The 479,553-nt window shown below is 39.2% G+C and overlaps 16 protein-coding genes, 3 long non-coding RNA genes and 3 gene segments (V, D, J or C); 18 read left to right on the forward strand and 4 right to left on the reverse strand.

The window, feature by feature from the left end:
* The first annotated feature begins 1,567 nt into the window (after positions 1-1,567).
* LOC127356824 (uncharacterized) lies at positions 1,568-136,513 on the forward strand. Its single transcript, XM_051388846.1, is given in 33 exon segments — positions 1,568-1,632; positions 1,723-2,027; positions 94,120-94,137; positions 108,766-108,814; positions 110,470-110,766; positions 116,693-117,010; positions 117,163-117,459; positions 117,558-117,869; positions 117,999-118,283; positions 121,651-121,953; positions 122,045-122,356; positions 122,474-122,758; positions 122,922-123,218; positions 123,310-123,621; positions 123,738-124,022; positions 126,096-126,398; positions 126,490-126,801; positions 126,919-127,203; positions 128,228-128,530; positions 128,622-128,933; positions 129,051-129,335; positions 129,498-129,794; positions 129,885-130,196; positions 130,314-130,598; positions 132,675-132,977; positions 133,069-133,380; positions 133,498-133,782; positions 133,947-134,273; positions 134,417-134,484; positions 134,486-134,735; positions 135,425-135,718; positions 135,822-135,970; positions 136,173-136,513. Coding segments are annotated over 33 exon segments (8,415 nt in total). The 5' UTR covers positions 1,568-1,583; the 3' UTR covers positions 136,182-136,513.
* Positions 12,127-12,831, forward strand: LOC127356823 (Ig heavy chain V region 5A-like). The segment is given in 2 exon segments: positions 12,127-12,290; positions 12,380-12,831. Coding segments are annotated over 2 exon segments (348 nt in total).
* Positions 18,149-30,277, forward strand: LOC127356817 (immunoglobulin heavy variable 3-23-like). The segment is given in 2 exon segments: positions 18,149-18,281; positions 29,570-30,277. Coding segments are annotated over 2 exon segments (360 nt in total).
* Positions 24,104-27,168, forward strand: LOC127356811 (Ig heavy chain V region 5A-like). The segment is given in 3 exon segments: positions 24,104-24,293; positions 24,383-24,452; positions 26,912-27,168. Coding segments are annotated over 3 exon segments (369 nt in total).
* LOC127356829 (uncharacterized) lies at positions 42,370-43,982 on the forward strand. 2 transcript variants are annotated; one of them, XR_007882065.1, is made up of 3 exons: positions 42,370-42,410; positions 43,622-43,665; positions 43,893-43,982. It is a non-coding gene; the product is annotated as an uncharacterized LOC127356829 (long non-coding RNA). The 2 variants fall into 2 exon arrangements; XR_007882066.1 differs by lacking the exon at positions 42,370-42,410 and adding an exon at positions 43,424-43,523.
* Positions 49,672-56,008, forward strand: LOC127356826 (uncharacterized). The gene is made up of 3 exons (XR_007882062.1): positions 49,672-49,810; positions 54,744-54,889; positions 55,749-56,008. It is a non-coding gene; the product is annotated as an uncharacterized LOC127356826 (long non-coding RNA).
* On the forward strand, positions 58,290-90,254 carry ighd (immunoglobulin heavy constant delta). Of its 14 annotated transcripts, none has more exons than XM_051388828.1 (19): positions 65,789-65,916; positions 66,163-66,248; positions 77,209-77,505; positions 79,028-79,339; positions 79,493-79,789; positions 79,888-80,199; positions 80,317-80,601; positions 82,215-82,517; positions 82,609-82,920; positions 83,038-83,322; positions 84,911-85,213; positions 85,305-85,616; positions 85,734-86,018; positions 86,183-86,509; positions 86,643-86,960; positions 87,617-87,931; positions 88,086-88,409; positions 88,963-89,108; positions 89,999-90,254. In XM_051388828.1, the coding sequence occupies exons 3-19, from the start codon at positions 77,241-77,243 to the stop codon at positions 90,008-90,010; spliced, it is 4,713 nt and encodes a 1,570-aa protein (XP_051244788.1). In that variant the 5' UTR covers positions 65,789-65,916; positions 66,163-66,248; positions 77,209-77,240; the 3' UTR covers positions 90,011-90,254. The 14 variants fall into 14 exon arrangements, with proteins under 14 accessions (XP_051244795.1, XP_051244788.1, XP_051244789.1 ...); XM_051388829.1 differs by lacking the exon at positions 66,163-66,248 and adding an exon at positions 75,257-75,345 and having other exon boundaries at positions 65,804-65,916; XM_051388831.1 differs by lacking the exons at positions 65,789-65,916; positions 66,163-66,248 and adding exons at positions 74,867-75,010; positions 75,257-75,345.
* LOC127356827 (uncharacterized) lies at positions 63,487-74,335 on the reverse strand. The gene is made up of 3 exons (XR_007882063.1): positions 73,897-74,335; positions 71,926-73,210; positions 63,487-64,146 (listed from the first exon to the last, which is right to left on the reverse strand). It is a non-coding gene; the product is annotated as an uncharacterized LOC127356827 (long non-coding RNA).
* A 5,847-nt stretch (positions 136,514-142,360) lies between the features above and the next one.
* LOC127356406 (nucleus accumbens-associated protein 1) lies at positions 142,361-156,992 on the forward strand. Of its 4 annotated transcripts, XM_051388103.1 has the most exons (9): positions 142,361-142,646; positions 143,234-143,383; positions 147,044-147,197; positions 148,258-148,524; positions 149,133-149,763; positions 149,978-150,148; positions 150,924-151,029; positions 151,228-151,325; positions 152,607-156,992. In XM_051388103.1, exons 3-9 carry the CDS (start codon positions 147,072-147,074, stop codon positions 152,915-152,917), a joined length of 1,710 nt encoding a protein of 569 aa, XP_051244063.1. In that variant the 5' UTR covers positions 142,361-142,646; positions 143,234-143,383; positions 147,044-147,071; the 3' UTR covers positions 152,918-156,992. The 4 variants fall into 4 exon arrangements, with proteins under 4 accessions (XP_051244063.1, XP_051244064.1, XP_051244065.1 ...); XM_051388104.1 differs by lacking the exon at positions 143,234-143,383; XM_051388105.1 differs by lacking the exon at positions 142,361-142,646 and having other exon boundaries at positions 142,744-143,383; positions 149,981-150,148.
* Positions 156,993-161,034: 4,042 nt separating this feature from the next.
* Positions 161,035-162,169, forward strand: ier2a (immediate early response 2a). The gene has a single exon (XM_051386758.1). The coding sequence runs from the start codon at positions 161,154-161,156 to the stop codon at positions 161,700-161,702; it is 549 nt and encodes a 182-aa protein (XP_051242718.1). The 5' UTR covers positions 161,035-161,153; the 3' UTR covers positions 161,703-162,169.
* Positions 162,170-164,602: 2,433 nt separating this feature from the next.
* On the reverse strand, positions 164,603-246,671 carry cacna1aa (calcium channel, voltage-dependent, P/Q type, alpha 1A subunit, a). Of its 14 annotated transcripts, none has more exons than XM_051386741.1 (49): positions 244,498-246,668; positions 226,399-226,504; positions 225,879-226,018; positions 218,727-218,818; positions 217,717-217,869; positions 217,060-217,247; positions 215,239-215,342; positions 214,947-215,062; positions 213,798-213,842; positions 213,573-213,656; positions 212,612-212,818; positions 212,048-212,160; positions 211,742-211,854; positions 211,523-211,654; positions 211,242-211,314; positions 210,735-210,852; positions 210,224-210,291; positions 209,958-210,064; positions 206,855-206,905; positions 205,884-206,025; positions 204,870-205,501; positions 204,329-204,678; positions 204,079-204,214; positions 203,653-203,782; positions 203,013-203,072; positions 202,738-202,844; positions 196,411-196,510; positions 195,939-196,099; positions 195,678-195,818; positions 195,387-195,588; positions 195,112-195,276; positions 194,523-194,633; positions 192,666-192,749; positions 189,107-189,223; positions 188,849-188,914; positions 188,435-188,532; positions 188,101-188,251; positions 187,683-187,810; positions 186,186-186,282; positions 181,503-181,617; positions 180,820-180,927; positions 179,677-179,780; positions 177,368-177,483; positions 177,132-177,264; positions 175,224-175,337; positions 173,568-173,606; positions 170,724-170,934; positions 170,277-170,572; positions 164,603-169,027 (listed from the first exon to the last, which is right to left on the reverse strand). In XM_051386741.1, the coding sequence occupies exons 1-49, from the start codon at positions 244,821-244,823 to the stop codon at positions 168,209-168,211; spliced, it is 7,569 nt and encodes a 2,522-aa protein (XP_051242701.1). In that variant the 5' UTR covers positions 244,824-246,668; the 3' UTR covers positions 164,603-168,208. The 14 variants fall into 14 exon arrangements, with proteins under 14 accessions (XP_051242701.1, XP_051242698.1, XP_051242699.1 ...); XM_051386738.1 differs by lacking the exon at positions 186,186-186,282 and adding an exon at positions 185,110-185,206 and having other exon boundaries at positions 205,854-206,025; XM_051386739.1 differs by having other exon boundaries at positions 179,677-179,777; positions 205,854-206,025.
* Positions 246,672-252,747: 6,076 nt separating this feature from the next.
* Positions 252,748-255,333, forward strand: alkbh7 (alkB homolog 7). The gene is made up of 4 exons (XM_051386757.1): positions 252,748-253,128; positions 254,298-254,471; positions 254,599-254,723; positions 254,973-255,333. The coding sequence occupies exons 1-4, from the start codon at positions 252,856-252,858 to the stop codon at positions 255,091-255,093; spliced, it is 693 nt and encodes a 230-aa protein (XP_051242717.1). The 5' UTR covers positions 252,748-252,855; the 3' UTR covers positions 255,094-255,333.
* A 258-nt stretch (positions 255,334-255,591) lies between these two features.
* Positions 255,592-259,012, forward strand: LOC127355711 (GDP-L-fucose synthase). The gene is made up of 11 exons (XM_051386756.1): positions 255,592-255,795; positions 255,969-256,150; positions 256,532-256,646; positions 256,787-256,915; positions 257,122-257,195; positions 257,545-257,678; positions 257,791-257,855; positions 258,022-258,088; positions 258,198-258,277; positions 258,389-258,488; positions 258,727-259,012. Exons 2-11 carry the CDS (start codon positions 255,993-255,995, stop codon positions 258,780-258,782), a joined length of 978 nt encoding a protein of 325 aa, XP_051242716.1. The 5' UTR covers positions 255,592-255,795; positions 255,969-255,992; the 3' UTR covers positions 258,783-259,012.
* Positions 259,013-259,157: 145 nt separating this feature from the next.
* gtf2f1 (general transcription factor IIF, polypeptide 1) lies at positions 259,158-264,528 on the reverse strand. Of its 3 annotated transcripts, none has more exons than XM_051386752.1 (14): positions 264,383-264,528; positions 263,863-263,933; positions 263,530-263,576; positions 263,023-263,095; positions 262,639-262,832; positions 262,199-262,369; positions 261,903-262,108; positions 261,450-261,600; positions 261,276-261,334; positions 260,876-261,007; positions 260,692-260,762; positions 260,194-260,335; positions 259,875-260,013; positions 259,158-259,736 (listed from the first exon to the last, which is right to left on the reverse strand). In XM_051386752.1, the coding sequence occupies exons 2-14, from the start codon at positions 263,872-263,874 to the stop codon at positions 259,532-259,534; spliced, it is 1,602 nt and encodes a 533-aa protein (XP_051242712.1). In that variant the 5' UTR covers positions 263,875-263,933; positions 264,383-264,528; the 3' UTR covers positions 259,158-259,531. The 3 variants fall into 3 exon arrangements, with proteins under 3 accessions (XP_051242712.1, XP_051242713.1, XP_051242715.1); XM_051386753.1 differs by having other exon boundaries at positions 264,375-264,456; XM_051386755.1 differs by lacking the exon at positions 264,383-264,528 and adding an exon at positions 264,213-264,343.
* A 4,579-nt stretch (positions 264,529-269,107) lies between these two features.
* On the forward strand, positions 269,108-277,870 carry LOC127356881 (adhesion G protein-coupled receptor E1-like). The gene is made up of 23 exons (XM_051388940.1): positions 269,108-269,183; positions 269,590-269,628; positions 269,735-270,103; positions 270,218-270,349; positions 270,488-270,634; positions 270,722-270,847; positions 271,459-271,602; positions 271,748-271,894; positions 271,976-272,122; positions 272,221-272,258; positions 272,486-272,566; positions 272,909-272,938; positions 273,058-273,220; positions 273,308-273,421; positions 273,696-273,871; positions 273,978-274,190; positions 274,295-274,498; positions 274,659-274,900; positions 275,033-275,099; positions 275,551-275,642; positions 275,882-276,041; positions 276,210-276,275; positions 277,169-277,870. Exons 1-23 carry the CDS (start codon positions 269,150-269,152, stop codon positions 277,223-277,225), a joined length of 2,988 nt encoding a protein of 995 aa, XP_051244900.1. The 5' UTR covers positions 269,108-269,149; the 3' UTR covers positions 277,226-277,870.
* A 1,936-nt stretch (positions 277,871-279,806) lies between these two features.
* On the forward strand, positions 279,807-290,572 carry LOC127356880 (adhesion G protein-coupled receptor E1-like). Of its 2 annotated transcripts, XM_051388938.1 has the most exons (23): positions 279,807-279,876; positions 280,256-280,294; positions 280,406-280,780; positions 281,878-282,009; positions 282,838-282,984; positions 283,100-283,225; positions 283,353-283,496; positions 283,635-283,781; positions 283,863-284,009; positions 284,114-284,151; positions 284,402-284,482; positions 284,872-284,901; positions 285,021-285,183; positions 285,271-285,384; positions 285,699-285,874; positions 285,989-286,201; positions 286,306-286,509; positions 287,143-287,384; positions 287,480-287,546; positions 289,405-289,496; positions 289,715-289,874; positions 290,042-290,107; positions 290,349-290,572. In XM_051388938.1, the coding sequence occupies exons 1-23, from the start codon at positions 279,846-279,848 to the stop codon at positions 290,403-290,405; spliced, it is 2,991 nt and encodes a 996-aa protein (XP_051244898.1). In that variant the 5' UTR covers positions 279,807-279,845; the 3' UTR covers positions 290,406-290,572. The 2 variants fall into 2 exon arrangements, with proteins under 2 accessions (XP_051244898.1, XP_051244899.1); XM_051388939.1 differs by lacking the exon at positions 289,405-289,496 and having other exon boundaries at positions 289,830-289,874.
* Positions 290,573-293,291: 2,719 nt separating this feature from the next.
* Positions 293,292-303,731, forward strand: LOC127356883 (adhesion G protein-coupled receptor E1-like). Its single transcript, XM_051388943.1, has 23 exons — positions 293,292-293,356; positions 293,798-293,836; positions 293,935-294,303; positions 294,962-295,093; positions 295,399-295,545; positions 295,658-295,783; positions 296,481-296,624; positions 297,284-297,430; positions 297,541-297,687; positions 297,772-297,809; positions 297,936-298,016; positions 298,198-298,227; positions 298,323-298,485; positions 298,577-298,690; positions 298,793-298,968; positions 299,055-299,264; positions 299,548-299,751; positions 299,912-300,153; positions 300,261-300,327; positions 300,882-300,973; positions 301,114-301,273; positions 302,768-302,833; positions 303,100-303,731. The coding sequence occupies exons 1-23, from the start codon at positions 293,326-293,328 to the stop codon at positions 303,154-303,156; spliced, it is 2,982 nt and encodes a 993-aa protein (XP_051244903.1). The 5' UTR covers positions 293,292-293,325; the 3' UTR covers positions 303,157-303,731.
* A 1,717-nt stretch (positions 303,732-305,448) lies between these two features.
* On the forward strand, positions 305,449-315,169 carry LOC127356882 (adhesion G protein-coupled receptor E1-like). Its single transcript, XM_051388942.1, has 23 exons — positions 305,449-305,510; positions 305,886-305,924; positions 306,021-306,389; positions 306,667-306,798; positions 307,104-307,250; positions 307,365-307,490; positions 308,184-308,327; positions 308,987-309,133; positions 309,250-309,396; positions 309,481-309,518; positions 309,645-309,725; positions 309,907-309,936; positions 310,032-310,194; positions 310,286-310,399; positions 310,502-310,677; positions 310,764-310,973; positions 311,242-311,445; positions 311,604-311,845; positions 311,953-312,019; positions 312,958-313,049; positions 314,078-314,237; positions 314,511-314,561; positions 314,782-315,169. The coding sequence occupies exons 1-23, from the start codon at positions 305,480-305,482 to the stop codon at positions 314,854-314,856; spliced, it is 2,985 nt and encodes a 994-aa protein (XP_051244902.1). The 5' UTR covers positions 305,449-305,479; the 3' UTR covers positions 314,857-315,169.
* Positions 315,170-323,623: 8,454 nt separating this feature from the next.
* On the forward strand, positions 323,624-398,587 carry LOC127356594 (protein phosphatase 1 regulatory subunit 29). Of its 2 annotated transcripts, XM_051388464.1 has the most exons (5): positions 323,624-323,917; positions 345,543-345,726; positions 385,194-385,278; positions 385,607-386,289; positions 387,142-398,587. In XM_051388464.1, exons 4-5 carry the CDS (start codon positions 385,948-385,950, stop codon positions 389,644-389,646), a joined length of 2,847 nt encoding a protein of 948 aa, XP_051244424.1. In that variant the 5' UTR covers positions 323,624-323,917; positions 345,543-345,726; positions 385,194-385,278; positions 385,607-385,947; the 3' UTR covers positions 389,647-398,587. The 2 variants fall into 2 exon arrangements, with proteins under 2 accessions (XP_051244424.1, XP_051244423.1); XM_051388463.1 differs by lacking the exon at positions 385,194-385,278.
* Positions 398,588-436,828: 38,241 nt separating this feature from the next.
* sgsm3 (small G protein signaling modulator 3) lies at positions 436,829-449,611 on the forward strand. Of its 2 annotated transcripts, none has more exons than XM_051387767.1 (21): positions 436,829-437,010; positions 441,141-441,230; positions 441,391-441,476; positions 441,753-441,816; positions 442,528-442,739; positions 442,922-443,029; positions 443,234-443,377; positions 443,521-443,716; positions 443,965-444,110; positions 444,402-444,635; positions 444,744-444,926; positions 445,059-445,214; positions 445,317-445,371; positions 445,473-445,522; positions 445,700-445,852; positions 445,960-446,030; positions 446,137-446,185; positions 446,351-446,436; positions 446,525-446,647; positions 446,841-446,901; positions 447,561-449,611. In XM_051387767.1, exons 2-21 carry the CDS (start codon positions 441,224-441,226, stop codon positions 447,642-447,644), a joined length of 2,268 nt encoding a protein of 755 aa, XP_051243727.1. In that variant the 5' UTR covers positions 436,829-437,010; positions 441,141-441,223; the 3' UTR covers positions 447,645-449,611. The 2 variants fall into 2 exon arrangements, with proteins under 2 accessions (XP_051243727.1, XP_051243728.1); XM_051387768.1 differs by lacking the exon at positions 447,561-449,611 and adding an exon at positions 447,024-447,110.
* On the reverse strand, positions 449,171-459,272 carry gtpbp1 (GTP binding protein 1). Of its 2 annotated transcripts, XM_051387769.1 has the most exons (14): positions 458,819-459,272; positions 456,633-456,744; positions 456,265-456,445; positions 455,888-456,071; positions 455,207-455,371; positions 454,740-454,863; positions 454,430-454,544; positions 453,387-453,531; positions 452,714-452,896; positions 452,077-452,212; positions 451,555-451,733; positions 450,833-450,994; positions 450,534-450,584; positions 449,171-450,362 (listed from the first exon to the last, which is right to left on the reverse strand). In XM_051387769.1, the coding sequence occupies exons 1-14, from the start codon at positions 459,011-459,013 to the stop codon at positions 450,246-450,248; spliced, it is 2,049 nt and encodes a 682-aa protein (XP_051243729.1). In that variant the 5' UTR covers positions 459,014-459,272; the 3' UTR covers positions 449,171-450,245. The 2 variants fall into 2 exon arrangements, with proteins under 2 accessions (XP_051243729.1, XP_051243730.1); XM_051387770.1 differs by lacking the exon at positions 450,534-450,584 and having other exon boundaries at positions 458,819-459,271.
* A 3,798-nt stretch (positions 459,273-463,070) lies between these two features.
* Positions 463,071-467,527, forward strand: lgals2a (lectin, galactoside-binding, soluble, 2a). The gene is made up of 4 exons (XM_051387771.1): positions 463,071-463,185; positions 465,330-465,409; positions 466,289-466,460; positions 466,882-467,527. The coding sequence occupies exons 1-4, from the start codon at positions 463,177-463,179 to the stop codon at positions 467,026-467,028; spliced, it is 408 nt and encodes a 135-aa protein (XP_051243731.1). The 5' UTR covers positions 463,071-463,176; the 3' UTR covers positions 467,029-467,527.
* Positions 467,528-479,553: the final 12,026 nt, after the last annotated feature.

The raw sequence follows: 479,553 nt of genomic DNA on the forward strand, positions 1-479,553 counted from the left end.
CTATTATACAAATAAGCCCCTCCCCTTACAAACTGCCAATGCAAATCCAGAGCTTTCAGAGGGTTTACTTCTGCAGCATCTGAGTTCACATCTTCAGTCTCAAGATGATGGACAAACTGTCTGTACTGCTGACAGCACTCTGTCTGCCCTGTACGTTGCTTCATGCTGCAATACTGATCAGAGAATGCACACATTTAATGTTCTGCTGTTTATTTCTCTCTCGTTCTCACTTGTGTCCTTTAACATCTGTTTCTTTGGCAGGTTTGAATGGCCAGGGATTTGACAGCCACAGTCATCTAAGTAAGCAAATAAGCTTTACAAAAACCTCAAACAACTAATTTTTACAGTCACCAAAAGGGGGCAGCAGGAGATCTTAAAACCAGTGTGGCATCGTACCTACACATACAGAGAAACAAACACAATGTGAAAGCACCAGCTGAGGCTGTGGATTGTCACTTCCTCTTTTTTATGGTTTAATGTGCTTATCTACCACAATGTACTTGTTAATAATATTCCCATATTTTATTTTGAAAGGCAAGAGTGAAACATTTTCTCTTATATTTCAATAATTAAAGGTCCCATATTGTGGAAAGGGAGATTTCCATTTCTTGTGTGATTATAAAGCAGGTAGGTGCTGTATAAATACTGTGAAAGTATCAAAAAGCTCATTCCACAGAGAAATGCACACAGCCAGTATTCAGAAACTGTGCCTTTAAACAAACTGTCAGAACTTCCATAAGGTTGTGACTGAACTATACAGTCACCACCATCAGCCATGCTCCCAGTGAGTGAGTATGTGTTGGACAGTTACTCCCTGAGGGACAGAGAATTAAATAACATGAGAAATTAATGCGCCAAAAAAAGTTATTTTAATCTTACAAATACAGATAACACATAGAGTCACATAACAGATCATAAATCAAATTTTCTCGTTTTATGTTCCAGTCCTCTACTTAACATTAATACTTTTTTAAAATGTTGCCATCATATATTATTTGTTTCTCATAGACAGTTTCTGGTTTTAGTTTGTGTTATTATAAAATGAATAATAAAATTGAAATTTAACAAGTATTACATTCAGATTTGCCTGAATCAGATTTATTTGGCTGATGTCACAACTCCTACATTCTCATTTCTCAAGTGCAACAAACTAAAGACCAAACTCTGTCCTCCCTGTGAGGACGAGTCAGTGCAGAACGTAGTTGTCTTCAACCTTTAATAATCTGACTGCAGACAGTGACAAAGCTTTTACTGGAACTTTTGTTTGAGTTTATATGTCTGAGTGGACAATTTATTTCTATTGACTCTTAATTGTTATTCCTACTGAGGTTTTCATTCCCCTGATATCCTTAAAGTGGTTTGACTTATGAACACTGAGAAGAAGTCAACAGTATAACATAATTAACGTTTGTTAAGGTGTCATATTTCTGTCAAAATGTAATTAAAATTACTCAGTAACTCAGATCTGAGTCAAATCCAGTTCCACACTGTGAGGAGGAGTCAATGCAAAACTCAGATGTCTTCCACCTCTACTTATCTGACTGCAGAGAGGATGACAGAGAACAGTGGACACACAGTTTAACATGATGGACTATAGGACAGGACTGCTGCTATTAACTATCTGCTGGGCAGGTGAACATCTTCACTGATCTTTAGTTGACATATTTTCATTTTGTGCTGCCAATGTAACACATGACATGAACAGCTTTCTTTGTTTAACAGGTGTTGATGGTCAGACTCTGACAGAATCTGAACCAGTGGTTAAAAGGCCTGGAGAATCTCACAGATTGACCTGTACAGCCTCTGGATTCACATTCAGTGACTACCATATGGCCTGGATCAGACAGGCTCCTGGAAAAGGACTGGAGTGGATTGCCTGGGTAGAAAATGATAATGACGGGAAACGCTACTCTCAGTCAGTTCAAGGCCGGTTTACCATCTCCAAAGACAACAGCAGACAGCAGGTGTATCTGCAGATGAACAGTCTGAAGACTGAAGATTCTGCTGTTTATTATTGTGCTCGAGAGCTGCACAGTGACTGAATTTGGTTGAGCAGCTGTACAAAATCCTACAGTACTCATCTTTCAGGCTGGTAGAGTCTGTGCATTAAGTATTCATAGTATTTGTATTATATATTCATTTTATGTTGAATTTGACATGATGACGATGATTTTTTAATACATAGTTTTTATATGCTACATTACATTTTATTTATATGTATTTTAGTGAATAAATTAATAATTGTCTCTGAATTAAAGTCCAGAAAACTGTTCCTCATATTTTATTACGAAATATTAAAAACACAATAAAATGCACTTGTTGATAAAAGGGCCAAAGACAGCACAATCTGGTTGCAGCAATTAAATTATTGCAAATACTAAACATTTATATAAATTAAGACACTGCAAGTTATGTGGATATAAACTCCATGATAATATGAGAGTGAAAAATATAATAACTAAAATAAAAATGAGTTTCTGGTATAAAACCACTGGACGACAGTCAGTGTCAAGTTTCTCTCTCTTCTGTTTCCAAAAGGAGACCCTGCACTGTCTGAACTGATTAATGTCCTCAGATTAAAAAATTATAAAACACACCACACAATGCTACATTTACTGACTTATGACTGGATTTAAATCCACAATTCATGATCAATTGACAGTTTGATACAATAAAACAAGAAATACACTGTAGTTATTTAGGGATGAAAGGTAGCTACATATCTCCATGATCACAAATAAACTTGTGCCTGTCATATGTTACAAATTGTTTAGTTTTTGTTACATTTTTATTTTATTTGGAAATAATAATATTATAGCAAACCAAGAACAAAAAATCCAAATAAACCACACTGCATGCTATTTGATTCAGACTTATTTCTGACACAGTCACACACAGACAAAGGACAAATGTTGTGATAATGACAAAAATGAACTACAGTAGTTTTCATCTAATCTAAAGACTATTATTGTGTATTTTGTCACACAGGTTTCAGTTCCTGAGCAGCTGTTTTCCTCTCAGGGCCCCAATTTTCTCTGTATGTCTTCAAATATCTGCAAACACTAAAACCATTAAAAGTCTTTATGCAAACCAGCATCACATTGCAGTTTTCATACAATTTACATGATCCTGGCTGCTGTCAGTGTATTTCTGTTTGCAGTAAATACAGTAAGTAACTACAGTAAGTGAATAAGTTAATGAATAAAGAAATGCTGCAATTACAAAAAAGCTGTGCTCAAGTTAATCATGAATCTTCTGTCAGACGCTCGTCTGCTGATAACATTAAGCAGAATTTGTATTTGGGTAGTAAAACCAGCATTTTTAAAATATCCAAGCACCCTGTATCATAGCTACATGTGTGACGTTTTTTAACAAATCAATACGTTTGGAAATCGGTCCAAAATTCAGCGACTAATTCTACTTTGAGATTGAGGAGTTCTCTCTTTCCTTCGTAGGTTGATGCACCGCTGCCTCTGCTAGCCCTGTTCCAAGATGGCCGCCCTGTAGGCACGTCGCTCCACAGTCGATGCAGCGTCTATGTATATATGTCTATGGTTGCAACAACTAGTGTAGAAAAGGCCCCAAAGTTGGGACATATTATGTTTAGTGTGTGATTTCATAGATGTAGTGTTGGTCAGCTCATATAAGAGCGCCCCCCTTTGGTTATATAGCGTAACTGACGGTACTTGGTCAGAGAGGTGTGTGCTCCGGTGAGACGGCAGAGTGAGCGATTCACGGTTCAATTAACAATTAACGCCACGGCAAGTGGTCTGTGCGTGGATGGAAAGTGAGTATGTCCGGATATATTGTTGATGTACTGTGTTTACGTTGCTGCAGCTATAGTTTATTTTGTTGTTCTGATGTGTAGCTGTCAGACTTGCCATGTGGTCACTGTTTAAGCTAGTTGTAGCATTTAGCTCACCTGCCTCTGATCAAGTGTACGTCACGTCACATGTTACGTTATTGTTATCGCTCCGACTCGCTAGTGTAATGCTTACAGTGAGTGTTACTTAAATATTACCATGTTTATATGTGTGTTAATATGCTAGTAAGTCAGGTGAAGAGTGTTTCAGGACTGTTATTTTGGGGATGTAGTAATTTCAGTACTCCTTTAGTATGTTTATTAGTGATTTAGAGCTTTATTCTTATTCATTTGTGTATATTTGTTATTGTTCCTTTGCTATAGAAAAACCGCATGACCTCATTGCCAGCAAGAGGATATTAAACCACCTGCACTATCCATCACCTTCTTCTTCATTGTGAACCTCTGAGCATTACTTAGCCTTAAGTTGGTGTTCTGGCCGGTGTGTCGGTTTAACTGGTGGTTGAATTAACTGGTGATATTCCCGAGCATTGATGCAGATCTGTACACTAGAAATACTGACTGAATTGACTTCTTTTCATAATTTTAACCAACCAGAATGAAATCCTTAACATTGTAAACACTCCAGTTCTGATGTCTAATAAGATTAACGGAGTTACCTGGAGTTTGAATCAATTTTATTTGCGACGGCGATCTCCGGACGCTTGAAGAGAATGACACAGTAGGTGACTGTGTCGATGCCTGTTCCAAACACTGCAAATGTCAATAAATAATTAAAAAAATGTTCTTTCTGTCGTTTTACGAATCCTTATTAATCTGATGTCAAGTCTATTTGAGAAGAGTTTATACTGTCACACAGTGTGTAAGGAAACATACAGTCTGCAGTATATGTTTAACGCAGTGTGGAGTCAGCTGTGGCAAAGCGTGGTACGCCCAGATCAACTGGTGATAGCCTACAACATTTTACCATCGATCATGTCGCGTCTACACTTTTATCTCACCAATCACAATGATATTATACACATAACAGCACACTCTTTCATCCAAATTAGACAACTGTCAAATCTCATTTTGCAATAGGAAGAGAAATTGGATAATGTTAAAACTTTAATCAGTAGTGGGTCTACGATATACAAATCCGATTCACATGGGATTTTGAATAAATGGGACAGAGATTATAAGATGTGATAGAATTGTGGTATTATACATTGAAACAGTCAGTATATGTTTAATACCATCTTCAAGTAGAGTTGTGACAAACCATTATGAGCAGATTAACTTGTGATGCAATCTGTCTACCATTGATCACGTTTCATAATAAGGTTTACAGACTTTATCTTTTATTTATATTCTATACATGTCAGCAAAGTCTTTCAACCAAATTAGATATTGTTACCTATTTTGCAATAGGGGCAGAAGTTGGATGCCCAGCTGTACAAACTAAGATCAGAACAGAATCGTCTAGGTTTGGTTAACTACGCACAGGTGCATGTATGGGGGTTGGGGTGGTAGTCTGTATGAGTTTCATTCACATGTCAATTCTTTTTAGGTTTTTAAGTAAATTTGGACAGGGATCATCAAGCGATAATCTTGTCACAGTCACATTTGTAAATGCTGCACAATAGTAAAACCTGAAAGCATGTCAAATGTGATTAAATTGTGTCATTATATATGGTAACCATAAACCTTTACAACATATTTTAGAAATAATGTCTGTAATTTGGAATTGGAATTTCCCCATTGTGGGACAAATAAAGGAATATCTTATATCTTATCTTATCTTAATTTCTAACTTGCATTTAGACCCACCAAAATCAAATCATTAACATAAGGTACATGTCATGCCAATAAATCCTTTTACAAAATGTTTTTGTTGTCTTCATACATTGATATTATACTGACGTCAAAATCTTTTCAGAACAGTTTATACTTTCATAAAGACTGTAAATATGTAAACCCATCTTGAAGTTAGCTGTGGCAAAGCATGATATGACCAGATTAACTTGTGATACAACAGCTGTTTTCATTGATCTTATTTCCTTTTAAAGTCTACAGACTTTTATTTCACTAATCACAATGATATTCTGTACATGTCAGCAAACTCTTACTTACAAATCATTTCTTTCCTTCAGTCACAAATTGGTCAATTTAGCTGCTATGTAAGACTTGCATTGTATATTGAACTTGAGTTTGTCCACCATGATCACATGTGGGTACATTTGTTTTCTACACCAGAGCTGGTATGTTGCTTAAGTAGCCTAAGGATTTGATTTTGGTGGGTTTAAATTATTGACAATAACGCTATTGCTCAAACGATAACTCCGTTTAATCAGATTTACATGCATTTAGGTCTTATTGTGCAGTATTTACCAATTTTATAATTATGACTTTATTTTCAAATCCAGAGTTGTGACGTGCAGCACATGTAGACTAAACTGAATTTTGTAGACTATTGGGATGAGTGAGCGAAACGTCTAGATTTTAATATTAAACTCGATGGACGGTAAATACAGATAGTGTAGCATGAATGTGCACTCTGCCACAGCTGACAAAGTTCTCCACACTGCTTGGAGCGTAAACTCGGACTGATTAATTTATAGGCTGGATATAATTGCACACATTAAAAACAACTATGACACTAGACCGGTAACATGAGGATTTTGGATGTTTTATTGACGTTATCAGTGTTATGTCACATACATTGCCATTCCCTATAGTCCTCACTTTATACTCTTACAGATTTGAGAACCTGCTGGTTCCTGAGGAATACATAAATATTCATTATAGAGACGTTTTTTGTGAAGGTTTTTTTTTTTTCACAAGAGAAACTACGAGCATTGAGCTCATCATCTCAACCAGTCTCACTCAGGATAATATCACAGGTTAATCCAAACTCGAGCTACTCCGTTAATGTGGTTTTACAATAGTGTGAGCTTGTGGTTGCCTTTATAAACAATTACATTTTGGTGTGTTTAAATTATTTAAAATAGTTAGTGTTTCTAAGATGTATTGTAAAGCCATTGTATGATTACAATATACGATATCCAAAGAAGTCTTTCTTCGATGTAACGTTATACTCGGGAAGGACTCTGAAACAGCGGTAGCGATCAGCAGTTAATGTCACCATGACAGTGAATAATAGTTCCGTAGTGAGGAGCAGACACCAACATTATTGTTCCAGTAAAGAGTTTCTATTGCAGAGTTTTAAAAGTCACCAACAAATGAATGTCATAGAAGTAGTCAGAATCTTTATTTCCTGGTTGGGCAATAAGGGGTCCTAAAAAGCCTCAGTATCACCAGTTAACTCAACTCCAGTTAAACCGACACACCGGCACCCCGGTGTGAACTCAGTGATAGCCCCTGAACTAACGCCATATACAGTAACATCCCAGTGTCTTCACTACAACTAGTAACGTTAGAAAAACAACAACACCACACGGCATCTAGCTAGATCGGAAACAAAACAACAGGCACGCCGCACACTTGTTTAAGAGTAGTAGACGTTACGTTTTGAGTGGATGGCGAGCGAGAGACGCCGAAATGGATGGATTCCTTGTTGTCTGAAAATGTCAACAGGCTTGTCTGTTTGAGTAACTGGCTCAAAGCAAAGAAGTAGTAGGCTTACCTTTTATTGGTAACCGTTACTGTTCATTCTTTCTGAAATAAGAGGCTGGGTTGAGCCTCTGGTGAATAAAGAGCAGTAGCCTGACTGCTATGTTCAAAGCAAACTTGACAAAAGTATTAAGCCATGGTTTAACTGCACTATAGGCCTAGTCCTAGTTTACCTTACATGTGCACTTTGTAATTTTATTTTGTATCGCCCTGTTTTGATCCCTTAGAAAGGGCTGTTGAAGGGGCTATTTGTGGGACAAAGTATTTTTTTCACCCTTCTATTGATGGACAGTGTTACATTGTGTGAGAGATTATTTGCTCCAAGTGAGAATGTTAGTGTGAAATTGAACACAACAGTATATGCCAATGTTGTTTTCAATAAAAACAACATTTGCACAAATTCAATTAAACTGACTTCTAAAAATTGATTCCAGTTTTTCCAAGATCTTCACTGATCTTTTTTAATATAAATAGTTCTGTACAAACTATAGTCATGTGATTTTTTCTTACAGATATTGATGGTCAGACTCTGACAGAATCTGAACCAGTGGTTAAAAGGCCTGGAGAATCTCACAGATTGACCTGTACAACCTCTGGATTCACATTCAGCAGCTACTGGATGCACTGGATCAGACAGGCTCCTGGAAAAGGACTGGAGTGGATTGCTTTGATCTATACTGACAGTAGTAACAAATTCTACTCTCAGTCAGTTCAAGGCGAGTTTACCATCTCCAGAGACAACAGCAGACAGCAGCTGTATCTGCAGATGAACAGCCTGAAAACTGAAGATTCTGCTGTTTATTATTGTGCTCGACACTCACAGTGACTGGAGTTGGTTGAGTAGCTGTACAAAATCCTACAGTACTCATCTTTACTTTACTTTAGAAAAGATTTGTATTTTTATTTTGCTTTTATTTCTTTAAGAAAACATAACAATCTGTGAGGAAGATCATAACAACAATAACAATTAAGCACCTAAATAAATAAAATGTCTTCCTTTAATGATCACTTCTTCAAAAACAGCCACTGACAGCCAAACAGTCTGCTGAAATCACTGTCCAGGTCTGAATAAAAGAAAGACATGTAGCTACACATTAATGTTTATATCATTTGGCATCTAAAGTAGCTAACAGTATGAGAGTGAAAAATAATGTCACAGTTCCAGTTATAAAGACACTAGAGGGCAGTCAGTGTCTACTTTCTCTCTCCTCTGTTACTAAAAGGAGACTCTCAGATCTGCTGTTCTCATTGATCTTAACTGACTGACACTTGAACTCTGGACTGAACTAAAGCACAAAACAAGAAAATGTTTCCATCGCATTCTGTAGATTCATTAAAACCATTTCTGAGAGACGGCAAGAAAGTGGAGGAAACAAAATGTATTTACTTTAGTACATGCAGTGTTTATGTAAATAAATACTTCATTTAAACATATGTTATATCTTACGGAAGCCCTAAAGGGCCATGCATTCATACATTTTATTTCCTCCGTTTTAATAATAATAATAATAATACATTAAATTATTAGAGGCGCCTCTCTGGGCACTCGAGGACACCGTACAACACAAAAAAAAAAAAAAAAAAAAGCAAGAAATAAGAAACAGATAAAGAAAAGACAATGTAGATGGTTAAGTGGGGTATGCAGTTCTGAATAGGTGAGTTTTTAATCTTGATTTGAAGAGTGTGAGAGAGTCCAGGTTCCTGAGGTCCGGTGGGAGTGAGTTCCAGAGTTGGGGGGGCAGAGCGGCTGAAAGCCCTGCTCCCCATGGTGACGAGGCGGGCGGGAGGGACAGAGAGGTGGACAGAGGAGGCAGATCTGAGGGAACGGGAAGGGTTGGCGATGTGGAGGAGTTCGGACAGATAAGGAGGGGAGAGGTTGTGGATGGCCTTGAACGTGAATAGGAGGATTTTGAAGTCAATGCGGAGTTTTACCGGGAGCCAGTGGAGTTGCTGTAGAACAGGGGTGATGTGGTGGATGGAGGGGGTTCTGGTGATAATTCGAGCTGCAGAGTTCTGAACCAGTTGAAGTTTATGGAGGTATTTGTGAGGTAGACCGAAGAGAAGGGAGTTGCAGTAGTCGATGCGGGAGGTGACAAGGCTGTGTACAAGGATGGCAGTGGAGTGGGGAGAAAGGGGAGGGGCGGAGTCGATTAATATTGCGTAGGTGGAAATATGCAGACCGGGTGATGTTATTGATATGGGATTGGAAAGATAATGTGCTGTCGAGGATGACACCCAGACTCTTAACCTGGGGGGAAGGGGAGACAGAGGAGTGGTCGATGGTGAGGGAAAAACTGTCAGCTTTTGAGAGGGTTGATTTAGTGCCAATAAAAAGAAATTCGGTTTTATCACTGTTGAGTTTGAGGAAGTTGGAGGAGAACCAGGATTTGAGCTCGGTGAAGCAGTCGGTGAGGGAGGAAGGTGGGAGAGTGGAATTTGGTTTGCTGGAGAGGTAGAGCTGGGTGTCATCCGCGTAGCAATGAAAGTGTTAACTTGTGATAACAAGTTAATTTTCTCGAGATCTCGAGATAATGAAACTTTGTTTTCCCGAGATAACAATACAATTAATTTGAGATCTCGAGATAATGACTGTGACATAATAACTGCGGTCAAGCCAGCCGTTACTCCGATCTCCTTGGTCAAATCAGCCGCACTTAAATTTCGAGTGTACAAGTATTCTCAGCATTATCATGAAAATATGTTACATTAAAGTGTTTCATGCACCCACGATGAATAAAAAACATACTTAATATCAAGCATTTCTACTGCACCAATGTGGAGAAATTCAATAATAAAAGTCCATATTTGTATCTCCAAGTGGCATATTTTCTTATATTTGAGGTACAGTTAAAGCAGGTACAAATATGGAATTTTATTGTTGAATTTCTCCAAATTGGTGCAGCAAAAATGCTTGATATTAAGTATACTTGTAGTCTTATATGTGTAGAAGTCAAATATACCATCCATAGCCAGGAATTTTTGAGCAAAGTTTTTTTACAGTAGCTCAAATATGGTCAAATGTTGAATCTGGAGGTATAAATATGGGACTTTTATTGTTGAATTTTTCCAAATTGGTGCAGTAAAACTGCTTGATATTAAGTATGTTTTTTATTCATCATGGGCGCAAGATCTGGTGTTCTCATTGATCTTAACTGACTGACACTTGAACTCTGGACTGAACTAAAGCGTAATACTCCTGCTGCTCATGTAAACTGGATATTGTGAGAGTTGATACTTTTCTATCCTAAACAAAATTCAATTCAATTCAATTCAATTCAATTTAATTTATTGTCCTCCAAGGGGGAAATTCATGTCCACATCACTGCACCTGCAGGCAACACCATACACTCAACAAAGAAACACGCTATCCACAATTAACAAATCTACAGAACAAAACAAAACAAACAATCAAATAAATAATACATGACAGGTTACACACTCAGTGCGCCCCTTTGTTTAAAGCAGCAATAGCTGCAGGGATCAGGCTTTTCCCATAGCGAGCTTTCTTGCACCTCAATGTTCGGTACCTCCGTCCAGAAGGCAGTGGGGTGAGATATTGATTGAGTGGGTGTGTAATGTCCAGTTCTATTGTGGTTGCAATGTGTGAGATGGCCCTGTTGTTTAGTTCTGTGAGATTGGGTGTGGGGAGTCCAATTATCTTGGCCACTGTGTTGGTGATATGTATGAATTTGGTCCGGTTGGTGACAGTTAGCATATTGTAAAAACAGGAGGAGCAGTATATGAGGATGGGCTGGATGATACTTTGATACAGTAGTAGCAGAAGATGGGGGAAATAAAGCAGAGTCACAGTGTGTGCTGTCGCAGCAGAGCGTGCGCCATTTTACACCCAATCAGATGGAAAGTCAAAGTCCTGTGTTAACTTGATTATAAGGCAGATCTCAAGATGAGCAGCAGGAAGCCTGAAGGGGCTGCTGTGTGTTCTTGTGCTTATGAGACTGACTGAAGATGGATGGACAACTAATCCTGCAGTAACAAACATTTTCTGGGATTTTTAAGCAAACACTCTGTCTTTTCTCATCCTCAGTGGGCTGATAGACCCTGCACTGTCTCACATGATTAATGTCCTCAGGTCCAGTAATTTCTATGCAAACCAGCAGCATCACACTGAAGTTTACATACAATTTACATGATCCTTGCTGTCACTATATTTCTGCTTGCAGCGGATACAATATGTGAGTGAATAAACGCATAAACTAATGGTGCAGTAAAACACTGCAATCAATTGAAAACATGATAAACACACTGTCAACATGGCACAGAAAGCAATATTCCGATTGCTCCTTTGGTTTCAATGGATGCACATCATCATTGTTATTGCAGTGCTGGTTGTAATGAATATCATTATCCATCATTCATGTTAATACATAGAGAATAATTATCCTGGTCATTGTTTGAAATTATAAAAAAAATGTACATAATGTTTTAATACCAAATTGTTGTCAAAATAAATATTTAGACGGCAATAGTTTATAGGAAAGAAAAAAAAGCAAAGGTTACAGTTTTTTATTATTGAACTGTAACTGTAAATGTAAAGTTTCACTTTCAAAATGTTACAGTTGAGTGTGTAATAAAGTTAAAATATCATATGTAAAGCAGAGGTGATTTCAGACATGTTTTCACTCTGCAGATATAAAAACAGTCAAAAGACTCTTCTATTGGCTCCTGTTAGACCAACATTGAGGCTTCATATGTTTGATTCTATGCAAACTCAGTGACCTTCCTTGTTACTCAGCTATAAAAACTTCCCATCAGGCTGTCAGTGGAGTTCACAGCACGTCAGTTTCAACATAAACTATGTTCTCTGTAGCTCTGCTGCTGCTGTTGGCAGCTGGATGTGAGTCTCTCTGGATTTGTCAAAGTCAACAGTTCTTCTTTTGCAGTATAACTTGATCATTTGTTACAAAACATTTTCTTTTTTAACAGGTGTGAAGTGTGAACAGTTGACACAGCCAGCCTCTGTGACTGTGCAGCCAGGTCAACGTCTGACCATCACCTGTCAGGTCTCTTATTCTCTGGGCAGCGCTCCCACAGCTTGGATCAGACAACCTGCAGGAAAAGGACTGGAGTGGATTGGAAGGGCAGGTGATGGATGGAACACATACTACAAAGATTCACTGAAGAACAAGTTTGGTATCTCCATAGACTCTTCTAGCAAAACAGTGACTCTAAACGGACAGAATGTGCAGCCTGAAGACTCTGCTGTGTATTACTGTGCCAGAGAGACACAATAACACAAACCATCAGTAGACCTGAACAAAAACCCCTCAGTGCCTGAACACTTGTAACATGAAGCCACCAGAGGAGGAGCCCTCAGACCACTAATGATTTCAACACCAGTTCACTTTTACAGTGAAGAGAGAAACAGTCTGAGGCACACAGAGCAGAGGCAAAACTAAACACCACACTATACTCGTAACACCCCCACCCAAGTGCAAACTGTTTGTTAAAGGGGATTAACAAAAACAGTATATTAAAAAAAATGAATGAGCAGCATAGTCTTCCTGATTGAACTTATGCTCAGCTTCATACCAATCACTGGATGGCACACACATCTTGCAGCAGCACAGCACCAGCTCCTGAAGCACTAGCATCAACAACTAGTTTGAAAGCAAGAGAGAAGTTAGGCACAGTGAGGGCAGGTGCACTGCAGAGAAGAGAGAAGAGACTTTGCTGCATCAAAGGCATATTGACAGTCATTACTCCACACCACAGGAACACTAGGGCTACACAAATTGGTAAGAGGAGCAACCACTACAGAGAGGTTTTTGCAGAAACACCGGTAATAACCAGCCATGCGTAGGAAACGCTGTAGTCCACACCTAGATGTGGAAATCGGACAGGACAGCACGGCCGAGACTTTGGCATCTACGGGGTGGACCTGCCCATCAACCCAGTATATAATGGTGGCTTTACCAAATTCTTACTTGGTTATACTATACTCGTAACAGTATCCTGTCAGGGTTCTGAGGGGAACCCAGAAGCAGACCGGACAAGAGGTTGAGTTTAAACGGTTTATTAGACAACGAGTGAATAGTGAAAAAAAGGGGAAGCTGGCAGGCGAGAGTGGGAGTCCAGAGGTGGGGGTGATCCAGAGAGTGGCTGGCTGGTAGACCTGGAGTGTGGGGATCCAGTGGCTGGCTTACAGGAGGCGTGGGCTGAGTGGAAAGGGTTCCACAGCTGAGTCCCAGTAATGATTCCTGAGGCAGAGAGACACGGTTAGTTGCAGACAAAAACAGACAGCAAGAGAACGGCTCAGGCAGGCAGAAGCAGACAGGCAACAAACAGTAGCAACAATAAATAACTGGCTGGAAAGCAGTAGCACACTCAATACTTCACAACAATCCAGCATTGACTGGATGTGTGGCTGCTCCCTAAGTACTGCTGAAGACTGATGAGGAGCAGGTGTGGTGATGACCTCAGCCAGGTGTGTGAGCAGCCAGAGATAGACCCCCCCGAGCACTGCTAGAAGAGTGACACAAACACCACAAGACAACACAAGACAACACAAAACACCCAAACAGTCATCACGGCCAGGGATTCGTGACATATCCATTAAGATTCTGATTACATTTCAGGTCTTTTCCAATAAAACTTGCAAATTGTTGAATACTTCTACTGTTTATAAATGAAATATAACATAATATAATATTATTCTAAAGTTATTCATTATGAAGTCGAGATATTGTGTCATGATAATAATTCCAATGTAACTATGGCTGTTTTGAAAATGTGTATGCTGTTTTATTAACAGCTGATGACCAAGTCCAATCTACATCACTCCTCCCTGTGAGGAGGAGTCAATGCAAAACTCAGATGTCTTCCACCTCTACTTATCTGACTGCAGAGAGAATGACAGACAACAGTGGACACACAGTTTAACATGATGGCCATTGTTTTGGGACCAGATTCTCACCAGTAAAGATGTTTTCTATTTTCATTCTGGGTTCTGAGTGCCATTAGACCAACAGCATGTGCTTACACTTAACCTAATGAGACTTAACAATGGTGTTCTTCATTAATCTTGCTTACCTCACTCCAGGACCTCATAGTCTCTGACTAACTACACAAAATTTAAGCCACGTTCATGAAAACTACATAAATGTTCCAGTTTAATTATAAATTAAGGCCTACTCCGTGCTTAATCTAAGCCCTGTCTGTGAAACTGGCCCTGAGACTATAATCTCAGGAAATGAACATTTTGGGCCCACAGTCGAGCAATCTTGACATTTGCACATTTTAAAGAACATTTTTGTATTATTAGAATAAATGTGGTTTTCAGTTTAGTGGATCAATGCAAAACTAGGACAGGACTACTGCTGTTAACTATCTGCTGGGCAGGTGAACATCTTCAATTATTTTGACTTGATATATTTTCATTTTTACTACCAATGTAACATATGACATGCATATCTTTCTTGGTTTGACAGGTGTTGATGGTCAGACTCTGACAGAATCTGAACCAGTGGTTAAAAGGCCTGGAGAATCTCACAGATTGACCTGTACAACCTCTGGATTCACATTCAGCAGCTACCGTATGGCCTGGATCAGACAGGCTTCTGGAAAAGGACTGGAGTGGATTGCATATATAGGCACAGCTAGTACTCCGATCTATTACTCCCAGTCAGTCCAGGGTAGATTCACCATCTCCAGAGGCAACAGCAGACAGCAGGTGTATCTGCAGATGAACAGTCTGAAGACTGAAGATTCTGCTATTTATTATTGTGCTCGAGTTGTGCTCTACATTATGTTCAAATGGAAAATAGTTGCAGTCCCTCCTTTAGAACTGTAGAGGGCAGTCAAGGACCAACTGTGTTCTTAATGCTGAGCACAGTAATGTTAATGTTAATAATAATATGGAACATAAATGTTTAATAATGTTATATGTTATAAAGTTTTTTTTCTGTCAGAACATATGCAATTTAGGTAAAATGGCTATTCCAACTTTTTCATGTGTTATATGTGTGAATGTGTGTGTCTCTAAACATGTTTCAGCCTTGTTCAGTGTGCGCTAAGAAAAACTGAGACCATGAAGAATACAAGTGGTTTGGAAGATGGATACTATCCAAATCATATGTTGCTTATACTGTCTGTATGTTACATACTGCATGCTCAGAATCTGGCACCAAATATTAGTCGTTTCCATTTATGGTCTGTGTCTTGTCCAACCAGCCTTGAAACCTCAATTAAAAACACATAAGACGCAAACATTGGGCAAACACTCCTCTAATGAATATCTTTATACAACCAACAAAAAGTATTCCCTCAGTAAGTAGATCAGATCCCTTCAGTCAATAAATATCACTGTTATACTTTTTATTTTTTCAACACCATGAGGAGGAGTCAATGCAAATTTGGATCTCTTCCATCTTTATTATTTAGCTCACTGCAAACTGGAGACACAGCAACCCATCATCCAGACACACAACACATTTTCACTATGACTTTAACAGCATGTATACTGTTTCTGATGGTATCACTGATTTCTGGTGAATACACAATTCTGCCCTCTTCTTTGTCTGTGTCAAGGTTTCTGTTTGGCTGTGTTCTGATCAAACTGCTGTTCTCCCCAGGTGTTTGCAGTCAGACTCTGACCGAGTCTGAACCAGTGGTGAAGAGGCCGGGAGAATCCCACAAACTGACCTGTACATATGCAGGAATATCAGATGACGATGCTGATATAGGCTGGATCAGACAAGCTGAAGGAAAAGGACTGGAGTGGGTTGCCTACATTTCTGCTCCGAGTGGAAGCACTAAAGCTTATTCCACATCAGTCCAGAATCGCTTCACCATCTCCAGAGACAACAACGTGGACCAGGTGTATCTGCAGATGAACAGCCTGACAACTGAAGACTCTGCTGTTTATTATTGTGCTCGACAGCCACAGTGACACAGGGAAGCCACAGAGCCGTACAGAAACCACTACAGACAGTCACTGATAGAAAATAAAACCACTTTGTTCAAGTTGTTTTTAAAATAACCCCGAATTCAGAGTCCTTGATCAATCTCCACACTGTGCTGCTCTCTCATCAGGATGATCATCTCTTCTAGTGAGGCTGAGCAGAAATGTATCTGTAAGAACAATAACATTATCTTAGCCTTTCTTGACTCAATGTAGACTGATGGCTTCCAAATGGACCAAATTTAAAGGAGCTCTAAATTAAACATTCATCATTGCTGTGATGTTTCAATTTGTATTTATCAGCGTGATAACAACATTAATTAATTAATGTCATTAATTATATCACATTTGTCATTGTTTCTTTAAATCTGTTTTTCCTTGAGAAGTTTAAAATGTTTTCCTAAATATCGTATACTTATACTTACAATTACTGTTGTTGATTAAACAATAGCTTTTTTTAAATTAAAATATCAGATTTTGAAGACAGCTAAATCCTACATTCAAATCAATTTAATCGGTTGGTGTTGCATTAAAAAATAGAAAATAAAAATGAAAAGAAATAACCTAAAAACACTGATAAACTGGTTGAAAAACAAAGTTACACTCACACAATATTTCTATTTGGAATATGAGATTGTGTTTATAATTTTTAATGAGCAGATAAATGTTAGTTCATTAGTAGTTTAATGTAACAGCACATATGCAAATGTTATCTTAGAGTAAATCTTTCTTTCTTAAAAAGTTTTTTTCGTTCTTTTCTCTCTACCTTTCTTGGTCTCTTGAGACGACAGTGTTTAATTGATTTAAATAAAAGATTATTCAAGATGCAAATAAAGGTTACTTATAAGGAAGTGAAGTGTGTGTGTGTGTGTGTGTGTGTGTCAGTGAGAGGACAGAAGAGCTCACATCAGTTCAGCTTCAACATCAACATGTTCTCTGTAGTTCTGATACTGCTGCTGGCAGCTGGATCCTGTGAGGAGCTTTCAGTGGATTCACACTAATAAACACATTAGAAACACTGAATAGTCAGATGAATGATGGAGATAATGTTGATTTCTGTTTCCACAGGTGTGAACAGTATTGATCTCATCCAGTCAGACTCAGTGGTTGTGCAGCCTGGACAGTCCTTCACCATCACCTGTCAGGTCTCTGGTTATTCTATGACTGATAACAGCTATGCAACAGGTTGGATCAGACAGTGTGAAGGAAAACCAATGCAATGGATTTGGCATCGGTGGGGTGCAGGTAGCTTTTCTCAAAACAATGCTCTGAAGAACAAGTTCCTTTACAAAACACACATTTCTACTAGCTCGGTGACTCTAACAGGACAGAATGTGCAGCCTGAGGACACAGGTGTGTATTACTGTGTACGTGGCTCCACAGTGATACAAACCACCAACAGACCTGTACAAATACCTAGAAACATATGTGGCCAACCAGTAACACATTCTAATAGAATTAGAATTAATTGATCACTGAATTCAATTTCACACTATTTTCATTCCATTTTACAAAAATAGCAATAATATTAATTAATATTTATAAATATTATCTACCTTATTTTATTTGTATTGTATTTGCCATGCTTCTACAGTAGCCCCAAACGGACAAGGCAAACACTGGCCGTATACAGGGCCTTTTGCATTTTTTAGCACGTTTCACGGCTACCGTAAAAAATAAAGTCAAAAGGAGAAACTCAAAGTATTGATTTTTGTAAAATTTCCTCTGAGTTCGACAAATAAAAATAAAAATATCACCAGTCCAGTCTAGTTCTCTCCTCCCTGTGAGGAGGAGTCAATGCAAAACTCAGATGTCTTCCACCTCTACTTATCTGACTGCAGAGAGGATGACAGAGAACAGTGGACACACAGTTTAACATGATGGACTATAGGACAGGACTGCTGCTGTTAACTATCTGCTGGGCAGGTGAACATCTTCACTGATGTTGATTTGACATATTTTCATTTTTATTACCAATGTAACACATAACATGCATCTTTCTTGGTTTGACAGGTGTCGATGGTCAGACTCTGACAGAATCTGAAACAGTGGTGAAAAGGCCTGGAGAATCTCACAGATTGACCTGTACAGCCTTTGGATTTAACTTTGCTGGCTACTAGATGGCCTGGATCAGACAGGCTCCTGGAAAAGGACTAGAGTGGATTGCTTATATCAGCAGTGGTAGTGGTAGCAGCAAATACTACTCTCAGTCAGTTCAAGGCCGGTTTACCATCTCCAGAGACAACAGCAGACAACAGCTGTATCTGCAGATGAACAGTCTGAAGACTGAAGATTCTGCTGTTTATTATTGTGCTCGAGACTCACAGTGACACAGGAAGGAGCAACACTGTACAAAAACCTCCAGTACTTATCTTTATTGGGCTTTTTTCTTTTGTTGTTGTTGTTTTGAAAACTGAAAGATTATTATTAACCACCAACATAAATCATTAAAAAAAATAAAATGTTTTAATGATCAGTTCCTCACAAAACATCCAAGTGCAGCACAACAATCAGTTGAAATCATTCAATCAAAAAATGGACCAAATAAATATTACATGTACACATTTCAGGCATATTAACCCTCATCCGAACATATCAGGAGTACTGACTGGGGTCTCTTTGGAGCCAAGAATAGACTACTGCAAGAGACAGCCAGACAAATTTTAACTTTCTTTCGAAAACATTAGTTATGCAGTTAATGTCATCTGAAAAGAAACAGATAATTATTATTTTGGGAAAGCTACAGTTAACTGGCGTATTGGGTATTACTAAAGTGATACTTTAAATCAGAAGTTAAAAATAACATAAAAGTTAAAAATTAAGTTAAAAATAACATAAAATAACATAAATATATACAATGAATAATATGAAGTCAATAAATAAAAATTGATTAATAAAATCATGAAAAATTGGAATGATAGAATAAAGCCCCTTTGAGATATGACAACAATTTTACCTCTTGGATCAGTGGGATTTAAGGTTAAAGTTTATATGATTTGGTTAAGTCACAATTATGAGAGTGAAAAATAATGTTGCAGTTCCCGTTATAAAAACACTAGAAGGCAGTCAGTGTCAAGTTTCTCTCTCCTCTGTCACTATAAGGAGACTCTCATATCTGCTTATCTCACTGATCTCAACTGACTGACACTCAAACGCTGGACTGAACTAGAGTTTTATACTCACACCCTTTGATAAACAGCTGGAAGACTGAAAAGGCGACTGTTTATTCATTCATGCTTGAAATTATATTCTTATATCATGACACAAATGACATCATAAACGACCAATGTGTGGGATTAAGTGGCATCTCAGGTAAGAAAAACACAACAATTCTTATTTTCAGGTGATTATACATAAATAAAAACACACCTATGGATATTATGTTCCATTTCTGCCAATAGATCCTTCTAAATGTTAAACACTGGACCTTTGAAAAAAGTTTTAATATTAATGAAGATTTATAATCAGTAGCAATATTTGATTATTTGTATATTGCATTGGACAGAGGCATTCATACATTTATTCAAATGTTACACAAAGACTTACAGTAAAACAAGGATAATGATAACATAAGGTTAAATAATAGAAGGAAATCAAAATTAAAAGAGATACATTGAGATGATACTTAATATAAAAAAACACACTCAGTCAGGAGAAAGCCAAAATATCAAAATAAGTCTTTAGGAAAGAGTTCACACTGAAGTGAAGACACTGAGAAAAGGAGAAAGACTGAACATCTTTCTTGTTGGTGTTTCTGTCTGCTTTTAATCTCTCTCTCTCTCTCTCTCTCTCTCTCTCTCTCTCTCTGATTCCAGCACTCCTCCTTCTCTCACAGATTTAGTCTTTATGTATCAACACTGTAACTCCAAAATGTCTGACTGGTAAAATGCAAATTCACACACTGATACACAATCCCCACTCATTCTGCCTGCACAATAAATATCCTTCATAATAACCTTTGCAGTTGCAGACTCAGACAAGTTCCCACCATGACAGCTGTACAAAGTCTCTTCCTCTTGGCTCTCATTTCAGGTGAGTGAAGTCGGTGTCCAGCGGAGGAGGAGAAAATGAGCTTTGGATGTCTGCTGGCTTCCCGTCATCTAAACTCTGTGTCTCTTTCAGCTGCTCAGGGTCAGTCCCTCACCTCCTCAGAGGCAGTGGTCAGCAGAGCTGGAGAACCAGTCACTCTGTCCTGTAAAGTGGAAGGACTCACTCTGGCTTGGCTGCACTGGATTCGTCAGAAACCAGGGAAACGACTGGAATGGATCAGACGCATTGATAGCGGAACTGGCACAATATTTGCCCAAAGTCTCCAAGGCCAGTTTTCCATCACCAAAGACACCTCCAAAAACCTTGTGTCCTTAGAGGTGAGGAGTCTGAAACAAGAAGACTCTGCAGTTTATTATTGTGCACGAGAGCCACAGTGACACACCAGACTGCAACGCTGCACAAACACTGAACCACACTGATCCCTGTGTGAGAAGCATTGAAACAGCCCTTTGAAAACAAACTAATTCCCCACCAAATGATGGCCAATTATCAGTAAAACACATTCCATCAATAAAAATGTATTTGTCAGTGTGTTGGGACAGTTTATCACGACTCACAGCAACACCTTCATCAATAAGAAGAAAACCTTCCTGTAATTACAACATAATTTTAACTACAATGGCGGCTGCCTTAAAAAGCTCTGTATCATACATCACATCATATCATCGTATCAGCTGTCATGTCTCATGTCTTAATACCTTCATCTGATTTAAATATAGCTCAAAATATTATTCAATATGCAAATAAAGCTTACTTATAAGGAAGTGAAGTGTGTGTGTGTCAGTGAGAGGACTGAAGAGCTCACATCAGTTCAGCTTCAACATCAACATGTTCTCTGTAGCTCTGATACTGCTGCTGGCAGCTGGATCCTGTGAGGAGCTTTCAGAGGATTCACACCAGGAGGAGACTTTTATCAAAACAATGCTCTGAAGAACAAGTTCCTTTACCACACTCACACTTCTAATAGCTCGATGACATTAAAAGGACAGAATGTGCAGCCTGAGGACACAGCTGTGTATTACTGTGTACGTCTGCCCACAGTGATACAAACCACCAACAGACCTGCACAAATACCCAGCAACCATGTGACTCAACTACACACACTCATTGTTAAAGTACATTTAAATAAATCACTTATTCAGTCGAGTATTTGTGGCCAGTTACTCTCTGAGAAAGAAGTTGTTGAGTTTTAAATTGATTTAATCATTCTGTTGATTACAGCCATGACTTTCGGAAGCAATGTGTTCCTAATGACTTTATATCATTGTTTTATGTCTGTTTTAATTTGTGCTTTTTTTTAATACTGGGATACTTTTCCACACTATAAAGGGGGCTAAGGGACAAGACATTTTCCCTCAACACAAGGATATGATGTCTTGCATTATTTCTTGAATCATACAAAGGATTATGCAATAGCATTTGCCAAAACCAAAATTAACTATGTGTCAATTCACATAACATAATTTACATAAATTAAACATGCTAGCCAAACATCAAAACAGCTGACTTGGAGGGTTGACTCTTGGACATTAATTCCCCAGTTTCATATATCCAGTCTAGCTTTCTCCTCCCTGTGAGGAGGAGTCAATGCAAAACTCAGATGTCTTCCACCTCTACTTATCTGACTGCAGAGATGATGACAGAGAACAGTGGACACACAGTTTAACATGATGGACTATAGGACAGGACTGCTGCTGTTAACTATCTGCTGGGCAGGTGAACAACTTCACTGATGTTGATTTGACATATTTTCATTTTTATTAGCAATGTAACACATAATACGCATCTTTCTGGGTTTAACAGGTGTTGATGGTCAGCCTCTGGATTCACATTCAGCAGCTACTGGATGCACTGGGTCAGACAGGCTCCTGGAAAAGGACTGGAGTGGATTGCTTATATCAGCAGTGGCAGTGGTAGCATCTACTACTCTCAGCCAGTTCAAGGCCGGTTTACCATCTCCAGAGACAACAGCAGACAGCAGGTGTATCTACAGATGAACAGTCTGAAGACTGAAGATTCTGCTGTTTATTATTGTGCTCGAGAGCCACAGTGACTGGAGTTGGTTGAGCAGCTGTACAAAATCCTACAGTACTCATCTTAGTGCTCTATCTGCAAACACTGAAACCATTAAAAGTCTTTTATGCAAACCAGCATCAGACTGAAGTTTTCATATAATTAACATCACCATGGCTGCATTAAATCAGTAAATGAGAAAATACATGAATAAACAATCTATTAGGAAGATCATCTAACAACAATAACAATTAAGCCTAAATAAATAACATGTCTTCCTTTAATGATCACTTCTTCACAAATCAGCCAATGACAGCCAAACAGTCTGCTGAAATCACTGTCCAGGTCTGAATAAAAGAAAGACATGCAGCTACACATTTCAGCCACATTAATGTTTATATCATTTGGCATCTAAAGTAGCTCACAGTATGAGAGTAAAAAATAATGCCACAGTTCCAGTTATAAAGACACTAGAGGGCAGTCAATGTCTACTTTCTCTCTCCTCTGTTACTAAAAGGAGACTCTCAGATCTGCTGTTGTCATTGATCTTAACTGACTGACACTTGAACTCTGGACTGAACTAAAGCACAAAACAAGAAAATCTCACTGTTTCCATCACATTCTGTAGATTCATTAAAACCATTTCTGAGAGATGGTAAGAAAGTGGAGGAAACAAAATGCATTTACTTTAATACATATATTGTGTATGTAAATAAATACTTTATATTAAAAGATATCATATCTCAAGAAAGGATATAGGAATTAATTAATTATTTTCATGTTCACTAACTATAACTGCAGAAAAATATCTAAAAGTTGTGGAGAGAATATTGACAATTTACTGCAATAAAACAGCTGAATTTGTAAAAAGAAAATGGTGGATTGCTACATATTTCTGACCCAACTGCACATAAAAATAAAATGTAATAATAAATACAAACAGTAACTTATAAATGCACAACCTACCAAAGGTTTATATTTTTCTGCATTTTGTCTCACAGGTTTCAGTTCCTGAGCAGCTGTTTTCCTCTCGAGGCTCTAAGTCGTCTTCAAACATCTGCAAACATGGAAACTGTTAAATGTCTTTAATGCAAACCTGCAGACAGTTCTCATATTATTTACATGGTCCTCACTGCTGTCACTGTATTTCTGTTTGAAGCAGATACAGTCAGTAAGTACAGTCAGTGAGCAAATTAATGAATGAATAAATGCTGCGTTATTACAACAGCCATTTTGTTTTTCTATTATCCTCATACTGTACTTTTGAAGTTAACAATAAATGTGATGAAGGAGGTGCTGACTGTAAATAAATTCTTTCAGGAAAACAGCTCACGTCATATTCAAAGTGTGTCATCATGGTTATTGCAATGTGGATTTGAATAAATATGTTTTCCATTATCCATGATTCATGTTAATATTCATATTAAGAATAATTATCCTGGTTATTGTTTGTAATTATAGAAAAAATGTACAAAATGTTTTAATAGTCAACATTTAGACAGTAATAGTTTATGATAACAGCAGAGTTTACAGTTGTTTCGTTTCTGTAACTCGCAATGCAAAATCTAAAAGTTTCATTTTAAAAATGTTACAGTTGAGTGTGTAATGAAGTTAAAATATCATTTGTAAAGCAGAGGTGATTTCAGGCATGTTTTCACTCTGCAGATATAATAACATTCAACAGACTCTTCTATTGGCTCCAGTTAGACCAACATTGATGCTTCATATGTTTGATTCTATGCAAACTCAGTGACCTTCCTTGTTACTCAGCTATAAAAACTTCCCATCAGGCTGTCAGTGGAGTTCACAGCACGTCAGTTTCAACATAAACCATGTTCTCTGTAGCTCTGCTGCTGCTGCTGTTGGCAGCTGGATGTGAGTCTCTCTGGATTTGTCAAAGTCAACAGTTCTTCTTTTGCAGTATAACTTGATCATTTGTTACAAAACATTTTCTTTTTTAACAGGTGTGAAGTGTGAACAGTTGACACAGCCAGCCTCTGTGACTGTGCAGCCAGGTCAACGTCTGACCATCACCTGTCAGGTCTCTTATTCTGTTAGCAGCCACTACACAGCTTGGATCAGACAGTCTGCAGGGAAAGGACTAGAGTGGATTGGAAGCAGAGCTGGATCCACAATATATTACAAAGATTCACTGAAGAACAAGTTCAGTATTAACTTAGACTCTTCCAGTAACACAGTGACTCTAAACGGACAGAATGTGCAGCCTGAAGACTCTGCTGTGTATTACTGTGCCAGAGAGACACAATAACACAAACCATCAGTAGACCTGAACAAAAACCCCTCAGTGCCTGAACACTTGTAACATGAAGCCACCAGAGGAGGAGCCCTCAGACCACTAATGATTTCAACACCAGTTCACTGTTACAGTGAAGACAAAAACAGACATGATAAGAATTAAGAAAATAATATAGAATAATAATGATATCAAAAACACAGTAGAGGCATTTTAACAAAAACATGTTTCTCTGTCTGCCTCAGAAATGTAAATCATTTATTTGCATTGACTGAAAAACATGGTTATTAATGTCAAACACGTATTGAAGAGTTACATGTTATTCCTGTTCAATGCTTCATTAATATTCTTGAATGTATTCTTCACTCTTATTGCTACTTGGGTATTTGGTCCCTTAAGTCTTGAAAATAGTATGATATATGAACATTTGAAAGAGATTTTCTTGTGAGAAATTCAACATTGTAACATAATGAACTAAAACATAATTGATACTTCTTTACATTAAAATGTGATTAAAAATACTCACTTTGGGTGTATGGTAAAATTGATAAACTATTGTCGAGGTCTTCACATGATGCAGACTGTGGTCTATAATGTGGTCTTTATTAAGGGTCAACCAACTTAAATAATGTGTTTGTCAACCTGTTGCACAAATTATACTGAAACATGCAAGAGGGACTCTTGGAGAAATGACTAATGTACAGTAAACATTCATTCTGCAGTTTCACCAAACATCAACTGAGATCCAAGTTATTCCTGTATTTAATGCTTAATTAATATTCTCAAATGTATACTTCACTATTATTGCTACTCAGGTTTTTGTTTTCCTGAAATCTTGAAAATGTTTGACTTATGAACACTTGAAAGAAATGTTTTTGTGAGAAAATCACTATTGTGACATAACGAACAAGATTTGTTAGGGTGTTATTTGACAATCATTTACATTAAAATGTTATTAAAAATACTCACTCTAGGTGAATCGTAAACTATTCGAGGTCTTCCCATGATGCAGACTGTGGTCTATAATGTGGTCTTTAATAAGGGTCAACCAACTTAAATAATGTGTTTGTCAACCTGTTGCACAAATTATACTGAAACATGCAAGAGGGACTCTTGGAGGAATGACTAATGTACAGTAAACATTCATTCTGCAGTTTCACCAAACATCAACTGAGATCCAAGTCAAATCCAGTTCCACACTGTGAGGAGGAGTCAATGCAAAACTCAGATGTCTTCCACCTCTACTTATCTGACTGCAGAGAGGATGACAGAGAACAGTGGACACACAGTTTAACATGATGGACTATAGGACAGGACTGCTGCTGTTAACTATCTGCTGGGCAGGTGAACATCTTCAATGATGTTCTATATAGCTTTAATTTATGTCATCTGCTTATTTCACATGATTTGTATCTTCTTGACAGGTGTTGATGGTCAGACTCTGACAGAATCTGAACCAGTGGTTAAAAGGCCTGGAGAATCTCACAGATTGACCTGTACAGCCTCTGGATTCACATTCAGCAACTACTACATGCACTGGATCAGACAGGCTCCTGGAAAAGGACTGGAGTGGATTTCTGCTATCAGTGAGGGTGGTAGTAGCAAATTCTACTCTCAGTCAGTTCAAGGCCGGTTTACCATTTCCAGAGACAACAGCAGACAGCAGGTGTATCTGCAGATGAACAGTCTGAAGAATGAAGATTCTGCTGTTTATTATTGTTCTCGACACTCACAGTGACTGGAGTTGGTTGAGCAGCTGTACAAAATCCTACAGTAGTCATCTTAGTGCTCTATCTGCAAACACTGAAACCATTAAAAGTATTTTATGCAAACCAGCATCAGACAGACGTTGTCATACAATTTACATCACCATGGCTGCATTAAATCAGTACAGTCAATGAGCAAATAAATGAATAAACAAATTCTACATTACAAAGGGAATGTGTTCATATGTTTTAAGTTAATCATGAAAGTCATGAAGGAGGTGCTGACAGTGAATAAATTCTCTCAGGAAAATAACTCGCATCATATTTAAATGTGTTTTCATCATTTAAAAACATGATAAACACACTGTAAACACGGCTCATAGAAAGCCACATTCTTCCTCCATTTTATTCAATGGGTGCACATCATCATTGTTATTGCAATGCTGATTTTTAGAAATAACAGGTGTGAAGTGTGAACAGTTGACACAGCCAGCCTCTGTGACTGCGCAGCCAGGTCGACGTCTGACCATCACCTGTCAGGTCTCTTATTCTCTGAGCAGCTACTACACAGCTTGGATCAGACAGCCTGCAGGGAAAGGACTGGAGTGGATTGGAATGGAAGCTGTTGGATACACAACATATTACAAAGATTCACTGAAGAACAAGTTCAGTATCGACTTAGACTCTTCCAGTAACACAGTGACTCTAAACGGACAGAATGTGCAGCCTGAAGACTCTGCTGTGTATTACTGTGCCAGAGAGAGACACAATAACACAAACCATCAGTAGACCTGAAAAAAAAACCCTCAGTGCCTGAACACTTGTAACATGAAGCCACCAGAGGAGGAGCCCTCAGACCACTAATGATTTCAACACCAGTTCACTGTTACAGTGAAGAGAGAAACACACTTATTATTAAGATCAGGCTGTTTCTCTCATTTGCCAACCTGAAGAAGGTCGTCCAGGCTGTCAAGAAGTATCATTGCACCGTATTTCTTCCAATTTTGATTTCATTTAAGACACATCATGAATTCATGTCACATGGTTTTGATGCTCATATTTGATCCCTCATTGCAAACAGAGAACTTGTAACAGTAGATTTGTCATAATGAACTTAACAAATTAATTCCCCTGTGAGCAGCTTTACAAGAATAATTTATTTTCTAAAGGCTGTGTACTAAAATAAAGGTAAGACTTTATAATAAGGGTTTTATTTAAGTAAAAGTACATAGGTATTAGAAGCTAAATGTACTTAAGGCCCTGCTCACAGTGTTATATACCATATATGCAGAGTTAAGAATCAAAAAGTATTTTTATCTTGGAGATGTATTTGATATATATCAAATCTATTATACAAATAAGCCCCTCCCTTACAAACTGCCAATGCAAATCCAGAGCTTTCAGAAGGTTTACTTCTAAAGCATCTGAGTTCACATCTTCAGTCTCAAGATGATGGACAAACCGTCTGTACTGCTGACAGCACTCTGTCTGCCCTGTACGTTGCTTCATGCTGCAATACTGATCAGAGAATGTACACATTTAATGTTCTGCTGTTTATTTCTCTCTCGTTCTCACTTGTCTCACGTGTCCTTTAACATCTGTTTCTTTGGCAGGTTTGAATGGCCAGGGATTCGACAGCCACAGTCATCCAAGTGAGCAAATAAGCTTTACAAAAACAACTAATTTTTACAGTCACCAAAAGGGGGCAGCAGGAGATCTTAAAACCAGTGTGGCATCGTACCTACACATACAGAGAAACAAACACAATGTGAAAGCACCTGCTGAGGCTGTGGTTGTCACTTCCTCTTTTTTATGGTTTAATGTGCTTATCTACCACAATGTACTGGTTAATAATATCCCCATCTTTTATTCTGTAAGGCAGGAGTGAAACATTTTCTCTTATATTTCAATAATTAAAGGTCCCATATTGTGGAAAGTGAGAATTCCATTTCTTGTGTGATTATAAAGCAGGTAGGTGCTGTATAAATACTGTGAAAGTATCAAAAAGCTCATTCCACAGAGAAATGCACACAGCCAGTATTCAGAAACTGTGCCTTTAAACCAACTGTCAGAACTTCCATAAGGTTGTGATTGAACTATACAGTCACCACCATCAGCCATGCTCCCAGAGAGTGAGTATGTGTTGGACAGTTACTCCCTGATGGACAGAGAATTAAATAACATGAGAATTTAGCACCAAAAAAAGGTATTTTACTATTACAAATACAGATAACACATAGAGTCACATAACAGAACAGAAATTACATTTTCTTGTTCTATTTTCTATTTCTCTACTTTAAATTAATTCACTTTTATAATTGTGCCATCATATATTTTTCATTTTTCATAGACAGTTTCTGGTTTTAGTTTGTGTTGTTGAAAAATGATTTAAAAAAAAAAAAAAAAACTTTTTCAACTTTTGAAGACAATTCAAATTAAACAAGTATTACATTCAGATTTGCCTGAATCAGATTTATTTGGATGATGTCACAACTCCTCCATTATCGATTCTCAAGTGCAACAAACTACAGACCAAACTCTGTCCTCACTGTGAGGACGAGTCAATGCAGAATGTAGTTGTCTTCCACCTTTAATAATCTGACTGCAGACAGTGACAAAGCTTTTAGTTTTTATTGCAACTTTTGTTTGAGTTTATATGTCTGAGTGGGCAATTTATTTCTACTGACTGAAAACAGTTCTCAGTAGTTTTCTTAACATCTATTCCAAGTGAGGTTTTCATTCCCCTGATAACCTTTAAATTGGATGACTTATGAACACTTTGTGAAAAAAAGCAGTATAACATAATGAACAACATATCTTAAGGTGTCATATTTCTGTCAAAATGTAATTAAAATTACTCAGTAACTGAGATCCGAGTCAAATCCAGTTCCACACTGTGAGGAGGAGTCAATGCAAAACTTAGATGTCAAGCAATGACCAGTCTGGTTCTCTCCACACTGTGAGGAGGAGTCAATGCAAAACTCAGATGTCTTCCACCTCTACTTATCTGACTGCAGAGAGGATGATAGAGAACAGTGGACACACAGTTTAACATGATGGACTATAGGACAGGACTGCTGCTGTTAACTATCTGCTGGGCAGGTGAACATCTTCAATGATCTTGTTTTGACATATTTTCATTTGTGCTGCCAATGTAACACATGACATGAATATCTTTCTTGGTTTAACAGGTGTTGATGGTCAGACTCTGACAGAATCTGAACCAGTGGTTAAAAGGCCTGGAGAATCTCACAGATTGACCTGCACAACCGCTGGATTGTCATTCAGCAGCTACTGGATGGCCTGGATCAGACAGGCTCCTGGGAAAGGACTGGAGTGGATTGCCACTGAAGCGGGTAGTAGTGGCAAATTCTACTCTCAATCAGTTCAAGGCCGGTTTACCATCTCCAGAGACAACAGCAGAGAACAGCTGTATCTGCAGATGAACAGTCTGAAGACTGAAGATTCTGCTGTTTATTATTGTGCTCGAGACTCACAGTGACTGGAGTTGGTTGAGCAGCTGTACAAAAACTTACAGTACTCATCCAAACTGGACTGATGGACTATGAGAAACAATAATTTCAGTTATTTTGAAGAAATACATGAAAACTGAAATATTATTAACCAACAATTATTAACAACAATAACCTCAGTTCCTCACTGATCAAGGGCAGCACAACAATCACAAAAATACTATATGTATATTTCAGTCATATTAACCCTCATCCTAACATACTGTTTTTATACTCTGACGATCATTCAACAAACAACGATAACCATTTAAACACGTTAAAATCTGTCACTGTAATAATCACTTCCTCACAAAACAGCCAGACAGCACAACAGTCTGGTTACTGAAATCATTGTCCAGTTATGATTAAAAGAAATACTACACACAAGTTCTAACTTTTCTTTCTGTTTTTCACATTCACAGAATAAACAAAAGTTTTATTGGTGTTCTCACATATGTAGTTGAGACTGGGAACAATAAATATTCTGTTGATCTGAGTGTAAATGTGAATGTTTGACTTGTTTTAGATGATTTGTTGAAAATGAACCAACTTTAACATTAGGTTCTGTTTTAAATAATAAAGATACTTTCTTGTTTTCTGTCTTTCAAAATAAATGTTCATAACACAATTCAAAGCTTTGACTACTTAATTAACTAATAGATCATTATAATTTACACAACTTCATAGAGATGTTAATTCTTCAAACTGGAATCAATAGTGAATCAATAGTCTATAGTGTGTTTGTCAGAGATGAAGAAAAGAGAAGAAGTTCCACCTTCTGTCTGTGTGAGATGAGGACAAATGCCTGAACATTTCATCCTAATGTTGAATTATTTAAATACACATTAGTCAGCTGATTTACTGTCATCAGGATGTAAATGAGCTCCTTGTGTGTTGCTCATAAGGAAGTAAAATGTGTGTGTGTGTGTGTGTGTGTGTGTGTGTGTGTGTGTGTGTGTGTGTGTGTGTGTGTGTGTGTCAGTGAGAGGACAGAAGAGCTCACATCAGTTCAGCTTCAACATCAACATGTTCTCTGTAGCTCTGATACTGCTGCTGGCAGCTGGATCCTGTGAGGAGCTTTCAGTGGATTCACACTAATAAACACATTAGAAACACTGAATAGTCAGATGAATGATGGAGATAATGTTGATTTCTGTTTCCACAGGTGTGAACAGTATTGATCTCATCCAGTCAGACTCAATGGTTGTGCAGTCTGGACAGCCCTTCACCATCACCTGTCAGGTCTCTGGTTATTCTTTGACTGATAACAATTATGCAACAGGTTGGATCAGACAGTGTGAAGGAAAACCAATGCAATGGATTTGGCATCGGTGGGGTGGAGGAGACTTTTATCAAAACAATGCTCTGAAGAACAAGTTCCTTTACAAAACACACATTTCTACTAGCTCGGTGACTCTAACAGGACAGAATGTGCAGCCTGAGGACACAGCTGTGTATTACTGTGTACGTGGCTCCACAGTGATACAAACCACCAACAGACCTGCACAAATACCTAGAAACATATGTGACCAACCAGTAACACATTCTAATAGAAGAATTGATAACTGAATTCAACTTCACACTATTTTCATTCAATCAATTTAACACAAATAATACCATTTGTAGATTTGGCAGGAATGGAATATAATGTATGTTTTCATTAGTGTATAATCACCTTTATAAAGGAATCGTTATGTGTTTGCTGCCTTAGAATGAGATATTTTGATATACACACACTGTGGGTCACCTTGCTTTGGGTCCGCCATGTTTCTACAGTAGCCCAAAACGGACAAGTTAAACACATTGCATTTTTTTGCACGTTTCACGGCCACCGTACAAAATAAAGTCAAAAGCAGAAAGTATTGATTTTTTGTTAAATCTCCTCTGAGTTACACAAGTGAAGATCAAAATATCACCAGTCCAGTCTCGCTCTCTCCTCCCTGTGAGGAGGAGTCAATGCAAAACTCAGATGTCTTCCACCTCTACTTATCTGACTGCAGAGAGGATGACAGAGAACAGTGGACACACAGTTTAACATGATGGACTATAGGACAGGACTGCTGCTGTTAACTATCTGCTGGGCAGGTGAACATCTTCACTGATCTTTAGTTGAAGTTGTTTTCAAAATGCTTCCAGCTTAAAGCAACTGACCACTGTATATTTGTTTTATCTTGACAGATGTTGATGGTCAGACTCTGACAGAATCTGAACCAGTGGTTAAAAGGCCTGGATAATCTCACAGATTGACCTGTACAGGCTCTGGATTCACATTTAGCAGCTATTGGATGCACTGGGTCAGACAGGATCCTGGAAAAGGACTGGAGTGGATCGTTTATATCAACAGTGGCAGTAGCAACATCTACTACTCTCAGTCAGTTCAAGGCCAGTTTACCATCTCCAGAGACAACAGCAGACAGCAGGTGTATCTGCAGATGAACAGTCTGAAGACTGAAGATTCTGCTGTTTATTCACCCGATTTGACTGTTATCATACCATTGAATAAGCGTTATCCTGATACAATCATCCCACAGATATGGGCCAGTAGGGGCCTACTCTACCTACTAGTAGGTGCAGGAGGCAGTTATCACCCATTCATCTGGCTGATCCAATACTATTCAAGCCCAGGAGGTACAGAAGGTGTGTTATCGAGCAGAGCAGTCACGTGACTGTCAGATTTCTGTCTGCATTTTCTTTTCAGTGGAAAACCAACATTTTAAGATATTTTTGGCATTAGAGTTCGTTGTGATAACCGTGACACTGTCAAGTTAGCAACAACACAACAACACATTTACCCACGTCCGGGTGGACTGAATTAGCAAAATAAATATGCCCTTTGAAAATAAAGCCAGAAGAGAATATTTTACGAGCAAGAGTAACGTTAATACTAAAGACACTAGTGGTTTCTATTTCATAAATACACATCCTGTAGAAGCGTTATTAGGATAAAGGAAAGTTAAACGTTAGGTTAGTTAAGTTAGTTGCACAATTACTATATACATAAATGCATATTTTATTAATCAAATTCTTAAACATCAGCTTTTATTTTGATTTATCTGCCGTTGCGTGTCGACGTCATCTTCTCCGACGCGACGCGCACGTTGGATACGGGTACCCTTTAACTTGGATGTCACGTGGCGGTAAGATATGTTTGGTTAAAAATTCAACCACAAAGTAAATAACAACGATGCTTAGTTTTTACATGTTTTTATGATTTGCCTGTAAAAACTCAAAAGCTTTGCATGTTAGTTAGCTCAACTTAAACGCAACTAAAGTTAGCTCCTAGTAACTAACGTTAGCAACTTCCTGGCGCTAGAAAGCTCACCGTCTATTTTCCATCCCACTTACAGATTGTGAGTGTGTCTGTGTGTGTCTGTGTGTGTCTGTGTGTGGGGATGAGTTCACAAGAACAACGCCACATTTTGGAAAGCTTGGATGAGCTGGTAGAGCAGCAGGAGTTTGATGACCTCCTTCGGACAGGGGCAGCAGCAGCTCCTCAAACACCGCTGAAGGTGAGGTGGACGGAGAGGGACGCGGATGGAAACACGCTTTCCATTTGGCCAGGAGTCACACGGATCCAGACATGGTTAGTATTTTATATTCTCGATATTTAAAATGGTTTCAGTCCTGAATGTCAGTGTAGGCCAGTGGCAGGGATAACATGCAACACTGTCAATGGACTAGTATCTGCAAAATGAGCTATTGAACAAAACAAAGTCTCCAAAACAAGCTTTATGACAACGTTTCTCCCTGTTGATATGCAATTGCCAAGCACCATTCACATTGTTATATATGTTATATCTGTCATATAACAATATTTTCTTCTTATCTGTGTAACAATGAAGTCCATGTTTTTTGCTAGTTGTATGCATATGATACAAAAACAACCTTGGGCCCCTTCTAACTACTCCATGTATTTCTTTTACAATTGCAATAGAATGTCTTTTGCAAGATCTGCAACACTCCCTGAGCTGCTCTGATGAAGAGCTTAGTGAAGCATCAGCAGACCAAAGAGCTCCTCTGGCTTCTCTGGATTGGAGCATTCGCAATGCTCTCTTTTCTGAGAGATGGAGGGAAAAGAGACCATCTCTTCTTAGTAGCATGCTGGCCAAGGAGAGCATGGCAACAAATGGCTGGTTGTAAATGTAAATATTACCTTGTAGGACGGTATGATCTCAACGTGCCTGAGCTGACCTGCGAGGGATGCCAGGCAACTTGGACTGCAGGACTTGATGACCTGATAAAAAGTGGATACTGACCTGCCACCCTTCATTTTGTAACAATTTATGAGACAGACCTGTTTTATACGTTTGAAGACATTAAGATGGCATCACCCGGGATGTCTTTTCAGGCATATCTAAGAATGCTTGAGAATCGGACTGCTCACTTTGGCCGTGTAAGTATTTCTCTATATGTTTGTGTTTTGAAATGCAAAGGTCTTTGTTTAAAAAATAGTTTTATGCTTTTTTCTTTTTACATAGACTGGGAAGATCTCATCAGACAGCTTCCAAAAAAGCTTTTTTTAATGGGCTGCTGTACAATATGAGGTTGACTCCACCTGCAAGGAGGAGAAATTCATCTGTCCTGCCTGTACCCCAGCAATGCTTTCTGTCTCAGTGGATGGAAACCGCAAGCGTTACCGCTTCAAAAGTACTGCAAGGTATACAATAATGTACAGATAGATAGTTATGTTTTATACAACAAGTAACCTTTCGATGTGTGACATGTTAAAAAGATAGTTAAGGTGTTTTGAAGTGGGGTTGTATGAGGTACTTATCCATGGTCTGTCTGTTACCTACAGCAGACAATGGTCACCGCCACCCATCCCCTGCCTGTATTGTCGAGAAGCAGAAAAATGTGTTTTAGCCACATATAAAAGGCCCGCCTGAAAAAAACCCAATATCCAGGATTGTAGTTGGGGTTAGATGTAGAAATATGAATTTCTACAGTTGAGACAATTTAGTGCCAAGGAAAAGGGCTGTCTGAACACTGTACTGTAGGTAACAAACTTACTATGGATAAGTACCTTATACCACTCCACTTCAGAATACTCAACTATCCTTTTAAACATTGAAGCCTTTTTTATTTCTTGTTGCTTTTTTAGATCTCAGGAGCGGGCCATCTTTGACGGTGTCTTCATTGCAAAAGATGACGATGTGACCAGATTTGTGGATCACATCCACAGCAAAAAAAAACATGTAATAGCAGACTTCAATTTCTATCTCAATACAACATTATAATTCATAGTCTGTCAGTACTCCCATGTATTGTGATATCTACCTGTATACCTAATTGTTCTTAATCTGCTAACACTTATCTGTTCCTTGTACCCTAAGAGAAATGTATAATTGTTCCCTGTAATGACAGTTGATGGGATTATTTGTCAATTATGATTTTCTACAATGTAGGTCACTGGAAGGAGCAATTGTGGTGGGGAGGGGTCAGCTGCCAGAGAGACCTCCCAAAGATCAAGCAGTAAGGTGGATGAGGAGGGACTGGAGCTGGCAGTGTGCAGGCATGATGTCTTGCTGGCTGCCCTTAATATGTTTGTACATGCTAAAGCGCATGACTTCAAATGTGAGGTTAGTATAATACAGTACATTTTTATCAAATGACTTGCAATCCTATAAATGATGCATATAAATGTGTAATGTTTAACTATCACTTAACAGATTATTTAACATTTGTATTGTTATAGTTGTTGATGTGAACAGCCCTTAATTGACACATCTACTTTTGTCAAGCATATTATTTTGCACCTGTCTGTGTATGTTTGTTGGTAAGCAAGATTACTCATGAGGTTTACCACTAATGTACACACAACTTGGTGGAAGGGTGACAGTTTGATTTTTGATTAGGTTTTAATTGAAATAAAAGTGACTGTTGGGCATTGCTTGAGGTCTCTGCTGTACTAAATTCCCTTGATGTTTATGTTTGGGTCCCTCTCTCCAGGTGAAATGGAGTAGCAAACCAAGAAGGTGCTGGTAAAACACTAGGGGAGGAAGTAGAGCAATGTAATGCTTCCCTCTCCAGGATATCAGTCACCACAAAGCATATGTCAAAAGCAGGTGCTGTATAATTGTACCTCTGTATACAGAATAAAAGACATTTATATTATTACAAGTGAATCTTTACAGGACTCATCTCTGTGTACTTGCAGGACGCAATGACATGCTGACACTCCTGGCCATAAGATGGAACCAGCAGAAATGTCCAAACCTGGCTACTGCACTTTCCCAGAGATACCATAAGGTAAATAGAAACAATATTATTTTGCTGCAATGGCACAGTGTAGGTCAATGAAACACACATACAGTTTTGTGCACATAGGCTTGTGATACATGATAGTTACAACATTTTTGCCTGATTTGAGTTGCATTTGTACACTGTACATGTTGTACTGATTTTTAACTTATGGTAATAATTTTGTCATTTTAGACATCTAAAGCTCTCAATATCCTGATTGGGGACCTGGAAACCCTGAAAGCCCAGCATCAACTGGGTGAACAAACTGTGGAAGAATTTGTGCAAGAAGTAAAAGAATGGGCAGATGGTAAGAACGTGAAACATTATCTGACATGGAGAAACATTTGTGTCGTTTGTGAAGTTGACGCTACCTGCAATCAATTTTGTCAGGAGAAATTGACCATCAAGGCACACCACAAGCTTTGTGTAAGAAGATTGAGGCCTTCACAACCAGCATCAACACGAGAGCTCAACTCCTATATCGGAAAAATGGTATGTTAACATTTTAGGCCTTTTCAGATCACAGTCTGAAATGTCTCCAAACTCACTTCATAATTACAATGTCCATACAGTTCTAAAAAGTAATGTTTCATGTGTTGGACTTCTCCAAAACAAATTCATTTGCGTTCAGTTATTATAAGTACATCTATTATGATGATCCATCTGTTTGGCAAATGTATTGTCATTCTGTTGTTACAGCTGTAATTTAAACAAGATCATGGACTTAGTGTATTTAAAAGATATAATGTGGGTTTATTGTTTTTCTTTGTTTTTCAGACCGCAACAAAGGCCGACATAGAATTCGCAGAAAAATAAGGCAACAGAAGACCACTTTAAAGGCCATGGTAGCGGAGTACAACAGTCTCGTTGCATGGATAGCACAGATTTTTTTAGCACAAATTACACAGAGTGGTATGCATTTCATGTACTGTGCGTATTCTTTAGTGGTGGAAGAAGTATCATATCCTGTACTTAAAAGCATAAAGTGTATTTACAAAGTAAAAAATACTGATACTACACTGTAAAATTACTCTGATCACAAGTAAAATATTCAGTATAATCAGTTAAGTATCCTTTAAGCACTAAAAGTTGAAGTTGTCCAATAATTGTAGTGAAGTAAAAAGTAAAATACTTTCTTCTGAGATGTAGTGCAGTAGAAGAAGAAAGTAGCATAAAAAGAAAAGTGCCAGTACCTCAAATTTATACTAAAGCACAGTACTTTAGTGAATACACATTTCATCATTAGTATTCTTACATTTAGGTGTTCCAGTGGACATATTTGCATTCTGACCAAGTGTGCATATGTATGACAGAAATGATCTCTAAAGCTACATGCTATATGCAGTGGTCTGAACTTTTCATATTGATGTATTACAGGCTCTGCTGATTTCAGCACAAAGAAGTCTTCGATAGGGTCATGGTTGTTCAAAGGCTTCAAGAGGAGAAGAAGAAGATCCTTGTGAAAGAAATGAAGCAGCACTGGGAGTCTCTCAAAGCCCATGCCAGGGTCTTGTCCGAGTTGTCTCAGCATCAGAGTGAAGACGCCATGCAAAGTAAATGCGGCCTTGTACTTAATTTTTTTAAATTCGAATGTTTCACAAAGTTATGTTTAAGTTGTGAAAGTCATGTTATTTACCTGGATAGTGACATATTTTATCCCTTCTTAAGGACATCTCAGAGAAAGCAACAAAGGGTCACACCTGCCTCATCCTTCCAGTGGGAAATGAGAGAGCTGCAGCGGCATACAAGAAAACACTACCTGCATGTGCTGTCATCAGCAGATGACATAATGGACACAATGGACAGTTCAGATGAGTTCGACGTTAGCTCTGAAGATTCAGAGTCGGATGCAATGTAAAACAGGAAGATGTGGTGCTCATGATCACAGTGCACCGTGTGCGACACATGGTCACACAGAGCATGTGGCTTTAAAAAGTAACTAACGTATGTGCTCATTGTCAGGATTAAGTTGGAGATGACAGTTGTAGTTTTTGTATTAGGTTGTTGTTATTTTTGCATTTGGTTTTGAAATGTTTAATCACTTATATAAGGTTTGATTTTTCTACTGGGTTGTGGGAAGTTCCTGATTAATGTTGTCTTACATCTTTACAACAAAAAACACTGTCCTTTACTGTCTTATCTTTGATTCACGTTCAGTTCTGCATCTTTTCAGGGATTTTCTTTCCAGTTTATCTTTACTGTTTGATTAATAATTGTTCTTTAATGTTTAATTAAACAAAGGCACAATAAAGCTACATTTCTGATTGAGTCCTTGGATGTTACTACTGTTTTAGGTTAGACTTATTTTATCTGAGCAATTCCCACATGCTTTCAGAGTACATGAATTCACTATATGGCAAGAGGAGAGATTCAGAGGAAGGACTAGTGACATGGGATTTTCAGCATCAAGTTTTCAATAACATGAACTGTTTTAATGCAATTATATAGTATAACATCCAACTACACAGATTGAATCATTTAGCAAACCACATTTCATAGTGATATACTGTATATCAGATGAACTAGCCAACGTCAAAACGTATGTAACATGTAAAGAAAAGACTTAAAGACGTAAAAGTATCTCAAATTTGTACTTAATTACAGTACTTGAGTTAAAGCACTGCATTACATTCCACCACTGGTGACACATTGACACAAAGGCATATGCAAAGCACCCGGTAGATTCAAATGACTATAATTAGGATTATGACCAAATAATATATATATATATTACCGCCCCCCACACAGACACACGGGCATGGGCCTGCAATCTACAAGTGCATGACCATAAAGTAGATTTTTTGCGATGTTGGCATGTCCGTGGCGAGAGGACCATTGTCTCATAATCTGCCTATGGGTAAAATAAGGTCTACACTAGCCCAGATCCCAAATGATGAATGTGATTAGGAAAAACATCAATACCTTGAAGGTTTTTACCAAACATATAAGCAAAAAATCCCAAAACTTAAGTTCATCCAGGCTGGAGTCTCAAAAGGTCTCAGAAACTACACCTGAAAGAGGCTGGCACCAAACAGAGGTGAGAATTAAACTTTGTCCTAGAACAAAATTAAAGACATTTTTGGAAAGGCCTCGTCCTGGTGAGTAACATATGTCAGTTTGAAGATTTTAAGTGGCTCCTACTGTGAAATATTGACCTCTGAACCTTGACCTCAGTGCATATTGGAAGGCTTGTCATTCAGCAACAGAAGAGGCTACAGACATGGGACCAACTGTTTTAGAAAGCTCTTGACTTCAGCTATGTGACTATATTCATATAAATATAGTCACCAAGTGGGGGCACTGTCATGTATGATCAAAATGAATTTTCACCAATTTAACAATTGCATATTTACAATCTGATCACATAAATGTGTTTCCCACCCCTTTAAATCTATCACTGTACTGTTAATTTAATATTTACAATTTCCATTTTTAGGAAATGTACCATTAAAAACAAAAACTACAATTCCCTTGTGCCGCGCCATGCAGCTTGATACAAATAAGCACCATGTTTGTAGTTCTTCTGGTTTGCAAAGTATTGTTAAGAATAGGGTCGTAAAAAGATATATGTAATGAATATATCGAACATTAAGTGCAGCCGAATTAGTAATTACACTCCATCTATGTGATTAATTTTAAGAAAAAGTAAAGATGTTGGCTTATGTCAGATATACTAACTGTTATTCTATAAATGTGGATTTGGGTTAGCTAGTTCTTCCGGTTTTCAAAGTAGGGTTGTAAAATAGGGTCATAATATCAGACATCTATTGAATATATCAAACATTTAGGGCAGCCGAATCAGTAATTACACTTCTTGATATTTAAAAAAAGTAAATATGTTTATTTCACATAGTTTTACAGCCGCTTCATATATTTTTTCTGTTTTCTTTTTTGACTTCTTTTTTAATTTACATATATACATATTTTTCAATTCTCTTTACTGAAATACTGTTTCTTATGTTTTATGATTTAAAGTGCAAGCGACGAGAAGTGACGTCATTCACCACGTCTCGTTCGCGGTACTTGGTAACGCGGGTACTGTCCTCGTGCGGGAAACGGAGAGAAACACAGGTTTAGAAAATCTTTAGTAGAAGGAAGAGGCAGGTAAGAAACACAGTTTATGTTTTGAGTGTGTACCTACAAATGTAAACTATAAAACAATATAGTTTGTATATTTAGAGATGCAGCAATATTACTTTTGTGCTACACACAGGTATAACACATTAAAAACGTTTCAATGTAACATCAGTTTTGGTTAGCTAATGCATGCTATGTTATGCACATTATGCTGGTCAACGGTAAATTGGTGTGTGCTATCGAGATTGCTGGCTGTATTTAGACAGCCCTTGCAGTCAATTGTAACTTAGTTCTTTTTATGTGTCACACTCTTATTTGCTTTTCCATTCATCTTGCTCTCAAAGTCATGACGAAGCCCAAAGCAAGAAGCTGCCCCAATTGTGGAGCAAGCATCATGCCAATCGGAGGACCTGTGCCAGCTGCTATGTTTGCCTCCTGCAAAAAAAGTCATTCAAAGAAAAAGAAAAGGCAGTGAGTATTGACTTGGATGTGTTGTGTGTGCGCATCCATTGTATTCATTAAAGGTTGTTGAACATAATGCCGCCTCTTTATATGAGCCACCCCTAACCTTAAATTTAGCTAAAGATTCAAAATTAGTTGGCTCATTATTGACATATGGGCTTGTGGTCCAAATAGCATTTTTTTCTGATCAATAGCACATTTTTCACCAATGAGGAGAGAGCTAAGCCCGGTTCCAGAACCAAATGACTTCAGGTGCATCTCAAATTAGTGGTGGTACCCTAGTAGTTACAGTGCGAGCTGCCAACAGCTATTAAAGTAGAATAGTGTATGATGATCCAGAGTTGGGTCCCAGATAAACAGATTATGCTGAACACAGACGGAAAAAGTTGTAGACAGCAGTAAGTTAAACAGGGTGTCAGTCATTTTTAGCAACAGTTTGCTTTACGAGTCAGAAGGACACCCATACCCTCAAACTCCAGTCCTCAGATGAATCATGGCTAAATACTGTGACCAGTGCAGCGCAAACACATTTGTATATCATTAATTACTAAACTATGTGACCATGTATGAGGTGGGATACATTAGAATTCCAACTAAAACAGTCTTTGTCCGAAATAATCATATAATCAATCAGTTTATGTATTATTATATTAACTATTTATGGGAAAATCATACTTCATTTGTCATTGGCTGCAGATTCGTGGTGAGGTGTGTTCATGTTGTGACTGTCTGAACCATCCAGACATTTCCTGAGACGAAGATTTCTATAGCTGTTGCTATCATGTTTAACTGATTAGCTCAGTTGTTTCAGAGCTATGAGACCAGTGATGTGACAAGCTGGGAGAGTATTTATTAATCACCACACCCGCTGACCTTTATTAATCTTCATCCAACTCTTTTGCTGATTGAGCTGCTGGTGAGCATGAAGATGCTCACGCAGTCTATGTGCCAGACCACCTTATGCTTGGCATTAATATGCAATTTGAACTGAAAGTGCAAAATATTAAAATGAGGGTGCAATGCATGTGTTTGCATCTCCGAAGAACTAAACTAAAAAGAAATGGAGGGAAAACTTGTTTTGGCCATGTCTGTCTCCTGAGCTTTATGATATTTCAGACAGAAACTATAATAACAGAGACAGTGAACTCTCTGTTAACATAGCATTTGTTTCTCTCAATGCACAAGTGCTTCATCCCAGCGCTCCACAGAACCCTGTCCACACTTTTCTGTCAGAAAGAATGTAGTATTTTAAGTATTTTATTAAAATTGAGGCAAACATCTGTTTTTATGATTTATGCTTTGGGATGTGCTGTCATTGTGAGTAATATTTATATTTATATTTTTTCAGATTCTCAAAGGATGCAATTGCCAGAAGCTCCCAGCCCATCTCCAACTCCACAGTCTACCACCTCTCCCTCCCAACCCTCTTCTCCTCCTCATCCTCCAGACTCTTCCACCTTTCTCCCATCTACTTCTCATCCCCAAATGGACTATGAGGAGGAGACTTACACCCTAACCCTCGTCCCTGTCCAGCCTCCAAGCACCGCCTCAGCATCTCCCTCTCAAAAAATCATGACTGAAAGTGAGTGTTAGCATTAACCTTCTGCCATATTTTAAGTAATGTGTCTAAAGTCATCCATCTTTGTCACAGGTGTGTCTGCACAGTGCTCCCGCTCTTCCACACCTACTATCTCCTTGACCAGTGCAACAGGTGAAGGGAAGAAAAAGAGGAAGAGAGGTATTTTTTGTTTTTGTGGTACAGCCTACTCATCAAATTAAATGTGCAATGCAATTCCTTGATAGCAGCATGATAATATTGTTTGTGTGCATGTAGACACAATGAACCAGACACATGCAAAGAAGGATGCAAGACTTTTCGGAGAACAGTTTTTTCCCCTAATCCCTGTTATTAACAGTAACAATAAAAAAACATGAAGGTTTACTCACTAACTTGTCCTCATCTACAGGTAGAAGATAAATTATTCATGAGATAAAACAAAAACTAATGTGGACACATATGAGACAAGATGGACACTTTTTCTCTTCCTCTATGCGTCAGCATTGTACAGCTCAACTCTACTCTATTCACTTTTGGGTCCTCGACTTCCTTTTCCACTGTAGATAGTACCTTGGATGGGACCCCCTCAATGTAGGCAGAGGTGATTGTCAGAGCAATGAAGTTGGGAAACAAGCTTTACTTTGGTCTTGAGAAGCTGCAGCCTTTATTTATTGATAAACTCTAAGCTACACTGTACATTTACTGCCACATTGATAACACACTACGCACATAAAAAGCTACGCTACTCATAACAGAGGATATGAAGCTATGTTCTTGACAAGTCTGTACTTTGTCAACTGACCACAGCATGGTGTTGTGGGCTGCCATTTTTGAGTGAATAAAAAAAACTTAACTATTAATGATAGTTTGGCTTTTTAAAAATCTAGGCTTTGTGCAGGACGTCAACTGTCGTGTGACTAATCAGTGGTTTGCAGTAATGTCACACCACCTTTTAGTATCAGCTCAGCTAGCTTGGAACCTTGACCAAGGTGTACCAGGTTCTATCCACAATAAAAACCAAAGAACAGTAAATAGGTGAGATATCATGATCAAGAAGGTGGTTCTCCCAGGGCGAAGCTCAGCCATTGCTTCGGTTGTGCTGACCCCTGTGAATTCCTTAAATGTGGGAATCTTGACTTTGGAAATGCAGCTGTATTCACCTGGGGGATGTCAAAGTCTGTTTCTACATTTATTCTCCTTCTTTCTTCTTTTCTTTCTTTTTGCATCATTTTAGGCTGCTGAAAATGCAAAAAATATTTCACTACAATGAAGTAAAAGAAACAACTAAAGGAGGTAAGTAACTGACTGAGTGAAATAGCAGTTCATTTAGCAGTGGTTGCTGGAATGGCTAACACTTCTTTTTGTCTGTGTTTCTGTGTGTGTGTGTGCAGGGAAGAGAAGAGGTAAAAGTGAGCTGGCTGCCTTGTTCCTCATGGTAAGAGCTCAGAACTTTGATCCACATTAGTTGATTTTAAAGCTGTTAGCTTTTTTTATAGTATGCTTTATAAATATATATGTACTTACTTCCATACTGGTTAGTACCAGGCTTCTGAAAAACCGATCCTAAGTCATTTGTTGTTCTATGATACCCCATTGATATAAACTAATATTGTGGTATATGCAATGATCTTACACTTGTTTGCATTCATTCTTTTTTTTCAGTGGCAAAACTTGGGAAGACACCTGGGAGCCTGCCAGCAACTTTATAGGCTCCATTTAATGTTTTTGTTTCTGTGTCTTTAAGACACCTGTATGTTGAATGTTGCTCTCTCTCTCTCTCTCTCTCTCTCTCTCTGCATGAATAAAAATAAAGATTTGTTCATTTGTTTTATTTCAGTTCAGTTTGTTTGCCTTTTTCATTACATTTTGAATGTTTCTTTCACACACTCATCCACATCTCCTTTAATTTTAATATGCAAGTCATATATACAATGTTATATCATAAGCAATGAAAAAATATACATAGGGATGTGTAAAAACATCAGTATGTACAGAATCAATGGAGCAGGAGTATATGCAGTCAGTGTTTGAGTGAAGAAGACTAATAAATATGTCCATGAATATTTGTTCATGTATGAACAGTGTTGCAATTACTGTCCGTGATGTGCCATGATAATTAAACCTGAATACAACATTAGACACGTATTTCTGGAGATGTCTTATCGTCCACAAAATTTTTCTATGACAGAAAAAAAACGCATTATAATCTGCGCCAAGCGTTACACACTTCACCTTTCCAAAATGGGCGTGGTCTCCTTGCCCCTGATCTCCAAACTTCATTCAGGTGTTGTGAACGTCATGTAGATGGATGGAAGCAGATTGTGTTGTACCAGAGATGAATTCAAAAGGTGATTTAAGTTTTAGTTCAGTTGTTAGAGATCATATTTGATGAAACCAACAATTCAGCACCATAGACAGTTCAGCACTGTCAAATCTCGCGATAGTGTATTTCTGCTGGGAAAGAGACACATCTCGAACACTTCATTTTCTACTAATTTGTCTGAAAAACATAATTTCAGTGTCCAAATGTTCAGAAGTCATCATGTTCATAATCTGAGCTCACGTTCATTTCTCCCAATAGAGTCAACAGAATCAGGATGCTACAGGGCTCCTAAAGGGGAGTGGCAGTGACGTTAAATATGCATATTTCATATTTAATTATATTTAATGGCACTGGCAGTGGCTAAAGTAAACCAATGTGACACACATACAGGAAATTACTAAAACTGCTATGTCGTCCAATGGTTTGTATATTTGAATGTTTTTTCAATAATGATTTTAAGAAGAAATCTACAACAAACGCAGTGGAATAAAAATGAAACGCATTCATGATTGTGCTTATAAAATCCTGTGATTTGATGAATAAAATATGCATTTGTGACCCCACCCAGGTTACAATGCGGGCCGATACCCAGAATAGAATTATACCAGCCCTAGACACCAACCATCTGAGCGTTGACACAATTTTTTAAAGGGTTCAAGAAAAGCGGGAGACGTGCATTCAGCTCTCCAATAATATTTATTAAAAATAAATTATACTGGCAAAAGACCTGAAAAAGAAAAGAGAAACCATAAAACTAGTCAAAATTAGTTTATTCCACAATACTAAAATGGTCAAAACAACCAGTATATAAATAGCAAATGGCTTCACCATAACATAAAATACAATAAGATTAAATGATCGCGAGGAATAGGCAGGACAGGGTACTCACCGCGGGGAGACTCTATCACCCAATCGAAATCACCTTGTGTGCACACTGATCACTACAAACACTACAACTTGCACTGCAAGGAAAGTCAAACCTACAACCCAATGACGTGACCACTACCCTTCAAATATACCACACTGCATGCAAGGAGGGGGTGCCTATCCCACGACAACTCCCCGCAGGTCGTCCCACTGCCTAATCAAACAAAAGACAGAAAATACAGTGAGATTCAGTTGGTTCAGATTCACAGACATTCAGGGTCACTACACCCAATATAAAAAGTATTCAACCATCTACAGATTATGTAAGTTGTACAGTCTGTAACACATTCGCCAACCACCTTGGCGAACTGGCTCAGGCAAAGCAGCAGTCTGGCCTTAAATCTGCAATAAGGGGAAAGAAAACATAACAAAAGTTAGTCTCATCAGCTGACAACAACATACCTCAGAGGGCATGACCCTCCTACCTTACCATACTGGTTTCAGTTACCTTGTACATGTGGGGCTCTGCTAAGAAGCAATGCAACAGTTGAAAAGCTCTACTCTGGCTTAAAAGGGGAGATGGAGGAGCTGAGTCTTTGCCTAAAGAGATTTTATCATATTAGTGATATAGCTACGGTTTAATGAAGCCCCAAAGTTCACTGAGACATACCTCTTCAGCACAGGGCTACAGAGCATGCTCCATCTGGATCACTCAGGACAGTCACCACAACTAAATATACAAAAGATCTCATTAGATTTCTAATAAGGCAATATAATATTTTCCTCCTCCTCTCTCCCTTACCTGCACGACACAGCAATCCTGCCACACAACCAGGCCTCAGACAAAGAGGCACTAATTGCCCTCACCTGTCCTTATGAAGGCAGGGAGCTCCCTCTGACTCTACCTAACAGGGCGGTGCTTTGGATTTAGAGGCCAGCCCCTCACACATTGATCTATACAGAATATTAGATTATTGGCCGTTTGGGTTACATAAAACTCTCAGTTTACAGTTTCTAGCTAGTAGAATTTGTCTGTTGTCTGAGGACAAGTAAAATATTAGCAGAGGTTCAGTTATAAGTATATAATAGATAATAAACATGAAACGTTTCTCTTTTGGCTTTATTTTGACAGTGCCACGGTCTCATATCAGCTGGTCCTCCGGTCAGCCAAACACAAAGGTTCCGGATTTAAAATTAAATTACGAGCAAACTCTGAAATGTACGTTTTTTATATTTAAGATCGTGATTGAGCAGTTACATAAAATAACACCAATAACATTACAGGTCCGATGCAATTATTAAAACAATATTCACGTGTTTTAGCGATAAGACGCCCATAGCAACTGCATAGCAACCATAAACATAGAACAGACACCATAGAAGCCTGAAAAAACGAAACATCATAGGCATTCATTCAACAGAGATTATGGAAATAATGTACACATTTCCCGCTAGAAATGTTATCACAACGAATTCTAATGCCAAAAATATCTTAAAATGTTGTTTTTCCACTGAAAATTAAAGAAAATGCAGATATTTTGAATTTTTCCGCAGACAGAAATCTGACAGTCACGTGACTGCTCTGCTCGATAACACACCTTCTGTACCTGCTGGGCTTGAATAGTATTGGATCAGCCAGATGAATGGGTGATAACTCCCTCCTGCACCTATTAGGTAGAGTAGGCCCCTACTGGCCCATATCTGTGGGATGATTGTATCAGGATTACGCTTATTCAATGGTTGTATGTGAGTCATCTTTGTATCCTGGTTGTTACTTGGTTTATTTTGGGGGAACTTTTTATTTTCCTGCACTATGTAGTTTGTAGAATTAAGAGACATTTTACAGTTAGTTGTGACAGCGATGTGGTGCGCTCCTCTCTCCAACACTCTCTCGTGGACTCGTCCTCCAGCAGTACTCACACTGGGCATTATTAGTTGGGGGAGTGGCTTTGGAGAGAGGCCTGGAGATAGAGAGGATGGGTTTTTTCAGTTGGATACTTTCAAATTCCAGTCTTCAACAATACCTACCTGTGCTTTAATGATACAATGTGCATCATCGTCATCATCACAATATTATTATTGTCATCATATTTGATATCTGTGCTAAACCATAATCCACAATCATCAATAATAATCATCCATATTTCCTTTTTCTACAGCTTATTTTACCTGTTGAGTGTATCGCAGCATGTACTAGCAGAGAGGCAGGGACAGGTTTACAGAGTATGGCAGAGCTTCAAACACAACCATCTTTCTGTATTTTAAGGATTCACAAGTTACATTATGTTCAAATGGAAAATAGTTGCAGTCCCTCCTTTAGAACTGTAGAGGGCAGTCAAGGACCGACTGTGTTCTTAATGCTGAGCACAATGATGTTAATGTTAATGATAATATGGAACATAAATGTATAATAATGTCACATGTTGTAATGTTTTCATCCAAATCTGATGGCTTCCTTACCCTGTCAGAACATATGCAATTTAGGTAAAATGGCTATTCCAACTTTTCCATGTGTTATATGTGTGAATGTGTGTGTCTCTAAACTTGTTTCAGCCTTGTTCAGTGTGGGCTGAGAAAAGCTGAGACCATGAAGAATACAAGTGGTTTGGAAGATAGATACGATCCAAATCATGTGTTGCTTATACTGTCTGTATGTTACATACTGTATGCTCAGAATCTGGCACCAAATGTTGGATCCAGTCGTTTCCATTTATGGTCTGTGTCTTGTCCAACCAGCCTTGAAACCTCAATTAAAAACACATAAGAAGCAAACATTGGGCAAACACTCCTCTAATGGCTATCTTTATACAACCAACAAAAAGTATTCCCTCAGTAAGTAGATCAGATCCCTTCAGTCAATAAATATCACTGTTACCCTTTTTATTTTTTCAACACCATGAGGAGGAGTCAATGCAAATTTGGATTTCTTCCATCTTTATTATTTAGCTCACTGCAAACTGGAGACACAGCAAACCATCATCCAGACACACAACACACATTCACTATGACTTTAACAGCATGTATACTGTTTCTGATGGTATCACTGATTTCTGGTGAATACACAATTCTGCCCTCTTCTTTTTCTGTGTCAAGGTTTCTGTTTGGCTGTGTTCTGATCAAACTGCTGTTCTCTCCAGGTGTTTGCAGTCAGACTCTGACCGAGTCTGAACCAGTGGTGAAGAGGCCGGGAGAATCCCACAAACTGACCTGTACATATGCAGGAATATCAGATGACGATGCTGATATCGGCTGGATCAGACAAGCTGAAGAAAAAGGACTGGAGTGGGTTGCCTACATTTCTGCTCCGAGTGGAGGCACTAAAGCTTATTCCACATCAGTCCAGAATCGCTTCACCATCTCCAGAGACAACAATGTGGACCAGGTGTATCTGCAGATGAACAGCCTGACAACTGAAGACTCTGCTGTTTATTATTGTGCTCGAGAGCCACAGTGACACAGGAAGCCACAGAGCCGTACAGAAACCACTACAGACAGTCACTGATAGAAAATAAAACCACTTTGTACAAGTTGTTTTTAAAATAACCCCTAATTCAGAGTCATTGATCAATCTCCCCACACTGTGCTCATCAGGATGATCATCTCTTCTAGTGAGGCTGAGCAGAAATGTATCTGTAAGAACAATAACATTATCTTAGCCTTTCTTGACTCACTGTAGACTAGAGGTGTGAATTGTCACTGATCTCCCGCTTAGATTCGATTACGATTATCACATCAGCGATTCGATTCGATTCGATTCCTCGATGCATCACGATGCTTCAAATACATTTTTCTATTAAAGCCATATAAGATATTTGACTTGACGGAATGCATTAAGATACTGTATAGTTCAATATAATACAGTTTTCTATATTACCTCATATGGTTGTTTTCATCCAAAAATACAAGTAGTAAGATATAAACTATCTTTTTTATTTAACAGTCTGAACACAGCAGACAGCACACACACACACACACACTGAAAAAAAATATTTTTTGGCCCTGTAATTATTATTTCAATTATCTATATAAAGTCTACAAAGAAATACGAATTCAGTGCTTTTACTTTAAGATAGCAGTTTTTCATGTAGTGCAATACTTGGTGATTGTTTGTAATTATGTGCCCTCAGTTTTGTATGTAAATTGAATAGTAATATTCAATAAACCAGTTCATTGGCTTAATTAGTTGATCTTTTCAAGTAAAATGTAATTGAGTGACATCAGTGAATCTGGCAACCTTCTCTGCATTCGGAGCATGACGTCAAAGCCCCGCCCCACATTTGAGCGGTCTTTCGTCAGATACGTTACTATTACGTCCATGGTCAACATTTCAACTAGGTTGGCGGACTTTGTTGACTCAGACGGGGAAGAACGTGAATATGGAACCATGAAGGTAAGATTTAAGCGAAACAAACTTTGAGTCAGTTTCTCCGCACTGAAAGCAGCGGCGGCTGCAGCGCTAGCAAACAGTGTATTTTCCTGCTGACTAGCTAGCTAACCAACGTAAGTTAACTTTGCTGGCACGAGGTATGTCCTTTTCGTCTGGAAAGGCCCCAATACATGAGGTCGTGGTTTTATCAAAACTGGATGTGGTAAAGATGCTGCAGGCTCGAACGAGTGAATTTCATTGTTATATGATACGCGTTTTACAGAAAAAGGGAAAAGTTGAGCTTCCGGTGTGTCGGTTTAACTGGAGTTGAATTAACTGGTGATATTCCCGAGCATTGATGCAGATCTGTACACTAGAAATACTGACTGAATTGACTTCTTTTCATAATTTTAACCAACCAGAATGAAATCCTTAACATTGTAAACACTCCAGTTCTGATGTCTAATAAGATTAACGGAGTTACCTGGAGTTTAAATTCATTTTATTTGCGACGGCGATCTCCGGACGCTTGAAGAGAATGACACAGTAGGTGACTGTGTCGATGCCTGTTCCAAACACTGCAAATGTCAATAAATAATTAAAAAAATGTTCTTTCCGTCGTTTTACGAATCCTTATTAATCTGATGTCAAGTCTATTTGAGAAGAGTTTATACTGTCACACAGTGTGTAAGGAAACATACAGTCTGCAGTATATGTTTAACGCAGTGTGGAGTCAGCTGTGGCAAAGCGTGGTACGCCCAGATCAACTGGTGATAGCCTACATCATTTTACCATCGATCATGTCGCGTCTACACTTTTATCTCACCAATCACAATGATATTATACACATAACAGCACACTCTTTCATCCAAATTAGACAACTGTCAAATCTCATTTTGCAATAGGAAGAGAAATTGGATAATGTTAAAACTTTAATCAGTAGTGGGTCTACGGTATTCAAATCCGATTCACATGGGATTTTGAATAAATGGGACAGAGATTATAAATGGTGATAGAATTGTGGTATTATACATTGAAACAGTCAGTATATGTTTAATACCATCTTCAAGTAGAGTTGTGACAAACCATTATGAGCAGATTAACTTGTGATGCAATCTGTCTACCATTGATCACGTTTCATAATAAGGTTTACAGACTTTATCTTTTATTTATATTCTATACATGTCAGCAAAGTCTTTCAACCAAATTAGATATTGTTACCTATTTTGCAATAGGGGCAGAAGTTGGATGCCCAGCTGTACAAACTAAGATCAGAACAGAATCGGCTAGGTTTGGTTAACTACGCACAGGTGCATGTATGGGGGTTGGGGTGGTAGTCTGTATGAGTTTCATTCACATGTCAATTCTTTTTAGGTTTTTAAGTAAATTTGGACAGGGATCATCAAGCGATAATCTTGTCACAGTCACATTTGTAAATGCTGCACAATAGTAAAACCTGAAAGCATGTCAAATGTGATTAAATTGTGTCATTATATATGGTAACCATAAACCTTTACAACATATTTTAGAAATAATGTCTGTAATTTGGAATTGGAATTTCCCCATTGTGGGACAAATAAAGGAATATCTTATATCTTATCTTATCTTAATTTCTAACTTGCATTTAGACCCACCAAAATCAAATCATTAACATAAGGTACATGTCATGCCAATAAATCCTTTACAAAATGTTTTTGTTGTCTTCATACATTGATATTATACTGACGTCAAAATCTTTTCAGAACAGTTTATACTTTCATAAAGACTGTAAATATGTAAACCCATCTTGAAGTTAGCTGTGGCAAAGCATGATATGACCAGATTAACTTGTGATACAACAGCTGTTTTCATTGATCTTATTTCCTTTTAAAGTCTACAGACTTTTATTTCACTAATCACAATGATATTATGTACATGTCAGCAAACTCTTACTTACAAATCATTTCTTTCCTTCAGTCACAAATTGGTCAATTTAGCTGCTATGTAAGACTTGCATTGTATATTGAACTTGAGTTTGTCCACCATGATCACATGTGGGTACATTTGTTTTCTACACCAGAGCTGGTATGTTGCTTAAGTAGCCTAAGGATTTGATTTTGGTGGGTTTAAATTATTGACAATAACGCTATTGCTCAAACGATAACTCCGTTTAATCAGATTTACATGCATTTAGGTTTTATTGTGCAGTATTTACCAATTTTATAATTATGACTTTATTTTCAAATCCAGAGTTGTGACGTGCAGCACATGTAGACTAAACTGAATTTTGTAGACTATTGGGATGAGTGAGCGAAACGTCTAGATTTTAATATTAAACTCGATGGACGGTAAATAGTGTAGCATGAATGTGCACTCTGCCACAGCTGACAAAGTTCTCCACACTGCTTGGAGCGTAAACTCGGACTGATTAATTTATAGGCTGGATATAATTGCACACATTAAAAACAACTATGACACTAGACCGGTAACATGAGGATTTTGGACGTTTTATTGACGTTATCAGTGTTATGTCACATACATTGCCATTCCCTATAGTCCTCACTTTATACTCTTACAGATTTGAGAACCTGCTGGTTCCTGAGGAATACATAAATATTCATTATAGAGACGTTTTTTGTGAAGGTTTTTTTTTTTTTTTTCACAAGAGAAACTACGAGCATTGAGCTCATCATCTCAACCAGTCTCACTCAGGATAATATCACAGGTTAATCTAAACTCGAGCTACTCCGTTAATGTGGTTTTACAATAGTGCGAGCGTGGGGTTGCCTTTACAAACAATTACATTTTGGTGTGTTTAAATTATTTAAAATAGTTAGTGTTTCTAAGATGTATTGTAAAGCCATTGTATGATTACAATATATGATATCCAAAGAAGTCTTTCTTCGATGTAACGTTATACTCGGGAAGGACTCAGAACTGAAACAACGGTAGCGATCAGCAGCTGTTAATGTCACCATGACAGTGAATAATAGTTCTGTAGTGAGGAGCAGACACCAACATTATTGTTCCAGTAAAGAGTTTCTATTGCAGTGTTTTAAAAGTCACCAACAAATGAATGTCATAGAAGTAGTCAGAATCTTTATTTCCTGGTTCGGCAATAAGGGGTGTGTCGGTTTAACTGGAGTTGAATTAACTGGTGATACTGAGGCAGATGTGTGTAGGCGTGGCTTTTTAGGACCCCTTATTAAGAACATGTATCCATTGAAGCATGAAAAATGTGCTCAAACAAGTTAACACAGGACTTTTATATAGGGTAGAAAGATATCAACTCTCACAATATCCAGTGTACATGAGCAGCAGGAGTATTAAAGGCATACTGTGCAGTTTTCCGGTTTTGTCAAACAGCTACCCCTAGAGTCGCTGCGGAGTACTTGTATTTAACATTAACTGTCGTAAATACCACTCACCAGAGCCGTCTCTATATACGGATTTCAACTTGGAGGTTAATTGCTTCACCCAATTACTCCACCTAGTATCTTAAGAGTAAAAAACTAAATTCTGTTTCATTAAACTGTTTTAAACCAGAAATTCTAAATTAAGAGAATAAAAAGCAAACCACAAAAGTACATTCTTTTCATTTTTTATTTTAACTTGGGGCACAGGAAACATTTTTAAACCATATTATTTGTTCTTGATTGACCCTGGTGATATCATTATGGTTGAAAGCCCTCGCTCCCCGACTAACGTTACTAACGCGGGCGGGTCGGTAACGTTACTAACTGGCTAAGCCGACCTAGTCTAGTCTCGTCTAGCCGGGCGACATGAGTGCCTAGCAGCGGCAGGTCGGCTTAGCCACCACGAGCGGGTCTGTAACGTTAGTAACGTCAGTAACGTTACAGATAATTTAAAAAACACAGTCACTAATCATTAATACATGTCTGAATAGTGGATGTGCAAGTGCATGCAGAAATGTACAGTACAATGAAGAGTAAAACATTTATAACTGTGATTATAAACCACATAGTAATGACTATTTACAGCAGAATCATGCTTTATAAATGATGAATTCAGTATTTACTAATCCATAACTAATGTGCTTATCAATGATGACTAAAACATTTTTAACTGTGTTTATAAACTACATACTAATGTGTATTCATGCGTTATAAATGATGATTTCATTATTTATTCATGCTTAACTAATGCTTAATAGTGTGTACTCATTATAAAGTGTTACCCAATATGATTACTGATTACCTGTAAAAATTTAATCAGTAACCTAGTCAAAGTATCACAATATTAAAGTAACGCAACTTGATTCATTTCTGTTACTTTTGGATTACCTCACCAACAATGCAAATAAAGATCAATAAGACATATTGATGCAAGTGTATTCTATAAGTTGAGGATTTTCTTCCAAAAGACTTGACAATCAACTGGAAAAAGAATCAGCAGGAAGTGACTGACTTCTCTTATTGGGGCCCCAAATCAAATGTAAATCTATATTCAGCTGTCAGTGTCCTGAAGGTCAAGAACACAGACTGGGACAGTAATGATGTTTACACGTGTGTGGCGAAGCACAGAGGAAAACAATATAAAAAGATTGCCTCTAAAGGTACTTCTACAGTCATAACATAATACTGTTGTACTGTAACTCAGCTAGTAGTCATAGTTAGTGACATAAAGTATTACACTGTATTACTATTACCTGAGTTTTTACTCTTGACTGTTTCCAATAAATGTTGCATGGGGACCCTTGTGTTACATGTTCATGAATAACTTCAGTATTTTAAAGCAATCTGAAAAGCACAGAGTCACTGTATACTGTTCTCTTCCACTGTTCAACTGGAGAAATGTCCACACAAGACGTGTGATCAAAGAGTGAATAATGCTCGATTCCAGTTTATGAGCACTATTTAAAGGAGACAAACGTCTATCAGTTATCTTAATAAAAACCTGTGTTTACACACACACACACACACCTCTCATCTAACCACCTATACCTTCCTCTTCTTAGATTTTGATCCAGAGTCAGAACTGAGTTGTGCTCTGAGCTGCACAGATGAAGAGGATGAGTTCAGCAGTCTGTGGTCCACAGCCTCCTCCTTCATATTCCTCTTCATATCCTCTCTCTTCTATAACATGATATTCAGCCTGTTCAAGGTAAACATGCAGGCCTGTTCTGCATTTCAGTCATACTAAAACCTCTGTAGGATATAATACAGAATTTATATATTCACTGAAAATAAGTAAACAGTTTGATCAAATAAAGCTCAGTCGGGTAAACAATAAAAATCACAAACATAAAAGACAGTTTTATGCAGTAATACAAATGAATGCATCCATTTATAAAACCTGACAAAAGAGACAAAAACCAGAACAATCTAAACTGATTATCAGCAATATATCAACGGTTAATTGACACCAAATCATTATTTCTGACTGGTGTATTACTCTATGTGCCAATAACATCGTGATAAAGTAAAAATGTGACAACTGGGATATTTCAGCTTTATTGTGCTGATTTTGATAAACACAGTTTGACAGTAAAGTGACGTAAAATGCATCACTTCATTTCACTGCCTCTGTTCTGTTCATCATCTAGCAGCAGCAGAGTGAAGAGTGTCTCCAACCAGAGAAAATGTGCTGGTTTGTGTGTTTTTAAATGCTCCACGGCACATACATAGATATTAACAATTAATTGAATTAAACACATTACAGATAGCATCTTTATTTAACACATCAACAATAGTGAAGCTGTCCTGCATGAGGATGAAGCTTGTCATACTAATAAGTTTGTTTTGAAGTTCTTAAGAAATGTTATTAAAATGAACCAATCATCCAGCCCAACAGTTCATATAATTGTTATAGAACATCAGTGCAGTGAATCTGCTGGCCACAAGTATCGACTGTATAGAAGAGCTGGGGGAACTCCAGATTGAAGTGGTCAAGCAAACTGTGCAACTTTGACAAATTAATATAATATATTTAATTGATTTATGTTCTGTTTTTTTTTTTTCAGATGAAGAAATAATAAAGAAGGAGAGAGATGCACAGTGAGACAGACTGCATGACTTCGTCTGTTTTTTGTCTTTTTGTGTAGTTTTAAAAATGTGCAGAATCGATAATATACTGTAAATATTCCAAATCAAATGGTTCTCATGTAATGATTGACTGAGTCAGTGAAAATTGATTTCTCTGCAACCTGTAAAACTCAAAAATATAACTGTAATTCCTAATTGTTTAAATAAATGAATAAATATGTGCACTGTTGTTACATTATGTTTACAGAAGTTCTCAATTACTTTACACTTTAAGTTCCATTATCATGTGTTAGTGAAGTGTAGTATCAACTTTTAATTGATACATTTTACTGAAGTAGAAATAGATACATTCTGTCTGTGGTTATTCACATTGGTCATTTTGTTGATCCTATTTGCTTTTAATAGATATGATACAATAGATAAGATGTTTGTACAGCCTTTAAAAGTGAATATGAATATGAGTGATAGTGGACTTGTGACAAACATAAAGGGCTTTTGAGGATTTTGTTGTCGTTTGAGTCACAACTCTAGAACATCTAAAATAACACAACATCAAGTCAACATACCGTGAACTTCTGTTATCAGTTAAGCTCTGAAGGTTTTTCAATTTCCTGGCCTTTCTAAACATATCCTCTTTAGAGAGTCACTTCCCTCCTCTCTCTGCACCTCTGGGACCACACCTGTGGCAGTGAAACTTTGTAGAAACCATCAGATGAGCTACAAATAAACTTCCTCAAAGACTCATCTTTCACAGCATATATATTTGCATCTCAGCATGTATCCAGGCGTGAATTGGCTGACATACATACAGCAAACTCACATCTTCACAGACAGAAGCAACAAGCCTTCAGAATAGTGTCATCATAAGCATCTTGAACAGTGTGTCACTGACTGCCACTGCTTGACTAATGGGATATTATAAGAGGGTGCAAAGTCTACCAAGAACTTGTATGATGTTAGGTTGTGATTCTGGATTTTAAAATGAGGCTGCCACAGGGATTCTGTACATCCGTAGTGGGTCATCAAGGCGGCCAGGCATGTCACCGGTGAGCAGCTGGAAACCATTAAGGACATTTACCATAAACAGTAAGGTTTCAGCAGAGACTGGGCAGAGACACTGGCTGACTGCATCCAGCTTATATAGTCTTGCAACCAGACCAGGTGAGCTAAATCTTCCTGATGACCTGACTCCACCTGCCAGGCTCCTGGAGGAGTTCACTCACAGGGTCGTCACACAACAAACACCAAAGGAAAACTTATATAAGATACAGTATATTAAAACAGCAGTAAAATATTTAGTAAAAAGGCTGAATTATGCTTATATGTCACCATTATAGAGTCTTTCCAGAGTTCCTTTTACATTAGAAAGTGAAACTGTTTTACACTTTTATTCTTGGAATCAGGTATTTCTTCCTGGATCTCAGTGAACTCTATCATGTTGTTCAATCACTTCTGGTCCCTGTAAAAAAAGTAAAGATTAGGAAGATTGTTCCTGCAATCAGCATTTCAATAAACAGACGAAGAGACAATAACAAAACATTTCCTTAGTCTTTCTTAACTCACTGTAGACTGATGGCTGACAAACTGATCAAATTTAAAACAGATTTGTTTTTGATTTAAACATTCGTCATTGCTTTTATGTTTTATGTTTGTTATGAATTTGTATTCATCAACATTATAACAACATTATGTCATTGATTTTATCATATATTTTTTTTGCGTCTTTGAATCTCTTTTTCCCAGTTCAAAGGCTACAAAAATATTTACATAATACTGTTGTTCTTGTTAAAAGAATAGCTTAAAAATAACAATATAGCAGATTATGATGCCACAGTTTTATTATATATATATAATTATATACATTATTATAGTCTGAAATAAATTATGGTAACCACCATTTAGTGGGTTGGTGTTTCATCGGAGAAGTGGAATAATTAATAACTTTAAAAAATACATAAAAACAAAGATATACTTTTTGAACTATGAGTATGATGCAAAATGCAAATTTGCCAATTTATAACCTAAAACATATTTTGTTATGTTAGAATTTAAGTTTTGTATTATTCTTACCCACTGCTGACAGTACAGGTCCCCAGAGTCTCCAGTGGAGCATTTGGTTTTTGTATTAGGGTTTATCACTGTGATGGCTGGGGTGGTCACTGTGATCTAGATCCATACAAAAACCTAAGAGCTATAGTCTTACACACTGACATTCTTGTGATGGAAGAAAAGGACAGGACAAAATATTTCTAGTTCCAACTTGAAGTAACTACTGTGTTTATCTATTTTAATGAGCAAATTAGTCATTAAACATTAGTTAATTAGTAGTTAAAAGTCACAGTTAGCGCACAGATGTAAATGTTACCGTCAAGTAAATTTTAAATTTAATCATTGATTAAGAATCAATACAAAGCACAAGTTTACAGCAGGACACCAGGGTGTCATACTGACCAGGATTTCTGTGTATTTTCAAACACTTAATGAGGTTTTAACACCTTTTTGTGGTACATCAGGTTTTTGTTCAAGCAGTGAGTGGAGATGTAGCACTGTGATGCTTTCGACTACTGGGGTCGTGGGACTCAGGTCACAGTATCTTTAGGTAAGTCACTTTTAAACATCATATTTTTATTTTACTTTTTAAAATGTGATTTTTGTGATTATTGGCAAAGAAGTTTAACTGATGGTGTTATTCAGGTTTATACTGATGTTGGACAATAACTAGAAAACAGAGCCGACAGATGTTTTTAATGCAGCTGTTTCTTAGAAAGCCTTTGAAAAAAGAATTCTTTGTTATTATCACTTAATGCAGGAGGGGGTTTGTTTTTATCTTACATTTTATTCAGTTGGATTGTAATTGCTTCTGATGAATGTCTGCATCCTTATATTCACATAATTTACAAATAATAATTTATAACTGTGGATATTGATTATGTACCTTATTGTACCTGCATTTTTATATAGGAAGTCAATTAAAACATAGCAAATTACATTTTATTATTGTGTTTAAATACAGGTTCAGTATGCATTTTAATGAAACAACTGAACACTGAACAGGGACATAATTAAGTACACACTTTTATATCGTGTGTAGTTTCTTTTTAAAATACCACAGGAGAGAGTGTATTTTAAAGGACAGTATTTTCACTGTAGGTTCAATTGTTAATCATCTATTTTAGTTTTTGGAGGAATCGTTTCATACATAGTGATTTTTAATTCTTCCCAAAGACAATTTTATTTCTTTTATTTATAATATTATTTAACAATCAATTATTCCTTTATAAGTTAGGGGTGTCGTGATACACCAATATTGATAATAACCGTCACAATTAATTAATGAAATAATGATATCACCTTAATAATATATGTATGATGAATAATCCCGCGCCTCCTAAATGACTTCTATTTCTTTCCATTCTCTCTCTCTGATTTATACTCAGTGTAACTGTTATTTTTGTTCACTTTAGTAGATTTATGTCTACCTCCTCCCTACACTGGTTCTTTGAGTGTAATTTATTGGCCACAAAAAGAGACAAAACACACAAAAAAAGTTAAAGATGAATTTGAGTTGTAGCTTTTTTCTCTGATTCTCTATAGATATCATGATAATATCGTTATTATGTAAATAATTTTGGCTATGACAACTGTGTAGTTAAAATCTGATATGGCAACAGCTTCAATTGTTACAGTTAAAATATATCGGAAAGATTTTTAAGCTAAACTGTGTTTTGTTCCTTAAAAATGGTAAAGAATGATTTACGTTTCAGTTTGTAAACCGTTTAAATCCTCCTACAATGAGTGGTGTTTACAATTATGATTTTTTTAATCACAGTCTTCATCATTATTATTATTATTATTATTATTATTATTATTATTATTATTATTGTGAATATATTTGAAGTATTAGAAAGTCATAAATGTAAAAAAAAATGACATTTTCAAAAATGTGTAATGAACGTTAACATTCTGACATTTAATTCAACAAATCATTTGCTTTTAAATGAGAAACTGATCATCTAATGTGTGTCTGTATTAATGATGCAAAACTTAAACTAAAAATCTCCACTTTGAACGAAACTGCTCTGACTTTTGATCAGTGCAACTCCGCGAATCGAGATAAAATCACTGTTGATTTTATTGCACAAGACTTCCCACAGAGAACTTTTCTTTGGACCCATGCCAGAAAATGAAAAAGAAAGATTATATTTCACAAAAGTGCTCAGCACTAAATATTGAACTCAGATTCACAAACTCAGATCTATTCTTGCATCTGCTGTCTGGCTTGAGTGGCCCTTTTAACCCTGTAGTCACTAAACCTTGGCATCTTGCAGGGCCAGTGAGGCTTTAGGTAGCACCTGTGCAAGGAACAGCAGCATGCAACATCTGGCCGTCCTGTGGGTTACGTTGCAACCGTTGTTCTCTGTGTGAAAAGATTCTCTGTCCACCTCGAGCTCGCTCAAAATCAGGTGTTGATCAAGTAAAAACCAGAGTGATCATGCACACCTGTGACTTATATACCTGGCGTGCCAGTACTACTGGCGTGACTTAAATATTTATCCATGTCATCTGTTATATGTAATATGTAGCTGGGTGGAGAGATAGTCTCTTCACTCCGAGAACAGCAGTTATAATGTAACCTACAGGTAAGTGTATGGAGGGGAACTTGAAATTTCCATATTCAACTTATTAAAAAGTTAATGCCTTTAATGCTGTGTTTTGTTACACTATTGATTAACTCAGTTGACCTGGTTAAAAATGTTATGTTGAGTTGAATTTTGGTATATTTAATTCCACGTTTTTTTTTCCTTTCTTAGGCACTCCAATTAAACCAACTGTATTTCCTCTAATGCAATGTGGTTCGGGAGTGGAGACACAGTCACTCTTGGCTGTCTTGCCACCGGCTTCACACCCTCCTCACTGACCTATTCATGGATCAAAGGTGGGACTCCATTGACGGACTTCATTCAGTACCCTGCAGTACAGAAAAACAACGTTTATACAGGGGTCAGTCAAATCCGAGTGAGGAGACAGGACTGGGACGCAAGGCAGACTTTCCAATGTCTCGCAACACATGCAGCAGGAAATGCACAGGCTGATATCGTGAAGCCACGTAAGACTTATGATCAGTCATTTATAAATGGAGTTGATTTGAATATAGCATGTTTACACATTTTACATTTTTTAGACTAAATGTATTAAAGAAAAGCTAATGGTAATGATAACTGATGAATAATTCCATAACAATCCTGCGATTGCCAGTAAATTGAGATGGAATATAATATCAAACAGAATACCCTTAATGTTTCTCATGTTTACTCTCATCTGTCTGGTATTTTACACTATTCTCTAAAAATTCTAAAATGAATAATTACAGGCTGATGTGCTGATCTGCTCTTTCTTCCACCTGCTTAGGCGACCCAGTCCCTCCAAAGGTAACTTTGGTATCAGAGCCAAGGGGAGACTCTCAGGCCCTGGTGTGTACAATTGAGGATTTCTTTCCAAACAACTTGACAGTCAACTGGAAAAAGAATCAGGACGATGTAGCTGGCACTACCTGGGACCCTGTATTAAATGGAGATGTATATTCAGCTGTCAGTGTCCTGAAGGTCAAGAACACAGACTGGAACAGTAATGCTGTTTACAAATGTGTGGTGACGCACAGAGGAAAACAATATAAAAAGATTGCCTCTAAAGGTACTTCTACAGTCATAACATAATACTGTTGTACTGTAACTCAGCTAGTAGTCATAGTTAGAGACATAAAGTAATAGAACACTGTATGAGAGTTTTTACTCTTGTATTAATCATATGTTAAGAAATGGTTTTCTCTGTTGTTCTCTTTCCTGTAGCTCCTGTCACAGTGACACTGAACCAACCAAGTGCCAAAGAAATTTTCAGTAACAACGAGGCAAAGTTGGAGTGCATCGTCACTGGACGAGACAAGTCCATTGTAGATGAAATCCAAATCACTTGGCAAATTGATGGACAAACTGTGGCAGAAAATATAGAATCACGAGTATCGTCCGATGGTGATCAGCACAGCAAAACCAGCACAATGAGTCGTAATCGCACTGAGTGGCAGGGAGTCAACAAAGTGCGCTGTTCTGCTGCTAGAGAAGACATGACTACAGTTGTTCAAGATCTCACTGTCCAGAAAGGAGGTATGTTTCTGACTGATGGAGACTTATTGGTAGAACAGTATTCCGTAAGTCTGGGGAGGTAGCCAACCTACACATACAAACATTTCACTAGCTATATACAGCAAACAAAAAGCTTATATATGGACCTCCCTGGTAAACTGAGTATCTCTTTCAGATATAAGTAAGACAAAAGTGACAGTCCACGTTCTACCAGAAGAAGTCAATAAAGAAGCTGAGGTCAGTCTGGTGTGTCTGGTCTTCAGTCCTGTGCTGCAGGATTCCTACATCGCCTGGTCAGAAAAAACCCTTGACATCTATAAGGATGGCATTAACTTCCCCCCACAGAAGACCAAGGATGGCTACTTAGTAACAAGTGTTTACACCACAACCAAGGCAAAGTGGGAGACCCCTGGGAACGTGTTTAATTGCCACGTCTGGGTTGCTGGCAGCAATTCGTCCATGAAATCACGAGCTGTGTCTAAGGCCCAGGGTAACTCCCTTGAATGTGACAAATAGTACATTGAGCTTTAAATGTGGTATTTTGTGCTGATGTGTTGTTCTGTCATTGTGTGTACTCTCTGTCATGGGAACCTGTGCACTCTGTGATGTCATCAGTCTTTGTGATTGTAAGAAATAATCAGAGTCAACATGTCAGTTTAGTTTTGTTTGTTATGACTGTTTGTGTTTCAATCTGTCTTTGTCACAATGTTTAACAGCTTGAGAAGTGTGCTGACTGTTTCAAATAAATGTTGCATGGGGACCCTTGTGTTACATGTTCATGAATTACTTCAGTATTTTAAAACAAGCTGAAAACAGTATACAGTGACTCTGTATACAGTATCTCTTCCACTGTTCAACTGGAGAAATGTCCACACAAGACGTGTGATCAAAAAGTGAATAATGCTCGATTCCAGTTTATGAGCACTATTTAAAGGAGACAAACGTCTATCAGTTATCTTAATAAAAACCTGTGTTTACACACACACACACACCTCTCATCTAACCACCTATACCTTCCTCTTCTTAGATTTTGATCCAGAGTCAGAACTGAGTTGTGCTCTGAGCTGCACAGATGAAGAGGATGAGTTCAGCAGTCTGTGGTCCACAGCCTCCTCCTTCATATTCCTCTTCATATCCTCTCTCTTCTATAACATGATATTCAGCCTGGTCAAGGTAAACATGCAGGCCTGTTCTGCATTTCAGTCATACTAAAACCTCTGTAGGATATAATACAGAATTTATATATTCACTGAAAATAAGTAAACAGTTTGATCAAATAAAGCTCAGTCAGGCAAACAATAAAAATCACAAACATAAAAGACAGTTTTATGCAGTAATACAAATGAATGCATCCATTTATAAAACCTGACAAAAGAGACAAAAACCAGAACAATTTAAACTGATTATCACCAATATATCAACGGTTAATTGACACCAAATCATTATTTCTGACTGGTGTATTACTCTATGTGCCAATAACATCGTGATAAAGTAAAAATGTGACAACTGGGATATTTCAGCTTTATTGTGCTGATTTTGATAAACACAGTTTCACAGTAAAGTGACGTAAAACGCATCACTTCATTTCACTGCCTCTGTTCTGAAGTTGAGCACGGCCAACCAGCACATGTGCCCGATCAACATCTAGCAGCAGCAGAGTGAAGAGTGTCTCCAACCAGAGAAAATGTGCTGGTTTGTGTGTTTTAAATGCTCCACAGCACATACATAGATATTAACAATTAATTGAATTAAACACATTACAGATAGCATCTTTATTTAACACATCAACAATAGTGAAGCTGTCCTGCATGAGGATGAAGCTTGTCATACTAATAAGTTTGTTTTGAAGTTCTTAAGAAATGTTATTAAAATGAACCAATCATCCAGCCCAACAGTTCATATAATTGTTATAGAACATCAGTGCAGTGAATCTGCTGGCCACAACTATCGACTGTATAGAAGAGCTGGGGGAACTCCAGATTGAAGTGGTCAAGCAAACTGTACAACTTTGACAAATTAATATATTTAATTGATTTATGTTCTGTTTTTTTTTTCAGATGAAGAAATAATAAAGAAGGAGAGAGATGCACAGTGAGACAGACTGCATGACTTTGTTTGTTTTGTCTTTTTTATGTAGTTTTAAAAACGTGCAGAATCGATAATATACTGTAAATATTCCAAATCAAATGGTTCTCATGTAATGATTGACTGAGTCAGTGAAAATGGATTTCTCTGCCACCTGTAAAACTCAAAAATATAACTGTAATTCCTAATTGTTTAAATAAATGAATAAATATGTGCACTGTTGTTACATTATGTTTACAGAAGTTCTCAATTACTTTACACTTTAAGTTCCATTATCATGTGTTAGTGAAGTGTAGTATCAACTTTTAATTGATACATTAATAACAGATTTTACTGAAGTAGAAATAGATACATTCTGTCTGTGGTTATTCACATTGGTCATTTTGTTGATCCTATTTGCTTTTAATAGATATGATATTTACAATGTTTGTACAGCCTTTAAAAGTGAATATGAATATGAGTGATAGTGGACTTTTGACAAACATAAAGGGCTTTTGAGGATTTTGTTGTCGTTTGAGTCACAACTCTAGAACATCTAAAATAACACAACATCAAGTCAACATACCGTGAACTTCTGTTATCAGTTAAGCTCTGAAGGTTTTTCAGTTTCCTGGCCTTTCTAAACATATCCTCTTTAGAGAGTCACTTCCCCCCTCTCTCTGCACCTCTGGGACCACACCTGTGGCAGCGAAACTTTGTGGAAACCATCAGATGAGCTACAAATAAACTTCCTCAAAGACTCATCTTTCACAGCATATATATTTGCATCTCAGCATGTATCCAGGCGTGAATTGGCTGACATACATACAGCAAACTCACATCTTCACAGACAGAAGCAACACTCAAGCCTTCAGAATAGTGTCAACATAAGCATCTTGAACAGTGTGTCACTGACTGCCACTGCTTGACTAATGGGATATTATAAGAGGGTGCAAAGTCTACCAAGAACTTGTATGATGTTAGGTTGTGATTCTGGATTTTAAAATGAGGCTGCCACAGGGATTCTTTACATCTGTAGTGGGTCATCAAGGCGGCCAGGCATGTCACAGGTGAGCAGCTGGAAACCATTAAGGACATTTACCATAAACAGTAAGGTTTCAGCAGAGACTGGGCAGAGACACTGGCTGACTGCATCCAGCTTATATAGTCTTGCAACCAGACCAGGTGAGCTAAATCTTCCTGATGACCCGACTCCACCTGCCAGGCTCCTGGAGGAGTTCACTCACAGGGTCGTCACACAACAAACACCAAAGGAAAACTTATATAAGATACAGTATAGTAAAAAGGCTGAATTATGCTTATATGTCACCTTTATAGAGTCTTTCCAGAGCTCCTTTTACATTAGAAAGTGAAACTGTTTTACACTTTTATTCTTGGAATCAGGTATTTCTTCCTGGATCTCAGTGAACTCTATCATGCTGTTCAATCACTCCTGGTCCCTGTAAAAAAAGTAAAGATTAGGAAGATTGTTCCTGTAATCAGCATTTCAATAAACAGATTTAGACAGATGAGAGACAATAACAAAACATTGTCTTGAATAAAATATGGTAACCACCATTTAGTTGCTTAGTGTTTCATTGGAGAAGTGATATATTAATAGTTTTTAAAAAAATACTTAAAAACAAAGATACACTTATTGAACTATGAGTATGATGCAAAATGCAAATTTGCCAATTTATGACATAAAACATATTTTGTTATATTAGAATTTGAGTTTTGTATTATTCTTACCCACTGCTGACAGTACAGGTCCCCAGAGTCTCCAGTGGAGCATTTGGTTTTTGTATTAGGGTTTATCACTGTGATGGCTGGGAGTCACTGTGATCTAGATCCATACAAAAACCTAAGAGCTATAGTCTTACACTCTGACATTCTTGTGATGGAAGAAAAGGACAGGACAAAATATTTCTAGTTCCAACTTGAGGTAACTACTGTGTTTATCTATTTTAATGAGCAAGTTAGTAATTAAACATTAGTTAATAAGTAGTTAAAAGTCACAGTTTGCGCAAAGATGTAAATGTTACCATCAAGTAAATTTTAAATTGAATTATTAATTAAGAATCAATACAAAGCATATCACAAAGCAGGACACCAGGGTGTCATACTGACCAGGATTTCTGTTTATTTCAAACACTTAATGAGTTTTTAACACCTTTTTCTGGTACATCAGGTTTTTGTTCAAGCAGTGAGTGGAGATGTAGCACTGTGATTATTTCGACTACTGGGGTCGTGGGACTCAGGTCACAGTATCTTCAGGTAAGTCACTGTTAAACATCATATTTTTATTTTACTTTTTAAAATGTGATTATTCTGATTATTGGCAAAGAAGTTTAACTAATGGTGTTATTCAGGTTTATACTGATGTTGGACAATAACTAGAAAACAGAGCCGACAGATGTTTTTAATGCAGCTGTTTCTTAGAAAGCCTTTGAAAAAAGAATTCTTTGTTATTATCACTTAATGCAGGAGGGTTTATTTTTTTTATCTTACATTTTATTCAGTTGGATATTAATTGCACCTGATGAATGTCTGCATCCTTTTATTCACATAATTTAAAAATAATAATTTATAACTGTGGATATTAATCTATACCTTATTGTACCTGCATTTTTATATGGGAAGTTAATTAAAACATAGCAAATTACATTTTATTAGTGTGTTTAAATACAGGTTCAGTATGCATTTTAATTAAACAACTGAACACTGAACAGGGACATAATTAAGTACACACTTTTATATCGTGTGTAGTTTCTTTTTAAAATACCACAGGAGAAAGTGTCTTTTAAAGGACAGTATTTTCACTGTAGGTTCAATTGTTAATCATCTATTTTAGTTTTTGGAGGAATCGTTTCATATATAGTGGTTTTTAATTCTTCCCAAAGACAATTTTCTTTCTTTTATTTATAATATTATTATTTAACAATGAATTATTCCTTTATAAGTTAGGGATGTTGTGATACACCAGTATTGATGATAACCATCACAATTAATTAATGAAATAATGATATCACCTTAATAATATATGTATGATGAATAATCCAGCACCTCCTAAATGTCTTATATTGCTTTCCATTCTCTCTTTCCGATTTATACTCAGTGTAACTGTTCTTTTTATTCACTTTAGTAGATTTATATCAGATTATGTCTACCTCCTCCCTACACTGGTACTTTGAGTTTAATTTATTGGCCACAAAAGAGACAAAACACACAAAAAAAGTTAAAGATGAATTTGAGTTGTAGCTTTTTTCTCAGATTCTCTATAGATATCATGATAATATCGTTATTATGTAAATAATTTTGGCTATGACAATTGTGTAGTGAAAATCTGATATGGCGACAGCTTCAATAGTTACTGTTAAAAATATATCGGAAATATTTTTAAGCTAAATTGTGTTTTGTTCCTTAAAAATGGTAAAGAATGATTTACGTTTCAATTGGTAAACCATTTAAATCCTCCTACAATGAGGGGTGTTTTTGATGTTTGCAATTATGATTTTTTTAGTCACAGTCTTCATTATAATTATTATTATTATTATTATTATTATTATTATTATTATTATATTTGTAATATTAGAAGTGATAAATGTAAAAAAAGAATGACATTTTCAACAATGTGTAATGAACGTTAACATTCTGACATTTAATTCAACAAATCATTTGCTTTTAAATGAGAAACTGAACATCTAATGTATGTGTGTATTAATGATGCAAAACTTAAACTAAAAATCTCCACTTTGAACGAAACTGCTCTGACTTTTGTTCAGTGCAACTCCGCGAATCGAGATGAAATCACTGTTGATTTTAATGCACAAGACTTCCCACAGAGAACTTTTCTTTGGACCAATGCCAGAAAATGAAAAAGAAAAAAGATTATATTCTACAAAAGTGCGCAGCACTAAATATTGAACTCAGATTCACAAACTTAGATCCATCCTTGCATCTGGTGTCTGGCTTGAGTGGCCCTTTTAACCCTGTTGTCACTAAGCCTTGGCATCTTGCAGGGCCAGTGATGCTTTAGGTAGCACCTGTGCAAAGAACAGTAGCATGCAACATCTGGCCGTCCTGTGGGTTACGTTGCAACCGTTGTTCTCTGTGTGAAAAGAGTGTCCCTCCACCTCAAGCTTGCTCAAAATCAGATGTGGATCAAGTAAAAACCAGAGTGATCATGCACACCTGTGACTTATATACCTGCACGTGCCAGTACTACTGGTGTGACTTAAATAATTATCCATGTCAACGGTTATATGTAGTATGTAGCTGGGTGGAGAGATAGTCCTCTTCCCTCAGAGAACAGCAGTTACAATGTAACCTACAGGTCAGTGTATGGAGTTATGGAGTATGTGTTTTGTTACACTATTGATTAACTCAGTTGACCTGGTTAAAAATGTTATATTGAGTTTAATTTTGGTGTATTTAATTACCATTTTTTTTTTCCCTTTCTTAGGCACTTCAACTCGACCAACTGTGTTTCCTCTGATGCAATGTGGTTCGGGGAGCGGAGACAAGGTCACTCTTGGCTGTCTTGCCACCGGCTTCACACCCTCCTCACTGACCTATTCATGGAGCAAAAATGGGAGTCTGTTGACGGACTTCATTCAGTACCCTGCAGTACAGAAAAACAACGTTTATATGGGGGTCAGTCAAATCCGAGTGAGTAGACAGGACTGGGACGCAAGGCAGCCTTTCCAATGTGTCGCGACACATGCAGCAGGAAACGCACAGGCTGATATCGTGAAGCCACGTAAGACTTATGATCAGTCATTTATAAATGGAGTTGATTTAAATATAGCATGTTTACACTTAATTTTTTTAAACTAAATGTATTAAAGAAAAGTTAATGGTAATGATAACTGATGAATAATTACATAATAAGCCTGCAATTGCCAGTAAATTCTAATCTCTAAAAATTCTAGAATTAATAATTACAGACTGATGTGCTGATCTGCTCTTTCTTCCACCTGCTTAGGGGACCCTCCAAAGGTAACTTTGGTATCAGTGCCAAGGGGAGACTCTCAGGCCCTGATGTGTACAGTTGAAGATTTTCTTCCAAAAGACTTGACAATCAATTGGAAAAAGAATCAGAACGATGTAGCTGGCACTAACTGGGACCCTGTATTAACTGGAGATCTATATTCAGCTGTCAGTGTCCTGAAGGTCAAGAACACAGACTGGAACAGTAATGCTGTTTACACGTGTGTGGCGACGCACAGAGGAAAACAATATAAAAAGATTGCCTCTAAAGGTACTTCTACAGTCATAACATAATACTGTTGTACTGTAACTCAGCTAGTAGTCATAGTTAGAGACATAAAGTAATAGAACACTGTATGAGAGTTTTTACTCTTGTATTAATCAGATGTTAAGAAATGGTTTTCTCTGTTGTTCTCTTTTCTGTAGCTACTGTCACAGTGACACTGAACCAACCAAGTGCCAAAGAAATTTTCAGTAACAACGAGGCAAAGTTGGAGTGCATCGTCACTGGACGAGACAAGTCCATTGTAGATGAAATCCAAATCACTTGGCAAATTGATGGACAAACTGTGGCAGAAAATATAGAATCACGAGTATCGTCCGATGGTGATCAGCACAGCAAAACCAGCACAATGAGTCGTAATCGCACTGAGTGGCAGGGAGTCAACAAAGTGCGCTGTTCTGCTGCTAGAGAAGACATGACTACAGTTGTTCAAGATCTCACTGTCCACAAAGGAGGTATGTTTCTGACTGATGGAGACTTATTGGTAGAACAGTATTCCGTAAGTCTGGGGAGGTAGCCAACCTACACATACAAACATTTCATTAGCTATATACAGCAAACATAAAGCTTATATATGGACTGGTAAACTGAGTATCTCTTTCAGATGTAAGTAAGACAAAAGTGACAGTCCACGTTCTACCAGAAGAAGTCAATAAAGAAGCTGAGGTCACTCTGGTGTGTCTGGTCTTCAGTCCTGTGCTGCAGGATTCCTACATCGCCTGGTCAGAAAACATTGAAAAATCCCCTGGCATCTATAAGGATGGCATTAACTTTCCCCCACAGAAGACCAAGGATGGCTACTTCGTAACAAGTGTTTACACCACAACCAAGGCAGAGTGGGAGACCCCTGGGAACGTGTTTAATTGCCACGTCTGGGTTGCTGGCAGCAATTCGTCCATGAAATCACGAGCTGTGTCTAAGGCCCAGGGTAACTCCCTTGAATGTGACAAATAGTACATTGAGCTTTAAATGTGGTATTTTGTGCTGATGTGTTGTTCCGTCATTGTGTGTACTCTCTGCCATGGGAACCTGTGCACTCTGTGATGTCATCAGTCTTTGTGATTGTAAGAAATAATCAGAGTCAACATGTCAGTTTAGTTTTGTTTGTCATGACTGTTTGTGTTTCAATCTGTCTTTGTCACAATGTTTGACAGCTTGAGAAGTGTGCTGACTGTTTCAAATAAATGTTGCATGGGGACCCTTGTGTTACATGTTCATGAATTACTTCAGTATTTTAAAACAAGCTGAAAACAGTATACAGTGACTCTGTATACTGTTCTCTTCCACTGTTCAACTGGAGAAATGTCCACAAAAGACGTGTGATCAAAAAGTGAATAATGCTCGATTCCAGTTTATGAGCACTATTTAAAGGAGACAAACGTCTATCAGTTATCTTAATAAAAACCTGTGTTTACACACACACACACACACCTCTCATCTAACCACCTATACCTTCCTCTTCTTAGATTTTGATCCAGAGTCAGAACTGAGTTGTGCTCTGAGCTGCACAGATGAAGAGGATGAGTTCAGCAGTCTGTGGTCCACAGCCTCCTCCTTCATATTCCTCTTCATATCCTCTCTCTTCTATAACATGATATTCAGCCTGGTCAAGGTAAACATGCAGGCCTGTTCTGCATTTCAGTCATACTAAAACCTCTGTAGGATATAATACAGAATTTATATATTCACTGAAAATAAGTAAACAGTTTGATCAAATAAAGCTCAGTCAGGCAAACAATAAAAATCACAAACATAAAAGACAGTTTTATGCAGTAATACAAATGAATGCATCCATTTATAAAACCTGACAAAAGAGACAAAAACCAGAACAATTTAAACTGATTATCACCAATATATCAACGGTTAATTGACACCAAATCATTGTTTCTGACTGGTGTATTACTCTATGTGCCAATAACATCGTGATAAAGTAAAAATGTGACAACTGGGATATTTCAGCTTTATTGTGCTGATTTTGATAAACACAGTTTCACAGTAAAGTGACGTAAAATGCATCACTTCATTTCACTGCCTCTGTTCTGAAGTTGAGCACGGCCAACCAGCACATGTGCCCGATCAACATCTAGCAGCAGCAGAGTGAAGAGTGTCTCCAACCAGAGAAAATGTGCTGGTTTGTGTGTTTTAAATGCTCCACGGCACATACATAGATATTAACAATTAATTGAATTAAACACATTACAGATAGCATCTTTATTTAACACATCAACAATAGTGAAGCTGTCCTGCATGAGGATGAAGCTTGTCATACTAATAAGTTTGTTTTTAAGTTCTTAAGAAATGTTATTAAAATGAACCAATCATCCAGCCCAACAGTTCATATAATTGTTATAGAACATCAGTGCAGTGAATCTGCTGGCCACAACTATCGACTGTATAGAAGAGCTGGGGGAACTCCAGATTGAAGTGGTCAAGCAAACTGTACAACTTTGACAAATTAATATATTTAATTGATTTATGTTCTGTTTTTTTTTTTTCAGATGAAGAAATAATAAAGAAGGAGAGAGATGCACAGTGAGACAGACTGCATGACTTTGTTTGTTTTGTCTTTTTATGTAGTTTTAAAAACGTGCAGAATCGATAATATACTGTAAATATTCCAAATCAAATGGTTCTCATGTAATGATTGACTGAGTCAGTGAAAATTGATTTCTCTGCAACCTGTAAAACTAAAAAATATAACTGTAATTCCTAATTGTTTAAATAAATGAATAAATATGTGCACTGTTGTTACATTATGTTTACAGAAGTTCTCAATTACTTTACACTTTAAGTTCCATTATCATGTGTTAGTGAAGTGTAGTATCAACTTTTAATTGATACATTAATAACAGATTTTACTGAAGTAGAAATAGATACATTCTGTCTGTGGTTATTCACATTGGTCATTTTGTTGATCCTATTTGCTTTTAATAGATATGATATTTACAATGTTTGTACAGCCTTTAAAAGTGAATATGAATATGAGTGATAGTGGACTTGTGACAAACATAAAGGGCTTTTGAGGATTTTGTTGTCGTTTGAGTCACAACTCTAGAACATCTAAAATAACACAACATCAAGTCAACATACCGTGAACTTCTGTTATCAGTTACGCTCTGAAGGTTTTTCAGTTTCCTGGCCTTTCTAAACATATCCTCTTTAGAGAGTCACTTCCCCCCTCTCTCTGCACCTCTGGGACCACACCTGTGGCAGCGAAACTTTGTAGAAACCATCAGATGAGCTACAAATAAACTTCCTCAAAGACTCATCTTTCACAGCATATATATTTGCATCTCAGCATGTATCCAGGCGTGAATTGGCTGACATACATACAGCAAACTCACATCTTCACAGACAGAAGCAACACTCAAGCCTTCAGAATAGTGTCAACATAAGCATTTTGAACAGTGTGTCACTGACTGCCACTGCTTGACTAATGGGATATTATAAGAGGGTGCAAAGTCTACCAAGAACTTGTATGATGTTAGGTTGTGATTCTGGATTTTAAAATGAGGCTGCCACAGGGATTCTTTACATCTGTAGTGGGTCATCAAGGCGGCCAGGCATGTCACCGGTGAGCAGCTGGAAACCATTAAGGACATTTACCATAAACAGTAAGGTTTCAGCAGAGACTGGGCAGAGACACTGGCTGACTGCATCCAGCTTATATAGTCTTGCAACCAGACCAGGTGAGCTAAATCTTCCTGATGACCCGACTCCACCTGCCAGGCTCCTCGAGGAGTTCACTCACAGGGTCGTCACACAACAAACACCAAAGGAAAACTTATATAAGATACAGTATAGTAAAAAGGCTGAATTATGCTTATATGTCACCTTTATAGAGTCTTTCCAGAGCTCCTTTTACATTAGAAAGTGAAACTGTTTTACACTTTTATTCTTGGAATCAGGTATTTCTTCCTGGATCTCAGTGAACTCTATCATGCTGTTCAATCACTTCTGGTCCCTGTAAAAAAAGTAAAGATTAGGAAGATTGTTCCTGTAATCAGCATTTCAAAAAAGAGAGACAACAACAAAACATTTATTTAGTCTTTCTTGACTCACTGTAGACTGCAGACTGATGGCTGACCAACTGACCAAATTTAAAACAGTTTTGTTTTTGATTTAAACATTCGTCATTGCTTTTATGTTTTATGTTTGTTATGTATTTGTATTTATCGACATTATAACAACATTATGTCATTGATTTTATCATATATTGTTTTTGTGTCTTTGAATCTCTTTTTCCCAGTTCAAAGGCCACAAAAATATTTACATAATACTGTTGTTCTTGTTAAAAGAATAGCTTAAAGGAGCATTTCACCCGTGGAAACATTTATTGAAAGTGGGTTATATATGTAGTCGAAATGTAACATACATTTTGAATTTGGTGCATATTTGACCGAGAAAAGACAGAAAGTGACTTTAGGGCGCATTTGTATTAAAGACAACAACTCCCACAATGTACAGCTCTGCAAGCCGCTCCCACTAACACTATCAAGGACTACAACAACGTAAATGTAAACCATTTATTTACAGAAATATATCAACAACCACAAAAATAAATATGTCAACAATGACAGTTATAGTTCCTCCTGAGCGTCCTCAACTTCTTGGTGTCCGCAGTACTGGCCATCTGGAAGAAACACTCACTTTAGAGTCAGACGTCCGTGTGTCCGTAGGCGCACAGCGAGAGCACAGGCACCAGCAGTCCGCCCCAGCTCGAGCCAGTCCGGGCTCCTCGTCCGCGACAGGCAGGTCCTCTGCCTCGGCTGCAGAAGCCTCAGCCGCCTGCTGTTCAGCCTCAGCTGCTCTTCGCTATATTGCGGCTCATAAAGGGAGCCACGAACATCTGATTCAACCATCATACTTTCGAAATTTCTTCCATATTACATTGATTACCATAGTCATAACGTCTGGCTCGACGGTGCCTCCGCTTAGCTTCCAAACAAGATGGCGGTTATATTTTTTTGTTTCTGCAAGTGAAGTCCCACCCACTGATCTGTAATAGGTCTGTAGCGTGAGTGAAAAAAAAATGAGGAAGTAGTGTTTGTAGTCTCACCCCCTCTACAGGGATATGAGACTTCCTGCTTCCAGTGACGCAAAATGACGATTTTTACATCACTGAAAGCAGGAAGTGCAACATTAAAATCTGTATTTCTCCCCTCTCAGGGGAAGTGAGGCAATGATGCACGACCATTCAAAAATATGACTGGGGTTCTAATGATACAAAGCTTAATGCAAATGGGTGAAGTGTCCCTTTAAAAATAAAATATAGCAGATTATGATGCCACAGTTTTATTATATATATATATATATATATATATATATATATATATATATATATATATAATTATATACATTATTATAGTCTGAAATAAATTATGGTAACCACCATTTAGTGGGTTGGTGTTTCATTGGAGAAGTGGAATATATTAATAGTTTTTAAAAAATACATAAAAACAAAGATACACTTATTGAACTATGAGTATGATGCAAAATGCAAATTCTCCAATTTATAACATAAAACATATTTTGTTATATTATAATTTGAGTTTTGTATTATTCTTACCCACTGCTGACAGTACAGGTCCCCAGAGTCTCCAGTGCAACATTTGGTTTTTGTATTAGGGTTTATCACTGTGATGACTGGGGTGGTCACTGTGATCTAGATCCATACAAAAACCTAAGAGCTATAGTCTTACACTCTGACATTCTTGTGATGGAAGAAAAGGACAGGACAAAATATTTCTAGTTCCAACTTGAGGTAACTACTGTGTTCATCTATTTTAATAAGCAAATTAGTCATTAAATATTAGTTAATTAGTAGTTAAAAGTCACAGTTAGCGCAAAGATGTAAATGTTACCGTCAAGTAAATTTTTAATTTAATTATTGATTTAGAATCAATACAAAGCACATCACACAGCAGGACACCAGGGTGTCATACTGACCAGGATTTCTGTTTATTTCAAACACTTAATGAGTTTTTAACACCTTTTTGTGGTACATCAGGTTTTTGTTCAAGCAGTGAGTGGAGATGTAGCACTGTGATGCTTATTTCGACTACTGGGGTCGTGGGACTCAGGTCACAGTATCTTCAGGTAAGTCACTGTTAAACATCATATTTTTATTTTACTTTTTAAAATGTGATTATTGTGATTATTGGCAAAGAAGTTTAACTAATGGTGTTATTCAGGTTTATACTGATGTTGGACAATAACTAGAAAACAGAGCCGACAGATGTTTTTAATGCAGCTGTTTCTTAGAAAGCCTTTGAAAAAATAATTCTTTGTTATTATCACTTAATGCAGGAGGGGGGTTTGTTTTTATCTTACATTTTATTCAGTTGGATTGTAATTGCTTATGATGAATGTCTGCATCCTTTTATTCACATCATTTACAAATAATAATTTATAACTGTGGATATTGATTATGTACCTTATTGTACCTGCATTTTTATATAGGAAGTCAATTAAAACATAGCAAATTACATTTTATTATTGTGTTTAAATACAGGTTCAGTATGCATTTTAATGAAACAACTGAACACTGAACAGGGACATAATTAAGTACACACTTTTATATCATGTGTAGTTTCTCTTTAAAATACCACAGGAGAAAGTGTCTTTTAAAGGACAGTATTTTCACTGTAGGTTCAATTGTTAATCATCTATTTTAGTTTTTGGAGGAATCGTTTCATACATAGTGATTTTTAATTCTTCCCAAAGACAACTGTATTTCTTTTATTTATAATATTATTTAACAATCAATTATTCCTTTATAAGTTAGGGGTGTCGTGATACACCAGTATTGATGATAACCGTCACAATAAATTAATGAAATAATGATATCACCTTAATAATATATGTATGATGAATAATCCAGCACCTCCTAAATGACTTCTATTTCTTTCCATTCTCTCTCTCTGATTTATACTCAGTGTAACTGTTCTTTTTGTTCACTTTAGTAGATTTATATCAGATTATGTCTACCTCCTCCCTACACTGGTTCTTTGAGTTTAATTTATTGGCCACAAAAAGAGACAAAACACACAAAAAAGTTAAAGATGAATTTGAGTTGTAGCTTTTTTCTCAGATTCTCTATAGATATCATGATAATATCGTTATTATGTAAATAATTTTGGCTATGACAATTGTGTAGTGAAAATCTGATATGGCGACAGCTTCAATAGTTACTGTTAAAAATATATCAGAAAGATTTTTAAGCTAAACTGTGTTTTGTTCCTTAAAAATGGTAAATAATGATTTATGTTTCAGTTTGTAAACCGTTTAAATCCTCCTACAATGAGTGGTGTTTTTGATGTTTGCAATTATGATTTTTTTAGTCACAGTCTTCATTATTGTTATTATTATTATTATTATTATGAATATATTTGTAGTATTAGAAGTGATAAATGTAAAACATTATTCATTACACATTTTCAAAAATGTGTAATGAACGTTCCGACTTCCCACGGAACTTTTTTTGGACCAATGAAAAGAAAAGATTATATTTCACAAAGTGCGCGCACTAAATATAGACTCGATTCCAAACTTAGATCTATCCTTGCATCTGGTGTCTGGTTGAGTGGCCCTTTAACCCTGTAGTACTAAGCTTGGCATCTTGCAGGGCCAGTGAGGCTTCAGGTAGCACCTGTGCAAAGAATAGCAGCATGCAACATCTGGCCGTCCTGTGGGTTACGTTGCAACCGTTGTTCTCTGTGTGAAAAGAGTGTCCCTCCACCTCAAGCTTGCTCAAAATCAGATGTTGATCAAGTAAAAACCAGAGTGATCATGCACACCTGTGACTTATATACCTGCACGTGCCAGTACTACTGGTGTGACTTAAATAATTATCCATGTCATCTGTTATATGTAATTTATTATATATAATATATTATAATATATTTATTATTGAGTTTAATTTTGGTGTATTTAATTACCATTTTTTTCCCCCTTTCTTAGGCACTTCAACTCGACCAACTGTATTTCCTCTGATGCAATGTGGTTCGGGGAGTGGAGACACGGTCACTCTTGGCTGTCTTGCCACCGGTTTCACACCCTCCTCACTGACCTATTCATGGACCAAAGGTGGGACTCCATTGACGGACTTCATTCAGTACCCTGCAGTACAGAAAAACAATGTTTATATGGGGGTCAGTCAAATCCAAGTGAGCAGACAGGACTGGGACGCAAGGCAGACTTTCCAGTGTGTCGCGACACATGCAGCGGGAAATGGACAGGCTGATATCGTGAAGCCAAGTAAGGACTATACTAAGTGATATATGAATGCCTTTTTAGAAGTTGATTTGAACCTAGGATGTTTACATGGTGGAGCTGTTAACATATTTTATAATAGTCCAACAATTTTAAGGTTTTTAAGCTATATATATTAAAAAAGAGTTAATGCTAACGATAACTGATAAATAATCTAATACATAGTTGGCTCATAAATAGCCATAAATAAGTGTTATTGCCGGATTACGTCAACAGTTATTCTCTATTACTTGGTTTTGTAGACTGACACGGCTGAACTAAACGTAAAAGAGAGCAATAATTCGCTTAACTGTTTTAGAAACAAATATACTCCAATCTTGTCTTTTCAAATCTATACATAAACAGAGGAGGACATAACAATACAGCTCTTACCAAATTAAATAGTGTGACAAATCCTTAAATATCTGTAGTTTTATTATTAGTCGGCCTTGCGGGCAAACCGAACAGTGAGGTGGAATGAGAAGGCTGAGACTTTCATGTATGTTCAGCTGCTGAGTCTAATTTATTCTTTACTAATATACTGTATGTCCTCTGCACCTGTCTAAGAACAGATTATTGCAATGTGTTCTGCTTCTTTAACCATACAGTTTCCATCTATCTGCATAGCTTAAAAGTCTTTTTTCACACATTTTGCTTAGAAACTCATAGTATCATGTAAGTAATTATCATTGTGCTTTTTTTATCACAATTACAAGCTTTGTGTCTTTTTGAAAATAAATGTTTAAATGAAGATAACCATTGATGTTGCTCCTCCAATTTTTCTCTCCTCCATTATTTTGAAATAGTTCATACTGTCTATAATTTGATCTATATAAGTTCAACACGTAATACTAAAATTCTATTAATCTATTAAAAACATTTTCTAACTATATTGTATATGTTGTGTAATGAGCTGTTCATGCTGATCACCTCTCCAGCACCCGGAATCAACAGCCCATGTTCAACTCAGTATGTAAATTCAGAGATTTCACAGTCGGTTAGTTCTCGAGTCTATTAATAATAGCCCCTGAGAACTAAAACCTTCAACAAAGTCTTGAGAAGCCATGTCAAATGTATCTGATAGCATATGTAAACTAATATGAGATATTTAAATGTGCACTCTGTTTCTCTTACTGGAATAGCCACACCTCACACCTGGCGTCTGTGATGCCCCGTTGCTCTTTGTATTGTTTCACTTCTGTATTTTGGTACTTTTTTGGGACCTGGGTGTTACTCAATGCTTCCGCTTGCTGCTAGTGCTGATCACTCTGCCCTGTCATGCTGCAACATCTGTGCAACAGGCTTCCAGCCCCATCTCCACCTGACTCGAGCAGACATTATAAAAGTACTCTGCCATCTGCCTAAATACAAAGACATTACACTTAGAATTGAGATAACACAGTTGGTTAGTTGACAAAAACCTGAAGGTATGTATAACTGAAGAGATTAAATCAGTGCATATTGTCCACATCCAACATTCATAATGAAACAAGTAAAAATAATATAACCTCTTCTCTATCTATCTCAGGACTTGTGTCTCCAAACATCACACTATACCCTGTCTGGGAAGGAGAAGTGGGGTCCTCACCAGTCAGACTCATCTGCACCCTAAGTGGCTTCTTTCCAGACAAACTGAGTGTGACCTGGCAACAGAACAACCAACGTCTAAACATTGTACCAATTCAAAGAAAGCTGCAGAGCCTGGAGGGAATGGAGAAAACCTTCAGTCTAAGCAGTGAGATTGAGCCAAATATGAAACGGTGGTCAGATGGCTCAAGTTTTACATGCAAGTCCAATCACAACAACAAGGAATCCATAAAAACAATAAGTTTTTGCCAAAGTAAGTATGTGCAGCTACTGTCTCATTGCACAATATGTAACAGATATATCATTCATGTTTTAAGATAAAAAAAAAAATCCATGTTGTCTTAAAATAAGTATTTTGAATAAGATGTATCATTTCACATTGAACATTTATGTTTTTTTCCTGCAGTCCATGCAAGAACTACTCCTTCTATTCATGTGGACATTCCCAGCTTCAGGACAGTAATGACAGCCAAGACTGAGGTGAAGGCAACATGTTCAGTCCTCACTGTGTTTGATGCCAAGGTGACCTGGCAAATAGATGGGACAGACCCAATCAAAACCCAAGTTAACCTGGCCAGAAACGCATCTCATTTAATAAGCACTCTGACGGTTTCCTCAAGTAAGTGGAAACAGCTGAGGGTTGTAAAATGTAAAGCTGAACATCGCTGCTTCTCATCCACTGAGGAGACCGTAAATGTTTCAGGTAAAAGGATTAGACAAAATAATAAGTGTGGAAATGCTGTGTTAGTGAAGTGACCAAAAATAAATACCTCTCCTTTTTTGTCTTTCTGCATTATCCAGAAAATGTCATTCGGACTCCATCAGTTGAGATCAGGAGATCTCTCCCAGATTTGCTGAAGGGAAACAGTGCTGTGCTGGAGTGTGACATCACGCAACTCTCCTCCAGTGACCTCTATGTCACCTTTCAGGCCAATGGGGTTGACATTTCTGACAGGCAGTATGTTGATCTTCCTGAAACCCCAGGCCTCCATTCAATCAGTAGACGATTCACTGTCCCCCAAAAGTACTGGAAGAATGACACAAGTTTCACCTGTAAAGTGAATCAAGGCTTCTCCAGCACCTTTGAGTCAAACTCCACAGGCAATATTTTTGGTGAGAGGAGTTACTTTGCTTTCCCTTAATGACATGTTGGGTTAATGTTTCACACTTAATTAATCAGTTTAAAATATTCAATATTTTAACTGATGCACTGATTCATCTCTCATTCAGTGAACCCATCAATGGAGCTCCTTGTGGGCCCCAGTGAAGAGTCAGGACCACAGAGACTCATATGCTCTGGATGGGGCTTCAATCCTCAAATTAAATGGTTTCATGAGTCTCAGCAAAGATCTTCTTCAACCGATGAGATCAGCATGAACGCAGATGGTCGTGTGGCAGTAACCAGTCAACTTCATATCCCTCAAACGGAGTGGAAAACAGGGAAGGTCTTCACTTGTGAAGTATCTGACAAGTCTCTGAACATAAATGTCAGAAAGGACATCAGCCTGTGCTCAGGTAAAATTAAAACATAAGGAGAGTAACAAAGTCAAGCCATGGGCCTAATGACAGTACTTTGTCCATGCAGCAAGTATTACAATGTGAACTGAGGGGTGAATTGATCATTTTTTATAGACTAGAGAGGGCAGAAGAAGCTCACAGATATACAGCCACCACCATATCCCCCACTGTTGTTAAGCTACGATTATGGCAAACAATCACTTACTTTTATATCCAGCTGAAATCAATCAACATTTACATTAATTCAAAGGTCTCTGGTCACCTGTCATATGTAAATCCAATGTTCACTGCCTTTTAGACTTTGTCAGTCATCACAAGTTGATTCACATTTCAAAAATGTCAGTTACATGAAGACAAGGATGCCCATTATCAACCTCACTTTTTGTTGTTTATAATAACTCACTTACTTCTGTAATACATCAAAACACAAATGTTGAAGCTATTCAAACTGCTACAAGTAATCACAAAATCAGTTTAAATGCTGATTGTATAGAGTAATACTTATCTCTTAAATACCTACTATCAAAAGACCTGCAGTCATAGATGTCTTTACTTAAACACTATCTCTGGTCAAACCACTAAAAGAAGAGAGCAGTTCCCTCCCATCATAAAAATTGGAATGAGACCTCAACATATTGATCTGATGTCAAAAACTCAAAGAATGTTTGCAATGATATATCCTGAGTGTCAACTAATATCAAAATCCAAACAATACAATTTTAAATCTTGCATAGAGTACATTACACAAAACATAAACATGGAAAGAGCAGTATCTCAGATATGTTCAATCTGTCCTGCACAAAAAACATATAACCACTTACATGTAATGTGGGAATTCAGACGTATTTAAAGACTTCGGAAACCACTCGTCCCACAATAAGAGGGTGTGGAGAAAATATATTTTAGAATAACATACTTCACTGGTGCTCAAATGGGGTAAGTTTAGCAGCGATAGTATTTGAGCTCCCTCTAGTGGTTCACAGATGTATGTCTAAACTTTTTCTTTTTAGTGAAATACATTCATTTAAAAACATAATACTATCAAAATACTAAAAACCTTTGAATAAAAATACTCTACTTAAACGATTAGGTGTCTGAAATGTAGTTTAAAATAAGTTTTGCATTTCTTGTAATATTTTCTGTCAATATCAGCCTGCTATCTAGTCACATTCATGCATGTCGCACGTATTTACATCCATAATTAGTCATGAGCTAAAATATGATGTTTGAGCTAGTAAGCAGAGGTACAATGAATGGTTCAAAAATACTGCAATCGTGGCTCCAAAAGGAAAATATTGGAAAGACAAGTGTGGACCAGGAGTATCTTTTTTTCCACCAAATTACTGATGTTTCTTGAACCGGTTGCATTACAGATTCAACAGCAATGAACAATAAATCATTTGCTTCTTAGGAATAAACCTGCCTCCTACGTGACCTGTCTTTAGCTGAATAGGGTCAGGCTACGTTACTGCATTTTCATGTTGGTCATAATGGTAGAATGTGAAGAGCCAAATAGTTCCTGAGGGGGTGGGCAGTGTGAAAGGCTTAATAAACACTGTGGTACTTTGTATGGATGTTGCTTCATAATTCTTTTTCTTTGTATTTTCAAGTGTCAGTTCATTCAGACTCCCCTCCTTCCATTCATGTGGAGATTCCCAGCTTCAAGACAGTAATGATGGCAACATCTGAGGTTAAAGCAACATGTTTGGTCCGCACTGGTTTTGGTGCCAAAATCACCTGGCTTATGGATGGGACAGTCTCAACCAGTAATACAGTGAGCCAGGATACAAACACGACTCACATAATAAGTAAAGTGACAATTTCCTCAAGCCAGTGGAAAAAACTGAAGCATATAACATGCAAAGCTGTCCATAAGTGCTTCTCACCCACTGAAAAGACTGTGAATGTTGCAGGTAAGACAACTATACAACATTAAAATTGAGTGTTTTGTCACAATGAAGAATGAAAACGACATTAACTTTGTTTTGTTTCCGTATCATCCAGAACCTGCAGTTACAGCTCCATTGGTTGAGATCAGGAGATCTCTCCCAGATTTGCTGAAGAGAAACAGTGCTGTGCTGGAGTGTGACATCACGCAACTCTCCTCCAGTGACCTCTATGTCACCTTTCAGGCCAATGGGGTTGACATTTCTGACAGGCAGTATGTTGATCTTCCTGAAACCCCAGGCCTCCATTCAATCAGTAGACGCTTCACTGTCCCCCAAAAGTACTGGAAGAATGACACAAGTTTCACCTGTAAAGTGAATCAAGGCTTCTCCAGCATCTTTGAGTCAAACTCCACAGGCAATATTTTTGGTGAGAGGAGTTACTTTGCTTTCCCTTAATGACATGTTGAGTTAATGTTTCACACTTAATGAATCAGTTTAAATTATTAAATTGATTAATTGATGCACTGATTCATCTTTCATTCAGTGAACCCAACAATGGACCTCTTTGTGGGCCCCAGTGAAGAGTCAGGACCACAGAGACTCGTATGCTCTGGATGGGGCTTTAATCCTCAAATTAAATGGTTTGCTGAGTCTCAGCAAAGATCTTCTTCAACCGATGAGATCAGCATGAATGCAGATGGTCTTGTGGCAGTAACCGGACAACTTCATATCCCTCAAACAGAGTGGAAAACAGGAAAGGTCTTCACTTGTGAAGCATCTGACAAGTCTCTGAACATCAATGTCAGAAAAGACATCAGCCTGTGCTCAGGTAAAATTAAAACATAAGGAGAGTAACAATGTCAAGCCATGTGCCTAATGACAGTACTTTGTCCATATGACAAGTATTACAATGTGAACTGAGGGGTGAATTGATCATTTTTTATAGACTAGAGAGGGCAGAAGAAGCTCACAGATATACAGCCACCACCATATCCCCCACTGTTGTTAAGCTACGATTATGGCAAACAATCACTTACTTTTATATCCAGCTGAAATCAATCAACATTTACATTAATTCAAAGGTCTCTGGTCACCTGTCATATGTAAATCCAATGTTCACTGCCTTTTAGACTTTGTCAGTCATCACAAGTTGATTCACATTTCAAAAATGTCAGTTACATGAAGACAAGGATGCCCATTATCAACCTCACTTTTTGTTGTTTATAATAACTCACTTACTTCTGTAATACATCAAAACACAAATGTTGAAGCTATTCAAACTGCTACAAGTAATCACAAAATCAGTTTAAATGCTGATTGTGTAGAGTAATACTTATCTCTTAAATACCTACTATCAAAAGACCTGCAGTCATAGATGTCTTTACTTAAACACTATCTCTGGTCAAACCACTAAAAGAAGAGAGCAGTTCCCTCCCATCATAAAAATTGGAATGAGACCTCAACATATTGATCTGATGTCAAAAACTCAAAGAATGTTTGCAATGATATATCCTGAGTGTCAACTAATATCAAAATCCAAACAATACAATTTTAAATCTTGTCATAGAGTACATTACACAAAACATAAACATGGGAAGAGCAGTATCTCAGATATGTTCAATCTGTCCTGCACAAAAAAACATATAACTACTTACATGTAATGTGGGAATTCATACGTATTTAAAGACTTCGGAAACCACTCGTCCCACAATAAGAGGGTGTGGAGAAAATATATTTTAGAATAACATACTTCACTGGTGCTCAAATGGGGTAAGTTTAGCAGCGATAGTATTTGAGCTCCCTCTAGTGGTACACAGATGTAAGTCTAAACTTAAAATTTTTTTGTGAATCAAAATACTAAAAACCTTTGAATAAAAATACTCTACTTAAACTATTAGGTGTCTAAAATGTAATTTAAAATAAGTTTTGCATTTCTTGTAATATTTTCTGTCAATATCAGCCTGCTATCTAGTCACATTCATGCATGTCGCACGTATTTACATCCATAATTAGTCATGAGCTAAAATATGATGTTTGAGCTAGTAAGCAGAGGTACAATGAATGGTTCAAAAATACTGCAATCGTGGCTCCAAAAGGAAAATATTGGAAAGACAAATGTGGACCAGGAGTATCTTTTTTCCACCAAATTACTGATGTTTCTTGAACCGGTTGCATTACAGATTCAACAGCAATGAACAATAAATCATTTGCTTCTTAGGAATAAACCTGCCTCCTACGTGACCTGTCTTTAGCTGAATAGGGTCAGGCTACGTTACTGCATTTTCATGTTGGTCATAATGGTAGAATGTGAAGAGCCAAATAGTTCCTGGGGGGGTGGGCAGTGTGAAAGGCTTAATAAACACTGTGGTACTTTGTATGGATGTTGCTTCATAATTCTTTTTCTTTGTATTTTCAAGTGTCAGTTCATTCAGACTCCCCTCCTTCCATTCATGTGGAGATTCCCAGCTTCAAGACAGTAATGATGGCAACATCTGAGGTTAAAGCAACATGTTTGGTCCGCACTGGTTTTGGTGCCAAAATCACCTGGCTTATGGATGGGACGGTCTCAACCAGTAATACAGTGAGCCAGGATACAAACACGACTCACATAATAAGTAAAGTGACAATTTCCTCAAGCCAGTGGAAAAAACTGAAGCATATAACATGCAAAGCTGTCCATAAGTGCTTCTCACCCACTGAAAAGACTGTGAATGTTGCAGGTAAGACAACTATACAACATTAAAATTTAGTGTTTTGTCACAATGAAGAATGAAAATGACATTAACTTTGTTTTGTTTCCGTAACATCCAGAACCTGCAGTTACAGCTCCATTGGTTGAGATCAGGAGATCTCTCCCAGATTTGCTGAAGAGAAACAGTGCTGTGCTGGAGTGTGACATCACGCAACTCTCCTCCAGTGACCTCTATGTCACCTTTCAGGCCAATGGGGTTGACATTTCTGACAGGCAGTATGTTGATCTTCCTGAAACCCCAGGCCTCCATTCAATCAGTAGACGCTTCACTGTCCCCCAAAAGTACTGGAAGAATGACACAAGTTTCACCTGTAAAGTGAATCAAGGCTTCTCCAGCACCTTTGAGTCAAACTCCACAGGCAATATTTTTGGTGAGAGGAGTTACTTTGCTTTCCCTTAATGACATGTTGAGTTAATGTTTCACACTTAATTAATCAGTTTAAAATATTCAATATTTTAACTGATGCACTGATTCATCTCTCATTCAGTGAACCCATCAATGGAGCTCCTTGTGGGCCCCAGTGAAGAGTCAGGACCACAGAGACTCATATGCTCTGGATGGGGCTTCAATCCTCAAATTAAATGGTTTCATGAGTCTCAGCAAAGATCTTCTTCAACCGATGAGATCAGCATGAATGCAGATGGTCGTGTGGCAGTAACCAGTCAACTTCATATCCCTCAAACGGAGTGGAAAACAGGGAAGGTCTTCACTTGTGAAGTATCTGACAAGTCTCTGAACAAAAATGTCAAGAAAGACATTAGCTTCTGCTCAGGTAAAATTAAAACATAATCCACGTTCATATGAATCCATTAAGTTGAGAATAAATACATAAATAGTATTTCTGAATCATCCATTAAGCATTTGAAAAATTTTTCCTCAAAATCATTACTTGAAAGGTACATTTTCTCACCAATTGATATCATGTTCTTATTTCAGTCACTCCAACATCTACTCAGATAGGTGCCGTATTTGTTCAGGGATCACCACTCCAGGAGATTCAGAATAAGGGACAGGTGACTATCACTTGTCTTCTGGTCGGTCCTTCTCTAATTGATTTCTCCATCACTTGGAAAATCAGTGGTAAGAAATATTCTCACAATGTCCATACGGAGCCACCAGTGAGTCACAGCAATGGGACGGAGACTTTGAGGAGTTTCCTAAATGTGTCAGTGGAGGATTGGCATGCATTTAAACAAGTGTCTTGTGAAGGAAAGCACCGATGTTCCAACCATGGCTTCGAGGACCATATAAGCAAAAGCAGAGGTAATGTTCCATATAAATTATTATTTTTGATTTCTTGTAGCTGTTTCTGATTTGTAGGATATACCGACAAGATTGCCTTCTTAACTCCCCATTAAAAAAAATTTTTACTTTTTTTTACTTTGTGTTTCTCAAGATGTGCAACCACCAACAGTGAAAATTATACAACCTACTGCCGCCGAGTTGTCTACGTCAGACGTCTTCACACTTGTTTGCCTCGTTTCGGGATTTTTCCCATCTAACCTCATAGTATACTGGAAAGTGAAAGGCCAGACACTCCCTTCAACTCGCTACACCAACAGTCCTGCATGGAAATACACAGGGAGCAGTACTTATTCAATGAGCAGCAGACTGAATGTATCCAAAACTGAGGACAAAGACTCTACGTACTCCTGTGTTGTCAAACATGAGTCATCTGAAACACCTTTTGAAAGCACTATAAAGGATGTGTTTGGTGAGTATTTCGTAAAATAGCAGTTCACTAGTGTTGTTCATTACATCGTAGTAGAGATGTCCCGAGCCGATCTTTAGAATCGGTATCTCTCCTTTCTCTTTCTTATTAGCAAATGTGTCACTTTCACCATTTAAAATGACAAACACCAGCAGGTCATCTCAGCTGTCCCTAGTTTACATTGAATCTGTGAGTTGATTGTCATATCCTTGAAGTCATCTCCTTTCCAGTCGATCGCTTCACATCAATTTCCGGAGTCACCTTCTTCCAGTTAAACTTTCCTTAGTGCATCATATTTTGAAGGCTACAGTTGTTTCATTTCAATGTAGCAAATAATTATTTAAACAACATTAAGGTAAATATAGGTACTGGATTGACTAGTCTAGCCTTTTAAAATCCTGGGATCAGGATAGGGCTAAAAACAAAAACTTGATTGGAATATTCCTACATAGTAGATTCATAGTAGATCTCAGATCTCAGTGTTGCTCAATAGCAGTCTTGTTAACACAAAAGTTAAGAAGAAAATGAACATTCTGCTTTCTGCTGTACTCATAGTTAGTGACATAAAGTAAAAGAACACTGTATGAGACTAAGATGACTCTTGTATTGATTTTTCAGATGTTAAGAAATGTTTTTCTCTGTTGTTCTCTTTTCTGTAGCTACTGTCACAGTGACACTGAACCAACCAAGTGCCAAAGAAATTTTCAGTAACAACGAGGTAAAGTTGGAGTGCATCGTCACTGGACGAGACAAGTCCATTGTAGATGAAATCCAAGTCACTTGGCAAATTGATGGACAAACTGTGGCAGAAAACATTACAGAATCAACAGTATCATCCGAAGGTGATCGGCACAGCAAAACCAGCACAATGACTCGTACTCGCACTGAGTGGCAGGGAGTCAACAAAGTGCGCTGTTCTGCTGCTAGAGAAGACATGACTACAGTTGTTCAAGATCTCACTGTCCAGAAAGGAGGTATGTTTCTGACTGATGGAGACTTATTGGTAGAACAGTATTCCGTAAGTCTGGGGAGGTAGCCAACCTACACATACAAACATTTCACTAGCTATATACAGCAAACATAAAGCTTATATATGGACCTCCCTGGTAAACTGAGTATCTCTTTCAGATATAAGTAAGACAAAAGTGACAGTCCACGTTCTACCAGAAGAAGTCATTAAAGAAGCTGAGGTCAGTCTGGTGTGTCTGGTCTCCAGTCCTGTGCTGCAGGATTCCTACATCGCCTGGTCAGAAAACATTGGAAAATCCCCTGGCATCTATAAGGATGGCATTAACTTCCCCCCACAGAAGACCAAGGATGGCTACTTAGTAACAAGTGTTTACACCACGTCCAAGGCAAAGTGGGAGACCACTGGGAACACGTTTGAGTGCAACGTCTGGGTTGCTGGCAGCAATTCGTCCATGAAACCACGAGCTGTGTCTAAGGCCCAGGGTAACTCCCTTGAATGTGACAAATAGCAGATTGAGCTTTAAATGTGGCATTTTGTGCTGATGTGTTGTTCCGTCATTGTGTGTACTCTCTGCCATGGGAACCTGTGCACTCTGTGATGTCATCAGTCTTTGTGATTGTAAGAAATAATCAGAGTCAACATGTCAGTTTAGTTTTGTTTGTTTGTGTTTCAATCTGTCTTTGTCACAATGTTTAACAGCTTGAGAAGTGTGCTGACTGTTTCAAATAAATGTTGCATGGGGACCCTTGTGTTACATGTTCATGAATTACTTCAGTATTTTAAAACAAGCTGAAAACAGTATACAGTGACTCTGTATACTGTTCTCTTCCACTGTTCAACTGGAGAAATGTCCACACAAGACGTGTGATCAAAAAGCGAATAATGCGCGATTCCAGTTTATGAGCACTATTCAGAAGAGACAAACGTATATCAGTTATCTTAGTAAAAATCAGTGTTTACACACACACACACACACACACACACACACACACATACACCTCTCTCATCTAACCACCTATACCTTCCTCTTCTTAGATTTTGATCCAGAGTCAGAACTGAGTTGTGCTCTGAGCTGCACAGATGAAGAGGATGAGTTCAGCAGTCTGTGGTCCACAGCCTCCTCCTTCATATTCCTCTTCATATCTTCTCTCTTCTATAACATGATATTCAGCCTGGTCAAGGTAAACATGCAGGCCTGTTCTGCATTTCAGTCATACTAAAACCTCTGTAGGATATAATACAGAATTTATATATTCACTGAAAATAAGTAAACAGTTTGATCAAATAAAGCTCAGTCAGGTAAACAATAAAAATCACAAACATAAAAGACAGTTTTATGCAGTAATGCAAATGAATGCATCCATTTATAAAACCTAACAAAAGAGACAAAAACCAGAACAATTTAAACTGATTATCACCAATATATCAACGGTTAATTGACACCAAATCATTGTTTCTGACTGGTGTATTACTCTATGTGCCAATAACATCGTGATAAAGTAAAAATGTGACAACTGGGATATTTCAGCTTTATTGTGCTGATTTTGATAAACACAGTTTGACAGTAAAGTGACGTAAAATGCATCACTTCATTTCACTGCCTCTGTTCTGAAGTTGAGCACAGCCAACCAGCACATGTGCCCGATCAACATCTAGCAGCAGCAGAGTGAAGAGTGTCTCCAACCAGAGAAAATGTGCTGGTTTGTGTGTTTTAAATGCTCCACGGCACATACATAGATATTAACAATTAATTGAATTAAACACATTACAGATAGCATCTTTATGTAACACATCAACAATAGTGAAGCTGTCCTGCATGAGGATGAAGCTTGTCATACTAATAAGTTTGTTTTTAAGTTCTTAAGAAATGTTATTAAAATGAACCAATCATCCAGCCCAACAGTTAATATAATTGTTATAGAACATCAGTGCAGTGAATCTGCTGGCCACAACTATCGACTGTATAGAAGAGCTGGGGGAACTCCAGATTGAAGTGGTCAAGCAAACTGTGCAACTTTGACAAATTAATATAATATATTTAATTGATTTATGTTCTGTTTTTTTTTTTCAGATGAAGAAATAATAAAGAAGGAGAGAGATGCACAGTGAGACAGACTGCATGACTTTGTTTGTTTTTTGTCTTTTTTATGTAGTTTTAAAAACGTGCAAAATCGATAATATACTGTAAATATTCCAAATCAAATGGTTCTCATGTAATGATTGACTGAGTCAGTGAAAATGGATTTCTCTGCAACCTGTAAAACTCAAAAATATAACTGTAATTCCTAATTGTTTAAATAAATGAATAAATATGTGCACTGTTGTTACATTATGTTTACAGAAGTTCTCAAGTACTTTACACTTTAAGTGCCATTAACATGTGCTAGTGAAGTGTAGTATCAACTTTTAATTGATACATTAATAACAGATTTTACTGAAGTAGAAATAGATACATTCTGTCTGTGGTTATTCACATTGGTCATTTTGTTGATCCTATTTGCTTTCAATAGATATGATATTTACAATGTTTGTACAGCCTTTAAAAGTGAATATGAATATGAGTGATAGTGGACTTGTGACAAACATAAAGGGCTTTTGAGGATTTTGTCGTCGTTTGAGTCACAACTCTAGAACATCTAAAATAACACAACATCAAGTCAACATACCATGAACTTCTGTTATCAGTTACGCTCTGAAGGTTTTTCAATTTCCTGGCCTTTCTAAACATATCCTCTTTAGAGAGTCACTTCCCTCCTCTCTCTGCACCTCTGGGACCACACCTGTGGCAGCGAAACTTTGTAGAAACCATCAGATGAGCTACAAATAAACTTCCTCAAAGACTCATCTTTCACAGCACATATATTTGCATCTCAGCATGTATCCAGGCGTGAATTGGCTGACATGCAAACAGCACACTCACATCTTCACAGACAGAAGCAACACCAAAGTCTTCAGAAAAGTTTCATTTTAAGCATTTTCTATATCAAATAGACAGAATTTTATAAGCTCATCAAACAATATAACAGTAACTGCAGGACATGCAGCATACATAAATACCAGATACAGTATATCTGTATATTATTATGCTGGTTGTGTTACTGTATAATGCAGAGCGTTTAAGTTCATGATTGATTTAGAGATTAATAGTTTCATATTAGTGTTCTTGTATCTAGAACATCATGGCAGCACACAGCAGAAGGGGCTGGAAGTCTTTGAGCCTTTGTGAGTTGTGTTTGTCCTTCTAACTAGTTTCTTTTAGTATCATCTGGGGAGTGTCATTCACTGCCACTGCTTGACTGGGATATAATAAGAGAGTGCAGTCTACCAGGAACTTGTAGATGCCACTAAAGATTTGATTCCTGAAAACACTTCAGCATCTTTACTGAATGCATTCATAACATCCTAAGCAGATTGGGGAGGAGTACAGATCACCGTTGATACTGTTATTATTTGAAAATGATGGACTTTCATTCATTGTAACACAGATGATGAGCATGATTTTTCCACTATGTATTTGCTTGTCTCTGATTTGTTGCATATATCAGGTGATTGCTTAAAAAAGAAGATACAGGTTTTAACAGTCAAAATTGTGGGTGCACTTTAACAAACTGTATGAAGAAAATGAAAAAGAAAATCAGTTGTGTGTAAGGGAGGTAACAACATAAAGGAACTGCATATTGCAAAAATATGGCATTCCATTATTATATAATTACTTGTGTATACTTACTTTTTTGCCAGTGTAAAAATAGATACCATACCAGGTTACTTTTAATGCACATGTAAAATGAGGTTTGCACCGCTTGAACTGCCAGAGACTGACAGATGGCCTATCTAATAAACCCATTCAGTAAATGTATTTATGTTTTTATTCTTTTAAATGTATTTATTTATTTATTTTTCAGGTGTTTATAAAAATCATCTGGTGCTGCAAATGATTCATTCAGAAATATAATTCAACCGGCACTTGTCCTTCAAACTCACTATAAAAATATGCTGATATTACCAAGCTCCCAGATGAGCAACCAAGGGTTTTTCTTTATGTCAGCTGGTAGAGGGACATTTTGGTTTAAATATCAGCTGGATAATATAAGTCAGAAACATGAGTACAGACTACCATCTAGTGGCAAAGGCTTGGTAAAGAATAAATTATCTGTCATGCAGTAAATGGAAGGTTGTGATTGGAAAAATAAACACTTGAATGTGAGAAGATTAAAATATATTGTTTTATTTTTTTGACAGATATATGGATGAAATCATTATAAGGTAAAAAAAAAAAAAAAAAAAAAAATCCATTCAATTCCTTTATCCCAGTCCAATAGGACTAAAACTTATCCCAACATTCTTATTCAGGGCAAGAAAACAAGTCCATCACAGACTGATAAACACAGACAATTAACTCTCACAGTCACTTTCCCTATAACGGACAATATGGAGGTTTTATCCAACTGCACCTAATAACCTTTTAGCACGAACAGAAAAACACACAGTAATGAGCCATCGGTGAGACTTGTTGTTGTGGAGTGACACTTTTAATTGGTAAAAGATTTGATTTGTTTTCCATATTGACATAAATATGTTTAACTATTCAATATTTTCTAGACTTTAATGTCACTAGAACAACTGTAATGAGTTGTAATGTTTTTTAATATTGTGTTTTTAAGTATTTAATAACTGCTTGTATGTATAGAGGCCATTCTCCTTTCCTTGTAACTATATTCCACCATACAGTATCTTAGACATCCAGTGGAACTAAGACCATGCCAACAAAGCCCTTTGACCACTGAGGCTGTCTATTCAAACGTGGCCATGAGCAGTGCTATTTCCCGAAGCAATGTGCAGCAAACACAACGTGCAGTGTGGTGGAAACATTTACAGGTCGTATGACTCATTGTCCTGTTTCATACAATAATAAATAACAAAATCCAATACTTTAAAACAGGGATCCCAAACTCAAACTGTCTTGGGCCACTGCTGGTATTGTCATCTCATAGGAGGGCCACTTCAACATTCATGTACTAAAAGAAAAACAAAATCTGAAAATATTTCCATTTCTAGCATCATACTTGTGGGCACTTTTGACCATGGACGTTATTTTGTGCCAATTATTTTACTTGTATATGAAGGGGTAGTTTAAATATTTATAGTTAGTAGTATGTAGTTTTATACTATATTATTATGTTGCAGGCCGGAGGGACGGGGATGAAGGGAAATGGCCCTGAGGCTGACAGTTTGAGATCCCTGCTTTAAAAGTAGCTCATAGAACCAAATTTATGCACGCTTACATTAAAAGCCATTCACTGTATTTGCATTTACAATCTGTGTTTGCTTAATGTCTGATGTACAGCAGCTGATAACACGCAACCAAAGGACTGGATTGCCCTCTGACTGCAGTCTGCCAGTGAAGTTGAGCTTAAAGATAAAGTGGAAAAGCTTGCTTGTGCTGCCATCTACTGGCCTCTATGTGTTCTGCCCCTACTAGGTAGAGTACAGTATTTCTTTTTATTATTAATGTCTGATGCTACTTCACAGCCAGGTGTGGTCACAAGTGCAAAAGACTTTTTTTTTTTTTTTTTTTTTTTTTATTATAAGTGTGCAACTTTTAATTTCAGTGGTGGGATTTATGTCATGACTGTTTGTGTTTCAAGCAATAAAAATGTATAGTTGCTAAAATATTTATTGAGTGATTCTTCTACCACTGAGGAAAAACCTGTACATTCATCTTCCTGTAAAATAATACTATCCCATTAAAAAGCACACACCCAACACTGACACCAGAAGACATGGAAGCAGATGGCACTGATGTCTCCCTATTCCAAAGTTAGCTTCAGTCAAATGCATTCTTGTAAGTGCCTTACCATAATGCTGTAGCAGATCAGTGACTGTCTACCATCCCTGTCTGCTCTCCGATTATCCGTTATAAAATGTTAAAATGATACTGTGGTCACATTTAGTGTTCACTTGTTCAGCAGAAGCTGCTTCAGTAGAGGCTTTAATCAGATCTAATCATATCATGCTGAAAAACTAAACAAACAGAGAATTTCACCCTCTTATTTTATTTTATTTTTTTACTTCACTCCTTTATCTAAACCAGCTCAATTGAAAACTGCATTGTTTTTACTGACAAAGTTAAAAACAATGTGGTCTCATTCCAGTGTGGTAAGGTTTTGGTAAGTGCTTGTGTCACTGTGGTACTACAGTAGTAGCTACGGTTACAGCACTGTGTTACACACCATAACAAAAACTATGTTGAGAGACTAAACTGTATCCCTTCTGTTAATCATAAATTAAGTAAGGCTACAGATGAATGACCAATGAGAATATCATATTTCTGTCAAATGATATATTAGTGTTGTTAGAATACATTTCACAATTATGGAAATAGCACAGTAATAATTGTGCAATAAGACAAATCACTGACTGTGGTTATATGCAGACAGATTTTGTTAGTGACGACAATTCTAAACCGGCAAAACCTATACAATGCACAGTTATAAAATGTAATTCAATTCAATACGATGGTGTTTGTTAACCCTGTTACACTGTTGATTTAACTCTGTGGTAATTCATAATGTAATAGTAGTGCAGTCATATTTCATTAAACTGGGAAGTGTTTCCTATATTCTCATTTGTACTACTTCCCTACCTCAACACTTTAAACAGTTTTTGTATATTTATATACTGGTCAAACAGAAAAAAACTGTACTGGTGGGCTGCCATACAATACTGTATATGATAGTTCTACATAACAAATATAGCATTATGTCTTTGCTGACACTGTAGAGGAGCACACAAATGTTCACTAGGATTAGCTGCTGAAAAACATTAAACATTAGCACATGTTGTGTTTTCAAAATCAAATTATTATTCCTGCCATTGAACAATGTAAATTCATAAAAACAAAAACAAAAACAGGTACTTACAACGGTCATAAAAGTCCCACAGTAATTTCTATTTTTGAATTATGTAAATGAAAAGAGACAGAGCTGGAGCATTGCGTATTGCAGAGAAGGATATGACAACTACACTGTGGCAAAGGTTGTTGCATTGTGGTGTTTCACTGTGTACTGGGGTGGCCACAGTGATTCACACACTTACAAAAACCTCAAGAGAGGTATAGTTCTTTGTACTGTAAATGAAAGGTGTATGTAAACCCCCAGTGCAACCGTAAGAGTCTCATTAATATACAGTCAGGCCAAGTAAACAAAAATTCTGGATATTTACGATTTTAAAGACTTCACCCAACCTTTGGATGATGAAACTATATTTAGTGTTAATATATATAATGATATCAGAAATAAATACATTAATAATTTATAAATAAACAGCCATATTTATGTTTGTTGTGTCTTGTAATAGTGGAGCTTTTTTCAAGAATATATACATAACTACCACTCATAAATAAACAAATAGTAAAAAGAAATTGATGATAATTCCAATCACATAGGCTATTGTGTCCTTAACATTACTAAAATAATATGGAAAAACTCTGTTGCTTAAGGTTACAGCATTTTTGTATCATGAAAGCAAGTGTGCAGGGTGGAGTTTTTGTATGGAGTCATGTCACAGTGCACTATAACAACCACAGCGATACATCCTGTAACAAAAACCTCCTTCCACTGAGAAGGAAATGTGGTACTGAATCGAAAAACAAGTAGGTGAGATATGTGTCCAATAATAATCTGGTCTTACACAAAGGGTTGTGTTAGCATCATTTACAGTATATATATATATATATATATATAGTGTTAGCAAATAATGAGCTTAAATGTGATGTAGTTTCCTTAACACACAGCAGATCATGTAAATATTCAACAATATTACTTGTTCAATATTCAAATGTTCAACAGGTAATACGCCTAAAAGTGGCACAGTTGCGCTTTACATGTTTGCACGTTTACATCCACATGCTAACATGCTCACAATGACAATGCTAAGCTGCCGATGTAAGTATATATATATATATATATATATATATATATATATATATATATACATTTTTATGACATGCACCATCTTAGTTGAGTATGTTATAGTTGTCAAGGTATTTCACAAAAAAAGTCAAAAATGTCGACCTGCTGGTGGCACTAGAGGAAAAGTCAGGGGACGAACAGAGTCATTATGATTCATCATCTGGGGACCATGAACGTCTGAACAACTACTTCAAATAGTTGTTGAGATATTTCAGCCTGAACCAAAGTGGTAGACAGACCAACATGCCAACTTTGCATCCCTAGATCCATGCCTCTCATTTTTTTTCTTTTAAGAACATATAATAATTATGGTTCAAAGGGTAAAATTAAAAATAAAATTGTGAAAGTTATTTCATGATTTTCATACACACAGTACAAAAAACTGAACACACACAGGCAGAAGTTTTTGTATGAGTATGTGACACTGTGTATGGAATAGCAACCACAGTGATATGTGGTAATACAAAAACCTGTCCTGAACTGAAGTGAAGCACAAAGTCACTGTGACTCAAGGAGAAGTTTTACTCTGAAAAAACGGGAAAATCATGATTATTGTTTTATATGAGCAAAGATTTATTTGTTACTATTTAATATACTTAACACAGGAGAAAGACAGGCGTGTGACTACTTCCAGTTAATATGAAATCAGCTTATTTAAAGTGCATTTGTAATGTGAGCTAATGGTTAAGCTCAGGATTTAATGGTCAAAAACATTAATATTGCTAAAAATAATTATTTTAACACATTATTGTAGACACATGAAGTGTTAAACTAAAGATGACAGTTTGTGTTAGGACACCCAAACTTTGGATGATATGCCTGAAATCTTCACGTCAGACCCCTTGTTTTATGGTATAGTAAATTCACTGCATAATGTAGATCAATACCAATATTTACGTTTCCTAATTTATTGTATTATTGTCAATAAACTAATATGAAAAACACTATAGTTAAAGTAACGTGGTAATTGTGTCTTGTGAAGGCCAGTGTGCAGGGTGGAGTTTTTGTATGGAGGAATAGCACAGTGCCGGATACTATAGCAACCACAGTGATATATCCTGTGACAAAAACCTCTTTCCAATAAGAAGGAAATGCTGTGTATGATGCTGATACAGAAACACACTAGTAGTTGAGACTGCTTTCTACTGCCTTCATGTGTTCAGCCAATGTGTTCTACACAAAGGGTTGTATTAGGACATCATGAGCTTAAATGTGGTGCAGTTTCCAAAATTGATCATATAAATACTCACAAAGTAGGTCAAAAGCTGTAATGTTCCTTTATGGTCCCAGTGTATACTTAAATATAATGAATGGTCTTGCTGAGTTTAAGAGTTGAAAATACTGAACACACACCGTATCAGGCAGAGGTTTTTGTACAAGTATCTGACACTGTGTATGGGTGGCAACCACAGTGATATGTGGTAATACAAAAACCTGTCTGAACTGAAGTGAAGACAAGTCACTGTGACTCGAGGGTTTTACTTTGAAAAACTGGAAACTCATAACACCTCGAATTTATTTTTTAGCTTTGTATGAGCAAGATAATTCTATTTAATATATTTAACACAGGGAAGACAGGCGTGTGACTACTTACATTAATGTGACATCGCTTATTTAAAGTGCATTTTAAATGTGAGCTAATGGTTAAGTTAAGGGTTTTGTCCATTAGGAGAAATGAATGGTCAAAATCATTAATATTGCTACAAATAATTATTTTAATACATCATTGTAGACACATGTGTTAAACTAAAGATGACAGTTTGTGTTAGGACACCCAAACTTTGGATGATATGCCTGAAATCTTCACGTCAGACCCCTTGTTTTATGGTACAATAGTTTTGCTTCTTACTCAAATTATAGGTGGATGTCATTAGTCCATGGATCCACTCCATAATGTAGATTAATAACAATTTTTATGTTTTTTATTTATTGTATTATTATATATATATATATATACACAAAGTAAGTCAAAAAAACTGTAATGTTATTTTATGGTTCCATAGTATATTTAAATATAATAAATACTCCTGCTGAGTTTAAAGAGTACAAAATACTGAACACACACCATATCAGGCAGAGGTTTTTGTATGAGTATGTGACACTGTGTACCTGGGGGGGTGGCCACAGTGATATGTGGTAATACAAAAACCTATCTTAAGCTGAAGTGAAGCACAAAGTCACTGTGACTCAAGAAAAAGAGACATTTACAAAAGCATTTTCCACATTTATTAGACACTGAAGAAAGGTGATAATGAATAGAATAGTGGAAGGTCAAATTGCATTTATGTATGTAAAAATCTTTTTAAATATTAATACTTCAGAAAAGCTCATTCTTGTTCGCATGTTTTATGTCAGCAAAGATAATACATTTCACATAGAAAAAAAAAAAAAAAAAAACAGAATCATCCTGTCAGAGCGTACTGATCTTGTTTTATGCTACAGGAGTTTTGTTTCTCATTGAAATAAGGTCCATACCATTTGTCATTTGTAACATTATTTTATGTGCTTGTTTTATTGTATCATCATAAGTGTGAATCCATTTCCTGGAGAGACTAAATGAAAAAATAAAGAAGAATTGAAAGAGAACTTTCACTGCTGATTCCTTTCACATGAATACATCTTCAACATTACTTGTTAAACTAGTATGAAAAACTATATAGTTAAAGTAAGAAAGCATAATTGTGTGTTGTGATAGCCAGTGTGCAGGGTGGAGTTTTTGTATGAAGTCATATCACAGTGCAGCATATAGCAGCGGCCACAGTGATATATGCTGTGACAAAAACCTCCTTCCACTAAGAAGGAAATGTGGTGCTGATACAGAAAACAGGTAGGTGAGATATGTGTCCAATCATAATGTGTGTCAACATCATTGAGCTTAAATGTGATGTAGTTTTCTTAACACACAGCAGATCATGTAAATATTCAACAATATTACCTGTTGAATATTTAAATGTTCAACAGGTAATACGCCTAAAAGTGGCACAGTTGCGTTTCACATGTTTGCATGTTTACATCCACATGCTAACATGCTCACAATGACAATGCTAAGCTGCCGATGTTTAGCATATGTATTTTTTTGTGATGTTCACCATCTTAGTTGAGCATGCTATTGTTGTCAAGGTATTTCACAAAAAAGCCAAAAATGTGGACCTGCTGGTGGCGCTAGAGAAAAAGTCAGGGGATGAACAGAGTCATTATGATTCATCATCTGGGGACCATGAACATCTGAACAAAACTTCATCTGAATTCTTCAAATAGTTGTTGAGATATTTCAGCCTGATAGTGGTAGACGGACCGACTTTGTATCCCTAGATCCAAGCCACTATTGTTTTTTTTTTTAAGAACATATAGTAATAATGGTTCAAAGGGTAAAATTGAGAAACAGTAGAAATTATTTCATTATTTTCCCCGACATACAGCACAAAAAATTTAACACACACAGGCAGAGGTTTTTGTGTAAGTATGTGACACTGTGTATGGGGGCAACCACAGTGATATGTAGTTATACAAAAACCTCTCCTGAACTGAAGTGAAGCACAAAGTCGCTGTGACTCAAGAAAAAGAGATATTTACAAAACCATTTTCCACATTTATTAGACACTGAAGAAATGTGATATTCAATAGAATAGTGGAAGGTTAAATTGCATTTATGTATGTAAACATTTTTTAAATATTAATACTTCAGAAAAGCTCATTCTTGTTCACATGTTTTATGTCAGCAAAGATAATACATTTCACATAGAAAAAAACAAACAAAAAAAGACAGACGAATGACAACATACAGTTACAATGTGATTGGTGTAAAATCATCCTGTCAGAGCGTACTGATCTTGTTTTATTTTCTTGTTTTGATGATCTTGTTTTGTTTTTACAGGAGTTTTATTTCTCATTGAAATAAGGTGGATATCCTTTGTCAATTGTAACAGCAATTGTATGTGCTTGTTTTATTATATCATTAAATATAAATACGAATTGAAAGAGAACTTTCACTGCTGATTCCTTTCACATGAATACATCTTAAACATTACTTGTTAAACTAGTAGGAAAAACTCTATAGTTAAAGTAAGGAAGCATAATTGTGTGTTGTGATAGCCAGTGTGCAGGGTGGAGTTTTTGTATGAAGTCATATCACAGTGCAGTATATAGCGGCAGCCACAGTGATATATGCTGTGACAAAAACTACTTTCCACTGAGAAGGAAATGCTGTGTATGTTGCTCATAAAGACAAACAGTAGTGGGTGAGACTGTGTGTCCAACCAAACTCTCCTTAGGAAAAGCAAAGGTATAAAGATTAACAATAATGTGTTAAAAAAGGTTTAGGTTTAGGACATTATGAGCTTAAAAGTGACAATTTCCTTAGCACGCAGGAGATAATGTAAATATTGAGTAAAAATATATTATCAAAAGGTTAAGGTTTTTTTTTTAATTGTTTCATAATTTCAATATAAAACACACGGAAATACAGTAACTACTCCTGATGAGTATACAAAGAGGTTTTTGTATGAGTATGTGACACTGTGTATGGGGGACAGCCACAGTGATGTGTGGTAATACAAAAACCTCTACTGAGGTGAAGTAAAGCACAAAGTCACCGTGACTCAAGAAAAAAATATATTCACAAAACCAGACCATTTCCAAAATGTATTAGACACTGAAGAAAAGCGACATTCAGAAGAATAATGGAAGGATAAATTCCTTTTACATGAGGATGTATTTTTATCCTAAAAAATAGGAACATCTGAGAAAAGCCTTTTTTTGTTTCCACTTGCTTTCTATCAGCAAATAAATTTTTCACATTCTGGAAAACAAACATAAAGACACATATGTGACTACTTAGTTAATTTGACATCAAATTATTTAGAGTATGTTTTAAATGTGTGCTTATGGTCATAAATTAAAAGAAAACTTCTGTATTTTTCGACCTGGACCCTACTTTGCTATAGCCAGCAGCCGCGATGTAATCCTTTGGGCAGTTTTTTGCCACTGGCAGGCTCAGATTGTGATTATAAGTGTCTCACGACACTATGGAACATCACTCTGTTCAAAGACACCAGACTCCACTGACACAAGTAGTACTTTTACCTCACAGAACATAGGAGATGCTGGTCTACAGCAGCCTTCATCACTTAGTTTGTTTGTGTTATTGTGTGACTTTAGTTTATTTTAAGGGTTAAAATCAATTCTTAATCAAAAAAACTACAACCTGAATTTCATTATACAACCCTCTGTTGTAAAATCCCAATTGTGAATCCATTTCAGCAGTTTGTACAACGTGACTAAATTAGAAAATAACAATAATTAAAAAACAATAATTGGGGAACCTTTTAACTGCTGATTCCTCTCACATGATTGTATCTTAAAGATTACTTGTTAAACTAATATGAAACACTATACAGCAGTTTTGTGTTGTGCCAATGTGCAGTTTTTGTATGGAGTCATATCACCGTGTATGATGGCAGCCACAGTGATATATCCTGTGACAAAAACCTCTTTCCAATGAGAAGGAAATGCTGTGTATGATGCTGATATAACATACACAGTAGTAGGTGAGTATGCTTTCTAAAACATTAGTTTCTATAAATGGTACTCAAACATAGTATGAACCGCTGACCACGCAGCATATCAGGCAAAGGTTTTTGGGTAAAAACCTAATAATAAGGGTACAAATCATATACTTGAGTAAGGATTAGTTTATAGGTAATCAGTTAAGGAATATTAATGTTAAATTATACATGAACTGATTCAAGTTGCATAAAATGTTAAAATTATAAAAGAAAATGGCTTCATATTTCTATGAGAATAAACATTTTTAACACATTTACCACATAATGGACAAATTAGAGAAGAATGATCAGCCAGGTTTAAGCTCCATTGCTTTGAACAACACACAAAAAAAATAACATTTGGTCTATTCTCATAGAAATATTAAGCATTTTCTTTACCAGAGAGGCTGAAAAATTGCAAGGTCCTGAAAAAAAAACTTTTGTAAGAGAAATCCATTTGATTGATTGCATATAATTTATGTATGACATACAGTGGATATAAAAAGTCTACACAACACAGTTAAAATGCCAGGTTTTTGGGATAAATCATGTCAGAACTTTTTCCACCTTTAATGTGACCTCTAACGTGAACAATTCAATTGAAAAACAAACTGAAATCTTTTAGGTGGAAAAATTAAAATTAAAAAACTTTCAATAAGCAGGTTGCATAAATATGTGCACCCTCTTATAACTGGGGATGTGGCTGTGTTCAGAATTGACCAATCACATTCAAACTCATGTTAAATAGTAGTCAGTACACACCTGCCATCAGTGACTCTGATTAATCCCAAATAAAGTTCAGCTGTTCTAGTAGGACTTTCCTGATATTTTCTCAGTTGCATCTCAGAGTAAAAGCCATGGTCTGCACAGAGCTTCCAAAGCATCAGGGGGATCTCATTGTTAAAAGGTATCAGTCAGGAGAAGGGTACAATATAATTTCCAAGGCATTAGATATAACAGTGACCTTACCAAGAACTGGACGCCCCTCCAAAATTGATGAGAAGATGAGAAGATAACTGGTCAGGGAGGCTTCCAAGAGGCCTACAGCAACATTAAAGGAGCTGCAGGAATTTCTGGTACTGGCTGTGTACTACATGTGACAACAATCTCCCGTATTCTTCATAAGTTTGGGCTATGGGGTATGGTGGCAAGACGGACATCCAAGCCCGGCTAAATTTTGCAAAAAAAAATACATGAAGTCTCCCAAAAGCATTTGGGAAAATGTGTTATGGTCTGATGAAACTAAGGTTGAACTTTTTGGCCATAATTCCAAAAGGTATGTTTGACAAAAAAACAACACTGCACATCATCCAAAGAACACCATCCCCACAGTGAAGCAGCATCATGCTTTGGGGCTGTTTTTCTTCAGCTGGAACCAGGGCCTTAATCAAGATGGAAGGAATTATGAACAGTTCAAAATATCAGTCAATTTTGGCACAAAACCTTCAGGCTTCCGTTAGAAAGCTGAAGGTGAAGAGGAATTTCACCTTTCAGCACGGCAACGACCCAAAGCATACATCGAAATCAACAAAAGCATGGCTTCACCAGAAGAAAATCAACGCTTTGGAATGGCCCAGCCAGAGCCCAGACCTGAATCCCATTGAACATCTGTGGGGTGATCTGTGGAGGGCTGTACACAGGCGATGCCCTCGCAATCTGACAGATTTGGAGCGCTTTTGTAAAGAAGAGTGGGCAAATATTGCCAAGTCAAGATGTGCCATGCTAATTGACTCCTACCCAAAGTGCGTATTAGTATAGAGTATTAGTTTAAAGGTGTGCACACCTATGCAACCAGGTTATTGTAAGTTTTTTATTTTTTATTTTTCCATTGAATTGTTCACATTATAGGTCACATTAAAGGTGGAAAAAGTTTGGACATGATTTATCTTTGTCTAATTTTTTTACATCACAAAAACCTGGCATTTTAACAGGGGTGTGTAGAATTTTTATATCCACTGTAACTGTGAATCAACATTCCCTAATTGATAATCTAGTAAACGTAAACTAATCACAAAACTCTTTATTTAATAATTTGTTAGTGGTGAATATATGATTTGTACCCTTATTATAAAGTGTTGGGGTTGGGTTTGTTGGGTTTTTGTATGAGGATGTGACACTGTGTATCTACGGGGGTTACCACAGTGATACATGGTAATACAAAAACCTGTCCTTAACTGGAGCACAAAGTCACTGTGCCTCAAGAGAAAGAGATGATATTCACAAAACTAAACCCCGAAGAAAGGTGAATTAGAATAATGGAAGGGTACATTACATTTATGTGTGTATTTTTCAAATACACTTAACTAATTAAGCTTAATTTATCAGCAAAGATAATATGTTTTGCAAACTGAAAAACTAATATATATATATATATATAGAACATAAAACATTTTTGTCCACTTACAAATAATTTGCTGTGGTTAATGCAAGTGTGTTTTAAATGTGAGTTAAAGAAACACTATGTAACATTTGGTATTTGTTGAAATTTGGCGTCCCCAGAGGTAGAGAGTTTCAGAATGTAATACCACTGTTGTAAATACGGACAGCTGCACATGTGCATTTGTTATGATTGCATTACTTATCAAAAACTAGCAAGCTGACAACTTTGATAACACAGCCAAAAATCAAGCAAGTGAAAGACGAAGCAAGCGAGCAAATCTGAATTGCTAGTCCAACAGCAAGAAGGCCAGCTCGCTTTCTGTCTTCACCAACGACTACAATTCAGTCTGAGATTTACTTTTGTCTGGTGGCTTATTGCTTGGTCTTTCGCCTTTACTCTTTTTAGCTTCCTCCATTAATGTCCTGTTAGGTCTCTTTGGCCCTTCCATGTCCGCAGAGGCTGCTAAACAAGGGTTTTTCAGGCAGGAATCAACGCAGGTCCTCACTGCGCTGCTTATGTGAACAGACAGGTAGACAAGCACAAGTTAACACCAGACGTGTGGTAACCATGGAAACCTGTTTGTGCACAGAAGCTGTTTCCATGGTTACTGACAATTGGCAATCCTGTCTTTGATACCAACTAGAGACTGGTATTGTTGATAGCTAAAGTAAGCTATGTTAGCATAGTCATTCATAACTGTATAGCCTAACTAAAATTAAAACTGAAGTTACCTGATACATCCAGATGCTCTGCCATGTCAATGCTTTCCTGCCAATGTCCCGATGGTTAAAAACAGTAGTTCAGAAAACGTACAAACAGCATGGATCAGTCATCCATCGCCATTGTCAGTACAGTAGTTAATGCTTAGTGGTTGACTTTCTTTAACTAACCCACTTTAACTAAAGCTTCCTGTCCATCAGGAAACTCCAGGGGACATCAGAGGGAAAACAAGAAAACATTTCTGATCCAGTTTCACCAAAATCATAGTAGGATGTGTCTACCACTGCTGTAAAGTGTTACACACTTTTCCCAACCTGGAGCCAAAAGTTACATAGTGCAAGAACATGGGGAGCAAAGTGGGAATGACAGAGGCACCATTCACCCTATTACAACTCAGTGTGGCATCAAAAGGATTTTTAAGCTGTTATTTTATTTTATTTTAAGTAGAAAAGTTGCATAATGGGGCTTTAATGGTCACAAATTAATGGTCCAATAAGTATTTAGATAGCACATTAATTACAATTTGCTATGAATAACTTAAAATGTACTTCACTATTAACACAGACACTATTAAACTCAAATAGGGATTCTATCAGAAGAAAGATGAAAATATCTATTGATTTTGGACTTGTGGTTTCTAACATCCTTACTGGTTTTTATTTATGTAACACAGAGGAAACGATCCTCACCACAACAGGTGCTTCCTCATCCACTTAGCAAACTGAAACTTCAGGCTGAAAGCTAATTCTCAAACACCAGCTCTGGTGATACAGGATAACACATTACACAAAAACAGGCTGGAGAAACTGCATTTGTATACTTTCAACATGAAAATAATTATTCATTTAACAATGAAATTCTAATAGATAGCATGTGTTTATACACAGGCTGATGCAGTGCTGTTGAGTAAAACCCATTTAAAGTAGGATACTAAGAGCACTAAGGGTGACGGGTAACTAGAAGAGCTTGAATGTAACTATTACTTTATTTAACATCACAACATCACCATTAATTTAAAAAGTAATTGTGTGCACTGGAGTGCAAAGCTAGAAAGTTGTGTTACAGAGAACGGAAAATTGAGAAATTCCCTCGAGACAACAAGAATGAACAATGAAAAATGATTACAGAGAGGGTTTGTTAGGCTATTTTATAGCTTACTTTGTTTTTCTGTAAAATATAATAAAACATTAAAGAACAGCTTGGATGTAGGGAATACTTTTTTTAACGCAATACAGAGCTCAGATCGGGATGCCGTATCAGCAGATACTCACTATCGGATTGGGATCAGGAGCAAAGAAACTTTGTTCGGTACATCCCTATGTTTTACCATGGTATTGCTAATTTTCAAATTTTATTGGTATTGGTAAATTTCTGGTATCATAACATCCCTAATCACTTCCTGTACCTGCAACAAGATATCAATGATGACGTCTTCATCCAACCAAATCCAACAGCCAGACTCAAACCACCACAGCCTGCTGTCTCCGACTACCAAACAACCAAAACCAGTCTGAATGAATGGATGACGGTATCTGATCACACAATTACAATAATTCATTTATAGCGGCCAAATGTTATCACAGACACAGATTAGAGTAAATGCTAATTTTCTAACATTTGAGAGGTAATTTAAATTAATTTATTTAAACCACCCAATAGAAGTTCATCTATTTGGTGGGCCTTTCGCTCAGCAAAGTCATTAACAACTCTGCTCAAGTCCAAATTCCTCACCATTCACAGAATGGTGACGTTACCTGGGCATATAGCATAGATAGCATAGTGTAACACAACTCATCAATCAATCATGTGACTTCTGTCAACGTACTAATGTTTGTACAAATCAAGGTACAGGAATTAACCTAATGCTCCAGCTGTACCCTAGCAGGGTAAAAGTGCTGTACCTTTGAACAAGTTAAATTTTTGCAGCTTCTTTTCTGTACCTCTAAAAGAACATTTCTGTACCTTTTGTGTGTACCTTCATATACTGTTAGAATTATTTTCTTATTTAACCTTTGTTGATTCAGGGAAGATTAACTGCGAGGAAGGAATGCCCTGATCACATTTACAATGTTCATACCTGGAAGCTACCCAGGACAACCACAGCGGCTGCGGTTAAGGGCTTTGCACAAGGGCACCCAAGTGCTGCTTCTTCACTTTGCTCACAAAGATTTATTCTGCCAGTTTCAGGGATTGAACTGACAACCTGCAACCACTGCCCGTTTTCAATTCTTCACCAAAATGTAGTTCAAGAAAAATCTTTTAACACTAACGGCCTTAATCAAGTTTTAAACTCTTCAGCAGTGCAGAGTACCAACGCACTTGCCACAGCAGACTGCAGGGAAAAAATGGGTTGCACTACCCAACTCCTCAGGCTCCATAAGGGAGTGATAATACTTAAATAAAATAAAATTGGGAGTAATGGTAATGGCTAGTGAAAGCATTTCACTCTTTCACGACAATTGGTTACTTGATTAAATGAACAAAATCACTCGAATTGATCCATTGTGACCTTGCCAATACACGCTGAAGAAGAGCATCTTGCCCGAAACGTCCACGTGGCAAAATTAAAAAAGTTGCACAGAAGTGCTGTCCTAGTTCTTGCTCATGAAATTATTCCCAGGCCACACAAACCAAGAATTGAGTGGAAAGCATATTGTAGCTTAGTTATTATTTAAATAAATCTAACTCTGTGATCACTGATTTGCTGTAATATTTCCCTGTACGTTAAGCTTGTTAAAAGTACAACTATGTACTCTTTCTGTCAGCCATGAATTTGTACCTTTAGAATTAAACAAAGGTCCACAGTTATCACCTCAAGGGCCTTTTTCATACCTTACAGGGTACTTTTCTGACAAATTTACATTTGGGTACAAAATTCATACCTATTTGTCTGTGTGTAATGTATGTACTGATGTACTTTTCACTGAGGTTTATTATTATGGTGGGTTTTTATAGTTAAGGATGTGTAGTGTATGTGTAACTATTTTAACTTGGCACCGTTATCTTACAGATCACATATACAGTACATTAAATTGGCCTTAAACATAAGCACACACAGAGAGAAGAACAAGCAGTTCACCCGGATGTAGTGGGGGTCAGAGGGCATTGCTCCCGACCTGATATTTTAATTCCATCAATAGTATATCTGTTCAGTAGGTGGTACAAGGGGTGCAGTCTCTCCCGGGCCAAATCTAGTGCACAATAGCACATTGTCATTATGGGTTATTTAGCATTACTGTAGCCTACCTGTAGTTAAATAAAAGGTTGCATCTACTTATACTAATCACTGATTTGATACACCACCCGGCAAACACACAAGTGACACATATCAAAGACACTAAAGATGTTGCTTGACCAACAGGTGGGTTCTGTATTTGGCTAAATGCTTAATGCTAAACTGCTCATGGTGGATCCTCCAGCAGTGATTTCTGCATTTGCTACATTGCTTATGAACTTCATTTTTCAGTGAGGTGTGTGGCTTTCCTGGTGTTTTCTGACATTACTATAGAAGACTTGTGGGCTAGTTAATGGACTGAAACATTAGTTACTTCAAGGATGTTCAAGTGGCTATGATAAATCAAGTGAATGTGTACAAGGAATGACATTTGTTTTATTTTTTAATCTAAATGTGGAAAATGTGGAAACAGAGCCCTATATCATTATTTTTCATCAATCTTAATGGCTGAATGTGTATCTGGTTGAGTATGTTGCAGGAACTGGAGTTAACAGGAGGGTCTGATAAAGAGGAAGTGTTCGCTAACCGTTGGCAAACACATTTAATTTTATATAACCCAGACCACAGGAAATTAATATCTCAGGGGACGTGGTTACATAGTACAGTGGGAATTGCTTTGCCAGTGAAACATGTTTGCTTTTCTTGGTTTAAACATTTATAGTATTTGTAATAGAAGCAGGCTGTATGTGTAACTGTGGCTATGGCTACTTTGACTACTGGGGGAAAGGGACACAAGTCACAGTAACTTCTGGTGAGTAATAATCCAATATATTTTGATTGAAGAAAATGTAATATCTTTCTGGTTTATTCTTAAATCTATGTTGGTTTACACTGCAGTTAGATTAAGAAGTCATTAACAGCAAAAACAAAAGTTTGGGGTGAATATTTGGTATATTCTATTTACTGAGTAAGTACAAAAATGATTTATTAGATGATTCAACCTGTGAAGTATTTTTGTACGAAAGTGCTATTGAAACCTATCACTGTGACTACTACTTTGACTACTGGGGAAAAGGAACAACAGTGACTGTCACAACAGGTAAAAAAAGCTTATTTAATCATCATATTGAAAATGTGATAATTACGCTGTTTATTATAGTATATTTAGACCTCAGGGGCATCAACAGCATCTTTAAGGTGCTTGTTTTTGTATGTTGGATGTGTTGACATATTACACTGTGATGGTGCTTTTGACTACTGGGGAAAAGGCACAATGGTTACAGTTACAGCTACAGGTAAGCCAATCTTTTTTTTCCAATGTACACATTTGTATTTAAAAAATTGTTTTCGGATTTTTTTGAAGAAATCCATTTGCGACACCACAAATTAATTTCTGCAAAACTGTATGTTAAATGTGGTAAAACCAGTAGAGTTGATTTAAACTTCTGAATCCTTATTTGCAACATCCAAGGAAAATATGTCAGATGGTAGATTGACATAAAATAACAATGGAAAGCCTGGGAACAGGTTTTTGTATGTAGTGGTAAATAGTTTGTTGAACTGTGACTACGCTTTTGACTACTGGGGAAAAGGCACAATGGTCACCATCACCTCAGGTATGTAATTTTGATATTTCTGATTAGAGAATACATTTCCTGATCGCATTATTAAAATATATATTATCATTTTCCTGTACCCACAACTATTGGCCAGTGATAAGACAGGGGACAGTATTTGGTAACCTGAGCACAAATAATTCATCAAAACTTCTAGCTATCTAGTTCAGTTGGAAAGTAATTTTATCAACAGGTGTTTTTTTGTTTTTGTTTTAATTGTCGCTGCAACCAAACTGTATAACTTGAAGTAATGGGATATTACAGTCATGAGTTTTTGTGAGAAGTGTGAATTGACTCTCTTAACTGTGACAACTGGGCTTTTGACTACTGGGGAAAAGGCACTATGGTAACAGTGTCATCAGGTAAGATTTGTACCATTTAAAGTCTACGGCAGAGTATGTTTCAGACTGTAAAATTTCATATTTAAGTTATTCTGTAAGTCAAGTGTCCCTTCAAAAGTAAAGTTTTAATACAGTGTGTACTGTACAAAGTCAAACAGCAAATATTCTCAGTAGATTCAACGGTGGATATTTATGATTAGAGTATTTTGAGTCAGTTAAGTGGATTTTATAGTGGTGGGATTAATTAAATGTTAATTTAGACTTTTTGCGCTCAGCATTAGTAGACGTAGACTTTTTATACTAACAACTAAGTAGATTCAGCACTGTGCTACTATGATGCTTTTGACTACTGGGGAAAGGGTACAACGGTAACTGTTTCATCAGGTAAGAATACTCTTCGACCTCATACACAGTTGCTGAATTTGACCAAAAGTAATTCTTTATGGATGTTTACTGACTTTACATCTTAATTCCTTCAATTTAAAAAGTTGCTTATGATTATTGTCAAAGTTGTCCATTTAAAGCATTTCACCTATTTGTATGTAGAATTATAAAAAACTACTTTAAAAAATATAATTGAGGAAGGTTAATCTTAGTGCAACAAACAACATCTAAATAAATAACATAAGGAAACAAAGGTCTTTGTATGGAGGGCACTTGAAATTTTCATATTCAACATTTTAAGAGGTAATGCCTTCAGTGCTGTGTTTTGTCACACTATTAAACTGTTGAACTTTAGTTTTATTTTGTTATATTTATTATATTATTATATTACACGTTTGTTTTTCCTTTTTTAGGCACTTCAACTCCACCAACTGTGTTTCCTCTGATGCAATGTGGTTCGGGGAGTGGAGCCACGGTCACTCTTGGCTGTCTTGCCACCGGTTTCACACCCTCCTCACTGACCTATTCATGGAGCAAAGGTGGGACTCCATTGACGGACTTCATTCAGTACCCTGCAGTACAGAAAAACAACGTTTATACGGGGGTCAGTCAAATCCAAGTGAGGAGACAGGACTGGGACGCAAGGCAGACTTTCCAATGCGTCGCGACACATGCAGCGGGAAATGGACAGGCTGATATCGTGAAGCCAAGTAAGGACTATGCTAAGTGATTTTTAAATGCCTTTTTAGTAGTAGATTTGAACCTAGGATGTTTACATGGTGGAGATGTTAACATATTTTATAATTGTGCAACAATTTTAAGGTTTTAAAACTATATTTATTAAAGAATAGTTAATGGTTACGATAACTGATAAATAATCTAATACATAGTTGGCTCATAAATAGCCATAATGTCAACAAAAAGTTATTCTCTATTACTTGGTTTTGTAGATTTTTTTGAGAAATGTTATTGGAGGCAGACTTTACCACACCTTTGTAAATTTATTCCGAGCTACTGCTGAAACGTCTGAAAATACGTTAGATAGTAGATTGTCATAAAAGACCCTATGCAAAGTGTAGATATCTGGGAACAAGTTTATGCATGCAGTGGTTAATAGTTTGTTGAACTGTGACTATGCTTTTGACAACTCAGGAATACCCATTATGGTCACCGTTCAATCGGCACATGCAGTGGGAAACGTACAGGCTGATACCGTGAAGCCAACTAAGGCCTATGCTTAGTGATTTTTAAATGCCTTTTTAGTAGTTTATTTGAATCTAGCATGTTTACATGGTGGAGCAGTTAACATATTTTATATTTTTGCAGCAATTTTAAGGTTTTTAAACTATATTTATTAAAGAAAAGTGAATGGTTATAATAACTGATAAATAATGTAATACATAATTGGCCGTCAAATGCCAGTAAATTGAAGCAGAATATAGTGTCAAAAAAGAATACCCTTAAAGAAAGCTTTACATTTTACAGTGTAAACATTGTACTGCAAGGCTGCTACTAGTATTTACGGGGGACAAGGATAAGAACACGCTTCAATTATAAAATCTCTTGTTGTAATGATTTAACAGTAATTTTATTCATACGGCACAATTCATGCAATGAATAAGGTTAAAAAAAACTGTATGCAAAAAACAGGGCCAAAATCATAATTTAAAAATAATAAAATACAGTCATAAATAAGTGTTATTGATGTATTACATCAACAAAGAGTTAATCTCTATTACTTGGTTTTATAGATTTTTCAGAGAAATTTTATTAAAGGCAGACTTGATCAAATAACTTATGGAAAGTGTAGATATCTGGGAACAGGTTTACAAATATACTCCAATCTGTCTTTTCGAAGCTATACATAAACAGAGGAGAACATAAAAATACAGCTGTAACCAAATTAAATAGTGTGACAATTTTTTTTATATTTTTAGTTTTATAATAAGTCGGCCTTGCGGCAAACCGAACAGTGAGGTGGAATGAGAAGGCTGAGACTTTCATGTATATTCAGCTGCTGAGTCTAATTAATTCTTTACTAATATACTGTATGTCCTCTGCACCTGTCTAAGAACAGATTATTGCTATGTATTCTGCTTCTTTAACCATACAGTTTCCATCTATCTGCATAACTGGGATTATGCAGGTAGATGAAAACTGTATGTTGATCGTTAACATTCCTGCAAAAAAAATCTGTGTGCTTGCCCGAGCAGTCGATGTATATGCAGAAGCGAGCCCTGCTGTTCAATCATGTAATTTTTTTAAAATTATGAAAATCTTATTTTATTTTTTACTCTTTCCACACACTGCAGTAACGTGTTTATTTGAGGAGCAGAATCATTACGTACATTTCTGTGCAAGTTGTATAACATACAGTAGAAAAGTGATCAGCTCAGTTATATTGTAAATCTATAGTAAATGTGGATTACATGAACACTGTAGCACATTGTTCACCTCTGCTTCTGCATATATATATTATACCCTGCTTCTGCCTACATATATTTGTGTGTGTGTGTGTTTTTTTTTCAGATGTGGTTTATAAGTTGCCAACTCTTAAAGTGTTCGCCTCCTCTGATGAGGACGAGGAGGAGGCTGCCTTCTCCTGCTTTGCCACCGATTTTTCACCAAACAGTTATAAGATCAAGTGGCTGAAAAATGGTGAGGACTTCAACAACCAAACAGACAAGATCGAAACAACTTCCGTGGAGAGGACGGACGCGAATGGTACTAAAGTGTACAGTACAGCAAGTTTTCTCAGAGTGAAGTCCAGTGAGTGGTCTCCCAGTACTGAGTTTACATGCCTGTTTGAGGGGAAAGGTAAAAATGGTATTCCAGCCTTCAAGAATTCATCTGTAGTCTACAAAGGAAATACAGTAGAGTGTGAGTAAATTGATACTTTTTTCGTAATGTTAATTTAATTTCACTTCTCATGGTTTTGCAGCCATTTCTTTTCAATAATGGTTCATTAATTCCTCACTCGATAGGTCCTGGATGTTTTGAAAAAGATGTGGAAATAGAGATCAGTGGCCCCTCAACGAAGGACTTGTTTTCAAACAACAAAGGATCTTTAGTATGTACAGTCCAGATAGATGAGGCATCTTTTATCAAGATGTGGTGGGAAGATGATAACAATAAAGAGTTGGTTGGTACCACAGAAGTCGCTGTAAAAATAAAGAAGAACAGATTCAGCCTTACTCTTGACATCTCGTATGAAGAATGGAGCCGTGGGATAAAGCGCTACTGCTTTGTGGAACATTCAGCGTTGGTTGTACCAATTAAGGAACTCTATGAAAGGAAAATTGGTAAGAAAACTGTTCCGCAATTATTTGCTAAAAGTGTTGAATTTCTCTTGTCATGCCATGAAACATTATAAGTGTATTTTGTAGGAGATATTTCCTTCAGTACTGCAGGTACTTTTGCCTGTGGTAGGAATCTAATTGTTTTCTCACGCTTGCAGGAGGAGAGATGCAGCGTCCTTCAGTATTTATGCTGCCTCCAATAGAACATACTAGAAAAGAAATGGTGACCCTGACTTGCTATGTGAAAGACTTCTTCCCTCAGGAAGTTTTTGTGTCTTGGCTTGTTGATGACGAGGAACCAGTCTCTGGCTATGAGTTCCATACCACAAAGCCTGTAGAAAACAATGGATCCTATTCTGTTTATGCCCAATTAACAGTCAGCCTTGATCAGTGGAAACAGAATGACGTGTATAGCTGTGCAGTTCACCACGAATCTGTTGCTAACACAACTAAAGCTATTGTCAGATCCATCGGGCACAGAACATTTGAAAAAAACAACCTGGTCAACCTCAACCTGAATGTCCCTGAAACATGCAAGGCCCAGTAGATGTTATTTTGTGTCGCTGTGTCTTCTGCTGTTTGTTGTTTAATGTTTGTTGCTTGTGATATGACATTGTGTTTGTCTTTTTAATGCAGATTAAAAATCAAAATAAAAAAAAGCACTTTGCAACTCTGTTGTTGTATGTCGCATGCAGTTCATGTCTTTATTTAACTAATATTTTGAGCTACATGTTTATTGTGTACTGTCACAGTGCTATCCCTGTTCAACTCAGGTGTAGTTATGAGCATGTTTGAGTTTAAAAGCACACTAACAATATATTAATCTTTCAACATCATGATATATTCACTAGAAGAACACAACACCACCCCACTAACTTTAGTCAAAATTAAATTAAATTAATTTCTGTTTATTTGTTCATTTTTATTCATAGATGTTGTTCGTGTCATACACACGTAACAGTGGTCAACAGTGTTTGTGTGACTTGTCTTCGTGTATGTGTGTTTCCTCTACTTGGTCTTGCACCCCCAACACAAGACATGATTGATTGTTTAAAGTTTAACTCCAGCTCTGTGGTCTCTCAGTCGGATGATAAATATAGTGATTCACAAGCCAAGTCATGCATGCCACACCAATAAACGGGTCTTTCAAAAGCAATTCAGGATCATCGTAGGACAAATGTTTTCTTTTACATTTATTAACATAATTGACATTTTAGAAGGACACGCAGAACAATTACGTCTTTGGTAGACTAATGACAGTGTAATAAGTATCAAGACATATACCATTACTGTTTTCCTTCATTTTTTGGTGTCTATTTCATACTTGGATTAATTGTCTAACTAATTGATTTACTGATCAAATCCAATCTGACCTGTGAGGTTATAAAATATATAACCATGCTAAAGGAATTTGATCATTGTCTCAAGAGCTATTGTTCAAATTCACCAGTGGATTGTTCCAAATACTAATTGATTAATTACTGTACACTACATACAGAGACCCTGAGCGAAACTAACATCCAATGGATCTGTATCACAGAGGAAGATAACATGGCGGTGGCAGCCGTCACCTTCATCCTTCTCTTCTTGATCACTCTGCTGTTCACCATTGTAACCACTTTTTTCAAGGTAATAATGATTTTATATGTTAAAATCCTGCACAGGTTTTGGACAGAAAAAGACAATTGTATTCAGTTCAAACAAGACAGATGAGTTGACAGAAAACTCTTAACGTGAGGAATGAAATAACAGTAGGTTAATACAAGGAAAACATTTCTGAAACACAATAAACTTAAAATGAAAGTCACCTCTGTAAAGCATAAGGAGTTTTACGGAGAGAGGTGCTGAATCAACTCTGTGGTATGTTGAGTTATGTCACAAAATTTAAGGGCTACTATACTGAATTGAGTTATATTTTCAAGATGTTGCTGTTATTGTGTGTTTAATATTATTCCAAATATATAAAATAAATTTCTCATAAATGAATTAGGCTAAATTAATTATTAAATAAGCACAGCAAACTATAACAGCAAGATTTAGTTTGTGCTGCATGTTAAGACATTTATTTTACAAATCATCAGAAAATTACATGGTGAAATGTCTCACTTAACAATAATGAAGTTAATCTCAAGATGTCTTTGAAATCCAAAATAAATGTGTAGGTTCCAGTTTTACTTAACATTTTTCTTGAAGGATATCCTTACAAAGAGGTCAGGCAAGCATTTAAGATTCATGTGTGCATTATACTTTATGATGCAGTAATGTTGTAACTGTAATGTGCATATGTCGGTCATATACATTTACATTATAAGCACACATGCAAATGATGACAAATAGAAGGAAGTTTGATCATTTAGGTGCAATATTACTAATCCACATTTATATGTTTTTCTGTCTTTTCAGATTAAATGAAATGAGGCAAACTTTCTGTAAAACAAAAAAAAAAGTATTTTTTCACACATTTTGCTTAGAAACTCATAGAATCATGTAAGTAATTATCATTGTGCTTTTTTCATCACAATTACAAGCTTTGTGTCTTTTTGAAAATAAATGTTTAAATGAAGATAACCATTGATGTTGCTCCTCCAATTTTTCTCTCGTCCATTATTTTGAAATAGTTCATACTGTCTATAATTTGATCTATATAAGTTTAACATGTAATACTAAAATTTTATTAATCTATTAAAAACATTTTCTAACTATATTGTATATGTTGTGTAATGAGCTGTTCATGCCGATCACCTCTCCAGCACCTGGAATCAACAGCCCATGTTCAACTCAGTATGTAAATTCAGAGATTTCACAGTCGGTTAGTTCTCGAGTCTATTAATAATAGCCCCTGAGAACTAAAACCTTCAACAAAGTCTTGAGAAGCCATGTCAAATGTATCTGATAGCATATGTAAACTGATATGAGATATTTAAATGTGTACTCTGTTTCTCTTACTGGCATAGCCACACCTCACACCTGGCGTCTGTGATGCCCCGTTGCTCTTTGTATTGTTTCACTTCTGTATTTTGGTACTTTTTTGGGACCTGGGTGTTACTCAATGCTTCCGCTTGCTGCTAGCGCTGATCACTCTGCCCTGTCATGCTGCAACATCTGTGCAACAGGCTTCCAGCCCCATCTCCACCTGACTCGAGCAGACATTATAAAAGTACTCTGCCATCTAGCCTAAATACAAAGACATTACACTTAGAATTGAGACAACACAGTTGGTTAGTTGACAAAAACCTGAAGGTATGTATAACTGAAGAGAATAAATCAGTGCATATTGTCCACATCCAACATTTATAATGAAACAAGTAAAAACAATATAACCTCTTCTCTATCTCAGGACTGCGAGTTGTGTCTCCAAACATCACACTATACCCTGTCTGGGAAGGAGAATTAGGGTCCTCACCAGTCAGACTCATCTGCACCCTAAGTGGCTTCTTTCCAGACAAACTGAGTGTGACCTGGCAACAGAACAACCAACGTCTAAACATTGTACCAATTCAAAGAAAGCTGCAGAGTGTGGAGGGAATGGAGAAAACCTTCAGTCTAAGCAGTGAGATTGAGCCAAATATGAAACAGTGGTCAGATGGCTCAAGTTTTACATGCAAGTCCAATCACAACAACAAGGAATCCATAAAAACAATAAGTTTTTGCCAAAGTAAGTATGTGCAGCTACTGTCTCATTGCACAATATGTAACAGATATATCATTCATGTTTTAAGATAAAAAAAATCCATGTTGTCTTAAAATAAGTACTTTGAATAAGATGTATCATTTCACATTGAACATTTATGTTTTTTTTTCCTGCAGTCCATGCAAGAACTACTCCTTCTATGCATGTGGAGATTCCCAGCTTCAGGACAGTAATGACAGCCAAGACTGAGGTGAAGGCAACATGTTCAGTCCTCACTGTGTTTGATGCCAAGGTGACCTGGCAAATAGATGGGACAGACCCAATCAAAACCCAAGTTAATCTGGCCAGAAACGCATCTAATTTAATAAGCACTCTGACGGTTTCCTCAAGTAAGTGGAAACAGCTGAGGGTTGTAAAATGTAAAGCTGAACATCGCTGCTTCTCATCCACTGAGGAGACCGTAAATGTTTCAGGTAAAAGGATTAGACAAAATAATAAGTGTGGAAATGCTGTGTTAGTGAAGTGACCAAAAATAAATACCTCTGCTTTTTTGTCTTTCTGTATCATCCAGAAAATGTAATTCGGACTCCATTGGTTGAGATCAGGAGATCTCTCCCAGATTTGCTGAAGGGAAACAGTGCTGTGCTGGAGTGTGACGTCACAGAACTCTCCTCCAGTGACCTCTATATCACCTTTCAAGCCGACGATACTGACATCTCTGAAAAACTTTATGTTGATCTTCCTGAAACGCCAGGCCCCCATTCAATCAGTAGACGATTCCTTGTCCCCCAAAACCACTGGAATAATGATACAAGTTTTTCCTGCAGAGTAAATCAAGGCCTCCACATGACTTTCAAGTCAAGAGCAACAGGCCATATTTTTGGTGAGTGTTGTACTTCTTTTTTTTTTTTAAACTGTTGATTTCTTACTGCCATTGCATTTTTTCTATTTAAATTAACTTAAAATGTGCCTGATTCAGTTTTAATTAATTTATTCATTTGTTGACATATAGGGGACCCATCAATGGAGCTCCTTCTGCTCCCCAGTGAGGAGGAAGGACCACAGAGACTTGTATGCTCTGGATGGGGCTTTGACCCTCAAATTAAATGGTTTGCTGAGTCTCAGCCAAGATCTTCTTCAACCGATGACATCAGCATGAATGCAGATGGACGTGTGGCAGTAACCAGTCAACTTCATATCCCTCAAACAGAGTGGAAAACAGGGAATGTCTTCACTTGTGAAGTGTCCGACAAGTCCCTGGACAAAACCACTGAAAAGAACATCAGCCTCTGCTCAGGTAAAATTAAGGAGAGACTCAACCTCATCTGTTTACTAGGAACACTTTGACCTTCCAAAAAGTGTTTTGAAATGTAATGTCACTATAGTTTTTTACAATTACTGAGTTTTTTTAGGATTTGCAAACTGGTACAAGTAATCAAATAATCTGTTAATATTTATTATTTATTTATTTATTTTACTTAAACACTATCTCTGGTCTAACCACTAAAAGAAGAGAGCAGTTTTCTCCCATCATAGAAATTGGAATGAGACCTCAACATATTGATCTGATGTCAAAAAACTCAAAGAATGTTTGCAATAATATATCCTGAGTGTCAACTAATATCAAAATCCAAATGACACAATTGTAAATCTTGCATAGAGTACATTACACAAAACATAAACATGGGAAGAGCAGTATCTCAGATATGTTCAATTTGTCCTGCACAAAAACATATAACTACTTACATGTAACGTGGGAATTCATACGTATTCAAACACTTCAAAAGCAAGTTTTCCCACAATTAGAGGGTGTAGAGAAAATATATTTTAGAATAACATTGTCCACTGGTCCCCAACTGTGGTAGGTTTAGCAGAGAAAGTATTTGAGCTCCCTCTAGTGGTACACAGATGTATGTCTAAACTTTTTCTTTTTTAGTGAAATACATTCATTTAAAAACATAATACTATCAAAATAATAAAAACCTTTGGATAAAAATACTCTACTTGAATTATTAAGTGTCTGAAATGTAGTTTAAAATAAGTTTTGCATTTCTTGTAATATTTTGTGTCAATATCAGCCTGCTATCTAGTCACATTCATGCATGTAACACATATTTACATCCATAATTAGTCATGAGCTAAAATATGATGTTTGAGCTAGTAAGCAGATGTACAATGAATGGTTCAAAAGCACTGCAATCATGGCTCCAAAAGGACAATATTGGAAAGACAAGTGTGGACCAGGAGTACCTTTTTTTCCACCAAATTACTGATGTTTCTTGAACCGGTTGCATTGCAGATTCAACAGCAATGAACAATAAATCATTTGCTTCTTAGGAATAAACCTGCCTCCTACGTGACCTGTCTTTAGCTGAATAGGATCAGGCTACGCTACTGCATGCTCATGTTGGTCATAATGGTAGAAAGTGAAGAGCCAAATAGTTCCTGAGGGGGTAGGCAGTGTGAAAGGTTTAAGAAACACTGTTGTACTTTGTATGGATGTTGCTTCATAATTCTTTTTCTGTGTATTTTCAAGTATCAGCTCATTCAGACTCCCCTCCTTCCATTCATCTGGAGATTCCCAACTTCAAGACAGTAATGATGGACACATCTGGGGTTAATGCAACATGTTTGGTCCGCACTGTTTTTGGTGCCAACATCACCTGGCTTATGGGTGGGACGGTCTCAACCAGTAATACAGTGAGCCAGGATACAAACACGACTCACATAATAAGTAAAGTGACAGTTTCCTCAAGCCAGTGGAAAAAACTGAAGAATATAACATGCAAAGCTGTCCATAAGTGCTTCTCACCCACTGAAAAGACTGTGAATGTTGCAGGTAAGACAACTATACAACATTAAAATTGAGTGTTTTGTCACAATGAAGAATGAAAACGACATTAACTTTGTTTTGTTTCCGTATCATCCAGAACCTGCAGTTACAGCTCCATTGGTTGAGATCAGGAGATCTCTCCCAGATTTGCTGAAGAGAAACAGTGCTGTGCTGGAGTGTGACATCACGCAACTCTCCTCCAGTGACCTCTATGTCACCTTTCAGGCCAATGGGGTTGACATTTCTGACAGGCAGTTTGTTGATCTTCCTGAAACCCCAGGCCTCCATTCAATCAGTAGACGCTTCACTGTCCCCCAAAAGTACTGGAAGAATGACACATGTTTCACCTGTAAAGTGAATCAAGGCTTCTTCAGCACCTTTGAGTCAAACTTCACAGGCAATATTTTTGGTGAGAGGAGTTACTTTGCTTTCCCTTAATGACATGTTGAGTTAATGTTTCACACCTAATGAATCAGTTTAAATTATTAAATTGATTAATTGATGCACTGATTCATCTTTCATTCAGTGAATCCATCAATGGAGCTCCTTGTGGGCCCCAGTGAAGAGTCAGGACCACAGAGACTCTTGTGCTCTGGATGGGGCTTTAATCCTCAAATTAAATGGTTTTCTGAGTCTCAGCAAAGATCTTCTTCAACCGATGAGATCAGCATGAATGCAGATGGCCGTCTGGCAGTAACCAGTCAACTTCATATCCCTCAAACAGAGTGGAAAACAGGGAAGGTCTTCACTTGTGAAGCATCTGACAAGTCTCTGAACATCAATGTCAGAAAAGACATCAGCCTGTGCTCAGGTAAAATTAAAACATAAGGAGAGTAATAATGTCAAGCCATGTGCCTAATGACAGTACTTTGTCCATATGACAAGTATTACAGTGTAAACTGAGAGCTTCATTAATCATTTTTTGTAAACTAAAGAGGGCAGAAGAAGCTCACAGACACATAGCCACCACCATATCACCTCCAGATGAACAGATTTGTTCAATCTGTCCTGCACAAAAAACATATAGCTACTTACATGTAATGTGGGAAATCATACGTATTCAAACACTTCAAAAGCAAGTTTTCCCACAATTAGAGGGTGTAGAGAAAATATATTTTAGAATAACATTGTCCACTGGTCCCCAACTGTGGTAAGTTTAGCAGCGATTGTATTTGAGCTCCCTCTGGTGGTACACAGATGTATGTCTAAACTTTTCCTTTTTTAGTGAAATACATTCATTTAAAAACATAATACTATCAAAATAATAAAAACCTTTGAATAAAAAAAACTCTACTTAAACTATGAAATATCTGAAATGTAGTTTAAAATAAGTTTTGCATTTCCTGTAATGTTTTGTGTCAATATCAGCCTGTTACCTAGTCACATTCATGCATGTAGAACATATTTACAACCATAATTAGTCATGAGATAAAATATTATGTTAAGGTAGTAAGCAGAGGTAAAATGAATGGTTCAAAAACACTGCAATCATGGCTCCAAAGGGACACAACTGGAAAGAGAAGTATGGATCAGGCGTACCTTTTTTCCCACTAAATTACGGATGTTTCTTGAACCGGTTGCATTACAGATTCAACAGCAATGAACAATAAATAATTTGCTTCTTAGGAATAAACCTGCCTCCTGCATGACCTGTACATAGCTGAATAGGGTCAGGCTACGCTACTGCATTTTCATGTTGGTCATAATGATAGAATGTAGAGAGCCAAATAGTTCCTGAGGGGGTAGGCAGTGTGAAAAGTTTGAGAAACGCTGTTGTACTTTATTGATGATTGAATGTTGCTTCATAATTCTTTTTCTGTGTATTTTCAAGTGTCAGTTCATTCAGACTCCCCTCCTTCCATTCATGTGGAGATTCCCAGCTTCAAGACAGTAATGATGGCAACATCTGAGGTTAAAGCAACATGTTTGGTCCGCACTGTTTTTGGTGCCAACATCACCTGGCTTATGGATGGAACGGTCTCAACCAGTAATACAGTGAGCCAGGATACAAACACGACTCACATAATAAGTAAAGTGACAATTTCCTCAAGCCAGTGGAAAAAACTGAAGAATATAACATGCAAAGCTGTCCATAAGTGCTTCTCACCCACTGAAAAGACTGTGAATGTTGCAGGTAAGACAACTATACAACATTAAAATTGAGTGTTTTGTCACAATGAAGAATGAAAACGACATTAACTTTGTTTTGTTTCCGTATCATCCAGAACCTGCAGCTACAGCTCCATTGGTTGAGATCAGGAGATCTCTCCCAGATTTGCTGAAGAGAAACAGTGCTGTGCTGGAGTGTGACATCACGCAACTCTCCTCCAGTGACCTCTATGTCACCTTTCAGGCCAATGGGGTTGACATTTCTGACAGGCAGTTTGTTGATCTTCCTGAAACCCCAGGCCTCCATTCAATCAGTAGACGCTTCACTGTCCCCCAAAAGTACTGGAAGAATGACACAAGTTTCACCTGTAAAGTGAATCAAGGCTTCTTCAGCACCTTTGAGTCAAACTCCACAGGCAATATTTTTGGTGAGAGGAGTTACTTTGCTTTCCCTTAATGACATGTTGAGTTAATGTTTCACACTTAATGAATCAGTTTAAATGATTAAATTGATTAATTGATGCACTGATTCATCTCTCATTCAGTGAATCCATCAATGGAGCTCCTTGTGGGCCCCAGTGAAGAGTCAGGACCACAGATAATCTTATGCTCTGGATGGGGCTTCGACCCTCAAATTAAATGGTTTGCTGAGTCTCAGCAAAGATCTCCTTCAACCAATGAGATCAGCATGAATGCAGATGGACGTGTGGCAGTAACCAGTCAACTTCATATCCCTCAAACAGAGTGGAAAACAGGAAAGGGCTTCACTTGTGAAGTATCTGACAAGTCCCTGGACAAAACCATTGAAAAGGACATCAGCCTCTGCTTAGGTAAAATCAAGGAGAGACTCAACCTCATCTGTTTACTAGGAACACTTTGACCTTCAAAAGAGTGTTTTGAAATGTAATGTCACTATAGTCTTTTACAATTACTTTGTTTTTTTAGGATTGATGTTTCTTCATGATTCTTTTTCTTTGTATTTTCAAACGTCAGCTTACTCAAGCGCCCAACCTTCCATTCATATGGAGATTCCTAGTTTCAAGACAGTAATGATGGCAACATCTGAGGTCAGAGCAACATGTTTCCTTTGCACTGCTTTTGATGCAGAGGTGACCTGGCTGATGGATTCCAAAGTAATACCAAGTAGCAAGGTGAAGCAGGCTGCAAACACAACTCATATGGTCAGTGAAGTGACATTTTCCTCAGACCAGTGGAAACAACTGAAGCATATAACATGCAGAGCTGTCCACAAGTGCTTCTCACCCACCGAAAAGACTGTGAATTTTGCTGGTAAGATGACTATACAATGTTAAAATTGAGTGTTTTGTCACAATGAAGAATGAAAACGACATTAACTTTGTTTTGTTTCCGTATCATCCAGAACCTGCAGTTACAGCTCCATTGGTTGAGATCAGGAGATCTCTCCCAGATTTGCTGAAGAGAAACAGTGCTGTGCTGGAGTGTGACATCACGCAACTCTCCTCCAGTGACCTCTATGTCACCTTTCAGGCCAATGGGGTTGACATTTCTGACAGGCAGTTTGTTGATCTTCCTGAAACCCCAGGCCTCCATTCAATCAGTAGACGCTTCACTGTCCCCCAAAAGTACTGGAAGAATGACACAAGTTTCACCTGTAAAGTGAATCAAGGCTTCTTCAGCACCTTTGAGTCAAACTCCACAGGCAATATTTTTGGTGAGAGGAGTTACTTTGCTTTCCCTTAATGACATGTTGAGTTAATGTTTCACACTTAATGAATCATTTAAAATTTAAAATTGATTAATTGATGCATTGATTCATCTCTCATTCAGTGAACCTATCAATGGAGCTCCTTGTTGGCCCCAGTAAAGAGTCAGGACCACAGAGACTCGTATGCTCTGGATGGGGCTTTAATCCTCAAATTAAATGGTTTTATGAGTCTCAGCAAAGATCTTCTTCAACCGATGAGATCAGCATGAACCCACATGGTCGTGTGGCAGTAACCAGTCAACTTCATATCCCCCAAACAGAGTGGAAAACAGGGAAGATCTTCACTTGTGAAGTATCTGACAAGTCTCTGAACATATATGTCAGAAAGGACATCAGCCTGTGCTCAGGTAAAATTAAAACATAAGGAGAGTAACAATGTCAAGCCGTGTGCCTAATGACAGTATTGTACATGCGACAAGTATTACAGTGTAAACTGAGAGCTGCATTAATAATTTTTTGTTAACTAAAGAGGGCAGAAGAAGCTCACAGATACACAGCCACCACCATATCCCCCACTGTTGTTAAGCTACCATCATGGCAAACAATCACCTACTTTTATATCCAGCTGAAATCAATGAAGATTTACATTAATTCAAAGTTCTCTGGTCACCTGTCAAATGTAAATCCAATCTTCACTGCCTTTTAGACTTTGTCAGTCATCACAAGTTGATACACATTCCAAAAAATGTCAGTTACATGAAGACAAGGATGCCCATTATCAACCTCACTTTCTTTTGTTTATAATAACTCACTTACTTCTGTAATACATCAAAACACAAATGTTGCAGCTATTCCAACTGGTACAAGTAATCACAAAATCAGTTCATAAGCTGATGATATACAGTAATACTTATCACTTAAACACCTACTATCAAAAGACCTGCTGTCATAGATGTCTTTACTTAAACACTATCCCTGGTCAAACCACTAAAAGAAGAGACCAGTTTCCTCCCATCATAGAAATTGGAATGAGACCTCAACATATTGATCTGATGTCAAAAACTCAAAGAATCTTTGCAATGATATATCCTGAGTGTCAACTACCATCAAAATCCAAATGATATAATTTAAAATCTTGCATAGAGTACATTACACACAACATAAACATGGGAAGAGCAGTATCTCAGATTTGTTCAATCTGTCCTGCACAAAAAACATATAACTACTTACATGTAATGTGGGAATTCATACATATTCAAACACTTTGGAAGCAACTCGTCTCACAATTAGAGGGTGTGGTGACAATATATTTTAGAATAATGTAGTTCACAGGTCCACAAATTGTGGTAGGTGTAGCAAAGATAGTATTTGAGCTCCCTCTAGTGGTACACAGATGTATCTCTAAATATTTTCTTTTTTAGTGAAATATATTCATTTAAAAACATAATACTATCAAAATACTAAACCCTTTGAATAAAAACTCTACTTAAACTATGAAATGTCTGAAATGTAGTTTAAAATAAGTTTTTCAATTCCTGTAATATTTTGTTTCAACATCAGCCTGTTACCTAGTCACATTCATGCATGTAGCACATATTTATAACCATAATTAGTCATGAGCTAAAATATGATGGTAAGCTAGTAAGCAGAGGTACAATGAATGGTTCAAAAACACTGCAATCATGTCTCCAAAGGGACACTATTAGAAAGAGAAGTACGGGCAAGGAGTACCTTTTTTTCCACCAAATTACTGATGTTTCTTGAACCGGTTGCATTATAGATTCAGCAGCACAAAAAACATATAACTACTTACATGTAATGTGGTAATTCATACGTATTCAAAGACTTCGGAAACCACTCGTCTCACAATTACAGGGTGTGGAGAAAATATAGTTTAGAACAACATAGTTCACTGGTCCCCAAGCTGTGGTAAGTATAGCAGAGATAGTATTTGAGCTCCCTCTAATGGTACACAGATGTACCTCTAAACCTTTTCATTTATTGTATAAAATATTCATTTAAAAACATAATACTATCAAAATAATAAAAACCTTTGAATAAAAAAACATTACTTAAACTATGAAATATCTGAAATGTAGTTTAAAATAAGTTTTGTATTTCCTGTAATATTTTGTTTCAATATCAGCCTGTTATCTAGTCACATTCATGCATGTAGCACATATTTACAACCATAATTAGTCATGAGCTATGATGTTTCTTGAACCGGTTGCATTACAGATTCAGCAGCAATGAACAATAAATCATTTGTTTCTAAGGATAAACTTGCCTCCTGCGTGACCTGTTCATAGCTGAATAGGGTCAGGCTACGCTATTATATTTTCATGTTGGTCATAATGATAGAATGTAGAGAGCCAAATAGTTCCTGAGGGGGTAGGCAGTGTGAAAAGTTTGAGAAACGCTGTTGTACTTTATTGATGATTGAATGTTGCTTCATAATTCTTTTTCTGTGTATTTTCAAGTGTCAGTTCATTCAGACTCCCCTCCTTCCATTCATGTGGAGATTCCCAACTTCAAGACAGTAATGATGGCAACATCTGAGGTTAAAGCAACATGTTTGGTCCGCACTGTTTTTGGTGCCAACATCACCTGGCTTATGGATGGAACGGTCTCAACCAGTAATACAGTGAGCCAGGATACAAACACGACTCACATAATAAGTAAAGTGACAATTTCCTCAAGCCAGTGGAAAAAACTGAAGAATATAACATGCAAAGCTGTCCATAAGTGCTTCTCACCCACTGAAAAGACTGTGAATGTTGCAGGTAAGACAACTATGCAACATTAAAATTGAGTGTTTTGTCACAATGAAGAATGAAAACGACATTAACTTTGTTTTGTTTCCGTATCATCCAGAACCTGCAGCTACAGCTCCATTGGTTGAGATCAGGAGATCTCTCCCAGATTTGCTGAAGAGAAACAGTGCTGTGCTGGAGTGTGACATCACGCAACTCTCCTCCAGTGACCTCTATATCACCTTTCAGGCCAATGGGGTTGACATTTCTGACAGGCAGTTTGTTGATCTTCCTGAAACCCCAGGCCTCCATTCAATCAGTAGATGCTTCACTGTCCCCCAAAAGTACTGGAAGAATGACACAAGTTTCACCTGTAAAGTGAATCAAGGCTTCTCCAGCATCTTTGAGTCAAACTCCACAGGCAATATTTTTGGTGAGAGGAGTTACTTTGCTTTCCCTTAATGACATGTTGAGTTAATGTTTCACACTTAATGAATCAGATTAAATTATTAAATTGATTAATTGATGCACTGATTCATCTCGCATTCAGTGAACCCAACAATGGACCTCCTTGTGGGCCCCAGTGAAGAGTCAGGACCACAGAGACTCTTATGCTCTGGATGGGGCTTCAATCCTCAAATTAAATGGTTTTATGAGTCTCATCAAAGATTTTCTTCAACCGATGAGATCAGCATGAACGCAGATGGTCGTGTGGCAGTAACCAGTCAACTTCATATCCCTCAAACGGAGTGGAAAACAGGGAAGGTCTTCACTTGTGAAGCATCTGACATGTCTCTGAACATCAATGTCAGAAAAGACATCAGCCTGTGCTCAGGTAAAATTAAAACATAAGGAGAGTAACAATGTCAAGCCATGTGCCTAATGACAGTACTTTGTCCATATGACAAGTAGGCTATTACAGTGTAAACTGAGAGCTTCATTAATCATTTTTTTAAACTAAAGAGGGCAGAAGAAGCTCACAGACACATAGCCACCACCATATCACCACCAGATGAACAGATTTGTTCAATCTGTCCTGCACAAAAACATATAACTACTTACATGTAATGTGGGAATTCATACGTATTCAAACACTTCAAAATCAAGTTTTCCCACAATTAGAGGGTGTAGAGAAAATATATTTTAGAATAACATTGTCCACTGGTCCCCAACTGTGGTAGGTGTAGCAGAGATAGTATTTGAGCTCCCTCTAGTGTTACACAGATGTATGTCTAAACTTTTTCTTTTTTAGTGAAATACATTCATTTAAAAACATAATACAATCAAAATAACAAAAACCTTTGAATAAAAAAAACTCTACTTAAACTATTAAGTGTCTGAAATGTAGTTTAAAATAAGTTTTGCATTTCCTGTAATGTTTTGTGTCAATATCAGCCTGTTACCTAATCACATTCATGCATGTAGCACATATTTACAACCATAATTAGTCATGAGATAAAATATTATGTTAAGCTAGTAAGCAGAGGTAAAATGAATGGTTCAAAAACACTGCAATCATGGCTCCAAAGGGACACAACTGGAAAGAGAAGTATGGATCAGGCGTACCTTTTTTCCCACTAAATTACTGATGTTTCTTGAACCGGTTGCATTACAGATTCAACAGCAATGAACAATAAATAATTTGCTTCTTAGGAATGAACCTGCCTCCTGCATGACCTGTACATAGCTGAATAGGGTCAGGCTACGCTACTGTATTTTCATGTTGGTTATAATGGTAGAATGTGAAGAGCCAAATAGTTCCTGAGGGGGTAGGCAGTGTGAACGTTTTTGAGAAATACTGTTGTACTTTATTGATGATTGGATGTTGTTTCATAATTCTTTTTCTGTGTATTCTCAAGTGTCAGCTCATTCAGACTCCCCTCCTTCCATTCATGTGGAGATTCCCAGCTTCAAGACAGTAATGATGGCAACATCTGAGGTTAAAGCAACATGTTTGGTCCGCACTGGTTTTGGTGCCAACATCACCTGGCTTATGGATGGGACAGTCTCAACCAGTAATACAGTGAGCCAGGATACAAACACGACTCACATAATAAGTAAAGTGACAATTTCCTCAAGCCAGCGGAAAAAACTGAAGGATTTAACATGCAAAGCTGTCCATAAGTGCTTCTCACCCACTGAAAAGACTGTGCATGTTGCAGGTAAGACAACTATACAACATTAAAATTAAGTGTTTTGTCACAATGAAGAATGAAAACGACATTAACTTTGTTTTGTTTCCGTATCATCCAGAACCTGCAGTTACAGCTCCATTGGTTGAGATCAGGAGATCTCTCCCAGATTTGCTGAAGAGAAACAGTGCTGTGCTGGAGTGTGACATCACGCAACTCTCCTCCAGTGACCTCTATGTCACCTTTCAGGCCAATGGGGTTGACATTTCTGACAGGCAGTTTGTTGATCTTCCTGAAACCCCAGGCCTCCATTCAATCAGTAGACGCTTCACTGTCCCCCAAAAGTACTGGAAGAATGACACAAGTTTCACCTGTAAAGTGAATCAAGGCTTCTTCAGCACCTTTGAGTCAAACTCCACAGGCAATATTTTTGGTGAGAGGAGTTACTTTGCTTTCCCTTAATGACATGTTGAGTTAATGTTTCACACTTAATGAATCAGTTTAAATGATTAAATTGATTAATTGATGCACTGATTCATCTCTCATTCAGTGAATCCATCACTGGAGCTCCTTGTGGGCCCCAGTGAAGAGTCAGGACCACAGATAATCTTATGCTCTGGATGGGGCTTCGACCCTCAAATTAAATGGTTTGCTGAGTCTCAGCAAAGATCTCCTTCAACCGATGAGATCAGCATGAATGCAGATGGACGTGTGGCAGTAACCAGTCAACTTCATATCCCTCAAACAGAGTGGAAAACAGGAAAGGGCTTCACTTGTGAAGTATCTGACAAGTCCCTGGACAAAACCATTGAAAAGGACATCAGCCTCTGCTCAGGTAAAATCAAGGAGAGACTCAACCTCATCTGTTTACTAGGAACACTTTGACCTTCCAAAAAGTGTTTTGAAATGTAATGTCACTATAGTCTTTTACAATTACTTTGTTTTTTAGGATTGATGTTTCTTCATGATTCTTATTCTTTGTATTTTCAAACGTCAGCTTACTCAAGCGCCCAACCATCCATTCATATGGAGATTCCTAGTTTCAAGACAGTAATGATGGCAACATCTGAGGTCAAAGCAACATGTTTCCTTTGCACTGCTTTTGATGCCGAGGTGACCTGGCTGATGGATTCCAAAGTAATACCAAGTAGCAAGGTGAAGCAAGCTGCAAACACAACTCATATGGTCAGTGAAGTGACATTTTCCTCAAGCCAGTGGAAACAACTGAAGCATATAACATGCAGAGCTGTCCACAAGTGCTTCTCACCCTCCGAAAAGACTGTGAATTTTGCTGGTAAGATGACTATACAATATTAAAATTGAGTGTTTTGTCACAATGAAGAATGAAAACGACATTAACTTTGTTTGTTTCCGTATCATCCAGAACCTGCAGTTACAGCTCCATTGGTTGAGATCAGGAGATCTCTCCCAGATTTGCTGAAGAGAAACAGTGCTGTGCTGGAATGTGACATCACGCAACTCTCCTCCAGTGACCTCTATGTCACCTTTCAGGCCAATGGGGTTGACATTTCTGACAGGCAGTTTGTTGATCTTCCTGAAACCCCAGGCCTTCATTCAATCAGTAGACGCTTCACTGTCCCCCAAAAGTACTGGAAGAATGACACAAGTTTCACCTGTAAAGTGAATCAAGGCTTCTTCAGCACCTTTGAGTCAAACTCCACAGGCAATATTTTTGGTGAGAGGAGTTACTTTGCTTTCCCTTAATGACATGTTGAGTTAATGTTTCACACTTAATGAATCAGTTTAAATTATTAAATTGATTAATTGATGCACTGATTCATCTTTCATTCAGTGAACCCAACAATGGACCTCTTTGTGGGCCCCAGTGAAGAGTCAGGACCACAGAGACTCATATGCTCTGGATGGGGCTTTAATCCTCAAATTAAATGGTTTTATGAGTCTCAGCAAAGATCTCTTTCAACCGATGAGATCAGCATGAATGCAGATGGTCGTGTGGCAGTAACCAGTCAACTTCATATCCCTCAAACAGAGTGGAAAACAGGGAAGGTCTTCACTTGTGAAGTATCTGACAAGTCTCTGAACATAAATGTCAGAAAGGACATCAGCCTGTGCTCAGGTAAAATTAAAACATAAGGAGAGTAACAATGTCAAGCCGTGTGCCTAATGACAGTATTGTACATGCGACAAGTATTACAGTGTAAACTGAGAGCTGCATTAATAATTTTTTGTTAACTAAAGAGGGGAGAAGAAGCTCACAGATACACAGCCACCACCATATCCCCCACTGTTGTTAAGCTACCATCATGGCAAACAATCACCTACTTTTATATCCAGCTGAAATCAATGAAGATTTACATTAATTCAAAGTTCTCTGGTCACCTGTCAAATGTAAATCCAATCTTCACTGCCTTTTAGACTTTGTCAGTCATCACAAGTTGATTCACATTTCAAAAATGTCAGTTACATGAAGACAAGGATGCCCATTATCAACCTCACTTTCTTTTGTTTATAATAACTCACTTACTTCTGTAATACATCAAAACACAAATGTTGCAGCTATTCCAACTGGTACAAGTAATCACAAAATCAGTTCATATGCTGATGATATACAGTAATACTTATCACTTAAACACCTACTATCAAAAGACCTGCTGTCATAGATGTCTTTACTTAAACACTATCTCTGGTCAAACCACTAAAAGAAGAGACCAGTTTCCTCCCATCATAGAAATTGGAATGAGACCTCAACATATTGATCTGATGTCAAAAACTCAAAGAATCTTTGCAATGATATATCCTGAGTGTCAACTACCATCAAAATCCAAATGATATAATTTAAAATCTTGCATAGAGTACATTACACACAACATAAACATGGGAAGAGCAGTATCTCAGATTTGTTCAATCTGTCCTGCACAAAAAACATATAACTACTTACATGTAATGTGGGAATTCATACATATTTAAACACTTTGGAAGCAACTCGTGTCACAATTAGAGGGTGTGGTGACAATATATTTTAGAATAATATAGTTCACAGGTCCACAAATTGTGGTAGGTGTAGCAAAGATAGTATTTGAGCTCCCTCTAGTGGTACACAGATGTATCTCTAAACCTTTTCTTTTTTAGTGAAATATATTAATTTAAAAACATAATACTATCAAAATACTAAACCCTTTGAATAAAAATACTCTACTTAAACTATGAAATGTCTGAAATGTAGTTTAAAATAAGTTTTTCATTTCCTGTAATATTTTGTTTCAACATCAGCCTGTTACCTAGTCACATTCATGCATGTAGCACATATTTACAACCATAATTAGTCATGAGCTAAAATATGATGGTAAGCTAGTAAGCAGAGGTACAATGAATGGTTCAAAAACACTGCAATCATGTCTCCAAAGGGACACTATTAGAAAGAGAAGTACGGGCAAGGAGTACCTTTTTTTCCACCAAATTACTGATGTTTCTTGAACCGGTTGCATTATAGATTCAGCAGCACAAAAAACATATAACTACTTACATGTAATGTGGTAATTCATACGTATTCAAACACTTCGAAAACCAACTTTTCCCACAATTACAGGGTGTGGAGAAAATATAGTTTAGAACAACATAGTTCACTGGTCCCCAAGCTGTGGTAGGTATAGCAGAGATAGTATTTGAGCTCCCTCTAATGGTACACAGATGTACCTCTAAACTTTTTCTTTTATTGTATAAAATATTCATTTAAAAACATAATACTATCAAAATAATAAAAACCTTTGAATAAAAAAACTCTACTTAAACTATGAAATATCTGAAATGTAGTTTAAAATAAGTTTTGCATTTCCTGTAATATTTTGTTTCAATATCAGCCTGTTACCTAGTCACATTCATGCATGTAGCACATATTTACAACCATAATTAGTCATGAGCTATGATGTTTCTTGAACCGGTTGCATTACAGATTCAGCAGCAATGAACAATAAATCATTTGCTTCTAAGGAATAAAACTGCCTCCTGCGTGACCTGTTCATAGCTGAATAGGGTCAGGCTACGCTACTATATTTTCATGTTGGTCATAATGGTAGAATGTAGAGAGCCAAATAGTTCCAGAGGGGGTAGGCAGTGTGAAATGTTTGAGAAACGCTGTTGTACTTTATTGATGATTGGATGTTGCTTCATAATTCTTTTTCTTTGTATTTTCAAGTGTCAGCTCATTCAGGCTCCCCTCCTTCCATTCATGTGGAGAGTCCCAGTTTCAAGACAGTAATGATGGCAACATCTGAGGTTAAAGCAACATGTTTGGTCCGCACTGTTTTTGGTGCCAACATCACCTGGCTTATGGATGGGACGGTCTCAACCAGTAACACAGTGAGCCGGGATACAAACACGACTCACATAATAAGTAAAGTGACATTTTCTTTAAGCCAGTGGAAAAAACTGAAGAATATAACATGCAGAGCTGTCCATAAGTGCTTCTCACCCACCAAAAAGACTGTGAATGTTGCAGGTAAGGCAACTATGCAACATTAAAATTGAGTGTTTTTTCACAATAAAGAGTGAAAATGACATTGACTTTGTTTTGTTTCCGTATCATCCAGAACCTGCAGTTACAGCTCCATTGGTTGAGATCAGGAGATCTCTCCCAGATTTGGTGAAGAGAAACAGTGCTGTGCTGGAGTGTGACATCACGCAACTCTCCTCCAGTGACCTCTATGTCACCTTCCAGGCCAATGGGGTTGACATTTCTGACAGGCAGTTTGTTGATCTTCCCGAAACCCCAGGCCTCCATTCAATCAGTAGACGATTCACTGTCCTCCAAAAGTACTGGAAGAATGACACAAGTTTCACCTGTAAAGTGAATCAAGGCTTCTCCAGCATCTTTGAGTCAAACTCCACAGGCAATATTTTTGGTGAGAGGAGTTACTTTGCTTTCCCTTAATGACATGTTGAGTTAATGTTTCACACCTAATGAATCAGTTTAAATTATTAAATTGATTAATTGATGCACTGATTCATCTTTCATTCAGTGAATCCATCAATGGAGCTCCTTGTGGGCCCCAGTGAAGAGTCAGGACCACAGAGACTCTTATGCTCTGGATGGGGCTTCAATCCTCAAATTAAATGGTTTTATGAGTCTCATCAAAGATTTTCTTCAACCGATGAGATCAGCATGAATGCAGATGGTCTTGTGGCAGTAACCAGTCAACTTCATATCCCCCAAACAGAGTGGAAAACAGGGAAGGTCTTCACTTGTCAAGTATCTGACAAGTCTCTGAACAAAAATGTCAGAAAAGACATCAGCCTGTGCTCAGGTAAAATTAAAACATAATCCACGTTCATATGAATTCATTAAGTTGAGAATAAATACATACATAGTATTTCTGAATCATCCATTAAGCATTTGAAACATTTTTCCTCAAAATCATTACTTGAAAGGTACATTTTCTCACAAATTAATATCATGTTCTTATTTCAGTCACTCCAACATCTACTCAGATAGTTGCCGTATTTGTTCAGGGATCACCACTCCAGGAGATTCAGAATAAGGGACAGGTGACTATCACTTGTCTTCTGGTCGGTCCTTCTCTAATTGATTTCTCCATCACTTGGAAAATCAGTGGTAAGAAATATTCTCACAATGTCCATACGGAGCCACCAGTGAGTCACAGCAATGGGACGGAGACTTTGAGGAGTTTCCTAAATGTGTCAGCGGAGGATTGGCATGCATTTAAACAAGTGTCTTGTGAAGGAAAGCACCGATGTTCCAACCATGGCTTCGAGGACCATATACGCAAAAGCAGAGGTAATGTTCCATATAAAAACCAGGAATTTTATTCTTTTTGATTTCTTGTAGCTGTTTCTGATTTGTAGGGTATACATAGTTTAAGTTTTCTTAACTCCCCATTAAAAATTTTTTTTACTTTTCTCTTCTTTGTGTTTCTCAAGATGTGCAACCACCCACTGTGAAAATTATACAACCTACTGCCGCCGAGCTGTCTACGTCCAGACGTCTTCACACTTGTTTGCCTCGTTTCGGGATTTTTCCCATCTAACCTCATAGTATACTGGAAAGTGAAAGGCCAGACACTCCCTTCAACTCGATACACCAACAGTCCTGCATGGAAATACACAGGGAGCAGCACTTATTCAATGAGCAGCAGACTGAATGTATCCAAAACTGAGGACAAAGACTCTACGTACTCTTGTGTTGTCAAACATGAGTCATCTGAAACACCTTTTGAAAGCACTATAAAGGATGTGTTTGGTGAGTATTTCGTAAAATAGCAGTTCACTGGTGTTGTTCATTACATCGTAGTAGAGATGTCCCGAGCCGATCTTTAGAATCGGTATCTCTCCTTTCTCTTTCTTATTAGCAAGTGTGTCACTTTCACCATTTAAAATGACAAACACCAGCAGGTCATCTCAGCTGTCCCTAGTTTACATTGAATCTGTGAGTTGATTGTCATATCCTTGAAGTCATCTCCTTTCCAGTCGATCGCTTCACATCAATTTCAGGAGTCACCTTCTTCCAGTTAAACTTTCCTTAGTGCATCATATTTTGAAGGCTACAGCTGTTTCATTTCAATGTAGCAAATAATTATTTAAACAACATTTAGGTAAAAATAGGTACTGGATTAACTAGTCTCGCCTTTTAAAATCCTGGGATCAGGATTGGGCTAAAAACAAAAACTTGATTGGAACATTCCTACATAGTAGATTCATAGTAGATCTCAGATCTCAGTGTTGCTCAATAGCAGTCTTGCTAACACAAAAGTTAAGAAGAAAATAAACATCACTTTAGAACATTTGCTCTCTGTTTTTATGAAAGCATTCTGCTTTCAATTTCTGAGACTAATTTTTGTACCATAACTTATGAACATTCCCTGATTTTTCTTGCTCCATGACCTTCTTCAATACAAATGAATTAAAACAGCTTTTATGAATTTTCCCCAGCCACAGTGACCCACAGCGTACCTTCAGCCACCTTGCTCAAGGGCTCTGGTGAGCTTGTGTGCCTGGTCTTTGGCTTCAGCCCAGCATCCATTAACATCACTTGGTTTCTTAATGACACGAAGAAACTGTTGGACTACAACACTAGTGAACCCCACAGAGGCCCAAACGGAAAGTTCAGCATCCAAAGCCACCTTCGGTTGTCCCAAGTCAACTGGTTACCTGGGGCAGTTCTCACTTGCAGGGTGATGCATGCCAACACCACCCTATCCCTGAATATATCTAAACCAGGTGCTGGTGGGTCCATCCATATTTTTCTTGCATAGAGAGATTTCACTTGTCTATTAGTCAATTTTGTAACAAAAATAAACTGATAAATCAAATTTTTATTCTTTCACAGACATCATGGAGGACTGTAATTTCTTAGGTGATAACATGCATGCTGATGTGACTCAAAACGTAGATGTGGAAAGCTGGTATATGGCTTTTACTTTCCTCCTTTTCTTCCTTATCGCCATCATCTATGGCGTCTTGGCCACCATAATTAAGGTAAGATACAGCAGTTTAGTATTTTTGATCTTTTAAAGTAATCTTCCACTACAATATTTTATATCACTTGCATGGTTTTCATATTTCTGCTATTTTTATTATTGTTATCATCCTAGAATATTCATATTTTGGGGTTGTTTGAATTTAATGTCTTAATATTTTTCAAGAAAAATGACACCTTCCTTTTGTTTGCTCTTTTTAGACTAAATGATGATGATAGCTGGACAGATCCCATTTTATCATCCAAGTGTGGACAATTGAGGATTTTTGACGGCATTTGTCCTTACGTGTAATTTTCTTTCTTTTTTATATTTTTGTTATTATATTTTATGCAATTGGCTTACTCTATATTGATTTCTTGTCATGTTTCAGTTATATGTTTGGTGTGGCATGTATGTAATTCATGTGTGTAAGAGGAAACAAGACAACAGTAAATGAATAAGCACATAAAATAAATTAGGCTTCAAATTGTTTGTAATTAACAAATCTTTTATCACTTGACTTATTCTTACATATAGAAAAATAAAGATTAAAAAATGGAAAGCCTGATTTGCCTTCTTTATTACAATAAAATAAATTATGACACATATATAAAAGAGTATTTATTCTTCAGGGATATGCCTAATACTACAGTATACCCTGTCACAATACCAAAACCCATGTATTACTCAGGATGTCCACAAGAGTGAGACAAAGCTCTACATTAAGCAGCGGTGAGTTACCGCCTCTGTGAGAAACACCAGTTGTGTAGTCATTTAAACGTTCATTAAAGATGCTGACAGGTCTGAACTGGACTCAGTAAGTGGTATGATACAGAGGTACATTCATGTGAAAACACAGAGACTGTTTTTGTATCTCTTTTCCTTTTCATGCATATACAGAGTCACTGTAAATGTGTGCACGCTCTGTCTTTGAGTTAGAGCTGTGTGTTTGTGTCTGCATTTGTGTACCTTGTGGGTTTAAAGGAATTCACATCTGGGAGGGATGACACTAAGCACATCCAGGCTTGCTATTGGCTACCTCTGCAGCGATCTGGCACTGTGTGTGTCCTGATTGGCTGGGGACCCTGTGGCAGCCAGCCCAAATCTGTGATGCTGTTGCTGGGATGGAGTCACAGCGTGCTGCTGCCAGTCTGAGTGCCAAGGGACCGGCAACAGGGAAGCAGGGCACCATGCCCAGCAGGCTGCCTGAGAGCGTCTCCCTGTCTAACACCCCCATACCCTCCCATATTCTTATGCCAAGGACCCCTCCCCCTGGGTCCTTGCTTGAACCCTTTGGTGGGTCGATGTAAACCAGGGACAAGTAACAACCAAACATCATCACACATATAGCAGAACTATTCTCTCTCTACAACTACTGTTGAGGCACTACTGAGCAAGGTACTCAACCACAAACTACCCAGTGGTCAACTATTGAAGGCTGTGGTTGAACTGAGCAGCTCCCAGCAATAAATGTGTTGGAACTGAACATGAAGTAGTCACATGCTGAAAAGAGCATACATGCTGAGTCTGCATTACGTGGGAAATAAAGAGTTTGAAGAAGGGTTACTCTTGTCTTAGATTTACCAAGAGAGAAGCAGACAGTTGAGTATCCAGACCTTTCTGTAACATTTCCTTTTAAAGGACCAGTGTGTAGTATTTAGTGGCAGCTAACGGTGAAGTTGCAGATTGCAACAAACTGAACACCACTTGCATTTGTATTTGACAACCTGGGAATGAGAACGAGCTGTGAAGTGTGTAGGAGTAACTACCGTGGCTGCGGAAAATTCAAAAGTCACTATATACAGTCAGTGTTTGCTACTGTAGAAACATGGCGGACTCCATGGAAGGCGACTCCATGTACAGATACTTTCTAAAATACATGTTCAATTAAATTACTAAATTAAATGAAAGGAGTGGTGGTTGTTGTATGACCAACATGACCCCAATATAAGGATATGAAGAAAAAGCAGAGGGCAACCCCAGTGGCTCACCTGGTAGAGCACAAACCCCATGTGCTCAAGGCTAGATTATGGAACAGGGCTTCATGGGACCATGATCTGGCCCTGAGTCCTGATTGCAGCAGGCCAGGTTCAATTCCATCCCGTGGCCCTTTGCTGCCTGTCATTCCCAGTTTCCTGTCTATCTCTTGCTGTCTCTATCCATAATAAGTGCATAAAAGGCCTAAAAGTTAATTTAAAAGAAAAAGCAGAGTGAGAAGCCAAGAGTTTCTTTCTGGTCATACACATACAAGATTGGGATGGTTACTTAAAAATTGTAATCTGATAGAAATTCTAATAACCTCAGTATCACAGTATTAAAATAACGTGACTTGATTACTTTCGGATACTGACTTTTACATATTTTATGAGATGACTGAACAATGTAACCTTAAAAAGAAAATGGTAAAACTAAAATATTTTGCACAGGCCATTTTCACAGCTGGAAGGTATAGCTTGCACTGTACTGTGATGTTGGTAACTTTTTCTGCTTTAAAGACAAAATAATGGCTATGATAATGAATTGGCATTAGGTATGGGTTCACTTAATAAACCAGAGTGGGGTTGTGAGACTTGTAAAGTGTTGTATGTGGACATTGCACATGCACAAGGTAGTGTATCCTCATTTTTTAAAAATGTATTTTAAAATTGCAATCCTGTTAATAATTCTTAATTTTCTTAAATTTTTATTTTTTTATGTAAATGTACCAGATAACAGTTACCTTATGTAAATCCATTACATGTAATGCGTTAGTATTGTGATTTGGTGACATTGTTACCTACCTGTTGGCAAGCAGAGACTGTATCTAATGAAGGCTTGTCCAGATTGCAAATTGCTAGACTTTAATATTTAAGTGGAGGTGCTCCAGAACAATATTGAAACCAAACAGAATACCAGAAGTAACAGAAGTAACATTTCAAATGATAATGTAAGGCATGTGTGTTTTTAGGTATAAACACTTCCAGCAGGTGGAGACGTTCTGTTAATATTATTGACCTATAATGTAGTGTCACAGGTAGGTTTTAAATTTCTAAAATTCTCACATTTTTACACACACAGAAAAGCACAGTGGTTGAGGGCTGGATTCCATTCAACTGCTTCTGTTTGAGGGTCCTGGCTTAATTTACTCTGGCCCACTGTTAACCTGTCATGGCTTACTGCGACACTTCTCTAATGGAAGATTATTAGATTTCCTTATTGTATAGTGCCTTTTGCAATATTTGCATAAAATTTCACCTGAACATGGTCATGCTTGTATAACATGTCTATGCAACATGTAACCTGTGAGTTACACTGTCTCCTTATATAGTTCTTTAGGTTGTTTGTACCCTTGCAGAGATTCCCGTTTAGGTAGCAAGAAATGTATTATCTATGCTAAAGTCACAAGAACCACAGATTTATCTGCCCCGCACCTGGTATTACTCCGTGAACCCTAGTTTTTTGGAGACTCACAGGAGCCAACTGATAGGGCACAAAGACACGTTGTGGAGACCTGACTTTGCTCTTCCCCACCCTAGAGTTGGTATAAATTAGCTGCTACTTTATGTATCTTGGTCTTTTCCATCCATTCATATCACAAAGTTTTTATTGTCTCTAAACAGTGCAGAGGTGTTGTTCATTTGCTTTTTCATTATCCTCTAGATGGTGGTACAAGCTCCCACAATGACTATTTCCAGGAAGACCCTTCAGAGCATTGCTCAGCAGTAAAAATGCAAGGAGAGTAGGATGTTTTCTTTCTCTGCCCTATAACCTCTTTTGTTTCTATTTGTAAATCAGACACTTAAATGTATTTGTTTTACTTTTTTGCATTTCTCACTTGCATCTTTATTGAAGTCATTGGGACATTTTCAGGGCTCTATGGCTTTGACCAATGGAGACCTTCCTGTTGGTTAATAGTGATATGGGGATTTGAAGTGCATTCTCTGTTATATTCTATCCTTATGATTGAAAGAGAGATAATGGGAGACCTTGTAGCAAGAGCTGAATTTTAAAATGTATATTATGTTATACCTGATGTTGAGGGAAAATTGATCATTTCTGTATGTTTTGTCTATTATAGTATATTGTTGCACATATTATCGGGAGCCAACATATTCTTTCTTCTTAGTACACCTAACATAAACAACACTGAAGAGTGTAGGAGCAAATATAATTTCCCATATATGAACATACAACATGGTAGTGTTGAGTTGGTATACCGTCAGACATGTATATGACTATGTAAACTGTGCTGAGCTTTGGCGCTTCTAGGGACATTTTTCCCTTTAAACATGTACATGACTTTGTCTGCAACTACATCTCATAAAATCCTGCATGATACACATATGTGCTTTTGTACCCTGCTCACCTAAAAAGGAAGAAAGAGCATGTTATTGTCGAATACCATCTGTGAAACGTCTATCTTACCAAGGCGAGATAAGTTATGTTCAGGGCCATGACAGAATTCCTCCCTTTATTAAATAGACAAAAGACAACTGTTTGTTATAATATTTATTTCCAGCAGACTTTAATATTATACGTTAATACACCCTGAGGCATGTTAATTCAGTGATATCGTAAGTGTAGCCATTTTGTTTTAAAGCTGCACCTTTTCTGCAATGTCACTTTGAGTGGCAATACAATATTTGAAAATAAACAACATTAACACATGAATACACCACACTGAACAACGTGGGTGTTTTTGTGATCTTTGAATGCATTTTCACATGTCCCAAGTGTGAATAAGGAAATGAATGGGGGGTGAATTCCATTTAGCTGCTTCAGTTTCATGATCCTGGTATTGTTTATTCTGGCACACTGTCATGACACTGTCATGACGTAGCCTGCTTGAACTGTACAAAGCCATTGTTTATGATGTTAGTAACACCTGTGCTTTTACTATGACAAGTCAAAATGTCTACCGTGTAACCTAAAATCACTCATCACACTCAATGATTTCCATTTAACTTTCTGCGTGGCTTCTAAAAACAACTGGCTCCATCGGTGGAGTGACACAGAAAAGATTAAATGTCTCTTTCATGCCAATTTTTTTTTTTCCTGTGATCAAATGCAAAAAGTCTAACGTACATCCACTGGGAATTATTGTTGGAAAAATATACTTAAAGATTGAAAAGTGCCTGGCCTGCTCAATAATACCAACACTGGCAAAATCTTTGTGACACATTGTGACATGGATGGATGATATCACCAGATAACATTTCAGTCACTGACTTGTGGGTCATAACATTTTACTTTAAGATATTACATTAAAATGTACATAATTTTAATGGAGGGCTAACAGCTTTGGATCAGAAAATGCCCCTCCCACTGTCAATTAAATCATCAGGGATTCTGTAAATTGTTTATGTTATATTAATAGTTTCCCCATTATTTGTTAATAACATATTCAGGATACTGGTTCAAATTCATGAATTAAAATTAGCTGTACACAGTTATATAAATAACATGCAACTCATATTTTAGTGTGTATACTTTCTCCTTAAAATCCAATTTAAAAATTTTGTGATCACAGTGGTGTTGCCAGTATTTTGACCTCTCATCGTCAGCCTTTGCTCAAATGGATATCACAAATAGGCCAATGAAACATAAAATACCCACCATTCTCTATAACGGGACAAGATCAAAATAATGAGTGACTAAAGATATACTCCAACTCCAAACTGCAGTCTGAGATGTTGTTCTCTCTAGCAAGAGCACAGACAATTATCAGTGATGTGTACATGACAAAAATGCACATGAACAGAACAGCAAAAGTTTCCAGTAGCAAGTGTGGCATAATATTTTCCCATGCGACTGTTTAGTATAACCAAGGTTTGGTTTCTATTTCCTTCTTCTTCAACAGTGGCACAGGTTATTCTTTCATCTTATACAGCCTACACAGTCATCTCTGCCATTTTGAATACACTTATTCACAACTCCAAAGGTTAACTTTCTATGTTGTTTTTTAATGTATTGTTGGCAAATGAAACATGCCCAATAAATGCCCATAATGGATGTTAATGTATGTGCACATAAAGGCCTATAATGCTAATAACCTGGAGCAGCAGAAGTCTAGTCTGCAGCCATACACTGTGCCCATGTGGTTTTGATCTAAGGCCCTAACGTGCTTTTCTCACAGCCATATGAGCGTGTAGTTATGATAGGTGTCATATCAGACTGCATTTTGCACATATAAGTTTCCACTTGTTTACAGCCAACAAGGGCGAGGCTTTATCCCGAGTTCACTCAAGTTAAGTAAGTCACACACACACACACACACACACACACACACACACACACACACACACATTTTACAATTCTGTCGCTCATATGCAGGAGGAGAAAGAGAGGGTAGAGAGAGAGAGAGAGAGAGAGAGAGAGAGATACGGTTTCTCCTTGCAGGCTGCCGCTGTTGCTGTGCCAATGCGCAAACAGTGCACGCCGTGGGATAGGTCTCCCCAAATTGAGGCTGCGCTCGAGACGATCATGCGATTGAATGACGAGCGCGTCATGCTTGTCTTTCTCCTCTTGTGTTCCGCGCGATCAGTGGCTCTGTGTTCCGCAGTCCCCTGGGATACTGTACCGCCCTCGATGGCTCTGCTATCGGCGCTCCGCTCACACTGAATGGCTGCCTGGAGCAAGGGAAAGCGGGGAGAGGGAGCGCTGCTTCTCCTCCTTTGAACCGACGCTCTCGCATCAACTTTTCCCAGCCGACGGGGGTGAGTGTCTTCACTGCCGTATGTGTGAGGCGCCTTTGCCCGGCGGGGGTCGTCTGAGGATCCACCGGCGGCGGCGGCGGCGGAGGAGGTGGTGGAGGAGGGGGGAGTCGGGAGGTGGCAGTGGTGGTGGTAGGGGGGTGAGATTATGGGTCTGCGCCGGTGTCCCCAGTTAGCACCGTGGGTGTTTTGGGGGTTTGAACAGACACGGGACAATTTAAGTTTGGGATAAAGTACGCGACATAGGGGAGGGGTCCTGGGTTGGCACAGTCCTAAACTTTCTTCTCTAAACAGTGAAATGCACCCCTCTGTTACCAGCGTGCAGCGCGGTGTCTGTGGAGTTAAATGGTTTCACGGCTTGTAAGCTCTTCTCTCAAATATGCGAAAATGCGATGGCAGTCAAGGCTTTTTTTTTTTTTTTTTTGGTTTTTTTGGCACGGCGGTTCTTCGCGAGCGCCGGTTGTAAAAGAATTGTGCCTTGTTGTGCTCCCACCTCCCCTCCCCTCTCCCCTCCTCTCCCCTCCCCTCCTCTACCCCTACCTCCCCCCCTTCGCTCTGTGCCGCACTGGTTCCGTCTGGCTCGCCCTCAGCTGCTGCGTGTCCTGGGATGACCTGTTGATGTCGGTAGAATGGAGAATGGCAGGGGGAGCGATTTCCCCCATCACCCAAATATTTAAATAAGCGACATTTGGTGCTTGACAACCGGCGTCGCGGCACAGCTACCACGTCCCGCACAGGCAGTAAGTGTGTTGTTTATCTTTTGTTGAGTGTGGACTATCGCGGAAATGCTTTTTGACATTGTGCTTGGCTGAGTGTGCGTGAGGTGGATGGTGCGCCGGGGCGAACCCAAAATATTTAACAGTAGCGTTAGCTTAGCCATTAGCCACCTCCATAGGCCCGCTGCGGATAGGAGAGAGGGCATCAAACATTTGAGCCGCTGTCAGCCACAGGGGGGGGGGGGGACGAATTGCGACCGCTTAGTCCGCCGAAGAGGGGTTCACATTAGTGTACTTTGAATGCCTTTTTGATGGCACGTAAACAGTAACACACCGTCCCCCTCACCCGGGTATCACCGGGGCTCGATGCCATCCTGTGTCGCCCCCCTCCCTCCTTCCTCCTCCTCCTCCTCCTCCTCTCCCGTCGCCTCCCGGCTCCGGTGCCAGCAGACAGTGGAGCACTCCCGGAGGGTAGACTGACACACGGCGCGGTCAACCCGGTGTGTTAGAGAGCCCTTTATCTGTCCCCCCATTATCCATCCTTTCCTGTTTAAACACTTCTGTACTAGAGTCGGGGGGTAAAGCTTCAGAAATATGGAGTTGAGAAGTTTAGAAAGCTCCCTGTTCTGATCAGGCCTGTATATACAGTATGTCTTGACTTGATAGGAGTAGCACAGCCATGTAGGTGCATGGGAACCAGGAAATGCCTATAGAGGGGATGCATTGTGTGCCAGCTGCACCAATGACTCCACAGTAATCACCCATATAGCAAAATGAGTGCCAAGGGCTTGTGTAGAACTGTATAAACTGGAAAGTAGTTTGTATAAATTTGCGAAATGTGTTGACAGCCGTCCCATCATAATGCAACATAAGCCCTTTTGAATGCATGCGAAACCTTCTTAAGGCTCACTATGAAAAGTCTAGGTCTTAAGTATGTTGCGAGTATGTTTGACCTACTTTCCTCACCAGGCTGGTTGGTATGAGATCTAAGCCACGGGGTGAGTTCGGGTGAATTTCATTCGTTCACATTGCTGCGCTCTATATATTTCATGGAGTTAGGACCTGAGATGATCCCTCTCATCTCTGCAGGCCTCACTGCCCCTCCTTGGTGCATAAAGACACACATGTACACACAAATATCCACACACACGCACACACACACACACACACAGCCACATTCTCTCTCACTGTCAGGGCAAACTGTGCAAACACACCCTGCTCTCAGCTCTGCGTTTGTGTGTCTTTATGTGCACGCATGTGTGCTTACTGCGGCTCGCCAAACTGTAAACAAGCAGTATTGTCTAATGTCTGTGTGTGACTCAGTGTGCCTTTTGTGGGTTTGTTTGAGTTTGTGTGTGCGCATCTGTGTTTTAGTATGAGGGAGAGGGAGCTTGAGTGAGACAGAGACAAAGAGAGCATTTCTCTTTACCCTGGAGCTTGGCGAGGTCCCAAATGAAAGGCTTTGGATATGATGGGGCGGCTCACTCCAGCCCTCATCAGTCAGTCACACCAAAGTTGGTTGTATGCCTCTCACAGGGTGGGATTCAATCAGTTTGTTCTCACAGTTTGAGAGATTGTCTTTGTTTGTTATGTATCTGTGTGTGTGTGTGTGTGTGTGTGTGTGTGTGTGTGTGTGTGTGCAGCATGCATTCATGCAACACTTTTAAGTGGTAAAGCATCCGTGTGAAAAGTAGCTTTGTCTAGGGTATGCATGCACACTTTTGTACATTGCAGGCCTGTGTACTCATCTGTGTATATATGTGAGAACACTTACTGGCATTCTGCTTTGAGTAAAGGTTTATGGTCAACAGAAATGCCACGTGGGTTTATCAAGGGTTCTGGTTTATTGTTAGCTGTTATTATGGAGGTTATATAGTGGTGGTAGCGGGTACAGAGGGCATATACTGCTTGTATATGTCCCAGTACTGATAACCAAATTCCTCCCCGGGCTGTTCAGTCAAATAAGGTCATGTATACATATTCAAACATTAGAGGAAAATATCTGGTTTAATATTTGCAGCACAGTGTTCACACCCACAGCAGAGGCTTCTCCTTTAATTGAATATTTACAGGCATAATATAGGAATCATCCAGAGGGTGCAGGGCAAGGGGGTATGTTTGCCTGTGACTGTTTAGAGAAGTGAATGGAAACATGCTATGCGCAGTGTTTGTTTAGGCCACACACACATTTGCACATAGAATAACAGAACATGACCCAGTTATCTAAGGACACCGGGATTTTATAGCTCATAGAAGGCAGAGAATAAAAAGGCTTTTACTGAGCCTGCTCCTGGCAATAACAACTACTGCAAGGCTGAAGTGACGTATAGGATTAATGCAATGTAGATTATCCTCGGAAGCTTCAGCAAAACTTTGTTTCAAATATCAACGTCCTGCGAGGCTGCTAAAAGTCTTCAGTGGGACTGTGTGAAGAAATATTTGTGGCCTATGTCAGTTGGATATGCCAAGGCATATAATTCCTACTCGGGACTGCCTTTATTTAGAATAGAGGCATTTCATGATGAAGAATTTGGCCTAGTACTAATAAAAATAGACTTCCATTAGGTGTAGTGCATGTTTGGTATTACTTTGTCCCGGTGTTACTTCGTACTGGCACTTTATTGTATCCAATAATGGAAGAGTCTGACATTCCTCACCTGTTTTGTTTTAGGTCTGTTGCTCCTTGAGCTTTCTGTCTTTTAACATAGCCTTGTTACATTACACCCCCTCCTCACATTGTCTGCTGATAACCCCCATCACACCAAAGACACACAGCACAGGATTAAACACGTCATTGTCATTGCTGTGAATGGACGCACCCAAGTTATCCCACCGGGGACCATGACTCCTCTCATCTGACCAGGGAAAGAGCAGTGTAACGTCTGTATGAAAGGGTAAACGCAGGGTAATACAGTCACTATATGAGTTCATCTACAGTTAATACATACATTTCACAATCTTCCTCATCATCACAGAGGTCTGGAACTCGTCAGAGAAAAAACAACCTTTTTTCAGTTCAGTGGAGATCTGGCTACACAAGCTATCTGATATTATAATAATTATATGTATATACAGACGGGTCACAAAGGAAAGACCAACATTACTTGTCTTAGTAAGGGGTCGGGGCCATCACGTGGGGTCAAGCATTCAGGCCTGTACACATGCACTCGCCACCTGTCAAGAATATCGTAAATATGGTTAAAAACTCAACCTTTGACATCTCTTTAGACAAGTTTTTTTGCGCCGCTGAGCTTTCCAGTGTGCATTCGTCTTTGTAATGAGGGGTTTATTATACACTCCAACCCTACTATAATATCCCTCTGACAAAATCAGAATCAACTGGGCCTACTCAGCACTTTTATACTTACCACAGAGCATGATTGGATGTTAACTGCTTAATTGTACCATGCAGTGGACCCGTGTGGAAGCATTTATTATGTTTCCCCACTCATTTTATGAGTTCTTTCCTTTAATTTGTCACTCGTATGTGTATGTATGTGTGAATATATATAATACATATATGTGTGTATATATACATACACAAAGTATGAACAGCAAAGGTCTGATGCTTCCAAGTGAAGTTGAACCCCTGTTATACACAGAGTTTGTGTAGATGGAGTATAACTTTGTCTTTGTATAATTGTGTCGTTCCTCTCTTTCTGTCTGTTTCTCTTTCCCAACAAGACCCTTTGGTGGTGTGCGTTGGCGCACCATGGCCCAGACCCTCCAGATGGCGATCCCAAACTTTGGCAACAATGTTTTGGAGTGTCTGAATGAGCAGCGGCTGCAGGGCCTCTACTGCGATGTCTCCGTGGTGGTCAAGGGCCATGCCTTCAAGGTACTGATGAGACTGCAAGTTTTTATTGTTTTCATGGTGGAAATTGCATTGAAAGTCAAGGCTGGGTTTAGAGAGAAGTTAAGGCTTGTGTGTAAACAAGTGGCTCCACGGCAGTCCTGTTACATTTTGTTACCCTTTTTTTCTTTTCTTTTGCCAATGCACCGTCCAATCTGAATAATAATGCTCTTTTAACAGTGTGCATCCTATTGTACTGGAGGAGTTTTTGTTAAATTCTTCCTCTCTAGCTGAAGGTTTGCTTGTTGTAGTCTTTGCTTGGAATGACAACAGGACCTCCTTAATGGCCTGTCATTTCCCACTTCTCCTGTAAAGGTAATGGGTTAATGGCTTCTTTAAGACCCCCAATAGCAGTGCCCTAACTCTTGGTTGGATGTCGTTCATCACTCACATCAAGGCAGATTTTCCTTACCTTCTCCCAGTATTTTAATGACCCCAACAGTAAGAAAGATTTCACTATGGCAGTATGGCTTTCTTTCCAGGAACATTGGAAGAACTCCAGAATTTGTATTTTAGGTATTATATTATTATTGAATAGTTGATTTAATTTAAAGACAAATAAATAAATAGCTTAAATACCGACTGAATTCAATTCACTAATTGTAAGCACCAAATTCTTGGTCAGTGGTTGATATCTTAGTTTTCTTTACTTAATTTAATTTATATCTTTATGAAGTTTAAACTGCTTTAATTGATAACGTTCTTGTGCAGCTGTTTCGTCGCAAGACAACACGAAGCACTAAATTATAAGATTCAGCTTATAATCTAAAAGAAGGTAAGCATATAAAAGTCTAGTCTAGTTTTAGTTTGTGTGTTCTCCAGCCTTAAACAAATCAGTATGTTAGTTTATGAGAATCTCTTGCGATCCTGTCTTCATATCAGGTATCTCTGCATGGAGTTCATTCACCATAAGCTCTTTGCTTAGAAGGTCTGATCTAAGGCTCTTTGGTTTAATGTCAGCAGCAATCTTACATTTAATATTCAAGCACTACTTTTGAAAGTTCTAATGGGCTAATGCTTTACTTATCTGTTTTTCTTTTCTTAGGCCCATCGGGCTGTGCTGGCTGCTAGCAGTTCTTATTTCCGCGACCTTTTCAGCAGCAATAGCGGAGGTGGTAGCAGCAACGAGACGAACCCAACCATAGTGGAGCTCCCATCGGCAGTGCAGCCCCAGAGCTTCCAACAGATTTTAGCTTTCTGCTACACAGGCCGTCTCAGCATGACGGTGGGGGACCAGTTTCTCCTCATGTACACTGCTGGCTTCCTGCAGATCCAACAGATCATGGAAAAAGGCACGGAATTCTTCCTCAAGGTAAAGTTGAAATAGTTTTCAGTATAATCTTGACACATTATCATACATTACACATATGAAAAAGGTAAAAGATGCCTTTGAGTTTTCCAAATTTAAAGGCAGATGAGATTTTTCTAAAAAAAAAAAAAATCTATAGACAAAGTTAATCCTGGACCAGGTGCCAGATTGTTAGCACGCATCCAAGAGGAGCTGTTGAGCTGGGGAGGAGGGGCCAACTTTGAATGTTGTGTTTACAAACCGCAAGCAACTAATTCTACTAATTTTCTCATTCAAGCACCATAAACAGACAAACCAAATACCGTTCACTGTACATCAGCTGTATAAGGTGGTGGCAAAAGTCTTGGTGGCAGTGTACCAATTTTGGTGATCTGGCTGGTTTGACTGTTTAAAATAAAGTGTTTATACCAGTTGAAAGAGGCAGAATAGAAGGGTTCATCTGCTGGGGAGCATGTATGCACAAATGTTGGTGGAAGTAGAGTTATAGTGTGATGATGACTCCAGATAAGGGATACGGTAGTTGAGATCAAAGGCGAGCAAACGCATATCTGTTGGTACATCAGTGTGTTCATGTATTCTGACACAGAGTTCATTTATTCATTTGTTTCTAGGTCTCCTCCCCCAGCTGCGACTCCCAGGGCCTTCATGCTGAGGAGGCCCCACCCTCTGAGCCCCAGAGCCCTGTAACGCAAACCAGTAACGGTGCAGCCCGACCGACATCCTGCCTGACGCCGCTCTCTCTGGTATCACGAGTGAAGACAGAGCAGCCAGCTAGCCAGCCAGAAGCAGCCACACCTTACTCAGTGGTCTGCACTCCTGTAGCCAAGCGGCTGTGGGAGGGTGGCAGCAACCGAGATGGAGGTGGGGTAGGCTCAGGAGGAGGAGGCGGGGCCAGGAAGGCAGCCCGTTATTCCCAGGAGGCGGTGCGGGGCAGTGCGATTCAGAGCCCCGGAGCACTCGGACTGGCCATGGGTATGGGTGCCACCGCAACCAGCCTGGCGGGCATGGTGGCCAGTGGCGGGCTTAGTGGCAGTGCCGGCACCAACGGGAGCTCTGCGGCAGGTCTCGGCATGTCAGAGGGCGCCAGCCCCGGCACCTTGAGTACGTACGCCAGTGACTCACCCATCAGCTACCATGATGATGAAGAAGAGGAAGAGGGAACAGATGAAAGTGCTGAAGAGCAATATAGGCAAATCTGCAACATGTATACCATGTACAGCATGCTCAACATGGGAGCTGCAGGTAATGGATATGAGGCAGAGTACTACATGTAAATGCACCTGCAAGACAGACAAAATTTAAGGTTTACATCCACTAATATCTTAGGTGAAAGATCATTTAATAATGCAGATTTAATAGTAGTATGATGAATTTTTAGTTTTAGCAGGCATCGTACTGTGCACTTTATTTTCCCTGTGTAGTTTTATTCTAATCGTGCACTATTGTGTTTCTCCAGCAGCTGGCGAGCGGGTTGAGGCTCTACCAGACCACACAGAGACACGGGGTCGGATGCGAGGCAGGGACCTGACGTGTCTCCCCGCAGAACTCATCGCTCAGATAGGCAACCGCTGTCATCCCAAACTTTACGAGGAAGGCGACCCAGCTGAGAAACTAGAGTTGGTCTCAGGTATGTTTGTAACTGTGGGCGTTTTTTGTTTTTTGTCTTTACAAAACAACAGACTTGAGTTTTAGAGGAGCCGGTAAAATTCACAGATTTGCTTTTCAGTGTTTATCTAAGACCTTTGAATATTTGGAAGATTTATGTAAAATCTATATTAGAGATAAAATAATCTTACAGAAATATTCTAATGTTAGTTGATTCGAAGTATCTGAACACACATATTCATAGGAAGCTGTCCTCAAATGACCGGGCTTGGCATTGGCATGCAGAGTATGCAGAGGCCTTGCACATTTGACTGTGTTTATGTCGATGACATCCTGGGACTGTGTTACCTTATGGCCTGAATTACATACCTTTCAGTGTAGTGTGTGCGTGTGACAGAGAGGGAATGAGAGAGCCATGAATAAAGAAAGGAAGAAAAGGAGGGAGATAAGGTAGGGCTATGCCAAGCTAGTATTGGACACACAGAGAAAAAGAAAGCAAACAGAAAAGACATTTAAGATGGCAAAAAAAGCCAAACTCTAAACTATGACTTGCCACTAAAGCACAGCCTCTTTACTCCCCACCTACAGCTGCAGTGTTGGATATGAATCAGAGTTGTCACTAGATAAGCAAATACACTAGAATAGCAAATCAAAGTGAAGATCCTGACCATATATGACCCTTAAAATCAGAACTTTGGTCAAACATGCCATAAAGTGAGACAGTAAATGAATCACGGAAATGGTGACAAGTGCTGATGAGGTTTGTTGGTTCATTTGTTTGTCGATATCCTTTGCAGGTACTTCTGTGTATATATCGCGAGCCCAGCTAATGAACTGTCATGTGAGCGCAGGGACCAGACACAAGGTGCTGCTGAGGAGGCTGCTGGCTGCCTTCTTTGACAGGTTTGTCTCTACTGTCTGTGTGTCTGGGTCTATTTCTGCAAGCGTTCCGTGTGAAGTTAGCAAAAGCTTAGTTTTAATATAGAAATTAATGTATTTTTTATTTTTTTTTATCTGCTGGCATTAAAGCGTTATAACAACTATTTTTGTTTTCCTCTGTTCTGTGTTCTGTGCAACTCACTTCTTATTTTAATGTTTCAGGAATACTCTGGCCAACAGCTGTGGAACAGGCATCCGCTCGTCCACCAATGACCCCAGCCGCAAGCCCCTGGACAACAGAGTCCTGCATGCGGTCAAATGTGAGCGTACATGTTTTTCTGTCTGTGGGTGTTTTCCCACAAGCATGCAAACAATTCTGCTTGTGATGTCGAGTACAGATCGAGGGGAATGTACACGCATTCACTTTGTACATAGACATATTGTAAAGCACACCGTTGCATTGTTGGTGCTGAATTTAATGACTGGCTGTTAAATGTCTCAGTTCAATCGGTCAGTTTTAAGTCTACTTTTGGATGAGAGTGCAAATGCTTTTAAACGATTATTTGCTGCCTTCAGCACCATTATGATTAGCATTAGGTAATAACTCACACTGACCACTAGATAGCAATATTCACTGTGAAAGTGAACTCCAAGCCCTAAATGAAATTGATGTAGTGTGTGTATATAACCAGGTGATAATGTGTTCAGACGTTCATAAAAAAAGAGAAAGCTTTAAACAGATATCATGTGGCAGACACTGGTTTCTATTTATTTATAAAGCCCTTAAAGCCATCGTATATCATTAACTTATTAAATTGTTCCTTTAGTCGTTATTTGACTTCACTTTTCTTGTGTATTTATTCTGTTTTAATTATTGTACTTTCGACATGATTTAAAATAAGGGCATGCCCTCGATGATTCCTCAGGATTTAATTGAAGGTTGAATGTGTAACTCCTTTTGAAAGCTCAGTGAAGTTTGGGCTTGCTTTTTGAGGATGAGAGCAATCCCCTACATCTCATTAGTAAAATGGATAAGGCAGCAGGGCATGTTTTAAGAGATCAGTCTCTGAGCAGCTCCATTTACAATTCAGTTTTAGGGTGTATGATCTGCAAATATTATCTATATTCTTTTACATTTGTCCTCCTAATCTCAATATAGGGGGACTGTTATACAGCAGTTGCCAACATCAACTGAAGAATGTAGGATAGGAGGAGGTAGAGTTGAGGATTTGTTTCATGTCGTCCAGATGGTTCAGGTTTTACATGTACAGTAAAATCCAAATGTATTAATACTGCAGTGTGAGGAGGAGGAGGAGCTTTGTCACTTCAGACTGCTTAAATTCTCCATGCATGAAGTTGTGCCAGAACCCCAGTGCGACTTTTAATAAAGTGCAGAATGAACGAGCACCATAGCACACATTACTCATCATGTAATGTGTATTCCACTTGTGAACAACAAAAAATATATTTCCCCTGACCACTGTTGTTGTTGTTTGTTGTTAAGGTTCCTGTCTGCTTCATAACACTAGATTTTGTCTTACTTTTAGTCCACAGTATGTAACATGTATTCATCCTGTGTTGTCTCCCCTTTTCCACGCCAGTTTATTGCCAGAACTTTGCCACCAGCTTCAAAGAGAGCGAGATGAACGCCATCGCGGCCGACATGTGCACCAACGCCCGACGCGTGGTCCGCAAGAGCTGGATCCCCAAGCTGAAGTTACTGATGGCTGAGAGCGACGCCTACACCGCCTTCCTCCCCGACGGCGTGAAGATGGAGGACGACACCCTAGGGGCAGATCCTGCCTTCGACCCCGCCTCTCTGGAGGCCGCCGGCGCCGCTGGCATTGAGTCGGGCGGTTCATCAGGTGAATCGCTAACGGGCGTGGGCGGGGATGGAGGACCATTATTTTGAACATTGTGTCAGGGGGGGAAGGTTGAAATTTGGTGACACGCATACCAGTATTCCCCAGTTCTGCTTGCCTCCTCACTCTTTGGCCCACGCTGATCTCTCACTTCTGACTGTCTATACTACACCGCTAGGGTCAACAGCTGTTGTTACCCTGATGTAACCAGGACATGAAAACTTAAATTTCTGCTTTATGACTGTACAATGGAGTTAGTTGAGGAAAAGGGAGAGAGTAAGAGGATGTTTTTTCCTAACTGCCCTCTGCCTCCCCTTGTCTTTTTAAGGTGTGTAAGCGCGTCCACTGTTGCATATTAAATACATTCCCTGAAATGCAGGTGGTGGGGGGGACTCCTGAGGAGGAAGGGATGTGCTGGATGGACAGGCTAGGAGTAGGTTGAGTATATTGAATGTAAGTGTCAGTGGCATTTTTGTCTATGCAAGCCTGACAACTTGTATTCCAGCCCTGGAAAAGGAATTTAAAATAGAGCCGATAATAAAATGAGTTAACACTACCTGTTCTTCCTCCCCCTTGCACCTTCCACTCATCACCCTGCAAGTATTCGTCACCCCTCACCACCTTTTTTTTTAAAACAGAGAATCTCACCCGAGTGTTTCACTGTGCAGTGTCTTATAGAGATCTATCTCATCTCATCTGTTTCTAAACTTTTAGCACGCTTCTCCGTCTACAAGCTGAAAAGTGATCCAGAGAGAAGGGGGAAGGTTTTTTTTACTGAAAAGATTGTAAAGAAAATGTAATGGCAACAGGTAATCAAAGATGGTCTTATTTTTAGAGGATAAACTATATTTATACAAGTGCCCATGCCTAGAACGGTATGAGCAAAGAGAGAAAAAGGGATTGTTTTAAAATCTCGATCTTCATGTTTTATTGAAAGAGGTCTTGTCAAATAAGGAAAAGTGCTATTTTTGCAGAAAAAGAGGAGTATAATAAATCAGTCATATCATAGGACCCGTAGTCATTTATTTTTATCTTTATTTGACAGTGCAGAGTGATGGAATGAGCAGTTGAACTGCTAAATTTGAAGCATTTCATCTTCTGTTCACGAGCTTAAAAGGAATAAGACTGATTCAGCTGGCTTGACTGTTGTCTACGATAACCATTTCTTGTTAGGTTGTGAACCTGCAGCGTTTGCCTCCTTCGATAAAACATTGGCCCACAATTTTGAAGATGACTTGTAGAAACATTAGGGTTATATTGATGTGACAACTCAGCTACTTTCTTCCTTCTACTGAAAAAAAAAACTGCTGACATGTTTGTGCAAATGCAAAAGTCATAGGAAATAATTACATAGACTATTGGAACGTGCCTTTTTAATTGCAACCAATAAGCAGAAGCCTGATGGGTACAGTGACATCATGAGGAGGCAATAGCAAAAATAGTTTTTATGGTACTATCCGTGTGTGTGAAGCAGTTCTTTGGTAAAGAAGAGAGTCTGTATGGTGTGGCTGTGTCTTATGGTATGTAGTTTATTCATGTATCGAATGCACCACCTCTTTAATTTTGCACCTTCCATGAGAGGTAGAGTGGAGGATTCTGCACCTTAATGAGAAGAACCAGTGGTTCATGCACCTTTTTTTTTTTTTTTTTTTGAGAAATGTTGTGTAGCAACTGAACCCCTGTAGGTGGAAATTTTTTTTTTTTTTCATGTCTGCCTGTGTTTCTTGTTTAGAAGTGGCACAAACTCCTACTGTAAATAATCGAGAAGACTGTTAATTTGAGTTAAATCCCAAGTGTTCTTCCTTTCTGTTGCTGGATGCATCTGATTATGAAATGTCAACAATTGACCTTTTTTTATGTTAAAGTTTGTGTTTGCTACAAGACTTTTAAATGCACGTTGACCTGCAGATTACAGGTCAGTACAGGGGATTCATTTTTCCTGCTTCAGGTGGTCTGGGTGTAACATAGGAATGTGTTGTTAACCTGAAATGCTCTCACAGACAACTGATGACTTTCTCCTTCTGGAGAGGCATTTCTAAGAAGGTTCTTTTTTTCTTTTTTTTTCTGAAGACAGGTACAGCGTAAAAAACGGGAAAAGAGTTAATGCTTCTTACTCAAGGCAGTTGAGTCAATCTTATTGAAAGAATCACTAGAGGCATGATAGATATAGCTCAACCTATTTTCATGATTGATTTAAAACTATAAGAAAGAGTTTATTTAATTATTTTGACCTGAGTGTGCATGGAGAGAACAAAAAGCAGTACCTTGTAAGTATTCTGTTATGGGTAATGACAACAAAACCTCAGTAAACTTTGCATTTGACTGTAGGTGCTACATGAGCACCCCTCCCCCACTTACCTCTCCAGTATCTTTGAAGACTGTTGTGCTTCCTGTCCTTCATGCAGCTGGTGTCATGTTTCACTTCTACAAGTTTATTCATGTGTTTCAGAGAGAGGCAAAGCAGTGGTTTTAGCTAGTTTGATTTGAATTGTAACACGTATGTTTAATTTTCTTAGTGGCTTTTAACCAAGTCAAGTTTACACAGGTTCAACGAAGCTCAAATTACATCCTCATGTTTCCCCTATTTATTGATTATTGCAGGTGTATTTAAGTTACCATAATCCCTTAAAGAGTTGATCACATTATGTTACGCGGGAAACCTGTTATTTTAGATTTGATATACATACACTCAAGGTTTTCAAAATAAATCCACTATAATAGCAGATTCCTAGGAAACTGTGCAGAGTTAAAGGACCAAGAGGAATGTGTTCCAAGTCCAATCAATAGGACCTCTGCATTTAATATAGGGAGTTTTGGGACATTCAATCTAGTAATGGAATTGAATTCTGGAAAAAAATCTAGCTTTTTTAAGATCTCATTTAGCATAATGTCTACTAAATCTGTCAATGCTCCTGCCTAAAGAAAGCCAGACATGACAATAGCCAAATTACTGTTCCAATGTCTGAATTTAGTTCCATTATTACTGGATTGTTATTGATTGTGTCCTTCACTCAGGTATTAATAAAACCTGGGTATAATTACCATTGGCACTCTTAAAAAAAACAGCGAGTCTCCCATAGAAAACAAAAAAAGACAGAAGAATGAGGAACCTTTAAAAGTGAGGGAAAAAAACAAGGGCTTAAATGAGTTTCTTACAATAACCATGTTACGCAAACCGAAGGACTTGTACTCCATTCTGAGTCACTTACTGGAACTGAAATATCACCAGTGAATCAGCTTTTGATTCTGAGGAAGGCATGTTAGTCTGCTTTCACAACACAGCAGCTCAGCCCACATCGAGACCATGTCCACGGTCCGAATATCCTGCTGTTGCGTCTCATGAGCCCGGCATAGAAACACTGGTTTAGGGCCTGTGTTGTGATCAGTCGAACAAGTGATGTAGAAATAACTGTGGTTACAGTACATGTCAGGGGTTTTTACCTATGGTCAGCTTTCAGGGCCGACTCTAGTACATGTTCAAAAAGTCCCTCATTCACAACCTACTTGCATCTGTGCAGTGGGTGCGTGAGTTTTACTTTGTATGCGTTTTGAGAATAGCGAGCTTTCATCCTTTTTTTTTTTCCTTTTCAGTACATTCTAAGCAAATTGTAATTTCTGTACCTTTCAATGTATGTATTTACACTTCACAACATGTGTAGACCTACACACTTGAATGGATGAGGTGCGGCACGGCATGGGGAACCTTTTTGTCACTAAACAGTACATATATAAATATGATTATACACATGTATAGATAAATACTGTATATTATATATAGACGCACACATAGAGGTCAGATTGTTTGTTGTGCACTCGCAGCATGAGGTATATATTTACCCAGAAACAGCGCTTCTTCACAACCTGTGCAGTAATTGGTCTGCCCATGTCTTTGCCCCTGCTCCTTACCCTCTGTAACCCTGTAGCACCAGTGGACATCCTGTACTGCTCATCCTATTCTTTCTGTGTTCCAAGTGCCAATAACTTTGTGAAAGCCCTGTAACTGTGACCCAACATTATCAAAGGTAATTGCACATTAACGACTGTAAAATAAATAAATACAAATCATAGAGAAAATGTCAAAAATGGATTAAATAATGAATATCTTAATAAAAAGATTTGTAACAATTTTTCTCCGGCTCCTTTTTTACTGGGTGTTTTTATTCAGACCTCGAACATTCAGCTGAGATGTGAACTGACACGATCAGTTGCCATAACTCACTGGAATAAAATACATGTATAAAAAAATATATATCCTTGTGGTTTTTTAACTGATTAACAGGATAAGCAAGATCTGATTAAGAAAGATAAAGCATTCCCTCTTTTACTTAAACAAAAAAGGAACAAATTAAAATATCAATGCAAAGTTCACGCACACATGAGTACTCACACCTGGAGGCTGCCACGTATGACCAGTTTCTTTCATGCTTTGCGAACAGATCGTCCCAGACTGTTGGCTTTGCCTTCATTTGCCTACAGTTTTGCTTTCGTACTTGATATACAGCACTTAAGCTGCATCATCAGTTTTCACTGGGCATGTCTCATGTTTCTCCTCAAACACTAGTGACAAAATAACAGCTCAACTTTATATAAAGATTGTTATGTTGGCTCCAAAAATACACATCTATATCATGTATCTAAAACTGTGATGTTACCTTTTTCTCAAAGTGAAATAATGGGGTATTGTATTAAACAAAAATGAAGTTTTATCAGTAACTATGGCACCACTTCAATTTTATGCTGTTATGACTTAAATCAGGAACAGGCTCGGTCCATTTTATGATGGTTATGCTGAAAAAACACATCACCTTGGAGATGTCTTTAAAATTCAGTACATGTGAGCACATTATTTCTGATGTAAATGTAAATAGATCAACACATTTGGGATGATGCAATGTAATCTTTTGAATGTGGAGCCTGTATGACCTCCCTAAACCTTCACATTGTCTCAAATGCAAACACCAGGAGCTGCCTAGCCCAGAGCAGAGTCATCTTTTTAATTTGCCTTTGTTAGTGCACCACCCAGTGTTGAAAGGCTCACAGGACAACTGAATGCTGGAAGACTGCACAAAACAGCTTTTAGATTTTCCAGCTCAAGAGATCCAACTTATTATGGCGATGCTTATGATCCCTACTGAGGGAGAAACATTAAAACAGCATTGATCCATTTCACTCAAGGCAGTGCAGCCCAGCTGTGAATTTCTCCAAACAAGCCACAATTTTCCTCTGAGGAGCTTTTTAGACTCTTTAAGTTTTTACTGTTTTACACAATATAATTGATGGTTGAGTCCAGGCTGTTTCCAGTTACCCTGCAGCATCAGGGAGCTATACAGTCAAACAAAAACTGTACCCGATGTACAGTTTATAGCAGACAAATTAAAAAATAGCTGCTGGAAAAAAATCTGTGAAACATTCTAAGGGTTAAAGAACCAAATATTTTTCTCAGTTCTGGTGGACAGAGCCAAAGTATTTGTCAGTGACTCCAAGTTAAATATGACTCAATAAGTGGTTATGTTAGTATCAGTCTGCTTGTTGTGATGTTTTGCTGCTCTCTAGTGGGGGAAAAAAAAAACATAAATCAATGTGTTTAAGTCACAACTTCTTTACTTTCACTACAGTGGTTATGTAACTCTCCAGATGTGGAGCTACGGCATCTCAGCAATTCTGAGCATCAAAGGTGAACGTTTTTGCTTTGAGGGGGGGGTGTCAAAGCCATCTGGGGAATTTTATTTTTGAAAGAATTTGGGTGGGTTCCCCAATTGGACTAATAAAAAGATTAACTGATGTCAGCCAGAAGCTGTAGAGAGGGGTAATGGGAGAGAGAGAGAGAGAGAGAGAGAGAGAGAGAGAGAGAGAGAGAGAGAGAGGAGCGTTATAGTGCTCCTGGCTGAGTCCGGGGCTGCAGTTCCACCATGTGACCACAACAGGGCACTCTTCAATCTATTACTGGACTGAAATATTGCCGCAGCACTCGAAAAAGTGAACCAAAAATAAGTTTCTGTGGATGATTTGAACCTTAACCATGAGCTGTGCGGAATTTCAAACATCTGTGGGAGGTAAGGAGGAAGAGTTTTGCCCTCTGGGATGCTATTAGTCACTACTTGTAACCGATTGTATCTTACAGAGAGGCAACTAAAAGAAATAATATGATTAGTGGTTATAAATGATTTGTCATTGTCAGCAGAGGAATTTCATTTATCCCCCACCCCCGTCTTCCTTCCACATGGCGCCTACTGATTTTTTTTACATCCAGACCATAAACACTCACCTGCATACCTCAAATTCCTTTGGAAGTTTGGGACAGCAGGAAGAGCCTCCCCCCCTCTCTCTCTCTTTATGTCTCTCTCTCTGACAGTTAAAAGCCAAACACACTTTCAAACTGATCCTCCGGAGTAAAATCCACCGTTATATGTTGTCATATTGATGGAAAATCAATACATCCAGCGTAAAAACTACCATTCCGTTTCTTATTACGATGCATCCTGGAATCGATTCCATTGCCCAAATATGGTCTGAGGGAAGTAGCACGCCCTGACGCAATCCTCTCTGCTGTTACTTTAAATGGCCTCAGGAAACAAGGGCTCCCGCTCGCGTCATGGGTTTTCCTCTGCATGTGCCACAGGAGCCGGATGTGCTTAATATGGGCATCTGTCTGTTAACCTCCACCCACCCCCCCTCTCTCTCTCTCTCTTTTCTTTTTTAGAAGGAAGCAACACACTGGGGGGAGGGGGGAGGGGGGATGGGTGAGATTGGAGCTCAGACACTGTTAAAAGCTTTCTTGGCTGTTCCAGATAAGCATTGGAATGGAATTCATCCCTGGTGTGAGAAAGTCTAAATATAGACAGAAATATCTTTCACAGATTAGACATTTTCTTATCAAACATATTCATTCTGCTCAAATTATTAATGGTTAACCATTCTGAAACATTGTCTTTAAACATTTAGATTTCCTGTCCTGTTTTACTGGAAGTCAGGTGCTTATCTTGTCTGATATACGTTACTTACCTAGTCATAGTGAGCAGAGAGAGTTCAGTGCTGTTTAAATGAAGTTCAGTGTTTGATAGTAATAATAATAATCTAATAACACATCAAGCTTTCTTTGCACATCAGCGAAACAGATGACCTGCATGTGACAGGGCTGATTCAGTGAATGTGAAAGTGCACACAGCCGCCTGGACTCAGAGAAATGTAGGATTTTTGAACGGTGATGTAATGTCATTTAGACAGGCTGGATGGCACAATGCAAAACGGCTCCCCTAATAAGCTGCACCTATTGATAGTTTTACTTCCACTGTGATGCCTCATTTAGCTCTGGCTATTAAACCAACAGCCAGACACAGCGGCCACCGAAACCAGAGTCGGGATCGATTGGCTCTGTAGCCTCTATGCAATGCAAAGACACGTGCATGTATGGCCTAGCTTTGGAAACACACTGTAAGGTGGGAGGGGGGGGGACTACAAAGTCCAAAGTCCAAAGTCCAAATCTTCCTGCCTGTGGCAACCTGTTTGTGTAACATGTGTAGTAAAAAAAATCTAAAAACTAAAAACGATATAATTTAGTCCAACAGGCAGGTTGAAATTATTTCTAAAGGGAATTAGCTGATAAATTCTAACAAAATAAATAAATAGATAAATAACACATTTCCATAATACATGGTTATTCTCAAAAAATGTAATAATGTGTTTAAGAGAGTGTCCACGGTGGCATTTTATAAGTCTCCATCCAGCAGCTGTATCTCAAGATATTAGATACTTATTAGATACAAATATATAGATATTAGATACTAATATATAGATATTAGATACTAATCAGCTTCTATTCATCCATGTGTTCTGCAGTGTAAAAAGACTGATTCAATACAGGTTTATTATTCAATGTTCCCCCCGGTTTCCAGTCAAAGTGTTAAAATGACTTGTTTTTGTTTATTTATAGATGGTTACGTCACCAGAAATGCGCTTGGGGGGTCATGTGATTTTTTTTCGAACAGTCACATCTTGATAGAGACACACACACACGCACGCGCGCGCACACACACACACACAGGTAAATTAAAATAACCACAGTCTGTGAACCAGTTGCTGCAGGGCTGTTAGTGTGAGGCCGGTGGGCGGGGCTCTGTCGTATGACGCTGAGTGAGTGACGTCAACGAGGTGATAAGTAGTTGTCCTGCAGCCGAGCCGTCCCGTAGTGTGTCTGTGGGAAGTCAGAGGGGAGAGACTGAATCCACACACCTTAACCTCTGGCGGTTTGTTTGTCTTGGACTCGTTTTCAGAAAAACAAGTAGTGACATGGAGGTCAGCGCTGAGGCCAAGAGGATCATGGTCGTGGCTTTGGGGAAACTGTACAGCTCCCGCACCCAGCGAGGGGGTCTCCGTCTCCACCGGAGCCTCCTTTTGACTCTGGTGATGAAATCCGCCCGGGACATGTACCATGAGGCCCAGGCGACGACGGAAAGTATCGCACCGGAATGTGAACGACAACAACACACCGCGGCGGAAGTTAACGCAGAGCCTCATGTGGAGCTCCTGGGTCTCGCTTCGCCGACCACCGGACAGCCTCGGACTTTACCCCGAGAGGAGGTCGGGGGTCCCCCCACAGAGCTCGACAACAAGGAGAATATGTGTCCGAGCGGGCCGGCGCAACACTCGAGGAAGAGACGGGGCAAAGCGGCCGTCGAGCCAGACTTTCTCCCCTGCAAGAAAGCCAGACTTGAGCAGGGGAACTGCCCCCCTCTGCTCATAGTGAACTCGGTTCTGCTGGACTATGTGAACTGTAGCAGTGAACTGGGAGCACCCCCACCCCCCATGCCTCTACAGAGGGCCATTGCAGCGTGTTGAAAGCCGGTGCAGATTATAGGCTATAAACTTTTTTCGACACGGCCTGGGAGCCTGAACGCGCCACACAAGTGGGCCTCGTTTGTCCCATGGGGGGGAGGGCCGTTTGGGACGAAGGCCCGGGGATAGTTCGAGTCCCCACGTATGACTCTGAACAAGCCTGTGCGTGTTACAGGACCCACAGAAAGACACAGCCCGGCGGGTGAATTTTGGCTTAGTTGTTGGGGCCTGAGACCTCTACGGGGACTGACGCCGGCCAAAAAGCGGAACTACATGAACTGGTTCAACATTTACACAAGTGTGTCTGTTCAGGGAGCAGGATCTGCTCAGCAAATATAACATATGTTCTGACTGTGTTGAGACTTATGGGGGACCACAGTCCTGACTGATGAGTGTGCAAATATGTTGAAATGTAAAAGATCCAATGTCTACAACTACCTCAGTATTTATTAAACATTTTTTGTACTTAATTTGGAGTGATGTGTTGTTTATAACAGGAACTAAATATACACGAGAGATAGCATTAAGTGCTACATGTATAGTGAAATGTGTGTGTGTGTGTGTGTGTGTGTGTATACATACGGCTGATATTTTTGTGTGGGATTTGGGCGAGAAAATTAAGTATGAACGTGGTATGTGGGTGTTTTGAGTGTGACAGGAAGCTGGTTGTGTGTGAAGGAGTTGGCTTCCTTCCCCCACAATTTCACACCCCCACACACACACACACACTTATTTGCAGGACAAAAGCGGGGACAATTCAGGAGACCATGGTCCAAAGAGTGTGTGGGGGGGGGAGGCCGTAAAGCCATAGACCGACCATACACGGAGAACAATAAAGGGTCCACACTGGCTCCTCAATAAGTGTTTTACTGTGGCCTGAATACTGTAGTGACATTGGTCATTTGGGTCCAGCAATCAGGGTGCAAAAGGTTAGGTTAAAATTTTTAAGTGTCGGTAATCATCATTCCTTTACAACACACTGAGTGTGGTAGATAAGGGTGTTATGGGGTTTAAAGAGGACTGTATTGCTCATTTTAATTGGAGTAAAGTTGAATCTTAAACAACAGAGTGTCATTTTAAGTGGCACAGTCATTCTGCACCTGTAACACAAGAGGTCCCCCCCAAAAAAAAAAACCTCACAGCGTTCACATTAATTGATTAGTAATAAAGTTTTCAAATGTCTATATTTCATAAACTACAACAGAGTTTATGTACTTTAATACTGAAGTAGGCTGTAAGTTTAGGAATGCAATGTTTGGAGCGGCAGGGATTCACCAGTGTCTGGGGGGGGGGTTAACCCAGGAAAGCACAGAAGAAGGAATGTGGGGGGAAGTGCCTGTGTGAGCCCCTGTGAGGCCCCAACTGTGCTGCTTATTCTTCCGGCTGAAACCAGAGCACCCTGTCTGTGTACACGGGGGCTGGGAGGGGTGGCCGGAACCGTCTGGACATGCCTGTGAAAATACACCCGTCATACACATTATACAAACACACACACACACACACACTTGTTCTCCTTCTCCTGTGCGACTCTTTCTTTGCTCTCTTCCCCCTTTGGTCTCTCTCACCCCCACGTACTCATTGTGAATGAATATGCTGACACATCCATGTTCTCTGCATGACTAAGCATTAGATGGGTCTCCTTTTCAAATGGATATTTGGTGTTTTTCAAACCTGCTAGGGTTTAGGCATGACAGAAACAGAGCAAACACACATTGTAATGGATATGAGCTGGATTCAGTAAGTGCAGTTTAGATCCCTGTTCCCTCATCAGCCCTTGAGGGAACTTAAAGGTTCATTTAGGAGGATCTATTGGTTCCTCCTAAATCAACATAATATTCAGAGGTATGTTTTCATTAGTGTATAATTACCTAATATAGGAATCTTGTTTTCGTTATCTCAGGATGAGGTTTATCTACGGATACAGTTGAAGTGCCATGGTTCTACAGTAGCCCAGAATGCACAAGCAGCGTTAGTTAGTTGCAATATGTACCTCCACTGCTAGATGCCACTAAACCCTACACACTGGACCTTTAAAGCTTCACTGATGCATATTTTTATACTATCAATGGATGAAATACACGGTGTCGCACAACTCACAGAGAATTATCACCAGACTCTGCAGTTCCTCTCAGGTCTACAGCAGGTTTTAGCATCTTACAGCTCATTGTTTTGGTTTTACAGCCCTCGGATGCACCGTTCAGTTCAGTGTCACCGCTCTCATCGACACTGTTTGCAGCCACAGCAGGCGGCTAAAAGAGAGTGAATATTGGATTTACATTTGCCAGGTGGACAGAAACATGATTCCAGGTGAATGATAAAGCTACTCTGTGTCTACTGGATGCACAATCAACTGTTAACACGTGCACCACAACAACTTTAGAAGGTGATGCTATGTCAATGTTGTGTTTACAACTGTCCCACAGTGGCCAAAAAAACTATTCAATACAGCTTTATAAAGTTTCTGAACTACAGCAGTGCAATGGAGCAGGTTTTTTTTTTGAGTGGGCCCTCATGTGGTTGGTCTTGAGTGATGCACATTGCTGCCAATGCTTCCGCACTATTCCACTGATCGTCAAGTGGCGCTTATTCATCATGAAACGCAGCAAAGTGCCAGCAAAGGCCGAGAAGAACGCATGCTAGTAAACGTGTGTGGAAACAATGCACGTTTCAAAATGTTTTTTTTAAATTGGCTTTGCGAATGTTTCACGAGGAAGGAAATTAATTCAACACGTTTCTTAGGACTCAAGGATTCACACATTGCGCTGAATGTAAACAGAACTTTACAGAAGGAGAACTCCACAGGGCCCCTTGGAGCCAAAATATGAGCCACACATACACTACGACACACATACTCAACAGGTAAATAAGACAATAACGTGGACAAGAAATGAGGCAAAGCGGTGTGCATTCTCTCTGGATTTTATTCTTTAGGAAGAGTTCTGTTTGGAATTACAAAATGCACTGGTAGAAATAGCGGTGAGACAGGTTGAGAGTGCGACAGATAAAGAGTGTGAGAGAGACAGAGTTAGAGAGAGAGAGAGAGAGAAAAAGAGGGAGTGAGTGAGAGATCAAAAGGTTCCACAGCCAGTCATAATGAGTACATCATCAGATTTGGCTAGCTCCTGCACCCCCTGACCCCCACAAAAAGTAGAAGGGAGAATACACCGTCTTCTGAACTGTACTTTCTTTTCTTTGTATATATCTTTTTTTTTTCATTAAAAACAGTTCTTTTTTGTGGTGTCCTGAACATGGTTGTGTTGTGCCTCAACCCCATGTAACAGAAGAAAACAAACGAGACCAACTCTCACCGAAGTCTCTTTTGTGTTTTTATTCTTTAGACGTTTTTTTTTTGGAAATTTTTAACCTTTTTTGTTCTCAAAAATAGAAGGAAAAAAGGAAACGTTGCTTTTTAAAAACATCTATCTATTTATATATCTTTTTTTTTATTCCTCTGAATTCATTAATCTGCTTTTTCTTTTATGTCCTGAAGATGACTGTTAACCCACGGTGTGGCATGCACATAGCACATGCATTTCTGGAACTAGATATTTTTTCCTTTTTTTTTAATCTTTTGTACTTAAAAAAACTTTTTTTTTCTCAGTAGCGGCTTTACATTGCTTTTTGAAGACTTTGTGTGGTTAATCAGCGTGTTAGTGGATTTCACTGCAGCATAGACACAAAGATGGATGGTGAATGTTTGGGGCTTTGAATGTTTCATTCAGGGGGTTACTGATATCACACACACACACACACACACACACACACAGGCGCACACATAGTTGAAGATTGTTTACAATGATCTGACCAAAATATTTTAAGATTTAAAAATGATTTTCTGGAGACAAAGAATAAAAAGCAAAGCAAGCACGAACAAAACAAAATCGCTAAAAATTTATCCTAAACACACTCATCCATGTACACACACACGCAAATACCCACCTACACATACAAACGCACACACCACAACCAGGAGCTACATACCTAGTGTGCTTTCTGATTTTAAGTGTAGTGATGTGAAAAAATACTTGTCTGTGACATTCCACTGAGGTTGGAAAGACACTAATAGGCAGTTTTTTTTCTTTTCAATTTTTTCGGTGCATTCTCTGGTCAACATGTGATAGGCCTCCAGGTTAAAAACGCAGGTCAAATAAATAAATAACATAATCACACTAATGTTGGGGCTGACAGTGGTGTGCGTTAGTGACAAGTGTTAGTTTGAGGCACACAGAGAAAACACGCAGAAAGAAATGAAAGATATATACGAGTGATACACACAGAACATGGAACATGGTTTTCCAGGACCACGACAAAGGCCCACGCATCTTTTCTCCAACCCGTGTGAACTGTGTGACTGTCGCCTGTATTTACACGTGGTGAACACAGACGAGGTGGTCTACAAGTGAGAGAATGAGCTAAACTTGTATTCTTGGTGCACTGGTAACGTGTAACAACTCTGAATTAGAAGTGGAGTAAAGGGAGAGGTACAAAAACTAGAGGGCGCACTCTTTTGTCATACAGCGCCACTGGAAGGTCACAAGTGGTGGTGGAACTCTGTTTTAGCGTCTGCAGGAGAATAGACTCTTCCATTTCAACGAAGAAACCTGTGGAGAACCGCTTCTGATCAGTCAAATTTCAATCAAATTCACCCAATGTCTAGAAGAAAGGCAGATTTATTGGCTGCTTTTTTTGGGAAATCTCTGACTCATGTTTGGCCTCCTGCATACTCATTCTCCCACAATGCAATCTGTGGGTTAGAGCTCCACCTCAGGGTTGGAAAAATGATAAGCTGAGCTCAAAATAAAACGAACATACGGAACAGAATATAAGACCAAATGTGGAGAATCTGTCTCATTATCAAGATCGTCGTGATCATTATTAGTTATTATTATAGTCATCTGGTTATCCATTATTATGGTCTATAACAAAGAAAACAAGGATGAAGAGTTTCTCTCCTTTTTCCAACTTTCTATTCATCTCTTTCTCTCCGGTGTCTCTGTTTAAACCCCAAACCCTGGAAGACTTTGAGATGTTACTGATTTGTCGGACTCATTCACCAATAGGGACACCACCATGTTTCATCCAGCTTTACCCTGCTTCCCATCATTTTTAGGATTATCACCGTAGTTACAAAAAGTTACTTCCACAAAAAAATATGTGCAATTCCAGCTGTATCAGTGGCAGGCATCTGGCACAGAACATACAAGCAAGCAAAAAGTAATCGTTTTGTTCCTTCTAGATATAGATACAGTAACTGTCCAATCTCCCTATAGCCTTCTGCCACTTGATTTTAGTGCCAAAGAAGGTACAGAGAGAGGAATGTCGTACAGAGGAGAGAGAGAAAGAGAAACAGAAAGGCATTCTTACTAAAAAGAGAGAAACCCCAAAGACCACAACAGAAATGACCAAGTAAAGTTTCCCCCCGCATACAGTAGATTCTCATTGTTGCTATTATTATTATTTTTTGTATCATTCATGCAGGATTCCACAAGGTGTACAACTCCGCAAGTCTGAAAAACGAAGCTGTGTGGGGTGCAACAGAAGATTCAAGCTTCAATGTTTTGAAGAAGTAGAAGAGAAGGAGGAAGAAGAAGCAGGAATAGAAGAAGAAATACTGCAGAAAACAGTTACTGGTTTGTTTGTTTTTTTGTTTCTGAAACCCATCTCCACTTTTTTGTTTTTCTTCTCTCATAGGTCGTAGGTTGAGGTTGGTTAAATTGTTTGTTTCTGGGAGGAGGGTGTTTTCCAGGGACAGGGGTAAACATCCCCAACACACCCGTCCCATCCTAGATTTTGACAGAGGGACTTGTCAACCCCATGCAACACTCCCCAACTCTCCCACCCACTTAGCCATCTCACCTCATACAGGTGGAGGGCTCATTGTCAGTTTTGTTCTTATTTAAAAACACAGATGATAAAACTCATCAATATTCGACTGGTGGCTGGGAGGGTTGGATTTGATTCTTTTTGCGGCTAACTTAACTGAAGTTAGCGCTGAGAAGCAAAAAAAAAGAAAAACAGTGGTCGTTCTTTTGTCTCTGACTGTAAAGTGTCTTTTGTCGAGTCGCAACTCTTGACATCTTGTAAGTGGCTGTAGCTCATTGCCAGAGGCATAATTTAAGACACGCAAAGACTAGTGTCCATAACCCCTCCTGCTTGCATCCTTAAAAACTGCAGTTTGAGGTTGGTCTTATCTGGCATCAAGAGATGAATGCAACAACAATGCAAGCAGAACATGGAGGTGGTTTGTTACTGCCACCACATGTTTCTCCAGATCCTGCCTCAGCATTCTTGTTCCATCCCTTCATCCTGACACCTGTCCCCCTCATCTTGCCCACCGTCCCTGGGACACGCCAAGCAGTGGAGGAGAGGAAAAAATTGAACCGACGAGAACGAAAGAATCACAGTTTCCCTTGGCAGTCAGTGCTCTGGCTCAGAGCTTCCTATCTTCATCTTTCGGTCCATGTACCAATTCTTTTTCCTCCTTTACGCCCCTCCCCCATCCCCAGAGGCTAGCACCAGTCGTCGTCCTCCGTCTCGCTGTAGGGTTCATGCAGGCCCTTGCGGGGACCCCTAGGGTGCCCAGCTGGAGGGGGGACCTTGTGAGGCCCAGTATGTGGGGGTCCATGGAGATGTGTGGAAGGTGATGAAGAGCGGTAGCCATTGGGTAGGCGGCGCTGGGAAGCAGACTGCATCTGGCCCTGTACAGGCCCAGTCAGGGCAGTGGTGGGCGGGGGCGCATGGCGGGCAGTCCTCGGTGAGGTGCGACTGGGCTGCGGGTGGGACGGTGGATGAGGGTGGGGGTTGTTTACAGGGTGTGGCTGGGGTGGAGGGAGAGGATGGGGGTTGTGTGGCTGTGGTTGCGGGGGAGGCGGCAGTGGGTGGTTGGCCAGGGCATGGGGGTGGGGGTTGCCGCCCTGCATGGGGGTCTGCTCATAGGCAGGTGGTTCATGGTGGGGCTCATAGTCCTGGTACTCCTGGTTGTAGAAGCAACCATCCCCTTCCATGGAGCCGCCTCCTCCACCTGTGTCTCCCCAGCGAGGCGGGGGATGATGACCCTGGCGGGGTGTGCCATGGTGGGCCAGTGGGAGACCAGCGGGAGGAGGGCCCTGGCCTTGGGGAGGCTCAGGAGAAAAGCGGCGGGGGGCTGGGGCTGGAGGTCGGCCCTGTTGCCCCCCAGGTGGTGTGGGCATGGCCTTACGGACTACAGGGGAGTAGGTAACATGGGGCCGGGGTGTTGCGGGGGTCTGAGGCAACTGTCGGCGGCCTCGACGTGGCGTACTGGTCCCCGAGGTTGAGGGGACAGGACTTCCGCTGACCGAACTACTGCCCTACACAAAAAGTGAAATAAAGCAAATAAAAAGAACGAACCACAAATTCAACGACAGAACATGTAGAATAAAGTAGAGGATGGGAAAGATAGAGTATAAAACAAACAGAGAGAAAGAAAGAGGGGCAGAAAGAAAGCAAGAGTCCGGATAGAAAAGCAAGAAGAGACAAGAACAAGAACCACAGCAACAATAAGAATAAAAGCACCAGTCATAATGTACGTGGAGTGGAGAGAAAGGCGGAAATGAAAGGGATCAAAAAGTAACAGAGCAGAGGATGTGGATAAAAAAGATGAGATTCCAAACAGCAGCATACATAGAGAAGCAACATGTCACGCAGAGGAAAGAAAACAAAAGACGACAGGAGAAAAGAAGGGTAAAGGGTTGATTTCTGGAGCAACAGATGTGGTACAGGGTAAATATCGTGTCTCAATGTGTTTTTAATTATTGTGGGTGAGCTGTGCCATGTGTGCGCAACATGTTGAGTTCTAAAACGTTATTTTTCATAACACAAAGACAAAAATTCAAATGGGAATAAACAATTCTTCCCCAATTACATAAGCAAGAAGGCTGAATGGTGTGCATCAGCGGCGTTTTCAGCAGCAGTAGATCAGAGATACTTTTTCTGTTTCTTATCTTATTACAATGTTGTAGGTTGTGTGTTTGCAAAAGGATGCCATAAAAGGAAAGGTAGTGAGGGAAACGTTAAAGAACACTAGCAGTCTAAAAACATTTAGGCGAGGCAGTTACAGACAGCAGTCAAGTACTCAAATATACATTTGTATGCATATTTGTTTGGTTGTTTGAACAGTGATTTGATAACAGTGACTTCATTTAACAAACATGTAATCATATTTGCATGATTATACCCATGATAATGAGTATGTTTGTGTGCATGTAGTCAAACATATATATATGTATATACAAATGTACATAAATGGCCCAATACTATCATTTGCCATTTTGAACACGATTGTGTTAAGGACAACAACACATCTTGGCCTCTCTTCGAGGGCAGCATCAAATAATAATGTTTCTTTGTCAGCACAGTATAGAACTACAGTATTTTGTTATCACAAGAAAAGGCTGCCATGGCCTTACTGGGTGACTGCACCAGTTAACCACTATCAAAGTAGAGGCCCATGTGTTATATTTTGCATCATAACACTGAAAATGTGTTCACAGCACTGCATCTTGTACTAGAAAGCTCCAAAACTAAATACCACATGCACACAAGAACCTAGAAGCCCACCTGTCTGTGTGTCAAGCACTCGCGACCCTCGCTTGGTGATCGCGACCAGCGCCGGTCCCTTTCTCTCTCCCTCTCCCGGTCATGCTCTCTGTCATGCTCTCTGTCGCGGGAGTGCCTGTGTCCATACTCGCCCCCTCGCTCCGCTACATAACGCTCCTTGTCCACCGAGCCATGGTGGTGGTGATGATGGTGGTGGTGCTTACGGTCTTTGGACCGGCCGCGGTCTCTGTCACGATCCTTGTCTTTGGACGTGAGGTCACCTGACTGGGTGGTGGTGCTCAGGTCTGTGCCCAGGCCTAATAGTGGAGTTTATTGGAGTTATTAGTTATAAAAGGTTGCTATGACATTAGATAACACATTTAAATGAAACAGGTACACACAATATTTATTTTTTAAGGGTGAAGCTGTGTTTCTGCTTTGTAGCTTCTACACTGTGGTCTTTCCCACCTGTGTCAGCCTCCGTGTAGTGACAGAGGGACCTCTCCGACGCCCGATGACCCCGGTCTTTTCGCCGGTGTCCGTGTCTGGTTCTCCCCTCCTCAGGTACACGCTCCATGTTGTAGTCGTCTGCCCCTCCTTTGTCTCTGTGGCCACGCCCGGACCTGCTGTGGCCCAGCGACGAGGCCGAGCGTTTCATGGGACTGCTGTCGTTGATGGTCTAACAGAGAAAGAGGGAGAGCACCAAAGGCAGAGAGGGAGAGAGAGGAAGAGATGCAGTGGATTCCTTTGATTGTCATGTTGGTGCTCTGTGAGCTATAAGGTAAGAGACACGTGTGTGTGTGTGTGTGTGTGTGTGTGTGTGTGTGTATATATGTATGCAATGTAGTGAATGGCAGTAAAGTTGAACTTTATGGAAGCCCACCCATCATCCTCCCACACCCCATCCCAAATCATACACCCCTACATCAGTAATGATGTCCCAACCATGCTACACTAAAATGTAGACACTGTATACAGTTTATAGGGCAGGGGTCGGCAAAAAGCAAAAAAGGTAAATAATCTAAATCATCCCTCATTCTGTACCAAGTTTTAATGTGAACAGCTCATGGTGCCTCTTTAATTTAAACACATGCTAATTCAATATTATTTTAACCAAAAATGACATTATTTATTATATTGTTTACTAGGACAGCAGCAGTTGTAAAGCTGAGGAGACACAATCACCTGGTATTACCAACCACGTTTAGGAAAAAGATATTCATTTTGCAATTCCTTCTTTAATATTACTGTTTTCATTATCCACATTTGATTACCCACCTTAAATCAATCACCAACCAGTGTTCAATCTCTTATGTTTCCAGATGCATAAAAAAAAAAAAAAAAAAAACACACACACCACAGGCACTTGCCTCCACTGCACTTGGGCTAGTGAATGAACAGCTTTAGGCAAAACTAGCCCAGGGCTGAAACTACAGTAATTGCCGACCCCTGATACAGAGAAATAAGATAGTATATAAGAAAAAAAAGAGTAAAAATAAATAAAAGAGATGATGGCAAACGGCCATGCCTTCCATGCTTCTGTAACTTGCTTTGTAAAAGGGGATAGAAGGGTCAGTACGACTTGCAACAGTCTTCCATCCTCACCACCCATAAACCCCTGAACATGGCACATTCCAGGCTGCACAAAACTCCTCCATTTCTGCTCTATTTCAGCGTGCTTTCCTCCAGCCATGCAGGTACATAGGGGTTGTCCTGAGTCATCGTGCTCTGAGGCGGGACAGCAGGACAGAGCCTATGGTGCCACAAGTTGCTGACCTGGACATGTAAACCATATCAGGCTACTTCAGTGCTAGATCCTTTAGGCCTACTGTGTATTAGACAAATCAACTGATAGATTGGCAGATTATCTGGCCTCATAGGAGTAGCACTGAGGATCCCAACAACATATCCATTCACACACACATATACCCAAATCAGTCCTCTTTGTGTCTCTCATCATTACTCACACACACGCATTCTCACATAAACACACACCCACTTAAACGCATCTCAACAAATTTCTTGCATGCAGGTGGGCAGGTGTGAATGGAGACTTGGACACAGATGGGGAAACACTGACAACATCATAGACGAGCACACAGGCATGAGGACGTAGCGCAACAAAGCACTAGCAGCAACAGCTGAGAGAGAGAGACAGAGACACAGAGGCCACGAGACATGTGGCATGACTGTTGAGAATGACCGGGAACGTGCAGAGTTCAGCCCAATTCCAAACCCACCGTGTTAGCTAACTACAACCATGTTTCCACTGATTGGCATACGGCTCAGCTCTACTTAACTCGACTCATTTTTGGTACCAGAATAATACTCCCTTAATGTAGGCTGGATTCTTGGCTGATCATCATAGCGATGTGTCATCATCTCCAGCGCGACACAAACACACAAACATAGGAACAATGGAGGATATCAGAGGGATGGTGTTCTTGATTCTGGGTAGATTCCAGGAGACAAACTCTGTTTCAGAAAAGGCTGAATGCAACAAGACTACAGACTGTTGAAAAAGTTTGGCTAACTCTACATCGGAGCGAAGACAACGAGTCTAGGGCCCCATTAATCGGAAAATTATCACAATTGCAATATGGCCAGGTGTAATATCCAAATCACAGAAGCTGCAATTTTCTTCATAAAGGTAAAATGTGTGTCAGCATTATAACAAACTACTCTAGTTCTGAAGAGATGCCTCGGCATACAAATCTTGTTCTTCAGCAGAAAACATGTTTATTTGGTACAGACCCCAACAAATGTCACACAAATTACATGTGTGATGAAAAAACAAAAAAACCTCTAATCGTGAATCATACCATATTGTGCAGCCCTAGTCGAGACGACTGTCACATAAGTGAAGATTCTAGTGAAGATTCTCTGACCAATCAGCAGTCACCTTTTTAGTATTGAGTCTGCTTGTTTAGAACCTCAACTGAGGTGACACAAAAAAAAGTACGTGGTACCAGGTACAATCCACAACTTTTGCCAATGAAAAAACAAAAAAGAGTGGTTCCAAGTGAGTCCAGTTGAGACGCACCATGCAGTGGAAACACAGCATAAGGAAGCTGGGGTCAGTTTGGAAGCTGGGCTGACATCAGATTTGGTCATGCCAAAAATGGTTGTCCTAATACATTTTAAAGTAACCCCTGCCATGATAAAGACACGACATGGAGACATGACAAATGAGGAAAAAAATTAGTTTCAAGAGAGTGAGAGTGAAAGGGAGAGAACAAGGAAAAAAAAAAAAAGATAGAGAGAGAGAGAGAGAGAGAGAGAGAGACGAGACAGGGAAGACAGGGTACATACACTGAGGGTACTGCCACGTTGTTTCCCTCTCCTCCGCTGCTGTATGAGCACAGAGAAGACCCACACAGACACACACACAGACACACACACACACACACACACACACACACACACACACACACACACACACACACAGAGCCACAACATACCCAGAAAGTGTGGTCATACACACAGAACCAGGAAGGGAGGAAGAGGGGAAGAGAGAGGGAGGGAAGAAAAGGAGATTGATGACATACAATGACAGAAAAAAGGGGTACAACGGAGAAGAAGTAAAAACCAAAGAGTGTTAGGTGGAGGTTCAACCCAAAAAGAGATGAGGTGCCACAGTGGAGAGAAGAAAGAAAGAGACAGAAAGAGAAGGAGGGACAGAGAAAGAGAGACTGATTAGACACAGAAGCAGCAGTGAAGGTGGAAGAGAAACACTTACCACAGACACTGGGGGTGGTTGGCGCCAAAACAGGGTTATACAGTATAGACAAGGTCACCATGAAAATGCTCAATCAATGGCACCACGGTCACATCAGCAATGACAACAATCAGCAAAATACACGTACAAATGGATATGCATAGTTACAAACACACACACACACACACACACAAAAACACATACACACACACAAACACATACACACACACAAACACATACACACACACAAACAATTGCAATTTGACAACAGAGTGACAGAAACAGTGTGAGTCTCAGGACACAAAGAACAGTGACAGCACAGAAAAACGGCAGAGAGCACACACACACACACACACACACACACACACACACACACACACACACATCCATCAGTAACACGCACAAACACATCTGTAACGCACATCTGTAACACACACACACACACACACACACACACATCTGTAACACACACACACATTTGTAACACACAATGTCATGCTGGTTCCCCGTCCTGGTTTGAAAAAACAACAAGCCCCCAAAATTCAAAAAGAGTTCAGCAGAGGCAAAACCTTTGATAGGAAGGAAGAGACAGTTTAGTACAAAAACAACAACAAAAGATAAATCAGGGGCTTGATAAAAGAAGAGGAGATAATGGAGTGTAATCTGTGTGTGTGTGTGGGTGTGTGTGTGTACATTTGTATTTATAAATATGTTGTGTGCATATGACAACCAGAGCACTCACCGGGATATGAAACAATATAAAATGGATGGGTGTGTTAGATGGAAACGGGGAAACCACGGTTAAAAACCTCCATGCAGGTGGCAGGATGAGAGGAAGAGCAGAGGACAACAGGAGAAGAAGAGAAAAGGAGCAGAAGGTCTGACTTTGCCTTGCTATGGTCCTTTTGAATACAAGCTTGGAGGCCAACATTTCAGCAAAACATTCCCATGTTTTAGCCAGAAACATTGTCATGAGTACATGTCTTGTTTAATGGTAGTCACATTACCTTTGGCAACAAAAATTAACCCACAAGAATGTAACCTTTTCTCAGGTTACCAGTGATAGTGCACATTTGTCAATATGACCTTCGTAAGCTTTCTCCTACATGCATTCGAGTAACCACAGCAATAAATCTTTAAGCAACAAATCAGACCTTGCGAATATGATTTTTTCAAACAAAAGGAGATGAGGAACAGAGAAAATGGGGGGGGGGATAGAAAGAGAGTGGAAAGGTGAGAATGCTGCTCACTTGGTTGTCGCCTGGGAGGCGGGGCATGGAAGCGGCCCTGCCATGGCCTTCCATTGGTGGAAAGTGCTCAGTATCCGAGTAACCATCCTGCCCCATCTCTCTCATCTCTACCGTCTGCAAACAGAGCAGGAGAGCAGGAGATGGTGTGACGGCTGCCATGAAAACTGACAGGGAGTAGGGGTATAGGTGGGAAAGTTGGTTATCCAAAGAAAGCAGAGAACTGAGGGTCTCAGAGAGGTAAAGGTAGTCAGTGGGAGAATTTGGTGAGTGTGTGTGTGAAGAGGGACTTTGCTTTTTTTCCCTTTGTTTGTTGTTTTAGTTTTTAAATTGTGCAATGAATGAAATAAAAAAAGGAATTGAGTGTTAGGATCTCGCATTGATAAGACCGCAAGTCTACTTAAATAAAAGTTTGTTTGCAAAGGCTGTTGTCAAAAATGGAGCTGCAAAGCAAATGCGGAGATTTTTTGTTTAACGGCATTTGTGCCAGGTGGAGGAGCTTGTGAGTCACAGCAGGAATGAATTTGAGGGTAAACCTATATGCAGCCCAGAGGACATGTGGAAAAACACAACTGAACGGATGATGTTGGCCAGGTACAGGCGCTGATAAACTGTAGGCAGTATATTAGGTTGTGTAAACATCACGACAACATTGGCTGGCTAGTTATCACACAGTGCAGCTATCTAAATCCAGCATGTTGCACTTTTTCTCTTGCAAATATATTTATTTGAAGTATACCTGGAGGAGTGGAGCTGAATCTGGCCGCTGGGGCCCTTGGCTTGACCTTATCTCGCTTAGCCACACCTCTATTTAAGTTTGAATCATTAGCTTAGTGGAGTGCCAGTTGAAAACATGCTTGCTGCGTGTGATTGCTGCTCATGGACTCAGCTTGTTATCTCATTACATACATACCATTGTTTGCGTAGCATTTTACCTGTAAAGGCATTTTTCGTCTAATATCACCTGTTGCTGTTTGTGCTTTATGATTTGATTTTCCTTGTATGTAGCTAACTGTAGGTTATCATTCAAACTAGTTTGAATGAAGCCAACAGCCACTCTCTTCTATCCAACTACTGAGTTTAAACTTCTCCAGACCTCTGACTGATATGGAGAAGGGGCTACGTTACAGGGCTGACTGATACAGAGACCCGTCAGGCCCTCCGGGAGGTCTATAAGCAGAGAGGTTTAACAGCATGATGACAGAGACATGAACCACTCTGAAGACAGAGGCAAGATAGACTCTGAATGAAATGTGGAAAACGTATGGTGAAGGAAAAATTCAGTAAGATACAAAATTGCGTGAAGAGACAGGTCTGAGAGATGGAACTAATCAAAGAAAGTTTAACGTCATGTCAATGTTAACTGAAGAATCGAGGTCAGAGAGATCGCAGGAAATGAAAATGACCTACTGAGTAGAAATAATAAAGGCAACAAGGCAGTAAAGATGGGACAGTATGAGCTTTTCTATGTTGTGCCAAGGTGGCTTCAGATTATACAGCACATGCAGTATTTAATGTTGTTTATTTTCAGAACTACTGTGAAGAGTTCCCCCAACCATAAGCATAAGAGACTATTGGACTGACTGGACTGGAATGGTATTTCTACTTTGACTTCAGTTATAATGAAGGGGAACACAAACCTGATGTCCTTTAGTAGGGATTAGGAATAAGGTGGACAGTACTTTCGGTGCAGATGGAATCTACAACTGCATGAAGTTCATAGTTTATTTCAACATTTAAGTGTCCTCGATGGTTCTTTGGGAGTTTATTTGGTAGCAATGACATGAAAGTAAAAACAAATGTTGAATGGATCAAGTGTTTGTTTGTTTGATAAAGATGTATTTTATTTGTATAGTGTGTGTGTGTTGTTGGGTGTGTGGTCCTGGGTGTGTGTGTGTATGAGCTTTCTACCTGAGAGTTGGTCATGCTTTCCAGGCCATCCTCAGGGTGTCCTTCAGGACTCCAGCTGCCGGCCTTCTGGGACATCTCCTGAGCACGAGCCGTCACCCACGAATGGCTCTCCGGGACCCCCCCCTCCACCGGCCTATGACACACACAGAAAAACGCCGCATCACAGACACACCTTCCTAAACTGGTCTGCTTTTAACAAACCACCGTCTCAAAAGTGCCTACAGAATCCAACTCACAGGCTGTTGACAGTCCCTGACGTCTCCGGTGGAGGGAGGGCGTTGTTAAGTCCCGGACCCCCATCCTGGGTGGGGGAAGGTGGCTCCACGCGCTGAAACAGTAATGGCGTTCGATTCTGTGTGAGATATACAACATGGCCGCCGCCAGCTATCAGGCAGACTGACAGGGAAATGGAGGGAAAACGGGCAGAGCAGGAACAGAGGGCATGTAGAGAGGGGGCTGTCGGCTGAAGCGAGGCGAGGCAAAAGAGGTAATGGATGAGGAACAAACGGGGGAGGGGGACTCGTGAGCAACTGATGCCTAGCAGCTAGCAGGAGAAAGAGATGGGTGGATTCAAAGTGCATTCTGGGACCTGGCAACCCTGTGAGGTTGAGGATTCTAACCATTAGAGAGTAAGGTCCAATAAGGACGTTCACCCACTCAGTCTAGAGCTTAAGGTCGTATCAAAGGAAATGATCAGTTGTCATTCTGGGTTTCATCTGATGATCAGCTGTCATCTGATGACGGATTTTAATACTGTAACATTGATAGGAACATTTCCAAAAAAGAAAAAGAAAATTCATTCCACAGGAATTGGGAACCGATAAAGAGAGGAGCAATAAAAGAGGGGCCTCGTTCAAAGGAGGGATGGGAGACATCATGGCAGATTAACACTGCAACAATCCTGTGGAGGTGAACATACAGCAGGTGAAATGCATGACGGGACAAAATGCTACATCCATTGGCATTCATTTATTAGTCATCTACATATGAAGTTTCAACAGTACTACCCAATAACCACCCTTTTCAAAGAAGTCATCAACCTGTTAGTGAGTGCATGTCAAATGTTATCTTTCACAATCAAAATCTCCAATTTGCCTCCACATAGCCTCTCAACTATGTGTGCAAGCACTAAATACAATGTAAAGCGCTTTCAGATTGTTGTGTGATGGTATCTGCATTAACGACATTTTTGGATTATAAAAACACTGCTGCCCCTGTCAAGACAGGCAGCAGTCTACAGTGTGGCAGGTGGACTGGAGATGACATACAGTATGGGTTGGGGTAAAGAAGGAATAAAAGAAGTGGAGTATAGCAGGAATTAGACTTTATACGTAGGGTCTGTGTGATGTAAATCATCAGTGTGTACGTGTAGACTCTGAGCGGACATTCATGTGCCCCCAATTTGTTGTGACCGCATGGCTGCACAGTCATTACACTGTGGGAAACTCGTCCTCCAAGCGGACTCTAGAAAGTAGTATAAACAGAACTACTACACGGCTGTGTATGCATCCATTTGGGAGTATATTTGAGCTTTAAGTAAAACAGTGGGTCAAGTATGGAGCCCTGCGTATGGCCAGAGGACTGTGAGGGAAGGTGGAAGGGACACGAGAAAGCAAGAAGACAATAAAGGAGGTTTTGTTGATGTTTGACACATTTAACACGGGCAATGAAAAATCAGGTTGATGACTGTCCTCAGAAGCATGCAGCTCGCCAAATGTTTATGGCCCGAGCCGGCTGCATAAACCTGTTAAGGACTATTACCTTCCAGTTCTGATATTATCTTAAGATCTCAATCACCAAGATGAAATACAGCAAATTTAATGTGGAGGGTAGTCAGCTCTGTCATTGGAAGCATTCTCTAACAAGGGACAGCGTGCTAACTGAAGGGTAGAGTGCAATATCATAATGCAAATTCAACAGTCTAAGGTTACAAGCATGGGTGGTGGGGAGTGAGGAGGTACAGTATCTTTACAAGCAGTCGACACAGGAAAGAATCGAGCTGAGCAAAAGGAGGCATTATGAGGGCTCCCAGGATGTTCAGGCATTAGCGCCTGAGAGGCTGTGACAACCAAACCCAAGTCTAAACAGCTAAATAACTGTAACACGTTGGTAGAAATCATCTACTAAATTAGCATTTGAAATTTTAAATGCTTCTTCTGCATCATATCAAGTGGCTGTCGACTCCATTCAAACTAGATTAAATGATAATCTACAGTTAGTTACACACATTACTGTAAAAGCAAGAATTAACACACTTTGTCCAGCAGATGGCAGCACTGTTTTTGCTGTTAGAGAAGAAGCATTATATATATAGGAGATAGGAGGCCGCATTAGATTGTGAAGTTATTGTGCTCATCCCCATACAAACCTCTTTCAGGTGGAACTGAATGAGGACTCCTTGGATCTAGACAGAGGTTGTCACAGCCCAGGCTTACATGACCGGGACTACAGCCCTGCAACCTTGATTTCAGTACGTCAGTCTGCCTTTAACTTTAAAAGGGTCGGATGCAGAAAGAGGTTTTTTTTTTCCTTGAGACACCAGTACCTGCTCATCACGAAGAGCCTGCGAGCGCTTGATCTTGCTCTGCCGGTAGTACTCCATGATCATCATGGCAGCGTAAATTTTCCCCACTGTCAGGTCTGTAGCTGCTGAGAGAATGACAAGTTACCCTGCGAGATTAGACCTTTTGGAATGGACCCTGAGCGCGAGGAATGGCAGAAAGGGGTGAGGCATGCACACAAACATTGAAACACACTTGGGACACTCACACACATATGAACACTTAGCAAATAGTCTTTTCACAGACGGATTGATTATTTTTTTTTAAACTGTATTTTACTTAATTACTTACTTATATACCGTTATATTTATATCGCATTAATATTTGTCACAGGTAAAATCTTGAAATCAAAGCATCTCACAAACAAATTCAGCCGCTCCTCTGCAATCGTGTGATCGCAATAATCAACACAAATTTAACCAAGTCATTAAATAATAACACAAAATACATGGAATAAAATCTGTAATATCTGACTGCACTTTGATTGCAAATGTAATGTTAAATACATAATACATTTCAGCTCCTAGTTATTTTGATAGCAAATCTCATGCACTTCACAATCTAAAGCAACTACTGTATTATGCAACTAGTGCATAAGCACCTGTGCATGTGTTCTCAGTTTATTAACACTCAGAATATACAGTATTTTTTTTTTTTTTTTTTAAATCAAGCACAGCCAGCCATCTAGTGTATGCAGCTGACAGCCCCTGAAGTGAAAAGACGTCTATAGAGGATTGATCTATAGTGAGGCACCCTCTGATCTCAGGCACAGAGAGGTGGAGAAGTGTTGGGGTCTGTGACTGGTGGTGGGTCTATTCTGGTTTGAGTTTTGTGTGTGTGTGTGTGTGTGTGTAGTTGTTTTGCATCTACTACGTGGCCTGTGCCTTGTCAGAGCCTCTATTTGTTTTTTCTTCATGTTCATGTAACTATGTCTTCATATATTTGATGTATGTGGATGTGTGGAGTAAGGTGCCAACTGTATCAGAGGGTGCAGCAGTGAGAGAGACTGGCTGAGAGAAGCGGTCCTTCAGGTGGCGTGAAGAGAAACAATGTTGGAGCACTGGGCGGCACAGGGTGGCTGCATCCAAGCCACATTGCTGCGCCTGCACCCACACTCTGCAACTTACACTTGTGCGGTGTAACCAGCAAATCCAGAGTCTTCTGTGAGAGATTGGGCCAGATTGCCATCATCTCTTTCCTCAGCTCCGCGTCCATCTGGTGCTTGTCAACACCACCTAGGCAGATTCAACAAACACACGCATGCACAGCCATACAGATACACACGCACATATAGAGATGCATGTCCAAGAACATGGACACGCAAAAATTCAGACACACCAAAGTGCACACGCAGAAATGTGCATAAGAAAGGGTTTACTCATACACACAAGTGGACACAAACCATTCACACCCATTCAGATTGATACAAAAAGGTATAATAGAGGACATACAAACATGAAAACAAGGACAAACAGAAGAAAAGTCATGTTATTAGAAGGGTCAGGATAATAGCTGGGATCAAATCATAACTGCACGAAAAACTGTACACAGGCAATTGAGTTTTTAAGCTGAAGTGACAAAACCTCGATTCCACAGGATCTCAACCTTCAGCTTCACACGCTACACACAGGATCTACTTCCATAGAGAGCACACTGTACTTAAGCAACAGTAGGAGAAGCATCAGGGAGAGCTGAAGGTTTCTGGGTTCAGCACAGTAATAGCAGACAGCACTGCACTAAGGGGGAAATGAGAAAAAGGAGAAGAAAATATGTGAAAATCGGATCAAAGGAGGTAAGAGAGATTCCAAACCTTCCGCACCCTTGGCGATCTTGATGTCCAGTGCCGTGCGGATTAAGGCCATGAGAGTGGAGTTGAAGTGGACTGTGTTGTCATCAGCCACAGGCAGATCCATACGGAGCAGTCTCTGTGGGAGGGCCAATCAGGACGAGCAGTGAGATAACTGGGAAGTAAGTGCGGTGGCATGTATGTGGAACCTCCAGGTGGCGGGGGTGGGGTTGGGGGGGTTTGAATTGGTAGGAAGGGGAGGGGGAGCGAGGAAAAAGGGAGGGGTTTGGGTAAAAGAGGTTGAAGGAGCTGTGCATAACATTTGTAGCAGGCTCTGACCCTGTCCATCTGAGCTACAATGTCGACAGTGTGAAATCAGGCATACTTGATTTTCAGATGTAAAATTAATTTCTAAGGATTAACATATTTTAACCTGTTATGTGATATGAAAGAACCTGTGAGTGCAAAGGCATTAAATGAAGACACTTTTTCAGATTTGTCCCTCAACTTAACTATTAATTTATTTTATAATGCTAAAGTTATTTATTGTAACACAGTATTGTAACTTGCATCTTATATTGTATATTGATTTATCTATTGTTTGTTACATCGAAAAGACCTCACAGGTTGGTTAAACTGGCAGTCTTGAGCCTTCAATAAACAAACACAGGCTGAGGAGCAGCCACTGTTATCCAGAGCTCCCACTAGGGGTTTGGAGGTTCACAGTGAAAACAACATAGACCAGATGATAAACCAATAAACCAAAAACAACCAAGGGACCAATCTAAGGAAGGGGAACACTTTGGTTTTCATTTATTGGTTTGATCCTTTATAGGTCTTGTTGGTTTATAATTGAAACAGACAGTTAACACACACACACACACACACACCAACTCACAGATGACAGTGTGACGTTCATGTGTGTTTGGTGACAGAAGACGGCGACAACCCAGACATGCAGCATATCATGCCCCCCCCCCCCCCCACATCCTGATTAAATGCCTCTCCATTCATCAAAACTTTTTTTTTTTAATTCCCACAAACCCTTCTTGCACATCCCACCCCCATGCGGCATGCAATGCACACGCAATATGCCTCACAGGACAAGCAGCTGCGCAGCCTTACACAGAAAGCATCCTCTGTTGGCGACATTAAAATGAGTTTGTTGAGTTGTCTTAATGTGGCTGTTATTGGGCAGAATAAGAAAATCTATAGACAATGGGGCTAGGCTGAAATGATAGAGCGACTAGCTCTATCGCTAATTATCTGATGTCTAATGTGTGACAAATGGGCACAGACTTAGAGGGGTTAATAGGTGAGAGAGAGCAGCATTCTGTGGAAAAAGAAAAAAGAAGAAAAAAAATGGCAACCATGGAAGTGTTGTTTTGGTGCTAAGATGCTACATGATTATTCAGGTGAACATAATCCAGGTATATGTAGGAAACGATGAGGTGGAAAAAATTTATTTATATTTTAATATTACTTCTGCCAGAATATAGATATAATGAGAGTTGAAAGGGAAAGCTTAAGGAAAAGAGATGATAGAGAAATATGAATCCATATGTTAACTGGTCTTGAGCTGGACCATGAAAAGAAAAGAACGGACCAAAAGTAGACAAACAAAAGACAAACGATGCAAAGGAAAAATAGAAAAGTAACATCACCACACTTAGTTGGCTGTGGCTGTAAGAAAGCGGTCCTGCCTGAAGGCTCTGCTGTCTCTCGTCCAGACAGACAAGATCAAAGGTTAAAAGCAGTGGAGCTAGGTGGTTCATTGTTCTGTGGACTGGTTGGAAGGTCAAAGGTCAGGATTTCTTTCATTGGCAATGGAGCTTAGGGAAAGTGGTAGGGGAGGTAAGGGATAAACACAGAGATGGCGACCTTCTGGGAAAAACTGTCCCAGTAATAATTATCAAGGGGCAGATTAAGATGTCAGGGAGGATTTGCCAAAACCATGAATGTGAAGCATGTCAGGTTGTTCGGCAGGAGGACTGAGCGTCCATCTTTTAGTTCAGGGAGGAGGCTTTTAGGAAAAAATGTTTGAGGGTAAAACCCAAAAGAAGAGTAGAGAGTGAAGAGAGAAAGAGTAAATCAAAGAGTAGAATAAATAGAAAGAATAAAAACATGTTCACTCACTGAGAAAGAGAAAGAGGTAGAGGTATAATACCAGGGTCAAATAATACATTTAGTCAACATAGATTTTTTTTCTTATTAGTCTAATCAAGAGGAGATCAAAGATTTCTTTATAGGTCAAAACTAGGCTATGAAAATTAGTTTGGTATACCTTCCTTGACTGACAATCTATTTGACACATTACAAAATGCACTCATATTTGAGCTCCATCCATGTGGAACTGTAAATGGTTTACATTATCAGTATCATTTGACCCCAGGTCTGCCATAGAAGGAGGAGGGAGGGTTGGTTAAAGCAATGGTTAGCGATGGAGTGATCTCCTGTGCCTACAGGCTGTTTGGCCGGCTGCCCCCTGAGGCTCACAGTGATCTGCCAATGGTATTTCATGAGAAGGTAAATTTGTTGTTATCATTCTGTATATTTCTATTCTGATAACAATTTGTGTAAGATTAATTGTGTCTGTGCCGATTATACGACAGACAAGGGGTTTGTGCATGGGGTTGTTGGTGGTGGTGGTGGTTATCAGTCATGCAGAAGGCAGGTGAGGGAGTGTGTATGTGTGGGGAGGGGAGCAATATGCAGAGATGAGGGGGGCTGGAAACAGAATAGAACTGCATTGACGACAGAACCAAAGGACAAAGAGAAGATTGGACTTGCAGATAGGAAAGGCTGCTTGGGGGCTTGGAGCTGCTACATGAAGGGTAACGGAAAAAGAACTGCTTCTGTATGGCAACCAAAGGCTCTCTGAGGAAAACACATCACTGACACAAGCCCTTCTGCTCTCTCTACCATTAGAAATAACAGATAATATCTATGTGAGGATTGATATTACATAATTCTGTTGTGTGTTTGTGTGCATGTGTGCGTGTGTATGCGTATGTGTTTGCCCCATCCACAGGACGGAACGAGTCAGAGGACGTAAGTCTAGCGGACCTTCCAAGCCCTGCTGCACACGCATGTTTCTGTGTAAGAGTGTGTGTGTGTGTGTGTTTAGCAGTGTATATGTGTCAAATGTTTGCCTAATTAAGGAATATCTTTAATGTTTTTTTTTATACTTGGATGTTTAAGTAATTGCAATCGTGTATACACCTACAACCATCACTTTACTAGAAGAATAAAATGGCATTATTGATTATAATGTGCGTGCCTTTTGCATGTTTGTGTTATTGAGCTTGTGTGTCCATCATACACGGCGCAAACGAGCTGAGAAGGTCACTCTCTTCGTCCCCTCCTGTGGATACACACCCGCCTAAACCCCTTCACCCTAATTGTCTTGCTACCTCCACCCGCCAATCCCACACCACCACACAACGCCACAACACCGACCAGCCCACCCCCACTTTCCACGAAAAGAAACAAAGAACCAAAGAAACGACGACACTAAAGTTTACATCACGTTGAGCGCTTAAATCCCTGGCCCCTCCCCTCCTTGCCCCCCCTCCAACCCCACCCCCGCCCACCCACAGGAGACTCGGTTGAAGATGGGGTCCTTTCTGACCTTGTAGGCCACCCGTGCCGGACACCTCTTCCCGAGGCCTAGTGGAGGACACATGTGCCTCAGCATGTCATACATTTCCCTGCAACTGATCCTGCCACTGCAACATCAGCCAGTGCCACCACCCCGTTAACAAAAGCACAAAAAAAGGGGAGAGATGGAGAGGGGGAGGAAGTGGGAGAAAAAAGATGCAGTGGGAGAGAGATTGATTAGAGGATGGAGTTGAAAAGAGAGAGGAGGATTGTCAGAGATCGAGAGAGAAAAGGGGGAGAAAGAAAGAAAAAAACACCAAAAGAAAGTAAAAGAACAAAACAACAGTAAGACAAGGTTATTGGGCTTATTTGGAGAGACTGTGGCTGTGTGGCTTCTCTATGAGCTACAGTACTCTCTAACAGTCATGTCAAAAAAGAGAGGGAGTAAATGACACAGGGAAGGGAGACAACAGGAGGAAGATTAGGATTGGAATTTGCGAAGTAAATGTTCCTTAGTAGAATCAGAAGACAATTCTGAGCAAGCAGGACAAATGTATAGATATATATATATATATATATAAACTGTATATGTATGTGGTCGTGTGTGTTTGCACAAGAGCAGGGCAGAGCTTGCCAGCAGGCACCAAGCTGCTCCTGCTCGGACGAGGAGAGAGGGGAGGAAGAGGAAGGGGTGTCAATGCAGTTTCTGTCTTTCCCCCAACCCCCAAAAACCAAGAACAATGCAACACTACAGTGGGCAACCGTAGCTTGCTACATTATAGCCATGGCTCCACAGCAAGCAAAAGAAAAGAATATTCAGAAAAGGAAAAAACAAAAAAAAAAGATTTTACAATGTGGTAAAACTTCTTAATGTGGATTGGGTTTTTTTCCCCCATTTCACTTAGTGCACTTCACATGCTTCTCTGGGTGTCTGCATTGTCCCGCACATTCTCTGAGCAGTTCAGAATGCAAGTCGATAATGGTGGAAAAGAATTTGTAAAATTGAAATGAAGAAGAAAAAAAATATATAAAGCGGCATTCACTCCATTCCTGGATGCTGTGGCTAGCAAGTGTGGTTGAGAGATTTTGTTTGAATGGAAGTCAAACCTTGCAGGCCACCCTATGGGGGCATTTCTTGCCTAAGCCGAGAGGCGGGTCGATAACTCGTAATAAACTGTACATGTCCTTATAATGAATGCGCCCGCTGCAAGAAGAATACAGGGGAGTTAAGAAACACACGCATACACACAGGAAAACACACACACACACACACACACACACACACACACACACACACACACACAGATCCAGAAAGAAGAGAGAACATTGGGAGGAAGAGCACAAGTTGACAAGTACACAGTATCTGAAAATACTTTACAATATGTTTACAGTATGTGACAGACACATCTACACCTGAATGCACCTACATACACACTCACTGAATGCCTCCTTTTTCTTTCTCTTACTCCTTGTTCTTAGCTCAACAGCCCTTTCCTTCCTCTCTCCAGTCCAACCCCTGGCTGGATGTGTGTAATTAAGGAATTGAGTAGAAAAGCATCTGCTTGGTAAACAGTTAAATGCTTAATAGCTGCTTGTGGTGCGCCGATCCCCTCCCTCTTAAATATGTGTTTAATGTCAACCATGTGTCTTTGTTCCCTGTCTTCCGCTTCCTGTGCAGTGGGTTCCAAGTCCTACTCAGTGAGGTGTGGTTGAAAATGTTAGTTTCAGGAGAGGGAATTTACTCACAATATTCAGCAACGGTAACTGGAGCAGCAATAACTTTGTTGAATATTATGAAAAATGATAACATTTCATAACCTCTAATCAACTATTTAAATCGCTCTTTCATTTTTCCATTCACCATTTTCGCCCATATTTCAATCTTTTATCTAGCTTTCCTGTAAATTTTATCATGCCTTCTATTCTCTTATTTCTCTTTCATTTCCTTTCCTACTTTCCCTGTTTAGAGCACTCTAAGTATAAGTGCAGTCTACAGGACAGCAAGAGGGCAACACACAGGCACTGGAATACAGATACATGAAACGTAGCATGTCTACATTTAGACTACAGAGTTGGACAAGGCAGCTTTCTTTGGATAGTAGACGTTGCCACATTAAGTTTTTTTTTATCAGTATGCAGATTCCAGGAGAGGGAAAAGGGCTAGGAAGGGGTGGGAGGTATTTCAGGGCAGTCTGCAAAAAGAGGAGGAACAGGAGGGAGGTTGTACGGTGTGAGAGAGATAACCAGATGCCTGATGAGGTTATACTCAGATCCGTTACAGCCCCCTTGCAGCTCTTTCGCTATTAACCGGTTGGCACTTGTGGTTTGTATTTTTTCTACATCATTTGACTGTTTTACACAATAAAAAACACAGTTACTGTATTGTTAAGAAGTTACTGATTCCATTGCATGAATATACATGTCTTAAGTAATGTCTTTGTGGTTTTATGTGCACTACTGGTGCAAACACAACCAGAAATGTGATATGTTTATGGCTATAACTTTTTCATATAAGTCACATCACGTCAGTGTCAAAGCCTGCCCAATTAGCGTTATGTGCTAGTATGTGCATGTGCACCTGAGTGCGTGCACGTTACCACTCACCAGGCAGCAGGATCATACTCGGCCCATATCCTGACATACTCATCCAGGTGATGAGGTCCCAGTATGGATGAATCTCTAGTCAAGTATTCAAAGTTGTCCATGATGACGGCTACAAACAGATTCAGCATCTACACACATACACACATGAAAATAAACACACATACACATAGGTATAAAAGCTAAACCTCTGATCTGACAAACAACTGTGTTTTAATGAAACTGCATGTTAAGTTTAAGCTCAGTTTTTTCCCAAGCTATAGCTAAGAACTGCAAAACAATCTGAGAAACCAAAAAAGCAGCGAAAGAAGTTAAAGACAAAATGAATGAGGTCTTGGGATTTGGAATACCTTGCTAGAAGATGGCAAATTGAAATAACAAGCTGCAGATGAGCATGTTGGATTATGTAGTATGTACTCACCAAGAATGAACAGAAGAAGATGAAGGAGACGAAGTAGAGGTAGGCAAACTGGCTGCCACACTCTGGGTCTGTATTCCCTGACAGGGGGTCGCACTCCTTACCCCCCAGACATGCCAGCATGATCTCATGCCAAGCCTCTCCAGTTGCACTCCTAAAACACACAAAAGCTTTGCTCAATTTTTGACGAATATCGAGTCTGCTAAAACTGTAACAGGTTAGAATATTTTCAATTTACATATAAAGCAAACACTGTACATATAGATAGATTCTCCACACACACACACACACACACACACACACACACACACACACACACACACACGTTCATAAGCACCTGAAGAGAAGCATGAGAGCCTGTATGAAGGTCCTGAAGTTGTTGTGCTGGGTGATGGCACTCTCTCCGTCTTCTTCAATAGCAATATTCCCAAACAGCTGTTAAATACAATCGCATTGTTAACACTGAATACCAGGCTACAGTTGCTCATCAGTGACCTTTCTGGCCTTCCTTGCCACTAAAGCAGGGCCTGAGATTTTCACACTTTACTGCACACATGCCGCAGTCACCACTTCTATAAACATCCTCCTCCTCCTCCACCACCTGTTATGCACCAGATCCTTATGAATATTATCATCATCCTCATTCTCCTTCTCTACCTCCACCTCCTCCTCCACATCATTGTTCTATCAAAAATATTTAATCTATCCCAAAAGCACTATAGCAATTTTTATGATTGAGGCTCTCACCCACCTGCATCCCAATGATGGCATAAATGAAGAACAGCATGGCAATGAGGAGGCAGACATAAGGCAGTGCCTGAGGAGAGACACAATAATCGTTTGGTATTAGGTTGGACACATATGAATGCACGGAGCATGCTATATGACAATGCATCTAGGCATTGTCTATGTATATAAACACAATATTGGATAGGTTTTTTGTAAAACCGGCAAATATGAATGCATATGATTTTGGTGTGTGTGCTATGCTGTATAATTGGGTGTAAACCTTGAAGGACTGAACGAAGGTCCAGAGCAAGATACGGATGGTTTCTCCCTGCCTCAGCAGCTTGATGAGACGAGCTGCCCTGAACAGCCTCAGGAAACTTAGGTTGATGAAATTATTCTACAGTATAGCCACAACAACGTAGAGAAAGGGAGACAGAAAGAGAAAGAGAAACAAAGAGAGAGAGAGAGAAAGGGAGGAGGAGGTGTAGAAAGGGTTAGGATTGAAAGTTGAAGAGGGGGAAGTGAAGAGCAGGCGAAAGGAAAGGTAGAAAGAAGGATTTGGGGTTGGAATAAAAGGAAAGAGTAGTTAGTTTTAGTGCAAAGCGTGCAAACATCTTTCCTTAGACAGAACAGAAAAAAAATTAGAGAAAAAACAGTCAAACTCAAACTGAAGGAGATTCAAACTTAATACAAAAAAAAGAATCAGGAGCCAAACAAGTCAAAGCAAACCAAACTCAAATCAGCAAGGCTCCAACAAGCTTTCCATATCCATTAAGTTAGACAAAACCAAACCAAACAACACAGGGGAAAGGAAATCATCCAAATCTAACTAGTTTCATCCAATTGGGTTACAAAGTAGTAAATGTGGTAGGAATGGTGAATAGTTAAAGTGCAGGGATGTCAGGACGTTTCCTTGGAAAGACAACCAAATGCACTAATTCTCTCAAGGCAAAATATGCAATATTTTAATATGAAGCAAGCCCACAGCATGCAGATGTGCACTAATACAAGGCAAACAAGCAAAGCTAATGGCAGCTGATGCACCATCCAATAGGATTGGCTGCCAAAGTCATGTGACATTCTGTAGTGACGTCACAGCCAAAAAAGAGCAAGAGGTGGTTGAAGGACCAACTAAGGTCATTATATCGTCAAATCTTCAAGTTCATATATGTTTTGTCTGTGGCAATATAAATTAATTTTGAATAGAAAGCTCATTCATATTTATTTGTTTTATTTTCAAAAATTACACATTATTCTTATCAATTTAATGTGAAATTGGTAATACAGAGTTCTTCAACCACGTACCACAGTAAAGAACAAAAGACTGCAGCCTAAGTGCAACTGAAGTGAGACTAAGTGCTCAAAAGGGACTGGCAGCAGGCACATGCAGGATCCATCCACAATATAGCATGTATTACATTGCTCTGTTTGTGTGTGTGTGTGTGTGTGTGTGTGTGTGTGTGTGTGTGTGTGTGTGTGTGTGTGTGTGTGTTGTGAAAATAAAGGGTTCCTGCCAAAGACATGCAAGGGGCAGCATGCATCACTTGTTCTCTCTGCCAGGGGCAAAGCTTTTGATTTACCCTGTTGTTACTGGAAACACTCTCCCAGTCACTGTCATATGTGTGGGTGTGTGTCTGTGTATGTGCACACTGAACAATGAACGGCTAATCTCAATGGATAGATGTAGCTATCTATTCCAGTATTACATAATCCTATCCTTTACAAACCGAACACTAGTTCTCAGTAAAGGATGTACAGTATAGGTAGGATTTATGGCTGTATGAAATGGACAGTGGCTGGTAGAGAGGTTAGTAAACTTGGCAACAAAAGATTTTTTTTTTTTTTAAACAAATTTAGAACTCAGTTGAGGGTTTTGGGTTGTGGGGAGTCAAGCAAAACATGCACATTGCAGTTAAAAACAGATGCAGTAAAATAAGATCTCCAAAAAATTACAAACCATCTACATGTGGATGTTGCAGACATATGGTTTATAGCGGCAAATTTTTGGATTTTTGGTTGGTTTGTAGAACAACCAGAGATATTGACCAAGCCGGTTGTCATGGGTGGACACAGAGGATTCATAGTGCATTTTGATTGGACGAAATCGCAGGAAGTAGTAGGTGTTGGGGGGAGAAGGGGGTGGGGCGAAGTAGATTACAGTAGATCGTCGTTAAGTTTGTGGACGATTTAAAGAAAGCATGTAAAAAGATAAAAACAAGAAGGAAATCGACAGTCAATACAGAGACAAGTTAGTACAGCAGCAGGTATCTGTCTGCACATTTTGTACACTCATATATTAGGGATACCAAGGATCAAGACATCAGGGGATTTTTCGAAAAATATATATAGATTTTAAATAAATAAACATTACTGCATACCAATATGAAGACCAACCAATCAGTGAAATATTTACAATAATCTGACTGGAGCATTCATGTAAATCTTGAGAGAGCTTGAATCATTGGTATCCCTTGCCCTTCTGAACTTCTTTGGATCAAAGCTATCCAAGAAGTTGATACATCTCTTAAATACAGTGTATGTATTCTATTCCTACCAGGTCTACCTGTAATTCTGCAGGGGTTAGACACTTTAAGGCAACTCTTTTAGTATGTTCAGACTGAACACGAAGCCAATTTTCACCTTTCGTTATTCTCGCAGGTTATTTGCTCCAAACAGCCAATGTACTAATTGTTGCAACGTTAGTTTTAAGCTATCAAGCGTGTGTCTCATTTTCCTTCTCATTTATACATTTGTAAAGTAGATTTATAAAGCCTCAGGTATGCAATCTAAAAATCGCTTCATGTTCTGTCTGAAAACACCTTTAGAATAATTTCTAAATAAAATAATTTTTTCCAAGATGACACTGCCCCCATATATGCTCTTAAACACACACACTTGCGCACATATCAATAGTTTCATTGCCCTATGCTACCTTACCACCCCTTGTTTTTTGACTGGTTCTTACTTTGTGTTTCAATTTGCTTTCAGGTGACAATCATTAGCATAACACTCTAAATGCCCTAAGGATGTTTGTAAGTGATGATGGGTGTCACTACATTAAAAAAAACATAATCCCACCAAGCCATGTAACTGTGTGACTTGTCACGTTGTTGCTTAGCTAGCTAACCAAACTACCTGCCCATCTTACTATAACTGGTTCAATGCAATTTAATGTGCTGTGTAGAAATAATGTAACCCTGGACACAGAGTCTAGTTAATCAGACCGATCACTTTTAGCTATGATGTTAAAGAATGGACCCACATGTTTTCTTTTTCAGATATTCCTTTAAGTACAGTTGATTTAATTATTGACACAGTCAGATGTCTAATTGACCTTCAAGACTTCAGCTGTAGTTACTTAAGGATGTCTGATGCAACTGCAAAGTCTCTATTGGCCACCTGAGATGCAATCTGATAATTTGATTGGCTACTAAGTTGCTTGCAGAAGCTGTGCACTGGCTGACTACAGAGCGTCAGCATACTTCCTGCCTTGCTGTCGGTGGCTCAGTGCTGGCAAGCTGGAGTCTGGTCTCTCCACGTTCCACCAACTGGGACAATTATATAAGACTTCCAAGAGATGTTCATGCATGACTGAGCACTGCGAGACTCGACAGTGGCCTCTAACTCATGCTCTCCCCTAACTCCTTGTCTTGTCTACTGTATGTCTTTTAGGCTATGTGACAGATGTACAAGCCCATAGACACATGCTGAAGCTTACCTAGCAAATAGTCATACTTCCTCAACAAACACTGCAAATACAATATCATGTCTTTCTGTTGACAGTTTTGACTCCTCAGTGCAGATCTTTTAAACATACACATCTACAGTCTGCTACTTACCCCAAGCTCTGTAACCAGGATATCAGTGATGCTGCCCAGAACTGTCACACAGTCAAAAATATTCCAGGCATCTTTGAAATAATTCTGTAAACAAAAGAAGAAAAGAGACAGAAGAGAGAGGTGGAACAAAGGGATAGAGAAGATGGAGGGAGTATGAGGTAGAAATAAGAAATGTGTGAGGGTGATGAGGTAACATGTGAGGAGAATGAGACAGAACAAAGTAGAACATTGATGTGGTAGGGAGAGACAGAAAAAAACAAAAAACAGGTAAAATATTGGCAGAGAAATGGGTGGTGTAAGGAGGTGGAGCATAGACAGACCACATTAAAATAATAAGGAAAATGCAGAATTTAAGTAATATGAAAAGTACAAAATGCAGAAAGAGAATGGGAGGTAAAGAGTGAGACAACGAGAGGAAGAAAGAGCAGGACAGAAAGAGAAAGAGAACAAGAAAGCGGAAAAGAAAATACATGTCAGTGTCCGACAGGAACAAGAAAGAAATTAGATAAGACAAATGGACCATCAGTGACGGCATGTTGGACGGATGCCATCAGACAAGCCAGGGACAACTTGTACTGCATCAGAACATTACAGCAGCCAGAAAACATCACATACTGTATATCGCTGCACATCATAAACCAAACCCACAGAAAGTCATGTTCAATTCCTGCTGGTTTCTCATAAAAAGGCTATCACATCCCTCTCTTATGTGTCATTAATTAACTCCAGCCATACATCTGTGCAAACACATTTCTCGGCAATATACATGATTACGGACGTTTTAATTTTCACTTCAAAAGCAGAGCGACTTGAACAAGAGGGACAGAGAGATCGAGGTCTGCTTCGTTTTTGCTCTCCTACACACTGCCTGCAGCCAAACTGTGCATTAGACAAGTGGAAGGAAAGAAAGAGCGCAAGGGAGGCGGCTATTAAAATAAACCACCTTGACAAACACACACAGACGTCTGTCTCCGAGGCCTGGTGTTGTTTGTGTGCGATTGTCCATGTTCAGTGTGTGTTTGAGTGCACTTTCCCAGACTCAAATCCTATCCTGCTTAATCTACACCCCCCTCTGTAATCTCTGCTTCCCTCTTTTACCGCCTATCTGTCATTCACTCTTGTTCTTCTAATTACTGTATTACCATCGCTGCTCTGTCCTGTATCTCCTCCCAACATTCATCCCTAAACTATCTCTTCTATCCGTTTTTTTCTCTTGTCCGCCTCCCTTCCATTCCTCTGCAGCTCCGATGACTGCACACTTTACTGCTGACTTAAGGCAGTTTCCCATTTCTTTGCATCTTTTTACCTATAACAGCTCATTATTTCACCACAATAATGCATGTCAGACAATGTGTCCCAGTGTAAGAAAATGATGGACGGTGCTGCTGTGAAGACATGCTCCATGACATGACACAGAGTGGCATTTAATTTGTCAAATCCATTGTGTTATACAACTTAGCCTCCTTTATTGTCTTGGTTATCAGGCGTGCAGGCATATTGAGTTTTACAGTCTTTACCAAGAATTGCTTCATGTAGATTTAAGTACTTTTTCTTAAGACTATTATAATCCCCCCAAAAACAGGCAGGGTACAGGTATCTACACTGAATTTTAGGTGTTGTTGAATATTTTTCTTGTTAAGCCTTTGTGCTGAGTAAATCTCAGGCTTTAGCTCTGCATTTTGCCTGTCAGAGGATATCTTTATTGTCTCAACTGTTATACACTGCATGCTAGCCCTTAAAAATATATGTTGATACAGTGATACCATGTAATATTGACTGATTTTCAACACTTTCTACAATGATACAGCAGAGCAGTACAGCCTTACCACACACAAACCCACACAAACATATACTCACCAGAACTCCAAAGGCGATGATCTTGAGTACACACTCCATGGAGAAGAGGGAGGTAAACACTATGTTCAGGTTGGCTAACACAGCTTCATAGGTGCCAGAAGCTCCGTCATACTATGAACAAACACACACACACACACACACAGGCAGCGTAGACATTCATACCAACAAACCAGTGTACGAATGGATTTCCATACACATAGATAAGTGTGTATTAATGTAGACACACATACAGGCACAAACACACACACACACACACACACACACACACACACACACACACACACATACACATACACCGCCAGGGACAGAAAGTAGGGGTAGTATGAAGACATATAAAGTGACAGACAGTTCAGCTCACCCAATGGAGAGTCAGACACATTCATTAAAAGGCTTTATCGGAGGAAATAGTGTACAAGGCAAAATCTGAATAAGTTAAACCAAATGAGTGTTTATATTTTGTAACTGAGGGGGAGACAGCAAGAGATACAAAGAGTGAAAGATGTAAACCTCGGCAGTTAGTAGTTAATGCTGTTTTGTTGATGTGTGTTTATGTAACTGTCTGCACTGTCTGTAGCATGTAGACTTTTACCTTCATCATCAGCACAACCGTGTTGAGCGCGATCATTGCCATTATAGTATACTCAAATGGCGGCGACACCACAAACTCCCACATTCGGTATTGGAAGCTCAGCTTGTTCTGAGGCATGTGTCGTGTCAGGGGCCTGGCGTTGATGGCAAAGTCTATACAAGCTCTCTGCAAAAAAACAAACCTAGTTAGTTACAGCGTTCCTTCATCCTGCCTTCTGGTCACCAGCCCAAGACTTTTTATCTCCACCCTCCTTCACTCCCTTAATCCTTCTTCACCTCGTTCTTTTCTAAACTATAGTCCTCCATCATCTTGTCCCCTTGCTCCTGGAAGGTGATGATGATCAGAGCTACGAAGATGTTGACGAAGAAGAAGGGGAAGACCACGAAGTACACCACGTAAAAGATGGACATCTCCATCCGGTACCCCGGGCTCGGGCCCTGGTTCTCATAAGTCGCATCCACTGAATGCTTCAGCACCCTGCAGAGGAAGAGGGCGAACGGGTAGGGTTATAGGTTGTCAGAAAGCATGTGTGCTGCATGTGACTGTGCATGTACATGTGTACTCACTGCGGCCACCCCTCTCCGGTAGACACGGTGAAGAGGGTGAGGAGGGCCCAAGCCACGTTGTCGTAGTGGAAATCGTACTTCTTCCACTCCCGCTTCTGCGCCTTCACTTCGTTATCGCGTTCATACACCAGATATTCGCCCCTGAAATACAACATATCACATTATCAGCACAACACATAAATATTTTTCTGAGTCGTTTCTAAGTCGATACTCATATTCAATATTAAGAAGGTGACCAGAACAGTTGGGAAATGTTCTAACCTGCAGTCGCGCTCAAACTCTTTGGATTCATCAGTGCAGTAAAAGAAACGTCCCTTGAAGAGCTGCACAGCCACCACAGCAAAGATGAACATGAAGAGTAAGTAGACAATCAGGATGTTGAGGACATTCTTCAGTGAGTTCACCACACAGTCAAACACAGCCTGAGGATCGAGAAAGAGAACACCGGAGGAAGAGTACTTGGTTATTGTATGAAATAAATACATTGGATTGAAACTATTTGTGTAGTTTGATCTTGAATTGTGGTATCAAATGCAATTTGTACTGCTGACTGGTAGCAGACCAGACACTTTAAAATGTCTAAGATACAGTATCTATGTTATTTTCAGTGTAAATTGATATAAATGCAATGAATAAAAACTGATGGTAAACCTTTGATTAGATTAGACCCCATGCTTCCAGAAAAGTAAGGGTAACTCTAATCTGAGGTCAAACTATTTCAATGTAAACATACCTTAAGTTTAGGAAGACGTTTAATAGTCTTCAGAGGTCGTAACACTCTCAGTACCCTCAGAGACTTGATTGTGCTGATGTCTTTTCCTTTACTGCTCCCCCTGTACGTGTACACACATGCACGCCGACATACAGAAACAGATACACACATACACACACGTGTAAACACAAACACACACACACACACACACACACACACACACACACACACACACACACACACACACACACACACAAATAAAAAAAGTCAGCAGGTTCAGGTGGACATGATAGGCTTAGTCTTCTCGAATCCAAAATGGCAGTGGGCAGCCATTCCTTGATGGTATTTGTGTCCGAGTTAACTCAAAATGAGTAACTGCGTCTGGATTAAATACATAGCAACACATGCAGCATTGCTATCATATTACGCTTTAGCCTTATTTCTAAGTGTGAGGTTAGCATTGTAGCTACATGCTAGAGTTAGGTGGTATTTTACAACTACAGGACATGCTACGGGAATAACTGATGTCATTCCTGTCAGTATGCTATCTAGTAGCTACACTTGTGTAATACTTTGCAATGTATTTCAATGCTTTAAAAGGTCAGCTAAAGCCTTGGCTTGCACATGCCCAGCTAATGGTGAAATATTTTCATGCTGCATTGAAACCTTGCTTTCCATGCTGCAATATTCCTTCTTTTAGCAGCAGTTTGAGAAAGGGAGAACTCTATTCTACACAGAGGCATTTGCAGAGAGAGTTTAGTCGTGGTCTCAGTGAGACATAACTCCATATTTTTTTTAGCAGCTGACTATATGAATCCTTATTAGACTTCTAACTTACAGTGAAATGCTCTCCTGTTAACATAATGACGGCTTAGAAATGCTCCACATTGTAAAGTTAAAGATAGATAAAAGTAACTCTTTAAACGTTGAAACATAAGTCACAATTTGGTAGTGTCACAATGTGTATAAAGCTTAAATGAAAAGCCAAACTCTCTCTTTTGATGACTCAACCAGCTAATTTCTATAAACTCTAAACTACGACTAGGGTAAGCTGGTTTCACAGCATTGTTCGAACAGCATGGAATCTTGTCTTGTAGGCCATTTTGGCAAAGACACAGATATTTTAGCGAGCATTTCTTGATTGAAATGCTGAGCCAAACCTCTTTTTTCTGTCACTTTGGTTTTCTAGGTACATGTGTGAGGAAGAAGGGAAAAAACTTTTGTTTCAGTCAGTCTGAACACTCTTCACAAAGCTAAAAATTTTATTTAAGAAATAAGTGAGCCTGCCAGTTAACAAGCAGACTAGGTACTTTAGTACCAAACTTCAGTAAATATCTAATGAGATTCTAAAGAAACATTACAGGAGTTAACTTATGCAAAAGGGGTTACTTTGTAAAATCACTGAATGAAGACTGTAGTTTTCAACATCATGTCCGGATTTTTCTGAATTTCTCACATATCCGGTATGAAGATTAGGGTGAAGAGATTAAGGTCAAAGGTCACTCACAGTGATCCTTAGGGAAAAGGCAACTGTGTGTGCAGCTGCCTGTGTCTTACAGCTGTTATACCAGATGGTAGACTTCTGGTGGTTCTGTGTGTGTAGACTTTGCGTGTGCACACATGTGTATTAGTGTGTGTATGTGCGTGAAACACTCTACAGCATTGCTTTTTTATTTTTGTTACACTTGTGTGTATGGTTGAAAGTTTCCCCAAAGATACCTTATGCGGACTTATGGAGATTTAGGTTCACATTTACTGTACTAAATATTTTCTGTGATTAACCTGCAATTAGGACAAAATATTGACTGTTATGTGGGTGATTCACTGGAAAACCTGAACTTGAGGTTTAGTTGTGTTTGAGTCAGAGCTGTTCCATGGTGAACAATGGAAAAAGGGGAAGAACAGACAAGTACAGAAGTCAGCTGTGATGAGGGATGGATGAAAAGGACAGAGGTGTGTGATCAGAAGAACAGGCGCCGAGAGTGCAGAAGGAGAAAATGAGGAGGAACAAGAGAGAGAACTTTACCCGCCGCCGCTGTTGGTGGTCCAAACGGAGAGATGAGAAAGGGGTGAGAGACAGCGAGACAAAGGGAGAAATAGACAAAAAGACAAAGGGTGGGAGAAAGAAACAGAATGGGACATAGAGAAAGGCGGTATTTCGAGGGAAAACATCCATATGAGAGATAAAGAGAGATAAAGAGAGAAAAAGAGAACACAAAGCCTACTTTTTTTATCAGATCAACCCTCCCATCCATATTGCTAAATCTAACACACACATGCACATAAACACACACTCAAGATCTAGACTGAAAGCGGGAACCAAAGTACTTCATCTCTGACATTTAAGTTTTTAATTTATTTATAATTTAATTACATCATACTCTAATTCCACCAAAATCTTCCAAATCCAACTTTTTAAATCTGTAAATTAGCACTAGATGAACTGTGAGCTTAAAACCTCATGAGTTACACTGTACATCAGTGCTTAACTCACTATTAATGAGGATCAACGTGCCCACATATGAACTAATTTAAAAACGCCTACTGGAACAAACATAGCCTGGTGAAAATAAAATCTCAAAATGTAAAGATATCCCTCTAAGCTAACCCAACTCCAGCTGATATCATGCAAGTGTCTCTGCGTCGGCAGCCTGTCTGGGCGAAAAATCTGAGGCCGGCTGCAGAAATGTGCAAGACGGCGGGAAAAGTGGTCCAAGACACCAGCAGCCCTCAGACCAGACTAATTGGATTAAAGGAGCGATAAACATCTCCAATGAGACTGCTGAGCCTTTCTGGAGTGCTGTTTGATTTCCACCAATTGAATTAACGTGCTATCTAGATGTGAGCGAGTCTGTTCTGACTGGTTCGGATCTCCCCATCAGCCATTAGTGTCGTTAACCCCTATCGTAGCTAAATCAGACGTAATTGGTTCAACTGGCTTAATTGATTGTTATGTGAGTTTGTCTTTATGTTAACATACAGTTTGTACCAGACATGCCTGTATAATTACGGGTTTCTCTCTCTGGTACTCATTTATTACTCATATTAACTGTTTAGCTGCTGTGCCGTTTTTGTATGCTCTTTGATTCTTTTAAATTTGTGATTACGTTTCATTATGCTTGCTTTCATTATTCATTTTGCCCAGCAATTTTAACAGCGTACATCTATTTATTAGTTCATTGTTAACATTTCCCTGGTAAGTGTAGACTTAGTCATAGAGAGAGGAAATAGAGACACATATAAAATTGACTCACATATAAATATGTAACACAAAGAGGTTAGAGGACACAAAGTTGAAGACAGCAGCACACAGATACATAGATATATAAACACAAACAGAAACACAGACAGGTCTATGTGTACCACATACACAACTAGAAATTACAGGGAGGAGTGTTAGTGGAAAAACGCACAAATAAAAATGATTCAGAGAAAAAGACGGGGCAAAAGCCAGTCTTATAGATGGGGCACCACCACTAGAACCCTGGAGCACCTGCCAAGTTCATATATAGACAAGCAATTTATCATCTTTATGCTGGCCTGCAATCAGTCCCATTGTACCACTGTGCAAAGCAGTAGTAGGTATAAAATCATTTATATTTGCTTTGTACTTTTTAAAATAATTTGTGTCCTCCTCAAGACCGTACTATATTGCTGACATTTCGCCTCAGCCAAAGACACATCCAAATGTCACAGGTTTGCTTGTTTGTTAAAGCACCAAATCTTCATTGAAAGTGTGTACTCAAAGTCCCACAGATAAACTACAAAACTTATACAATGTGAGATCATATTGAAACAGGACTCAGAACAGGTCCCTTAGAAAAAATGTTTTTTATATTCTTCATTGATGCTACAAAATTCATCAATGGAGAACTCCACCAAGGAAGTGGCAGAGATACTAATTCATCTTCTGAAAATAATCTTAATTTACCATTGTACAACAAGACTTCCTCAAAAATGTACAACATGAGCTTCAAGTTAATGATTCTGCTGGCCACAAACTACAGTGTAGAAGCAGGTAACCATTGTTTTTTTCCCCCTAAATACATGGTGGGGAGATTGTAAGAATCCATAGTAACACTGTAATGAGAAGGGTTAGAATGAGGCTAAAAGCTTTTTCTCAACTTCATAAGTTGGTGGGATCTTTTCTTTCTCCTGTATATGAAATAACTCCATTGTGTGAACATTTTTGAGACCAGAAGGACGAGGAGAACGGAAAGGTAGGAAGAAGGGGAGATAATTATAAGAGACGGACGGCCATTTTGCTCATGTCTTGTTCGGCTATAATGAACAACTTTAGGCTTTACTGCAATTCAGCTTCCACAGATTTAAGGTAGTTTAAAAGCAGAGTGATCAGGTAAAAACTCCACACCGACAGAAAAACTGTTTAAAGGAGCACTGAAGAGACAAAGTTAGAGGATACCATGCTGGGAAAACATAAAGCAAATGGGTTTTCTTTGGTTTACACAACTTATGACTTAAAGTCATAAAGACTTAAGGCGGTACCTAGTGTAGTTTATCAAATACATTATGTAACACGTATTAAATTATTCATGTCACTTAGCCATTTCAATTTTAATATACATGGATATGGAGAACTTGGATGCATGGATGCAGTGTACACCATCCTCATCCTCCTGAGTCTATGAACAGAGTGTCAGATTCTTTTCAGTTCATTACCACTGAAACTTGAATACATAGTTGGATTAATGAAAGCGGTCATGTGGCCTCTAGTATGTCGAATTTCAGAAATTTGTGGTAATTTCACATTCTTCCAAGTCAGATCTATTACTCAAGGAAATATCCTCACCAGTTACACCTGCACAAGCTAATACAATCCAAAAACAACACCCTATCAATGAACCCTCTTTTGTGAATGTCTTACTTAAAGGATCAGTGTGAAGGATTTAGTGGCATCTAGTGGTGAAGTTGCAGATTGCAACCATTTGAATACAGCTCAGCCTTCCAAGCATGTAAGAGAAACTACAGTGGCTGCAAAACCTAGGACCTAAGGCCCAATCTCAAGCCAATGATTCTTAACGATTCTTATCTTTTTAGGTGATTATACACTAATGAAAACATCTATGAATATTATATTCCATATCAACCAATAGATCCTCCTAAATGTTACACACTGGACCGTTAGGTGGTGATAAGGCTAGGATGTCCAACTTTTATTCAGGCTTCAGAATGCCAATGAATGTTGACATTTATAGCAAGCTAAAGTCGTGCTAAGCTCATACCATGGCAGATTTGCTTTGAGGGAAATTACAAACGGTCACTTACTTGGGCAGTGAAAATGTGGCAGGACCAACATAAGTAGTAAATCCTTTTCTGATAGAAAAAAACAATATCCAATGGCCAGAGTATCTTGGTCTCCATGTGAGGAAGCGTCTTGTTTCTGCCAGATCAACTATCTTAACCCCCACCTTTCCCCAGGCAGGAGTAACCCATATACAAGAGCACAAAAACTAAACATTTGCATGTATGCACAGGCATGGTTGTTTCCTGAAATACAGATGGGATTTTTAAAGTCATGAAACACAGCGTCACCATTATAAACGTATTCCACTGAATGTCTTCAAACTATAGAACGATCATATTATATTTAATGTTTAATGCAGTCCTGAAGGTCTGCTTCGCTTTACATTTTCCCCAACCATGCAAAAGCATTACAGCAAATCCTAAAAACTCACAATTCATGCTTTGTACCCAGCATAGTGTTCATAAACTAAGCCTTAACTTAACCCGGTTATGCAAATGTAACTGTATTTCATCCTCACAGTCATGCAGATTAAGTAGGGTTTAAAGTACCTGCTTTGCCGTGGAGGAGGGTGTGGAGATTTTTAGGAGCCAGCTCAACATGACCTGGCCTGGCTTTGCATGGGTCTTTTAACTCTAGAACGCCCTGGGCACTTAAAGGGTTACAGGTGCAAAGGGTGGTCCTCACCTCTCACAGGGGGAAGAGGAGGTGGATAGGAAGGGGATGCTGGGATACTATTTTTTTTTTAACATGTTGGGGCATAGGGGGTTGGTGGAGGGGCTTAGAAATGGCAGGAGTAGTAGTTGAATGAGAGAGAAAAGGCAGATGAAATGGCCAACTGTAGAGGATTGGCCATTTGTAAGCATAGGTAGGAAAAAGCTGAATAGAGGAGAAGGTAGGAGACTGGAGAAAGGACAAAAGTCCCAGAGAGAGGAAGAGACAGAGCAAGCCCAAAAGTGAGCCATGAGTGAACAACGAAGAACAGGCGATGCTGTACTCCAAGGTGCCAGTGAGGCAGTAGACAGACAGGAGAGGAGGAGGAGCAAGGGGGGAAGAGGAGAGCAGCAGGCAGGAGGGAGACTTACGTGAAGGCGAAGGCCACCAGAGCACCACTAACCACTATAAAGTCAAGGATGTTCCACAAGTCCCGGAAATAAGAGCCCTGGTGCAAGACCAACCCTAAATCCACCATCTGCAACAAAGAAAGAGAACACGATTATGATATGTGAACCCCTGGGAGATGAATGTGTGATCTGGGCCTTGAAAGTGTGCAATGAAAAGTGTCTAATCCTCATTTGGGCAGGGGTTCTCAATACGTCTGGAGGAAGTTGTTGATTCTTAATTCTGTACATTGCCTTACCTTTATGAGCATCTCAAATGTGAACACTCCTGTGAAGACATAGTCGAAATAGCGTAGCACCTGCACGAAGAGAAAGAGGGAATTATTTGCTGCTGAGTCCAGGTAGTGGAAAGAGTTATAGGATGGATACATTTTCAGATGTCACCTAATAATTTTACTTTGAGGTGCAATTTATTTATTTATTCTATTACTATTATAATTTACTGGCAGTAAAATATTATACACATATTGTATCATCTGATATGGTTGATTTATTGGTGTATTATAAAATATATAAAACATCTAATCAATATCATGCTATAAGTATAGGTGGTACATGCAGTATTTCCAAATGATAATTTGAACTGTTTATTTATTTGTGTAGGTCTATAAATTGTCAACGTACAAATCAAAGAATCCCTGGGTGAATCCTGTCACTCAAAATAATGGTAGAGATTTAAGTGCTTGATTTATATGATTTATTTATTTATTAATTGATCCAGCTCCACACATCCAATTTATTTGGGCTGAAGTGATACAACAAAGGAAAAAGCAACCAGCTTATCAAATAAAAAACTAAAGTAATAGGTATTGTAGTAACATGTATACACAATATTTCATACAACTAAATTGGCACATGAATTTAGGTTGACTTTCTTACATTGTTGCGAGGGGATTCGGGCCAGACAGGGTCTTCAGCAGCCAGGGCAATACTGCTCATGGCAATGACCAGCAGGATAACCATCTCAAAATAACGCAGGGTGCAGACGTAGTGACACGCCCGCCGAAACCTAGGAGTAAACAAAGACATGTTTTTTTTACATACCATTATGCTTTGTAAGTACAATGTATTTGCTCTCTGCATCTTGATCCTTGTGGTGTTAGTGTGTGTGTGCACATGCAAGTGTTGTAGCTTTGACTTTATAGTAGGTCCATTTTACATCTAGGATTAAGCTTTATATCCAAAGATCAATAAAAAAAACTAATGTTGCATGAATGGCTCAAGAATGCATGTTTGTGTCAGCCTGTGTGGATTCATATAGTGTAAGTGAGTGTGTGTGCATGTATTTGTAACCATTTTCCTTACGGGTTGGTAGTGGACAGGATGAACATGGAACTGAAGGGAGGCATGGGTCTGGGTCCTCCTTCACCTGCCTTCTCATCATCATCGTCGTCCTTATCCTCCTTTGCTGGCAGAGGCTCTGTGTTGGCATTCTTATTGACTGGATCAAAAAAATGGGGGGGTGGGGTGAAAATAATTAAGAATTAAATAAATAATTTGTTATTCAAGAAAAGAAGAGACAAGGTAACAGAAAACACATTCATTTTGTCCTTACCCTGCAGTATGGCATTTGTGGATGGAAAAATGGGCATGTCTACAGCTGTGTAGTCAGGGTGAGGCAGCCTGATGACACTGTTGGCACGGTGATGTGCGATGCTCCCATAGCTATCTAATGTGACCAAACTCCCATGAGTGCCACTGTTAGCAAGATGGAGGGCAGATCCAAAGCCAGGAGCCACAGTGTGGTTAGGAACTGGATTAGGATGACCATCGCTGGGTGGGGTAGAGCCAGAGACCAGTTTGGTATTCATGAGGTTATCCATATCCTCACTGTACTGGCTGTCCTGCCTGGAGAGGCTCTTCTGGATAGGCCGTGTGGTAGAGAGGTTAGGGACGCTGCAATCCCTAGTAAGAGGGAGTAAGAAGAAACAGTTGGTGATAGAAAAAGAAAGTTGGGATGTTGTGACAGATGAGAGAAGGGGGAAGAAATAATAAGGATAAACTTGTTGGATCAGAGGACATCAGAAGACAGAAACATGTCTTAAGTCATTGTTGCAAAAAATATTTGCAAGTACAGCCATGTGCAATGGACATACTTCCTTCTGTGCTGGCACATCCTCTTTCCCTCGCCGTCAGTTTGGTTGCCATGGCGATTTCTTCTTGGCCTCCTCTCACCGCCATCGCCAGCTCCCTCCTGCTCTCCTTCTCCACCTCCGTCAACCCCTTTGCTCTTATGTCTCCCTGTTTTTCCAGCTCCTCCTCCGCCATCCTCACCATCTTCTGCACATTTCCGATGCGACCTGGGTTTCCTGTGCTCTGACTGCCCTCCCCCTCGACTGCCACTCCGGGTGTGGTGATGGCGCCTGGACGGCCTCTCCTCCGAGCCCGGCCCAGGAATCACTGTAGCATCCAATCGGACATGAGAGCTGTGGTGGTGGTGCTCACCTTTACGGCTCCGCCTGCTTTCTGTGGACTCGCCTCGATCCAAGGGAGGCCTGGCTGTACCGGAGCCTCCTCCACCACCGCCCCCGCCTACTTGGCCACCATGTTCGTGGAGGCGTGTCTGTCTGTGGAGCTCATCAGCACGATGGTTCTGGCTGAAGCAAAGGTCTGAATTGTTCGCAGTGGTCTTGTTGGTGTTGTTGTTGCGGTTCTCATGCGGGTCAACCACCAAGGGACGATCGAGGTGGGTCTTCATGTCCGGGCGGATTTGACGTGAATAGTTCACCTACATGGAGATGATAGAGAGGCAGATACGGAAGAGACAATAGGAGTTACAATATACAGTAAAAATTCACAAGTCTTTCTAGCTAGACAACATTTCTCTAAGTTAAATTAATTGGTTAATAAAATTAACATTGCAACTTTAGATTATAGTAACATTTGTTATTTTCCAGCTATATAGATTACAGATGGCAAATCTAACATTCATAACTAATCAACTATACACAACAAACACCAGTTAAGCAACATGTTAACATAAGTCATCATCATCAATATCATCATCATCATCATCATCGCCGTCACTTGTGTACACTAATAGCACAAGTCTAGTGGCCTTTGTTTGCCTTGTCCTTTACATTGTTTTGCTCCTCCCTCCCTGTCCTTGCCTTCCAGCGTTCGTCGGGATCCAGCTCGTTATAGAGGGCCTCGCGGCTGGACACCAAAGTCTGCCTCCTCAGCTCCTTGGTGCGTTGTTCCCACACCGACTTATTGATCCCCCCCTTAATGTGGTTCTTCTGCTGCTCCTTACTGCAAAAATGAAGCAGGGTGGAGAGAGAGGGGAGGGGATTGGTAGCATTAAAGGCCTGTTTGAAGACATGTATTGCTGTGCAAATATACACACAAAGCCATGAGAATGATGTGAAAACCAACACCAAAAATATAAAAAGTACATAAAATAGCCAGGACATAAAGACACATTGGGGGGCCACAGACATTTTAAAGGGTCATTTGGCTGGACCTATAGAATAGGGCAGCTTAACAAAACAAGGTTCTAGATGTCAACACAGCTTGCCTGGGCAGGACAGCCCTAAGTTGGTAAACTATGTGGGGACACAAAATGGAGGACACGCTGAGGCACGGTCAGAATTTGTTATAATTTATAATTAATCTACCCAAACTAAACTATACACAATTTAAAGAACCGGCTTTTACGTGGGACAGACAGCCAAAATGGCACCCGAAAATCCCCACCAAGTTTAATAGAAAAGATGGTGACTGAGCAGTCTTTTTATCTCTTTGATAAAGAAACACCCAAAACCTGCCAGTGACCACCTCCTTTCTTACCCTCCAAAACTTCTACCAGTAATCAACTTTAACTCCCTTTTCTCTCAGGGCCAAAAGTCAACCAGAGTAAAGCCACAGCCGTACTGCGAGGTGCAGGCAACAGAAAATGTACTCTTAAAAATAAGCCAACACAAATAACAGCTAAAGAAAGCCAGGTATGTACTTCATAAAAAAGTTGGGAACAAAGGGACAAGGAAAGGATGGTGTTCTAAAACACAAAAGAAAGCAAGGAATGGTTGTAAAGTCAATCAACAGAAGGGATTCAGAAATGAATAAACAAATAAATAAATACCAGTCCAGAAAGGGGTCGGTAGCGTTGTGACACTCACTGTGTACTTTGTTGCTGAGGAGGGAAACAGCTGGTGAGTGAGATGGCACGAAAGAACAGAAGGAGGATTTCATTCCAAAATGGGCTATCCATCCACCATTTAAAAAACGGTCTCTATTAAAATAAAACGGCTTTTAAAACTGAATTACTTAAATAAGGAAAATATATTCCTGAAATGCAAAAACTGAACAAGTCCCAAGAAATGGTAAAATTTCGGCCAAAAAAGATTCAGCATTTTGGAATGCAACCCTTCTCACATACAATCACGCACACACACACACACACACACACACACACACACACACACACACACACACACAAAGCATGCACCCAGACATTCACACACACACACTCACCTCTGCAGTTTGTTCCATCTGTGAATCTAATACGGTTCTATTTATTTTTCCCTGTCCTCCTTTTTGCAATCTCACAAATTTCATCTTGCTTGCATCACTCACTTACCCTGCATGACTACTACTGTTCTGTCCTGATCGTTCTTTGCATCTTTTACAAACTCCCAGTGTTATCTCTGATGTTCATATTTGTCTGTACAGTATGTTAAAATTAAATTTAAATGTTTCTAGCCATCTTTCTTTCCCAGTTAACTACACTCTTGTTCTCCAAAGTCTTAAAGTGTTATAATGATTTTGAAAGTGCCATTTGCCATTTTCTATGTTGACGATCACAGTTCCTCCTTTTTTATATTAAGTTTACACTACATTACGCTACACTACAAAAATGATACACTACAAAACGATTTTCCTCCCTTTCAAAACTCCCTCACAAATGATGGTCCCATGTGTTTGCCATGCATGAGAACATTATGCACAATGTGATGTACTCATACTGTTAGCATATGCTGATGAGGATAAACAATGCAAAAGAGTTCACAAAGTCTTCAAACACTAATGAGAACTTACTATAAAACAGTTTAGCACACAGCAAGGCTAAATAGAAAAGCTAATTTAGCATAATTCCAAAACTGTTATCACAAGCTGTAGTGCATAAACTACTGAAAACATCGTAGTGAAACTACTTCCATCCTTTTAGACTCACAACAGTAAAGTGATTAAAAACTGAATTGTTACTGTATTCCTGCAACCTGCTTAGATTGTATGGCTGTTTGGGTGCTAGTTAGTGTTATGTAGCCTTCCAACTGTTTTCTGTGGCTTTCACAGCAGCCTCCTTCCTGAACCTACCATAGAATATCTTCTTAAGAGATTCTACATGCACCACTGATGTTTCCAAGTTTAAAACCCCTGCTTGAAAAAATATCTCCATTTGAATTTCAATGTCTTTCCTTTTTTTGCACTAGCGACATGAGGGATTTGGATTTACACTGATACAGTGGAATGTAACATACAATGCAGCCCTGCACTGTTAGAACTGTGATTCATTTTATTTGAAGAAAAGCAGTTAACTAAAATCTGATCTACCCTAACCTCTTGAGTTTAAAAGTATAAAGGGTTTAAATGTCATAATTTAAACCAGCTAGTTCTCTAGGTAGGTGTTTCAGCAAATAATCAGCAAATAAACGTTTTCTGCAGTATAGATTTTCTAACTAAACCAACACTCACACTTTCTCTCTCTCAGACCCATACAGACACAAATACACAAAGATATGTGCATTGTATTGAAAAAGAAATATTCGACCTTAATAGGACTCCCAGATAAAATAAAGTTTACAGATACACAGACACAAATTGTCACAGCACGGCGAAGTACAGTACATACAGTACAGTGTGATTCACAAAATGATGAACACGTGATGAGCTTTAACTCTTGGGAATGTTTGTTTAACGCATTTGTGTGTGATAATATGTTTTTGTGATATGAAGAGGGCAGAGGCTGCTGATGTATCAAAGCGGTAAAGGTCAGAACTGTGTGTGCACCTTGTGTGTGTGGTATTTCTAAGCAGACTCGGGCTCCCTGTTGTGCTTTTTTTAGGGACACACTACAGTGTGGTATGTGTGTGTGTGTCTCTATGAGTGAGTGTGTGTGAACTTTACCAGGAGTGAAAGGAAAGACCCCTGTGTATACAGAGAAAAGAGATCAAAGACTCTGACTCTCCTGACCAGAGGAGGGCTGGCCCAGATCAATCCAACCCTGGCTGGTGTGTGTGTGTGTGTGGGTGTGTGTGTGTGTGTTAGTATGCACAAAAGAGTGTGAAAAAGAGACAGAGATATAAAAAGAAGAGAAGAGAGGGAGAAGAAGAAGCTGACAGAGAGAGGGAGGAAGATGCAAGTACATGCAGAGACCTCGTCAGATAAAAAAAAAACATAGCTTTAACTGTGGGAGTCTACCGATTCTAAACAACTGGAAAGAAGGCAACATTTTAAAGAAATTGATTTGTTAATTGTATTGATTAATCATATGGATAGTGCTGCTGAGTGTGCATATAAAAGACTGCAGAGTAAAAGCTGTTTTACACCACTGTGATGAGAAAATGTGGGGAAAATACTCTTTACATGCAGAATGTCTGCACATAATCTTCCCACACCTAGGTGTGAATTTGTTTCACTTTAAACTAAAATAGTAAAGAAAATCACTTTGGATGATAAGTCAACAATTTGAAGGCAGGGACAACAGAGTGCTTCTTCGCACCGAAATAATATCAGGTGTGATTTCGGCAGCATTCGGCACAAAATGTCAGTTTGGTTCCAGCAAGATCAAGGAGTGAGCTTTAGGTTGGTATTTTAACATAATATATTTTGAAGTGGGCCAAGTGCTATGAGGCTAAATGTCCATAAACTGTGACGTTGACTCTTTGCAATAACATCACCATTGTCAGATTGATACCTGATGAAGTGATGTGGTTAGGATTGGAACTTAAACAGATGGCAAAGGTATATTGACAGTTTTCCTCATTCTGTAAGCTCTCGGAGTTAGTGCACTATACTGTGCTTTCTCTTACAGTCTTATAAGCTCTTGACTCGAAGTTGCTGAATGAGTTTCTTTAAAGATATGCAAATGCAAATGTTCTGCCCAAAAATTCCTGCCTTGTGTGAAAATGTCTTAAAATGGATACAAAAACAAGAGCGCAACAGTAATAGAGACATGAACTCACGCTGCAATGGAGAGGTTGGCAGCAGACAGTGGGCTGACTTCAGCCACCTCCTTGGCTTTCTGCAGGGCAATCTTCTGACTGGCAGCTTCCTCTTCCTCCTGTTCATCCTGCAGAGAGAGAGATTAGGACGTAAATCAAAATCAAGAGATGAATGAGGTAGGAACAATGCAAATGAGGAAAACAGAAAGAATTAATTGAGCAGTAGAGCATAACTCTCAGAGAATAAATGTTACTGATATTTTAAGTAATATTGGACTGCACGGTACCTTGGTCAGTTCCTGTGCATTGGCTAAATTGTCCACAGCGATAGCCAAGAACACATTCAGCAAAGTGTCTGAACACAGAGTTAAAGGAAATCCAGCATGTAGGAGTTTGTTTGTACATGTGTATACAGCATGCACATATGGTAATTGACTAATAAACTAATAAACTGGCTAAAACACTTGGTGTGCTGTCATTCTTGGCAGAATAGTGAGTTGGACAGATGATACAAGAACCAAGGTCATAGCCAAAATATCATTCATGTTACAATACCATCCCTGTCACAGATTGCTTACCAGTTTCTGTTTGGGACAAATGACAAAAACTGTCAATGTGGTTTACAGAATAAGCACTATGGAGATTTAGATAAACTAGAACAATTAATCATTTGAATGGCTCTGTATGTTGAAAGTCAGCGACTACAATTTAAAACATAACAGCAAATGTCTTAATTTCCAGTATGTGTACGAGTTTTGTGTGCATGTGTGAGTCTGTATTTTCACTGTCAAGGGATACAGTTGCCAAAAAGTGTGAGTACGATGAAGAAGATAGAGAAGGCCATTCCCTTGTTGACTCCACCCTGAGATTTGATGCCATCGTACATCACCATGTTCCAGTCCTCACCGGTCAGGATCTGGCACACACGCACAAATAGTCAGACAAGGCCATATTCACTCCAAGTACATGTAGCGATTTGATGATTAATTATGCTGTGATAAATACAGATTAATATGCATTAATTAATACATTCACACAGTCACCCTAACACACATTCACACCTTAAACATATAGATAAGCTTTAGCACAATTGCGCTTTGGCTAATTGACTGACATTTAAGAATTCAAAAGTAGAATTCTACATATTTTATCACTTCCTTGGGTGCAAATCCTCTTCATTCCTTCAATCGTTTAGTCCTAATCCAGCCCCTGTGTCCCCGCCACCATTCTGCCTAGATCCCTCCCTCCCTCCCTCCACCAGCCTCTTCCTCCCTTCTTCCCCTTTACATCGTCTCCTCTGCTCACCTGGAACACTGTCATTATTGCTGCGGGGAAGGTATCGAAGTTGGTCGGGGGAGTGCCACTTTCAAAATTAAACCTTGCAGGAAGAAACAAAATGTGAGAGAGAGAGATGGAAGAGACAAATATGAGGCCAAAACATCTAAAAAATGACTTAGCCAACCTGGCAATTAACAGAAACCAATCTCTTAGTAGAAAATCAAAGGAGGACTATTAAAAAAGGAAGGAGAGAAGGAGACAGAGGGATACAGGGAAAGAAGCCAAAGGTAAAGAAAAACAGCACTGACTGTCCACCGAAGAGCTGCATGCCCAGCAGGGCAAAGACAACTATGAAGAGGAAGAGCAGGAAGAGCAAGCTGATGATGGACTTCATGGAGTTGAGCAAAGAGACGACGAGATTACGCAAAGATGCCCAGTACCTGACAAAAATAGACAAAGTGTGTGTTTAATTGAGTGTAATATTATATGAGTACAAAAAATAATTAACAAAAATACAGCAGACTCACTTGGTGACTTTGAAGATCCTCAATAACCTGAGAGCTCGTAGCACACTGATGCCAAATGATGTGCCCGGCTGGATGATGGACCATAGAACTTCAAATATACTACCACATATCACCTAATGCAGATACAAGTAAGCACATGGTTATTCATCATAATGAGCAAATAATGTGCACATATCAGCAAACCATCAGTGCATTTTATTTGTGTGTGTGTGTGTGTGTGTGTATAGGTCTAACAACTTGTTTGTTGTGAGTGCTTTTATTTGTGTCTTTGTGTTGGGGTGTGTCCCCAATTGCTGTGGGACTCACAATGCAGTCGAAGCAGTTGAAGGAAGAGTTGAGGTAGGCCTGCTTGCCGAGGCCATACATCTTTACAAACATCTCCGTCAAGAATATCCCCAGAAAGATGAATTCAGCAAAATCTACATGATGGAAGAGGACCAGAGGAGAGGAGAAGGAGAAGCTCCAAAGTGAGAGGAGACCATAAACCCCTGTATCCTTCAACCTGTATCTGTAAATTACCAACCCATCCATTCACCATCTACCCACCTATCCATCCATCCATGCATGCAAGGAAGGGCATTGTTTTATGATATATATATTTAATGAATTTGAAATGGAGAATGCTATTTTAAATCTGTAATTTGTATTTAATATATACAAACGATCTGTAGGAAAGGAAGATACTGTTTGTATGGATGCGCTTGTGTTAACTAGTTGGGTCAGCTTTTTCGAGGATTTAGTCACATTTACTTAAGAATTTGCTAACCCACTCCCTTCCAGTAATCTGCGATGAGAGCATTTGTGCATTTGTGGAGATAATCTGTGCATGCTTGCACTGAGTATGCATGTATCTCTCTCCCTCCTACTCACTCAGAAAATCTGAAAGTGGTTCTGGCTGGTCGTAGTGCACTACTGCCACACACATTGTGTTGAGGCCCACCAAACACAGTACGGTCCAGTAAAAGGCCTGGGACTTAACAACGTGTCGGATTAAGAAGCGTAGCCGTCGCTCCCGCCGCTTGAAAGTCGATCCTTCGAGCTTGGAGCTCTTCAAGCTGGCACGAGCAAATGGTGACCCTGGAAGGATAAGCAAGGCACACATTGTACATTATTGAGGTTACAGTGAAGTGGTTTATTATTGGTATAGTTGCGCACATTTATGGAAATGTAAAAATGTGTCACTTAATACTTCATATGTAGTGATTCATTTACCACCATGTTTGTATGTCTGTCAACACCAACAAGAATATTTAGTACTGACTTTTTGCTTGTTGAAATACTTCAATCAGATTAACAAGTGCTTTCTGTACCTGTATTTATTTTTAAGTAAATATTACAGTAGTAAATAATTCAGTTTTGGTAGCATATGATCTGTGCTCTTCTTAACAAACTGTGCTGTCCCAATTACATGATGTACACGACATAATATCACTGCATAGAATATAACACATTCTTTGTCTTATGAGAAAACAGGGACAACTGTCCTGCATGAGAAGGCTGGAGACAGAGGGGTTGGAGGAGAGAGGAAGGGAGGAGGCAACAAGGGCAGGTTAGGGGGGGTTGGGGACAGGGGAAAAAAGTAACATGAGGAGAGAGGTGCAGAGCAGCGGAGGACAGGAGAGGGAAGGAGAGGGAAGGAGAGGAGGGTCAGGTAATGCTGATATGCAAGATAAGATAGCATCTGTATGTTCCTGTGGTTTGCTTTTGAGTGTGTGTGTGTGTGTGTGTGTGTGTGTGTGTGTGTGTGTGTGTGTGAGAGAGACAGAGAGAGAGAGAGAGAGAGAGAGAGAGAGAGAGAGAGAGAGAGAGAGAGAGAGAGAGAGTCTCTTACCAACTGCCAGATCTCCCTCCGCTTCCTCTGGGTTTAGAAGCTCAGCTTTGCTCTTATGGTTCTTTGTGGCTCTCCTACGGGAGCCTGTAATAGAAAAAAAGTGTTTAATCTTTAACACAACTGATTACTGATATGCTTGAATGTGTTAAATTTATTTGTATAATTTTTAAAAAATCTAATTCATCCGTGGACAAACACAGAACAAAGACAACAGCGAATTCATACCATCATAATCATTTTCATTTTCATCGTCCGCCAAGATGACCTCTTCTACAAAACACACACAAACAAAAATGGTAATACGGTATACAGCCACATTACATTTATCTTTGATGACTTCCACATCATCTATCAATCTTTTATTATCATCAATTGTAATTTCTCATTTTAATTAAAAACTGGAAACAAAGTCTTTGGCCTGCACCTGTGTTTGTTACTCATCCCTCCCACCTTTGTTTTTATGCTTCCTTGTTTTTATGTAGATTGTCTTTTCAAGAAGATCAAAGGTCTGTCCTTTCTATCTGCCCCTTTGTCCGCTCCTTCCAACATCTAACATTCAACCCTCCGTTCCTCTTATCTTCTCATCGTCTTTCCTGCCCTCGGCAGATGGGCCAGAGTGAAAAGACAGAGAGAAAGAGAACTACGGGCGAACAGTTTGTCTTCTTTATCCAAGCATCAAAAAAGTGTCTTTAAACCTTGCCACACTGATGTAAATCAAGACTGGTCACATATATGTACCTGTACAAGTGCACTGGCTATAATGTGATGTGGAGAGCTACACCTACTTCCCCAGGGGGTAAATTAGGTTCCAATAAACATCATTTACATACAGCAGCAACATTATGGAGCATGTCTGGTAGTTTAAGCTCCATAACTGAACTGTTTGGTTAGGGTAAGGATCAGGGTGTTTCAAACTACAATACTGTACTACACTACAAATTGTATCCTTGTAAATAAAATGCAATTTAACATTTCTGTTTCCTGACTGGCAAAAACTGTACAAATGTTACAAATGCTTTAAAACAACTTCAGTTAATGTGTAACTGTTAAAGCTAATATTAACTGTAGTTAACTGGAGTAATATATTTCCGGCAGCTGTTTTATAGTAAAGCTTTAAAGCTTTATATTACTTACTTTACTTTACACTTTATAGCTGTACAGCTTTAATAACATACTAACATTGCATACACCTGTCTCCAACATTTTATTTTAATGTATCCAAACTATTATGACAATGTTTGATAATTAAATGCAATAAAACATCTGTATCTACAACATACGTGGGGGGAGAATGTACTATGATACAATCAATTTTTTTGTGCAATTTTTATGGTTGTGTGTGAACAATGAACACATCCAGTATATTGTACATACCAGCTTTGCAGATCCACTCCAAATAACCATTGAGTTCCCTCTCAATCTGCTGCTGCCTTCTGAGCTTCAGGAACTCACTCCTGTTCTCCACACGCTCTCTTTCTTTGGCAAACTCCCTGCCGTGACACACACACAAACACACATGCATTTTTACTGTCACATAAATACAATAAACTACAAACATTTTTTTAATCCATTTCAAAATCAATTAAACTATTAATGTATATGGGATAAAAAATTATTAATAAACACTATCTTTGTCACAAGCACTCCCACACAAACAGACACTTACCCTGACAACACACCCAGCACCAGGTTGAGCATGAAGAAGGAGCCGATGATGATGAGGGGGATGAAGTACATCCAGTTCCATGCACTCCCTGAGGCATCGTTGCTCTGGAAACCAACACGCAGACATCATACGGAGTAATCAATGTTTTGCTCTTCACCTCTGAACTTGATATAATACCATCTAAGCTAACAGACACATCCCTTGGTTAACAGTTTATTACAGTGAGCACTGGGAGATTTGCCACAACTCATAATGACCAAAGATTTGATCGACTGAGACATTAGACATTACAGTAGGATGACTGTGCAGCTGTACAAATCAGCTTCAGTGGCATATGTTTTGGTTGGCCTGTGCTGAAAGGTAAGGGTATGTTGATCATGTTAGAAAATTTGCCTTAAACTTGTCATAAACGTCCAGACAAGGAGGCCGTTAAAAAAATAGAGGCCTGTGCCCTCAAAAGTGCGATATAAACAACAGCAGGGCTGACATGATTTTGCTTTATGTCATCTCAATAAGTAAATGCATATCTGCCACTCTATTTAGCTGCTCAGCGCAGAGTAAATAATGTATAACGAATGCTTCGGTCTCTCCCTCTCTGTCTCTACCATCCCGCTGTCCAGACTCTCCTTCCATTTTCTTTATTCACTCCTTATCGTTTTCCCTCTCCTTCTGCATCCTTCTTTACGAGCCCTTTCTTCTGCTTCTCGCATTTTTATTTCATTCATTTTGATGATTGTTCATTCTTTCCTTCATTCCTACCTCCCCTCCTCCCTTCCTCTTACTGAGAAACCTTTCCATTCCTCTTCACTGGCACAGATCAGCCTCTACACTGATTCATCATTTTACCTTTTCCCACCTCCAGACCCCCTTCACTTTGCGCTCTCTTTCTCATAGCCCCATGTCTATCATCCCCGTCTCCGCCTTCCTCCATCTTTCCTTCTTCCTGCTGGTAAGCTGGTATTGCTGCTGTGTACCCAATGTACCGCAGACCCTTTTTTCTACCATTAAACTTTTATCGCTCCCCTCCCCAGTAGCTGCAAGAATAACTTGGGCTGAACAGGCCCTTTTAAATATAGAGCAGCGTCGGGAAGGAGGGACAGAGGGAGAGAGTGAGAAGGAAAGGGAGGAAGGAAGGAAATCAAGAGAGGAGAGAAGGGAAGAGAGAAGGATAAGAAAGATTGAATACATAAAGAAAAAGAGCAATGGGAAGAATAAGCCGGGCTGAGAGGGAGAGATGATGAGAAAAGAGACGACTACAGCAACACTCAAAGACCCTCATCTACCTCTGGTCTCCTAGCAACCGTTGCCATTGACAGCGGGGGGAACTATTCATTCTTGGGCATGAGTAATGACACTGTTCAAGACCTGGTTGCTATTTTATGGGCAGTGTGCACAGGTGAAAATAATTGGACATTTTAACACTAGAAATTTTAGATTTTATGTGAGAAAATAATCTCAGATGGTTTGGTTGCGCAGCCAAGACATTAGATTGAAAATACTATTGTCACTACCAATAGACATGTTGGACAAACATAAGACTTAAGTTCAGCTGCAGTGACTAGGTATTTCATTTTTGCTTTTTCAGGTATTGTGTGGTAGTTTTATCCACACAAAATGGCCACCAAATACAATAATGAAAACAATTGTATATAATATCCCTAAGAACAGGGTCTACATTGAAAACAAAAAGATACTGCATAATTTCTTCTGATGGGTTTTGCAATCTGCATTATCATCCTCTTTACTTGAATGGTTCTTTTCTATTCTCTCCTAAACCTACAGGCACAAAGACCTGCAACTGTCAACTGATTGATCGGTTACCCAGTAGAGCAGTTCAGTCCAGCCCTCCATGGTGATACACTGGAAGACGGTGAGAATAGCAAACAGGATGTTGTCAAACTGGGTGATGCCATAATTTGGTCCCAGCCAGTACTTTCTACACGTGGTGCCCTCTGGACACATCCGTGACGGAAGCTCTGTCCCACATGGAAACTCTTCTCGGATATCACCTGAACATGGATGAAAGTGGGGAAATGTTTCAAAACAGAAGGCAGGCATATGCAAATATGTTGTTTGTTTCGTGAGAATAGCGAATTGTACTCATTGGCTCAAAATATGATTTTGCGTCTTACTTTCTGGAGTTAAATAAGGGAAGGAATAGGGTTCAAAAAACAAGGTATAGGAATTTAATTTAATCTCAACCACAGGGGAAAAGGGGCACAGCTATTAGCAATTACATCCTACATTTTTGGAAACTGCCTTTCCCCATCACAAAAACAGGGAACTGACGTACTACAAACAATTGAATGCCAAAAATGTTATTTTGTTAAACTTAATTGCATTTCTAATTTCAGCACTGCCACCATCACCTCAACCGGAACAGGCGCAGTCTTCACTGGGGCAAACAAGTTAGCAAATTAATCCTGACTGCACTATTGGCACCCACCCACACACACACACACACAAACACTTCTTTACCTGTATAATTGTCAAAGCAGGTTGTGTGGAATTTGCCCATATAGAACTCCAGGCCAATGATGGCGAACATGAGGATGGCAAAGAAAAGAAGCAGGCCAATTTGCAGCAGAGGAATCATGGCCTTCATGATGGATTTGAGCACCACCTGTAAGCCTGGAGGACAAAGCGTATGCACAGTATTAGGATTTTTTAAATGATTGTTAGCCATTATCAGTGTATTTTCAGCTATTAGAACCTGGACAAGGAGCTGCATGACAAAAAGCTGCAACCTGCTCCCTCCTCCCTCTAATTGTTTAGCGAGTTACACTGGGACTCTCAGATTACACTATTAACCATTTTGCTGCGCCCATTGGAGTAGGCTTCCTGCTACCTGGTAGACGATACGCACTACAGCGTGTGATGATGAAGGGATTTAATCTATGATCACACAATATAGGTAATGAAGGTAGTAAAACACATTTAGTTGAGGTAAAATAAACCACCATAAACCAAGTTTCATACTCAAATATTTCTAACAAAAAAAGGTCTTGAAGGCAACATTTTGTTCTAATTTTATGTGAAAAGTTTTGTGAAAAACAGTCACACATTTCAAATGTACATCACACTTTAGAATGGAAGCGTCACAGGAAGCGAGTGTGACTTTTATGATGAGTAAGCCTTCGTTTGCCTGTTCAGCCCTGTAGTGGCGTCCAAGCTATTAATAACACTGCAGTGGTGCTGGAACACTACTGCCACTATAACATTTAAAAAAGAAGCAGAGGGTGCATAGAGGAACCACTTTTGACAGAACACTTTGGGTGCATTATACAGAACAACACAAAAGCTGCATAAAACCTTGACAAAAAAAATGCTTCTCCATGCTATTCTGATCCTCCAATAAAATCTAAAACTGCACTTAAAGAAATGTCATTTTCGAAGAAGCTGTTTGGAATAAAGGCAGGAGGCCAAAAACTGTTTAAAACCTTTTTTTTCATTGTCATTGTTAGTTAAAATAAAGACTTTTGACTTACTGGGAATACCGGACACCAGTTTGAGGGGCCTCAATACTCGCACAGCCCTGAGGGTCCGCAAGTCGAAATCTGAACCCACAGTAGACAGGATCCTAAAGGGAAAGAGACAAATGCACAAAAGTGTGCACAGGCAATCAATATTTAAGATAATCAAGCTTGTCACTGTCAGTCAGCCTCTCTCCGTTTTCCTCTTTCTCCCTCATACACACACTTTAACTCAAACCCGTGGCAGGTCATTACAAGCAACTGGGTGAGCACTGTATGTAAATCCTGTAAGAACTGAGCTGATCAATAGAGCTGACAAGTGAAGTAGGACAGAGAAGTGTCTTGAGACGAGAAAGGGATGGGCTGAAGGGAGAGCATTTTGTATCAGGCTGACGGAGGGACTATAAAATGAAAAAAGGAGCGATGGAGTGATGGGGAGGAAAGGGGAGATGGGGGGGGCAAAGAGGGAGGGCAGAAGAGAGAGAAGGTTAGAGGCATGGAGAGAGAAGGACCTCTGGCAGATGGTGAGAATCAGAGATGCTGACTTGCTTATTTCTGCCTATTTTTATTCTTGGTACGTTTAAAATGTTTCTCTTCGAGCCGTCGCCAAGCTGTGGAGTAAACATGTCGCGGTGCCTGTTGCAGCACCTGTTTCGCCACTCATCATCTGAATAAAGGCTTGTAAACAGCGTGTGTGTGTATGTGTGTACTTCAGAGGGTTAAGATGTCCCCTTGTGCTGCCAGACTTCCAGTCAGTTCCTTCGTCTGACGCACACTGTGAATCATTTCTCTCTCTCTCTCTCTCTCTCTCTCTCTCTGACACATTTCCACTTTCCTCTGTTCCACTAAGAGGCCCGGTGACACAGCAGAGCCTTAATCACAGGTTTGAAGTCAGCCTGCTTTGCTTGAAAACTAACAGAATTAGCAGGAAGGGGAAAGTAACACTGATCCAGGATCTATGGGCGAACGTATATTCAGCTGTGGCTTTGAATGCTGTATTGCATTACCAGGAAGCCCCCCGGTGGTGGGTGCTTCATCACTAGTGGAGACTGGGGTCCTTGTAATGACATTGTGTGATATCAAATGCCTCATCAGAGGCTGACTTGTAACTGAGAGCCTCCTGGTTGGGTCACGAGGCAACACTGTACTTCAGCTGTGTGTGTAGCTAAATCATCAACATTTACAGCAGAAGTGCCCTTGAGCAATTCACTAAAATCCTATTTTCTGGCATGTGCAAAGAAATACAAAATATTCTGACGTATAACTGCAAGTGATCTTCAAATTAGAGCTAGACTACAAATTGTCCGGGCTTTTTAGGGTCAGCAGCTTAATGTTATTTATTTTGGAAAGTCTATGACACTGTATTATAATACATTATAGTGCTACTCTTAATAACTTAAGAACATTGCTTCACATGGAGGTCTGAGTGCAGGCTCAGCTACACACACATCATCAGGTAAGGATTTAGTGTTTTGCTCAGGGATGCATTAGCCTAGAAGATGCCTGGCATCACAGAACACTCTGTTGATGCAATTGAGGATGGCAATAAAGGGATAGAGGAAGGTGATGTAGGAAAGGAAGGCGAATGAAATACAGTATGTATTGCACAAGGGGAAAGAAATGCAATGAATAGGCAGAACATCTAAAAAAAAACAGGAAAAGTCCAAATAAAAGTCAAAATTCAGACTGAGAGATCTGTGGAGAACTACAAATAAGATGATGGTTAGCCATACATTTCATTTCCATGCTGAAAATGTGGAGAACATACATTATTAAGCTTAAAGCATAACATTTATGATATAAATTGAACAGTTTAATGCTGCTGACAGTTCCAGTGTTCTCAAAGGATGACCTGCATATCGAAACGGAAATACAGAGAAAGTATCTCACTGTGTGCAAACATAAACAAACACACACATGCACACATGTGTTTATATACACACGTATATGACAAATGATTGTCTCTGTTGTGCATCTCTGCGTTATTGGGGGTATAAACAGAACACATTATTTTATGCAATATATTCTGGTGATAGGACTTTGAATATAGTAATAACACTGATAACAATGACGGGGATGATGATGGTAGTATGATGACAGTGATAAACATTTCAGTTTCTAAACAGCATCCGCTGTCACAAACAGTGTCAAGCCGATGAGGCAGTTCCTCATTCACACCGTCTCCACGGTTACTGGGCCCTTTCTCATTCATAAGTGTTTCCATGGCAACAGGGACCTTGGCTCATTGATAGAATCTCTGTATCACCTTGGTAACAGGGCCAAGGGAGGAGCCTGATTGATTGTTTTTTTCTTTCTTTCTCTTCTCTTCTCTCTTTAATGTAAATGTATCACAACTCACACAGACAAACACACACACATGCAAAAAATATATACATAGATGACAAAAGCACTCGCACACAGACACACACACATCTGCACAGAAAACCGGCGCTGGTTGGAGATTTAACATATCGAGTGAGAATATATCTATTCATGTATGCTACTGAAAAGTAGGTCATTTGAAATAACCGATGGAAAACATTGTCAGGGACAGAGATGCTGTCTACAGTACATCTTATAAACTTAAAACACACAGACGTACACCTGCACCGTGTGCAGAGGTACACGAATGATTAAGGAGAATCACATTAAGCAATATTGCTATTACACAATCTCCCCACTGACCCCTTCTTATGGGACACCAACACATTATACAAACACAATCTTTTTTTCCTGCTCTCTCCGTCTGCTTTCCTGCTGACTTCAGCTAAATGTGGGTAATTATCTCTGTCCACATCACTGACCAAACTGCTTCATATCGTCCCCAAACTCTCAAAGTATCTCTCCTCACCTCCTTGCTTTACTCTATTACCATCATTCCACTACTTCATATTTCATGTATCGGCATTGTTATACTATCCCTCTACCCTACCTTTTCCAGCAAAGGTATTTATCAATTAGATTATTAATATCCCATTATGCCTTTGAATGGCATTCCATTGGACAACGTGTAACATAAAAATAGGCAAAGAAAATGTCCATACATACAGTACAATTCTAAAAAAAGCAATGACAGAACTAAAGGTTGTAGCTCTAGATTGTCCTATACAATATTTCATTATCTGAATGTGACAGCTGCTAGGAGTTGCAATAATTTCTCACAATAACCTCAAAACACATTTTAAACTGGGATACTATTTCAAGAGAGCGTGATTTTACAATTCTCCTAAAACGACAAAGAAGGGTAAAGCAGAATGTTTTAGTCATTATTTGTACTTTCATTATTTCACTGCAAATGTAGATTTAGGTTACATTACAAGGTCACTGGAAGGCTTCCTTCCTTTCTTCCTACACTTCCCAGTACCAGTCATATCTAATCAAAAGTACCTCAACAAGGGTGCAGGAAGGAGGATTGGAGGGGAGGACGGAAGCCAAGAATGGTTGTAAACCAAGGGTAATTGGACTAATAATCAATAGTGGGCATAAAAAACAACTAGCTTATTCCCAGGGCCAAATCACTCAGGCAATTACTACAAGAGATAGGTCAACACACACACTTGGGGACAGAAACAAGGGTGCACACAAATCCGCTGACATCCAACAAGGCTATAGAGTGAATAGCTAATTCATTCAGACATGTTAAGTGCCATTTGTGTGTTTGTCTTTGTATGTGTTGCGCAAGCAATTGCACTAGGACAGAATAGGAAATGGAAAGGAATGTTTGAAGTGGAAATGCATGCGTGTGTGTGTGTGTGTGTGTGTGTGTGTGTGTGTGTGTGTGTGTGTGTGTGTGTGTGTGTGTGTGTGTGTGTGTGAATATTGGTCAGTGTGTTATCAAAGGTTTGGGCCAGAGGTGGGTAGAAAGGCCAAGTAGCCTTTCATCTTCAAAGAGCCGCACTACTAAAAACACAACCCCCATTCATAGAGAGCACAACAAAGAATGTGTGTATAGTGTGTGTGTGTGTGTGTGTTATTGTGTGTGTGTGTGTGTGTGTGTGTGTGTGAGTGAGAGAGAGAGAGAGAGAGAGAGAGAGAGAGAGAGAGAGAGAGAGAGAGAAATGTATTGACTCGGGTCAGTGTACATAATGTATCATGGGAATATACAGTGTGTGTTGTAAGTGCTGCAGTATATTCTCTGTCTGTACGTCTTTCTGCAGCTTCCTGCTTTAGTGCAAAATGGTAAAAACACAGCTGACTAGAGGACTAGGGTGTGTTGTGTGACTATTGTTTACTCGAAAAAATTGTTTAATAGAGCTTTATTTATGCTCCATGGTAACGTTCATTTCATAACAGTGTCACTTTCTCAATTCCTCTACTGCACCTTCATCTACCTCATTCCTCTTTAGTATACTTGCAAAATTGTGCCTTATGATATGTTTTCACCAGTTCAGACAGAGAGACACTTTTCATGGTTGCCCAGGACTGGACATGCACAATAAATCAAGTTTTAGCCAAATTTCTTTCCTCAGACATTTTGAGAAACCATTTTTGGTGCCTTTGTCAACCACCTATTGACAATGTCAACTTTATTTCAGCGGCATGCCTATTAAAAATCAGTACTGGTGGAGCTGTGACCACCCTGAGGCCAGCAGACAGCTCAGGTATGAAGAATTTATGAGCAGACCTATTGATGCTATAGAGAGAAAGAGAGAGAGAAGACCGCACGATTTAAACCATGACTTCCATCTATTCTGCGGAGGAATGTTAGATTGCCAACAAACATGATAGATGATCTCCATATGCTAGTCTGGAGAAATATTGGTAATGCCTAAAGACCCTAAAGAGTCTCGACCTACATAACGTTGTTTACAGCGTGGATGTATTAAGTGAGAATTGGATACAGCGTTGGAGGCTGGGCTCCGTTCAGTTCTATACAAGCTTTACAGTGGCGGATAAAGAGTTCTATTTCCTGGTATAAAATTACCCGAATCTTGCTTCCACATTGTGAGGTCCATAGAGCAAGAACATATCCTTGAATGGAGATAAATTGATTTAATCATGTGGCTCTTCTGATTCTGATAATGAAATGAGTCATTTTGTGGGGGTTGTGATGCTCAAAACAATGTCTCCACCATTTTACAGCCATTTCTTTCACAATGTAAGCTTATGGGGAAAAGTCTTTTTGGGCCAGTGTGCATCATGTGACGGATGCCATTGCTGTAATTACACAGTTTGGCCACTATGTTGGATTGGTTTCATAGCCCGGCACGCTTCCTGGGGGTTTGGTTTACAGCTACAATATCAGAGATGGGTTGACCTTTACTCTCATCTGGACATTAACTGTGAGCACCTGTTCAGCCTTGCGTGTTGGATCAACATCTTCACTACAGCACCAGCAATGCCTGTACCTATAGGAGACACTGATGATTTAAATGCTGTGTCATGCTTGCTTGGCGGGTTTCACTGTCAAAACATTGATTTCCTAATACAAAACACAGAGGGAGGGGGATTATGTGCGACCGGGCATTTACTGCAAGTTTTTTTTAAAGGACTACCTCGCTTCCTTCTGCTCTCCGCATCTCACTACTTCCTGCTGTCTCCCTGACACTCGTCTTCTCACTCCTCTTCTCTCTTACAGTCACTCTGTTGTGCCACGCTGAGATGAGCTTGGCTTTATGATTGCTCTTATTAAAGCATAAGGACATACTGCCAGACTGAGTGCTCACTCACTCTGTATCAGTGTGTGTTGTGTGTGTGTGTGTGTGTGAGTGAGAGAGAGAGAGAGAGAGAGAGAGAGGTGGGCAGTGGGGGGCAATCACTAGCTTCTCTGGTGCTTTGTCAGCAAAGACGCGCAAGGTTTATGTAACCCATGAAACTCTCCAAATCCCCACATGCACACACACAAACATGCAATGACCCCAACATATTTATCTGTGCCAGCACTCCCACACAGTCATTTCATTAGACACACTAACCTATAGTAACACAGTTTCAGTATATGAATTGTTAAGTGTGTGAATGACACAGGAAAAATAGTATCACTGCTGTCAAAATGCAATGATTTACTATGCGTCCCTGTTTTAACAGACAGAATCAGTGTAATGTGAAATTTGCAAAGTTGAAAGAAATAGAACCAGGCTTTAACTACATTGTTAAAACTGAAACTTAAGCTCTGACAACATTTTTAAAACGTGCTGTGGCAAAAAAGAAACATCAGCTTTGTGTGTCAGTATTCCTGTAGGCATTTAATACAGATTCTCCTCTTTTCAATAGCCATCACTCATGCAATCACATTCATCTAAATCACATTAATTTTTAAACACACACTGCACCCAAACACTACCACATGACAGCTGTAAATATATCAGCACACCGCCTGCAATTGTAAAAGAAAGCCATATGGATGCATGGATGGATGGATGGATGGATGGATGAAAAGATAGACATGGGAAAACAGAATCATTTGGCATAGATAAATCAGTGAACCTTTCCCATATGCACACTTCCCTTATTTTATTTTTGTCAATCCAACAAATCTATTAGTTCCAGCCCTTATTCTATGATCTATAATCTAATCAGTTTTAGTAACTCTATTACCGGTATGCTAATCCTATCATGTGTCTTCCCTCACCCTCATTGACACCTTTTCTGTCACAGTCCTCAGGCGGCATCCCTTTTCGCGATCCCTTTACCCTTGCTTTCACCTTCTCATTGAGCGTTCAAATTATATATCATTGTAAACTTTGGTTATTGAGGTAATTGTTTAGCCCTTCCAAATGTTTTTAGTATCCCACTTCTAGAGCATTGCACATTTTCATTGTTGGTCTTTATACGTGATCCATGTTCGGCTGTTAAAGGTACCCGTGAATTTTCTTACATCCTTTCTTCATAACTTCTATCCAATGCCCCCTCCCTTCTGTCTCTGTGTGTATTATGGTGACATTTGTTCTCTACCCAGGATGCTGACTGCCTGCAGTTCTTCTCTGTGATCTGACTGCTGCCTTGCCCAGAATGGGGCCATTCATTAGGGCAAAGGAGCAGGGATAGGACACTCACAAACACACACTAAACCACATGACAAACCACTTCATTTTGTCCAGCTTTAGTTGAATAAAGCCGCAGAGGGAAAACCACATCTGATTGTCTGTGCGTGCCTTTTTGAGTGCCCATGTATGTGTATTTGTAATAGGTGCGTGCTCGACTCGTGTCTCTTTACTTGCCACTCACCCTGTGAGCACCACCACAAAGTCCATGACGTTCCATCCATTCCTCAGGTAGGAGTTCTTGTGGAAGGCGAAACCAAGTGCCAGGATCTTTATTCCAGACTCAAAACAGAAGATCCCTATGAAGTACGGCTCTGTATCATCCTGAGACAGAGAGCAAAGGACGTGAGAGGGAAAAGAAGGAAGAAAGGAAGAAGAGAAAGGGATAAGAGGGAGTTCAGAACAAGCACTTTCAGGAAACATGTCACAAACATTAGCATATTTCCTTGTGAATCTGAGTTTTATATTGTCCGTATAATGAATATTCCTATGATATCTATAAGAATGTGTATTCTTCAGTGTGTCACAGTGCCCATAAAATTTGGATCATTTAGGCTATTCCTTGCTTTAAGCCTCAGCCTCTTTTAGCAGAATAGCTGCATGCGTCTCCACTGAAGTAAAATCAATAAGGTGTCAGAACTGTCGCCTGGATTTAATAATGTTTACATATGGCTCACATACTGTATCATGTCTGTTGAACTTACCAGGCGCTCAGACAGCGGCGTCTTGTCCCCATCAGGCAAATGTTGTTCCAGAGCCAGGACGATGCAGTTGGCAATGATAGTAGCTAGAATCATCCACTCAAATGGAGTGAGGAGGGTTAGTCAAGGAAGAAACACTTCTTGAGACACAAATCCAAACACTTTCAATCTAAAATTAAATATACCACATATAAAAAATAAAACTTGACATAATAAGTGCTTTTTTGTACATAATCGACACACAATGTGTCTCATCTTTATAACTTTTGAACAAGATGTACTATAATCATATATAACGCTAATAAAAATCCCCTAATTAACAAATATCTGTAGGTCATTACATGTTTGTTTGCTACATTTGTATCATAAATATTGCTACCGGTCTGTGAAAAGTTTAATTTAGCGTGCACAAAAGTCATTATTGTCAACAATCTAACATACAATATATATATCAATACACTTCTATACTTAGGAAAAGATGATGATTGATGATTGCTATGTATATAGATTGGTATTTTCTGAGAGGTAAGTGATTGTTAATTGACTGAATCTTTAATCAGTAGGGATGCAAATCAAACTAGATTTTATTTGTAGAGATGGGCCGGATGGCCCAAACTTAACATCACAAACTTAAAGTTGCACGCACAGCCAAAGTGCAGGCTTGAGCTTTTATTATTTCATGCACAATAAAAAAAAAAATACTTGGGCTGCTTCAAATAGCAGTTTTGTCAACAATAGGAGGACTTCCAGTAGTTAAATGTAATTAATATGCAAGTGTAGCAGCAAAGCAGATGTATCTAATCAGAATATTTACGCCATGGAGATCTATGCCTTTGTTACTGCGTAAGAACCTAGCTATATGCAATAATGACAACTTAATTTCAGCATATTGTGTGCCATGAAAGCTAGAACCTAGTGCGCTATATGACAGACCAGGCTCAAAAACTGGTAAATTAAGTGACTAAATTGTCTAACAATAAAGATAATATCACCACTCCCACATCAAAGGTCAAACGTAAGGTCAAATGTATGCAATTTGAATGCAGTGAATATAAGTGAGTCAGACAGAAAGCAGGCTTGTAGCTCCAATGGACCAATGTCTGGCTTCTCACTGCCATTGCCGCCTGTTTACACACACAAACACACACGCACACACAGTCCCACAAGCCATCATTATGAGTCAGTTAAATATGTTCTGCTAAGTGTATGTTCTGGTAACACACCACCCACACAGACAAACAAAACAAACACACACACACACACACACACACAAACAGACAGGCTATATTAAAGTGTTAGTGTGTGTGTGGTAACATGCCTGGACACTGAGTGAGATTTACTGTGACATCACCGTTTGGCTCTATGTACATAACGTCTAAAGGCTAGTTCAATGGCGGAGAGAGAGAGAGAGAGAGAGAGAGAGAGACAGAGGGAGAGAGAAAGACAGAGAGAGAGAGAGAGAGAGAGAAAGACAGAAAGAGAGACAAATAAAATGAAAGAGGGAGTATCTCATTGTACATCTAATTGTGTTTGTCACAATCTCTTTCTCTCCGTCTCTCCCTCTGTAACACACACACAGACACACACACACACACACACACACACACACTCTGGTGGTGTCTTCTTAAATCAATCCTCCTGTCTCGTTAAGGTCACAAGATGAATAGTTACATTTAAAAGAGAAGAGAGAGCGAGTGGAGAGAGAGAGTGACTGAGAGAAAGAATGTGAGTGCAAATGTGTGAAGGAGATAAATGAGAGGAAGGTAGAGGGAGGGATGGATAGAGGAGGGAAAAAAGGACAGCAGGATGATAATGAGGGGAGAAAAGAGGAGTGCGACTTAAATAATTAACATCATGATTATGTGTACATATCATGAATAAAGCATATAAAGTAGCAATATTAAGTTTGACTGAACTTATTGCCCTATTGCTTTATTCCATCCTATCCTATCCTTTTCTATCTTATTCTATTCTATTCTTTCTCCTCTTCTTCACCTTTTTCCTAGTTGCTTGCTTCCTTTGGGAGCAGCCATTCCCATGGTAAATGGGAGGAGGGGAAAATTGAATGGCAAAGAGGCAGAAAGGAAGAACAGGCTATTTATGGAAACATACATCATACGTGTGCATGTGTGAAACACGTCTGTTTGCATCCTCAGTGTGCATGTGTATGTTTGTTTTCTCCAGTCATGACCAAGGGGAACTGAAAAGCTGCTCTAGCCTAGTCCTATCCCACAATGTGAGTGTGTGAGTGTGTGTGCGTATGTTTGTGATCACGCGCATCTCTTTGACCGCTCTTACCAAGCACACATTACTACAACACCCAGGGCACCACTCAATTAGCCTCCCTGCCCCCCAGCAATGTGTGCGTATAAATGTGAGCATGTGTACATATATGCGTGTGTGTGTGTGTGTGTGTGTGTGTGTGTGTTGGGCAGACTGAAAAAAGGGCAAAAGAGAGAGAGGGAGAGAGAGAGAAAGAAAGAGGAGCAAGGATATGGGGAGAGAGGAGGAGAGCGACTGATATAGAAACACAGGGACAAAGGGACAAATGTGTGTGAATGTGTGTGTTGTCTATGCGGATTGACTGTTTGATGTGTGCATATGATGATCATTTGGCACATCTTGTCCCTGTATTATATCTCAAGGTGCCACATGATTCGCTCCTTCTTTACACTAGCAATGTGTGTGTATGTGTGTGTGTGTGTGTGTGTGTGTGTGTGTGTGTCTATCCATAAAGATGTCCCCTGCAGACACACACACACACACACACACATATACATATAGTATATACAAACTCAAAATATGAATAAATGACTCACACTCTGCCATAAATCTTTCAATAATGAATCTCTTCTTCCTCCTTCCTCAATGGCTATATATAGCAACATGACAGAGTTAAAAGCAAGGGAAGAATTTGGGGGTGAGGAAGAGAGACAGAGAGAGAGAGAGAGAGAGAGAGAGAGAGAGAGAGAGAGAGAGAGATGAGAATATGTTGCTCTCTCACCATTCTCCCGTCCTTCATCTTTCTAATGTTTTCTTTGTCCTCGGTCTCTCCCTCTCTTTTGCCTCCCCTGTGTTTCCTCGCTCGATCCATGGTTCTGCATATACTTGCTTTTTATTATCTGTCTAGGTGTGTCTGTGTGTACGTGTGTGTGTGTGTGTGTGTGTGTGTGTGTGTGTGTGTGTATATATACACTGTAATGGGGACAGTAGTAGGTCGTAGACGGAGATGTCTCGCCAAGAAAAGGGAAGTGGGGCCCACAAAGTACACCACTGGAGCCAAATGACGCACATACGCACACACACACACACAAACACACACACCTCTACTGGCCTTTTCTTAACCTTGTCCATCACCACGCCATACAGTCTTCATGTTTGCTCTCTTTCCTTCTTCCTCTCCTCCTCAGTAAAGCCCCTGCCTGTTTCTCACTGATATATTTTAAGCCTCCTCTCTGTCTCTTCCTCACATACCTCTCTGCTTCTATATCACCGTCCCCTCTGTGCATTAAATTTTTTTCCCTCTTTTTTCTTCCTCTCCACTCTTTTCCCCACTTGTTTCTCCGTCTCTCTCCCACCTTCTTGCATCTCTCCTCAGTCCACCATTCTCTCGCCGAGTCCGCCCATCAATCATCCCTATCTCTACCATGCCATCTCCATTCAATATCGAATGAGATGCCGCATCAGCAAATGCACGAGGACACCGACGGCGAGAGACAACAGTATGAGAGGGGATGAAAAAAAAAAAACAGAGCTTGGAGAGGAGAGAAATATATGGAGGGCTAAATGAAAGAGAGAGGAGAGTAGGAAAGAGAGAAATAGAGAAAGAGCCTGTCCTGTGGGCACAGACGTGATTGAAAAGCGTGAGTGGTGAGGAATAAAAGAGAGAGAAGGGAAGAGGACGTAGCAGGGGGAGGGAAACGGCAGTGGGGAAGAGAGAAGGGCAGAGACGAAGAGCATAGGAGTGCTGAATGAGGGATAAAGCGAGAGAATGACAGAGGGGTGTGAGAGTATTGCGGTATTTTCTTCTCCTGAGCGATGTGTATGCTCTGTCGAAAGTAGGTTAGTGGCAGAGCACACACACATATATACAGGGAGGGGCAATTTAAGAGAGAGAGAGTGGGTGGAAGACTATACATCATACTGTCACATACAGTACGTACGAGTGTATGCATGTGTGAAACTGACACAAGGCACTGTGGAAATCACATGCTTCCATATATTGACACACTTGACACATTCTCTTTCCACCACATGGGCATATTTGCAAATATGTAAAATAAAAATCAACACAGTGCCTATCTATCTATCTATTACTTTTTTTCAGTTTTTTTTTCCTCACACGTTTCTCACAAGTGCTTAAATCTGATGTACAGCGCCAGCATCATATGAAAACACACACATGCTTACATATACCCTACATGCAGACTACAGCTGTCACGATAACAGATTGTCACTATTGTGCCTAAAAGAGTTCATCTTTAACTATACTTGTGTGTTTTGTCTGTTTTGTCAAATAATTACACTCAACTGTAACACTGGCGACAGGTATTAAGGCGCATAACCACAGTCTACTATATTTGAGTGTGAACTCTAAAGTATGAACGGAAAGAATCGGAAATTATTTAATAGGCACTGGATTATTTACATATTATATACCATATTATCACGAGTACTATTAACACAATTAATATTTCATTTTTAAATATCCTGATTATCACCAATATCGGTATATAGAGACACTACTACTGCAGACACAAAATCGAACAAAACAATGAGCTCCAGTCCTGCCTCTTTTCCATGTGCCGTATTACTATTCAAGCTCACATGTTCACACACGTACGGCACACACATTTAGACCAACACTATACTTCACTTCACTACACTACACTTGTCTGCCAATAGAGTCCAGACCAGCTGCTACCCTTTGGGATGGTGCCAGCCTCCCTATTAATAAACCCAAGCATGATAATATTGGCCTCTCTTACTGTGACACTCACTATCTGTTCAAGTTATTTTTTAATAAACCATACTTTTTATTTGTTTACTGTGGTACATTCACTTGAAATGTTTGTTGAGGAACACATTTTGTTATCATCATCTGTGTTTTATAAAGTTGGCTTCAGAGTGGCAAGAGTACGGCTTTGCAAATATATAAAAATAATGGAAGCACAAGAACGAGGACAAAATAATCATCTACTAGTATTTTCTATCTTTCTTTCTTCCTATATCGGTCTCTATTTGTGTTTGTTAGTCTGTGGTATGAAGGAAGTACAGTGTTTTGGGTATACTACATTAACAATTACAGATGCACAATCTACTTTTTTTCAGTTTTGGTCGGATTCAGATACCTACATTTTGATATCTGCTGATACAGATACCGATTCCACTTAATTCAGTAGGTAGTTTTGTACAATGCAGCACAACTTCCACCCCTCTGAATGTTGGCTTTACAGATATTAGAAGTTGCTGTCTTGCTTTTCTGCACTTTGAGACATGCTGAGTTAGCCATCTGTTACTAGCTCGCTCGGTTGCAGACTGTCTCATGTCACGTTACGCTGTGTTTATGGTCCAGCACAAGCTCCACCTGTATGTCTAACTCTGAATTCTGGGAGACAAAAATATATGGGAACTACTGGATATCTTTGTAAAAGTGTTTGATCGCCTGTTATTAGGGCTGCCTCCTAATAGTCGACTAGTGTAGGACCTAGAGGAAACACAGGAAGAGGAGCGAGTTTGTAGTGTGTTAATTTGTAATTTTTTTGTGTGTGTTTTGAACCACGAGTCATGTGTGACGTTATACTGTGTTGAAATTAACTACATGTTCAGTCTCCGCGCTCGTTGTTCCAACTCATTCAGAATCATTATAGTTTTTCATCATTTACGGGGGGGCTGTTCAAATACATATATTTAACTATTATCAGTCAACTATATCTAACAAGTACTAGTTGGCTAGAAAAATCTTTAATTTGTGTTATAACATTTTGGCTATGGGCTGAAAATTGCATTATTACATATTTATTCATAAAACCATCAGACTATGGAATCTGGATCGTAATGTGGATCTGTGACGTCAGAAAGAAGAAGAAAATGGGAAGAAGTTAAACTCATAACTTAGCAGCCTCGCCTTTTCTCTGTCAGCTTCTTTATATGCCTCACTCCTATCCCCTCCCTTCCTCTCTCTCTCTCTCTCTCTCTCTCTCTGTCCTGTTACATTATGCAGCAGAGCACTGGCAGAACAGCTCAAATGATTACTTCATTTTCTTGTCACTTTTCCCTCAGAAGCACTGATTTGATAAAATGAATGGAATTAAGCACTGTGGTTTAAACCTATCTAATTATTTTGATAATCAGCAGCTATAAAAGATAAGAGACATGGTCGGAGTGCCTCATTTTATTCCTGCATCATCCATTTTAAATAGAATCTTACAAATTGCACCTAAAGTGTGTCTTCAAATATCGCCTTGCATTTCCACATTTAGCTTTTTTTTTTTTCATTTGTAAAATATAAATGGATATAAGTTGTTTCTACTTGTTTTTCCAAGTCCAACCGTCTTTACATCACAAAGTGATTTAATATGGAATCTATATTCTATGGAGACTATATAATTTCACATATATCTCATGAGGACATGCAGTAATTCACATGCTTGTGTATTTGTCCACAGCAAGAAAATGGTCTCCACTGAGACGCCACTGTCACAATATTATCCCCAAACAAAAACATGTGATTTTTGCTGTTACATTCAACACTATGATCAAAAGCAGGACGAGAACTGTGATTAAAACACACGTGTCTCAGTGCTACAAAAACATTTAATGATTCTACAGTTTGTCCCACTTTGGCACTATGTTTGGCTGCGTTGCCAAACAAATGGGAGTGCCCGAAGGCCAGTTTAGCCCTACTTGGCCTCTCTCAGTCTGATTTAGCATCAATCAGTGTGTATAGTCCTTACAGTCGCCCACTTCTCCTGCATGTTTATTCCATTCTGCATATGTTGTGTCTCTATCTCACCCCTGCCACTGCCTCTCCCTCACAACCCACATATAGCCGAGTTGTCACTTTGTACAAGATGCTGACGGTGGTGGTGTGTGTATATGTGTGTGCCGTGGGCTATGTGTAGAATATCGCTGTATGTTTTTTTTTTTTTTTTTACATTAGCTGTATCTTGAGGGAGAGGAGGTGTGTTAGCATGAACGCGTGTTTGCATAAACCCCATAGTACTTGCTGATTTAAGCGTGTGCAATTGCCTGCCTTTCACTGCCAGTGTGTGTGTGTGTGTGTGTGTGTGTGTGTGTGTGTGTGTGTGTGTGTGTGTGTGTGTTCATACATGTAAGTGTGTTTGTGTGTGTGAGTGTGTGCCAGCACACCCTGGTAGAGTGCAGGTTTCCAGCAGGGTTTGTCTAGTAACAGCCGCAGCACATGACTAAAGAACACGGGCAAGAAAAAAATCAATCCATCACAGACTCTCTTCCTGTCTCTCTATTTTTCTCTCTCTCCACGTACCCGAATCCCCAAAATAGCTCTTCTTTACGTCACTACACCCCCTCCCGCAACACACACACACACACACACACACACACACACACACACACAGACAGACGCGCATTCTCAAAGACACACACCTAACACAAACACACACACATCCAAACTAGCCTGCAACTGAAGCTGAATTATTCAACAGAGCCAGAATGCACAGCTAAGAGAAAGAGGAATGAGAAATAGGCACAGGGAAGAGATAGAGAGAGAGAAACAAAGACAAATGAAAAAAGAAAAATATGAAGAAAAAAAATATGATCTTCTACTTAATATGCATAATTGTGCATACTGTAAACACGGATGAACAGACACACACTCTGTTGCCAACAGGTCAAGAAGTAAATCCAGGATATGTGTCCATGTTACATATATTTTCTAATAGGTCTTAAATATTATTTGACCATCAAAGGCAACAAATTTAAAAATGCATAAATCCTGGGACCATAAGAATTGCCTGCCAGGTTTTCTGTATAATAAGTCAACTTTGATGTCCTTGACAAGAAAGGCTTCAAATTCAAAATGTTTGACATACACAGCGCTGACACAGAGATCAGCTTTACAGGGAAATCTGTGGGGTAAAAGTTTCAACTCTCTGCTGCAACTTTTTAAAATTTAGGCAACAGGCAATGCCTTGTCCAAAACTATATACAAGTCATGAAGACTGTACTAAGCTCAACAGTACCTGCACACACAAGGCTTGAGTGAGGCAGTGGCATAGCTATTGAAAGCAATATTTCCATTGTGATTTATGCCCTAGTTGCAGCAGCATGTTTCCATATTGATTTTGCTTCTATTTCTCAATTGCCATATATGTTACAAGGGCACCGATCTGCAGTACATCAAAAAATAGCAAGCACAATGCATTTATCACATCTTTAGAGGATCAATTTACAATATGAGAAAAGTGGAGGTTGTCATTTTCAGTTGCTGTTGTTGAACCGTCCCTCCCCAGCACTTCATTGTACTTCCAGTTGCTATATATTTACATTAATTTGGCAACATGTTAGCCATAAAACTTGATGAGCCAATGGGATTTTAGTGCTCTGTGGCTGTAACCCAAAACTAAAGCATGTTTTATGTTAGAAAAACTTTATTGTAACATTTTAAAACTTTAATGTTTTGATTTAATTTTTTAATTTTTAATATTCTTTTCAGAGTTCAGCTGTGAAGCTCTTCACATTGTGCCACACACTACACTTGTTATTACTTTTTACATATTTTATAACAATTCAGATGTAAACAAGAAGAAAGAGAGACAGCAGAGAGAAAGAGAGAGAGGGAAATCTAGACTCCTCACTACCTCAAATGACCTTAATGTTCCTCCATCTCTATGTAAGAACACCATGGGAGGACAGACAGATATATTTCTCACACACACACACACACACACACACACACACACACACACACACACACACACACACACACAAACACAAGGTAAAACAACAATGCTCTGCCGATGAACAATATCACAAAGGGACGATATACTGTATAGTGGACATGTTGCTGTTCTTAGTTTTAAAAAGTAGATAAAGTAGATTTTAAATGACCACATTCACTATACTCTAAAAATATTGACAGATTAATTAGGTCACTTTTTCCCCAAAGACAACACCACAGATGAAAAATACATACAGCACATAATGAGAAAAATAAAATGTTTTTTGTCCAAGTGTGAAAAACAATCTAAATGGATTAGGCTTTCTTAGAAGCTCAATTTGGTTTCCAGCTCTGTGAGTGTGTACTTGTGCGTGTGTGTGTGTGTGTGTGTGTGTGTGTGTGTGTGTGTGTGTGTGTGCGTGTGCATATGTGTGTGTGTGCGCTCATGCAAACAGGGTCTGCCCGTAGGGACTCAGGATACAGATCAATTCACACATTTATTACCAGAGAGTCAAAGGTATGAGCTAGGCAGATTGAGCCCAGTGGGCATACACGCACGCGCGCACGCACACACACACACACACACACACACACACACACACACAAGGAATTGTAACACACATGCAGACAGAGACACTCACATGCACTTCTTATTGCCAACAATTATGAGTAAACTAAACTAAACAAGACTTGCAGCTGTCAGGATGTTCTGCAAAATATCCCCAAAACTTCAAACAAATGCTTTAGAAAATTAGCATCACAAAAGGCAGAAGCGGCCAATTAGAGGGAGGACAAGACACAGCGGAGGAGAGCGAGTGAGTGGAGCGGCAGTGGCGGGGAGGAGAGAGAAAAAGAGAGGATGATGGATTGGATTTGAGGGAAAGAGAAAAAGTACAGGTAGTGAAACGTGAGAGGAGACGACAAAACTTCACTTCCTATCAGTCAAAGAGGGATTGAAAGAGAGACAGGGAGGGAAAGAGAGAGAGGGAGGAGGGAAAGGGGAGGAGACGAGAGGGAAAAAAGGATGGAGGAAAAACAGTGTGTGTTTTGGAGTGGGTGGGGCAGAAACACTCACTTGATGAAAATCTGTCAAGTCATATTATGCAAACTCATCTCCCAAAGAACTCGCCTCATGGTAAACCGTTACGTTTTATGGTGAAGACTTTAGCTTTAAGATTAGGGTTATGATTGGGGCTCGGCATGTAGCTGCTGTGGTTGGGTAAGTCTCTAAGGAATAAATGTAAGTCAAGTCAATGCAATGTCTTTCTAAATGATAAAAAAAAAAAGTTAGTGTGTGTGCGTGTGTGTTCTGGCTGCAGTGTAGATGGCCAACCCTGAGTGTTTGTCTCTCCCCCGCTTTGTATTAAATGATTTATATGCAGACAGGCAGTTTGATTCTCTCTCTCTCTCTCTCTCTCTCCCCCCCCCCCATTGTTTCTCATTAGTCTATCCCTCTGTATAATGACTCTGTCTTACTGACTTCCCCCTCCTTTCTCCACTTCTGTCACTCAATAGTCCATCTCTCTCTGTTCTGTCTCTCTGAGCACAAACAGATTTTAACGCTCTCTCTCACTCTTCTCTTTCTTTTACTCCTCCACTTTAGAAAAACTCCTTTTATCCGACATAGCACATAAAGATATAAACTTCCTTTTACTTAATGCATTAAGCCCCTAAAAAGATATTTTACAATGCTAACTTTTTATTCTATCATTCTGTTATCAGTGTGGCACATATGTTCCATGATAAAGCTGTAGACTAACAATGGCCTCTACATCAACACAAGAGGAAAGTAGGGCTGCACAGTGTGGTAAAAAAAAAATCATATTATTATTTTTATTTTGACAGGTACTGCGATATGTTTCAGGATTAGTGGGAATGATAATATTTGCATCCCAAATTGATTTTTTTTTAAAAACTATTAAAATTGTGATGATGTGACATTTGTACCAAACAAAAATGTTTTTTCTTTTATCTGGAGAACAAGACTTTTAAGCCAGGGGGGATCTCTGCAGCACTACAGTACCTTATTATAATGCTGTTTTGACGCCCATTTTACCTTTATCAAAAAACTGCAGCTTTTTGGATATTGCACATGGCGATACTGCAATTTTTATAATATTGCGATTAACTGTGGAAGGAAGGGTGAGAGAGAGTGTATTGCTACAGAAAAGGGCTCTTTTCAAGCAGCTCCTGTTATTTTTAGGCTGGACTGATGTGAAAAATAAAGACTCATGGATGTGACCACATTGAGGAGAGAGAGAGAGAGAGAGAGAGAGAGAGAGAGAGAGAGAGACCCCATATGAGCAGAGAGTGTACTGTAACAGTGCATGTGTGTGTATGGTTTCCAAATCAAAGGAGAAAGAAACAAAAAATGGGCAGCATCCACAGACTGTGATAGACTTGTAAACAAATGAATAAGCACATATGCATTCCAACACACAAATCCTGTGTGCACGCACACACACACACACACACACACACAAACTAAGCTGATGTTAAGTCTGTGTAGTTATCAGCTGACAGTTGCAAGCTGGAGAAAGGCCAATAAATAATTTAGATTCTGCAGTGAACGTAGATCACTGACTCTCCACATCCACCCAAAAACACCCAGGTCTCTCTCTCTCTTGCTCTCTCGCTCTCTCTGTCTCTCTCTGGGTGTGTCTCACTTTCTCCGTCTGTCTCTCTTAATCACTTATATATACCCCGACTCTGTGTGTCTCTGGACCCGACTCGCATGGATGCGAACAAGGTGAGATACCTGACTATCCTATGTGGTGGCAACAAAAATGCCCCTGACACGGACACATAGGATCAGATATGGAACAAGGAGATACTCCATCCTCCAACATACAACACAAGCACATAAACACCAAACCCACAGCATGGACAGTATGCACAAACTTACTAATAGCATGCTTAGATTTTACTGAATCAACTTTGTTTATATTCTAGTCTAGTCTAATATTTTAAACAACTTCTCTAACTTAACACCCAATAATTATGAAAGGGTGGTTCATTCATGAAACACAATACTTGTATTATATTTCATATTGAGCTCATTGTTACTATAGATAGCAAGAACTCTGACTACCTCTCCATCAGCAGGGGACAACACACTTATGTGTACCCTGATGACGCAGGCAACACCATATGGTGTGTGTTTGTTTATGTACATGCTCACATGTGCTAAAATAATGTCCTGCAGAGGTGAACATTATGAATTTAGCTGACACTTTATACATGGTTTACATTAACTCTCCAGTATATGACACCTGATATGCATTGGACAAGGTCAAATGGCCATTTAGGGTCAAAGGTCAGCAGGATTGCTGATGGGGATTTAATTTCTAAGGTCCTGTGGGATGACCCTTTTAGTTTCAACTTTCCTCCGGCATGTAACATGATGACACACACATTACAATAGCACAATCACTATTTATGTTATGCTATAATAGATGTTCTGTGCAATAGCTCTGGGACAAAGCTCATAATACTGCTAGTGCGGGGTTTTTTCTCAGGTGATTTGATATGTATCTACGGTCAATGACCAGATAAAACAACGATAGGCTTGGATATTTAACTTGTTCATGAATTCAAGTGCATTAGTTTTGACTGGTAGTGTCCGCCTCAGAAATGTACCTCTCCTGCAATATCACAAACAGTAACACGTCAAACACGAGCAATGATACACTGGGTAACATTAAAAGCTAATTTCCAAGGAGTATTTCAGTGAAATGTTGCTAACTGGGTGTTGTTTTACCTCACTTCCAGCGTATGAAGGTTGCCATTTTCAACAGGGGTATATGGGAATGTCCTTGTAAATAAAACCACCACCATGGTCACAGTTAGTGCCTTTGACTTGGGAGATGCTAGACTGTAGTGTACTTTCTCAGCTATACTAACGTTAGCGTTAAGTTACTCACTTCTCGTTGCCGATAACTCTGTTACGGTCGGTTACCGCACACACGTCGCCTCGGTAAATTACTCGGTACAGTTTATGATACTGTTGTTTTTTTCAGTTTTCGGCAGCGTTGGACACCGTAGAGTATGACATTTGTTTTAAAATGTTGGATTTTTTTCGAAAAGTGAACGTGTCTCGGGAGGTATTTCATAGGATACGTAAGTTGCTAGGTAGCAGGAGAGGGGCGGGTCACGCATGCAGGTACGCACGTGCAAACTCGCGCATCTAGAGAGACAAAAGCGCACGGGCAAATATACCCCAAATTACAAAATAAAAGCCATTAGTGGCGGAATTAGGCTACCTGTTGTCTACTACAGCGGTTCGCATAGTTCACTATAAGTTATACTACACGTTTCTATCAGCAACAACAGTTATGTCACCCTGCTGCTCTGATTTTCTCATTTAAACACTACTTTTATTCACCAATTAATTACCAATAAAGAGAGGGATTGAAGACTTATAATAAGCCTATGTACAATTTGTTGTAGGTCCCATGTTAGCCTGTATGATTTCATTCTATGTAAGTGGGGTGCTTCATAATGCTCTTTGTGTAGAATGTCAGACCATTAAAGTCAACTAAATTGTTGGAAAGGACTGAAAACAAAATGTAACATGGATTATGATTGTCCAAAATTATGTGTCAAAAGTTGGGATTGCAAATTAATGTAAATAGAGAATCTTTATGTGTTTTTTTCAATGTCAGTCCAGAAAATGAATGTTTTCTGTCTCTGAAAGATGTTTTACAATAAACACATGGAAAGAAAAATGTTTCAAAACAAATAGGTTTCTTGCATGGTCAAGCTTAAACTCAGTGAGGAAGATACATGCGGGTATTAAATGATAATAAACAAGGCACTATTTGTCTACCACTTGTTTCAAAAAAGAAAATGGCACAGTAACGGGCCTGAACTCTGTAATGCTAATTCTAATTAAACAACGAAATATCTGTCTACCATATCTAAATGTGGATGTGAGAGAATAGTTATTTATATGGTTCTCCCATGGGTCCAGAGTCAGTTCACAACTAAATAAAGCTGCAGGTCATAATTCCGCTGAATAGTGAATCCACTGAGACTAATACATCTGGTGAATCAAAATGCTGTTTCAATCCCCATTCGGTGAAACATCAGTCAGGTAAATCCACTAAATCAACATGCATCTGGGAACATCTCTGTCGGCTGCAGTTTCTAATGAATGAATCCCAATTCCTATATTTTAATTAACTGTATCATTAATATTTCTGAGCCCTTTTCATCATTGGGTTATGCAATAAGCCAGCAAAGGACAAATGGCAGATATATTACCACTGAGAAGAAAACCTCTTAAAACTAGGGTGTTTTATTTTGCTCCTCATCTTATTTTGGGTTAATTAATGTTAAATTTTTGCCAGTATATGAGCTAATACACATCTTTCATTTATATGATATACCACATCTGTGGTGTGTGGATTGCTTATGTGGACTTGTTGTGGTAAGAAAGATTTGGACAGAAAGCTTCTCTTTGACCCCAGCATGAAAAAAATGATGCCGGTTAAATTGCAGTTTTCACAAATGCTCTTCAAAGGCATGACATATCTGCAAAATGTTACCGGATTGGGGCAAAATTACTTTCTTTAAAGACCCAAATGGCCACTGTCCCCATTGATGTTTGCTGTCAGCGAGGATATCCTCACAGAAATTTCTAGGTGCCACTTTGAGGGTTATTCACTGGCGGTGTTCCACTGTATGTTAGGAATGAGTTTTAACATAGTACAAGAGACAGCTACGACAGCTACATGACACATGGTATATCCACAGTCCAAATCTCACTCACCCCTAAATTAATTTTCTGTCAATTACTTGGATCTGAAAGTTCCCATAGCAACCATGTTATAGAGCACAGTTCGGTTTTGCAATTTGTTTTTGTATTGAAACAGTTGCGTGAAATCACATTGACTACAATGAACATCTCGACACAATCTACAGTGGTGCAGTGGGGTCTAGAGTTACCTGAGATGACCTTATGATTGATACTGGCATTGTCACTACACCACCTCCTTCTGAGTGAAGACTTCCTCAACAGACTCAAGCTTTAGCACATTAGGTCATTTAGAAGGTCCCAATCCATTCAAATGACAATTAAGCATGAATCAGGCAGATATAACTAAATCCCTAACAAATAAACGACAGATTTAATACCTGCTTATTATTGAAATTTTCACTGGGAAGAGTTTCAAAAGATGCAGTCGGTTTTGTCTTTGAAATATCGATTGAAGGAGGTTATGAAAATCTCAAAATAGCATTTCATTATGAAACCCATTTTGTTCTGTCTTCTAGCCTCAGCTTGGTTAGTTTTCCCACATTAAGCCACAAAATAATATCATCTGTATCTCAAACTTACTCAAGGTTGCCCACAACAGACCATGTTATAAAGAGGATGGACAGTATAGCATGAATGTATTCCCTGGGGAGAGGGATAAAATGCTGTACTAGGTACACCTCACAATTTATTACAATCCAATAAACACCAAAACCACAAAGCACAGCTTCAGAAATTACCAATAAATTGAATCAACACCCTGACACAGTCTCAACAAATATTGAACATTATAAGCTTCACAAAGGTAGAAGTTATTGCAGAGCTACTGTGTTGGATTACATTAGATTGTACTAGTGTTCGTGTTATTGTATCAAACACCTGGACGTTGGTGTTGGGACTGTGTACCTAAAAGACAATGCAAATAATCCAGACAGATGGACCTTTCTTGACCATCAGGGACCAACCAAGTTCCTAGACAATGTGATATCATGGGACTAACTCACTATTGTCAGCAGAGCACAGATGTTAAACATTATACAAAAATAATCAACCTCATCTGTTTTTTGTGAGGCTATAATATCTGAGGGAAATCTTGAAATTAACTAATAGCCTACAGTTCTACACCTATAGCTATTTAAAGATTAGGTTGTCCTAAGAATTTTGATCAATCCTTTCTTAACTCATTCCTTTCACAGCTTCGGACAATGCAACACACATTTTATGTTTACAATTACTGTAAGCTCCATTTATGGTACTTCAGCCCCTGGCAAATATACAGATGGAAAAGCATTTTCTGTAATGGGAAAAAAATATTGTGCACTTTACTTAAAGATGTTTAAATTAAAGCTATCTGGGATCAGCTGCATGACAGTTTGTGCAGTGAGTCATACTCATTTTTTCACAGCAGATTTCTTTCCATAGTAGGAAAAGAACAGGTGTTAGTAATAACATAAACAACGGTTCCGTGCTATTCATCTGTCCTAGTAAGTAATCAGTGTGCCAATGTGCCAGCATGAACATTACCAGGACCCTGAAACTAATGCAGCTGAATAGAAATCTGTGCTTTACTGTGACGTGTTAGAATTCCTTCTGTATATAAAAACGGTCTATTCAAATTCACAGGAAAGTCTTTTGTTGAACTTTAACTTAACAGGGTCCAGCTTTAGTCACTTTAAAAAGTTTTTTTTAAAGGCCAGTCAAAGGAAAGACAATAGTTCCCTGTGCATATCCTACTGCCTTAAATGCTGGATGCCCTGGATCAAATCACGGGGAGACATTCCGCCATTGGGCCCTTTTTTCTTGCCTGTATTGCTATTCATTCTCCATTTTGTTATTAGCACAGTAAAGGTTGAATTCAGTGCAGCAATTATTTCTGACTCAACCATCAGATAGTTTCGACATTCTGATTAAAGTAGAAACACTATTTAAGCAAGAAATGCATCCTGACTAATAACCGAAATGACACATTTGAAGACATTGTACAAAAGTTTCATAGAAAATAAAACTACTACTTTATAAAAAAAAGTTTTAGAGTTATTAAATTGCTGTGTCGTATTCTGAATATCAAATCTATGACTGTACAACATCAGATTTCCTGCACTGGCTCGCTCTCTCTCACTCACACACATTTCTGTCATTTAGATGTTGAATAGACATGATTCAGAAGCACTATAAGTAGCTACTGCATTTCACAAGAGCAGCCCAATTAGTGTGTGTAGTTATGTCACGGCTCAAGCATCAGCATGGATCAATACAATCATTACTCCAATTTCCCCTCTTGTCATTAACACTCACACAGAAACTTACTTCCACATTTGCATGCATTCACACAGACATACACAAATTCTGCAAATGAAAATACTGAATATGAAATATTTCTCCCCAGAATGGTGCAATATGTGCTAGTTTCATGAAAGATGAAAATGCAGGGAAATGCTGAAAATTTAACACTGTCACACTTAGCGGTGGGTAGTACTACACACACAAACACACACACACACACACACACACACACACACACACACACAGTTTGAAATGGTGGCACATTCATTCAGTGACACCTGCATCTTGTGTGATTAAGAGGAAGCTCAAAAATGGGGGAGAAAAATTTAATTCTTTGTAAATGCAGAAGTTGATGTCCTACTATACTCACACCTACAGTACATACCTGCTATCTTTGTCGCTCTCGCCCCTCTCTCACTCACACACACACACACACACACACACACACACACACACACTCACACACACACACACACACACACACCATATCTAGAAAGACACCTGCATCATGCTGATATGGGAGCGTGTGTGTGCATCACTGCAAGGATAAACACACACACACACACACACACACACACACACACACACACACACACATTGTAGCTGCTTATTTTCATTTCTCACTTGGTCTCTCCCACCTTTCCTCCCCTCCCCCCTCTTTCTCTTGTCTCTCTAAACCCGCGCGAGGCGCTGGGCCTATACTGCACATGCTGACATCAGCAACCAGCAGCGCCCCCTAGAACACCCCCCACACACACTCAACCCCTCCAACCACTAACACACACAGGAAGCATATATCAAGCAAGTCCCACGCGACTGTGACATGAAATTACAAACAAATGTGATTGATGGTGATCAACAGCCTCATAAAAGGGGCCTGTGGTCCATGCCCCCTCCTCTTAATTAACTATAAATTACACGGCCAGCATTTCCCCTGTCACCTCCTGTGGCCTATAGGTTGATACATCTGCTTGTTACACTTTTGTCATTAGGACTCAATTTAAAGACTTTAACTAGTGGAATGAGGAAAAAGGGTGAACCGTTCAATCAGACCTAGGTCTGCACATTAGGCCTACCTGATCCTCGGGTAAGGCCTACAGTAGCACCTTTCACTCACTGTACACTGCCAGGTAAAGGATATGGCCATTCGGTGATCTTTTTGGCGTATTTTCTGACGAAGTTATCCTCACTGAAAATGAACAGCGAGCGGTTGACAGTGAAACAGTTCTGGCGCACGGGGATGGGGTTATAGAGGGCCATAGTCCGGGCTCTCTGCGCCATAGACTGCTTGTACACTCTCTGGCCCCCGGGGCCTCCGGGTGGACCGTGGCCGTGGCCGTGGCCATGCCCGTGACCGTGACCGTGTCCGTGGGGTCCTCCTTGCCTGCTACCACCGCGGCCGCCCGGGCCCCCTCCGCCGGGCCCCCCGCCATACCTGGCCGGTACCTCATCTCCGAACCGCGCCATTCTCTGGACACCGAAAGCCAATCTTCACGAAGCAGCGGAGAAGGAGACCAATGCTCAGCTGTGCAGCCACACAACATTACATCCCATCCGGATCGGAACGTCTCATATGCACAACGGGTTGTCTTGAAGGCTTACGCTGAACACCTGCACCCGGCGAGCAATTATATGCTGCTTTTAGCAGACGAGGACGCCCATGTACTACCGTCTCTTCTCTGTGCGTCTCTGCCACCGGCCAATTGTGGGTGTGAGGAAATTAAACGTGTGGTCGGTTGGCTGACTGGTTGCACTGTAGGGTAGTGCTGTGGGGTGTCTCAGTCTTAGTCGGTTCTTTTGTCCGTATAAAGCAGGCTTCGCCCCCAACATGAAATCATGGGGAGACTGTAGCGGGTTAACATGAATGTTTCATGTTCTCCATGGTTCATGCCTGTATCAGAGCGCACGACAGCCTCCTGCACCTCTCTGGAAGATTTATTTCTTTACTCTCATGACAGCATGTAATGACAATCTAAACGCCTCTAATGTCACACAGGCCTCAATAAATCAGATTGTCGAAAATAAATAAGAAAATGATTAACAGCCCATAGCTACGGCCGTCAGCGGCGTTCAACTTGGCATTTTGGAAACGGTCGCGTTTCCGAAGACTTAAAAGGCATAGAAAAGGGAAAAGCTACTATTATTTATTTATTTTTGAAACATCCGCAATGTTTGGCACAGTGTGTGGCAATAATGTGGCTCCCGCCACCTTACAGTTGTTTCACCAGTGCGCTCTGACAAGCCTTGAGACCAGGAAAATTGTGACATTTGTTATTAAAGCATTTCATTTCAGAGTGCACAATCTCGAGCAGGAAGGAGAGAGAAAAATACCGTTTTCCTTTGAAATGTCGGTGTCATTGTTGTCGAGCGCTGTGGATGAAATAATTTTCTCAAACGAATTCACTAGCATCCTCCCTCGCTGAAACCATCATCTTCTCTCCGTCACCTGCGCGACCATCCAGAAGCTGAGCAAAGGGACACACGGACGGCGTCGTCAAAGACAAGGGTACGACGGCCGCTTCTCCGCCGTCTTACACCCTCTCATGATCTTGGTTTGGCTGTTCCGAGGTGCAGCAGTGCCGAGAAAGTCCCTCACCATCCCCGCCCCGAAAAGTCTACCTTCGTCTGCACTGATAAGCCCAAATGTCCTGGCAGAGCGTCCTTCCTCTCTCTCTCATTGGAGTATGGGTAGAGCGTTCCTCACGGCCTCCTCTCTCTTCGTCCAGCGGCCCCAAGGGGAGGAGGAGGAGGAGGAGGAGGAGGAGGAGAGGGACGGACTGACGGACGGAGGGATGGATGGATGGATGGATCGGTGAATGGAAGGAGAGACAGATGAAAGGGAGGGGACCGGTTGTTCCTTTGGAATTTCAGGCCGTAGTATGCCTGTACACTAAATAAATCGCACCGCGCGCTGAACCGTTGCCTTTCACACTGTTTGTGTGAACTATAACGAGAGCCTGCTCGGTTCCGCAGCCGCAGCACATGACGCACGCAGCTCGTCCAACTTCCAGACGTAGGTATGTCACGGACAGAGGCTTCGTCTATCGCCTGTTTATTCTAAGGCGCTTCTGGCTCGAGCCCAGTTGGACTGGACCTCTAAAAAAAAAAAAAAACGTCCAACTCCTCATCAGTTTCTATTAATGCGTAAAACAGCCTGTTTGCTTATGAGGTGACACCTGCAGCTGTTTCTCATTTCCTCCCATTTTGTATAAGTGTGTATTTCACAAAGACCCAAGTATGCTTATTTTAGCCATATGCGCGCGCGTGTGTGTGTGTGTGCGTATGTGGTGGAGAGACGGGGTGTTGGCATCATGCAGCTCGTGCGAAGATACAGCTGCAACCCAAGCTGACAATGACTGCGCGTGAGTGGAGCAAAACGCGCGTCAAAGTGCGCGCGCGAGCGCGAGTCTGTGAGTGTTTGTTAGGGAAGGTGGAGGGGGGGGGGAGGCTATTCTTAGCAACAGACATTTGGAAATTAATGGACGAAGAGAGCTCTTTCCTCCCTCCCTCCCCCAAACCGAGTCGAGGATCCTCTCCTCTCCTCTCCTCCTCCTCGAGGCTTCTCTCATAGCTCCACCAAAACACTGGTCCCTCTTCAAGGTGCGACCATAAGCTTTGCGCTAAAGCCCACAAAGATTTTCAATGACATAACGCATCGCAAACAAGGGCAACGTGGATGGACAATGCCGAGAAAAAAAAAAAAAAGTGCAGTCTCTTGATGTGATAACATTTCTAATACACCAATGGAAATTTCCAAAGCTCTCTTCTTTACAATGAAACATTTCAGCCTTTCAATTTCAAAACTGAAATCTCAAAAGGTGCAGTTTCGACCTGACTTCCGACTGATTTTCCATCTTTGACTGTATTGGAATTTTCTGGACAGTGGAGAAAGATGGGTAAGGGTGGTCTCATATTCAATCAATGTCATGAATCACTCATAACCACACCGTAAGCAAAGTACTGGTGCCACGTTTCGTTGAGGAGAGGAAGGCTGCAGCCCACAACATCACAGGACAACATTATCTTAATCTATTATGTGACCTAATTGATTGACTCCAGAAATAGCCGCCTCGGCTCTGTGAATGGGAAATGCTCGTCCATATACAGATTTAAGGGTGACCGGGAGAATTAATTCACCTCTCCAAGAGATTGAATCAGGAGTGAAACCTTGCACGTAAGGACGCCCATCGATACCGGCACGATCTTAAACGTCTATCTGATATGCCAGAAAGGGATCGTTTTGCTTTGTGTCCACTTAAGCAGGGCTTCCGGCCGTGAGGGCGAGAATGACCCCACCGCAAGGGCATGCAGGAACACTAATTTGAATCCTGATCAACCAAAGAGAGCGAGGATAGATAGATAGATAGATAGATAGATAGATAGATAGATAGATAGATAGATAGATAGATAGATAGATAGATAGATAGATAGATCCTGAGTGAATCCAAAGTATAGGACTGGTGCCACATTAACACCCTAATACAATTATGTGCAGCTGACAGCATGGGAAAGTTCTGCACTGCTAACCTTAAGCGCACCAGTTAAGGACCATGGACAGCAGCACCACACTAGCAAGTACAAATCAAGTCAGCTCAACAAAATCAGCACTAATCCCTTTCCATAGTGAACATGTCAGGACCACGGACAGCACCTCAACAATACAGCTTCTGTATGATACAAGTATCAAAACTGACTGACATGGAGCAGGGGGTTTAAATTATCTGGGGGGTTTAAGGAATGACTCCCTATCATGCAACTTGTCATCTGCACACAGTTAACCGGATGAGAGATGTCACCTCACCTAAAGTGGTATACCACCAAGCCCCACCTTGATTCCTGTGGTTTCCTGTGGCCTCTCAAAAGCATCAAGCCTGTTGTATCCAGTTGCTGTTGTGACTATAGGCACTCCCGACCACACACTGATGCTAAAATGTAAAATTTTTACTACCAGGAAAGCAAAATATACAACTCTAAGGCCTGCTGCGGCTACTGGGGTGACAGGAGTGTGTGTGTTACTATGAAGGATAAACAAAGGTTTGTTACAAATACTGCATGTAGATTAGGATAGCAACACCTAACAATATCATACATGGTTTACTCTTTTGCTCGTTAATGTTTTAGGTTTAAACGATGTTGCACTTGTTACAATGAGTGTGTTAAAATGCCAAGAGGCAGCCGGATCTCATCCCAGAAAAAGCAAATAAACTAAAAGCAATACTTGATACAGCGAGCAAATATAAAAATGCATTTAATTCTTGCTTAAAAATGTAGTCCAGTTTTATAGGCTGTTATATCATGTGTATGTGTGTGTTCACAAATGTGTGTGTTTACACTTGGGTGTGATGATCTGTGAAATTATCTATTGCCCTTCAGAGCTGGAGCCTTTGAGGAGCAGCGGCCTTCTGTCCAAACCTGTTATTCTACACAGGCAGCACAAGAAGCACTGAAGAGCAACAGCTCTAAGGCCACCCATGCATAAAACATTGTTACCTCACAAGAACACATACACCATCTCTATAAAAGAGATAGAGATACATGATAAACTCTGCGTATTTACAGCATATTTGACTGAGGAAAATAATGTGACATGATATGCTATTTTTGTTCTACAGCGTCTTTGGGAGGGAGTGTAAATTCTAGCTTGCATTTGACAAGGAGTGAACATCACTGAACATTTTCTTTAAGACAGGAGTATATATAGGAATGTATAAATGACTCACACTTGAGAATACAAGTTCCTTATGGGTTCAAGCTGATAATTAATGACATTATGGCGTTGAATCCATCAAGTTGCATGTCTCTACTCTCGACTACTATGCTCTTCGTAATATAATTTAAAAATCTAATATGGCAATGCTCATGCTTTTCATTTGGAATGTATTGCAGGCTATTGGTATATTTTATTTATATGTGTGATTAACTTCAGGTAATGTTTTACATTCTGTTTGGGTGGTGAAAGCTATGAAGAAGCAGTATAATGACTGCCACATCCTCTAAAATAAATGTTTTGATGACTCTAGTCAAAAGTGGACAAATGAACGATCCTAATAGGACTGAAAATTATTTGTTACCACCCTATAAGCTTAGTCTTGGATACGCCGATACATTGCAAATTTAAATAAATCACACAACATGGTGGAAGCATGGTCTCCACCCTGCGTTTCTAACATGATTATTAACCATTCATTGCACCTCTGGAGTTTAAAAGTATCGAGATTGTTCTTTGTTGTTTTTTTTTTTTCTCTGTCAGATGTTCAAATAGTGGGTAGCTGTGAGGCTGGTGCTCTGAGGCAAGGGCCTAAAAAGGAGTGTCGTGACTCAATGATTCATAAGGCTGAATAATTCAATGGCTGGATGCATGTAGAGCACTCCGCCCCTGCTGAACCCGGTCCTCCACAGACCCAATGCAGACTTACATGTAAACCTCTGCAAGACTGGTTCACATCATGAACTATAAATTTTGCTTAACAAAAAACGCTAATGCTATATTATAGTATGTGTCAAAATGATATTTTGCTGTTGTCATACTACACATTTTTACAATTCCAAAATGAAAAGTATGGTAAGTGAAGATTTCAGTGTCCAGCCATAGGAAATTGGGTCAGAGTCAGTGTAACGGTTGGTGCAAAAACACTACACCAAAACTGACACAAGCTTTAAGGGATAATAGGATAGCATAATGAATGATAATGGTGTGTTTAAGTATGTTATCAAGAAAGGGAGATTCTGTAGTGATGGCTTCAGCTTCTTGAGACCCCTTGAGGTAGACTGGTTGACAGGACAGACACACAGAGAGAGGTATGCAGACTCGCAGCTACAACAACAACCCCAATGCCCCAATGCTGTCTCCCTCTCTGTGTGTCCTTATATCCACTTCACTGTGTGAGCTTCTCTTAAGTAGAGAAACTCTACTGATTTATAGCATTTCACTCCTATAGGGTTGTTGAGGCAATTTGCCAGGTTTTAATAGTAAATAGTAAAATCGATGGAGTTCCCCTTTAAGTTTGTTTCATCTCCCACTTCTTCCCTCTCCCTTACAAATAAATTCTTATTCTTTATGTTAAAACTAAGATATAGCCTCCGTGCCCTCACAGCTGCGGAGGTATTTGTACCTCTCCTAAGTGCTACAATAACAACCACTCTGTCCCACTTCATTTATTTTTCATGATTTTATGATGCATAAAAATCTTTAGATTATCCTATGACATTCTGGCGTCTCGGTGCTTATCATTGTGAAGTAATGGCAGGCGGGTTCTACACACGTATATGCTACCAAACTGACCACTGCCAAGTATTTTTCTGCTTATTTTTAGTTTAATTGCATGATTCAACAGAAGGCATAATGATGCCTCCAGGACAAGCTGACCGATGATAATGCAGTGAATCGGAGAAGCTTTAAATGAGTGCACCAACTGGGAATTAGAATATGAACCCAAACCCATCATGGCTGGATGAATGTAACGCTGGGGGCAGCAACATGGCATCCAACAATGAAATGTGCATCACATCAGTGTGTGTGTGTGTGTGTGTGTGTGTGTGTGTGTGTGTTGCAGGAGGAGGAGGGGGTTGGATTAGGTTTATTGTGGATGCTCACTGACCGAGACCAACAGCCGTCTCACAGAAGGAGCACTAATAGTCCTTGTATATATGCAATGGATGTGTTACATGTATAGGTTCATGCTCACATGTATAGGTTCATGCTCACATGAATCAGAAGCAACATTTGTGTATGTGTGCGTAAGTATGGTGGCTAGACCGAAGTGCAATACACAAAAATACACTCACATAAGAAGTTTTCAGCCTGCTGGAATATGCACAATGCATTTTTAAACATCCAGAATTATTAACCTAGGCATAAGTAGGGTAACACAGCTGGTCCTGCACAAGCGAAATCTTCTTCCTCCATCTGTTTCTCAACCTTCTCCTGGCTCCCTGACAGTTTTTAGATCTTATCTATCTGATACAGAATTTAAACTTCAGTTTTAAGCTTCACAGATTTCCTGCAAGGGTAAAAGAGATGCCTCACTTTCCTTGGATACCGCCACTTCACTAATGTAGGGTTCGCCAGGAAACAAAGCAAAAGCGGGAGCAGTAGAGAGAAGGTGGTAACCTGCCTTTAGTGGTAAATAGGCCAATGTTTTTTTTTCTGGGGGAATCTCTAGTGACGATGAAGTCATCACTTTATCTGCTCTCAGGACTCTCTTTTCTCTCTTATTTTTCATACTTCATTTCTTTTTCAAACCTTAAAATATTCTAAAGCTCTCTCAGCTTTCACTGTGTGGGCTCATAAGGACCAATAAATAAAGAACATTGTATTTTTTGCTGTATTTATTAATTTCATTCTGAATTTATTGGTTTCTATTTTTTTCCCCAATAATTTATGTGCAGATTTATCTTCCTAATAAAAAACAACAACATTTAAATATAAATATTCCCCTATTACCCCCTTTTTCCCCTTTTACCATCATTAGTTTTTGTATTTCTTCCTTGTCTGATTATTTTATGTTATTAATCTGAACAAAATCCACTCGAACATCCCCTGCACCATAAAATGTTTTCCTATAACTGATAAAACTGCAACAAAATGTTAGTGTTTTACATTTACACCCTTGGCAGGGCACAAATGAGAAACATCACTTTCTGTCTGAATGTTTTACTTTAAAAGTTTTCACCAGATGTTGGCAGCTGGAGTGGGCAATGGACCCGAGTATAATCATTAGTGTTCACTGCCCTCCAGTGGTCACGGTGAAGAACTGCAACATCTGCATTCACTCTCTTCTTATTGCCTCTCTTCCCTCTGTGTTCATACTCCAAAGCTATGCTTGCGCATCATTTTGTGTCATACTGTGAACTTGCACATCCCACTGAACAATATTTGCACATTCTTGAAAACTTTACAGCTCTTCATTCATTTATTTAAATAATAGTCATATTTATTTATATTATATATATTTATATTTGTATATATAAAAATATATATATATATTTATATTGTCTCTATTTTATCTGTATTTATATTGTTCTAAGTTTATTGTCATGCACCAATATACCAAGGGAAATTCCTTTTATGTGAAGACCTACTCAGCAATACAACCGATTCTGAAGTTAACAAGAGTATACAAGGGGCTTCATAAAAAAATATTGAAATATATTAATATATAAGATAAAATATAGCCTAAAAGGATAAATCTATAAACTCAATACAAAATACTAAATTTTATTTCAGACAAATTATTATTTATTTTGTATACATTTTAGATATGTTTTTATATATTTCCTACTCAACTTAACATGCACATTACTTCAAACACGTTTTTAAAAAGTGTCAAAAGTTTTAGCTCCTTTACGTAATTGATGCGTCTTACCGCCGGTAAACTACGCCCCCCACAATGCATTGCTCTTCCAACATGGCGTCCCGCGTAGCCGCTTGACTCCTGTCAACAAGAGCAGGGTAAACGGACTGTGTAGCGAGGTTGACAACAGTATTAGAGACAGGAGGATGAAACAGTTGCTGTCGGTATTAAAGCGAGTCCAGAGAGCAGCTGTTAGCAGCAGCCACCGCCGCCGCCTGAGCTCCTGTGCCCGCAGCGGCCTCTCTCCCTGCGGCGATCACGCTCTGATCGTCGGGTCAAGCCGGGAGCTGGTGCAGAGACTGGGCTCACAGGTGGAGGTGAGGACGGGCTTCATCACTGAGGAGGAGGAAGGGGCTCTTCTGAGAGAGCTGGAGCCAGGCCTGAAGAAAAAACGCTACGAATTCGACCACTGGGACGATGTAAGTCCGGTTCATGAGTACATGGTCGATAGTTATTATAACACACACGTTAACGCATGTTAACATATAAAAATGTTGCATTTAAAACATAACATAACAATAAAAACCTGTTTCAGATTTTACGATGAGTTAAGCCCAATCACTAATGGCTAGGATGTTGGAACTTGGACTTGTTAAAAAGCCAATTTTGCGCACTTAATTCTGCGCCATTTCACTCCTGTCAGTACTATTCGTCATACTCTCTGCCCAGATCATGTGATGATGTTTTCCCTGTTTCCCGGTATAGGTTTTGGTTAGTTTTAATGGAAATCTCGTTTCAAGAGTGTCCTGTCCAAGATAGGTAGCAATAACAATTTGTTACAAACAACATATCTTTATTAATTATATATTATATAATAATTAATATTAAGCAACAATGCAACATTGCATGCAATAAATTAACACATTTACATATCTGAAGGTCTCAAGGTGACATAGCTACAGTCCAACCACAGACTGTGGAGCCATTTCTGAACATCATTTCACAAACCCATTTCTGAGCCAATAGTTACATCCAAACAAAGTTGCACATTCTTGACAAACTTAAATCGTCCATGAAGGCAGCTTGTTAAAATGCTGGCCCTTAAATAAATAGTACATTGGAAGTAGAAGTCACTTACAGCGCTGAAGTATTGGAAGTGTTTGGAGCCCCCCCTGAGGTCAGCTGAGAAAAAACAAAACTGTTTACAAATCTGTGCACATGGTTTAGAAACTGTTCTCTCCAATTCATAACCCAACCCACGGATTTGTATACTGCACCCACAGGCACACTGGGCTGGTAGCCAGCAGCAATAGGTCTATATGGCTTTTGGCCAGAAGATATCACTATACAATAAGAAACAAGCTGTAGTCATCTATCGATCATCATTCACTACCCACATACATTTTATATCAGTATTTCCCATCATAACAATTCATTTGAAATAACTTACAATACCACTTCCTCTACATCATGTGTAAATAAAGAATAAGCTTATGAATCTGAGAGCACAGTTAAAAGTTATAAAGTTATAAACCGAGACAACAGATTTACATATGCCTCTTCTTTTCTCAGCTGACCCCAGGGGCCTCTGTAGAGGTCACAGCGATGCCGACGTTATTTGTTCTGTGTTCACTTTCTCCACATGTAGGCTATTCACGGGTACCGAGAGACTGAGCGTGTGACGTGGGGAGTGGCGTGTGAGGAGGTCCTGAGTCGTGTCCGATCTGTAGCGTTTCCTGAGGGTGGTCCACTCCTCGGGCCTGTACACGTTCTAGATCTGGACAAGACTGGCTACATCAAGCCGCACATTGACAGCGTCAAGGTGGGTTCTCAGATAAGAAACAGTCACACAGATGACAATATGCTCGACAAGCGGCGTAAACCTTTGGAAATGCCTTTGTTTTGTGAGCTGTGCTGTTATCCCAGCTGTGCTCTTACTGTCATTCCAGTTCTGTGGTAGCACCATTGCTGGGTTGAACCTTCTGTCAGACAGTATCATGCGCTTGGTGAAGGAGGACGCCGCCAACGAATGGCTGGACCTGCTGCTGCCCCGCCGCTCCCTCTACATACTGAGGTTCAGCATATACTGCAATTAGCTCAAACAAGATATTTGAATATGAAGTATTTGAGTTCTGTATTTACTACACATGGCTGTTTTACCCAGGAAAACTGCAGCTCTACTACAGGATGACTAGCAGTCAAAGGCAAAGACAGACATTTCCTCAAGGGAGTGTGCTGCAGTCTGTGTCATAACTCTGCTGGATACCTAACAACAAAAGGGTGCTGTCACATGTGTCATCCTGTTCTCTTCACACCCCTATAGGGACCAGGCCAGATTCAACTTCACTCACGAGATCCTGAAAGATGAGGAGTCTGTGTTCAACGGACAGAGGGTTCCTCGGTTGCGTCGTATCTCCGTCATCTGTCGGAACCTTCCAGGCTAACAACCACATCAGCTGTTTTTGGTTAATATATTGTTATAATACAAATCCACAGGGTAGCGTCCAGGACATTTATTGTAGTTGAGACACTCAACTATACATATATGTATACTGTGCTATTGATAAATATCGATTGGGTTGTACTTAAATGATCTGTTTGTCTGTGTCCATATTTTCAAGGAACACAATCAACTGAATGAGCCCATTATTATGAGTCTGATTTAAATAAACCTTCCACTGCAACTGCACCGTCTTGGCTGTAATCAGTTACCACTCACTGCTGGAAAGGATGTCCGCTTTAAAGGTTTAAAATACTTGTTTATACATATTTTGGTTCAACATTAAAAGCAGGTGGCAAGGGAAGGGATTCTGAGTCATGTTTACTGTATATGTATTACCAACACTTTTCCTTTATTTACTAATCCACATATATTAATGTTTACTTTTATAAAAATTCAGTTTAAAATACATAATTACCAGTAGATGGTAGCAGCTAATCTTCTCCCTGAATCGAGGGGCAGACACATGTTGTAGGAGGAGTCACAAACTACCTCATGCGCCTAAACTCAAGAGGGAACAAGCCGAAACAATACCAAGTATACAAAAGTACCTGTTTAACCGGACAGCCTACAGGTATGCAAACCCAGATAAGACAAACAAATTTCCTGGTGATGTCCACACTCACTTCAGCCCTCTAAGACACAGGTAAGGAGCATGAAGGCATATGAAAGAGTGTCCTTGTTTATGGCAATATGATAGAGAACATGAATGTAATATACTTATGTTGATTAGATTGATGTTTTTATAGTAATGTAATGAGGAATATATATATTTGAATCCTGAAACCTCTTTGCTGTGTAATGTCCTCTCTGTCACAGAGACAGCCAGCACAAATATAAAAGATGGGGTCAGAGATCAAAGCAGGGGGGCCAATGCGTGTCCTGGTGACTGGTGGGTCTGGGCTGGTGGGCAAAGCCATTGAGCATGTGGTGCAACAGGAAGCCGGGAAACTGGAGGGAGAGGAATGGATCTTCCTCTCTTCTAAGGACGGTGATCTTGTGTAAGTCGCTTCAAGCCTACTCTTCTGCCTTGGCGTGCCTGCAAACAAATTTGTCTATAATTGATGAGTTCCAACACTGACGCACCAGAGTTAGGGATTTGATTTTCAGAAATAATAACAACTATCTATCTGTAGATATATCTATATCTATATAGTTTATGTCTTCCTGGTTTGCTTTATGCCATTAACTTTTAAATCTATTACGGCAAAGTCAAACTAATTGTGTGGCCCCTGTACTCAAGCTAGGCTACTGTATTGTAATGTACACTGAGGAAGTTGTGACTGATTCACGTTTCCTATTTAGTTTTACTTAGCGAGAACAAGAATTCAAACAGTCTCTTTTGTCAACTGTAAACAAATGTGGTGTTAAAACGTGAACAGAGATGTCGGGCAGACCAGGGCTGTGTTCGAGAAGCACCGTCCCACTCACGTCATCCACCTCGCTGCAAAAGTCGGAGGACTCTTTCTGCACATGAAGGAGAACCTGCATTTTTTGGTGAGATAATGCTGCCACACAGTACATTCATGATCGGCCAACAGCTGTTGAACAAACTATTTTAAACCTACTGTAAAAGTGGCGTCTATGGAGGATATCTACTGTGACGACCAGTCAGTGACAGTCTGACACTTTCACAGAGGGACAACATCAAAATCAATGACAATGTGCTACAAACAGCCCACGAGATGGGTGTCACCAAGGTCGTGTCTTGCCTGTCCAGTTGTATCTTCCCTGACAAAACCACATACCCCATCGATGAGACCATGGTAAGCTTTGTTTGTTTGTTTTGAAGCTTAATTTCAATGACAAAGTTATCTGGCATTGAATGGCTCAGATTTTCAAGATGGGCAATCCCTATGATCAATTCTCTCAATTAGACACCAACCCCAGGCACTAATAATTAGGGTACAATGTCGCTACAGAGCCATTAGAGCAGCGCTTTAACTTTACTGTAATTCCCTTACTCCCATAGATACACAACGGACCACCTCATGACTCCAATTTTGGATACTCGCATGCAAAAAGGATGATTGATGTTCAGAACAGGTAAGCAGCTGTGTAGTGCAAACATGGGTGTGTCTGACATGCACCCTCAACAAAGGGCTATGGGGGCAGCACATGGTCAGGTAAGTAGTTCCTTTTCAGCTCTTTGTAGCTTTTATTTAACCTGTGGCTGCGCCTTTATGCCCAAATACAATCCACCGCTCTGGGACTGTGAAAAACATCCATGATTCATTGTCATGCGTTGAGCCAGGTGGACCATTAGTCTCTTTTAGACCAGTTTAATTTCTGAATCGCATAAAGAAAAATGGCCTCCATAAACAAACAAATATGAATATTCATCTGTGTTCCAGTGACTCTTATCGCCTGTGTGTGCAACCTGTGTGTTTGACAGGGCATACTTCCAGCAGTATGGTCATCGCTACACAGCGGTCATCCCGACCAACGTGTTTGGCCCCTACGACAACTTCAACATAGAAAATGGTCACGTGCTGTCAGCACTCATTAACAAGACCTACAAAGCCAAAAGTGATTTAACTCAGACACACTAATCCATCTCGATAACACACGCAGTGAATAACACATACAGCACAGACAATTATCAGGTATTAGAGTCAATGTTCTTGTTTCTCTTTCACAGAGGACGGAACTCCTGTGATTGTATGCGGCTCTGGAGCTCCTAGGAGACAGTTCATCTATTCTTTGGTATGCTATCTGCATGCTGTAACCTGTTGTGTAAATCTATATATTGTACTTGTAGTGGATAGGTATGGGTCACATGTATCTGTGACTGTATTAAATACAGTAAGTATAACAAATTGTACATTACAAAGCCTACATTTACTAACTCTCATTATGTGTTTATTCTCAGGACTTGGGCCGTCTAATCATCTGGGCCCTGAGAGAATATAAGGAAATTGACCCCATTATCCTCTCTGGTGAGTAAAGTGCTGTGTTGACTTCTGGGAATCTTTGTGATTGTGTGATACACTGAAGAAAAAAACTGTATATGTACAGTTCATTCATTGACTGTTGATTTACTTTCAGTGGGTGAAGAGGACGAGGTCTCAATCAAAGAGGCTGTGGAGATGATAGCAAACGCTCTGGACTTCAAAGGCGAAATACATGTATCCTTTCTTTTCCCAATGATCACAACCCCCTGATGTTAACTGAAATTATACTAAGCTGCATGTAGCCTGTTAAGCTCAAAATCATCTCCCCTTGACTCCTAACATCAGTTTGACACCACCCTGTCTGACGGCCAGATGAGGAAGACAGCAAGCAATGCCAAGCTAAGACGCTACCTCCCCAACTTCACCTACACACCCCTTAAAGAAGGTTAGAGTTCACTGTACTCTACAGCTTAATGTCACAAAGCATGTTCTGTTTATGACAATATAAGAACTTCTGTACTGCAAGTGATGGCTTTTTTAAAGTGCGATACAGTAACAAAAAGCCTCTGTGAAAGAAAAGTCTGTGCTCCTCGATATACAAATGAGAACTTTGAATTACATTTTGCATGCAGTCTCAGCTTAGTGCAGGTGATTTGATTTTTTTTTTTCTCCTGTCCTTCTAGCTATAAAGATGACCTGTGACTGGTTTGTGGCCAACTATGACATTGCCCGGACATGAAGCAACCAAACACTGAGCTGATAATGAACAATATTCTGGGGTACTGGTGTCAAGGAGGTTGTTATCACTGTGCAATACTGGTTTATTAAGTACCTCATTAAACTTTACTGTACGTATCCTCTAGTATATTCAAAGCTGTTATTATAGGGGTCATTCTAGCTACACTTTTCTTTAATATCTAATGAAACTGTTGAATGATTTAGAAAGTAAAATAAAGAAGAAAATATTTATTTTCTCCTTCTATTCTCTTTATTAATTTCTTTTTATGTATTAAAAAAAAGCACATTTCCATACGCTAGTGTTGTTATTATTAACAAGAGAACCCCACACAATTAACAAACTGTATATGACAGAGAGAAGAGCCTTACACTGCAGCAGATTTGAAATTTTATTAGAAAAGTGTCTAACTAAGAAAAACATGTTAGACTTTTCCCCCCCCCCAATTTATCAAGTTCTTACACAAGTTTTTCACTCAGCATTAACAAGGTTTCTGTTATGTGAGATTTCAGACTATGAAAAACAAATTCAAGATGCTTAACAAAATACATTTTGATAAATGCCACGCGGGAAAGACAGTTTCAACCTCTCATCCTGTGGCATGTCACAACATAATCCGTTTTGAAACAGACACAAAACCTCTCTTCCAGGGGTCAGGCTTTTTACTGAAAAACCAAAATCCCCAAAATGTTCACCTGACAAGTTTCATTTTGAGCTCCTCCGTCTCATCTCCATCCCTTTGCTTCCTTCTGTTATTCGGTGAGGTAGAAGTGCATTTTGTCGTTCACGTTCTTGCGCTCTGGGTTGAGGCGCTTCAGGATCTGTGCCAGCACGTTGACAGTCTGCTCACTGCTCAAACCTGTGCGCTTCGTCTGGAACTTCTTCAGCAGGTCTTTGGTGGTCATCGGTTTACGTATCAGGTACCGCCGTACAGCTTCCTCTGTTAGCTGCACATCACTGGGTAGGAGATGAATAGAGGAGACAGATTAAATGTTTGTGTTTTGATGTCAACTGTGATATTTTTACAGTTTCACAGTAATCTTGGAATAAATAGAATAAATTTCTTAGTGGCAAAAAGGAAGTCTGGTAAAGTACCTTGAGCTAGGAGTGGATTTGCCTGATGGGGGTTGAGGCGTGCTCTTCCCAGAAGGAGCAGGGCTCTGGCTGTTGGGCTCCATCTTCAGCCTTTTGGCAGCTGGTGAGTCAGTGACAGGGCCCTGAGGCTGCCTCTTTCCTGTGGGAAAAAAGAAAGATTTAGTTGATGCGGAACCAAAAAATAAAAATAAAAAATTGGAGAGACCTCAAGTTTCAGCTGCAGGACACTTAAATTAACAAACGACTCAAAACGTCTGATTTGTTTCATTACAACTTGGCATGGGTGTGTGTATCTGTGGTGGGATGTATGAGCCCCCACCTTGCTCTAGCTTGCTGGCAGCAGCACGGAGTGTATTGGAGGTGGAGGCGGAGTCTATGGATGGCGTCCCCGGGCGACTGCCTGTCCTGGAGCTGCCTGCAGAGCCACGCCCACCTCCGCGTTTAGGAGGCGTACGCTTTTTCTGAGAGATGGACGGAAAGAGACATTTGATGAGAACAGAAAAAAGAAAAAAACGCTTCAAAAATGAAAACACTGAACCATGCACACATTCACATTAAAGCAGCTGCAGTAAGTAACCTATGCCAGTAAACTACAACTACAAGAGAATTTGCTGCACAGTAACTAAAAATAGTTGTGATAGAGCCCCATTATTGACTCTTAATAATAGTATGTGATAACTATTAATCAAGTGGAAAGTTATGACTAAAAAAACAAATGGTAACACTTAAAATCTACATTTATGAGCAAGAATTGGCTAAAAAATCCAAAAATATCCATTTATTCAGACACACACACACACACACACACACTAATCACCATGAACAGAGCAGAGGCCGTCTCTCCATCGATGTCACTGTCATCTGAGCTGTCCGACTCTCCGCTGCTGTCTGTGACACACAAATCAACAAAAAATGAAACAGGACGGCGTATCTTATAACGCTGCTTGTGTTTGGGTATGCATTTTGTTCAAAATCGGCTTTTGTCTCCACAACGTATGCACCTTTTTTCTTCTTCTTTTCCACTTGGACTGGGGTTTTCTTTCCTTCCTCTTCTTCCTCCTCCTCTTTTGTTTCCTCCTCATTTTGCTTCTCCTCCTCGCTCTCTTCCTCACTCTCAGATGCCTCGTCAATCCCTATAAAAAGGACGGATAGGAGGGAAAACCAACACCAAGAAATACAGATCATTCATTCAATAAAGCCAATAAATCAAAAACAATGAAATAAATGTCTGCTGACTCAAAAAATGACTTACATTCAACACGCCAGTCAAATTATTACTAGCCTGGTGGTCACGCTCTACCTTTTATGACATGCATTATATATGCATAAAATCAGCAGTGTCTGGTCTTTTCTATATTTAGTAATTCATGGATGCAGTAATGCAACTGCAGATGGTCTGACCTTTAGGGTGGTCCTCGCCTTTGCTGAGTTTTCCCTTCCCTTCTGGCTCTTCGTCTGAGCTGTTTTTGGAAAAAAAATTACATAGCAATAAAAAGAAGACACAACCAACAAAACAAAACATACACGATAGTGTCCATAAAGAGTCTGTGTGTGCAACAATACAATGGATCTGACCTGCTATCATCTGACATGTAATCCACCTCTAGACCCTCGTAGTCGCCGTCATCGCTGTCCTCCAAGGCCTCTTCGTTGCTCTTTCTCTTCTTCTTCTTCTTTCCTTTTCCCTTCCCTGTGTCTTTCTTTGCCTTTGTCTTGCTCTCTCCATCTGTCCAATAAAGAGGTTGCATGGTGACATGATGTGGCCGTGAGGTTTATGTCATAATAACAAGGTTTCTGCAGGTATCAAGAGGTTACATTTAAGACTTCTTTAGACCTTTATAAGACTGCAATGGAGACCTATTCTACAGCCATATTGGTATGCAAGACATTTTTTTTTGTTCACAGCATGATCAATACAAGTGTTTCCCAAAAATAGATTTAAAATTTGAGACGTTTTGATTTTGAATTTATTAGGACCCTGCGGACACCCCTGTGCTCTTCAGTCTCATCCTGCATCTCTGTCCTTACCATCCCCCATACTGCTGTCACTGTCATCGCTGCTCATCTCCAGATCATCTTCCAGGTCGTGAATGCGCAGGTCGCCCCCTCTGCCACCACCCTTCTTTTTCTTCTTCCCTGACTTCTCGCCCTCGTCATCGTCGTCCTCACCACGTTCCTGCTCCCGGAAGCGTCTCTGAAGCATGATGCTGAAGTGATTCACCACCTTGTTTCTCCTGTGAAAGCAGGGGAACATCTGGTATATTAAGTGTTCGACACACCTGCACCACCAACAACCATCCCTCCTCGTTCTTCTTATCTCTCACCTGCCCCATTCCTCCTCAGCCTCCTCGGCGGTCAGAGTTCGGTGCTTGGCCAGCGGGGTGAAGTTGTACCAGCCGTGGACAGGGAAGGCCTCAAAAGCTCCATCGGGACACTGTGTGAAGATGTAGTAGGATGCATTTTCTGTAACACCGCCCTTCTTTTGACCTTTGAACCTGGAACAAACATGTACACAGACAGAGATTGGAAACAGAAGGTATCAGGTCAAAATAAAATACACTTTTTATCTTTCTTGCTTAAAATTCTCTACAGTAACTCACTGAGAGATTTGTGTAAATAACGACTTGTATACAAAAACATGTCAGTCTCAGTTACACCATAACAATGTTTGCGTTCCCTCCACGCACAAACAGGTTCAAAAAGAGATTGAGTGTTTGTGAAAATGAGAGTGAATCAGAGCATAAAGAAGTCTCGCCTTCCCCACCTCTTGCCGGCCTTGCCGTTGACCTTGAGGATCCAGGGCTGGTCCTCCACTTTGAACTCACGTGTCACAATACCAAACTTCTTCCGCCGCGCTTCCTCACGCTGTTTTTTGCCAAACTCACTGCCAGCTGCGCCTTCCTGCATCTCCTCCTCGCCATATATGCGCCGAGCACTCATATCTCTTTCCATACGAGCCTGGGGAGATGTTAAAAAATTTAAAACTGAGTAATGGTTGTAATGAAGGCTAACTATATTCTATATTCTCTGATTTATCTCCGTGTTCTTCTTAGGGTAATCGCACTGCTTGTTATTGCTCTCTCAGTACTGACTGTGTGCCCTACCAAGCGGCAGCTGTCATGTGAAGACAAACTGACATGAAGCCCACCTGTGTCCAGGTTGAACAGTTGACTCTGTCTCCTGAATTGAAAGCCATAATGTTGTACTTTTTGCTGGTATTTCTATGGGACAGAGAAACAGAAAGGGTCATGGGAATAGTTACCGGATCATAACTAACTTACTGCAGAAAAACAACTTCATTAACATTAACACTGTAAGTATAAACAGTACAAACAATTCATCACGTAGTCCAAGAAATCTATTAATATTTGCAAAGGGAGATTTAACCAACAGCACCAGGATACAACAAAGGCTGGTACGTATACACAGAATCAAAACCTGTCCTACAATGAAATCCTACAATGATCACTTCCTTTAACAAAGCCTTGTAAACACAGAAATACACAACATCCCTGCACAGAAACAACCATACATGGAATCCGTCTAGTTTTTCTATTTCTATTACACCACAAAGTGGGGACAAGGCTTGCCCAGACACTTTAGTGTGGAGATTTTATTATGGTGGGTATATTTATTTCCAGTCCATGTTACTTACTTGGGGACTCGCACGGTGTATTCTGTGGCTGAGGAACTGCTGCTCCCCTGTGACACAAACACATTGATACAGTTTCTTTTAGAGGGCTTTGTCTCAGCACTTTTCCCAGGTCACTTGAAAGACATGCAGCAGCAAACAGCCCCCGGCCTCTTTTAAACCCCATCACAGTACCGTATAGTGTGATGGGCTGATGTCAGTAATACAATAATGCCATCTACATGACATGTGAAGGTTAGCTTATCATAAGTTTACAATAGTGCAAAAGCACAAGACTTGACTTCATTCACAGGGATACTAACTTAGATTTTGTATTTCTGTGGAGTGAAAACTTACCAGTGAAGTCATGGTTGGTCGTCTCTCCGGATTTACTCACCACATCAACAGGTTCAAGCTAGTTGCGTAGACTATTAAAAAAGAAGACGTGCGTTAACAATAAGCTTTTATAAACCAGGATGAATGTGAATCAACGGCAAAGTGGACCGGAGTGTTGATGTAACGTTAGCTAAACAGAAATCCCATTAAATTAGCTTGTGTTGACAGATAACACTGATTTCCTGTGACCATACGGGCTAACTAGCGTTAAAGTAATAATAAAATAGTGTGGAAACCCAATATAAAAACTGATAATGTCTTCCACAGAGTGGTACTTTGTCCAAAGATGTTTGCACCGTTAATGTTAGCACCTCATGCTAATATAGACAGCAGCAAGCCGTCGCCGTTGGTAACGGTTACTAGGACAATGCAGCTCCGCACTCAAAGGTACAATACAAGATGTGCACACATACAGAAATGTATTGCAATAAGACATTTAACAGAAACATTTTGTATTTGTAACACATCCTCACGTATTTACCGGTGCGCGTACTCCCACCGGTTTGTTCCGTTAATTTATTCAGCCGACAGGAACCTTAGACTAGAGGATATTGGTTCCCAGCAGCTCGGTCCGTCCCCCTCTCTTTGTTGAACTCGTGGTTGGCTCGGGTTGGTCCTGTTTTCGAGCCAGCTTCGCAGTGCCCACGGCAACATAGCATAGGTAATTGTGACCACTAGAGCAAGGAACATGCCCATTTCATAATTTGTCTTATTTCGTCAATGTTTGCTTCAGTCTGGTGACTGTAATTTGAAAGTATTCACCGGAAGTGTTCACCACCAGTTTACGTGTTGATGATTGCAACGATGCCATCCGGTGGTCAAAATGCGTAACTACATCTATGTTATGTTTAAAAAATCCAAATGAAAGTTATAACTTAAGTATTAATGTGTAAATGTTTCGAGCTTGATGCAAGTGGCGTAAAGTTGTAGTTTCTTAATATGACCACTAGAGGACAGTGTACTCTACTGTGATTATAATTATATCACCAAATCAAGTTTATTTTCACTGAAAACCACTTTTCGGTTTTGCATGCCCTTTGAATTAAAGTAATTCAATTAATTGCCAGAATAATCACAATAATTGTAAAATGATGTCCACCGCTATGACATGCAAGGAGAGGGTCGCGTAACCAACAGGGGTAGTCAACCTTCTCCGGTAGGCTACAGTAAGCATATGGTCTTCTTACTGTTGCCAGCTGCCTCCATCTGTCACATCAGAATCAGAAATACTTTAATAATCCCCGGGGGGAAATTACTTTGAGGCCTTGTAGTGGTCCCGCGATAGGTGGAGATGACGAACGCTAATACGAATTGAACACGGTTGCAGGTCCACTCTGTGACCACTGGAGGGCATTACAGCTTATGATTCAACTGCCACCTCCAATGGTTGGGTTTTACCATCCCCCAGTGGCCACCATGTGATTGAACACATTACATCTGTCAAAATAACATTACTACAAATGAAAGCATACTATCTTTCCACTTTCTAGTACTTACGTTACTTTCTAGTTTTACTACTTTCAAGGACAGTTGGGTTTTCGTACTTATCGACTGACTATATCTTACAGTATGAATTGATGTTAACCTACAGTCTCAATCACTTTGCGTGTTGTAGTAGTCCAACTCTCTGCTCCAATGTGGCGCTAGGAGAGCAATCAGTACCAGTGGGGCACCTAAGGTGGCACTTCTACAGTAGAATGAAGATACTGGTATCATATGAAACTAGATGACCTAATGCAATCATTGTTACCATGTTGTGCTAGCATTTTTGGAAGGGGGCTAAATTAATTAAAATCTCTTATCTCAAATTTATAAATACAATTATTACAAAATACTGATGTTTTCTGTTGATGTGATAATCACCACACTAATAATAATGTATAATATGTAACTATTTATGTGCTATGTTTTAGCAGTCCAAAGGAGAGTTTTAGTTCCTGACTTTGACCACTAGGGGTTGACGATCACTAATGAATCAAAATTCTCAGGTCAACAATCTATACCACAGTGTCAGGGCCGAAGGTGGAGAAAGTTTCACAAAAGTTGTTTTTGACTGCATTACATAATGTGGGTGTTTATATGTACTGCTATACTAAATTTATTCTTTACCCTTGATATCTAAAAAAAACCTGAAAAAAAGAAAACAACAACACAAAAAACCCAAACAAATCTGTAACATTATCTTAATTATTATTTTCTTGCAAGGTAAACTGGCTACTGGCTCCAGGCCACACGTTGTCATTAAAACAACTCCTTATTATAAGGAAAATTATATAACAGTTATTAACAATACTTATGTTACTGTGTTGCTCCTAATAATAAAACTAATACTGAGTTGTATGTATTTAAATCAATAATCGCTTGTAAGGAAATCTTCCCTATGAGATTCATCTGCATTACTCTGTTATGTAAAGTAATTTAGCCTTATTAATCATTTTTACTGTATATATTTTTTGTAGATATATTCACATAATGGGGACTACAAACCTGGATTTATTGATACATCTATGTGTTGTACAATTACTATCAAATTACAGTATATCCTTGTATTAACACTTGCCATTGTTTTAATTGTTGTTTTGTAGTTCCACACTGTGGCCACTAGAGGGAAAGGAACACTCATGATTCGAAATACACAATCTCTGTGAATGTGAAAAATGTTATGTATTGTACTCTACTGTATGTATTGTATTTATTGCAGGGCTGATTATTATTGGAAAGCATTACATGCCATAGAGGCAAAGTAGGTTTTTCAAAATATACATCTGTTTTCAAATGTTAGCCATTTTAATCTATTTCTAGAGAAACTATCAGTAACTGATCAGTTTTAGAGTACATTTCCCCATGTTAAGCTTTTAACAAGTTTTAAGATTCTGTAATATCCTGTAGCATGTAATACAATTGTCTGCTTATTTAATTATTAAGTCCTAACTCTGATTATAAATTACACAATTACTTGATAGGTACCATTGATATTCTCTAAATAATATGTTTTCAAGAAATTATCTCTTTAATCTCATTCCTTCTTTGTCTTAACCAGTATACACACTGTATTTGTATTAATAAATATCATGGTTCTTCCTCGAAAACACCTGTCTTTTTTCTCCCTTTGTATTTGTAAATGATTTACATACTGTCTTAGATGTATTACCATTTTATTTTACAAGACAAATTGTTCTGACAGCTGAAGCGGGAACTCCCTCCTGTCACAATGAAACATCTCATTGTGACGTTGATAGCAAAGGAGCAGTAAAAAAAAACAACAACACAATTTTATGCCTTAAATCAAATAATCCAAGCCATAATCATTTGGTCTGAAGCATGTGTACTTTACCCAAAAAGTCAAGTCAAGTTATTGTTATTTATTTAGCCCAATATCACAAATCATAGTTGGCCTCTATCTGTGGCAGCATATGGAGAGACATGCAATAGATGTTGGGCATTTATATATAAATATTAATGGCATGCCCTTTAGGAAATTATTGAATGAATAAATGGAATGAAAGTTTGAATGTACAGAATGAAATCTGACATCATCAAGGCACTGTTGTTATGTTGTAGATGTATAATATTGTTCTGTTGTTGCTTCAAGACAGTCGAGTCGTGCCCATTCAAGCTAAAAGAGCATGTGCCCCACCAGATTTTTGCTATCTAGATTTTTTACATTTTCTTAATTTTTTCATTGCTATTATTTTTTTTTAATACTATGTAACAATAGTCATTTTATTTTCAGGCCCGGTTCTACGAGGGTGCAGAAACATGCATTGCACCCCGAGTTTAATAATCTGCACCCTTAATGCCAAGCGCAAGGTGGTCTTAAAGGCGCACAGACTGTATGGTTCAGTAGTGGTATGTTCAGCAGCGCAACCTGCAAAAGGGCTGGGTGAAGGTGGCGATTATTAAATACTGTATCAAAATAAAGACATTGATTTGGTGAAATCTGAATCTGACTGGTGCTCTTTTAGTAATAATTATCATGTATCTCACCTCATACATGGTCATGTGGTTCAGTAATTAATGTTACACAGCAGCGTTGGCACTGCAATGTGTTTCATGGGTAAAAAAGTTGGATGAGGCTTTGATTAGCCCTGGTAACTGGACATCTCCTTCATAAAAAAGAAAAAATTATGTATATAGAGCTCTGTATGGTTATATTGAAGCAGCCTACTGTCGTTGTCAGGCGATTTAATGAAGGTAAACTCAGCAAACTGTAAAGACACTGCGCTCTGGCGCGGCACTTAAAACAACTTAACATATCCGTCCATGCCTTCAGATGCTGCAGGGACTTCATAAACTGAAGAAATATAAAGCAGTTGTGGACAGCAGATACTATAAGAATCACCCACATTCATTCATAGATCAGTGAATGATTTACTGACTTTCCTGCTTTAACCACATTCAACCTTTTGCTGCTTCCTATGGATTGTGTTTGAACATACAGCTACAGTACAGTAACATAACACTAACATATATATATATATATATATATATATATGAGAGAGAGAGAGAGAGAGAGAGAGAGGTCCCAGGACGGCTGATGGTCCAGCAGAGAGAAGCCTGAGTGAAAAGAGAGGAGGAACAAACTAAATTGGTGTAATATGGTAAAATTTTCTAGTTTTAGTCTAGCTGCTACATTCTGAACCATTTGAAGACTTTTCGTAGTAGCATGTGGCAGACCAGACAGCAAAACATTACAGTAATCTTTGCCAAATGCAGCAACATCAACAAGAATTTTCCTAACCAAATGGTTTGACTAAAATCTATTTAAGCAAAAAAATTAAACTTTCACCTTCATCCTGTCTGTGGGGAATTAATTGATACAATAAAAACCTCTTCATAATGAAGTTAAAGCAGCTTTATCATGGTTATACAGGAAATCCGATGTCTTAAAAGAATAGTTAAAATGCATATTCTGGACTATAGCCTGAAAGGTAGTATTAGATATACACTTGTTTTCTTTATATCTCTGTAAATAACATGTTCTTCACTTTGTAAAGCTCAGTGACTCTTTGGTGGTAGTAACACATGGTAAATGTGTATGGTTATGTAAATGTGTTGCAGGATTCCATTCAGAGCTGTTCCCTCTGTAAACTGTAAACTACGTATCACATGTAAGTCAATTTGCATTCGTTTTTGCATTGCTTTCAAACCTTGTAAAAACTGTTTTGGGTTATGTGCAAATTTCCCAAATACAACCTATGTATAGCTTGAACAGTGACAAGTTGTGTTTTATGGACTGGGACCCATCATGAAGAACTGCTGGGTCTTTTCACTTCTCCTGGGTGAGTTAATTCATGTTTCCTACAGTTGATAATGTGTGAAAATTAAGTATCACATTAAAATAAACTAGAGAACAGTGTATACTTTTACTTAATATAACCCCACTAAGGCAGCATTATTATTCTGTTATCTGTAATCTATCTGTTTAAATGCCTTTATACAAATACATATGTCTATTTCTCATCAATACCATCAGCACCAGTTCAGCAAAGCTAATTTCTATTATAGTCTTGAATATATTTAGCTGACATTTGCCTGTAATATTTTTTTCAGAATATGTGAAGATTAAATAAATCATAAAAAATGGGTTGCTATGCAAATTAAATGTATGCATCATCTCAAGCAGTATGTTTAACAACTGACACAAGTCCTTAGAAACAATAACGTCTTTGTCTTTGTGCTTCGTAGGTTCACTCTTCATTCTTGGTCATTGTGTTTTTCCTCCTGGTATGGCTGATGTTTACTTGTAAACATACAGATTCTGGTTATAGGTATAGCCGTACTTTTTTATCCATTATTATTGACATATGTCATGTCTTTCTGGTCCATACAGGTTCTTGTGATGGATACACAAACATAACTGAACCATGGCGTAACCATTTATTTAAATCATCTTCATTTGTTGGCTACCCAAAGAATGATGCACATCTTGTTAATAAGTGGTGGCGCTTCACAGGGATTGGTGGAGACAGAGTCATTACAAGTTGCAAAGGAGGCCCTATTGGTGGTACCCAATACGCCATCCGTGTTCCATTTTCATATCCAACAACTGAATCTGAAACTCCAACAACAGGAACTGCATATGGAGATGTTGGATCTTGTGCTGTGTATGGCATTACAATGACAGTGTCGCTGTGTCCTGGAGGATTCTACATATACAAACCATCAAGTCACCCACGTAGCAGTATGGGTTATGTAACATGTAAGGAAAGATTGCTCATTGTCGTCCTTTCCTTTATACTTTAGTGTGGTCATGTCCCATTCAATACTGTACTGATGTACTGATGTACTTTCTGTGTATGTTATCTCTGTTTAGATCATTATGAGTGTAACCTTGACTCCTGTGGACCACTTGCTGAGTGTTCAACTGAAGGAGGCTGTATTTGCGTTACTGGGTATGAACTCCCCCCAGAACACCTGCCCACTCCAGATTCATATGGCTGTGTCGGTAAGTACAGTTATTTAATCTGAAAAGTGGGAAATTACATTCTAATTTCCCCTTTTATTAAGATGTTAAGATGCTTCTGCACATGTCATTTTGTGACCAAGTACCATATTTCTCACCTTAAACTCCTGTTTGTAAAAGACATTGATGAGTGCCAGAGGACCTCAGGGATTTGTGGTTCTTACTCCACTTGTAATAACACCATTGGAGCATACTACTGTACCTGTCTGGATGGATTCAGTGCAACAGATCCAACATTACCACCTGGAAAGTCCAACCCATGCAAAGGTACCCAAAACAAATCTATCTCTGTCTCACTTTGATGCAATTATGTTACGTTTATATATATACGTTTTTGTCATTTGCTCTCTATAGATATTGATGAATGTCTTGACAATATCTGTGGTGATCATGGGACCTGTCTCAACAACCCAGGAAGTTATGCATGTGAATGCCATACAGGCTACCAGGTTGTACCCGACGCAACACCTGTTTGCCAAGGTCTGTTTACAGTAAAGTTACACATCACAGGATCAGCTTTTTTTCATGTTCTCTAAGCTATTACCAAATGCAGTTATAATGTAACAGTTGGAATTCTTACCCAGAAATTTTGTCTCATTAATATCATCATCAAAACTTGCCAGTTAAATTTTTTATGGAAGAAAATATAAACTGTGAAGGTGTTTCAACCAGTTGTTACTGCTATGCACAAAAACTACCTTAACTGGAATGCCAATATATCCTTTAGATTTTCCAAAGGTGATGACAATTTGGCCTTTTCAACTTGATAGGGGCAACTGTCAAACTCAGTTACTATAAAAGGATTGATGACTGATTCAATGTTGTCTTCACCACACCCTTCAATGAGTTACTCCCACTCAGGAACAAGATAATTATAATCACACACCTGATTTCATCCACACACGTCAGTTAACCATCTCTCACCATCACCAGATTGGCCACCTTATTCTGGAAGAGAAACGTTGTTCAAACTGATCAGTAGATTTCCGTTCAAGTCATGTGTCAATGCTTTTATTTTGGAGTAAAATGACCACTTCCTTTTACTTTTATATCTTCAAAATTTCATGCCAATTGTGTTAACTGTTCCTCAGATATCGATGAGTGTTTCAACTCCACCGTCTGTGGCCCTGACTCTGTTTGCACCAATACACCTGGAGCTCATACCTGTGAATGTGAACTTGGTTACACACCAACTCAACAAGCTGAAGAGCCCAGCGAGACCAACATCTGTATTGGTATTTTAATTGGTGTTTTTCAGACCCAAGATGTTTATTAGCATCTAGGAGCAGATGGAAAACTGCAAGCTCAATTGCAAGACTCATATTCAGAGCTGTCTGGTTTCTTGTTTCTTTTGTGTATCATTTTTATCATATTTGGCAGATGTTGATGAGTGTGACAAAGATGCTACTGTCTGTGGTCCTAATGCCAACTGCACAAATTCAATTGGATCTTACATTTGCACCTGCTTTCCTGGTTTTCGGCTGAACAACCCAGGCGTGATAGCCAGCGTTTCTAACCCATGCACAGGTAGGTGTACGTGTTCACTACTAGTGTGACTGTTGCTTTTACTATATTTTACTACAATGTGTGTGTTTTCTCTGTCTACAGATATAGATGAGTGCAGTGAGACACCTGGTATATGTGGTAGACAAACTGTTTGTACTAATGTACCTGGGACCTTCTATTGTTCTTGTCCTGATGGATTCTACCCTTCAACTGGAATTGTGTGGACGTTAGGGGTCTCATTTTGTAAAAGTGAGCTCATGATGCAATTGATCAAAGTATGTAAGTAATGTCCTGATGTGCTCAATGACTCATACATGGCTATCTTGTAATTTCCTTCTACTCAACAGGTCTTCAGGAGATTTTAGATGAGATAAAACCACCAGAGGTAAATATTGCCAGCAAAGTGGCACTGTAAAGGAAAGAACGATTTTATAAACCAATGCAACAGTGATATTAGACAGGAAAACAAAACACAGAAATTCACTAAATCACTACACTTATAATATGGGTAGGCAGAGGAGAAAATGTTATGGTGATATGATTTGCCAAAAAATGTCAAAGTTTGAATATGATAGACTCCAGACTGCACTGACATTTGTGTATTTGCTGCAGGGACAGACAAAAGAGAGAGCTTTTCTTGGCAATATGAACCAACAACTGAAAGACAATACAGGCATCATCTTACCAGAACCAGTGAGTAGAAAACAGAGAGGGGTGGTCCTCTTCAAGAAACCTTTAAAAATACAAAATGTATTTATTCCCATGATTGATTATTGCTGAAATAATGTTCTATACAGAGGGTTATGTTATCAGTATTGGACTGGGTAGAATGAGACTGTCACGGCTTTCATGAAGATGAGGAGTTCTGTTCTCGAACACTTAGTTACAGTCATTTGTGTGCAGATCTAGTTTTACATGATCTGGAAATTAATTCAACTTCAGTCTAAGTTTAAGTCATAGTATGTGTGGATGACACTGCAACTGCACTTACACAATTGTTCCCTGCTCTCTCTCTTTCTTGTGCTTTTTCTACAGACTGTGGCAAACAGCTTCTCAGCATCTATGGTATTTGTTTTATAAATAACCTGTGTCACTGTAACTGTGCAGTCCTTTGAGGATGCTTTAATCCAACTTCGTGTTTGCAGCATCAGGCAGGTCAGTTATTCACATATCTCTTCTTGCAGGAAGTGTCAGGTGTTGGACCACGCGCCAGGTCAATCAGGGTGAGTAGTGAAGGAGATGGGGAGACTGGCAGTGTGATCCTGGGCATCTCAGACCGTTTAGTGTCTGCAATGGTGCAGCCAGGTCAGAACCAAACCAAGAGGACTGTGAAGAGTCCAACAGTGGGTGAGTGATGTTCATCTTAGTTGGTTGTAGAAATATACTGTATTTCAGCTGCGTGGATATCAAATCTAAGTTTAATCTGTGTGTTAGATTTAAGTCTCGAAACTATTGGTCCTGGGAGCAACAATGCAGAGAGCTCTTCTCTCTCAGCCAAAGGAAACATCATGGAGATCAACCTGGAAAGTCTGGCCAAAAATAACAATGGTGAGTAAAAGCCCAGGATGACAAAGATCATGGCAATTATCAAGGTACATATTTATTTTTTGCATTGCAACTGGTTTCATTAATTTGACTATAAATCACCCTGCACAGTCTTCAAATGTCTGTTATCACTGTGTGTTTATAGGGCAGGTTAATTTGAAAGTTGACTTTCACACAGTAACGGGAGAAAATAAATATCTGTGTGCACAGTACGAAATATACATTCACTTATGGAAAACAGTGTTTTTGATCTCCTCCACTGTGTGGACATTTCCAGGCTCTGCAGCAGCTGCCTTCATGACACTAAATGGGATGGAGAGTCTTCTCAGTCATCAATATTTTGAAACAGAAAACAGGACAGAGATGTACTCTGATGTCATCACTGCAGTCTTACCCTCAATGAACAATACCAACCTCACCGAGCCCGTCAACTTTACCATCCATCACAAGAAGGTTTTGCCTAATTTATCTATCAATCAAGATAAATACTTTTAAAGACAATATACAGTTATCTACCTTTCAAAATATCTACAAATCTTTGTTTTCATGGTTTCATCAGACATTAACAGAATCTGGTTTGGTGACCTGTGTGTACTGGGAGGACAAAACAGAAGAGACAGGAATGGGAGACGGAAGTGAAAAGGGAGGAGAAAAGACCAAGACCATGCGTTGGTCAGTAGAGGGATGTTGGGTTGCATTCACCAATGAAAACTACACAGTGTGCAGCTGCTCTCATCTCTCCACATTTGCCCTCATCATGCAGATAGGGGAGGTATTATAGATTTGTTTGTCAATGTGCATTCACTAATACAGGTTCCCACATCCAAGGTCAGCTAGATCACAGTTTGAGTTTGCTTCTGTGTTATGTCTTCTCAGCCTCCACCAGAGGATCCATTTCTAGAGTGGCTAAACCGAATATGTGTGATAGTCGGACTATTCTTCTTTGGTTTGGCCATCCTCACCTTCCTCCTGTGTAGCTGGAACCCCAAGATCAACAACACAGCCCGTCTTCACCTGTGCCTCAGCCTCTCCTTATCTCATCTACTGCTACTGTGGAATGACAAATATGTTGAAGAAGAGGTACAGTAAGACTACAGTGTAGATTTTAGTTTTGCTTTCAAAAATACTTGTTAGGAGTTCTCACACATACATTAAATGTATGCCAGCTGAAGATTCTTTGCTGAGGGTGTTTCCAGAAGCATTTTATTGCTGTCAAAACACTTCTTATGTGTCTCCACAGCTGGCCTGCACTGTCATGGCGGGTCTTCTCCACTTCTTAGTTGTTGCAAGTTTTGTGTGGATGCTGCTGGAGGCACTACAGCTCTACCTGTTGGTCCGAAGGCTCTCCAAAGTGCAGGTCATCCAGAGAGATGGCCTCCCCAGGCCACTTCTCTACCTGATTGGCTACGGCGTTCCATTTGTGATTGTGGGTACTTCTGCTTTGGTTTATTCTGATGGATATGGTGCTACCGAGGCAGATGTGTGAGTAAGACAAACAGTAATACGTGCACTCATTCATTTTCTACTGTATGTTTGATTTGCATCTAGGTTAAAAAGAATTGCTTGTTTGTTTGTTTGTTTGTTTGTTTGTTTGTTTGATTTTGTCTGTTGCAGGTGCTGGCTCTCTAGACAGCGCAATTTTAACTGGGCTTTAACAGGCCCTGTGATTGCTGTCCTTGGAGTGAGTATATTGGATATTAGCAATTGCATCCCATGTATTCTGATGAAAATACAATCAGCTCAGCTTGGTGTATTGTCTAAGTTATACTTGGATCAATTTCTAGTTAACCAAAGAACAAGCCAACACGCACTTTAAGACTAAGTTTTGACAAAGTATTTTCCTCGGCATAATAAAGATGCCCTGCTGGTGAAATCTGCTGAATGTGGTGCAATCCAAAGAGAAATATTCATTATTAACCTGACACATGGAAAAAAGAGGAGGGGTTCACACTATGTGTACTATACTCACACTATGTCTTACATCAATTACCTCCATCTACTTGCACAAAGTGAACAGGACTAGGCTCTCAGGCCTCAGTTTATTCATTCTTCACAAACAAATATTTGCACATATATTTTTGGCAATATGCTGTTCTATCATAGCTCAATCTCTGTGTGTTTTTTTCTTTAAGCTTAACTGGATATTGTTCTGTGCAACTCTATGGAGTCTGAGACCCACCTTGGCCAACATGAAAAGTGATGTTTCTCAATCCAAAGACACCAGGTATGAACCAGTACTGTTCAAAATTGTCTTTGTGTGGACATGAAATGTTTAGCCTCATGCAAATACACAATTTGACATGCTAATTTAAATAAGTTTTTTTATACGCAGTTTGTCAACTCAAGAGGAAGTGTCAACACAACACACAACACACAACGCAGTCAAAATACTGTACACAGTAGCCAATTATTTTTAAATAGTAAGATATCTTGAAATAAAAACAAAATAACTTTTTTTTGCAGGTTGATTGTGTTCAAGATCGTGGCCCAGTTTGTCATACTGGGCTGTACCTGGATTCTGGGACTGTACCAGACGAATCTGTTCTTTCAGGTCCTGTTTATAATTCTGAACTCCCAGCAGGGCACCTTCCTCTTCATCGTCCACTGTGTGCTCAATAAGGAGGTAAACTCTTTGTGCAGATGACTGATCTCTTGTTAATCTGCCCTCCGATATGTTTTTAAGTTACAGAGCACTACTACAAACAATGACAGCAATAAGAACAGTAGTCTTTTTTTTTTGGCAGCATAAACATGTAACTGTTAACAAGTTGTTATTCATTGTATCTTGAAGGTACGAGAGGAATACGTGAAATGGCTGACCTGTTCTTTCAATAAGCACAGAGAAGGAGGATCTGTGGTGAGTTTTTATATCAATAAACACAACAATAAGAGATACCAGGAACCACTTCCATATTCGTGAAATTGTCAGATAATAAATTTTCAGACCAGGGCCAGAAAAAGGTCTGGAAATCTAGGAGACAGTCGCTAAAAAAACATTCATTAAAAGCACTTATTGGAGTCATAAAAATACTTGCTCTGGATCCTGCAGAATCTGATGAATAAGAGTTTTATTGGAGTCAACACACCAACAAAACAGTGAGTGTGGTACCAGGAGCAGAATAACTTTTCTGCATACAAACACCCTATTATATATTGTATAGGAACTCAATCAACAAATCACCACCCTCTGTTCTATTAACATTGACAGATTTGATGAATCAGAACCAATATTCAAATTTTTGACAAGTGATGATGTTTGTATATGCCCAAATTTAGAACCAGACAAACTGGTTTTTCTGGCTGAACTCTTAGTCAACTTCATCCTGACCTTGTTGTTGCGTGCTAGTTGCACCCCTCCACCAACTACTTCAGACTCTCATAGACACACATCTGCACACATCAATTTTAAAAGAAAGCAAACATGATATATAATAAAATATAGATTATTTTACTTATTTTTCAACTTATATATCTATATATATATCTATATATATATATATAATTTTCTTACCAGCACAAAATGTTTTCAGTTAAGACACGAAATGGTATGCTGAACAGACAAAACAACCCTCCACACGTCCTGGATGATCCTAGGTGTGCCTGTATATGTGAATCTATGTTGTATATATACAAGGCACTGCTCAAAAAGTATTTTCTGTCACTGATCTGTAGAAAGGTTCCTTTCAAATGTCTTGCTGGAATCATGATTTTTGTAACGTTGCATATTTTAATAGAAATGTATTTCAACAGAAAGATGCGCCGTCAGTCTCCGAGGACATGGACAAGGCTGAAGAACGGACAGGCTAATGCTGATGAAATGAGTATAACAAAAGAGAAGAGAAATATAAGCCTTATTTAATTTTTGTCATTACGTCATACTTACGTCACAATTTATTGTTGTCATTGTTGTTGTGGTTGGGGATGGTAGGTAATCAAATGTGTAGCCTATGTGTATGTGTGTTTCAGCTTCTGCTGTACGGGTGACATTCACTTTGAGACAACACAAAACAATACCTGCCGTAAACATAAAGTTGTCATTATTGCTTTATTATTGCAGTTATTTTCCTTAGTCAATTCAGTTTTTTCTATTTCTTTATGTAGACTCTGGTTCATGATCCAGACACCTGAACTAATATGCATGAAAGTTCATAGCTTTTGGGACTATATACAACAGCATGTAAAATGTCATGTCAACCACTAACCTCTACAGTGCACAGATGCATATTTGTGACAGGGCTAATAGCTACTTTTGGTTGGTGTTGAGGTTTTTTTTTTTAACTCTTCCTAGAACAAGTGGTAACTAAGGAACTATACTTAACTGTGTAATCTCTGGGTCCGTCGTATGAACACTTCACACACAGTATTTTTGTGAACTCATTAGTATATTTTGTGTGCTTTGTCTGTTGTGGTTTGTATTGCTTTGAGGCCATAATAAACTTCGGTTGTCTCTGAGTTTTTCCAGTTGTTTATTGAAATGCACCTAGTGTTGTGACATCAGATCTTTTTCTATATAGGATAGGTGATGGATCATATACTTCAGCTATTAGATATGTTGTATGTTGTAGATGTGTGGACACAATTAAAGATGTTTATGACAAGACAACAATACTTATAGTAATAGTAATAGTCTTCTTTGAATCATGATCTTTGTGAGCAGACTGAATGGCTTAAGACTATACTAGTTAAAGATGGAGGTGTGTCTTGGAAATTATCACTACAATATCAAATCATCATGTTTAACCAAACAAATCACATAGATATAGCAATTGACACTCCCACAAGTCTGAGCCATGTCGCACTTACTCTACATCCACTTCCTTCCCTGACTTTGGAAACAATCGTGGTGGCACATGCTGTTGTTACCAGGGATGTACTTTGACTGAAATTGTTTGCCCTCTTTTTGCCATTTCTGCTAATTATGTCTACCAAAACAAAAAAAAAAAAAAAAAAAAAAAACATCAGATGGAAACTCTTTAATGATGAAAATTTAATTGAATTAGCCTATCAGACTCTATATGGTGAACTTTTACCCTGAATTACACTGATCTAAAACAAAAACAGTCTCATTCACACACTCAGCTCCCTGGTATACTGTTAAACTCCATCAAATGAAATCCCTCCTCCTCTCAGACAATCCTTTCAACCTAGATGCACATCAAACATACTATAGAAAATGAATGAGTGCATGTATTACTATGTTACTCATAGACTCTGGTCACCTCAACATTCTCATCCTCCTGGACCTCACTGCAGCTTTTGACACTATCAACCACACCAGTCTTCTCTCCTGCTTTGAGTCATCCCTCAACATCACCGGTACTGCCCTCCCCTGGCTAAGGTCATATCTCACAGACAGACAACAGTGGTCAGTGTATGTTTAAAGCAACATTATGCAACAATTTTACCTTAAAATAACAGCTTCAAAACCATTTCTTGCACAATTTAATTTCAGCTTAAAAGACGCTAGCTCTGTATTCTCTGTACACATCTGCCTGCTACACACTCACATGGAAAATAGCAAAAAAACACCTTTCATGTTATGTATGTAGAGTTTTGCCTAAATTTGCTCTACCATTTCACATCTAGGGTCACCCATAATGTGACCGCCCCTGGAGGTGTCTGCATTTGTAGTTTGTAATACGTGTGAAAGCCCCTCAGACATCACCACTAAGAAAAAATATAATAAATCCAAACAAAATAGTTCCTTCCCTCTCTGCTATTTCTAGGCTGGCTTTCTTATATAATAAAGTCTGGTTTACTTTCTGGTCTTTGAGTAATGTATTTTTCTCATTCGTGTGCTTTTTATTTTAAATCTCAGTTACCAGTCCACACTCAGTGCCATGGTTTGTGCTGGACTTGTGCTGGCCTTGAGTCCCCATGGACTGAGCGACTGTTGGCCATAGTTTTAAACCTTAACATCATAGGGAGTAAAACTCTTTCAAATGAAAAAGAAAAACTCCTATATTGAATATGTCTCAGGTGACTGGATGGTCAATACCCAGAAGCTGTTTAGTATGAAATAAGAACTTGGACAGACTGAATGTCCGAAGCACTAATGTCCGTGGTCTCTAGTAAAAAAAGTGCATTTTTGCCAAAGGGTAGATTTACACAATACAGATGTGACATAATCATCACACACAGCACACTTACAACACATTGCAGCACAGCATATGGACAATATTAAAATACTGGTTTATAAAATGGTGGTATCAAAATGGCAGTCCTGGCACTGACTACATCTTTCCCTTTTCTACTCTTAACTTTCCTGTTGCCCTGCGGCTGAAGAGGCCTTTGAGATTAAGTGTCACTGACTTTGCATAGTTTTTTGCATTAAGATCAAGCATTTAAAAATCTGATTTCGGTACTGCAAATTTTACAATGTAGACTTTAGACAGTCAGACCTGATCTGCAGATCTGACATGTCACGATGAACTACTGTGCCTCCTCACTTCTTCTGGGTAAGTGAATTTATGTTTTAGTACAAATGTGTGACAATCTCCAAACTTAATTGATGGTAGCATAGTCCCTATGAATATGATATGATTTATTTCAGATTAAAGAAAAGACAAATTATTCCAATGAAATAGTGGTTATTATTATGATGAATACATTTAAATTGATTTTGTCAGTGGTATTTAAAGAGATCTTGAATAAATATAATGACTAAATGTGGTTAAATGTGTGAACATCTCAATGTCTAACATGGGATGTGTCAAATTTGTCAAGAAATTATTATTTCTTCTTTAAAATGAACATGGTGTTATTCAATATGTAGAGAAATATTTTTCAAAGCACTGAAAACTTCTCTTTGACTCTCCATTGTTTCTCTTTTTCTAGGCTTACTAATCATCCCTGTCACTTGTGATTTTCCTCCTGGTACGACTGATATCCATTTACATACAGTACTCACAGACAACACAAAAAAAGCTGATGTGTGAAATAAACATTAAATCATCATTATTGCCAATATTTCCTCGTTTTTTGCAGGTTCTTGTGATGGATACACCAACATAACTGAACCATGGCGCAATCGAGACTTTAGATCTACGTCTGTCTCTGTCTATCCTAATGATGATACAAAACTTCTTAACCATTGGTGGCGCTTCACAGGCATTGGTGGAGACAGAGTTATTACATCCTGTTTATCAAAATATCGCGGCGGCACACAATATATGATTTCTATACCATTTGCATATCCAACGACAGAGTCTGTGACCCCTGTAACAGGGACCGCATATGTTGGTTATTTTGGTTATTGTTATTTCCTGCCTTCAAGTGTGAGTGTGGCTCTCTGTCCTGGAGGATTCTATGTGTACAAACCATTAACTCATAAATGGTCTTACCTTATGGGATACGTCACTTGTGAGTAATATATTTTCAATTTCCCTGTCATCATATAAATCATGGTTGAAATAATTATAATATGAAATATATTTATATATAAGATTTCTTTAAAAACCAATAACAGCGTTAAAAGATTAAATGACCCATCAGGGCTCACGTTATAAAAATTTAGTTTTACACATGATAAACAGTTGGAATTATATATAGGTTTGGAATAAAATATGTTTTTTTTGCGACATTTCAGTCAGATTTACATATTCACATTTCATTTTTAGGACTTTCCATATATGCATAATTCTTTGCTGCTTTTAAATCGTCATGTCCCAATTAATATCAGTGCCATTGTTTTTCTCTAATAGATTATACAGATAAATTAGATTACAAGGCTAGAAAGGGGTCGGTAACATAAAGTAAATTATAAAAAAAACAGACAGGAAAATCTTTTAAATATCTAAAATATGAGGAACATTGAAAAGACTCCCTAAATGGAGACTTTAAGATATCACAATTGAAATACCGGATGAAATTACTTTGGAAAGTGAGCATGACATATTTTATTGGATTGTGGAATTGGGTCATTATTTTCGGCTATTTATTAATTTAACTTTGAGGAAAGGAAACTGTGGTGTTGAGATGTAAAACATTGCAGATGAAAGATTAAATAAGGCCACTGAACACCTGCAGTAGCTGGCCTTTCAAAGATTATTCCATGTGCAATTGTGAAAGAAACATATTTTTCTAATTCAGTCCTGTTGAAGAATCACCCATTTTTACAAATTGTAATCTATTAGTTTCAAACTACCGCCAACTAACAGAATCATAACCAAGTACAAGTGTTCTTGAGACATATTTTTCTAATTCAGTCCTGTTGAAGAATCACCCATTTTTACAAATTGTAATCTATTAGTTTCAAACTACCGCCAACTAACAGAATCATAACCAAGTACAAGTGATCTTGAGAGTAATGAATGACCAACAGTATTGAATGCTTTAGGCAAGTCTATAAACAGACCAGTACAAGACTTTTAGCTCATGTCATTTAAAACTAGGGAATTAATAGGTTGGTAAATTATTGTTTATTATTTAATTATAATATATATTTTATCTCTGTTTAGATCATTATGAGTGTAAGCCAGACTCCTGTGGACCCCTTGCTGAGTGTTCAACTGAAGGAGGCTGTACTTGTGTTCCTGGCTATGAAATCCCCCCTACACACCTTCCCACTCCAGATTCATATGGTTGTGTAGGTAAGTACATTTTGTTTCACCTGAACGGTAGAAAATGTGGATATTCACCAAATAATAATAGTAGAAATCATAGCCACCACCAGGCTTTTTGCAGTGGGAGAACAATTTTTAAATACTGAACAAATGAAACAGCTAACCTGGTGATCTGCCAGCTGTGCTGCTCTCATACTTTTACCCAAAGACACTTGGGAGGTTGCACTACTGTCACCCCTGTCGTTACTAAGCAACCAAAACCTGCTCCAATTTAGAAATAAGAATTAAAAAAAAAACTAAATCAAAGTCAAAACAAAGATACATGGATTACAAGCACCATAATGTAGCTTTACTGCTCAATTTGTGTGGAGAATAGAAAAAAAAGAGCCTTCAGTTTGATTGCCTTTTTAACCGCATGTTGTTACCTGTCCTGTGGAGGTGATCGGTTCATTCTTGTCACATGACCTGTGTTGAATTGCTGCGTTCAAAAATATTGAAATTGTTTCCTCTCGTTGCACCAACGACACGCCTTAAAAACGCATGTCACACACGCTTTCCTTTATTTGAGCTCAATAATGTATGTGTGCTCAAAAGACGCAACAGAGACTTTCATGGTTTTTTTCATAAAATAAGAAATAGATTGCATAACCAAGCATCATAACTTGGTGAAATAATGTGTGGTTATGTTGTGATTTTTAAGACGAGTACATAAAGATATTTGTAGTACTGTGGATCTATAGCATCGAGAGGCTTAACCAACTAACATCAAGGGCCAGCATGTGCTCTTTAAGTATACAGAGTTTGTTTTAATAGTGTATACCTCCCTTAAAATCTTGTTTACATACATCCTATCAGACATTGATGAGTGCCAGACGACTGCAGGGATTTGTGGTTCTTACTCCACTTGTAATAACACCATTGGAGCATACTACTGTACCTGTCTGGATGGATTCAATGCAACAGATCCAAAATTACCACTTGGAAAGTCCAACCCATGCAAAGGTACCCCAAAAAAAATCTATCTCTGTCTCACTTTGATACAATTATGTTACGTTTAAACAGGTTGTGGAATTTGTTCACAGGTTTATATGAGTCTGTTGTCATTTGCTCTCCATAGATATTGATGAATGTCTTGACAATATCTGTGGTGATCATGGGACCTGTCTCAACAACCCAGGAAGTTATGCATGTGAATGCCATACAGGCTACCAGGTTGTACCCGACACAACACCTGTTTGCCAAGGTCTGTTTACAGTAAAGTTACACATCACAGGATAAATCAAGACCAGCTTCTCATGTTCTCTAAGCTATTACCAAATGCAGTTATAATGTAACAGTTATTAAATATAATTGTGTTAACTGTTCCTCAGATATTGATGAGTGTTTCAACTCCACCGTCTGTGGCCCTGACTCTGTTTGCACCAATACACCTGGAGCTCATACCTGTGAATGTGAACTTGGTTACACACCAACTCAACCAGCTGAAGAGCCCAGCGAGACCAACATCTGTATTGGTATTTTAATTGGTGTTTTTCAGACCCAAGATGTTTATCAGCATCTAGGAGCAGATGGAAAACTGCAAGTTTAATTGCAAGACTCATACACAAAGCTGTCTGGTTTCTTGTTTCTTTTGTGTATCACGTATTTGGCAGATGTTGATGAGTGTGACAAAGATGCTACTGTCTGTGGTCCTAATGCCAACTGCACAAATTCAATTGGATCTTACATTTGCACCTGCTTTCCTGGTTTTCGGCTGAACAACCCAGGCGTGATAGCCAGCGTTTCTAACCCATGCACAGGTAGGTGTACGTGTTCACTACTAGTGTCACTGTTGCTTTTACTATATTTTACTACAATGTGTGTGTTTTCTCTGTCTACAGATACAGATGAGTGCAGTGAGACACCTGGTATATGTGGTAGACAAACTGTTTGTACTAATGTACCTGGGACCTTCTATTGTTCTTGTCCTGATGGATTCTACCCTTCAACTGGAATTGTGTGGACGTTAGGGGTCTCATTTTGTAAAAGTGAGCTTATGATGCAATTGGTCAAAGTATAAAGTACACTGTAATGTACTGATGTACTCAATGACTCATACATGGCTATCTTGTAATTTCCTTCTACTCAACAGGTCTTCAGAAGATTTTAGATGAGATAAAACCACCAGAGGTAAATATTGCCAGCAAAGGAGCACTGTAAAGGAAAGAACGATTTTATAAACCAATGTAACAGTGATATTAGACAGGAAAACAAAACACACAGATTCACTAAATCACTACACTTGTATTTGTAGGCAGATGTGGAAAATGTTATGGTGCTATTATTGGCCAAAATATGTCAAAGTTTGAATATAATACACTACAAACTATACTCCATCTTTAACGTTGAAGATGAGGTTACATTTGTGTATTTGCTGCAGGGACAGACAAAAGAGAGAGCTTTTCTTGGCAATATGGACCAACAACTGAAAGACAATGCAGGCATCATCTTACCAGAACCAGTGAGTAGAAAACAGAGAGGGGTGGTCCTCTTCAAGAAACCTTTAAAATTACAAAATATATTTATTCCCATGATTGATTATTGCTGAAATAATGCTCTATACAGAGGGTTATGTTATCAGTATTGGACTCTGCCCTAATAAGTGGTTAGACGCTCTCATGCTCTATATATGGGTAGAATGAGACTGTCATGGCTTTCATGAAGATGAGGAGTTCTGTTCTCCAACACTTAGTTACAGTCGTTTCTTGAAGTGTGCAGATCTAGTTCTACATGATCTGGAAATTAATTCAACTTCAGTCTAAGTTTAAGTCATAGTATGTGTGTATGACACTGCAACTGCACTTACACAATTGTTCCCTGTTCTCTCTCTTTCTTGTGCTTTTTCTACAGACTGTGGCAAACAGCTTCTCAGCATCTATGGTATTTGTTTCATAAATAACCTGTGTCACTGTAACTGTGCAGTCCTTTGAGGATGCTTTAATCCAACTTTGTGTTTGCAGCATCAGGCAGGTCAGTTATTCACATATCTCTTCTTGCAGGAAGTGTCAGGTGTTGGACCACGCGCCAGGTCAATCAGGGTGAGTAGTGAAGGAGATGGGGAGACTGGCAGTGTGATCCTGGGCATCTCAGACCGTTTAGTGTCTGCAATGGTGCAGCCAGGTCAGAACCAAACCAAGAGGACTGTGAAGAGTCCAACAGTGGGTGAGTGATGTTCATCTTAGTTGGCTATAGAAATATACTGTATTTCAGCTGCGTGGATATCAAATCTAAGTTTAATCTGTGTGTTAGATTTAAGTCTCGAAACTATTGGTCCTGGCAGCAACAATGCAGAGAGCTCTTCTCTCTCAGCCAAAGGAAACATCATGGAGATCAACCTGGAAAGTCTGGCCAAAAATAACAATGGTGAGTAAAAGCCCAGGATGACAAAGATGATGGCAATTATCAAAGTACGTATTGTACGAACTACGTAAGAATCATACAAAAAATATTTCATCCTATTTTTTGCATTGCAACTGGTTTCATTAATTTGACTATAAATCACCCTGCACAGTCTTCAAATGTCTGTTATCACTGTGTGTTTATAGGGCAGGTTAATTTGAAAGTTGACTTTCACACAGTAACTGGAGAAAATAAATATCTGTGTGCACAGTACGAAATATACATTCACATATGGAAAACAGTGTTTTTGATCTCCTCCACTGTGTGGACATTTCCAGGCTCTGCAGCAGCTGCCTTCATGACACTAAATGGGATGGAGAGTCTTCTCAGTCATCAATATTTTGAAACAGAAAACAGGACAGAGATGTACTCTGATGTCATCACTGCAGTCTTACCCTCAATGAACAATACCAACCTCACCGAGCCCGTCAACTTTACCATTCATCACAAGAAGGTTTTGCCTAATTTATCTATCAATCAACTCTTTAAGATAAATACTTTTAAAGACAACATACAGTTATCTACCTTTCAAAATATCTACAAATTTTTGTTTTCATGGTTTCATCAGACATTAACAGAATCTGGTTTGGTGACCTGTGTGTACTGGGAGGACAAAACAGAAGAGACAGGAATGGGAGACGGAAGTGAAAAGGGAGGAGAAAAGACCAAGACCATGCGTTGGTCAGTAGAGGGATGTTGGGTTGCATTCACCAATGAAAACTACACAGTGTGCAGCTGCTCTCATCTCTCCACATTTGCCCTCATCATGCAGATAGGGGAGGTATTATAGATTTGTTTGTCAATGTGCATTCACTAATACAGGTTCCCACATCCAAGGTCAGCTAGATCAAAGTTTGAGTTTGCTTCTGTGTTGTGTCTTCTCAGCCTCCACCAGAGGATCCATTCCTAGAGTGGCTAAACCGAATATGTGTGATAGTCGGACTATTCTTCTTTGGTTTGGCCATCCTCACCTTCCTCCTGTGTAGCTGGAACCCCAAGATCAACAACACAGCCCGTCTTCACCTGTGCCTCAGTCTCTCCTTAACTCATCTGCTGCTACTGTGGAATGACAGATATGTTGAAGAAGAGGTACAGTAAGACTACAGTGTAGATTTTTGTCTTATTTAAAAAAATACCTGTTAGGAGATCTCACACATATATTAAATGTAAGCAGTGGCGGTTCTATCTTGAATGACACCCTGGGTGAGACCCCCTTTTTGTTAGCCATTTCACACAATTCAGAAAAACAAAAATGTGCATGAACTATAGGCCTGTATTTATTATATTATGAATGTAATGTGCGTTATTTGGAAGAAAGTCAAGGTGTGACTTACGTACAGTGGATCCCCCGTTCCCCCCCTTGTCCGTTCCATTAGGGAGACCCAGAGGTGAACTGTCCACCGCCCCCCTCCCCCTTCTCCTTCTCACACAGCTTCTGTGCACAGCACCTTCTCAGCAAGCAGGGGCGCTTGCAGCTGTAGGGGGCACCAATTTGCCAATTCCCCGCACAGTGATATGATAGAACAGATAGAAAACTGCTTCACGGTGCACAGGATTTTTTTTTTTTAAGTGCTCGTACCGCCCCCCATGTGTCATGAAAAAATGCCCGCTTTGCCCATGCCCAAAACCGCTACTGAATGTAAGCCAGCTGAAGATTATTTGCTGAGGGTGTTTCCAGAAGCATTTTATTGCTGTCAAAACTCTTCTTATGTGTCTCCACAGCTGGCCTGCACTGTCATGGCGGGTCTTCTCCACTTCTTAGTTGTTGCGAGTTTTGTGTGGATGCTGCTGGAGGCGCTACAGCTCTACCTGTTGGTCCGAAGGCTCTCCAAAGTGCAGGTCATCCAGAGAGATGGCCTCCCCAGGCCACTCCTCTACCTGATTGGCTACGGCGTTCCATTTGTGATTGTGGGTACTTCTGCTTTGATTTATTCTGATGGATATGGTGCTACTGAAGGAGATGTGTGAGTAAGACAAACAGTAATGCACTCATTTTCTACTGTATGTCTTACGTGCACCAAGCTTGAAAGGATTGTTTGTTTGATTTTGTGTGTTGCAGGTGCTGGCTCTCTAGACAGCGCAATTTTAACTGGGCTTTAACAGGCCCTGTGATTGCTGTCCTTGGAGTGAGTATATTGGATATTAGCAATTGCATCCCATGTATTTTGATGAAAATACAATCAGCTCTGCCTGGTGTGTTCTCTAACATTAAATTGGATCAGTTTTTTCTTTCAATGCCCTGCTGAAGACTAACGAATGTGGTGCAATACAAAGAAAAATATTCAATTTTAGGATTGTGTGATAGCAGATAACAGAATTAACAGCTACATTACAACCTCTAAAAGGGTGTGTCAAAACAATGATCAGATAAAAGATAAAAAAGTAAGATCGGGCGGGTGGTTGGCTCAGTAGGTAAAGCTGGCGACCCATGTACCGAGGCTGAGTCCTTGTTGCAGCGGCCCAGGGTTCGGATCCGACTGGTGGCCCTTTGCTGCGGGTCATCCCCTCTCTCTGACCCCCTTTCCTGTCTGTCTTCAGCTGTCACTATCATAAAGGCAATAAAAGCCCCAAAAAATACTTTAAAAAAGATCGATCAACTAAACTAGCTGAATTCAGCATTTGACATTCAGTGATAGTGGATGCCCATACAGCAACACAGCCATATCGCCTACACAGCACAGCCACATGATTAACCCAAACATGACAACAAGTACAAATACAAGTCTGCAAGCAATGTGTATCCTGCCATTAAGACAATAACCAATTAGACCCAGCGGTCAAAAACACAAGCAGCAACAAACTACATTTGGACAGATTGTCAGCATCTTCACCAGTGTGTCATCACAAATAATGAATATGAAACAATTTACCAATGATGCTTTCATTCAGCAGCTGTCAGTTTAAATCCAATCCAGCAAAAATTACATAAATCCACTGTAGCCTGTATGAAATGTCCAAATAGTCCAACACGTTTGAACACGACAAATTTGACATATTCCACCACCTCCATCATCATCATCATTGTCACGGTTGCTTTCAGTTACCTGATTGGAGCTAGCTGCTGCTGCTTGCTAACATTTTCACCTGTTTGGCAAGTAGAGCTAACAGCAAGGACTCTGTCAGATGGGTTGAGATGATAATTGAGAAGACGATATGAGGCCACAGTGCTGTGCTGGTGCTGGCTGTTAGATTTTTTGCTGCAATCAAGACACACAAACAAACTTTATTCAAAATATTCAATATTCAACTAAACAACAAAAATGCATGTTCAGTCAGGATTGGGACTCACTCCGCTATAAGTTTTAACTTAATGCAAATGAAGGTGAAATATGCCATGGCACTGCATAATGATTTGCAAAAAAAAAAAAAACTGATGAATGAAAAATATATTTATTGTTAGGTCAAGAGGTGTAGTCTTTTCAAACCGTTGATAAATGTGTGCAGTGGGGAAGATTATTAGTGTAAATTCCTCTTTTGAGTGTCATTTGCCTCCACAGTTACAAACATAAAATAATTGCTGCTGAGCACAGAGTAATGTAAACTGTTTGAAAAAGTCTTCATTGGCTTATTTATACAGTTTCGCTATCAAGCAAGCTAACAAGACACTTGCTCGATAGCCTAAAGAAATTGTTGCAAGATTTCCTCCCTTTCAGTGGATCTTGGTCTAGGCTTGGGAAGTAACAGATTATATGTAACAGAGTGACAGGATTACAATTTTAAAATACACTGTAACATAAATAACAATATACTACCATATACAAGTCTTCATGAGTCTCTCAACACCACTCCACATCAATCTCTAAGGAAACACTAATTTATCTTACAGTTTCCAATTCATTATCATGGCCTTTAGTGTGAAAAAAATGCTTTCACTTATTTGTGTTTAGAGTAGAAAATGGGAAAAACATCACAGTACAATGCAAGTTCTGCCTTCTAGCTGTGAAAATGGTCTATGGGCTCCTCTGTGTCTTTTGTTTCTTTAAGCTTAACTGGATTTTGTTCTGTGCAACTCTATGGAGTCTGAGACCAACCTTGGCCAACATGAAAAGTGACGTTTCTCAATCCAAAGACACCAGGTATGAACCAGGATTGTTCAAGATTGTCTTCGCATAAAAATGAAATGTTTGAAATGGAATGTATTTGGTTCCCTAATCCAAATACACAATTTGATATTTTAACTTAAATTTATATACACTTATATACTCCAGATGTAAGCATAATAAATGGGTCATAAAATAATACTGTATGTTATTCATTATCAAGTTAAAACTTAATAAATTCTCATTTTTTGCAGGTTGATTGTGTTCAAGATCGTGGCCCAGTTTGTCATACTGGGCTGTACCTGGATTCTGGGACTGTACCAGACGAATCTGTTCTTTCAGGTCCTGTTTATAATTCTGAACTCCCAGCAGGGCACCTTCCTCTTCATCGTCCACTGTGTGCTCAATAAGGAGGTAAACTCTTTGTGCAGATGACTGATCTCTTGTTAATCTGCCCCCCGATATGTTTTTAAGTTACAGAGCACTACTACAAACAATGACAGCAATAACAACTGTAGTCTTCTTTTTTGGTAGCATAAACAAATAACTGTTAACAAGGTATTATTCACTGTATCTTCTAGGTTCGAGAGGAATACGTGAAATGGCTGACCTGTTCTTTCAAAGAGCACAGAGAAGGAGGATCTGTGGTGAGTTTTATCACTAGGAACCACTCCAATGATTGTAAAATGTGTAGAATTATTTTCTTTTGTGTTTTTAGTCTTCCTATGGCTATCAAGACTGCAACACTGCGACATACAAAAGGCTTTTGTTTCACTGATCTGTAGAAAGTTTTCTTTCAAATGCCTTGCTGGATTCATGTAATGCTGCATGCATTTCATCCCCTATTTTAATGATGTATTAAAAGAAAATTAAAATGTATTTCAACAGAAAGATGTGCCATCAATCTCCGAGGACATGGACAAGCCTGAAGAACGGACAGGCTAATGCTAATGAAATGATGACAGAACAGAAGACAGAGAGGAGAAATACAGCCTTTAGTCATTGCATCTTATTTTATTGTTGTCATTGTTATCATGGTTGGGGGATGACAAATATGTATATAAGTATATGAGTTTCTACTTAAGCTATTTCCACTATTATTCATTGTGTAATTTTCTGGTATTGTATAAAAAATATCTGAAATAAACATGAAGTCATTATTGCATTTCCTCGTTCACTACAGTTTGTTTTCTGTTTAGTTATATATGCTACTTATTTTATTATCCAGAAACTTCAACTGCACATAAGTACTTAGCTTTTCTGACTTTCTATTACAACAGCAAGTGCAACATCAAATCAACCACTAATCTCTGCAGTGAACAGCTGCATGTTTGTGACAGGGGAGATGGTTACATTTTGCCCGTGTTGAGAAATCTTGCGTGTTTTTAACTCTATCTTGTGAGCAAATTTCAAGACAAGAGTGCGGGAGAGTGCACTAATAAACAACATTTTTCTAAGGCTACTATGAATCAGTACCAATTTGGCTGTTAAGATGGCTCTTGCATGACATACACAATATTCTTGTGAACTTGTTTGTATATATTGTGTGCTCAAGGTGTTCACGTTATTGCATAAAAGCTTTGTGTGCACCTTCTCTGTAGGTGAGTATGTGGTATTGCTGTGATGAATGTGGGTTATTACATGGCAGAGGGGGATCAGCATGATAGTTTGGTAAAGTCTTGCCTGTTTGATCAGGTGTATGTCATAACCTTTAATTCAATGATCAATTCATTTACGTGGTATATAGATACAGATCTATAGTTTTAATTCTCTAAATCTGTGAAAATATTCATATCAAATCACTTACGTAGGCTAATTCCTGCTTTTATTAATTTTTAGAATTTGTTGTTTTTTGTATTATTGATCTGTTTTCACTTGTCTATTGCACTATAATGTTGATGTCATTCCACCCGTTTTAAAACAGATGATAGAGTGTGTAGTTGTCACTGCAGGAGGACTATCTGATAAAAATAACAAAAAAATAACGTTTAAAATGACATATGATGTAACATACCCTTTACGTGTGCATTAAGTTCCATGTGTCAACTGTGTGCTTCATATCATTCTGACTGAGAATAGTGTCCACTTGAGCATGGCCACCCCAACTCCCCTGCCCCGAATTTCATCCATTCTCATCTGATCTGGGTCCTAGTCAAACCTAATGTATCTAAAAGCTAACTAAACAACACAGAATGTAATAAAAGAAGAAGCCGTCCGCTAAAACTCCATCTTGGTAAGTAAGCAGTATGTGATAAAGTTGTTAGTTGTGTGTGTAGTGCTACGTTTCCTGCATGTTTATTAAGTTTTGTGGAAATATTGTGGCATAGCGCCATATTTGTTGATAGCTGACAGTCAATGAAAGCAGTAAAATATTGGTTGGTAATGCTGATACTTATGTAGTAGTAACAATATGAAACACAACAGCTGGGTATTGCATATTGTATATTCCTAGTTGCAAAGAATAGTTGAGCGAATTGCACAGGACTATATGTGAAGAGAAGGATGTTGAAATGCCACGTCCATTATTATTGTATTATCATTTTGAATAGATACTTTTAACTGTAACATTCAACTGTTGAGATTGGGAATGTGCATGTAGCCTATACTCTCAGTAGAGACCTATTGCAATTATTAGCAGGGCATGTTGGTAATGATTCAGATATTGATAATCAAAGTTTTTGAAGAAGAGTGGAGCTCAAGGCCTGAACATGTTATCATTGAGTGGTATACTGTGCAAAACAAAATCTTAAAGTCCTGTTTGGAAAAATCAGTTCAGGTTTTATGGACAGAGAGACTTTTGAAGATCCATCCCTATCAATGATGAGCCTCCCAGTATGATTCTACCTGGAACACAGAGTAGACTCACTGAATTTGCCACTTTGTCAAAGGATGGTGCCAGTCAACAGTCACAGACATTAAAAGAACTACAGACAGGGGAATGACAAATTAGATATTGATCATGATCATAGAACACAGAAAGAGCTGAAGACTCATTTAGTTCAGAGGGCCATTTTTTATTTTCATTCATCTTTTATTCAAATGTTTATGAGTTATCACCAGCAAACTTACCTCTGTATACTTTCATTGATCGTTATTACAGTCTATGTTCTTTTGCTACCCTGGCCAGGCCCCGGGATAAAGTGAGGGGGCTTTCTGTCGTTGACTGTCCCTTCCCTTGCGTGTTATCTCCCTGCAGTCTATGGATTGCAAACTAAGTGACATGTTCTGTCTGTCTGTCTGTCTGTCTATTGATCATTGCTCCGTTTCAGTACAACGGACAGCATGGCACTATAGTCACATGTATAGCATGTCTACCAATAATTTTGCTCTTTTTCTATAGACACATTAAGCTTAAACAGAGAGGGAAAAAAATACGACTAAGGTGGCTGAGCCTCCTTATGATCCCACTTATATCCACAAAATGACCAACTTAAAAGGTCGTTGTAAACTTTAATATTGTGGAGAAACATATAGCAAATGCTAAGTAAAATTCTAAACTGGTGTGAAAACTGGTGTGTAACTCTGGAGATCATAAATTACAATCAAATGGATGAACGGACACAAAGGGAAACTGACACCCATCAATATCTATATGCGCAACAACATTCAACACAAATGACGTAACAGAACATATGGACAGTGTTGAAGTCTTGGTTTATTAAACTCACCACAGTTGAAGTTCTGCACACATCTTTAATCAAGGTGCTTAGTCGTTACATCATTTCCTTCCTTGAAGTGGATTTGCATTGCATTTCTTTGCATGTGCACTTGAAAGAAAAACATATTTTGGGTGCTGTGCAAATTTCAGAATGTAGACGTTGAATAGTCAGAACAGATCAGAAGATTTTACTTTGGATCTGTCACAATGAACTACTGTCTCTTGTCCCTTCTCCTGGGTGAGTGAATTCATCTTTTCATATAAATTAGTGATTCCAAAAGTATCAACTGCAGGTAGTTTATTAGACTAGCACCCATGAAATGAATTAAGAATATTACTTTTCAAATTGAAAATACATCTTTGCTGTAGAAGAAGAAGAAAGTTTTTGTCTCTAAAGAATTCTGAAGACAAAATACTATAATCTGTATATATACAAGATATGATATATATCAGATTTAATTTATTCTTTAATATCAATTTGAAAGAGACTGCTGGTACTGTATGGCACATTCAAAAGTTTTTTTTTTTAACTTTGATGTGTTTTTAGTTGACATTTGGTTGACATTTTAAGAGGATGAAGAACATAATATGGCTTGTCAAAATATAAAAGGCCATATAGTTGCTTTCAGGGCATTGATTCTTATTTTCAATAACTTTACATTGTCTCTATTGGTTTTAGGTTTACTCATCATTCCTGTAACTAGTGATTTTCCTCCTGGTAAGAATGATGTTAACTTGAGAAAAAACTAAAAGCTACTATCTTAAACTGAAACAACCATAAAGTCAAAGTTATTGTAACTGTTTGACTTCTTGCAGGTTCTTGTGATGGATACACCAACATAACTGAACCATGGCGCAACCGAGACTTTACATCTACTACCTTCCCTGGCTTTCCTAATCATGATGCGAAGCTGGTGAACAGTTGGTGGCGCTTCACAGGCATCGGTGGAGACAGAGTTATTACAGGCTGTGTATCAACCAACCGTGGTGGCACATCGCGTCCTGTTTTTATTCCATTTGCTTATCCAACCACCGAGTCTGTGACCCCAACTACAGGAACTGCATATGGTTATTATGGTGGGTGTCAAGGCTCTGGTTTAAAAGTGAATGTGGCCCTCTGTCCTGGAGGATTCTACATTTATCAACCCTTAACTTACCCACATCTTCACACAGGATACGTGACTTGTGAGTAGTGACTAATTATTTAAATCTTCTTTTTTCCCCTATCAACATATAAAGTTTGGTTTAGGTAAATGAAATAAGCATGATGCCTTCATATGCAAAATATTTCATATAATATGACTAAAACAAGCTTGTGTAAAGTAATGTCTTGTAAAGTAAAAGCCCGGTGCAATGGATCTGTCTCTGTGATCTGATCTTCTGAGAACCTCCCAGATTTTTTTCAACATAAAAATATATTGATATGGCTCTTTGTAACTTATTTTCTATTGCATCTATGGCTCAGATATTACAAGATTCATTTCTTAAATATCTGTGACGCTCTCTTGTTTTACAGCTGTTTGTAATGATTGTGTATATGGTACAAGGTATAGGTATTTCTGGGTCATGAGACCTTCAGTTTTGACTGTCTGCTATGTTTGACTTTAACTAAATACATTTCATGTCACCTAATCAGTTGTTAACATTTTCTTTGAATACCAACAATGATTTTATTGAACATGCAGAAAGAACACATATTATACCAAAGTTGCTTCTGTTGTCTTAACTCACTAACATTAACACATGATAAAGAGTTGTTAAATATGAAACTGGATTGCACAACTTGCAGTATTTATTTTTTATATTATATGATAATTATTATTATAATTTTATATTTGTTTAGATCATTATGATTGTAAGCCAGACTCCTGTGGACCACTTGCTGAGTGTTCAACTGAAGGAGGCTGTACCTGTCTTCCTGGTTATGAAATCCCCCCTACACACATACCCACTCCAGATTCATATGGTTGCGTTGGTAAGTACGTTTTATCTCATCTAAACAGTTGGCAATGTGTGAATAGTCACTAAGTAATTATAGTAGAAACATAACCACAGATTATGTCAAAAACTGATGAAATTATTTGCGGCAATATCACAGTGGGGACATTATTGAGAAAATGATTATGCAGTGTGTCCAGTGATAAAGGTCAATGCTACAAACCTTTAATACAAGACAATGACTTCCAAGCAGCATGTACAAGAGGCCTTATCGGTCTAAAAGTATGCAATTTGGTTATACTGTACCTTTTTTAAAATATTGACTGTATTATATCTTGTCAGACATTGATGAGTGCCAGACGACAGCAGGCATTTGTGGTTCTTACTCCACTTGTAATAACACCATTGGAGCGTACTTCTGTACTTGTTTGGATGGATTCAATGCAACAGATCCAGTGTTAGCACCTGGAAAGTCCAACCCATGCATAGGTACCATTAAAAATCTATGTCTGTCTCATTTTGATGCAATTATGTTACATTAAGTAGGTTGCAGTATTTGTTCAAAGGTTTATAAGAGTCTGTTGTCATTTGCTCTCTATAGATATTGATGAATGTCTTGACAATATCTGTGGTGATCATGGGACCTGTCTCAACAACCCAGGAAGTTATGCATGTAAATGTCATGAAGGCTACCAAGTTGTACCGGATGCAACCCCTGTTTGCCAAGGTACTGTACTGTACTGTATTATGCTGTGCTATGCTAGGCTATGCTATGCTATGCTATGTTATGCTCTTCTACAATATATTATACAAGTTTAATATGCAGTAAGCAAGGGATAATCCACAATTAACTGTTTGGTTGTCAAAAAGTACATAGTAACCTTGAGGTATTAACAATCCATTGAAGGCTACTAAAGATAAATAATATTAAAATACATTAAAAACTGTTGGAGCATCAACATGCATGGGCAAACCATGGGCAAATAAATGGCAAGGCCAGTCATACACACACAAATTGGGAGACTTCAACAATTGTATGATTTGATAGTGTGCCAATGGCCAAAACTCATGGCACATGATACGTTTGATATTCCTAAAATGATAATGTTATCTTTTTGACTAGAACAAGGATTTTGAAGAGTGTAATCTATAACAGAAGAATATATACATTAGTTTAGAAAGAAACAGTAGAAACATGTTTCAGCTGTACAGAAAACGGCATTTAGTTATAGTAACACAGGGTCTAGCTTGGAAGAGAGGCTGGATTTTGGGTATTTGTTTATGTAAAAGTAGGAATTTAAGAGCGTACAGGCAAATGTATTAGTACTGTATCCTTTTAGCCTAGTCAAAACCTGAGATGATACCGTGCCAATTTTCGTTTTAAGATTTAAGATTGTCACTTACAGTAACTGTCCCTTCCTCAGATATTGATGAGTGTTTCAACTCAACTGTCTGTGGTCCTGATTCTGTCTGCACCAACACACCTGGAGCTCATACCTGTGAATGCGAACTGGGTTACACACCAACAGAACCAGCCGAGGAACCCAGCGAGACCAACATCTGTATTGGTAGTTGGAGATGCCACAGTAGCCAACCTGAGAGTTGAAACACATGGTTACTGTTAGCTATTTCAGAAGTGAACATTTAATTAAATACCCAACATTGGTCTGTAAAGACATTTTTTAATGTATCCAGCAAGTAACAAGGTATTTTGCAATCTCAGGTCTCACTAGGAGACAATGTGTAGAATGAAGTAAATCCCAGGTTGTCAGAGGAAACTCAATCACAGGGTACACTCCTGAACCTGGTCTGCAGCACTGGTTTGTATGAAATAAGCATGAATTTTACCTCACATGATTCAGTATTCAGAGTATGTTTTACTGCACATCATAAACAGATAGAAAATTATTGTATTGCAATTGGAAGTTGTGCACAAATTAAAACCATTATTGTAACATTTAGCCAAATAGACAGTGATTTGCCATGTTTAATACTGGTATGTTATAATATTTAGCTTTCACTTGTAGACTTAGTACAATACATTCTCCAAAATGAATGTCAGCACAGCTTCAACCCATTGTTTCATCTTCAGCCTTCTACCTACGCTTGCAATTTATTAAGAACGTCATCCTCATTCTTCAATTTGGCATTTTGGCAATGCTTTTGTGACATCTACAAAAAGTGTATATGGTTCTTTTGTGTAAAATGCATTTATATACATTTACAGATGTTGATGAGTGTGTCAAAGATGCTACTGTCTGTGGACCTAATTCCAATTGCACAAATTCCATTGGATTTTACATTTGCACCTGTTTTCCTGGTTTTCGGCTGAACAACCCAGATATGATAGCCAGTGTTGCTAACCCATGCACAGGTTTGTGCTTTTCTTCAGTATTTTTGTGACATACATTGTGTTTTTCATACAGTATATAGATCCAGTGAGCTCTATAAACAGATGGCCCTGTGTGTTTTCTCCCTTAACAGATATAGATGAGTGCAGTGAGACACCTGGTTTATGTGGTAAACAAACTGTTTGTACTAATGTACCAGGGACCTTCTATTGTTCTTGTCCTGATGGATTCTACCCTTCAACTGGAGTTGTGTGGACGTTAGGGGTCTCATTTTGTAAAAGTGAGCAAAGTCAAGTTTAAAGATGATTCAAATTTGGCAAAATGTAAAGATGTTCATATGCAATATTTTCTAAATTACTGACAGGTCTTCAGGATATTCTAGATGAAATAGTACCACCAGAGGTGAGCTCAGATTTTTTATTTAAATGTTAAAAATGTGTTAACAATGTTATGCATTAAAATGATGTACAACAGTGTAGTTACAGTGTAGTAGAGTAAACTAGTACTCAATAAACCCTTTTATTGCAGGGTCAGACAAAAGAGAGAGCTTTCCTTAGTAATATGGATCAAGAACTGAAGAACAACATAGGTGTTGTCTTACAAGAAGCGGTAGGTAGAAAACACTCTTGTGTTGAAAATGATGGCTTGTTCTCAGTAATAATTAATAGTAATAAATAATACTTTATCACTGAGAGTATTATTTATTGATATTCATTGATACTGTGGTTAATTTAAACGTACCTCTTAATTTAAGTCTGTCTAATGCTTTTACCTCTTGGTGTCTTTGCAGACAGTGGCAAACTGCTTTTCTTCATCTATGGTAACATCTAACAAAAATAGAGCTTAATATTATATTTTATTCATATGTCTGCCTACCTGTTTATGTAATCATTGCACCAACTTACATTCTTGCAGGAAGTGTCAGGTGTTGGACAACTGGGCAGGTCAACAAAGGTGAGTAGTGAAGGAGACGGGGAGACTGGCAGTGTGATCCTGGGCATCTCAGACCTTTTAGTTAATGCGATGGTGCCACCAACTCAGAACCAAACCAAAAAAGCCATTCAGACTTCAACAGTGGGTAAGAGAAGTTCCTTTTGGTTTAGTTGGACTGCACATGATTTTCCAGTGAATATCAACTATACCTGTTGTAATTTTCATCCATGTGCAAGATTTGAGTCTACAAGCCATTGGTCCAGGGAGTCATGATGAGAACATTTTCCCCCTTTCTGCCAAAGGACAGACTATGGAAATTAACTTGCGGGCTCTAGCCAGTGCAAACAATGGTGAGAGAAAGTTAATTATAAAGAACATGAAGACTGTCATCGTCAACAAAAATAACATTTATAGATGTCTGTTTATTTCTTGTACCATGTGGACACTTCCAGGTTCTGCAGCAGTGGGCTTTATGACACTGAATGGGATGGAGAGTCTTCTCAGTCATCAATACTTTCAAACAGAGAACAAGACAGAGATGAACTCTGATGTTTTTACTGCGGTCTTACCGGCAATAAACACGACCAACCTCACTGAGCCTGTCAACTTTACCATTCAGCATAAGAAGGTCTATAATCAACCAAAATCCATCCATCCATCCATCCCAAAAATAAATTGCAACGTATAAAATCTTTGTTTCTCTTGGTTTCTCAGAAAGTTCCTGCATCTGGAATAGTTTCTTGTGTGTACTGGGAAGACAAAAGCAAGAACAAAGAACATGGACAAGAGGATGAGGAAGGAAATGAGGGAGAGACAATGCGTTGGTCAGTAGAAGGTTGTTGGGTTGCATACTCTGATGAAAACTACACAGTGTGCAGCTGCTCCCACCTTTCGACCTTTGCCCTCATCATGCAGATTGGGGAGGTATATCAGATATCTATGGTAAAAGTGTATTGTTCAGGTTAGGGCCACAGTAGAGTACTTTTAAAATCCTAACCTATTTTCAAGAGAAGTTACATCAGGCACATATTCACATATTTGCAGATATTTGTTTGTCACATGATTTGATAATTGGAACTATGGTAGGATAGCCTGCAATTATGCACTTAGACATATGTTTGCCTTAAAATCTCCTAGATGAAGACAAACTTGCAGAAACAAGATCAGGTTTATCTGAATATATGCATGTTCCTTTCTGTCTTCTCAGCCTCCACCAGAGGATCCATTCCTAGAGTGGCTGAACCGAATATGTGTGATAGTCGGACTATTCTTCTTTGGTTTGGCCATCCTCACCTTCCTCCTGTGTAGCTGGAACCCCAAGATCAACAACACAGCCCGTCTTCACCTGTGCCTCAGCCTCTCCTTATCTCATCTACTGCTGCTGTGGAATGACAAATATGTTGAACAAGAGGTACAGTAAGACTACAGTGTAGATTTTAGTTTTGCTTTCAAAAATACTTGTTAGGAGTTGTCACACATACATTAAATGTAAGCCAGCTGAAGATTATTTGCTAAGGGTGTTTCCAGAAGCATTTTATTGCTGTCAAAACTCTTCTTATGTGTCTACACAGCTGGCCTGCACCGTCATGGCGGGTCTTCTCCACTTCTTAGTTGTTGCAAGTTTTGTGTGGATGCTGCTGGAGGCGCTACAGCTCTACCTGTTGGTCCGAAGGCTCTCCAAGGTGCAGGTCATCCAGAGAGATGGCCTCCCCAGGCCACTTCTCTACCTGATTGGCTACGGCGTTCCATTTGTGATTGTGGGTACTTCTGCTTTGGTTTATTCTGATGGATATGGTGCTACTGACGGAGATGTGTAAGTAAGACAAACAGTAATACATGAACTCATTCATTTTCTACTGTATATCTGATGTGCATCTAGGGTAAAATGATTGTTTGTTTGTTTGTTTGATTGTGTTGCAGGTGCTGGCTCTCTAGACAGCGCAATTTCAACTGGGCTTTAACAGGCCCTGTGATTGCTGTCCTTGGAGTGAGTATATTGGATATTCGCAATTTCATCCCTTGTATTTTGTTGAAAATACAATCAGCTCAGCTTGGTGTATTGTTTGACGTTACATTGGATCAAGTTCAAGCTCATCAAAAAACAAGTCAAAATGCACTTTTAAGTCAAACTTTTGAAAAAGTATTATGATACAAGATGTCTGTCTTTAAGAAAAAGGTCACTGCATTCCATTCCAGTTACAGAAAAAGAGATGAAATCACATTACAGTTACAATAAGTAGAAACAGGGATTATTAGCAGGATTACAATTAATAAAATGCACTGTAACATAAACAACAATAAACTACCATAAACCAGTCTTCATGAGTCTCTCAAAACCACTCTGATCTCCAGTGAAACACTAACCTGTCTTACAGTTTCCAATTCATTATCATGACCTCTAGTGAAAAATCAACAACAAAAATGCTTTCACTTATTTGTCTTTAAAGTAGAAAATGGGAACATCACAATACAGTGCACTTTCTGCCTTCCAGCTGTAAAATGGTCTATAGACTCCTCTGTGTGTTTTTTTTAAACTTGAAGCTTAATTGGACTTTGTTCTGTGCAACTCTCTGGAGTCTGAGACCCACCTTGGCCAACATGAAAAGTGACGTTTCTCAATCCAAAGACACCAGGTATGAGCCAGGAGTGTTGTGATTGTCTTGAAATGTTTAAAATTTAGTGTTATACAATAATACGGTAGAAAGCAGCCATTTTTGTTTAAATAGTTATTCATTATCAAGACAAAAACACTACAAATCCTCATTTTTTGCAGGTTGATTGTGTTCAAGATTGTGGCACAGTTTGTCATACTGGGCTGTACCTGGATTCTGGGCCTGTACCAGTCGAATCTGTTCTTTCAAGTCCTGTTTATAATTCTTAACTCCCAGCAGGGCACCTTCCTCTTCATCGTCCACTGTGTGCTCAATAAGGAGGTAAACTATTTTTGCAGTTGACTTGTTAATGTGCCCTCTTTCTTTTGGTCACATAAAGACATTACTCTTAAAGGACAATTCTGGCGCAAAGCACAAAGCGCTAATTAGCTTATAACGCTAGTCAACAGGGCACAGAGTAATGTGAAAAGAAATCGCTTTTTATACCACTAACAAGACTCAAAATTGCACCACACTTACACAGTAGCATAATGAGGGCCCCCACGTATAAACCGAAGCATTGAGAACTTTGTAAGTGTACAGACAGTTTATTAAAAAGATGGTTTAGAACAACAGTAGCGTTCACGTATACAGGCGGGCGCCATCTTGGGAAAACAGTCAGGGGTTAGGTCATTCATGCAGATCAATGATCAAGATTTACAGCTGGCGATGTGAACTAAAACAAAGGTAATTTGCTCAATATATCAGAAATAATCGCACCGATGTAAAACACAACTTGTCTAGTGTACTTACTCAGTGGATAACTGTCCATCTGGTCCCTCTGGTATGAGTCGCTGCCTCCAATTTATTTTCGGGACATGAAAAAAAGTTTCAAGTACAGCTCTGTTTATCAGAGAGGGGAAATCTTCAGAATGTACAAAACACTGCGTCTCTTGGGTGTCGCAACGCAACAGGTCCCACTCCATGCAACAAAGGCACTCCTCTTCGGTGGCCATATAGCTTCACAATGTCCGCAGGTACACCACCAGTTTCCCAAAGTAAGAGGCTGTGTTGTGGCATTGACTACCGGTAGCTCTCTCTCTCTCTCTCTCTCTCTCTCTCTCTCTCTCTCTCGTAGCCCTTTCATGGAAGTTTCGCAGGTATTCGTCTGTATATTCCGGCTCGAAAAGATAAGGACGTCCATCAAACTGAAAGGGTTCGTTGTCGATGTCTTCAAATTCGGTTGAATAATCCGCCATCTCTTTAGTGTGTATCCTGTGGAAGCACTAGTCTCTGTTGCGCTCAGTGCTTTCTTCTGGCAACAACGTTTCCACGGAGATGTGAAGTGAATCTCGCATGAAACGTTGTTGCCGGAAGAAAGCACAGACGAAGAGCTGCGGAAGCTCCAGCTGTAAATCTTGATCATTGATCTGCATGAATGACCTAACCCCTGACTGTTTTCCCAAGATAGCGCCCGCCTGTAGACGCGAACACTACTGTTGTTCTAAACTATCTTTTTAATAAACTGTCTGTACACTTACAAAGTTCTCAATGCTTCGGTTTATACGTAGGGGCCCTCATTATGCTACCGTGTAAGTGTGGTGCAATTTTGAGCCTTGTTGGTGGTATAAAAAGCGATTTCTTTTCACGTTACTCTGTGCCCCGTTGACTAGCGTTATAAGCTAATTAGCGCTTTGTGCTAAAACCGGTCACGGGTCGATTAGCATGAAAACATATCCCAGAGAGCGGACCAACTCGGTACACATGTGTTATTAACCCCAGGTTCATTTTGCGCCGGAATTGTCCTTTAACAAGGTGTTACATTGTATCTTCTAGGTTCGAGAGGAATACGTGAAATGGCTGACTTGTTCTTTCAAAAAGCACAGAGAAGGAGGATCTGTGGTGAGTTTCAATATTAAAACAACAATAAATTATATCAGGAACCACTTCAATAATTGTGAAATGTGTAGAATTATTTTAGCCGGTCTTTCTTTCTGAGGTGTCTTTTTAGTCTTCATATTGCTATTATGCTATTAAGCTATCAAGGTTGCAGGTTGTATACAAGGCACTACTCAAAAGTATTTTGCTTTACCGATCTGTAGAAAACTTTCTTTCAAATGTGTTGCTGGAATCATGATTTGTGTATTATGTATTATGTATTTCAACAGAAAGATGCGCCATCAATCTCCGAGGACATGGACAAGGCTGAAGAACGGACAGGCTAATGCTGATGAAATGATGACAGAGAGGAGAAATACAGCCTTTTGTCTTTACATAATATTTTATTGTTGCCATTGTATTCGTGGTTAGGGAAGATAGGTGATCAAATATATATGTATAAGTATAAGTGTGTATACTTAAGCTATTTCCAATATTATTCATTGTGTCATTTTCTGGTATGGTATAAAAAATATCTGAAATAAACATGAAGTCATTATTGCATTTCCTTGTTCACTACAGTTTTTTTTCAGTTTAGTTATATATACTACTTATTTCATTATGCAGAAACTTCCACTGTGCGTAAGTACTTAGCTTTTCTGACTTTCTATTACAACAGCAAGTGAAACAACCACTGTTTTTAACTCTATCTTGTGAGCAAGTTTCAAGACAAAAGTGCGGGAGAGCGCACTAATAAACAACATTTTTCCGGGACCACTATGAATCAGTCCCCATTATGCTGTTAAGATGGCTCTTGCATGACATACACAGTATTCTTGTGAACTCATTTGTATATATTGTGTGCTTTGTCTATTGTGGTTTTTATTGTTTTGAGGCCATAATAAACTTCTATTGTCTCAGAGATTTCCCAGTGGTTTATTAAAATATACACTGTGTTTTGACACCCATCTTTTCCCATTTAGGATAAGTAGGGTATCTTATATTTAAACCTATAGATCTGTTGTATATTGTATATAGATAAGTTGAAAAAATTTCAGATGTTTATGATTGAACAATGATAAAACTCAAGGTGTTCACGTTATCACATAAAATCAGCTTTGTGTGCACCTTCTCCGTAGCTGAGTATGTGGTTTGCTGCTGTGATAAATGTGCATTATTAAAAGGCAGAGCGGGATCACCATGATAAAATCTCGCCTGTTTGATCAGGTGTATGTGTCAGACAGAAAGGAGATGTGCTTGTTTGAGAGAGACTGGAGCAAAGAAAATGGATGAGTGGTAGGGTGAGCAGATGTCCTAAAAACCTGAATAAGTAGTTGTCCCATATCGATTACTGTTTGTCCCAAAAGTTAACCATTATATTTAATAGAAAATACTGTAGGACTTGAATTGAAGGCAAAAATGCTAAGGAGACCTGACAGTAATATTAAAAAATGCTGCACTTAACTATTGTGTATTTTGGAGAAATTGTTCTTAATAATTAATAACATAACTGAAATACTCCAACAATCTGTTGCTGTTATCAGAATAAAGAAGATTCGTAAGAGAACCCTTTAATTCAATAGATACAGATCAATCGTTTTAACTCTCTAATTCTGTGAAAATATTTATAATGAATTACTTATGTCGGCTAATTCCTGCTTTTATTAATAAAAAAAAAACTGTCCTTAATTCTTTGTATTATTCGTGTGTTTTCACCTGTTTTAAACTAGATGACAGAGTGGGCAGCCATCAAAATGACTGTAACATACCAATCACCTCTGCATTACGGTTAATGTATCCACAGTGTCCACTTGACCACAGCCACTGCAACTTCCCTGCCCTGAATTTCATCCTTTCTCATCTGAACTGGGTCCTAATGAGTAGCATTAAAAGAGACTCATCGAATTTGCCACTTTGTGATAGGATGGTGCCAGTTGCCAGGGCTGCTACACACATCCCCAGAGGATGTGCTCTATCCCAAAAAACTGTGACAGGAACAGTCACAGACATTAAAAGAACTACAGACAGAGGAATGACAATTTAGATATTGAACATGATCACAGAACACAGACAGAGCTAAAGACTAATTTAGTACAAAGAGACATTTTTTATTTTCATTCATCTTTTATTTAAATGTTTGTGAGTTATCAACAGCAAACTTACCTCTGTATACTTTCATTGATCGTTATTACAGTCTATGTTCTTTTGCTACCCTGGCCAGGCCCAGGGATAAAGTGAGGGGGCTTTCTGTCGTTGACTGTCCCTTCCCTTGCGTGTTATCTCCCTGCAGTCTGTGGATTGCTACAATTGGTTGACATGAAGTTATATTTGAAAGTTCTACAATCACAAAAACCAAACAGGCCAGGAAACCAAACTAAGTGACATGTTCTGTCTGTCTGTGCAAAAACATTCAACACAAATGACGCAACAGAACATATGGACAGCGTTGAAGTATTGGTTTATTAAACTCACCATAATTGAAGTTCTGCACACATCTTACATCAAAGTGCTTGGTGACTACATCATTTCCTTCCTTGAAGTGGATTTGCATTGCATTTCTTTGCATGTGTACCTGAAAGAAAAAACATATTTTGGGTGCTGTGCAAATTTCAGAATGTAGACGTTGAATAGTCAGAACAGATCAGAAGATTTGACTTTGGATCCGTCACAATGAACTACTGTGTCTTGGCCCTTCTCCTGGGTGAGTGAATTCATCTTTTCATATAAATTAGTGATTATGGATTATTATGTGTATGATTAAGTAGTTTATTAGACTAGCACCCATGAAATGAATTCACAATATAATTTAAAAATTGATAATAAGTGTTGATCTATGTTTTTGCGTTTACAAAGTTCTTTAGGCAAAACACTAGAATCTGTAAATATAGAGGATATGATATGATATATTAGACTTGATTTAAACCATTTTTAAAAAGTCGACATTTGGTTGACATTTTAAGAGGATGAAGAACATAATCTGACTGTCAAAATATAAAAGGTCATATTATAAATATAGTTGCTTTCAGGGCATTGATTCTTATTTTCAATAACTTTACATTGTCTCTATTGGTTTTAGGTTTACTCATCATTCCTGTAACTAGTGATTTTCCTCCTGGTAAGAATGATGTTAACTTGAGAAAAACAAAAAGCTAACACTTAAACTAACACAACCATAAAGGCATGGTTATTGTAACTGTTTGACTTCTTGCAGGTTCTTGTGATGGATACACCAACATAACTGAACCATGGCGCAACCGAGACTTTACATCTACTACCTTCCCTGGCTTTCCTAAAAATGATGCGAAGCTGCTGAACAGTTGGTGGCGCTTCACAGGCATCGGTGGAGACAGAGTTATTACAGGCTGTGTATCAATCAACCGTGGTGGCACATGGCACACTGTTTTTATTCCATTTGCTTATCCAACTACTGAGTCTGTGACCCCAACTACAGGAACTGCATATGGTTATTATAGTGGTTGTCGAGGCTTTGGTTTAAAAGTGAATGTGGCACTCTGTCCTGGAGGATTCTATGTGTATCAACCATTAACTCACCCACTGTCTAACACAGGATACGTGACTTGTGAGTAGTGACTGTTTGTTAAAATCCTACTTTTTCCTAATCAACATATAAAGCTTGGTTTAACTAAATATTATAAAATAAGCATGATGCCTTCATATGCAAACGTCATTTGTATCTAATTTGTTTTTTATACATGATAAAGAGTTGTTAAACATGAGGTAGGATTGCACAACTTGTAGTATTTTTTTCTTTCAACATATTATATGATAACATTTTTATTTATTTTTTTAATTATAATTTAAATTTGTATTATTATTATAATTTTATCTCTGTTTAGATCATTATGATTGTAAGCCAGACTCCTGTGGACCACTTGCTGAGTGTTCAACTGAAGGAGGCTGTACCTGTCTTCCTGGTTATGAAATCCCCCCTACACACATACCCACTCCAGATTCATATGGTTGCATTGGTAAGTACGTTTTATCTCATCTAAACAGTTAGCAATGTGTGAATAGTCACTAAGTAATTATAGTAGAAACATATCCACAGATTATGTTAAAACCTGATGAAATTATTTGCGGCAATATCACAGTGGGGACATTATTGAGAAAATGATTATGCAGTGTGTCCAGTGATAAAGGTCAATGCTACAAACCTTTAATACAAGACAATGACTTCCAAGCAGCATGTACAAGAGGCCTTATTGGTCTAAAAGTATGCAATTTGGTTATACTGTACCTTTTTTAAAATCTTGACTGTATTATATCTTGTCAGACATTGATGAGTGCCAGACGACAGCAGGGATTTGTGGTTCTTACTCCACTTGTAATAACACCATTGGAGCGTACTTCTGTACTTGTTTGGATGGATTCAATGCAACAGATCCAGTGTTAGCACCTGGAAAGTCCAACCCATGCATAGGTACCATTAAAAAATCTATTCATTCATCATTTTGATGCAATTATGTCACATTTTTCCAGGTTGCAGAATTTGTTCAAAGGTTTATATGAGTCTGTTGTCATTTGCTCTCTATAGATATTGATGAATGTCTTGACAATATCTGTGGTGATCATGGGACCTGTCTCAACAACCCAGGAAGTTATGCATGTAAATGTCATACAGGCTACCAGGTTGTACCGGATGCAACCCCTGTTTGCCAAGGTACTGTAACTGTACTGTATTATGCTGTGCTATGCTATGCTATGCTATGCTATGTTATGCTCTTCTACAATATATTATACAAGTTTAATATGCAGTAGGCAAGGGATAATCCACAATTAACTATTTGGTTGTCAAAAAGTATATAGTAACCTTGAGGTATTAACGATCCATTGAAGGCTACTAAAGATAAATAATATTAAAATACATTAAAAACTGTTGGAGCATCAACATGCATGGGCAAACCATGGGCAAATAAATGGCAAGGCCAGTCATACACACACAAATTGGGAGACTTCAACAATTGTACGATTTGATAGTATGCCAATGGCCAAAACTCATGGCACATAATACGTTTGATATTCCTAAAATGATAATGTTATCTTTTTGACTAGAACAAGGATTTTAAAGAGTGTAATCTATAACAGAAGAATATATACATTTAGTTTAGAAAGAAATAGAAGAAACATGTTTCAGCTGTACAGAAAACGGCATTTAGTTATAGTAACACAGGGTCTAGCTTGGAAGAGAGGCTGGATTTTGGGTATTTGTTTATGTAAAAGTAGGAATTTAAGAGTGTACAGGCAAATATATTGTACTGTATCCTTTTAGCCTAGTCAAAACCTGAGATGATACCGTGCCAATTTTCGTTTTAAGATTTAAGATTGTCACTTACAGTAACTGTCCCTTCCTCAGATATTGATGAGTGTTTCAACTCAACTGTCTGTGGTCCTGATTCTGTCTGCACCAACACACCTGGAGCTCATACCTGTGAATGCGAACTGGGTTACACACCAACAGAACCAGCCGAGGAACCCAGCGAGACCAACATCTGTATTGGTAGTTGGAGATGCCACAGTAGCCAACCTGAGAGTTGAAACACATGGTTACTGTTAGCTATTTCAGAAGTGAACATTTAATTAAATACCCAACATTGCTCTGTAGAGACATTTTTTAATGTATCCAGCAAGTAACAAGGTATTTTGCAATCTCAGGTCTCACTAGGAGACAATGTGTAGAATGAAGTAAATCCCAGGTTGTCAGAGGAAACTCAATCACAGGGTACACTCCTGAACCTGGTCTGCAGCACTGGTTTGTATGAAATAAGCATGAATTTTACCTCACATGATTCAGTATTCAGAGTATGTTTTACTGCACATCATAAACAGATAGAAAATTATTGTATTGCAATTGGAAGTTGTGCACAAATTAAAACCATTATTGTAACATTTAGCCAAATAGACAGTGATTTGCCATGTTTAATACTGGTATGTTATAATATTTAGCTTTCACTTGTAGACTTAGTACAATACATTCTCCAAAATGAATGTCAGCACAGCTTCAACCCATTGTTTCATCTTCAGCCTTCTACCTACGCTTGCAATTTATTAAGAACGTCATCCTCATTCTTCAATTTGGCATTTTGGCAATGCTTTTGTGACATCTACAAAAAGTGTATATGGTTCTTTTGTGTAAAATGCATTTATATACATTTACAGATGTTGATGAGTGTGTCAAAGATGCTACTGTCTGTGGACCTAATTCCAATTGCACAAATTCCATTGGATTTTACATTTGCACCTGTTTTCCTGGTTTTCGGCTGAACAACCCAGATATGATAGCCAGTGTTGCTAACCCATGCACAGGTTTGTGCTTTTCTTCAGTATTTTTGTGACATACATTGTGTTTTTCATACAGTATATAGATCCAGTGAGCTCTATAAACAGATGGCCCTGTGTGTTTTTCTTTCTCTTCTTAACAGATATAGATGAGTGCAGTGAGACACCTGGTTTATGTGGTAAACAAACTGTTTGTACTAATGTACCAGGGACCTTCTATTGTTCTTGTCCTGATGGATTCTACCCTTCAACTGGAGTTGTGTGGACGTTAGGGGTCTCATTTTGTAAAAGTGAGCAAAGTCAAGTTTAAAGATGATTCAAATTTGGCAAAATGTAAAGATGTTCATATGCAATATTTTCTAAATTACTGACAGGTCTTCAGGATATTCTAGATGAAATAGTACCACCAGAGGTGAGCTCAGATTTTTTATTTAAATGTTAAAAATGTGTTAACAATGTTATGCATTAAAATGATGTACAACAGTGTAGTTACAGTGTAGTAGAGTAAACTAGTACTCAATAAACCCTTTTATTGCAGGGTCAGACAAAAGAGAGAGCTTTCCTTAGTAATATGGATCAAGAACTGAAGAACAACATAGGTGTTGTCTTACCAGAACCGGTAGGTAGAAAACACTCTTGTGTTGAAAATGATGGCTTGTTCTCAGTAATAATTAATAGTAATAAATAATACTTTATCACTGAGAGTATTATTTATTGATATTCATTGATACTGTGGTTAATTTAAACGTACCTCTTAATTTAAGTCTGTCTAATGCTTTTACCTCTTGGTGTCTTTGTAGACAGTGGCAAACTGCTTTTCTTCATCTATGGTAACATCTAACAAAAATAGAGCTTGATATTATATTTTATTCATATGTCTGCCTACCTGTTTATGTAATCATTGCACCAACTTACATTCTTGCAGGAAGTGTCAGGTGTTGGACCACGTGCCAGGTCAATCAGGTTGAGTAGTGAAGGAGACGGGGAGACTGGCAGTGTGATCCTGGGCATCTCAGACCTTTTAGTTAATGCGATGGTGCCACCAACTCAGAACCAAACCAAAAAAGCCATTCAGACTTCAACAGTGGGTAAGAGAAGTTCCTTTTGGTTTAGTTGGACTGCACATGATTTTCCAGTGATTATCAACTATACCTGTTGTAATTTTCATCCATGTGCAAGATTTGAGCCTACGAGCCATTGGTCCAGGGAGTCATGATGAGAACATTGTCCCCCTTTCTGCCAAAGGACAGACTATGGAAATTAACTTGCGGGCTCTAGCCAGTGAAAACAATGGTGAGAGAAAGTTAATTATAAAGAACATGAAGACTGTTATCGTCAACAAAAATAACATTTATAGATGTCTGTTTATTTCTTGTACCATGTGGACACTTCCAGGTTCTGCAGCAGCGGGCTTTATGACACTGAATGGGATGGAGAGTCTTCTCAGTCATCAATACTTTCAAACAGAGAACAAGACAGAGATGAACTCTGATGTTTTTACTGCGGTCTTACCGGCAATAAACACGACCAACCTCACTGAGCCTGTCAACTTTACCATTCAGCATAAGAAGGTCTATAATCAACCAAAATCCATCCATCCATCCATCCCAAAAATAAATTGCAATGTATCAAATCTTTGTTTCTCTTGGTTTCTCAGAAAGTTCCTGCATCTGGAATAGTTTCTTGTGTGTACTGGGAAGACAAAAGCAAGAACAAAGAACATGGACAAGAGGATGAGGAAGGAAATGAGGGAGAGACAATGCGTTGGTCAGTAGAAGGTTGTTGGGTTGCATACTCTGATGAAAACTACACAGTGTGCAGCTGCTCCCACCTTTCGACCTTTGCCCTCATCATGCAGATTGGGGAGGTATATCAGATATCTATGGTAAAAGTGTATTGTTCAGGTTAGGGCCACAGTAGAGTACTTTTAAAATCCTAACCTATTTTCAAGTTACATCAGGCACATATTCACATATTTGCAGATATTTGTTTGTCACATGATTTGATAATTGGAACTATGGTATGATAGCCTGCAATTATGCACTTAGACCTTAAAATCTCCTAGATGAAAACAAACTTGCATAAACAAGATCAGGTTTATCTGAATATATGCATGTTCCTTTCTGTCTTCTCAGCCTCCACCAGAGGATCCATTCCTAGAGTGGCTGAACCGAATATGTGTGATAGTCGGACTATTCTTCTTTGGTTTGGCCATCCTCACCTTCCTCCTGTGTAGCTGGAACCCCAAGATCAACAACACAGCCCGTCTTCACCTGTGCCTCAGCCTCTCCTTATCTCATCTACTGCTGCTGTGGAATGACAGATATGTTGAACAAGAGGTACAGTAAGACTACAGTGTAGATTTTAGTTTTTACTTTCAAAAATACTTGTTAGGAGTTGTCACACATATATTAAATGTGACCCAGCTGAAGCTAACCATTATTTGCTAAGAGTGTTTCCAGAAGCATTTTTATTGTTTTCTTATGTGTCTCCACAGCTGGCCTGCACCGTCATGGCGGGTCTTCTCCACTTCTTAGTTGTTGCAAGTTTTGTGTGGATGCTGCTGGAGGCGGTTCAGCTTTATCTGTTGGTCCGAAGGCTTACCAAGGTGCAGGTCATCCAGAGAGATGGCCTCCCCAGGCCACTTCTCTACCTGATTGGCTACGGCGTTCCATTTGTGATTGTGGGTACTTCTGCTCTGATTTATTCTGATGGATATGGTGCTACTGACGGAGATGTGTAAGTAAGACAAACAGTAATACATGTACTCATTCATTTTCTACTGTATATCTGATGTGCATCTAGGGTAAAATGATTGTTTGTTTGTTTGTTTGATTGTGTTGCAGGTGCTGGCTCTCTAGACAGCGCAATTTCAACTGGGCTTTAACAGGCCCTGTGATTGCTGTCCTTGGAGTGAGTATATTGGATATTTGTAGTCACATCCCATGTATTTTAGCGAAAATACAATCATCTCAGCCTAGTGTGTTTTTTAACCTTAACTTATCTGTTGACATACCCACAGGCAAAGGTACCATGCCACTGTTGTAACTGCCTATTATTCTAAAATTTTAATTGTCTGAAAAATTTCCCATTGGACCCAAAGATCCTTTGTCCAACAACCTATAATCCTGAAAACAAACACCCATTTCAGGCCCATTGCTCCGTAAATATCAGTCTGGTATAACTTACATAACTTAACTGATGTAACTAATGTATTAATTTTAGCCCAAACTATGATCTTTTTTAAAACATAGCCAAGTATGTCATTTCGTTGCCTAAACCTAACCTAACCTAACTAACCTAACTGGTCACCTGACTATTGTTTACGATGATGATGAAGGCCACCTGACAAAAGTCATCAGATGTGAAAATACACTAAAATATTAAATAGATTCCAGGGAGTGTGAATTTTTGGAATAACAGTCCTTAACAGGCTTTTTTTATGAGAGCGGGCTGTAAGAAAAATGGGCTTTTGGTCCAATGGGAAATTTTTCTGTTCACCATGAGCCTCATTTAACAGACACAAAACAAAGGGCAAATTGCACTCACCTGTGATACCTTTACAGGCGTGTTTTCACTGTATCATCATCGTCATGTGTCATTAGACCAATATCTTTTGTGAACTGAACCTTGAGATGGGGCAGATCAGTTGTAATTGATGCACAATTTCTGGTGCTCGTTTCACTAGCACATGATAAAGAGGACTCGGCTGTCCTTCTTGACAATGTCTGTATCGCGCCTCTATTAATTAATTCTTCACAGAGACAGTATTGAATATTTGAACAGAAGTTTTTCTTTTGTGAAATATGCTGTTTTATCTCAGCTCAACCTCTATGTGTGTTTTTTTCAAGCTTAATTGGACTTTGTTCTGTGCAACTCTATGGAGTCTGAGACCCACCTTGGCCAACATGAAAAGTGGTGTTTCTCAATCCAAAGACACCAGGTATGAACCAGGAGTGTTGTGATTGTCTTGAAATGTTTTAAATTTAGTGTTTTACAATAATACTGTAGAAAGCAGCCATTTTTGTTTATTTTTTAGATTGTCTTTACACAGAAATGAAAAAGAACTAGAAGACTGTATGAATTTTATTGTTTGACTTGTTCAATAGATATTGCTGATCAGCCATAACATTATGAGCACTGACAGTTGAAGTGACTGGACACTGATTATCTGATTATTATGGCACCTGTCAGTGGGTGGGATATATAAGGCAGCAAGTTAAAATTTGTCCCCAAGTTGATGTGTTAGAAACAGGAAAAATGGGCAGCATGAGGATTTGAGCAACTTTGACTAGGGCCAAAACTCTGATGGCTAGACGCCTGGGTCAGAGCATCTCCAAAACTGCAGCTCTTGTGGGGTGTTCCCGGTCTGCAGTGGTCAGTACATACCAAAAGCGGTCTGGAGACTGGGTCATGGGCAGCCAAGGCTCACTGATGCACATGGGGAGTGAAGGCTGGCCCGTGTGGTCCGATCCAACAGACGAGCTACTGTAGCTCAAATTGCGTGTGTCAGAACACACATTGCACCACAGTTTGTTGCATATGGGGCTCCACCAGTGTGCCCAGGTTGTCATAATGTTATGGCTGAGCGGTGTATACATAATGCACAAACAGTACAACAATAAATGACAAACTTTACACTACTCTATTTGTATTTATTCTATGCTGACTTGTGCAAATACACAAACTGATATTCTAACTTCAATTTACATACAGTTAAAAGTAGTAAGAAATTCATTGTAGGGTTATGGTGATTAGGAGGTTTGGGGATATAAGTTGAAGCAGAGAGAGAGTTGGACCAGGGTTGAAAGTGTGATCACCATTGGGTTCAATAAGGGTTGGGATTTAAAGTCATTTTGTTATATACATTTTGTCAACAAAGTTTTAGAAATATTGTACTCAGTAGCCATCTATGTTTCAAGAGTTATACATTTTTAAGGTAAAAACTTAAATAAATTCTCATTTTCACAGGTTGATTGTGTTCAAGATCGTGGCCCAGTTTGTCATACTGGGCTGTACCTGGATTCTGGGCCTGTACCAGACAAATATTTTCTTTCAGGTCCTGTTTATAATTCTTAACTCACAGCAGGGCACCTTCCTCTTCATCGTCCACTGTGTGCTCAATAAGGAGGTAGTCTTCAGTTAGATCAGTTTCCTCTTTCCTTTCTGTTGCCTTCTCAGAACATGCAATCATTAATACTTGGCTGATACTATGAAGAGAATATGAATAGAATGTTAAGTTGCATTTGCCAAACAGAGGAGTTAGAATGATTGTTAACCTTTCATTTCTGATACTGTGGCTATTTATGGTCTGTTATGTAGATGATGTAGCATTACTTTTGTGTAGTGTTTGTGTATTTTTGTATATTTCTTTTTACAGCTTTGAACTATTTGTATGCTGCAGGTGCGAGAGGAGTACATTAGATGGCTGACATGTGGAAAAGACAGTCCTGTGGTGAGTCCCTGGAAATGCAACATATTATTTTTTATGTTTTTAAATCCCTTATACATCCTTTATAAATCTATTGAAATTATTGAAATTAAGCATAGACTGAATTTTTCATACCATATTCAGTGTTTTGTCTGTAAAAAGTATGCACAGTTTTTGGTTTGTACTTAGACTGTGTATATATTTTACCAGCACTAACACTGGATATAATATTGTATTTTGACAGAAAGATGCACCTTCAGTCTCTGAGGATGTGGACAAGCCTGGGGAACAGAAAAATGGTGAAAAGGTTGAGGACTAATCTTGATGAAGTGAACAGAAAAAAGCGAGAATACAGAACAGAAACTAAATGTATCTGCATTTTAGTTAGTTATTCTTATTATTTATGTTAATTGTTTTTAGTTCCATTAATTTATGGTTCTAGCTGGCTATTTTCATTGTCCAAAGACTAAAAGTAAAATGTTTTAAATCAAGTTTTAAGTGCTACTCATTCTCCAATTGTTGTAGTCAGGTTTTTTTTTAGGTGTGAGTAATTGTAAAACATAATAATTCATATTCAAGGTCCAGTGTGTAACATTTTGGAGGATCCATTGGTAGAAATGGAATATAATATTCATAGGTGTGTTTTCACCATATAATCTAATAAAAGTAGTTATTATATTCAGAGAGAGCAAGTCCACTTCCTTAATATTATTATTCTGAATGCATTTTAGATGTAGCTCAAGAAGCTGAAGAATTTCAAGTTTGATAATCATACAGTACATATTTGAAAGCTTTTAAAGCAATTTCTTTGTAATATCTACACTATGTTCTTGTAACTTATTACATTAAACCAGTGGTTCAGAAACTGAACAAAGTTAGTCCCACCACCCCACAATTTTTTATCAATCATTACCACAGTTTGAGAACCACTGCATTAAACTAAAATAGCAATGAAATTACCTTAACAGATTAATGTTTTAAAACCCTGTGAAGACTCGTTGAAATTGTTACCATCTGTCCACCTAATTCATTTGTTTGGGTGTGGCAGGTTTGACAAACATGTCACTGCCCACACCCTCAGCCCACTGTCTAAAACAAACATTCATGCCTTAGTTGTTTCTTACTCTTTCTATTTGTATCTCATTTACATGAGAGCTGAGACACTTCAGGGTGTGTCAGACTTTACAAGACAAATTCAAGCAAAGCCAAGAATATTCATTTACATTGTTTGCATTTGAATTGCACTTACCTCACACATTGATTCAGAATAACACAGTGATCACACAAGGATATTAAACTTAAATGTATTATATCGGTGACATGAAAACACACAGGGATGCAGGGATCACCTTGTTGACACTCTTAGATCTCCCCTGTGTTGAATGTCATTACAGGGTTGACATCATTAAGAGCTGCTTCTTGTTTCTAGCTTCTTAAGCTAGTTCACCAGACCGGGCTGGCAAAACCAGAAACCATTCAAACCCTACCCCACAGCCTACAACACCTACATGCAATGTATCGCACCTAACATAGTGTATGTTCAATATAGTTATGCATGAAATAATGGTATCAACTATGGCAGAATACAAGTAAAAAGAATTGATTGGGGGGAATTTCAGATACATCTACATAATTTAAAAATACAATTTCAAGCATGACTTTCAATATTTGAGGGTGGTCTTTGACTATTCCTGTAAATAATAAAAACAAACACTGCTCATGATACTGTTAAATGTACTTAAATGTAAAACCTTTGATTGAATGGCAATGGTGGAATTACTATTAATCAATCAGTACTCTATATGGTTACTGTATACTTTAATTATGTTTTCACTTCCTCTATCAGTTGATAAAATGTATATAACAAAGTGTATATAAATTTATGCTAGAATACCAAATGGTGTATTTAACCAAATACATTAAAATATATATGATGTAGAGTCTGTAATATATTGTTATACTTTATGTACATTACGTATGAATTGCCACTTTCAACTTTCCTAAAGACAAACAGTTCCAAGCCATCTCTCTGGATGACCTGCACCTTATAGAGCCTTCAGACCAACAGGTAGAGCTGTAGCGCCTCCAACAGCATCCACAAAAAAATTGCAACAACTAAGAAGTAACAACTCTTTCAAGCAACCAATTCCTGTCAAGGGCCACCATTTCCTAGGAAGCTTTGCATCATCTTTAGGAAATCCAGAAGGAAGCTTATGTAACAGAAAATAGGTAGTGTGCCCTTTGCTCAGGGCAGGATTCTTCGGGAAACTGGAACAGTCTTTTAGAACTGACTTATTGGCAAATACTTGTCAGAGCCGTGGCAATTTGGAAGTTTTATAACCTTTGTAACCATTTTTTTTTGGTTTCACTATGATGCTTTGCTACTGTATAGATACTGTATGTTCAGAAATACACCTTCACCACCACAGAGATCTTTGTAGTACAGGGTAAAAGTTCACAACACAGGACTGTCACAGCACACCACATACACAATTAAGGTTCACACAAAGCTGCTTTTCTGTGATGGTGGACCTTTAATTAAAAAAAATAAATTTTTAAAGTTAAAAAAACAGCAATGGTCACATTTAACAGCAGCAGGCATTATTTATAAGGTGAAAGGAGACACCTTAGTACAGGCTTTAGCTAATAAATAGTCAGTCTAAAAAAATAGACACTACAGCTCAAGTACTGCACTGCATACAATTATTTGCTAATAGTGTGTATGAAAATATACAGAAAAATATTTCAGCGGAAATGAAAACTGTTTGAATGAATTGTACAGTGTGTGCACCCAACTCAGTCTAATGCTAGATGAGCATGCAACCGTTACTATACCTGAGGGCTCAGTTGCCTGATATGGACAAAAACAAACCATTTCTATTGAACCCATAGAGCTAGATGATCAAACTGCTGAAGGGATTGTCTGTCTTATATCTGCTCTGCAACATCTGACTCAGGAATTTCTCTCTCAACTCTCATTGGAATAACGTGTGATGGTGTTATCCTGGCTGTTTTCCCTAACATTACTGTTTGGCACTGCTCAGCCCACAGGCCTAAGCTCGCAGTAGGTGTTGATAGGCAGAGGCATCAGTTATTGTAAAATATTGATGAACAAGGTGTTGCACATTTAGCAAAAAATTAATGGAGCTAAAAAAATCTATAGTTTAGATATCCAGTGATGCAAACTTTAGCAATGCAGATATTAGATACTAAAGTGTCACTGGTTTTTAACGATACTGTAGGTGAGAAGCATCAAGTTTTAGAACAGTAGAAGCAGTGTGGAAGTGTTACCCAGCTCTTTTTGGCACACATGCCAATTTGTGGTGGAGTGGCCAGGGCACTACACTGAACTCAACCAGAGGGGAATTTAGAATGGTTTCCAGAGTGTCACACCAGAGGAAGTTTTTCCTTAGTTTGGAAGAACTTGGCAGACCGTATGTTATGTATGTATATGCCAACCACTCCTCTGCAGCAACCTCATGTCATCTCTCTTAAGAACCGTACCAGTTATCTTACAGGACCCAGCTTGAAATTTGTGAGTCAGACCCAATATGCTGTAGAAGATGGGACGCACTTGCTGATTTTGGTGTAGTTTTCTATGACTACAACTAGATGTAGCCAAAGGACTATATTTTACATAAACAGCCCACGTGGACTGTTTTTATCTGCTGCTGGTTTTATGCATTCACTTTCATTGGAATTAATGAAAGCAACCTCACATATAACAGCCCAGCTAAATTACAGGAAATATATCATTTCTGTCATATTTTTTTTTTTCAAGGACAGAAGGTTTAAACAATGCAAAGTTACTTGGCAATGTTGTTTTATTCAAAGGATAAACATTAAAGCACATCAGTGTAAGTTCACCTTCTATACAAATAATGTATATGAGTTCTCAAGTGCCAGGCAGTGCAGGAACGTTTATCAATCTGCTTTATGCACAGTTTCTATATTTATTATGCAAAAAGACTGAATAAAACAATGCTATAGTATGACAGACTTTTTGTCATGATATTATCTGGATTTTGCATCACCTATTGTTTTCTAGGGAAGTCAATTTATTATTTTGAGTGTGTAGAAATGTAACCATGTAACTTTGTATGTGGGACTGTATCTTAAAGAATTTGTGTATGTGTATGTGTGTGAGAGATTTTACGTGTGTATGTATGTGAAATGTAGGAGAAACTTTGTGCATTCAGATTCCTGTTTATTGATGTGCAGCGCCTGTAAGGATCAGCTGGAACTCTGCATTCTGTGTGCTTGAGTGCTTATTGCTGAGTTTTGCGATGATGCCCTCAGCTCTGTCCAGGCATGAGGGCACTGATGACACTGCCAACATTCACACTTCCTTGGCCTCCCACGTGTCCTAAACAGTGATTTTATTTAATGTAAATTCTGTTTGTGACAGTTTTTCACGAGCATGCAACAACTGAGAGAAGATGATAATAATAATAATAATTTAATTGATTTTTCATTAATAACTTTATTTATACAGCACCCAAAAACAGCACTTTGATAGACATTGCAAAATTTTAGCCGTGATACACATAATATAATAACATATACAATTATAAATACATGAAAACACAATAATAAGAGCAGAACAGAAGGCTTAAAATAAAATAAAAATAAATAATAACATAAAATAGATTAAATAAAGTAAAAAGACTACATCATGTAAAGGCAAGTTGATAAAAAATGTCAGTTATTCTGCAAAACTTATCTCATCATACAGGTCGTTCCAAAGCAGAAGGTCCCTGGTGGCAAATGCATGTACAAATCAGTGTTCTCATATGTTCCTGGAAAACAACTGAACAGAGAATTCTGATGGCTAACAGGTCTCTTTCGGAAAGAGATTTCTATCTCAAGTGATATCCTGGTTGAATAAAGGTTAAACAAAAAAAAACAACCTGATACATCACTACAGAGAATTCATGATAACAGTAATATCTGGTCATCAAGTTCTACATTTTGCAAATTAATTTCACTGCTTCACATATATACATTCACTAAACAATTAAAGGGGTCTTCAATTTTGTATTTCTGTGACTTAGAAATTTTTCCCTTCATATAAAAGCCATTATCTCATGTTTCCTGTAGTAGCTATGTTTAGGCCCCTGTTCTAAAATTTGCTGTAGTAGGTTCCAGTTACTGCTAATTCAACCAAATGGTGTCAAAGCATTTCTAGCAACCTCCAAACAAGTACATTTGTTATGTAAATCAATAATGGGTGCAACTTTGGTGGGCTGGAGCTGCAAAAGGCAAAAATGTTAATGGTTTGGAAACGGCATTGGACATGCACAAATATTGTCAGGACACACTTTTAAAGTATCTAACCAGTGTTTCAGGCAATCATGCTACCATGGCTTTGACATGATATTCAAGCTACCTCCGCCTCCAAAAAAAAAAATGGACAGGGAGAGGAGTGATAAACGAGAGAATACAGTGCTCAGGGTTAGCGTCAGTGTCTCTCACTCTTTGCTCCTCTTCTCAATACTATACTTGGTTACCATGGAAACACACTTGCAGCGCTCGAGTCGTGAGGCCAGTCAGCTGAGATACCTCATCTGGTAAACAATCCTGCAATCTGAACTGAATATGTTGGGTATGCGTTTGAGTTTGTCAAATTATGTCAGCCAAAGATAATGGGTGCCAGAAAGGTGTCAGGACCCGGGATGGAACTGAGATAGCAGCTGTGACAACTTTAAACTTTTCCTAGTGAAGATTTGATGTTTTATTTCACAGCCTTTTTAAAGCAACAGACACTGTATGAGCCTGAACCCTTTAATCGACTAGGCTAGGAACATAAGTAAGCTGACACAGGAACATAAGTAAACTGTAGTCATAGCCTTATGTTTTTTTTGGGTAGAATTTCATGGTACTGTACCTCCAACATCTTAAATTCATAGTCTTGTTGCAATTTTAGAGCAGTCATTTTATCCCTATAATTGTCATCATGGGAACCTAACTAAGACACCGAGAAAATAATAATATTTTTTATGCCCTCTAGTTTTGCATCAATTTGACGTAATACCATTAGGTCTACATAGATGTAAACCTTGTTTTATACAGCCAATCAAATCTTGCTACACAAAACAAGATCCTCATTAACCTTCCTGCTAAAGTGCAGTGGTGCTGCCAAAGGGTGACCTGTGGGAGCCATGGCCACCCCGAAATGTTAAAGTGTCCTTATCTAACTTTTAGGTATGAACACGTCTTGTTTTGCACCTTAGATTGTTGAATGAGCGAGCAAACAAATATTCTCTGGGGAGAAGCACACTGATAATGTCAGTTTTCAGGATATATAGCTAATTAACTGCACATCGACAGCACATTAAACAGCATGTCAGCAAATGTCACTATAGTCTGTTTACATGTTGTCCTTTTGTTAACTATGTCTCTCTTCCTTATGGTGTAATACTGGCACTCTGGCAACTGCCAGCTGCTGCCATTCACACACTGACACCTTTAGCCAGCTGAAATGAAAATGAGCATTTCTGTTAATTCCTTAAAGACATTTTCTCTTCATTTTATTATTGTAAAAACTATATACAAAAAAAGTATATATATTTGATTACAAAAAAGAATGACTGTAGGGCTAAAAGTGATTTCACATGAGCAGATGGAGCTGATAAAGTGCACCAAAGTAGTTTCCCAGGAAAAGGATAAAAAATGAATCAAGTAGAAAAGTGCAAGAGGAATGCACCCAGCTGGAAAGATTTCTGGAATAGGAAGGCGTTTGAAATTAGATTCATTAATGTAGCAGCCAGTGTCATAGCCTCAAAACCTTAAGCAGTGGCATGATGACGACCCTGCTTGTCTTCACACTAATAGTTAACCTTGCAAGAAGGATCCAAAATTAAAGTCCCTGGCAGTAACTTGAGAATATAAGAGCAGCTATTAATTGTTTGGCTGTCAAGAAAAGAGTCCCATGCATCAAAGTGGCTTTGTACGTGAGAGTGAAGTTAGGATAGAATTATTTATGACTAGACAGCATGGAGCTATTAAGAAATGCAGGCCAGCATCTTTCGGTCCCGTAAGACAATCAGCACTAGACCTGATACCTAACATTTTGTGCTCAGACAAAATTATGCTTCTGAAATATAAGCCATCTCTAACATCAAATTGGCCACTAATGACAGGGCACTGACAATGGCCAATCAGTCTGCCCTTCTGTGTGTCAAACACAACACAAATCTCGACAAATACTGCCCAGAGAGCAATGATGTTTGGTACAGATATATTAGGCTTTTTAAACCCAACTGATCTTTCATCTAGACTCACCATCAGGTCAAACATTTTGCCTCAAAAATACTGGACACACATCCATAAATAAAGTAGAAGCATCTCAAAAACTAATATCTTGATTTACATGACCTATCTTTTGATATTCATGGTTCACGTTTGCTTCACTCATACCACATCTTCTACAGTCTTCTAAGTGTGTCGTTCTCCCAGCTTAACTCTTACACACACTCAGCCAGCTTGAGGCCACTAATTGTATCAGGTGTGCAAAGGTAAAGATGGAACCAAAAACTTCTTAGCCAGGCTTAATGGAGGGTGAGTCAGGAAACACGCTCTCCGGCTCGTTTCTCTCTCCCCTGCTCTGATATTTGCCTTCTGTTCTTGTTTTTCTCTTGCAATCTGCTAATTTCCCTAGATTGCATTCAGCCAATAAATGCAGTCTCTGGAAAATAGAAGATCAGAACTGACCAAATGAAGTCTAGATGGGATTATTAGAGGAGGATTTTCCCAGTTTGCAGCACTTTTAACGGCAGTGCTAAGACTCAGTTGTGTGGTGTTAAGTATTGAGGTTGCATCTGTAGCTTTCAGATGTTATAAATTACTTTTGATGCAAGAAATCATCATTATCCATTATTGGTGCAATGGCACAGCTGTTTATTTGCTTCTGGTATATGTAGCCTATTGTGTATAAAAGCATATATATAAAACAGCTCATCACACATGACTACATGTGCTCCCAGTAGCAGCAGTATATAGCCTAACAGATGTGTTAAGCATCATGCCAAGACAAGCGATTGTGCTATTGCTTAACACTACGGGCACCGATAATGAGGAGATATTAATGAGACTCTCAGTGCCACATCAGTCTCTGGAGCTAATAGTCCTCCACTGACAGAAAAAAAAAGACATAGATGGAGAGAGAGCGAGTTAATGAGATGAAGTATACACGTGTGTTAGCATGTGTCTGTGCACGTTTGTTTTTGTGAGTGAGAAGGACAAGGAGACAGAAAAGATGTAAGTGAGAAATGGGGAGGGAAAGAGTGTTAATTGAGTATGATCACACCTCCAACATATTCCTTCATGTGAAACAAGCAGAATCAACCTCCCTGCCGCCCACACACGCATGCAGAACATCATCAGGGCTTTTTCATTCCTAGCCCTGGATTGTTTCTATAGCTTGATTCACAAACTGCCGGAGACGTATTCACCTCCAACAGCCCCACTCCATCTTCCATTCTTCTTAAAGCTTGAAATGTGTATGTGGACAAAAATGTAATATATCAGTGGTAAGGAGTGGAGAAAGAGGAGAAATAGAGTTGGGAGGGAGCTGACAATAGAATGGGCTCTGATCATCTTAAAGCAGCCAGACCTGCTGACTAGTTTAAATTTATTGTGAGCTTAGAGCAATACCTCCAAAAATTAATATTTAATTGCACATCTTCCATTGGCCCAAATCATTGCAATGTGCTTACAACATGTGATGTTTTTTGCATTTATGTTTTTAATAATTCACATCCCTGTTTGTTGATATGACTAAATATGTCAAAATAGAATTGGAGCAATGGAGCAAGATCCTTCCACTCTTCCTCCTCTCCTTTCCCACCCCTTTTTCACTCTTTACAACAGCAAATGTTAATTTCTCACAGTAATCACCAATGAAGAAATACAAAGGCTAATAAGTTCTGTTTTTGTGTCTAAAATGTCTGTTAAATGTCTTTTAATGGTGAAGGGAATAAGGGGTTATGCAGTAGGTATATATGATTCTGACTACCTCTCATTGATAAATGTGTGTCTCCATCACTCTGTTCAATATCATATCAATGCCATTTGCTATGTTTCAACTCCACGATCGTTAATGAAGGTAAGTGCTGCCACAAAGTGTATCTGCAGGTATTCACTTCACAGAAAAAGAACACAGCTGTAGAGGCAGATGCCCACTGCAGTTCAACTATATTACTCTCCGCAGAGGTCTCTCTCTCTCTCTCTCTCTCTCTCTCTCTCTCTCTCTCTCTCTCTCAGTCATCCTCTCCCGCCGTGCTGCTGAGCCTGCGACGTTAGCAGTGGATGAAAAAAAAAAAAATCTCTCCAATTGCTTCGGCCAACGGACGCATCATTTGGAAGGGAAATAAGTGAAGGTACTGTACAAAATGCACGTTTCCATGTTACGATTTTAATATCAATTATATTTTATTTTTTGTATGTTGCTTTGGTATGATGTATGCGATGGAGGCAAGCGACGGCAGAGCGAGCATGCACCTGCACTACAGACTCCAACGCTCTGCTGGGTTGAGTCCTCTTGGTGCAACAGAAGCCCATATGGTTGATTTTACGAGGGCATGAAACCATGTTTTCTTTTCTGTTTGGGATTTGCATTAAGTGAAATTCTGAGCAGACTGGTGATATTGGATAACGTTGTACGTGCATGGAATAAGATTTTATTGCTGGGTATTAATCTTCATTTTCCTCATTTTGCTACAGTTGTTGAACGACGCGCTATTTCGGCATCTTTGGGTTCAAATGCCAAAAAGAAGTGATTAAAATATGTGGCCCTAGATTTAAAGTGTCACATGAAGCCAGGCTGGTATTTATGCTGGGGTTCTGCAGGGATAGGATGGACGGGCAGAGTGCGCGCCATGGACAGATGTGCAAGAAGGGATTTAGTATCGAGGGAGGAATCACGCAGGGGGATAAAACTGGCGATGGGCGCGTGCGCGCGCGCGAGTGTGTGTGTGCTTGTGCTGTAGCTTGTGTGTTTTGAGGGTGAATGCCCCCAGTTTTCCAGCAGTGTGGAGCTCTCTGCACGACAGGCGCCACACTTTACCTGCAATGAGGGCTTCTTTGTCGGCTGCCTTTAGTTATCCAGTGCTCCTGCGTGCGTGTGAGTGCGTGAGTGAATGAGAGAGAGAGAGAGAGAGAGAGAGAGAGAGAGAGAGAGATTTCCTGCCAGCAGCAGCAACAGTGTCCGACTACTGACCGATGGACCACACAGATTCCTTCGCCCACACATTTTGGACTGCCAGGCACGAGATAACACGTAGCGACTGTGAACAAGATTTTTTTTCTTTTTAAATTCATCTATCACTACACTGGTTAAATGATTCAGCAATGTCCGTAGATAGGTCTGTAGTCCACCAACAGACATGTGTGTCCTTAACGCAGTGCTCGGTGGACGGAGTGCAGTGCCTCAGCTCCATGCATGGACAGCGCATTGTGCTGACCAAGCGCGAAACGGGCTTTAGTGGGCTGTAAGCGCCACATGTTGGAGAGATTGAAGGGTTCTAAGATGTGACAAGTGTATGCCTGAACATGATCTGCATGTATAATCTAAACGCTGGCATCGTTTTCTTGCTCACTTAGGTGATTGGAGAATAGTAACAGGAAATACTTATAGAAGAGTCAAGAATTTTAGTTCTGTGTTTGGCTGGAATAAGAAAACTGACTGTTTTTTTTTTTTCTCAGCACAATCACTCATTTCACTCTCAAAAGTTATAAACTAACTGCTGAGTGTTCAGTGCAAATTAATAAAGTATAGCACTTATTGCATTGCAATAGGTGCCATTATGTTTGTCTTTTTTCTATAGCTTGTGATTCATTTGAATTCAATACAGATGTCAAGAAACCTGCTAGAGTCAATTGATGTTAGTCTTAAAATAAAGAGGTGAATGTCAATAAGACAGCACAGTTTCTTTGCTGATCAATAGTTAATAAGTGCTCCATCAGGTTCTTCTCAAAATGACAGGGTCTATGGGTGTGCTAAGTAGATGGATTCCTTTTTAGTGTAGTAAATTTTATCTCACTACAGTTAATAGGGAAAACCTCTCCTAGTGCCTGGACCATAAGCCTGGCCCCATCAATCATTGGCCACACCCACTTGAATTAAGGAGATACATGTCAAGCTATATGCCCCACATTATTTCCTTCTTTCATTACAAGCCCTTAGTTTCTGCAGATTGCTTCATTTTCTCTCCACCCACTGCAGTCATTTGTCCCATTCTGCTTATCTCCCTAAATCCATTTCCTCCTCATGTCGATGATTCCTGATGTTGCCCTTGGAGGAATGATGAGCAGTCTCCAATCAATTGCAATCACAGATCAGTGGTGTACCAGGAAAAAGGGGAGAGCAAATCAGTAGGGAAGGCAGGCCTGGGAGACCTGAATAATGACCACCCACCTACCAAACCCACTGCCTTGTTGCTATGTAATCTTCAGTTCATCAGGATGCTATTGAACTACGTTAGCCATAATTCAGGGAATCCATAGCACTGTCTGTTGGGGTTGCTCTCAAGAGGTGATGGATGTTACACTGGAAAAACCCTGAAGTGTAATTTTCTTCCTGTTTATTTCTCGTGTGAAGGCATGCAAACTGATATTGTGAGGTTCATTGGGTGAATGAAATAAGAAAAAGAAAAAAATACCAACAACAACAAGACTGGATTACTGGAGCATCAATAAAATAGGGCTCAGCAAAGAAAACCTGGGAAGACCTAATTTCACCAAAATAACATTTGAAATATCTATTTATAAAATAAATAATAAATACTGAATACTCTTCGTTGGAATACTCTAAATCAAGGTGCCATTTAGTCTGATGGGTGATTGAAATAAGAGGCTATGGCAATTTGAACTACAATGAAGAAGAAAAATGTTTGAGCAGTCTCTCTTCACAATTCATGAGTTAACTGGAATTTCTACCGATTGCCTGCAACAATTGAGTAGTTATTGAATAGTTAATAAGAAGAGCCATTAGTGCCGTTGTTGTTTCCTGACCTCAGTGCAATCAGAGGGCAAGGCACATTAATTTACCTTGCACTCGGGATACAGGTGAAGTGGATGGTAGTCCTGATGTGGTGAATTGCAAGGAGTGATGGGATGCTACTACAGCAAAATACAGGGATGTTAATCCCATTTAGATACTTTATACTACTCATATGTGACAGCACATACCTTAAGAGTTGAAAACATATACAAAATACAATAGTCATGCAATAGTAATGTGTAGAGTGTGTTTCTGTTACGATGATGTTTACTAAAGGACTAAGAAAGCAGATGGGCGGGAGGGTCATGGGCTGCTTAGTTGACTAGATGACTGACTGACTGACTGACTGACTCTACCACTCATTATCTCTATCATTAAGTTGCTAACCACATGCTATCGCGTGATCAACGCGTGGCTTTGTTAAGTCGTTGCCATTAGCAACTCCATGCTGAATATACAATGTAACCTTAAAGGCACAATCTGTGATCCAGTTGCAAACAAATGTCACCACCAAAATTAGAATCACTGTTGTAGACAACAAGGTATTAATGCCACCGATGCTGTAAAAGGTCTGTTTACGCCAATATGTCAGAAAAAGCAGCGGTAAAAGCAGAGTATAATTTCAGCTTCTCTAATTAATTATACAAACACACAATTTATGTGGTCATAAAAATGTGGATTTGGCCTTTAACTAACATTATAACTAAGCATTTAACTGAGTTATGCATCATCTGTATCATCCATACCATTGTTAGGGTAACTTTACTTAATTACTCCTGTAGAAAGTAATTTGTTACACTGCTCGTTACATTCCTTCCGTGTTACTCCACAAAAGTGCCTGAGGTAATGTAATATGAACTACATTTAACAAGCCAACCAAACTATGGCTTTATACTATACCAGTCCAACTTATTTGACATGTTTACCACCAAAGCAGTGGCAGACACCCTGTTCCTCCTCGGAATCAACACAAGACTGCCCAGACTGAAAAGCCTCTCTAAGGTCGCATTAGATGGTGTCGCTGTGTTGAATTTTGTGGCTACTGCAGGGTTCAGGATCTCCATCTTCAAATATTCACTAATGTTAGTGTCAGAGTTGAAGGAAACTGTATCCTCCTAGACAAATGATACAGACAAATGTAATGTGATTACTAGAAAATAAACTTCTGCAAAATTTTGCATAAAATGATGCAGTATGATTTCAGCCTCCCCAATTGCCGGGTTGTTATAGTGCGTAATGTTAGCTGTGTGTTTATATGACTAATCCTAAGTGTATATGCCAGGGAATCAGGACTATCAACTCTCTGGCCCACAACTGGCAATCTCAGATCTTTGTCCTTCCCCACCAGCTCCACCTCCCCATGGCCTCCCTTTCCCAGCCACGCCCTCCAAATCGATTTTTAGATTCATCAGGAAGGATTATGCAAAGATCTTGAGAGGGATAACCCTTGGGAGACATTCACATTTGCTTACTCCTCCACATCACATTCTTGGCCATAGCAAACTGTGCTCTCTTTGAGCCTACCAGCTGTTGCGGTGCTCTGTGCAATCAATACGACAGTCATGTTTCACAACAACCGTCACTCCTTCACTGCCAGGAACCTGTGGGAGGTCCCCTTGGGCGAGAGACTGAGAGACATGGTAGACAGAGATTCGCTGACAAAGTTTCAAAAATGCAACAGCATTGCAGGTTTGAGGAATTGAGATGCGGTGTCATTAGCTGTAACTTTGCAGGTTGTGGAGGTGTTGATAAGGGAAACCACTGTTTTCCGTTCCATGGGAGGACGAGATATGAAAAGAGTGCAGACGGGGACAGAGAAGGAGGGAGGGAAACAGGAGAAACCAGGAAAGGCATAAAGGGGATGTGCCTAGATGTACAAAGAGGAACATGAAACACATAAAGACGCTAAACAAGAATGTTAAAGTATATAGAAAAGAAGAATGGCAAAGAATTGAAAGGGAGTATGAGAAGCTAGCGAACCACAAATCTTCAACACCACATTGAATGGCAGGTACCCTGGTAGGCAGGTACAGTCGTCTGTCTTACCTGTCAACCTAACTGAAATATAAATAGGGAGAAGGGAAATCTGTAGAAAAATGTGTATCTCATTGCTTTGTTGAGCATAAAGTGGCACAAACTCAACACGTACTACCTGAATCCAGTTTGAATCCAACTTTACAAACAATGCTTCATTCATTTCAATCAGGTTGCATAGGCATACTCTTTTTCATTACCAGCCGCATGTAGATTAATGGAATATACTGTAAGCAATATGGGTATCGATAACCACCATTAGGAAATTATTGGAATCCAAATACCAATGTTCAATGAACCCACAGCAATCTTTATCTAGAGGCCAATCATCCGATGATATTATATTACTTCTCTCACTTTAATAGATTCACAACTCAGCGCTTTATGACTATAATTGAAGTGACAAAGTGGTGCAATGTGACCTGACATTGACAAAATGTTTTTGACGGGGAAAAGCTGTTGAGCAGAAAGAGGAGGATGCAGCGATGCGTGTCTGTTTGAGGGAAGGTGTTGGTTCTCTTGTGGTGTATGTGAGTGGTTTGATGTGTGTATGGACATCCACGCCTCTCTTTGGTACAGAAAGACGTGCGTGTCATGTTGTTGACTGAAGTCTGTAAACATCTGCAGTATACGTGTAGACCAGCCACAAGGAACAAACCCACCCCCACACACACACTAGCACAAACAAAATTACAGTATATACTGTAGACACACTACTACATGCTGCATGTGCTACATTGGCACTTAAAAGCTTGGACCTCATGTTTCCCATAATGCTTCTTTAAATGTAGAAAACACAGTTACACGATGACCACACAGATGATTGTGTCAACATTTCATTGAATCTCTATGACATATTATGATGAGATATGATGCCATATATTATTCGGTTTGGCAACACCATTACATCAAATGGAAACACTATCCTAGCACCTGATATAGGTGGGGAAAAATACATTCTTGAATGTCTGCCATTCTGGATCAACTCACAAATTCACACAAAATGGATCTCGTAAGTTAATAATGTTTTAGTTTTTTTCTCAAAATAAGCTAATGCTAAAAAAGCCTGGACCTCTGCTGCCATACAGTGCTGTCGAGTGCCTCTATGACGTTATAAAGGAGGAAAAATTAATTCAACAAGTCTGATTTTCAGTGAAGCCCAGCGTTTGGACGCATTTAATAATCTCCTGAGGAAGAAAGTGCTTGACGTGACTCATACAATATGCAGTTGTTACTGTTAGGGGTGCTATTTTCAGGCTCTTACTGCAGTGCACTATGCACTAATACACAACTGATTTACTCATATTTTCAGTGCAAAACTGTTTAACTAATAAGTCTTAATCCAAATCACAATTTGACTCAAAACATTGACAAATAAAGCAGACATAATTATATGTGTGGGAGTTTTTTTATGTGAACTAGTACCTCCAGCCATTTAAAATATATTAGTGCAGTGTATTAGTACAACACATTATTGTGAGCCCAATAACTAAAATTTAGAAAGACATGATCCACCATCTTTGAAAACTGTCAAATTGTCACCAAAAAAAAAAAAAAAAACCTGCACACATAACATGAGATTTTAAGGATCGCCTCACTTGCGGCTCACTGAAGTTGATGAAGCCCTACTGAAATTCGCATGTGTGGATGTGTGTATATTATGAGCTATTACACATGTACTACTTCTTCTCTGTATGAGGCCGTACTATTTGTATAGTCAGTGTTAAGTATATGTATGTGTGTCCGTGTGTGTGTGTGTGTGTTTACTGTATGTGTGTTAAGGACACCATCTGCCATTATCTTGCTTTGTGCCAACCCCCCACCCCTTTTAACCCACACCCATGCACACACAAAATCCTTCGGTGTTTGAGTTCGGTGAAAAATCTCACTGTGGATATGTGTGTGTGTGTGTGTGTGTGTGTGAGCGAGAGAGAGACGAGAGAGAGAGAGAGAGAGAGAGAGAGAGAGAGAGAGAGAGAGAGAGAGAGAGAGAGAGAACATGCTGGAAGAAGAGTGAGTATGATGCAGAAAGCTCTGTAATTGTTAAAGGGTGCTGAATTAAAAGCTTGAAGATTGAGCAGAAAAAAAAAAAACTTTTCAGCCTCTGGCATGTTACACTCATATGAGATGGATGCTTACATATCTGCCTGTACATTACACACGCACGCATGCACACACGCACGCACGCACGCACGCACGCATGCACACACACACACACACACACACACACACACACATAAATATAGAAATACAATTACGCACACATACGTGCACACATGTACAAAGTGGATTTTGGAATAATGCCTTGTTTTTTTCTGAAATGCCCTAGATTCATTTGGCATCTGTGCTGCACACTCATCTCATCTCTATCTCTCTCTTTCCTTCTCTGTTGTTATCACTCTTCTCTTCCATTTACTCACACACACACTGACACTTTCCATAGCCTCTTTCGTGCAGCCTGCTTTCTTCTTGAATCTCTCCCTCGTTCCCTCTATTTATCCATCTTTCCCTCCATCTCTCTCCCTCTCTTTGACTGCTAAGATCTGGGTATAAATATTTTAGCTTTGTCACCCACTCTGCATCTGCAGTTTCACAGAGAGACAGTATCTCTGTTGTGTGTGTGCAAGCGTGTGCATGTGTGTCTGTACATCTAGGCACAGTTTAGTTGGATGATGAGTATGTGGTGGTGTGCTCTACTGAAGCATCTGTTTCTAATTTCTGCCATGGCCTAGAGAAACTGAATATTTCAATGTCTTGGCCTGCAAAATATGTCCAGAATCAATCAAGAAGCAGAGGGTTTTTTAATAGTGCCAAACGCTAAACAATGTCCACAATATCCAAAATAATAAAATCTCAAAAATAATACAAAATACATGATCCAGGAAGGCCAGTTTGAGTAGGATATCCATGAGGGTGAAAGCTTATTACAGTCTTCAATACTGCAAAGTAGTTTAGAAGACTAAAGAGATTTTACAACTCTGGAAAGTTATCGTGGCTGCATTTATTTTATCTTATGTTACAACGAAATACAACATTGGATTTTGTTGCAGCAATGGTTGAGCTATGTTGAACTTATTTCCTGAACAACCCTGTAATTTTTTGCTGGAGCCTTCTGTGTTGGCACAACTGCCAAACAGACAGATGGGCACAATTTAAATGAATGAGGGGGCTGCGTTTTGTCACACAGGACTAAAGTCGGCATTGAACTTGGACTTCAGATGCTCAACGATAACCCCTTACTGTTTAAGCTTGCGTAAGGGACTTTTAAAGAAGAGCTGATGTACATACAGTCTTACACACGCTGGAGCTAATCTCTTACTTGATACTAACAAAAAAGAGCTTTATGTGTTTTTAATTTGAAGTTCTTTTTGCATACTCATGCATCTTCCTACTCACTAAACATAATTATCATATATATTTAAAAAAACTGAAAGGCCAGCAACAACACAAATAAATTACTTGCCAAGGCCTTGTATCAGCAACATATTTTAAGGAATATAGTCTTCTTTTCTATTTACTGAAACAGCATTTGTTCAGTTTGTTGAGTTCTGGGGATAGATCACCTGTGTGTAACACTGGAAATGTCATCACGATGTAAGTCAGTACTATCCTAAATCCGTATGTTACAGTTTTTTACTCTGATGTTGTTTATCCTGTAAAATCCATATTTATAACCTGGAGCACTGTAGAGTCACTATAACCTGCCGGGTTGTGATGCAAAGTTGTGTTTGGATGAGAGACAGAAACAAAAAGCAAAACAGAAAATCCTGGAAGCCCCAAAGTTCTGAGAGCTTTTTCCTGAGCTACTGCATCCCAAAGTAGAAAGGTTTATCCATTCTTCATCATTCATCCATTCAGTCTGTCTTCTCAATCCAATATGAATTTTACTTGCAGCACACATATGTCACATTGTCAAAAGAAATAAATTGAGAGGTAAAGGAAAAGAGAGAGGTGGGGTTCAATGTGGGTAGGATGGGTAAGATGGGAGGAAAATCCATGCATACAAACACAGTTTTGCAAGTCAGAAGCATTGCTGGGCTAGTGGGTAGTGCTGGATGAAGTATTGAGATCTTTTACCGTCGTAAAAGTAGCAATACCACACTGTTAAACATGCTCAATTACCACTCCTGCATTCACAGTTTTACTTAAGTAGAAGTAAAAAGGTATTAGCAGCTGAATAGTATAATATATAATACTCATTAGGCAGCAGCATCCCACTGAAAGAGGGTTGTATTAAGTTTATTAACATCATTGTCATTTCATTCAAAACATATGTGTCACTGTTCTGACATTCTGTGTGTGTAATCTTGATTTTCAAAGTAGCTAGCAACTATGGCTGTCAAATAAAAAAGTATAAGTAGAAAATAGCATAATCCAGTTCATAAGTAAAGTATAATTTCCTCAAAATTGTGCTGAAGCACAGTCATTTAGTAAATGTAGTTCTTTTCCACCACTGGAAGACAGGCAGGTGTTTGGAGGGCGGAATGATTGTAGTTTCTCACTCTCACCCTAACCCGCAGCCTGTAGACACACTTCTGACCTCAGAAGCTGTTTTAGCATGCCCACTGATTTCTTACACAAACAGACTCCTTGACTGTGTGTATGTGCGTGTACGTTCATTCATATCAAAAAAGTTAAAGTTTCACCCATTCAGATTTCTTCAGATGCTCTGTGATGCTTAGTCAGCTTCTCAGGCTGAAAGTCTGGAGTCCTGGAGGCTAAAATGTAGAAATAAGCTGTTGGCTTGAAGTAATCGATAGTCAAACAAATGCTACCTCTCCCCTCGGTCAATAATAATATTGATTGCCGTACATCCTCTGTTAAAACAAGCCAAGGGAAGTTCATTTGTTCTTCCTTTTCATTTTTTCAGTATGTTTTTTAAACTTGTTTTACTGCAGTTTTACTGCTGTGTAGAAGAGCTGAAACACACAGGCACAGTGTAGGCCCAAGACACAGACAGACATACGCTGCAAAATGTGCACAAACCTTAGCCAAATGCACACCACATTGCATACATAAGCATAGTGCCACAGACGTATACGTATGTGCACACACACCGTCTACACTCCTCTTTGCACCCCTAGGGGTTCAAATGATTTCACAAATGCTCTCACTTAATCCACCAGCCAGGCGACAAAAGCTTAGACGTGTGTGTGTGAGAATGTGAGTGTGTGTATGTGGCACTGTACCGTGCTGTGGTTTATATGTGAAAATGGAAACACTTTTATTTTCAAGTAAAAGGTTGTGATAGTTTCCTTACTGTACTAAATAAATTGTTAACAGCTCACATAAAATTAATATTAATTGAAATGTGAATGCACTGTAGTTAAGGGACCCTCAGAATTGGGAAGGCAATGTCCTGAGGCATGAACATTCTATAAATTCTGAGTGTTCTTGTTTTTGTTCTCATAAACAATCCATTGCAGGCATGAGTTGATAAAGACAATAAGCACAAATCTGTTGCCTAAAAAAGTTTTATTCTGTCAGATTGGTGTGAGAGATGGGGTTAGTCAGTGTACATTTATAAAAATTCTTTCTTTAGTATTCAATCACAACCTGAATACAGTGGATACGGCACCACTGACGTATCAACACAGCCCACACCAGCATGGTATCAGTCACAAATTAAATTTATGTTGCTGCAGTAGAGCTACTTAAGATTTATAAATATAAATCTGATCTTTTCAGGCACAAATAAATTGCCCAGCTTGCATAAATGACTGACACAAACAAATACAGAGTTATTTTAAGGATGTCACATGTAAACTGGGCCACAGTTTTTTTGTTTGTTACGTAATTGATTCAGCTGCAACAAACATAGATTATGTCTCTGATCTACGCTAACCTCTTATTTAGAGAGGTGGAGATTATCATGATGTTGTGTTTTTTCTATGTATTTGTTTCAATAAGCCATAACTGCATGACAAATTTAGGTTTTTTTAGTATTATTTGGTGTGTGCTGTTTTATAAGTGGAACATACTATAAGTTATGTACATTAATGGATGTACATGCAACATTCCCCATAATATAACTCAGTTTCCAGAGTTCCTCTTGGAGTGAATTTAGTTTCCAAATAAATTATGTCTACAATATAACTGAGTCCAGGGGTTACAATTAGAGCTCTCTTTCCTTAAGTAACACTTAATGCTATATACAAATTAATAGAGTAACATAAAAAACTGAAAGAACAAAAAGATTGTTTGGCTGCACAGTCAGTTATTAGGTCTGCTTGTTTGCAGTTTGTGAACCTTCTGTTAGTTGTGGAGCCCCATTTTGAAGCCTTGAGTTTGACATAATGGCTGTTGCCATCTTATTTTTGTGGAACCAGAAGTGACCATATTTTGATGAGAGCCTGGATCTGGGGAGGATACACATTACAACGCCTCTATGTCACTGTGAGTTGGGCAATTTAGAAGCTGGAATAAATGGCGGCCTGGTCACAAACTTTCCATATTTTAGATCAACAGTGCACTAAAATATGCTTCTGAAAACATCTGAGGAGAGAAATAGGCAATGCAGTAACAGAAGCTTGATTCATATTTGATCATCACTAGTTTGATAGTTTTGGACAGACTCACTGAGAATGACTTGTCAATCACAAGATAATCATGCCATGAATTATATCCTGCTTTATCGTCTATTTTACTCTAAATGGGACCATAATTTAAAAAATGAACATCATGCTGTATGGAGGAAGACTTGAAAGTAGGGATGGAGACCATAAACTCAGAGTGAAACTGTTTTCTTAGCCAATAAATTAAGTAAGAAGGAGGGTCATTTTGTCAGTAGGTTGAGTACAATCGAACTTCTGTTTGCAACCAATGGAGCTTCGCCTTGCTGTCCTTTAGAAAGAAGGCACCTCTGCATTAGCTTCACTTTTCAGACCCCGAAGCTCCATCCCCTATTTAATAAACAGGTCTTACACTGACTCTGACGGAAGGTTGACATCAGTTTGCTCTCTCTCTGTGTTTAGTGTGAGATTGATCTGTGTTGTGTTAGCGTGGGACGGGAGTCAAAGGAGTGGGCAGGCAGTTAGCCTCTACCTAAAGAGGAAAAATGTGACTACTGGTCAACTTCAGAGTTGTCTAATTTAAATGTCTTGTGTCATCTTAGCTAGCTTCTTACTGATAGCCATTGCTAAACACAGCGGCTTCGCTCTGAGTATAGTTTAGACCATGATAAACTGCTTGATAAACCATACTGTTCTCATTTTCTGTGTCCACGTGAGTTAACTACAGAATTCTGTATATGGATGTGGAGGATCTGGAGTTGTCTAAGGCACTTTTGCAGGGCTGAGTAACAAAAGTAACGAGTAACATTATAGCAACTAGAGGCAAGAAAGAAACATAGCCTAATGTTACCTGAATAAAATCATTAATTAGGCTAAAAGATTTATCTGCGTTTGAAAACTGTTTGAAACATTTGGGATAATGTAAGTTATATAAATGTTACACAACTCTCTTGTACATAATATAGGTTAAAGTGGATGCTTGCGAACAATATCACATGATCCCTAAAGGTTTATTGATTTTTTTTCTTCTTTAGTGGTGAAAGCAGAATCAGAAAACCCCTCAAACCCCGAACAAAATCCTGTCCTAACAGTATCCTGACATTATCTTACCATTTCTCACAGCATCCCCATGCCACAGGGATTTGTCATTCACCTCCCGAGAGGTAGATGCAGAAAGAGGGGGAGAGAGAGTAGCAGGGAGAGAGGGAGAGAGAGAGAGAGATGTGGGGGGATTATCAAAGTCCCCATTCTCCCTCTAATCCACAATGTTCTACGAGAGAGTGTGGTGACACCAGCACTCAATCCAAAACCTAAACCCTTCTGCCAAAGGTTTGTTTAAAACATAGACTTACATTGTGGCTGTTGGCAGGCTGGAAAACTATTGTTTTTTTTTTTTTGTTCACAGGCATAGCTGACAACATCAGTGGTTACTACTCATTTATGCAGCTCTGCAAACTGAGGAGTCTGCTTGTGATTAAAGTGGAAGATTGAGTTTGGTTTACCTTCTAAAATGGTGCTGAAAGGACCAATTTGCAGCATAATTGTAGACATGCCAAAATCTAACCCAAAAAAACCTGCCTAACTCGAAATGTGACAAAACCAAAGAGTGCACTTGGACATCTCTGGAGATAAAATAATTCCTTCCTCTTAGTGTGTGTCAGGGTATATGTGTGTGCATGCATGTGTATACTGTATATGTAATGTATGTCCAAATTACCGCTGACCACTGTTGAGGGCTGAATTGTGCCTTTGCTACACCTCAGGCACATCCCAGCATGCATTACGCTCACACACATTAAACACATATGAATACACATACATTAACATCCACACAGAAACACATTCATGTTTTATACATACAGTCACACACTGACGCACACACTGAAAGGTTTCCTCATGAATCACACTCATGATTCAGCAGACTACCTTGAGGAAGGACAGGTTTATGCAAAAACACTCATACAGTAAACACACACACACGCACACAGCCAAGGAGTCTGTGACAAGCATTCAAAAACTGAGATCTACAGTTCTTCTGATGTCAAGTTATTTTTTATTGTCACGTTATTTTTTTATCACCAATACTCTCCTTGTTTTCCTTATCTCCCTCTCTCTCTCTCTCTCTCTCTCTCTCTCTCTCTCTCTCTCTTTCTCTGTCTCTCTCACTCTCTTCGTCTCACCCGCCTGAAGCTGTGCAGTTAGGAGCCTCAGTGGCAGATTTCGCCTGGCAGTAAGGGCACATGCGCCTTGAAGGAAAGACAGAGACAGAAAGACAGATGGGTAGACAACAGAGAGATAGATGGTATTTGTTATTTCCATTCCTTCTACTCCTTCTACTGTCAGTGGGGCTGTCAAGTAGGAAGTAGTGGGCATATACGATCAATTTAACATCCCCCTACTCCCAAATTATAATGCAATTGAAAAATGTCTTTGGGGGGTTAACTAATTTAGCGATGTTGGTGGTGATTTGCAGTAATGTTGAGATTTCTTGGTAAGCTGTTCCTCTGGTGACAATTTACAACAGTATTTCTTCGATGAAATTGGTCTCATTTCAATTCTAATTGGCGTTATAAGTCTGTGAGGGTGTGAAATGTGGAGGAACAAGACAGAAAGTTCTCCAGAATGTCTGGTTCATGCTTGATTGAGCCTTTGGCATTGTTATCTAACCAACAGTGACACATTTACCAGATGCAGGCTCCCTCTCAGCCGTTAGCTCAGTTGGCCCACCTGCTTCCCCCGACTTCGTGACATCAGCTCGGTTCTTGACTCACACACCTGCTATCTTTCGATGGTTAAACCTTTGTTGGCAGCCTCAATTTCTTGCCTTACAGGGTGTTTATTAAAACATTTAAGGAGCGTTTGGTGTTTTTGCTTCATAGAGCCTTGTTATGAGCATTGATGCACACACATAAACAACGGTTTATGAGGTGTACTCTGCAACAGATCAGATGATTATGTCCACCAAAGGGGTTATGTTTTCAGTGCTGTTTGTGTCAAGAGGACTACTGAAAAACTACTGGCCCAATTTGAATGAAACCTGTTACAGGGATGTAGCACAGGCTGTAGTAGATCCAAATCATGGGGCAGATACACAAATTATTTTTCACTTTCCTATGTCAAAAAGTCTTTGTGCATGTGTGTACCCTCTTAATTGGCTTGTTAAAATGAAGACATAACAAATGTTAATAACTTTAGCAAATTACTATACTGAGCAACCAAATATGTTAGTTGTGGGCTGGGATGTAATGTAGGTGTATGAATGTTTCCCCATTGTCATATTACAGTTATTAATGTTACATTATTATGCATGCATCTTGCAAACAGTGTGTTAGAAAATTATTTATTTCACTCGCTTCAAAAACAAATGCAAGCGCTAGCCGGATCAAGATCTTTACAACTCGAGGCAGTGTAAACACTACTGCTTTTGTCCACAGGGATCTCCAGAACTGACACATTATTAAACTTTATTTAGCATGATTAAACCAAAGAATAAAAAATAGCAATTGCAATTAGTGGTTTTAAATCAACAAAAATGGTGAGATATAGGACTACTGTGTATATTTCTGATCCCCAGTTTGAGAATCACTGGTCTAGGGCCATCAAATAATAACTGTATGCCATTTTTCGGGGGGGGTTTAGATAATTACTGTTAATTAAAGGAGCAAAGATCTGCATTATCATACATTTTGGAAAAAGCATGGTTACATATCTGATATTTTGAAGGGCACAACTCTATGTGGGTATACAACGTACTTCATAGCATGCAATGGGAAGAAGCATATACAGAATATTGTAAACATTATTCATTCTGAATTGAGTTCTTGTTCTGATGAACTCACAAAGATCATGCGGCACGAGGCATTATAATTGGATGTTTGCATAATCAAATTACAAATGGGAATTGTCCAGATGACCACAACACAACTGACTGATTTTGTTATTTATTCATGTGTAAAGGAGATTTCCTCCTGCATTATTTGCTTGTTGAGAACAGATGATATTATGAATTTGCATGCGGTAAAGTGCTGGGAAACATTTCAAGCATAATTAGGTATGTTTCATTGCTCTTTCAACGCACCAAGAAATCACATACTATAAGATCACAAGCTTGCATATCTCCCATCGTGTAGGCATTGTATCAAGCTAATTAAGAGATGGTTGCATGCATAGATACAGATGGAGAGGTCATGACTTTCTCATGCTCAAGAAATATTTTTTCTGAAATGAGAAACTCAAATGCAGCAAAGCACAAAAGACATAAGGTGCTCAAAACATACAAGCGACTGTAGACTCAAAAGACTACTCACACTATTTTGATGTGAGGGAAATTGCATACATTTCAGAGGTGTAACTTTAAACGGAGCTAATGTCCTTTAGTGTTTAACATTTTATTATTTATTTATATTCATGTAATAGTGAGGCACATTACACACCTAACACAAGTGATGCTGATAAGAATTAAGCCAAATGATCACTGTGCACCCGTCTTCAAGGAGTGATGCTAGCACTGTTAGTTATGTAACCATAACTAACAGCCAGCTGGTTTTAGCGGAAACAGCAGAGCCTGGAGAACACTGGTGTCCATTTTAGGTTTGAAGTGATAATACATGGTACTGTTTTCTCCCTTCTAATTACTTTCTTCTTTTTCCCTCTTATTCTATTCCATGCTGTGGGGAAAAAGGATATGTATGCAGGGGGCTTCCTTGTGTTGCTCTGTGTGCGGCTGCTGAAGTGAGCAGGGGTTTAAAGATAAAGATATCAGAGACACTGAGCCATTAGGGATGCACTGGCAATACAAATCGGCCCTGCACTTTTGACTCAGACTGGTCCACTAAAACCCATGTGGAGATACACCACCATGCATATTGCCCATGTCACACTTTGCAAAAAGGAAGTAGTAAACACAGATTTGAGCTCTTCAGAACCATACATGAAAAGAGAAAAAGAATGAAAAAAAGCCAAATTTAAGTGAAATGGTGGATGGGGACACGTGTGAATGGACTGTAAACTGTGCAGAGTGAGTTGGAGGTGAGTGAACTTTTACCACATCACTGGAACTCCAGTTGAGAAATGAGTCCTTTTTTAAATTAATATCACTCCACCATACACCCTTGACACTGATGTCCATTAAAACACTGGACATGCAGACAGGCAACTGTTAAAAACAATTTCACAGCTGTTTGTCATTTTTGACCATCTGGATATTTAACCAGTCACTCTAAGGGCCATTTATTATAGCAGTTGTGACCGTCATGCAAAGGACTGAATATTTGAAAGCCCACTTTACTGTAAATGAGGCATTGATTGATTGACCCAGACATTAGTTTTCTCCCTAATTGCTGCTCTGAGCTGGAGTTAGGGATGAAGTTCAGAGTCACTTTATCCACTCTACAAGTCCATCATCCTTTGACAGAAAACCACACACAGCAAGTGCATAGGTTCAGTTGGTCTTGAGACAACAGGCTGTCAGACTAGCAAGGTGTAAATAGACTCTATTCCAGTGTGCCAAAACCCTGTCTGTATTCTTACCACTTTCAAACTACCTGTGATGACTCCTTCCCTCTTTCCCACCTTTCTCTCCCTTTGCTTTCTTGTTCTCACTTTCATTATCTCTTTGTCTTTTTCTTCTTTTTCTTCTTCTTCTTCTTCGTCCCTCAGTCCTCCATCTCTCCAGTCCTCTCCACTCCTCTCCTTATGGTTATTTTTCCCTGTTCACTTTGATGAAATGGGTAACTCATTTGTGTAATCCACCCATGGACCCATGAGAAAGTGTGGAGGCTATAAAAATGCTGACTGCACCTATGAGTAAGGCTTTTCTTGTGTGAATGTGCATTCTTGTGTGTGTGTGTGTGTGTGTGTGTGTGTGTGTGTGTGTGTGTGTGTGTGTGTGTGTGTGTGTGTGTGTGTGGATATATATATATATATATATACAGCTGAACAAAGGAATAATAACTGATTCACTTCCAACCCTCTCATTGTGTCAGCAGCTGCTTCTCGTTGATGTGCTTATGAGAGAGAAAGTGTATATCTGTAATAGAGAGATAAATAAGCAAAATTAATATTAACACAATTATCACTGCTGAAAACTTAAGACATAATTACCAAAAAGCTCTAAGTCCCTTTGGGGGCCATGTTGCTGAAGCCAGTGTCTAAAAAAAGTTGTGTAAGTGATGGTAACATGTTTGAGCTAGTTTCAATATTAATGTTTCTTGTGTCTACAGAATTTCACTATTATAAATACAGACTAGAAGCTGAGACAGTAGTTAGACATGATGTCCATCCATTATTGAGGATGCCATTGAGACTAGATAGAAAAGCACTGCTTCATTGCCTGGTGAGAGAGCAACATGTGATATCCTTCCTCTGTGTTGCATGAAAGATGAAATACAAGTACATGATGGATTAGTTAGGGCTCTTAAAGCTACTACAAGGAGTTTTTAACTGCTTATAAAACAGTCTCAATGTATTACTGATGCCTCTATATGATGTACATAAGCAAAGGAGACCATCAGCAAGAAGACTGGCTATTTCTATATAGTTATTGTTAATACCTATTAGCGGGTATGGTTCCACCAGAAAATCAGATGAAACGATTTACGGTACGCAGATTGGAGAAGCCTGTGTTTACATTTTCCCAAAAATGTTTTGCAGTAGTACACTAAAAGGAAGTTAAATGGAAGCAGGACTTTTTGATCATTTTATTTTTGCTGCTATGTTTTGTGGCTATGATCAATACTGGGAAAGGATCAGCAGAGGGAAAAAGAAAAGAATTGACCAAAGAACAACAAAAACAACAAAAGAAAGCTAAAAGGAACTGTTATATAGTATGGAATCATGGGACACGGGAAAATTCCAAGTTAGCTCAAGCACGAGAAGAAAAAAAATCACTAAAAATAACTAATAAGAACTCATACTGAGTAGCTGAGAGTCACACCACCACTGAGTTTACAGAACAATCTGGTGAAGAAGAGCTGGAGTTCTTGAACTGCGAGTTGATGAGATGATTTCAGACAGAGAGTGAGGTGCAAGGAGAGGTAAGCCGTGCCCACGACACATAGACACACACACACACACACAGGGAAGGAGAAGGGAAAAAAAACTGCTGACAGGGACTATACCAAGATATTACAGCCTTTTAACATGATAGTAGCAAAAGCGCTGGTATACTGCACTTACTATTAGTGGATAGATAAAGCCAATAGTAGACTAGTCACCGCACGTTTATGATATTGATTTAATAATTTATATACATATATATTTTAACATCACACCCTCTTGTTAAATGTGTCATAGCAACCAGCGAGAAGACTGAAGATTTAGTTCATTTATTTATAGTATAACGTCACAGAAATCTCATTGTACAAAACACAGAATAAATAACTTCTAACCTCACAAAATCAAACACTGGTGGAATTATCGATGGATGATGTATTACGTTATCAGTTTGAACTGTAACAGAGTTTGACGTTGTTTTTCTCCGACTATCCGACTAATGAAAAGTGTTTTGACTAAGACTCTTCCCATCAACTAACGATGAAGTCTACTATTATGTTGCAGCTCTACTTTCTAGTCTTCTGACCAGTCAAAACACTTTCCACTACATGTCACATTCAGTAACTCACTTAAGGACGATGACATCCAGCGGGAGGACCCGGGGATTGAACCACGCACCTTCTGTGGATGATCTGCTGTACCTCCTGAACAGCTGCCCCTAGGCACATCAATACATCATAAATAACTGAAAAAAAAGATGAAAATGTAAAGCCTCAACTGCAGTCCCCCAGTGTGACTATTTCAACAGAATGATCAACATACAGTAACAACATGCTGTCCTTAGAGCGGTATCAGTGGGGTTAGAAATGAAAGTCTGGGCTGATGGTGTCACTACAGGGAAGCCATGTGATCAAAAATCTAATTGTGGACATAAGAGAGCTGTGAAAGAAGAAAACACAGAGTGTCCAAAGAGTACAGTTTTTTTTTATTCTCTGGAGTGCATACATTTGCTCAGCAAATTTTGGCAGACTTGTGGTGCAAAGCACAGGGTGGCTGTGGCTCAGAGGAAGGTTGTTGGTTCGATCCCTGGCTCCTCCCGCCACATGTCTTAAGTATCCTTGAGCAAGATACTGAACCCCGAATTGCTCCCGATGCTATGCATCGGTGTGTGAATGTGTATGAATGATTAGTTTCTGTTCGATGGACTTTGCCATCGCTGAGTGAATGTGTGTGAAAAGGTGAATGTGGCACGTAGTGTAAAAGTGCTTTGAGTGGTCGGAAGACTAGAAACGCGCTATACAAGTACAGGTCCATTTACCATTTAGCTGGAAACTGCTGCCTCAACATGAAATGTGAGAGGGTTCACCCAACATATTGGAATTCATCCTCAAGGGAGCATAAATATCCCCAGCAAATCTAATGGAAATCTAGCCATTACTTCTTGACATCTTGGGTAGAAAGTTGACAATTTGACCCGAGGGCATCCCCAGGGGAAAACTCTTGGAGTTACCAAAATGTAAATGGTTCAAGCATGAATGTACAGTACATTTGGACAATGTTTCTTCGAGGCTCAACTGACAGCCCTAGTATGGTCCTTTAAGCCAGAATTTGCCTGTTGTGGAAACACTGGATAGTCCTATTTGTAAATAAATATAAATATATTTATATATATCCTAACATAAATACTAAATCAACATTCATGAGAATAAAACAGCATTTTTGAGGAATGTGATCAGATGAAATGTATTCACTATTTTATGATATTTTTATATTCATATGATGAAGTCTACAAATAAACAAATACTGAGAACACCATAAACAAGTAGCCCTCATTTGTGCTCCCATTTTTTAACCAGTGCTTTGAGTGTTGTGATGCTTCTTTAACTGAGAAAAGAAACAACACTGCAACAGTTTTTGTCTTGAGATTTTTTAGTTTCAGCCTTTGCATGAGAGAGCACTGGGGAGGCTCTTCTAGGTTGTTTTTCTAGTCAACTTGAAACCCTGTGTGTTTGTGCTTTTACAATATATGCGTATGTGTGTTTGTTTTAGGCCTGCAGGGTGCATACACTCATGTCACTTACAAGTATATTTCTCTGAGTGAGAGCTCATAGGATGTGTGTTTTCCTCGGCCTGTGCGTGTTGTCAGCAGGCCTTTGCTCTTGTTTTCTCACATGCATATGCCTACTTACTGTGCCCAGTCATGATCAAGTGTACTACAGCGCTCTTTCTCCATTTAACTTGTAAGGGAGGAGCAGGACCAACCCAGTATTACTGCTGAAAATGAGATGTCACGCTCAGCTCACTTTAGGGGCAGCGGGCCGGGCTCTCCCTAACTGATTTAGACTCTAGAGTCTGTGTGGGTATGTCTGTGTCTTGTGTGTGTGTGTGTGTGTGTCTGTCAGGGAATGAAGAGAGAGAGAGAGAGAGGGAGGGAGAAAGAGACAAAGGAGAGAAAGAGAAAGAGGGGGGGGGGGGGGATGTCAGTTTCTCTGACAGTTATTTGCACAAATTATTCATAGATAGGCAGAGCTTTGTGTACTGACGGCTTGAGGTGTGCTGTGACAGGTGTCCTGCTATGTGACTGAAACAGGGAGATAGGTAGCATCTCATTATATATAGTGCCACTTACAGATCGAGCCATCTGTCACCTTGTACCCCTCTGATGCATCATCAGCCATTATTGTTATACTGCTTATCTGCCCAGGTAATGTTAATTTAGGTGAACCACAGCAGCTGAAATGAAGTAAGAGAAAAAAGTTAGATAAATAGATAGATAGATAGATAGATAGATAGATAGATAGATAGATAGATAGATAGATAGATAGATAGATAGATTCATCCCTTTTCCATGCTCTCAGCAGTATTGTTTCTTATGCTTGTCATGGGTCCATTGCGCATTTCTTCATGGTCTTGATGCAGAGAAAAATCTGTATGCTTCTGAAAACCTTCTCTCGCTCCCTTTCTCTTTGCTCTTCCTCTCTCACCCTTTTCTTTCCATCTGACTGTAGTCTCAACTCTTGTGTATTCACCCACATTGCCAGTCCCCCTGATTTCCATTTTCTTTTGAAATCTTTTCATGTTGAGTGATGTTTTATTTACTATCATTTTTTCTATTTGTCTAAACACTAAACATACTGTTCTTATCTGTAGAAATTTAAGCTACATTTTGAATGTTATTATTAGCATGATTGCCACTTATATGAAACTTGAATTACAATTAGTAATACTCAGATTTACTGGTTACATGAATTAATGTAATGAACAAATTGCTTGTCAGTTAAATAAAGTAAGTGACTGTAAATAATCGTTTAAATTAGCATGTCATTGTACATGAAATTAGAAACAAAAATAATAAATGTTTTGAATTAAGTGGTCTTTTTTTGATTGCAAAATACCCAGTGATGTAGTTTTTTTTTTTCATTTAACTCATCTTTTCATTTGCATTTTCCTTTTTTTCACATTCAGGCCCAGTTGTGTCTCCTGTAACCCTGGCAACCTCAATCACCTACCAAACTTGGAAACAACATCCCACCCCAGAAAATCTTCATAAAGGATACACAGCAGAGTGGCCAGACAAGAGAAAGGAGCACATTTGTGTCTCGATACAAATAACCGAGTAGTCAGAGGAGGCAAAGAAGAGAGAAAACAGGTAGGAAAGTCTTTTTTATAATAATGATTTTAATTTCTTTCCCATTGTGTATTGAACTGAGATTCTGAGTGTCTCAGAGTTTTTAACTTTTAATGCTGTGTGCTTTCCTAAGGATACACCCAGCATGGCAGATCTTTATTTCCCTGAAGTGTTACAGACAAAGCACAGAACAGTATTGCTATAATCTTATGTGTGTGCAACAACACAACCTCTCGCCTGAATGTTCTTGCTCGTATGTATATTTGCATGTGTGTGTCATGTATGTTACGTGTGTATGTGCAGTGTCTGTGTGTGTGTGTGTGTGTGTGTGTGTGTGTGTGTGTGTGTGTGTGTGTGTGTGTGTGTGTGTGTGTGTGAGGCTTTTGCCATACAGTTTAACACTCGGGTGAAAGCATTAGTTAGTGTCTTCACAGGCATATATTATGCCATCTTTCCTGCTTTTATTACACTTATTTTACTGGCAACACTGTCATTAGTGCTGACAGTACTTCACTTACCACAGCTATTATATTCTGTCTGTGTGTGCATATGCAAGTGTGCTGTGTGTTTCAGGCAGATAAAGTAAAAGAAGTAATTGTTGTAATTATTTCATCTCCGTTCTCTTCCCGCCCACTGTGCTAGCACCGAGGAAAATCTTGCTACTCTTAGAAGAATGTAATAATGCAGAGTAAACTCAACTCGGTTTATCCACCTTCCTATTCACGAAATAAAGTTTCAGCACCATTTTGTGCCGATCATGTGTCATTATGTTAATTGCTATTGTCAGGGAACAGACTCAGTGTCCTGACAATAGCATCACAAAAAATGGAGGTTACACATGTAGTCAGTTAAAAAGCAATTGATTGTGCCAATAAAAAAAAGAAACAAATTAACATTAAATGTCAAAATATGTATGTATGTATATATATATATATATATATATATATATATATATTATTATTATTATTATTATTAATATTATCATTATATACTGTTATTAACAATAACACTACCCTTCATATCATCAGTACTATTACCACCATCTTGCAACTACAACATCTTACACCTTATTTATCTGTTTATCTTTTTTATCTTTTCTACCTCAGTATTTTATTCTATTGTTGTATTTAATTGTATTTAAATGTACCTGGCTGCTATGACGACCCAATTTCCCTTCGGGGATTAATAAAGTCTATCTATCTATCTATCTATCTATCTATCTATCTATCTATCTATCTATCTATCTATCTATCTATCTATCTATCTATCTATCTATCTATCTATCTATCTATCTATTAGTATGATCAATGCCACCAGTACTGTATTGTAGGCTACCTTAAATGGTTTAAGGAAATAAAAGTCCAATCAGCATTACTATACGCAAGCATTATTATTTTATATTATATAGTATAATTTTCTTTTCAACAACAATAATTTGGAGTAAACAATGGGACCAGCATGGCTTTGCTACAAGATTGGAAAAATGGAAGCTATTGTATCCGTTGGACATAATATGAAACATAATTCATTGACTGGGAAGAGGTTGAACATTTGTTGCAAAAGTGAATACATGGAAATAAAGTCAAGTCTGGAGAAAAAGAAAGACTTAAAAAAGGAAATATATGGTATTGCCCCTCTCTAATGCCCATCTCTTTAAAAAGAAGAGAAGATAACACACAGCTTTGGAGCATAACAATATACCGTACATTATTGTACAAGTATTACAATGAGGTGAACACTGCCTTGTAGTACTTAATACAATATGTGCATGGTTTTTCTTCTTTTGACTACCAACTGGAACTTATGCTACATCACTGCTTATCTACAATTATAGTCTAGTAAGCTGTGTCACCTACACTGTGACAATAATTTGCCAAAACAGTAAATGCATGTCCACTAAAGGCTAAAATTGTCACCCGGACAGTAGAGCCTTCACTGTATATGCATGCCATTTGATGTCTTGTTGTGTCAATTTACTGTAGCCTCTTCTGCAGAATAAATATTGCAACTATATGGAAATTAGTCTGGCAATGTAGATTCTGAGAAGCTTTGTGCAGGGTTGAATTAGAATTTTCTCTTCCTTTTTGGGAACCAAAATATGCTTCATTTTCACAGACTCGGTGATGCCACTCACAATCAGCTCAGTAGGAAGGTAGCTGCGAGAAAAATGTGACTTATAGTGTACCAAATTTCATCACAAATGTGTAGTTGAGGCAACTGAATAGGCACTTAGTCGTTTAACCTCTCATTCTGGTGTCTTTTCCACCTGTTTCTTCTGTTTGTTGTGCAGTGGAATTTTATAAAAGATAATAATGTGCACACAATGATCCTTGTTCCTCAATGTCATACATGGTTTCAAGCAAAGACTGTGTGCTGCACATTCATTTCAGCATACAGTCACATGAGTACAGTGTCCTTACATGCACCACAAGTCACTGTGAGCTTGAGCCTTTCTGTGGAATGGCTCAAAAGTGGACATCAATCTAATAGGATTGAAGTCGTCACGTGTAAGACACTGACTGTCGCCTTTCGCTACCTCAGTTCACTGGCGGAGGACAGTGACTTCATGAAAAAAACATTCAAGAAAACAGAAATAAAATGGAAGCGCTAATACTCAAATTTTAGTGTGCGCAGCGCCTTTTTTTATTGTCACTTTGTATAGCTGCATGTGTACACATGACACATAGCAGCATGAAAAAATCTGATGTAAGTCTTTGAGTAAATATACTTAAAATGCGATATTGCATGTTGCTTATATAATCAGCTGTGACCTGCTTAATCAGTAACTGTAACCCTTTGGACATTTATATGTTTGGTCACACAGTAACATCTAACAGTGATATAATCACCTATAAGAGTAAATCCCCCTTCCTATTATATTTGAAGGCTTTTAGCCCACTTGTGAAACTCTCAGAGGGCTCTGAGGATGGCACTGTGAGTTAGTCAATCATTTCAAATCACTTTGGTCCAATCAGTGCAGTAGAAGCAGAATGGCCTCTAGGGGCCTCTTCTAGGGCTTTTTGAGTCTGACAGGAGCACTAATAAAACTTCCAGATGCTTTTGTGGATATAGAATAGCCTGTGATTCACAAACCAACAACAGCGTGGAACAGGTGGAAACACACTTTAGGGCTTTGTGACTGAGTGCATCATTGTCTCCCTTGTACTGTATATTTACTTAACCAATTAGTTTGCATTTCAAGACAAACTCAATTACTTTTGAATGTAAAGTATCTTTCTACTGGGTGAGTACTACTCACATAAAAAGGCAAAATTTTCAACGCCAGTAGCATAAAACTACTGTTGTAGCAATTGCAGTGAGCCAAAGGCTGACATCTTTCCAGGCATGCTAAAGAGAGAATATTTAGATATTATCATTGTTTCAGTTAACCAACAGAGAATCTATTAACTGTTATAGGCTGTTAAAGAAAGCAATTATTGACTCACTGAGATTCAGGAAGACATTTGGCCTGCCACTCTAAAATCTCAAAGTCATTACCAGCATTGTTAAAATTCTGTTAACACTTCAGGTGTTTGCCTCCTTCCAGTCACGTGTTGGCTGTGCTCCTGGAGGACTGCAGCCTTTCATCGGCATGTGTCAGGCTGTTTTATGCACTATTGTTTCTTAGAGAGAGATGTGTCCATTTTACACAAACAAGGCAGGGGAGGAGACAGAGAAAGTGTTTTCAATGCTGCAGGTTTCTCAGTTGTTGAAGGTGTTATTGGTAGCAACATATTCAGGAACAGCAGTGTCTGTACAAAGAACATGTGTGAACAAGGTGAGGGCTATACTGACAAAATCACATCATATATTATGACGACACTCAACTTTCATATTCTCAGTCTTCACACAAATTAGTATTAATTTATCCTGAGCTTGATCACAGGCATACACCTCATATGAATGAGAAAGGTGTTTGCGTCTATCTATAAGCTGTGGCAGTGGTAGACAGAGGAACTCAACCCTGTTATCATATTTTACCAGCACACAGACATAATTTATAGTCAGTTGAAAATTAAATTGATTATAGCTTTTTCCACCACAACGACAAGTATCTGGCAGAGAGTACACTAAAAGCGATATGCGAGTGTAAGCCTATATAACGTTAGATACAGTAGGCGCTGACCAGATCAGAGTGGGCCACGAAACCTGACACGTGACAAACTTGATTCACAGTCCACCCAAAAAACACTGCACATTTTACTGAGTTGTCCTAAAACGGCTTGTTAGTCTACCCAGACTGAAAACTGACTGTACGACTTTAACCTTAGCTGGTGTTTTGCAAAGGAGCGGACTGTATCATTGGTTCCACACTTTGCGGTGCGAATACCAGTGAAGACCAGATTGAAACAGCAGCAACCTGAGGGAACTGTTGCACTGGGGTACCGTATAGCACACAGTGCTCACACTGATTTTTAGGTTGCTTAAAGGCACTTTCTTGATAAAGTTCTTCATCACAGTGTCCTTTAATCAAATCTCTGAGGGGCTTTTAAAGTAAGATGTATTTTTATGTTGTATGTTGAGAGCGATCGTGTATATACTCATAAGCAGGAGTTTGGTGTACTGAAGACATCAAAGTATTTGAGAATGCAAATGAGTATATGCCCTGTGTCTTTGTCATGGCTCTAAATGTCAATGTGTGGAAACACTCAATGGCCAAGGCCAGTAGACTCTACTTGGAGATAAGTGCATTTCAGTTGAAGCTATGGTCTTCTTTTGACCCAACTGTGCACACATACTGTATCTCCACGACATTCAGAGGTTGTGAAAGACATACTGGTGAGTAGAGGAGGGACGGAATTACGAAGGGACAAAGGATGAAGGGAGACAACATTTTAGCCTGTGTCTTTATGGGATAGATACTCTATCGTAATGTTTTTGTGCCACAACCCAAGTGTCTGCTTAAATTCCGATCCACCCCATTTAACCATCAATCTAGCAAATCCTGCTTTAATTATGAGCCGTGCCTCTTCCTCCTCCCAAACTCAATCAGAACAAATAAAAGAGCCTTTTCAGCTATAATGGGATTATCGATTGGGTGGCAGCCTAGAACTGAGACTTTGTGTATGTTTGTGTCTGGCTCTGTGTGTGTGTGTGTGTGTGTGTGTGTGTGTGACAACTTAGCTGTGTGTGCATGTATGTTTGTGTATGTGTGAGTGTAGAGCAGTCTGGAAGTGATAAATGGAAAGACATTTTGTGCGTGTGTGTGTGTGTGTGTGTGTGTGTGTGTGTGTGAGACAGCGAGAGAGAGTGTGTGTCTGCATTGTCTGGAGTCTTGTCTGTGTATGTGGGTGCTGAAGGAATGAAGCATTAAATTACCTCACAGCTTGAGTCTCATCAAGTGTGTGACATGTTTTACTGATAAGTTCTGAGCTTTGACTGATTTCCACCAAGACTTTCATTACCTTGCTTTTCCCATTATCTCAGACGTCAAAGTGGCTGTAAACTGTCGTTTGTGGACACTTTTTTGACTTGAAAGAGCAGATGGGTAAAGGTTACTGCAGCTTGGTTTAGATTTACCAGCAAATCAGCATTTCAGGTAGTTGGGAACAAGATTGGCACCTGTCAAATACCTTTTTGATACCCAGTGTACTTTTCCTCAGCAGTGAGCCTATTTCTCCTGTTTTTTATTCGCCATATTCTTTGCATATGCAGATTTGTATTATCTTTAAGTTTTATTGCTGTTTCACAGCTGCCTATTACATTTCTTGACAACACAAGCCTATTCTGAATAACCTCAAAACCATTCATTAGTGCATCAGATCATACTCAGACCAGAATGGACGAACATAATCTTCCTATCATAAACGATTTTAAACACTAAATGGAATATTATTTTCTGTATATGACTCTATTCCCCTCTTACTCCACTGTGTAGGAAGGTTTCTTATTTTTACCCCATAATTATATATCAGCTGTTTAAATCTATTGCCACTTTGTATCTAATACCACTGCATTGACTTTGAATGCTGCTTAATCCCCTGCGTTTAACCATGCTTATCTCAGCCGAGGAGGTTATCTGTGTGTTAATCAGTCTGTCTGTATGGGAGCGATACATGGGCATGGATGTGCGTTGGTGTGACCATTTATGCTCCCAGGTGGACTAGTCATAAAGACTCTGATTAATTGGATGGATGTTGTTTTTAGTGCCACTGACTATCAGTACAAACATTTGGATTAATACATTAAAAGCCCACAATATCTGCTGTGTACACCCATGCTCTGGCTACCCTTAACTACAGTGTCATGGCCAGTATAAAGAAAAAGAAAAAACAGCCCCAACCTGGAGATATTGTTAGATCTTAGTGGAGAGCTGCACTTAAATCTTGACTTTTCCCGCTGACTTTGTGTTAAACTTTATGTATTGTGAAACATACTTTCCCATCTTGTATCCTTTACACATGCAGGTTTCAGCTTTGATTAAAATTCAACAGTGAGGGATGAAAGCAGGAAGGGAAAAGAGTGTTTTTATGCACGTAGACAAATCTCTATGCACACCTCTGTAACTCTGTCTTCCCCCTGTATCACTGGTGCACTTTCTTCCAGTTACTTTTTCTCTTTCTTCCCGCTATTAGGCTGCATATATTTTCTCTCCTCTCTATCTGTGTGTGAAAGACAGTGGCTGGTGGTCAATTGCGTACAAAAATAAACACACAAATACAAATACTTCTTTCTATTTCTCCAGGTCTCTCACTCACTTACTCTAGCCTCACTGTGTCCCTGCCTCTCCTACTCCTTTTTGTGGTGGCAGTCAGTGTGCCAGTATGCTGTGTCTAGCATTTACTAATCCTGCTCACATTAGGTTACGTCACTGGCCCATTCCTCCTTTGATACAGTATTTGCACGATTACTGAGCTTATATTTTGAGTCTAGCTGCCATGCCGATAGAAAGTAAAGAGATCAAATCTGTTTGTTTGTTTTTTTTCTCTTGTCCCTTTCTCAGTTTCTCCCAATATATTTGTTGCTCTGTCCCTGTATTTAAAGATTTTCCTTTATTATTTCATCCCTTCCTTCAATGTGCTCCTACTTGCATGGGTGCCTTCAGAAGCACAGACCAGACGGTACACACAGATGCATGCATAGATGTACCCAGTGACAAAGAGGCACACACAGAGAGAGTGTGATGGATTTTGAGACAAATGAAAGCATTATGTATATATATATATATACATATATATATATATATGCCATGTTATATCATGTTTAATTTTCTTTCTCCTTCCTAAACCCAATGTTTTAACATTACCTCACATTTTTCTGGCTCCCAGCATCCTCCCTCATTCTTTCTATCTACTCTTTGAAGTGTTAATCAGCTTGCCAGGTCTGTTGGCTAATGGAGCTACAACCTTGAAGTAATTATCAGTGCCTTGTGTGTGAAAGAGTGCCAGTGACAGAAAAAGAACTAAGGATGAATTGCAGTTATAACTGTAATTGCATTTATATTTCTTTAGAAGAGAAACCATTAAATATGGTATGTCCTCAGTACACTGCCAACATATTGACTTTAGCAGTCAGCTCTATTACTAGCGTACTTATAAACTCACTAACACAGTCCATGCACACACACACACACACACACACACACACACACACACACACACACACACACACACACACACTGCCTGTAGCATACCCTCAATTAAAGAGAAGAGAATAGAGGTGGAGAATAGAGGTGAAGAGAAGAGAAGAGAAGAGAAGAGAAGAGACATAATGGGAGTGGGGAGAAGGGGAAATTGGGATGGTGTGAGAGGAGAAAAACAGAACAGAGGGGAATAAAAGACATGAAGAGACATCATTGCTTTGATAGCACAGTCCTTGTTCATGACATACAAATGGAGAGCATTTAAGTCTGCAAAAGACAGCAATGTATGTGTCTAAGGGAAGAGTAGGAGGTTGCATGAGCCTCATTTATCCATTCTAATCCACACTGACGTTCATGGCCCTCTATCCACCAGATGAAAACGTAACATTTTCTATAGGGAAAAAAGGAAAGAAAAAAAAGGTTAATAGAAAGAGGGCTGGTTGGTAGGTTTTTAGCTGTGTAATATTTTATAATGTAAAACAGTTTTGTGGTTCCTGATAGTGACAATTTTCATTTTTCTTCCCAGTAATTGTGAGTTCTACAATCCACTCCGCTTGTTTTAGTAAGCATCCATTTGCGTCAGACTACAGCAGACACAACCAATCAGGTGGTTCATTGCTCCGGCCCTTTAAAATAACTAAACACAGTTGGTCATATAATCCACCAAGGGTATGACCAACAAACTAAGAGAGTGGGAGAACATAGGAGAAGGAACAGTAGGAGAGCATGAGGGAGAGGGAGACATCCCCCATGCAGCGAGCCATACATGTTGCATAAGCTGACCTATCTAGTGCTGTAATCAGATCAGTATTCTTGCAAAAACCTAATCCAGAAGCCACTGCTAAACAACAGCAGTTCAACTAAAAAAATATAATGACTGACAGAGTCTGAGGCAGAGGAAGAAAGAGAAATGTGATCAAAGAAGGAATGAAGGATCATTCAGACTATCCTCCCATGGCAATTTTGTGCATCCAAACCCAGCTTGGGGTTTTCTTTGAGTTTTTTGTTTCATGGGCAGATACTTCTCGCAGCAGGGAATAGTGCAAATGAGTGAGTGTGTGTTTTCACTGTGTATCTACCATGTATGTTTTATGACTGCTATGACATTTCTAGGTCCATGTAATGTTCACTATTCTCAGAAAAAGGGTGGGTAGGCAGGGGATGGGGGTGTATGCTTGGAAATCAGAGTATGACCATATCCAGTAATGCCTTGTTTACAGAGATTGTGGACAGTCTGCATAGTGTGTTTTACACGTACAAGTTGCAGTACTGTTCAGACCAGCAGCTTATGTGACAGTTAATAAATCTGTGCTGTATTGCAGGTATACAGTTATTTTATTTTTCAGTCTGCATCTTGTAAATCCACATCCCTCTGATACGCATCATTCAGTAGTGTGCTGCAAGACACATTTTCTTTCCTGCGAAAACATGACCCGCCCTACTTTGCCTCTGACTGGCAATTAGTTGCCTTTGTTGGTTGGGTTGGTGAGGTTTAGGCATGAGGAGTGATGAATATCAGGATTAGCCAATCTGGGGGGGTCATGTCTTTGCTTCTCTATGCTAGGAAGAAAAATACAGCCTACGGCCTACCTGGCCTGTTATTTAAATTCATGCATTAGGCCTGTTTAAGACCTTGACAAAATGATTTTATGATGGTGACACATTCTGGCCTACACTATCTTTTGCAGTGCAAGTCAGCGGATCCATGAGACAGTTTACAAATTACTGACCCATAGATTCCTTGCAAGGTGAGAGAATAGTTGTCCATTTTTCATGAGTGGATGGAGAAAAGAATAAGGAATAGTTCAATCAAAATGCCTAATTATGTAGTTTTCTCATCCACCAGTCTGTGTGCCACTATTGATTGACTATTTCATAATGATCCTTTACTGCCTGAAGTAAAGCAGCAGAAGTTAAGTGACAATATGCAAATAAAACTGTCCCATTTTTGGGTGAACTATAGTCTTACATATCATTGTTTAAAACACAGTTTATCCTTTGCTGGACGGGCCACTTTCATAAATAAAGAATATACTCACTTCTTCAGACACCACTGACTATAGTGATCAGAAATACCTTGTGAAAACAGGCTATTCAAGATTCTTCTGTTTCACTGTGGTTTTCATTTTCTCCAGACACTCGTGGGCATCATAACACTCATAACCAGCGTCTGTACAGGCAAGGTGTAGTTACTATTATTATCACTAATATCAAGTATGCAGGTGTCATTCACGTAAAACTCCTGATTAGCTGTTGTGCGTTTATGCCACTATACCACTGTGAAATGCATGCATCAATGATTCTCTGGCACTTCTTATAGTCTATATTTTCTGTCTTTTAATAAAGAAATGTGATGTGTTAGAATGAAGAGAGCATCAGTCCATTACCCGCCCTGTGGAGTGATGTGAAACCTGACTGAAATTAATCAGAGATGTGAGTGTTAATAAGATATCGACAGAGAGGCTATTTTTAGTCTACTTGAAACTATTACTGTAATAAAAGGGCAGTATAGGGAGAGGTTCAGCACTGATAGCTGTGAGGGAATCCAAATGTTTTACATGGCAAGATTAAACGTTTACCAGCAGCTTTAAATTCCTTTAAAGAGGTTCTTCACAGTAATTTGACACGACTAATGTGATACCCATTGGTGTAATGATGAATGATATGTTTGATAAAATTATTGACTCGCTTAGTTACAGTTAAGAGGCATATTTGATATCTCTGAAAAACTCCTTTGTCCATCTTTAAACTTTTCATCTCCAAAAGACCACAGAGTGTTCAGCCTTATTTATCTATTGTCAGTGACAATATTGTGCTATGTTGTCTGTGTATGTGTGCAAAGCTGCAGATGTGCTATAGCAACAATTTGATGTATTTTGTTGGGGCTGGTTGTTTTTGATGAGGCATCTGTTTATGACATGACTAGCAGTCTCCGTTTCACATACAGTACTCCATTTTATCCGATCTATCTGTGCAAATAACTAATTTCATTCATTTGAACTAATGAATGTCTGTTCCCATTAAATCTGCAAATGATTGCACTGGATACTTGCAGAATCTTAAATAATACAAGACACAGGACTGCTGTGCTGATGTGCTCAGTAAACAAACTCGGCTCAGTGTACACATACCAGATTCACAGATGCTGACAAGAACGTGGTGAGCTCCGCGAGGAACTGAACTGATTTTGAGTTCAGTTCCCAAGCCTTGCCGCATTTCATCCAACCTTTTGCTCTGTGCTGTTTTTCATGCCACTCTCTGCTGCAGCCTTCTACTCAAATAAGCAAATGTGCCATTAAAAAGTTTGGATATACAGTATTTTTAGAAGAGTTACAGGAAGTTATTACTGGGCCATAATTTGTGTGGACGTGTGTGGCAGAGTCTCAGTTAAGATGCTCACGCAGACACACACATACACACGCGCACATGCGCGCACACGCGCGCGCGCACACACACACACACACACACACACACACACACCTATCAACACCACAGACACATGCATTGCCAAGAAGATGAAACTGGAGCACTATATGAGGAACAGTGTGTCGTCTGAGACCTAGCCCTGTGTTATTTTAAACCTGGGAAGCATGTCAGGGTTATAGTATCTAGGTAGCCTAGAATGAGAGCGACCTGTTAGCTACTTAGCACGTACTGCACACTGTATGGGTTGGTAAATAGGTGTAAAGACAAAAAGGTTGCTTCAAAGACAACCCAACTCAAACACTTATTATCGCAGTACAGAACAAGATAGACACAAAGGAGTTTTACAAAGTATTCCAAACTTTTACAGTCAATAAAAAAATGTATATTTTGTTATGCTTTTCAAATGCCTAGTTCTGAAGCCCACACTTACAATAATGATTACTCTCATTCTCAAATTAATTTGGATAGCTTACTATATCATAGAAGTATAAAATGAGGCCACCATTGTTTGACTTTATGTGTTAGCATGGATGAACCAGATATTCTACAATCCTGTGGCATGTGGCTAGGTGTGCAGCAACAGTTGGCACTACTAATGCAAAATCCTGAATTAATAAGAAAAAGAACACTGCCCTGTCCTTCCAAGAACAACGACAGCATCAGTCGTTTTAGCAAGAGCTCCAAACAACGACGGTTTACATTCAAGTGATGAAGTCCTCTAGCGGCTGCAGTAATAATGACAGGAGCAAAGGTGGAATTAAGATGAGATTGTTGTAGCCCATTAAATGTAACTCTTGAAGCTTCACTGCACTTTCAGCGTTTGCTGACTGACTGATAGGCTAACCTGACTTGCCTTGTGCCTCAGGAAAAATTAATTTCCTCCTTGTGAATGTTTATTTCAGTCTCATTATCCAGTTAATGGTGTGGCAGTTTTACACCACCTCCACTGGATAAATAAACAGTCTAATTTGTTGTTTTTAATATGATGTAATAAATGGGGCTTGGTGGTGAGTCGTCTTTGTGACACCAGACAGAAATTACAACCTCTGCAGGGGTCAACAAAGTTATCAAGTGATACCTCCAATTCACACCCTGCTCCAATTAATATAACCTCTACAGAATAACCATGGTAAATATTTTTTTTAACTTCATGTGTAATTATGAGCCACATTGCGGCGCAACTCTCACAACAAACATAAGTTAATATCTGATTTAAAGGTAAAACATTGATAAACCTATGGGTACATGTAAATTTTTCATATGAAAGTAGTGAAACACATCCACATTAATAACACCAAACGTTCTTCCCGTCATCAGTGTGTGCTTTTGCTAAAATTGGGATTTATGTGTGTGCGACCGAGGCACACTTGGCTTACAAAACAGTGAGAATGTGGCAGCGATCATTACTGTTGCAGTCAGCAGTGTATAAAGCCATTGTTCTCACAACCGAAGCCATTGTTCTTCCAACCAGCTTCTGTTTCTGTATGATCACGGGCCATATGCTGATATGCCTACATGCACGTATCATCATCGCAGACAAGAAATACTGTCGCCCACCGAGGCAGAGAAAGAGAGGGCAGGAAAAAAATAGATAGATAGATAGATAGATAGATAGATAGATAGATAGATAGATAGATAGATAGATAGACAACTATCTATAGCAAGCTTTAACTAGCCTTACATTTAATAGAATACAACAATATGTACATCATCCCACCAAGAGTGGGTGCTGGACATTGTTACCACTCTGGGAAAAGGTACAGCCATTGATTCTCCTTTCTTTAAATTGGATCTCCTGCTGTAGCTTGCTTGAGGGTGTCAGGTAGAAAAGAGGGAGACAGAAAAAAACATTAAAAAAAACAGACATAATTATGGGAGCATAGTCTTGCCAAACTGTCAGAGAGGTGAGAGAGAGGTCGAGAGAGATAGAGAATAGCAGGTAAACTGATAATGACGGCTTCTAAAATCTCCAAAGCAGCCCAAGGGACAACAGGCGTTATAATGAGGCTTTTTTTTTTGTTATGTGTCTCCCAATGTCAGCTCAAAAACAGCTGTTTACTTTCTCCAACATTGTTCTTTGTCATCTCATGCTCCCCCTGTCTCTTCTCCTCCTTCCCTGTTTCTCCCCCTCTTTTTATCTCTTTCTCACTTTCTCAGCCACACTCTCTCTTTCTTCTAGCACTTTTTCTCCTAATCACAAACGCTTTCCCTCTCTCCCACGCTTCTTCTTGCTATCTTTTTTTCCTTGTTTCTTTGTGCCACTTCCTTTATCCAGCACTACTTTCACTGCTTCTTTTCTGCCTCCTACCCAACCCACTACCCACTTCTCACCATCTGACCTCATCGCCTTAGTGATGCAAAGCAGATACAGGACTTACTCCATCCACTTTTAATCTATCATTCATCTCAACAGCCATTCGGTAAGTGGACGCACTTGGATAGAGTATAGCTACTTCTCTCCCTCTGCCCCAAGTCAAGCATCTGTGCACGGCCTCTGTCAATCAAGCAAGAGACAGCATGTGTAGATAAGTGTCCTGTATTCCCACAGAGTAATCAATAAATCCCTTTTTAACAATTGATTTTGTATACTGTGTGTACTAATTAGATAATCATTCATTTGCATTATGCTTTTATTTAAAAACTTTGAAATCACCTCCAAAAAGAAAAAGAATTGTAATTGAGATGAGAAAGAAATTGTTGCCGATTTTTTTTTTCTTGAATCAAATTATTTATTTTTGTAAATTAAGCGCCTATGCAGTTGGTACGATGCTCCACCTCTTGGTTGATATGCTCCATAAGTGTCCTCAGGACATGGGTGTGCTGTCAAACATGGATGCTACACAATTTCTTGTATTTAAATAGTGACGAGAAGGAAGTAATATTACTGATCCTCATACTGTGATACATGCCTTTATATACATATATACTTTATATCGTCCCTTCTGGATCACTGTGCGTTTTAAGCGTCAAGTCAGAGCATTTCTAGATTGTAATTAATTGAGAACTCTAGTTAACTCAAATTCCTAAAAGGTAAACATATTGCCATGAGTTTAGGTTGACCTTCTAAAGTCTGTTGTGGAGGAACTCTTACGGCTGAGCTTTAAACTCTGTATGAGCCTCAGCATATTTTGAGATTTTCTAGGAGGTCCCCTCTGGACATTCCCGACAAGAGTGACACTTCCGAGCCCTTTAATTTAAAGATCAAGTGTTCAACATTTAGGGGGATCTATTTGCAAAAATTAAATATAATATTAATCACTACGTTTTCATATAATCACCTGAAAAAGATGGGTATGTTTCTCGTTATCACAGAATTGCCTGTTTATATCTACAGAGGGAGCAGGTCGCCTTCCATGGAGTAACCCGGAACAGACAAACCAATCACATACTCTAGATAGGCACTTTCGCATTTTTGTGACCACCAAAGTTTCTCCTTCATGCTCGGGAGGGGATGGTGAAGCGAGGGAATTGCAATCTGCAACTACACCGCTATAGCTGCTACTAAATCCTACACACTGGTCCTTTAAATCTTCTTATAATCAATGTTTTAACCTTTCCTTAGTGTACTGATGGACTTATCCGCTGCTGTTGCTTATAATTTAGAAAAGGAAATTGTTCCTCATAGTTTAACAGAGATAATTCATAGTTGACCATATTCTGTGGTAAGCACTTTGGTAGAATTTAATTGGATTTAAGTGCCTTTCTTGAGTAGAAACCCTTATGTTGGGCTGCTTGCATCAGACTGAAGAGTTTGCTTTCAAGTGGGAGACTAATGGGTCCCAGTTCAGAGGGGAGCACCCACAGTAAAGAATGAAGAGAGGGAGATAAAGTGAGAGAATGACAGGTGAGACAATCAATTAAGTCGAGGGAGGCTGGGTTAAGAGTGGAAGTGGAGGAAGGATGGAGTGTGGTCAGAATGGAAGAGAGAGGGAATGGAGTGTGAATGTAAAATACGGGAGAATTTTTTTTCACTGCCAGAGCAGAGGAGTGAGCGAACACACGAAGACGGGGTGAAAGAGAGAGAGGGAGGGTGAAATGGTGATAAATCTTGTGAATGTAGTCACCAGCTCAAGTATTTGCAGTTCTTAACTCAGCACTTGGTGTCAGGACAGTAGTGCCTACGAGCCTGACACTATATGTTCTTCACTTTTTCTTATAACTGGTTGTCACTCTTGTAATGTCGACTGTGTACTGAATGTGTGTTTGTCTGTCTGAGGGGCAGTGGGTTCACTAAAAACATCTACTCACATCTAGAGCTACCATTTAATCCCAGAAACAAATTTTACTCTTCTAGTTTAACTCCCATTGTGTCTGTGTGTACGTGCATGTACAGTATGTTTTTTCCAAGCATAACTTGTCCACACAAAGATTTAAGACTTGTTTGTGATGTAACAAGCATAGAAATGCCCATTTTACTATGTGGTTTTTAAATGTTTTCTTCCTCCTGCTAGTTTATTGTTCACATATCAGCTGCTATGTGACAAGTTCGAATTGCATTTATAAGATCACATTGGGCATGATGTGAAGCATCGCTTGTGGCATTTTATTATACTGAATTTGAGAGAACAGTCTTTCAAGCAGGAAGGGATATTTCAGACACAAACACAGGGTACTAAAGGCACAATCGACAGATTGACAGATCTTACAGGTTTCAGTAGTCGCTCTCCAAACTCCATGCTATTTTCAAAATGTGGATTTACTGACTCCTGCAAGACAAGATAAGATGACGCCAAGAAAAAAATCCCAATGTCTATGTTTTTTTTACACTCTATGCCTTATGCAATCAAGAATACCCACTTGCACGGTTAAATGTTAAGATTATTTCCATATATCTAAAACCTTATGGTAAGTAGCACTCCCATATGTTTCTTGAAAATGCATAGTAAGAAAAAAGACATCAAATAAGTTATTTAGGGTCAAAAGAAGAAGCAATAACCACTCAGTTCAAATATAGAAAGATAAAATAAATATAACATATCACTGACTCTAGACAATCCTTCATTAATGTTTAAATGTGCTTTGATGCAGGGACTTTTTATTACCGCAGTCATCCACAGAGCTTTATTCAACACATGTTAAGAGTGCTACCATATTGATATATATATATATATCAACTACTTGCATTGTAGCTAGGATATTGTAGCATTAGGGTATGACAGCCAACATCCCCTCCATGTCACACCAAGTAACATGCCCTTTCAACTTGGCAACAGGTGGTCCACCAGCCAGGCACTGTGTCAAGCGATGTGGTGGGAAATTCTCAGCTCTGTGTGTCTGTGACTGCTGCAGACTTTGCAGTAAATATAATAAGCACGTGATTTTAACGGTTATGTAACACCGTGAAAGGATTAATTCAGCCCAATTTCTTTATTTTCAGGTCTGCAGTACATTTTCTGCAAACATGATCATTTGAGTAAAAAAAAAAAAATCAAGTGCAGCATTTTCCTATTGGGACTGGAATAGTTAAGGTTATTATTGATATTCAGCAGATGGGCTTTCATACTCAGTAAAACCTGTAAGTTGTTTGGAATCACCTGTCACAAAGTTGAACTGGTACAGTCAGATGGCTGAAGAGGACTACTGAGTGGTATTTCATGTTTTTATGTTGTAGAAAGTCCTCTTTACAAATAAATATTATTTATTATTTATTATAGCCTGTACAATGGTTCAACCAGACTGACAAATGAAAGGGCAGAAGAGACAAAGATCCCTCTGGGCAACAGTTAAATAAGAATATAAGAATTCACCGGTCATGGTCATTGTGAAATCAATTGGAAGCTTAGCAACAATATCTGTTCAGATAACAGGAGTAGGCTCCTGTTTCAGTGTCAAATGCAGAATAACAAGATGGGATTAAAAAGGTGTGTTGCTTTAGCAAAGATATTCTTAAAACCTCATAATAGAAATAGAAGGTTAGTCCATGGTTAGCAATTAGATAGAATTGGATAATTTAATATCAGCTGAACATACGGACGGACAAATCACAGTTTAAACCTATTCAGATTAACCACTTAGTAGATTCCAGAGGGCCTAAAGAAAAGCTGGTTCCCAAAAAAGTTTGAGTCGAATTGCAACTACCATTGCGGATCAATATTGATCTAGGGTCACTTACAACTTCACAAATTCATGTTAAAATGTATCCATATCCACAGTACTGTATGTAAACCCTAAACTAAGGGATGTGAATGTACAAATATAAAACACACATTTCAAGAAGCATAGTTGTGTATGTGATCCATGCTATGACAAGCCAATGTGATAATTCCCTTCATCTACTTTTGTTTTCATAAATATTTATAACTTAGACTTGACCAATGCTCAGTTCTTTTGTGACAAGATCCGTGCACAATTATTCATTAACTTATACATGTGCAATCAAAACTACCAAAAGAATTATACATTGTTAAAGCTCATACAATGTGTAAGATATGGTTAGATGAAACTTTAATGAGCCCTGTGGTGAAAAGAGACTGTGACAGCAGCAAGTAGCAATGGGATATAAGAAAAAAAAAAAAAAAAAAAGGAACGCTCAGTGGAAGTCCTGAGCACTTTCTACAAGACAGATTAAATGTCAGAGGTGAATGGCATGCAGAAGGGCATCTGGGAGCACACAATTCATCAGATCTTTTTAGTGAAATGGTGACAATGGCAGCACTACATATCAGATGTCATTGTTGTCAGTTAGGCACAATAAGAGTTTTCAGTGGGTTCATGCAGTAATCACTATAACTTGTCAGTTGAAGAGTAAAAAAACATTGTCTGGTCTGATGTTTCTGTTGTGGCTGAATGTAGGGTCACTTTAAACCATTAAATTCACAATTGAACACCACTATTTACCTTAACATTGTTGCTGACGTGATACAGAATCGATATGATCTAATCGCTTTCATATGGAAGTGGAGAGAATTAAAACCAGAACCCAGAAGCTTGAATTAGCTGTGAAGAAAGTGTTGAACAATTCTGGCTCTTTACATGAGAGAGCAAATGAAGCACTGCTTGCTTTTCCTTGGGGCGTGAGACAGGTGCTGAAAGAGCAATGATGCATGTAGACTCTCAGATGCATCTACTCTTGATCTCGTTCCAGTCCGTGCCTGCAATCTTCCAAGGACTGCAATTGTGGTTGACAAATCTTGTCGTTTTAAAAATGCTAATTGGGGGAAGTGGCAGTTAGTTAAAACTCCCAGTGGGAGATAATACACTTCACCGTAGGGGGTGGGTTGTGCTTCAGGGACATTGGGGGAGATAACAGGAGAGAGAGCAAGCAGGGAATCTGGGTTTAGGAGAGAAAGGTGGCAACCTTTCAAGCTGTAATGCCAAATATTACTTTTATATTGTTAGTGAGAGAATATTGGTTATGTTACATGTAATGCTTGCAGCAGGTTTTTCTACCATGTTGAGCTTATAGGGAGTTATAGGGACAGCACAATATCCAGAATACTCACTAAAATTACGGCAGACTGGTTTCCAGCATCTCATCTGGGGTTTGGCATGTACATCTGGTTATGCAGGTATGCAATATGACTACACACATTACTTAACCCCAGTTAACTGATGATGACACATTACAGCCTCAGCAGAATTTCAAAGGATTGACAGGATAAGGCAGGCAAGCTGGATTGTACATATGAGACAGGACCACACACACCTTTTCACTCTTTTTCCTTGCACTTACTTATGATTAAAACATGCTGAAATTACTATAGACTCCTCCTGAGCCCATACAGGTCAGTGTCTCGTGGCGGCATTATCTGTGCTGCTCAGGATGATTTATAGGTGCAGGCAAGAATACTGTTGGTGGTAGATATATGCTAGCAAAAGCCCATTACAAGCATCCTGCACAGTGAACAAGGTGTTTGAGCACACAATGGTTTTCTCTGGAGTTAGATGGAAGGAAATGGGTTAAGGTCCCATGTGTAACATTTAAGATTATCTATTGGCAGAAATGAAATATAATATTGTCTCTTTTCCTTAGTGTGTAATCACCTGAAAAAGGTCGTTTAAGTGTCCCCTAGTTGGAGGGAGACTGGGCGCAGAGGGGTTGTTAGTTGAATATTAGTGTAGTCTGCCTGACTCATTGATCCTTTATCTGACTGAGGTTTGTGCAAGTTAGAATCTATGCCTGCAACCATTGCTAACTGTACCGGATACTGATAAATCCACGGAGCTGTCCATGGTGCCTCAAGAAGCAGACACATTTTTAATTGCGCCTTTTTCTCTCAGTCTCACCCTTCTGTCAGTTTAGTCTTGGATCTATAATATTCTCAAGACTGTATACTATATTCTATGCTTCATTATAGCATATACACTCTATAGAGTATTGTCACCTTTGTGATCAAAGTGATAGGTACTGTGTGTAGTCGTGGAGGAGTGAGAGGATCATAGAGGAACACTGCTACATGTAGTATTACTATAATATTTGTATGATTATTCAGTGGCATCTGTGCTGCCGAAATTACTCCCCCAGACCAGGCTGCCTCTGTAACAATTAGTTTTAGGGGAGACATGACTACAGATATAGCTTTACCATAGCTTAGGGTTACTATTAGGGACATCCCACTTGCTAAAAATGAGCAAATCACCAACTGATACAAACCATTAAAAAAAAATTGTTGACCCCTACCTTCCTTCTCCAAAGATGTCTGTAAATGTGTGTGTGCACGGTGCTGAATCAAGCCGTTTGTGTGACTTTGACATTGACTGTCACCAGAGTCGGCCCAGTGGTAATACATTTGCCTACACACCTCCTGCAATTAGTCTTCCTTAGATGCAATTACCAAGCTCGACTATGAATGTGGCACTCTTAAGTCTGCATCTCTTTACAGATCTATTGCATTCTTGGCCTGTTGGAATTTTTCATTTCTCGCGTCTCTGTTTTTAGCCTTAATTTGTTCCCTGCCTTTTCTTTAATTTATCTGTCTCTTTCTGCCTAGTTTTCTTGTTGTTTATCAGAGCCTTGTTTTCTCTACTTCCTTCTCTAATTAAATCTATGCTCTCTTCTGCACTCTTCCTGTACCCTTGCACACATTGTCTTGTCATCTTCTCTACCTCATTCTCTCCATCCTCTATTTCCTTTCTCTACATGACTTTTGGTGTCTGCCGCTTTTTCTCTCCTTGCCTACTATACGCCCTCTTTTTCTGTAGTCTCTTCTGAGAAGATGAGGCTAAAAAAAAATAACAAGGCTCTCTCCTATCTCTCTCTCCCGACATACTCTAGTCTTCATCTCTCTTCTGCTCACATCTGTCATTCCATTCTGCCATCTTTTTCTTGTATACCTCTGCTATTTGTTTTATGTAACTATTATCTTTTTCTGACTCTTTTTGAGAATGACCCCAGACCAGAAAGTTCTTTCTCATTATCTTTAATTCTCGCACACTGTCATTCTCTGTCTCTCACTTTCTCTTACTTTCTGTGTCTTTCTTGTCTCTGAGATTTCACAGGCAAGAGAGCGTTTCATAACATGATCTGTCACAGCTTGTCATCTATCTGGTGTCAGGCCCTTTGTTCTCTTTATCACCCCTATTCCTCAGTTCCCATGTCCTTTAGTCTCTCCTTTTCCCATTTTCTCCTTCTTTATGTCCAGTCACATTCCCATCTCCGCTTTATATTAGTAAATCTCTGTTGACAGTTGATACCACACAAAACTGATGCTAACATTATTTTTGCATGCGCCGTTCTTAACACTTAACACCAACATCTGCACAAAGACTAGTCCCAAGAGTCGATAACTTCTGAACAGTTAAGCATGTACTGTACTGTAAGTTAGCAGTACACTGTGGCGACAAGGGTAACAGTGAATAACAGGTAACAGGTTCAATGAAAGATCTTTACATCCAAACAAGAGCAGTGCTTCTCAGATGAGGCTGAAAAAATGATCAAAAATGTTGTAATGGCAGTATGGACTGATGCATTTATTTTGGTTTTGTCCTCATGTTATTGCCATGTGGGTGGAAATCAAGAGACAGTTAGCTTTGTATTGAATTTCTTATTGTATGTGCCCAGAAACAATAATACAATTTGTGGAAAGTGGAAGCCCTTTACTGTTAATTGCTATTGCTGTTAGTTAAATAAATATTTTTGATGTTAATACAAGGGAAAGGTTTGACTTTTGTGGCTATTCATTTGCTTGTTAAGCACAATTTGACATAACTACAAAGAGAATTAATTATAATTATGATATATAAATAAATTATAAGAGGAAATGGTGTAAATTAAGGTCAGGCAGGAACAATAACGTAATTGTTGGTAAAACAATTATAAAGGTTAAACATTACAGAAAGATTTTCTTGATATAATGCACGCTTGTTTACTACCATTTGTCATTCAGTAATAAAAAATCCAAGCTTCTGAGAAAAACTGGCAAGATCCAAGAATGATGTCTGAGTCATTAACACCACGCTGGGTATCACACAGTGATACCTAGTGATACTCACATTTGCAGATTTGGCCCTCCATGAGTGTAATCAAAGGGAGCATAAGTATTGGGTTCTCTCTCTATTGTGTTCACCACCAACAGAGCTGACAGGAAGAGACGGGGATTGAACCAACAACAATGTCATTAATGAAGGACTCCAGCTACCACCTGAGCTGCACCCAGCAAAATGTCACAGCAGGGGAAAAATCTTTATTTTGACATGGGAATGTGTGATTCTGTATATTTGTTTTGGGTTCTGGCCCCTTCTTTAAGTTGATACAAATTCCCTGTAATAGGCTGTGCATGCTTTAGGTCTACAGTACCAGAGAACACCATTCATTTAATCAGTTCCAGGGTTCAAAGTAAAGAAGGCTTTAAGTTGAATCTGCACTAATAACAGAAAACAATACATGAGTATTAAAGCCTCTTAGTCCTCTTAGCATTAAGATCATTACATTTCAGATTCTTAGACACTGAGCTGATATTCTTAACTCTGAGCAGCTTACAAGTACAAACAAAAAAGAAGTACTACATATATCATCCTTTTCTTCTTCGCAAAGCCTATTGTTAAACTGAGACAAGATCTATCTAGCTATCTATTTTGTATTTTGTCGCCCTACCTGCCTTGCCTGTCTGATGTGACGCGAAGATACTGGCAGTCTGCGGGTCACTGTGACATGTAAGCAGCACTGTTAGACAAGAACCAGGCAATGACTCCCTCCATTGTAGTTTACGCCTTTTATGTAATTTCTTCATTACCTCCTTTTTCCCTCTGCCACACTCTCTCTCCCATTCTCTGTCTCTCCATCTTTTCTTTTTTGCCGGCAGCCATGCAGTGGCCTAGTTTAGGAGTGCAGAAGGTTTGTTAGCATCACCCCCAAAAGAGATAATAATAATGTGGAATCAAGTGAGAAAACAGGAAGGTTCCCCATTTATGTGCATGTACAACTACAACTACGACCGAGACCTATACTGTACACATGGCCGCATTTAAGTATAGTGCAGGTGCAGATGCTCAAATGTTCATACATACTGAGTGTATTGTAGAAGCACAAGCAGATGCATAAAAACAAGCATAGACCCCCACCCACACACACATACATACACACTGCTTTACTTGCATCGCTGCCTGCCTGCCAATTTAGTCTCTTTGGAGCATACATTTTGCTTTGAGCAAAGCACACCTGCTCCCTGACACAAAGGATGCCGTATTCTTCATACTTACTGTATATTTTTATAGTACATTTCTGAGAATAATCCATAAATAAAATAAGCTTTCATTTCATTTTGGTAAGAAATAGCCTCATTTTTTGTGTTTTCGTTTGACAGCCATCAGAGTAAATCATCTTTTGTGTACTGAACTGAGTAACATGAAGTGAACTGAACTGAATCAGAGGAAAGGGGGAGAGAGGCGTTTGTTTGTTATGTAGCTGTTGTGACAATGTGTGATAATCACGCCCAAGTTTCAAGTCCTTTGATTTAAACATGAAAACTGATAAATATAGGCCTTGAGGTAAAAGGGGAATCTCTTTGTACTTTTGCACATGCGAATAGAAAGTACACGTGTCACATGTGTCAACACGTGTCACTGGATTGTCTGAACCAGTGTTGGGTTTCAGTTGACCCATGTTATAATCTGTTGCAGTCAGTATATGATGCTGGCCTGCAGGCTACTGTATGAGAAGCCATCCATCTGGGGCCCCAGACAGTCATTGCCATCTCCATTATTATTACTGTGACTCATTGCTTGGTTTCACTGTTGACTCATAGTTAATAAAATGAATCAATATACACTGGGAATAATATGCCCCAAAACTATTCGGAAGAATATTGGTTGGTAAGTTAAAACATTAATATAAAGTGTAAATAAAATGTTTTGTTTTGCAGTGAGTCACTTTCCCCGCAGTGAACTCTGATTCACAGGAAAATTCACCAGAAATGAATTTTATTCTCTTCGCACTTGATTATTGTGTCCACTGATATTGGCGACAATTAGATTAAACAGTTTCTGTTTTCACAGCATTGCCTTGCATCCAGTGTGCTCATAATGTTTTACATAATGACAAGCAGCACAATTACAGAGCAGAACAAAGGTTGGTCTGAGTTTTCCCGTATCACATCCTTTTCTATACTGAGATTTACTATCCAACCTGAGGGTAACACTTAATTAATTCTATACAACACACTACAGAGACACTTATATGATAAGAATATAGTTGGTATACGATCCACAAGGGTCCACTATGTTCCCCTTGAAAGAAATATTTTCACATTGCACATGTCTGATAAGAGTCCTGCCCTGAACTCATCTACATGCCAATTGCAACTGCAGCACACCCCTACGTGCATGGACTGTAAGGGCCCGTTCATCGCTGCTTGCAGCTTTTATTTATTTTATGTTACATAGCTATTTATTGATATTGTAATTGTAAACAGTAGAACAACACTGATAAACAGTCTTTTTACTGTAAAAACATCAAGCACTATAGTGCAGAGTGGATTTATTAAAAAATAAGGTGAAATGTTAAGCTCAATTACAACTTATTTCTCTGATCTTCCAATAAGGAGTTACCTCCTCTAAACCCAAGGCTACCAATCACTCAACATCAACAACCAGATTGATTTCTGACAAATTAGAGTTAATGTGAGAAAGGGGCAACCAGAAAATCATGCCATTTTTATAGACCTTGAAACATGCAGTTAAATGTGTGTTTAAGAGGAAGAATGAGAGAATAGAGGTTAAGCCTTTTTTTTTCCAAAACTAAAAGTACAAACCTTTTTATGTGGTTACTGAACCTGTCGATGAATGGAGAAAAATGAGCAAAGTGAGGTTCCCTACAATGTCAAATAGAATGTCTGATACAAGAAGCTGTCTTGTGTTCTTAGTGCCCCCCGAGCAACCTTGGGGTCTACTACTAGTTGTGTCCCATTCAGAGTCTTACTTTAAAGAAATATAACTTCACACTTTGCACTCGGCACAAACTCAGTCACTATGTTACGGAAAAACTAAATTATTTAAAAGGACAGCCAAGGAATCTTCCACTGGAGGGGTTTCATAACATTACACTAGATTGACATTTCTCCCAAAAAATAGTACGGCAAGGGAACAGTGCAAAGAGTCAGGTTGAGTTAATCTGTTAAACATGGTACACTGTATTTACCGTTTGATTTAAAGGTCCAGTGTTAGTGGCATTTGGCGGTGAGGTTTCAGACTGAAACAAACTGAATAACCCTCGCTTAAGCGAAATTATGTTGTCTGCCAAACTCGTAAAAAATGTGAAAGGCCCTATCTACAGCCAGTGTTTGGTTTGTCCATTCTGGGCTACTGTAGAAACATGGCAGACTTGCTCCCACTATAGACATGAAAGGTGATTACACTTATACACAAATTAATTTCTGCCATATTCTGCCAATAGATCTCCCTAAATCTTACACACTGGGCCTTTATATTGAAGACTGAAAAAGGTTTGATTAACATTCAAAGGAGCAATCTTTGTAATCCAACTGCAGTGGACTAGGATTTTGACAAGAACATTGCTTAACCTAAGCCATGATGATTAAATTATTCTCTATCCAGTTCTGCTCTGTTCTCATCTTTCTATCTGTATTTTAATCGTATGAAGCCCCTGTGGGAATCAATCCTCAGCCTGGCTATAAAGCAACTCTGTGTTAACCCTTTTAGCCTCTTCCCCCCTCTGTGTCTCACCTTTTAATGAATAAGATGTGGCAGCCTGTTGCATACTTGCATACTTGCACATAAACCCATACAGAGGCAGCCATATATAAGTAGCAGCAAGTAAACATGGTGCTACAGGAAGCGGTAATTATCCAAGCATAGTTTAAAATAATATGTTGTATAGCTATCCATCGAGGAAGCTCCTTTTGCCAGTTTAATTTGTATCATTATGTCCAGATTTAGGGTTCTGTTCCATTTATTCTCATGTCTAATCCCTGGTTCTGCAGCACCTTCCACCACCCTAACCTCCCCCTTCTTTTACTGTGTTAAAGCTTTTTAAATATTGTCGACTTGGCTAGAATCTGAAATCTGTTTACAGCTCTCTCTGAATTCTGCATGCTAAAGTTAATGTGCTTCTGTGATTCTGGAGGATTAGTGCTCCCAGCAGAATCCTTGTTGCTGCCTGGATTCTTTCAGAGTGGAGCCTTTTGCACCAGCTATAACTGTGCTTCCATTTGCAATAAGTGCTCAATTCCTCAACATAATTGTCTCTGACTGAAATATAAATGAGTGATCAGAGCAGGGAGAAGGGTTGTAAGATGAGAAGAGAGACATCAGCTCTATTTATTTGTGTTTAGTCTAGTTTAGTTTAGTTTATTAGTTTATTTAACAGGGGCCATGCACAACACAACCGTTGAGCCAGAGTTAGCTATATAGCTCGTTTACATCTGCGGTCCCTAGTTAGAAAGATATTAGATACAGTAATTAAATGCAATACAATTAGCAAATTCTGCATCTTTATTTAAGTATAGCATGAATTGATGCCACCGTGGGCAATTTGGTAAATGCACTCATGCAAGCTCATTGAAAGCATCCAATTTTCCAAAACTTGGCAATATTAGTGCCACATTATCAACCCACAGAGCCAAAGTCAACCCAATATTTCACATATGCAAAGTGGTGCAAAAGGAAACTTTTTTTTTTTCTTTTCTTTTGTTTGAAAGTACAAACAGTACTGCTTTTTCTTTCTCTCCTTCCTTCTCTGATTTTCTTTTAAAATGTTGGTTTACCTGCAGGCTTGCCAATGGAATTCCTCAACATTACAAGATGCAATTAGGCATCTAGAATATTCATGACTTGCGCATAAATAGTCAGCACTGCACATCACTCTCCCAAGTGGGTTTGTAGGTCTGCCTTCATGGAAATGCACACACATACACAAAGAAATGCTAATTCGAGGCTTTTGTTCCAAAAGATGACAAGTGCATCCTGATGGGGTGTTACATCCAGAAATATCCTCATTATGTTCATCACAATAAGCTGCCATCTCGTTTCAGCCACACGTCAGCCATAAAATCAAGATGCAATATGATTTCTTTGATTACTAACAGTCTTGGTGACATTTTTGTTTCCCTTTAGGCAAAATAGTTACAGCCCTTCTTTGAATTGTGGAAGCAAAACTGATTATGATCCATCCATCCATTTTCTAAACTACCAAATCTGTTCTGGGTTGCGGGGAGCTGAAGTCTATCCCACCACACAGTGGACAAGAGGCGGGGTACACCCTGGACGGGTTGTCAGTTTATTATCATAGGTAAGGGAAAACTAATCAAAATCTAATATCAGAAGTTACTGAACACATTATGCCTAGCAGTGCATTCACACATCTCAATGGAAGTGCCACACCACTCTACCCATATCAATTCTGTCATGGAGGAGTGCTGGCCAAATGATTACTGCCTCCATCTCCGGGTTGTGAGAATCACCGTAAAAAGAGATATATGAATATGATTGTGAAAGTGTTATTTTGTGAACACAGCAGTTCACTGTATGCAACTTACTGCTGATTCATCATTGCCAGCCCCATCATTTTTCATTCATTCTCTCCACACCCCATGTCGCCTGTTTATTATCCATTCCCCATTTACTCTGGCCACATATCCATCTATCCTGTGGTGCCTTTGCTATCCATACCATTCCTATTCACATTAGCTTTTCCTCTTCTAAAAACCTTTCCAACTTCCAAAATTTACTTTTAAGTCTATCTGGCTCCTATATCCTTATTTCTCCCCCTTCCTCTTCTATATTGTATGCATCACTGGTTCCCATGCTTCTCTGTGATCAAGAAGTGATAGTGCTTTCGCGCCTCCAGCATTGATGCATTGTTTCTATGACAGCACTTGTGCGAGTGGGCAGGCCGGAGGATAGCAAAGGCATTGATAGTGGCAAATGTATTGCGCTTTGATGGAGGGCACAGCTTAACCTGTGGTCTTGTATGTGAGAAACAGTAAATGTTAAACCCACAGCTTCCCCCATAATATATCCATGTGTGTTTGTGTGTATGGAGGAAGAGTAATATTCTTGTAAAAGATTCTGAGTGTATTTGTCAGAGTTCATGTTAGGAAACATGAATCTATTAGGTTTCTTCAAATAAAAATCCTGTAGGACATTCTAGCCACAAGATAATCAATAGACTATAAGTTATGCCCAATAGATATGTAATGCTTGCTCTCTGTGAAGGAAAGCCAAGGCACCATATTACATAAAACACATGTTGGAAACAGCTGTTAGCAGTCAGCATGCATTGTGCATTGTTTCTTCTAAATGTCTCAACTTTTTTTTCATGCCTTGCAAATTCTTAAATTTGTCATTGAGGATAGAAAGCTAGAAAGTTGCTGAGAAAATGGTTTTAGCTTTTATAAATGTTCCTTTATCTTGCACACATCACAAATTGGTAAAAAAGAAGTTAGGTAAAACAAATCATTTGGGTAATAAAATATGTCCCAGGCACCTTAGAAACTGAACTCATCCAGGATGGCATTTTTCACTAGAGAACATTCATCACTCAATTAAAGTATGGCACGACCAATACACAGACATTAAACTGTGGGAATCTAATTAATACTGAAGTATGGGGGAGAAAAGCATACACACTATGCCATTCTATGGGATTAAAATTACTGATCAGCACATGCAATATTAAAATCATCCGACCACCCCTAGAGACATAATCCTGTCTGACTGGGGCTTTACTTTATCTATTCATTTTCATTTGCTGCAACTACGTCTATTGAGCTGTAATTTAAAGGTTATAAATACAAAATTAATTTGCAAACTGATGTACCACTGACAGGCACAGATTGTTATTCTAAGTGTCTGACAACATTATGGAAAGTATATACCTACAGAGGTAGACCAGGTTGTTTAACCAGAAACAGAAGTTCTGCAGACCAAAAATTGCTATCACTCACCATCAGACTCCATGCACAAAAATGTCAATTTTACCTCGCATATCATCATAACTTCATTCATAGTGCAGAGAAACAAAATTAAATTCAAACAAAACCACCTTTGTCAGTTTTTCCACCACTGTTCCAACAGTCACCAAGTCTGGGTTGGTTTAAATAAATCCTTAATTTACTGAGTAAACATCAGTTTCAGTCGCTCTCCTCAGTTGCACATGGACAGATTCACATACACTAACATGCATGCAGTGGTAGAACTGCTTTGTAAAGAAATCAGACAGGGTCAAATAGCAACACTGTTAGGGGACTGTGTCTTTCTCTGCTCGGGTTTGTTGATTAGTTATACACATATTCATTGAAACCCCGAAGAGATATATATATTTTATTGGACTTTTCTGTCATGTGACGTTAGAATCCAATTACCTGATTAATTGGTTTTTGATCATCTTTATCTATTTCAGTCCCACTGGGTTAGGCCGATATCCAATATTCCGATATTGTCCAACTCTCAATTTCCGATACCGATATATGCAGGCTTTTTACACCAAAACTGTTAGATAACAACATAACATATCTCCTATTGCGGAATTAACACATTATGCCTAATTTTATTGTGATGCCCCACTGGTAGGTGGCCATTTCCTTCACATCAAAAAGGAGGACACTTTGCATACACAGGGACACGCAAGCAGATATTTGTTTGGTATGATCCGGTTTTAAATTTGAATGTTTTTTCACCAGATTACATAAAGGTGCATACAAATACCACATAGCTAATAATAAATATACAAGATACAGCTAATGACAACGTGCCCTTCCAATTCAGATTACATAGCTCTAATAAACATCCTACAGAAACTGTTCTTAGTGTTTGTATCTGGATAGATAAAGGGTAAACAAAATGCAGCACCTTCTGTTTCAGATGTATAGGCTTTGCCTTTACATATGAGTATGAGGATTTTCAGAATTTTAGTCCAGCAACCGACGTGAGCTCACATTACGTTCTCTGTCGCTGAGAGCTTGATTGACAGCCTGGTGGTAGCAACTGCGGTGATTGCGTGGCGAATCAACACATGGCTCATTTGAATATTAAAATTTGCCATGTGTTGATAGGTCACAAGGAGGACAAATGAGTGTCCGACAGGGCATTTCAAAGCCGGACTGTCCGGACGAATGGCCACCCTACCCACTGGATGCATAATGTTACATAAATGCAACATGGCTTTCCAAATGTAAACACTGTCTGTGCAAAACAAGAGAACAACTTCAACTTTCATTGTATTAACGTTAATACTGAAAAGAGCGCTAACGCTAACCGCTAGCTAAGCGCTAGCTTTGGTTAATGTGTTTAATTGTATTATGCACCTTAAGGAGTGCTAATGTAAATTCTAAGCCAATTGTTAGTTTGGTTAAGGAACAGCTCATAGCAGGATAAAATATTTAAGGTGCATTGCACTTCTTTTGTGTTAATATTAAAATCATTCAGCTTTAAATTGTTTGCTTGTTAGTGTTGTTATACGTCATCTAGCGCGCGCCGGTAAACGTCCCATGCTGCATTCATGCAGGCTCGGAAATGCTGAAGCCTACAGAACAAACATCGGTTATAAAAACCCAATACCGATAATTCCCGATATTAAATTTTTTAGTGAATATCGGCCGATGATATCGGAGTATTGCTGGTGGTTCTATTACCAGGGGATGGCTGGGGCAGTAGGAGATAATTATTCGTCTAGACGGGGGTCTTTGTCAATAGCTGTTTTCATTGTCTTACGCTTCCCTTTGATAACTTTTACAGCTACAATCTACGGTTTAGTAAGTTATTCAATTTTCTGACCATGTATTTATGGACCTAAACCCACTGGTTTAAAGTTTTAAGTCTAAAATTCCCTTACATTTAAGATGCATTCACCATTGCTGTTCTTGAGAGCCAGCAAGATAGCTTCTCTCCACCTGCTAAGGCTTGTAAACACACATATTTGTACTGTAGAGAGCATTTTTATCATTTTCTACCACAGGATCATGATTCCATTCTGCCCTCAATGGCATTATTGCCCAGTCTGCAATATCTGACATTTCACTGACCTCAATCACTGAGTTATCCCCACCACCCTTTGTAGTTCACATCATCCAATTTCTGTTTTCTCTCAGCCCCTGTGTTGCGAGACCAAGCCACATGTCCTGCTTTTCTCTTCTACTATTTTCCAAATCCTATAGTTTCAAAAATAATCAGCTTCTTTCCACATGGTTGCCATAAGTACTTTTGAGTTTCCACCCCCAACTCTCTCTACCTTTAACCCCAGCTCTGGATGGTATCTGCTCTGGGTCTCAATTAAAAACTCTTCAACCGCTCCATCATTTTACAGGCCCAAGCCCATAGGTGCCGATTTATGTTTTCTCCCTGTGGTTGCCTAAATTGAGTGAATACCACCAAGATGATCATTGTCACAAAATCACTTTTATTGCCCTTGCTTTACCATGATATAGGCTTACTGTCATCTGTCAGACGTAGACACAAACCACAACGTGTTCTGCTACAAACGATAAACAGATAAATCATACCGGCACATAGTCTTGAGGGGGCAGTATTTCCATATGAATTGGCCACAAAATGACACTAAGTGGCTTGTGTGTATACAGATAGCAATACCTAAGCAAAAATAATATCCACATATGGTAAATGCACTGCACTTACATAGCGCCTTTAAAGTATTTTGGCCCCTCTAAGTGCGTTACGCTACATTTCACATTTACCGTCACACACATTCATACACTGATGGCAGAGTTTACTATGCAAGGTGCCAACTGCCCATCAGAAACTAACAAACGCCATTCACATACACACACACACACCAATGGCACAGCATCAGGAGCAATTTGTGGTTCAGTATCTTGCAAAAAGACACTTTCACAAACAGAGGGAGGAACCAGTTGGTTGAACCACCAACCTCCTCATCCGGCCACCCCAATGTAGCATATGAATATAAGTTGGAATTAGTTATTCATTAATTTTTTTTCAGCATTCCTCATGTCTTCTCCACATTTTCACTCGGTGCCTGAGACAGAAGCACCCACATGAGAGACGCCTGTGCCCAAGCCTCAATATGGAACCACATACCCTGCCTTGTGCCCTGTCAGTTGGGGTTGAAAAGAAACGATGGTAGTGGTGGTGATATAGTGGTCAGTTGAGGGGCTTAGGTGCTCTGCTCCATTTAGCCCCAGACCTTTGGGCCCCTTTCTGTCACGCTCTGTTGCATCACTTCTTCTTCCTGTGAGGCATCCAGGAAATGGATATGATGTCATGCATGAGCAGCCGCAGATGACAGTGGTCTAAAAGTCAAACATTGGCAAACAGATATAGACACAAACACACAGAGGGTCAGAAAGGACAGAGGAAAGTGAGACAGGTGTATAAAAAAAGAAGAGAGAAGTTGAAAAGATCTTCTCAAGGCGTACACAGCGATGAAATATGAATTATAGATCAAAACCTGAGAGAGTAGTTAAAAAACTCTTTCCTCTACTATCCCTTTTCATTTCTTTCTGCCTTTTTTCTCTGTCTGCTTGTCACTCTCCAAAGTTGGGCTTTTTGCAGCCTGGATCATCCTCATAATAACACGGTGCATCCAAGGTGATTTGTGTTTCAGCATCTGTGACTTTCTCTCTGTTCTTTGCGGCTGTGAAAAAGAAGATTGTGGAGGAATCAAAGATCAAACGCAGCGGTTCTGTCTAAGCTGTCTCTCCCACTGCCCTCTCTCTCTCTTCTCCCTCTCTCCTCTCTTTTGGTTTTCCCTTCTCATCTTCCTCATTTATTCATATCTTCATATCTGCATTTTTCTATCCCACTTGAGCAACGAATAGCTGCTCAAGACATTGGAATAAAGACGATATGGTCCAAACATTGATGTATAGACAGATGTTGTAAAAATGTATATAGGCTACATATTGTTCATTAAGTTGCACGCTTAGAAAAACAAATACGTATCTTCAAACCCTGCCAAGAGTGACCACACTACATTTTGTTCAGCAGTGCTTAACAAAGTAGCACTGGCGCTTTTATCGGGTTCCTCTTATGGCCACTGAGAAATGATCTGTTCCACTCACACATACACACCGTGAAGCTCTCAGAGGAGCCTCATCTGTCTGTAGTTGTGTTTGTCTCATCTCTAAGCCCTGTGTGAAGTGGAGAGGAAAGAGTCTTTTGCTCACAACCCCAACCTCTCCACACTACACTGACTGTACTCCAGGGAACTGGCCTGGACAAGAAGAAAGTATAACAGTCCAGACTGATAGAAAGAGGGTGATATGGGGAGAGGTGAAGAAGAGACAAAGTGAAGGAAATTAAGTGACAGGAACAAATATCAAGGCTTGCAGAGAGATCAGAGGAGTTTAGAGACAAAAAGACGTTGAGGATAGGGGTCGAGAGCTCTAGAGAGACCTTGGAGGAGAAAGATAAAGTGTAAAACGCAGGCATAGGCAGGACAAAGAGTTTTCAGAGATTATTTTCCTTTTCCTCACACACACACACACACACACACACACACACACAGTGACCAACAGCTGCCCCTAATTGTTCAGGAAAACATCCGCTGTGGGTGGGTGCCTCTGTGTATTTGCATTTCCATGTGTGTTTCTGTGCCTGTTCTACCACTTATGTATAGTGTACTTTACACTAATCTGTACATGAAGAGCTGAATTTAAGGAGAAAGAGCAATGTACTGAGTCACATGATGTACCCACTAAAGATGGTGGATAGCAGTGTTAAATAAAGTGAATGTGTATGTGTACAGACGGTTGATTCTTCTGTCATGAAAATCACTGAAGCATCAGCTAGGTAGCCCATCGTGCCACTTTGGCATGACAGTTACCATAGTGACTTGAGCCTTTCCAAAATCACTGAACAAAAATATGAGGTCAAAGACATCACACTGTCGACACTCAGAGTGGTTGTTCTCTCTTTTTTTTTTAATCAAAGTTCAGTTGGTTTGAGAAAGTAGCAATAGATTTGGCCCAATGCAAACCCAATAAGAATTGATTTGTTTAAGGTAAGACACAACTGTCAAAGTTGTATTTTTACTGGAGTGGCCAGTTTTAAGATTTTGGGCTGTTTTGCTTCCATAACATGTCTCCTTTCAGACTTTTGGAAAGAGACACCCAAAATACACATATACATGTTTATTTTACCACCTTTTGTTTATTTGTTTCTGCAAATGTATCATAAATTCCCCAACGGCTAGCATTAAATAATGCCTAATTTGCATATTTAAACATAACGTTTCAGAAAACTTGAAGTACAAAAAAGTGTTGTCTTAATGTAAGTTATTAACTGGGGGAGTCTCGTAGTGATATCAATTAGTTACTTAAATAACTGTAACCCACAGAAACATTCCAAGCCATACCAAGCTATTTATCTTCTATCTTCCTTTTTTCTTACCTTGGTCTAAGACATAGCCATCAGGCTTTTAGGTCTGCCTTTGGTGTTCTGGCTCATTGTAAAATAATTATGAAGGGTCAGTCAGTATCACCCCAGACAGTTTGTTCAATATAAAACACATTTAACAGAAAAAAAAAAAAAAAAAACTTTTGTGATTGTTGCTCCATTTCATATATATATATATTGTATATTCTCCAAAACTACTCTAGGCATGGTTGTTTTGGTAGTTACACCAGATCACACTTTTGTACACAAACATCCCATTGCAGTCAGTCGCAGGGGCGTCAAAAGACAATAATGAGTGGAAAATAAGTTGTTGACATGCCGAATCCTCAGCACTTGCCAAAATAATCACTTGGGTACTTGCACTGATCAACAACTACTGTATCAAACTTCAACTTTTATTGTCATTTTGTTCGGGTGAGACATTCAAGCCTTATTTTAAAGGATTACATTCAGTGTTAGCTGCTGGAGTTCAGAGCTATTATTTCACAATTTAGCATTTAGATTCCATCCTTTCTTTGTTCCTTTTTTAGTTACAACATTTCTCCCTTTTTTTTAATATTATTTAATATTTTTTAATCAGTAATACTGTAAATGTTTTAGAATGTCATTACTTCATTAAGGAGTGTTTATACTTCAGCGTCACCCCTCTTTTTGAGAGGTCTCAGAGGGCTCTCCAGAACGCACCTAGAAGGCAGAAGGTTCTTGTCTGATTTTGTAATGAGCTGCTGCCTGAGTAAATCAGATGCTAATTACACACAGATTGTGAGGCACAGTGCAAATTTGTCCTGCACTTTCATGGGAATAATACTGACTGTCTGATTTGGCATGTCAGTTCAATGGGTACGTATGATTTGCAGGTGATACAATTCAAAATGACAGCATCATACGCAGCCAGCATCACAAGGGGGTCCCAGGAAATACATTCACATTTGGACTGACAGTGGCCCCGATTCAGTAGTCATTTTGGTAATAGAAGAGAAATGTACCCTCTTTAATTCCAACACCTGTCATGGTCAGTGTTCTCTAGATGCTATTAGAATACAGGGAGGAGTTTCATCAATGTGGCTAATGAAGCAGAAGAGACACGCTGATTTGATGCGAATGCCAACAACAGACTATTCTGTTAGCATTAGGCTTATTTGGCACTGTCAATCATAAGTGTGTTTCCGGGCAACAGTGAGGATCAATATGAGCATGTGCATTGAGTAACCCAGATCTGTATCACATGAAGGGATGGGTCTGATGAGTGTGGATGTGGATTTGTGTGGGTTACAAACAAACAAGGATTTATGAGACACAGGCATCGGAAATCTTCACAATGTGTTTTGCTTCAAAAACTTAGTTCCAAAGATGGTATGGCTTTTAAATATGTTTGGGAAATTGAGTATGCTAAATCCACTGTATGTATAACACTCATTGAGGTTTGGCTTTGATATTCTAATAGACTAAAGTGCAAAGGTTTGTTGGCTGCTGCTCTTGCTACATATGATACACTTAGCAGAACAAGCCTTCAAAATGGAGAATGCTCTCTTTACTCACTCTTTTAATTATCCAAATGATGTGTACAGACGTATTGTAATTATACATTTAAGTCCCAGTGCAGTTAGGACTTGAATTTGCTTGGTGTGGGTCTGGTACTGCTAGTTTAAAAACCTTACTTACAGTCAGCGGTAAAAGTGTGCCAATGAATGATGTTCAATTAGTAAATCCAGTTGTATCCTCTTTGTGGAGCATGGCAGTGAATAAATTACAAGATGAGGGTTTTGAAAAGGAATATTTGTGTTACTAGATGTATTTCTTGAAAAAGGTGGAAGTAGGACAGTCAAACACATGCTGCTATTGTACCACCTGTTTACTTTCCTAGATTTGAACAATATCTGCTGCTGTGACCTGCTCTTAGATTACTCTTGGGCTACGTTGACACTGCAAGCCTTAGTGCTCAGTCCGATGACCTGTATTATTGATGTCAGTCTAGAGTGATCACATGAATTCTGATATGACTATTCATACTGAGGTCACATCGCAAATCTGATTTGGGCCACATAAGAAAGTGGTCTGAATTAGAACTGAAAAGACCGCGGACGGCTGTTCACATTGTCACGAAAAGATCACATCTGAGTCACATAGGAGCTAAAAAATCAAAATCAAAAATGCCTACCATGAAAAGAAGCTCTATAATGTGGTCACAGCTCATCATTATGCCATCAAGCAGATAAAAAGCAGCAGTGCATGTCCTAACAGACAACTAGATCTTATTATTTTTATGGAATTTAACCTTACAACACACAGCAGCAGTCTGCAGCAGTGAAGGAAAAAGTCTGATCTTGTGTCCTACATTTTCATAGTTACAAATAGATCAGTGTTATGAGTCATGCTCTTTCCCTTTGAGAAAGGTGTTCTGCATGTCCCATATTCCTAATTATGTAATCATATCCCTAAACATGCACACATACAGACTTACTGTGCCTCCTGCATCCCTCAAGTGAACCCTCTGGGTTTCACTATGTGGAGCACCAAATGAGATCACATCTCATGTGGAGGGGATGAAGGGTGAGAGTATGACAATCAATTTCAAGGGAGTGTCCCAATACATGCATGTATAGAGATTAGTACAGGAACAGTGGACCAAATCAAAATAAAATGGATAATGTGTACATGCAGTACTTGATTTCAAAGCATGTTAGTCACAACTGACCTGGTAAATTTTATTTTGTGATATTTGCAAATCATTTATGACATTTCTTATGGGAAAAACTTGATTGATGGATACATTCTATTTGACTGGTTTGTAGTATAGATTTTATATTGATTTAAATCCACATCACTGCAGGAGTGTCCAGTTTTGACTGATTCCATTTCAAACAGGAGCGCCTCTGAATGGACTTTAATTTTATTTCTTCCACAAATGCTTTTACAGCTAAAAAGAGAAAAACAATTTGATACCTCAGCTACAAACTTTCTTTTAAGTGAAATCAGGGACATTTGTGTTCAAATAAAATCAAATAAATCACTGACAATTGAAACTTAAAGGATCCATGGTGATTTGCTGGTGCATACACATCTGTTTTCTAGCTGTCTACTTGTGACAGATTATACCCATTTTGATGCAGCTTTGTGTCTATATCCATCTGTTATATCGATCTGTCCAACACAAGCAATGAGACCTCATGTTGTATCTATTTTTCCAGTCTGCCTAATAAGATGAAACCTAGCAGGTGCCTATGGTCATTAGATATACATGATAATGTACCGTTTCACACATGCTTTAGGTATTACAATTTTATGTAGTAATAAGTAGATTAAAAAAAGAGGACGGACCTGATTCTCTGCTAGCACCTCCAGGGAGCGTGGACCGGAATAGACTGGAATGAGTTCAAGTCTCTGTCGGAATTAGAAAGAAGTCTGAATTTGGAGCACAGAGAAAGATAAATTTTCATTGGTGTTTTTATGGAATAATGATGGAAGTCAAGAGAATGTAACTGAGGAGATTTGGGAAAGGCATAAGATGAGAGAGTACTACACGCAGATAGACAATCTTTATTCAGTCAGGACCACTTTTGTCAAAATATCTTATATTCCAAGCTGAATTTTACATTTGGCGGTATGGCTCTGTTCTGGGACCTCCTTGTCCTTCCGCGTGCCTACGTGGAAAACCTTAAGACAGGGAGAGCACACCTCCCTGCCCTTCCATGTGCATACATGGAAAAGTTTAAGACAAGGAGAGCGGCAGCAGAGACCCCCCGGGTACAGAACAGAGCAAGCATCAATGGCAATCAGAAAATGACATTGATTAATTAGAAACATTAAAAGGAGGAGCTGGGGTGGAGGTGGGTGCAAAAGGCTTGGAGAGGAAGCAGCAGAGATAGGCAGGCAGGCTAAAGCAGCTTAAATAAGGCGCCATGTAGATGTTTGCCAATTGGATGCTTGAGGAAATCAGGTGAGCTGTCAGCTGACTGTATGGTATCCAATGGGAAGCTTAGAGGAATCAGCTGATGTATGTTTATGACTAGCTGTGATCGTATGATATAGCTGTAACTGAAAGCTAAGCCTGACTTCGCGCCCTGCCTGAACTAACGCTATGCTCAATTTGTATAATATCACAAACAGCATACTAGGGATGCACCGATCCACATTTTTTCACTTCCGATCCGATACCTGAATTTGGATATCGGCCGATACCGATACTATTCCGATACCAGAGCTTTATTTGCTTTAATATTATTATTATCATTATTGTTGATTTTATATGAGGCTTAAATAAACTCCTCTCAACAGGCAAGTATGATATGTACGTATGTATGCATGTATGTCCCAAAAGGCAACTTGAGGTAAGTATAAGGTCAGAAAAGGAAGTCAGAAAAACAGGAAATCCTGTTAACAGGAAAAATCCCATCCTGAAAACAAATATGCAACTGTAAGGGTTTCAAATTGATTGTCATGTCAATATTTGTTAAATTCCCAAAATGTCAAATATTTGAGTCTTGAAATATAAGAAAAGTGCAATAAGTGTAAACATCTTACACACACACACACACACACACACACACACTATCAATAAAACAGTGTGCATCTGAACAGCACAAATCAAGTACACTGGCTCTTGTAGCATCAACAATTCAAGGTTTTAAAATGTCAATTATCTGAAATATAAGAAAAGTGCAATAACTGTAAACATCTTACGCGCACACACACACACACACACACACACACACACTCTTGGTAATCCCTTTAGCTTTCCCGTTGTCTACCTGGAGTTTTTGGAATGACTCTACAAGTGATTCCTGACAGCTCGCCTAAAAAATATTTGTGCTGTTTCGTGTGGTGCTTTTTTTAAATGTTTGATTGCGTTCGTAATGTTGTACGACGCGAGGGAGCTTCCGCGTCTCTGAATTACGGCTTTGCAAACATTGCATTTTGCTGTCTTGCTCTGCGGTGTTTCCAGTGTAAAGTATTTCCACACAGCGGACATGTTGGCTAGCCACAATGCTGCTCAATGCTATCCTGCTAGCTGGCTGCAAACTGCGGAATGGATTTCCTGAGCGGGGGCGTGTCTCATAACTCTGTGTGTCATTGAGCCGCGCCTCCGTTCAGGAAATCCATTCCACAGTTTGTAGCCAGCTAGCAGACTAGCCGGCAGGAATCACCTGTGGAGTCATTTCAGCAGACAACGTTAAAGCGCAGACATGGCTCATGGATATCGGAAATCTGCGCAGGTTGGATCGGGAAATTCCGATACGGGAATTATGTGGTATCGGTCACGATACAGATACTGGATCGGATCGGCCCCATCCCTACAGCATACCATTAGCGCGTTGTGCCTAATCTATCTTGGCTTGTATGTATGTTCAAGTGCCTGTGAGCACATGCATACTCTTAAATAAGGACATGCATTTGTTTGAGTGTATATGTCTACACATGCACATGCTTGTTCTGAGGGCATGTGTCCATTTTAGTGTGCACGTTTGTGTAATGTGTGTCTAATTACAAGTATGTTTTCCCCAGTTGCTGAGCCGGCAAGAGGACAATGTCTGTTATGATGCAACAGGCAGCTAATCGTCTCCTTATGTAAACGCTTGACTGCTATTCAAATGACATGCAGATGGGATAGAGAGCTTAGGTTTTGGCAGGATAGTGTCATAACAACGAATGTCTGTGGAGACAATGTGCTGTCAGCATTTGGGTGATTAATGCTGCACTTTGTGTTTAAAAAAAGGAATCCTGCTCTCAGAGTGGTGAGGAGAGATTGGTTGCTGCGCATAGGTATCAGCCAAAGCTGGATGACCTCATAGCCTTACAAGGTGGGGAACTCGGGGGGGGGGGGGACTATGGTGACTAAGTGCAGATGCAGTAAGCTTAAAGGGCACCTGTTGAGGCAATTCTGCATGCATATTCTAATGTGATAAGAAAGAACACCAGCTGAAGATAAAAAAAAGTGTGGAACAAGCCCCTAAGAAAATTGAGATTTTGGGATGCTTGCAGGTTCAGTGAATAGAATCATTCTGAAACAATTAAGTACTCATTACTAATTAATAATTTGTCTTCTCCATCATGTATCAAATCTATCACACTATATTGCATTTGCTTTGTTCTTATATTTCTTCTATTTTGTTATTTTCTTCTCTACAGATTCTCTCTCATTCCAAGGGTCCATCCATTTGGGTCATTCACATTTGCCGTCTAAGAAGAGACTATGAAGACAAGCTGTGTCACCCCACATTGCAGCCCAACAAGATATGACATAACATGGGTCCCCTGCTAATCACCATGATGACCATAAAGCTGTGACTGGCAGTGTGAAGCCTTCACCCCTTTTTCAGCACCCAACCTGCACCCTTCTCCTCTTTGGAAATCCTTCCCAGCAACCCAGCAGCAAGCTTCCCTTTCCTTTCTCCTGCAAACACAACCTCTACTTTTCTCTACTTAATAATCCCAGCTTCCCCTCTGCCTCATTTCTTTTAATTGGCATCATGCAGGGTGCTTCTACCGTCTCCACTCTCCTTGTGCTTATTTTTCCCTCCTTCCTATTCTTCTCCCACTTTCCCAATATGGTCAGTGGGGACTGCTGGCTCATTGAGGGAGACAAAGGCTATGTGTGGCTGGCTATCTGCAGTCAGAACCAGCCGCCGTACGAGACTATCCCCCAGCACATTAACAACACGGTGCATGACTTGAGATTGAATGAGAACAAGCTGAAAGCTGTGCTCTTCGGGTCTATGTACCGCTTCACCAACCTGACTGACCTCAACCTCACCAAGAATGAAATCAGCTATATTGAGGATGGAGCCTTTGCTGGACAAGCCAACCTACAGGTGATGGAGAAATGAATGATACAAACTTTGAGTTTAGCACAAGAATATTGTTCACAATGCATTAGACCTTTATTTGATGCAAGCATTTTTTTAACATTGAACTGTATCAGAGGGATCTTTTAATTTTATATTGAAATTGAATAGGGCACTTTATTGTTGTGAAATTTTAGTTGGAAGGTAAAAATAAGTACTCTAAAAGCTCTAGGTATAGATCAGCTTGTATTGAGCATGATCATTTTTACTCAACAACTTGATGAATTAAATCTGTGGCATTGTTTAAACAGAATCCACTGGGCGAGTAACACAGTGTGACAAACACACGTCAAAAAAACGCTGCTTTTACCATATTGCCTGGACCACTTACAGTATAAAAAGATGTAACTGAAAGTGAGAGGACAATCTGTTGTAATTATACTTTGCATAGAAAGAGTCAGTATTATGTAAGTTCACACTAAAAAAGAGGTATCTCAAAGTTCCGTTTACACTGATTAAAATGGACTAGTTCACTTCTTAGTTAACAATTGTCAAGTAGTAACTTCACAGTCCCCAAAAAAGAGCCTTTATCTCTTGCAAGAGTTAATGACACTCACGGATACACTCAGTTCATGTTTACCAAAAACATGAACATGTTCAATGAAAGGCGCTCGTGTGTTCATGCACAGTGCACAACTGAACAATGACAAGTTTTACCAGAAAGTTGGAAAAAAGTTTGGCATACTTGCATTGCTTGCCCTTTAGAACTGAATGATTACAGCATGGTTTTCGATTTGGGGATTATCAACTGTAAAAATTATGACAAAAACTGGGCCCATATTGTGAAAAGAAATAAAAACGCCCTTTTGTTTTTCTCAGGTTCTTCAGCTGGGCTACAACAAGTTGACAAACTTAACTGAGGGTATGATGAGAGGGCTCGGCCGCCTGCAATGCCTCTTCCTGCAGCATAACCTCATTGAGGTTATTGCTAGCAATGCATTCTGGGAGTGCCCCAGTCTCAACAGCATTGACCTGTCATCCAACAAACTTGCTCGCATTGACCCATCCACATTCACAATTCTCAATCGGCTGATGGTGTGTGAACTGGCAGCAAATCCATTCCATTGCGGCTGTGACCTTTATAGCTTCCTAACCTGGTTGGAGTCCTTCAACAATGTCACACACACCTATGACCGCCTCCAGTGTGAGACGCCCCGTGAAATGTTTGGCTTCCCCTTACTTACTGCTGCTGGCCACGCTGGTCGGAATGCAAAAAACATTTTGTATCATCACTGCCGAAATGGAGTGATGATTCCAGGAATGACCTCTCTCCCACCAGATCTGGATGGTCCATCTGGGCTCGGACCAGAGATGTTTGGTGGTGTGGGGCCATACCACCAGCCTACCACCTCTTCCTCATCTACTGAACACAGCTTCATTCCCAGCATCAAGCTCCACCATGTCGCTTTGTCATCAGCCTCTCTCCTTGTGCAGATTCCAAGGCCCTACAGCAAAATGTATATTCTAACACAATATAACCACACATACGTGTCTGACGTCATGAATTTGAAGAACAAGAAGGAGATGATTACCCTCAATAAGCTCAAACCACACACCAATTACACCTTCTGTGTTGCATCCATCCGCAACTCTCAACGTTACAACCACACCTGTGTCCAGTTTTCCACTCGGGCTCAAAATCTAGATGACATGCCCCCTACACCTTCCACCACAACTCACTATATAATGACTATTGTGGGCTGCCTTTTTGGCATGCTCATTGTTTTAGGCTTTGTCTACTATTGTCTACGTAAGAAACGGATGCATGATGAGAAGAAAAAGTCCATATGTGTCAAGAAAACTATTCTGGAAATGCGCTATGGACCAGAGGTGGCAGCAGCAGTGGCTAATGATCCATCGGCAGTCCACAAGCTACAAGAGCAGTCCAGAGAACATCACCAGTATCAGCATCACCATGGAGGCAAACTTCCCATGTCCGCATCATCCAGCTCGGGAATGCTCCACTCAGCCAACACTACTTCCTCCAGACTTTCCTCTATCCCACAAGTAGAAAAGATGGCCACTGCCTTTTCAGAGGCTTTGGCCACAAGTAAAGGAAATTATATGGATGTCAGAACTGGAGGGACAGGAATGGAGAGGGTGGGAGATGGTGGGCATGGAGGGATGAGGGGGGCAGACTTGAGGGATGATGATGGAACTGATGTTGGGGATGACTCAGATGATGATGGACACGGCTCTGCATCAGAGATTTCCACCATTGCCATGGAGGTGGACAAGGTTAACCAGATCATTAACAACTGCATTGATGCACTGAAATTGGATGCAGCAGCTGTTGCTGCTTCAGGGGCATCTACAAACCCTACAGCCTCCTCCAATCCCACCTCCCCTCCCCCCACCAGCACGTCTTCCCTTACTCGTGGCCTAATCCCACTCTCACAAGGGTTGACAGAGACATGCCATGCTCCCAACAAAATACCCCCTCCACCTCCACTCCCTGCTTTAAATGCCCCTCTTTCTGAGCGCCCAGGGATCAGTGGTGGTGGCTTTGTGGTCAGTCCCCCCTACAGGCCCCCTCCACCAGCCACTGCTGTACGTCCCATTCAGCGACAAATGAGTGCAGATGCTGCTGTGGTTATTGTAAATGCCGTCAAAAAACAGTGCAGCACCACCTCTTGTGGCTCCATGGGTCGGGACAGGGAACGTGGAGGAGCTAGGGTGTATAGCCTGGATGTTCCTGAGCCGAGGAGCCCAGATGCCTGTAATCAACAACAGCAGCAGTACCCTGACCGGGCAAGTCCTGTGGGCTGTGGGGAGCCCCTTGAGAGGCTGCCTTTAGTGGGGAGTGGGAGCTGCGGTGGAGGGGGTGGTGGTGGTTGCGACAGTGGTGGTGTTGGTGTCCAACATCAGGACAGCCAGAAGCCACACCATTATCATCAACAGCAACAAATACAACAACAACAACAGCAGCAGCTGGAGGTGCAGCAGGACTACCACTGCTCGGAGCACCGCCACTCCGTCCCAGCTCTTTACTATGAAGGCTCCCACCAGGGCTCCCCAGCCCAGAGAGTTTCCTTCCTAAAGCCCCTGACGCGCTCCCGCAGGGATGCAGCATCTTATTCCCAGCTTTCGCCTGCCCGCCACCATTCCAGTTATTCTGGTTACTCCTCCAGCCCAGAGTACTCCTCAGAGAGCTCACTGCGGATCTGGGAGCGCTTTCGTCCCTATCGAAAAGGCCAGCGGGATGAGGCTTGTTATGTGACGGCCGGAAATGCCCTTCGAAAAAAGGTGCAGTTTGCTAAAGGCGAGGACCTGCATGACATCCTTGATTATTGGAAGGGTGTGTCAGCACAGCAGAAACTGTGACTGGTGGACCAGACATAATCATAGGGGAAAGAGTTTGGATACCGCTTTTCCTGATAGGCCTGTGGGCCAGAGAAAAATGGGAAGAAACACATAGGACAAAATTTTGCCTTTGGGTTATTTTTGGCATGTTAGGTGTATAAAATATTAGAGCAAGGACTATGAAACTGTGCCTGGGATATGAGAGTCATTATGGTGTTTTGTTTTAAACTTCATTGTAGCACCATTTCTGGATCATTCTTATTTTTTGTTTGTTGGTTATAGCACAGTGAGCAAATGCCAACTGTGTAATTTAGTACTCTTTGAGTGATCACGTTTTGTGATCATATGGACTGTCTTTATTAGTGCCATGTTTCGATCTATGGTAATCACCGAAGGTAATTGTTGATGTCCTTAATTTTAAGCTTGTGTGATCCAAGACCAATTTTTTATTTGGTGCTGTATCAATTTGCAGTGTGCACTTCGATATGTTTAGACTTCTAAGTGAAGGGAGACCATGACGGGGTGACAACATGCCAATTAGCAAACAGAGTTGTCAAATGTAGACCGTATCTCTCTTTCATGAGATCATTGATGCAGCTGAGGTATTTGTATTTGAATAGCATCTGTTACAGAGAAAGAAAGGATACATTGGAAAGAAATTAATAAAAAAATAACATTTAGTTGCAGCATAAATAAATCATGAGAGAGAGATTTAAAAGTGGAAACTTAGCCTGCTCTAATGGCACCGTGATATGTAGACACCTCTTTCCAGCTAACAATCTTACATGATTCAATGAGTGGTGTAAAGAATATTGTCCCACAAGACCCAAACTGTCCTAAACAGCATTTCCCCAAGTAATGATCAGAATTGTAAGCGTAATGGGGAGAAATAATGCTCCCATTTGAAGGCAATCAGATGCTACTTACCTGTACAGTGGGGAAATTTAGCGAATAGACAGGTGAGCTCACACTTTCCCCGTACAATAAGAAAGGAAAGATGTGATCCATATGTGACACAGACCAAGAGAAATTGAAAGCAAGATGGGGTATAAAAGAAAAAAGGGAAGACAAGCAAAGATATAAATAATTTTCTGCAGCCACTGTGAATGTAAGTAGATTACAAGCAGGTTAAGGGGAATTCTATCTGCATCATTCAATGTGAGCACCACAGTACATTCCAAATCCTTTCTCTAACATGAAAACTGAATGAGGCACAGAGGGAAAGGACACTTACAATTACTGCCAATGTGTCTGTTCTGTTCTGGAAATGAATACTATTGTTGTCTATTGATAATTTAATTAGCCAACTTGTGACAGGCATGTTCGCTTGCACTTTACGCCTCATGACTGTGTGTGTGGCTGTGTGGTATACTACAGTGGTCAGTGTAAATGGGTGTTGGCATGCCTTGTCAGATTATATTGTATATGCCCAAATTGACTTAAATTAATTGTCAATATCTTTCCCATTGGCTGGATGTCTGAGTTTAAACAATACTAGATTATTAATGGCATGGACAAATGTACAAATATCAACCATGTTCATTGTATTTTCCCAGACTTACATCACATTGACTGTGATGCTCAGATATACCACAGTAGCGCAGTGCCTCTTGCAAACACAGCCATAATCTAATTTCCATTTATGTATAGTACTATCTGTCCACCTGGCCTCTTCTACTAAAATTATATGATTATTATTTTCCAAAATAATGTCACAGCCTGACATTCTGACAAATGGCATTCTTCTTACCCACAGTGCTGTATAGCTGTTGACATTTTGCATCATCAGCAAACATACACATTCTAGATATCCTACCCTAAAAATGTGAAAACTTAATCAGTGGTCCTTGCTCCACATTTTTTGTTCAGGGCTATATTCAAGAGAAAAAGAAGTTAGAGAAGCCCAAGTTTAATTTCAAGAACATTTTTATCTCTCTTTTGATCCTCACTTGTTTACTGTGGATGATGTTATTTGGCCGAACCTCTCACCACCTCCCCTGTTCCCAAAGGTCCAATGAGATATGGGTTTGGCATGAGCAGAGTACTAAACATGACTTGTTCTGTTTTATTAAAAGAGAAAAGTGAGAAATTGCCTTTATTGCAGTCAGGGCTTGGGTCAGCACAGCACATATCGACACTGATTTCCATGGTTTTTTGAGCAGTTGATTTTTAGCATACACTTGACTCCTCTGAATAAGGTTGAACAGGAATGAGTATACAAAGCAAGATGGTGGTGTGTAATGGTACCCCAATATTGATCTATGTTTTTCTTTCTCCCTCTTTGTTATCATAAAACATCTATCTCTGTCTTATTTTTCTTGTTTTATTAAGATGTGTAACAATCCAGGTCAGAGGTCATAAACATTGAAGTCAGTGTTCTGCCATGAGTGTCTACAATTGAATGGACCACATAAGATCAAGATCTTCATCTCAGTCATACGGTGTCTGAGATGCATCACCTCATCCGCCTTCTTTATATGATAAAGCAGCATGTGATGAACATACAGTCTTGGAAATTGTTCCCTGTTGATCTCCTGTTATCTGAGATAAGAAGGTTTCCAAAGGAACTTGTTACTGTGATTGACTCAGACTTCCACCAAATCAGAGGAAAGGATTTTTTTGCTGGTACCATCAAGAGTACCAAATTCCACAGAGGGAACTTGGTGTGCTTAAGTCCCCAGATCCTCAACTGCCATAACATGTTTACAGAAATGGACATTGAGGATAACAGCAAATTCAGAAATGTTCAGTAATATCAGGATTGCTCATCATTTCAGCTGCCATCTATGTTCATCTACCTGATAATGTATAATGTGACAGAAAATCCTGATTATTACTGTTTTCATGGATGACATTTAATTTCATATATTTTGTATTTTAAATAACATTTAACACACTAATGTATTTTTCAGGAAATAGATTTTCAGGGGACAGATGTACATTCAGATCAAGTGCTCTTCTGCTCAAATTTCATTCAAAGGTTTGTTTGAATGAATATCTATGATGATACTGGATTACTGGCCCAACAGAGAACATTTTTAATGCTGGTGTGAGAAGTACCAATCTTTCTACTGATTTGGTGTTTTCACCATTCAAACGAGTGCTTGCCGTAGGTGCAGGGGCTATTCTGTTTCTCATAATGAATAATTACTTGAAAGCCTGCTGTCAAAGTACTGACAAGAGAGTTTTGCAAAATGGAAATGAAGACAAGTTTACACTGTCTTTAAGTCAGTGTTTCAATTAATTTCCAAATAGCTTTAAAAACAACCCATATTGAAAAAGAGGCAGAGAAACCTTTTTTTATAGTGGTCATTTCTGCACTCCCAAATAAACCCTTGCTGTTTATTATTACTTGCTCCCCATAAGCGTAGCAACGATTGGTGGTTAAGATCAAACCATTGGGTCAATTGGACTTGGAACTTAAAGATAACTAATACAGTACACTTTTATGTGGTGGTTATTGTAAAATCAGTTTATTGTCACTCCACAGGATTGAAGCTTTCACTAAAACAGAGAACAGTCTTGGGTAGTAGCCAGTTCAAGCTGAAATACTAAAAACCACAACTTTTTCTCAAAAAAATAAGCACTGTCATCATACCTGTTTTTTGTCCCACAAAGCTAGCATCAAACAAAAAAGCCCTTCTCTTCCTTCTCAGCTCATATCCTTGTTGAACCCCTGGAGGATGGCTCACCCGGAGATCAATGGTCCTTTTTGTTGCACCGTCCTTGTTGTTTGTCTCAGAGCAACAGGAAAGCCAGACGTGAGAAAGCCATCTAATGTGCTATTAATGTTTAATCCTTTTGTGGGAGGCTGGCTCGGGTTGCTTCCCCTATCTCTGTATACCCCAGAAAATCATAGGAGCTTTCAGTTTCTAACATATTAATCCTTTGATGCTCTCTTATATTTAAAGTCTGGCCCAATTAAACTAAACTGTAGTTTCTTGAATGATGAATCAGAGACCAAAATTGGATGTGGGTTTATATCTAATCAGTTTCAAAATGACTAAAGAAGTTAAATGCTTCCATTAGTAAAGACCACAGTAAAAAAGGTTTCAGCCTTCCCTGACCCATATTGCACTTTTTAACCATGTGATCTGTCCTTGAAGCACCCTCAGTCAAAGTTAGAAATTGCTTTAATGAGCCATCATTATCATTTGAAGGTAATCTAAGGATGCAGTACTAATACCAATGGCTAATACACAAAAATGAGCTTGATCGTTTACTGGACAATTTTTTTTACAATATATAGGAAAAATGTTCACAGATTTGTGGATATAAGACATCTTTGTACGTGTAAAACAATGCTCTTTAACAGTGTCACTGCAGCCAATGTATTTACATACATACAGTATATCCACTGGATATTATGAGCTATATATAATATAATAATATATATTCACTGATGCCACCGGTCCTATCATACAGTGTATTACAATGCACATTATTCCTATTGCTACATTATAGTAACAAAAAGCAAAATGGACCGGTAAATCAAGACCTAGAGTGATGCAACATGAGAATGATATGTACAAAAAGCGATTTGTAAAGAATTGAATAATTTTGCGTAATTAAAAGAAATTAATCATAACCTGGAAAAAATACACATTTTTCAAGTTGACAGTTTTCTCCCACTACTCCCTTCCCCTACCCAACATACACATACACACACACACACTCTCACACACACACACACACACACACAGCAAGAGTAGTGGGCAGAAATGGAACATAAAGTGAGTCAGACTGAGTCACAGTCTGACTGACAGGCAGGTAATGGGCAAGGTCTTCAAAGAGAAAACAGCAATAAAAGAAAAATTTTGGCTGAACGCAGGCAGACGTCTGGGATTGAAGATGTGGAAGCATGGCTACACTAAACCTTATGATGCATGTATTGGCGCACTGCTTCAAATGAACCACAACTCACACACATAACAGAGGCATATTGTGGGAACAGTTCTTACAAAACATTCAGAAACTTCAGCATTTCTCACATTTGTAATCAGCCCTCCTTTTAAAGCCTTAAGGAGGGCAGCTTCATTTCCACTTAATTTTAAGGCAGGTGACAGGCAGGTATTAGCACTGACAGTGGGATACAAATCCTTTCATTTGGAATCTTTATACCTTTTGTCTAATAGTCTATTAAGTCCATTAGCTTACGGTGTGGGAGATTAGCTTGTGTGGATAATGTGCCAAATTTGACAAATAGGCAACTATACTGTGTGTCTCCTGATAATAGCCAGAGAAGGGCTTATGTGATGAAAATTAAATGCATGCCATTTTTTATGTTGCTTTAATGTGAATTTGTATTTATCTAAAGAATGAAAAAGGAAGTCAGTTGAGACAAATGAAATATGTCTCGCCGTGACTGATTTCTTGGTCAGTCTTCACACTTTATGAGGCAGCTCAGGCAGGCTGAGCGCTGCCAACACTGCCTTTTCAACTGCCAAGCACTCTTAAAAAATAGTTTTAAAAAATCTCAAAATTAATTGTCTTGTATGTTTATGCTGAAAGCATTCACTGACAACTAAAAGTCTTCATCAGAATGTAGCAAACTACAAATGTTTATCTGTAATATGTTTTTACATCTCTAATTGAAAAACCATGCTGGTAAAACCATGCCTGTGAGCTATTCTAAGCTAAAAAATACACATGTAGTCTGCACAGGGGTGGATTTTGAATTTCATTATCTTTTTTGAGCTGGATAGGCATTTAAGGTTGAGAAACCTCTGGTACTTCAAAATAATGAGTTTTCCGAGCAGAAGAGCATTTGAAAATCATGTAAGTAAGCCAAATTGGGCAATGGTTTGCCACCTGATTGGAGCCTGTTTTTCATCTTTTTACGTACACACACACACACACACACAAAAATAGGAAAAAAAATGTTTATTTACACTGACACAATATGCATTAACTCTGCAAGGTTTAGTTTCCAAAGATGGACAAAGGACTTAAAGAATCTGTGAAATATCTGTGAATTTTGTACACTATATAAAAAAAAATGCTAAGGTTAAAAAATGCTTCTATGGATGTTTTATACTCAGCCTGATCTCTTGATATGTCTGTGTGTTTCTCTATTTTCAGTTGGCTGTTTGTTTATTTTGTTTTGGGGTGGGGTGGGGGTGGGGAGGTTATTTGGAACCAAGGGACTGACTTTTAGTACTTGCAATGATATATGTTATAAAAGGTTTAAGAACAGAGAAAGCTTAACATAGTGTACTACATAAAAGAAAAGTTGTTATATTTGCATGATTCCCTGTATTTTCTGAGAGACAAAAATATATTGTTGTGTACAATGAGTGGACGTACATTGAAATCAAAAGCTGTAGGGGCTGAAATACAGTATTGTCAAGTACCTTTGATTTGAACATTTAGGTTTTAGCCGTTTTTTTATTCTCTGTGACGTTTTATATTTACATTCTTACATATTAGTTTTCATTTGGGTGATTGTATTGTATACTGACACTGCAGTTACCATTGCTTCTCTTCTAGCCACAGGCTGGTAGAGTGTGCAGAGGGGGTACAAATGTCTGAGGCTGGTGGGTGTTTACATTCATCAGTTATGAGAAACGGCACTCAATTCCTCTCCATTACAAAGATTATTCTCCATGGCAGACATGCAACGCTATCTTCTTTGGCTTGAGGCGGGGCCCTGTCACAGATTGTGGTTGTATTTTCTCTTAACTCAGCCTTCTCTTTTATGGAAAAGATGCCACGCAAGTTTTTCTGGTTAAAGACATAACACATGAGAATACGTGTTCAAAGACGAGTGTGCTGAAGTGACACAATCACACACACCGTGAAATGTCTAATGGTCTTAACCCAATCCCAATCCACAGGCAAATCAATGCAGCATCAGCAGCTTCTCCCTCAGCCTCAGCCCACTCGCTGTTAGCTAAATCAGTGAATGTCATTCCCCATCTTCTGCTCTCAGAGACTGCTGGTTTTCTATCCAACTAGTTAAATGAATTCACCTTATATCCAGCCAACTGTAAATCAGCCTTTTATCATCGGTCTTCTATTACACACTTCTTCATTATACAGTCTTTTTATGTGCACAGAAAGGAATGGATAGTTGCGCCTCTGTAGAAGTTAAAACTATGTTACCTCTAAAATTGCGCTCCTCATAATTTCTAATTCACAGCATTCAAAAACATCTGATATTCATTTGTTTTTAGATAAATGAAATTCAAATGAATAAGTATGACCACAGAGATAAACAAATTAAGTATAATTGGTTCCACTGGACGGAGTAGAGCCTTAAAAGGAGGCAGAGGCTTGAGTACATTTCATTTGGTACATATCCAATAATGTGTTAGTAACACCTACTGGAGCTCTGCTGATACATTAGTTATAGCATTAGGATCCATGCAATGACAGCAGACCATAAGTCATAGCCATGTTACATTCTGCAGTGATAATACAAGACTCTCCAACTGTGATATATAGCCAATTTTGTGGCGCCACCTGCGCCAAAACATTAAGAGGCCTCCCTGTGTCAATTACAAAGAGAAAGTAAAATGCATAAACCTCTAGGCTAAATCTGCTTCTTAGCTTGTCAACATGGACATGCTGTATTATATTATTAGCCAGTTTATAGAGTTATATATTAATTGGGTAAAATTATACTATAATCTGATCTCTTATCTCAGATGCAGAGCAGTGAAACTTGATAAAAGGTCCCATTGCAGTGAGAGCAGATGCATTTCAGTGTCTGAAGCCCATGATTCTGATCAATGTTAATGTTTTCTGTGCTCACACATAGCAGAGTCTGGGCATCCATTGCTATTCCAAACACACAAGCCAGTGCTTGTGGTACTCCCAAAGCCAGAATGATTGGCCTTGTCAGTGCCAGACACTAAAAACTCAGCGGCTTCCAAAACTGGCTGTCAATTCAGAGAGAAGAGGCAGGGAAGAGGGCCATCCCTGACTCATTGAGGAAATTAAATGTCAGAGGATTGATCTATTCAAAAGCTAATACTGTCTTGGCCTTGCAGCCACAAGTATTCAAGGTTCATGTACACATAATGTAGAAGATCTACTATCAAATAGACATGATGCAGAACTTTGCACTTAAATCAAACTATTATTCAGTGAGGATTAGGGATATCAAAACCTGCTCCTTCAGTGAATTTGCGATTTTAGCTCTAATCCCTTGAAGCTTAGATACAACTTTCCATAACTTTTTGGTATGTCACTGGACAATGTGATTTGATACCAAAACCACACCTAGGAAAAGTACAATGCAGATTTTTGATATACAATGTATTTCAGCAGTTGAACCACTGCATTTCTTTTGCGAGAGATTTAGTTTAGTGATATATTCATTTTCCCTTTTCATTCTATTTTTCCCACTCACAAGGAATTGAGAGGAGAGGCATTTCACTGAGTTGCAGGTTATGCCAGCTGAGAATAAATATAAATAGTATGAATCGCCCCTTTGAAAAATAACAGTATTTCTGTTATCCTGCCCAGTACAACACAACCATGTAATGTACTGCATGAAATGTACTGATGTGCTAAAGTATAACCACCATCTGTGTGAGCCCTAAGGCCAGTGGCCAAAGCAAATTCTCACATCAATATCATGTGATTTTAGTTCTTATTCGGCTATGTATGTAACGTGTCAAAATACGGCTCTTGCCAGGTTGACAGTATTGAGAGATTGTTCTGTCTTTAAAGGCAAGAGCTAAAAGGGCCATCACTGTATCAAATTAAAGGTCCCATGGTCATATTCTATTCAAATCTAATGTGACTCTCCCCTCTGGTTTCAGCTCTACACTTATTGTTACTGTTTAGAGACCAAAAGGGAAAGACAAAACAAAGGTTTGGATGATGGGAAAATTTCTTGGCTTTTTTTCTTTCTGTAATTATTTGTTGCTGATATTGACATTTTTTCCCTTTGCGATTTCTGTACAAAAGATCTATTTCTATATTTGCAATAAATTTATAATTAAAAATGAAATATGTGTACAAGGTCTCTTTGATTGACTGGGATAGATTTGTTTTTTTGGATTCATAATTAAAAGTTGGTCAATATGTGCTTACATATAGCACTGCACTATGACTGGAAATGCGTGTGCGTGGTGGTGCGTACTCCTATACACTGTATGTGCTACTCTATACTTTGGCTGGGTGTAAATAAATGATTCATGCACTGATGGTTGCAAAAAACCTGTCTATGGTGAGATACTGAGGGATTTCCCTTACGACACACACACACACACACACACACACACACACACACACACACACACACATACACGTACACCCCTGGCCACTTGTTCTCTCTATTAAAACCTCTCAGTGTGTTGAGGGCCCTGGTACAGAGTCACAGATGGGTACTCAAAGAGAGGAAAAAAGCAAATCTTGATGACTCACGAAAACGACAAACACGTCCACCTCAGTCACGGTTCCATAGGGAGGCAGATGTTTGAGTCTAGTGTGAGCAACCGCTTTGCTGAACACACAAATTTAATGAGAAGAACAACAGAACAAAAAGGGAGTTTTCTGAACCTGAAGGCAGAGAGGGCCAGGGAACTGGGCTTTGCTGGTAGCATTCAAAGTGCTGGTTGGACACCTTTTAACAACAGAGGAATTGTTGGTATTTACTCTCTGTATTAGATGTACAAAAAGGTAGGAAAGAAAATGTTTTTTGGAAACAAAGACAGTCTATTTGAACTGTTGTATTTGAAAAGGACACACATAATGTTCAACCATACATTTAACTAATCAACTAGTCAACCATACCACATAGATAACTTATGTAACTTAAAACTTTTAATAACAACCGCAACTTTTGGTTGCGAGATCAGATCAATTGGCGGTCTGACTTTTGGATGAATTTTTGACATGAAATTTTGCTCTAGCAACAGTTAAATCACCCAAACTCTGTGCTTTTTTTTTCACTGCACCAGCACAAAGTCTCAGAGTGCCATGCCGATATATGGATATATGGAGGCTGGTCTAGCAAACAAACTTCTACCGGCCTCACAGTTTTCAAACAAAATTTTGTTGTCAATTGTCAATAGCCAGAAGGGTCTGTAGGGATTATTTTCTGTTATACACATACAGGCCGTGGCTTGATGATCAGACCTTACAGGGGAACACATAAATCATGAGCATTATATTTATATCACAAATGTATTACTTATACATACAACAATAATATATCTAAAAAAAAAGACCTGTGGTGATATGATCATGGCCTGCTGCAACATGGCTGATTGTGGCAGCAGCTCCACCAAACTCCACAACAAAGGATGGAGAGCAGGCTGGAAGGGTAGGGAATAGTGGTTCAGTCTTGGGGGCACCAGTAACATGATAACTGTTAAACTGTTATACTGTCATTTTTGTTGAGAGGTTTGTCATGAGAGGGTTAGAGAGTGTATTTATTTGACCTTGTCCCTTTTATGTGAAACCATGTGTGAAAAATAACAGTAGCAAGCAGCTGTAACTCTAGTTATATGATTAGAGGTGGAACCTTTCAATCACACTTTCATTCCACTACAGTCTATGAAGACTTTAATAGGGGCAGCCCCTCTTTGATTTAGTGGATATGGACCATTGAGGCACATCCTCCCGCTGCCCACGCAAAACTGTCTTTGGACACTCTGAAATCTTTCACCTGAATGCTGTAAAATATGCATGACTGCATATTTTTGAGTGCATGACACCATTGTTTTGCTTTGTCCTTTTTTATGAAATTAAAGCATTTCGCTCATCTTTCTCATCATCTCTTCTAGTTTTTTCATCATTTACACTTCCTCTTCCTCTCTCTGACCCTGTTCTTCCCACCACCAATGTCCTCCTCTTTCATTGTTGCCTTTTCACTGTCAGCTCCCCGCTGAGAGTTGTGTAAGCCAAACTCAGCAGCTATAGAAATATCCCATATTTCTAAATATCCATAACTCCGAACCATCCATGTTAAGCTCTTTATCGCCTGAGGATTAAAGGGTTGGATTAACCCTTGAATATCCGTTTTGCATTTTAAACTATAGTTAATCCTGCCTGCTATCAGCATGTGCCTTTTCACGCCCATATCTCTCATTGTGTTACTGCATTGTCTGTGTGTTTGTTTTTGTACATGTAAAAAAGAGACAGACAAAGACAAAGAAAATAAAAGACATGAAAAAAACAGATGATCAAAGTACCATGCAGAAAAAAGAAGAACAGAGCTGACCTGCAAAGTTCTGTGGGAACTCCGCAGCTTTTATTGACCAGAGAATGAGAGACTTACTGTAATCTCCCTTTGACCTCGTGTCTTTCACACGTCTACACACACGTACACACACACACACACACACACACACACACACACACACACACACACACACACACACAGCTGGAAGAAGTGACAGAAGCCCTCTGGATGCAGGGGCTAACTGTGCACAAGAATATGAGCATCAAAATGGTATGAATTAAAAGTTATCAAAGTTAAGAGGATAAACAGGAACGTGTTTGTTTTAGTACATGCATGAGTATATGAGATGTGTCAGAGTGTGATTAAAAAAGGTTCCCTCAGCCTTTATCTTGAGTCCTGTGATATTCGTCTTTATTTAGTTTGTTTTAATTTGGCTATTAAACCCCCTGAGCTTTAATCAGCACATGTTGTATTGTGGTGAGAGCTGACGAGAAGAGAATCAATTAAGTTATTAATTAAAATTAAGTATTTCACTTTATTAACTATTGGTCTTGTAACTCAACTGTACTATATACAGAGCAATTTACAACAACAATTGAATGGCAACATCTCTTCTTCATCTTTCCAACAGTGCTGCTGTTGCTCTACCCACGTCTACAGAAGACAATGTCAGCAGTTTTCATTGGAACTTCTTTCTAAATAGTCCATATGAAAACTATCTCTGTGGAAACCACACCCATGTCCAACCCCCAAAAACCCAGTTTAACCAATGATACAAGGCACAAGTTTAGTCAGGACTAAAATATTTAAAATGTTACCGTAAGAAGCCAGCTTTCACTTCAATCTAAATATATATTTTGGGGGAATTTCTGCTGACAGGACAGAGAGAGACAGGAAAGGCAGGAGAGAAAGAGGGGATGACACGCAGCAAAGGGCCTGCCAGACTCGAACCCCTTGACATGGTACACGCTCTACCCAGTGAGCTACCGAGAAACCCCATTTCACTCCAATCTTGAGAGAAAAATAATTTTCAATGTTTAGCTAAAAGTACAGAAAACCTTCACCCAAACATTTGTAAATGTTTAACAATTGTGAATTATACATCTGTGTGTGAAGACTAAAGGTCAAGAGTCACACAGAAGAAAGAAAGCTAAAGCACTTTTGGGCAGCCTTCCCCCAAATAACAGAGGCGACTGTGAGCTGCATACCTCATGGATTTTCAAAAAGCCAAAAGATTGATCAGAAAATTACTTCAAAAGGCATGTACAGCAAACTGTGTGCTCTGAAACTAAATAGCTGCAGGGATTTCAGTCAGACAGTTCAAGGCTGAAATTTGTTCTTATAGGAGGAACTAAGTCATGGCTTGAATTACATCTCACAGCTAAATCAGTTAATTTGGTAATAATAATTGAATGAATATCTTATATCATCACAAATAGCAAATCAATACATACTGGATGCAAAATTTGTGACTTGCTCACAAACTATACTTTATACCAATTTACTCTTTAGTTTCGTGATTTTCTGTGGAAAGCAAGATTTTACTGTTTGAGTCCAGAGTTAGAGTGGTCATACAGTGCATCATATTTATGAATCTTTATGTTAATGATGTTTGCACTCAAGACCGACTGTAATGGAAGAGTCAATATAGGAAGATGACTGCCTACAACCATGGCTCTAAGAGCTAAAACCTGTTCTTCCTTCTGCAAATACCTACGGCCTTTGAATGTTTTATGCATAGCACATGTAAGCAAGGCATGAGGTGTATGCACAAAAATAAGCAACAACAAAAAACAAAAAAGCCAGAAGGGGGAAAAAAATCATCTTTCAAAAAACAATGCATTAATAATTAATTGTATCCCTTGCTCTTTTCCTGGGGACTTCTCTGTATTTTGAGTCTAAAATGGTTCCTTCTGAAAGTTGGGGAGATGGAAGTTTGGGAAGAATGTGTAAGATAAATTGCAACTTTGCAACATACAAATTTTGCTCTCAGTACTTTCTTCAAAGTGAGAAGTGACCCTTCAAAGTCAGAGGGGTAACAGCTATTTCCTTTCCTTTATTTTTTTCACAAAATGCTGAAGTTAAATTGGTTGTGTAATTTGAACCAAAGTCGTATCTCAAAGGAAACTGGCACATTTAAGTTTAAGGTATTTACTGTCTTTCTGTCATTGGGTGACGATGAGAAATTGTTGTAATTTACAGTGCCTTCCACTTGGGGACACCTGCAAAGGCTCTGAGATGACAGCTAAGAGACAAACATGTGAAGGGTCCGTTCTGCCAGGCTTACTGACTATGTGAGCAACCGTGGACTGATGAGAGGTGCTCTCACAGATGTAACAACATCACCACATAATAAATCAAACGATAGACCACAGAGCTGTGTATTGGCAAGAATCTGGCAATTCGATACATATCACATTACAGGGGTTATGATTCAATATATTACAATATATTAGGACAATGTAAGCAAGGGGATATATTTTTTTTAATCTAGATTCAGGAAAACTGTCATAATAAAAAGAACACACTACCATTACAAAACAAACTTGAGTTTAAACTAAGTTTAACATTTCTTTTTTACCACAGTCCCTAAAACATCCAACAATATAGCCCTCAGTTTACATTTACAACACTGCTATGTAGAGTTTGGGGATTTAAAAACAAAAATGGAAGCAGTTTTTTTAAGAATTGATACAATATCATAAAACAAAATATTGCGACATGATATTTTTTTATATTTTGTAACACCTGATACACCATGTTTTGAGCATGATGACATAGTGTCGGCCTGTAGGATAATGTAAACAACCGTTCCCTGATGAATATGACAGTGTATTTGGTGAGAATTGAATGTTCTTCATGTGTTACATATTGAAGATAGACTGACTACACTGCCCAACTGTGCCACTACCATCAGTTAAAGGTCCAGTGTTTAGGTTTTAGGCATCAAGCGGTGTAGTTGCAGATCGCAACGCTGTTGCTTCACCCTCCCCTTCCAAGTGTGAAGGAGAAACTATGGTGGCTGTGAAACGTGCAACAAACCCCTAACCCCCTATCTGGAGTCGATGATACTGTAGAAATATGGTGGTTCAACATGGTGGACTCCATGGAAGGTGACCTGCGGCATCTGTAGATAGAAATGGCTCAGTCTAACATAACAAAAAATAATAATTTAACCTATTTTCAAGTTATTATACACTAATCAAAACATACCTATAAATATTATATTCAATTTCCTCCTAAATCCTCCTAAATGTTACACACTGGACATTTAAAGCTGTAATAAGTGACTTTTATAAAAATAACTTTTTATCATATTTGGTGGATTCTTACAAATGCCATTAGGAGCACTAGGATGAGTCAGAGGAACCAAATTTCTTTCACAGATTATCTGTCTTATGCATACTGTCAGGATATAGTGAAAGTTTCAGCAAGTATGACAAAAAGTTATTTTTATAAAAGTTTCTGAAGCTTTAACGTAAGAGTAATGTCATGTAATACTCTGCCTGCCTGTTTCACATGAGCAAAAAGGGAAACACAGCCTCATGGTAAAAGCAGTGAATTACACTACAGAATTAAATATGCATCTTAATATTAATAATCAAAGGGGCTCTACTAGTCTAGTAGTTTACATGAAGCAAACATACATAGTCTGTTGTGGTACAACGGAGTGACACTTAGACACAGGTGAACATCAGGGGTAGAAGGGTCAGCAGGAACAGGATACACACACCACCTTTAGGACACACTCTTTGCCGGTAATCAGCTGTTGGAGCTCTTCTGCTTGTACTTGCAAGGAGTATAAACATGCATCATTCCATCTTGTTGAAAAAAAATTGTATACTAATTCCTCTACATGCATAACAATTCCAAATAATAATAATTTTATAGGAGAAAAAATATCAATTATATATGAAATGCATATATCAATGCTCACCTTCAAATGATTTTTGGAATAATGCAACTACACACAGTCTGTTATTACATCTTGCTGCTCTTCCCCTGCTGCAGTGAGTGTAGATGAACAGTATCTGCCTCTGATATTCTCTCTGTCTAACAAACAAGTACAGCTCTGTCAGCTACTGCTGGTAGGGATTTAAAAGATTTCCATGGTACCATGTAATTACTCTGAATATTATGTGTCATCCTAGCTCCCGTATTAAAAATCATGTCAGGAATCACCCTGTGCAGTTGTAAAACTATTAACGCTCATTCGAATGTCTCTTCATCCTTCCTTTCCACCCTATTTCACTTTTTTAAACCTCCCCTATCCCATAATCCTTTCTTATCTCTCTTTAGTTCATCACTCCTTGCATGGTTGCCTCTCGTACGTTCAGCTTCAGCTAATGCCGTCAGTCAATTTGTCTGTTTGCGTCCTGTGTTTAACAGCACATTTTCAGCAAACCCACCACTTATGAGAAACTATAAATGGAATAAAAAACAAAAATGGGTGGGCCAAGTTCAATACCTTTTCAACATTTTAATAACATTATCATTGTCATTGATGGAATCAAAACGCTGTTTGCATTTAGCTCAAATCACTGCTGCCCCTATAGCCTCACAGAGCGGCTAGCATGGCTGTTGACTCTACTCATGTTTCAATCTCACCAGTGTCGACACTGGCTGACTGGGATTTGTTTTCATTGTTGTTGTACTTGACCTTGTTTAGCCAATTTCCATTATGTTACCTAACATTACAATTTGTCTGTTTTCAGAGGGGTGTGGAAACCTCCACTGGGAATTAACAAGCCTGGTAATGTACTCTATGTGAGAACTGAACATTATATTCTGCTGTCTTTCATTGGAAGCAATTACATGTGCACACACATCTAAGTGAATAACCATCAAAGTGTAGCCCTCTAATGTGTAAATGTGTGAATGTCTAGTACATTATCAGTAGACAAATAAGCACCTAAGAATAGGTGTTGCTTCTCTATAATAATGACAGATGTGTTAGATGTGTGTCAGTGAAACTGAATTTCCCAATGCCCATGCAACAACAACCACATTGCTCCACACAGCTGTGTCACTTCATTCATACTAATTACAATAAGCAATAATAGCAGCTTCAATTATACATCTCCACAACATCGTAAAGATAATTGTCATGCGTTGTTATTATGTACCTTTGATAATCACAGTAGAGTCCTGCTGCTGCTGACAACAGTGCTACAAAGATATCAAATGTGCAGTGGCAGCAGCATTTGAATGCAAATATGTCATGAACTGGAGCTGAGGTATCCTAACAATATAGCAAAAACAAACAAGACTCACTCACATCCAACCAATCAGGCTTATTAAAAACCTGTTGGAAGGGTCCTCTGCATTTTTAATGCAGAGTGAACATTCTGGATTCTGCCAGATGTTTTATTCATTGTACTTAAATATAAATGACATGTGATGAATGTTGAATGTGTTTTTAGACATATTTGCTCATTGTTTATGCAAGAGTAATGCTGGCTACATTTGATTCAGTTCAGTGTGTATGCATGTGTGTGCCAAAGACAGAATAGAATGTAGTAAGGCATGAAGAAAGTTAATTATATGCATGTGCCCACCTGGTTTCTGTGTCAGTTGGCTGATGTTCAAATTGTGAACTACTGCACTGGTAGTAGCACTAGTTACAGCATTGTGGTCATAATTTACTTTGGGGTAAGACTTTCTTAGAATATCTTTTGATGTGATCCAAAGCCTCTGTCTTTTAGAATTTAGTCCCGTTAATCAATGTTACATTTATTTTTCTGCATTTTATTGTTAGCTTACCAATTTAATCTAAAGCAATCTGGGGCAGACAGAGTAGTTGAGCAGCTGAATTTCCCAAATGTACAAGTCAACTGTGGACAAGTGCTGGGTCTACGCAGCCCAGCCCAGCCCAGCCCAGCCCAGTGGTTTGTGGAGTATTATTCAGAAGACTTGAGTTTGGCATTATGGCTGTCACCATGTTGTTTTTTTGGAGCCAGCAGAGACTTTATTTCAAGTCATCCATAGCAGGAAACGATTGTGGCTTCCCTGGCCACACACTTGATAACAGAGAAACAGAATCTTGATTCATATTTTGACAGTTGTGTGAGTTGTACTGGACGGACTCAATGTCCCTCAAGCATACACTGCTTTATTGTCTATTTTACTCTAAATGTGACAATCGTTTACAAAATGAACGTCATGCTGTATGGAAGAATACGTGGAACTATAGCGATTGGGACCATAAACTCAGTAGGAAACTGTTTTCTGAGCTAATAAATCAAGTGAGAAGTAGGGTAATTTTCTCATAAGACTCAATCTATTGGGCTTTTTTTTTTTTTTTTCTTGCAGCCAATGGAGCTGCCCACTGCTGGCCATTAGAAAGGATGAACATTTAAGACACTTTTGCATTGGCCTCACTTCACCGACTCAGAAGCTACACTAATTATATACTGTCAGTGTATAAGACATCCAATACCACTGTTTAATGCCAATGGATGAAGTAGTCAGTGTCCCCTGTATGTAGCAATTGAGAAAGTATGGCTAAGTACAGATACCCAGGTGTCATTTGATGTGAGTTCCAGCATGTCTATGTGCACTTGAGTTTTTTGCAAGGGGTGCTAATATTATATGACACCATTAACACTTGCAGTTAAAATAAAAACATCAACCCCTCTGAACCTACTTTTATAAAATAACATCTGGTGATCTCCCTGGTGGATTTTGTTGCTCTGTGTCTGTTGTATCTGACAGAGAATGAGGAGCATAAAAGGGATGAATGGAATAGAGGGGACTACATTATGATTCAGTATGTTATATGTGGGGGTGTTTGTGTGTGTGGCTGGAGACCTGTTCATCCCCCAGTATCAGTGGCATTATTGTTCTCCAGTGATCCATCAGATTCTGAAGCCAAATAACAGCAGTCACACTCTCTCAGTGCAGACACAGTCACTTTATTATTGCCACAGAATATCATCAAGCACATAAAAATCAGACGTATGCAAACATAAATCAGGAACTCTGAGCTGTCAACTCAAGTGTGGCAATGTCAGACCTCAGCTCAGCCTCTAAACAACCCTGGCTTATGAACACCAGGCTCTAAGTAATCACCAAAAGGCATGCACATACCCAGGAGCTTTGCTTGAACCCTTATGTATGTTCACCCAGTAGCAGCTGTTCTTGTCACATCTATGCACACAGAGGCCATTAGCAAAGGCAAGCACATAAGTGTACATGTGAGACCTTTAACAAACAATGAAATCTCAATACTGTCTCTCAAGACTAAGAAAACACTAGATAAATACTACATAGCTTCACATATATCCACTAGCAACACTCCAACCCCTGTGGTGCATAGAGGGACGCTTAACTACACACATTGCAGCAAGTGTTATGGAGATATCTATTCGCTTGAGTGGTTTTCATGTCAAACCCTTGGGCAAATTGTCATGCCACAATAATATAATACACATTAAAAGTAATTTCAGCCATGAGCAGGACATTAGTTTCTTTGCCACCAGGGAGCTACAAGCAGTAATATAGTGTGTGAAAAGTAACCCTAGCTTACAGAATCAGTGGTACCTCAATGTAATTTAAGATTGCCTTTATAATGATTTTTGCAACACATCAACATCTTTTGCTTGTTTTATTTTATGGTAACTAACTAATACTTATTAGCCTAAACTGTCATACTTTCTATACAAATGGCTTCTCCAGCACAACAGTCATTGTTAAACTTCAACCATGTGGACAGAAACGGAAATTTATTTAATAATCTGTTATGGCCACATTATAAACTAAGTGACATATTTACAATATAGTACAATGGAGGAAAAAAAGGGGGGGGGGTTCAAATGTTTGGAAATAAAACAATCAAAGTGATCTAAACAGCTTTGAACTTGCTCAAGTGGGCGACTTGGTGGGCTTTAAGTGGGTTTATGCATCGAAACAATGTCTATGAAACCCAGACCAGGTTCCAGTTGAGACCTGCATTTATTTGTCTAAACGTGTAGCTATACCATGTTAGTAAAGGAGACCTGCCTCTAATTGGGACCCTGCTTTTAATTGAAGTTTTAGTGTATGTGATTGTGATTAAATTAGCATATATTTCTGCCACCACTTTAAGTCTCCATCCACCACCTGCCACCGTCTTGACACCCCATGAATATTTCTTTAGATCCACCCTGCTGTCTGTGTACATCCAATGTCTTTGAACTCTCCACCCAAAAGAAAAATGTCTGTCCAGAAACAGGGATTGTATTGTGGTGAAGGCAGAAACCTCCTATTGAAATATCTCAAAACCTGGACACATAAAACCAAAACTGTTTGTGTGAGTAGATGCCATTATGGGTAACAATTTATATATAAATCTGGATGATCCTTTGGGCTAACCACCTGCTGAGACAATGGAATTATGCAACTGTTGCGATCAATTTAATAGATTCCTGTAATAATATAAAATATGTGGGTGAAGTTAGCATTGCTGAGTCCTTTTAAAAAGACAATTGAGAACAACATATATTACCCAAATAATTTTTCATTAGCAACACTTGTTTAAACAAATTTGTTTGGTTCATGATCAATCTATTTTTTCCTAGTTCAAACAGGTCAACAAAACCCCACAAAAACAAGAAGATGTTCCATTCACATTCTCTTAATATAGAATCACTGCTCTAATCTGCTCTCTATCTGCTAGTGACATGCAGTGTTATAAACAAAACCATTGTCATCAGTTTGTGACTTCTCTCTCTAAAAGTAAATTTCCTTTGCCTACCACGTACCAATTAGTATTAAAGTTAAACATTCAAGTGAAATGCGCTTAATTTCTGACCCAACAATGACTCACTGCAAGGCAATACCAAAAATAATCCTCCTAACACGACTAAATGAAATTAGATATAAATAAACCAAACTCTTCAGCAATTCTTGTTTTAAAGTAAAATATACTATCATAAAGTCATGATAACACAAATCAAATGTCAATGCAAGAAGCAGCTAGCATTTATTATACAGTAATATTATGTGCAATTGTGCTATTTTTAAATACTCTTTTTGGGCTAGTCTACTTACAACAGGCTTTTTAAAAATGGCAAACCATTAAAACAGAGAAAAGTGTGATCCTTATGCAAATTCAAATGGTGATTTCCATTAAAATCTGTTCCCAAATATATCCCCTTCCCTTTCACACACTGCACTAAACTGTTCTGATTTAGCCTTTATTGGATTTTCATCATACATTTTTTCATCCTTTTCTTTCATCCATGTTTTATATGTAATAAAGTATACTAATGCACTCACAGCCAACTACTACTACCACAACCCCTGAGTTTATTTGGTGCTGTGTTCTCTATCTGATACCATTAATCCCACATGGGTTATCGTTCTGTGAAACATTCTCCAGCTAAGGGCTGCAGTTGATCAATTACATTGTGGGTGTGTGTTTAGTTGTGTGCATGTGTGTACTGTTTGTGTATGCAGTGCATGTGTTAGGCTACAAGCTTTTTATTGTCTATGGGCTTTTGTTTTCAGTTCTCTAAGCTTCTTTAGTCATTTTATGCTGCAAATGCCTGTAACAGACCAAGTATTTCTAGTTACAGTATACGGTGGATGTGCTGAAAGATTGATTTCATGACAAAGATAGATCAAAAATAGAAGGTTTAATGTCTTTGCTGTGTGTGGATATTGTGGTATTGTGTGTATGGATGGATAATTTTATTTTGTACAGTCAATTTGTTGTCTTTCCTGGCCGTGTGTTCGTGCATGTCTTTGTGTGAGTACCACAATCACATATTGTACCTGCTTGGCTGAGTTGTGCTGCTATAACCGGCAATGTCTACAATAACACAGATACATTTGAGAACAATAATTTTCCTCTCCGTCTTTCTACGACTCTATCCACACTCTTTCAGACACTTTCCCAATCGACTCTACATAGAAAATAGGTTGTATGCACATTTTGCAAAACACCGGAAAATCTGGAATAACTCTTTTAACTATTACAGCCATTTTAAATAACATAACAAATATTTATGTAATAAGGATGCAATTATATGTTATATGCCATATCAATAAATTCAGTTTTGAGAGTATCAAGCCAATATTAAAAGTCAACATCAAAATCAATCATTAATGATCCATAAAGAAACATTTCTACAAGATCTACACATATCCAAAAATGAATCTTAGAACCAGTAGTCAGTTTTCACCATATATTTATATTTATAGTCCACCTTACTCTTCATTCTATACTCTATCTATATTCTACTCATTAATCAATTATTACAACCCAGGATTTGGCATCATTTTGTGTAAGGCAGCACTCTAAATTTGCATCCCATGAGCTGATTAAACCTCTCCTAAATCCTACTGTTCCCTGTTGCATCATGACTAACCTTTACCTCTCTCCCCCTGCCTGGAGAACTGACCTTCCCAGAAGGCTGTGCACCATCAGCCCACCGCCAGGCCTGTCATGCTCCACTTGGAGCTCATCACGCTATGGACCCCAGCTGACAGGCTGTCCTGGCCGCAGACCTTGTTGTCCTCTTAGTAGGACATGATGGTAATCCCAAAAAAAAGGAATAAAATAACACAAGCAACACTTTACATTTTTGTGTCAGCTCTTTTTTAACTAAAGAAAATGTTAATCAGAAAAGAGCCAACCAAGGTAAAGGCAATGAATAGCTTTTATTTTTCATTTATTTTAGTGCTGTCAAACGATTCAAATATATAATCGTGATTAATCGCATTAATGTCATAGTTAACTCACAATTAATCGCAATTAATCGCACATTTTATCTATTCTAAATGTCCCTTGATTTCTTTTTGTCCCATTATTTTTTCTCATTTTAATGCTCTTATCAACATGGAAAAGTGGAACGGCTTGCTTTGCGCAAATGTTGTTTTTTCATCCATAGTCGCCTGGCTTTGACGAGGGGGAAGAGAATTCGCATCAGCTGTGTGCTTGGCCATCAAGTGGTATTTCAGACTGGACGTGCTGCGATTATAGCTCAGTTCACAACGACAAAACACACAGATCACTTTGGTCTTGTCAATGGAACCATTTGGCAACTTTTTAAAAGTAAACTACCCATTCAGAATATTATTGGCATCCATTTCGGCCTCACACGCTCGCCATCCTATCAAAACATAACGTCTACTACTCTTAAACAAGTGTGTGCGGCGTGCCTGTTGTTTTGTTTCCGGTCTAGCTAGATCCGGTGTGGTGTTGTAGTTTTTCTAACGTTACTAGTTGTTGCAACAACATGTGAAAAAAACTACAAAGTGTGCTAGGCCAAAAAGTACGGAAGCCCTAAAGGGCCATGCATTCATACATTTTATTTCCTCTGTTTTCCCATGATAACGAGTTAATTTTCTCGAGATCTCGAGATAACGAAACTTTGTTTTCCCGAGATAACGATTTAATTAATTTGAGATCTCGAGATAATGACTGTGATATGATAACTGGGCTTTCGTAAAAAAGAACGTTAATCTCGCGATAAAAAAATTGACGCCATTAAAATGGGTTTGTGCTAACGCCGTTAATAACGCGTTTAACTGACAGCACTAATTTATTTATATTTTTTCTGATGAAAGTATAAGATTTTCTTATTCAGTTTCCTTGATATTTCCATAAGATGCTCAACAAAAATAATCAAACGCAGTGGAGAATATTGTTTTATAAAAGAATGAATTTAGCAAAATGTAATAACTTTTATAACTCAAACTCAAACAAACAAATTACTTCTGTTTATATTTTGTGTTTTAAGACATTTCAAACACTTAAAATATCAAGTTAATAGATTAGTAAATGGGTATTGCTTCAGTGGCAGGGTTTTACATTACTGTTTTAGAAATTACTCATCACTGCCAACTGGGTTTATGGCGACATACTTGAATGGTGGCAGATGACTCTCCCACATTCGTATAGCCTACATCAAAGCACCTTTCACCCAATTCTGGCCTAAGGCTGTGTGTATGTATGTATATATGTTCTCGCAGTCTTACCATGGAAGAGACATTAAAATTTCAGGGAGGAATAACCTCTCAGAGTGCCCGCATAAATATTTAATGTGCTCTATTTCTCAATGCAAGGCCTCCAGAGTGTGCTGCACGTGTGTGTGTGTGTGTGTGTATGCGCAGACTGTAATTACCTCACTGCTGCAAAACACCAATAGAGGAAGAGAGCGAAGGGGAGAGGATGAAAGAGAGGGCAGAGTGAGGGAGAGTAAAAAGTCAGACTACTCAGAAAAACATGATTATGATAATTTACACTGTCGAAGGGGCATTGTAAAGGTTTCAGCTCCCTTGCACTGTAATTAGACAGAAGCACGTGTGCACCCATGGGTCTACATACGCACACGCAAATATAAGGCTCTCTCTTGCTGTCTCCCTGTTTCACACAACGTAGATGAAAAACTGTGGATGACTTGAAAAACACAGAGTAGTCAAAAGACGAAGATGATGAATGGGTAAAAAAGCTTTGTGCAGAGAGATGATGCCAGTCATCCACAATAATTCATATTGTCACACTAAAACTACAGATTATGTGATTTGTACATAATCACTTTACACTTCAAGTGATTTTGGTAGTAAAAGTAACTTTTGAGTTGGCCCCAAGACACGTGAAACAGGTCTAGGAATGAAACGAAGTCACCCACACATACATGCAAATACTCATCACCTGAAAAGACTACATGGTGATGATGCACAAATCAAAGGACTGCGAGAATCAATATATTTTGTCATTATGGATTTTCTTCATCTCCTATATAGCAAAGTACAACAAAGGGTAAAGACGGAGTACTACAACAAATACCTGAGTTGATAGGAGTAATCCACTTAAAGCAACAGTTTGATAATATTTAATAGATGATTCTTCAGTTCCAATGATTTGAGATCATTTTTATTTTGTCATCACTGTAAACTGTTATTACATAAATTAAAAAGATTTGTATAGCCCAGAATCGACCAATTCATAGTGTCAGAGTTATGGGGGGTTATGGAGTTCATACTAGGATTGAGTGAGTACTCAGATGAAACAAGTATCCTGTACAGACTTTTTACAAGTATGAGTATCATCAGAGTAAAATGTGTCAGTATCCATACTTAGAAATAGGGCAACTTTTAGTATTTTAAATTGTTGTTCTTGAACTTGTAAATAGTTCTCTTAGTCTTGTGATCAAAACATTGCTCTGTAGCTCACTTCTGAGGCTGTTCTGTATCCCTATAATTCACCACAGAAAGTAGTCCTAGCATGATTATACATTGCGTACATTATTATAACATGCTACATGTGGTCACACATTTCGTGTATGAATGACACATTTTTATTATATGCCCACTTACAGTAATGTTGAGGCAGGGTAGTAATTAGGTCAATGAGTCAAAGAGAGAAGACGAGGGATGCTCTATTCAGACATTAAATCATTGTCGATTTTAATTTGCACAGCACTGTTATAACAGGTCATTTTTAGCATACATTCACAAGGCCATTCAAGATGACACACCAGCACATGCAGTTTTGTTCGTGCCTGCTTCTAACCTTAAATAGAATCCTGAAGAGAGAAACTACCTCCATTTCTTCTGTCTACTTACTGTGCTTGGGTCCGCATTCTCTGCCTTTGTCGCACTATGGGTGTGTAAGCTGGTTTAAGGAGGAGGGATGGAGCATAGGAAATGTAACCTGGGATTTATGGGGATGAAGGAGTCATAAAAGGGCCATAGAGGTTACCTAACTGTTGAATATTACCTCCTTTGTGAAATTTCTTCCTCTTGCTTATCTCCTTCACCCCTGCACTCCTTCATTTATCTTAAGATAACCATTTCATGAGAGACGATTTACCACTTGAGTGTTTTTTTTACAGGCCTAAGAAGAAAGGTTGGAAAGCATGCAAGGATTACATGGGAATATTGGCATCATATTCTATGGTCATATCTTACAATAACAGATTTTTGACCATTTGGGGGCAGCAGAAATAAGTTGACTTTGACAAATAATCACATTTAAGTTAATATGGCAACGACTGTGTGTATTATATATACTGTCAATGGGGTAGATGCAGCGGCTGGTATAGCTTCTGCAAAACTGATGTTTGATGGGGTTTGATTTTTAAGGGCTAAGCCAAAATTGTTCAAATCGATTGAATTCAGGAGATTTTGATTATGGCAACAACTGCGTGTTCATATGCAGTGACCAAAAGGTTCGCACCTTCAAACTTAGGTATCTGTTTTTATTTTTATCTGTTTTTGGCTTTATTGCAGAAACACGTATTAGACTACCTGTGACAGGAATAGTTTACAGGAATACAGTCATTGGAAAAGCAAGTGTGAAGTGTGGATTAAAGAGCAGCTGACCTTGAGAACGATCCAGCCAGCCAGATCAACCAGACAGGACCAGCTCCACCACAGCGGATGCTTTCACTCCAGAAGGAGAGGGAGGAAAGCAAGGGAGGAGCCATGCTGGTCCAGCTTGAACTTAAAGCTACTCCTGGCTAATGTCCAGTCTGGACGGAATGGGACTCATAGCTGGCCAAACACTGGAAATTTCTTTTTATGGGAAGATAAAAACATATTTTCTATACTATCTTGTTGCTGCTGTTTTCATTCCCCTAGACTCAAATTCAATAGATTCCCTGCAGAATTATTTCCTGGATGTATGTGTACGTATATATGTATATAAATACCTGTTTTCTAATTTTATTCTTTTGTTATTCTATGAATTTGGCATTTGAATTTTGTCTGTAACATGAAGGAGCTATAAATTAAATTTTGTTATACACCCTTGTGTTGTATAATGATAAATACATTTCCTTGATTCTTAGCAAACAGTTGCTTACGTTCACATTCAGTTACAGAGCGACATTATCATTTTAGAGTCATGTTACTGGTCACCCAGCAAATGTAAGTTCAATATTTACTCTCTTATAGCTCTTTTTTTGGTCTCTACCAACTTCTAAAGGTAATATATGGCTCTAAATACTAAATGCTCCACTATGTTCAGCTAGAGATCAGATTTGTCTGTCTGCAGTTTGGTGCTGAGCAGTTAGTGTACAGTGGATTTATCAGGGCGTTTTCACTGAAAACCACTAATGGCTGCAGCCAAACACAGTGCTATGACAGCGGTCAGACTGTACCAGAACAGTTAAGTTGTAGGCTATGAACAATAAGCTGAAACTCGCACTGAAGCTCCATACAACCAAGTGAAGTTCATCACGATGAGTGAACCCTTCTACATTGTTTTCATGTTGTCATTTATTATGAATATCAATTACAGCTGCTTTGAAAACAACTTGTTTCGACCGTGATTGCACAGGATTTATTCATTCAGGGCAAATGTAATGGACTGTCTAAAACAGCAATTCAGTCACTGCATTGCTGACTCGGTGATGCAAACTTCATATTTTCACGTATGGAAATCATCCACCAGGTTTGAAAGTTTAAAAGCCTGAGGGTTGGACTGAGTTGGCTGGAGAGCAGCCAAGAAGACAGGTCACAATTTATATATGTTTCAAATAATCAGGTAGCGGCATAGGAAGAGCGCATATTTTCACTGCCACCATCTTGAGATCCCAGCAAAGTCAGGAATGAATCTCAAATTAATACAGTGCAATATTTCTGACTGGTGGACCAGACCAGATGCTTGTTGCTAGTATTATATTACATATGACAGGAGGAGCTGACAACAAGCTCCTGGGACCCAAACTGTCACCAATATGACAGGTACAAGCTAGAATGGAATGAATATAAGGATGTAAGACTGGCATATGAGACCCATTTTTTCCAACTAAAATGACAGTAGGAAGCTGCACATTGTAAAAAAAAGTAGCTGTATGCAATCTTACCGTCAATGATCACAAGCATAAAAGCAACATTCAAGGATGAAACAGACTAGATCTAAACTCACGCAGTGCACATCACTCTGTCCATCCAAGTGTCAGGAATGAAAAGACTGTAGGAGAAAAAGGAGTCAGTAAAAAATACAGAACAATGAAGTTCTACGCTGAGACTTTCAAGATTATAACAATGCTGATAAGTTAAAACAATATCCACTTAGGCTCAGCCATGCAGCATTACAGTAAAACATTTACAATCCAGTGGTGTATTTCAGATAAATTGACCAACACATCAACACACTCCAATGAAGCTTTTGTAGTGATAACAACAGCTTTTATGCCTGAATAATGGCCTCCTTTTCTTGACTGTAAAAATCTTCAATATGCAGACATTTTATTCCATGCAACAAAAACACATTTATTTCCCCAAAGAACATGGGATTAAAAGTATTAAAAGTGTGTTATGTATTATCTAGTCCTTCTAGATATATATATACAATGTAAGATGTATGTTGGACAATAGTCTGCTAGCGCCTTATAAAGGGAAAATATAAATAAATGGGAACAGATTGCAGGGTGTAAATTAAGGGAGCCATGAGCGAGAAAAGAGGAGCGGAGGCAGAAGGAGACCTGCTCTGTGCAGAGTGTTAGTTTTAATTTAACCTCTACGGCTTGGTATAGAGGGCAGAAAAATGCTAGGAGATATATGAAGACAGATGATGTGTGGTGGGTGCGGATCCATCGAGTCCCCAGATCTCATGTATCATGTCATATGGATATTACATCATGTCATACCTAAAATGAGTGTGTGTGTGCGTCCAGAATTATACACTTCCATGTTTTGGTATATTTGTGGGGACACTTTGTTAACCTATGCATTAAATCCCAAACTGGCGACTTCAGTCAGTCTATGGCACTTAACTCCTTCCATACAGATATGTAATTTAACTTTTGATGGCTTACATTTCCCTGCGGAAATCCAACACTATTGATTATTCAGCTGCAATCTCTTGCCTCTCTGAATTGTATGACACATCACTCACAAGCACTCTGTATAATATTTCTCCTTTATTCATGCATTACTGTTAAAAGACTGTTAATTTTTACATTTGCAAGAGTCAAGGGTTTCAGCAAATGCATTTCATTGTTGATAATTTATTTTTTTATTTTTTACTGAACAAGTGATCTGCTTCAGGTTCAAATCTGCATCCATCACTACTACTGTGTGATGTCCTTGGCAAGCAGAGGGCAGAGTGCTTCGTCAATCTTTGTCATCAATGTGGCAACCCCATTATGCATATGAGCTGACACAGAATGTGCACACATAAAAATACTGCGAACACCTGAATGTACTCTGTATTATTAACTCACATGCAGCAAATAGCACTTGGTAATAGTCAATATACACATATAAATTATTAAACATACAATATATAATTTCTGCTGCTAGGGGATGTAGTGTAGAATCATGGCAGTTGTTGTCTTCACCGCCACTGCCATTATTGCAGTCAGCTTCTCCCGGTTAGGATTCCTTCAGTGTTCATTGTTCAGTAGGTTTCTACCAGGAGCCGAGGTATCCGCAGAGGTCTCCTCCTCTCCAGAACAAACAGACCAGGTGATTAAAACCAGTAAAAAGATTGAATTAAGCAGTTTCATGTTAAAATAGGTGTTTCTCTGATGCTGTCAGCCTGCCAGCTGAGCTGCTGCTAACATTAGCCCAGCTTGTTTCTCTGATAAGATCCAGACATCTGATGACTAAAATTCTTCATCCGGTTAAAATATACAGTTAAAAAACAAGATCCATAAAGTGTATCGTAAAAATTTGGCTTAAAACTAGATAAAAAGTATGTTTATGATATTGATGCATGCAAAGGGGGATATGACTCGTAAAGGTCTAGTGATTTGAGACAGTTGAATGTAGAAATGTTACATATTATAGCTTTTACATACTGCAGCCATTCAAACTGCAAGTAAAGGCAAACTTTTACAGTCCAAAGACACACATTATGTATAACACTTACGGTGAGTGTTTGCCGTGTGCCTACTGGGTCATGGTATTTGACATCAACAAAGAGCTCTAAAGTCTTTCTTGTAGCTCATACTTTTGCAGGACACATGCCATGTGCACACTCCTGCCGACAGTCAGACAGACACACAAATACACAAACAGCACACTGTAGGGCAGAAGGATCAGTCATGGACTCCCCAGAGCATGTCTGTGTTGTAGCGAATGCATTGCGACAGGGAACCTGACTCACCACAGCACCCGAGGGAGCTCGGCATCAGCGGCAAGCCTATGCAGCCAACCGCTCGCAGCACCAAACCTCCTTTCGGAAAGGAAACAGCACCCAACACACAGTCATCCTACGACTGTCAGCGTCAATTACGGTGACTTTTCAAATCATCTTCATGCTTCAATTCATCTTGCTGAACTGGAGCTGAATTGTCATCATCCGTTATGGTCTCAGGGGATTGAGTGAAAGTGCTCTACAATCAGAAATAATATCAGGTTCAGTGTTTCTTTGTTGATGGAATATAGCATTTTATATTATAAAGGTATCTTAATGCATGTCCCTCCGTGGCCACATATCAGATAAAACAATTAACAGCTTTTGTTGGGCCAGTCAGTTGTGTGTGTGTCACTCATTTAAATTATAATAGGATCAGTCCTACATGTTAGAGCATAGATGTTCTGCAGGCCTAACTTGTCTGTCCTGTGGGAGCCAGTAGTTCCCAAGAGAAGTTCTAACAAAGGCATGTCAGTTTCAAAGGCATGTCATTTTGTAAATCTTTTACATTGTGTTATGCAGCTCATCCCCCGCCTCACATACTGAAACTTTACATATTGACTTAACTTTGAAAGCAGTTGGTAGGAAAGTTTGAAACAGTCCTATGTTTCTGTGTCACAAGATGGAACAAATCTCTGTGGGCCTCACAAACTAAGCTGGGCTTGATGTTGTGAATTTTAACATAAAATCACAATCTAGGTGTGTTTTCTTTTCTTAAAACAGTTGAGTCAATCCATAACCAAGACTCTTGTAGATCACTGATTTTGATATTTTCAAATTTGGCTACTCAAACCCATGAAGTGTTATGTAGCCTATAGTTAAATAATTCAACCCTTATTCCCCAACTTGCATTACACTCAAAATCAAAACAGATCAAAATCATTCTGTTACTCCCTCCCCTCATTCCTAAAAAGATAGTAGTAAACCTGAGAGTACCTTACTATTAAAAAAAAATAAAAAATACAGGAGCCAAATATTTATCAGAAAGTCTCGACATCAAGACAACAGCCAACAACAGACAGCTGATCCCCTGGTGCCGCTGACAGCAGAGCCTCATGACAGCCCAGTGCCATGAGCAGAAACGCACCAACATCTGTCTGTCTTTTATCAAGGTCTGTCCTCGACCAAGAAAAATATTGGTTGACTAGAAGTCAATCAATTTGTCGGACAAAAGAGATTGTCATGTCCAAAGTAGGATTGTCACGCTGGACAGTATCGCTTGTGGCATTCAATATGTGGCCTACCCTGATGTTCCAAGAACTTCAGTACAAGAGCTCCTAAAATCTAAGGGCTTAAATATGTTTTTCCATCATTAACTATTAAAAACATGTTGTGGTTTATATTCACGCCATATTCACCCTCATACACATTCACATTTCACTCATTCTTGCTTTTACTCTCCTTTATTAGTTTCTTCAGTTTTCACAGCTCCTCTATCCTTTATGCTCTATCTTTTCTTTTATTCCACTGTCCTCACTTTTTCATCCTACTCTTCACATTTGTCCCTTTGTTTTACTTTGCCTTTTGCAAATGGAATCCCTTCCCTTGTATTCGGTCCTTTCTTATTGCATCTTCACTTGCACATCTCTCCCCATATCTCTCTTAAGTTCTAGCGGTCAATGGCGAACAGGATTCAGAGCCTTAATTACACCCCAGAGAAGCATCCTCCTCTTCTCTCCTCACTGCTGCTACCTTTGTTCTTCCTCTCTTTCCCTCCTCTGCCTGCTCCTTTTGTACACTTATATATATTCTCTTGCATCGCTTCTGGTGTACATCACTTGGCCTGTCACTGATCCATGCATTTCTTTGACATACTTTAGCTTTCGATTTCTGTACTGATGTCAAATCAGTTTTAATTATATAGCCCAATATTACAAATCAGAAACTGGCCTAAGGGGCTTAACAGTCTTTAGACAGCATATGAAACTCTGTCCTTAGACAGAAACAATTCATATGCAGACCATCATGTCAGGAATAAATATAAAAATGTAAGAAACCTGTGTGGTTGTGTAGCGCTGTCTTGTAAAAATTATGTTTATATAAAACTAATTTGTAACAGCAATGTTAGGCGGAGCAAATTACTTTTTCTATTAATATAATAAGGAAATCTTGTTAATTAACGTACCTGGCAAGTCACAAAAATGCTGATAGTGAACGTAGCCTATCTCATTTGTTTTCCTGCAAAATGGGAAATCTTGCAATACTATCCTCTCATAGTGACTACAGCATTACTCCAAATTAAGCAGTAACTTTGGACATGAGATTTTATTAGATGAGATAATTTTTTGCCGTAACCTAACCAAAATCACGATCTTTTCCCTGACTGGCTTTGTTGCAAATGACAGGACGCAAATCCCAGATAGTCCTGCACTTTGTACAGCCATCAGCCACCTCCTAGCAACTCCCCAGTTTTACATAAATGTAGTGTTTCAAAAAACATTGTCTGTGAAAATAATCCTGGCAGGTGTTACGTTGTCACCACAACGTAATTATGAAAACAATTTAGTATTATACTGTCTCGGAGAATTTCTAGGAGACAGGGTTGAGTTCTGCACTGACCAAATCTCAGGCTTGCAGGCTCTACTTTTTTGTTGTTGTTTGTTTTACAATGACATTGGTTTACTCCTTCTAGGGAAGTATTGCAACCCTTCTACAGGAAGGTCAAAGTTCAGAGTTAGCTCAACAACACTCAACAAAGCGGATGTTTGTTGTCATGTGGGCATGAACTGGCTGGGCAGTTGAAAGAATGCCCTTTTCAGACCATCATCCTGCCAAAGGCATCTGCCGATTATGATTCACCCAATAAGATCTAGTAGGAATGTGGGCCAGTGGTTGGGCAAATAATTTTTTAAAAACTGCATGGCTGTTTAAACAGCCCCGAGCAAGCTTAGCAGCTCAATATGTGATTGGCCAACTCTGACACAAATACAAAAGCAATACAACAACAAAAAATGTATCTAGGTAACCTAATGCCCAAACAAGTAGGCAAGTGACACTGTTCACAGACATTAACAAACAATATGAGACTGTTAACTTGATTGCTTAATGTGGTCACATTTGTCTAATGTCACCATGTTCTTTCTTGAGGTATTTATCACTGTGATTCCTTTTGAAGATGGCAGAATAATTAGTCATATATTAAGCCAAACATTGTATGTTTTTGATTAATAATCTGCTTTCCCTTTTGCTCTCTTCCTCCCATGCATCAACTTTAAGGCAACAGTATGGTGGTAACAGAGTGGTGTGTTAGGACTGACAATGAATTCCTTTTAGTTGATTGCTGTTGCTAATCAGACTATAGTTCCTTTCTTTAGTTCTCATGTCACTATTGATTGCACATGGTAATCCGAACCAGTCATAAATGCCCCTTTAAAAGGCATGTGCAAATCTGTGGCAAGCGTTGTGGTCAGCAGTATTTCTGATTGGTTTAAGAGCAATCCATCCATTCTATATTACAGTTTATCCTTTGCAGGGTCGCGGGACAGGAGCCAATCCCAGCTGACACTGGGTGAGAGGCCGGGTAAACCCTGGACATGTCGGCAGTTCAACACAGGGATGAAACACAGAGACAAACAACCATTCACAGATATATTCACACCTACAAGCAATTAAGTCATCAATTAACCTATTAGCCTGCAAGTCTTTGAACTGTGGGAGGAATCCGAAGCACCCGGAAACAACCCACATAGACACAGGGAGAACATGGAAACTCCACACAGAAAGACTCCAGCCATAGCCACAAACTCCCCAGCCACAGGAAGGTCCCAGCCGCTTTGGTCTTCCCCCTTGATTTCACCTATTCACATCTTAAGTGGCATCAGCTCTTCAACACAGAAGCAATGGTGGGGACTCACAACTGGAAATGAATCCTACACGTGTTATAAAATGTGTTTACTTGCACTGGAAATGGGACCAAGGAAAACAGGTTACACATTCTGCAAATATTTGGGCAAATATATTATTTACTAATGGACTGTATTCATTTTCAGTCTTGCTCATGTTTTGTTTTAGAATTATGTTAAATCTTTTCCCTACATTCTTTAAATAAGGCTTTTCTCCAATATTGTAATCCAGAATATTCATAATCATTAAACAGACAGACTTTGGACAGACTTTATTTTGCTTCTACCATAAGTCAATTGGCTCCAAACTCCACTTGTATCTTTATAAAGTATATATTTCATTATAACTTTATTAGAGTACCACAAGGGCAACAAAGCAGACGTGATCTATGTGAAATATGTTCACAGGGATCTAGCGCTGGCAAGGCAGAAATATTAATGATCTGGGCATGAATTATGGCATTATTCATATCCATGTCTTGCTGCTTCAGCACTCCTATTGAAAGTGAAGCTAGCTAGTGAAAGACAGCTTTAAATTTCATTACTTCCTCTCACAAGCTGATGACTCATGGTGAAAATGGATAAATCGAACATTTTCCACTAGTGAATATATATATAAATATATATACGTGTGTGTGTGTGTGTGTGTGTGTGTGTGTGTGTGTGTGTGTGTGTGTGTGTGTGTGTGCATGTGCCTCCTGGGTCTCTCTGTATAACATTCACATTCTTCGTGTGCAGCAGGGAGGGGAGCCAGCGAAGCGTAGCATTGCACTACCCTGCTTGTTATCAGGTGGAGAAAACGAGGACAGAAAGTGGGCAGACGGGGCTGGTGAGCAGGGGGAAAGAGGTGAATGGAGGAATGAGCAGAGATTGAGAAAAATGAGGGAGAAGGGCACGGATGACTGGAGAGACAGAAAGAGAAAGGATGGAGGGCAGCGGGCACGAACAAATGACGAGAGAAGAGAGGCAGACAGAGTGACACTTGAATCTATGCTGAGAGCAGACGAGAGCCACTGTGACAGGATTGACATCGATGAAGAATCGGAGAAATGAGAGGAAGAGGACTCAAGGAAAAACATGAGATGGGTTACGGGAGATATAGTGTCAAAAAGAACAGCTTCCTGAAATATTAATTGGTACACACACTGACAATAACAGAGAACTGCACAGCGTAAAAATAAAATTATATAAATAACCCACTTTTTTTATTGGTGATGCACAATGCAACAGGTCAACACTGACAGAGAACACAACAGAACACATACATTGACACAGATGTCACTAAGACATGTTGCATCACATTGCATCACATCGCTAAGACAGCATAATGCCAAGACTAACGAGAACAACCAGTAGGGGTTGTTACTGAGAAATAGGATACAGTGGATACATTTATTAGTGTTGTGTGTGTGCAGTGGTGGAAGAAGTATTCAGAATCCTTTACTTAAAAACACTGATACCACACCGTAAAAAATAATCTCTACTAGTAAGATGCATGGTGTTCCCTGGACAAGAGTGCTTTGAACAATTGTAATCTCTGAAAAGTAACTAGTAACTTTAGCTGTCAGACAAATTCAGCAGAGTAAAAATTACAATATGAGTACACTATGAGAAAATGAGTACTTCTTACATTCCACCGCTGTATGATTGTGTGTCGGTCTGACTTAAGCCACCTGTGTGTGTGTGTGTGTGTGTGTGTGTGTGTGTGTGTGTGTGTTCATGTCTGGGAACTGTGGACAGAAGAGCTGTCTGTAGCTAGATAGCTATATAACAGAGATGTAACCATTACTAGAGCAGCTTGACATTCACATGTCCATGTGAATACAAATACTTTTACAAGTTGCCTTAAGTCACACAGTTCCATCCATCCATCTATTATCTATAACTGCTTGTCCTTTAAGAGGCCATGGACAGGTCATCACTCAATGAAAAAGCTGCTACATGGAGACGAACAATCATTCACACTCACATTCACACCTAAGGGCAATTTAGAGTCATTAATTAACCTAACCTGCATGTCGTTGGACCAGCACAGCCCCAGCCGGCTGGTAGTTCAAACTTAGAACTTCCTGTGAGGTGCTAACCGCTGCAATAATAACATAAAAAAACAAATGTATAGCATATACCAGAAAGCAGGACTATATTTAATAATGCACTGCCAATAATTTCGAAAATAGTACAGGTACTCTGGAAACACAAATATTGTGTGCTGTAGTATGTTACAGGGATACATTTGAGGGAAAAATGTACTAATATAAATGTCTCACAAAAAGTCAGCCGCAACAGCTAGGAAAGTCCAAGATTTCCAGGAGGTTCACTCAGAGGACAAGTTATTCAAATGTCCAACAGCTCTGAACGGACAATAGACCGAGCCGCTAGAAAGCAGAACAGTTTAGGGTTCAAATGTCTGCAGTAATCGTATCACTGTATATACTTTACAGCAAAACTGAATATCTGTCCTTTCCTTACTGTCCAGTGTCCGAAAACAGTCGGTTGTAGTCATGTCACATGTGTTTCTAATGTACAGTAGTGCCCTGAGTGCATGTGTCATCCCAGTACATATACAGTGTTTTCCTTATCTTTAACACACACACAGTGTCCAAAGACACATACACTTGTCAGCCCATATCAGTTGGAGCAGGAGTATTTGTGTCCCCCTGCTGTTCTAATCCCTGTGGGCTTCCTTATAAAGTGCTTAGGAGGAAAGGGAAAACTAGGCATCACGCAGAGCCACAAATGTAATCAGGGACTTTAGGTTGACCTCTTCTTGTACAAATTCTCCACACTCTCCACAAGAATTTGCCAAGGGGTATTAAATCTACTGAGAAAAAAAGGGGGTAATTCGAAATCATTTTCTATCATTTTATATTGTATTTTTTTGGTTTGTTTGTGTGTGTAGGTGTGTGTGTGTGTGTGTGTGTGTGTGTGTGTGTGTGTGTGTGTGTGTGTGTGTGAGTGAGAGAGATGTATGTATGTATTTTTGCATGCATGACTGTACATGTGCACACAAAAGTCACCATTTGCAACTCCATTTGTGTGCAGCATGCAAAACTTATTTATTAAAACACAGACTTTCAATATTTGATTTCCTGTGCTGAAGCTTCAAGGATGGCTGAGGTGAAAGGAGTATCCTAAATATTTGATCAAACCCAGGTAGCACATACTGCCATAAAAAAACGTGCTCTGACTGCTTGAAAAAATAGGAATGGCTCAATGTTTCACTGAAAAGAATGTCAAAACTTTAAGCCTTATTTTCAGGCTGGCTATTCACACATACTGACTTTAAGGTAAAATAAATAAGATTTATTACTTATACTTATTTGTTTTATCTCGAATACCTGGTTTTGCCGACATTTTAGTGCAACAAAAACACATCTCTTTTTCTTTTATTCTTCCCTACTTTAAATTATATATTAGTCATATCAGCACCCCACCAGACAGATACAGAGGAGATTGTTTCAAGAAAAAATGCAGTGCAATGATTACATTCACTCGATGAGCCCTAGTGACTACTATGCTCTTGGGTTGATAAACTAATTACATTGACCCCATGCAATGCAGGTTATGGAAAGCTATTTCAGCCAGTCCCAGTGATTTGATGTGCAAAGCACTTAAGTGCAGAGAGGTCAACAACTGGCTAGGCAGTGAAAAACAAATAAACCCTCTGCTTATAATAAAACCCAAACAATTTTTGATGTTGAAAACATCATGTTGGAGGAAGATTTTAAAAATGGCTTATTCGTACATGGTGACCAGCTATGGTAGTTTATGATATGCCTAATGGACATGCATTGCAATATGCACTTATTCATATTTATATAAGCTGGGTCACATCAGGAGATTAAATAAATAAAAGCCTTTTTAGCATTCATTAGTTAACATGTAGAGCATGCGTAAACCAGCTGAAGGCTTGATTTCTGAATAAAGTGAAATTCTTGACAAGAGACCTCAGTGAAACATTGCTTTTCAGCATGAGACTAAGTTACTCTTAAATCCTGAATTATAAAATGATAAAACAATACAGAGAAAGCATTAAAACAGAAGAAGAAATGGTTATGTGCATACAAGTTAGTTCTTGGCTTCAAATCAGCTCGTGTTTACTTGATTTTCTCTGAGTATACACTTGAACAGAACTTGGCTTCCCTGCATATCACTGAGGATGTTAAAATGGAAAGACCAATTCACATCCATCATGCAATGTCATCACATGAACATATGCACACACACATATATAAATGTTAAGATGAGGGCTTGTTTCTTGTGTCTGGACCTTGTGTTGATATTTCAATTTGCAACCACTCAGTCAGACTGGTGGCGAGTTGCAAAGATTATAGGGCCATTTCACAGCCATAAATAAACCATTTGCCTAAAGCTCATTGCCATGTTTTTCTCATACACATGCACAAATACAAACAGACACACACATACACACACACAGACCCTAAAGAGGATGGTTTTGTAGGAGGCTGACGAAGAATGATGAAGGAGATGTTGCCGATACCTGGGGTTTGAATTGATGGTACTTCATGTTACTCTTTGTGGTTTTAGTTAACATAACATCATGAATATATGATGACTGATGGAGTGTCTTCTTCCACTTCATTCTGCTCCATGTCCACCTTCTACTTCCTCTTCTTCTGCCTCCCAGTCTCCCTAGTTTTTCCTGCGATTTGAATATGAATTGAAGGTAGATGCTCACAGTCCCCCCAACTCCCTTTTACCGTTTGAACAGACCTAAAATTGGCAAAATTTAATCCCAAAACTCAGATGAGCCCAGTTGTTACAGACACATCCAACAAGTCTGGAAGCGACATCACTGTCAATTGAGTGTTGAGCTTGGAAGTTCAGTTAAGTTAAGTTCAGTTCTCTTTTCGATACATTTGCACAAGCTGAATTAAAAAGGGTCCTTGGATAGGTAAGGTCTAGAGTTCTAAATCGGTAATGCACTAACTGCATCATGGTATACAATTTACATAGAAATAAATGTTTGATTTCATATTGTCATTTCATATTGTTCAGATTGTGCATATATGGACATTCTCTGATGCAGGAAGTGTGTGTGGGCTGAGAGAGACATTTGAAAGGCTATACGTGTCTATAAACCTATTCATGAACATGCCCACAAGCACACAAATATTTGCACATTTTTATGCTAACCTAATCTAGGTATTGAATTGCATCTGTGTTTTTGTGCATGGTTGTACATTTTTACACACATACGGAGTTGGAGTGAAAACTTGGAGGCATTAGTGTTGTGTGTTTGGTTCAAATTCCCCCGCTGGATCTGTTTACTGAAAACTGGTTTTAATGAAGTCTCAGTGGTAACATTTCACACCGCAGTTGCATCCAAATTGCAGCCAGCATTTCTTACTGAATCTTAGGTAGAACAATTTTAGTCTCTTTGTTTCTTTTTGATATTGTTATACTTTATCTTTAGTGTTTGATTTCCATAACACACATTTTTGATATATTAGTTGTTGCTTGTGCTTTGGCGTAGAACAGACTGTTAAGAGCTTTTTTCCTACCCAGGCACAACAGCTCACCATGGGTCAATCTGGATGAAGGGAAAGTTCATATCCTTTTAACTATACTCCCACTCACAAACATACTGTACACACGACCATGACCTCTTATCCGGTTACACAACTATATACTTACAAACTACTGATGTTGCTGACACTTCAGCTCTTGACACACACTCCATAACACTTCCGTGTACCCTTGTCTACTACACGCTTTATCTTTCTTTCTTTTAAATATATATGCACAAACACACACAAAGACCCAACAGCATTTATCTCTTGCCAGAATGTTGACAGAAAGTAAACAACACTGTCTCTATCAGCTGATGTGTATCAGGGCCACAGGGACATTCCCATTATCAGTGATTACAACCATTGAGTGCACTTCCTGCTCCTGATTTTTATCTGAACTAGCAGGCCAAACGATTTCTATCAGCGACTACAGTAACTACCGCTAAAGGTACAAACATATTTCCATAATTTGTTATTAATTCATAGTTTCAGTGACAGAATGAGGTGTATCGGGTGGGTGATGATGTTGTTGAAATGGGAAATTATTGGCCCTGTCAGAACTTGCCTAAAAAATTGTTGTTCCAATTAGTATCTGGATTATTTCACCTTTAAAATGCATTCACACAAAAGATTATATGAAATAATGTAGTAATGCAAGCCTGTTCTCACACTAAATCAACTGAAACATATTGTGAATCTGAACATATACAAGTCTAGGGCATCCAATGCTCAAGTAAGAAGCTAGTTTTAACTGATAGCCTAGGACAATGAATGGCGTACTGTTATAAGATAGATAAAGATAGATAAAGATAGATATTTGTGCTTGTTAGTGAAATCCTCCCTCAGGTCACCTCATAAAATAACACACGTAAAACAATCAATAGACAGGGTTTGCAAATGTCCTGGAAAATGTGAAATTGTCTTGGGTTTTATGCATGAATGTTATCATCATTGTTCATGCAACATCAGACATAATTCAGACCCATCTCACAGGAAGTCAGATAGGTTATCCACACTAATTATCCCAGATTGAGTGTGATCGAGAGAGAAAAAGGTTGAATAACAAATAATAAAATATGGGGAAATTTAAAGCAGCAACAAGAAAAAAATTGTTTTTATTCTGGCAGCCCCTGTGGACAAAAGCGCTAGTGTTTCCACCACCTCATTACATTCATTTCAAAGGGAATCCGACCTGGTGACAAGCATTAAGATTAACTACATAGAAAGAGCCAATCTTCTCGCTGATGGTCTTGTTTGTTTATGTAGGTAATAAAGAGGCATCAGTATTACATTTAGGCTGTTTCATAACCAGTTGAAACCTGCTTGTAGTTTTAAATAAAAAGGAAAAAGAGCAACAGATGTAGGTAAAGAAGGCTTGTTTGTGTATATTACAGACATATATTAGTATAAATAAATATTATTATTATATTATTAAATATATGATTAAAAAAACCTGTATTTGAAGTATTTTTTGCTGAGACACCAGCAGCAGCAATAACACTGAAAAAAAATCCATCTGTTGTTGACAGCTGCATTGCCACACACACACACACACACACACACACACACACAAATGTGCACTTAGTCATTTAACTTATAACAACTTTATTGACTTATAGTCTTTCGCTTACATCTTTATCATCCTTGTGCTTTTTATATATTAGGGCTTTGTATCAAGGTCTCCTTACAAGCCAAATGTATGATCACAGCCATTATTGGCAATGCTGAAGAGTCTATGTGCATTCATTATTATAATAATTGTGTAATGTGGTGCTGACGTCTCACCTGATGAAGTCCCTGGAGGCTGGTCCTGTCACTTCTTCGCCCCCCGGTCAGCTCATCACTGGACCCTCTTCAGTTTGCCTACCAGCCAAGACTAGGACGACGCCATCATCTTCCTGCTCCACCGTGCCTGCGCCCACCTGGACAGACCAGGAAGCACTGTGAGAATCATGTTCATGGACTTCTCCAGTGGGTTCAACACCATCCGGCCTTCTCTGCTGGGGAGTAAGCTGACTGCGATGCAGGTGGACCCTCCCCTGGTTTCCTGGATTACGGACTATTTGACGGGTCGACCACAGTATGTCAGACTGCAGGATGGTGTGTCTGACACTGTGGTCAGCAGCACTGGGGCTCCACAGGGAACTGTTCTTTCCCCCTTTCTGTTCACCCTGTACACATCGGACTTTCAGTTCCTCTCTGAGTCCTGCCACCTGCAGAAGTTTGCGGACGACTCTGCAATTGTTGGCTGTGTCAGTGAGGGGAAGGAAGAGGAGTACAGGGGTGTTGTGGACTCCTTCGTCGAGTGGTGTGCAACTAACCACCTGCATCTCAACTCCACCAAGACTAAGGAGCTGGTGGTGGATTTCCGCAGGAGGAAATCTGCCCCCACACCCATCTCCATCAACGGTGTGACTGTGGATGTTGTCCAGGATTACAGATACCTTGGAGTATACCTGGATAACAAACTGGACTGGGCCAAGAACACTGAGGCTGTTTACAAGAAGGGCCAGAGTCGACTCTATTTCCTGAGGAGGCTCCGGTCATTCAACGTATGTAACATCATACTGAGGATGTTCTACCAGTCGGTGGTAGCCAGTGCCATCTTCTTTGCTGTTGTGTGCTGGGGCAGCAGGCTGAGGGCAGCCAACGCCAAGAAGATCAGCAGGATCATCAGGAAGCCTGGCTCCGTCCTGGGGGTCCAACTGGACTCTGGTGGTGGTGTCTGAGAGGAGGATGCTGTGTGAACTGCACAGTATCCTGGACAACAACGCTCACCCTCTCCACCAGGTGCTAACCTCGAGCAGAAGCACCTTCAGCAACAGACTCATTCCCCCCTGATGTAACACTGAACGCCAGAGGAAGTCTTTTCCTCCTGTGGCCATCAGACTGAACTACCTCCGGCCGCAAGAGGGACAGTGGAGACACTGTGTCCTGAGCCAAATGTCACTTTGTCACTTTATCATTTTTACCCATCATATCACTTTGTCACTTTATTTTGTGTGTACTATGCTGATACAATCTTATCACTTTATCACTGTTTATCACTTTAAACAATCGCTCACTATATTTAGTTGTACTTATTTTATTTCAATTTATGCGGCACAGTGCGTATTGTTGTATATTATATATACCTACGTTAACTGTCATTTTTGTGTTTGTGTTTCATTTTTGTGGCATTGTTGCATATAGTTACTGTTTTACTTATTTTATGTTAGCTTTATCCTATTGTGCTTTGCACTTTGTTGCATTTAGTTACTTGTTTTATTTTTATTTTTATGCTAGCTTGATTCTTACTCTTGTATTACTCCACTTTCGTATAGCAATTGTTGCACAGCAATTTCTCTCCGGATAAATAAAGCTTCTTGAATCTTGAATCTTGAATCTTGAATATAAGTCAGCATATGGATCATGGGCACACTGTTCTTTTATCCTCTTAGGTAGCACTCAGTGACAAATATACACCACATTGATGTGAGTGTGCACACCACACACACACACACACACACACACACACACACACACACACAAATACACACAGATGTGTAAACATAAGTCATGGTCTCTGTCCTCTTATTTGTTTTATGGAGACCTTTACTTTCCCTGAGACTGTTGCTCTCTCTTCCGTTTTTCTTTCTTTAACAGAAACTAATGGGAGAGATAAAGACAAGCAACAGTGGGGGCCATTTCAATCCATCTCAATAAATGATGCAATTAACATACACATCTTTTTCTTCAGTGAGAAGCTCAGATGTTTCTTGCCGTTTCAGTTTGATCAAAGTTTTTCAGTAAAAACCAAACAATGTTAATTTCAGACAAAACATGTTTGACACCTCTTGTTGTATATTACCCAGTAATCCACCTGATATAAGGATGAAGGCAAAGACATGTAGCTACACTGCAGATAGTGACATTATATAGTCTTTATGAAATGTTATGACTGATCCAGCAATTGACCATTATGGATTTAAGCTGAACGTTGGTAAGGACAAACTATATAAAGTGTAGCAGCAGCGTACAGAGCAGGCGCTCAGCAGTTTATAAAATGAACAATAGTAAAGCAAGCTATGACATAAACTCAGTGCTTTCAGTGGAAACATTTCTTGAATTATTGGCCAAATGTGATGTGTGCATGCTGAGTTTCCCATGATTCCAATATTACAGAGAAATAATTATATGAAAGGGCCGTGTGCAAGACAAATCCCTGAAGCCAATATACAATATTATCCTATGAATTACAGTGAGCTGAAAGGACCCCCCGCCACCCTTAAACAACTGCTGGCAGGGAGGTAGCTGCGACAAAACCAGCACAGCCCATAACATTCCTAATCATTTTTACCAATACATAAATGAGCATCATGAAAGTACCATAATGCAAGTGCCAAACAACAGCCAGGCCAGACAGGCATAAGCTCAACCATGACAGGAAGTAATCTACAATTATTGAGGAACAGTTATTCCCAGAGGAAGAGACTGAGCGTGTGGCATTCCATGTAATTTGCTCAGTTTAATTGCTTACATTTAAACCAATTTTGCGCAGTGAGTGACTGAGCATATAGGTTACGTATTCCCAGTTCCCACTCGTGTACCACATGGCTTGACTATTGACATACTGTAGAATGACATAGATTGAGGAATACGTACACTAATCTGCTAGTTTATAATGGATTGTGATCTGCACTATTTTTAGATGTCTCTGTCTGTCAGCTGTGAGTTAATCTGACCATGCTAAAACACAAACACACACGCACACACAGACACTTTAACACACTGAGCAAGGGGTTCATGGGTTAACAAGCACTACAGTCACGGTCATAAAAACAAGAAGGGAGGGAGGAGGTTAGAGGGATTTATGTAGCTACTACATCCATTAATCTGTGTCTGTCCCAAAGACAAATAATGACTGGCCTCCCACCACACAAATGGCCACAGCAGATGGACATGAAGTGACATAATTGCAGATCCCTATACACTAAGGAAATATTCAAGCACAAAGGATACCCACTATCGCTGGATGCAACGTCTTTTATTGTTGTAAGCAGTTCTTACATAACTTTAAGTATTACAAATTGTAATCAAGTGATTGCTGTAATAAACACCACATACTGCAGTTCTGTTGTTATATTGCGGAATGTCCTTTTATGTTGTTTGAGGTTTCTTATAGCACTTTATTAAGGCAGAAATACAAAGGTTTTTTATTGCAGTGATGCATTAATGCAGGTCTTTTATATGCTGCAGTGAAAATAACATCTACAAATTCTGCTGTGGCTTTATGATTACTATCTCTCCCTCTTTGGCTCTGTATTTTATTTCTCACATCGTAAATCCAACTCCTTTGCTTGCCTCTCCTTCATTCCAACATTCACTATTCTGGTCCCTCTCGACCTTTGCGTCCATCATCACACTCACCTCCTTTACATTACATCAACTCCCAGGGTGTGTTAATGTGTTTGGATGTGTGCACTTGTGGCAGCAGTGCATCACTTCCCAAATTACACGACCACCACATATGCTACAACAAGCTAAGACAAAGAAAAGAGAAAATGTAGGATTTGTGTAGAAGTGTATTAAAGATGTCATGATACAGAAAACATGTTTGCATGTGCTTCACCCCATATACAGTATAGATTTAACATCAGAGACTCATAAATACAAAGAGCAGGCACTCACATCACTACGCCCAAGAGAAATCACTTGCCTTCTGAACGTGTAGCCTCAGAGCCCCTGCCCTTTACCTTCAATCCTCCTCATCACAGGAGAGGTCCTCTGAGACTGTGGGAACAGCTGCGTTAAAGCCCCATGATCCAGCCCAAGAGACCCAGCCTGGATCAGTCTATCATGGCCTTATATGCATAAATGACGTAAAATTATCCCAAAGGCAGAGGCCACATCATGCAGGTTACATAAACCTGTGCAGTCTGTGTTGCTTAAGGGGTGCCCTATGCATTTCTGATATGACAGAGTGGAGACATGTAGACTTCATCATGCTCTGGCTCAGTGGTTTCAACTTAGTTCAAGTCCTGGCTGCATCCACATGAAAAAAAATAAAATGTGGATGTCAGTATGCCTGCTGGAAGAAAAACATAGGCTATGACATAGTTAAGATAAATATGCATGCATATATACATAAATACGCATGAACAGCACTGATACATGTGGACACACTAGCCCATTATCATATGCATCGATGCATGCTTGCACACATGCGCACATGTGGGCACACACACATTTACATTTACAATATGATCTACTGAAATATGGCCCACATACATGGTTATTTGTATACCGTCTGATGTAAAGCAACAGCGCTATCTTCTGTCCTGAAGAAAAACTGCAAGACTGCAGCAAATTGACTCAGTGTGAACAAGTGGTTTTCGCCGTTTCTTTTCTTTTCTGAACTGTCTGATGGCAACCTGCTGATTCATCTGGATCGATAACCTCTTTCATCTGATCCAATGAACATGTCAATAACACTTCAATGTGTGCTATGTGTGTGTGTGTGTGTGTGTGTGTGTGTGTGTGTGTGTGTGTGTGTGTGTGCAAGCTTTCGAGCTGACTAAAAACACCCACATATACACTGAGGCTGTGAGGTTTCTGTGGCTACATATGAACAATATATCAGAAAAATGCCTTTTTCAGCCCACGTCTTCTCTCCCCCTCTACTGTTCCACTCTGTGTTCCACTGCTTTCACTTTAATCCTAACCTTACCCTTGCCCTTAATCATTCCCTCTTTTTGTGCTTCAGCCACACACACACACACACACGCCTTCTTAGTTGAATCTCTTGCTTCCTTCTCTTATATTTTTCCACTAACACCTATCACAGCTTTGTGTCTCTCCCCTCCTTCTCCCACATGTCCTCCCACCCTTCTCCTTGTTTCTTCATCTGTGTCTGTCTTCTCATTCCTCCCCTGGCATCTCCCTCCACCTCTCTCTGCCTCTGCCTGACGTCATAGCAACTGCAGTGTAAGATCCAGGGGCTTGCTTGACAGTGCCCATCATTCTATGAAAGATGATGAAGACGGCCAGACAGATGAGAACAAGAGGAGGTGGAGTGGGGAGAAAGAAGTTGCAAAAATGGACTGAGCCACACCCACATCACTGTGACGTGTAGGGTGGCTGCACTATTAGGGCTATTTGGCCAGCAAGCTATGGGCAAGGTTGGCTTTAGGCTGCAGCATTTTTAATGATGTGACTCACTCTGGCATGGTGCAGCAAACTGAGCATGCAAGCAACGCAAGAGGGTTACAATGAACACAAGAGCGTTATACTAATGTGCCACAGGACAGAGGCAGAAGGGAAAAGAAGAGAGAGACTGAGGGAAGGGTATATAAGGTGATTTTAAGGGAACAGGGGGTACTAACTTTCCATTCCATGTATGCCTGTCAGTAGCAAAAGAAAGATAAAAGAAGAAAGAATAGAGGGAATGGAGGAGTAATGCAGGAACTGAGGGATGAACTGTTGTGTAAGATTTGCATTTTAAAGGATTATTGGCTCCTCACTAAGAGGATATGCTTTCACACACATGCACAGACACACAATCTCATTTTTTAGAACAAAGATATTAAAATGCAGACCTTCACTGCAAAAATTCCAGCAAAGTGCCAGCACCTGTTACGCATGAATCATCTCATAGTTAGGAGAATAGCTGATCATTTGGTCCTGATGCCCATTTAGCCTGACTTCCACAAACTAAAGTGGTTAAAACAGGGTACTGTCCCCTAAGGCCAATTTGTACTACAGGAGCAAACACGACACTAATTATAATGTCTAATCTTAGGTGTGTGTTTGTGGGCGAGTGGCTTTGGTGGGTGTGTGGAGGACGGGGCTTGTGTGGGTTGTAATAAAGAGAACATACAGTCTGCTGAACAGTCTTACTTTCAATGGTTGAGCTATAATGAATGTGTTAATGTGAAAAGGCTTGTGCACTCATTGCAATAGAGACATCATGTGGAGAAATTGTGTAATAGCACCATGTTTTAACATGCATCATCAGTGTAACAGTTTTAGAGGAAATTCAGGGTTAGTCTGTGTAATTAAAGGAGTAATTTTTATTATTTAGTAATGCCAAAGTAATTTAATATAGCAGTTCATCTTGTAGGCTATAGATAGTCTACCCATGCTTAGGGGTAAGGGAAAAAGTATCCCAATAATAATCACATTGTTATTTTAATTGTAGTAAGTAAGTTAAAACCTTTCCATGAAATGTGTGAGATGATAAAAGAAGACTGATGAATCCAACCTTTTTCCCCCTCTCATTGCCGGTTTATTAGGGACGCATCCACTTAAAAAGGCATATAAACATAAAGCAAATGAACATAAACAACAACCATCGACATGGACCCAGTCTTCCATGACCAGGTGTTATAAAGTGTTTTATGATGCTCTTGTTTCATCTCCCATTATGATTAATGTAACTGTAAATGTGAATCGTGACTGGTTGATTTCCGAGGCGGAATGAATGGACAAAGGGGGGGGGCGAGGAAACTAATGAATGAATTGAACAAACACACGTCGTGTGCCTACGTCATCTATTCCTCCGCGGAAGGATATTTTCAGTGAGAAGTGTAGTTCCGGGATCTGGAACTACTTCTCAGGATTGCAAAGGGAAAACCTTTAAAGGGTGTAAGGATACAGCGGAGCGACACGTCGCTAGCAGGTGCACAACGCAGGGAAATAACAAATACGAGGCGAAAGATGCCATAGCATATGGTGTTTCCCCGTTTCCACTGACAGAAGACACGTCCGCCTCAAACCGTAACCTTGTGCTTTCACGAGAATAATGTCACGGTAAGTTATGCGAGCAGGCTATCATTGTGTGCAACTGTTAGCTTAAGGCGAAAGGTAGCGTGTATAGCTAACAGCTGACAACTCACTGAATACATTAACATTATGTTGGTCTCTGAGACAGATGTTAGGAGTTTTAGCAATTCGTAAGCGTATCTTATCATCACGCTGCTCATTCGTATGTAGCAAACATTTGTAAATAAATGTGAATGTTGTCAGCCAAGTAAGGTTTCCATTGAAAAATGATCTCTTGCTCATTTTCTAGTCTGTTGACTGGACCTGACGTCAGCTTGGGTTTGACGTATCGTTAATTTATGCCGAGCATGAAGCTATCTATAGGGTCACATGACTTATACGCATTTACGTGCAAGTAAGGCGAATACTGAAATATCAAGCGATATTTTTTGCTTTTGTAACGCGTGGGTCCAATAAACAACCTTATGATAAGCGTTAGCCTTTCTACTGACTGGTTTAACAGTGACACATCCAAATGGGATGGAAGCTGCAGAAACTATCTTTATGTTCCACCTTAAAACTTACTCCTATTCTGTGTGTACTCTAACCACAAATGTCAAATCCAGGTGAGTCACTTGTTGCTGTATATAATCTAATGTCTTATGGCTTGGAACAAATAGAGCTTTGGTTCAACTTTAAACTAGAACGATGAAGAGCTATAAGTTGTTATAAAGCTCCTGTCCCCTGCAGAATGGTCTTTGTATCCTACAAATGTGGGTTTTTTTTTTTGTTTTGTTGTTTGTTTTGTTTTTGTTTTCAATGTCTGGAGGAAGTGACATTGCCGTTCACCACATTGGCACACGCCTCAGTGTGTAAGTGACTCTGTGAATGGATAGATGTGACGCATGGATGTGTATGAAAGAGAGGGAGAGAGTGAGAGAGTGCTGTCTGCCAAAGAGAATGAAGGACTGTCTATCATCATTCAGACAAAGCTACCTCGGCGGTGCACGAAGCAGTGATTGTCTGACATACGTGGCTGTGTAGGTGGGCGTATTCACAAGAGGGGAACATGAGTCACCATTGTTGTGGTTACTGTGAGGAGCAACTGGAGGAAGTGTATGGGAAGGGGAGGGTCGGTGGGGCAGCCCGACAAGACAAACTCAATTTTCAAGGTAAAAACAAGAACTTCCTCTGCTTTTGTAAGAGGAAAGGTTTTACCCTGCACACACACACTTGCCCTGTCTATACAGCAGGATGTTACACGTTGTTTTACCTGCAGCCGGGTGTTGACCAGTGTGTGCAAACACAGGTGAGCACAGCCGCACCTCAATAATGGGAAAAGATCTCCTTGTGTTCACAGAAAGATAAAACTTCTAATTATAGACCCAGCCAAGTCCTCTGTTAAGAACCAAAAGGGATTTGGTTTCTTCATGGTGTTTCTGGGAGTTTCATCCATCCCTGTGACAAAATCACAGTACCAGATAATGTGCTTGCTTGCAATAGACTAGTTGCACAGCAGACATTTAGGCATTTCATAGCAGGAAACTAACAGATGTATTAATGATAGCTGCATACCACTTCCTGCTTTTGTGCGTGTTGTTTCACTGTCACCGTAACTGAGACACTTGATGGAATTGAACTGTGTCCACTTGTCTTTTTCCGGCTTAGACAAGACAAAATGTCTGCTATGCAACCGGTCCTTTGATAGCAGTAGCTGTAATGAATGGAGTTAGGTTTTCCAATAGATACTTTATTTACTGTACCTCTCCATGCTGATCAGTGCCTGGCAGTTGTTGACTTTACCCTGCACAAGTTTTAGATGTTCCACCAAATATCAGTCCTCCATCGAAGCTCAACTGATGCTTTCTCAGCTTCTTCTTTGTTATTGTGTATTTGTAATCGGAGTACCTAATCTGTATTAGGGTTGGATGATGGACTTTGAAATTATATACATTTGAAACATGTCAGGTTTTTCTGTCCATACTGTGGTTGCTGTCTCTTCAATATCTCTGGTTGTATTTGGCCATTGTGGGAATTATTGAGCAAGACTGCTTATGAGTTTTGAGTCACAGTGACAATGTACAGGCCTGTCTTTTAAGTCCATAAACACTTCTACTGTGAGGTCCTCAAAGTTCATTATAAAAAAAACTTGAGACAGAACACTGAAACAGTTAGTCTAACAATGAACAATATTAAAAGGTAGTAGTAATAATAACATCAAAATTATTTTCCAATATGATCTGTGGTTGCCCAGTTCAATTTTGCAATTGGATTGTCAATATATGCAACAGTTTGCAGGAGGGCTTCAGTTTTGTTGGTTTTCTTGGCAGGTGATTAAACTGTCAGTGTTCTTGTAAAGGAGCAGCTCCAAAATCCCAGTGTTCCCCTGAGCTACACACAGAGCTAGCCTGAAAGTACTTGGCCATCCTCCAAACCTCAAATTGATTTCTCATCTCTCTTAAGTCCTAAATCCCTCTTCAGATGCTGCAAGCCTGCTGCTGGAATGAATCATTTTGGCAGGTTGTTCGCATGCTGGAGAGCCTCTTTTGCAGGTTATGGTTGTTGTAGTGTTGTGTTTGTCTGTGTATGTTTTGTATGTGGTTAATCAGTGCTTACATGCCAAATGTCCCCTCTCAGGATACTTGAATGTGAACATGAAAGCAAGATGTCACGAAGTTCTAAGCATCCAAATTTCCTCCCCCCTTAATTGATGTAGAAACTTTGGCTCTTGCTCAAATAATTGGTAGGGAGTATCCAATAATCAGGGGATTTGTGTATGTGCTCAGAACATATTTGGACAGCAGCACATTTGTTGTTGGCATTTTGGATCTGCATTCTTTGGCTCAGACTGCCGGCTTTAATGTGCAGCACATGTTTGTAAAGCTACAGTTTTATTAAATTAAATGGTCATTCAAATGTATAATAGCCTGCAGACCAACAGGCTGCTCTGAAATTGCATTAATGAAATAAAATCCAATTTTTCCATTATATTAATACGTTTATAATGTATGTGGCCAAACACACTGTACACGAGAGTGTAACCTCCCTATGGGAGCTGGTCTTCTTCAGTGAAGTCTGCCATGTTGAACCACCATGTTTCTACAGTAGCCCAGAATGGACAAACCAAATGTTCACATTCGCACATTTCTCTGCCTTTTTCTTCCTTTTGTGCTTTGAAAGGGGGTATGAAGCATCCCACACACTTTGGTCTGTCATTGTTTTATGGACCTTTTTTTAAATAAGTCATTGGAATTGTAAAGGGTCACTTTAACATTGGGTTTGCCCTACAATAAACCTAGTTTATTAAATACAGTATCAAACATAAGGAACAACAAGAACCCTGCAAATAAAAATTGCTAGTTTTAGTGTACAATAGATGATGTTGTTAGGGCTCCTATGTTTTAGGGTCATATTAGAAACGGAATTCTCATAAAGAAAAAAACAGTTCACTAGATGAAAAAAGTAAACAGTAGACGTTTGTGATGAATTCTTAAATAAAAGCTCTCCTAGTGTCCTCTCAGAATGTTTGTTTGTTTGTTCTTTTTGCCCCAGCAAATTTACTTTCTCAAAATAGAAGTGAAGTAATTAAACTCTGATAAGCAGAGAAGTCATATGGCCACGAGAAGAGACACCAGAATGTCCCTCTTTGTCTCTCTCAGTATCTCTTTCTCTCTCACTTTCTGTAATTGGGTAAAACCTCAGTGATGCTGGAAGAAGGAACTTTGCTTTGTTACAGGAATGTTGGACATATTAGACTTCCTCATTGTTTAAGGTACTTTTCACAATTTCTTTGAAAAAAATGACAGAAGGCAGGTTTAGGGAAGATGTACTGTAATAACTTGAAATGAAGAAGAGAGAGTAGCCGGGGCATAAAATACGGGACTTAACCAGAAGGACATTGCATGTCATGTGTTACTTTGCCTTGGCCAGATTGCCTATGCAACAACTAAGTCAACCATATCCTTGATGCTGACTAACCAGATGTCTTTATCGCAGTTATAAAGAACCTTTATCCCGAGAGCAGTGCTACAGTCTCACATTCACCCACAAATGCACGGGGCACTGACATCTGGAGCACTTTGCGGTTCAGTGTCTTTCTCCAGGACACTTCCTCTTGCTGTTGAGATAATACTAGAGTTGAACCACTAACTGTTTCTCTTCCTCTGGCCTTTTTACAGAACGGGTTCTATCTGCTGACGTCCTTTCTCCTGAGTGACTGCGATATTTGCACATAGAAGCCGCTCACTCTGCGACCAACAAAATGTCAGGTAAAGATTTGTTTCAAAAAGCTCTCCATCAGAAGAGGGATATTCTGGTTATCAGCAAGTATTATTCATGTCCGCTAATACACAATGACCTTGGCTTACTGAAATAACACAAATCCTTAATATTTGATTAATTCTTTTCAATCTTATCTTTCTGTTTTAGGAACCTACACACCCGCCCCTGGTGGGCCATTCTCTGCTCTCACCCCAAGCATGTGGCCCCAGGACATTTTGGCCAAGTACCATCAAGTGAGGATGTGACTTCAAAAGTTGTTTATCTTTGAACCTTCAGTAATAAGCAGAGAATGTCTTGAGTATGACTATTTTGAAATGAGAAACGAATGCTCATATAGACAACAAACAACAAAAATGCCACAGGAGCTTTGTCCTCATGTGACTGCTGATCTGTTGTGTTAACTGAAATTAAAAATGCTCAGAAAAGCCACTGTGGCTATTTTCAGTACGGTCTTTCACAATCACCTCTCCACTACTAATGAAATGCATGTTATTTGTTTGTTTTTATAGAAAGACTCCCCAGAACAGCCTGAACTCCAGTATGATGAGTTTGGCTTCAGAGTGGACACTGAAGGTAATGTCTTCACTCGCATGGACACACACACTCATACATATGCCTCTTCTTCTGTCCTCATTCCATTTTTCCCACTCCAGTAAAATTCCTGAATCCTAGTCAGCAAACATAAATAGACATCTTCATATCTGAGCACAATGGCTACATTATGTACACAAATTGAGTCACAGTCTCAGAGCAGTGACTGCAACTAACTGGGTTATTCTTACCATTTTTTCTACCCAGTTTTGCCAAGGACTGTTCGGTTGGAGTCGTTTTAAACGCTGTTTCCTGCACTTAAATGATCCTTTTTGTCCAGCAGCAGTATATTTTCTGCAATCAGCTGATTGTTGATTGATTTTAATGTTGGCTTTTATTTTTCCTTTATAGTTAGTTAACATGCACGTAACAAAAACTTGTCAGTGGTTAGGAGTACAGTGTATGTCTCTCATTCAGGGAGTTCTATTTTTGGCTTTGTTATTTAACCACTTGTCTCTTATCCAGGCACTTTCCCCTCACTCACTTCCTGAATTTTTCTCCTCATGTATTCCCACTCTAAAGATTGCTTCCCCTTTCCTTCCATGTTCCTATCATGCTTGGTTATATTACTATAATTGTCCAATTTTCTAGTCTCAATTCTAGAGGTGTCATGGTGCTTACTTATGTTTGCGTTCTTTGTAATCAAACTACGAACACTACTAAATCCTGATATATTACACCCCCCTCTCTCAGACGGTGGGAAGTCCAGGTCCTGGCTAGGTACTGAAGGCTCACCCCAGCGTGAAGACCCCCAGCAGCGATTGCGCTGGCAAGCCCACTTGGAGTTTACCCACAACCACACAGTGGGTGACCTGACCTGGGAGCTCATTGATCCAGTCCTTTCACGCTCTGAGCGCCTGCGTTCCTTGGTGCTAGGTGGCATACCTCACAGCATGAGGCCACAGGTAAGTAGACTTGCTCAGCATGGGAGAACTATTTGTGTCATTATTGAGAGTGTTGCAGATAAAAAACCTTCCCGAAGTGGCCTGTCAATTTATTGACACATTATAGTGATACAGTTTCCTTCAGAATATTTATATTTATTACTTCTCCAGCTTCAGTGCTTTACATATACTCTGTCTGTTAGCTATGGATGCGACTGTCTGGAGCACTACAGAAGAAGAGGACCTCTGAGATCTCTTACAGAGAAATCGTTAAAAACAGTTCCAGCGATGATACCACCACAGCTAAACAGGTAAACTCCATAGCTACTGAACATGTACCCAAATACAACCCCATTGCCGTTAGCACACTAATATTACTTCTTGAGAACGTGCAGAAATAATTTTCAATAAAAAATTATAACATATTATGAATGGAATAAAATCATCTTCATTTGGCATATTTACATGGAAGGAATACGCTAAAAGACTGTTCTCCGTTAACTTCTGTCTCTCAGATAGAGAAGGACCTGTTACGGACTATGCCAACCAATGCGTGTTTCTGTAGCCTGACCAGTGTCGGAGTGCCGAGGCTCAGACGGGTACTGAGAGGCCTGGCCTGGCTCTACCCAGACATTGGGTACTGTCAGGGCACTGGCATGGTGAGAACACAAATATGCACAGATACTGATGTCACCACAAACAATTGCACAACACCAGCCAGCTGACTTAACACACATGTACACACAGTTGTAGTGGCACTGTGCATTTCATCTTCACAACCCACCCCCACACATCTTCCCAGGTGGTTTCCTGTCTGCTGCTCTTTCTTGAGGAGGAGGATGTGCTATGGATGATGTGCGCCCTGATTGAAGACCTCCTCCCTCCATCTTACTTCTCCTCCACTCTGCTGGGCGTCCAAACGGACCAGAGGGTTCTCCGCCAGCTTATTGTTCAGTACCTGCCAGCCCTCGACCGCCTTTTGCAGGAGCATGACATAGGTAAGGATGGCTATAAGGAAAGATGGTGACAGTGTGGAGCTTTGGGTCGAAGAGGCAACATGGGCATTTAATGAACATTATATTACCCACCACATTTCAGCCTTCTGCTGTACATTAATTAAAAAAAGATAATTGTTGTGACTCATTTTGCTGGTGAATCACATCTTCTGAATCAATGTGGGTGTTAAAATGACTAAAAACTGTGAACGGTATACAGTATGTAACCCCCCCTTTTTTTTTCCATCCAGAGTTGTCGCTGATCACACTGCATTGGTTCCTGACATCATTTGCCAGTGTCGTGGACATTCGCCTGCTCCTTAGGATCTGGGACCTGCTCTTCTACCAGGGCTCATTGGTGCTCTTCCAGGTTACACTGGGCATGCTCAAGATCAAGGTATTAGCACTACACCACCTACAGTTTACTTTTTGCTGAAATTGTGACTTATTTTATTGTTTTGGTCTCTCGGTGTGTGCTGAATTGATTTTCTTCTATAGCAGATGATGCTTTATTTTTATTTTATTTATTTAAAGGTCATGTTACAGCAATTAATGCCAACAGACTTTATTCTCTACTACAACTAGAAACCATCCCAGACCAAATGTTTATTGGCTACTTCTACTATTTAAAAAAAAAACCTGCTTATGTTGTGGATTAATCCTTGTGAAATGTACTCCTTGACCCCAGGAGGAGGAGCTCATATCATCAGAGAACTCTGCGTCCATTTTTAATACTCTATCAGACTTGCCAAGCCAGCTGAGAGATGGGCCTGCAGTTCTCGGGGAGGCTATGAGACTAGCAGGGACGCTGTCCCAGGAAACACTGGAAGCTCACCGACACAAGCACTTAGCCTACATCCTAAATGAACAGACGCAGCTCAACAATGGAAACAACACAACACTCAACACCAATCTCAATAAGGTCAGTCGTTGTAAAATTTGGAAGTGGTGTGAAGTATCAATTATGTGTCCTAGGTTTTTATTAAAAATGAATAATTTATGCATAATAAATGCATTTATATATGTTCAGGTGGTGAGGAGACAGTCCCTCCGCAGGAAGTCTACCCTGAGCTCCCTGCTGTTTGGGGAGGATGAGGCAGAGGCCCTGAAATCCAAGAATATTAAACAGACAGAGCTGGTGGCGGCCCTGCGAGAGGCCATAGCCCGCACTGCAGAGCACTTCCACTGTCTGGACCCACGTCACTCTAGTTCTGTGAGTTCACACACTGCGGCACAGGAACAGTGTGGTATATGTCCCCTGTGGACTATAAATCAACCAAAAGCAGCATTCAGTATGGATACCTCCATCCATTTTGACCTTACTTCTCCCATCTTGTTTCTCTAGGACTTGACTCCTGACTACTCCATGGAGAGTCATCAGCGAGATCATGAAAACTTTCTCGTGGTGTCTCGCAACCGACGGAGACGGGCAAAGGCTTTGCTGGACTTTGAGCGACACGATGACGATGAACTGGGCTTCAGGAAGAATGACATTATCACTGTAAGTAATGAGTCACAGAAACAAAACACTGTTTATTGTAGTTTGCACCATGTACACACACTGTACATACTCCCTTATCTCTGATTCTTCTTTCTTTTTCAGATCATCTCACAGAAGGATGAACACTGCTGGGTTGGAGAGCTCAATGGCCTTAGAGGTGTGTTCTTATGTATCTACCTTCATTGCCCTCTGGATAATTGCTTTTTCTATAATCTTACAGCTCATTTGACATACATTATCTGTGGCTCTTTGTAACAGGTTGGTTTCCGGCTAAGTTTGTGGAGATCCTAGATGAAAGAAGCAAAGAGGTATGGAAGCAGTTAATAATCAGCTTAATAAGACATAAGTGTTTCTATGGACTCTTATTTGCCCATTAGAATATTTGTCAGTTTTTATCTTTGTTTCTTCACATTCCCCTTCCAATATCCTGATTATTAATTCATAGTGTCCTAACCAGTGATTGATGCTTTTGCGTCTTTTCCCAGTACTCATTAGCCGGTGATGACTCTGTGACAGAGGCAGTGACAGATTTGGCTAGGGGCACACTCTGTCCGGCCCTAAAGGCCATCTTTCAGCACGGTCTCAAGAAACCATCTATCCTAGGAGGGCCTTGTCACCCTTGGTTATTCATAGAAGAGGTGGGGAAGCTTTTTTTTTTTTTTTTTTTTTATTCCAAATGGCACCATATTGCACACAAATTCACCATGGAATTTAATCGTTCTTTGTCCTTTTGGTTTTCTTTCAGGCGGCCAGTAGAGAGGTAGAGAGGGACTTCAACTCTGTCTACTCCAGACTGGTGCTCTGTAAAACCTACAGGTATAACCGTTATCAACATGGGTGTTGTGGGTTATAATTACAATTACTTTGAATATGTATGCCAGAATGATAAGGTAACAATTCATTCTGTTCTGGTATCTACCAGGTTAGATGAAGACGGGAAAGTACTAACACCAGAGGAGCTGTTATACAGAGTAAGTGAGCATTTAATAGAAATGTATAAAAAAAAAAAAAGAACTGTAAGTCTGTTTTTATTAAGTAGTGGGAAGGCCCAGTGAGGCCTTGCCTAAATTCAGCAGTCTGTAAATGGAATGAATGTTATTGGAAGTGCATGAGCGCCCTCTGTCTGCTCTATCCAGGCGGTGCAGTCAGTCAACATGAGCCACGACTCAGCACACGCTCAGATGGATATCAAGTTCAGGTCTCTTGTCTGCGTCGGCCTCAAGTGAGTTTCCAAGACTGATACAGATACATAATTGATATCAACACAGTCACTCTGAGCATAGTATCTTAATATATTTCTAACCCACCAGTGAGCAGGTGCTGCATCTGTGGTTGGAAGTGTTGTGCTCCAGCATGGCTGCTGTAGAAAAATGGTATCACCCTTGGTCATTCCTCCGCAGTCCTGGATGGGTGCAGATCAAGTGTGAGCTCAGGTAAGAAACACTTTACTGGTTACTGGTAATGGTTAAATACAATAAGCTGCTTACACACTCAGTACTGAATTCCTGTTTGCTGGCAATATTACGTTTTTTTGGGGGGGGGTTTTTAGCACAAACATGAAACAAAAAGGGAAGTTGTGTAACTAATAAAACAATAATAACCATTCTACTTTTGTTGTCTCTTCAGGGTCTTGTCAAAGTTTGCCTTCAGCCTCTCCCAAGATTGTGAACTACCTGACAAGAAAGAGGTGAGCCAAGGAGATTATTCTAGCATCCGCATACAGAGCAGTAGTAAGCAAGTCTAACTATTCAAAGAGAGCATATTAAGTATTCAGGGGGTGAAAAACTTTATGACTTTATGCTGTTTCAGAAATCCGCCATTCTGAAAGCAGAAACTATGGATGTGCTGGTTAAGCATCACCTCTTTAGTTGGGACCTCTAGGTAACACGTCATCTATGAGACTGTAGATGCTTTAGTCAGTTAGTATAGTTCCTAGTTTACTTATCGGCTGATTTCATACTAGTATATAGATAGTATATAGAGTAACCTTATCACACAAATCAACTCACCAAGGTAACATTTTCAATAGAACTATGGTTGTCATAGCATCACTTTGCTTCAAGTTGCTATTGCCCAATCAATACTTTCCAATGCCTATGAGTCTCTCTGGTAACAATTGTTAATCACCATGTATCAGCTCTTCAGTAGATGCAGTGGTATGGCAAAAACCTGTGGCTCTCTGTATAGTAAAACTGTAAATCACCTCTGGCCAGACTTCAGTCAGTGATGTCAGTTTTTTTGCATCAGCTATCAAAGACAAAATGCATATTTTAAAACTTCTGATTAGTGTTGGGTGTTGATTTTGTCTTTTGGGTAAAAGCTGTCCATATTTCATCTCTTTTCCAGGAGAAGGAGCAGAGACCCCTTAAAGAGGGAGTGCAGGATATGTTGGTAAAACACCACCTCTTCAGCTGGGATATCGATGGTTAAACACAGCAAAATGACGACTGAATCCTATCCTGTCATGCATCACGTGTGTATTGGATGTCTCTTCACCTGTTTCTTACTGTCAATCATGAATAAGACACAGTTGTCTGCTACTGTAAGTGACTACTTTACAGACCCCATCCATCACATCACCTTTCAGCATTGGACAGTGGTGACACCGTAATCATTACTCCAAGACTCTCATGTCCTCATAAAGGTCGACCAGTTTGTATATGCTGAAGCATATACGTGTGGATTAAGGTGCATACTTTAATTCAGACCCAGTGTAGGGGGTTGCACTACATGGATAAAACTATATATACGCAAGTAGGAAGTGCTTTTCGAGTGCATCTTTGTGTCTGAGTCAGATGTACAGTCAGTTCTGTGTCTGTTAAAATACATCACCACGATAAACACTGGACCTTTTAACATGGTCCTAAATTCCACATTATCCTGTATATTTCCAAATATTTAGACCAAAACAGAACATTCCTAAATATGGAGCTATAAAGTTACAAATTATTTTTGAGAGGACTGCTACTTACCTCAAGATCATGAACTCCACAAAATATTTCATTATATTATTATACCGAGTAAAGCCTTTTCAAATTGTAATACAAGACTATGGGTATGTGTGCTACCCTAATAGTGGTAGTGAACAGTCTGCACTTGTATGACATATTGTAAAATGAAGCAGATAAATACTTTTGTGTTAGAATCTACAGTAAATAAATGTTAAATATAATTTGTAATGTTTTTTTTGTATATGAAGTAAACACAACTGTTGCTTGTGAATAAATGTGCCCTTGCAAGTTAGAGCAATTCAGCATAGGACTGTATCCTTCTTAGTTGTCATGCTGAGTTCCAATCTGCCCTTTAGTTTTGACTTAAAGCTGCACATACATTAGAAAATAGGGAATTTTCCGTTTATTTAGTCTGTTATAACTGTTCATTTTTCCTAACGGTGACCTGTATGTGGAGACTGAAGGTTCATATGTTGACAAAACTGAATTACTTTGAGTATTTTGTGGTGCACAGATTTTTTTTTTTCTTTTTTTTTTTACAACTCAAGTTTATGTACACTTGTTACAGTTTTAACAGGGTAGTTTTTGAAAACTTTGCAGATAGCAAAGGTTTTGTTGTTTTGGTTGTTATTCCTGCCAAGCTAATTAGATCATGCCGGTGGGTGTCATGTTCTGAAACTCTTGAGAATTATTTGGACTTGTATTGTTAACTGTAACTTTCCCATGTGCAGAAAACATAATCAATTAATTTTGTGATTTTACGTAATCGTAGCTATTGTAGCCTGTGTAAATAACATTATATTGTCAATAATATACAATTGAAATGCAGAAGAATATTCTGCTGTCTGGTGTCTACTCAAGCCAGCCAATAGTTGCCACTTTCCAACTGTAACATGTGGAACAGACAGAAACTGAGACTACACAGCAAATAGTATATTGAAGGAAAAGAAAATAATAAACATACTGAGAACTCATCCAAATATTTTTCCACAGTAAAGAATTACACAGTGTTAAGATTTTTAATATGTAATGAGGAAATATGAGACAAATTGACATTTAGAAAGACAAGTACTGTTGAAAAGTACTGTTACTGTTCAGTAAAGCTTGTTTATTAATGGTCAGTTCTTTAGCGGCAAAGTGTGTTTAAAATGTCACAACATGTTAACAGCAACAGGCCATAACGCATGGGGTACTAGAGTTACAAGTAGCACCACAAGTACTGCATGTCTTATAATCAAGAGCAACTGTTGGAGTGACAAGATAATGTGCTGTATTTGTCTGTACTAACACTATTGGTATAAGGTTTGGAAAATGGCTGACTGACAGTGGAAGCATGGTAGATACTACTGAATCTAAGAGTGCAAGTGATAGTAGGTTGAAAGATCTAAGACCATCCAAGAGTGAACGTTCTGCATGTATGCCAAATAAATAACTGACAATTATAAATTGCAACAGCTCATATTTTCCATATATCTAGAATTTGAAATCACTACGTGCCCTCTGCTACATTCATTTATGATTTGCATACATTTTGTACAATAATGGCATCTTTCCAATCAGAGCACAACTAACAGCTAATTTACATATGCAGTATAAATAGTACAATTAATGTTTTTCATTGCAAATACACAGGGAATGCATGGGGGAGTTTCATTTATAGCTGCTCATATTGGTACTGGACCCTTGTTTTGGGTTTAGCCTCCCTCCCTCCAACTGACATTAAGCCAGAGGACTGAACTGTAGATTTCATAGACACATAAATTATGGATAAAATTAAATCATCAACCTGAGTGAGGCTAACCTCAGAAACCACACTGCTTACCATCACACAAACCAATCCAAGTGGTAAAGGCAGAGACATTAAAATGCATTACGGGTGTATGCCCTTTGGTGTGGGACATACCCCTTTGTGTTCCCTTTTTAAAAAAACAACTGTAAGCCCTGGTGTAAAAAGGCAAGGCGTAATAAGAGTGAGGAGTGTCTTACTCCAAACATCTGTATCCTTCATGGTTTGTGGAATGAAGACACTTGGTGGAGTGATAGCAGAGAGGGAGGTTTACAGGGGACAAGAGAGGGTAGTTCAGCAGCCTCCTATTCCCGATGAGGTGGGAGCTGTTGGGGAGTTGGTGCTGTTGTTCTGGCTTTTTCCTTTGTGCCTCTGGCCACCCCTTCGCCTTCCACCTCCTCCAGACTTTGGCTGCAAAGGGGAGGGAACAAAAACACTTGATAAACTTGCATTTGGAGTATTTCATATTCCAAGCAGCTATTAAGACAAAAAGAGCATGACCAAAAAACATTGACTAAATGTATCAAGAAACCAGACTGCCAGGCTATCTTGCTAAGCAAAACACAATCTCTAACCCTTTACCTTGTTCTCTTTGTTGCCCTCCTTTATCTGAGGGTCTTCATCTCCCTCTCCCTTAGGAAGCCAGCCACGCAATCAAAGGAGAGGGAGAGTGTGAGAAGCAGTGTTGTGACGTGACACAGTTAAAGTTTAGGATGAAAAAGACCAAAGCAGGATGTGTGTGGGGAGCAAAGGAAAGAAAAAGGGAGGACACAGAAGTTAATACATTAGAAAAGAGTGGCAATGTTAAGGCAAGTACACAGTAAAAGGCAGGAAAAACCAAAGAAACAACCAGACTAAACAGCACATTTTTATTGGCTTACCGGTTGTGTCGCGTTCGGGCCTGCTGATTGTGCTATCGTTGCTACATCATCACCGGCTGCCATGGTGCCGTCCTCTTTTCGGAGTGGTGCCTTCTTTGTAGGCTGCATTTTGATTTGTGGAGGTTTGGAATTTGACGGCAAATTATTGGTGGATTGCAACAGCTGGAAGGAATGTGAGTCAATAATTTAGCCTCAGTGAGATTTAAAAAAACAGATTTATGCTCAATTAAAAAGCTCATTACAACAGCAAATTGCATATCTCAGCCTGATCCCTTTCTGAATAGGATGTTCACAGGGGACTATGTAGACTAATTAATACCAAGGATTGCCCTATAATGACTATTTATGGTCAATAATTTCTACAAACATTTTGCGTTTGACCAAGGTAATGATGTTTTTTTTTCTTCTGGTCCTTAACCGATCTTAAAAGGCAAGTGTGTAACATTTAGTGCTGATTCAGACCATATCAGATGCCGGATTTTGAATGGGGCTAGTGTGTTCAGGCTGCGGCGGTGGGGGGTAATCATGGACCAACTATGATTCTACCAGCCGTGTCCTTGCTTGGCTTATGCCTTGTAAATGAAATGAATCATTCCATTTAATTAAGGCTTTAGACACTGGAACATTGTAAAGCAAAAGTACGTGTCTTTGAACTTTAATTTGGTCAGTACTGTGCCCCCCACCACTCAAACAGTCCTTGATCTTACAGAAGGCTCTGTTACCTTGGTGATGGTGCCCACAGCCTTGGTGCGTCCCTCCCTGAACACCAGCCTCTGGTCGCAGTGCAGGTACTCAGGGGTCTTGATGAAGCGGAAGTGGACTGAAGCCTTGTCCCCTGTCCGTAAGCAGTCCCGGTTCATAGACAAGATGGTGGCCGTCTGCCTTATGCTGCCACAGTGGACTGAGTGGTGGGTGAGGACAGAAAGGTGATTGGATAGAGCAAAAGAAAGACTGGGGAAAAATGAATTTGACCATTGAGAGCACCGTTGGTCAGTGTCCTGTACTTCTATCAAACTCCATGAGGGTACAACTCTTGAGAAAATGATCTTGTACAAATTGTCTGTTATTTGAGAAACCTCTAATCATTTGAACCAAGCAACAATTAGGAAATATTAAATATTATTTAGAGAGTTGGCCACAAATCTTCAAGGCAGTCAAATGTTCAATCAATAATATAAAGGCACAGAAAATGTACTTTTTCCACCCCCAACTCCCTGACACCTTTCTATGTCATTGTTACCTACCCATGGCCTGGTATCTGGGGGATATCGTAGTGGGATGGTGCAGTACCAGGATCTCTGCCTCAAACTCCCATGTGGCCTGTGGGCACAGCCTTGGGGAAACCATCACCATGCCTTTCCTTATGGACGAACGCTTGATCTACAGAGAGTCGTGATAGGACGGACACATGTATCAGATCAGTGGAGAGTGAAAAAAGGTATAGGAAACAAGGGAAAATAGTGTTGGGCAATAAAACGGATGGACCATTATACTGGTGTTAATTTCGTGTATGTTAGTTTATAGTGTTTATACAACTATTTATACAAATATATTTACATTAAAATTTTTGGTATACTTTTTTTAATTTTAAGGTTTTGTTTTTACTACGTTACCGGTTGCACAATAAAAATCGTTCACATTCTGCAAACACAACTGCATTAAAATGTTTTTATATATTCTATGTACTACTGACAGTAGAAAGCCACTATATAAGCCCAGTCATTCTGTGAAATATCGTAAGAATCTTAAAAAATACTGTCATAAATGATTTACCATACCGTCCAGCACTATATTTGAGACAGTTAATTCATTATTTAATCATAACGCACAAAACAATTATGCAGTCCCAAAGTTTCCCCCTAGATTCTGTTCTCTTCCTACCTTTTTGAGAGCAAATGAGGCAGTCTGGCCACCTCTGACCTCCTTCACAGGCATTCTCTTGCGGTGGATCGATTTGACAGCAATGGGGATGAAGCTGCCCAAGGGATCCGGCCCTAGTAGCATTGTGTCATTCAGACGTATGAGTCCACGTAAAGTAGTTCCTGATACTACTGTTCCCACTCCCTGAGACATAAACACAACACATCCGGTGGTTTAGATAGCACTTGGTGGGATCTGTTCTGTATGCTGTGTGAGGTTTGTACCTGTAGCGTGATATTCCTCACTTAAAAGACCATTGTGTAAGATTTAGGGCTATCTTGCAGTGAAGTTGTACATTACAACCGAATACAGAAATTACTACAAACTGAATACCACTCGTCTTCCAAACATGTCGTAGAAACTACAGTGGCTGTGAAACAATGAAAAATGGCGATTCAACATGGAGGACTCCATAGAAGAAGACCTGCTCCTTCTACAGGTAAAAACAGCTCATTCTAAGGTAACAAAAACACAGCAGTTCTCATTTTCAGGGGATTATACACTAATGAAAACATACCTATGAATATTATATTCCACTTCCACTAGATTCTCTTAAATGTTACACAGTGGACCTTTTTAAGAAATCCACAGTAAAATGCATTTAGTGGTAAGAGTTTGTCATTGGTTAGAGTACCGGTACAGAGTAGGTGTCATCTATCTGAAACTCAGCGGGCTGGTCGTCTCGGTAGGAGGTCCTGGAGGAAAGCAGGTTGAGGAACATCTTGAGCAGGTCCATGTTCTCTCCAGTCACATTGGAGATCTGAAAGATGGGACACATCCTGCGGGGACACAACACACACGCAGCGGTTTGCAAAGTAGCATTTTCATTCACAGTCTGAGTCAGGCTAGGACAGATTTAGTAATCTAGATCTAGTTCTTTTCTCTCTCAGACTTAACAACCATTGTCCCAAATTAAATTCTTTTTTTTCATTCTACATAATGAATATAGTTCAATAACTTTGTTTCAGTGACTCAGATCACTTAATTGACTCACTCTGTTCCCTGCACTTATATATGAATAAAGTTTTTTGTTTTTTTTAAATCGTGTATGTGTTTGGCCACAATCAGTTTTCATTATTTTTTGATCCACTGGTTGAGTTACTGTTTCTTGTTTATTTCTAACTGTTAGATCAATAAATGCATCAGGGGAAACCGCAGTGGAAATTCAAACCTGTTATACCTGATTGGTATACAGCACTGACAATTTACATACACACACACTGTAATTATTTAGCCAAATTAACACAAACTCACTACAGGGGAGTAAAAGAAAAATCTACAGATGAGGAAGCAGATCAAATAAACTATCTAAATATTTACAAACTCAAATGAACTATTTACATAAAAGCTAAATGAACATAGTAATCCAGAGATTAATAGTGGGAGAGAAGCTCAAAACATGCCCTACAAGCCACACCTACTGAGTGCCTGTGCTCGGCTCAAGAGGAGAGGGAGAGACCCTCGTGCTATTAGCAGAAGAGCCGTGGACTGAGATCACTCTGAGCAGCACGCATGGGAATAATCTTATATATTTCTCGCCTTTTCCCTGATGAACTGAATAAATCCTTAGATTTGGCGCTAATCCCCAAATTTCTCTGTCCGTCTGTCCCAGACACTGTATTTCTGTGTCCCTGGTGCTATTTGTTTTGTCCCCAAGACAATAAGCACTGTTAGTACCTCTCCGAACTGAAGTTTGAAGCCGTGACTATGACGTCGTCCTTGTTCTGCACCAGGACAGGGATCTTCCTACAGCCGGGCGACTTCAGTAACCTCTGGAGCAGCTTCAGTGTCTCTGTCATGAGCAAAGGAAATACACAAGACTTACAGAACATCAACATGTGGTGCAACACAAAATAACAACACATTAACAAAGGAAGCCTTTATGCATAATAACTTTTCTTATTCGATAGATATTCGTTAGATTGTTTTCACATTTAAGAGAGAAATATAATTCAGGGAGTTGTAGAAGGGACTCCAGAGGACTGACCTTGCAGGATGTTGGCTGGACACATGTCTATCTTGGTTACCACTACAAACACAGGCACATTCAGGGCTAAGGCCAGGCCCAGGTGCTCTTTGGTCATCCCTACAATACCTGCATTACTGCCCACCTGGTGAGGCAGAGAATAAAAAGTGTAGATAATTTAATTTAACTTAATTTCATTTTAAAGAAACAGTGAGAAATTTTGTTTGTTTTTTTACATTGTGGATGCTGTAGACGTTTGGTTAAGTTATACAACAGATAAGAGTTTAATCCAAAGTTTAAATGTTTCACATATTTATAGATGCACATATGAATAGATATAGATAAAAACAATACATGTAGACATTTTCATAGTTGTTTTTTTAATATGGCACCCATTCATTGTATTTACTGGCATAATGCCAATTTCATATTGCCCACACACACCCACACACAAATACACACAAAAAAAAAGACTCCTCCTTCCTGACCATGAGCATGCAGAAGTCTGGTAGGTGTCCAGTCATCCCAAATACAGTTGTCTTGAGATATTTCTCATGGCCAGCCAGGTCGATGAAAGTAATGACCTTGGAGGACTTCTCACAGATTTTGGTCCAGTCCAGGCTTCCTCCGTGACTATCTGGTTTGTTCACCACCTAGGGACAGACAGAGAGGGGTGGAGATATAACCACAGCCTCCATACCCTCACTACCTCTATGTGCTGCTTTACAAATTGTAAGCAAGTTGTTGTTTCCCATCTCTCCCATGGTTGTTGCCAGTTTCTGAGGGAGGCTGCCAAGTACTACAGAAGTTTGTTGGCTAAATAACAAGTATCCAGTACTGGTCAATAGCCCCTGAGCAAGAGCACCTAAACTCCAATTTATAATGGTGTTTTTATGTGCTACTTTAGCTGGTGCACTTGGATCATGCTACATTCACTACTTTACTTTTTCTGGATTCCATCCTCTTCAGTCCCATTACCTCTGCTCCTTCACCTCTTGTACAGATAAACCTGCTTCACTTCATTAGTTACTGTTAGTATTTCATTCAGAATGTCAATTATTATTGAACACCTCATCATATAAACAAATCTAATGCTTTAATAACATCTACTCTCTCAGAAGCATGACAGCCAGTAGACTTCTCTGCTCCGCCTCCTCTCTACCCCTCACCTGTCCCTCCTGGTCAAAGCCCAGGATATCATTGCCCACACTGCTGGTCCTGCCACTCTCCATCTCGTGTTTGTGTCTGAAGAGCTTCTGGCGGGCAAAGCCCCTGCCATTGTCCAGCTCTCCGTGCGTTAACACTCCCAGCAGAGTACTTTTACCGGCATCTACGTTGCCCACCACTGCAACCCTGAGGGATAGAGGGGTACCAAAATATCACCAAAGCTGTGCAAGGAAAGCAAAACTTTCTCATGTCTCTTTGAAGAAAACACCAATGTAGTGAAAAAGAAAGGAACAATAAGTAAAGCTGTAAGTATTGTGAGTGAGATCTAATGCTGAATCATACCCGTGACCCCTTTTTATTCATATCTCTGATCACTCACCTGACCTCCAGGAAGTCTAGCTCACCCACACGCCGGCGGATCAGATAGTCACGTACCAAACCGGCAGCCTCATTGCGCTCCCGGAGCGGAATAAGGTCAGCGTCCACTTGCTCACACATGGAGTGCACCGTGGCTACTGAGGCATCCATATCCTTTTCATCCAGACCCCAGTCACCACCATCTACAACAGAAAAATGGAGAGAGAAGAACAAAAGGTGGACATGCTGATTTGTCCGGGGTTTACTTTGGCACAGATTGACAAAAAAAAATTGGAGAAATGGGAGCAATTGTCCAAAACAGCTCAAGATAATAGAAATAATCAATAGTTTAAGTAATCACAGCATGTGAGCGGTTTGTGTTTTTCTTACCTGAGCCCATGCCAACCACATAGATGGTCTCTCCACATCCCTCTTCCATCCTGTCCCGTAGCTGGCGAAGTAACGAGTCATACTGCTCTCCATTTGGGCTCACAAGTGCCAGCTATTGGGTTTGTAAAGGTGGGGGTGAAAAAGGAAACAAATAAATTGGTTATTGTTGGAGTTATGACCATTACTGAATGATTGTTACATAATAGATGCATAATCAAAGCAAATCCTTTATCCAATCAGTGAACCATTAACCGTTCCAATGTTGGTGGTGATTGCGCCAACTGTGGTTGCTTTAAAGACTTCAGAGTACATTTTTCATTTAGTTAAGACAACTCTTGTATTCAAAATGTGGGCCACAGTAGAAAGTAAACCTACAGGCAATAGCAGGTTCAAAGGCTGCTCTCTACACACAAATGCAGCTGTGTCTTTTCCCATGAAACACATCAAGGTTACATGTGAGCACAACACTATTATGGCTGTTGATATAGATTACCTAAAAAGCTCCATTATGCCAGTACCACAGTAAAAGTGCTTCATACTGTTGACTAAGATTTAGTTAGTAACTAGGGATGCATAAATTGCGATCTTTCTATATAAAATAACAATTTGGCCGATGTCTTACACCAATGTATTTATTAATTTGTCCTTCTGTGCCAGGGAAATTAAGAAATCTCCAAAGATAAGCATCTCTGCCTCGTTGCAGCTTGGTCTGTTTCTCTTCTCTTCCAAGATGTAAGATGCAGAGCTGAACAGCTGCTCACTGTCCATGCTGCTGCATGGGGCACATCTGTGTTTGTGTGTAATTTGTGCCAGTGCTGGAAAACGGATGTGATTATTTCTCCAGTATCCAAGTTAGAAATAACCACCACAACATTTAGCCAGTGCAAAATAGATGTGACACAACAGATAAACATCAGCCACTGATGTCATGAATACCGTATTATTTGGTGGTAGGCTGATATATTAGCGAATCCCTAGTAGTAACAAGTAAAATACGACCGAAAGCATTGCCCTCTGCGTTTAATTCTGTAGACAATGTAGAGAAATGTGAGAAATGTTATGGTGGTTTTACCATGTGTTACAAATTAAAACCGTTTAAGCAGTATTACCTGCAAATACCTGTCACCTCTATGACATTAGATTAAAGCTACAATTAAGAAAACTATTTACTTTACCTGGAAAAGGTGTATAATATGACTTTTTTGTTTCACTATTAAGCCAAACGGTACAGGGATGTCCCTGGAAACCCTGGTTACGACAGTGTTATGCTAAAACATATGCACCTGGAAACAAATTGGTGGTGCTACAGAAGCATATCACGGTTCAGTATCATTGTGCCAAAAGGCGCACAGGGTATAATATCTACAGAGGTAAATCAAAGTATATTACACAGCTTATCAGAAGCTGACAGACATATGAAATTGACAGGAGCCAAAGGTGACCAAGGGACCGCCTCCCTGATGCAACTCTGTGCAATCTATGGGGAATGTAATACCATTGTAGTGTGTAATTTGACCCTTCTGGACCCAAACCTGATTGCTGTCACTCTCATGCAAGGTGACATCATTGTAAAACTCTTTCTCATTCGACAAGTGTCTATACTCAATAGCTACTTCTAGCAAATCAAAAAAGTATATATGTCTACAGCCCTTATGTTGTTTTCTTTACCTACTTTGTTTCCCTGTATTTCATCAGCCTGTGTGTGTTGTTGTTTTGGGTTTAACTCAACACATCATGTCAGTGTTGTGTTTTGTTTGACAACAGGGTCGTTGGTGTTGCGCTTCCTTCCTTCTGGCTGTCGCTGTATCATCTGATACGGCCAACAAGAGCCAGGCTGCGGTAGCATATGGTGCAATGTGCTTCGACTGATAGGCGACTAATGTTAACGTTAGGTTAGGTTACGCGCTAAAGCATCAGCAGTGGAGCTAGCGTTAGCCACAGCTAGCTCTTTTATTTAACGTCAGCAAAAGCAATCCCCCTGGGTCCAGAAAGTCAGTCGCGTATACTATCTGGTACTAACTATAAAGGTACTCAGTGGCTGCAGTACGGACCAGCGTTCAGTGTTTTGTAATTACATAGTTACATACAATACACACAGCATTTGTTTCATTCATTCATCCCTAATAGTGGCAAACGTTAGCAAGTGTTAGCTTGACAGCGCCTTAATATCCAGGGCCTAGCTTTACCTTGTTGGTGAAGTCAGCCCCACGGTCCTCGGGCTCGCCATTCATCATGTCCCCGTCGTCGAAGCACTCGTCCGCGGCGTCGTCCCCGCATCCTCCCCGGTCTGGAGCAAATATACTCGCGGGGACTAAAGCGTCCGCCAGCGGTATGGAGCCCGGGCTTATACCTGGCTCATGCGCCGCTGCTATTGATGCCATTTCTATGCCAGCCTTGCAGTAACAAATGTTCAAGCTGGCAACCAAACACACACACACACACACGCACACACTAGACACACACACCAAACCAGCACACCGCGGAGCTCTTCACGTTAACGTCAGTTAGCTGTCCCGCTTACAGATACGGCCTTAAGTGTATAACCTCACTGTAGCTGACATTACAGTAACATCCTACATGTACATACACACCGTCTGTGTGCACTCAAGCCATTTAAAGATAAAACTGCCACCATTTCATCAATATGAATGAGCATAGGTACGCCCTCTTTACGTCCTGTTCACCAATTGTGTTTAAGTCACTGTGAATATGTTAGCAGTGGACCAATGCCAGCGAGGGGGTCGTTCATATGATTACAAGGTGGACCAGTCCTTCATCGGGCAGCTGGCGTTGTATTGTTTGTGTGATGGTGTAACCACAGTGTAATGCTCCTGCACTTCTGCTGATGTAATGCAATGTTGTTTTGGGCAATGTATTATTAACAAAGTTTTCTATCATAATTGAAATATAGGTTGTGTTTCACCGTTCCTATAAAACAAATCTTAATCTGTCTCCTTGTTGAAGTGTATTGACAAACCAGGCAGCCAGGTTTCTTAGGAAATATTTAAAGTTTTAGTGATAGTGTAGTTAATTATAGCAAAATGGTTTGACCAAAGTTGGTGACTAAAGCAAGTAATGCTTTTATAAAAATTAGTGACAGAATAGGCATCTTCAAATTATTTACTTCATAGTTATGGCTATATTTCATCCTGTCCTTCATCATCAAGATTGGTACAGATTGAAGCAAAATGCTGATTTCTTTCTGTTAACAATGGGAAATGCTGTTTAACTTGTGATGACTGAGATAAACTAAGCATGTTATACAAACATAATCCAATTAACACTAATGATTAACAACTATATTATGAATCATTAATGATTGTTGATTTTTTTTTTTCTTGTGCTAATAAAGTACAAGCCTGAACATTTCACTCCTTCACCATTACCTGTGAGCACAACCCTTCCCTCTTCAGACCAGCTGTTTACCGCAAATGAAGAAAGAATATAAACTAAAATTATCTGCTGAGGACAGGAAATGCAGTCATATTTTTAATTTAATCTGAGATGTATCCTCATCACCACCGCAAAAACCACTGTGTATTAACTGTCTCTTGTTCATTACAAAGTCCTCGACTTTCTTGTGGGAACACCTCCCTGGCAGCTCTCACACAGTTGAATACAGCTCAACCCTATAAGTGTCTTTCACACAGTTAGGTGACTTTGTTCCAAGTACAGTAGAGAGGTTCAGTCATTTTTAAGATTCAGGTTCAGATTGTGCCTTAAAATGTGTTATTTTTCAAATGTAAGCATCATGTTTAAAGATTACAACAAAGGTTGTTCAGCCTTCCTCTGAGTGAAGTCTGAGAACTTGAGAAACATGACCTTTGAATCAAGGATTTGTTATCTGAATTTATTTCAAAGATCCAGACTTGTATTGCAACATATAACAATAGTCTGTTTGTGTATAATTAAAAAAAAAAGTATAATTTACACATTAAAATCCTTAAAAAGCTGATAATTCATTAAAGATGCAAATTTGGTTAATTTAAAATTAAAAGTTTTCCTGCTGGATACACAAGATGTCTTCTACTTCACTCTAAAGTCCATTCTCAGTGTATGTGCACTACAGCATGATGCATGTTGTGTGCAAGTTATATACTGGACCGGGATTGACTTCCAAACTATTTGTAATGTCACAATTCCTTCTTGAAGGCCCCGCCCCTTAAAATCTGATTTTCATTGATCACAGAGAAACTTTCCACTTGGGTGTCCAAACTTTTTCCCTTGGAGGGCCAAAAACGTAATGAAACTTAATGGTGGGCCACGGGCCAAAAGCAAACACGTATTGTATTGTATTGTTTGGATGCAAAATAGGATCCCAAGTTCCCTTAGTTGACTTACCAAAAGTTGATCATCAAAAGTCATTCATAGTTTAAAGAGCATTAACCTATTTTTTCTTTTAAAAAAATAGCATAAACAGTAACTTTTAAACGTAACTTTTTTTTTTGTTATAAACATCTGATGGGCGAATTGAACCTCATGTTGGACCACTCTGGGAAGCCCTGTTTGACAGTCAACTCTGCACTTACATCATTCTGCACAGTGAAGCTCAAACAACGAACTGTAAGAAGAAAAACATATTTTTGAGTGGAGAGGGACTTACACAATTACACAATACTCAGCCATTGAATCATTGTATTGTTGTAGTTTCTCACTTTGACCACTGGATGGCAGTGAACACTCATGTTTCTAAATACAGTCAGGTCAACTGTCAACTAGCCTTAAAGGCGACAGAATAATACCACACTGATACTGACTCCAGTCTGAACTCTCATATAAAACAATCAAAAGAGACAGAAGACTACACAGAAGTCTTGCTTCTGTGTACTGCCAAGTATATAGCCAGAGTCAGCAACCTTCACAAAGGTAGTATTTGTTGCAGGGCATGCATTAGCACAGTATGACTTTAATGAATTCTCTTATTGATATATTGAATGATAATAATAAAAATCTGTATAAATTATGTATTTGTGTGTGTGTGTGTGTGTGTGTGTGTGTGTTCTTCCTCTATTTATGTGAGAAGTCTCTGTGTCATTAGATCTGCTGACTGTCTTAAGACTGGGTCTTGGGGCAGGAGGAAATATATTAGATCTTTGTGCCACATACTTCTGATGCAAGAACCACGTCTCCTGTTGACAACCCATAATAATATAGCTTCTCAGATACATCATCATCATCATCATACCTCTTTGTTTGTGGAAGATGAGGTCAATTAAATTTAAGCTGGCCTGGACACTGTCAATTCCTTGGGTCACTGATAGAAGCCAGCTGGTTCGAGATAAGAACAAACCACACACTGTGTGATGGCGAACACTGAAAAAGAACAGCTGAACTAAGTTCCACGGTTTTGCACTTGCAAACCAGTGTGTAATTGTAAGTCTGTGCTTGTCTGTCAGTGAAAAGCAGATGTGGTGTTAGTAATCAGCAGACTTACAGCTCATCAGTGCAGCAGACACGATTATAAACACTTCCTTCCAGATTCAACTCATGTTCTTCATCATCAAATGGAGCCAAGCCTCTTTGGTGCATTCAAATTCGCACAAATGACATAAAAACCATAATGAAGACATAATAAAATAATTGGTCAGTTTGTAGTGAGGTGGGCACATAAAGCAAAGTTTCATCCAGATAAATTTGTATTCATATGTCATCTGAGTATGATACTGCTACGTAACAAAACTTTTCCACATACAAATATAAAGGCTATTGTTTGCACAGAATGATTGCAAGATAGATTTGAATGTACATCCTAAGAGAGATCTAACCCCATTTACTCAGGCCACCATCATCCCACCATACAAAAGGGAAAATAGTGTAGAAAAACAAAGAAATATATTATCCTCCTTTAATTTGAATTACATAGCTTGTATTACACCGCAGTGTAAGTGGCTTATTCCCTCATTGTCACAGCAGCTGTGTCAGTCGTGTGTCAGCAGATGAAAGTCTTTCCTACTACTGCTGTTGAGTCCTGCTGTGAGTCAGAGGTTCAGATCATTTTGGGGATCTGACTCAGTTTCAACATTTCACTTTGGCCCATTTCTCCCCAAACTGAAGTTTACTTAGTCGACCAGCAGACTGATCTCACATGCTGTCATTTGATCGCACAGGAAGTTACAAGCTATATACAGTAAGTGGGCATTAAGGCTGTTGGTTGTGCCAAATATTTAGATGTTTCCTTGGCAACAAATACATTGCTATTTTTGTCTGGCACTCTGGCTTGTGCTCCCTCTCACAGTCAGACTCAACACCACCAGGTCACAATTTAACAGTCTGATGTCAACAAATAACCTGTCACTAACTATCCTCACTTCACTAAGGTCTGCAATTGCTTGTAAGGCACTAAATTTATTTAGTTATTGTCAGTAAATACATTTTGACTTCATTGGTTGATGTTCTCCAGTGCCTTGATTGTATTTGTTGCTTGAAATGTCTGTCAAGTAGAAGGACCCTCCCACACAGTATATAATTTGCCAGTGCAGAAAGGCAGGGCCCTGCAGCATACTCACTTCTCCTCAGCTCTACTTGACTGACTACATCTGCAATCATGTTTAATGTAAGTACAATTTTATATGACAATAATATTTTGCTCCTGCATTGCTTTTACTCTCTGTATGTTATGACTCAGATGGACGAGTAGTGTTAGGTCATATTTTAAAAGTGGAACTGATAGCTGGTTGACATGTGCCAGCTCACTCTACTGTGTGACATGCAGATGAAACTGAACCAGCTTTAACTATGCTTTAACTAAACCACTTTAGCTGTGTTTTTGTAACATGTGCTTCTGAGTGTTCTGGACTTCTCAGATTTCTTTGATTGCCTTTTATGGTCAAAACATTCACTACAGACCACACATACATGGGCATCCAATGCATGAACAAGAAGTCAGCTGTTTAGGTTGTTACATTCTTCCTGAAATAACTGACTTATACTAAAACAGAAAGGCTTGCTGTAACATTTGTCCATTTCATTCATCTCTCATTATCTAGAGCTGGGCACAGCCAGCAATGCATTCTGGTCTCTATGAACTCATAAACGAGTAGATTACAATAAAGACCTTGTATCACTCTGGGTTTTTCTTGGCTACAGGGAGAAACGTGGTTAGAAAGGGCACAGCAAGGGGGGGCAGCAGGTTTAAATCCCATTATAGGAGAAAATGAAATAAAGTCATCATGTGGAGGTAAACATAGATGCTACTCTTAGAGCGTTCAGCAGCAGATTGCGGAAGCTCTTTGTGATGCCGTTCTATCAGGGAATGTCCCTTGCACTCTAAAATGCCTATTTTGCATTCATATCAGATTCCAGCAAGATATTAGAGTCAAATAATTCATTAAAAGAATTTCCTTGTTTGTGGTAGATGTGTTTAAAATGTACATCGTGTTTGCCAGTCAGTCAGGGAGAGGTGTAATGCATTAGTATCCCTTATCCAGCACAGTATGCGGATTCCCTTAGACAGCAGTGTCTGCAAGTCAGAGAGGTCCAACCTCGGCCCAGCCCCAGGCATGCAGTCTTCAGGCATGTAGTCTGTCCCATGGCTCTTTCTGTTTCTGTGACCTCAGCCCAGCCCCACACAGCTCAAGCCCCAGTGCTACGTGTTATACACGCACTTTACAGTGTAACTCTAACATGGAAAGAATTTCGTACCCCATGTCATTCTTTCCTTTTACCTTCCCTTTCATTTCATGGTTTGGTTGATCTTCCAGATGCAATAATTTGGTTTTACTCCAGATTATTGCGATAATAATATTCGCAAGGATTTCAACAGCTGCAGAACACAAAACTCACACAGGTCATTAAAATTCTTGCTCCTGTCCCCTGAAAGACATTGATGAAATGCAATTTGCTATCAAGTAAAAATAAAATTTGCAAAATTCTTAAACTTTTTGCACATAAGGAATGTTTTCCTAAATGTAGGTGTGAATGATAAAACACATGATTTACAAAAAACAAGACATTAAAACAGCTACATTAATATCAAATCATTCTCTGCTCACTTGTCACTGTGTTTCTGGCAAGAATATAAATGACTGCAAAGTGCTGGGAGCTTGTAATTCAGGCTGCTTCTACTGTGTCCGCTCAAATATCTCATCACCTAATGTCTAACTATATTATTAAAAAAATGCAAATTCTCTAAGGGGCTGCTATTTATGTATTAGTTGCCCTGGTGACAGTTAACAGTACCCCACATACATCCTTTGACATAGTGACAACATGTTAAACAGTGGTGATCTGTGTTTCACTTTCAAATAATGGATTGCCCAAGTGTAATTTCCAAACAGGAAATGGCACAGCTCAGTATTCCCCCGCCACATGTACACCAACCAAGTTGAGGATTTCTGCTGTGTTCAGCCTTTTTGTCCACTGTGGACTGTGGACCAGTATTGCACTTAGGAAAATATTACTCAATTTAACAACGGCAAAAAATTTTAGCCTCTGCCAAAATCTGGAGGAAAAGGGCCATGGCAACAGTAGAGCAGGAAAGCGCTGGAATCTTTGACCAGTCTGCCAATGGGAGTATAATTGAAAACACATGTTTTGTAATTTCTAAGGATGAAGTGAGGATTGGAGAGTTGGCTGTGGCTACTGCTGGTGATGTTTCTTGCCTGAAGCCGCAATAATAATGAGCTCTAGTAAAATCCAGTATTATTTCCACACAATAACGTACTGTCTTGCTTCCCCCTCCCCTCTTTTTCTGCACAGGGTTTGATCATAAAAAACATGTCCTTCAAGGTTGGGCAGACCATGACCATTGTTGGAGTCGCCAAGCCGGATGCATCAAAGTAAATACTTATGTAAAACACTATCTACATATCTGAAATAAGTTCATCACAATAAAATTGAAAATCTCTTGTTGGTTCTTTTCAGTGTTCAGGAGTTTACACCTGGTTCCACAAACAATCTTTCATGCATGTTATATAGAATACTATAATAATATTTGGATTACTGTTGTTGTTACTTTTGTCTCCCATTCACATGTAGCATTACCTTGTCATACACTGACTGCATATACAGTATATATATATATTTATATACACCATTTCCCACATACTTGTTTAGAGTCATTCTGTCTATTATTTACCTGTATTTGTTCCTTGTTCTTGTTCTCAAGTGAATTGAGTCAAATGTCTTGTGTGTGTACACATGCTTGGCCAATAAAATGTATTCTTCTGAAAATTTTATCATTTAGCAAGGTAAAACATAAGACCTTGTTTCCTCAAAAAGGTTTTCTTGAAAATTAAGTTAAATTCTTTTTCAGTCTTGTTTCTCTTCTTTAGTTACATCCCAGAAGGTGGCTGAGGCTTCAAGAGTCTAACTGATGAAACATGTACTTCCAATTATCCCTATTCTTTCGCTACTTTCTGTGTTTACTCCATTTTCCCTGTGGAATGCAGACTGAACTCAACATGTGGACCATTCTTTATACACACACTAACACACAGATTGAGGTTGAATCTATAATCTATCTATAATCAGTTGCTGTCAGGGACTACCCATTAACTCCCCCTCAGTAATGTGGGGGTGATGAAGATGATGGTTAGCAGATGAAAACTGGTTAAGGTTGTCTCAATAGCTTGTGCACTTGGCATCCTCTTATCCATGTTGAATATAAGGAGCTACATTAATAGTGTAATAAATCTTTGTGTTACATTGTTCCGCAGTTTTGCAGTGAATGTTGGCCCAGATGAGAAGGAGATTACTATGCATATCAACCCTCGTTTTAACGCCCATGGAGATGAGAATGTGGTGGTCTGCAACTCTTACCAGGGAGGCAACTGGTGTGAGGAGCACCGTGAGGGAGGCTTTCCTTTCCAACAGGGCGAGGAATTCAAGGTGAGAGGTCCTGTGTGTGTACTTATTCCATCCCTGCATGTGTGTCTGCGGGCATGGAGTCTGCCCCATGGTTCTGTCTGTCTGTTAGTGACCTCTGTTGGAAGATGTGTGTCACTGTACCTCTGATAACTTCACCATCATGATTTGAGCAGCAATTTATGGACTCGCAGAGATATGTGAAAACTATATATATGAATGTTTCATATTTCAGATAATGTATTTTAAGGTGTTTTTAATGATGGTACTAATTTTAATTAAATCACCATGTTAAAAAATACATAGAACTGGAAAGAGGTGTTTGGTTTGACATATTCACCATTAAATACTTTGTCCAAGAATGGAGCAGAGGTTCAATATGTAACCTTGTCTGCATATTCTTCCCCTTTTTCTCCCTGCATCTTGCACACATCCTACAATCAAGATCACCATTGAATTCACCCCTACAGAGTTCCTCGTGACCTTATCAGATGGCTCTACAATCCATTTCCCCAACCGCATGGGTGAGGAGAAGTACTCCTTCATCAACTTTGATGGGGATGTTCGCATCAAAAGCTTTGAGATAAAATAAACCTCCACCTTCCCAGGAATATTCGGATTGAAATTCAGTTTTTGTTTTTTTTCAGCATTGTCTAGCATAAAGTCAACTAGCCATAGCTTTTATGCTCTTGAATGCATGTGCTATCAGTAGTGCCTTACATGCATTGCATCACACAATGTATTATGCAAGAATTTTGCTTGTTAGCATGTGCAGGGGCAACCAACCATTGACAGAAAGATGCATAGATGCAATATATGTCATAATAGTCTGACACACAGAAAAATACAGTGTATACAATAAATTGACTATTGACTGAAAAGCACCAAAAAAAAAAAAAAATCCCAAGCCCATGTTATTTGCTTTGTAGTTTGTAGTTTGCAGTGTGAAAAGTACCACATAAAATGTGTTCTTTAAGGTGCCTTGAAATGCTGCATGCTCTCTTGTTTCCCTCCCAAACATTCCAGATTTATAACTGAGTATAATGCTTGCCTTGTTGTTTTAAACATGCATTAAAACGATGATAAACATGGCCTTTGGTGACTCCTTAAAAATGCCACACAAACATATTATCTATCAAAAAGTTCTGCGTGAGTGAAAATTTTGTGTGAAACACCCACTCCATAAGTCATACCATCTGACTCTGAACTGCCACGTGACGATTACTCATTATCCATAAGAATAATATATTGCAACCACCTCTTTGCGACAGTTAAACTACAATCTTCATTGCTTTAAAGAAGCTTTTGAAGGCAGAGTGGAATATTTTTCTACATAAGGGCTGAGCTAATATTTGTCTGCTATGAATTCTTTTTAACAGAAGGTGTTCTTACTGAACAAGACATGGATCCTAGCAATGAATCCAATTTTCACACAGTTACTTGAAAATCTTTAATGATTCAGCAAGGCTTAACTGCAGTTCCCCATTCTTGTTCAGTAAATTGTTTCTGTTTTGTGTCACTCACAAGTCAAATATAAAAAGAAAAAAAAACACAGTTAGCCATGTTAGCCACTAGATGTCGCCTTCGCTATATTAATGCACTTTATGGGAAGATTGTGGGAAAATGTTTCAGTGTACACACTGGTTACAAAAATGAAGTATGATATCTGTAAAATTGTTTGTGTCCATACAGAAGTTGTCTGACCATTTTTGCCTGCCATTAGCTGGGGTCTGAACTTATGATTCCATGTTGATTAAACCTATTTTATCAGCTTCTTGACAGTCTTGCAATGGTATACTGTAGATGTACATTAAGGGAATTGAAAGACTTTCTGTGATCAAAACTTGTGCACTTCTGCACTTCAAGACTGTGAAGAAGATAGTGAAGTGAAATCTTCACAAAACAAAAATCATATCTTCTATCAGCTCTATAATTGATCTCTTAATGTCCAGCATGTGTTCTACAGGCATGAACTGGCAAAGGTGAAAATGAAAATCCGAAAATTTCTGCAGTAGTGTGTGTGTGTGTGTGTGTGTGTGTGTGTGTGTGTGTCAGAGACTCGTGAGTATTATTCCAATCTAATCTGATGTAACAGAGGGCAATGTGTGTGAGGCTGATTTGAGGAGAGAAGAGGAAGTGAGGAAAAGAGTGAACAGGTCCCCAAGCTCTGATCCTTCAAGACAAAGGCTGATGGAATCATGTAGGCTGACCTTTCCTTTTCTTTTGTTTGTCAGAAGTCATTAACAGTAGCACAACATGAGTGTGTGTGTGTGTGTGTGTGTGTGTGTGTGTGTGTGGCTTTTATGCATGTTATCACTCTGACATGGTATCTCCAAGACATACAGGTGCATTGTGTGTGTGTGTGTGTGTGTGTGTGTGTGTGTGTGTGTGTGAGTGAGGTAATCAGCGCTCTGAAGCTACCTTGCAGTGTCAAAGGTTCTCTCTCTGGAGGAGGAGAAGGAGCACATTTGGTTGCCATGATGACCACAATTCAGCCAGCCCCTCTTCTCTTTTTCTATTCTCCACTCCTTATATCTCTGTCTGTCTCACCCATGCTCTTTTTTCTCTCTTTGCCTAGTTGTCTCTTTTATTCTCCCTCTATCTCAGTCATTCCTCAGCTGTTACCCATCCCTCTTCCCGCACTCTTAATTGGAAATAATTCATTTTAACACTTCCCCGCTTCATTACTTTGTGGCCGACAAGATCAATATCCAGGGCTGTGTGGTTGGTGTACTAGATGTGTTTGTGTTTGTTCTGCATCCACTTAGGCTCGAGACTCTCCACTATGTTTACAATCTATCTATAATTTTGTCATCCTGATTGTAATTTTACATTGGTCTATTCTGTACACACAGCATCTATTGCATGTCTGTTGACCCTGGAAGACGGACCACTCCTCTGTTGGTCTTCCTGAGGTTTCTTGTGTGAAGGACAACCTTCCACCCTTCCACACATATCCTATCAATCACTTTAGGGCTTTGATTTACATTTTCCAATCACCTTACTCATGGTAGGCCTTGGAGAAACACACACACTCATCTATTCAAATGGAAGTGTTTTCAGCAGGCAGACAGCGGGTGTATTCTGTGTTGTCAGTTTACTAAATCTATTTCATGTGATGAGTATTGCGGATTTTTAAAGCATCCCTGTGTTTCCTTCACCTATGCCATGTCACTTATTCAGCGTGTGTGTGAGTAAATGTGCTGAAATGTGTGGAATGGAATGATTCACCTCAGCTTACATAAAACCTTTGTCTATATTTAGCGCCAGCATGACTCCAGATTTCTGCAGCTACCAGCCACACATTGAGATGTGCGTGGGCCCGTCCTGAGCTGACTGCGGTCCTGGATTCATGTTCTGCATGCCTGCCTCACCTCAGGCTTGGTTTTATCTTAGAAACATGATAAAACATAAACTCAAGAGAACCTGTTGGGTTACAGCATCATGATAGTGTTACCTTGGGGAGTTTAAATAAAGCTCATAGTTTATTTATTTGTACAGAAACCATAACATAGAGATACAAAACATAATGGCTGTGCAGAAGAAGACAGAAACCCAGTTGGGCTTGTACTGTAAGAATCAAGAAAAGACATCAATAAAAACAAAAACAGTGACAAAAAAGACAAATAAATGTGAGTTCCGTGTGTATGGTAGGCAACTGAGGGTTAGGGTAGTATGATAAGAGAAACACAAAACACCCTCAGACATTTATCTGTAGAAATGTTTGTTTATGTTGGTGGATGACTGTATTGCAACATAAAATTCAATAAGGAGAGGTTGGAAATGTATATGCCACAATATGAAAAATTATACAAGACAGTAAGTAACATTAATAACCGTTTGTCTTTGTCCTTCCCTACCAACTAGCTCAATACTTGTACAAATTTTCCATCTGTTAGTATCCCAATGTAGTATACTGTCAATGGTATTTAGTCGACTGCACCCGAAAAATTCACCAATTGATTGTTATTAGATATACGTTTTTTAGATGGGGAGTTAAATTATTATAAATTATAGTCATCTTCAAAAAGATGAATTAATAAAAATAAAAATGTCCGAGAATGGAGCCTTGTGGAACTCCATATTAATCTATCTTGCAGGAATCCATGAATAGAAAAATATTGAATTTCATTGATATTTAACTTAAATTCAGGTTTCGATGATCATATTTCGGACAGAAATGCATTAGCCAATTGTGAAAGTGTTCCTTATACTCTATAGGCCAGTAGAATGGGAATCAAACTGCAAATCATCATAATTTTTCCAACGTTTACTCATTCTCTTATGTATTACTATTGTATTATTATTTCTTATTAATATTAGTGTCTAATAAAGACTTATCAAAGCCTCTTGATTTTCTGTTTTGGATCAAAATGTGGAGAAGAAATGTTGCAGTTCCTCATCTGCAATCTGATATTCAAAGTGGAATGACTGACATTGATATTCTTTGGTCGAGAACTGTGGCTGATAAAACTTGAGCTGAGCTATGACCCTGAAACACAGCTTGATTCTCAGAAAAGTATCATATAAAATGTCTCTATATAAATATCTATCAGACTGAAAAAGATATTTTGTACACGCTCAATCTGATGACACTAAATGTCTTTACTGGAATCCAATGGATTGCTTCTGCTGTTGCTTTTGCTTTTGCTTTTCCTTGAATTTTGTGCTGGAGGGAAGATGAAATGTTTATTTATGTTTAATTGGCCTCTGTATTTTCTTCTGTATTTGCAAGGAATACTATGTACCAGTCAATCTGCAAAGGCAGAAGCCCAAGGGAACTTTCCGTTTTGTCCTGGGCGAACCGCATAATAGCCCTGACAGCTTGGAGAGTACACTGTCATTGACCTGCCCTACAGTGACAGTGTGTGTGTGTGTGTGTGTGTGTGTGTGTGTGTGTATGTTTGTGTGTGTGTGTGTGTGTGTGTGTGTGTGTGTGTGTGTGTGTGTGTGTATGTTTGTGTGTGTATGTTTTGTGTGTGTGTGTGTGTGTGTGTGTGTGTGTGTGTGTGTGTGTGTGTGTGCGTGTGTGTAATGTAGGAGTGTATAGGTGTGTGTGTGTGTGTGTGTGTGTGTGTGTGTGTGTGTGAATGCATGTGTGCAGACATGTCAGCAGCACAGGTGACCTTTTACACATAGTAAGCCCTTTCAAACACCAACTGTCAGTCCTTAGCTGCAGTGCACATATTTAGGAAAGCTAATGTTATCAAACCTGCCTGCACAAAAAGCTAAGTGAAATAGGTGAGGCACTTTTTGAGTTGTTGATTGCTTTTACAGCATCACTGAACATGTAAAATGCATATCTAGTGTTAGGGGACTTAAGTAAAGCAATACATTTGCAATCTCTGTGTCTGCATGCATAAAAATATATTGACTGTATACTGTGTGTTTGTGTGGGTGTGTGACACAGACAGAGACTATGCTCCTATGATGCAGTTCACCTATAACCTCCAACCAGATTTGTAATGCGCCTCACATATTGCGTCAAAGTCACTTATGTTGTTTTCTTGAGTTGTCTCCTGGACTGGAATGAAGCTCATCACCATAGTGATGCTAACAAGCATACAAACATCAGGACCACTGGTTTAATGCCATTCAGGCTAAAATGAGATATCATATCTGAAAGGGTTGTGAGGGTTACTCTAAAAATGTGATCATATACAATTAAATTATATTATAATATAGTCAGTAACTTAATCTAGGTATCACAATATCAAAGTAACATTACTTTATGTTACTTTTGGGTTACCTCAAACCAAATATGCAAATAAAGAAGAGAAAGGACATTTTGATAAGATGACTTTTACATATTCTACAAGACGACAGAACAATGTAACCTTAGAAAGGAAAATGTTGAATCCAAGATTTTTAGCCTCAAAAAGTGTGAAGTTACTTTTCATTAACGGTCTATTAGTAGAAAAGGAATATAATATTCATAGGTATGTTTTCATTAGTATATAATAACCGGAATCTACGTATATGTAAGAATTGTTATGTTTTTGTTACCTTAGAATTAGCTGTTTATATCTACAGACGCCGTGGGTCACCTTCCATGGAGTCCTGTATGTTGAACTACCATGTTTCGACAGTTGCTCAGAAGGGACCAAAACCAAACAATGCCTCCAGAAAGGGGAATTAAAATTTCTTTTCACATTTAATAGTCACTGTTGTTTCTCCTTCGTGCTTAAGGGGGTGAGGGTGAAGCAAGTGAGTTGCTATCTGCAACTACACTGATAGATGCCACTAAATGCCACTATACCCTTTATTTTTGTTGCCTTTGCTGCAGTAAAGACAAAATAATTGTGAAATTTCCACCCATTTTTTTCACTGGAGGCCATGATTATGAATTCACAATTACCTTTAGTTTCACTCAAGACACCAGAGTGGTGCTCTAATGTGTAAATGGTAAATGGACTGTACTTGTATAACACCTTTCTAGCCTTCTGACCACTCACCATCGCTTTGACGCTACATGCAACATTCACCCATTCACATACAGATGCCCAGCATTGGGAGCAGTTTTTGGTTCAGTATCTGGCTCAAGGACAGTTCGACATGCAGCAGGAGGAGCCGTGAACCGAACCGCCAACCTTCTGATTAGTGGACGACCCGCTCTACCTCCAGAGCCACCAATGTGTGGCCCGACTGCTCAGCCAAGTCACTGCAGGTCTTATACTGTAAATACAGTTATAGATTTGTATGCTTTACTGAATGCGCATTTCTTTGTACAACTGGTAATTCACTTTTCTTCAGTGAATGTGCTGGTTTCCTTGCGCTTAGAATTTTCTGCCAGTGTACACTGTTGATGCCTCAGGAACTATCACTTATTTTACAAAGTCAGTTTGGATAAATGCGTTCGCCTAAGTTTTAAATTTAATTTGAGGCAGAGACTGTGGAACACAAATAATGGTTTTGTAAGTCAAGCCTCCATTACAGTGCATTGTACTTTTATGTGCAATCCAATGGAAACATAAATTTACCTGTAGTAAGCATGCAATGAGTCACATCCAGGCACTGCCTTCATAATTTAAATGCCAAGTCCACCCTAAAACAGATTTAGCATTTAATGCCCCCATAAACTTGGACAGCACAGTCATGATGGTACAATATTTTGAATCTGACCACCTCTTGATAGCAGTAAATTAAACTTATAGGGCCCATCAGGTTACTATTTATGTTGAACGGAGAGTTACATTTACTGAGTGCTCACTTCATGCTAGGACTCACAGTTCCAAATCTTCTGGGGATTTAAATGTGATCTTAACATTAAGTAAATTGTGGGCTAAATTGTGGGAGTTGTATGATTCATATTTGAAATGTGTCTGTTAGAACAAACAATATACTGCTCATCCAGAGGAAACAGGTTCTCCTCATACCAATAGTTCAGGAAGAAAAGAAGATGCTTCATAAACTTTTTGTCTCCAGACTTTGTCAGAGCAGAGCTGTCAAATGAAACATTGTTCTAAATGACACTGACAGAGCTGACAAGAAACTCATTGTGATTGTGGGTGTGCGTCAGTGATAAAATAAGCTTAAGGAGCCATAAGCTCCACTGTGGTGTTAATCCAGATAGCACCCGTGTTAGTTTGCTTACTGTTGACTGTAAACAGAGGGAAAGAATTTCCAAACGGAATATTCTTTGACATCGTCCTCCCCATCTGTCTGTTTAATCCAACTTTGGCTAGATTTGTCTAACAGCTTGCTTACACACGTCTTCCTTATTGTGTCCCAGTTGCATTTGTTTATAAGTCTCGATCACAATGTTCACTAGCATGTGTGTGCATGCAGGCTCAGCAAGGGAGCTATACGCTGCTCTATGAGTGTGACAGTCTCCTGGGTTCCAGTAAAACATGCTGTGAGTTTAAGTTTTTTTTTCTTTGTAACGTAAGAGAGGTTTTGCTGTTATTTTATCATAGAGTGATCATCTAAATGGATCATTGTATTCTTCATACTCTGATCTCATGTTCCATCTTCTTTATGGGTATGTGCTTTTTTATATTCTCCTGTTTCGAAAGTGTGTGGTCACTGTGCCTATGTCTGCTCAGGACCTGTGTTTGTGTTTTACTTCTGACAGAATGGACATACATATCATCAGGGTAGCAGTGACGACTGTGTATTTTTGTATGTTCTTGATTTCTCAACCATTCCCGTGCACCTCTGTTCTCCCCCCTCCATGTCTTACCTTACCCCCCCCAACCCACCCCGGCTCCTTCACACCCCTCTCTGAACTCATCTCTTCCTTTATCCGCTCCGTTGCCTCTCGCCAACACCTTTTTTCTCTCTCTCACCCTCCACCTACAGGCGCCTCTGCAGAAATGTCCCTCATAATCTCTCCCTTTTTCTTCAGGTTTACTCACGCTCGTCCCCTCAGGCAGGGTGAGTCAGGTGTGACCACATATCTGGTTCCAAGAACTGCCTGGGCTAAACAACAACAAACTCCAATCTCTACACCGTACAGCACACATTCCCAGGGTTTCTCTTTCAGATATGGGTTTTTATATCAACCTGGCTTTTGCTCCCACACCAACCTTGCTGTAGTCACCTTGCTATCAGGGTGAGTGCGTACACGTGCACGTGTGTGAGGCATTCTCAGGTCTCTGCACTGCTCGTGGAGCTCATACACCCACATAGTGAGTGTGTATGTATAATCTTGGGGTATCAGAACAATGTTTGAAACTTACAGGATAAAATTGTGTATGTGTGTGAGTGTGAATGTACCCAAGCATGAGCATCTTATATTGCACCTTTGAGCTTACCTTTTTTCTTATATAATGCAACCAAAGGTTAGGCAGGCTATATTATGCACTTTGCCTATGTTTGCTGTTACATGAACAAATTAAGACAAAATTTCTTGTATTGCTAGAGCAATGCCATTGCTATCAATGTGAGTGTGACACTGGATCATGTTTTACAGGTGGGTGCAGATACAGTAGAGCTCTCTTCTTCCTTTCTTATTTCTATCTCCCCCTGTCCTCATCCCTTTATTTCTATTTTTCATCCCTCGACCTAACGCACCCCCTCACTCTCCCACCTTTTCCCGCCTCCATCCTCAAACCACAGTGGCCTCCGCTGTGCTCCACTTGCTACTTTTCTTGCATGTCTCCCTGAATGTTTGGATCGATAAGAGCCGGCTGCGTAATAGAATTAGGCTCTAATGGAAAGTACAAACTAGCTTTCTATTTACTAAATCCCTCCAGGGGGGTTCTGGGTAGGTAAAGAGCAGACTGTGAAATGAGACTGTAGTCAGAGACATATGTGCACGATTTTCTTGTGTACGGTTGTGTGCGTGTGTGTACATGTTTGTGCACGAGGGGAAGGGAGATACTGTAAATAGACTTGAAATTAAGTCAAATTGGATTAAATTCTTCAGCTGCTGTCTCAACGTCAGGTAGATGGATTTTTCCACACGTGATAAGTGTGGCTGAGGACAGCAGGAGTGAGAAAGTTCTCGGTTCATAATTGTCTATAAATATGTGTTCGCAAACATGTCAAGAATGTCTTTTTACAATATTTCCTCTCTATAAAGACATCAGGGATTTTCCATTTAAAGGCCAGTCTAGAAGCAAAAATTCATAAATTGATGTATAGTAACAGTAACACTATCAGGTATTTTCAACAACAGTTTGTACAATAACGACAAGTACAAGTAAAAATACACAACATATTCTCACACATTTTCACAAAATCCTGTTCATGACTGCTGTCCATGCTTAAACCACCCTTTTTGAAGAGATAATATTCACGCCTGCCGAAATCTGACAGGAAACAATTAGAATGATGCAATTAGAAATATTGTTTTGTTTTGTATGATTTTTATTTGAGACAAAAACGCTTGCTGCCAAAGCACAAAGCTAACAGCACACAGCTAAACAAACAATCCATCAGTCCACTGGGCAAAACATCACAGTTGGGGTTTAATGGAAGCAGAGTTGTTGTGTGAACTGCTTTTGTTGTGACTGTATTTAGATTTGACAGCCGAGGCCTGTTAAATGTGAACATTTTAAATGTGAAATGTTTTTTTCTATGAGTTTTCTTTGACTTTATTGTTTCTTGTTCTCACCTCTTGACTCTCTTGCTTTTCTTTTGTACTCCTCCCTGATTCTCCCCTCTCTTCTTTCAGTCTTTATTCCTCTCAAAGTGGAGAGGCACTTTGACCCCCTTTTTTCTCAATTCTGCACTTTCAGTTCCACTCTTTTCCCTCTCAGCCAGTTACTTTCTCCAATGGCATTGACAGATGTAAGAGTAACATGACCCTTCTGGAAGGATGCCTCACTGTGGCCTTAACATGACTGATGTGAAACACACCCTGCACACACAGACATTCAAAGGTGAACACATGTCCAGTCAACTGGGACACTGAATGTTTCATAAGAACACAGGGGGCCGCAGTTCATATTTCAGTGTGTGTTCGTATGTGTGTGTGTGTGTGTGTGTGTGTGTGTGTGTGTGTGTATGTAAAACAGAGAGAAAGTTTATGTGTGTACCGAGAGAGAGGCAAAAACTGGCAAGGAAAGTTAATGGCACACAAGGGAAATTCTAAGTGCTTCACATAAAGGCATTAGAGGAGGAGCGTCACATGAGATTATAGAGATGGATGCAGTTTACATGCTAACAGCTAGAGAAGTGTGAAATCTCCAAACTGTACTCCTGGAGGTACGTGCGTCTCACTCTGTGTGCATGACTGCCTTTGCACATGCATGCAAGTTTGGCATAGGCAAACACCAACAAGTCACTTGCAGGTATGCACATAAGCTTTAATTAAAGTGAGTATATGTTCTCATGTCACCTTCATGGTGACAGACAGAGTTTAGATAGTGAGAGTGTGGTTTGAGCCTGTGGCACTAATCACTTTACTCCAGATCCCTCCATGCTACAGGTACCTCCAGGACTCTCCCTTATCTCTGCCCAGAGAGGGTGAGAACACACGCTTTCACACATAGACTCAACCGCTAACACACACATACACACCTTGGGACGTAGCCTATCTCTTCCCAGCAGCCCCAGAGGCTGTGCACAACTGGCATCTCTGTGGAAAGCTCTATCAACATGGTCATCCAAACTGACATCCCTGAATTGAACAAAGTTTCAAATGACTTTTCAGGTATGTTTGGTTTGTCCTACCATATGCTAAAACAATAAACATGACATTTTAATATTATTACTAAGCAATCCAATGGCACTGCATTAGTACTATACTGGAGGCTGAAGTTGGATTTATAGTCAATGTGCCGTAAGCCAAGGAGGTGTTTAAGTCACTCTGGAACACTTTGCATTAAACCTAAGAAGGTGTACATGAAATAACTGTGTAAATGGAATAGAAATACAATATAATATGAAAATAAAGAACGGTGACCTCAATTATAGTTAGACTACAATGTTTGAACAAAGCTTTGCAGGTGCATTTAGATGCCAACAACAAAGCCGCAAAAGGTCCACACTGTCTCTCAGTAAGTGTCAGTAGTGGGAGTATTTTGTCTTGGGTGAGTAAATGTTTTTATTTTGCATCACTCTCCTGCACAACTGGGTGCCATGTTTGTGGTATAAACATTGTGGTGAAATGATGCTTCTTAATACTGCTATTGACACAAAAAGCATATGACTTAAAAATCATGCACCAATGGTATTGTCCTGAATAAAAACGCCACAGTATGACTCATGACATTATGCATGCTTACTTCCCTGTCTCGTGTTCCTATGTTATTGCTTTGTTTTATAACATTTCAAGTGACTTGGTGTGATGTGACCTGATGTGATTGGATATGATGTGACCACTAGTTGACATGATGTGATGCCATGCAACATACTGGCAAAATTATCATTCACGCATGTTTTCAGGCATTCCCACACTGTAACTAATGCAACCTAATGATTGTTAGGTTGTTACACTGTCATGCCAAAGCGGCTCTTGCCGTAGTAACACCAAGTCAGTGACACATCCATTGTTAATAATATCCAAATTAGATAGTTTGGTAGCTTATTCTTGATCATTAAAACACACAGAGTACCTAGCTTTGTTTCTTTGTTCTGCCTACTAATTGCCTGACCCAAGCATTGTATTTCCTTATAAGTGCCAACCCAGACAAAGCACACAGTCAGCAAATATCCCCCCTCAGTTCCAACTGTGCTCCCTAAACCTCAATTATTCACAACTTATGAATAACGCACTTTACCTCAAGCTGGCAAGTGGGGGTATTTTTGCACATGGTGTCTTGAATTAGTCATAATCTCACAATAGCAAAACATACAATTTTCATGCCTCCAGCCTTTTCCTTGTGTGGCATATAAAAGTGCCATAATAAGTATTTTGCTGTCAATACATGTAGAGAGTGTCTAAAACTATCCCGTATACTTAAGCTTCAAAGCAACTAGCTTGCTACTCTCAGTGTGACTGACCTGGCATGTGAAGGAATGTAGTCATGTTTAATTGATCCAAAATCTCTGCAGCCTCACTCTGTATATTCTATGGATCAGCATTATATCTAATGACCAATAAAAACAATAAATAACGTTTTTAGCTTATAGGGCACCTATCCAGGGTGTTCTGTATCTGCTAAACTCTGTGACAAGGCACTGGACCTCCATCATCGAACAGTTGCTATAACCTCGATGGAATTAGAAAAAATTAATAACCAAAGTAGCTGCCACAGGCCTTTTTATTATTGTACATATTATTTTATGCAGTATTTAATGCGTGATATAAAATAGAAATGAAATTTGTCTCTCCAGTGAGGGCACGAGGAGGAAGACATCTTCTCAAGCCAACTAATGAGAACCACTCAGACTATTATGGAAAAAGTCTAGTCTAAAAAACAAAAAATTATAATTTTGAATATAGATAGATAGATAGATAGATCGATCGATAGATAGATAGATAGATAGATAGATAGATAGATAGATAGATAGAGAATAAGATACTTAGATAGAAAAGATAAAAAAAAGATAAATAGGTAGGTAAGGTGCAAAGAGATATGATATGTATATAATATGATGAGGCCTGGTGGTTAAAGATGGTAAAACAGCATTAAAACCCATGCAAGGAAACATCTCAAGAGTTTGTGAGAGAGTTGACCATGTGCTCTGACCCCTCTTTGGAGGAGGTTATGGCAGATAAATGGAG

Source organism: Dicentrarchus labrax, unplaced genomic scaffold (genome assembly GCF_905237075.1).
Source record: "Dicentrarchus labrax unplaced genomic scaffold, dlabrax2021, whole genome shotgun sequence".
NCBI lineage: Eukaryota > Metazoa > Chordata > Actinopteri > Moronidae > Dicentrarchus > Dicentrarchus labrax.

Coding starts and splice junctions, on each gene's coding strand:
- LOC127356881 (XM_051388940.1), top strand. CDS start 269,150: ATGAAGAACTGCTGGGTCTTTTCACTTCTCCTGG. Junction 273,221..273,307: donor TGTGAAGAGTCCAACAGTGG/GTGAGTGATGTT, acceptor TCTGTGTGTTAG/ATTTAAGTCTCGAAACTATT. Junction 274,901..275,032: donor GGTGCTACCGAGGCAGATGT/GTGAGTAAGACA, acceptor TGTCTGTTGCAG/GTGCTGGCTCTCTAGACAGC.
- cacna1aa (XM_051386738.1), bottom strand. CDS start 244,823: ATGGCGCGGTTCGGAGATGAGGTACCGGCCAGGTATGGCGGGGGGCCC. Junction 195,819..195,938: donor GAGTTTGAGCGCGACTGCAG/GTTAGAACATTT, acceptor GTTGTATTTCAG/GGGCGAATATCTGGTGTATG. Junction 185,207..187,682: donor GAGTATGATCCTGCTGCCTG/GTGAGTGGTAAC, acceptor CTGATGTTGCAG/TGGCAGGATCAGTTGCAGGG.
- LOC127356883 (XM_051388943.1), top strand. CDS start 293,326: ATGAACTACTGTCTCTTGTCCCTTCTCCTGG. Junction 296,625..297,283: donor CGAGACCAACATCTGTATTG/GTAGTTGGAGAT, acceptor ATACATTTACAG/ATGTTGATGAGTGTGTCAAA. Junction 300,974..301,113: donor TCTCAATCCAAAGACACCAG/GTATGAGCCAGG, acceptor CATTTTTTGCAG/GTTGATTGTGTTCAAGATTG.
- gtpbp1 (XM_051387769.1), bottom strand. CDS start 459,013: ATGGCATCAATAGCAGCGGCGCATGAGCCAGGTATAAGCCCGGGCTCC. Junction 452,213..452,713: donor CCTCATTTGCTCTCAAAAAG/GTAGGAAGAGAA, acceptor GACTCTCTGTAG/ATCAAGCGTTCGTCCATAAG. Junction 450,363..450,533: donor AGGGCAACAAAGAGAACAAG/GTAAAGGGTTAG, acceptor TCCCCTTTGCAG/CCAAAGTCTGGAGGAGGTGG.
- LOC127356406 (XM_051388103.1), top strand. CDS start 147,072: ATGGCCCAGACCCTCCAGATGGCGATCCCAAACTTTGGCAACAATGTT. Junction 150,149..150,923: donor GAAACTAGAGTTGGTCTCAG/GTATGTTTGTAA, acceptor TATCCTTTGCAG/GTACTTCTGTGTATATATCG. Junction 151,326..152,606: donor AGTCCTGCATGCGGTCAAAT/GTGAGCGTACAT, acceptor TTTCCACGCCAG/TTTATTGCCAGAACTTTGCC.
- LOC127355711 (XM_051386756.1), top strand. CDS start 255,993: ATGGGGTCAGAGATCAAAGCAGGGGGGCCAATGCGTGTCCTGGTGACT. Junction 256,151..256,531: donor TCTAAGGACGGTGATCTTGT/GTAAGTCGCTTC, acceptor AAACGTGAACAG/AGATGTCGGGCAGACCAGGG. Junction 257,679..257,790: donor CAAGACCTACAAAGCCAAAA/GTGATTTAACTC, acceptor TCTCTTTCACAG/AGGACGGAACTCCTGTGATT.
- LOC127356880 (XM_051388938.1), top strand. CDS start 279,846: ATGAACTACTGTGCCTCCTCACTTCTTCTGG. Junction 279,877..280,255: donor TGCCTCCTCACTTCTTCTGG/GTAAGTGAATTT, acceptor CTCTTTTTCTAG/GCTTACTAATCATCCCTGTC. Junction 285,184..285,270: donor TGTGAAGAGTCCAACAGTGG/GTGAGTGATGTT, acceptor TCTGTGTGTTAG/ATTTAAGTCTCGAAACTATT.
- lgals2a (XM_051387771.1), top strand. Junction 465,410..466,288: donor GCCAAGCCGGATGCATCAAA/GTAAATACTTAT, acceptor ATTGTTCCGCAG/TTTTGCAGTGAATGTTGGCC. Junction 466,461..466,881: donor AACAGGGCGAGGAATTCAAG/GTGAGAGGTCCT, acceptor CCTACAATCAAG/ATCACCATTGAATTCACCCC.
- alkbh7 (XM_051386757.1), top strand. CDS start 252,856: ATGAAACAGTTGCTGTCGGTATTAAAGCGAGTCCAGAGAGCAGCTGTT. Junction 253,129..254,297: donor AATTCGACCACTGGGACGAT/GTAAGTCCGGTT, acceptor CTCCACATGTAG/GCTATTCACGGGTACCGAGA. Junction 254,724..254,972: donor CGCTCCCTCTACATACTGAG/GTTCAGCATATA, acceptor ACACCCCTATAG/GGACCAGGCCAGATTCAACT.
- LOC127356882 (XM_051388942.1), top strand. CDS start 305,480: ATGAACTACTGTGTCTTGGCCCTTCTCCTGG. Junction 307,251..307,364: donor AAAGTCCAACCCATGCATAG/GTACCATTAAAA, acceptor TGCTCTCTATAG/ATATTGATGAATGTCTTGAC. Junction 314,238..314,510: donor ACTGTGTGCTCAATAAGGAG/GTAGTCTTCAGT, acceptor TGTATGCTGCAG/GTGCGAGAGGAGTACATTAG.
- gtf2f1 (XM_051386752.1), bottom strand. Junction 263,096..263,529: donor TACACCGTGCGAGTCCCCAA/GTAAGTAACATG, acceptor TCTGTCCCATAG/AAATACCAGCAAAAAGTACA. Junction 262,833..263,022: donor ACTGTTCAACCTGGACACAG/GTGGGCTTCATG, acceptor ACATCTCCCCAG/GCTCGTATGGAAAGAGATAT.
- ier2a (XM_051386758.1), top strand. CDS start 161,154: ATGGAGGTCAGCGCTGAGGCCAAGAGGATCATGGTCGTGGCTTTGGGG.
- ighd (XM_051388827.1), top strand. Junction 80,200..80,316: donor CTCCACAGGCAATATTTTTG/GTGAGAGGAGTT, acceptor TCTCTCATTCAG/TGAACCCATCAATGGAGCTC. Junction 82,921..83,037: donor CTCCACAGGCAATATTTTTG/GTGAGAGGAGTT, acceptor TCTTTCATTCAG/TGAACCCAACAATGGACCTC.
- LOC127356594 (XM_051388464.1), top strand. CDS start 385,948: ATGCAGGGTGCTTCTACCGTCTCCACTCTCCTTGTGCTTATTTTTCCC. Junction 386,290..387,141: donor CTGGACAAGCCAACCTACAG/GTGATGGAGAAA, acceptor TGTTTTTCTCAG/GTTCTTCAGCTGGGCTACAA.
- sgsm3 (XM_051387767.1), top strand. Junction 441,817..442,527: donor CTTCAGAGTGGACACTGAAG/GTAATGTCTTCA, acceptor CCCCTCTCTCAG/ACGGTGGGAAGTCCAGGTCC. Junction 446,902..447,560: donor AACTACCTGACAAGAAAGAG/GTGAGCCAAGGA, acceptor TCTCTTTTCCAG/GAGAAGGAGCAGAGACCCCT.